The sequence below is a fragment of the Odocoileus virginianus genome, chromosome 5, assembly GCF_023699985.2.
Source record: "Odocoileus virginianus isolate 20LAN1187 ecotype Illinois chromosome 5, Ovbor_1.2, whole genome shotgun sequence".
Lineage (NCBI taxonomy): Eukaryota > Metazoa > Chordata > Mammalia > Artiodactyla > Cervidae > Odocoileus > Odocoileus virginianus.
The window spans coordinates 7,491,505-8,015,743 of NC_069678.1; the positions used below are offsets into that span (position 1 = coordinate 7,491,505).

The following is a 524,239-nucleotide window of genomic DNA, read 5'->3' on the forward strand; positions in this document are numbered from 1 at the left end:
GAATGCCATTTAAAAATTCTCCCAACCTTCTCCCAAACTCACACACATACAAGTAATCTTCCTCTTGCACACTCTTGTCTATTTCTTTGTCTATTTCAGGGTGTCTAACATACCAGAAGATGGAGCCAAGATCCGGAGTGGTGCCTGTGACTCAGATCAACTGCTGCCTCCCCAGACAGAACCTCTGGAAACGTAGATTAAACACCTTTCTATGACAGCTCTTCCTCCACAATGCTTGATAACATCACCATTGGAAACTTGAGAACCAACACCAACCATCCCCACCCTCAGGTGAGGGGACTAATGGGAATTACTAAGAACCTCACATCTGTCCCTAAATCCATTCCCCCTCATACTTTACAAATCTGGTTGTGTTTCAATTTTTACTGTAGAAAACAAATCAAATGCACCTAGTCCTGTGTTCTGGATATAACGGGGAGCGCTAAGGAAAGCTAGGATGGAAATTAGAGGCAGTCTTGGTCAGAAGCCGAGAGCTAAGGTTCTAGGGTCAGGCACTTCTTTCTGAGCTGTTGGGGGAATTGCATTGGCAGTAAACTCTTATTACCAGAGAAAGTCTGTTGTGGTAGAAGAATACAAAGCTTGGATTCAGAATCCAGCATCAGTTGGCATTAAACCACTTACCTTCTCTGACCTTAAATTCCTCATCTGTAAGATTAAGGGGTCTCTAAAGGGCCCTCTTTAAGCACCATGAGTATGAAGGGACGCCAAAGAATGCCCTCTGCAGATTCTTTGCTCTAGCCCCAAAGTGGTTATATTCATTTTTTCTCATAGCTTGTCACTAGTGTTGCCCATTACTATGTACTATGCAATATATTAGCCAATTAATATAAAATTACCTTAACAATTCAAAATGAGAACTATTATTCCCATTTTAGAGATATGAAAATTGAAGTTCAGAAGTTACTTTCTTTGGGAGTGTCTGCTTTTGTCGCATTGCCTGGCTTGTGGGCTCCTAGTTCCCTGTGGCTTCTGCCGGGGAAGAGCAGAGTCTTAACCACTGGGCCGCTAGGGAATTCTAGAAGTTAATTTACCGAAAATGACACAATTCCCAGGATTTAACACTAGATCTGTCTTATCTCAAAGTATATGCTTTTACCTGTTTCCTACCTGCCAGTGAAGACTGTGTAAAAGAAAACGTATGGTTAAAAGGAAATGACTACCCTTTCCGATCTGTTTCTCTTCCGCTCGCATTCTGGGAAATTGTTCTGCCCCTGTCCTCAAAGCCGCAGGATATCTTACTGCTCTTTTGATCCGAAACTGCAAGTCTCTGGAATTGCCCAAGTGTGTAACAGTTTAGGTCTTCCGGTCAGGCGGAACCACCCACACCGCTGCTAGTGCTGCGTGGGGTGTTCCTCCTCGGAGTTCCTGGGGGTGGTCCCAGATTGGAGCGGCAGCTGTAGTAACCAATAGGCATGGATATTGTTGGGCCAGACGTCAATGAGGAATCTGGCGAAGGAGAAGCGGCGATCAGTTATTTGAGTATGTAGGACTGAACTGAGGGAAAATGAGGCTATATCAGAGTTGTCGGCGGCTTCGGTTCCCAGGGTTATACGCCTGCGGGCTGCACACGGTGCGTGAGATACCCAAAAGTTCCGAGCCACATTGGACCCAGCCCAGCGGAACCCCAGAGTGCAGGCTGTTAACCCTGCTTGACACCCTCTGCTCCCGCCAGCGGCCCCCAACCCGACTACCCTAGCCCTTAGACGCGCCATTTTTTCCCTCGGGTTAGCAGCCTGGGGAGCCTAGAGCTCCTAGCCTAGGGCCCTGTATCACCCAGTGTTTTTAAAGGCCCAGGATTCTGACCATGGCCACTTAAACGTTCTAATTTCACGCGGTCCCAATCCCAGGAAGGAATTTTGGAACCTGTGTTACTTCTTAACATCTTTCCCTCCAGGCAGCTGTGCCGACCCCTCCACACTGGTTGGTAGAGCGGCTTGGCCATTTTGAGGAGCTATGGACTGCTCAGGTAAAGAGGTTAGCAAGCATGGCACAGAAGGAACAGCGGACTATTAAGATATCACTTCCTGGAGGTCAGAAAGTCGATGCTGTGGCATGGAAGACAACCCCTTACCAACTAGCTCAGCAGATTAGGTACTAGGCTCATTCTGTACCTACCAGGGTAATGCTTATATCTCTGCTTTGTCTTTCTCAATTTGAGTAGGGAAAAGACTTTGTTTGTTTATCCCATCCTCCTCAAGATAGCATTTCCTGCCAATTCCTTTTCAATCTGAATTAGTTTCATAGTCTCTGACCTTCATTCATTAGGCTTGGCGGGTGGAGAGGAATGATAAATTGTATTGCTCTGGTTAACACGTTTCCCCTTTGCAGATTTGGAGTTACTAAGAGATTAGTTCCTGTCTCGCCTTTGGATTGTAACCTTGTCTTTTGCTTTACCTGTATTCCTCACTGCTGAAGTTCAAACCTGGCAGATACTGCAGTGGCTGCTCAAGTGAATGGAGAACCTTATGATCTGGAGCGGCCCTTGGAGACAGATTCTGACCTCAGGTTTCTGACATTCGATTCTGCACAGGGGAAAGCGGTAAGCTTCTTCCTTATTCGGGATACAGTGGTTACTCAACTAAGAGATGTTTAAGTGGGCATTTCTAGCGTTTATTTCTCTTGCCTCAGTTTCTCCAAGTGCAGTTGGGAGGCCTACGGCATATTGCTTGTCTTGACTGGTCCTGGTTAAGCTGGAAACTCCCAGATGAAAGTTTTCAATTAGCCTGGGTCTATTAAGCAGTAACCAGTTATGCTAGTGAAAGGGAAAGAATTAAGTTGAAAATAGAAAGATAATATGCCCGGTTAGCCCCCCAACTCTTGAGACCTATATTATAAGTCATCAGTAGAATGTTTTTAATTCTCATGTGGCTTACACAACTGGGCACATGACCTGGCTTCCCCTCCACTTTTTCATGTCAGCTTGGACGGTATGAAAACTGACTAACCTACTATGCTCTGGAACTGGAAAGCAGTGAGGAGTGGGGCTTACTCTTTTCTGTGTGTTGCTTCTAGGGGCCTTCTTTCTTTTATATTCAGTTTTGTTGTTGTTTGTTTGTCTTTTACTATTCAGCAGTCACCCCCAAGCTCAGAGGCCACATTTTGTGATAGTTATTCATAACTGGTTCACATCAGCTTTTCTGAGGTCAGAGAGGTAGGGGCTAAAGGAGAAGGCTGTGAGCTCATGAACTCCTTTCTTGTGAACCCAGGTATTCTGGCACTCCAGTACCCATGTCCTGGGGGCAGCAGCTGAGCAGCTTCTAGGTGCTGTCCTCTGCCAAGGCCCAAGCACAGAATGTGGCTTTTACCATGATTTCTTCTTAGGAAAGGAACGGTGAGTAATGCAAGGAAGGAGGAGAATAATTCTGGGGTGCTTTCTTTTTCAGAGATTTCACCATATTTTCTCTTTTTTCTTCTTTTTTTGAGGTCTAATTGACAAATAGAGTTGCAATTAATTTTTAAGTATACTTATGGTGATTTAATATGTGTATACACTGTGGAAGGAGTCTCATAATCAAATTATCACATGCTTTTTTGTATGTATGGGAATGCTTAAGAACTACTCTTACAGAATTTCAGTTATACAATACAGAATTTATCAACCATAGTCACCATGCTATCTGTTAGTTCGCAGGCCTTATTCATCTTATAACTGAAAGTTTGTACCTCTTTACTGGGATGATTTCTGAGGCCTTTTCTGGGGCCTCAGGCATGTTCAATTTGGAGGAGAAAGAAAGCTTGAGGCAGGGTCCCTCCGTGCCTCAGCTGTGACATTGGTATCACCATCTCTATTAGTCCATGTCCTTCCTTTTCTAAATCAGCTTGAGAGACAAGTGCTCGGGCCTGGTGCACTGGGAAGACCCAGAGGGACCGGGTAGAGAGGGAGGTGGGAGGGGGGACCGGGATGGGGAATACATGTAAATCCATGGCTAATTCATTTCAATGTATGACAAAAACTACTGTAATGATGTAAAGTAATTAGCCTCCAACTAATAAAAATAAATGGGGGAAATAAATAAATAAATAAAATTTAAAAAAAAATAAAATAAATCAGCTTGAAACTTACCTTCTCTAGCCTTTATGTATTCAACTTTTACTTCATCCCCCATTACTATTGCTGTAGTTTTGTTTATCCAGATTGCCTGCATGCAACATTGAATTTCGTACCTAGAGCTGTTTTCCTCCAGCTGTAAGCTTTTTACCTGATTTCCTATTTGTCCTCCCATAGTGTGTTTGTCTTTGCCAGTAACTTTAGATGTTTCAGAGGGCAGGATTTCACCCCCTAACCGGTACCCAGCTGTGTCACCCGGGTGCTGCTCCCTAACAGACAGGTCAGCCAGCCATCCTTCATCTCTCCAGGACAGTCAAGGGCTCAGAGCTGCCGGTTCTGGAACGGATCTGCCAGGAACTTGCAGCTGCTGCTCTGCCCTTCCGGAGACTGGAGGCTTCCCGGGCTCAGCTTCGCCAGCTCTTCAAGGTGGGGTGGAGACGCACAGGTTTAGGAGAATGGTCGAGAGGTGTGAGGGGAGGAGTGGTTCCCTCCAGGATGACTTTGTGAGAAAGAAGGCTTGTCCTCACTCTCCCCTTCTTCCAGGATAACCCGTTTAAGCTTCGCTTGATTGAGGAGAAAGTGACAGGTCCAACGGCAACAGTGTATGGGTGAGAGCTGTTGACACTGAGGGGAACAGGGAGAGGTGGGGATGCACTCAGGAAGGCCAGGGATGGGGTGAGGGAAAGAAGATAGGTATTCTGGTGCTCCCAAAAAGAAATGGGCATTGATTTTTATCTCTCACTGCTCTCTCTGTGGAATAGTTCTTTACTTCTCTTTCTGTCAGCTAAATACCCTGAGAGGGAGAAACTTAGAAGCTCAGGAATTTGCAGACGCCTCACTGGCCCCTTCTTTCTCCCAGGTGTGGCATGCTGGTTGATCTGTGCAGAGGTCCCCACCTTCGGCATACTGGACAGATTGGAGGCTTGAAGCTGCTATCGGTCAGTCATGAGGACTGGGTTAGGTTGAGATTCCTGTGTTTTCACTAGAGTGAGTTGAGGAAGGGGAACGTGATTCTCAGCCCCTTCTCTGTTCTGATAGCTAAGGGAGGAATCCGGAAGGAGAAAGAAACTTTCTAGAAACTCCCCATCTGGTGACAGATACTCGACAGCCTGCGAGGGCCTAGAAGCCAATTCAAATTCCGTAGTCGGACATTAGCACCAAGGGAGATGGCAAAGGAGGGCATAAACAGACTGGACGGGGTCATTAGGGAAGACCCCTGAGGACAGAGCAGGGGTGGAACACCATTTGACAGGCACAGAGAGAATATCCTTTTAAGTCAGAGGCCTGCCCTTTATAAAAAGACTGCTCCTTGGTAAGGTGAACTGTCAGTCAGAGTAGGAGCAGGAAGCAGGGAGTGAGGGGAGAGGCAGATAGGTAGAGCCAAAGGCCTGGACTGAAAACCTAGGCATCTGCTCTGAGTTCTGTCTCTGCCACTGATAAGTATATGGCCTTGGGTAAATCTCCTTACCCATGATCCCCAGCTGTAAGATGAGGCTCTTAATTCCTGTCCTGCCATATTATAGACACAAAACCAACTAACACAAGAGAAAGTGTTTGAGGGAAAGTTAAAAGTACGATGAAATGCAGGCCGTTTCTTACTAGTACTGTTGTTCAAGGGACGAGAAGCAGAGGCATTTGAATTGCATGGATCCAGGAACAGTGTGGGTGATTGGGTTTTCTCATGACTATATGGGAGCTTGATAAGGGGATGGATAGACTTAATATTTGACCAGTGCTTAGGTTTACTTCCCTGTGCCACTGTTGATTAGACGGGGAAGGAAGGAAATACAGGGGTGCTGGTGAGGTCGTACTGGTGAGAATGCAGAGGTAACAAGATACAGTTAAGAGTTGAGCAGTACATGTGTAGAAACCAAGGCCCAGGTACCTCCAGGGTGGTAGATATGGCAGGGGTTGTCTGGAGGATGGGATGGGCATCCTGCTGCTGGTGATGCTGGTAAAAGTGGTGAGAGAGATGAGATGGGATTGTTGTCAAGTGGGTACCTGCGATGCTTATGCCCAGAGTACCACCTGAGGATTGGAGGAGGTTGGGTGGGTGCCTTCAGTCCTCATCTTCCCTTTGACCCCCTCTGTCCTCCCACAGAACTCATCATCAGTGTGGAGATTTCCAGGCGCCCCAGAAACACTGCAGAGAGTGTCCGGCATTTCCTTCCCCACTGCAGAGGAGCTGAGGGCCTGGGAAGAATGGAAGGAGGAAGCAGAGTCACGGGACCACCGGCGCATTGGGAAGGTATAGAGACTGGGGAAATGGAGGCGGAGGAGGTGGTGATGATAAGGGTTGCAGAGCGAGGAGGGAACCTGATCTGTGAAGTTGGGAGCAAATTCAGCAATCTGAGCAACTCTGTCAAGTAATCTCTTCCGGGTTTTCAAGCCCTGCTTCCACCTTGAAGTGACATTGCTGATTCCAACTCCAGGAACAGGAGCTCTTCTTCTTCCATGAACTGAGCCCCGGGAGCTGCTTCTTCCTGCCTCGAGGGACAAGGGTGTATAATGCACTGGTGGCTTTTATCAGGGTAAGGAGGACCCATGTTCAGGGGGAGGGGGACTGGAGGGGGACTGAGGGCCTAGAAGAATCCGACTGTTAAAAGAGAGGGATTAGAAGTTTGAGTGCATGTGTGCTACCTCACCTCAGTTGTGTCTGACTCTGCAGCCCTGGGTACTGTAGCCCACCAGGCTCCTTTGTCCATGGAATTTCCCAGACAAGAATACTGGAGTGGGTTGCTGTTTCCTTCTCCCAGCCCAGGGATTGAACCCGCATCTCTTATGTCTCCTGCATCAGCAGCAGGTTCCTTACCATTAGCGCCATCTGGAATGATAGAGGGCAAGTGACGTTTGTCAAGAACAGTGTAGCCTACGATGGGGAGTGTAGAGAGGGGGTGTGGTAATTACTAGGTATAGCTGTGATCAGCATGACTTGAGGGCCCAGGAGAACCACACGGCTGCCATCCTGCTTCCTCTCCTTCCCCAGTCACTCTGGTCTTCCATGTCTACATCTCTGCAGGCTGAGTACACCCGCCGTGGTTTCTCAGAAGTGAAAACACCCACATTGTTTTCTACAAAGCTCTGGGAACTGTCAGGGCACTGGGAGCATTATCGGGAAGACATGTTTGCCCTGCAGCCGCCAGGCCCGGACAGGCCCTGCAGCTCTCAGAGTGAGCACTCTGCCAGACACCCCGCAGACACACTCGCCCTCAAGCCCATGAACTGCCCTGCGCACTGGTGAGCTGGGAGCCAGGAGACCTGGCTTCTTCTGGGGCTAGAGCTAGGCAGCCGGTTTGCTAAATATTAAGTAATAGAAGGCACCTTGGAATAGTGTTGGAACACTGGATTTGAGTCTTGAATCTGCCCTCTATCTCCCCATGTGAATTTGGAGAAATCATTGTACCTCCCTGAGCCTCAGTCTCATCATGGGTAATAGCAAGGGTTTGGAGCTGCTGTCTCAGGTTCCTCTTTCAGTTCAATGCCTGTCACAGAACAGGGGCACAGGAAGTGGTGTCTGCTGTTGTTACTGAGAAATTCACTTAAGAACCAGGCAGGGCCCGACTGTGCTGAGTGGAGTTAACAGGCCTCAGCAGGAGGCAGGGTGAGGCCCAAGAGGGCATAAGCTGATAGTGCAAAGAAGGGAAGTAGACTTGGGGGGAGCAGGCCTCAGGGCTTAGTTCTCCCTGTGGCCCTGACTCTTCCCCACCCCAACCTCAGCCTAATGTTCGCCCACCGGCCCAGATCCTGGCGAGAGCTGCCCCTGCGACTGGCCGACTTCGGGGCCCTGCACCGGGCTGAGGCCTCTGGCAGCCTGGGGGGCCTGACCCGGCTTCGGTGCTTCCAGCAGGATGACGCCCACATCTTCTGTGCACCGGATCAGGTGGCCCTTCCCCATCTCCACGGAAGCAGTCTAAACCACCTTTCATTCTCCTTGTGAACTGCCAACATTCCTGACCCTCAGCTGCCCTATAAGTCAGCTGCATTCTATCTCCAACTTTCCTTTATGTTTTTGCTTTCTTTCCCCCAAACTACGACCCTGACCCCAGAGCTCTAGCTGGCACACAGCTCACCTGCCCTTATTCCTCCAGCTGGAAGCAGAGATCCAAGGCTGCCTTGATTTCCTCCGCTCTGTCTACACCATCCTTGGGTTTTCCTTCCACATGGCACTGTCTACCCGGCCGTCTGGCTTCCTGGGAGAGCCTTGCCTTTGGGACCAGGCCGAGCAGGTGAGCGAGTGGCAGGGAAGCAGAGGCAGATAAAGCAATCTAATGGAAGGGGAGGGGAGGTGGGAATCAGGGTCCCTGGTAGAGGCAGGTGCCGAGAGGTCATTGTGGGGGCTAGTAGGATATGTTGCTTGTAAAGTCTAAGGCGACATATTTCTTCTCTTGTCTCCTTCTCTCTAAAGGTCCTGCAGCAGGCCCTAGAAGAATTTGGAGCACCGTGGGATCTCAACCCTGGAGATGGTGCGTTCTATGGGCCTAAGGTAAGCTGAGGATCCAGATTAGAGTCTTACTTATTCATTTTCTTGTTTTGTTTTATTAAATGTTTAATAGATATGAAGGAATGTGTTTAAACATGTAGAATGTAAAGAAGAGCGATATATTTCCTGCCCTCATGGAACTTGGGTCTGGTGAAGCTTCAGGGAGGTAAAGAGGGCGTTTTCAGCACCATGGGATTAGTACTGTATAGGTACTAAGGGAGCATGTTACTCTGGAGGGTCACAAAAGGTTTCCTGTAGGAATCTCTTTTTAATCTGAAAAGTAATTGTTGGCTAAGTAAAAAGAAGTCTCAGGAGAGAACGTTGTAGGCAGAGGCTGGGTCGAGGAGTGACATGGCAGTTGAAAGAGGTGAAGGATGCCAGTGAAAAAAAGGCCTGAAAAGTGCCTGCTGGATATAGTGAAAAAGCTGTTAGGTTTGTTTGTTTAGTTAATTAATTAATTTTGGCTGCACTGGGTCTTGGTTACTGCATGAGCATTTTCTCTAGTTGTGGCAATCAGAGGCTCTTCTTCATTGCAGTGTGCAGGCTTCTCACTGCAGTGGCTTCTCTTATTGCAGAGCACAAGCTCTAGGCACATGGGCTTTAGTAGTTGAGGCTTGCAGGCTCAAACTATGGTGCACAGGTTTAGTTGCTCCAAGGCATGTGGGATCTTCCAGAAGCAGGGAGTCGAACCTGTGTCCCCACCCTGGCAGGTGGACTCTCAGCCTACTAGACCACCAGGAACTCCCCAAGGCTGTTAGGTTTCAAGGGGCCATTTTCCAGTAAAATTTTCTGCTCCAGAGAAACGGAGGAGGGTTAGAATAAGTGAATAAATGAATATAACTCTTTCAAAAACATTGGCTCTAAGGAATTTCCTGATGGTCCAGTGGTTAGGACTCGGGCTTTCACTGCTGAGGGCCCAAGTTCAATCCCTGGTTGGGGAGCTAAGATCCCGCAAGCCACACATGATGTGGCCAAAGCAAATAAAGCTTAAAGAACATTGGCTTTTATAAAGGCAAGGGAGAGTAGCTGACAGATCCAAAAAGATGTTGCTTGAGGATGTTTAAATTCTGTGATGAGAGGGAGCCTGTTTGGGGTGGGAGAAGTTGTTGTAGAAGGGGTTTCAGTAGAGGGACATTTCTGGGATGTCAAAAGGGATGGGATCTAGAGCCCTCCATAGACAGGACCCCTGTGCCTTTGTTTAGGAGATAGGAAGAAAGGCTGGGCTAGGTGCAAGGAAATGTATAGGTGGTGACAGAAGTTGAGACATTTTTCCCTTCTCATGGTATCAGTTATTGGAATTCTCTACAAGGTAGGAGGCAGGAACATTTGCTGAGATGGGAGTGGGGAAGAGAGAGTTGTCATGAGGGAGCTAAAGAAGGGAATCGAGGAGAAAGCTTGAGCATCCTTGAGGAGAACAGGACACAGAGTTGGTTAAGACAGCCCGCAGATTGCTGGCAACAGCACGGCTTCTGTTGAGATTCACAGCAGCCCCTTGCATCAATCGCTGTTTTTGCATTTGTAGTGTGTGGTATGCTGGGCAGCGCAGGGCAGCTCTGTTACAGGGCCAGGCAGGTGGGCAGCGAGGATGCTGCCAACGTGGGGTTTTTTCATGTGGATGTGATAGAAGAACAGTGATAACAGGGAACCAGAAGAGTGGTTATAGCTTCATGGAGAGAGAAACGGAGGAGGGAAAAGCTGAGAGGCCTATGAGTGTGAAGAAAAGTGAGTTAAGGAGCTGAGAAGTTGAAGAGTCATTAATAGGAATAATTGTCAGAGCTGGAAGGACAGGATACAGGAATCAGAGCAGGTGTCTAATGAATTGTTTCAGAGGCGCAGCCATCCTGGGAGATGATGGGATGAAGGTCATGGCCACAGTGTGGGCTCTGGTGAAGGTCTCTGAGATGAGAAACTCATGGAATTGAGAGGCCAGGGCAAAAAAAAAAAGAAAAGAGAGAGGCCAGGGCGAGGCTGGGCCGTTCACGTGAATGTTGACATCCCCTAATGTTCCATCACTGTTAAATGGAAAGAGCCACTGCCAGAATGTCCAGTGAGTGACCTGGAGCAGGATGCCGTGAGTGATGTGTCTCTCCACACAGCCTGGGATGTGGGTAGATAGAGGGGGTGACCATATGATGGAGGGCACTGGTTCTGGTTTCTCGCATGGCCTCCCTTTTGTCTTCTCCAGATTGATGTGCACGTCCGCGATGCCCTGGGTCGACCCCATCAGTGTGGGACAATCCAGCTTGATTTCCAGCTGCCCCTGAGATTTGACCTCCAGTACAAGGGGTATGGCACCTTGTCTTCTCCCCTTTCCCCTCGGCTCATGGACTAGGTGGAGGACCACTTCCCTTTCTACCCTTAAAATTTAGCCACATCCTCCACACCCTCCCTTGCCCAGGGTTGAAGATTTCTTGGAAACTGGAAGGTAATCTTGGGTGCTCATTTTGTGATGCTTCTCCATTCCATCCACCCCCATCTCCCTCCAAGGCAGTCGGGGGCCCTAGAGCGTCCAGTCCTCATTCATCGAGCCGTGCTCGGTTCCGTGGAAAGGATGTTGGGAGTGCTGGCAGAGAGCTGTGGGGGAAAATGGTGAGACCCCGATTCCTGTCTGTTCTGGCCCTCAAACCAGGCAGTGCATGCTCCAGATCCTGGCCCCTTTCAGACTCCAGCTTCTGTTTCCTTCTAGAATCTGCTCTCTGCAGCCACACTTGTATTCCAGACCAAGATAAATAATTTGCCTTCCTCTCTCCTTTCAATCAGGCCACTGTGGCTGTCCCCGTTCCAGGTGGTGGTCATCCCTGTGGGGATAGAGCAGGAGGAATATGCCAGAGAGGTGAGGATGGGGGCTGATGCAGGCCTAATAGAGAGGCTGGGGATGAGCAGTGGGAATTGCTGCATGCTGGGAATTCCACATCTGAAAACTGAGCTAATCCCTCCTTGCCTGGAGATTTGTGAAAATTAAACAAGTCAGTAAATGTTAAATAGTCAATAGGGTGCATGGCACAAAAGGGGCCTTGGATGAATGTTGGTCTTATTTATCATTTCTAGAGAGAAGTAAGGATAATGGACAGTACTAGAGCCGAGCAGCTGGTTGGCGGTGTAGAGTGGTGTCTAGAAACAGGCAGAGTCCAGGGAGGCTTGGCTGCAGGATGAGGCAGGCAAGGAAGCTGTGGGGGCTGCAGAGGGGCCTCAGTGTAGAGAGTGAAGAGGGTTCGTCCCTGAGGCCCGGAGAGCCTGGAGGCAGAGAAAGGACCAGGTGGGAGAGCTTGAGGAAAACTGGTGTCGGGGTATTCCACCTCCTCAACCTTCCGTTAAATCACGTTCCTATCAATGACCCTCTGCCCCAGGCACAGCAGAGCCTGAGAGCTGCAGGACTGGTTGGTGACCTGGATGCTGACTCGGGACTGACCCTCAGCCGGAGAATCCGCCGGGCTCAGCTCGCACACTACAATTTTCAGTTTGGTAAGACCCAGTCAGCATAGCCCCATGGCCCTACACTCTTCACCCGGCCTCTATGTTCTTTCCTGTCATGTCAAGCCTGGTCATCTGCACATTTGGATAATTTGTGGCTCGTGACCCGAGCTAGGCAGGAGCCAGGATTTAGCACAACTGACCCCTTTGAGCGCTAGGCTCTTTCACCTCCTGTCCTGCACCTGAGATCCTCAGAACAGTTTTCTGCTGGCCTCCACCCTAACTCTTGGTGTCTGTTTGGTTAATTAGTCAAGGGAACATCAGACAGAAAGGGACAGGAAGGGTTAATAAGATGTTAATTAGTTGGTTTTGTTTATTCTAGACCTAGATGGAGTCAGCCCTAAGGGATGAGAAAAAGGGCCGTAAGGGAAAAAGTCTAAGCCAACCTTGTGCCTTTTTTTATTTTTCTAAGATTCAGAGCTCTGTCTTGAAGACAGGAAGTAGAGATTTCTCAGTCAGATTACCTGTTTCTCTAGTTTTACACACCCATTCATCCTACTAGTCTTGGCTCAAGCTATGCCATGACCCCATGGACTTACATACATGTCTCCCAGCCTGCCACCCTCCCCTTTTCTCTAATGTACACACGCATACACAGACACTTTTCTCTCTGGATCTGCTTCTTGATCTGTTTGTCTTTCTTTGGCTGACCGTACTGCCTCTCACCCCTGGACTCCTGAGTGGAAGTGATAAGGCATGTAAGAAAACGTCTGGAATCTTTCAGGATGACCAGGGAACTGGAGAGGGAGAGATAGCTAAATATATCCTTTCCCGGAAACATGTCTGAGCTCTGCTCTTCCTAAGGATTTCTGTCTCTTACATTTCTGCACAGCAAAAGGAGGATATCCTCTCCTTTTGGATACACTTTCCCCAAGGTTCCCAAACCTCCCTCTTCCTGCAGTGGTTGGCCAGAGAGAGCAGAGTAAGAGAACAGTGAACATCCGGACTCGAGATAATCGTCGGCTTGGAGAACGGGACTTGGCCGAGGCTATACAGCGGCTGCTGGAGCTACAGGATACCAGGGTCCCAAATGCTGAGGAAATTTTCTGAGCATTTGTATATAGATGTGGCAGAGACCTGCAGGAGCCACCAGCCTGCCTTAACATGGGGGAGCCCAACCTCACTGACAGGTCAGGAGTCCCTCTGACTCCTCAGAACTCGTGTGAAGGCATGAATCTACTTTCATGAAGAGATTTGGTCTGGAAGAAGCTGTAGCTGTTTGGATGTGAGGAGAGTGAAACTAAAAATAATAAACTTGGGGACTTCTCTGGTTGTCCAGTGGTTAAGACTTTGTGCTTCCTATGCAGGGGGCTTGGGTTCAGTCCCTGGTCAGGGAGCTAAGATCTCACATGCTGTATGGTACCGCCAAAATTAAAAAAAAAAAAACAAAAACCAGTAAACTTGAAGCTAGTGGTGTATGTCTTCATCTCTGATTCCTAACAGGCACATAAAAGGGAATTTGACTCTGTCTCCCTCTCTTTTGTCCTAGGGGCTTGGGGAGTTTGAGAAGGGGTATTCCAGAGCTCTCACTGGTGGGGGAGCTCCAGTTTTTAGGGTGTTCCCCTCTCAACTCTTCAGTGCCCTGTTTCCACGCCTCAGTTCAGCAGGCTGTCAGATGCATTCTCCACAGAAGGCAGCAAATGGAGAAGTTGGGGCGCAGAATGAGGCCTTGGAGCTCTCTTGCTCTGGGATTCTCAAAATCAGTTTCTCTGGAGCTGGGTGCTCCTCTGTTCTCAGTCCTCTCAGGAGCCTTCAGGGTGAGTTTGAGAGGAGTGACTGCCAGAGGAGGAGCGGCTGGGCCTGAGTCATGGCAGGAAGCTGAGGAGGGCGGGAGCTGTCTCTCGTAGCCTATAAAGAGGAGAAGGAGCCGGCCCTGAAGTTCACAATAGCAGTTGCAGCAACTGGACAGGCAGGCTCCCATCTGCCCGGCCCTGCAATCAGATCCACCTGAGAGGACCTACTGGGTGGCCGCCTACCTGTACCTGCCCCAGGATGGGGACCGTGTCCGGAGCAGCCTTGGTCTTGGCCTGTATAACTGTTGCTTCTGTGGCCTCTGATGGAGGTGAGTTGGGCTTGGAGCCAGCACTTGGAAAGGGGGCCTGGGTCCAGCCATCCTGGATGGCTCGTCACCAGCAGAAAGGTACCCCGTTTGGCTGCCTGTTCTGAGCAGGCCTGTGGTGGGCCTGGGTGCTGGGGCCATTAACCAGGGACAGGGAGCAGGGGTACAGAAGGGCAGGGGTTGGTCAGGGTTGCTGCCAAGAAACACAGTTGGAGTCAAACAGACAACTGAGAGGGCAGGTAAATTCACAGAGTGAGGGACCTGCTGTGTATGTGACCTATCACCCAGAAGAGAAGATCAGGAGCACCCTGGCTGCTCAAAACCAGTGCACTGCCCCAGGTAACCTTGAATGACTCCTTACCTGATTAGGAGGGGAGGTGAGAAGGTGTTACCTGTCCACAGGGGACCAGGCACAGCCCCTCTAGCTCACACAACAGAACATTACTGTGGGAAACTGTTGAGAGATCGTCATAGATCTAACCTATCTCTGGGAGGCTCAATCTTGTCCCTTCCAGTCCTGGCCTTTCATGACTGCAAATCAGCTACAAGTGAGTCCTTTCGCTGTGGCTGTGGGGGTGATTTGCTTCAAGAGTCCTGAACCGTCCAGTTCCCCAGGTCCTAAACAGACCTAAACTAATGAGGATCTGAGACTAGCTGCAGAGGTGGCACTTCAGCTTCTGTGTGGGCTCCTTACCAGAGGCCCAAAGATGTTTCAAGGGCCTGGAGTAGGTGGGAGGCTGGAACAGACAGGCAGGTGAGGCTCCGGCCTGTTCAACGTCTGAACTGTGGGAAGAGCCCAGAAGCTCTTGAAGGAAAGACACTGACCCGAGATTAAGGCCTCCTCCCCAGCCCTGTATGTCACAGTTCCTTTAGGCCAGGACTTGGGAGACACAAGACTCTCAGCCTGGTGGAAGTGAGGCTGTCAGATTATCACACCAAATCGGTCTTGACTAGGTGTGTTTGGGGCAGGAGCAATAGATTTCTAGTGTCTTGGTCATCTTTTCTAAGCTCCTGACCTCCAGTGTCTCCCCTTCCCATACTCAGGGCCAGGAAAGAGCCCCTTAAAACCACCTCTGCTTCACCCTTCCTCTTCCAGGTTTCAAGACTTCAGGGCAGAGAGAGCTAGGGCCAGAGCCCCTGACCCACCCCCTCCAAGAAGGTAAGCGTGTGGGGGCATGGCATGGTACTGGGGCTCCAGGAGGAAACGCAGGCTCTGACCTTCTGCCTTCTTGCCTCTAGTGGGCTATGCTGCACCCCCCTCCCCACCTCTGACCAGAGCCGTCCCCCAGGGTCACCCAGACACCGCCCAGCGTAGCCTTCACTTTGAGGGACAGAGTGAAGGTAGGTCTCAGTTGCACCTCTAGGTTTCTAGTCTGGCCTACACCCTGATCTTCAGAAGGGGAGGGGAAGAAGGGGTAGGCTACTCACACACACCCCTTTCTGTAGTGCAGCCCCCTCCCTCACAGGAGGCCATCCCCCTCCAAGAGGAGCTGCTCCCCCCCCAGCTCCCTGTGGAAAAGAAAGGTGAGTGCTTCCCCGTTCCCTTCCTCCCACCCACCACATCTTGCTGACAGCCTGACCCTTGCTTCTTGGTGTCCTCGGTGACTTTCAGGGGGTCCCCCTCTCCCTCAAGAAGCCGTCCCCCTCCAAGAGGAGCTGCCCCCTCCCCAGGTTCCTATTGAACAGAAGGAAGGTGAGTGAGTCCCCCCCTTCTGCCCCCCTGCCTCCCTTGACTGACAGCATGGGCTCTGGGGTCTCTCTTTCTACCCCAGTAGACCCACCCTTCCGATATCAAGGGGAGTTGACCTTCCAGTCTAAGCAGAGAGAGAGTGACTGACAGCTTTTATCTGTCCCTCCCCCTCTTTAGGGCTCAGACCCTGCTGGGGGTGGGGTGAGTAGCAGGGATTCTGAGCCCAGGGAAGCAACACAGTGGGCAGGCGTGATTTGGGGTTGGGAGCTATAAGGGTGACACCTTGCGTGACTCAAGTCTCTTCCTTTTAGTCAGTCAGTCTGAAGGTAAGAGCCACAAATTCATTTCTTCTCTTTTTCTTCTGTATCCTCCCAACCCTTTCTCCTCAACTGCACGTTCTCTCAGTCCTCCCAACTTAATCCAGCCTTTCACTGCCCCTCCACATGTTCCCCTTCCCACTCTGTTTTCCCCCTTCTAGAAAAGCCAGCTCCTTCGATGGACCACGGCCCCCCAGAGCCCGAGTCCTGGAATCCAGCACAGCACTGCCAACAGGGCCGACCCCGAGGTGGCTGGGGTCACCGGCTGGATGGCTTCCCCCCTGGGCGGCCTTCCCTGGACAATCTGGACCAGATCTGCCTTCCTAGTCGTCAGCATGTGGTGTACGGCCCTTGGAACCTGCCACAGACTGGCTTTTCCCACCTCAGCCGTCAGGGTGAGACCCTCAATTTGCTGGAGACAGGATATTCTCGCTGCTGCCGCTGTCACAACCCCACGAACCGCTTGGATTGTGCAGAACTCGTGGTAAGGGTTGGGCTATTGATCCTGGGGGTGTTCTTTAACCCCCGGACTGAGTGTGTGTGTTTCAAGGACTAGAGGCCTAGGCCTGGGTGTGCAGGAACGTCAGGTCCCTCTCACTGGCCGTCCCTTGGGCCGCCTCGTGTGCAGAAGCGTGAAGGACAGCCCCCACTTCTTTCTTATCTGCCTGCCCAGGGGCCTTTCCTGGAACCTGGGAGGAGGACAGGAATGTGGAGAGTGGGCTGCTGGACTGACCCACTCCTCTTACTCTAGTGGGAAGACGCAGTGACCCGGTTCTGTGAGGCCGAGTTTTCGGTCAAGACCCAACCCCACGGGTGCTGCAAAAAGCAGGGGGAGGCTCGATTATCCTGCTTCCAGGAGGAAGCTCCCCGGCCACACTACCAGCTCCGGGCCTGCCCCAGCCACCAGCCTGGTATTTCTTTGGGACCCGAGCTGCCCTTTCCCCCTGGGCTACCCACAGTGGACAATATCAAGAACATCTGCCACCTAAAACGCTTCCGCTCGGTGCCACGCAACCTCCCAGCCACGGACTCCATCCAAAGGCAGCTGCAGGCCCTGACCCGGCTGGAGGCAGAGTTCCAGCGTTGCTGCCGGCAGGGGAGCAACCACACCTGTACCTGGAAGGCCGTAAGTGGGCATCTCGGCATCCCAAGAGCCTGTCTGCCTGCCCACCCGTCTCAGACCTCTGATCCCGCCGGCCTATTCATCCACGTACCTAGCTACCCGTTGTGAGCACGTCTGCCCATCTGCCTGCTTGTGAATGTCCATCCACCCACTGTGTTCCTCGTCCAAGTCTTTTCACCGTGCGCCTCCATCCTGGCCGTGTCCACCCAGTACCCCCCATGTGCATCTGTATGCCGTCCACCCGTCTGGCCTCACCTGATCCTCTCCGTCTACTGTTCCAGCACATCTCCCATGGCCAGCTCTGAACCTCAGCTGTGCTTCTACCCCTTCCACCTTCCCATCCCCACACATCCACAGCTGCCTCTTTGCCCTCCCCTTTCAGCACCTGGGGCGGGGAGTGCCCGTCTCATCATGTGTGGCAGTGAGGGAAGCAGAGGGACAGGAGGGCCAGTGTCCAGTCGTCTGACTTGCCTTTCTCTGGTCCACAGTGGGAGGATACCCTCGATGGGTACTGTGACCGGGAGCAGGCTATAAAGACCCATCACCACTCGTGTTGCCGCTACCCCCCTAGCCCCCTCCGCGATGAATGCTTCGCCCGTCGGGCTCCCTATCCCAACTATGACCGGGATATCTTGACCCTTGACCTCAGCCGAATCACCCCCAACCTCATGAATCACCTCTGTGGAAACCAAAGAGTTCTCAGCAAGCAGTGAGTCTTATTTAGTTCTTCCCCAATGCTCTTCCCTTCCCCCAAAACTCCCTTCTGGGGCACCCTCTGGGACACTATTAGGAAGAGTAAAATCATGGTCTGCAAACACCATTTTGGTGCCTGGGGTCACTCAGAGACCCTGACCCTTCCCCTTTCCACCAACATAGCAAGCAGATTCCTGGGCTGATTCAGAAAGTAACTGCCCACTGCTGTGACCTGCCGTTGTCAGAACAGGCCTGCTGTGCTGAGGAGGAGGTGAGTGTGAGGGCAGGGGTCTCCCAAGGATGCAGAGGAGGGAGAGGCCTGGCACAGCGGGCCATTGCTTCTCTGAGTACCTCAAACCAGCCCTCAGAAATGATGAGGACCAGTGGGGAGGTCTTTCTTGGTTCCAGAAGCCTTCATCTCTGACCTGACCTGCTCCCCACCTCTAAGCACCTCTGATGCTGCCTCTGGGCCTCTGACATTTCCAAATGGTCACATCTGTCTGTCACAAGGAGTCTGTCTGGCTGTGGAAGGCAGCCTTGTACTCCCTCTGGGCCCCAGGGGTGGGGGGGATCCAAGGAGAGAGTAGTAGAAGCAGAGGGAAGGGGAACTTGGACATCCAAGTAACCAGTCCTGACTTCTGACAACTCTCCTCCCCTATCACCTCTTTATTCTGTCACCAGAAATCAGCCTTTATCAATGACCTGTGTGGTTCCCGACGTAACTTCTGGCGAGACTCTGCCTTCTGCTGTAAACTGAGTCCTGGGGATGAACAGGTCAACTGCTTCAACACGAATTATCTGAGGAATGTGGCTTTAGTGACTGGGGACACTAGGGATGCCAAGGGCCCCAGGGAGCAGGGCCCAACTCAGGGAACAAACAGCAGCCCCACCTCTGAGCCCAAGGAAGAGTGAGTCACCCCAGAGCCTTGGAGGATCAGATTGGGGGAACCCCACCCCACCCCACCCTTCTGGAATACTCATTACAGTAAACACCTCTTGTATTTGGCCTCGTTGTGTCTGTTGTCTCACACAAACACACCCTTGCAAGCCTGCCCAGATTTTCCTCAGTGACTGGCCCCTGAGGCCCACTGCCCCACCCCCACAAGCTCAGCAGAAGTCTTTCCACTGGCTGTGTTGGGACAACTAAACAGCTTAACATCAGTATTTATCATCTTGAATTTATTATTTGTCTTTATTTTGGCTGTGCTGGGTCTTTGCTGTGTGAGTGTTTCTCTAGTTGTGATGCCTGGCCTTCATCGCAGTGGTTTCTTCGTTGTGGAGCGCCAGTTCTGAGGTGTGCGCCTGGACTCGGTGGTTGCAGTCCCCGAGCAGTCTAGCACAGGCTCAGTAGTTGTGGAGCAGACTTAGCCGCTCTGAGGCACATGGGATCTTCCCGGATCAGAGATCAAACCCGTGTCCCCTGCGTTGGCAGGCAGACCACCGCTGAGCCACCCGGGAAACCATCTTGAATTTATTTACACATTTAAAAGGAATGTCACTTGTTAGCTGGCTATCAGGATTCAGAAGTGAAAAGGTTATGATTCATGTCTTTGGCGAGCCCCCAGAATGCCACAGCTCTGCCTGACATTTTTTAATCTTTTAATCCATGGAGTCCATGTGTTTATTCCTTCAGTATACATTTATTGAATTCTTATCGATGTATACTGTGCTAGGCTGCGGGATACCTATTTGGAAAACACACAGTTCCTTCCTTCAGGATGCTCACATTCCAGGAAGGGACCTAGCAGGTGTGATTGGTGGTGCGGTGCAGGACTGCTGAGTCCAGTGTGCTCGGAGCACGTGATAACCGGGCCCAAGCTGGGGGTAGGGCTGGGGGCGGTAGGAGTGCACCTGGGAAGGCCTCTACACGGGTGAGGGCAGAGCTTCTCCAGGAGGGCGGAAGGTGCCTGGGGCAGGTACAGCCCAGGAGAAGAGGTAGCTTATACAGAAGGCTGAAACGACCGGACACCGGTGGTGGTTCCTCCCACATGTGACTGGAAAGATCAGCAGGAGCTCATCACAAATTAAGGTAGGAGATAGATGCCCATCACAATCGGAGTTCATTCCCGGTGGACAGAAATTCCAAAATATCAATAGCACGACAATCGAGAGAGGAAGCTGGGCCCTGCCCAGATAAGAGATTAGAGACCACGTATTTCTCATTCTCCAAGTCAAGGAGACCATCCCAACTAGAAAACTCTTTGGAGGTTAAAAGGGAAGTGATGCTAAGCTACCCATAGACCTCTTTGCTGAAATCCATCTTGGTTGAGAGATACCTGCACACACAGGAGGATCCTGAGATATACCAAAAATGGACTCAGAACCAGGCAAATTAAAATTACTGGCCAAAGGAAAACCCAGAAGAAATGTCTCATATAAGTGATTCAAATTACCAAGACAGTGCGACTTCCTGAGTCCACCCATATGACTACTGCATTTACTGTACTCTTTTTCCTCCTAATAAACTGTTTCACTATTTTCCGTCTCCATGAGAACTCTCTTCTACAAAGCTGAAGGGCCAGAGCCTTGTCACTGACCACTCATCTAAAGCTAGGATTCCGCGCGCTCTCAGCCAAGACCCAACCTCAATCTCTAAGCCGGAACCGAAACCCTGTTTCAAGCTGCTGCAGGCCGAGGCCATCCGAGCTCAGATGACTCATCCACAAGCCTTAAAGTGGATCTTGGACCTTTTGCCCACAAGGATACCGGCGGCTTCAAGCAGAGTACGCGTTCAGATTTGCCTCTTACAGACAGGCAGGCAGGAACCTGGGCAGCCAGTTCAGACAGTGTCGCGCCAGTGCCTGAAGGGAGGTTGCCGTAGCCCCTAGACCGAAGCTGAAAGAACTACAATGAAGGCTCGGTCCCATGCGGACGAGTCAACTTGATTCTGTTGCCTGGACAACTTTCCAGAAAGCAGGACCTCCTCTGCCCAGGCTACGGAGAAAGAGGGGCGGAACAAAGACCGCTGCCTTTCCCCAGCTGGGGACTAGCTGAGCCCCAGCCACTCTAAGACTGACACTAGCCGTTCCCTCCTCCGCTCTTCCACAGCCTTTTATTTATTGTTTACAATTTGCGCGCATTGTTGTTTCTAACTCATCAGCGTCTTAGCGGCTCCTTGGCCTGTCTGTCACCACGGAGACCAATGAGCGAACGAGAAATGCCCTGTGACCCGCCCATGCGCTGGCAACCCCGCCCGCCCGAGCCCGCACAACCCTGGCAGGGCGCTAGTGTGGCGATCTAAGAGGGCGTGATCCCTGCGTGGAATTCGGGCACCTTTCCGATCGCCTCGGGGGGCAAGGGACAGGCAGGGGTTCTTTCCCATACATCGTCCGCTTGTTCCGCCCTCGAAGTGCCGGTCCAGACCAGCTCACGGGCCCGACCGGTGGAGGGACGGGCGGGCAACTGCGCCGGCAGAGGCACCTCTATCGGGCTCTGTCGCTTCGGGAGCTTCCCGGAGATGCTTTAGAACTGCATTTGCAAAGGGCAGCGCCAAATCTGGAGAGGGAGTCAGAGAAGAGTAGGACCGCAGTCCCAGCCCCCAGGAATTTACAGTCTATGGGGAGGAGAGGAAGAAAACCAGGGCTGTCCTACAGCAGTAGTAAGCAGGTATGAAGAAAGTGTCAAGTGCTAAATAAATATAAGCATCATGAGCTGAGAGTTAAAAGAAGTAATTTTTTCAAGCAATAAGGTACTATCAAATGGAGGAGATGGCTTTCGATAGAGCCCCGCCAAGCGTGGATAGGATTACTGTTAGTTACCAAAAGGTGAAAGTGTTAACATTTATGGCCACTCGTTGTATGGATAAACTTAAAATATATTAAATTCAATACTGTGCTGTGTGTCAATTATATCTCAATAAAACTGGAAGAAAAGAATAAGTAAAACTAAATGTGCTAACTTCAGATAAAGGAGTCAGAGACCTTAACTACTTGAAGGGACTGGGGAAAGTTTCCTGGAAGAATGCAAGCTTGAGGAGGATTTTGCTGGAAGGGAAAGGGAGGATAAACAAACCACTGGGTGTATGCAGAGTTCAGTAAAGTAAACAGTATTTTGTGTCAAACAGAGTGCTAAATCTTCAGGCTGTAAAGAATATTTTTAAATATTCTTTAAAAAAGAATATTTTTAAAAACCCTTGAGGATTTTTAGCTCTGGAAACTTGAATGTCTATGATAGATATTCTCAGGACGTAGGTCTTCTGCAGGAGGCAATAAAGCAGGAAGTTTGGTTGATGTACTTGAAGAGCCATTAGGTAGTGAAAAATAGTGTGGGGGAGTAGCTAGCCATGAGGTTGGAAATTTAGGCTTAGTCACACTTTCTGGAAGATCCTGAAGCACTATAGAAGTCACACCAGGGACTTTCCAGTGGTCCAGTGGCTAAGACTCCACATTCCCAATGGAGGGGGCCCGAGTTCCATCCCTGGTCAGAGAGCTAGATCCTGCATGCCACAACTAAATATGCCAAGCGCTGCGACTAAGGCCTGGTGCAGTCAACTAAGTAAATAAATAAAGCATTCTTAAGAAAAGTTATTAAAAAAAAAAGAAGAAGAATTTATGCAGCCAAATAAATAAATAAAACATTTTTAAAAAATTTTTTTAAAGTTATGCCAACCTGGGGATAAGCACTTGTAAAGGACTGTAAAAGAAAACTGATGGGAATGAATTTATTTTCAAAAAAGATAAATTAGATGGACAGACAGGTAGTTAGGAATAGATGAGCTGGAGAGAGAGTAAAGACTGGAACCATCTTCAGTATCAATAAAACTGAGAAATTCTGAGATCCAGAATTTTGTCAATTTTGGTTTAGAGGATGAAAAGGGAGGGGACATCTTTTAAAGGCATTCATGAGATAGGATGGACAGAAACTGCTGCAGGAGTTGTCTAGGATGACTTCCAAGTTCAAGGTTTGGGTAACGGTAAGGTAGTTTCTGCAGGAGGAGGAGGAGCAGGTTTTACCGGAGGATGATAGTGAGTTCAGTTTTGAAGTCCTCAGTAGTCAATGCCTCTAGTGAAAAGCACCTTCAGGAAGAGGATATCCAAAGCCAAATTCTAAGGAATTTGAGTATGAATGGAGGTGGAAAAGAGGAGGCAATATGTGCAACTTGCTCTTTCACTGTCCTTCTAGCTACTTGCAAGTCTCTTAGCACAAATTCAGCTTGTTCATCAGTGAACTCCTCTGGGTGTATGGGAGATGTGAAAAAGAAAATGTAGCAATAATCTGAGTGGTGGGCAGTTGGGGGTTCACCCTTGTGACTCACCTGGTAAAGAAACCACCTGCGATGCAGGAGACCTGGGTTGGACCCCTGGGTTGGGAAGATCCCCTGGAGAAGGAGAAGGCTACCCACTCCAGTATCTGGCCTAGAGAATTCCATGGACCGTGTAGTCCTTGGTGTCACAAAGAGTCAGACATGACTGAACAACTTTCACTTTCTTTCTTGTGCAATCTGTCCACCTTTTTCTGCATTTTTCACCTGAGGTCATCATCTCTACCCTCCAACTAGCTACTTCTGTGGGCCCCAGTTCAGGAAACAGAACCACCATCTACTCAGTTGTTTAGGCAGAGACCTGGGACTGTCATTCTTTAATTAGTTCCTCTCCTTCTCCCTTCTATTCCAGCCAGTCACCAATCTCCTAAATATCTCTTAAATCCATCAACAGTGGAGTTGTACTGTTAGGGGAAGAACACTGATTGAAACTGCCCAACCTGGCCAGGCACCATAGTAACTATTTGCATGAGTTGTTTTATGACAGGAGATCCTGATAAGGAATACGGAACTAATAAGCCACCACCAGCCAGAAGAGTTCGGGAAAGGTGGAGAAGAGACACTGCCTGTCCGTCCACTTCCCAGAATCCCTCTCGCTAGCATCCATCTTGGCTGAGCGATGCGTGCGCCACCAGGAAAGACTCTGAATTAGAATGATTGGCCACAGACCACCCGGAAACTAATCCCATCACCATAAAACCCGAGACTGTGAGCCACGTGGCAGAGCAGTGCTCCTGGGTTCCCTTACCCTCCTGCTCTCCATGCGGGTGCCCTTTCCCAACAAAATCTCTTGCTTTATCAGCACATGTGTCTCCTCGGACAATTCATTTCCAAGTGTTAGACAAGAGCCCAGTTTCGGGCCCTGGAAGGGGTCCCCCTTCCTGCAACAGTACCAAGGTTAGGTTCTAAAGTCAGTACATAAAGCAGAAGTTACATAGTCACATAACCTTTGGGAATTCCTGAAATCACTCATTAAATGGAGCACCCATGGGACTTCCCTGGTGGTCCAGTGGTTAAGACTCCGAGCTTCCACTGCAGGAAGCACAGGTTCAATCCCTGGTGGGGGAACTAAGATTCCGCAGTGTGGCCAAAAGTTTAAAAAAATAAAAAAATAAAAAATTTTTAATACAGCAGCCAAGGTTTTGTGTGCACAACTCTGTACACAAAATATGTGCGAGCATGTATGTATAAGCATGTGTAGAGTAAGGTATAGTATATAATACGGTATGCAGTATAACAAAATATTTTAAACTACATACAAAAATGAGATAGTGCTCTCTCCAGCTACAGGACACCTGGATGCTCAGAGGGTGAGGCTGACACCCCCAGGGCCTTGGGGAAGGGCAGGGTGGGTAGAGGGGAGAAAGGTTCTGCTCTCATCTTTCTATAAAGCTATTGGTCTAAAAAAATGAGATTGTTGTTCAGTAGCTCTGTCGTGTCCAACTCTTTGCAAACCCATGGACTGCAGCGCTGCAGCTAGGCTTCCCTCTCCTTCACCCTCTCCCGGAGTTTACTCAGACTCATGGCCGTTGAGTTGATGATGCCATCCAACCATCTCATCCTCTGTTGCCCACTTCTCCTCATGCAATGAGAAGCCGGAGCACGGCAACTAGAGAGTAGCCTCTGCTCAACCCAACTAGGGAAAAGCCCGCGCAGCTATGAAGTACCCAGCACAGCCAAAAATAAATAAATAAAATTTTTAAAAATAGTGTCTTTGATGAAAAGTTTTTAAATCTAATGTAATTGTTACTGTGTTTAGTGCTTTTTCCATCTGCTTTTAACAATCTCCTACCCTCAGGTCACAAAGATCCTTTCCTATTCTATCTTCTGAAAAGTATTATTGTTTTGCCTATCTCATTTAAGACTAGTATTCACCAGGAGATGATGTTTGTTTATATTGGGATTATGATTCTTATTTTATCCCATTTGGGGATCCAGTTATCCCAGCACCACTTGTGAAAAGATTGCTGTTTCCCCACTGCTCTGCAGAGCCACCCTTGTCATAAACCAAGTGTCCATATTTGCAGGGTTCATTTTTGGGTCCTCTGTTCTATTATTTGTTCATCTTCGTGCAATATTGCACAGGCTGTAGCTTTATAACAAACTTGATAGGGCAAGTCCCTCCCACTGTGTTCTTTTTCAAGAGTGTCTTGACTATTTGCTTCATGATCGGACACAAGTTTGTACAGATTCTTTTAAGTATTGAAAATACAAGAGCCATATTGTTGCAGTCATTTTCTGAATACTTATTACAGTGACTTTCCCATTTTGTAGTTGGCCATGCTGTCCAGATCACTCATGAGCATTAAGCACTTGTGTGTGGCTGGCTGGAAGTGCAATGTGCTGTAAGTGTAAAAAAAAACACCAGATATCAAAGACTTAGCATGAAAAAAAGAATAAAAGATCTCTCACTAATAATTTTTGTTTTGATTACATGTTGACATGATCTTTCAGGTATATTGGGTTATGTGAATATATTACCAAAATTAATTTCACCTATCTCATTTTACTTTTTCTTAATGTGACTACTAAAAACTGAAATTGTATATGTGGCTTGTCTTTGCAGCTCACACAGTATTTCTATTGGAAAACATGGGGGGAACTGACCAGTGACCCCCAAAGATATCCAGGTCCTTCTCTGGAACCTGTGACTGTTACCTCATATGGCAAAAGGGACTTTGCAGATGTGACTAAGGATATGGAAAATTATCTTGGATTATCTAGATTATCTTGGATTATATGCAATTACAAAGGTCCTCCAAGGAGGCAGAGTGAGATATGACAACAAAAGAGAAGGAATTCAGCTATGGAAACAGAGATCAGAGTTATTCATGGGGGCAGCTCCCAGAAGTTGGAAGAAACAAAGATTCTTTCCTGGGCCCTCCAGAAGCCTTGCTCATACCTTGATTTTAGCTCTGTAAGACTCTAGCTTCCAGACTTCTGGCCTCTGGCTCTGTAGGAGAATAGAGTTTCAGTTATTTCAAGTTGCTAAATTTGTGGTAATTTGTAACAGCAGCTGTAAGAAACTAATACAGACAGCATGCTCCTAAAATTATTTTTAATTTTAATATTACACCCACCATATATTCAATAAAAATTTTCAAGTTTTCATAGCACACATCAGTTATTAGGAAAAACTAGTATTCATGCCTGCAGAATCCCATGGACAGAGGAGCCTGGCAGGCTACAGTCCATAGGATCGCAAAGAGTCAGACACAACTGAAGGGACTTAGCATGCGCTCAGGCTACAGTACCAAAGATGTCAGGGATAGCACATCATTCTGAGAGGGAGCTCCAAGACGAGTATATAGTTAGGTGTAAGAGACAATTCTACTGAAGAACAGTATATCCAGAAGAAAATATTCAGAACTCTTACACCTCAACAGTAAGAAAACAAACAATCAGAAAATGGGCAAGAGATCTGAACAGACATTTCAGGTAGGAAGATACAAAAATTGTTAATAAGCATATGAGAAGATGCTCAACATCACTAGTGATTAGGGACATGCAAATCAAAACCACAATAAGGTACGATTTCACAGCCCCTAAAATGGCTCTAATCAAAAAGACAGAGGGACTTCGCCAGTGGTAAAATGGTAAAGACTGAGCTTCCACTGCAGGGGGGGTGGCAGGCGGGAACTGGTCAGGGAACTAAGATTCCATATGCTACGTGATGTGGCAAAAAAAAATTCTGAAGCTGTATCCTTTCCTATCTCTTTTGATTGGTCTCAACCTTTTTAGGGCAATCCTGCCCATTTGCCGTTGATTCTAACTCCCCTTCGGTGGAACTGGCTTGTGAACTGCAGGATTTGGTCTTAGATACTAGAGGGAAAGAAGGTGCCCCTAAGCCATAGTCTGGGATTTTCTGCGCACACGGGCGTCCTGGCGGCTCAGCGGTAAAGAATTCACCTGCAACACAGGAGTTGCAGAAGACATAATTTTGATCCCTGGGTGGGGAAGATCCCCTGGAGGTGGGCATGACAATGTACTCCAGTATTCTTGCCTGGAGAATTCCGTGGACAGAGTAGCCTGGTGGGCTACATCCATAGAGTTGGACAAGATTGAAGTGACTTAGCATGCGGGCACATGCACACAATCACATCCACAATGAGTATCAGTGGTTTTATTTCTTCCTTCTAATCCTTTGCCTTTTACTTCTTTTTTACTCCCCTGGATAGACATTAAAGGAATATGGATGGTAAGTGGAGGTAGGGGGCATCCTAACCTTGTGTAGTTCCTGACTGTGGCCAAAGCCTCCAAGATGGCCCCAGCTACCCTTACCTGCTGGTGTTCACACCCTTGTTTACTCCTTCTCTAAAAAAAAATATTTTTAATGATCACAGTGTCTAGTTAACATTTGTCACCATCCATAGTTACATTTTTTCCCCTGTTACATCCCTATGTCTTATTTTATAACTGGAGCCTTATTTTGTATCCTTTTCTTTTCCTTTTAGTTTTCCACAGCTCTTAGTTGTGGCATGTCAGATCTTTAGTTGCAGCATGTGAACTCCTAGTTGTGACACATGGGATCTGGTTCCCTGACCAGGGATCCAACCCAGGCCCTCGGCATTGGGAGCACAGAGTCCCAGCCCTGGATCATCAGGTAAGCCTTCTCATATTGTTAAGTGGTGGTATGTCACTTCTGGGGCTAGGACATGAAAGATAACAGTAGCATCTACCTCTCTATTACAGTTCCCTGGTGGTCTAGTGGGGCTAGGACTCAGCGCTTTCACCGCCACAGCCCGGATTCAATTCCCGGTCATGGAAGTGGCTTTTAGGGCCTTCCTGATGGCTCAGCAGGTAAAGAATCCTCCTACAATGAAGGAGACACAGAAGACCTGGGTTTGATTTATGGGTCAGGAAGATCCCCTGGAGGAGAGCACAGCAACCCACTCCCACTATTCTTGCCCGGAGAATCCCACGGACAGAGGAGCCTGGCGGGCTACAGTCCAAAGGTCACAAAGAGTTAGACACGACTGAATGTCTAAGCGTGCACCTCTCTATTATCTAGGGTACCTATTGTTCTTATTTATGCTGTTTTATACCCTTGGGTTATATCTGTGTGCTGGACATTGTTTTTGAGAAATTATTTATAGAAACTTCTTGAGGCTCAAGATAATGTTATCTCTACTAAAAAGAACTTGTTTTGCTGGCTCTTGAGGGCACTAGCAAATTTGGAACCACATAACTCTGAAATTTTTGCCCAGCCCCCTGAGGCTGCCAGTACTGCAGCTCCACTTTTTCTAAAATGAAATCCCCAAGGCATAAGCAGCCTTTAGGAAATGTTTCACTTCACTTACCATCCTCTCATCATCTCAATTCAGTAATTCTTCAAATCTTGTTATTTCTCTGATGCTTTTAAGATGAATTTTTAAAAAGCTTTTATTTTACATTGGCATATATTTGAGTAACAATGTTGTGCTAGTTGACTGTTAAAGTTTTGAGCATGAGGATTTGTTTGAATTATCTAGGCTTCTATATCCAGAATTGGTGGTCCCTTTGATCCTCATTTGAGGGATCCTATAAGTAGCAATATCTTCAGAGAAGGTAGGGTCCTCACTGCTAGAAGATGAGTCATAACTGGGCTTGGGCAATTATGGTAACCCCCTTCCTCTAGGCCTGAGGTGGCATTATGACTCACTTTTGAGGAAAAAAATAAAGACATAAGAGGAAAACGCCTAAGAACTTGTGGGTGAATTTTTGTGCCCTTCTGGAAGCGCACTGATTGGGAACCAGAGCCCTCCCTCTTCTCTGTGCTTTGGGATGAAGCCATGGAAGGAAGTCACACTTGAGTCTCTGGCACTCCTCTTATGACTGAGGGAAAAGCCAAGAAAACTGCAGAAGTATCAATTCATGATTTTTTGTATTGTTGAGCCACTTTAAAAATCCTGGAACCCTTTGCTTTCAACCTTCTTAAATATTCCTATGGTTTCACTGTTAGTCAGGTTTTCTGTTACGTGCAGTTCGATGCGTTCCCAACTGACATATTATCCTTTAAGATTCAGCTTTAGGGACTTCCTTGGTGGTCCAGTGGGAAGATCCCCTCGAGAGGAAATAGCCACCCACTCCAGTATTTTTGACTGGAAAGTCCCATGGACAGAAGAGCCTGGCAGGCTACAGTCCATGGGGTCACAAAGAGTTGGACATGACTGAGCGACTGAGGGTGGTAGTCCAGTGGTTAAGAATCTGCCTTGCAATGCAGCAGACACAGGTTCGGTTCCTGGTCACAGAACTAAAATCCCATATGCTGCTGAGCACAAGTACCCTAACTGCTGAGCCCACCCCACAACTAGAGAGTCTGTTCACCACAATGAAAGATCTCGTGTGCCTCAACTACGACCCGACACAGCCAAATAAATAAATATTAAAAAAAAAAAAAACTTCAGCTTTAAATGTCACTTCCTCAGGAGGCCTTTCTGAAACCTCCAAAACATTCAATAATACTCTCCACTTTCCCTTCAGTGCTTCTCATCATATTTCTCATTCTCTGTTGAATGACAGTCTCTCTCTGAGCTGTAAGCACTTGAGAACAGAGACCTTAATACGTATCCTAGAATCCAGCCCAGTGCCAAGCATAGTAGCCTCTTATAAATAATTAACTATCGAATAGACAAAAACAGGCGTCAAGAGCATAAGTGGAAGAAGAAACTGGATAAAAACCTTGGAGGATGTGAATTTAAATTTGTGCATCTACTAACAGATGAAAACTCTTAAAGCTCAGAGAATCATTACAGAAAGGTTGGATGATCATCGTGAGAACTGGGTGTGAGTGTTTATGTGGTACAAGTGAGAGTTGCCAAGTAGTGTTAAAGACCCAGCTGGGATTAGAGACCGTAAATGTGCATTGGCATAAGTCGGCAGAATTTTGAGATTTTCTGCAGCAGTGTTCTGCTGTCTGGGTGTGGGAAAGAAGTTGGGTAACTGGACTGATCCAAAGATGGGGCTCTTAGGACAGGCTGCTTTCTGCTCTGCTCTCTGGTAAAATAAGTAAAGGTAGATGTGAATTTTTATTTGCACTCTCTCAATAGATTAAACCTTGTAGAACTCAAAGGCTTGCCTTTTCACTCTGGGCTTGGAGACATCCCTTGACTGAAGGACGCACAACAGAGGTCTGCCCCTATCACCCACTTGCCATGGAAGGCTTGTGAAGGGAATCTGTGAATTTCCTAAAATGTGTGTGGGGGTGTGTGTGTGCATGCTGCAGGCATGTGTGGGTGCTTGTGCACTTTTCTGGAGTGAGTGTCTATCACTTCCACCAGATTCTCAAAAGTGTCTGTGATCCAAAAGGCAGGAACCACTGAATTGGGCTTATAGCTCCTAACCAAGGACCACCATGTGGATCGACTGTCAATCAGGGCTTGACTGATGGCTAATCACACCCCTGCTTATTAACCAGAGGTGGCCTGGGACAACAGTAGACTCGAAGGACAGAAGCCTGGGCTATGTTACTTAGTGTCTCAGTTTTCTATCGAATGGGAATGAGGATCACAGTTCCTTATCTCAGAAGGCTGTTGCAAAGATTAAATGAGTTAGTATATGTAAGTGCTTAGGACGATGCCTGGCACTTAATAAGAGCTCATTTTTATTATACCTAGAAGGGCTCCCCCAGTGGCACAATGTTAAAGAATCTGTCTGCCAATACAGAAGACACAAGAGATGTGGGTTCAATCCCTGGGTTGGGAAGATCCCCTGGAGTAGAAAATGGCAAGCTACTCCAGTATTCTTGCTTGGGAAATTCCAAGGACAGAGGAGCCTGTCGGGATACAGACCATGGGGTCACCAAGAGTTGGACACAACTGTGCACAGCACACAACGCAGCACAGTGGTTAGCCTGACCCACATTCAGGACAAAGTCAGGAGGCATCATTTGTGGGAGCATATCTGCTACCAATCTTGTGCTAATCTAAGCATTCTCTTCTCTCTGATACTTGCTGTGTAATCCGGGGCAACCACTCTGTGCCTCAATTGTCTTCTCTGTAGTATGGTGATAATAATAGTAACTACCGCAAAAGATTGTTGTAGGCATTCTATGTGAGCTCAAAGCGTGATTCCAACTCACTGAATGCTGATATTATTCTTATTACTGCCTGAGAATATTCTGGGGGAGCAAATGGCAACCCACTCCCGTATTCTTGCCTGGAAAATGCCATGGACAGAGGAGTTTGGAGGGCTACTGTCCATGGCGTCACAAAAGAGTCAGACAGAACTTAGTGACTAAGCAACTATAACAAAAAGGTATAGTCATGCTCCTCATTTTACTGAGAGAGGCTCTTTGCAACTGGCTCCCACAGCCTTTCTTTCCACTGAAATCTTCACAACACACAAAGCACCTCACACATACCTTGTCGGACTCACAGCGGCTCATTGAGGTGAAGACTGGAGACCCAAAGAGAAAGGACTAACCCTAAGGCCTCTCTACCCGCTCCTTTCCTCATGGCATCCCTTCCCTCCCTGGTTTCCATCTACGGCAATCCCACTTGTGAAGTCCCACACTGACCACAAAGCCTTTCTAGTTCCTCTAATCAGAATCCCTGGTTGGAACCAATTGTGTGACGTGCACACTTCTGCAAGGGCTCACCTCCCCACCAGGCCGCAGACTCCCAGGGACGGGCTGGCCCACCTACTCCTACTGTATCCGTCACCATTCTCTGGACAGAGAGTGCCTGCTCTAGAACGCTGCTGAGTGAAGGAAATGCAATACTCGATGACTCTATTATTCCTAGGTGTTCACATGTTTAAGAGAAGAGAGGAGGAGATGCTGAGAGGTCGATCTGCCCCGTAGACTAAGAGACTGTGCACATAAACAGACAGTCGCCAGATCTATGGATAAACAGAACTCACCCACAACCTTCTGCAACCTGCCCAGGAAACCACCCCCTTATCTACAGTAAACCACCCAGGAAATCTATAAATCAGATTTGCAGGAAGTCAGACTATCTCTAATATCCAGAAAGCTAAACAATAACTTCTATAACAATTGGCTCAAAAAACCCAGGACTTGATTAATCACTGTCAGTTTCTCTTATTTTGGTCCCCAGTGCCCACGTGGGATCAATCATGGAAAGTCAAATATGTACCCCTAACCAATCATATGTGTGTGTGCTAAGTCGCTTTAGCTGTGTCTGGACTCTGTGTGACCCTGTGGACTGTAGCCTGCCAAGCTTCTCTGTCCATGGGATTCTCTAATCTAAGCAAGAATACTGGAGTGGGTTGCCATGCTCTCCTCCAGGGCATCTTCCCGAGTCAGGGATTGAACCTACGTCTCTTACACCTCCTGCATTGGCAGGTAGAAGTTCTTTACCACTAGCACCACCTGGGAAGCCCAACCAATCATATAGGATGCCCCATATCTAGTAAGCCTGGCTACAAGCTTCGTGCCAATAGCCTCAGTCAGGCACACCTGAAACTTTCCTTTTTTTTCCACTATTAAATTTTCCCATCCCTCTGCCTGCTTTTGAGTCTCTCCTAAGTGCAAATGAACTTGGCTGACTCTTGCTATAGCAAGGACAGAATAAATAGCCTGCCTGTGCTTTTCTCATTGGTTGGTTATTTCCACAAGACCCAAGAATGAAAGTGCAAAGAGCAGAGGCCCAGGCCTCTGTCAGTTCCCTGCTTCCCCCTGGGGTGGAGCTCTGAACCCTCAAACAGCAGAGTTGCTGGCTGATCCACTGGAAATGCTGCGCAAACCTTTGGACTCCGCTTAGTGAGAGCTGGGGAGGCCAAATTGACTCAGATTAAATCCCCCAGGCATAAAATCACAAAAGAGTTTTTGTTAGATGCTTATTGGGAGGGAGACGCTCCAAAGATCTGGTGAAAGGGTAGGACAGCTGGGAGTAAAGCAATGAGGGAAAGGCAGGCATTTTGCCTAGAACTGGAGTAGGGATTGCCTAGAGCTGCCTGGGTGGGATGGAGATTTGAGTCAAGATTCTTATCTAACCTCCACCAAAATTCTTTATCTAATACACAGATATTTACTGAGTGTGTAGTGCATGCAGGGCACTGTTGTGACCGGCAAAGCCACTGACCTCATGGAGCTCACACCCTAGTGGGGAAAGACAGACAATAAATGACTAAACTATACATATATAATCTCAGAAGTGGTAATGTTACAGGATGGGGGACCCCTTCCAGGACCCAAGAGTGGGCTCTTGTCTAACACTTGGAAGACGATTGTCTGAGGACACACACGCTGGAAGGAGCACCTTGGTAGGGGGCCTTCCCTGGTAGCTCAGTGGTAAAGAATCCGCCTGCTAATGCAGGAGATGTGGGTTTGATCCCTGGGTCGGGAAGATACTCTGGAGAAGAAATGGCAACCCACTCCAGGATCCTTGCCTGGGAAATCCCATGGACAGAGGAACCTGGTCAACTACAGTCTGTGGGGTCACAAAAGAGTTGGACACGACTTAGCGACTAAACAACAGCAACAACCAGAGTGGAGAGCAGAAGGTGAGGGAACCCAGGAGGACTGCTCTGCCGTATGGCTCGCCGTCTTGGGTTTTATGGCAAGAGGGATAGTTTCTGGGGAGTCTCTGGCGAATCACTCTGACTCAGGGTCCTTCCTGGTGGTGCGCAAACTCAGTCAAGATGGATTCCAGCCAGAAGGATTCTGGGAGGTTGGTAGGGTATATGGACTGGTGCCTCCTCTCTCCTTTTGGTTGACCTTTCCTAAATTCTTCTGGTTGGTAGTAGCTTGTTTGTCCCACATTCCTTACCAGGTCCTTCAGCTATAAGATTAACTCACGCAAGTGGTTACTATCGTGTCTGGCCAAGGCAGCAGTTTCAGTCAGTGGTTCCCCTAACAGTTCCGCTTGAGGAAAATAGGATGTTGGACAGCATCCAATAGGGTGCTGTGGGTGACAGCAGGGTATGTGGAAGTGTGATTGGGGAAGGTCTCTCTGAGGAATGACATTGGAGCTGATACCAGAAGGAACCAGAAATGCAGGGAAGTTGTTTCCCCTTGGAAACAACAGGGGAAACAACTTAAGCAAAGACCCTGAGGTAGGACTGGCTTTGACACCCTCAATAGGGAACAGAAAGAAGGTGGGCGTGCCTAGAGCAGCTTGAGGGGAAGGTAATGGAGATGAGACCAGGAATGAAGGGAGGGCTTTCGACGACATGCAGAGTTTAGGTTTTATTTTATTTTAAATAAAATATATATTTAAATTTGCTTCCCAGGTGGCTCAGGCGATAAAGAATCTGCCTGCAATGCGGGAGACCTGGATTCGATTCCTGGGTTGGGAAGATCCCCTGCAGGAAGGTATGGCAACCCACTCCAGTATTCTTGCCTGGAGAATCTCCATGAACAAAGGAGCTTGACAGGCTACAGTCAATGGGGTCACAAAGAGTTGGACATGACTGAGCGACTAAGCACAGCACAGCACATATTTAAATTTAATATATATTTAAATGTTAAATATAATAGGATGCATTAAATGATTTGCCTGCCTTGCCATTTTGTCAAAACCCTAGGAGAGCTTCCTTGTTGGGATCTTGTCAAGATTCTGGCAGTTGGGGGATGCAGATGGGGGGATGGCATTGGGAGATAGGCTGTGGCTCTGACCCAGTTGCTTTAAGTCACAGCCAGAATCCCTTGTTCAAGAGGACAAAATGGGCCCCAGAGAGTGTGTAAACCCCTGATGTTGTACGCTAATTTTGTACGTGTGTGTACTCTACTTTAGGGAAGAACTCAGGCTTTGTCAGATTCTCAGAGACGTCTCTGTAACCAAAAGAAGATAGGAGAGGAAGCTATTGACTTGTATCTTGCACTTGCAGGCTTCATCTTAGTAAGGACCCACAGACTCGGCCAAGGTTGAGGGAGGGGAATAGAGGGAGATGCTTTTTACTGTGCACCATGCGCTTTACCTTTTTTAAAATTTTTTTGATTGAAGTGTAATCAACTTAAGACATTATATCAGTTTCAGGTGGACAACATAGTGATTCAATATTTTTGTACATCACAAATGATCACCACTGCTTTACCTAGTTTTAAAAATCCACTTCAGGGTAAAGGACTGAAGCTGGAGAAGAATGGACAATGTCGGGAGGAAGGTGCAGAAGTTTTGTTTGTGGGCCAGGCAGGACAGTGAGGTACCCACTGGACCTAACTTGCCACCCCACCCCTAACCTGTGCTCACAGCCCTCAACTCTGAAGAGCTTGTCCCAGACAGGTGGGTCTGGGCAGAAAGCCTTGGCTGCCCAGCGAGCACCCACTGCATTGCTCTGTGAGAGTGGCCATAACAGATCCCCTGCAACTCAGGACCTGCTTGGGACCTGAAGCCTCTCAGGAACTGCCACCGTCCTACGCCTGAGCCCCAGGCTCCTCAAGTCCTGCAACTTCACTTCTGAAAGTTCCAGAAGCTGGGGCCTCTGGAGCCGGGTACACCGCAGACCCCAACTGGAGCTCTGAACTCAGATCTGAATGCATCTCTCAACAGCTTTTATGAGGGGTCCATCCCCAACATCTTGGTTGATCATTTTGCTTTGAGTAAAAGTTCTCTTGCTCTGCCTGGCATCCAGGCCCAGCCCTAGCCAGGCAGATGGAGGCTGAGATGGGAATGTTTTCTCTAATTATCTCCAGAATCTTGTGATTTGTCTCCCCACAAATAGGTCTGGTCCCACCTGTTGTCAGAGATCAGTGAGTAGGCTGGGACCTGCCTCCCTAGAGTGTTCAGATCCCCAGTAATCCTGGCCCATGAGTCAGGGAGCGGAATCAGCTACGAATGACAGGTCCCTGGAAGGGTGCAGAGCAGGCCACAGCTTCCTCATCCCCACTCAGGGAAGGTATCAGGGTGGCTTTGTGCAGGCCAGTTAAACCACCAAGCTGCTCTCCTGCTAGGGGAAAATTCAGACCTTTCAATAGCTTCCTCCTGTGGCCACCTCTGTGGTGTCTTCCCAGGCACTTATACTTGTGTAGCCAAAGAGAATTTTACCACTCAGTCCTCTGAGTGGTAAATCTTCAGGATTTTTAATTTAGAGTCCCAAAATAAATTAAATAAAAATACCATACAATATTTACTAACTTACTATGTTCAGTTAAAGTTTGCATTCTATGTGCATCATCCCATCTAGACCTGCACAGAGCAGAGCCCTGAGGTAGTGACATAGTCATGTGCCCCTGTTACACTGCCAGTTGGTCAAGGGGCCGAGATGTGAACCTAGGCAGTCTGAGGACACTGTGCCTATATAATTGCATCAATAAGAATAAAGTGAGTCGCAGAAGGGCCCCACAGTCTTGCATCAAATGGGCTGCAATCCGGACCTAGAGAACAAACACCCACATCCTGACTGTTGCACAGAGTCCAGAGCACGCAGTGGTGCCTGCCGCCGGCCTGGAGTCAGGGGTCCTGAGCTGCCGTTTCTTCTGTGAAATAAGGGGCCAGCCTGCACTTCTCTGGAGCTCCCTGCTCGGAAAGGCTGCACGTTTCTTCCCAGAAAAGTGTGAGCTCCTCCTGCAGGGATGCTGGCTCTAAAAACCACAACCTGGCCGCCAACCCTTCTCCTTGTGCCAGTGTCTCGGAAAGGTGCCAGGAAGATGTTGGGCCAGGAATGGGGAGACCTGGGTTCTGGCTCCAGTTCTATCTCCCAAGTCAAGCGCTTGGCATCACCTCCTGCCTCAGTGTTTTCATCTGATAAATGGAAGGAATGTTCATCAGTCCACCTCCACTTTATAATGTTTGGGGAGAAGATCAAATGAGATGATGAATCCAAAAAGCTCTTGGGGGGGATTCCCTGATGGTCCAGTGGTTAGGACTCTGTGCTTCCACTGCAGGGGCCATGGGTTCGATCCCTGGTGGGGGAAATAAGATCCTGCAAGCCGCATGATGCTGCCAAAAAAGAATGAATAAATAAAAAATTTTAAATGAATTTTCTTATTATCCCCCTAGGAGACCAGAGGCTCTATGCATAGTGAAGAATTGGGGCCAAGGTAGTTCTCTTACCCAGTACATCCTGGTGTTCCTAGATGAGGACAGGGCCTGAAGTGAGAGAATGGCAGGTGGTGGGTATAACCGCCTCTCCTCACGCTTCACTACAGTTGCCCTCTCTGCCAGGCTGCCGCTCCTGTGGCACCTGCCCGCCCTGTGGTGGGAGGGTCGGGGGACAGCTAGACAGAGGACTGAACCATCTTCCGAGGACTAAGGTGAGGAGAAGACACAAGGACTCAGAAACACGGATTTTCTTTCTGATACTGACCCTGGACTGACTGTCAGGGCTTCAGAGGGAAAGCTCAGGGAGCCAAACCCTAAAATGATCACTCACACGTTAAACATTGTAACTGAACACCTACACTGGGAAACAATGAGGTCCCAACCGCCCAAGCTGGATGTTCTGCAGGTGAGTCTCAGAGTTCCCTGGGCACTAAGGGGGCCAGCGGAGCCGGGGAACAGGGACTGAATGGGGATCAAGTGGGAGCAGTGGCAGAAGCCAGACTGGGGAAGCTGGGGAGCCAGACTGCGTGCTGGACTGAACGTGAGGCCACAGAACAGGAACCAACATGCTTCTCAGCCCAGGAAGCCCTTAGAACCCTGGACGTCCCCCTGGGGCAGTGGGACAGCCAGAGTCCCGGCTCGTCTGTGTATCTGGAGGAGGGTGACCCTGGCCCTGGTGCACGCAGCGAGCTGCTTACTTCCTCCTTCAACCTGTGCCTCCCTGTAGCAAGCCTCTGCCCTCCCACTTCTGATGTCAGGTCCTTGGTTTGTACACTCTTTCCTCTTGCCCTGGGAGAAGATGCCCGCTGCACTGATTTCTTTCCAGCACCCTCAGTCACTCTTGAGTTTGTTTACTCCAGATTTTTTTTTTTTTTGGCTGTGCTATGCGACTTGTGGATCTTAGTTTCCCGACCAGGGATCAAACCTGGGCCCTTGGCAGTGAAAGTGTGGACTCCTAACCTAAGTGTAGCTCCTAACTGAGCCACCAAGGAATCAGCCCAGAAATGTTTCCTCTCAGTTGGTGTTTCCAGTTCACTTGGGCCAGTGGCTCAGTGAACTCTTCCAAGTATTTTGCTAAGTTTCTCCTGTTAACATACACCACACAGCAGCAACTGAAATTTTATCAAGTGGTCCTCAACACCAGGCCCTGAAGGGGAAACCAAGAAGAGTAAGGCAAGCTCCTACTCTTGGGAATTTAACAAATTACATTTATAATAGATTTATAAATACATATAAATTATCATTATAAAATTATAAATCTAATGATACATCGATTAGATTATAAATTCCCTACATGATATAAAGTAATAGTGTAAGGTGCAGCCTGCCTACTGCCTCACCTGCCATGAGTGGTTGGGGTGTGGTGCTAAATGTGGCTGTAGGAGGAAAGGACATGTCAGACCAGCACCTGCTTTTGGAAGAGGTGGCCTTTGAGTGACCTTGGAGGATGAGTTGGGTATGAGGGATGGGAATAAGCAGAGAAGGCATTCCGTGGATGCCAGAAGCAAAGTATCACACATTTGTAAGGGTCACCGTCACTGTGATCCTTGCAGGAGGTGAGGAGAGCTGAGACAGGTGATGGCCCCAGAATGGATGAGGACACATAACTGTGTGAAGGACAGGAATTCTTTGGGCTAGGAGGACAGACCTCATGGTCATGACACGATCTGGGAATCTAATTCTGGACTTGCCAAAAATTGCCACAATCTCTTCACCTGGGAAATGAAGGGACTGGGCAAAATGACCTCTAAAGTCCCATACTATTCTGGAATACAGGAAAGGAGTAAAGATGTCTCTAGGATTTTGAAGATTAATCCTAATCAGTTTTTTTTTTTTCCCATGTAGGATCTTAGTTCCCCAAACAAGGATCAAACCCACCCTGCCCCCTGCAATGGAAGCCCTGAACCTTAAGTTCCAAAGATGTCAGTTTTAAGTAAACAGAGTGGACCCACTCCTGACTCTCCCTTCCCACTGGATTCTAGTCATGACTGCCATAGGCTCACCTGTTCTTAGTCTTGCCAGGCATCCACCGCTTCCCTCCATTGGGAGAGCGTGACCCTGCTACATCAAAGCAAGAGCAAGGAAGAGGAACTGGCCTTTGCTCCTGGAGATTTGTCAGCTTCACCTCAGTGAAAAAATATTTTGTCCATCATCAGCACAATCCTGCTAGGAAGCCCGTGACTGCCCAGTTCCTGCAGGTGAGGTGTGAAGTCCCTAAATTGACAGATTAAGTTTCCATCACACCAGGGGAAGGGGGGCCTTAAAACAGAAATGAGGTTGTTGCTAAGAAATGAAGGATGGTTCTTGCATACCTGGGTTGGAGGACTCAAGAGAGTACCTGGTTCACAGGCAAACTTCCCAAAGAGTGGTTCAGACTGACTGGCCTCGCCTGTGGGTGTTCGTAAAACCCCTGTGGAGCTTAGGAACGAGATCACCCAGATTGGGGACCAGACACCTGGACTTTAATATCGCCGCAGGCAATTGTCAGACACACCTAAGTGTGAGACCCCCCGGGCCTCGAGAGCTGCCAGGGCCAGGGCTTTGGACCAAGGAGAGAGAGAGACAGAGGTGATCCTGGGAGGTGAGAGGCTCACTCATAGGCTGAGCTGTGGCATGGAAGGTTTCAAGCTCAGAGGAGATGGATGGGAGTGGGCATGTCAGACAAGGAGGCACAGAAGCCCTGGTTGGAGGCTTGGCCTGTTCGGAGGTGGTGAAGCTGGAGGGGCTTTGAATGCCATGCCAGGAGCTGGACTAGATCCTGAAGCTGCAGAATCAGGGAAGCTTTGAGCAGAGAAGGGAGACCTTTTTCAGCAGCAGGAGCCGATGTGGCCCCTGCTTGTCCACACAAGGCCCTCAAGGTCTCTGGGGTGGGCCTGGGCCTGTGGTCAGAGAGGCAAGCCTACCCTCCCTCCTACCTCGACTGTGTTTCCTTCACGGCAAGCCCTGACCCTTCCATTTCTGACTTCAAGTCCTTGGTATGTACGAAATTCTTGCCTCTCCTTTGGCTGCCCTACCCGTCTCTCTGGCCGCAGTTTTGAGTTTTGTACCCTGATTCCTACCCTTTTATGTCTGCCTTTCTTAGGCCTTCAGCACACTCTGTCAAAATTAATTTGACACCAATCTGGCTTTCTCTAGAAAGTCTGGGAAACTTCTAAGCACGAGAGCAAGATTCATGTGGGAAGAATTACCACGGCCCTTTCCTTAGGGCAGACCTGAGATTGGAATCCTCTGTCTCCAGTGACAAGGCAGTAAAGAAAGAAGCCATTTATCAAGGCTCAGGTGGTAGAAATAACTTGCTCAAATTCTGGACGGCAGAGTCCAGCATGTCCCCTGATTTCCTGGCTCTGTTCTGTTACTTTGAAGGGACGCCCTCTTCAAATCACAAACAGACTCTCATCACCTCCAGAGCCTGCCTCTCTGTACACCTCTGCTCTGCTTGGAGAAGTTCTTCATTTACATCTGGAATCAGGTGAGGGGTTGGACATTGGGTCCAATTATTACATGGACCTTTATTCTCTCTGTAGGAGCCTTTTTGGGGCGGGAAAATGGGTTTCTGCCACCTTTCTTACTTGGGACAAAATACACTGTTTCCTGCTCTTAATTCACATCTGCAGTTGATCTTGGAATTGGTCATAGTTCTATGTGTGGCCAGTACATTAAGTGCAATTCCAGACTCCAGAACAAAACAATCAGTTTCTCTGTTTTCTCAAAATGCTTAGAGGCCTCAACCCTCACCCCGCCTCCCCCAAGCACTGCCCTTCTTTCTGTGATACTGGGACGATGTCTTCCCAGTGCATTTGCCTTCAGCAGCTGCTGGATCCGTGCCAGCCCACCTCACCTTCTGGTCCAGGAACTGCAAGGCACAAGGAGCCTGCCAAGCTGGGAGGACATCACAGAGCTCAGTCCTGGTCGCCCATCTGCTGCCAGATTTCTTAGTAAGGAAGATAGTTTGTGCCCAGACAGCAACATGATCTTTCCCCCAATCCCTGGCACAGAGGCTGGGCCACCGTTGTCAACCTGCTGTGAGAACACATTTAACATATGCTGTGTCACTGGTGAATCCTTGCTGAATCCTGCTGGGCTCTGAGAGAGCACAGAATGCCAGCATCACAAAGGGGCAGGTCTAAGTCTTCACACAGAGCAATTTTGATTCACATCAACTAAAATAAAATTTAAAACATATCATTAATCATAATGCTGGCTGACTTTTCTATATGACTCTGCAGGTTCATGCTCTTACTATTTATTGATTTATGGCTGCACTGGGTCTTTGCTGCACGCGGGCTTTCTCTAGTTGCAGTGAGCAGGGGTTTACTCTTCGTTGCCAGGCTTGGGCTTCTCATTGTGGTGGCCTCTCTAGTTGTGGAGCACAGGCTCTGGGGCGAGTGGGCTTCAGTAGTTGCTGCACAGGCTTAGTTGTTCTGAGGCATGTGGAATCTTCCAGGGCCAGGGATCACACCCGTGTCCCCTGCACTGGCAGGCAGATTATTTGGGGCGGGGAGGGAGATTCTTAACCACTGGACCACCAGGGAAGTCCCCACATGCTGTTATTTTTATTTTGGCTTTTATAATAATCTATGAAGAACATAAACTGAGTATTGCTGTTACTCCAATTGAGAAGCCAGAAACAGCATGCCCAAGGTCACCCGGTTACTAAGTGGCAAAACTTTGATGGAATCTGCATCAGAGCTGGTTCTTCCGCACTTAATCTCTTTACAACCCAGGGCTGAATCTTGCTGCAGCAGCAGCCTCCGTGGCCTCACAAACAGGGACTTCAAGACTGCCCACTGCCCTGGGCCCCCACAGGCCCTAGTAGTTGAGGGGAGTGTGGCTCTTGGGAATGTTCTCTGAGATCCTAAGGACAGGAGTAAGTGGAGGCTTGTGTCAGAGGAAGTGTCCTGGCTAATTGTTCCCCATCCCTGGTGATGGGTATCATTTTATTAAATCTATAAATTGGTTAGGTTAAGACTATAACAGAGGAAGAATAACATCTGAAGATCTTCCCAATTAGCAAAGAATGAAAATTCTCAAACCTGCTGGAGGCCTAACCCAGAAACTCTAGCTTATGGCCATGTTTCCCAAGCACATGTGTAAGAAGATGTACATATGAGTTCAAACCGCTTAACATAGTTGTCAAAGTACTGATGATTTTGTAAACTTAATGGCTGCCAAGGTTATGTTTGATCAATTCATTCAATTCCATAAACATTTACTGAACACTTCCTGTGTTTGGAATGCCGATGGACAGACACATGGCTCAGGGCGGTACCAAGGCAACCTCTGTCAACAAGGACCCCAGAACCTGCCTAACAGGCCCTGAAAGACTGAACTATGGAAATCAAATTCAAAAGAATCCTAGCTTTGGAAATTTCTGACCAAACTGAATACTTCCGGAGCAGTGACTGGTGACCAGAATGTCCTATCCTCGTCTTGGACCTCATTTTACCAAGCGGGTCATATCCTGTTTCTTCATGATTCCATCAGCCTAGCGCCAGCTCAGCCAAAATGAGTTGACATAGCATCCAGGAAGTGCTGGAATCTGGCCAGAGCTAAGGCAGAGATCACAATTTCTCGTTCACGGCTCATCCCACAAGCATTTATTAAATGCCTACTACGTGCAAGGCAAGGTGGTGGATACAGAGGTAAACATGACCAGGCGGTCCCCACCTCCAGGTTCCTTGTAGTGAACAGGTCACAACAGTCCGTTCTCATAACTGTTGTGGGGAGTGAGCTAACTAGGCCGATGTCAGAAAAAGGGCATTAGTGAAAGAAAACAGTGCAGAACAATGTGACAGGACACGGGGAGCCAACGGCTGGAGACCAGCCTGGTGTGTAGCGACTGGGAATAGAGAGGCTCTTCCGGAACAAAGGAGTTGAGCAAACCATGATTCCCAGAGGCAGAAAGGCCAACACACTAGGCTTTCTGAAAATGGGTGCTATGACCACAAACCAAGAGTTTCACACTAATTTCCGGACACCACCTACACATATTGGTATTGGCATCAGCATTGTCTTGGAGTCGGGACAACATCTCACAGGAAATATGAGTTTAAAATGTTATTTGGTTCAACAAAAATAAAACTTCTTTAATCTACTACCAGAAAAAATTATTAAACAAATTCAGCTATAGTTCTCAAAAATTTCACTTGTACACAACATAAACAGGTAATAGGTTCTCACTGAGAAATTACCAAATTTCTCTTTGTGTCTTTGTTTCTTTATCTTTTTGGCTGTGCCCCAGTGCTTGTAGGATCTAGGCTTATGGGATCTCAGTTCTTCGACCAGGGCCAGGGCTGGAAACTGAGTCCCTGGAATTCTCTGTATGTTTGTTTCTAAATGCGTTACAATGAGGCTGGCACATGTAGTAAGTGCTATATGTTTTGTTGTTTAATCACAGTTGTGTCTGACTCTTTGTGACCCCATGGACTGTAGCCCACCAGGCCGCTCTGTCAATGGGATTTCCCAGGGAAGATATTGGAGTGAATTATCATTTCCTTCTCCAGGGGATCTTCCCAACCCAGGGATCAAACCCACATCTCCTGCATTGGCAGGTGGGATCTTTACCACTGAGTCACAAGAGGAGCCCTCAGATACATGTTAACTATATTATTATTATTAAGTCACTCTGTTTTACTCAAAGTGAAACAAATACTTAGCCTATCCCCTCTTTTGTCCATAGTCCTAGAGGTACTTTGGGGTGAACATCTACTTATTGCATAATCTTTTAAGAAATTTCTTTTTATCCTTGAGACAGTGTCCACAAATTTTATCTGGCACTCTGCACACTGCTGAGGCATAGGAAATTCCTTCCCTAATACAATATTTTCAGACCACCAAGTCCTGGGAGGTGACAGCTGTAATAAATCTCGTGAGCTCTTTGGTCAGCAGCCACTTCTTAATGGAAAGGTCTATTTCTGACCCTCAGTTACAAATGTCAAAGGCAGACCTTTCCCTCCTCCCAGGCTCCCTTCCCATTCTGTCTTTGGTCACACCTTCTGGTCCTGCAGCTTGCCCCCGGTAGATAAGTGAGTGCTGCTGGGATGTGACCTGGGGGCACAAAAAGTCCTTCGACCTAAAATGTCTTCTGCCCTGTGGGCTGGGCATCTCATCATCAGTATTGTTCTCTAAAGTCTGAGCAAAGGGGCTTCCCCTCCAAATCCAGGACTATAAAGGTGCCTCTGAATTAGGACTTGTTAACAGCAGTCCCAAAATAAACCACCCAGATGGGGAGGGGGCATTAACCCATTACCTCCCGAAGCTCTGGGAGCAGGAGACCAATACTGAAGATGTCTTCAGGAAAGGTACAAACCTGACGCCTGCAGACCAATCTGAGCAATGATCCACGTGTTTTAGGTTATACTTGTGTTGTCCTAAAGTTGTTTTTTAGTGACTTGCCAATATTTTAAAACCAGGATACTTTATAATGGTTCTTGAGAAATAAAAACTTAAAAATTGATGCTCTAGCAATATTGTCCTGTACCCCACAAAAGAACAGGAGTCTCAGGGGTTCCCTGCCAGTTTAATCACCACACAGTGGGCCTGAGTTTAAAGTCAGAAAGCAAAAAAAACCATCAGAAAGTAGGCCTGGGCACCTGGGACTCATCTGTTTGTTCTGTTTCATTCCAAATATTTCTATTACTCTACAAATACAAAAACCAAAACAGAAATATAAAAGATGAAAAAACAGAGATAACACAAAGAGGCCTAAATGGTCCTTGTCTTGAGAGAACTTAGGGATTTATTGAAAAAACAAAAAATCATAATAAAATTATAATTTTATAATATAAATTATATAATTTATAAATTAAAATATAGATGTTAAACTTCAAATAAAGATATAATTCTTATACATAAAAGCATTTTATATTTTCACTTCCCTCATCTCTTGAGATAACATTTGCTTCTGTTGAGTCCAGTACTTACCTCCCAAGTCTGTCTCCAACTAGACCCAACTCCTTGAGGCCAGAGACTGTTCTAACTGTTCCCTCTGCACCAACTGTAGAAAGTGCTCAGTATGAATTAGGTGGGAACACCCGAGACCCTGCTACTTTGTGGAGATGCAGGACAATGTTGCTAGAGCTTCTATTTTTAGGGTTTTGTTTTTCAAGAGACGTTATGAAATATCCTTTTAAAATATTGACAAGTCACCTAAAAAAAAAAAAAAAAAAACCCTTTCAAATACTTGAGAGTAGACCCAACAATACATGACTGTAGTTCATGAACAAATGGCAAATAAAACTTTAAAAACAGTGGTGACAAGAAAAATAATGACTATTTATCTACTCTGTCATTTTACGTGTATTATTTCTTTAACATAACTAAAAACAGATAATGGCTGTGGTTAAACATACAAAACCATATAAGCATATAGAGTAAAAAAGTGAAAGCTTATATTTTTATCTTCCTCTCTGAACCCCTCTCCAGCTGCTGCCCCCAATTCCGAGTTTGGGATGTATTCTTCCAGATACAAGTAACTAGGCAGACATATCTCCAAGCCTATTCGTAAATGTCAGATTAACCCCATTTTACAGATGAGGAAACTGCAGCACAGAAAAGTTGAAGCATTCATCCAAGATCACAGAGCGGAGACTCAAATCCAGATCCTCTGATTCCCAAATCATTGCATTCCTTCCGCTACGCCCCGTATTTATGGATGAAGAAACTGAGGCTTAGAAGGTGCCTGAGCAGTCAGAACCACATGGTTCACAGTCCAGCTTAGGAAAGGCAGGGATAACTGGGCTCGCACGAGAGGCTGCGTGGTGGAGAGGGCCATGACCAACGCGGAACCGAGGTCGGGCTTGACCGTCTCGGCCCAGCAACGCCCCGATGTAGGGCGCGGGGCTCGCCCACGCCGCTCGGGTACCGGCACCACCCAACCTCTTGGCGCCCCTCGCGGCCGCCCCGCCTGGGCAGGCGCAGCGCTCGCACCGCCCAATCGGAGCCGGTCGGGAGACCCGGGTCCCGAAGACTCGAGCCCCAGCCGGGTCTGGGGACAGCCCTGGGGCGATGGCTCCCTCGGAACCCGGCTGGGACCCCCTCTGCCTCGCCCCCCTGGAGCGGTCGGCAGGTGCCGGACGGGAGCGGCCAAGGCCCGCAGCCCAGGGTGGCTGGCCCTGGCGGGCTGGGGGTTCGGGGGCCGCCGGGGGGCTGCCGCTGGGCGCGTGGCGGGCGGGCTGGCGGGCGGGCGGGCCGGGGGCGGGGCGGGGGCGGAGCCGCGGCCGGAGGCGGCCGTGTCCCGAGCCCGGCTCAGGGGCCGCAGTGGCCGCCGCGGAGCGAGGCTGCCTGGAGAGAGCGCCCGGGCGCAGAGGGGTTAGCTGGCCGCCGGGGCCGCGCAGAGCAGGTACAGATCTTCCCTGGGACCCCTGGCCCCGGTCGCCCTCTCTCCCCCGTCCGGTTAGACCACCCGCCCCGCGCCCCCGCGCCGTCCCTGTTCCCTGAGCCCCGCGGTTGCGCCCCAGCCACGACCCCGGCCCCAGTTCTTATAGCCTCGGAAGATCTTCCAGTCCCTGGGATCCAATTCCTGGGGAGGGGGTTCTGATCCCTTGGAACGCGGGCCCCATCACTCGGACGAAGAATCAGCCAAAATTCCTACACAGAATAAACTTGGAAAACATACCCAGGAGCTCCCGGCACGCGCCGGGCACCTCCTGCCCTTCCCCTCTGGAAAGGTATTTCTGGATGATGCCTCTCTCCCCCCATCCCCCCAACCCTGTCATCCGCTTCCGTCCTGGGTTGGGGGACGGGGCCGCTGGGAGGGATACAAGTGGGTGCCCTGAATCCAGCTCAGCCTGACGACTAGAAAGGCAGGACACCTGTTGGGATGGGCCTCCAGGACCCAGGATGGCACAAGGAGGACCACGGAGTGCTCGCCAAGATAGGCGCTCTGCGGCCAGCCCCAGGGCCTGCTGACCCAGACCCTGCCCCTCAGTGCCACTGTCCCCAGAGGGGGGTCTCCTGGGGGTGAAGGGGTTAGTTCTGCCCAGGTCACTCCTCCTCCGTCTCCACTGGCCAGTGTGGAGTTGTGGCAGGGAGGAGCCCAGGTTTGTCTAGACCGGTGTCAGCCTGGCCCAAGAATGACCAGTTCTGTCTGACCTCTCTTTTCTTCACTCTGGACAGCGAGACTCACCAGATGAGAAACATGAAAAACATGAAAAGACTGGAAACCACAAATGTGTATCTGTTTCTGCAATGGGTGTGTGTGTGTGTGTGTGTGTGTGTGTGTGCGCGCGCGCGCCGGCCCCCTGCCCAGCTATGCAGGGGGTGGGGTAGGACTTTTCCAGAGAGGGAGCCAGGCCTGGCCCTGGCCCCAGGAGCTCACGTCACCCCGCCCCCCACCCCTCACTTCTCCAGGGAGCTGCCAAAGCCAAACCCAGCTCAGGACTGGATTATGTGTACTGGGTAGCCCATAGAGAGAGACAGCTAGACACAGGCCTGGGGGAGCAGAGGGAAGAGAGGCAGAGGGAGTGGAGAGGGGACCCAGCAGCAAGAAGTGGCAGTGACCATCCTCCCATCTCCTGTCCTTCAACCACCAGGAAGGGAGTCAGGCAGAAAGCTGAAGGTTTGGGTGGAATGTTGGCCCTTCTCTGGAGCCCCTACCCGCCTCCTCATCAGGGCGGAGTTGCTGACCTCAGTGGTCAGCCCAGCCAAGGGAAGGAGCAGCCATCAGTAACCCCCTTCCCAACCCTGAGGAGCTGAGGAGACCTTTCGAGCACAGGCTCCACCACTGTGATCCTTCCCTTAACTTCCCAAGCCCTGGGGTCTCAGGGAGGTGAGGGGGAATGGATTTGCTACCTCCAAGCACATTCCTGCCCTTCCCTCTGTCATTTTCCTGCCCCTGAGCTGGCCCACCTCAGCATTAGCTCCTTGGATTCCTCTCCCGGGTGCCTTTCAGATCCAACAGAAACATTTTTTTTTTCCTGGAAAGCAGAGCTGAGAGCAGCAAGAAGAGTGGGGGTGGGAAGGGCTCATTGTGAAGGGACTGGAGGGCCAGGGGGAGACATGGGAGAGCCAGGCTTAGACCAGGGGAGGGTTTCAAGCTCCACTTCTCCAGAGATCAAGCTGAGACTTCAGGATGGACTTTCTGGCTCTTCAGAAGATAGACCCATGAGTGACTGGGGAGCAACAGCATCTCTAGCTGCATCTCCCCTTCCCAGCTTCCCCCAGCCATCAGAGTCTTGCCTGAAGGAAGGTCTCATTGATCCACTGCGGGAGGCTGGCCCCTGGAGGGAAGTTAAATATCACTGGGAAAAATCACCTGCTTCTCTAGAGATTAAACCATCAGCCCATTTAATTTATCCCTTGGCTGAAAAGTTTTGAGACAAGCACAGTTGTGTCTGAGTGTACCAGAAGGAGCTCAGAAAAGGCTGAGAGGCAGGTGGGAATGGAAGGCCCAGGGGGCTTCCAGTCAGCAGCTCAGAGAGGATGTCTGGAAAGTCCTCACTGAGCCTCCTTCCTCAACCCTCTTAAGAAAGATGTGTGAGTCTGGGCTGGCCTAGAGACAGTCACTGGTTAGGATACAGGAGCTGAGAGGTTCCTGCAGCTGAGGGAGGGGGCTGCGTCTGAGTTGGCAGGCTGAGGGCAGACCTCCACCCCTTCAGCCTGGGTGAATGGACAAAGACAGTGTTCCTTTTCCCTCTCACCCTTAGGATCATTAAGGGATGGGCCAATCGTCACCCCTCCATTCTCACTCTGAGATGTCCTTCTGAGAAGTCATCCCTCCCAATCCCCAGCTTTCCGGAGACTGGACCAGGCTTGGGTCCTTACAGAGCGCAACCCCCACCGAAGCCCAGATGCCACAGTAGAGTGTTTACTTCCGGCCCCCTCCTCCCCGGGCCCAGGGCCTTCAAGGGAGGAGCGATGGAGAAGCGGGCGGGCAGGTAAGCGGTAGGGGGCCATGGCGGAGGGCACGACTGACTCTCAGTCTGTGGAAGTCTGGGAAAGGACCTCTCTGGGAGGGGTCGGGGGAAGTGGTGAGTAACTTCTGCTTTCTGAGAAGCTGGTATCAGGATGAGGGGAGCCTGCTGGGGGCGGGGCCTGGTGTAACACCTCCTCAGGCTCCAGTCTGATCCCTCACTCCTGCTTTTGGTTTGCAGGCTCGGGTTGTGTCTGATGCTGCTTCTGTCCCTCCCTCAGCTCTGCCTGGATCAGGAGGTGAGCCAGGGACTAGAGGCTATAATCCTTTCATCTCTGTCTCCCTACTACCCGCTACCTCCAGACCACATTTGCATTTTCTGCAGCCTCTGATAAGCCCTGGCTCCTTTCTCTCACACTTGGCCCTCCAGCCTCTCCAACTCCCTAACTCCTTGCCATATCACTTTAAGTCCCACCTCTGCTACTGAATATGACCTTGGGTCAGTAACAACTGCCCCAAGCCTCAGCGTGGACTAGATATTCAGTACAGTTCCCTCGAAAATCATTCTAATTTTGATTGAACTTTTTGTCTACCTAGGTGTTGTTTGGACACTCTCTTCAGACACCCCTCGAGGAGGGCCATGGCCCTGAAGGGGTCTGGGGTCCTTGGGACCAGTGGGCCTCTTGCTCCCAGCCCTGCGGGGTTGGGGTACAGCGCAGGAGCCGGACTTGTCAGCTCCCGACAACTCAACTCCACCAGGGCCTGCCTCTTCCACCCAGGCCCCCAAGACATCCAGAAGCCCTGCTTCCCCGGGGTCAGGGCACCAGACCGCAGACTTCCCGAGAAACCCTTCCCCTATACAGGCCAACACCTCGAGGAAGAGGTGGCCCCTTTCGAGGTCCTGCTTCTCAATTAGGGAGAGAGGAGGCTCCGGAGACTCAAGGAGCCAGGAGGTGAGGGGTGGGACTTTGAGGTAGGGGCGGGGCTTGGGATGAAGGAAAGGGTAGCAAAGGATCCAGGGCTTAGAAAGGCTTCTCTGGTGCTCGGAGGTAGGACGGGGAGGCCGGGTCAGAGATGGCCGGTGATGTGACTCCATGTCTGCAACACCTTCTCAGGTCCCGGATTCGAGACCCCATCAAGCCAGGAATGTTTGGCTATGGGAGGGTGCCCTTTGCTTTGCCGCTCCATCGGAACCGCAGGCATCCCCGAAGACCACCCAGATCTGAACTCTCTCAAACCTCAGATCTTCCATCCCTGACTCCGAGAACAGAGCCATCTTCCGCAAACCACACCCAGAAAACAGAACTGTCTCCTACAGAACCTTCTGCCCACACCCTCCCCCCGCAAGCAGAACCCCCAAGCCCCGAAGCTGCTCAGACAGCAGTGCCCTCTAGAGCCAGGCCTGCCCCCACAGGGCCACACCCCAGAGCCCAGGCCTCTGGCACAGAGCCCTCTTTTCATCCCCCATCCCTGGGAGAAGGTAGCTCCTTTCACCTGTCCCTTCAGCCAAGAAGGCCAAGTTCCCAGGGTTGGGCCAGTCCCCGGCTGGCAGACAGACACCCTAATCCTTCCCTTTCTGTGCCTCGGGGCCGAGGCCAGCAGAGCCGGGAGCAGTGGCGACCTGGGGGGAATCCCCACGGGTCCCTCGTGGAGTCTGCCCCTCCCCATGCAGATGGCTGGCTGCCTCTGCTGAGCTCTGGCCCCCACTCCAGCCCTCTCTGGAGCCTCTTTGCTCCCAGTAGCCCTGTCCCAAGATGTTCTGGGGAGAGTGAACAGCTGAGAGCCTGCAGCCAAGCGGTGAGTTCCTTCTTTGACCCCTCCCAGACTTCCAATTCTGCTTCCCTGACCCCGAGTCTGGGTCCTTAGCCCGTCAGATCTGGACCTGAGGGAGAAGGGCCTTGGCGTCTGACCTCTTCAGGGCAGGGGGCTTGGAGCTCTTCCCTAGACCTGACCTTCCTCTCTACCGCCCAAATCCAGCCCTGACCCACACCCCCATTTTCCTCCCCAGCTTTGACTCCTCTGTATCCCCCACCTCAGCCCTGCCCCCCTGAGCAGCCAGACCCCCGGGCCCTGCAGTGTGCAGCCTTTGACTCCCAGGAGTTCATGGGCCAACTGTACCAGTGGGAGCCCTTCACGGAAGGTGAGGTTTCTAGCCATCCCTGGGACAGGGGGGCTGAAGATTGGGGGGTGATGGGGAAGGAGTCTCAGCACTCTCTGTCTCCTCTGTAGGCTCTTGTGTTTCTCCTGCATCATGTCTTCCTTATTTCCCAGGACTGGGGTGAAGAGACAGAACAGGCCCAGAAAGGGGTGGGGGTTTCAGACAGGGCCCTGGGGGTCAGATGTGGTGGGTGGTCAGCAGAGGAGTCGGTCTGGGAGAGGCTGCATTCAGAGTTGCTCTTCAGCGGACCTCCTCTGGGAAGAAACCCATCCAGGAGGTGGAGTGGACATGACAGAAGCCAGGCATGGGCAGAGAGATCCTGTCTGGTGGTGACAGCTGGCTGGGGGTGTGCCACTGACCTGGACCCTGTTATATGACTTTCTCCCAAGTTACCATCCTTTGGATTTTAGGCCGGTGTCACCTTGATATCAAGACAAGCCCTCCTGAGCTCTGAACTCATATGATCATAGTTTCAAGTATCTCTCTCAGAGTTGTCAGCCCTTTTGCTGGTCTCAGTGATCCCAGCTGATCTGATCTGAGTTTTGTGTGACCCTCCAACTGACCTTTCAGAATTGTTGCGTTGCCTTCAACCACAGGGCCCCTGGCAACCTCAGGATGCCGTATTGCCAACATCAGGGCTGTTCTCAGGGCCCTGGAGTCTTTCCCAACTGACCTCCCACCAGGGAACCTAGCTAAGCACCCTTCTCCCCCGTCTCTTAGTTCAGGGCTCTCAGCGCTGTGAGCTGAACTGCCGTCCCCGTGGCTTCCGCTTTTATGTCCGTCACACCCAAAAGGTCCAGGACGGGACCCTGTGTCAGCCTGGAGCCCTGGACATCTGTGTGGCTGGACGCTGTCTGGTGAGGGAAGAGGGGGAACACGCATGGGGAGGGGGCAGTGTTAATAACTACTACTCACTCTCCAAGAGCACCTCCTTGTTCATTATCACAATGACGGAACACCAGGCTGAGATGGCAGAGAGGAGGGTTCTTACCTGCCAAGTGAGGCTGAGCAAAAGATGTGAACAGCGGGAAAGACCTCCCCCCACCCCAGGCCCGTCCAAGCTTCCTAGAGGCTAGCTGGGGATGGGGGTGCTGACAAAGAAACAGTTTCACTTGTATAGCAAAGGTCAAGACCCGTGGTGAACTGAAGGCTCCAAGAAGCCCAGGCCAGGGTGTGAAGTGATGTCTGACTTCCAGCAGCCTTTATCTCACTCTGCTTTCCCCCAGAGCCCTGGCTGTGATGGCATCCTCGGCTCTGGCCGGCACCCAGATGGCTGTGGCGTCTGTGGGGGTGATGATTCTACCTGTCGCCTCGTCTCGGGGAACCTCACTGAGCGGGGTGGCCCTCTGGGTTATCAGAAGATCTTGTCCATTCCTGCTGGGGCCTCCCGACTCCAGATCGCCCAGCTCCGGCCCAGCTCCAACTACCTTGGTGAGTCTTAGGTCCCCACTCCATCCCTGGTCAGTGGGTTCTGCCCGGCACACCCCCAATTCAGCACAGGAAACAAGCCACCAGTGAAGTCAGGACTCCCCTCCCCTTCCTTCCCAGGTGGGGGCAATGAGGAAGCCACAGAAGCATGGGGGGGTGTGTAGGTTGGCGGGGGAGGGTATGCGGGTTCCCCGCCAGTAGGGAAGTGAGGGAGAGGAGGACCGGATGACCTCATGTGTCCTGATCTGCCACCTCCAGCACTTCGAGGTCCTGGGGGCCGGTCCATCATCAATGGAAACTGGGCTGTGGATCCCCCTGGGTCCTATACCGCCGGCGGGACTGTCTTCCGGTACAACCGTCCTCCCCGGGAGGAGGGCGCTGGGGAGAGTCTGTCCGCAGAAGGCCCCACCACCCAGCCTGTGGATGTCTATGTGAGCAAGGGGCCTGGGCCTGGGGAGGCTGCACCGCTGGGGGAGGCCTTTCCTCTGAGGGGAAGCTGTGGGTCTCAGGATGGGCAGAAGGATGGAGGATGCCCCCTGGCCATCCCCAAACATTCATTACTTTCTGTCTCTATTCCCAGATGATCTTTCAGGAGGAAAACCCAGGTGTTTTCTATCAGTATGTCATCTCTTCACCTCCCCCAAACCTTGAGAACCCCACCCCAGAGCCCCGTGTTCCTCAACTCCAGCCTGGTAAGACTTTGACCCCCAGACTTAGAAGGAGGTGGGGTGAAGCTGAGGGTGAGGAGGCCCATCTGATTTGTCTACTCAACTCTCTCCGCACAGAGATTTTGAGGGTAGAGCCCCCTCCTGCTTCAGCGCCCCGCCCTGCCCGTACCCCAGGCACCCTCCAGCGGCAGGTGAGGATCCCCCAGATGCCCGCCCCACCCCCTCCCAGGACACCCTTGGGGTCTCCAGCCGGATACTGGAAACGAGTGGGACACTCGGAGTGCTCGGCATCCTGTGGGAAAGGTGAGACCTCACACACCAGCCCCCTTGGCCCGTATTCCCGGCTTGGCACTCCTGATCCCCTGCCCTGGGCGTGCATCACACCTTGACTCTGTGCCAACTCAGACTTCAGTGCCTGGGGCCCACTGACACTGGATGCCGAGTCATCCCACCTCCCCGGGCTTCCCTTTATCCCCCTTCAGGTGTTTGGCGCCCCATCTTCCTCTGCATTTCTCGAGAGTCAGGAGAAGAGCTGGATGAACGCAGCTGTGCCATGGGTGCCAGGCCCCCAGCCTCCCAGGAGCCCTGCCACGGCCCCCCATGCCCACCATAGTGAGTGTGCCCCATGGGAGGGCTGGGGTCCTAGGGACACAACGGTTGCCCTTGGGAGACCCATCCTTGCACCTGTAGGATCTCACTTGGACTCTGCACTCAATACAGGGTCTCCTGGCTACATTCTCTTAGTTTCTTGTACAATTGAGGATGTGTGGTGTGTGTGTGCATCCTGTCCAACTCTTTTTGACCCCATGGGCTGTAGCCAGTCAGTCCATGGGATTTCCCAGGCAAGAATACTGGAGTGGGTTGCCATTCCCTTCTCCCAGAGGATCTTCCTGACCTGGGGATCTTCCCAACCCTGGGATCGAACCTTTGTCTCCTGCATTGCAGGCAGGTTCTTTACCATCTGAGCCACCACGAGACAACCCTGAGTCCCACAAGGGATCCCAGACTCCGAATGCTAAATAAGCCCACTCACCTCTGATAGGCCCCCACTCCCAGTCTGTTGTCCCCTTTCCCGAGCACAGCAGCTGCACATGTCTCTGTTTTTGCCATCTGTGTCTCTGTCCCTTCCCCGCCTCTGCCCACAGCTGGGAGGCCGGCGAGTGGACATCCTGCAGCCGTTCATGTGGTCCTGGCACCCAGCACCGTCAGCTACGCTGCCGGCAGGAGTTTGGGGGCGGCGGCTCCTCAGTGCCCCCAGAGCGCTGCGGGCACCTGCCCCGGCCCAACATCACCCAACCCTGCCAGCTGCGCCTCTGTGGCCACTGGGAGGTTCGCTCGCCCTGGAGCCAGGTGGGTGGCCCCGGGCAAGGAGGCTCTCGGACAGGGAGGATCCTGGAGGTGTGGGCACCAGTGATCTAGAGCTGCAGTTTTCCCAACTCTGTATTAATTGGCAGAAACTTTTACAAATGAGATCTCATATGAGCCTCCAACTGTAAGGCAGCTAAGACATGCCCTGTACTCAGCCTGCTCCTCAGCCCATGAAGCCCTGTAACCTCTGAGCCAGGTGTCAGAGGCCCATCCTGGTTCAGAAGCCCGAGAGAGGGAAGACGGTGAGGAAGCCAGGGAAGCCCAGGCCTGAGTGCCCCTCGTCCCCTCAGTGCTCTGTGCGATGCGGGCGCGGCCAGAGGAGCCGGCAGGTCCGCTGTGTCGGCAACAACGGGGATGAAGTGAGTGAGCAGGAATGCGCCTCTGGGCCCCCACGGCCCCCCAGCAGAGAGGCCTGTGACATGGGGCCCTGCACCACGGCCTGGTTCCACAGTGACTGGAGCTCCAAGGTGGGTTCCCCCCTGCTGAGTCCCAACATCCCTAGTGCCCCCCACCACCCACGACACCCTCTCAGGTGTCTTCCCAACACAGCTGCATAAACGCTGACTGGGCAAGCACCTGCTGTGTGCTAGACACTGCCAATGTTGGGAACTTGGAGAAAAACTTACACTAACGTCCTGAACCCTGCCTGGCAAAAGTCCCCCAGGGCATTCCCTAACTCCTGGATCCAGGATGTGTCTGTCCTTGACCCCCTCCCCTCCCCATGTCACCCCGGTCTCCCTTCACACTCTGCTTCCCAACAGTGTTCAGCGGAGTGTGGGACGGGAATCCAGAGACGTTCTGTGGTCTGCCTTGGGAGCGGGGAGGCCCACGGGATAAGCCAGGAGGAAGCAGGGGCAGGAGCCGGTGAGCAGACTTGTGCACCTGGAAGCCGGCCCCCTGACATGCGTGCCTGCAGCTTGGGGCCCTGTGAGGTGACGTGGTGCTGGTACACCGGGCCCTGGGCGGAGGTGAGCTGAGCGCCTGGGAGGGGCCCGTGGGTGGGATTCCCGGGGGTGAGGAGGTAAGAGTAATTCTGCTCTCCATGTCTCCTCCATCAGTGCTCCTCAGAGTGTGGCTCTGGCACGCAGCGTAGAGACGTCATCTGTGTGTCCAAACTGGGGACTGAGTTCAACGTGACTTCTCCCAGCAACTGCTCCCACCTGCCCAGGCCCCCTGCCCTGCAGCCCTGTCAAGGGCAGGACTGCCAGGACCGGTGGTTTTCTACACCCTGGAGTCCGGTGAGTGCCTGGCTCCCCTGCCCTACCCAGAGTGGACTGCCAGGACAGGAGAGGCTTCTCTCTTTGTACATCCCTCTGTGCCTCCTAGCTCAGGCCGGGGGCAGTTTAATTAATGGGAGGAGAGGTGGGCCTCTCTGCGTGGGGGTTCATAATGCTCCAGGAGAGGCCCCCCAGCTCCTCCTCTGAGGAGGAGGCCTGGGGTGCAGGAGGAGCCTGGAGCACAGCAGAGGTCTGATTTGATAGCTGGGGTCTCCCCAGTGTTCTCGCTCCTGCCAGGGCGGCGTGCAGACAAGGGAGGTCCAGTGCCTGACCGCCAATCAGACCCTCAGCATCCGATGCCCTCTTCACCTGCGGCCCGCCAGGAAACGATCCTGTAACAGCCAGCCCTGCAGCCAGCGCCCTGGTAAAGAGCTCCCTCTCCCCCATTCCCAGTAGAGCGGAGTTAGCTGAGGTGTGGGTGGAGATTAGGAAGGACAAGAGGGAGTGGGCAGCACGCCTCCAGCGGGATGGATGTTGGTGACTTCTTGTGCCCAATGGCCTCCTCTGTCCCCAGATGATCAATGCAAGGACAACTCTCCACACTGCCCCCTGGTGGTGCAGGCCCGGCTCTGCGTCTATCCCTACTACACAGCCACCTGTTGCCGCTCTTGTGCCCATGTCCTGGAGCGGTCTCCCCCAGAGCCCGCCTGAAATGGGTCCAGGAGACCCTCTCCTTGTGGTTTTCTCATGCCACCATCAGTCACCCCTCAATCATCCCACTCTGTATCCTCTGGCTCTCCAGCCTGTCCTGGTCTCACTAGAGACGTCCCCCAGGGTGATGGAAGTTGGCAAGATGACAGTGACCATCAAGATGTGTGGCTGGGTCTGTGCCTGTGTGGTGGTGTGATGGTGTGTGTGCACACATGCAGCCAAATGTGTATGGGCCCGTGAAGATGTGTGCGCGCCCATACATCTGTATCACTTCTCAAAAAGAAGTTACACAGTCCCCCAGGAGGGGATGATGCCAGTTTCCCAGAGAGTTTTCTGGGCTGAGAGGAAAGCAAATTTGCAGCTGAAAATCCGAGCTACTTAAGAGTCTGGCCTCCACATTAATCCCAATTTTGTGTCCTAACCCGCATTTCTCCTGTTCAGGCCACATATCATCTAAACCATCCTTTTGTCCTCTGACCCTTTCTCCCCTTACCTAGTCTCTATCCCTCCCTCTCATAGCTAATGAGGGGTGGGGGTGAGCGATTGCCCTCCAGGAAGAGAGACTGTCCCCCAGAGCAGGGACCAGCTGGGCAGAGGATGGAAAAGAGCAAGTTTAGAATAAGACATCCTAGCCCCTGCTTTTGCTCCCCACCTCCTAAAATGGTTCCTACTCCAGAAGTAATTTATTTTTATTAAAGATGATTATGACAAATGAGAAACAGGCTCTTCATTGTCCTCGTGGGAACCCAGCTGTACAGGCCACCTAAGCAAGCTGTGTGAGATAAGAATGAAGGGTGGGAAGGGGAACCGCGCTTGGAGCCCAGATGGAGAAAGTCTGGGCACAGAAAGCCTAATGAGGGCGCCCTAGTCACCTGAGATCTGAATGAAGCCTTGGTCAAAGGCAGAGGCTGATCGCAGGCCCTGCAGGTTGGTCATCAACCACTAGAGGTCACCACTTCCCCCAGTTTAGGTACAGAGTTGGGCCCTTGGGTCCAAAATAGAAACTGCTCTGTCTACGGTGGGTTTCTTGGTAGGCTGGGTCCCTCTGTCAAGTCTCTTGGAATCGAGTAGCACATTTTTTTCCATCTGGGGCTGAGCTGAATGACAGCTGCCTTTTCAGGGGTCCTTTTTCCTGTTCCCTTTCTTGGTCCTGCCTTCCTGTCCCTCTCATCTTTTCTGCTATTACCCATTTCCCTATTAAGCTTTTGGTTTGTTGCTTTTTATAGAGTGGGAAGAAAGGAAATGATTCTCCCCCTCCCCCCCTTCCCTCAGCAGAAAGGGCTGGAGGAGGAGCCTGGCCTGGCTCTAGGGGGTGGAGTCGAGGGTGGAGCCAAGGCAGTACTGGATGTCCAGCCAAAGACACATTCTTCAGAGATGTCTCACCCTGGTCTCCTCCCAACCCCCCAACGCCCATGTCCGCTCTCAAGGTAAATAGTTTGTTGGTGGTGGTGTGAGCGCGGACAGCCTTTTCCATAACACAAATCCTCTCCCCGACCCGACCCCTACACTTCTGGGGGAGGGGTCCCCATGCCTAGGAAAGGGGGAAGTGCAATAGAATTGAGCTTCTCTCTCCATTAGGAGGATCCCACCCCCATCCCTTCACCTCCACAAGTCTGGCCAAGTAAGATCATAAATAAAGGCCTGCAGAAACAGCTGGACGCAGTGACTAGTGTCCTGAGCATGTACGCCTAGACACACCCAGACCCTGGGAAGGACCCAGAGCTACCCGAGGGGACAGGACTTCTCCTTTCTGGCAGCTCCCTCACGTGGTTCTGTTGCCTTGGGAAGCAGGCTTTCCTTGGGCTGGAAGTGGCTGAGAAGGAAGACTACAGGTACCATCTCGGGAGGACAGTGTATCAGGAAGGAGGCAGAAGAAAATGGGGAGAAAGGAAAATGAAACTGACTCCTCCCGGGTGGGAAATGAAGAACGGGGTACCAAGGAGGCCCAGTCTCGGTGTTTCTGCAGGCATCAGACGGGCTCCTCTCTTTGGTGAACCTCTAAGGGGATCAAAGATGTGGGGGCACCAGGGGAGTGGGACCTGAGCCAGCCCTGCAGACACTGCAGGCTGAAGGCGGAGTCCTGAGACCGAGGGAGGGGTGTGGTGAAGAGCTGGGGCCCTCCCAGTGATTCCTGGAAGCTGAAGGCTGGGCGGTGGCCCCAGTTCAGCTGACTTCCCCGAAGTTCCTCCTCCCTCTTAGGGCCTCTCAGGACTGTTGCCGGGCAGGTTTGGAGTTTGGCCTTAGCCTGAGAACCAATCACAGGTGGGGAATGCAGCCACAGCCCCTCTTAGGGCTCCCCCAGCTTCAACACCTCCCTTCCCTGAGAGCCCCCAGCTCCCTCATAGCCTTCAGCCTCTGGCTTCTCAGGACGTGGGCTTTCATGGGGGGGGGGGTGTGCCCCCTTTCTCCTCGCATTTTAAAGCTAGGAGTCGGTGCAGCCCCTCAAGATTCCTTCCTCTGGTCACTGAGGGCAGAATGGGAAGGGGAGTCCCTGTGAACGTTTTCAGGAAGCGGAAGCTGACCTCAAGCACCCCTTTTCCTGGCCTCTTTCAGGGGATTACTGTGGCCAGACACCTCTTTGCTGACCTCTGAGACCCTGTGGGGGGACTTGGGAGAGAGGAAGCTGTAACCCAAGTTCTGGGAGATGTGGTGCAGAGGCTCTTAGCCTTGCTGCTCTGGGGGGAATTTAGGGAAGGACTCAGAGGAACTGGCCCCCTGAGAGTTGAGGTGGGGGTGGGGTGACGATAGGAACAATCTTGATGAGCGCAAGAGAGATCAAGCGTGCAGAAGGCCAGCAGATTGCAGGGGCTTCTCATTTCTGAGTGTTTGCTGGGGGAAGGTGACTGGTTCTAATCCGTGGACTTCTGAGGTGTCTGTTCAGCTGGGTCAGAATTCCCCCCTCCCCCTCCCAGCTTCCCCAGGGTAATCACCCACCCAATTATGCTTCAGCCTTCAGACTAAATTTAGCTGCTAGACTTCCCCAACTGGGGGCCTCCCTGCAAACAGGTGCTCACAGCTGCAGGGGTGGGTCTGAGGAGACCCGTACTTTTCACTGGTCCAGATTCAACCTCTGTGGTAACTAGGAGTGAAGTCGAGCGCAAGGGCCCAGGTGCTGACCCACGTGACGGCATGAGTGTCTCAGTGTCTTAAGAAACCCTCTCTCAAGAGCCCTTGAGGGAGGATCTAGATAGACCTGGAGAGCAGAGGGATGAGAGTCAGAACAAAATGCAAGGAACGCTTCATTCCTTTCCAGATTCTCTCCAACCAGATCCTCCTTCATTTTCTGCCCTCCCCTTCCCCCCAGTTTTACAAACAGAGGCTTCATTTGAACTTCACACCCTCCCCCACCAGAGTAAACTCAATCAGGAAAACCTCTCCTTAAAGCATGGAGCATCAGGCTAGAGATTATAATCTGGAGGTGGAGTGGGGGTGGGGGTCCCCACATTCCCACCCTCTCTCCTACCAGCATCCCTGAAATCCATCACCTCTGGTTCTGGGAGTCAGCTGGGTGGGGAAGTTAGAGCAGAGGGGGGCTTATTTGTCACAGGCAGGTGATGAAGAGATGTCAGCTATAAAGGGTGGGAGGCACCTTCTACAGGAAGTAGAAAGTCTCAGGAAAGTACCTAAGACTAAGTCTGTCAACAAGAGAGATAAAGAGTTTGGGTTAACCAAACTAGACAGCACAGATCTTCAATCTGACTTCGGGCTCCTTGACCCTGGAGACTGGGGAAAACTCTATAGAGGAGGGTGTTTCAAGGCTGAGGTCAGACCCTAGAAAGGATTGGAGGGAGTAATGCACCAAGTTAGTCCAAAACAAGGTATGCATGAGCCATGGCAGTCAGAACCTAGAGAATCAATCAGCTACATCAGCTGAAGGGGAGGTGCAGAGATGGCTAGGGACTGGAGAGACCAGAGAGCTGTGTTTGAATGTCCTGGCAAAGAATCTTAGTATTGGAGAAATGGGTTCAATTTCAGGAAGGTTCCAGGTTGGAGTTAGGATGTGTGTCTATGTGTTGTACTCCTCTGAGCCTTGCCTGAATCTTAAAGAGACAGCTCTACAGAACTTTGAGTGAGGAGGAAAAGAAACGGGGTGATAGGCTGAGGTTACTCCTAAATGTGTGTGTCCCTGGTATCCCTAGAATAAAAGGCAACGTGGCAAAGACCTTGCCCTTGATGGGAGGGCTCTGGGACCAGACCCCTTCTTTCATCTCTTCCTCCCTTCCCCTTGCCTTGATTCTTGGTTATCTCTTTCATGACATCGTAAAGCTCCTTTTTAGTTCAAGTAGAGGAGAGGGCAACCTCTTTCTAAAGTACCAAAGATGTGAATTCCCTGGTGGTCCAGTGGTTAAGACTCCACACTTCCAGTGTAGGGGGTCTGGGTTTGATCCCTGGCTGAGGAACAAATATTCCACATGTTGCGAGGTGTATTAAAAAAAATAAAAGTAAAACCAGAGAGTAGAAATATTTTCAATTTTGCAGGCCATAAACTTCTGCTGCAACCCTTGACTCTGCTGTTGTAGCATAAAAGCAGCCCTACACAATTTGTAAACAAATGGTCATGACTTTGTTCCCTTCAAACTTTGTTATCGCTCAGGTGTGACTCTGTGACCCCACAGACTGTAGCCCATCAGGCTCCTCTGTCCATGGTATTATCCAGGCAAGAATACTGAAGTAGATAGCCATTCCCTTCTCCAGGGGATCTTCCCAACCCAGAGATTGAATCAGCATCTCCTGTGTCTCCTGCATTGCAGGCAGTCTTTACCATCGGGAGCCACCAGGGAAGCCCTTCAAATGTGATTTTACTCAATACTAAGGTCATATGTAGTGTGTTTAGTCGGTCAGTCATGTTCGATTTTCTGTGACCCTTTGGACTGTAGCCTACCAGACTCCTCTTCCATGGGATTTTTCAGGCAAGAATACTAGAGTGGGTTGCTATTTCCTCCTCCAGGGGATCGTCTAGACCCAGGGATCAAACTTGCATCTCTGGCATTGCAGGCAGATTCTTTACTCGCTGAACCACTGCTAAGTCACTTCAGTTGTGCCCGACCCTTTTCAGCCCCATGCACTGTGGCCCACCAGGCTCCTCTGTCCTTGGGGTTCCCCAGGCAAGAATACTGGAATGGGTTGCCATTTCTTCCTCCAGAGGATCTTCCCAATCCAGGGATTGAACGGATGTCTCTTATGTCTCTACATTTGCAGGCGGGATCTTTACCAAGAGGGCTGTTCCAAACTTTGAAATTTTAATTGCATGTAATTTTAAAGTCACGAAGTTTTTCCAACCAGTTAGAAAGGCAAAAACTGTTCTTAGCTCTTTTGAAAAATTATTTATTTTTGGCTGTGCTGGGTTTTTGTTGCTGCTCTTGGGCTTTCTCTAGTTGCAACGAGTGGGGGCTCCTCTCCAGCTGCGGCGCAGAGACTTGTCATTGCAAGGGCTTCTCGTGATGGAGAGCACAGGCTCTAGGAATGCAGGCTCAGCAGTTGCAGCTCGAGGGCTCCAGGGTCTGGGTTCAGTAGTTGCAGCGCACAGGCTTACTTGCCCTGAGGCATGTGGGATCTTTCCAGACCAGGGATAGAACTGGTACTTCCTGCACTGCAAGCTGGATTCTTAACCACTGGACCACCAGGAACAACAACAAACAACAAACGAGCGAAGTCCTCCATTCTTAGCTTTTGAGCTATACAGAACTAGGCAATAGGGAAGATTTGGTAGGGCGCTAACTTACCCTTGGGATTTCTGCCATCTGGTTGAACTCCCACAATGCCCAGGCACAGAAAATCCTGTTTGTGTCCCCTCTGCTTCAAAATACAGCTGCAGACCCTTTTAATTTGATCTCTTATTTATTGATACCAGCTTCTTAGTGGTTTCTCCTTGGGAATTCAATGACTTGGATATGGTCAAGAGTCAGTCCTTATGGGACATTTCCCAAAAATCCCTTACGTTTGTTTAGTGCTTTAAAGTAAAGCACTTGTATGTATTCTTTTTAAAAATTATTTGTTTATGGCTATGCTGTCTTCACTGCTGCACAGGCTTCTCATGGCAGTGGCTGCTCTTGCTGCAGCTCCCAGCTCTAGAACAGAGGCTCAGTGGCCGTGGCGCACGGGCTCAGCTGCTCCGCAGCACGCAGGATCTTCCCAGATCGGGGATCAAACTCTGTCTCCTGCATGGCAGGCGGATTCTCAACCTTGGGACCACCAGGGAAGCCTTCTAATGTCTCTTTAAATCTTTGCAATAATAAGATAGGAAAGACAGAGTTTACAGGGGAGAAAATTAAGCCCTGAGACCTAGTATTTTCACTTTAAATTTTAATTCCTTTGATCTGTTATTCAATTTCATTCCCACAGAGCACACTTTATCAAAATAGTTACTGGGCTGCAGTGATCTGAACTTGGATGGGATAAACTGTTTCTGTTGTTTTCAAATGTCTTTCATGATTTTGCTGCATTTCAGGCAAATCCTGTCTAAATTTCATTTTTCAACTTAAAAGTTTTGAGGAATTGATTCTTTCAAATATATTCAATGTTTAGGCCCCCGGAAATAATTAAATATACATCATCTTTGTGTAAGATACACTGTCATGCAAACATAGGGTTATGTATTACTAATTGAGTCACATTTCGCACCCATCCCCCCAGGACAAACTTTATCAAAGTTGTGTGTTGATGTGTTCTGTACTTAAAAGCAACTCAGCTGCATTGCTTTTTAAAAATAACCTACTTCTGGGATTGCTGACCAAATCCTTACTTTGTATAAGTTTTTTTCACTCAACAGCATTGAGTGAAATGGATTGATCATTATGGTTCATGAAGGGGAAAACAGGGTACAGAACCTCTGCCGTTTCAGATCTGACCCCAACGACCAAGCTTTGAGAGAAGGGGATAAAGAAGCAGGTAGCCAGCCACTCCTCTGCCATTACCAAGCTCCTCTGCAGAGCTGCTCTTCCTTAGAGCTGAAAACAAGCCACCTCATTTCAAAACACGCACAGACAAAACCTCATGTCACTTCAACATGTTGTTTCCCTCTTTCTGTTTCTCTACTCTGCCTCATGGTGGATTTCTGAGAAATGAAAAAAATGTCACCTCCCCCAGTGTCAGTCTGCAGTTTTGTTTTCGGCCTTTTAAAAAAAAAAAAGAAACACACCTATGAAGAGAGGAAAGGAGTATACTGCTTGGGCATACAGTATTAACCCCAAACTTTACAAAGAGAAATGCCTTTCCCATTACCCTCACCTTGCCTTAGATATGGGCTTTCAGGGTCTAAGGAAATAAACAAGCTATCTTTTCAAGAAATTTTAACAACAAAGCAGTGAAACAGCTGCTTCTGGCAGTAGCCCAGCTGTCCCCCTGCCCTCTGCCCCATTCCCACCAAGGACAAGAGATGTGTGGGAATCACTCCAGGTAACCTCAGGAATAGAAGTGTGAGCTGAGGATGAAAGGCTTTAAAGATCTGGGCATAGAGATCCAGTAGTTTCTGAAAGCAGTGTTTCTAAGGGAAAATCCCTACCTATCCCCCCCCCCCCCCCCGCCCCCCACGCATTCCCAAATCTGAACACCTGAGTCATACCAGCCTGTAGGCATGTCTATGAAATGTACAGCACAATTTTTGAAACCAGCTTCTCCTACTAAAATGGAAAACAGATTGTTTTTAGGGGCACAGAATTGAAGGCACTTCTTAAAATGGAAACTCATCTAATTCAGGTAGAAATCCAGCAAACAGTTTTCCTTGTCTGTTTCCTTGGCTCTTTCCCAGCACACCTTGTTCCAGGATAACCTGAATAAACACAGGCATGTGACCACAGTGGGGGTGGTGAAATTCTGAATGGAATGCAGCTTCAGCTAGCTAGGGAGCCCGGACTTAGACTTCTGGTAGTCTGGATTTATACAGGAAGAGAAGCCAAAACAATGAGCTCATGGGCAAGAATGCAGCCTGTGGGGAAGTCTGGGCAGTCAGAGCAAACTGGTTTTTTGAACCAGGATGGGAATCGCTGTAATCGAGTCTCCCACGGGAACAGGATTAGGGAGAGTGGCGCCGTCATTCAGTTTCTTGGGGTCCAGTTAAATTACTTTTGGGGGCTGTTCTTTATTTTCCTTTCCCTATGTGAACCTGAGTGGGTGAAGATAACTGGTGAGATGTGTGTGTGAACTTGGGTGGTGCTCTTAAGACAACTTTATTCAAAGCAGGTCTGCCAATGCCAACTCCTACACCAGGATCCAGTGATGGCTACGATCCTTAGGTTTTGCGTTCAAGACTGCCACTTTTTTTTTTTTTTTTTTAGTTCTACCACTTTATTGCTACCAACCCATCTCCCTCCACCCTCGTGCACACGTGCTCAGTCATGTGACCCCATGGACTGCAGCCCGCCAGGCTCCTCTGTCCATGAACTTTTCCAGGCAAGAATATTGGAGTGGGTTGCCATTTCCTTCTCCAAGACTGCCACTTTTAACAAGATAGAGCAAACAACCAAGTCTGTCTTCTTTACTTCCCAGATAAACACAGTCCACTCAGTTGTATGCCATTTACACCAAATTCATACTTCTAAAACCAAAGAGACCTCTTTTGTCTTTTTCTACCAGTGTTCTCCAATACTTCTATATAAGGCCCTAAATGGAAGAAACCGAAGAGATACTGCATTCAGTGGCCATGCAGGGTGAAGGGGAAGGAAGACAGGGAGGGAAGGTGAAATAAGAAAAAAAAATTATCTACACATCTCCTTTTCATAGCCTCCACTAGAGGTTCTTTCCCTGTTCTACACTTTTGTGCACATTTGCTATTCACTTTAAGGTCCAATTTCAAATGTTCCCTGCCTTGTCCCAACCCTTGTTTTACTATATATTTTACAATACCTTTAAGCACCATGTGCACTGTACTCTTAATTACTTTTGGCTGTTATCACTTTGACTAGATTGTGAACTTTACCACTGTGCTACAGTTACTTTCTTTCCATGGATTTGTTATGCATAAATTCTTCAGATGTATGTCCTAAGAACAAGGACATTCTTATATAACCACAATAAAACACTCAAGAAATTTAACACTGGTCAGTACTACCAAACATATTGCGTATATTAAAATTTCCCTAATTGTTCAAGTCCTTGCTAGCTTTTTTTTCCTTCCAGCCAGGACCCAAAGTTCACTGTGCATTTAGCTGTGAAGTTTCCAGTGTTCCCTAGGTGTTTTATTTTTAATCCACTCTATATACAAAAGCTTACATCTACTTACTCCCAACCTCCCACTCCTTCTTTGTCAATTTTGATGGAGTTGAGGGGAAGAATTAGTCTTTTCCTAACTCCAGCATCCTTAAGTACATAGTGCACAGTAAGCAGTCCCCTGCCAGGTGATGGACAAATCTCAAACATCTGGCTGCCTTGAGCTCATTAAATGTCTCAGTTAAAAAAAAAAAAGCCCCAGTTCATTGCAGTATTGAAACATTCTTAGCAAACTAAAGTAATCCCTAACCAGGGGATGAGGAGAGAAGGTAAACTGGTAAAAATACAGTTTCTCCAATGGGAGAAACAAGCCATGGAAATAGATACTTGGAAGGGGTAAAATCCATAGTAGTACTCTTGGCCCAAACACATTTTACAACAGTCAAGAATTATTGTTCTATACAGGTACAGAAATGAACTGCCAAAGATCTACCAGGTATCAGTTCAGTCGCTCAGTCATGTCTGACTCTCTGCGACCCCATGAATCGCAGCACGCCAGGCCTCTCTGTCCATCACCACCTCCCGGAGTTTACTCAAACTCATACCCATGAGTCGATGATGCCATCCAGACATCTCATCCTCTGTTGTCCCCTTCTCCTCCTGCCCCCAATCCCTCCCAGCATCAGGGTCTTTTCCAATGAGTCAACTCTTCGCATGAGGTGCTGGGAACAAAAGCCTGCCATATGTATTTTCCTTTCCCACTTCACAAGAATCACCAGTTAAAGAACATGAAATTCCAAGAGGTCTGTTACATATGCCTGGAGGCAGATTTCCAACCCCCATCTTTCCACATGCTTCACATAACTAAGATAACACTGTAACAACTTTGAAACTAAAGAAGAAGAGAGTCAAGCTTTCAAATCTTGAAACTGAGAAGCCTTTGAACAGTGTGGGAGGGTTCCAGAAGATAAAGTTGTGTAATCATTGAACAAGCAGGGCCAGAAAGAACTAGGATAAATTAAGACTGACTCAGCTGATCATCTTGAACTCCAGGAATTAATGGTCTGTGCTCTGGGCAGTTGGCTGGAGCCATTCTACACACCAGTTGGCAAGTTATTACACTTTAACTTTTATAAAACCCTCCAGCTGTCACAACGGCTTTAAGAACAGTGTTCTCAAACAGTATGAACCAAGAGCTGGTACTCAAGTCACAAAACAGGAACTGAAAGAACAAGCCTAGTGGTGTTTAAATGAGGAAAGTGTTGACTGACTCCCTCAGTGACTCATATTACTGGTTACCATTTGACCCAAGTTTATAAGGTGTTAAACTAAGGAATATTGCCACAGAAATAGCTTCAGATAGCAACATAGCAATGGGAGAAACAATATTGTTCAGCAGAACTTGACACTGATCATGATTCGGGCTCTCATGTCCTTTGCTAACTCTCCCTGAACACCTCTGTATGAGAGTTCAGTTGTAAAAAAGTTTTCTTCGTAAACTACCATCTTTTGGCAGTTAGGCTTCAGAAAGAGGAGCTGCCAGATGTACGTAACACAAAGTGGGGGAAGCAAAAGAATCCGGTTTGCACGATTAGTATTTTGTGGTCAGGGCTTAAAACCAAAATGCAAACTCCATATTTGCACATTTCCATGGTGACTCCACTCTCTTTCAAGGTAACTGAAATAAAGACAGGACAGTGCTTCTGAAATTGACTTGCTAATTCACACCTCCTTTTGGGGAGGAAATGGGAAGAGTAACTGAAACATTAGTACCAACCACCTTATCAAAATTCTTTGGGTGTTAATTCTTCTAGCTCCTTCAATCACCTCAAAAGGTTGAGTGAGATAGAGTGACACAATAACTGCTATTATGACCCTCCTTACTTTCAAGTTATACCAACATTTGGTGACTAAAAGAAACCAGGACAGGGTATTGATTTTTGTATTAAAATGTACAGAAACGGCTCCAAAGTACAACAGTAATACATGTAATTAAAAGCCCAACACCTCTAATTTGAATGAAAGGAGTTATTCTAAAGGGAACTGACCTTCACCCTAAGGCAAATCAGTTTTATGGAGCTTTTGCTGGTTAATTCACCTAGACTGTACTTATTTGCTCAGCTGACTTCCCTCAGATGCTTGCCTAAGAGGGGGAAGGAAAACAAGCATTGATTAGAAAACACCCATATCACACCTTGCATTTGAATAAAATATTTATTTTCTTCTTCTCAGGCAAAACAGGAAGTTAGGGAAACACACTACATTTTATAGCCTACATTAGTTTGTTGGTCCTAACCCTTCTTGGCACAGCTGTCAACAGCATTAGCTGTTTTAACCAGAACCAAGGTGTTCACCCCCAACAGAATGTACATAGACAACACTAAAGGACTGCAGGATTTTCCCTGAGAGAAGCATCAGACAGAAGTTGTTGAGAGCCATCTTTCCAAGCATCCCCTCCCTTTCCGTTGTGGAGGATTTGCCTGCACTACGGCAGCTGGTCAACACAACATATGCCTCTTCTCCCTACGGAAGCACTCACCTTGCCCCAAAGCACTTGGGCTCCCTAAACCCTTATCACCAGCTGCTGACCAAAATATCAATTTTAGATACTCCTTTACATTTCAGCACTCATACCTAGTAAAGTGGAAATGGGACCCCTAAACTCCATCAATTTACATCTCTGTGCTTATTTTCACAACTGGCTATGGGGAGACAGGCCTTTCAGTCACCTTAACTAGATCTTAAGATTAATTAACTATATAAAGTGCTTTTAGGTCCTTAGAGATAGACGTGATATAAATAAGTGATTTCTGATCAACAATGATAAATACACAGATTAAAAAAATAGCTCTAGCTAGATGACCTTAAGGCTTAGAGATGGGCAGGCAGGGCAATTGTTCCCTTATTACATTCTTAGTCATTTTATTCATGTCTATTTTTGTCTGGAGTCCACAAACTAAAGGTCACATTCAGAGGTTGAAGTTTTCAAATGATCCTGGTTCCACTATAGTTTTCTTCGGTTTACTAGTAACTTTTATATAACTTTGAGGTTTAACAGAGCCCATCAATTTTAAGTGAGCATATTCAAATGCAAAGGTACCTAAAGAAAAATCACCTAAGAAGTTGTCCCCTTCTCTGAAATCCCCTAAGGGGACTTTTGAAAATTTCTCCCCAGAGTTAAGCAACAACCAATAAGATACTAGTACAAGAAGGGACTCTTCTCACCTCATGACTGTTACTGTCAGCATCCACTGTACTGCCATCTCCTAAGATAAAATTAAAAAATGAGGAAGGTCGGTGGACTCCGTGGGCGGTCACTTAGGTTCCTAATGCCAAAAACTAAAAGGGCTAGTAAAGAGTTCAGGAATGGCAAGATAAATTTGTAGGGACTAATATAAATATGTGTAGAGGGAGCAGAATAAGCAGCAAATATTTTAAGGAAGGATAGGAAATAAACAGTAAGTTAGATAAAACATCAAGTCTGAAACCTATAGAGATGCCAATGTAAAAATCTGAAACAAAGTTCAAGAATCATTAATAAAAATGAAGTTAAGTATTTGTTTTATTCAGACGCTAGGCTTAGACCTGTGTTTAACAAGCAAGCCTAAATAATAGCACCATGGATAGACTATAGCTTGCTTTGCCAAGCCATTATTGTACAATTTATTAAGCAAATAGGGGTCAACTGTCTCTCATCCATCTGATGTGATCTTTTTATACATATTCCTAAGAAGTCCCATTTGGAACAGCTGAAAATCTTTTAGCAAAAGCTTTGAAGATGAGCTCATGAACTCAGTTTAAACTGCACCAGTTAAATTAGGTCAAATGAAAGGAACCCAAATAAGTAGTTGCCCAATCAGAGCCCATCATCTGAGAGTCATCAGCCTGTGTGTTCCGCCCCCCAAAAGAAACCTTAAAACCTTGACTCGATTATTGAAAACCCAGGTGTAACAAAGTGAAAGGATTAATTTCCATTAATTTCTCAGTCCCAGGTTAAAAAAACAAAAAAACCCCAAACAGCAGTTTAACAAATACCCAAATCAAGATAGGAAAATTAAAGCCTGCATAGTTATCAAAATTGTTGTACTACACCAGGTTGCATACAATTACATCAGCTGGTTCTGTATACAATCTAGTATTGACTAGAACAAACATTAGAATAGAAAAGCTGTAAGAAACAAGTTAACACTGGTCTGCAAAAATATAAATTTTTACAGACCAATGTAAGTTTTTCAAAACTCAACATTCCAAATTTGTAATTCTATTCCAACTTTCAGTATTCTTGGCCATGACATTAGGCAAAGAATCCCTCAAACCCAGCCAAAGCAGAACAGGTATAAACATCCTGAGCATTTGGTCTATTGAAGAATCACACCTGGGAAAGCTAACTACAGAGGAAAAACTTCCCTTCACACTCTGCGGTACAATACTGAGGCTTCTTGTCATAGTTCTATTACTTGTGGCTTAAAATCAATTTTACATATGCCACTGGCGTTGTTAGTGCTTCTATTTTAACACTATAGAAGTTTATGAATTCAGTGGGCATATCTATGACTAGTCAGTCCACTGGCCAATTTCCTGTTCTAGGTAAAGTCTCTCCACTCTAGCATCTTCACTAAAACTAAAACGTCCATCTCCATAGCTTCCCAAAGTTTGCCTGTTGCTGAAACGGAACTCAGCTTCTTTCAGAGACTGACTCTTCAAGGGAGATAACTTTGCTCTTGTATTTATTCCTGTTAGCCACAATCTTCCTGTCACTTGGTTTTATCCATTGTTAGATGACGGACAACTTCATAAATACTTGTGAGTTCACAGCGGTGATTTTGGTGGCTGTTTTGGTGGCTGAAGAGTCAATTATTGCACTTAAAAGGCCATCTTATTAGATATGCCAAACCAGCTCCTACTCCGGCAACACCTGCAAAAGCCAGCAGCACATTTCTGATGCCGCCTTCTAGGTCCTCTACATGGAAGAACTCCACAAACCCATCCTAGAAAATGAAAAAGAAAAGCACATTTTCAAGCACAGGCTTCCACTGACTTAAGAATACTATTTACAGGGAAAACATGAATTAAAATATCTAAGATTTCCCCTCAAACCTAATGACGAACCAATTATTTACCCCCAACTCTGCAAAGGAGACATTATGCAATTAAAAGGGAGGTGGGGCACGCTCAAGAATGTATTAACTATCATCCGCAGGGGATTCTTCTTTCATTTCTTCATAATCTGAATTAACTGGGGTGAGGAGTAACCATTTGAATAATAAAATACCCAAAGCAAAAGACTCAAACAGTAAAACAGTCTAAGAAAATCAGGAGTTTTGATGCAACAGTTCAAGACACTCACACCACCATCCTTACGGACCAACTACTTAAATCAACACCATGCAACCAGAGGTCCCCAATTAGAGCCTTGAAAACTAAGCTGTGCATCTTAAAAACCTTTAGATATCCTCTTATAAAATCCTCCATCCATTTTCACTCCAAGTCCGCTATTCGACCTTAAAACAAACTTACCCAGCCTCTTTGTTTGACTATCCAGTCTCGTTTTGACCTTACGAGAACATCTGTGATGCTTTCTGCTAGTGGTTCGATGCAGCTTTCTTGATTTATACTCTTCAAGTGTTTGGCCACAAAGGCATCAAAAGAAACAAGAGTCACAATCCTGCCCCAATTTGTTACTCCGTCACTGAAAACATGAACCATCACTCGAGACAAAGATTTGACATCGTCTTCGTTTTTGATGTCCAGTTTCCGAAGCATGCCTGAGAGGAAGAAAAGCATGCAGGTTCCCACGGTCGCTTTTGTCTACACCAGGGCACGATTCGCCTGCCCACCCACAGCGGGGGGAAATCGCTATTCGGGCTCTACCACGCTCTGGGCGATCCCACTTGAAAACTGACATCCCACCCTTTCCGGGCTTTGAACAGAGCTGCCATTTCCGAAAGAATTAAGTGGGCGGAAACAATGACTCACGGCCAGAATATTCGGGTTTCAGAAATAGGAGAGTCCTTTGAATACAGACTCGTTTCTGTTTCCACCCACCGCAGATGGGTGAGTCCAGAGAGCTGGGAAAAAAAGGCAGCACGACTTCCAGGACTAACCCCCTTACCTTGGAAAGCCGTCTCGTGGTTGCGCTGCACCCCATCCCCGACTCGGCGCAGGGTCTCCAACGCCTTCCGGCTGGTGGCCCCAGACCCGCCCAGGGGCTTCGCGTCCTTGGCGCCGGTTGCCTGCTCCCGGAGGTACTGAGAGATAATCTCCAGGGACTGCCGATATAACTCGTCCTCCTCCTCCTCTGCTGGGGGCGGCGTCGAGGGCAGCGAGCCGTCCGAGCCTGGACTGTTGTTACTGGCTTCTCCGACCAACAAAGGTAAAGACCGGACGGCAGGCCGCTTCCCGAGAGGGTCTGGCTCGCACCCGTCCAGCTCCTCTTCGGGCGACATGATGGCGTCGGAGATCGGGGATTCCATCTCTTCAGGCGGCGACGCGTGGCGTGTGGGCGCGAAGAACAGCAGTCTGGCGGGGGTCGCAGTGACGTCGGGGCCCTCGGCGCCAATGGGCGAGGGCCGCGCGACCCTCCGGGCGTCGGGCGCAAGAGTGGCCGGGGGGCTCGGGCCGGCGCTTCCGCCAATCACCGTGCCGGCTTCCCCTCCCCCTACCTCTCGTCGCGCCGTGGCCTCCTTCCCCGCAGCCAAAAGCCGCCCCCCGGGAGAGGAGGCGCCGCTGCCCTGTCCTAATCCGGCTCCCCCACAGTAGAGGTTCAGTCCGATTACTGCGTTTCTCTTCAGGCCGAACATCGCGAACCGATGCCGCTGCCGCCTGAAAAAAGCGGAGCCTGGGCCCAATTCCTAACTTGAAGAGAGCGGAAGTAACCTCTGAGAGAGGAGCTCCGAGATCACGGTTTTAGGGCCAGTCCTACGCAATGGCGTCAGCAACTCTTAAAAAAAAAAACACTGTATCCCTTAAATGGGGAAGGCTGCGAAAGCTTCCGGCGGTTGCGCACGGCACCTAACCGGCGGGGTCAGGGCAGGGGCGGGGCCTGCGGCAGGGCGGGGTTTCCGGCTCCCGGAGCCTCTCGCGGCGGGTTACGTAAAAAACGGCAGCTCCGGCGCCTGAGCCGGTGGGCTTGCGCTCTGGCTTCGTGCCCACCTGGGCCTCCTATTAATGGCTGTCTCTGTGCTTCCCTAAGCCGTGGTATGCGAGCACCTGCTGTTGTTTTTGTGCAAGAGGTGTTTTTTTTCCCCCATTGCCAAAGCCTTAACTATCGAGTCACTCAGACTTTGAGGAAAAGGGAGTAAATTCTGTTACAGATGGGGAACAACAGTCTTAGATAATATGGATTAAATAAGAGGGCACTGTTGGGGATCTATAGTAATTTTGCACATCCTCAGTTCCTTGAAAATGGGGAGGCTCAATGGACTGCCCTATTGTTCCGTCGCTCAGTCGTGTCCTACTCTTTGCGACCCCATGGACTGCAGCAAGCCAGGCCTCCCTGTCCTTCACCATCTCCCTGAGCTTGCCCAATCTCATGTCCATTGAGTCGGTGATGCCATCCAACCATCTCTGTCGTTCCCTTCTCCGCCTGCCTTCAGTCTTTCCCAGCATCAGGGTCTTTTTTAATGAGTCGGCTGTTCATCTCAGGTGGCCAAAGTATTGGAGCATCAGCATCAGTCCTCCCAATGAATATTCAGGGTTGATTGCCTTTAGGATTGACTGATTTGATCTCCTTGCAGTTCAGGGGACACCAGATTTGAACACCACAGTTCAAAAGCATCCATTCTTCTGTGCTCAGCCTTCATTATGGCTCAACTCTCACATTCATACATGACTACTGGAAAAACTATAGCCTTGACTAGACAGACCTTTGTTGGCAAAGTAATGTCTCTGCTTTTGAATACACTGTCTAGGTTTGTCATAGCTTTTCCTCCAAGGAACAACCATCTTTTAAATTCATGGCTGCAGTCACCATCTGCAGTTATTTTGGAGCCCAAGAAAATGAAGTCTGTTACTGTTTCCATTGTTTCCCCATCTATTTGCCATGAAGTGATGGGACTGGATGCCATGATCTTAGTTTTTTGTATTTTAAGTTTTAAGCCAGCTTTTTCACTCTCCTCTTTCACCTTCATCAAAAGCCTCTTTAGTTCCTCTTCGCTTTCTGCAATAAGGTTGGTGTCATCTGCATATCTGAGGTTATTGATATTTCTTCCAGCAATCTTGATTCCAGCTGGTGCTTCATCCAGCCTGGCATTTCTCTTGTGTATGATGTATTCTCATATAAGTTAAATAAGCTGGGGACTGCCCTATAGAATCACTTTATGTAAACTGACAAAACAAAATTGTTCTGCTCCAGCTAAATTTTATTTCTGTCTCCCTATTTGCTTTCTCCCATTCCCAATCTCTATAGGTGCTATTTACCTACAAGCCTTGCTCTGTCAGCACTTCCTCTAAGACCTTTGACTCTAGGGGTACACTCCTTGAGGAAAAAGATCCTGATACATACCATATGTATGAATTAACATTTATTGAAGCAACTTCTTTTTGTTAAAAGATCTGTAAAAATAATAGCTAAAATTCAAGAGCAAAATATTTGAGGGACATAAGCAGGAAAGGTGAGCAAGTTTCCTATTTCTGAAACTATTTGTTTAGTAAGGAAATAGGGCATTCATAACACACAATTATGTATTTGGGCAAGACCTAAAACCAGGGCAATTTATAATATGTGGTAGAGAGGATGGAGAGAAACATCTTGTGGTTGTAGTGAATAAGAAATAGTTTCTCTATTTAAGGAGCTTCCAATCTTGCACAGCAACTAACCATAATGTGAGATGGAATTTATGCTTTATAGGAGGCATCGACAGCTTAATATTGGAGTTGAAGACATTATGGAAGTCTTTTCAGCTCTGCTTTCTAGAATGCAGTTTTAGATCAAGGGGAGAGAGGTTGAGCAAATTTGTGTGCTCAATGATGTGGTGGGAGGTGGGAGGGAGGTTCAGGAGGGAGGGGACACACATATATCTGTGGGCGATTCATGTTGATACACTGCAGAAACCAACACAATATTGTAAAGCAATTATCCTCCAATTAAAAATAAATTTTAAAAAAATGTGAAAGCTTTTTCTTCAGAGGCTAAAAAAGGAAATGCATTGCAGGTGTTACCTTAATTATAGCTAGAAATCTCAAGTGCTCAGTAATCTGATTGCATTTGCTTAATCAATTCAGTCTCCTGTGATCCAAGATGACTACTGCACATCCTCTCTTATGTCCTTAAGCCTCCCATATTCTCTCCTCCCTTCCTCACTCTCAGCTGTTAACTGACTTCACTGAGAAAATGGAAGCAATCACAAGAGAAAAACTATTTCTCACCACCAAGTCTACTTATTTACTCCTGTTTCCATTCTGTTTGCCATCACTACGGTTAAAATGATTGAAATCTCTCGGCTATCTCAGATCACCTGCTTGTGCACTGGATCCCATCTTCTTTGCCTCCCCAAGTACTTGCAGTTATCCCCTGCATCAATTCTCTCTATATATTGAATAATTCCATAACCAAACAAACAAACTTGATGGTCTCTCTCACATCGTTAGAAAGACTTCCCAGAACCTAAATTCTTTTTTTTTTTTTTCGGTTGCACTGCATAGAATGCAATATCTTAGTTCCCTGACCAGGGATTGAACCTGTGCCCCCTGCAGTGGAAGCTTGAATTCTTAACCACTGGACCACCAAGAAAGTCCCTAGAACCTAAATTCTTAATGTTCCCCTGTGTAGCAAAAACCTTCAACTTCCTTAATTTTCTCTCTTGAACCCACCCCAACCAAGCTTTCATTCCAACTACTCCACTGAAACTATTCTTGTCAATGTCAGCAATGACCTTCACATGGCCAAGCTCCAATTGTTGATGTAGAGTCCTCATTTTACTTGGCTTAGCAGTATTTAATACGTATTTAATCATTCCATTCTTGAAACATTTTCTTCATGTGATTTTTTGGGCACCGTAGTCTCCTGGTTTTTCTTCTTCCATACTAGTTACTCTTCAGTTTCTTTCATCTTTTCCACCAGCAATCCGCTTGGATACCTTGTTTTGTAATTCTAGCTATGTCTGACCCATGGCAAACACCCCATTGTTGAATGGATAAATATGAATGTTTATTAATATGGGTTATACAAAGGCTAGAAAAGCAGGATGGGGTCATATTATTGAGGACTTTGAAAACCAGTTGAAAAGCTTAGAACTTTTCTAGGCAGTTGGGGACCTCTAAGAACTAGAGTGGGCTCCCCTGGTGGTTCAGTGGTAAAGAACCTGCCTGCCAACACAGAAGTGGATTCGATCCCTGGGTCAGGAAGATCCCCTGGAGAAGGAAATGGTAACTCACTTCAGTATTCTTGCCTGGGAAATCCATGGGCAGAGGCGCCTAGTGGGCTACAGTCCATGTGGTCACAAAGAGTTGGATATGACTTTGCAACTAAATAACAGCAACAAGAACTACAGTACCATGATATATGCTCTAATTTAGGTTCATTACTCAAATTGTTGGTTTTAGAATGGATGGAGAAAGGATTGGAAGTAACTAAATTAGGCTACTGCAATGTGATAGGCATCATATTATAGAATTATTGGTGACCTGAACTCAGGTGGTGGGAGTGGAAATGGAAAAAATAACATGACATTGTGGAGGAAGGGTCTATAGGGCTTGATGACTAAGAGGATGAAACAACACAGTGTGACATTATCATAAAACAGGCATCCATATTATACAAGATTAACAGGCAAACCACCTCCCAGACTGCTGTGGATGGCCCTAGAGAAGCACTACTCTAACCAGTGTGGGGAAGGGTCTATATAGCTCAGAGGCAAGGAGTCAGCATGTTTCCAGCATGTCCAGGAGGGCTTGTCCTCAGGGAATTTTAGTTCATTTAGAAGATCTCTGCTTCCCCAGTGACTCAGCTGGTAAAGAACCTGCCTAGCAATGCAGAAAATGCAAGAGACACGAGTTGATCCCTGGGTAGGGAAGATCCCCTGGAGAAGGAAATGGCAACCTGCTCCAGTATTATTGCCTGGAAAATTCCATGGACAGAGGAGGCTGGTGGGCTACAGACCACGGGGTTGCAAAGAATCAGACATGACTGAGTGTGCACATGCACACACACATCAAGAATGGTTCTTGTTCTTAGGATAGCTATATTGGCCACAGTCCTTAACAGGAAAAGCATTGTTGACATCCTGACTATGCCATTCTTTCTTGTAGGCACGTATTGAATCCTTTGAAACGTCCCCAAACTGTGAGCACATTTCCTCCTTAAAATGAGGCTTTGTTTCAGAGAATTCATTTACATCATTTCTTTCAAAATAGGAAAGAAAAAAAAAAGTCTTAGTGTAATATCGAAGATGTACTCTATTAGCTTTGTTCTCCAGTCCCTGGGGTCCGAAATTGGGCATACTTAGCATCTCATGTTGCCTTATGCTTGTGCTCAGACTGTTGTGTCTGACTCTTTGCAACCCCATGGACTATAGCCCGCCAGGCTCCTCTGTCCATGGAATTCTCCCAGCAAGAATACTGGAGTGGGGTGCCACTTCCTCCTCCAGGGGATCTTCCTGGCTCAGGGATGGAACCCATGTCTCTTATGTTTCCTGCACTGGCAGGCAGATTCTTTACCACTAGTACCCCATGCTGCCTTCTCCCTTTCTAATTAGAAAACCCTTGCTCTTATTCTTACTGTCTCAATTACTCAACTCTTTTATTCCTCAGCCTAGTAAAGCAACATTTTGTCTTTGTTTTGAGGCCCTATATATAACTCAAGTTTGGGAAGACTCTCTACTAGGCTGTTAGAAATTTCTAGAACTCCTAGAGCATCTTGTTCTCTTTCTCTAAATCGAGTCTAATCTTTTGCTTTTAAGCTAGTTCTAAGGCCTCTTCATATCATACTTTATCACATGACCCTCTAATTTTTGAAGGTTGAAAAACTGGGTGCTAATCAAACAGAATTACATCCCCCAAGACAGCTCATGACTCTGGTGGACTTATCTGAAAATGCTCTAACATGATATTAAAAGATCATATAGTCATTTTTAACCTTATTTCTAAAATGTACATAATTTTCCCTAAACCTTCCCCCATAAATAATCTCTAAAGATCATTGTTGATCACACACTTAAAAGGTTGATATCATGTTTTTAATGTCAAAATCATTAATTGAACTTGACATTTTCTACACTTCTTACTAAGTATCGTATTCTTTCATACTGTGCCTTCAGTATCAGTATCTTCCTACCTTGCCATCGTAACACTTAATCCAACATCTTTGCCTGTAAAATCATCATTTCAGGCCCTAGTCTCCACAGGTAACACTAGCATAGAATTAGGGTTCAGTAGAAGGAAATGGCAACCCACCCCAGCGTTCTTGCTTGGAGAATCCCAGGGATGCAGTCGCACAGAGTCGGACACGACTGAAGTGACTTAGCAGCAGCCCTTCAGAATGGAGAAGGAAATGGCAACCCACTCCAGTATTCTTGCCTGGAGAATCCCATGGACGGAGGAGCCTGCTGGGCTGTGACAGACATTGCTATTTGCCTTATCCAATATTCATTCTTACTCCTTTCGAACAAACCCAGAGTTGGCATGGTGGTTCCATAATGATCAGGAACTTATATTCCTTCTATTATGTTGTTCTACTATCTTCAAACATACTTTTCTACCTCATGGTCCAAGATGGCTAGCTTTACCCATGTTATTTGCATTCTAACCACCAGGAAGTAGAAAAGGGTAGGCAAAGGGTATCTAGCTTTCTTTAATGACACTTCCCTGAAGTTGTATATCTTTTTTGTTAACATCCTGTTAGCTCATAATTATTGCTTCCCTGATGCTCAGTGGTAAAGAATCCGTCTGCAATGCAAGAGATGCAGGAGACATGGGTTTGATTCCTGGGTCGGGAAGATACCCTGCAGAAGGAAAAGGCAACCCACTGTGGTATTCTTGTCTGAAAAATTCCATGGACAGAGGAGCCTGGAGGGCTGCACTCCAAAGGGTCTCAAAGAGTCAAATATGACTTAGCGACAGCACAAGCACACATCACTAGAGATTAATTACATAGTCTCCTACCTGCAAGAGAGTCTTTATTCTAAGAATACAGTCTTTATTCTGAGTGTCTGTGTACCCAGCTAAAAACTGTGAATTCTGTTGTTATAGAAGAAAGGAAGCATAACTAGCAGTCTCTTTCACTCTGTGTAAGACTATAGGGAGAAAATTATAAAATTCTATTGAAATACATTAAACAAAACCCAATAGAGACACAAATCATGTTCACATATAGGAAGACTCAAAATTGTAAAAATGTCAGTTCTCCTTCAAACTGATGCATAGGTTAAATGTAGTTCCAAATAAGGAAATGGATAAACTGATGCCAAAACTTACTTGGAAGACCAAAGGGCCAAGCCTAGCTGAGATGCTCTGGAGAAAAACAAACAAAAACAACAATGAGGAGTAGTAAACTTGAAAGGGGTTTAAACTTGAAAGGGGCAGTAAACTTGGTTTACATTTCAATTTTAATGTTTCTCATTCTGGCCTGAGATATGGAACTCAGACTCCTCCTCTGTGAAGTCTAACAATGGAGCCTACTATTGTTCAGTTTTCTGTGAAAAAACAATCTATGTCCCAACAACACAATGGTTAAACTGTTACACATATTATGGGATCCTTACTATAGCAGCTACAAAGAGTGAGATAGCTTTATATGTGCATATATGAAAAAGTGTCTGAATTACAGTGAAAAAAGATGTAGAATAACACAAACCATCCGGTACTGTGTATGTTTGAAAAATCCTATACAACTACGTATTTCTAAATGTATATAAATAGGCAGAAAAAAATCTGGAAAGATGTATAACTGAAGGACCAGGTTTTGAGAAATAATCAAGGTTTTAAATGAAGATTTTAATCTCTATTATTTACAAGCTTTATAAAGCAAATGTATTCATATATTATTCATAAAATAATAATACAACAACTCTATTTCATCCCCTACACCTCCAGGTTTTAATTAGTTTTAATCAGTCAGTGGTGTGATAGGGTTCACACTGAAGAAAACCTGAGAGGACCGAAGGCTCTCCCACAGCCCAAGTCTACAACCAGGAGGTGATGATTTATTTCTTCTTGCCTCAGTCAGGTCATATCTGAACTAAACTTAGAGACGCATATTGACACCATTGGAACTCATCCAGAAAGTAGTCAGGGAGATGCCAGAAGTCCACACCAGGTCAAGGAGCAATAACTGAAGGAAGGGAGAATGTTTAGACTAGTGAAATGAGATATATAGAGAGGTTGTCCTCACATACTTGAAGAGTTTTAAGAGGGCGAAGACAGTATTAAATTCTAAGACACTGGAGTTATTCAAGAAAAAAACTAAATGATCTCTTGGCAGGGTGCTGTGGAAAAGGTTAATTCAGGAGTAATTAGAACTAGTTGATCCTCAAGGTGCCAAATGACTTTGAGTCTTATTTTAAATTCTCTTGGTCTCAGCCGGATTTATCGTCTCAGCCGGATTTATCAAACCCCAAGTCCCTAAAACTCCCTTCTTTAGAGTAGCTTTATTGTGGAGAGGATCTTAGTCTTTCAAAAGTACTTCAGACTACAAACTGGAAGGAATAATCTCATTCCATGAGTGCCAATTAAATGCCTCATAGAATAACTACAAATATGATAGTTGGAATGTTTAACAAGTACCAATTGAAGGGATGTAATAAAAATTAAAGTTCAATTCTGTAGTAGCAGAACATACTCATGATTCAGAAATATTTGAACAAACACATCAGTCTTCATTTCAGGTGAGAGCGTTTCCACCCCCGGCCCCCTCACCCCCTGCCACAGTTAGGACCGATACAGCCGGCAAGCTGACTTTGTGGAAGGGCAGTCGTTGGCTTCTCTACTTCCTAGATGCTGACACTGACACCTCCTGGGAAGGAGCAGACGGAAGTGGGAGGAAAGTTCTTGGTGGCTTCACCTCTCATGCTGATGTTGAAAGCTGACTGTCTCCTGGGCATTTGTGGGGATCCATCAGAGGATTCCCTTGCTGGGCCCTCCAAAGGCAACATCAGCTTCCCTGAAGTTAAGCGACATGACACAATGTATTTCTATGGCTGCCACTCCCTCTCTTATCCTTTTGTTTCCCAGAGGTCCATTCTACACAGAACCTTTTGTTAAGAGTCCCACTATGTTTCCAGGAGTTCTGTTGAGCAGGATTGAAACTGGCTCCATACTCAGTTCCCAGGATTCATGTACATTTGACCCTTTGTCAGAAGGGGGTGCAGTTACTTCCAAGATGTAGCTCTGTTACCTCAGACTCCCTTGTTAGCCAACTTTTGCCTTGAAATTCCTCTCCTGTGAGTCATACACAGTCTAATGACTACCTCTTACCTAGGAACAAACATCAGATGCTTCAGTGAAAAGAGGGGAGTACTGCCTACACCTTCTCCCCCAGATTGGATGTGACTCACAACAGGGTCCTAGCTCTCTCCAAAGAAATCTCCCTTGTAAACCCTGTCTCCACTTTTTATACTCTTAAAATGGATAAGAGGGTTCAAGAACTGTGGAGCGGGTCCTTGGTAATTTCCTTTAAACCTCTGCACTTCTGTCTGGTGTCACCCTTTGGAATTCCATATTTATTATATCTTGGTACCCCAGCTGAAACATCCAATTAAAATCTTAAGTGCAAAACATAATCTCCTTTATCAATCCTGCTTTACATCCTTCCCTATTCCCTTTGACTCTATGTGATTTAGTCATACTTCACAGACCAAGTCACAGGGTTGTCATCAGCTTGGTCTGACATGGTGTGATTACACTTCCCTTTAGTGATATAAAAAATAAAAAAGCAAGCTAAGGTCTAGGGTCCACTACAATGACCCCACTGCCCATTAGAGGGAAAGCTCAGGACTCCTCCTTGGCTCCAAACCTAGTTCTCTATGAGGGTATGCATAGGACATGTGTTCTGGGTTGGGATGGGGGTGGTAGGCAGCCATGGACTCTGGAGTCTGTAATTATCAAATGACCTTAGATAAATTACCTTTTCTGAGCTTCATTAAAAGTTTGTCAAATAGTCTTACTATTTAAAATAGTCTTACTATTCAAAATTTAATTTTAATCACATAGTTAATACATAAATACTCTTTGTAAACAAAAGCAAAACATCATAGATGAGACAAAATTTCCTTTATCACCTACAATTCCATTCCTCTAATTCCCTTCCAGATGTAACCACAATTCTCAGTTTAGAATTTATCTTTCTTTTTTCAATCAAAAAAAAAAAATTGTTTTTTAACCTGTAAAAATAGGACAGCAAATGTCTATTCTGTGACATAGGACAGAGGTGAAAATGCAAGGTACATAATGTTTTCTTCTATTTTCCTCAGTGTGTTGGGAAGAACTCAGACTTACTGTAGAAACATAGTTCCATATTAAATTCAAGCTGAAGAAAAGAAATCTTACCTATTTTCAGGGGTGGAAGTACCTGCTCTCTATCTGATATTAGAAAATTCCAGTTAAAAAAAAATTATTTATTTATTTGGCTGTGCTGAGTCTTAGCTGGGGCAAGTGGGATCTACTTCCCTGACCAGGGGTTGGAACCTGGGCCTCCTGCATTGGCAGCATAGAGTCTTAGCCACTGGACCACCAGGGAAGTTCCAGAAAATTCCAGGTTTTTCTTTTTTTTTCCTCCCCCCAAAATCAACAGACACCATGCACAGAATCTACAGTAGGAATAAGCCCCAGCCTGCTACTCCGACATAGGCAGGCTCCTCTTGGAGAGGGGTCTGCTGGAGAAGAGTAGACAGAGCCCAAGACCCAGAGAACACTCTGCCTCCTTGACGTGCTTCCATTTCAGCCAGGCAGTGGTTTCACGTCTTGTGTCTTTTCTTTCCCATGGCCTTCATTTCAGAATGCAGAGAGGAAGAGATCATGCATGCAGACTTTCCTTCCCCAAAGAGCTTTCCAACTGAGTATGACAAAGGCAAAAAACAAGGCAATCTCCGCCCCCCCAATTCTGCTCTTCTATAATTCTACAGGACAAAGGACACTCCCTCAATAGCTTCCTTCTTCCATCAAAGAGAAAGCATGAGCCAAGATTTCCAAAGGCACCTGTGGCTGGTTCCCAGGTGCCCCAGAGCAGGCTTTATTTTAGCATAGGAACAAATTCCATTCATTGAGAATGTACTTTGTCAGTCACAAGTTTCTTTATATATATCTAATTTAATTCTAGCAAAAGCCATCTAAGGTGTGTATTATAACTTTCCTCATATTACAGATTAAGGGGTGGAGGTTAAGTAATTCTGTTCTTAAACTCTGATTTCTTGAGGCAAAGGAGATGTTGAAGAACACTACTGGTGAGTAGGAAGTGTTATCTGGGAGCAGGAAGCAGCAGCATGAAAGCGCGGGGAGAACAGAAGAGGTGATGGGGTAACAGCAAATTAAGAGAAAGAAAAACACATCCCAGGAAGAACTGCCACTCATCGCCATCACTGTCTGGGCCATGCCCTAGGGTGTGTGAGTGTGAGTGTGTGTGTGTGTGTGTGTGTGTGTGTGTGTGTGTGTGTGTAAACAAATCTTCATAGCAACCATCTGGTTTCTGTCTATGACAACACAGGCTTGCAGTGCTAAATATGGGCGTTGGTGAGGATGAGTGTGAGCTGGGGAGGGGAAGTAGGACAGCTGAGTCAAGGGGAAATTGTGCAGAAAGGGCAAGATTCCTTTGGTATGCCCTTATCTCCCCTTCCCGGCCCACTGTCAAGATAGGAAAGGGGCTTAAAGTTGTGCTCTCTCTGTGATTCACAGCAGTTACAGTTGAGAGTTAAGCCTTGCATAGGTTTTGTCTTATTTTAACCAATTATGTAAATTCCTATCCAACCAGGGGGATCCCCTTGGTGCAAGAGGGGAAGGGCAGAAACTTTTGCTTCCCATTTTCACCACAGGTGCCACTTTCAGGGCACCCATCTGAGGATCCCATCTGATGAAGGCCTAGTGGCCCCAGGGGGAAAGGTGAGAGAGACTCTAGGCACAAGGGTGCAGGAATAACAGGCACTGCTGAGAGGATTCAACAGCCCCAGGCATGAGTTACAAGAACCTCTTCCTTTAGTCAGCACAGTGGCTCCCAACCAGCGGATCCCAGGGGACACATGGCAATGTCTGGGGACTTTTTTGATTGTCCTCACTGAGCATCTAGTACGTAGAGGATGAGGAGGCTGTTAATATCCTAAAATACACACCACAGTTCCCATAACAAAGTATCTGGTCCAAAATGTTAATAGTCCCAAGGTGGAAAGCTATAACATGCTGGTCCTACGTAAGTCCTCTCCTTGGTCCACTGTGGGAGCACCAGTGACAGGTCAGATTACTTGAAGGGAACACCATGCGACACCAGCCTATCTCCCTGGGCCCTGAATTCCTCTCAAACTTCCAACTTGAGTATTTTGTTTGTTTACTTCTAAAAACAACAAAAAATTTCAGCTGGAGTCCCAAATCTGCTGTGAGATCAGCTTCTAGAGAAGAGGGCCTCGAGCTGTCTGACACAGCCTGTGCAACTGGGCAAAAGGCACGATCTCTTGGCCACAGTTTCACTGAACTCAATGATCTCAAGTGTCCTTGTGGTTCCAAAACTCTGTACTTTTGGATAGTTCCTGCATGTACCCAGTTTGGGTCAGTAGAAAAGGAAATGACTCAGAAATGTAATAGAAGGAAGTCTGAGGGTGATTCAGACTTTCCTTATCATAATAGATGCTTCAGACACGGGCTTTAATGTCAAACCAGGACTCATGATCATTGAGCGATGCCAGGACTCCCCTTTCTATATCGGCGTGCATACGTGTTAAGGCGATTCAGCCTGACTCCTTGTGACCCTATGCTGTGGATTGTAGCCCACCAGGCTCCTCTGTCCTGGGATTTTCCAGGCGAGAGTACTGGAGTGGGTTGCCATTTCCTCCTCCAGAGGATCTTCCTGACCCAAGTCTCTTATGTCTCCTGCGTTGGCAGCCAGGTTCTTTACCACTAGCACCACCTGGGAAGCCCTTGTATATTTTGAGTAGGTGGTGTCTATGTGGGGTGATTAAAGTGAAAAGTGAAAGACAGTTCAAGGAATCCACCTGATTCAGACTGTATGAAGGTAGATTAAGTTATCTCTATCCCCCACCCCCAAATTTCCCTCATAGGTCTACTTATGTTTGAATTTCTACCATGAGAGTTTTATATGCAGTTAAAAATATAAATATTGTAGCGCAAGTATCAGTTTGATGTTACCAATTGGGTTTGGGACTGTAAGGTAGGTAGCTGGTACTGGATCAAGAACAATACTTGTTGCTCTAGCAGTTAACATGAATAATTTGAGAAAAGTTTTTGTACTGTGTAAATTCTACTCAGTTCAGTCTTAGTCATGAACTAAGAGTTCATGTTTTGTATTACTCTCTAGTATCTACCCATGATAAATATATCAGAAGAAGGTTCAAAAAAAGTCCATCTATTATAAAAACACTAAGTGCTTCTGTCACTAAAACTTCCGTTTATACCAAAACTCTTCTGTTACCTGAAGGGGCCACTTTACCACAATGTGGCTGTCAGTGTTGAGCGCTCTCTTCCTGTCAGAAGTTAATGTTTCACAGAAAAAGCAATCCTTGGTTGAAATTCTGAGCACTTGACCTTTACCTGTTCTTAGTCATGTGGCTCATCTAAAAGTTTTCCAAGAGGGAGACCCAGCTTTGTGTGCAGAGTAACCTTCCAACGTGGTTCTCTCAGACGTTTCATTTCCTGAGTTAGCCACTACTGCTGCCATTCAGAGACTGTTGAAAGACGTCAAACTCTTTACTTTTTTCCAAATACTCACAGGCTAATCTGAACATAAGTTAGTCAACAATTTATTCCTCCAACAAATATTTATTGAACACATATGTGCCAAACACTTGATACTGGGGATGCAGCACTGAACATGACCAAGTCCTGGTAGGAGGTCAATAAACACTTGATAAAGGTGTGAATGAAGGCCTCTACCCTAGTTGTTCCTTTAATCTAGCTTACTTGTTCTTCTTTGTGATCACTGTTCAAACTACTATTCCATTCCCTTTTTCCCAGAATGTCTTTTCAGAGGTGGAATGCTTAATCTTCTCCTCAGAACCTTGAGGGGCAGGCCTGAGGACACTGAACTCCACAGCCCTGTGAGGCCTTCAGTCAAGACTGGTACCAAACAACTTTTGAACCAAGTTGGGAGCCTTAAGGCTAATTCATTGCACAAGTGGTTGCCATCTCTATAATCTTTGGACTTTGCCCCAAATGCAGAACTCTCCTACTTTCAACCTTGGTCCTGTCATTTCTCCGATACCTCACACAGAAACTCCTCTTTAGAGAATTTCCCTCAACCCACTCATTTAAATTACACTGAAGCTACCCTCAAACATGGCTGTATTTGCAGACCTACAGGGTTTTCCCCTCCTTTATCAGAAAGTGGGGGAACTGAGACACTCCTAGCTCCCTAGTGCCATCCTGAGGCCCTTATTTTTCCAAGACATTTGCATGCAATCCCTCCTACTTTGGAGTTCATTCTGTCAAGCTAAATTCTCCTTCATATTCTCTGCTATTCTTGGTCACTCCTACACCAGGACTGGAAGTTGGCTTCATCTTCTCCTCCCCAGTCTTGCATAATTCTAGATTCATTTCAACACCTTGATTTACTGACCCAAAACTCTAAGCCCATAATTCTTTTATTGTTGCTTTGTTGCTTTCTAAGTTAAGACACTTCAATTTTCCTTTTATAAAAAGAATGCGGTTAGGCTTAATAAGATAGAACAAAAGCTGAAACACACGAGCCACCTACCCTGGCAGCTTGATATGAAAATTCCCTTAGTTCTTTAATACCCCAATGAGCTTTACCTTTACTCCACTTGAAACACCTGTTCCTATTGCCCTTGTCATGACACGGAAGAGTTCCAACTCTGAAATCTTAAACTCCAACATCATTCTGACACTGTGTCCTGAGCTTCCAGCTTTATCACTTCTAAATCATCTGCTCTTTGACCTTATTAAGACTTCTCTTGACCTGAGTTTATCATACTTTCCTTAGCCTACCTTCTTACCCAGTCTGAATCAAGTATTTCTTCTTTTACCAACACCTTCTATCCCCTCATTCCTCTGTCAATCCTCTTCATCTGTCTACAAATCATGATCCAGGATCTACACAATAATTGTCTCTGATCTTGTACCCAGGCAGCAAGGTGTTGCTAAAGAAAACAGCAGAAATAAACGAACTGATACCATTCCAATGGTGTCATTGAGAGTTGGACCATAAAAAAGGCTGAGGGCCGAAGTACTGATGCCTTCGGACTGTGGTCCTGGAGAAGGCTCTCAAGAGTCCCTTGGACTGCAGGGAGATCAAACCAGTCCATCCTAAAGGAGATCAACTCTGAATATACATTGGAAGGACTGATGCTAAAGGTGAAGCTCCAATACTCTGGCCACCTGATGTGAAGAAGCAACTCATTGGAAAAGACCCTGATGCTGGGAAAGATTGAAGGCAAAAGGAGAAGAGGGTGGCAGAGGATGAGATGGTAAGATAGCATCACCGACTCAATGCACGTGAACTTGAGCAAACTCTGGGAGATGGTGGAGGACGGGGAAACCTGGTGTGCTGTAGTCCATGGGGTTGCAAAGAGTCTGACACGACTTTGTGACTGAACAACCACCACCATTCCAATGGGTTACGCATCCCAAGGATTATACATTCACGGTTTCTGTTAGATCCTCAACACTGTTTCCTAATTCTCTTACTTAATAACAGTATTTTTTGTCATCTCTTTCATCCTCCTCCCTTTCATCCTCTCCTCAACACTATGGCCACTCTTCTTAAGTCCCCTAACTCCCACCTTCCTAACTCTCAAGTAGTAACTTCACATCCTATTTCACAAAGAACAAGCAAGCCATCAGACAAGGACTCCTAGAGATTACGGACCCCTATTCACAAACAGCTGTGAGTTTACCCATGTTACATACCTATGTGAGTTTACCAAGTTATATCTTCATCTTTTTTTTTTAATTATTTTTTACTGCGTTCCAATGTTGTGTTAGTTTCTGCCATACAGCAGAGTGAATCAGCTATGTGTGCTCAGAATCACCGATACATACATACATAAATACATAGATGTATCTCTCCCCTCTTTTCTGGATTTCCTTCCCGTTTAGGGCACCACAGAGCATTGAGTGGCGGTCCCTGTGCTACACAGTAGGTCCTCATTAGTTATTTTATACATAGTGGTGTATACGTGTCAATTCCGGTCTCCCAATTCTTCTCACTACCCCTTCCCGCTGTGGGATCCATAAATTTGTTCTCTACGTCTGTGTCTCTATTTCTACTTTGCAAACAAAGTTCTGTATCTTCACCTTGAGTCTCAAGCAGGATGAGGCATCTGTCCTTCTGCTTTAGACCAACTTCTTACTCAGCTGGCTTGCTAACTAGATTAACCTCAGTACCTCACCTTGTACAGAGGTTGGCACATATGTCCTCAATAAATGTTTGCTGAACTATTGTTTAATTAACCACATCCACCCCAGTTGTTTCCACACCCCACCCTTTTTGGAGCCCTGCTTTTTGGTTATCATTCTCTATGATGCCTCTACTTTTACTTGTTCCTTTTACTTGGTAAATATACATGCCTATCATTCCCATTCTAAAACAACAACAGACAACAAAACCTTCACACACCACTCAGGTTTACAAGCAAGATTATACCTCTACCAATACAGTGCAACTGGTCCCAAAAGATTACTAAATGGTAAACCAAATTGACACCCTTTTGTCCATCAAAAAGAAAAAAAAAATTCTGTGATTTTATTCTTTTTAGAATTAAAAGTACCTCTAATCATCAAATAGATGCTCACTGTCAAAATCTTGAAAAGTACAGAAAGTAGAAACATACACTCCTTAAACCATAATCCTGACAGTTATTCACAATTTTGGCATGCTGCTTTCCTGAAATTTGGGGGTGCCCTGGTGGCTCAGATAGTAAAGAATCTACCTGAAATGCAGGAGACGCGGGTTCAATCCCTGGGTTGGGAAGATCCCCTGGAGAAGGGAATGGCAACCCACCCCAGTATTCTTGCCAAGAAAATCCCACAGAGAGGAGGCTGGTAGGCTACAGACTACTAGGCTGCAAAGAGTTGGATGCAACTGAGTGACTAACACTTAATCACACAGTGAGATTTAAACGACTGATTCAGTTTCTCCATTAACTCTGTCCTTGGGCACCACATCATCCTGACTCTATTCTGTGAACCTGTTTGTGTTTCCTTCAGGTGTCAGCCTTCATCGGGTCAGTTTGTCAGTCTTTCTGATCTCTGTACTTACATGTCCATGGCTTTACTAGTGTATCCTGAGGTCTACAGAATTTGTATCTCCTATTCTGAAATTTTCTCCAACCTCTAGATGCGTAAATCCAGTAACTTAACATAAATCTAGTAACCTACTCTTGGATGTCCTACAGGCACCTCACATCAACTCTACTGCAAAATGAACTCATTGTCTTCCATGCCAAACTTGCTCTTCCAGCTGTATTCTCTTTCTGGATTACGGCATCATAGTTTACCTCAGGATTTTTTAATAGAGTCCTGTCTCTTCCCAAGTCCCACTCCTCACATCAGATTCTGTTGATTGTACTTCTCATCTATCTCTTGAGTCTGTTCAGTCTTCATCCCCACTATCATTACCTTATTTCCTCATCATATCTAACCTATAGTACTGTAGCTACATACAGGCTGTTATTGTACCACAACTAACCCACGGTTAACAGTTTACAAGTACAGAATTCTCCACTTAGATGTTAAACTTATGTCTCAAATTGAATTCATCATCTTCCTTTTCACAGTAGCCTTTCCTTTCCCAATTTTTCCATCCCATTAGTAGTATCTTTAATACACCCATTTTACCATCTCTAGTCTCCTCCTGACACAACAATCAGAAAGATTATTCTAAGGGGCCAATCTGATCATGTCACTGCCTTGCTCAAAATCTTTATTCAGCAGCTTCACACTGACTCTAGGATGAAGCCTAATGGGCCCTTTGTGACCTAACCCTTGGTTACCTCCACCCAGCTCCAGCCTCATTCCTTGCATACTATGTTACAGTTACTCAATTATTTTAAGTTTTCAGAATGTAATACCTCTGCATCTTTTCAGACTGTTCCTTCCACCTGGAAGGCCCCCTTTCCCAGTCTAACCCCTTTCCCTAAGTCCTACTACTCCATCATATTTCAGCTCAGAAGCTACTCTCTGTGTAAGGATTTTCCTGGCTGTTCTCCCATTTACTCAAATTAGGTGCCCAGCCTCTGTACTTTCAGAGAATTTTATGCTCTTCCCCATCTTAGCTCTGAATCCTTGTACTCTAATTATTGTCAGTCTACCTATCTTCAGTATATCCCTCAATGGTCTATAAGCTCCCCGGGCAGGAACCATATCTTAGGCACTGCTGCAATCCCTGAAGTAAGGGCTTTACATGTTCTATCTTGTTTAATCATCACAGCAATCCTGTTCAGTGGGTACTGCATCATTCCTATTTTATAAAACAAGTAAACTGAAGCAAAGAGAGTTTAAGAAACTTGTCTCAAGTCATTCAAATGTATAAAAATCAGGATTCAAAACCAGGAAACTTGATGCTAGAACCCGCCCATCACTAAATCTATCACTTCTAAATCTCATTGGAAAAGATCCTGATGGTGGGAAAGATTAAGGGCAGGAGAAGGGGATGACAGAGGATGAGATGGTTGGATGGCATCATTGACTCAATGGACGTGAGTTTGAGCAAACTCTGGGAGATAGTGAAGGACAGGGAAGCCTGGCATGCTACAGTCCATAGGGTCACAAAGAGTTGGACACGACTGAGTGACTAAACAACTAAATTTCATCTCCACACGATTTGGCAGTGACCTATTTAAAACACAGAACCAATTAGAGTTCTTCTTTGCAGTCACCTCCGTGGTTCCTATGCCTGCCTGCAAATCATATCCTTCTGTCTGCCTTTGTGGCCTGGTCTCCAGTCCCTCCCCAGGACTCACTTGATACTGTACTGCAAAATCAGCAGATTCCACATTGCCTCATCCTTCTCTTAGTGTTGGTCCTTCTACCAAAATGCCCTTTCGCATCTTTCTAGAAAAATATTGTTTCTCCTTCAGAATTTGCTCCATGAAACTTTTCCTGATTACTTTCTTTTGGGGTGTCCCGTGTGGCTTGTGAGATCTTAATTTCCTAACCAGGGATTGAACCAGGCCAGGTAGTAGAAACGTTTCCAGATAACTCTTTTCGCCATCCCATTGCAGGCACTGGGATTCTGCCTCCACTCTCAGAAGCTGTGTGACTTGGCCAAGTTACTGATTTAGTTTTCTCACCTGTATAATGGCAATACTTATCTACTTTGTAGAATTGTTGTGAGGATTAAATGAAATGATGTAAATTAAGGATTTAGCAATGGGCTAGATGTAACTACTACTAAATACTTGTCCCTAATTCCTCTATGTAGCTAAGCTTCTACGGCTGCAAGTTGAACACGGTAGCATGATTTCCTCATGTGTAGTTTCCCCACCAGAGTGGAATCTCCTTGAAAGTTGTTTGTTTAGTCACTAAGTGGTGTCTCACTCTTTTGCGAGCCCATGGACTGTGGCCTACCAGGGTCTTCTGTCCATAGAATTTCACAAGCAAGAATACTGGAGTGGGTTTCCATTCCCTACTCCAGGGGCATATTATAGGCACTTATCAATAATTGAACTAGATTATTTAATACTACCCATCTTTTAAGGCCCAGTTCAATTTCCATTTCTTCCACTAATATTTACCTCATGATTCCAGCCCTTTGAATTTTCCCTTCTCAGAATTCCTTTACCACTATCTTGCATTGTATGTAAAAGTGCTGTCTCAGTGAGGCTTGAAGTTCTTCCAGGGCAGACACCACCTCTTACGCTGCTCATCTGCCCAATAACTCCTCGTATTTCCCCAAAGCCAGAGTTCAACAGCTCCTCGTGAACTAAAATGCCGCTGCCCAAGCACGGGGGCCTTTTAAGGAGTCCTCCATCTCTAAGGGGGTTCCGCCAGCAGCCCGTCTCCTGCCTTCCTCTTAGTTCACAGGAATTCTGCTTACAACTACAGTGATCTGGGCACCTTCCTGGTGGCCCAGTGGTTAAGACTGCGTGCTTCCACCACAGGAGGCATGGGCTTGATCCTTGGTCAGGGAATTAAGATCCCATATGCTTTGTGGGATCTTATCACATTAATTTGTTTATTTGCATGTCACTGTCATACCTTAGCTTCCGAGGGAAGAGATCTTTCCTTTCCTTGTTGACCTCCCTCCAGGTCCAGCAAAGGGCACTGTACACGGGGGCTGCGTGTGGGTGTGGCCGGCAGACCGACAGGCACGATCGTCAATGGCAATTCTCCCAGCTTTTTCTTTCGCTTGTGCTTTCCACGCTCAGGCCACATCAGCTTAAAATAAATGTGGCTGGACAACAATAGTGGTGACTTCATGCCTGCCACCCTGCATATCAGACAGCTCAACTGAGAGACATGTCAACACAATTATCACCCCACCATGCTGGAGGAGTGGCAGAACCCTTGAATCCACTCTTTGGATTAAAGATAAAACACTAAGCTAAAACAATGGGCAAGAACAGCTTTTGGAAGCACTGAAGAATCGGGCTTCCTGACTGCCTAGCCCTGTCGTATGGGAGTAAAGAAAAAGGAAAGGCAGGTTTTAAGCTGGAACAGAAACAGCAATGACCATTTCTGGGCACCCCAGGATTCCTAAGGCTACAGCTTAAACTTAAGGACTAGGAAAGCCAAGAGTAATGGAAAAAGCATGTAAAAGCCTAAACGTTAAGAGATGTTAACTCAAGGTCTTCAGTAAACTAGCACTGCCACCTTATAAATAACTTATTTCTATGTCAACGTCCCTTCTCTTTATACTAAATGGAACTTAACTAGATGCCTCCACATTTGGAGCCTTGTTGACCTTACTGCCCATGTTGCCACTTGGCAAACACAAAAGCAGGGACCATGTGCTCATAACGAGGCCATGGGGCTGGCTTAAGGGGAGTAAGACTCAGAAACCCCATCGTAATGAACACTCGTACATCTCCGAGCTCTAAGATGTAAGTTTATGCTACTGCAGTGTATGAACTTTTTCATGTGTTTTCTTCCAGTAAGATAAGAAACCCCATTAAAGGTGGGGCATGCCTTTCTCTAATGTATCTCCAAACCACCTAGTTCAGTGTCTAGCATGCTGTTCAGAAAGGCTGATGGTTAGGAGGCATCGCAGTCCCCTGACTAAATTAGGAGAGAGCAAGTCAGCTTCCTGGGAAGCTGAAAACTTATTTGGAAAGTTTCTGATTAAGAAGAGAGCATGAATCACACACTGAGAACAACATTCCTTCTCTAGTTTAAAAGTACTCCACCCTCTTAATGTGATAGAAATTTCTCTAGAATATCTATTGTCTCCAGGATTCTGTCTTCCTTGATGCATGCTCATTTGAGAAGATAACCATGGTAAAATCTCCTAATCATAAAATCTCCTTTATGCCTAAAATCTCCTTGGGCAAATGGGCAAGTTTCCATCTTCAAACACAGTAGATTGGTGTGAATGTGACAGAAGAAAAGTGTGAGTCTGTTTCTCCTTTGGCAACACTTCTTTTGTATATTACACTCACAGATAGTTTTAAACCCCTTGCAGTGGCAGGATTCCAGCAATGGTTAACACATCATGAGGAAAGAAGTGACTCTGCCTCCTGCTGGCTGCTAGCAGAAAGGCTGATCATTAGTGGTTACAATTCTCCAGAGACACAGGAACTTGAGAAGGAAAGCAAGACTGAAAGGGAAAACAGACTGGCTTCCTTTCATGCTTAGCCTGGAGTAATCTTCAGGTGTCAATAAACCCTTCAGATCAAACACCGCAAACCCCTCATTTTGTGAGTCAGAACCTGAGGAAGAGTCATCTTTGCATTAGCTATATAAGTCCTGGTCTATATGCCAACGTCCCTGCACCCTCTCCCTAAATGATGGAAACGGGGAACCCAGACACACCCCATCTGAAGGGCCCCTGTTCCTCAGGGGCTCAGAACCCCACACCAGCTTCTCCTGAATGCTGTCTTCAGTCTTATTTTCTTCCCTTTCGCCAAACCCCAATAAAACACACCAACGGCTGCAGAGAATTTCTGGGTTGGTTTGTTTTTTTTTTTCTGTGGATCTTCTTGTTTGTTTTTTATTTCAAATACTGAAAAAGGCCCCTGGGCTCTGCGGTGCTCCCCACGCTCATCCTTTCTCCCACACTCACTGCCCTTCTTCCCACAGCAAATCTACTTCAAGGACAGCACTTTTTCCCCACCCCAACAATAAACATTCAGTTCTTAGCCTGTTCTGCAGAACCAGAGGAGTCATCTGCATCTTTCATATTTAGACGGTTTCTTTTATCTGACATCAGGTCCCCAGTCATAAACAAGCTAGCAAGGCACTCTTCTACACAGCTCAATTAGAACCCCTCACCTTTAGTCCGCTTCACTCCCCCACCCCACCCCCACTCCACCCCAGCCACAAGGCCAAGGAGGAAGATAGTTAGGAATGTTTTTGTTATCAGCTCTAAGTCCTAATTCATAACCCCTCACATCTCCCACTCCACCCTCTCAACCCCCCACCCCACCCCACCCCACCCCCAGGATTTCACTGAGATGTCTCCCAACAATTACTTGGAAAAAAAAAGGAAAAACAAAAAAGAGTCAAGGTCTTGGTGCTCGGCCCAAGGGGCTCCATGCGCTGGGACACCGACGGGCAGGGGCCTCTGCCTCTCCAGCCCGCACCCGAGCCACCTCCTGACCCTGGCTGCAAAAGCAGGGAGGGGCAGGAGCCAGCACAGGACCCAGGGGGCAGCGGCTCAGGATCTGGTGGAGCCCCGGGCAGCATCATTCGACTTGGCCACTGCGGACGAACACAGAAGAAGAGAAAGAAAACACTGTCAAGTAGTAAGGGAAAAAAGCCTAAGTTCCACCCCGGTCTCTACCCCATCATTCTTCCACACTTATCAATCACTGGGGATACATGGCACATGTCTTAGTCCTATCCAGAGAGTCTTTTTTTTTTTTTTTTTAAAGAAAAGGAAAATTTCGGTCTTCACCTAGTTACAAAATTGTTCTCTTGTCTTTTTGGAGATACCCAAGAAAACAAAGAAAGAAATTCTTTAGACAAGATCAAAATAACGAGGTTTTCAGAGCAGGCTAGTTTCAGGGGCATGGCCAGAGCCACTTGCCACAGTGGAGACTGACAGATTGGCGTTGGGGGGCGGAGAGTGATGAGGTGGCAGCTGCATGGAGGCCAGGGCCAGACAATACATGTGTTGTTTTGAATGGACTTAATACTCTAGGTTTAATCAAAGCAAACTGAATTTCAAAATGACCCTTTTTTGCCATGGAAGCTATGCACTTCATGCTGTGGAAGCAGGTGGCATCTACAAAAAGGAGCTTGTTTCTTTGTTTCCTTAGCTTTGAAGATGACCGGGTGGAAAGAGAGACCAATAGTCTTTCTGATTCCCCTATTTCTACTCCCTATTCTATTCTTCCTAAAACTGAGACTCACTGTGATTCCAATCTTGAGGATTCACACTGACTGATAGAGAGAGCAGCTCAGACAAAAAAGAGTACAAAATTCGAGAAGATCGGAGATGAAGAAAACGTACAAAATTATATATATATTTATATATATAATAACATGACATATCTATGTACAACATGTCTGGGACAGTTGAGGAAACTATACAAAGATATTCAGCATTTTCCCCTTCCCACATGGACTTTAGACTAAGGAAGACAGCATGAGGAAATGAAGCAAGAAACACAAAAATTATATACAATTACAAGTGACAGTCAAGGAGTTGCCCTAGGGGCCAGGGAATCACGGCATCCTGCTCTCTCCATTCCTTCCTCACCAACTTTTTCCTACCCAATCTGAATGATGACCTGAAAAGTGAATGGCTGGTCAGGAAAGAAGTGTAGACACACCCTAACGCCCCACGTGCGCATCAGCAAGTTCATCAGTTGTCCTCACTGGGCCAGATGTGTGGTATATCAGAACTTGTGGGCTGAGAGGTCGAGAGAGGGCCAAAGACAGACTCTTCCTCTCTTGAATTGCTAGCTCTCACTTGGCCCTCTCTGTCCTAACTAGCAGATTGCATTCAGTATGGTTCAGGCCGAGCTAGTGATAATCAGATAGATGATGCTGGCCACCCGCAGCCCCTCTTTCCTCTACCTGGTTCATGATCAGCGTTGCTACCTCTCAGAGCACAGGAGCTGAGCTCCAGGAAGGCAGAGATTTCTCAGTGCTCCTTCTATTTCTCCCTAACCGCCTTCCCCAGCTTTCTCCAAGGTGAATCATCTCCTGAGAACCTGCTGCCCCAGCCCCACAGCAGCACTAAGCCCCGGAGTGACTGTTCTTCCCTTTCCTTCCTGTCTCCCTAATGATACACCTGGCAGCTGAGAACATCTGAAATGTGGGACTCCACACGAGCATGACTGAGCATGCTTCTTCAGGCCCACAGCCTGGCTCCCAGAGCAGTCTTTTAGCAGCCAAGGCCCAGATTGTAGGAAAGAAGGGAGAGCAGAGGCAAGCGCTTTCATGGCTAGCTTCTTAGAATTTTTTTTTCTTGACCCTCAAGACCACGACACTTATGAGGTCCTCCTGCTTGAATTTATAATCCCTAAATCTCAACTTCTCTCCTCATGTGGTCTTCAATGAGTTCTCCGTACTCTCACCTATGGTCCTTCCTCACTTTTGGTTTTACAATGAACAGCACAGAGTTCTTCGGGATGTTAGAATCAATCTGATCTACATTTGGATCTATATTACAGATGGGGAAGCAGAAATCCAGAGAGGTGAAGTGACTCGACCAAGGCTACAGGTCAGTTCTGTCTAGAACTGAATGGAAACAGAACCCAGATATCCTGACTGCTAACCCAGTGTTCTTTCCACTTTCCCATGATACTTTCAAAAAGCAACATGCTGGAAGAGAGAGAGAAGGTGCCCATTTTACATGAATAATATCCTCCAGGGCAAATTGTAAAAGACACTGAGTAAAGAAGGTTAGGTGGGCATTATAGTTTTAGGCAAGCACATCAGTTTTTCTTTTTGAGGATTTGCTAAACCTGCCATAATGAAAACATGAAAGCAATAGCAGCCCAAAGGACAAAACACTTAAAGCACAGAAAACAGATCTCATTCAATCTATCTTTCCCAATCATATCAGGTTAGCCTTGGGGTGTTAAACCTGTCATATTATTCCCAAGGCTTAGCCTCACCTATTTTGGGACACATTCTCTTCCAAAAGGAGAAATGACATCTCCCCAGTTTCTCATACAAATGAAAAAGAAAGTCTGCAGCATTATCCAATCCTAGGCTCCTATTTCTGAGCCCCTACTTGGGCCACATGAGGGTGTGGAAATCTCAGTTTAACCAAAGCAGTGAACTCAGAGCCTCTCTTTAGCCCATCTTACATTCTCAGCAGCCCCCAGAAGCAGCATAGTCATTTCTGGCGAGCAAGCTGAGAAGAGACAACTAGGTGCCCACTCTATCCCTGCCTATGACATAGAAAAGTCCAATGGGTGAGAAGGGGAGCAGAGGGGGCCAGGTTACCCCGCAAGCTTGCTGGTGACGAGCGAGGACTTTCTCTGGGGCAGATCCTGTGGGGTGGGGATGTGGTCACCGGTCACCAGGTTCTTGTCTGGTCCTGCACTGGGCAGCTGCTTATTCTTCATCTTGGCTTTGGCCATGTTGTAGTCTCCTGAGTCAAAGTACTTTTGCTAAGAGACAAAAGGGAGGTTTTGGTGAGTGAGGAGCTTTGGTCTTCCTCAAAAGCAAGGAGACTCAGGTCCACCATAAACCCTATAAACCTGCATCCAAACTCAGATCTTTCAAGTCTTTTTTGATTAGCCTCATGTATACACAGCTTAGTATTAACTATATTTAATTATGCTTTCTTCCCAGTGTCTTCTGACTTTTTGACATTTGTAAGCAGTTTCCCAGTTAGGGTGTATATTTTTGGAGTTAAGAAATATAGCTCCTATAGCCTTTAGTAGCCCCATGAGTCCCCAGTGCTTCAACCATATTACTGACTTTAATCCCAAAGGTTTATAAAGGACCTATAAGCCTCCAATGGGCTTGGTGCTGGGGAAACAGAAATGAATAAGATATAAAGGGTCAACCTGGGGCTATCAGTAGGAGATCAACCTCAAGCTAACAACCTCAAAATGAGAAATTATTCTCTCAGACTATGAATAGAAACTGGGCTTGTTCCTGAGGATAATGTACTTTCCTCTGACTCCAACCACGCCCACACATGTTCCATCGCTGTGACAGCCTGCCCACGCCTGTCTTGCTTACAGCAAGGTAAACTGCAAATCAGCATCACATCATCTGTGACTAAGACTCTAACTGGGATTCTCCACAGGGATCTGTTTCCCTCTCCATTTCATCCGCATAGAGAAATACACTCCAGGTTAATGAATGACAACTGTTCAGTCAGTTTTAGGTACCTCTGAGGACTGAGGAACCCAAAGAGGAGCTAGAAGGCTATGAAGGTAAGACTCTCCATTGGGAGAAGGACCACTCTGGACTGGAAAAGTAAGTCTCTTCAGGGAGCATAGTTAATGGCTGGTGCTAACTTCAAGGGTCTGAAAAAATCATTTCAAGTTGAGGAAATCTGTAGGACAGATGGCCTTTCTTTTGAAATGATGCACCTCAAAATTTAGCTCTAATCCTGTATCTGCAGTCCTAAAACTCCCACCATCCAAACAGGCAAACGTATGGAGGCTGTCAGCTTTCCAGACTCTGACATCCTTCCCTCACTCTCCCAAGGCTATTCCTAAATACCTCTCCATTAAGCCTTAGTATCCTGAGGGAAATCAGAAAATAAATGATACCCTTTCAGGAACTTACAGTATTTGTCTTGGGTTTTTTTTTTTTTAACAAGTTTCTAATTTTTCTTTACTACTGCCCAACAACAAAACTTTCATATCAGTGTTCAGCAGAACTTCCACAGATCTCATCCCTAAGGCCCCTTTGGTTCCAAGTAAAAGGGTAAGAGATTGTGCTCCATACCCCTTTCTGGAGTCTCTTCATGAGGAAGTCGGAGCCTCCAGGCTTTTGTCCTAGGCTTGGATATTTGGCTTTTAGCTTTGCCTCCTCAGCTCTCTCAGGGAGAATACCTTCTTTCTCTTGGGTGTCCTGGAGGAAACAAATGGGGCCAGTAAAATTAAACACTGAGAAGCAGCTGCTTCTAATATCTGCTAACTTTTACACTATTACCTTTTCCTGGAGATCTACCCATTTGTAAACATGCTATTCACACTCTTAAATAAAGCCAGACCTTTGTTCAAATCCCTAAAGCTCAAGATGACTGTATTGTGAGAAAAAAAGATAAGTTGTTTGTCACACTACACCCAGGGAACCACCCCGGTGACCTGTGAGTATTGGGTTAAAGGTAATACCAAAGAACAATACTTAATCAAAGAGCAAGCAGTAGCTCACTAAGAACAGAAGCTAAGAAAGACAGAAAAGAGCTAGCAGGGATTCTGGTGTTGCAAGATTAGTAGGGAAATCCCTAGCTGTCTGTAAAACACAGCACAGGTCAAATGGGAAATCAAAAGGGATAAATGCTGAGATGTTCCCTCCTAAGCTAGGCTTTTGATAAATCTATGGACGCTAGCTCTGTGGCCTTCTCCAGAAAGCTCCACCTTAGCAATGGTCAGCACTGGACAGCAATAATGGACAGCACTGTTTCCATACACATTGTAGTAGGAAGGTGACAAGTAAATAGATTAATCTCAGGAAAATTAAGATACAGTGGGTTCACTAGTATTTACCCACCAGCTCTGCCAAAAAAATCAACACCTTCCCTAGTGATGGAGGTTTGGGAAACATGCCAAGAGTCCAATTAACTTGCAGGGTCTCTTACTGTTGTTGTTACTCTCTGCTTCCTTTTTGTGGGCCCTGCCGCCCTTTTCTTTAATGACTTTTTTAAAAAGGTAATGAAGCCAATTTGTGGTTCTTTTTAGTGGAATTACATTCCCTTGCCTTGAAAACCTGGCCCGAATATAACCCAGGGGTATTTTATGAACCCGAGTCCAGTACTAAATGTTATAAATCAAACACAAAACACCTAAATAAGTTGGCGTATTTTCATCACAGAATTGCCGGTGAAATAAGTCCCCACTACCTTAGAAGTCGGGGGGAAATATGGTTGCGTCTTTCTTTTCACGACTCTCTAGGGGTCTTTCTTAGGTTTAACCTCCATTATTCTGTTTGAAACTCTAGCCCTCTTCAATTTTGTAAGGTCCTCTTTGAAAGTGGGCAACAGACCATCTCCAGCGATCAAAATAGGTCTCTTTAAGAAAGTTGCCGCCTTAAATTAGCCATGATAATAATTACTCTTCTCCCTTCCCCCACTGCTGATCCCTTTTTAAACTTCTGTATCTTGATCTGTATCTTTCTGAGGATATAGAATGAAGGACCCAGCCTAGCTGTTGTTTCATTTTACCCCTACTAACCAATAACATACATCTCATCCCGAGACCACCAACCCCCTTTCATTCACCCACTCTTTCCAAACACCCGCCCCACGCTCAGGTTCGGCCAATTACAGCACAGCGTCAATACATCTAGCTGTAGGCCTAGTGACCAATCAGGAAGGGTACTACACTGATTGACAATCCAGCCAACTAACCAGAACCAAAGCAGCAGGCCATGTTGAAACTCACCCTGCATGACGCAAGACGTGGCCAACCCCTGCAGAGCCCGAGACCATGGCGACCAATCCGCACAGGTGGGAGACCGCCTCCCGCCCCATCACAATCGCCCCCAACTCGCCCACCGCACCCCCTCCATTTCACCTGCTTCTCCTCGCCGGTCTCTTCCGTAGGGTTCTCCTCTTCTTGTTTCTGGGACATGGTGGGACCGGGACTGTGGAGTGTGGGGGGCCCGGGAGGTCAGCCGGAGAAGGGAAGGGGGAGGGGAAACGGGACAACCAGCGCTGCTTCTTCAGCTCCTGTCACTAGGATTGCTCAGTCAAAATGGCGGCCCTTGCCTATGACGTTGCGACCGCCCCTTCCTATGGGAGCCAATGGGAGCGGGGTGGATAGGGCAATGACGTAACTATCTACCAATAGTTGCTGGCTAAATGTGGGTTCTATGGAGGCGACGGGCAAGCTGGAACGCCAATCTGGGAAGAGAGTGACTCACAAGGACCAATTGGAAGCACGTGGGGGAGGTTAAGGGGTGGTGCTGGTAGCTTTGGCATTTTTGCTCCTTTTGCGGGGGTCAGACTTTCTGCCGCCCTGACTCGTCGACCCCAGGGGACTTTTCTGATCTTCGAATTGGAGAGCAAAAGGATGGAAACCTTTTATTTCCAGGTGAAGAGGATTATGCTTCGGGCAGTGTTAGCAGAAAATTATCAATCTCCAGAAAATAATCTGGAGGTCAGAGTGGACTTTAAAGTGGTCCTCCTCACTTCCACTGTGTCATTTAGGGTATAGAATGGAGAGACTGAAGGGTCTAGCAGAACATGGATGGCTTACGTTTCAGCGTTTAACTCTTAATGTACAGTTTTTTTGTTTGTTTAGGGCCATCCCATGGAGACTGAGCTCCTTGAAACAAAACAGGTCTAGGTACATGGTAAACACTGCGTAAATACTCGCGAATATATTGAGTGTTTGAAGGTGGTACTGTTTTAGTTTTACAAGGAATATATATGTAGTAAGGCAGTCTTTGCCATAGAGGGTTTTCACAGTATGCCAGGAGTACCCTAAATCCTCAAGATTAAAACAGACTCATCTTCCTAGTGAAGTTGCTCAGTCGTGTCCGACTCTTGCGACCCCGTGGACTGTAGCCCACCAGGCTCCTTCTTCCATGGGATTCTCCAGGCAAGAATAGTGGAATGGTTTGCCATTTCCTTCTCCAGGGCATCTTCCTGACCTAGGGATCGAACCGAGGTCTCCTGCACTGCAGGCAGCTGCTTTAACCTCTGAGCCACCGGGGAAGCCCCATCTTCCTAGAGTGTTAGTCAAAAAACGTCATTTTTATATTAAAGCAGTCTAATGCTAATAACACTGAAAAATTGATATTAAATTTTAATTTTCCAGGGAACCATTGTGACAGATAGCCCTAGGGCTATCTATTCATTTTTCTGTATAATTAGGTACATTTCTAGTGGAAAAATTTGAGTATCTTAGAATACACAGATAAGCAAGGCAAATCTGGTCAGCTTGAAATTAAAGTGTTAATAAAGTGGTAAAGGGGTTCAAAGGAAGGTTCATATTCAGCAAATGGCAACCCACTCCAGTATTCTTGCCTGGAGAATCCCATGGACAGAGGATCCTGGCAGGTTACATACAAGCTATGGGCTTGCAAGAGTTGGACATGACTGAGTGACTAAGCACACCGCCCCCCCCCCCCCCCAAAGAGAAGACTTAATAATGGAGGTGTGTATTTGAAATCAGCTATTATTTTGCCAGGTAAAGGTGACGGAAGGGTATTCTAGGTGATGGGGTCATCATGAAAGCTAAAAAAATAGAACTGAGTCCAGAACATGGAGGACTTTGAGTGTCAGGGTAAGAAACTAGTGGATAATTTAGTTATCTAGGAGAGACGTTTAAGGGTTTTAGGCCAGAGAGTGGCAGATCAGAATTATTCTTAAGGATTAATCTAGTGGTAATGAATAAAAAATCATTTAGAATTCCAAACAGATACTAGAGGGGGATAATCTAGCTAGGAGTCCTCTGCAATACTCTGGTTGGGAAGTAATTAGGATTTAATCTACAAACGAGGTAGTTTAGAATAGACAACAGTGATTCTAATTGAGAAAGTCTGTGGCAATGGAAGCTACTAGATTAGCAGCTAACTGAATATAGGGAATGAGGAGGCGATGTGCCTCAAGGTGACTATTTGTAGAAACAAATTCAAGGAAAGGAATCAATTTGGAAATGAAATTGGAAGTAGATAGAAAATGAGGTGTTCAATTTTGAAAACACTGACTTTTTCAAAGCCAGTGAGCCGTTTGGTGGAGATATCCAGGCAATGAAGTCTTAGGATAAGTGAACTCTGAGATCTCCATACCTGAAATTTTAGCATTATAGGACATATAGATCTGGAGTTTGGGATATATTTAGAAGCCAAATATGAATAAAATTTGGACTTCTTCACATAAATATGGATTTCCCAGGTGGTCCTAGTGCTAAAGAACCGACCTGCCAGTGCAGGAGATGTAAGAGACGCAGGTTTGAGCCCCGGGTTGGGAAGATACCCTGGAGGACGGCATGGCAACTCACTTTAGTATTCTAGCCTGGAGAATCCCATGGACAAGGAAGCCTGGTGGGCTACAGTCCATGGGGTCACAAAGAATTGGACACGACTGAAGCGACTTAGCATACACAAAAATATAAGTGAAGTTGTGGGATTAGATGGAATCATTGAAAAAAAGTAGAAAAGAGGCCCCAGAACAGAAACTGAGGAAAAGCTGGCAAGGGCCACAGATACAAATGATCAGAGTGGTAAGGAGGAGAACCAAGAGAGAATCCCATGAACAGTGTGAAAAGAGAGAAGGCACAGAAAGTTAAAGTTGGAGGGGACGAAAGCCAGTTGTGCTGTGCTCAGCCGCATCCGACTCTTTTCAACTCTTTGTAGCCCACCAGGCTTCTCTGTCCCTGGGATTCTCCAGGCAAGAACACTGGAGTGGGTTACCATGCCCTCCTCCAGGGGATCTCCCCCACCCAGGGAGCAAACTCATGTCTCATTGGCAGGCAGGTTTTTTACCACTATTTTTATAAAAATACCGGGCTGATTTCCTCAGCCCTCTTTCATTCCAATTCAATCAACATCTTTGCACTTGGGTCTGGAAGTCCATATTAAAAAAAAAAAGCAAACAACAACAACAAAAAAACTACCTAAGGAGAGACTGCAAATAAGGCTGATTTGGAACCCTCGTGGAATAGCAAGACATGAGGCTGTTCTGGTTGCTGGGGTCCCCGAAAGACTTGCAAGTCATGCTGAAGTGTTGAGGTTTCATGAAGGCAAAGAGGGAATGTTTGATTTAAGCAGGGAAATGCTATTGTTAGATTTGGGATTTGGAAAGAAGTAACTGTGGAGATTGAACTGAAGTGGAGAGGAAGACTGTAGGGCTGCAGTAATCCGGGCAACCAGGTAATCCAGCAGACTTGAGAGGCCTGATCAAAGGCAGGGCCGTGTGAATGGAGAGGAGCTGAAGAGACAAATGATACTGAATGTGGGAAGTGAAGGTGAGGAGAGAACTAAGGATGAATTCCAAATTCCTGAGTAAAGGATGGTGCCATTTACAGAGAAGCAAATACAGAGAGAAGAGCACATTGGAGGGGGGAAGTGAGGAGAGAAGAGAACCTGAATTACTTGTTTATTCCTAGTCTTTCGGTCTTTTTTATGTCTGAATTTTTCAAGGGAAGATCTAAATCTTTTCAGAGTATGAGAGATGAGATATACTGGAATAACACTGTAAAATTTGTCAGTGCTTAAGCAAGATTGTATGGAGAATGGCCATTATAAAAAGTGAAACGACAGATCTATCTGGGTTTAATACATATGCCATTAGCACCCTCCAATGGACCAGATTGAGAATACTAGGGAATTAACTAAGCTCAATCCTTTCTTGGGTTGGCTGCCCAAGAAACCTAACAGTGATACTCTTCCCAGGCCTGCCTGCTCCTTTGCCCTGAAATGTTTGAGCAGAGATCTGAATAAGGTGGGGAATAAGCTAAGCAGCTACCCCGGGGAGAACTGGTCCAGGCACAGAGGGAACAGCAGATGCAAAGCTTCCGAAGCACGAATATATTTATAGTGTATCTGAGAAAAAGCAAGACAGTCAGGGTAGCTAGAGCTAGAGTAAAAGAGGAGATGTAGGCAAGGAGCAGATTGCTTTTGGTGCTTTGGATTTTGGTGCTTTGGATGGGCAGCCGTTAGATGGTGTTGAGCAGGGGTGGAACACAAGTTGATACAAGTATTAAATGGATCACTCTGGCTGCTCTGTGGGGAACAGGAGCGGAAGCAGCAGCAGGATACCAATTAGGTTTTTATAACAGTTGCAGAGGAAAGATGGCAGTGGTTTAGACTAGGAGGTAGTAACTACAGAGAAGGTTGAAAATAGCTGGACATGGAATTTTGAAGGTACAACCAACAGAATTTGCTGTTATGAGAATACAGGATAACTTCAAAGCTTTTGGCCTGAGCAACTAGGTGCATGATCGCATCATTTACTAATGTGGGGACGTCCGAAAGTAGGAGGTTTAGGAGAAGAAATAAAGATTTTGTTTTGGACACATTATACTCTCTAAAGATATCAACTAAGATGTGATATTTCTTGTTTTCTAAAAGAAGTTGGTTCTTAAAAAAAAATCCACTTTTATTATTTATTGACACAGTGGTGAGGGGAACACAAGTTTATTTTTTGGCCACACTGTGCAGCATGCAGAACTTACCCAACCAGGGGTAGAACCCATGTCCCCTGCAGTGCAAGCAGAGTCTCAACCACTGGAGCACCAGGAAAGTCCTAAAATGTGGTATTTCTATACAGTGGAATATTATTTGGCAATGAAAATAAATGAAGAACTAATACATACTACAACGTGGATGAACCTTAAAAACATTATGCAAAGTGAAAGCAGCAGTCACAGAAGACACATATTATGTGTTTCCACTTATATGAAATGTCTAGAATTGGCAAATCTGTAGAGACTGAAAGTACATTAGTGTTTACCTAGGACTGGCAGGAATAGGGAATAATTGCTAATGGGTATGGGTGATGATGTGTTTTAAAATTGTTGTGATAGCACAATGCTGTGAATATACTAAAAACCCATCAAAATACTCACTTTAAATGTGCATATTGTATGTTATGTACATTTTATAAATAAAACTGGTGTGTAGTTATCAAAATATGTGGTTATCAAAACATTATGAAATTATTTTAGTAAAAATTTAACCTGCTAAAAATAAAAGGAAAATTAAGTGGTCAAGGGTGCTAATCCTTCTCTGTTAACCATAGGAAACCTGGCTATTCAGACTGTCTATGTCAACACACCATAAAGTAGGACAGTTTGCTAATTGCAGGCAAATAGCTTCTTTTTTTTCCCCCCACAAATAGCTTCTTGATCGCTGGGTTCCTATAAATCATTCTTAGTGTGTGTGTGAAGGATTGGATTATGTTTAACTTTCATGTACAGTGCCACCAGTTTTCCAAAGTATAGAAAATCTGATCTTTAAGAATCTGATACAATCTGTGTTTCTCTCTCTCCAAAGTGCATGTATGCACAAGTGCATGCATGCAAAAATGTTGTACATATTTTCAGGGTATAGAGATCCTCTGAAGCCTACAAAGAAGTCCAGGTTCTATTAATTAAAACATTGTCACAGGAATTAACAGTGGCCTTCATTTATTCAATGCAGGAGACCTGGGTTCAATCCCTGGGTGGGGAAGATACCCTGCAGAAGGAAATGGCAACCCACTCCAGTACGTTTGCCTGGAAAATCCCATGAACAGAGGAGCCTGGTAGGCTACAGCCTATGCGGGGGTCGCAAAGAGTTGGCCACGACTGAGCGACCTCACTTTTCATTTATTCAAATTTATGTTCAACCCAATCATGTGCCCCAAATTTATGACTTGACAATTTAAGAGCTCTGTAGTATGGCTGGTGGGAGCATAAATTAGTACAACCATACTTTAGCACTATGTACTAAAGCTAAATGTAATTAAAGCCCTATGGCCCAGCAATTCCACTCCTAGGTGATATATCCAGCCGAAATGAATCCTCATATTCACCAAAACATGTGTTCATAGCAGCTCTATTTATAATCACTCCAGATCCCCTGGAGGAGGGCATGGCAACCCATTCCAGTATTTTTGCCTGGAGAATCCCCATGGACAGGGGAGCCTGGTGGGCTACAGTCCATGGGGTCACAAAGGTCAGACATGACTGAGTGACTAAGCACAGCACAGCACAGAACAACCCAAAATGTTCAAAGTAAAATGGATAACAGTCACAAAAAATACATACTGTATGATTTCATTTATATAATGTTCAAAAGCAAAAGCAGTCTATTGTATTACAAGGATTTTGGTTACCTTTAGAGAGGGATATAGTGACTGGGAGAGGGTACGAAGGGGGCTTTTTGGGAGATGATATTGTTTCTTGACTGGGGTGCTGGTTACATGGGAATGCTCACTATTGATTATTGAGTTGTATATTTTTTTTATCTTGATTTATGTACTTTTCTCTTGTTAATTTCATAAAACATTTAAAAAGGTATCTAATGTGAAGAGTAAGATGGAGTCTATAAGCAAAAGGCTGAACTGTCATCTGTTTTTTAACACAGGATGATGTTAAAATGAAAAGTATTTGTTCAGGCTTTTAAATATTCATAATGTTTAGAATATGATCAATTATTGTTACCTTCTCTAGTCTTCCCCTCTTTGATCATAAACATCTCTTCCTCCCTGCTCTCAAAGGGAAAGAAATTCAATCAAATTTAAGAAATACCAATCAATTTAAGTTATCTAAGAGTTTAGATAACTAAAGTTTCTAGCCTCACCTAGGAGTTAAAAAAACCTGGAGTGACACAGCTGGGAGGGGAACTTTTTAAAAAAGGATGCATGAGATAAGTGCTCAGGGCTGGTGCACTGGGAAGACCCAGAGGGATGGGATGGGGAGGGAGGTGGGAGGGGGGATTGGGATGGGGAACACATGTAAATCCATGGCTGATTCATGTCAATGTGTGGCAAAAACCAATACGATATTATAAAGTAATTAGCCCCCAATTAATAAAAATAAATGGAAAAAAATATTATTAAGGCTAACCCATAAGTATTTTGAGGTATTAATATCATGGCTTTAAATGTCCAGAGAAGTACTCATCTTTCGATTGGAAGTGGGATCTCAACATCTCTGAAATGTGAGAAAAACTTTGGCTTTGAATTTCCCCCCATCAAATCAGGAGAATGATATATACATCTACTAGGCTTGCTTATGTGGCAGATGTATGGGGATTTGGTCAAGAAGCCCTTCTGAAGGGGGGAGAAGCCTCTTGATTCCTAGCTGAGTTTCTAAATTCAGTTTAGATAAAATATTCTTTTATACTTGGGGAGGCTCACAATAGGTTGAGAAAAACAAAGTGGTGGGCAGATTATTGAAATTCAAGGGAAAAAATCTACACAAAAGCATGTCTATTTGAAGAGTTCTTATGGAGTACTTGCTTCCCACCTTCCACCCTAGTGGAATCTACTTTTTTACAATCTGAAACGTAAAGAAAAACTAATGGCAATGAATTGGGCTGCTAGAAAAAGATTTCTACCAGGAAGTGACCCTTGGTTTTCTGAGTTGGATTCTGTGAGAATTTTATTGCTTTCTGGGAGGGATGGCTCCGTTTCTCACATCAGTAAGAAGTCATGTCTCTTTCCAAATTATATACACACCTGGAACTCACTGAGGAGAAAAGGAAGACAGACCAAGGCCTTGAGAAGAACTGGGAATACAAAACAAAGATTCATGTGTGCATGTAATAGGTAATAGAAAAATATAAAAAAATCCATTCTACCTATTTCATCATTAAAGCAATGATTATTTAAAAATTAATATTTTTATTCTTTAGGGAGTAAAACATTTTTAGAAATTATATGAATATATATGATATGTATTTTAGCTGTATGGAAAATGGGAGGAACAAATTTTTTAAAATCTTTCAGTTAAAATTCTTCATAGTTTTGTTAAAATTTGATATCAGAAAACACTCATGCAAGAAGAGTAGAGTGAAATATTTGAAGTGTTGTAAAACAAAAAATAAAACCATCCATCAATCTAGAATTCTATAACCAGTAAAATTATCCTTCCAAAGTGAAGGATAAAGACTTTCTCAGACAAAAACTGGGGAATTTATGTCCAGCACACTTGACCTGTAAGAAATGTTCAGTTATTAAGGGAGAAGAATGATGTGTCATAAGTTTTTACATAAGAAATCATCAGAGAAGGAATAAATGAAGGTAAACAAAAATATTTTGCTAGTTTCAAAAACCCTTCTTTAGTCTACAATTTGAATATAATCTTTTAGAATGATCTCTTTTGGAAATATATGTGAAAAGCACACAATTCATGAAATTCTAGCATGTAACAAATTTTGTACATTTTTTAAGAAGTTCCTTTATTTTTGGCTGTGCAGGGTCTTTGCAGCAGGTTTTTCTCTAGTTGCAATGCATGGGCTTCTCGCTGCAGTGGCTTCTCTTGTTGCAGAGCATGGGTTCTAGGGTGTGTGGGCTTCCATAGTTGCAGTTCCCAGGTTCTAGAGCACAGGCTCATAGTTGTGGCCCATGGGCTTAGTTTCTCCTTGGCATGTGGGATCTTCTGGACCAGGATTGAACCCATGTCTCCTACATTGGCAGGTGGATCTTTACCACTGAGCCACCAGGGAAGCCCTATTTTGTACATTTTGTGTTTTTTATATTTTGTTTTCCTAGCCCAGAATAGCCTCAGCTCTTCCTTCTCAACCTGAGAAGATTCTTCAAGACTGAGTTTAAATGGAGGAAGGAGAGAGCAGTGGTTAAAAGCATGTGTTTGAACTCCACCTCTGCATGGTGTCCTTAGGCAAACTTCACTACCTCTGAATTTTCTTTAAAGATAACCTTCTATTTTTAGAGTTCTGAGGAATAAATGAGAAAATATATGAAGTGGTTAACATAGTAAAAGTACTCAATACATGAAAGCCACTAGAGTAAATAAGTATAACTCCTGTAAGTTTTTCCTAATGTTCCCAGGAAGAATGCTACTCCATTGTGCTTCCAGAAATTAAGTTTATACTTGTATTTGAGCATTTTTCACAGAGTACCTCATTTGCCCACTTAAATGTGAGCTGTTGGGAGCTGAGATTGTGTCCTATGTAACACCTGTGCACTACAGCTAGTGAAGTCTATGTGCCACAATGAAGACCCAGCACAACCAAATAAATTAAAGTGTTCTCAAACTTTAACATCTAAGTTTTTAGAGACTATGTTTAAAATGCAGCTTCCTAAGCCTTCAACCCGAGTGACTGATTTACTAGGAACCGGTATTTTGGCAAAGTACTTACACCCACAAAAGTTACTTTGATGCACCATATTTTGATAAACATTGTTATACTTTGTTTATATCCTTTCTCTGAAATAAAAATAGCAAGGAAGTAAACAATCCTAGTAAATACATTTCATGTTGTCCCTTATGCTGTGTGCCCCCGTGTGCCAAGTTGCTTCAGTCATGTCGATTCTTTGTGATCCTATGGACCGCAGCCCGCCAGAGTCCTCTGTCCATAGGACTCTCCAGGCAAGAATACTGGATTAGATTGCCATGCCCTCCTCCAGGAGATCTTCCCGACTTAGGGATCAAACCCAAGTCTCTTATGTCTCCTGCATTGGCAGGTGGGTTCTTTACCACTGGGGCCACCTGGGAAGCCCCCTTATGCTGTAGACATTACAAAAGACAGAAGAACAATAAGCCAATTACAAGGTCAATTATCCTTCTTTTCACATGTTATTAACTCTGTTATAGTTAGGTTTGTTACCTACACTTGGAACTTAAGACCTTCAGCTCTTCAGTAAGTTCAGGTGTCACTTGCAAGTAGTTATTATAATCTAGAATATACTCATTTTCTTCCTGGTAATAATGATGTAATTGGGTAACTTATTTTGCTTGAAATGGAGACACTATTCTTCAGACTTTACATTAGCTGGTGTTTGGGTTAGATTTAATGTGCCCTGCCCTCCAGTATGTGTGTATATGTATATTTTATATATAACTAATATTTGTGTATTCCTAATTTTCCACAAGTGAGTCCAGGTGGCTCAGTGGTAAAGAATCTGCCTGCCAAAGCAGGAGACACAGTTTCAATCCCTGGATCAGGAAGATACCCTGGAGGAAGAAATGGGAACCCACTTTAGTATTCTTGCCTGGGAAATTCCATGAACAGAGGAGCCTGTGGGCTACAGTCCATGGGCTCACAAAGAGTCAGACATGACCTAGCAACTGAGCATGCATACACAGTTTTCCACACAGAATGAAACAGGCTGGTATCCTAGTGTAAGCAGGGAATGTTACTGGCCTTGTATGAAAGTTATTTCCAGTTAAAATAACTTTAGTTGTAAAACTGCACAGAGACACCAGGGAGCCAATAATTGATCTTTATTATACAAGAATGCAAAGGCCATATGCATGAAATGGTGTTTTGCAGTGAACATTATGCAGATTCAAACTGAAGACATCCTCATCTTAATGAGATACAATATAAAAATAAACACTGACCAAGAGTTGCCAGAAAGAACTCAATTTCCACTCTCTCAATAAGCTGAAACTCTCCACAGGAAAACCTGGTTTAAATTCATGCCAAACTGTTCAAATGGAAAGAAAAACTAAGTCAGGTAGAGACACCATGGACTGGGTTTTATAGTTTTAGGGAGCCAGACTGAAGCTCTACTCAGCTTCACATTTTTTAGGAATTTGTTTCATTTAAACTTTTTATCTTTAGTCACCTAAGTGATAACCTAAAGTGAAAAAAAGTTAAGTGAGTTGGGGAATTTTGTGGGGCTAGAGAGGTTTAGAGGAGGGAAAGTTACAATCATTCATTTAATTACTTCTGATCAGGAAAATTTGATATCAGGTCTGGGTCATCTTTATTAGCCCTTTGATAGACTGTTTCTCTGTAGTGGTCAAGAGGCAAGATCCTTGAAGTATCAGCATTAACAAATGCTTGACATTAGCACAGTTGGGTGCCTGTCCTCTTTATATTCCCAAATGTTGGACTTTATATAGGATGCTTTTAACATCAAATTGCCCTTCTGAATATGATTTTTCTCAATAAGCTTCTCTTTGCATTTACTACTGACTTAAAAAATGTTTTAGAGAATGAGTTAGACAAAGGATTGTGTTGAGACAAGACTAATGACTAGGAGGTCATCTGTGGATTAAATATAGATAAAACTACACCCAAGACCTTTAAATATACACAAAGTAGGTAAAGAACCCGCCTGCCAATGCAGGAGACTAAGAGACGTGGGTTCCATTCCTGGGTCGGGAAGATCCCCCGGAGGAGGGCATGGCAACCCACTCCAGTATTCTTGCCTGGAGAATCCCATGGACAGAGGAACCTGGCAGGCTACAGTCTATAGGGTCACAAACAATTGGACACGTCTGAAGTGACTGAGCATGCACACACGTCAATTCATGTAGGACGCCAAAACAGGGAACAAGGTCTAGAGTTTAGATATATTGTCTGAACTCAAGATGGCGCTATTCAGCAATTGAAATCTACAACTCCCTAAATTCAATCAGAGTAGAGACATTTAAAGTAGCCTGGAGGAATCCAGATAGTCATGTGCTAAAGAGTGGAAATTCTGGTGCCACTTTCCTTCTTTGCAAATTGTATTGGTGACTGAATAAAAGAGGTGGTTGAGAGATACATTTTTTTTAAAATTTAGATTTCTGCTGTAATGAATGATGGAGTAGGACAATGCTGAGAGAGAGAGTAGAGAATATATTTATGGTTCTAGGACTGTGAGAACCAGGTAATCACATTTGGAATATTCTCATTAATTTAGAAAAGGAAAGATGAGAAAATCACTAGTGGAACATACATTTATATCTCAGAGACCATCTGCTCCAAAAATCAGTTTTATTTCCCCTTATTCAAAGAGATGGTTACTTCAATAAGCTACATTACTTAGTAGAGCCTGGGAGATAGGCTGAAAACATATATTTAAGACAGAAAACAAACTTTAAAAAATGAGATACATGGTTTGCTCTACATCTCATTCACATTCTATGGCTAGAGAAATCCAAATCTCACTGAAATATTCCTGATAATCCAAAAGCACACTGGATGGAAGTGAACCAAGAAATAAGAGAAAATGTTTACTGAGTGAGTGCTGGTTCACCCAATTTATTCACCTCTGGAGTGGAAGTATAAGGAGATATAAAGCCTGCTTATAAGAGACAAGGTCTACAGAGAAGCCCTGAATTGCTCTCCCCAAATAACAAATTTGATTCAAGAGGAAAAAAAAATGATGGAAAACATCTCATCACACAAAACTTGGTGATGGTGTCTCTGACAGTCACTGGCCAGCAATGGAAAAGGAGAAACCCAACAGCTGGCTTTACGATTTATTGAAGGCTGCCAGCACAGCCCAGATCATCTCTGTGGCACTGTGCTTTGTCCCCTCTACCTCAGGGTCCAGTTCTACTAGGTCCTTGGCTCGATTCATTGCCATATCGTACTTGTCATCTGTCAGAGAGGAGAAGACATTCTCTAGCACATCGGAGGAGTGGGCCAGCACCAGCAGTGCCAGTGTTCGCTTGTCCATACGCTGAGGGTCATTGACCCACCGCTCTAGGACACTATCTTGAAGTTTTTTCACTAGTCGTTGCTTCTCTGTTGTATTGGTCACTGGGTGAGTAGTCATGTCAAATAGGAGGAAATTCTGCTTCTCAGTGGTTAGAATACCCTTCTCTACTAGGTTCTTTGCAATTCTCTCTCTCACATTTCTCAGCTGGTACTGTAATTTGAAAGGGTTCCAGGTCTCACCTATGGGAAAAATAAACAGAATGCTTGAACAAGACTATAAACCAACTAGACTTCAGAAGACATCTACAGATTATTCTACCCTGTAACAGCAGAATGCCCATACTTCTCATTTCCGTAATACACCATATGTTAGGCCATAAAACAAGCCTTAATAAATTTAAAAGAATTGAAAACATACAAAGTATGCTATTCAGTCACAATGGAATTATAAACTGATAACAGAAGGACATTTGGGAAATTAAAAAAGATATGTGGAAATTTAAAGACACATTCTGAAATAACCAATGCGTCAAAAAAGAAATCACAAGAAAAAATTCAGACGAGATCGGGCGCGTTCAGGGTGGTATGGCCGTAGACAAGAAAAAATTCAAAAATAATTTTGAGTTGAATGAACATACCAAAACTTATGGGATGCAGCATAAAGCAGTGCAAAGAGGGAAATTTGTGATCCAAATGCTATATTAGAAAAGTGAAAGTCACTCTGTCCTGTCTAACTCTTTGCAACCCCATGGACTGTAGCCCGCCAGGCTCCTCTATCCATGGAATTCTCCAGGCAAGAGTATTGGAGTGGGAAGCCGTTCCCTTCTCCAGGAGATCTTCCCAACCCAGGTCTTCCGCATTGCAGGCGGATACTTTACCATCTGAACCACCAGGGAAGTCCTGTATTAGAAAAGGAGATGTCAAATCAATAACCTAACCTTCTAACTTTAAAAAACTAGAAATAGAAGATAATACTAAACCCAAAGCAAGCAGGATAAAGGAAACAATAGAGTAGAGAGGAAATAGAAAAAATGAAAACAATAGAGAAAAATCAATAAAATAAAACTCTGGTTCGATGAAAAGATGAAAAAAACTGACAAACCCAGAGTGACCAAGGAAAAGAGAAGACTCAGAATTACTAAAATTAGGAATGAAAGAGGAGACATTACTACTAAACTTACAAAAATTAACAGGGTTTTAAGGAATACTATGGAAAACAGTATCACAACAATTTAGACAACCTAGAAGAATGGACAAATTCCTTGAACTACAATTACCTAAACTGACTCAACAAGAAAGAGGGAATTTCAATAGCACTATAACAAATAATGCCCTGGTGGCTCAGACAGTAAAGAATCTGCCTTCAACGCAGGAGACCTGGGTTCTATCTCTGGGTTGGGAAGATCCCCTGGGGAGAAGGAAATGGCAACCCCTCCCCAAATGCCCCAGTATTCTTGCCTAGAGAATTCCATGGACAGAGGAGCTTGGTGGGCTACTGTCCAAGGGGTCGCAAAGAGTCAAACATGACTGAGCAAGTAATACCACACACATGTAACAAGTAAAAGGCTTTCTAGGTGATGCTAGTGGTAAAGAACCAACCTGCCAATGCAGATATAAGAGACACAAATTTGATCCCTGGGCTGGGAAGATCCCCTGGAGGAGGGCATGGCAACCCATTCTAGTATTCTCTCCTGGAGAATCCTATGGACAGAGGAGCCTGGTGGGGTACAGTCCACCGGATTGCACAGAATTGGACATGACTGGAGCAACTTAGCACACATAACAAGTAATTAGATTGAATAGTAACTTTAAAACTTCCCACAAAGAAAAGTGTGGTCAAGACGGCTTTTCTGGTAATTCTACCAAACATTAATGGAGAATTAATGCCAATCTTTCACAAACAGTTAAAGAAAAAAAGAAAAGGCAGAGGAGGGAACACTTCCTCAGTCTAAACAGTAAGTATTCCTCTGATACTAAAATGAGACAAAACTTCACAAGATAACTATAGACCAGCATCTCTTATGTATATAGGTACAAAAATACTGAATAAAATATGCACAAACAAATCTAGCAATATAATAAAGACATAGGGAACTCTTTGATGGTCCGGTGTGCTAGGACTCTGCATTTTCACTGCCAAGGGCATAGGTTCAATCCCTGGTCAGGGAACGAACATCCTACAAGCAGTATGGCTCAGCTGAAGGAAAAAAACAAACAACCCCATCCCTAAACTACGTAATATGATAAAGGGGGACTTAAAACAGAAATGTAAGTTTGATTAAAAGTACAAAATCAATAAAATGAAAAGCAAAAACCAAATGATCACCTTCATAGACAAAACAAAAGCATTTGATAAAAATCCAACACTCTTACATCATAAAAACACTCCATAAGCTAGGAATAGACAGAAACTTTCTGAACTTGATAGAAGAATTTATGAAAACCTCACAGCTAGCATAATGCTTAATAGGAAAAGACTGAATGTTGTCATCAAGGATAAGACAAGGAAGTCCATTCTCATCATTCCTATTCAGCACCATACTGAAAGTTCTAGGCAGGGTAATTAGGTAAGAAAAATATATAAAAGGATCTGGATTGGACAAGTTAAACTATTTTTATTTTCAACTGAAATTTTTATTTCAATTTTAATTACAGCAAAATTACAAGTAACAAGAAAAAAGACTAGGTGAAATGGATCAAAATACAAAACCTATACTTCAAAGGATACCATTAAGAAACTGAAAAGACAACCCATAGAATTGGAGAAAAATTTTGCAAATCATGTATCTGAAAAGATTTGTATTTAGGACATATTTTAAAAGTACAACTCAATAGTAGAAAGCAAACCCAATTTAAAAATGGGCAAAGGATTTGAATAGACAGTTCTCCAAAGAAGTATACAAATGGCCAATAAGCACATATAAATATGCTCAACATTATTAGTCATTCAGTTCAGTTCAGTTCAGTCGCTCAGTCGTGTCCGATTCTTTGCGACCCCATGAATCGCACGCAGCACACCAAGCCTCCCTGTCCATCACCAACTCCCGGAGTTTACTCAAATTCATGTCCACTGAGTCGGTGATGCCATCCAGCCATCTCATCCTCTATCATCCCCTTTCCACCCCCAATCCCTCCCAGCATCAGGGTCTTTTCCAATGAGTCAACTCTTCGCATGAGGTGGCCAAGTACTGGAGTTTCAGCTTCAGCATCAGTCCTTCCAATGAACCCCCAGGACTGATCTCCTTTAGGATGGACTGGTTGGATCTCCTTGCAGTCCAAGGGACTCTCAAGAGTATTCTCCAACACCACAGTTCAAAAGCATCAATTCTCTGGTGCTCAGCTTTCTTTATAGTCCAACTCTCACATCCATACATGACTACTGGAAAAACCATAGCTTTGATGAGACAGATATTTGTTGGCAAAGTCTCTGCTTTTTAATATGCTGTCTAGGGTGGTCATAGCTTTTCTTCCAAGGAGCAAGCATCTTTTAATTTCATGGCTGCAATCACCATCTGCAGTGATTTTGGAGCCCCCCAAAATAAAGTCTGACACTGTTTCCATTGTTTCCCCATCTATTTGCCATGAAGTGATGGGACCAGATGCCATGATCTTAGTTTTCTGAATGTTGAGTTTTAAGCCAACTTTTTCACTCTCCTCTTTCACTTTCATCAAGAGGCTCTTTAGTTCTTCTTCGCTTTCTGCCATAAGGGTGGTGTCATCTGCATATCTGAGGTTACTGATATTTCTCCTGGCAATCTTGATTCCAGCTTGTGCTTCATCCAGCTCAGGGTTTCTCATGCTGTACTCTGCATATAAGTTATTAAGTAGGGTGACGATATATAGCCTTGATATACTCCTTTCTTGATTTGGAACCAGTCTGTTGTTCTATGTCCAATTCTAACTGTTGCTTCTTGATCTGCATACAGATTTCTCAGGAAGCAGATGGGTCTGGTATTCCCATCTCTTAAAGAATTTTTCACAGTTTGTTGTGATCCACACAGTCAAAGGCTTTGGCATAGTCGATAAAGCAGAAATAGATGTTTTTCTGGAATTCTCTTGCTTTTTTGATGATCCAGTGGATGTTAGCAATTTTATCTTTGGTTCCTCTGTCTTTTCTAAATCCAGCTTGAACATCTGAAGTTCACAGTTCATGTACTATTGAAGCCTGGCTTGGAGAATTTTGAGCATTACTCTGCTAGCTTGTGAGATGAGTGCAATTGTGCAAGTTTGAACATTCTTTGGCATTGCCTTTCTTTGGAATTGGAATGAAAACTGATCTTTTCCAGTCCTGTGGCCACTGCTGAGTTTTCCAAAATTGAGTGCAGCACTTTTAACAGCATCGTCTTTTAGCATTTGAAATAGCTCAACCGGAATTCCGTCACCTCCACTAGCTTTGTTTGTAGTGATGCTTCCTAAGGCCCACTTGACTTAGCATTCCAGGATGTCTCGCTCTAGGTGAGTGATCACACCATCGTCGTTATTTGGGTCATGAAGATCTTTTTTGTATAGTTCTTCTGTGTATTCTTGCCACCTCTTCTTAATATCTTCTGCTTCTGTTAGGTACATACCATTTCTGTCCTTTATTGTGCTCATCTTTGCATGAAATGTTCCCTTGATATCTCTTAAGTTTCTTGAAGAGATCTCTAGTCTTTCCCATTCTATTGTTTTCCTCTATTTCTTTGCACTGATCACTGAGGAAGGCTTTCTTATCTCTCCTTGCTATTCTTTGGAACTCTGCATTCAAATAGTTATATCTTTCCTTTTCTCCTTTGCCTTTCACTTTTTTTCAGCTATTTGTATGGCATTCTTGGACAACTATTGTGCCTTTTTGCATTTCATTTTCTTGGGGATGGTCTTGATCACTACCTCCTATACAATGTCACAAACCGTCCATAGTTCTTCAGGCACTCTAACAGATCTAATCCCTTGAATCTATTTGTCACTTCCACAGTATAATCCTAACAGATTTAGGTCATACCTGAATGGTCTAGTGGTTTTTCCTACTTTCTTCAATTTAAGTTTGAATTTGGCAATGAGGAGTTCATGATCTGAGCTACAGTCAGCTCCCAGTCTTATTTTTGCTGACTATATAGAGTTTCTCCATCTTTGGCTGCAAAGAATATAATCAATCTGATTTTGGTATTGACCATCTGGTGATGTCCATGTGTAGTCTTCTCTTGTTTTGTTGGAAGAAGGTGTTTGCTATGACCAGTGTGTTCTCTTGGCAAAACTCTGTTAGCCTCTGATCTGCTTTGTTTTGTACTTCAAGGCCAAATCTGCCTGTTACTCCAGGTATCTCTTGACTTCCTACTTTTGCATTTCAGTTCCCTATAGTGAAAAGGACATCTTTTTTGGGTATTAGTTCTAGAAGGTCTTGTAGGTCTTCATAGAACCGTTCAACTTCAGCTTCTTCAGTATTACTGCTCGGGGCATAGACTTGGATTACTGTGATATTGAATGGTTTGCCTTGGAAACAATCAGAGATCATTCTGTCATTTTTGAGATTGCGTCCAAGTACTGCATTTCAGACTCTTTTGTTGATTATGATGGCTACTCCATTTCTTCTAAGGGATTCTTGCCTACAGTAGTAGCTATAATGGTCATCTGAGTTAAATTCACCCATTCCAGTCCATTTTAGTTTGCTGATTCCTAAAATGTCAATGTTCACTCTTGCCATTTCCTGTTTGACCACTTCCAATTTGCCTTGATTCATGGACCTAACATTCCAGGTTCCTATGCAATATTGCTCTTTACAGCATAGGACTTTACTTCCATCACCAGTCACATCCACAACTGGGTGTTGATTTTGCTTTGGCTCTATCTCTTCATTCTTTCTGGAGTCTCCACTGATGTCTGGTAGCATACTGGGCACCTACCGACCTGGGGAGTTCATTTTTCAGTGTTCTATCTTTTTGCCTTTTCATATTGTTCATGGGGTTCTCAAGGCAAGAGTACTGAAGTGGTTTGCCATTCCCTTTTCCAGTGGACCACATTCTGTCAGACCTCTCCACCATGACCCATCCGTCTTTGGTGGCCCTACATGGCATGGCTCATAGTTTCATTGAGTTAGACAAGGCTGGGGTCCATGTGATTATAGCTGATAAGGTTCTTTAAAATGTTAATCATTGAGAGATTACATCTGGGATAATGGCAGCAACCATTAGAAATTCATCTCTCCACCAAGACAATAATTATACTAGCAGCATCTACCTGAAACAATTATTTTTGGAACTCTTGAGTTTCCACCAACACTTGTAGGTTCCAGGGGAAGCTAGGCTGGCAAACTGTGGTCAATATCAATTTCAGTCAATTTCAGCCTTCAGTGCAGCAGTGACTACTTAGCCCCCAGTCCCATGATAGGTAGCTGTGGGAACAGAAATCTGCAGTTTTGGTATAGCCTGCTGGAGTCAGGGTGGGCAATAAGGACTCCGTCTTTGAAATCTCAGGACCAGTGTTCTGGTTATGGATTGTAGCTTCTGATGGCTGACATACAGCTAAAGGCTGCCACTGTTCCAATCCCCACCAGTTGAAGCAGCTTCCAGGGGATTTCAAAGAGAAGCTTTGTTTTACATTCAGAAACAACTGCATGTACACAGTATTTAAGAAAGCAACTATGCTTGCTTAAGAAAACATGTAATCTCTGAAGTACAACCTTGGAAAAGACCTGAGATCTGAAGCTTTCACCTCAGTTGGATCTACAACACAGAGAAACCATAATACAATCAACAAAATAACAACAAACAACTCAGCAAAACCTGGGAAATGGGGAAAGTCTTGATTTCCAGAGTTACTGTATTATAAGATTTCAATATTCAGCTTTCAACAACAAAAAAATTACAAGGCACATAGTGAAAGAAAAAGGTATGTCCCACTAAAAGGGACAAAAGAAAAAGACAAAATTTGTACTTGAGGAAGCCCAGATGTCAAGTTTACTAGATAAATACTTGAAAACAGCTGTTTTAAAGATGTTTCTTTATGATACTTTCTTTAGCAAATAGCTAAAGGAAGACATGGGCAAAGACAGGAAAATGATGAACAAAATTAGAATACCAGTAAAGAGATAGAAATTACAAAAAGGAACCAAAAAGAAAATCTGACTTGAAGGGAAATGCTTTCAATTTTTCACCATTGAGGATAATGTTTGCTGTAGGTTTGTCATATATAGCTTTTATTCTTTTGAGGTATGTTCCTTTTATGCCTGCTTTCTGGAGAGTTTTTATCATAAATGGATATTGAATTTTGTCAAATGATTTTTCTGCATCTATTGATATAATCATATGGTTTTTATCTTTCAATTTGTTAATGTGGTGTATTACATTGATTGGTTTGTGGATATTAAAGAATCCTTGCATTCCTGGGATAAAGCCCACTTGGTCATGATGTATAATCTTTTTAACATGTTGTTGGATTCTGTTTGCTAGAATTTTGTTAAGGATTTTTGCATCTATGTTCATCAGTGATATTGGCCTGTAGCTTTCTTTTTTTGTGGCATCCTTATCTGGTTTTGGTATTAGGGTGATGGTGGCCTCATAGAATGAGTTTGGAAGTTTGCCTTCTGCAATTTTCTGGAAGAGTTTGAGTAAGATAGGTGTTAGCTCTTCTCTAAATTTTTGGTAGGATTCAGCTGTGAAGCCATCTGGTCCTGGGCTTTTGTTTTCTGGAAGATTTCTGATTACAGTTTCGATTTCCGTACTTGTGATGGGTCTGTTAAGATCTTCTGTTTCTTCCTGGTTCAGTTTTGGAAAGTTATACTTTTCTAAGAATTTGTCCATTTCTTCCAAGTTGTCCATTTTATTGGAATAGAGCTGCTGGTAGTAGTCTCTTCTGATCCTTTGTATTTCAGAGTTGTCTGTTGTGATCTCTCCATTTTCATTTCTAATTTTGTTGACTTGGTTCTTCTTTCTTTGTTTCTTGATGAGTCTGGCTAACGGCTTGTCAATTTTATTTACCTTTTCAAAAAACCAACTTTTAGCTTTGTTGATTTTTGCTATGGTCTCTTTTGTTTCTTCTGCATTTATTTCTGCCCTAATTTTTAAGATTTCTTTCCTTCTACTAACCCTGGGGTTCTTCATTTCTTCCAAATGACCCAATCAAAAAAAGGGCCAAAGAACTAAACAGACATTTCTCTAAAAAAGACATATAGATGGCTAACAAACACATGAAAAGATGCTCAACATCACTCATTATCAGAGAAATGCAAATCAAAACCACAATGAGGTACCATTACACGCCAGTCAGAATGGCTGCTATCCAAAAGTCTACAAGCAATAAATGCTGGAGAGGGTGTGGAGAAAAGGGAACACTCTTACACTGTTGGTGGGAATGCAAACTAGGATAGCCACTATGGAGAACAGTGTGACGATTCCTTAAAAAGCTGGAAATAGAACTGCCATATGACCCAGCAATCCCACTCCTGGACATACACACTGAGGAAACTAGATCTGAAAGAGACATGTGTACCTCAATGTTCATTGCAGCACTGTTTATAATTGCCAGGACATGGAATCAACCTAGATGCCCATCAGCAGACGAATGGATAAGGAAGCTATAGTACATATACACAATGGAATATTATTCAGCCATTAAAAAGAATTCATTTGAATCAGTTCTAATGAGATGGATGAAACTGGAGCCCATTATACAGAGTGAAGTAAGCCAGAAAGATAAAGACCAATACAGTATACTAACACATATATATGGAATTTAAAAAGATGGTAATGATAACCCTATATGCAAAACAGAAAAAGAGACAGAGATGTACAGAACAGACTTTGGGACTCTGTGGGAGAAGGCAAGGGTGGGAATAGCATTGAAACAAGTATACTATCAAGGGTGAAACAGACCACCAGCCCAGGTTGGATGCATGAGCCAAGTGCTCAGGGCTGGTGCACTGGGAAGACCCAGAGGGATGGGATGGGGAACACATGTAAATCCATGGCTGATTCATGTCAATGTATGGCAAAAACCACTACAATATTGTAAAGTAATTAGCCTCCAACTAATAAAAATAAATGGGGGGAAAAAAAAGAAAAGAAAAAGACAATCTGGAGCTTAAATACAACAGCTAAAATGAAGAATACACTATATGGGTTCAAAAACAGATTTAAGCAGGCAGAAGAATTAGCAAATTTGAAGATAGTACAACTGAAGTAATAAAGTTTAGGGAAAAACAACAAAAAAAGTGAATGGAGCCTAAGGAACCTCTGAGACACCATCAAGTGGACTAATATTTTCATTGTAGGAATCCCAGAGGAGAAGAGAGAGAAAGGGCAGAAAAATATTTGAAAAAATAATACCTGAAAATGGTCCAAATTTCACAAAAGACATGAATCTACAAATCTAAGATACTTAATGAGCTCAATGTTGACTAAAACATCCAAGATACATTATAATCTAACTACTGAAAGCCAAAGATAAACAATTTTTTAAAACCAATTTTAAACTGAAGTATAGTTAATTTACAATGTTATGTTAGTTTTAGATGTACAGTACAGTGATTGAGTTACACACACATATATTTGGGCTTCCCCAGTGGCTCAGATGGTAAAGAATACACCTGCAGTGCAGGAGACGTGGGTTCGATCCCTGGGTTGGGAAGATCCCCTGGAGAAGGGATGACTACCCACTCCAGTATTCTTGCCTGGAGAATTCCACAGACAGAGGAGCCTGGCAGGCTACAGTCCATGGGGTAGAAAAGAGTCAGACACGACTGAGTGATTTTCATACACACACACACACACACACACACACATTTTAGATTCTTTTCCATTCTAGGTTATTATAATTTGCTGATTATAGTTGCCTGTGCTATATAGTAGGTCCCTATTGTCTACCTATTTTATATATCTGAGTTTAGTCACTCAGTCGTGTCCAACTCTTTGTGACCCCACCGACTGTAGCCTGCCAGGCTCCTCCTCTCCATGGGCATTCTCCAGGCAAGAATACTGGAGTGGGTAGCCTATCCCTCTCCTCCAGGAGATCTTCCTGACCCAGGAATGGAATCAGGGTCTCCTGCATTGCAGGTGGATTCTTTACCAGCTGAGCTGTTAGTCCCAAACTCCTAATTTATCTACCTACCCCACTTCTGCTATCCACTTTGGTAACCATAAGTTTGTTTTTTACTTATATGAGTCTATTTCTGTTTTAGAAATAGTTTATTTGTATCATTTTTAAAGATTCCACATATAAGTGATATCATATAGTATTTTTCTTTTTCTGTCTGAGTTACTTCACTTAATATGATAATCTCTAGGTCCATCCATATTGATGCAAATGGCATTATTTCATTCTTTTTCATAACTAATATTCATATATATATATGGGTATATACACACACACACACACACACATATATATTATATCTTCTTTATCCATTCAGCTGTTGACAGACATTTAGGTTGCTTCCATGTCTTGGCTATTGTAAATAGTGCTGCTATTAACACTAGGTTGCATGTGTCTTTTTGAATTAGAATTTTCTCAGATATATATGCCTAGGAGTGTGATTGACACATTGTACATAACTCTATTTTTAGTTTTTTAAGGAAACTCCATACTTTTCTCCATAGTGGCTGCACCAGTTTACATTCCTACCAAGTGTAGGAAGATTTTTTTGCTCCACACCCTCTCCAGCATTAATTTAGTTTACAAAGATAAAGAATCTTAAAAGCAGGAAGAGAGAAGTGAGTTGTCATATACAAAGTATCTTCAATAAGATTATCACCAGACTTCTCATCAGAAACTTTGGAGGCTAGAAGACAGTGAGTTGACATACTCAAAGGACTCAAAGAAAAAAATCTGTCACCTAAGAATGCTATATCCAGAAAAAGTGTCCTTGAACAATGAAATTAAGACTTTCCCAGGTAAATAAAAATTGAGGAAGGTTGTTACCACTAGACTTGCCCTGCAAGAAATGCTAAAAAGTACTGCAGGTTGAAATGAAGGGAAGCTAGAAGTGACTTGAAGCAGTAATGAAGAAATAAAGACACACAATAAAAGTTAAATACATGGACAACTATAAAAGTTAATTTTGGTTTGTAACTCTGCTTTTTATTTTCTATATACTTTAAAAGACAGATGCATTAAAGAACAATTATTAACCTATGTTATTGGTCACACAATTTATAAAGGTATAATCTGTGACATCAAAACAGTGGAATGGAGCTGTATAGGAACAGAATTTTTGTGTTACTGAAGTTAAGTTGGTATAAATTCAAATTAGGTTGTCACAACTTTAAGATATAAAATGTAATCCCCATGGTGCAACAAAGAAAACATCTACAGAATATACACTAAAGAAAATGAGAAGGGAATCAAAACGTTTCACTATAAAAAAATCTACCAAACATAACAGGAGATAGTAATGTAGGAAATGAGGGACCAAAGTCTACAGGCCATATAGAAAACAAATAGCAAAATGGTGGAAGTGTCTCCTTATCAGTAATTATTTTAAATGTAAACACATTAAACCGTTTAATCGTAAGAAAAAAATGGCAGAACGGGTTAAAATACATGATCCAACTAAATGCTGTTTATAAGAGACTCAATTTTTTTGTTTTGAGAGACTCACTTTAGATTAAAGAACACAGACAGGTTGAAAGTGAATGGATGGGGAGGGGGGATTGGGATGGGGAATACATGTAAATCCATGACTGATTCATGTCAATGTATGACAAAAACCACTACAATACTGTAAAGTAATTAGCCTCTAACTAATAAAAATAAATGAAAAAAAGAAAAAAAAAAGAATCACACACACAAAAAAGAAAGTGAATGGATGGAAAAAGATATTCCATTCAAATAGTAACCAAAAAAGAGAAGGGATGGCTATACTAATTTTGGACAAAATAGACTTTAAATCATACAAGACAGAAGAGACAAAGAGACATTATATATTAATAAAAGGTTCAGTACAACAAGAAGATAAAACAGTTATAAATATTTACACTCCTAATAACAGACTCAAAATATATGAAGCAAAATGGATAGATCAGACAGACAGTTTTATATCACCCTACTTGCAGAATACATGTTCGTCTCAGATTTACAAGGCACATTCTCCAGGAGACACCATGTGTTAGGCCATAAAATACATCTCAATATATTTCAAAAGACAGATACCATACAAAGTATCTTCTTCTCTGACCACAGTGGGATGAAATTAGACATCAATAAAAGAAGGAAAATGAAAATCTGCCTATGTGTGTAAATTAAACAAGCTTAAACACCAATGTGTCAAAGAAGAAATCACAAAGGAAATTAGAAAATAGTTAGAAATTGATGAAAACACAACATATGAAAGTATATGGGACGCAGTGAAAGCAGAGGGAAATTTGCTGTAAATGCCTAAATTAAAAAAGTCTAAAATCAATCTCCTAACTTTATACTTTAATGGACTAAAAAAGAAGAGCAAAATAAACCCAAAGTTAATAGAAGGAAGGAAATAGATTAGAGATATACAAAAAGAGAGATCTGAAAAACAACAAACAAAATTAAAGAAACTAAAAGTTGTTTCTTTGAAACGACCAACAAAATTCACAAACATTTAGCTAGACTGCCAAAGGAAAAAAGAAACAACTAAAAATCAGAAATGAGAGTGGAGGCATTACCACTGACCTTGCAGGGATTAAAAAAAGAATTATAATATTATGAATAACGTTAAACCAACAAATTAGACAACCTAGAAAAAATGGACAAACTCCTTGAAACATTCAAATTATCCAAACTGACAAAGAAACAGAAACTTTCAACAGATTTATAGCAAATAAAAAGATGAAATTAGTAATCAAAAATCAAAACCTCCCTACAAAGAAAAGTTCAGGGCCAGATGACTTCATCAGTGAATTCTACCTTACATTTAAACAAGAATTAACACCAATCCTTCTCAAAGTCTTCCAAAAATCTAAAGAAGGAACATGTTAACTCATTCTGTGAGGCAAGATTATCCTGATACTAAAGCCAAATAAAGACATCACAAGAAAAGAAAGTTACAGACCAATAAGTCTTATGAATGTAGATTCAAAATCCTTAGTAAAATATTAGCAAACTTAATCCAAAAGCATGATAAAAGGATTATTCACCATGATCAAGTAAAATTTATCCCAGGAATGTACCAGAAACTCAAATAGACTAAGGATCTAAATAGATGTTTTTCAAAAGAAGACATACAAATGGCCAAAAGACACATGAAAATGTGCTCAACATCAGTAATTATCAAGGAACTGCAAATCATCAAAACTATAGTGAGATATCACTTCACAATTGTTACGATGGTTATAAAATAACAAGTGTTCAGGGAACTCTGCTCAATGTTATGCGGCAGCCTGGATGGAAGGGGAGATTGAGAGAAAAGAGATACATGTATATGTTTGGCTGAGTCCTGCTGGCCATCTGAAACTATCACAACATTATTAATCGGCTATACTCCAATATATAATAAAAAGTATTTCAAAAAGATAGGGACTTCCCAGGTGGTCCAGCAGCTAAGACTCCACTCTCCCAATGCAGGGGACCCAAATTCGATCCCTGGTTGGGGAATTAGATGCCACATGCTGCAATTAAGATCCTGCATGCTTCAACTAAAACCCAGTGCAGCCAAATTAGAAAATAAATAAAAATAAATATCTAAATATTTTTAAAAATTAAAAAAAACCCACAAATGTTGGCAAGGACATAGAGAAAAGGGAACCCTCATGCACTATTGGTGAGAATGTAAATTGGTGCAGTAACTATAGAAAACAGTATAGAAATTTCTCAAAAAATTAAAATGATAACTACCATATAATTTAGTAATTCTACTTCTGAGAATTTTTCCAAAGGAAATGAAAACACTAACTTGAAAAGATACATGTACCCCATGTTCACGGCAACATTATTTACAGTAGCTAAGACACGGAAGCAATTGAAATATCAATTATGGATGAACAGATAAAGAAAATGGATACACACACACAAACATACACATATATACACACACATATACATACATTGGAATACTAATCAGCCATAAAAGGGAAATCTTGCCATTCATAACAACATGGATGGGCCTTGAGGGCATTATGCTAAGTAAAATAAGTCAGACAGAGAAAGACAAATACTGTTATGATCTCACTTATATCTGGAATCTAAAACAAAACCAAAAAATTCCAAAATTTTAGATACAGAGAACAGATTAGTAGTTGCTAGGGATGGGAAGGGGAAGAATGCCACAATGTGTGAAGATCAAAAGACACAAAATTTCAGTTATAAAATAAATAAATCCTGGGGGTGTAATATATAGCATGGTAACTATAGTTGCTAACACTGTATTATATATTTTAAAGTTGCTAAGAAAACAGACTTTCAAATGGGCTTCCCAGGTGGCATGAGTGGTAAAGAACCTGCCGGCCAATGCAGGAGACATAAGCAATGTGAGTTTGATCCTTGGAGCAGGGCATGGCAATCCACTCCAGTATTCTTGCCTGGAAAATCCCACTGACAGAGGAGCCTGGTGGGCTACATACAGTCCATAGCGTCGCACAGAGTTGGGCACAACTGAAGCCACAAAGCACTCAAAGCACTCAAGAAAACAGATCTTAAAAGTTCTCATCACAAGGAAAAAAACTATGTGTGATGATGGATGCTAACTAGACTTATTGTGGTGATTATTTCTCAATATACATAAATACTGAATCAACACGATGTACACCTGAAACTAATATAACATTTCAATAAAAATCAAAGTATCAATAATACATAATTTAATATAATTAAGAAAAACCCCACATGACCATGTTACTTGATTCAGAAATGCAACTTAGAAACCAACAAAATTCTGTAAAGCAGTTATCCTTCAATTAAAAAAAAAAAAAGTAACTTGACAAAAACGAACACCCTTTCATTATACAAAGTTCCAGGAAACTAGGAATAAGAGAAAAATCCCTCAATATGATAAAGAGTATTCATGAAAGCCTTACAGTTAATATCATAATCAATGGTAAAAGACTGAAAGATCCCACAAAAGTCAAGGAACAAGAAAGACAAGGATGCCTGCTTTCACCACTGCTATTCAACAATTTAAGGAAGTTCTATCCAGAGCTAGTAGATAAGAAAGAAAAATGAAAGGCATGGCAACCCACTCCAGTATTCTTGTCTGGAGAATCCCATGGACAGAGGAGCCTGGTGGGCTATAGTCCACGGGGTTGCAAAGAGTCAGACATGACTGAGCGACTTCACTTCACTTCAAGTTAGGAAGAAAAACTATAACTATCTCTGTCTGCAGATGACATGATCCTATACATAGAAAATCCCCCCAAATACACAAAAAGCAACTAGAGCTAATAGACTCGACTAAGTTGCTGGGTACAAGATGAAAACACAAAAATCAGTTGTTTCTGTATATCAGAAGTGAATAACCTGAAAGTGAAATTAAGAAAGCAGTCCCATTTGTAACAGTGTGTAAGAAAATTAAATATTTAGGAATAAGTCTAACCAGGGAGGTGAAAGATTTGTACACTGAAAACTATAAAACTGATGAAAGAAAATTAAAGAAGACCTAGATAATGGAAAGACAGCCTAAGTCTCTTTTAATGGACAGGAAAATTTAACACTGTTAAAATGGCAATAACCAACCAAAAAGATCTACAGGTTCAACCCAATCCCTATAAAATTCTAACAGCCTTTTCCATAGAAGTGTAAAAGCTGATCTTCAAATTCATATAGAACTGCACAAGATCCAGAACAGCCAAAACAACTTTGAAAAAGAAGGATAAAATTAGTGGATTCATACTTTTCCAACTTCAGAAATTACTACAAAGCTACAGTCAGTAAAACAATATGGACAAACAAACAGGTTAATACAACAGAATAGAGTCCAGAAATAAACCTTTGCAGGTATGGTCAACTGATTTTCAACAAGACTTCCAAGGCCATTCAAGGGGGAAAGAATAGTATTTTTAACAAATGGTTCTGGGAAACTGCATATCCATATGCAAAAGAACAAAGTTGAACCTTTATATCATATTAAAAAATTAAGTAAAAATGGATCAAAGAACCAATTTAAGAACTAAAACTATAAAACTCTTAGAAGAAAGCATTGGGAAAATCTTTATGACATTAGATTTGGCAAAGATTTCAGTGATATGACACCAAAAGTCAGGCAACAAATAAGTTGGACTTCATCAAAATTAAGAACTTTTGTGCATTGAGTTACTCTCAATAAAGTGAACAGATGACTTGTAGAATGAGAGAAAATATTTACAAATCATGTATCTGATAAGGGATTACTGTTGAGACTATAGAAAGTGCTTCTAAAACTCAACAAGAACAACAGAAGCCAATTCAAAAATGGGCAAAGGACCTGAATAGACATTTCTCCAAAGAAGATACATAAATCATCCATGAAAAGATGCTCAACATCATTAATCATTAGGGAAATGCAAATCAAAACCACAATGATATACCACTTCGTATCTACTAGGATGGCTATAATTAAAAACAAAATAAAATAAGTGCTAATGAGGATGTACAGAAACTGGAACCTTATCATGGCTGGTAAGACTGTCAAAGACTGCAGCCTCTGTAGAAAAGTTTGGTGCTTCCTCAAACTACTGAACTATCACATGACCCAATAATTCTACTCCAAGATATACATCCAAAGAATGGAAAGCAATGACTTTATCAGATATATGCACAAGGTTCACAGCAGCATTACCCTACAATAGCCAACAGATGGAAACACCCAAGTGTCCATTAACAGATGAAATTAACAAAATGCAGTATATCACATACAACAGAATATTACTCAACCATAAAAATGAATGAGATTTTGATGTAAACTATAAGATGAACGGACCTTGAAAACATGCTTAGCTTTCAAGTAAGTCAGGCATAGAAGGACAAATACTGTATGATTCCACTTATATGAGTTATTTAGATCAGGTAAATTCATAGAGACAGAAGGTAGATAAGAAGTTGCCAGGGAATGAGAGGAAGGAAGAGGGATACTGGGATGATAAGAAAGCTTTGAGTGTAGAAAGAAGTAATAGTTATACAACACTGTGGTTTTTTTTTTTTTTTAACACTGTGTTTTTAATGTCACTGAATTGTACACTTATGATTGAGATAATAAATATGTATATTTTACCACATAGAGTTAACTATATACCCCCCAAATGAAAACATGTCCACACAAAAACTTGTCTATGAATGTTCACACTAGTCAAAAAGAGGTAATTCAAATGTCCATCAAATGATAAATAAATAACTGAAGTACTATAACCATTCAATGAAATATTATTTGGAAATAAAAAATCAAGTTAAAACTGGGGAAATTTGTGACTTCGCTGGCTGTTCAATGGTTAAGACTCTGTGCTTCCACTGCAGGCAGCAGGGTTTGATCCCTGGTTGGGGAACTAAGATTCCACATGCCATGTGGTGCGGCCGAAAAGAACAAAAAAACAAAACAAAAAACCTAGGCAAATTCTAACAAGATTGGTGAATTATATAAATTTCAGTATTCTGATTATCAAATACTAAAACTTTGAGAAATTTTACCAGTGGGGGATTCTAGACAAGGCATATAAAGGTCTCTCTCTATATTAATTCTTACAACTGCATGTCAATATACTGGGTTGGCCAAAAAGTTCCTTCATGTTTTTCTGTAAGATGTTATGGAAGAAACAGAATGAACTTTTTGACCAACTCAATACAAATGTCTCAATAAAAACTTCAATTTAAAAAAACTGTTCCAGAAGGTGACACTGGCTGTGACCTCAAAGTGCCCTGTGCAAGATTCTCCTATAATTTTATGCCATAGGCTTAGTTATTCATATTAAAGTTTTTGAACTTGCCTTTGAGGAAAAAAGGAATGAAGTGCTGATACATGCCACAACATGGATGAACCTTGAAAATATTATCCTTGGAAGTCAGTCACAAAAAACCATAAGTTGTATGGTTTCGTTTATATGAAATATCCAGAATAGGCAAATCTACAGAGATAGAACGTAGATTAGTGGTTGTCGGAGCTGGGCAGGAGGGCTGGGAAACATGGGGAAAACTGCTAGTGAGCATAGGGTTTGTTTTGGGGATGATGAAAATGTTCTAAACTTAGGTTGTGATGATGGTTGCACAACTGTGTGAACATACTAAAATCCATTTAATTGTATACTTTTAATGGGTCAACTGTATGATGACCCTGTATGTGAATTACACAACAACTGTATGTGAACGATACATCAATGCAGATGTTAAAAAAATTTCTTGTGAGCTTATGAGGTGCACAGAGGTAAGGTGAAGCTTTGGAAAACTTTACGTATTGATTAATCATGCCTTTTTGGTCCCTCATTAGTACAGTTTAACAGTGAAATATATATATATCTTACTCAGCACCCTGAATTCCTATACTTCTTCTCCTAACCTTAAGAGTAGGGTAAAGATTATAAAATGTGGGATTTTTTAAATCATTCTGCATCATCTTACCGGTGAGTAGCTCTATCCATGTTTGGACAGTTTCTGTGGGTTCAGTTGCTTTGATGTGCTTCAGAGTTTCATCCAGTAAAACATCACCCGTTGGGCTGTCTGACTTTAGCAGTACCTTTCAGAAAAGAAGAAACAAGAGACTTTGCTTCATCTACTTCATTCAAATTAAAATCAGTGAATATGCTATACATATATTACTGGTTAAATGTCATAGGAAGAGCAAAGCAGCATAACATATTTTCTCTGTTTCCTCAAGAAATTTAAAATCTAGTATGGATAGATAAAATAACATTTGAACTGGGCCCCAGTGGCAAACTGGATATAAATGATAATGGAGAAAAAAGATTCAATAATAACTCTTTGAGCCTGGAAAACCAACTTGTGAAACAATTAGTAAAGATAGGAAACTCAGGTAAAGTTGATGAAGCTTGGTTTTAACTGATATGGGATAGCCAAGTTGAAATGTCTGGACAATAGTTAACTATGTTCCTGGAGGTGGAAAAAGAAGACAGGTCTAGAAATTTGAAAATTAATATCATAAGGGTGATAGATGAAGCTGTAAAGGTAAATGATATCTCTAAAAGGATACAAAGTGATATAAATTGAGATTTAGATATTAAGGAATGGAGAAGTAAAGGAAATAGGGTACTGCTAGAGAAGCAAGAAGATGTAATATATAACAAAGCTCGAGAAGAGAGGAAGTTTCAAATAGGAGGTAGTCAAAAGTGTCAAACACCACATACAGGTTAAAAGAGAAAAATAAATTGAAGACTGAAAATTAGCTGGTGACACCTAAGAATGTAGTTTCACTAGAGTGCTAAGTATGACAGTGAAGTTGTGAGTGGAAAAAATGAGTAATAAGAAAATGGAGGGAGTGTATAACTCATGCTAGAGAGGACTTGCAAAATAATTGGAAGGAGGGAAACTGAATGGTTATCTGAGGTTGACCAGGGTTAAGACTGCATCTGACCCACGTTTACCTCCTCATCATATAATACTGTTTCATAATATTACAGCTATAGATAAATACAGAAAAATAATCAACACCATCCTAGATGTGACTTTTCTGCATAAAAAGGGAAGACAAAACCGTGAACTTCTTATAACTCTTTAGACCTTGGATACTTAGATTTCTCTCTCTGCTACAGGATAATTAAACCTGTTAGACAATGGGACAACTGAATAAGTGGTATTTTTATTGTCTCACGTCTCAAATCTTCCTATTCTTCCAAAATGGGCTGTTGGTATCTGCCCTTTCTTAAGAGGATATTCATGGAGGATGCTCTACCTTTCTGTCTAGTAGTCGCTTCTTACGCATGGTGGGGGGTTCTAGATAGATTCGACCTCTCATGGCCAGCTCTATCAGGATGCCACCTCGCAGGCCAGATGATATGCAGTCATTCCAGAAAGATGTGTAACCCTAGGAAAGGGGAAAAGAGAAAAGAAAGAACGTTCTGAAAGGGATATGGACTTGCAGTAAGCACCCAAAGAACGTTCCATTTTGTTCTGTGATTCATTTCATATCACATTACATGAACTCAAGGCAAAATATAGAATAAATGAAAAAAATGTCTTTAAGTTCCTTAATCCACCCCTCCCCCCAAAGTATGACTTTCTAACTTCAAGTTCTTTGTGAATTCCTATGGTTGGAACGTTAATAATTGGCATGCCAAATTTTAATTTTTGAGAAGAATTTTGGCTTCTTTGCTTTCATGACATTCTAAATTTCACAGTGGGATACAAATAAGTCAAGTAGAAAGATGTATACCATGTGAGCTTTTATACCTCCAAGGTATGTATTAGTTGAAAGCTATTTTGATGAATGGTATAGTAGAAACCCAGCTCTGCCACTGACTAGTTAAGTGCCTTGGATGTGTTACTTAACCTTTCTCAAGTGCAATGTCCTCATCTGTAAAATGAGGGAACTAATATCTATATAAGTTTGTCAAGAATAAGTAAGATATATATTATCAATATAAGAAACCATTTAATATAATACCTGGCATATTATAGGCACTTACATGTTAGTTTCCCTTCCCGAGGAACTACAGGGAATACAAAGATATACAATTAATAGCCACTATCTTAAGGATCTGAAAATGTAGCTGTAAAGACCTACAAACTTGAGGGAAGCTTTCTGTGACAATATAAGATTTAAATAAAGGCTCAATTGAAAAATGGAGAAGAGAAGACAGGTATAAATTGCAATAGAAAGCCTGGTTTAGATGATACTTTTTCAAATTATAAATTACTTTTGGGCTAGAGTTGTCAGGAACTCTTATGGGACTTGAGCTGGGATTTGAAGAATAGGTTGGACTTAGCAGAGAGTGAGGGTTTTCCAGATGAAGGAAGTCATTCAAATTCTACCTATTCTTCAAAAGGGCATTTTAAGCAAAAGCATTAAGGAAGGAGACCTCAAAAATGTTTAGAGATTTAACTCAAGGATTTAAAGAGAACTTATGAGATAAAGTTGGTCAGGCTAGGCTGTAGAAAGGCTGTAGCCTTGAAGCTCTGAACTTTTTACTGAAAGGCAATATTGAATTCTAAAGGTTCTAAGCAAGGAGTTGTGATTAACACAAGGAAGATCTATCAGTTATGAACTGTGTAACACTTTTTAGCTATCTTTGGGTGCAGCTTTCCCTCTCACTGGAGAGAGAGGCTGGGTGTGATGTTGGCAGATTCTAGCATGGCTTTATTTATTTATTTCCTAGCACGGCTTTAAAGCATGACCAAGACTGTCACTATTCATAAAAGTAATGTCTAATATATATTGAACACTAACTATGTTGTAGATTTGTGCTAAGCTTCTTTGCATGCATTATATGATTATATCTTCACAACAATCCTGTAAGGGAGGTTCTACTATTATCCACATTTTAAAGATGAGGAAACTAAGGTTTATGGAGGTTATGTAACATGACAGAGGTCACAAAGCTAAGTGGCAAAGCCTTGAAAAACAGCTTTTAAAAATTCCAGGGACTTTCCTGGTGGTCCACTGGTTAAGACTGCATGCTTCTAAGGCAGGAGGTGTGGATTTGATCCTTGGTAGGAAACTAAGATCCTGCATGCCAAACAGTGTGGCCAAAAAAATCCAGTTTTCCTATTTATTGATTTAGAAGTTATATATTCACTTTTCTTTAGGAAGTTATCTTTGAAATTTTAACATGCATGATAATTAATTTAAAATTAATATACTAATTTATTTTTAAAACAAATCAATATATTAATCTATCCTAACTGGCCAATATTGTATCTTTTACTTCACAAATTAGACATCACTATTTTATACAGGTAGCACTTGTTTAGATTTACTCAGATGCTTACCAAATTCTTTGCTCACTATTCCTTCTTGCATCTCAGATCTCCTTTCTGGTACCATTTCCCTTCTTTCCAAAGTAGAATTTCCTTAAGTAAAAGTCTGTTGAAGGCAAATTCTATTTTGTTGATCTTAAATGTCTTCATTTTACCATTGTTTTAAAAATATTGTTTTTCTGGACATAAAATTCTAGATAGTTTTCTCTTTATCATATTGAAGATATTATGCCCTCCTAGCTTCCATTGTTGCAGTGAGAAATCTATCATTCTTACTGATTGTGGTAGGTGGCTTGTCTTTTTTCTTTGGTCCTTTAAGATTTTCTCTTTTGGTGTTTTTCCATTTGACTACAACATAAGTGTGTGTGAATCTATGTATCCTGTTTGGTATACACTTCCCATATCTATAAGCTCATTTATTACTTCTCAAAAAATGTCAATTCTTATTTCTAAGAATTTTGGTTTTCCTCTATTCCCTTAATTCCTTCAATTTTTCTTATTCTAACCTCCAGGCCTTTTAACCTCTCCTATATATTTTCCATTCCATTGCCTCTGTGTTGCTTTTTCAAGAGTTAGTTCACATCTGACTTCCAATTTACTCTCTACCTATATTTAATATGTTAAACTAACCCCGAGAAAGTGTTAGACGCTCAGTCGTGTCCAACTCTTTGCAACCCCATGGACTGTAGCCCACCAGGCTCCTCTGTCCATGGAATTCTTCAGGCAAGAATATTGGAATGGGTAGCTATTCCCCTCTCCAGGGATTGAACTTGGGTCTCCTGCACTGCAGGCAGATTCTTTACCATCAGAGCCACAGCTTTACACTCTTAAAGTTTCATTTATTTTTCATATTTACCTGGTCATTTGTGATCATTTCATCTTTTGTGATTCATTTTGTGTTCATTTTGTGATTCTTTTCTTTAAAAACATCATAGACATCTCATATTGTTTGATCATTTTAATATCTAAGGTCCTTGAATGAACCATTGTTACTTCTGCTGATTTTTTCTCATGGGTGTATTTTTCTTTGTATGTTTGATGACATTTGATTAAGAGACCCATATTTAATTTTTTGTAAATCTATGAGATTTTGGAGGCCTAAATTGAGGATGTATTCCTTTACTTTTTTCTTTTTTACCACAACATGTGGCACATGGGATCTTCCCTGATAAGGGATCAGACCTGTGCCCCCTGCATTGCAAGCTTGGAGTCTCAACTACTGGATCACCAGGGAAGTCCCTGAGGATGTCTTCCTTTAGAGAAGATCTGCATTTGCTTCTGCTGTGAGTAAGGCATGGTGGGACTGGGAGACTGCCAAGAATATAGTTTTGGTGGCGGTGGGGAGCACACTATATGACTTGTGAGATCTTAGTTCCCTGACCAGAGATCAACCCTGGGTCCCTGGAAAAGGAAATACCAAGTCCTAACCACTGGACAACCAGGGAATTCCCCCAACAATACATTAAAAATTAAGTCTTATCACTATACTGCAGAACTAGAGGTCTTCTAATTCTATTTTTCCTATAATCTTCAAGCTAAAATAAATTATATAACTCCCTTCCCCTCTGGTCCTCCCAGTCAAATCCAAATTTCTTAGTTAAAGTAGTAGTGAAAGTGTTAGTCACTTAGTTGTGTCCAACTCTTTTTGACCCCATGGACAGTAGCCCACCAAGCTCCACTGTCCATGAAATTCTCCAGGCAAGAATACTGGAGTGGGTTGCCACTCCCTTCTCCAGGGAATCTTCTCTACCCAGGGACTGAACCTGGGTCTCCCTTATTGCACTTAAATCAGGAGGCTGCTTACTTGTTCCTCTCTGGCTTATTTTCCCTAGAAGACTATTCTCCAGCTTTCTGGAACAATTTTAAGTACTCTCAATGCATCTTTTTTGCCTACTGGCCTTTGCACACACAGTTCTGTCTAGAAGAAACAGAATTCTTCTTTACTCAGCTCTTCCTTGTTCTTAAGGATTGAGTACAAGGGTCACATCTTCCACATAGCCTTCTCTAACATGATCTTTCCCTCCACTCCACCCTTTGGGTTAGGTTCCTCACCTGGGTGTGTGTGTGTGGGTCTACTTCTCCCCTATCATTTATTATTTCATATTGCAATCAACTGCTTGTCCTCAGTAAAATATAAATTTATTATATATTCTATATAAGGAAAGAATATGAGACTGATAGTATTTCTCAATAAATGTTTCTGGAAAGCACAAATTTATGATTTAAAGTAAACATGTTAACTTGGTAAAAGCTCATTCTGAACTATAAGCATTCCTAGATTTATCCAAATTTTCTGAGAGTCTGATCTTAGACTCAAAGGTGGGATTAGTTCTTTTCGCTGCCTGACTCATGGCTACAAGAGTAACCCTTGTAACTCCTCTTTAAGGAGGGAGTAAGCCTACCCACCACCCCCCACTCCTGAGTAATACTTGGTTTTATAGAAGTTAGCTGCCTAGTTAAGGTTAAACTATAACTTTACTTTAGAATATATAATTTACTTAGGTATAACTTTTAATCCTGTTGACTATGAATCTCAACAGGTGTACAAACATTTCAATCAGTAATATAGCAATTAGAGGAAAGTTTTCCTTGTTTTTTCATTTCTACCTGACCATATAACTTCTGTTTCAGTAACAATGATGTCAGATTGTCAACAGAACTATAAATGAGAAGTACCACAAATAAATAACGGCCGGGATGTACAAACTGTGTGTTTTTCAATATTACCCTTTCCCAACATAGTATCTCACACTATATAAAACTCTTCAATTCAGCTTTTTAACTTTCTTTTTATTGAATCATGTCATAATAGTAAAAAGTATAAGGATATACATGAAGACTTTTAAATACAGTTATAACTCAAGTCCATTTTCCTCTAAATTTATCTAGCTGTCTTGGTAAATTCTCAAGCCATATATAATGAAGATTCTGTGTTAAAGGGTCAGTGCTTTAGTATGCAGGATGATCTTGCATGTGTATACTGAAGTTCACCATTCAATCATTACATTTAATTACCAAAGGCTGTGTACGTGAGGGAAAAGAGAAAAATTTTAGAATCTACTAAGAAACCAAAATTGCACACTGCTTCATGGTCAACAGAAAATACTGGAGGACTGGCAGAATGAGATCTTTGAATAGTAGACTTTGTCTTGATTATAAATGTAATATATAATTGTCAAAAAAAGAGAAGAGATTTTAGAAATGTATAATTTAGAAAGTAGAAGTCTCATACTCTTATCACTTCCACATAACAGTTTAGTGGATATTTTCTAGATTTCATACGCATAGTGTATTGTAGTATATGTTTGCTAATATTACATACAGAAATAAGATTATACTGAGTGGCAACTTTCCACTTAGGCATTATTTTGGATATCTTTCCACATTACTAAACACACAGCTACCTCAATCATTGTTATGGGCAGAGTACTGCATTTTAGATACACTACAGTTTATCTATTCAAGTCCTTATTGATATATGTTTGGGTTGCCTACAGTTATTTGCCATTATAAAAAAATGCTGTAAAGAAATATTCATTTGTATGTGTACTTCTTACACGTAAATAAATTCTTAGAAAAAGAATAAATTCTTGAAAGAAATGTATATGTTCTTAGAATAAATATAAATTTATTCTTATAAATAAATTTCTTAGAAGAAATTTTTGAGTCAAAGATTATACATATTGAAACTTTTGATAATACTGTTTTAGTCTTGTAAAAGTTTGGGCAATAAGATTTCAATAAATTCTGATAGTCAACACCTTTACACTGAATCTCCACTTAGTCAAGTGTTCGTTATTCAAACCTCTTTAAAGACACACCTTAAAACAACTCTGAAGGTTAAAGATTTTAAAGTTGCCTTCTTGGGGTAAAAAGAGGAAAGAAACCAAAGAAGTGTAAAGCATCATTAAAAGAAGCTTCTAAAAATGTTAGAAAATCCTTACATTAAAGTTGAATGAAAAACAGGCAAATATATAATTGCATATTCAAGATTATCAGTTATGTAAAATACTGTCTACTTTAAAAAGTGGTTTTCTAATTTTTCCAAATTAAAAAAATATTTTATTAGGAAAAAATATCTCAGAAAAAAATCTTTCTCTCCCCACTAATCTGAAGATTCAACATTAAAATTGCCTCACTTTCCATTTCAGAAGGAATTTTGGTGTGTCTTCCTGAAGCCTTTTCTATATGGCCAATTCTAAAGCCCAACATCTGAGAGATGATTTCCAGGATTATCAAAAATTATACAAGAAAAAAAGTTTTATAAGCAAAATGAATTTTATTTCATTTTTTCCCTCTAAAAATTACTTTAAAGAAGAGTTAATCTACTATTTTCCTTTAAAGTACTCTATTAGGGACTTTCCTGGTGGTCCAGTGGTTAAGATTTCGCCTTCCAATACAGGCGGTGTAGGTTCAATCCCCAGTCAGGGAGCTAAGATCCCACATGCCTCATGGCCAAAATCCAAAAACAGAAAGTAGAAGCAATATTGTAACAAATTCAGTAAAGACTTAAAAAAAAAAGTACTCTATTAAATGAATGGCTCCAAGATTTGATCTACTTTCCTCTTTTATAAATTAATGTGATTCATTCTAACTCCAATTAATATTTCTATGTCCACAGAGCTAAAAGAGACATTTTAGACAAGAGATTAAGCATTACTAAAAGCTCACTTTGCTTAATCACAATGGGGAATAAGGAACTGTGACCTGAATGTTATTCTAATTTTTTTTTATTCTAATTTTTTAACAGATGATTTCAGCATGATTGGGAAGAATGGAATATAAACCTAGACAAATGGATATAATTTCTCAATAAACTACATGAAGACTATATCCTTTTAGAATTATTCAGAACACTGGGTGGGAAGATGTAAAGCTGTTCATAATAATCAGTTTATTAGTTTTCTCAGGGCTGCCAATTGAGGTTTTTTGTGTGTATATGTGAAAGCCAGGAATCCTAACCACTAGGCAACCCAGGAAACTCCTTTTTTAAAAAAAAATAAAAGCCACTATCAAAAGTTCAGAAAATAAAAACAAATAACACAGTGGTTGCACTAGTGGTAAAGAATCCAACTGCCAATGCAGGAGAAGCAAGAGGCATGGGTTTGATCCCTGAGTTGGGAAGATTCCCTAGAGTAGGAAAAGGCAGCACACGTCAATATTCTTGCCTGGGAAATCCCATGAACAGAGGAGCCTGGTGGGCTTCAGTCCATGAGGCCACAAAGAGTTAGACATGACTGAGCGTCTAAGCAAAGTGCCTTGTCAGTGCAAAAGAAATCCAAAATAAAAGAAAACTGGTCACCCACTCGCCCGTCACACACTGCACATTCGTGGGGAACCTGGTGCTAAACCATTCATAGACCTGCTTCTGGGTCAGGGTTTCGTACGTAGCAGAGCAGCTCCCTCACTGCAATCTATTGAAAGTCAGCCCTCGACACAAGGGTTTGTTAAATTAAAAAAAGATATTAAAAAAAAAAACTGGTTAACTTTGGATATTCCTACCTTAGCTTTACACCTCATTCTGACCAGTAAAAAAGTCCTTAATTTTTATTCTAAACAATTTAAAAATGATTGTAGCATCAGAAACAGTAACTAACTTATATGCCTTTCTTTTCCCACAATCTGTTACTCAGCAGTATACATATATTTTAGAAAATACAGGAAGAAAACAGAATCATATAAAATAAAATAAAAACTGCTTATAAATTCTGTCATCTTATTATTTGCATATATATGTGTATGTATATATAACTAGATTTTCTTCACACATACACTACCTATATCTTTTCTAACACCCACCAATTTTCGCATCTGCTTCTTCTCTCACCACAGCTTTGGGGCTTTCCTCCATAGAACGTTTGTATAAATTATGGAACAGAATGCACAAAAGAAAGTGAAGTCGCTCAGTTATGTCCAACTCTTTGTGACCCTATGGACTGTTGCCTGCCAGGCTCCTTTGTCCATGGGGATTCTCCAGGCAAGAATCACACACTATAAATTTTCATAAAATACTGAGGCACAGAGATAGAAGAAACAGTGAGAGAATTTTGTAACTTTTCATAACAAGGAATCAATAGAATACAGCCTAAAAGGGAACCATGATTTAAGAAAACATGATCGAAACACCCTTTTTTAAAAACATTTTTGGGAAATTCCCTGTTGGTCCAGTGGTTACGACTTGGCGTTCACTGCCAAGGGCCTGGATTTGATCCCTGGTTGGGGAACCTTTACAATCCCACAAGCTGTGTGGCCAAAAACAAACAAAAAATTGCAATACTATCACACCTGACAAATTAACAATTCCTTAATACTATCAACTATTCTGTAAGCCTCCAAATTTCATTAATTGTTTAACACATTTTTTAGGATAATTGATTTGTTTGAATTAGGAGCCAAACAAAGTCTACACATAGTCTTACGTTTCCCACAAGCTCTTTTTTAACCTTACTTGGGTCATTTAGTAAATGACATTTATGAAAAGTAAGTGATGAAGAAAAGTTGAGGAGGAGAGTGAAAAAGTTGGCTTAAAGCTCAACATTCAGAAAACTAAGATCATGGCATCTGGTCCCATCACTTCATTGGAAATAGATGGGGAAACAGTGGAAACAGTGTCAGACTTTATTTTTTGGGATTCCAAAATCACTGCAGATGGTGATTGCAGTCATGAAATTAAAAGACACTTACTCCTTGGAAGGAAAGTTATGACCAACCTAGATAGCATATTTAAAAGTAGAGACATTACTTTGCCAACAAAGGTCCATCTAGTCAAGGCTATGGTTTTTCCAGTGGTTATGTATGGATGTGAGAGTGGGACCATAAAGAAAGCTGAGCACCAAAGAATTGATGTTTTTGAACTGTGGTGTTGGAGAAGACTCTTGAGAGTCCCTTGGACTGCAAGGAGATTCAACCAGTCCATCCTGAAGGAGATCAGTCCTGGGTGTTCATTGGAAGGACTGATGCTGAAGCTGAAACTCCAATACTTGGGCCACCTTATGCGAAGAGTTGACTCATTGGAAAAGACCCTAATGCTGGGAAGGATTGGGGGCAGGAGGAGAAGGGGACGACAGAGGATGAGATGGCTGGATGGCATCACCGACTCGATGGACATGAGTTTGGCTAAACTCCGGGAGTGGGTGATGGACAGGGAGGCCTGGCGTGCTGCAATTCATGGGGTCGCAAAGAGTCGGACACGACTGAGCGACTGAACTGAACTGAAATGAGGGCATAAAATAGATAAAGATGTAATTTTGTAACATCAATAACTAAAAGGGGTGGGGTGGAGCTGTACAGAAACAGTTTTTGTGTGTTATTTAAGTTGGTATAAATTCAACTTAAAATGTTATAACATTAGGATGTTAAATGTAATCCCCATGGTAACAACAAAGAAAACAGTTACAGAATATACAGAAAAGGAAATGAGAATTGAAACATGTCAGTATATATATGCTCAATTTGAAAATAAATTTCACAATTTATTGTTCCAGTTTAACTTTGACTCCCATAAAGGGAGGATAATATTTGCTGTGCAGGATCAAGCAAGAGAAAGTGCAAACTGTTTTAAAAACTCTATTGCTATACTAATAAAACATGAGGAGGGAGGCAAGAGAGATGAAATAGCTCACATCAAGTTTATATAAGCAGTGGTCAGAGCCAAAAGTCCAAATTTAAGTGGATGGCTTTTGTCTTAACATCAATACCAGAAATGTAAAAACAGCGTGCTTTGGGGTATTGGGGAGCACATACAGAGGCAGGCTCTCAATGAAGCAGCTTAAATTATATTTTCCTACTGTTAAAATAGGACTTTGGTCACCCAGTTTATTACCTTTTGAACCAACAGTAAATAATCCTTTGGGATCATGTGACTATTTATTTAAAAAAAAAAAAAAGGCAAAAAAGTTTCTTTTTTTTTTTGGTAACAGCCTATGTTACCATAAAAGCTGACAAACAAGTCTTTCTGATACACTTGCCCTATTCACAATGGCAATACTAGACACAAGAGATTTATTGTTCATTTTATGCAATCAGGAAACTAAAAGACCAGGTTGTGACCTAAATTATAAATTACACTTTTAATCTTTTGATTGTAATAAAATGTTTTTGGACTGAGCAACTTTCAAAGAGCAATTTTCTCCACCTTGTGGATCCATTCATCCACAAGTTGTGTACTAACTTATTGCAACTGATTTTGCTTTCAACTTACAGATTGTTCACTGAGATTTTTTAACCAGCTTAAAAAAAATCTGCACCAATCTCCCATTGCTAATAAATTATAATGAGTAAATTACAATTGATGAAGGATCATTAGTAACTTTGAAAAGATAAGCATTAACATATTTTAGATTTATAATTTAAAATGAAAGTTTTATTCAGTTTATCATTTTTCTATAGGTATGAATGGTGACATTGCTTGAAAGAACATTATTGGTAAAAGTACAAGAATATTGTTAGCAGCACTCTTCATAATGGACTCCTGAGTGTTCATTTACCAGTAGAATGGTCATATATTCATATAATGAAATACTACACTGTAATGAACTGAATTAAATTATATTCAACAATATGGATGGATTTCAAACACACTGAACAAAAGAATACATGACAGTATTAACCCAAAAACATAAAGTTTAAAAAACAAGCAAGACTGAAATATATTGCTTAGGGATTTATACACGTTAAAACTATAGGGAGGTAGGGCAGCATATGGTAAGGGAAGGGCACAAGATGATGTCTCTAGGATGCTGACAATGTTCTGTTGCTGGCAGTTACATGAGTGTTTGCTTTGGGGGACTTCCCTGGTGGTTCAGTGGCTAAGACACCATGCTCCCAATACAGGGAATGCAGGTTCAATCCCTGGTCAGGGAACTAGATCCCATGTCTCAACCAAGAGTTCACATGCCGCAATTAAAGACTGTATATGCTGCAACTAAGACAGCCACATGAGTGTTTAAAACTACTTGTTAAATTTTACATATGTGTTTTAAACAGTTTTTTGGATATGTTGTATTTTATAATTTTTAAAAGTTAAACAATAAAACACACAACTGGATGTCCAGCTCTGGTACTTCCTTAAAACATCTGAGTTCATTTAAAGGAAATGGGATGCATTTAAATATCTGTGGTTATTCCAGTGAAATTATTACAAACATCCAACTGATGTTCTTTTTCCCTAGAAACTCTCTCTTCACTGGCTCACTCTTGCTCATCTTCAGAATTCAGATTAAGACTTATCACCTCCCAGAAGTCTTCCCCAGTATCTGTTCTCTTTCCCTCTCCCACCTATTATTTTCCACACCCATCCAAGTTAGTGATCTTCCTTCCCTGTTCCCTCAGTGCTCAGAACATGGTATGCATATTTCTCATTGTACTGCAACAGTCTGCTGACTTTTCTGATCCCTCTCCTACCTTCTCCAGCCACTCTCAGGTCATAGACTATAAATAATCTCAAAAGCTGGGACTATTGTTTTTGTTCTCTTCTAATATTCAGCACTTGACGTATACGAGATACTCAATAGATTTTTGGTGACTAAACGAATGAATGAAAATATATTTCCAGGGGACTTCCTTCATGGTTCAGTGCAAGGCAAGGGATACCAGTTAGATCCCGGGCCAGGAAGGTTCCACATGCCCCAGGGCAACTAAGCCTGTGCATCACAACTACTGAAGCTTGCATGCCTAGAGGCCTTGTTCAGCAAGAAGAGAAGCCACCACAATAAGACTGCACACTGCAACTAGACAGTAACCCCTTCCTCCCACCTTCAGCTCTCTATAACCAGAGAAAGCCCATGCTCAGCAACAAAGACATAGCACAACCAAAAAGAAATAAAAATTTAAAAAAGAAAATACATTTTCATAATACCAGTGAACAACACTTCTTGTCAAATTTTACTCCAGTGACATGAGAAATACAGTGAAAAGCTTTTATGTCACACTGCATAGTTGTTGTTGTTGTTCAGTCACTGAGTCACGTCTGACTCTGCGACACCATGGGCTGCAGCACGCTAGGCCTCCCTGTCCCTCACAATCTTCCGGAGTTTGCCCAAGTTCATGTCCACTGAATCAGTGATGCCATCCAACCATCTCATCCTCTGTCGCCCTCTTCTCCCTCTGCCTCCAGTACTTCCCAGCATCAGGATCTTTTCCAGGGTCCACTCTTCGCATCAGGTGGTCAAATTATTGGAGCTTCAGCTTCAGCATCAGTTCTTCCAATGAGTATTCAGGGTTGATTTCCTTTAGGACCAACTGGTTTGACTCCCTTGCAGTCCAAGGAACTCTCAAGAGTCTTCTCTGGCACCACAGTGTGAAAACATCAATTCTTCAGTGCTCTGCCTTCTTTATGGTTCAACTCTCACACCTATACATGACTACCGGAAGGACTGTATAGCCTTGACTATGTGGATCTTTGTTGGCAAGGTGATGTCTTTGCTTTTTCATACACTGTCTAGATTTGTCATAGCTTTCCTTCCAAGAAGCAACTGTCTTGAATTTCATGGCTGCTATCACCATCGCAGTTGATTTTAGAGTGCATATAAGTACTCAATAAATGGCATTATTAAGGTAAGAGTTTTGCAAGGAAGGGAAGAAGGTTAAAAAACACTATCCAAATTTAAGATTATGACCAAAAGTCAAAAGCATTAGTAGGTTCATGCTTCTTATAGGTGACTTAGTTATAAAGATTTTCATAAAGGAGAAATTTTAAATATACTAACAATTTAATTAAAGCATTAGCTGTCCATGAGTCAATATTAGTATCTATAAAAAAACTTTTAACAAAGGTGATAATGACAAACAAGATCTTGATTTCAACAGGAAATAAACCTATTTTATTGTGGTCATGCTGGCACTCAAGTTTAATTCTCAGTTAACCTTAGTGTTATTGAACTGAGGAAATATCTAATTTTAATGTATTTGAAGGTTAGACTCTTCAACACGTATTTAAATTTCCTAATTATTTCACAAGACAATGGAGCTTAATATTTTAAACCAGGCTATGGCAGTTACTCCTCAGAAGAATCTTGAGAAAGTATGACAGTAATATTTCACAAGCAATTTGACTATAAGACCTACTATAATTTCTTTCTAGGCCCATAATTCTTGAAATATTAGTCTCATTATGTTATTTTCTTACAGCTTTTTATAAATATAATTTATAAATTATAAATATAATTTTTAAAAATTATAGCATTAGGTTCTACACAGAAAATTTAGTGGAAGTCTTCAGCAAAAGTTAACTTTGGGATGCAAAGGTTAACATTTCAGAATTTTTTTTTGACATGTCACAAATGATGTAAAAACATGAAATTACACATATACCGAAGAAAATAGAGCAAAAATATTCTCCAAGTAGACACAAAAATGAAATGGATGTTGCTGTTTTCATTAGGCTGATTCCCTTTTACTTAAAGGAAAGAGTCTACAAGTCTTGCCTGGCACTCAAAATCATTTCTGCTCTGATCTGAGTCTAATTTGTCGATTTTGAGAAAACAATGAGATCACTGTTTTCTAAGAATACCACCTGCTTCAGTCATGCTGTTTCGGGTTGTTGTTTTAGCAGCTAAGTTGTACCTGACTGTTTCGCGACCCCATGTACTGTAGCCTGCCAGGTTCCTCTGTCCATAGAACTTTCCTGGCAAGAATACTGGAGTAGGATGCTATTTCCTTCCCCAGGGGATCTTCCCAACCCAGGGATTGAATCCATGTCTCCTGCATTGCAGGCAAATTCTTTACCACTGAGTCACCAGGGAAGTCCATATTTTAGTCATACTGGTACTCAATTATCTCCCAAATTCATCAAGCTCAAGATACCATTGCTAACTCATCCAGAAGTCGATGAGTTCCATTCTCTCCATTTATGTAAATCTATGGGCTTCCCGATAGCTTCAGTAGATAAAGAATCTGCCTGCAATGCAGGAGACTTAGGAGTCTGGGTTTGATCCTTGGGTTGGGAAGATCCCCTAGAGAAGGAAATGGCACTATTCTTGCCTAAAGAAGCCTATGGACAGAGGAACCTGGCAGGTTACAGGCCAGTGGGTCTTAAAGAGTCAGACAACTAAGCGTACAAGCATAACACCCATTCTTAAAGGTCCAGCTACTTTCACTGCCTTTTGTTCTTCCCCAAATTATTCCAACCTATGATGATCCTTCCTCCCTCCAACTTCCTCTGCACTTACTGTTCTAACATGGAAAAACTTGGTGTTTTTAAATTGTTGTTTACTTTAAAAATCTTTTGGATTGTGAAATATAACGCACAGAGAACACAGTACACAAAAGTGAAATGCTCAATGATTTATCCCTAGGTGAATATCTATGAAATTTTCTCCAAGTAGAGAAACAGAAAACTGTTAGAAAAGCCCCTTTATGCTCTTTTCTAATCACTAACACCTCCTCCTCCTCTACTTCTCACAAAAAGGTAACCACTACCCTAACAAACATGGTAATCCCCCTTTCTGTATAATTTTACCACCTAAATATGCAACCCCAAACACCATAGCTTAGTTTTTTGAAATTTACATACACATAATCATACGATATGTATTCTTTTGTGTCTGGCTTCCTTTACTGAACATTATAGGAAAATCATACATGTTTTGTAAGAATGTTCATTTTCATTCTTTATATAAAATATATTTATACTCATTTAAGTAAATGAATGATTCATTTTTATCCATTTTGGTGTTGTTGGAGCTTTGGGTAACTTAATTTTTAAAAAGATAAAGATTTTGTTTCCCCAGCTAGAATGCAAGTTTCTTGAGGACAGGGATAATATATTATTTTATATTTACCTTACTATCTGTATAATGCTATGCTATGCTTAATTGCTCAGTCATGTCTGACTCTCTGTGACCCCATGGACTGTAGCCTGCCAGGTTCCTCTGTCCATGGGATTTTCCAGGCAAAAATACTGGAGTGGGTTGCCATTTCCTGTTCCCAAGGATCTTCCCAACCCAGAGATAAAACAGCGTCTCCTGCAGTGACAGGCAGATTCTTTACCACTAGTGCCACCTGGGAAGCCCTGTATAATGCTAAGCACATTAAATGTTGATTAAATAAATCAACAAGTGGTTTGAGAGATAAGAAAACAAGTTGAGTTGGAAATCAATGTAATATTTTTAGAGCTAGTTATGTGACTGGCATTTTGGAACAACTATTACAACTTTAATAAATCAGAAAGTTTGACTTCTCCTATTTTTGTATGCCTGAGGATTTATCATTTCTCATTCTTTCTGAACCAACCGAAAGCTAAAAATGTATCAACTATCTCCCAAAATAAAATTAGAACAATTCAAAAGGTGGGTATTATCTACCCATCTTTGTACAGTGTTTTACCAGTATATCAAACACCAACTATTATCATATCTCTAAACAAGCTTCTTTATTTTTTTATCCTATTTTCTTAAGTTTATATTAACTATTATAAACTCAGAAACACAAGTTTCTGTGTCCAAAAGACAAGTCCAAAGTAAGTTTCGCTACAGAACCGAAGCAAAAATTCTAGTATCAAGGTTCAGCAGGAAATTAATCATTCCTATTCAAAACTAAACCAAACAAAACAGCTTTTCAGATCTAATATGTTCTTCTTTTATAGTCAGTGAATGTTTCTGAGGCACTATGTAAACATCTCAAAATCTTTATACCACCTAATCTTCAGACCTACTCTGACTTTGTCTTAGAGAGTCGGTTTTGCTTTTTCATTTATTTAACTTTTATAAAACTAGAGCCTCACAAACTTTCTCAGCAAATAGGAAAATATACTTCCAGGCAAGATTTTCTGGTATATTTGTGTCTTGACCAAGCACACACAGGCATGTCTCTAGTATTAGTTTTAACAATACACAGGTTATAATGTCTATAATGTCTTGTAATCTTGTTCAAGTTGGTAATTTGACATGACAAAAAAACAGAAGAGGGAAAAGTGATAGAGAAAAAAATAAAATAGCATAATACAAAGTAAAACAAGTGTATTCTCAAGTTGAGGAGTCAGTGTAGTACAGAAGAGATATTACTAGATGTATGTAGCCAATTCATTTCTATCTAAGGACAATTATCAAAGCCACATTTAGTATTTTTTAAATATAAAGTAACATTTAAATTTGATGTTTTCAAAACTGAGGGCAATAATAAATATGCCTTTTTGTATTTACAAAAGTCTTCTTGAAAAGGAAGTAGACTGTTTAAAATATTACTTACATATCTTTATAATCTCTTCATAAGGGAAGAAAGTGAAGGGAAAACACAATAAATAGTTACATTACAAATGAAGGATAATGTATACTACTAGTAGAAAAGCCAAAAAAATATTTGATTATGTCACAAGACTTGCTATCTTAAAACTAATCTCATTATAAAACAAATGTTCTATTAATAAGGGAAAAATTAGAAAAAAAGAAAAAGATGAAATTAGTTTTAAAATATCTTCTAAAATAATCCTCATCAATTGTTGATCATTAACTTCTGAAGATCCACAGAATAGAAGTTATTCTTACTGTATTATAAGAAACCTAAAAAAAAAAAGAAAAGAAAAGAAACCTACCCACTATTTATTTTTGTAAGCAGTTAGCCACACATGTTCCTTGTCTTTTCATTTAAAACTTTTCTCCCTAAAGCTCCAGAAGACTTCAATGTGTGTGGGTACTCTTTCTTAGTTTAGTAAGAGGTCATTTCACCATCAATCTCATTTGGAAAACTACAAACACTTTACACTGTGTTGTATCTTCTAAAATTTTAGAGTAATTCTGTAATTACACTTCAAGTGATTATACTTCTGGATTTTACCCTCCAAGTATCAGCCATCCTTCCAGACTTCCCCATGCCCCAGATGGCTGAAGCACAATTCTAAGGCCAGTTTAGCATTAATGAAAATATTTTATCAGATACTTCTTAAAAACATTCCAATATTTAAGTCTTTGAGACGGCCAAGCAAACCAAACTGCATTACCTCTTTATCTTTTAGTCCCAGGAGCAATACTTCTTCCATAAGGGTGAGGCGGATATCCTTAGAATCTCCAGTGTCCTCATTGTCTTGATTTCGGTCTTGATTCATGTCTTTCTCACTTTCTACCTTCTTTTCAGAATTCTTCCCTACTTCAGTACGACGGGCCCGGTGAGTTAAAGTGGTCATTCTCACCTGTTTCTGGAAGGGGTGATGAAAAAATATCTATATGTATGCTTATGTAAATAAACATCTAGATATTAACGCATGCATACTAAAAATGTATACAGATAAGAAATATTTACAAACGTAAATGAGAAAGGAAGGAAGGAGTAAAGTAACGACAAGAAAAAATTAGGTGGACAACACAGTATCTTTTCCAAAGTATAACAAGTTGAACTGCACTGGAGGCACTGACAAGAAATCAAATCGTAAATCTAAAGTCCAGGAGAAATGATATTGTTTTTTAAGCCTGCTGATTTCCTGTGCATAACCTATAACCTAGGAGGGAATGTCCATCATTGTGATTCCTTTCACAAAATGGATTCTCCACAAGTTAAATAATATGGAACAGCAAAAAAAATGTGAGCATCCGACTCCAAAGAGCATACAGTAATTTATATATAATTTCTAAAAATATTCAATGATGCACTATAAAACACAAAAATTAGTTTAAAAAAAATTAAGAAAAACTAAATAGAAATACATGTTCTAATACTTCCTTTCCAAACCCAAATGACTCATTTCATGCAACCACTTTGGAGATCCTCAGTCTAGAGAGCAACACTCAGAATATCATGTATAGCATTTCCATATGGCTAAAAACTTTCATCTCTATTCCTAGGCTAATCATCTTGCAAATACATAAACAGGTGACAACAAAAAATACTGGCAAGAGAATGTTAAAAGATTAGCAAATTCTCAATTACAAAAAAAATCAGCCTTTTTATATCATGCTTTTTATATCAGGTTTTTGGGGGTTTTTTTAGCCTTTTCATACTGTTCATGGAGTTCATTTGGCCACCTGATGTGAAGAGCTGACTCACTGGAAAAGACTCTGATGGTGGGAAAGATTGAGGGCAAGAGAAGGGGCCACAGAAGATGAGATGGTTGGATGGCATCACTGACTCAACAGACATGAGTTTGAGCAAACTCCAGGAGATGGTGAAGGGCAGGGAAGTGTGGTGTGGTGCAGTTCATGGGATCTCAAAGAATTGGACACGACTGAAGGACTGAACAACAGCTGTTTTAAAAATCTACAGTCAAGAAAAACTGCACTATCATGTGTGATAAAGTTTAAAGTTAGCATACTTTACATAAACCTAAATGCCAGTTCTTAAGATGAAGTACAATAAGTATTTTAAATCAGCAATTACTGAAAATAATAGCTTTTTCAAGGTCAAAAGAGCACATTCAAGAGCCTCTGTGACTGATTTCATTCTATCTTCTAGCAATATTTCCCATTACTCCAAATTATGTACTGTTAAGCCATTTCACAACCATGTCATGCCTTCCTTTGTACAGGATGGAGTTCTCTCCCCATTCCCTTCCTCTCTAAATTCTACTCATTCTTTGAAGTCTTACTAAAGACCCTCTGTAAAGCCTTCACGGAATCTGCTTTTCCATTACCCTGTGTCCCATGGCTAGATCTCTCCCTCATCTGTACTTTCAAACAACTTTATTTATACTTACTTCCTTTAAAGTATTTATTATAGTCTTTTTTTGATATGGCTGTCTCTCAATTGTAAACATCTTGAGGGCAGGGATATTGTCTTCTTGGGTTTTTATATTCTCCATAGCAACTAGCACAAATGTCTTTAACGTTGTAACTGCTCAACAAATATATACTGATTAAAACGAATACTCAGAAACGCATGAGAACATTTAAAACATAAATATAAATAAAGTGACTTACAAAAGATTCTTTGTTCAAGGCTGTATTTCAAATAATTCTTGGTGGGAGGCAGGAGTAAGAGTGAAAAAAGAAGAGAACCATGAAATAAACGCTTATGGGTGCTAACCCTATCTGGCACTGTGAATAGGGCTTAGTTTCTAATCCAATTCAAGAAACTTAGTATCCTCAGGGCAAAAAAAAAAAAAAAAAGTGGGGATTTTCTTCGAAGAATTAATCATCCCTGGACATTTACTAGTTAAATAATCCTATTAAAAAACAAACAAACAAAAAACGATGGCCCAAAAATTAAGTATAAACCTCCTTCTCTCCATAAAGTAAAATATTTGGAGGGATTTTTTTTGGACGTTAGATGTATTTCCCCCGTTGCTTACCTGAGGTTACTCCTGGGTTACAGCCAAACGCAGGTTGCAGCTTGTGCTCTATTTTATGGGGACATTTGTCCCCACCCCCACCCCCACCCCCTACCCCCGTCCTGCTAGGTGAAAAACTTCTCAGCCACGCAGAGAGAACAAACTTCCTGATCCTTCGATGCAGAGAAGGAATAACACATCAGCTTCCTCAGGATCACTAGGCAACCTACCTTGGTGTTTCTTCATTGGACCAATCAGGAACCTCCAAGGTTGAGTTCAGCCAATTAGAGCTTACGAGGGGAGGCTCTCCCCCCGAGCTATTGTGTTGCGCTCCAGACAAACACCACCAAAAGGAGGCAGGTTTGGGTTTAACCTGACAGCTGGTCAATCCAATGAAAGAACCTTGGTAGCAAGAGGAAAGAGGGCTGCGATCCCCACCCCCATTAAACCGGCCAATCAAAGCGTTTAGTGAGCTATCACCAGCTACCGATCTACAAAGGTTTTTGTTGGGCAATCTCAGCGTAGCAGGTGTGTTCTGTAGCAGTGTATACTGGGACAATTAGGTGAGATGAGTTGGGATCCAATAAAGCTAAGAATACATAAACATTTAAAAATTGGTTGTTTTCGGCAATTAGCTTATCCCTAGCTTTCCTCTTCCAGAAAAACCTGATCTGTGTCAATTTGTGGACGTTTATTTGGTTTACATTAAACAGGATAGGCACATTTCTACCCCAGCATTCATACTAACATTTTCCATTACTGTTTCTTACCGGCAAGTTCATGGATAATGTGTATTTTTTAGGATATGGCTGCTGAAAATGCAAGAGGCAAACAGATTAAGTTTTAAGCCTTCCTTTTCCAGAGCACAAGAAATAGTCAAGTCTAGAACCAGGTCCCAGGTTTCTCACTAAAGGCACAATATCTTTCACACTACCACCCAAAAGTTCTAGGAAGTGTGCTCAACTCTTGAAAGAAACATCTACCAAAATGATTTCAAAATTAGTGCCTAAACATTTTCTACTATTTAAATAAAAATTAGAAGCCATGAAAGAGTCTAGACACTGAACAATATTTTATTTATGCTGCCAAAAATGCTAGATTTTAAAATCAGTCATTTTGTCTTGTAAAAATTATTTTAAAAGGTGAAGTACCAATTTTAAATTGTACATTATATATTATCATGTTAATACACTGTATCAAAGTACTGAAGACATTGTTTTAATAACACACACAATAACACACACAAATACAGCCAGTTAAACTGTAGTTTTAACATGGGTAAAAAGTGAATTTCTAGAAAAATTTAATACAAAAATAAACATTGTTTACTTCAAAAAATGGCTTTTAGAGGGCCTTAAAAAATAATGTGTTTAAAGGAAGTGTCTGCCAAAATGGAAGATACATCAATATCGAGAGGATAATTAATAGAATTATGACACTGGTACTTCTGTTTTTATACAAAAGTTCTCTTGAATTTGTCTCAGATAAGATTAAGGATCATAATATGATAGTTAAGGATTCATTTTAGTGTACTGACTGCTTAAGACTATATTTTTACTGACTGCTTAAGACTATATTTAAGTTTTCAGAGGTAGGACAAACACACCTTAAAATAGTAAAATAGCAACCTTTAGTTTAAATGTTGTGAAGAACTCTGCAAACATGCAGAAAAAAATTTTTTATATATGCTCCTTCGGTTCACTAAACTTTCTTCTTTTTGGCACTGACTCCTGACTAGAAGAATCAAAGTGATGAAGGACCTGTCAAAAGAAAACAACTACTAAGAATACTTTCCAGTTTAAATATCTTTAGAGTTATTTTTTGTGTCTCTGAGTTTACTTCTTCCCTTCCTTCCTTCCTCCATGCCTTCCTTTCTTATTTAAAAATTTTGTTTTTTATATCTCCTGATGGCTGCTGAAAACAGTCTTGCAAAGTATAAGGTTTTCATTAGGGATATTGGAGTAGTTAGAAGATTTGATATTATGTCTTCAAAATAGTAGAACTTCCCTAGTAGCTCAGTTGGGAAAAAATCTGCTCCAAATGCAGGCAATTGCCTGCAATGTAAGAGATCTGGGTTTGATCCCTGGGTTGGGAAGATCTCCTGGACAGGAAATGGCAACCCATTCCAGTATTCTTGCCTGAGAAATCCCATGGACAGAGGAGTCTGGCATGCTACAATTCATGGGGTTGCAAAGAGGTGGAGATGAGTTAGAAACTGAACCACCGTCTCAAAACAGTAAAGTATTTTGAGGGGAGTGAGAAGGAGGGAAGATTAAAAAATGAGATGCAAATAGAGAAACATTTCACTTTGGCATCACGTAAGATTTACATCATGTTTTGCTTTTGGTTTCATTGGTATTTAGCAGTGCCTGATAGATTTTAGACATTCAATGTACCCTTGAATGAATGGGAGGATGAATTAGGAAAATTGCTAACAAGATTCGGAATTACAGAGTTTTTATTTCTCTGGTAAAACTCACTAATGATACAAACTGGATTATGATTTTGCAGAAAAAAAAAATCAAGGCTTAAAATATTGGGAAAAACTAAAGAAACTAACTATTAGTGAAATGTCAGGTTATTCCATTTCCTTTTTAAGATACATAAATTGAAAACAGTATTAACCAACTATATCTTTGAGACTATTCCTTTAACATTTGATTTTCAAAAGTTGTCAAGTTTTCAGTTTTAACATTTGATTTTCAAAAGTTGTCAAGTTTTCAGTTATCTAATTTTTATTTTATTTTTTTCAGTTATCTAATTTTTAAAAAGATTTTTACTTTTTGGCCATGCCACATGGTATGTATGTTCTTATTCCCAGACCAAGGATCAAACCCACACCTCATGCACTGGAAACGTGGAATCTTAACCACTGGTCTGCCAAGCAAGTCCCTAAGTTGTCTAATTTTAACCTACTAATAATACTCAAAATTCTGGTTGAAAATATATAAATATTCATCTCAGAAATGACAAATACATTATCTGATTTGCTAAAATAAGGTTCCAAATATAATACAACTTGTTACAGAATTTAGGTCAGGAAAATTTTCTAAGGTACTAAGAGGAGATGCTATATTTTTAGAGAACATGTGAATTTAGTAACTTATCTTGTTTCTACTTTAGTTTTAATCTGTAGAAAGCTCAGATCAAATCTGTGGCCCAATTTTAATTCTACATAAATAAAATGGCCTGAGTATTCTTGTACTCTCATTTTTTTCTTATTCTATTCATATTTTTCCTGATGTTGATTTTTACTTTATACATTCCTCCAACTATTTCAAATCATTCACGGAATAAGACAGTAAATGTTAACATGGGAAAATTAATAAAACAATGTACCACATTTTATTTTAAAATCACCCAATTTTTTAGAATCAAATATATTTAAACAAGATCTGAAAACTAGAGCTCTGAGGTGTATCTAGGGATATCATATTTATCATTAACTTAATCTACAGCAATAATATTCTGATACTTGCCATTTCATTCAACCTATATATTATTATAAGACTTACTGTTTTCCTAGATTCAAGCTGAGTTCTCTTCCGATTTTCCTTAGAAGATTTTACTTGTTGATTTCCATTAGCCTCCACAAAGAAGAATAATTACCAATTGGTTATTTCTCAAAGAACAATCAGCATGATTGTTCAACCACAGGCAACTATATGCAGTTTTTAAAAAAAACAACTTTACTGAGATATAATTAGGATACATAAAATTCATCTATTTAAAATATACAAACTTCAGTGATTTTAAGTATAGTCACAGAGTTGTGCAACCATCACCGCAGTCAATTTTAGAGCACTTTCACCCTCTAAAAGGCTTCCCCAGTGACACTAGTGGTAAAAAAATCTGCCTGACGATGCAGGAGAAACATGAGACCTGAATTTGATCCCTTGGTTGGGAAGATCCACTGAAGTAGAAAATGACAACCCACTTCAGTATTCTTGCCTGGAAAACTTCATGAACAGAGGACCCCGGCGGGCTACAGTCCATGAAGCTCCAAAGAGCTGGACATGACTGAACACACAATATATCCTCTAAAAAGAAATCCTGCACTCTTCCCTGGTGGCTTAGACAGTAAAGTGTCTGCCTACAATGAGGGTTCAATCCCTGGGTCGGGAAGAGCTCCTGGAGAAGGAAATGGCAACCCACCCCAGTATTCTCACCTGGAAAATCCCATGGACAGAGGAGCCTGTTAGGCTACAGTCCATGGGGTGGAGCTATCACTCCACTATTCCCCCATTCTTCCACCAGCATTAAGACTGTCTCTACAGAAATCCTTATTTTAGACTTTCATATAAATGGAACCATGCAATACTTTTGCATGTGTGTGTGTATGACTGGTTTCTTTCACTGAGCATAATGTTTTCAGGGTTCATCCAAGTTGTAGCATGGACTGATACTTCATTCCTTTTTATGGCTGAATAATAATAGTCAACTGTATGGATATACCACATTTTGTTTATCCATTCATCTGTTAGGAACATTTAGGGTTTTTCCCCCATCTTTTGGCTATTGTGAATAATGCTACATATACAGCTTTTAAAATGAATATTAGATGGTGACAAGTTATTAGCTGTCATAGTATTATCCTCTAAAAGTACATATTTATTTTCTGACGCTCAAAATGTACTTTTCAATAACTGCCTTACTATATATATTAAATATTTTCACTTCCTGCCTGTTTCTAGTCATAATTCAGTCACTATTGACAAAATTAGGAGTGCTTCGGTGGAGTAAAGGATAGTAAAGGATATTCATTTAAATAGAAGCTGCCTAGAAAGAACATTTTGCTGCAAGAGGTAGTAATTTTTGGAATTCTTTTATTTCTTGCTTCCCAGTTCTAACTTTCCATCAAGAATGTGGTGGGGGGGGGAAGGTCACCTAAAAATAGTACTACCATCAGTGGTGTTCTGGTTAATATTTAACAACCAGTTCTCTGGGAGAAATAAATCCTAAGGTTAAGGCATGGCCAACGGACTGGAAAAGGTCAGCTTTCATTCCAATTCCAAAGAAGGGCAATGCCAAAGAATGTTCAAACTGCTGTACAATGCGCTCATTTCACATGGTAGCAAGGTAATGTTCAAAATCCTTCAAATTAGGCTTCAACAGTACACGAACCAAGAACTTTCAGATGCACAAGCTGGATTTAGAAAAGGCAGAAGAACCAGAGAGCAAATTGCCAACATCCCCTGGATCATAGAAAAAGCAAGGGAATTCCAGAAAAACATATACTTCTGCTTCATTGACTACACCAAAGCTTTTGACTGTGTGGATCACAACAAACTATGCAGAACTCTTCAAGAGAAGGGAGAGCCAGACCACCTCATGAGAAACCTGTATGCAGGTCAAGAAGCAACAGTTAAACTGGACATGAAACAATGGACTACTTCAAAATTGGGAAAGGAGTACGTTAAGGCTATATATTGTTACCCAGCTTATTTAACTTATATGTAGAGTACATCATGTGAAATGCTGGGCTGCATGAAGCACAAGTTGGAATCAAGATTGCTGAGAGAAATATCAACAACCTCAGATATGCACATGATACCACCCTAATGGCAGAAAGCAAAAAGGAACTAGAGGGCCTCCTGATGAAGATGAAAGAGGAGAGTGAAAAGGCTGACTTAAAACTCAACATTCAAAAAACTAACATCATGGCATCCAGTCCCATCACTTCACAGCAAATAGATGGGAAAAAATGAAACAGTGACAGATTTTATTTTCTTGGACTCCAAAATCACTGCAGATGGTGACAGCAGCCATGAAATCAAAAGACACTTGCTCCTAGGAAGAAAAGCTATGCCCAACCTAGACAGCATGTTGAAAAGTAGAGACATCACTTTACCGACAAAGGTCTGTCTAGTTAGAGCTATGGTTTTTCCAGTAGTCATGTATGGATGTGAGAGTTGGACCATAAAGAAGGCTGAGCACTGAAGACTTACATGATGCTTTCGAACTGTGGTGCTGGGGAAGATTCTTCAGAGTCCCTTGGACAGCAAGGAGATCAAACTAGTCAATCCTAAAGGAAATCAACCCTGAATATTCATTGGAAGGACTAAAGCTGAAGCTAAAGCTCCAATACTTTAGCCACCTGAAATGAAGAGCCGACTCGTTGGAAAAGATCCCAATGCTGGGAAAGACTGAAGGCGTGATGAGAAGGCGATGACAGAGGATGAGATGGTTGGATGGCATCAATGACTCAATGGACATGAGTTTAGCAAACTCTGGGAGATGGTGAAGGACAGGGGAGCCTGGCATGCCGCAATCCATGGGGTTGCAAAGAGTCAGACGTGACTGTGCTACTGGACAACAACAATGCTGTGAATACTTTCATTACGTCCAGTTTCAAGCTAGGTAGGAAAAACATGATGTCACTGAATGAAGAGGGGGAAAGAAATCCTCCAGCATACCACTGTTAGAGTGTGCCATTTGTTTCCTAACTTTGGATATCTTTTTTTTTTTGTTGAGCTGTGCAGCATGTGGGATCTTAGCTACCCGACCAGGGGTTGAACCTGTGCCCCTGCAGCAAAAGCATGGAGTCATAACCACTGGACTGCCAGGGAATTCCCTGATATAATAGTTCATATATTTTATAAAACGCTTTTTATTTACCTTTGAACCTTGGAGAATAACTTAAAAGACCTAAAATAAAATATAAACCTCTATTTGCATACACGCTAAGTTGCCTCAATTGTGTTCTACTCTTTGTGACCCTATGGACCACAGTCCACCAGGCTCCCCTGTTCATGGGATCCTCCAGGCAAGGATACTGGAGTGGGTTGCCACTTCCCACTCCAGGGGACCTTCCTGACCCAAGGATGGAACTCATGTTCTCTTGCGTCTCCTGCATTAGCAAAAGGGTTCTTTACCACTAGTGTCACCTGGGAAGCCCAAATCTCTATTTAGTACAACTCATATAAAAAACTAAAATTAAGCAGCGCTGTTTTTTCCTTAAAATATGAGATTCACTTTATGTAAGATATGTATGTATATATATATTAATGTATAATCATTTTTAATGTATTATTAATAAGATAACCAACTCACAAGATAGAACATGGGAACACTTTAGCATTCTTAGAAATTTCCTTGGGAGTCTGGAGGATAGTGTCACTTCTCGAAGCTTCTTCTGGATTTCCCTCTCCACTGCACCTTCAGTAAAATTAACCATTCTTTCCTTTGTATCTCTATGTAGCCTATTCTGACTGCTATCATAGTGCTATATCACTGCTTGTTTACCTGAAATTACTAAACTTTAAGCTAAGAGCATATTATATTTCCAGTACCTAGTAAAGTGACACATATTAATAGTATTTGCTTACTAAATGTTGGTCCAATAAATGAAGTATTAAAAGCAAAATAAACTCAACTACAGGGAAAATTACAAGGTTAGAATGAAATCAAATCTAAAGAGATGCTTTTACCATTTTATTCTGAAAAATTTTTCCACTTCTTGTTTTGCTTTCAGACACATCAAGTTCAGATGTTTTACTGACTAACTGCTCAACCTAGAAAAGAAAATAATTACATGAAACCACTAAAATGAGAAGCTTTTCATAATAATGGGGGTCAAAAATTCAATCACATAAACTTTAGGGTCTTGCTATGTTGAGTTAATGAAAGTCAGTAATTTTGTGTTGATTCTTACTGTCATAAAAAGTACAAAGGTAAAGGTACTGGAACTGACACTGTATACTGTACATTGACCATTCACTGAATTGAGAAACACCACTCTTTCAAAACATAAGAACTTCATTTCACACCCACTGGAGAAGGGCTGTGCAGAAGAAGGTAGGCAATCATTAGCCCCATTATTTTCATGTTGATTTTTTCTAAATGTTATTTCAAGATTTTACGATATATAGAAAACAAAATTAAACATGTTCTGCTCCAAGGCAACAAAAATGTACTATATATTCCATTTGAAAATACAAAGCGTTGTTGAGTTAAATTTATAATTACTTAAGATTCTATTTACCTCTGAAATTTTGAGACTCTTTGAACAGTATTTAGGCGTATTACTAAACAAATCAAACAATAATACACTCAAAACTTTTTAACATATAATTCCCAAATTTTGTTAGTAAACATTCTTAATAGCTAATTTTATTCTAAAATACATAGAATATAAGAAAATCTGAGAAATAACCAGATAAGCATATAAGAACCTGTCTTTTGAAAAAATTCAAGTTAAAAGTGAGATAGAACTGTAAAGTTTATACCTGAGAATGAGAAGTTGAAAAATCTGGACTTCCTTTAGATTTCACTTCATCTTCTTCACAAACGAAACTTGGTTCTGTTAAAAAAATAAATAATTAAGAGTTAAAATGGTATAAAGCTGAATTGAAAGTGAATTAATTTACATTTTCATTAACTTCTCACCTCTATGTACAGAATAGCCAGGGTTTTTTTCCTGCTCTTCCATTTTAGTGTCAGTGTCAAACTCATCCTACATAATTACATGAAGGAAAAAAATGGACACATTCCAAAAAGAAATTAAAGCAACTGGGTAGTATTTATTAACAAGCTTGTTTTACATGAAGGTTAAATATAACACTATAATAACCTCACGCTTTCTACAAATAAAGCGGTCCTATACTTAAAATAAGGATACTTATTTATCCAAAGTATAAAATCCTATTTTTCTTTACTTTGCAAGATTGCTTGAAAGTAGCTAGTAAAAATATACAACTTTTTGAAAAACGTATGATGATTCTAAGAACCCCAGATCTTACTATTGTTTGAGAGCATTGAATTAGACATGGTGACACAATAAGCTACAACTTCCGGAGCTCTGAAATTTCTGTATAGATACTAGTATAAACTCTGAACTCTCTTCAGCGAGTTGGGAAAGGATAAGTACAGTTATGGTATGACAGAAATAGCAAAGGTTTGATGTATACTTTATAATTATTATTCCCCTTGTGACATATGTCAAAGAGCTTTAAATATTTTAAAGAATGCTTCATAAATCCCAGCCATATTTGTTCATAAAGCAAGACTAGCATTTAGGTTTTAGGAAGACGATTCTTTCTTGACTGAACTGGTTGAAAATTGAGTTTTCTGTTTGTAAAGATTTGGCTACAGAGCCTAAAACAGAATAGTTAGTCCCTATCACAAGAACTGTGATCATAATTTAGAATAAAATGAGGCAAGAGAAAACCACAAAGGTGAGATTGAAGAACACACACAATAATGATGGAAGATTTTCTGGGAATGAGGCTATAATTTTAAAAAAAGCTTTTTAAATACTTCAATTCATCCATCCATTCAACCAATATTGAGAATACATTCTGTAAATCTAAATGCTAGGTACAGAAGAAATACAAAGCTGAATAAGACACTTATCCTGCATTTCAGGAACTTCCAAGCTCCTTCAGGACACTGAGTTTTCAGGCCCTTAAGAAATTCAACCACAGGCTTACATGAACACTTAATAGAGGTGATGAAGAAAAGATTCTAGCATTAGTCTGGGTGACTGGAGTCATTCAGTGGTTTTCTTTTTTTGAACCTAGACCCAGAGAGTGAAAGTGCCAAGTCCTAACCACAGGACCACCCAGGGATTCCATGGTTTTCAAATTATGCTCCAGACAAAGTGGTTTTCTTAAGAGTCCACCATGAGTGTAAGTGAGATGGTAAATGGCTGGGCCTCCAGGACCATTCCCTACTTCATCACAATAGTTGTGCTTTTAAATTTCTGAGAATAATATTCTTTGCACCCACATGAAAAGTTTTGACCACAAACCTAAACCTTCTTTACAGTACCTTTCAAACTTGAGTTTATGGTGATATTAAGTATTTACAGCTATTAAAGTACTCAGAATTTAATAAAACATTCATTACTACTGTACTTTCTAACTCTTTAAATATACTTACACTTGCATAATGCTCCTGGTCATCTTCTACATCATCTTTGTCCGTAAGAATTTTTTGAAGTGGTGTTTTTAATTGTTTTGGTGACAATATACCTGAACCAATATTTTCCATTCGTTCTCTCTCAGTGGTCACTTTTACTTTGAAAGTGTGAAAAGGTGTTGGAACTTCTCCCACATTTAAGTACATAGGCTCTCCTTCAAATATCACTCCTTCACAATCACCATCCTTAAAACCAGGAGGCTGGTAATCTGGGGGTGTAACTGCAGAAAAGTAAGTATAAACTATGCTGTTCATGAAATTGAAGAAAATATATTGATTTTTATTATTATAGAATATACAGCATATTAAAGAAGTTTTAAATAGTATAGGACATATAGTAATAAGTAAAATGCAATCTCCTACTATCTCCAAGTTCCTATTTTATTCCTTAAAGGTAAACTTTTTTCCTTACACTTGACTAGCTATGTGACTTGAGGAAACTATTTGTCATTCTTGATTCGGTTTCCTCATCTGTCAAGCGGGGAAAATACTACTAGTACTGACCTCATAGGGTCACTGTGCTACTGAAGTCTATAAATGATCAGAACAGAACTGACACAGAAGAAGTAGTCAGTAAATGTTAGTTATTGTTGATGCTTTGTGTTCTTCTAGAAGATACTATGCATGAAATATATATAAATATATTCTTAAAAAGCACAAATGAAGTCATAGTCTTCTGTACCTAGCTGCTTTCAACATCACTTTTTAATCTGCTTTTAATATTTTTTGGATAACAATTTATCAGCACATTCTTTTAAATAGCTTGCACAGCATTCTATTATATAGATGCACTATAATTTACTCAATCCTCCAATAAAGAACATTCAAGGTTAAATTTCCAGTTTGCTTCCAGTTTAACAAATGCAATAATGCATAAACATATAACCTTGCATTTTTGTCTATGTATATTCCCAAGATACTTTTCTAGCTACAGAATTTCTGGATTAAAGAGAATGTGGGGGAAAAAAAAGTAAAGAGAATATGGGACAGCGGAGCCTGGTGGGCTGCTGACTATGGAGTTGCATAGAGTCGGACACGACTGAAGCGACTTAGCAGCAGCAGCAGCAGCAGCAGCACTTAAAATTTTTATATTGCCAAATAGTCCTCTTAAAATGTTACATGCCACATTAATGGTTACATTCTCTCAAGAGTATACAAAAGTGCTTGCTCCCCCCCCACACCCCTGCCAATAATGATTTTATAAGTTGTATGATCTGGTAAGTGAAAACTGGTATCTCATTGCTTCATTTCTTTAGTTATGAATGAGGCTGAGCTTCCAATGGACGTGTTCTTATCACTGGAGAAGTGTATGTTTTTTCAAATACCAACATGAAATTGAAATTTTGTAATTAAAATATTTATATATATATAAAAATTTAGGTGCCTAAAAATATTTGGGATGGAAACCAACTGTTTCATTAATAAGAAAATATACAGGTACCAACTAAAACAGGATGATCTGGAAATAGTACCTTCATCGTAGTAAAAAAGTTTCATGGTCAAACAAACATCATTAGGTAAAGGTCCCAGATTTTGCATTAGAATATAAATCTTGCGAATGAGAAGAATACTTGCTTTCTTGGTGTCAGCAAATGACATATTAGGTTCACTGCTTTGGTTTTTACTAGAAGAGAATCACAGTTTCTTTTATGACATCCACAGCTTCTAATAACGTAACTTCATGTTTTACTACTTAAGATTCTTATTCCTATTAACGTATCAAGTTGTTAAGTTAAAAGTTACAATTTCATGTGTTTAATACCACTATCATAAAACATTTACTATCATTGCTAATATTATAATTCTAAACTAATTTACATATATTAATACACATTTTATGTAAGCTGTTTTTTAAAGGAAACCAATGATGAATTTTATTGTATTTCTAATCACATAAGCACACAATAGATTTCCTACTCTTTGGCTCTGTTTCGCAATTAAAATATATACAATTATCCGCAGAATTCTGGCTTGCAGCCACTCCAAAGATATTTTGTATCCTTGATAGTACATTAGGGATGTTTGAGAAGTTTCAGAATTATTTCTAAAGTTTGGCTATACAGTATTATTATGAATAAGTGGTAATCTGCAATATGAAGAGAAAACCATAGAATAATAATTACCTTGTAAAGTCCATGACTGGTCCATTACTGGTGTACTTGAATTTAAATTGGTAACATTCTGAAATTGTCTAAAATAGAAAATATCATAGTTACAAATCTGATATATAATACTGGTGGCTAAGTAGCTATATATGGATTTTTTTATGTCTCACCATTTAATAATTCTTTCTGTATGATAACCCATATTCATCCATTGAAACTTTCCAATCCTAAATAGTCAATTCCCAGGGTTTGGGATTTGGGACTTCATTGCCGGTAGGATACTTATTCCCCACTCACTGCAATTTATGTTTTACATACCAGAGGGCAGGAACTCCTTCATAGGCAGGTAAAGGAGGTAGCACATCTCTTCCACTAACAGAATGGTTAAGCACAGGACTTAAATTCTTATTATACGGTAAGCACAAGCATTACTACAAACAAAGTTAGTGGAGGTGATGAAATTCCAGCTGAGCTATTTCAAATCCTAAAAGATGCTGCCGTTAAAGTACTGCACTCAATATGCCAGCAAATTTGGAAAACTCAGCAGTGGCTACAGGCCTGGAAAAGATCAGTTTTCATTCCAATTCCAAAGAACGGCAATGCCAAAGAATGTTCAAACTTCTATACAGTTGCACTTATTTTACATGCTAGCAAGGTAATGTTCAAAATCCCTCAAGCTAGGCTTCAGCGGTACCAGTACTGAGAACTTCCAGATGTACAAGGTGGATTTAGAAAAGGCAGAAAAGAATTTAGAAAAGGCTGCAGGTGCGTGGGCTCAGTAGCTGTGCAGCACTGGCTTAGCAGTTTCAGGGCATATAGGATCCTCCTAACCCAGGGATCAAACCTGTGTCCCTTGCATTGGCATGTGGATTCCTAATCCCTGGATCATCAGGGAAGTACACCCTTTTGTTTCTTGTCTTCTGGTTTTCCCTTTCATTTCTTATAACCCTTTCTTTAATTGTCAGATGAACAGGTAGACGTGACTGGATTAGGGTTTACAGTCAAAGATTAAGGATTAATATCTTATTTTTCTAAAACTCAACTCCTTTTATAATTCTATAAAAGAATACCATTAAAAATAAGAACACTGTAAAAGATCAGAAGTCAGGAGATTTAGGTTATTTCTAATGGTTTGTATCTTTGTGGCCTTGAATCAGTCACACAATCTCCCTTATAGTTAAGGGTGTTAATCTGTTTAAGGCTAACAATACAAGCCCTGTCTTAATTCAGAAGTCTTTATGAAGTTCAAATGTGAAAATATATGTGAAAGTGCATTGACAAAAGCACAATTAAAGCATTAGAAACTATTATAATTTTATGTTACTTATAGATATTAGAGGCATTATGTTTCTTTACTAACTTAAACATACCTGAGGGTCTTCTGGATTGGTGTACACCTATTTAAAAATAATTTAAAACTGAGTTACGTAAGTTACATATAAGGAGAACTAAACTGGATATTTAGACCAAAATATTAAATGAATTCAGTAAAACAAAATACAGAACCCACCCTCCCCCACAACAAATATTACTTTTTCTAATGAACAGATCAGTGATTTGTGTCAAATGATATAATAAATAGATTGTTTCAACATTATCTAATTAAGCAAGGCTGAATTTAACAGTCTTTTATAAGGGACATACAATTTAAAAATACTTACAGCTAGAACAACCATCCTCAGCTGAAATATAACAAAGAACAAAAATCTTATTTTTATTATATATTTTTGCATGATGGATCATAAGAATTATTTGTCCTATTTCAACATTTATTCCTAATAAAAATAATCTCACAGAAAACAAACTTCATCTGTTGCAGGTAAAACAGTATCTCAGATATCCTTCCCTATTCCCCCAAATATCTATTTCTAGTTATCTTATTGAAGGTTGAAATTCCTATCACTGACTTAAGCAAATGAGGCATTACTGCCAGTTACAAGGAAAATACATATTGTGAAATAACTCATTAAATCTTACCCAATATGAGAACTGGTTTTGAGACAAGAAAAACAGTTCAGGGCCCTGCTCATTGAGTAAAGGGAAGAGGCTTTGGGGCCTATCGGAATAGAGAATCACAGGAAATCATTCACTCTAGTAATCTGCCAAAATCCGAGTCACCCTTAACTTGGATCTTTTCTTATACTCCAGAACCAATCTATCAATAAATCCAATCAGGTCCGTTAGATATATCCTGAATCTTTTCATTTTTTCCCTTTGTCATCCTGGTCTACATGTGTGTGTGCTCAGCTGCTTCAGCCGTGTCTGACTCTGGGCAACAGTATGGACTGTAGCCTGCCTGGCTCCTCTGTCCATGAGATTCTCCAGACAAGAATACTGGAGTGGGTTGCCACGCCCTCCTCCAGGGGATCTTCCTGACCCAAGGATCGAACCTGGGTCTCCTGCATTGCGGGAGGATTCTTTACCACTGAGCCACCAGGGAAGCCCCATCCTGGTCTAAGACACCATTATTTTTCATCAGTACTTCAGTAATGGATTAAGTGCTATTGACCTTAATTACAATCTTATTCTTCTTTGATGGCATATTCTCTAAATAGCAAAATGATTTTTCTTTTAATTTAAAATATAAATCTAATGATGATACATTTCTACTCAAATCTTGCAAATGGCTTCTACTATACCTAAAATAAAGTCCAAGTCCAAAATACGAGTCAGCCTACTCAGCCCTGAATGCTCTGGCCCTGTCTATCTCCACAGGTTCATCTTCTGCCACTCTCTTGCTCTGCTCATCACACGCCAATCATTCTAGACTTCTTTTTATTCCTTGAACTGGCCAAATTCCCCTCCAACTCTTTGCATTTGCTGCTCTGTCAGGAATATTTTCCTAATATCAATGCCTAGCTGGTTTCTTCTTTTTTTTTTTTTCATTTATTTTTATTAGTTGGAGGCTAATTACTTTACAATATTGTAGTGGTTTTTGCCATACATTGACATGCACTTCCTCAGAGAAGTTCTTCAGACTACCCAATCTAAAGTTACACCACCTCTCCATTTGCCACATCCTTTTTCTTAAAATGTTAATGGCATTTAACACAATTGGATGTTATCTAATCTCCTGGTTTTATTGGTTGCTTTCCCATTACAGAAGAGGCCCTCTTTGTCTTGTTGACCATTTTAACTTACCAGCTCCTACCTAGAATATATGTGCCTAGCACAGAACAGGCACTCATTTTATGAATATTAAAAACATAATGTCTTAATGAAGAAGGCTGGTAACCATGGACAAAATTCTATCTTTTTCATAATTTTTAAGTTAGATTTGCTCTGTTGATATAAATGTAAGCTCAGTAAGTATACACAAAGCCTTATCACTGTTTAACCCAGACTACATGTAAGTTTATTTTTAAACTCTCATGAAGAATAATTTATTAAATTATTAGTATAAGTATGATTTTAGAAGGCATGTGAAACTAATGAAAAAACTATTTCAAAGGATGTTTTAATTCATTAAGTTTTTATAAGTTAATGTATATTATTAATGCAAATGGGGCTTCCCAGGTGGTGCTAGTGGTAAAGAACTCACTTGCCAATACCAGGTGACATGAGAGATACAGGTTCAGTCCATGGATGGGGAAGATCTCCTGGAGAAGGGCATGGCAAATGAGTGCTAATAATCAAAACTGGCTTGTCAAAATTTGTTAGGTAATAATTCTGTTAGCTTTAATAAGTTGAATATTAATCTTTAAAATATTCAAATTTTTAGCTTTGGGCTGGTCTATACCCAAGTTAGTTTAAATTAATCTTTTACTATATGGTAACTACTGTTACATTTGTAGAATATAAACTATGAAAAAAAGAATAAAGAGGTACTGACTTACATATTTTTTGTGTAAAGCATCATAGCATCCTAACATCCTAAAAAATAATCAAGGATTCATTTTTAGACTGAATGCACTTCCAGAAAATAGTTCTTTTAATGTCTCATTATCTCATTACTAATACACAATTATTATTAATAATGAAGCTCCCTTATTTAGTAGCTTAAACAATAAAATAAAACAATGTGGTAGAAATATAAAATGTCAACAGGGGATGAAAAAAAGGAAGACAGAGGAACAAAATAGGAAAATTAAGCCTGCTTACATGGAGTCTGAAATAAAGAAAATTTTAATGCAAAAATCCAAAGATCTGCAGGAGTAGTATCCAGTGTTAAAGGGGGAAATCACTAAAACGGGGTTAAACACTTAAATGTATACAAGGCACCAAAAAATATGATTTAAGAAAAAAAATTTCCTTTTATTATTTATTTTACTTACCACTTCACTAACTGTGTAGATCCTGGACAATTTTTATCTTCTCTCAGAATTTTGACACAAAGATCTAAATACAAAAATAAGGATACAGAGGTACTTAAGATTAGTAAGCATCTAAAATCTTTGCGTAAACTCCGGGAGTTTGTGATGGACAGGGAGGCCTGGCGTGCTGCGATTCATGGGGTCGCAAAGAGTCGGGACATGACTGAGCGACTGAACTGAACTGAAAAACTAAAATGAAGATTATTTTCTTCAGTTGTGTATTACAGGTTTATTATTACTAGCAATGAACTTCCAGATGATTGATGTTAATAAAATTAAAGAAAGAAAGGTTGCATGAAAACAAATCATCTTTTTATCCTTATTATAAAATAAAATCATAATTGCTTAGGATGCATGTTGGTGGATAGAAAAAATTTTCCATTTTAAAAGCTATAGAACACTTAGATATAATACTTCATGCCATTGTTATCTAAGAAACTTAGAAAATTTTCTCTGGTCCCTTATCCCAATTAAATACTTGCAAAACACCAAGAAGTTAAAAGGCTATCAGACAGAGTCCAGCAAGGAAGCAATTAGTAGTACAGTGGAAAGGACTAAGATCAATCAGTATCAGGTTTCATATGTGAAAAACAGGAATAACATCTAACTCATAGGCCTGTAATATGAACTAACAAGATATCACACATAACATGTTGCTTAACATATTGCCAACAAAGTTGGTGAACAATATAAGGTACACATTATGTGATAGTAAGTCATTATTACAGTATAAAATAGCTGTATTACTTTCACTTCTTTAAAATAACACAAGAACATATACTACCACTGTAGGAGACTATAAGTAATAGGATGTCTTTACCTATTTATTTCATCATTATAAGCGTAATGTCAGGTGATATTATACTTGAGAGATTGAGGGAAAATTTTATGATTAAGTGCTTTCCAAGGTATTGAATATACTTTAAAAAATCACTTAGATGTCCACACAAAAATTTGTATATAATTGTGGCATTATTTGAAAAGCCCAAAGTGGAAACAACCCAAATATTCACCAACTGGTAGCAGATAAACAAAACATGGGATATTCATAAAATGGAATTCAGTTCAGTTCAGTTGCTCAGTCATGTCCGACTCTTTGCGACCCCATGAATCGCCAGGCCTCCCTGTCCATCACCAACTCCTGGAGTCTACTCAAACCCACGTCCATCGAATCGGGGATGCCATCCAGCTATCTCATCCTCTGTCGTCCCCTTCTCCTCCTGCCCCCAATCCTTCCCAGCATTAGGGTCTTTTCCAATGAGTCAACTCTTCGCATGAGGTGGCCAAACCACTGGAGTTTCAGCTTCAACATCAGTCCTACCTTTTTTTTTTTTTCATGGAATATTCCATGTAATATTATTCACAAAAAAAAGGTAGTAATCTAAGCTACAAAATGAATGAAACTTAAAAACATTATGCCAGGTGAAAGAAGCCAATTACAAAGGACCACATATTATATGATTTCATTTATTTAAAATGTCTAGAATAGGCAAATCGATAAAAGACAGAAAGCAGATCAGTGGTTGCCTAGGACTGGAAATGGGGGAAGAAGAGAGTGACTTAATGGGTATGGGGTTTCCTTTTTGGTGACGAAATGCTTTAAAACTGATTGTGGTGAATACACCCAGAATCAATGAATTCTGCACTTTAAATCAGTGAATTGTTAGATAGGCAAATCATCTCAATACACCTGCTATTATAAAAACAAAACCTCTAAGTAAAAAACTACCATTTTAGAGCAAGCCAAACTAAAAAAATAACATGTTTAAAGAAAGTTTTTAAATAAACATTACGTTACCATCTAGATATCTTGTTCCATAAGCACATTCCGGAAATATTCCTCTCAAATATGTGATGCAGGATACTGAAACTGCTAGGAGCCTCTTCACTAACACTAAAGACTGCTGCTCAGTTGATATCTTATTAGGAAATATCAGTGCACTCTAAAATTCAAGGGAAATTAAAAATGTTTTATTTAGCTTTACTAAAAATACAGTCTTCTTGAACTTAAAGTAGATCCAATTTTTTTGCATAAACATGGTACCTCTCCCAAATTCTTAACCATGGTGGTTAGAATCCCCAGAAAATCAGGATGGCTTCTATACTTTGCAGGTGTTTCCAGGGTGGCAGTTTAAAGCTAACAGGCAAAAACTGCTTAAATATCATTAGAAATCCCCCTGTAGTTTAACTGCATAACACATGGATAGATAGCACTGATTTTTCTATCTAATTTTTTCCTTCTTTTCTCTTTAGTCACTGACTGGGTTTAACACAGATAGGTAACTGTAAAGCAAGATATGTGAAGAGAAGACAATTTTATATTTGTGGGGCATAAAAATTCATGTTCTAGGAGAGGACTGCTATTAGTGATAATTTCATCAAAGCAACATAATAGCATTCATTGATACCTAATGCAAGCTGAATTTGAGGCGGCAATTTAATGCAATGCATCAAGCATCCAATAAAATTCTCCATTAATTCAAGTTAGTTTAGCAAGTATCTTCATTTCTTAAAACATGGAGTTTACTGGCATCATTAAACTCTCAAAGGTTCAACTCTTTCAAACATAAAAATAGTTGATAATTCAAGAAACAATAAAATTAGCTAAATTAAAATATATTAAAATACAAGAAACCATACCATGGAAGTTCTCTGTAATTGTGCAGTGGCCATCTTCTGATATTTTCTTTAATTCAAATTTGTGACAGAAATACAAACTTAAAAAAAAAAAAAGAAATACAAGCTTTAACTTCACATCTTATTTTTATCTCTAATCTGGTTCACTACATGTAAAGTCAAAAGAGTTTTATGGGGATAAATGGGACTCTTTTTTTTTTTTTTTTTTTACTTAGAATCTTTGAAAACAGAGGTTCATTTTGCTATAAAATTAAGTAAACTGTTAATTTTAGGCCGCTTGACTAGCAAGCCTGACACAAAAAAGGGTTATTAAGAAAGCTCTTTAAGTCTTTTTTTTAAAGGGATTACTAAGAAAGCGCTTTACAAGAGCGTTTTTTTTTTTTTTTAAAGCACAGACTACTATTTTCTTCACCTCACAGTATTCAAACATTGATAACACTGCACAGGTAGGCAATGAAAAACTGCCCCTGCCAAATTCTTTAATCTTTTAATTTTTGTTTTAAAGTTGTAGTTTCAAAATGACCAAATTAGGTAACTTTCCTTCCCTGAACTTGACCATGGCTCTGGATGTAACATATTATTCTACCCTGTGGAACAACCATAAAACAGCAGTAAAACATATTTTAGATTTTTTGGACTGATTCAGATTTCTCATTTCTTTGATATAAGTTTTGAGGGTTTTTTTGGTCCCAATTTCATTTTTCTTAACCAGACAATTCATCTAGAAGAATTCACAGAAGAGTCTGTTTATCATAACCATTTACATTTAAGGCCTGGACTGGATGCCAGAGTTCACCTAATCTCAAGAACCTCTGTGAAAAATAAGCAGGTATACATTCCCCCCCCCCCCCCCCATCCCGTCGCCTGAATGTTTTCACCACTAAGAGCTTAATAAATTTAAAAACAGATAGGAGGTAACAGAGAAAGGCATTATAAAGCAAAAGACAAAAAGAATGAAAACAAAAACGAAACAAACATGTATTACGGATCGTCCGAGAGTGGGGCCGACAGCAACCAGGAGACCGGAAAAAAACGGCACGCGCTCCGTCGGTCGCGCATGCGCCTTCCTTCAACGGTTGCCTGCGCAGGCGAGACAGTCGATTTTGACCCCAGATACAGGTCACCTTTCCCGCCAAGAGCAGCGCAAGGCGCGCTGGGAAACCCGAGGGTATGAAGGTTTCCTTCTCAGTTGCAAAAGCCACGTGCCCGCGGGGAAGGTTCATTGTGTGTGCCAAACCCTCCCAGTGTACATAATCGTCTTACAGTGAACAAAGTGTTCTCAACAGCCATTTAATTAATCGTATTAATTTCTGATTGTTTTCACACTTTTGATTTTGTTAACGGCATCTACCACATATTGCGTGCCTTCCCATCTTACAGTCTCCTGTGTCTTCAGGAAACAGTCGCTCTAGCAGTCTCCTACCTAGCTATTTCTACTTTGCTGTGTCTGTGGGGACAGTGATAGCTTGAGTGTAATTAATGTCTCATTTTTTTTTTTAAGGAAGTCACTACATTTTATTTCTTGATGTTATAGATTTAAGAACATATTGGTAGCAACATGTAACTTCTCACATGGATTAGACATCAAGAGACCAGTTTATGTATATAAACTTAAACACTGAAAATGAATACATTTGCTATTATGGAACTTAAAACAAATACAAACTTGTTAACAACTTTCCAGAAGGCACAAAAGACAGTATTAATAAAGAGTAGTCTTTTGCATCATTTTCAAAAATTCTTCCTTGTTTATTTCTCCATCCCCATCATAATCAGCCTCATCAAGCATTTCCTGAAGTTCATCATCTGTTAAATTTTCCCCTAGCTCCTTAGCAACCCTCTTGATACTGTTCAGTGATATACTTTCTGTATCATCATCATCAAATAATTTGAAAGCCTTCAGTATTTCTTCTTTTTCATCCTTTTCACTCATTTTTACACTCATGGCAAAAAATTCTTCAAAACTAATGGTGCCAATTCCTTCTTTGTCAGTTTCGGCTATCATCTTTTTAATTTCTTCTTTCTTTGGCTCAAATCCTAAGGCCCGCATTGCAATCGTGTCTCCAACCGGTGCCCCCGGCCGGGACCTCCCAGCTTTACCCGCCAGCTGAGATACCCAACAGTAGCTCACCGCCCGTCTAATGTCTCATTTAGAAGCAAAATAATACTCAGAGCTGGTAGGTAGTTAAAAGATTGTCTAGTAATACAAACTTAGTTTGCAGATTGTTATATATCCAAGTAGTGTCAGTAGTGTAGACATATATTAGTAATTCATAGTCTTTGGTAGGTCTACCTGCCTTACCAGTTAGAAAACAGCCACCCTAGATATGAAAAGATTTTCTCACAGTAAATTCAGAGGAGAATGAAGATTAGAACTCTGTTTTCACTGTCAGAAATAGTGAGAATCCCCTGGTCTAATTATTTTGCTTTTTGTTTCCCTTACACTTAATGTTTTGTAAAAAATTAAACAGAAGCCCCACTTAAATGAAGTTGGGAGATCAGAATGGAAAGTTCTCATGCCCTGAGAGCCAGGAAGAAGGACTTCACTTCTTTCCTTAATTCAGCCAGTGAAAAGTCATAGACTCTTGGTTTACTGTGGCCTTCCCAACTTCCTTTTTCTCTCTGTAAAAGCACTCTCCTCCCTATGCTACGTAAGGACTTGCACATGGCTGGCCCTGGTTGCAAACCATTGGAATTGCAATTTTCTGCTGATCGTAAATAAACCCATCTTTGCTGGAAAAATATCTGGCAGTCTGTTTCAGGTCAACAGCTTATAAAGAACTTTCACATTCATTACCTCATCCTTCTGTTACTTTACGTTGCTTCTTCCAAGAATTTTGTGAAGATAACACAAGTTATTACTCTATTTTAGGGTAAAATCGGTTTCCTGAGATGAGCTCACAAGTAATGTCAGTGCTGGCAAATGGGCAGTCACTAGACCATCTAATGATGACATATTAACTTTATGACAGTGCACGCGTGCTAAGTCGCTTCAGTCGTGTCTGACTTTGTGCAACCCTATGGACTGTAGCCTGACAGGCTCCTCTGTCCATGGGATTCTCTAGGCAAGAATACTGGAGTGGGTTGCTGTGCCTTCCTCCAGGGGATCTTCTCCACCCAGGGACTGAACCTGAGTCTCACATCTCCTGCATTGACAGGCAGGTTCTTTACCACTAGCACCACGTGGAAAGCCCTATGATACAGTACTTCATATTAAATTTATTTTTGAGTTATTAACAACTATACAAAAAAACATGTGAAAAAGTAAATAGCTCATCTGTGAATGATAGAATCATAATAATGTTGTAGGGGAGGAATAATTTCTCCTCTACCTTGTTAGAGTCTCTGGCTGAGCCTATGAATTAAACTGACAGAAGGCAGATTAACAGCAGAAAACATACAAGTTTTAATTATATATTTTTTACAGGTACATGGGAGTCTTCACAAGAAAAGTGAGGACCCAAAGAAGCAGAGTTGAATGCTTATATATTGAATTGGCAAGTAGTAAAATTGTGAAAATGTGACTAGGCAAAGCAGGGGGGGGGGGGGGTGCATTGGGATAGTTAAATGAGTGGAGAAGTGACTAGGAAGGTGAGGGTTAGTTAAATAAAGTTTGTACAGATTTATTTCAGCATGTCCTTGATAAAAAATGTTTCTTTCCTTCTGGTAGAGAAAGGACATCTTTCACATGGGAATTTGATCTCCTGCTTTTAAGAAAAAGAAGGAAGATCAGAATGTCCTTTGTGCAGCTACTGTTTTTCAAGTGCCTTTAACTCAAAATAGTCAATACACCAGAGTGGCACATTTAGGGTTGGCACATTGAACTCCTTCAATGCAATATCTAACTACTGGTTAAACCAACTGTATCACTGACTCTATTTTGAGGATGAGAGTGGAGAAATGGGTGGTGTTGGTGCAAGAGATATAAAATATCAACTACCATAATAATAAGCATATAGATACCATTTAAAATTGATAAGTAAAAAATAGCAATACAAATCTATCAGAAGGTAAATACTAGAAGAAACAACTAAAATAATTATCATTGACGTAAAACTATTCAGTCAGTTCAATTCAATCACTCAGTTGTGTCTGACTCTTTGTGACCCCATGGACTGCAGCACCCCAGGCTTCCCTGTCCTTCACCAACTCCTGGAGCTTACTCAAACTAATGTCCATTGAGTTGGTGATGCCATCCAACCATTTCATCCTCTGTCGTCCCCCTCTCCTCCTGCCTTCAACCTTTCCCAGCATCAGGGTCTTTTCCAATGAGTCAGTTCTTCACATCAGGTGGCCAAAGTATTGGAGTTTCAGCTTCAGCATCAACCCTTCCAATGAATATTCAGGACTGATTTCCTTTAGGATTGACTGGTTTGATCTTATAGTCCAAGGGACTCTCAAGAGTCTTCTCCAACACCACAGTTCAAAAGCATCAATTCTTCAGTGCTCAGCTTTCTTTATGGTCTGACTCTCACATCTGTACATGACTACTGGAAGAACCATAGCCTTGACTAGACGGACCTTTGTTGGCAAAGTAATGTCTCTGCTTTTTAATATACTGTCTAGGTTGGTCATAGCTTTTCTTCCAAGGAGTAAGTGTCTTTTAATTTCATGACTGCAGTCACCATCTGCATTGATTTTGAAGCCCAAGAAAATAAAGTCTGTCACTGTTTCCATTGTTTCCCCATCTATTTGCTATGAAGTGATGGGACCAGATGCCACGATCTTAGTTTTTTGAATACTGAGTGTTAAGCCAGTTTTTTCACTCTCCTCTTTCACTTTCATCAAAAGGCTCTTGATGAAACTATTGATAAAACTGAGCCTAAAATAAGACTCTTGATAAAACTATTACTGCTTTTTAAAATGTTGATTGAGACTAAGAAGTTCAGCTTTTACAGATACACACCATAAAACAAACAATCTTCAACTATGCATAGTGTAAATCATAGTACCATTTTGCATATGCCTCTGAATTGTTTAATAATAGCTGCTAAGTACTCCACGGAACATAGCATTTTTGCTGTCTAGAAATTGATAAATTCTTAATTATATTACACAAGCACTGCCAACATACACATATCTATATTCTACTGATCAATTTTTATACAATTTATTTGCTATTCAAAATTGTTAGGGAAGGAAAACCTTTCCTCTACCCTCTTAGTCTAATACTTGGGACCTGAAAATTAAACTGACAACAATCTGATTGGCAATAGAAAAAAAAAAAACAACTCACATATTTAATTATATATATTTGTATGGGAATTCATAAAGAAATGTGACTCAAGGATGTGGTTAGAATGTGAAGTTCATATGCCATCTTAATAAGGGATAGAGAAGGATAGAGGGGAACTTATGGGAGAACAAATGACTTACAGGAAAATATAAACGAACCCTTAGGAGAATGGATATGATACATGTTAGTTTTATGACAATTTCTGCTTAGGTGATTTCTTATCCAGGTGCTGACTTATATTGACTTTTTCTCTTTGGACAAGTTTGTGTTCTGTCTTCTTGTTTAAGCTCTCCCATTGTACATGAGTATTTTTTTTTGAAGTCTTTTTAGTACCTTTTACTCTATTTTTTTTTTTTTTTTTTGCATTTTTGTGTCTTTTCTAGAAGGGAGGTGATTTTGCTGTTTAAAATAGATAGCGCTAGTTGTGTTCAATGTTCCTAAACATGAGGAAGTTGTTATATGCCTTAAAGAGGAAATACAAGTGTTAGATAAGATTTTTCTAGGCATGAGTTATATAGCGCTACTGGCTGTAAATTCAATATTAATGAACCAACAAAGTATATTAAATAAGGTGTCTTTAAGCAGAACCATACACAGAAGAAGGTCAGTTGATTAAAATGATGTGACCAGGGTCTTATAGGAAACTAACCTTGCATTTCCCTTAAAAACAATAGTTCAGTATTTGATAATTCATTGTTCGTGATATTTTTTGCTGGTCACTACTAAAAAATAATGAGAATTGACTGTTATACACTTATAGGGTTCAGAACACACTACCCAAAATATGGCATTTTGATATATTGAATATTTTAAGCTGAAGGAATTCAAAGAATGGCAAGTGCAGAATTCCTGTCCCTTTCCCCCTGAAGCAGTTCATGGAAACAGCAGGTGCTGGAAGGATTCTCTGTCACCCCCTCCCCTTTCTGAAGCAGGTCATAAGACCCTCATGTGAGTGGTGCTCTCCCTATACCTGGAAGAAAGGAGCATCCTTATGTTCAAGACAAGGGATGCTCCTGAACGTTTCTGAATTCAGCAGAACTTGCTGAGTTTCCCCCAGTTTACCACCCCTTAGCTCATACTTTTCTGTCCTACCACATTTTTCCAGGACTTCCCACTCTTCATCAAACCTAATATAAAAACACCCAAGTTTAACTGTTTCTTCCAGTCTTTAAATCCTTTTGACGGCTCCCATGTCAAGTAAACTTAAATTTGTATGCTTTTCCTTGTTTATCTGCTTTTTGCCAATCCAATTTACAGGGCTCTGGCTGGAGAAACTAGGAAGATAGTAGGGAAAATATCCCCCCATCCCACAATACTTGCTGATTTTTGAGCCATGTGAATATATAGTATGTGTTAGTCACTCAGTCATGTCCGACTCTTTGTGACCCTGTGGACTATAACCCACCAGGCTACACCCTCTGTCCATGGGATTCTCCAGGCAAGAATACTAGAGTGAGTAGCCATGCCCTTCTTCAAGGAATCTTCCCGACCCGGGGATAGAACCTGGGTCTCCTGCATTACTGGCAGATTCTTTACCATCTGAGCCACCAGGGAAGCCCCATGTGAATGTATTAGCTCTACTAAACATTAAATTAAGTTTTGAATAATGGAGTCTTTAAATTTTTAACAGGAGTTCTAAAATAGTTTCTCAAAGTGTTGGAGTTCATTATTGTGAAAATACTAGGTCTTATTTTTACTTCTAACACATACGATGTGCCAGTCATTCTTTTGTTTTCATTCATCAGTCATTCATTCTTTCAACAAATAGTGACTGACTACTTTGGCCACCTGATGCGAAGAGCTGACTCATTTGAAAAGACCCTGATGCTGGGAAAGATTGAGGGCAGGAGGAGAAGGGGACAAACAGAGGATGAGATTGTTGGATGGCATCACCAACTCAATGGACATGGGTTTGGGTGGACTCCGGGAGTTGGTGAAGGACAGGGAGGCCTGGCGTGCTGCAGTTCATGGGGTGGCAAAGAGTTGGACACGACTGAGTGACTGAACTGAACTGAACTGACTTTAAGGCAGGTAGTATGCTAGGGTCTGGGTACAAAGTGTCATGATTTCAACCCTCCGTGACCATACAATCTAATGAAGGAGAGAGATGTTATATGAATAAACATACATCAATATATACATAATTACAATTTGATTTAAGTGTTACGGCAGAAAAACACTGAATTTAATGAGAAAGTCAAGAGCAGAGAAGTTTAATTTAGATAGGAAGGAGGGTCATGGAAGATCTCTCTGAGGAAATGTCTTTTGAGTTACAACCATAAAAGGGGTATGAAGTATTTTGGGCAGAGAAAATACTACTTGCAAAGGCCCTAAAGTAGAAAGTGCTTCAGAAACTGAAGGGAGGCCACTATGATAAAAGCATAGCAAATACATAAAACTGTCCCCAGATGAAAAAAGAAAGCCAGGATATGCAGAACTGAATAGTCCGCATTAAGAAATTTGTGCCTCTCAGGTGTAATGGGAGATATTGAATGATTACAATTGGAAATTATATTATCTAATTTGTATGTTCACAGGCTCCCTCTGGCTGGCAGGAGGATGAATTGAAGATTGGTAGTGGTGTTGGAGGCTTGAGCAAAGATACATTGATTCATCTTGAATAGTTGTATAGCTTAAGGGCTGCTTTTATTTTTGTTTATAAAAATAGACATGTAATTAAGAGTATAACTGTGTATATGGAGCATCAACAAGATTCTCATCTAGAGAAGAGTAAGAAAAGGATAATTCTTTTCAAAGAAATAATGTCTGTCTTCATATTTTTCTTATATTTTTAAAAATAATTTTTATTTATTTTTGGCTGTACGGAATCTTCATTGCCGTACGGGCTTTTCTCTAGTTGCATGAGTGGGAGCTGCTCTTCCTTGTGGTGTGCCAGCTTCTTATTGCGTGGCTTCTCTTGCTGCAGAGCGTGGCTCTCTGCAGGGGATTCAGTGGTTGCAGCACATGGGCTCAGTAGTTCTGGTTTCCAGGCTCTATAGCGCAGCTCAGTAGTTGTGGCACACGGGGTTTCTTCCTCTGTGGCATGTGGGATCATCCTGGACCAGGGATCAAACCCATGTCTCCTGTATTGGCAGGTGGATTCTTTACCACTCAGCCACTGGGGAGCCCATTTCTTAACAGCATTTAACAGCATGCTGATTTTAATAGCATTGTTCAGTGGATTCCTAGTTCTGGAATGTTTAAATCCTCTTGTTTCTTTACCTTTATTATCCATTTAAATCCTAGGTGTGCTCGTTGTTCTCGATTTGTTCCTAGTTTTTTCCTTTTTTTCACAGTTACTAAACTTGTCCAGGGTTTTATCACCACAGGCTTCTTTCATAGCTCAGTTGGTAAAGAATCCACCTGCAATGCGGGAGACCCCAGTTTGATGCCTGGGTTGGGAAGATCCCCTGGAGAAGGGAGAGGCTACCCAAAAGGCTGCAGTATTCTGGCCTAGAGAATTCCAAGAACAGTCCATGGAGTCAGAGAGAGTCGGACACAGTTGAGCGACTTTCACTTTCACTTTTATCACCACACATGTATACTTACTATAGTATTTTCTAGCTACTATTCTTTTTATTTTCTTCAAATCACCCTATATACAGCTCCCAGAATATTTCTCTTTAATTTATTTTTTTATTTAAACTTTCTTTTGTGTAAACTTTTTATTTCTTAAAAAAGACTATTTCTGTAGTTTAAAATTACTTATGGCTGAAAATTCCCCTTTGTGTTAGACATACAATGATGATTTTTGTTATATATTTCATTATTCTACTTACTAGTTCAGAGGTTCTTCACCTGGGATCCACAGATTCCTAAAGGATCTATGGATAGAATTCAGAAAATTTGTGGATTTTTATGGGGAAAAAAAATGATACCTTTATTTTCAGTAATCTCTAACTGAAAGCATTTCCTTCAATTCTGAACATAGTCCATAAACCACAGTAATAATAATACTTGTAATTCTGTCACCGAAAGAAAACTCAGGTATTTCTATACCACATTACAGTTTTTTTCAGATACCTTCAAATATCATTTATATTTGTCACTATTTCAAAATTAAGATAGTCATGGGCTCTTGTTATTTAATGCATTTTAAAAGAAGCATGCTTATTTCTATAGCACAAATTTATATTCAAAAATTTTAATATTTTAATATAATCAGTATCCTTTGTAATTCTATGAATTTTATTTTAAGGAGTTAAAAACATTTTTCTGAGAAGGTACCCATTCGTTTAATCAACTGACAAAGATTAAGAACCTATGTTTTTGTTCCATTTACGGTGCTTGAAAAATTGTGGGCAAAATAAAAATTTAAAAATATTTACAGAAAATGGTTATTTATTTATTTGTCTGGGCAGGGTCTTACTTGTGGCATGTGGGACCTAGTTTCCTGACCAGAGATCGAACCCAGGCCCCCTACATTGGGAGCTCAGAGTCTTAGCCACTGGATTACCAGGGAAGTGCTGTCAACTAAATACTTTTTAACTACAATGTTTTTCTACAGTTTTGATGATAGTCATATGTTACTACCATGTTTTTATAGTGAGCAATTCTTATTCTTTAAAGTGTACTTCCTGACAAGGGAGCCAAAGATAGTGAAATAAGTTTAAGTTCAGTTTAAGATATACTGATGACATCATCCCATCCATTTTTCATGCCATAGACATGAACTTAGACAATTTAAAGTTCCTGCTACCTCTTCAGGAACTGTCTCTTAATCTAGAGCAGGTGTGAGGAATATCAATCTGAATTAGATAAAATATGAGCAATGCATTATTTTAAAGAAATGCAGTTTATTTATTCAGGTTGACTTTTTGCCCCCAAAAGGTACTGGCCAAATTGCTAATGACTAGGTAAAATTAATTTGAATTAGTATATTTATTGATCAATAGAATAATTCTTACAAAGTGCTTGAAAATAGATTGTCTCCTTAGCATTTGTCTTCTTTGACATCACCGATTTTAAAGTATTTACTGATCCTTTTATGTGCAAAGATACAATCTGAGGACATTAATAATCTAATAGTTTCTTCCATAAAGTTGCCATAGCACATCACCAGCATATTACAATTTATATTCTCATAACAGATTATAATAGTTACTTAAGAATAAAAGAGAATGGTATGTGGTAATGATACAGAGTTGAAAAGATATATATTTATTAAGCATCTATATGCCATCAAGTTTCAACAGCATATTAGGGAACTTAAAAGGACAAATAAGAGTGATAAACATGACAGATTGTCTTAGTTGACTTTCATACAATTATATCTACTGTACATTATTAATTTACTTAGTAAACTTTTCCCCAAGATCTGCAAAGCTAAAAAAAGTAGATGAATCAAACTATACTTTCTGTTAGTACAGTAAATATAAATTGATCATATCATACTTATTTCTACAGTTACAGCAGGTAAAATTAAATTGTGAGAAAGTGTTTCTTTTTTCTTGAATTGTTATAAAACAAAGAGGTCCTCTAGATTTCTGGGTAAGAAGGATAACTAGCAATCCCACAGTGATTTCCACTATTTCTTGCCATCCGTATATATCCTTGGTCACCAAAGTTGAGGCCCCAGCTTTAGAAAAAGAAGTAACACAAAATTACAAATGAATATAATCAAATCACATTATCAATTTTCAGTCTTAGATTGCTTTTCTCCTAAAGTGATTATACAAGAGAACCTATAAAGCAAAATTAGAACAACATAATATATAATAATTTCCCCAGTGCTTTCAGGCAATTTTCAAAGGATGGTTTGATAGGTTTTAATGCTATATTGATGAATAGATTAATACCTAATTTAATACCTAGGAAAATAATATGTTTCATCACAAACATATATAAATCTTCCTGTTTCCGCAGAGAATGAGTTTTATTATCTTTTCCAAGGCCCCATCTTGAAGTATTTTTGTATAATAGGATTATAGGTGATGATTTCCTATCAAACTTCAATTTCTTCAGAGTGTCATGTAGAAACATTTTGAGAGACCACTATGGAAAAGGCATAGGACAGGGGTTCTCTAAAAGAGTAGCTCTCAAACACCTTTTTGAAGTGGAGCTAAGACTTGTTCACAGTTAAAGCTGTAAAAAAAAATGGAATATGCTACCTTGGGAGGAGATGAGCTCCGTGGCACTGGAAGTGTTCAATAAGAGGTTTACATAACTTGTTAGAGATGTTGCTAGAGGGGGAATTTCTGGGTCAGATAAAGGTTAGAGGAGATCAATAGCTCATGACTTCAACATTTCATGGACTTTAAGAATTTCAAAAACTTTTGCAGATTGACATAAAGTTACCAGTTTTTAAATTAGCAAGTACTAAACATTAAAAAGAAAAACTTTATTATCACCATCATATTGTAAAAGAAAGGAAATTTTAACACCAAAAACAAAACTTAAGGGGACATAATCTCTAATCTAAGGATAGTCCTTTGAATCAAATAAATTTAGATTTATGAAAGAGTCACCAAAATATTTTTTTCTCCCTTTATCACATACTAGTGAAAAAACTGACAAAATCCTTGCATGGGAAATGACTTGTGAGGTTCTTTATTATTCTGAGATTTTATAATAATATAATTATACAGATAATTATAATAATATGAGGCAGGATTCATACTCTGTATGAACTGTGCTATAACTAGCATACAAATAAGAGCATAAAATACTGTGATTTTATTTGAAGAGCAGCAAGAAATTCAGTTGAAAGGAAAATTAAACGTCCTTAGGAAACCAGTGGGAAAAGAAGATAGAAGGTTGGTTTGGGGCCATGTTGTACAGAGCATAGAACAGCAGACTGAGGAATCTGTTTAAGTCCCTAGGCAAAGGGAAGTTGTTGCAAATTTTTGCTCAGGACTCAAAGGAAGGTTGTGTTTTTGCCTGTAGTGGAGAAATTAAGACATGCTGGCTTATTGGAAAAAGACAAGTGGCATAAAAAGTATGCCACTTTAAAGTGGCTGTTCTTCAATAGGCCTTAAATGTTCTATGTATCAGCCATTCACTGGACAATCTTCAGGTATTATTTCTTTCTCTCTCGTACCATTTAACACAGTTGTCTACTCTTACCTTAGGGTTCCCTTGTGGCTCAGCTGGTAAAGAATCTGCCTGCAATGCGGGAGACCTGGGTTCGATTGCTGGGTTGGGAAGAACCCTTGGAGAAAGGAAAGGCTACCCACTCCATTATTCTGGCCTAGAGAATTCCATGGACTGTATAGTCCATGGGGTCACAAGAAGTAGGACACAACTGTGATTTTCACTTTCACTACTCTCACCTCACTTCTCTCTTGGCTTTAAAATACTACTGTATCCTGATTTTCTCTTCTCTCTCTGATCACTCTTTCTTAAACTCTCTTATGGGTTTTTTTTTTTTTTTTTTTTGCCTCACCACAGGCTTCTCTGGTGGCTCAGTGGTAAAGAGTCTGCCTGCCAAAGCAGGAGATGCAGGAGACACAGGTTTGATCCCTGGGTCAGGAAGATCCTCTGGAGTAGGAAATGGCAACCCACTCCAGTATTCTTGCCTGTGAAATCCCATGGACACAGAAGCCTGGAGGGCTACAGTCCAAAGGGTCCCAAAGAGTCGGAGACGTCTAAGCAACTGAGCACCCACGTCATACACATGGCTTGGAGGATCTTAGTTCTCTGATCAAGGATTCAACCAGGTCCCTGAAGTGAAAACACCAAGTCCTAACCACTGGACTTCCAGAGAACTCACTGGGCTCCTTTTTTGATTCCTTTCATTTATTGCCATTCCCCTTTACAATTCTTGAATGCCTCCCTAACACCTTGAGAATAAAATCCAAACTCCACTGTCACCTCTCATCAATGGAGGCAGGTTTTTCAGTATCAATTTCGTTAAGCAAAAGCAATAATAAACTCTGGCTAAGCTATTATTAGTATCAATAGCCACCACTTATTGAGCACTTACTCTGTGCTAAGTAGCTTAACATATATTATCTCATTTAATCATCATCCTATGAGGTAGGTATTATCTTCTTTTTACGAAAGAAAAAAACAGGCAGAGGTAAAGTGGCTTGCCCAAAGTCATGCAGGTGGTTAACTGCAAAGCAAGGGTTCAAATCTAGGCTTTTATGCCAAAGCCTACACTAACTTTTAAACTACCCTTTTTTCTACATTCTTCCTGTGAGTGAGGTAGTATAGGGAATGAAATTCAAACCAGAACATCCAGGATCTTTTTACTGCCTAAAAAATAGGTAAAAATTTTAGATAAACTGAGTTTAGACCTAAGTTCTGGTAATGAAAATTGAGTGGAGGCTCTTATGACTAGTAATATGAACTTAGTCAGTGAGATCAAGCTGTCCCTGATCCCATTCAATATCCAATTCAATTCAGTCCCAGTCCCAGAGAAGGTCAACTGGCCCAACTTTGTAGAACATCCCAGACCTCTTTTTGGCTGAGTACTGCTAACTCTGCTTTTAAAAATACAACTGATTAAAAACCTCAAGCTAGATAAATATTTGAGGACAAATTCTCGTCTTCAGAACTGTGCAAGATCAGTTCCAAATGTTCATTCCAGTTCTTACCAAGTTGTTCACTTTTATTAACTCTATAGACCTTTCACTCAAACTGTTCAACTTTGGGCAAGTTTCTTAATTCTCTCAGAATTGGGAGCTTCCTATTCTGTGCTTCGGGGATAAAGTGCCTATCTCATAGATTACCTTAAAAATTAAATAAGAAAATGTATTTAAAGTGCTTGCACAGTGTCTGTAGTAAATGCTCAACAAGTAGAGATGGCTATTTTTGTTTTTATCCAAGTATAAGCCCATCTGATTGGACTCAAAGGGGATTCCATCCCCTTTAAAAATATGTAGTGCTTTTCCTAGGGTGACTAACAGTTCCATTTTGCCTAGGATTGTCCTGGTTTTAAAAATAAAGTCCTGTGGACTTCCCTGGTGGTGCAGTGGATAAGAATCCACTGACCAACGCAGAGGACATGGGTTTGATCCCTGGTCTTGGAATATTCCACATGCTACAGAGCAGCTAAGCCTGTGTGCTGCAACTACTGAAGCTCAGGTGCCCTAGAGCCTGTGCTCCACAAAAGAAGGCACTGCAGTGAGAACCCTGCACACCGCAAGGAAGAGCGGCCCCCGCTCACGGCAAGCAGAGAGAGCCCGCGTAAAGCAGCGAAGACCCAGCACAGCCAAACATGAAATAAAGAAGTAATAATGAAGACATAGCATTTAAAAAATAATAAAGTCTTGTGGCCTGGGTCTTGTGGTCTTAGTTGGTAACAAAACAGGGTGTTTGGTCCCTCTACTTTCTCCCTGCATATTACAGACACTAACTTATCAGAAATTCCTTCTAAAATATATGCCAATTTCCTTTCTAACAAATTACAGCCTTGAACTTTCTAGGCTGTGCCAGACACTATTCTAGGCATTAGGATTATGGAGGTAAACAAGGTAGACAGTCTTTTTAAAGCCTATATACATTCTACAGGGGAAACATACAATAACCAAAGAAATATGTAATATGGTGTAAGTACTATAAAGAACCTGGAGAAGGGAATGGCTACCAACTCCAGCATTCTTGCCTAAAGAATTCCATCAACAGACGAGACTGGTGGGCTATAGTCCATAGGGTTCCAAAGAGTTGGACATGACTGAGTGACTAAAACTGTCACCTTCTTTCAGTATAAAGAAAAATAAATGGTAAGGGGATGCAGAGTGTTGGGAGTCAGGGCTATATTTTATTTATTTTTTTATTTTATTCTTTGGCTGTGCCACATAGCTTGCAGGACCTTAGTTCCCTGGCCAGGTATCAAACGTGGGCCAGAAGTGAAAGCACTGAGTCCTAACCCCTGGGATGCCATGGAATTCCCCAGGGCTACATTTTAGATAGCATAGCCAGAGAATGCTTATCTGAGGAAATATTTGAGCAAAGACCTAAGTAAAGTGAAGGTACAAGTGATGCAAAGACCTGGGAAAAGAGCTGGGAATACTCTTGGTATGTCTGAGAAACAGCAACAAGTCTAATGTATCCAAAGCTGAGTGAGAGAGGAGAAATGAGTTGGAGAGGTGGTTGGAGAGGCAGGTTGAGACCAGATAATGTCATGCTTTACTTATCATGGGTTTTATTTCGAGTGTGAAGGAAGCCATGAGAGGGGTTAGAGTAGAAGAGTAATAAAATCTGTTTTTTTATTTAAAAAAGATCATTTGGGCTACTATGTAGAGGATTGACTATAGGCAAAAGAGAGGGAAAGTGACTATCCGTTGGGAGATTACTGCAGTAGACCCAAAGAGATGTGCAGTGGCTTGAACTAGAGTGGTAACAGTAGCGCTATTGAGAAGTAATAAGATTTGGGGTAATTTAGTGATGGTAGAAAGGACAGGATTTGCTGATAGATTAGATGTAGGGTATCATATGAAGAAAGAAAAGATGGCTCTAAGGTTTGGCCTGGACTAAATGCTGTTGGCATTTACCAAGATGGAGGAAATTGGGGCAGTAGCAGGGGGTCAAGTGTTCTATTTTGAACATGTTAAATTAAAGAGGTCTAGAGACACACAGGTGGAGAGGTCAAATGGCAGACAGTTGGACATGGAGTCTAACACTCAAGTTATAAAGGTAAGAGTCCCCAGCACATACATGATGTTTAAAACCATAAGACTAAATGAGATCACCTAAGGAGTGAGCTGAGAGAGATGGGGAACTAAGGTCTAATGTTTAGAAGTAAGAAGTGAAAAAAGGAACTAAGGAACTCAAGAGACTGTGAAGTAGAGTAGGAGGAAAGCCAGAAGAATGCAGTCCTCTGCAAGTTAAAGTGTTTCAGAATGGAGAGAGAAATTATACATCAAATGTTAAGAGGGCAGGTAAGATGAGACTTGAAAACTGTTTAATGAGGCAAGATGGAGGTAAGTGGCAATCTGGGCAAGAGTGATTTCAGTGAAGTGGTGTAATAAATATCTGTCTTGAGTTATAAATCAATAAGCACATTCTTAATCTCAATATATAGAAATTTCTAAGAAAAATCACTAGGTTAAAACTTTTTTCTTTTTAAATCTTATTTCAGCCTTTGATTCCATTGAGAAGAGGCAGTATGTATGAATTTAATATAGATTCTTATAGTGTTTCATGTAAAACATGTACCCTAACTCTACATTAAAAGTTAGGATCTCTTGAAAGATCAGATAAGTTTTCAGTGAGGGAAAATGGAGTATTCTTTTTTTTTCTAGCTTCTATTTTAATAACTTAAGGATAAACAGGAGTCATTTCTGTACCCACTCCCAACCCACTCCATCAACTTACTGTATTACCTGGAGGCCCACCTATTTCACAACTGTTTATCTTAGAGAGGTCACCAGGTATCCTGGGTACTTAGTTTTTGGTGTATATGTCTACATGAGTGTGTGTATGTGAATACGTGTGTGTTTCACACATGTATGTGTGTGTGAATAAAGATCTATTGGGCACATAGTTAATACCTTTAATTTTTTCCTCAGGTCAAAGTTGTCTTATGCCCAATAACTGTGGAGCCTTCATTTCTCATTGATCTGCATATTAAATAAAACTCCTCCCTTTTTTTGCAAAGACAATCTTGGTCCATCTTGAGGGCAGTCTGACCAAATGTGTCCTTGTCAGGCTCCTAAATTTTTCTAAGTCCTTGGCAGTTGTATCTCTAGTTCAGCTAGCTTTCTAAATTTATAGATCTGCCCATCATTGGCAACATAGACTATCCAAATAACTAAGGATCTTCTTAGGTAGTTTAACTTCAAAAGTCTCTAGTGCCTAATATTTAGGGAGATGTCCCTGAAGAAATATGTAGTTCATCATTCTTCACTTACACACTCTAGTTTTATTCCTAGATTCAGTCAAACCATCAGAGGGTTTATAATCAGGTATTTTGCATTATTTTGGCTCCCATAAAATAATTTTTACTCAAGTATGTTTTGGTATTAAGTCATTTACCTATATTGCTAGACATTATGAAAGCATTCTGTAAAACTTACAACTGCATTTACATTGGGATATTGCTGAAGGCATAGTTTTCTGTATCAGGTCATATTCTCTTAATAAAGATTTAAAGGAGGAATAATAAAAATAATAATAACTATGATTTATTATACACATTCTGTGTCAGATACTATGTGATAAATGTTTTACATACATTATCTTGCTTAATCCTTAAAGTAATCTTGAGACTATTATTCCCATTTTACAAATGGGAAAACAGAAATTTATTCAAGATATTAAATAAGATGTTAAATAACCTGCCTAAGGTCACACAGACAGTAAAGGAGCTAGGATTCTAAGTAAGGTCTCCCTGACTTCAAAGTTAAAGCTTTTATTTATTATGCTATACTGTATTATAAAAAGGAGCTAAATACTCATGTCCAGAAAGGGCGAAAAATTCAGGGACATAGAACAGTGTTATATACATACCAAAAAGAGTAAGTAGAAACAAAAGGAAGATTTAAAAAAAAGAAGAGGCCAATTAGAGGAAGACTCCACATTCTTTTACTGAAGGTTAACTTGGTATCATTGGAAATCACTTAGAATCTAACCTTTCAGGAGAGCATTAAGAACAAGTTTGATGATATTAAGACAGCTTTGTTTGAGTCAACCTCTGTGGAGCCTGGCATTCATGATCATGTCCAATCAGTCTTTGTTGGGCCAGCAATTGTTGTGGTTGGTCATAACTTCTTCCATTCCTATCTCACATCTCTTTCCAACAGGCTGCAGTTCTCTCAACTCATTTACTTTCTCTCAGTTCTGGACTTTGGCACATTAACCTTCCTCTGTTCTGATTACCCTTCTTCATCTGGCTATTTCTTTCTCCTCCTTCAAGATTCAGTCAAATAATCTGGCTAAAAGGCCATCCTAGACTCCCCAGGCTAGGCCAGGTACTCTTCTGTGCTTCCACTGAAATGGATGCATACCCCCATCTTAGCATTTATTACATACTATTGGGATGGTCACCTGTATCTGCCTGTTTCCTTGACTCTACATTTTACAGCATGAGTATCTTGAAGGATTTTTTCTTTTTTTTAAATTTTTTAAAGTCACCCAGTCGTGTCTGACTCTTTGCAACCCCATTGACTCTAGAGTCCATGGAATTTTCCAGGCCAGAATACTGGAGTGGGTAGCCTTTCTCTTCTCCAGGGGACTCTTCCCAACCTAGGAATTGATCTGGTGTCTCCTGCATTGCAGGGGGATTCTTTACCAATTGAACTATCAGGGAAGCCTCCCCCCCGCCCCCCCCCAAAAAACTTGAAAGGCTGTATTTTTCATTGTTTAACACTATACTTGGTTCATGGTCAGTTCTCAATATATGTTTGTTGAATCAATGTATGAAATGAAGATGTAAACAGGAGCAAGAGACTATTCTACCACTGAGGAGTTTATATTTTAGTGAATGGAGAATGATTTTTAGAAATAGCTATAACAGAAGCTACAATTTGCTAAATGCTATAATAGAATTCACAAAGCATTGCTAGAGCTTAGAAGTTAGAGAAACAATTCTGAGTTAATGAATGGGGTATGGAAGAGATAAAATTCAGGGTAGGTTTTGAAGAATAAATAGAATTTTAATAAGTTTTTTAATTTTAAAAATAATAAGTGGTTTGTTAAAGATGATTTCAAAAGTACATAAAGGGAGACAAAGACAACCTTTTTAGTTTTTGCTGTGCCACAAGGCATTTGGGATCCCAGTGTTTTCCTTGGCCGTGCGTGGCATGTGGGATCTTAGTTCCCTGACCAGGGTTGGAACCCACATCCCTTGTAGGGGAAGCATGGAGTCTTAACTCACTGGACTGCCAGGGAAGTCCCCAAGACAACCATCATTAACATTTGGTATAATTCTTTCTGGTCCTTTAATATAATGTATATCAGAGAAATGAGCTATAAACTTATTACTTATACTGAACATAAATATTGTATTTATATGCATTTTCCCATTTAAACATATATTCCAAGTATTTTATTCAGTTATTGATAATTATCTCAATAAATATAATTTCTAATACATGGGCTGATCATATCATAAATTATTTAATACTACCTATATTTAGGTATTCCTGGTTGCTTACTAGTTTTCACTATTAAAGGAAAAAAAATGCTACATTCACATAAATCAGGTATGAAGTTTTCCCAAAATTCAGGATTATTTTCTTCATATACATTCCAAGAAATGGAAATAATTGGATGAAGAATATGAACAGTTAGAAAGTTCTTGATTCATATTGTCAAACTGCTTTCAAGAAGGATTGTAAAAATTTTACAATCCTTCCACCAGAATGTATGAGGGTGCCCATTTGATCACAGACAGTGGCGTTTCTATAGGCAGCAATGGGTTTTAAGGGCATTTTAGAAAGATGAAATGGCCTAAGTAACAAATGAGAAATAGCTAAGTGTCTCTACATTTAGGGAATGATGAGAAAGTGGTTCACTGTGGCCAGAGTGTGAGTATGGGTACATGAAAATATAGTGGAAGAAATGTCTAGAAGGCTATGTTTAAAGTCACTTGGTGGAGACCCTTGAATGACTGGCCAGAAGTTTAGACTTTATTTTGATGAAAATGGTAGACTATTTAGAATTTTGACCATAGGTTTGGATGATATATATTTTAAGAAGATATTTACATAGCTGAGTGAGAACTGAATCTGAATTAGATAATGTCATTAGCAAAGGAAAAGAGAAAACCCATATAAAGTATGATCAGAAACCTGAAGCACAGGGCCGTGGGTTTAGGGAGAGAAGGAAGAGCACAAGATGATACCGTGGCTTTGATAATCTGAAGATGATAATGTATTACTAAAAATAGAGAATAATTTTCCCTTGAGCTTATTCTAAAATCTAGACATATCATGATGTATTGTATTTTGCTGTTCTAATTCTCGAGGGGGCTGTGAGCTCTTACAGAATAGGATAACTTCTTACTAATTTTTCTATTTCCAAGGCCTAGAATCTGTCTATCTCATTGTAAGCTGCCCAGTAAATGCTTATTAAATTAGCAAGTTTTTGAGAAGAGGTTTTGAATTAAAACTCTAAAAGATGTATGATCTTCGAGAAGAAACTTCAGTAGAGAAGAGAATTTAGCATACCTACTGTAGGGAGTAAATAAGATATATAGAAGTGAAAGTATTGCTCCATTTTAAAAAGCCATCACTGCTTGGACCCAAGCTGATTAGTGCTGTGAATAGCTTTTAAATGAACCAAGATGTTAATCACTTCAACTATTTCCCAAAGGGCCAAGCAAAGACTACCATCTTCTTTGTGAGCCACAAGGTAGAAAAGGTAGAAAAGTACCTTTTTGTTTATTTATGATTTGTAGACTATGTATTTTCCATATAGATCTGAGGGCTGCCAGGGGCTGAATTATCTAACTTAAATGCAGAGTACATCATGCAAAATGCTAGGCTGGATGAAGCACAAGTTGGAGTCATGATTGCCAGCAGAAATATCAATAACCTCAGATATGCAGATGACACCACCCTTATGGCAGAAAGTGAATAGGAAATAAAGAGCCTCTTGAGGAAAGTGAAAGAGGAGAGTGAAAAATCTGACTTAAAACTCAACATTCAAAAAACTAAGATAATGGCATCTGGTCCCATCACTTCATGGCAAATAGATGGAAAAACAAGGGAAACAGTGACAGATTTTATTTTCCTGGGTTCCAAAATCAGTGCAGATGGTGACTGCAGCCATGAAATTAAAAGACACTTGCTCCTTGAAAGAAAAACTATGACAAACTTAGACAGCATATTAAAAAGCAGAGACTTTGCCAACAAAGGTCTGTCTAGTCAAAGCCATGGTTTTTCCAGTAGTCATGTATGGATATGAGAGTTGGACCATAAAGAAAGCTGAGTGCTAAAGAATTGATGCTTTTGAACTATGGTGTTGGAGAAGACTGCTAATGCATGTATTAATGGGCTGTTGGGTGCCACATACTGTGCTAAGGATTCAAAGATACAACATAAGCTCTGCCCCAGAGGCATATACAGAATACTGGGGTGAGAGTTAGGTGAATGAACAACTTAAATATATTGTGTACAATACTCTAGAATGCAAAGGACATTTTATTTGAAAAGGAAAAAAAAAAAAAAAGACATTTTGCCCAGCCAAGGATTTAGGGAAAACTTTCTGATATAGATAATGACTAAGCTGGTTTTGAAGGAAAAGGAGGAATAAACCAAGTGAGAAAAAGGGATATTGCAGGCAGAGGGACCAAAACAAACAAGATATGAAGACACTGAAGATAAAATGATATGGATAGGAACTGTAACTGTGTATGTTTCAACAAACTAGAATGAAAAGTGTGAGACAAAGTGCCAGAAACTGAGGCTGACAGACAGGTAGGGACCAAACACAGGTGACTTGTCTCTTCTACTAGGGAACAGTCATCTCACATGGACTGGTTCTAAGAGACAAAATTCCAAACTTATAATCTAGACAAACCAGATTGAAAGTAGTATAAAGGACACATTTAAGAGTAAAGGAGACCTGGGTATAAATTCTGAAAAAGCAAAAACACTAATTCAAAAAGATACATGCACCCTAATATTCATAGCAGCATATTTTCAGTTGCCAAGACATGGAAACCACTGAAATGCCCATCAACAGATGATTCCTGTGTGGTGTTGGTAGTAAATAACCTGTCTTGCCAATGCAGGAGACCAGAGAGATGTGGGTTTGATCCATAGGTTGGGAAGACCCCTTGGAGGAGGAAGTGGTAACCCACTCTAGTTTTCTTGCCTGGAGAATCCCATGGACAGAGAAGCTGGGCGGGCTACAGTCCATAGTGCCTCAAGGAGTGGGACACGACTGAAGCAACTTAGCAATCAAGAATATATGTATAATGGAATACTGCTGCTAAATCACTTCAGTCGTGTCCGACTCTGTGTGACCTCATAGACGGCTGCCCACTAGGCTCCTCTGTCCCTGGGATTTTCCAGGCAGGAGTACTGGAGTGGGTTGCCATTTCCTTCTCCGATGCATGAAAGTGAAAAGTGAAAGTGAAGTCGCACAGCCGTGCCCGACTCTTAGCGACCCTACGGACTGCAGCCTACCAAGCTCCTCCGTCCATGGGGTTTTCCAGGCAAGAGTACTGGAATGGGTTGCCATTGCCTTCTCTATAATGGAATACTACTTAACCATAAAAAAGAATGAAATTTTATCATTTGCCACAACATGGGTAGACTTGGAGGACATTATGCTGAATGAAATAAGTTAGAGAAAAATAAATACTATATGATATCACTTATATGTGTAATCTAAAAAATACAGTAAACAAATGAGTATAACATAAAAGAAGCAGACTCACAGATTTGAAAACAAAGCAGTGGTTCCCAGTGGGGATGTGGGGGGAGTGGGTGGTACTAACTATTGGGTGTAAGATCGACTCAAGGATGTATTACCCAAACTGGGGAATATAGCTGATAGTTTGTAAAAACTATAAATGGAAAGTAACTTCTAAAAATTGCACAAAATAATTTTTAATTAAAAAAATTTTTTTTTTTTTAATAAAGGAGACCAGCTAGAAAGCTACAGGGATAGACCAGGCAAGAGATGTCTGAACTAGAGCAATAAATAGAAGAAGTGGAGAGGGAGCAGGATCAAGAACAGACATGACATAAAATTAATTTGACTTATTGCTTGATTAGATCTGGAGGATCTAAGACAAATTCGTAGTATCTAATGGGGTAACTATGTTGTGTTGTGTTGCCTTTGAGTGAGATGGGAAGCTCTGAGAAGGAACAAAATGGTGGGGAGGGTACTGGGTTCCCTGGACATATTAAGTTTGGAGAAATTAAGATACAGAGAAGTGTATGTGTCCAGATATCAATTTTAATTAAATATACATTAAAGGATGAGTACCTTACCTGTTTTTCACAAGCCAGTAGTCTTTCCCATTAAGGTTACCATAGCCAACCACTAGTACACCATGATTCACAGTCTGAGTACAGGACGGGTCATAGTAGACACCTGAGAATAACATATGGGTAAAGAAAAAGAGTAAGTGGTGTGTGACACTATCTTATTAGCCTGTTTTGGATATATGTGAGGAACATATACTCTTCTGTTTAAACTATTTAGAGTTCATGATTCTTTGCCATCAATGCTATAGTTGTCACAACTGGGTTTTTCTGTTGTTTGCATTTTGGTTTCACAAAGTTTGGCATCAAGTTAATCGCAGTTCCCTCAGAAAGCTCCTTTGATGAACTGCCACCTTTTTCCAGTTAAGAAAAAATGACTTATTTGGCTGCGTTGTATACCAGTTGTGGCCCATGGGATCTTTTGTTGGGTCATACACCCTCTAGTTGTGGTTCATGGGCTTAGTTGCTCCACAGCATGTGTGATCTTAATTCCCCCACCAGGGATCAAACCCATGTCTTCTGCATGGCAAGGAAGATTCTTAACCACTGAACCACCGGGGAAGATCCCTAATGTTTTTTTAACTTATATTGTTGTATTTCTTTGTATATATTCCTAAATTGTTATGCATTTTCATCCTTTACTGAATTAAATGATCATTAAGGTGAGGCTTTAAAACAAGATGATAACCTTCTAGTTTGTTTAATATGATGTTCTGTGTTTAGTGGGCGGCCCCCTTGTACTCTGCTGGGCTGCACCTACACGCCACAGTGGACCGGAAGGCTAGGTGCTCAGGCTCTGGACTCAGGCAGCATGGTTTCTCATCCCAGCTGACCACCTGCAGACTGTATGACTTTAGGTAGGTTAACCTGTCTAAGACTTGTTTTTTTCATCTGTAAATAGGGTTTTTATAAAGATTAAGGGGCTTCCCAAGTGATACTAGTGGTAAAGAATCCGCCTGCCAATGCAGGACACGCAAGAGATACAAGTTCAATCCCTGGGTCAGGAAGATCCCCTGTTGGAGGAAATGGCACCTTACTCTAGCATTCTGGCCTGGAAAATCCCAAGGACAGAGGAGCCTGGCAGGCTATAGTTCATGGGATTGCAAAGAGTCGGACAAGACTGAGCAACCAAGCACACATGGGGATTAAATGAGATAATGTGCAGAAAGAACTTAGCATAGGACTTGGCATGCAGTCTTAGTAAATTTTTTCCAGTCTTACTTTACTAATTAGAACCGGGTGTAAAAATATGTATATGAAGTGAAATGAGATGGAGGATTCTGTTTAACCTAATCTAGGCATTCAGAAGCAGAGAGATGGGAAAGGAGAACATTCTTTCCTCCGGTGCGAGGGCAGTATAAAGCACGAGGGTAATCTCTCTGGGTTTTTACCAGTTTTGTAGAAGAAGAAAGAAGAGTGCTTCGCATCTATAGCAACAGACACAGGTCCTTTATTGGCCACAGCTTCTTTTAAGGCCTCTTCGCTGCCGAAGGGAAGCTCAATATACCTTGAACACGTGGCAGCTCGATTTTTTACATCATACCGGCACCTTCCATCCTGTGGGGAAAGGATAAGTCAGATAAAGAAGTGGACTTCAACTTCCATTATAAATTGACGGTATCCTAAGTCTGCATTGCAAATAGGTTTTCTTTTCTCATTCGTCCTTTCAAGTATCTAAGACACTTTCTTATTTAAAAAAAAAAGAAATATAAAATCTTCCAAATCATAATAGCTCTACGTTTCACCAGTAACAGAGGAAATATAGAACTATTCTATTGCTTTAAATTGTGAACATCTTCATGTGTACAAAAGTTGCCAGGGTAAAGTCTCTCAGACTCTAGGTGGATTGTTAGGGAAATACTACATTAAGACTCTAGACTAGAGCTTTAAAATCTTTTTGATGGTATAATGCCTGGAAGGTGATCTGCAGATTAAATACTGGTTTGCCTGTTTAGTTGCTAAGCTGTGGCTGACTCTTTTGTGACCCCATGGACTATAGGTGACAGCTCCTCTGTCCACGGGGTTTTCCAGGCAAGAATACTGGAGTGGGTTGCCTTTCCCTCCTCCAGGGGATCTTCCTGACCCCATGTCTCCTGCACTGACAGGCAGATTCTTTACCACTAAGCTACCAGGGAAGCCCAAATATTGGTTTAAAAATACCTTATCTCGAGTGAGAAAGGGGAAGTTGCAAATTCATGTTTGTTGTGTATACAACTAGGTTTTATTTTTTTTTATTTTTTATTTTGTTTTTACAACTAGGTTTTAAAAATGCCTTATAGGAAAAAGAACTTGAAAGAAATAAACCAAAATAATAGTGGTTAAGGTAGGAGGGTTTGAATGATATTTTTATCTTTTCTAAATTTTCTGTCATATCATTTAACAAAATGTGTGTGAGACTTGGGAGGCAGAGGAGGGCATTATTTAGCTTTTTAGTAAGGTAGAAGAATTGCGTGGTTGATGATCTGAGAATAAGGTTAAGCACAGGAATCTGCAGGACAAAAAAGTTTAAATACCAGGCAGATATACAAAGAATTTTAAGGAAGGTTTGCTGAAAATCCATTTTTAAGCATGAACTCCACCTGCTTGTTTTAAATTATTGTGCCACTGATAAATTAAAAAGTCTGCTGCATAAGAAAGAGAACTCTTGAGAATTTAAGAATTCTTGATTGAGGTTCATTCTCCTCTCTCTCTCACATTCTCATACTCTCTCTCTCTCTCTCTCACACACACACACACACACACACACACACCACGCAGCACTGCTTCTCAAGCACTTGGCTTGGTGATAAGTTTGGTATAGTGAGTTGGAGGGATAACATAAGGTCAAGGGGCAGCACAAAAAGTTAACTTGCGGGCACACCATGGCTTTGTAGGGATAGGAAGCGTCTGAATCGATGCCATTGTTGTCAATGATATATTGGAAAGCCTCTGTCATGAAGCCGCCATTGCAGCCTTTATTCCCATATTTTACAGTTGAGCAATCCACCAGGTTCTGTGCACTCAGAGACACCAACTTTCCTGTTTTCAGCTTCACTTGTGCTTCCAGGGCTCCCACAGCACTGAAAGCCCAACAAGCACCACAAGCACCCTACAACAGAGACAAAGTCACAAGGGCAATCATAGTTAGTAAGGATGGCTTCCATAATGCAAACTGGGAAACTCCCAACATGTCAGCACTTCTATCAGTTCAGGAAGAGCTCCCCCTCTATGGTTTCCCCTCCCCTTAGACCATGGCAATGAAGATCGAACACTTGATTATTCTCTGGAACAAGGTCTAACTTTAATAAATATTTATGAATGGCTGATCTCACAGCATAATTGCCATATTCAAATATGTTAAGAAAGAGTATTTACTGAACATGTACCAAATACCAGCTATTTTCACCCCATAAAAGGGGAGATAGATGCCAACAGTAAAGGGATTTTTGAGAGGAACTAGGATGATTCCCTTGACCTAAAACACCCTTTCTTCTGCCAAATGTTGCCTGAAAGATAAGACTAGCATTTTTTTGGACATTTTTAGCTTTAGAATTTTTTTGATCATAAGTTATTTTACTGGGAAGCATAAATAGAAAAACAGAAAGCTGCTTTAGTTTAAAAAGGTGCAGAGGGGCCAGAGCCACATCATAACTGCATTCCCTCTCCTCCTCTCATTCCACTTGGCTGTCTATTGGAAGGAAGCAAATTCAGTCTGCTTTTGGTTAAAGTAAAATCACCCACTGAAATGCAAGCACTCAGAGAAAGGAGCTCATTAAATTATTAATATTTATAGTGAACACTTAGATGGGCAGTTATTGGATCTTCTCAAACTTTTAGAGAATTCCACTAAGAAACTCAAAACTAGTTGAAAGAAAAATATCTAGATGGAAAAGACTTATGAGATTAGCAGTATCATTCGTTTCCTAATTTTTATATTTTTCTTTGGTCACAGGCTTGGGACAGCTTCACAGGACATTGATTCTTCTCCCTTATCCTGACCTCCAAGGTGATATATGTGTTTTATCCTTGCGTGCTAAGTTGCTTCAGTCGTGTCTGACTCTTTGCAACCCTCTGGACTGTAGCCTGCAAGGCTCCTCTGTCCATGGGATTCTCCAGGCAAGAATACTGAAGTGGATTACCATGCTCATCTCCAGGGGATCTTTCCAACCTAGGGATTGAACCCGCATCTTTTGTGTCTCCTGCAATGGCAGGCAGGTTCGTTACCACTAGCACCGCCACCTAGGAAGCCTTTTATCCTTCGGGTCAGTTCAGTTGGGTTCAGTCGCTTAGTCGTGTCCAACTCTTTGCGACTCCATGAATCGCAGCACACCAGGCCTCCCTGTCCATCACCAACTCCCGGAGTTTACCCAAGCTCATGTCCATCGAGTCAGTGATGCCATCCAGCCATCTCATCTCCTGTCGTCCCCTTCTCCTCCTGCCCCCAACCCCTCCCAGCATCAGGGTCTTTTCCAATGAGTCAACTATTCGCATGAGGTGGCCAAAATATTGGAGTTTCAGCTTCAGCATCAGTCCTTCCAATGAACACTCAGGACTGATCTCCTTTAGGATGGAATGGTTGGATCTCCTTGCAGTCCAAGTGACTCTCAGGAGTCTTCTCCAACACCACAGTTCAAAAGCATCAATTCTTCAGTGCTCAGCTTTCTTTATAGTCCAACTCTCACACCCATACATGACCACTGGAAAAACCATAGCTTTGACTAGACGGACCTTTGTTGGCAAAGTAATGTCTCTGCTTTTTAATATGCCATCTAGATTGGTCATAACTTTCCTTCCAAGGAGTAACCATCTTTTAATTTCATGGCTGCAATCACCATCTGCAGTGATTTTGGAGCCCAGAAAAATAAAGTCTGTTTCCACTGTTTCCCCATCTATTTCCCATGAAGTGATGGGACCAGATGTCATGATCTTAGCTTTCTAAATGTTGAGCTTTAAGCCAACTTTTTCACTTTCCTCTTTCACTTTCATCAAGAGGCTTTTTAGTTCCTCTTCACTTTCTGCCATAAGGGTGGTGTCATCTGCATATCTGAGGTTATTGATATTTTTCCCGGCAATCTTGATTCCAGCTTGTGCTTCTTCCAGCCCAGCGTTTCTCATGATGTACTCTGCATATAAGATAAATAAGCAGGGTGACAATATACAGCCTTGAGGTATTCCTTTTCCTATTTGGAACCAGTCTGTTGTTCCACATCCAGTTCTAACTGTTGCTTCCTAACCTGCATATAGGTTTCTCAAGAGGCAGGTCAGGTGGTCTGGTATTCCCATCTCTTTCAGAATTTTCCACAGTTTATTGTGATCCACACAGTCAAAGGCTTTGACATAGTCAATAAAGCAGAAATAGATGTTTTTCTGGAACTCTCTTGCTTTTTCGATGATCCAGCAGATGTTGGCAATTTGATCTCTGGTTCCTCTGCCTTTCCTAAAATCACCTTGAATATCTGGAAGTTCATGGTTCACATATTGCTGAAGCCTGACTTGGAGAATTTTGAGCATTACTTTACTAGTGTGTGAGATGAGTGCAATTGTGTGGTAGTTCGAGCATTCTTTGGCATTGCCTTTCTTTGGGATTGGGATGAAAACTGACCTTCTCCAGTTCTGTGGCCACTGCTGAGTTTTCCAAATTTGCTGGCAGCACTTTCACAGCATCATCTTTTAGGATTTGAAATAGTTAAACTGGAATTCCATCACAGCCACTAGCTTTGTTCATAGTGATGCTTTCTAAGGCTCACTTGACTTCACATTCCAGGGTGTCTGACTCTAGGTGAGTGATCACACCGTCGTGATTATCTGGGTCGTGGAGATCTTTTTTGTACAGTTCTGTGTATTCTTGCCACCTCTTCTTAATATCTTCTGCTTCTGTTAGGTACATACGATTTCTGTCCTTTATTAAGCCCATCTTTGCATGCAATGTTCCCTTGGTACCCCTAATTTTCTTGAAGAGATCTCTAGTCTTTCCCATTCTGTTGTTTTCCTCTTATTTCTTTGCACTGATCACTGAGGAAGGCTTTCTTATCTCTCCTAGCTATTCTTTGGAACTCTGCATTCAAATGGGAATATCTTTCCTTTTCTCCTTTGCTTTTCACTTCCCTTCTTTCACACCTATTTGTAAGGACTCCTCAGACAGCCATTTTGCTTTTTTGCATTTCTTTTCCATGGGGATGGTCTTGATTCCTGTCTCCTGTACAATGTCATGAACCTCCGTCCATAGTTCATCAGGCACTCTGTCTATCAGATCTAGTCCCTTAAATCTATTTCTCACTTCCACTGTATAATCATAAGGGATTTGATTTAGGTCATACCTGAATGGTCTAGTTATCCCTAATTAGTTTAGGATTTTTGTAGCTTTTTTTTTAATAAGCAAATTAAAGGAAATTAAAAAAATATAGGGACACATTTATAAAGCCCATATTTCTTATCTTAGCAATGTAAGCCTAGTCAAAACTAACTTGACTGGTACAATTTACTGGTCACATTTAGCTTTAGTTATTTCCTCTCTATCAATCCTGAAATTCCTAAGTGAGATGGAGGAATAAACTTTTTGATTGAAATTTTCTCACACATATGATACTATTTCTCAAGTAAATGAATGGTGAAGGGTCCAGTGCAGTTGATGGATAGTAAGAACACTAAAAGTCTTTCTTAAAGACCCATTTGCTAAGTTCACAGTTTTTTGCTTAGTCAAATATGACTCTAACTGTTGGTATTCTCAGCACTATGGGAAATAAAAAAAGTATGATGTGTGGTCCAGGCTCCTCAGAAGGTCATAGTGTAGTTGGGAAGATAAGAATAGCAAACATATTTAGAAAATAACCTAAGGGACTATGAGAGTCACTGATAAATGATATAGCTAGACTAAATATTTAAGGAAGAGAGACCTCTACCTGACGTACAGAGACCTAAGATGATAATACTCACCTGGTATTTCACTTCAGTAACACACCCCTTCTCTCTCCAGTCCATAGAATCAGGCAATTTCTGATTAGGATTTGACTTGTAAGTGACATTTCTTGGCCATTGGCTGGGAACTCTCAAGGAACTCATCAAAGATATCACTTCTTCACTGGTCTACAAAGGTATACACATATGTCCTTTCACTTATATCCTTCTGGTCAATATCCTGAAAATTATAACTGTGAATATATCTAACAACTGAGAAAAACTAGTGGTAGTTGTGATTAACATAGGTAACTATCTGGTAGGTGAATTATCCAGGTCTCTTTAGTCCTACACTTTGCCGTTAGCATCCCAGTCAGACATTGGGAAGGAGAAGAAGAAAAGATAAAAAACTAAAAGCTATAGAGAGGCCTATTTTTCTTTCAAAGCAGGGCAGAATTTTATAAGAAGGGTTCTCTAAAAAGTGGACTAAACTGGTTTTGCTTATGAGAAAGAACTGTATAAGATTCCTGCATTTAATCCAGTTAGGGTGTTCCCTTCCAAGGGGTACCATGATTCTTAATTTGGCCACAGTGAAAATTTTTTCTAAGATAGAGCAGAGTCTAATAACTAATGAAAGGTTACTTTATATTAATGCCCACACTCCCCCATTAAGAAAACAGGTGGACCATATTAAATTATCAGTTTAGATTTACATAAGTATGGTGACGTATTCTAAAATGTTGTGAGTAGTCTTTAGGCAATATTTTCTAGAATTCATAAAAGTAAAATTACTGGTGGTCTGTGAGTTTAAAATATTCCCCTAAAAAAACACCTAAAACAAACAAAAATAAAAATAAAATATTCCCCTAAAGAAGGGATATATTAAGGAAAGTGGTCACAGTGTAGATCAATAAGCAATCTGTAAATTCTTATGTCCTTAAATTCTATTTTCTAATTTTATGTTCATATACATATAAAACATTCCTTTGTTGTTTACCTTCAAATTGCCTTTGGGGAGACAGAAATCCAGTTTACCCAAAGATGAATATAGGATTATAATTTACCTACCATGTCTCCCAGGTGGTTCATGCCTAGATCATACGAATGCATTCCCATTGAATGTTCCAGATTGTGAAGCATAATAGTTTTTAGATTCTTTTCCCAGATGAGACGCCGTGCTACTTCCTCATTCTAAAATAAAAAAGATCAGCCATTAAAAAGAATTCATTTGAATCACTTCTAATGAGATGGATGAAACTGGAGCCCATTATACAGAGCGAAGTAAGCCAGAAAGATAAAGACCATTACAGTATACTAACACATATATATGGACTTTAGAAAGATGGTAACGATAACCCTATATGCAAAACAGAAAAAGAGACTCAGATGTATGGAACAGACTTGTGGACTCTGGGAGAAGGCGAGGGTGGGATGTTTCAGGAGAACAGCATTGAAACATGTGTATTATCTAGGGTGAAACGGATAACCAGCTCAGGTTGGGTACATGAGACAAGTGCTCTGGCCTGGTGCACTGGGAAGACCCAGAGGGATCGGGTGGAGAGGGAGATGGGAGGGGGGACTGGGATGGGGAATACATGTAAATCCATGGCTAATTCATATCAATGTATAACAAAAACTACTGTAATGGTGTAAAGTAATTAGCCTCCAACTAATAAAAAAAAAAAAAAAAAAAAAAAATAAAAAATAAAAAAAAATAAAAAAAAAAAAAAAAAAAAAAATAAAATAAAAAAGAAACGTCATTATACTGAATCCTGCACAAATGTGTTCAATAATGAAAATATACATATTATGAAGCATTCCATTAAATGTGGATCTGTCTGGGAGCATGCAAATAAATGAATATGAATAAATAAATGTAACTGGGAAAAATTGCACACCAATCTTAACTCTTCCTCATAATTGCTGTCTTGGTGATTAATATCATTTTAGATATGTACAATGAACTTCCTCAATATGCTAGAAAGTTTTTTTTTTTTTTTTTAGAAATTGCACTACAATATTGTAAAGTAATTAGCCTCCAACTAATAAAAATAAATGGGGAAAAATAAAAGAAATTGCAATTTGTTGAAGTACATTCTTTGTAAGTGGTAAACTCACTTAATCATTATAAGCCTTCTAAAACATCTTTTAAAATATATATATATATATAATTGATTATTTATTTATTTAGCTGCACTCTGTCTTAGGTCTTAGAAGATCCTGTAGGATCTTTGTTAGAGCATGTGGGATCTTTAGTTATGGCATGTGGGATCCAGTTCCCTGACCAGGGATCGAACTGGAGCCCACTGCATTGGGAGCAGGGAGTCTTAGCCACTGGACCACCAGGGAAGTCCCTACCCTCACTCTTGAAAAATAGTTTAGTCTGATTATAAATTTATAGCTGTTTCTCTTCAGTTATTTGAAGGTATTTCTGAATTGCCTTCTGGTATCTATTATTGTAGATTAGAGGTCTATTGTCAGTCTAATTGTTGTAATGTTTCTAACTTTGGTAACTTACACGATTTTCTTTTTCTCTTTGATATTTTGCAGCTTCACTACATGTTTGTGGATATGGGTTTCTTTATTTTCCTCTGTGTAGTATTTTTTATTGAAAAGCTCTTTTGACTAGAGGATTCAGGAACATTCTTTTTTCCGTATCTGGAAAATTCTCAACCAGTATCTCTTCAAATATTGCTTCTGCATCATCATTCCATCAGATGGATTTGGAGCCTCAAACTTTCTTTAATCTCTCTCTTTTTTTTTTCCATTTATTTTTATTAGTCGGAGGCTAATTACTTTACAACATTGCAGTGGTTTTTGTCATACATTGAAATGAATTAGCCATGGATTTATTTACATGTATTCCCCATCCCGGTCCCCGCTCCCACCTCCCTCTCCACCCGATCCCTCTGGGTCTTCCCAGTGCACCAGGCCCGAGCACTTGTCTCATGCATCCAGCCTGGGCTGGTGATCTGTTTCACCCTAGATAATATATCTTTAATCTCTTTTACCCGCATTTTCATAGCTTTCCCATTTTATTTTTGTGTGCGGTCTTCTTGGTGGATGCCAGATCTGATTCTATCCAGCTCTTTCCAGTTTGGAGTTTACCCCTTTTATTGAGTTCTTATTTCAATGACTTTTTTTTTTCATTTCTGAGGTTTCTAATTGGATTTCTAATACATTTCACAATTTCTTTTTCATTCATGTAAATATCATTCCATTATTCATACTTTTAAAAACAAGTTTGGTCCTATTATCTTAATTTTATCCAGCATAAATTCATATTCAGGCTATTGATTTCCTTGCCCTCCAGGAGCTTAATTTACATAGAATGCAATATACATGGTGCCTCTTAGAATTGCTGACCCTCACCTCCACCCACAAAGCCATAGTTTACAACAAGCCATAGCCCAGTGAACAGTCAGCAACAACTCTTTTCTCCCTAATTTCATTGAGTGTTAGAACCCAGGCCTAAGCACTGGTTCTAGGCAGTAAGTCTAGGTAGTAAGTCTAAGCAGTCCCTCTGCCTTCAAGCAAGATTTTACTGTTATCCTAGTAAAAGACATATACAGATATACTTCCAAACCACTAGAGTGAACAATAAAATAAAGATAAATCTAATGAAGTACAGGAAAGGGAAAAAAAAGAGGAGAACTGTGAGATAGATCTTAATAGTGGAGTGCTAATCAAAAGTCACTTTCACTCCTCCTGATGGACTAGAGTCATTAAAAAGTAAGATAACATTCATTTAACTAGATAGTGGTGCTAATTGCACATCTAACTGTGGTTAACATGGAAATTAGAGGCCTGAAATTCCCTCATAAAGGGGAAAGGGTGAGGGTGAAATTCATCACTACTAAGAAAACAACTCAGGGCATTTTTATACAAAAATCATACATCAAATAAATAAATTTATACATAATCTTTGCTTACAAACTCATATATTATAGTTTTAGGAGGAGAAGGAAATGGCAACCCACTCCAATATTCTTGCCTGTAGAATCCCATGGACAGAGGAGCCTGGCAGGCTACAGTCCATTGGGTAGCAAGAGTCGGATACAACTTGGCGACTAAATCATCATAGTTTTAGGACTTAGTTATTTGAAGCACCAGGGCTAAGTATTAAACTCAATCAAGAAGTATGTCTAGAAATAAAAACAAAAGCACAAAGTGGGAAGTGAGAGTCAAGACATAACATCTGCCATTGCTTCTCTGTGCCAGGGACTGACAGCAGGTCTTTTAGTTCCTCAAACGTGCACTCTTTCCCTCTTGGCCTGGGACCTTCCTATCTGAGGTCTTCCCTGACCATACTGTCACATGTGTAAGATAATCACTCCCAACCCCTCACAGCCATCACCCAAGACCCTCCTCCAACCCCCTAAGTCTTTTTTTATTTTTTCCACTGTTTGCATCACATTGTTGTTCAATGGCTAAGTCATGTCCAGATCTGTGCGATCCCATGTACTGCAGCACGCCAGGCTTCCCTGTTCTTCACTATCTCCCTGAGTTTGCTGAAACTCATCGCCATTATATATCTGCTTATTTATTTGTTTCCTATTTCTCCTTTTAGAATATAAGTGCCCTAAAAATAGGAAATTTTTGTTTCCTGATGAAATTCTAGTGCCAAGAACAGAATCTGGCAAGAAAATGAGTGTGTAACATTTATTGAAGACACTGCTTGTCAAAGTATATAGGGGAGGGACTTCCCTGGTGGTCCAGTGGTGAAGATTCCATGCTCCCAGTGCAGGGGGTGGGGGTGGGGCAGAGTTCGATCCCTAGTCAGAGACCTAGATCACATATGCTGCAACTAAGAGTTCACATCCTGCAAGTAAGGCCTGGTGATAGTCATTCGGTTGTGTCCGACTCTTTGTGACCCCATTAACTGTAGCCTGCCAGGCTCCTATACTATCCATGGAATTTTCCAGGCAAGAATACTGGAATGAGTTGCCATTCCCTTCTCCAAGAGATCTTCCTAACTCAGGGGTTGAACCCGGGTCTCCTGCTTTATAGGTGCATTCTTTACCATGTGAGCCACCTGGGAAGCCCCCAAATCTGGTGCAGTCAAATAAATAAAAATTTTTTTAAAAGAACATGTAGGGTATTTGAGTAAAAGCAAACTGCTCAAATGGCAGCCCATCTACCTTTTCTTTGTATTGTTTCCCATAGGTTTTCTTCCAGAGATCCCAGTGATGATCCAGAGTGGGGTCTCTGTGCACTTGTGCCATTGCAGACGAGCCCAGCAGGAGTGCCCACACCAGCCATTTCATTCTGTTAAAGGAAAGATGACATAGGAAGACTCAACATTAGCTGCATCTAATGTGACCGTACTTTTTTCTCCACAACAAGAAGCAATGCAGAGTCTGTCAAATAGACAGAATGTTACAAATCAGAATCATGCAGGAAACTTTCTGGATTATATAGTGACAATGAGTAACTGCAGGTTTTTGTCTGCAATGCCACTTCCAATTCTAAATAGCATTTGATTTTCAAAAAATTTCCTGATATCTGGTAAACCAAATTTACATCCAAATTTGGGAGGATGTGGAGATGAGGGAAGCAGGGACTTTACAGGATTTGACAACAAATCTGATCAAGGGAAATCCTCTTTTCTCTGTTCCAAAATACTAATAATATTTAAGAAGAACGCAAAACTTTGAAAAAATCAGTTTATCTTGGCAATTTTTGAATACACAAGCTCTTCTTAACTGGTTCATTCAAATATCCACAACTGTCAGAGGTAGTTAAAAGACAACTCCTATGTACTACTTTCACATCCTTGGATCATTTTACCTTTTTGTCCCTAAAAATCAAAATATCTGCTTGAAAAGAAGTGTTAACTACTTTTGAAAATGTAAATTCTCTACTTAATACAAAGAGACTGTAACAGAAATTCAGTGACTAACTCCCTCAAACTGGATTCTACTTTCTTTTCCACTTCTTTTAAATACAAAACAGCTGTATTTTTAACCATATAAATCTTCAAATTATAGTCCAAAGAAAGCTATGTGTTAGCCTCAGGATTTAGATATTCAAGCCGACACTGAACTTTTCAAAAATGGGATTCTTTTTAGTCAAAAAAATAAGAGGCAAACTGAGCGACAATGATTGTTTAGTTTACTTCCTGAAAGAAACGATGCAAAACCTGGCAGGCAGAGCAAGCTAAAAACACCAATGAAAGGTTTAAGGACCAAGCAGGAGAAAAAGAACAGACAGTACATACGTGATAGACCAAGCAGGTGCTCCCAAACTAAGAATGTTGATGGTGGGCTCTCTCCAAAGCTTTCAAAGGCAGCAGTGAGACTTAGCTAAAGTGACTTTAAAAAGAAATTGGAACTTGTCACATGAGGCATCCACAATGAGGAAGTGAACTTTCATTTCAGTTTCATTTAAAATCTAAGTAAGTGTGCCACCTCTAGCTCTCTCACTATGGTTTTGGAGACAAAGTGGGTACAGTAAACCAACAAAAAAGAGCCCCCAGTAAAAGAGATCAATAGAACAAACTCAGCAAAATAACATGAGTACAAGTTTACCCTTCAAACTCTCATCATTTTTATTATTCAATTTACCTAAAAACAGCAACTTTCAGATGGAAATTTTTAGTTATGAAGAGATTAGGATTAAGCTCCTGAACTCCTAGTTTCCTCCATGATTTCTTAGGAAAAACTGCTTTATTCTTTTTAACGCAACTCATCCATGATCTACTGTTGTCTAAATCTCACCCAGATGAGAATTCCCATTTATACATGGGTCAGTTTCTGAGCTCACTAATACATTCTCTTTCCTATTGCCCCTTCAATAACACAGGGTTTTAATTCAAATAGCTTTGAATATGTTTTGATGTCTAACAGGGTAGGTCACTCTTATGTTTATTCTTCTTTATCGAAGTTGTCTTAATGTTTTGTGCCTGTTAACTTTTCCACATGAGTTTTAAAAATCAGTTTATCAAGCTTTCTGAAAATTTGTCAGAGTGTTTATTTAAATTGATATTTATATTGAATTACTATATATATCATGAGTGAGTGAGTGTGTTAGTTGCTCAGTCTTGTCTGACTCTTTGTGACCCCAAGAATGGGGGCCCACCAGGCTCCTCTGTCCATGGGATTTCCCAGGCAAGAAAACTGGAGTGGGTTGCCATTCCCTTCTCCAGGGGATCTTCCCCACCCAGGGATCAAACCTGGGTCTCCAGCATTGCAAGTAGACTTTACCATCTGAGCCACTAGAGAAGACATATGTATCATAAATACGTTCAATACACATATTATAAATTTGTGGAGACTCAAGATCATTACAATGTTGAATATTCTTATCTGCAGTAGACATTTTCATGCCTATGGTTATTTTTTATTTAAAAATTTTACTGGAGTATAATTGCTTCACAATGTTGTGTTAGCTGCTGCTGTACAGCAAAATCAGCTATACGCATCTAGCTTTAAAAAAAAAAACAAACACTTTTATTGTGGACAATTAGACATAAATAAACATAGCGACATGGTAAAGTGAGCCCCATGAGACCATTATCCTGCTTTAACAATTATCAATATGTGGCCAATCTTGCTTTATTTACCTTCCCACTTACCCAGATTATTTTGAACCAAATACTAGACATCAGATTATTTCACATGTAAATATACCACTGTATATCTCTAAAAGATAAAGACTCTGAAATAAATAAAATTCCAATACCATTATCACATCTAATATTCTCAAACATGTCAGTATTTATATTTCCCTATCTTGAAAAAAAATAGTTCGTTCTGAGTTCCAAATACAGTCTGAACATTGCAAACCTTTGAGTTATTTTTGTGTCATTGTGAATTCATGGGTTTAGCCATATTTTATGTGCTTCAATTCAATGCAGCTTTATAGTTAATAGTTAATGTTTCTCATATTTTCCCATCTGCGGTGAGTGAAAACATTCAAAATGGCTTCTGGGGGAAAAAAAAATGGCTTCTGAGTCCTGAGTCCCTATATTTGGCATGACATTAGTGCTCTTTAATGGACTCTTCTCTAATATGACAAACCATGGCAGGTTTATGTTGAACATTCCCAGACCAGAGAGCTTCCTTACCCCTTTCGTCTTGGAGGACACAGCTCACCATGTGTTCACAGACAGCCATATATGACAGGAAAGGAGCCTCACCAGACAATGAATCTGCCAGCATCTTGATCGTGGACTTCCCAGCCTCCAGAACTGTGAGGAGATAAATTTCTGTTGCTTATAAGCTTCCCAGGCAGATCAGCAGTAAAGAATCTGCCTGTCAATGTTGGAGATGCAGGAGACATGGGTTCATTTCCTGGGTCAGGAAGATCCCCTGGAGGAGGGCACGGCAACCCACTTCAGTATTCTTGCCTGGAAAATCCCATGGATAGAGAAGCCTGGTGGGCTACAATCCCATGGGGTTGCAAAGAGTTGGACATGACAAAGCACACACACACACATATTTATAGTTCACCCAGTTTATGGTATTTTATTATAGCAGTCAGACTAAGACAGCTCTTCTCATACATAATCTTACACTCAAAGCAGCTAGCTTTCTTCATGTTTCAAGGACATTTATCCTTATTATCCTCTGCACTTTTTCCACACTTTATTATTATAACAGTCCTAGCTAATGTTTGTTGGATGCACCAATTATATGCCAGTGAATGTGCTATGTGCATGCGTGCATGCTAAGTCACTTCAGTCGTGTCCGACTCTTTGCGACCCCATGGATCTTAGCCCACCAGGCTCCTCTGTCCATGGGATTCTCCAGGCAAGAATACTGGAGTGGGTTGCCACTTCCTTCTCCAATGTGCTATACTCTTTTATATTATTATTTAATCTTTTCACTGCTGTGAGGTAGGACGATTATTATCCTCATTTATAGCTCAGTTGGTAAAGAATCTGCCTGCAATGCAAGAGACCTGGTTAGATTCCTGGGTCGGAAAAGTCCCCTAGAGAAGGGATAGGCTACCCACTCCAGTATTCTTGGGCTTCTCTTGTGGCTCAGCTGGTAAAGAATCCATCTGCAATGCGGGAGACCTGGGTAGGGAAGATCCCCTGGAGAAGGTAAGGGCAACCCATTCCAGTATTCTGGCCTGGAGAACTCCATAAACTGTGTAGTCCATGGGGTCGCAAAGAGTCGGACATGACTGAGCGACTTTCACTTCACTCACTTTCACTCAACAGAGGGGAAATTCAAGTTCTGAGAGGCTGTATATTTTGCCTTTCAGAACCTGGGATTGCTGACCTGGTTGCTGACCTGGGATTGAACCCAGTTTTAAAGTAGTACTTCTCCAACGAATCATTTTGCTTCTCACTGTCTGGAATTTCCTTTCCCCATCACTGCCTCTCGAAATCCCGTTTCTCCTTCATGGCCCATCTCAAAAGATATCTCGTTCCAAAACACCTTTATTTATCCCCAGTTTAATGTCTCTTTTCGAGCCTCTACAGTACCTGGAGGCTCTGTTGTGGCAAATTCATAGATTCTGAGACCAGAAAAATCATTCTCATAATTCTCTGTCTAATCTCATAATTATTTGTGTATTGGCCATACAAAAATATCAGTTGGGCCATACAAATGTACCAGTTGGTCTCTTAAGTACAGAAATTAGGTGTACCTTACTCATTTTTGTATCCTCCACAGTATAGAATGCAATGATACAGTAGGAACTCAATAAATATGTACTGACATGATTTAAATTATTTCAACAGCCTTCAATCCAATCTACCTTGCAATTTCATCCTGTACATCACTACCAAGTTGTTCTCTTAAGACACATTTTTTTAAAGTTGATTTACTATTTATTTTTTGGCTGTGTTGGGTCTTTGTTGCTGCATGCAGTCTTTCTCTAGTTGTGGCAAGAGGGGGCTGTTCTCTAGATGCGATGCTGGGGCTCCTTATGGCAGCGGCTTCTCTTGTTGCAGGGCATGGGCTCTAGGGCAAGCAGTCTTCAGAAGCCGTGGCGCACAGGTCTAATTGCCCTGCAGCATGTGGGGTCTTCATGGATCAGGGACTGGAATCTGTGTCTCCTGTATTGGCAGACAGATTCTTCACCACTGGACCACCAGGGAAGTCCTAAAATGCATTTTCATCACACCATTTTTACCAATGCTTTCTGTAGCCTGCTGCATTGTCTCGCAATCTGATCCATCCTTAAGAATTTTACTCAGTTAAGAGTAGATTTTTAGAAATGTTCACCCTCTGCTGTAGTCAAGCTGGTCTTGTGAGCCCCGACATCACACAGCCATTTGTGTCTTTCTGAAATGGCTCTCTCCACTCCTTGGCCTCTCTACCTTGCAAGTTCTATTTCCCAAGTGTTGCCTTTCCCAGTCTTCCCTGGCTATTTCACCATCTTCCATTTCTATATACTTTTTAAATGTAATTTTTATTGTATATTAGAGACAAGTTGATTTACAATATTGTTTTAGTTTCAGATGTACAGCAAAATGATTCAGTTATACATACACATATATTCTATATACTTTTAAGAAACAAATTGTACCATGCAATTCTGAACTTATTCTCTATTTGCATCACATAAGATTGTTTCATATTATGCTGACCTGGGAATACAGAATCCTGTCTTACTTATCTTTGTATTGTTTTGTTTAATACATGTTTAAGCAAAAACTAATAAATATTTTTTGGATTAATTTTCTAATTATCATCTCCTACATGTTTTCTCTTCACTCCTGATGCATCACCCATTTGGCCGTGTCTTCTGAGGCTTTTTAGCCAGCCTTAGGTTTGTCTGCTTCTTTTGCTCCCCTCCTGGTATATAGGTCTATAAACAAACATACTATTTAAAAACACTAGGGGAATACGTTATTACATAAGTCTACCCTTGTGTACACTTAATGCATGTTATAAAATGAAACTCATCCTGCAACCTTCTAAACCTCTAAGTTGGATTTTTGCACAGTAGTTTCCTTTGAAATGGGGCATACTTATTGTTGCACATTTAACTAGAGTTTTTTTTTTTTTTTTTAAGAGAGGAAATCCGCAATAGTACATTACTAAATCTCTAGCCTGCTGCCTCCCTTCCATCACAGATGAGGAAACATCTCCTGAATGATGTCAAAAAGGGAAATGAAAGCAGAATAAGGAAGCCTAGTGCTTTCTCCAGGTTTTAAGTAACCACACCGTAGGCTTATGCACTCTGAAAGTCAGCTGCTTCAAGTTTCTCTGAGGAACTATCTTACGTGGTTTTACAGAAAAAGACTGATTTTTAGGATGATACCAATGCTACTTTTACTCTCTGTTAATTTACCCAAGTGATTAATTTTGTGCTGGGAATTTAATAACAGACATTATTCCCATAGTTAAAATAGTTCAGTTGTTACTGACCCTTCTGTCCCAGAAGTACACAAAGGTAAGAAGAATACACTTAATAGGGACTTCCCTGGAGATCCAGTGGTTAAAATTCCAGGCTTTCACTGCAGGGGGCATGGGTTTGATCCTCGCCTGGGGAATTAAGATCCCACATGCCATGGAAACATGGCCCAATATACTCTCATACTTAGTACAGTATGGGAGACTAGAAAATTAATTAATTCTATGTTAAAATTATCCAGTTTACATTTTCTGAAGAAAGAAAACAGGATTCTTGAATCACTGGGAAAAATAGACATTTTTAATTGAAAATCTACAGTATTTCTAATATTTCCTGTATAATTATCTGCTTGGTGCATTATTATGAAAATATTTGATCCAGTAGACATCCCCCGTTGTCTTGGGTGCCCGCCTTGGTCACTTGGCAATGTGTGCTCAAAGAAAGAAGGTTAATTTTACCAAGATATCAAGACAAGACATTACTCAGGAGTACTGGGGTACCAAAAATGAGACCCTTCCTCCAACAAATGTATAACAATTGTGACACACTTGGGTTATAATCAATTCCAACTTAAGTCTCAGAAATTTGTCGGTAACAATAAAGTACCAAAATTTACAAGTGATACATTTAAAATTAATAAGATTCAGGTTATCTCTGTAATAGTATCACTTTGATAGAATATATGTACATTCCAGTATGCTTTCCAGGGGAGGAAAGGGAAGTTTATGGATAGCTACCAGAGATTGACATTATTTTGTGAGTGTACCCATAGAAATGTGTCACAAGCAATAGATGTGAGCAACATCTGTCTTTTCTACAGGGGTGGAGAATACTAGAGCTAAAGCATGTCTTACAGTGTACATTATTTGTCTATTTCACCTAGCCATCATTTCCCCTTCTTGTGGTAATATCATCTTTATTTAAAATGGAGCAGAGCAGGACAAGGGGGAGGGAGCAATATGTTCGAGGAAGTCTCTGAGGCAGCCTCCACAGAGGAGCAGAAGGAATTGGAAGATAAAGTGACCAGTCCAGAGAAAGCTGAAAAAGTAGAATTAATAGCAAGGGATCACCATCTGGGACAAAAGCCTAGAGGTTCAGATTTTTAAAGCAAATGATTGCAGAAAGGGCAAAAATACTTCAATTCTGGGGATTACAACATGGCTAAAGTGAAAATGAAGAACAAGCAATTTCCTACTGCAGCCCCAGATGAGACAGAGGTCACTGGCAACCACAAGCCTACTCCACAGGATCTTTCTCAACAGAAGCCTTGCCTTGTTCCAGCAAGTTGGCTGGCTGATTAAAACAGCTGAACTGCATGAATCTTCTATATCCCTTTATTTCTGTGCTGTTCAATCTACTCAGAAACATAGGTCTCCCATTATTTCTCCTTAATATGTTACTTCTCCACTTTTAGTTTAACAATGCACTGATGAAAAGAACATATTGTTGTTCAGTTGCTGAAGCATGTCCAACTCTTTGGAACCCCATGGACTGCAGCATGCCTGGCTTCCCTGTCCTTTACTATCTCCCAGAGTTTGCTCAAATTCATGTCCACTGAGTCAGTGATGCCATCCAACCATCTCATCTACTGTCGCCCTCTTCTCCTTTTGCCTGCAATCTTTCACAGCATTAGGGTCTTTTCCAATGACTCGGCTTTTTGCATCATGTGGCCAAAGTACTGGAGCTTCAGCTTCAACAACAGTATTCCAATGAATATTCAGGGTTGATTTCCTTTAGGATTGACTGGTCTGATCTCCATGCAGTCCAAGGGACTCTCAAGAGTCTTGCTGTTGTCTAAGTCATATCTGGCTCTCTGCAACCCCACAGACTGGAATACAGCCCCACACATCAATAGATAGACTGCCTAGTCATACTAGCTCACATGCTTAGTCGCTCAGTCGTGTCCCACTCTTTGTGACCCCATGGATTAAAAAATATTTTTTTGTAAAAAAACAAAATAATAAGATAAAATGGGGACCCCACCCCACCCCCCACACATTGGGTTAAGAGAAAAGCAAGTCTTCCACCAGCTCCAGGGGTGGGTGTAGGACCCAAGGTTAGCCTATCAGAACTTTGCAACCTCTGGCTATAGTGACTAGGAAAAAAATTTTTGGCTGCAGGAACTAGCAGGAGGAATTGAACCAAGGGCTACTGAACTGCTATAGAAACTTGACAAAGAATCCCCAGGCCTATCAGTCTATTGCCTTTCTAGGCTCCCACCTTGTACCACAGCTAAAGCTGAGTAGTCAGTCTCAAGAAAGGGCATTTACCCCATATCTTCAGGGGGCTCAGCGGTAAAGAATCTGCCTGCACTGCACGAGACACAGGTTCAATCCCTGGGTCAGGAAGATCCCCTGGAGAAAGAAATACCCACTTCAGTAATCTTGTCAGGAGATTCCCATGGACAGAGGAGCCTGATGGGCCACAGTCCACGAGGCCACAAAAGAGTCAGACATGACTTAGCAACTAAACGACAACCACTGCTACCTCTGGTATAGCCATGAAGAATAAGAACAAGCAAGATTATCTAGCAGGAAGAACCAGGGGCCATGGCGGCAATAAAGAAGATCCCTAGAGAGAACAAATTTGGTGGGTGCCAATTGGCTGGCCAAGAAACTCACTTCACCACCAGGGAAGGGGGAGTCTTCCTTACTCCAGCCCCGCTGGGTAGAATGTATGCTATGGATCAATGATAACTGTTCTATTTTTCATCCATTATCTCCTTTCCAGAATTAGACTTTCATTGTAGTTATTCTATTTTTTGCCACCATTTTTTAGATATGCTAGATATAGACAAGTTTTAGGTTGCCAGACCGCAAGGGGCCATATCCAAACTTGATGAGGAAGACAACATACATCAGTCAAAACTCCTGATCTTGTACCTGAACACAGGATCCAGATAACATCATAGGTTGTCTCACTGGGGAGGGAAATTTGGTAAGCACTTTTTCAATATAAGCATGAATATTTTTTAACCACAACTACTCAACCCTTACCTCCTTTCTAACAGAATTCTAATCTTGTTTACAGAACTGTTTTCCACAAGGCCATGGGCTAAAATGAAGTCAGAGAGGTAACCTGGGACCATATCATGCTTGTAGTTCACTTAAGAATTAGCATTGTATTCTAAATTCACTAAAATATAAGCTCCATGAAGTCAGAGATTTTTGTCACTGTCCCAGAACAGTGTCCTGCATGTTAAATACACGATAGCTTTGTGGAGGGGAATGATATGACCTGCTGCCCAGAACACACACTGCAGTGTAGCTACAGTACAGAGCATGGAGGTAGGGAGGTTAGTAAGTCCACCACAGAACCGAGGCGAGAAGTGACAGGGATTCAAACTGTGGGTAGGGGTTGTGGTTGAGGTAGAGAAGTGGCCAGACATATCACACTTTGAAGACAGAGACACAGAATTTTCTAATATGAATTGTAAGAGAAACAGAGAAGACAAGCATAACAACAAGACAGTTATTACTAAAGATGAAGCAATGTTTAATTCAAAATCACATGGCTAGATAATAAAATTTTATAAATAGTTGCTAGAACTTCTCTCCTTGGTTCTTTTTTTAAATTCTAGTAAACGACTCATAACATAAAATTTACCACATTAGCTATTTTTAAGTATACAATTAAGTGACCTTAAGTAAATTAACATTGTTATGTAATTATCACCACAATCTATTTCCAGAAAAAAATTTTAAATATAGACTTAATTTTTTTAGAGCAGTTTTAGGGTCACAGCAAAATTGAGCTGAAAGTACAAGGAGTTCCAGTATTTTCCTTTTCCCAACATACTCATAACCTCCCCTACTTAGAAACTCTTCATCTTCCAAACAGAACTCTTGAAACAATAACTTAGGATTTTGCTTCCTACTCCCTGATGGCGCAGTAGTAAAGAATCCACCTGCCAATGCAGGAGATGTAAGAGACACTGATTCAATCCCTGGGTCAGGAAGAATCTCTGGAGGAGGAAATGGCAACCCACTCCAGTATTCTTGTTTGAAAAATTCCATGGATAGAGAAGCATGGCAGGCAAAGTCACAAAGAGTCAGACATGACTGAGGGACTGAACACAGCCAGCCCCTGCCTATACGTCTAGTCTATTCTATTTTCTGTTTCTATGAATGTCTATTTTAAATGCATCATATAAGGCATTTAAGGAATCATTTGTCCTTTTGTTTTTGGCTTATTTCACTTATCATGTTTGCACTGTTCCTCCATGTTGCAGTATGTATCAACAGTTCATTTCTTTTTAAGGCTGAATAATATTCCATTGTGTATATATATACCACATTTTGTTTGTCTATTCATCTGTTGACACATACTTTATTTCTACCTTTTGCTATTGTGAATAATGCTGCTAAGAACATTAGTGCACAAGTATCTGAGTCCATGTTTTCAATTTTTTTGATGTATTAGCTCACAGTGAAATTCCTAGAGTAGAGCAATATGGTAATTCTATGTTTTACTTTTTACAAAAGTTGCACTTTATGTTTCCACCAACAATGTATGAATTTTTCTACATTGTTCCCACACTTGCTTTTTGCTTCTTCGTAATAGCCACCATAATAAGTGTGAAGTGGTATCTCATTATCTGATGTGTATTTCTCTAAAGGCTAAAAGTGAAAGTCGCTCAGTTGTGTTTGACTCTTCATATCCCTATGGACTATACAAGTCCATGGAATTCTCCAGGCCAGAATACTGGAATGGGTAGCCTTTCCCTTCTCCAGAGGATCTTCCCAACCCAGGGATCAAACCCAGGTGTACCACATTGCAGGCGGATTATTTACCAGCTGAGCTACAAGGGAGGCCCAAGAGTATTGGAGTGGGTAGCCTATCCCTTCTCCAGGGGATGTTCCCAACCCAGGAATTGAACCAGGGTCTCCTGCATTGCAGGCAGACTCTACCAACTGAGTTATGAGGGAAGCCCTCTCTAAAGTCTGGTGATGAGCATATTTTCATGTGTTTATTGACCATTTTTACATCTTTGGAGAAAAGCTCATTCAAATCCTTGGCCCATTTTTGCATTGGGTTGTTTTCTATTGTTGAGTTGAAGCTCTTTATATATTCTGGATATTATTTTTTAGTCAGATATATGATTTGCAGACATTTTCTCCTACTTTGTGGGTTGTCTTTTGGCTCTCTTGAGTGATACTTTGATGTACAAAAGTTCTAAATTTTGATGAAGTCAAATTTATTTCATTGTTGTTGCTTATATTTGTAGTGTCATGTCTAAGACAAGGTCAGGAAGATTGATTGATTTTTTCCATATACAGAAAAGCACTAAAATTATTGAGATACCTGTTCTTTGTAGTTAGCAGTAAACTTTTGCCAAGATGTATGCTTGGCTATGTGTATTTCCCAGCTAAGAAAATTCATATACATATTTGCTCCTCCCCCTAACTCTTCAGAGTAGCCCCCTTAGAGCAACTGAGAGGCTGTTTCCCAGGCTATAGTACTCAGTAAGGTCCCTGAATAAAATGTAACTCACAACTTTCACCTTGTATGTATTTCCTTAAGTTGTCACAGGAAAGCAAACTTTAGGCTCTAAATGCCCAGAAATGAAGAATCAGATTCCTGAAGTCCATGGACAAACTAAGCTGTATTTTTAAGGTTTTTCAAGAGTATTAGAGCCTGAAAATTCAGCAAGAAGAATGTGTACTATAAAAGAATAAAACTGCCCAGTAGTATTATAATATCTGTGCCACTAAAAGTTAATGGGCTGTCATTTGTAAATTTTCATATCCTCCTCCCAACATCTATGAAAGATAATGAGAAATAGAGTATATTGTAGTAGCTAAGAGCACTAGGACCTTGGATTCCGAAACAGCAAGCAGTCAGCCAAATGCAGAGTATGAGACATTCTATTGGACAAATGATCTGGCTTCTCCATGGAATCAATTACAAGAAAAAAAAAGGAGGTGTGTGTGGGGAGAAGGCAGGGTGAGGAGGTGACTGTCAATACAGTAGACTTAGAAAATAAATGCAATGCATAAAACTGTTTGGATACTAATTTGAGAAAACTAACAGTAAATAAACACATTTAAGTGATTGAAGAGGTTTTTAAATGGGCTAAATACAAAATGATACTAAGAAATAACTATTAATTTTGTTGGATATACTAATGGCATGGTGGTTATATTAAAAAATTTCTCACTCAGAGATGTATAATGAAGTATTTATGGAGTGATATCTGGGATTTGCTTTAAAACAGGGAAAAAAATGAGAAGGGATAGATGAAACAAGATTGGAAAATGTTAGTGATTGTTGACACTGGTGATGTATACAGGGATTCACTGTACCACTCTCTCTTTCTCCTTTCATATACATGTTTAAAATGTTCTATAACAAAGTTAAAAATTATAAATAAATAATAAAATATGTAAAAGGAGAAAGAAAAACAAAACAGACGTGGTCTGCATCCTGGTTCAACGACTTACTTGCTAGGTTACCTTGCAGAAGCTATTTGATATCTGTAAAACGGCAATAATAAGGGTAGGTAAAGCATTTAACACATTATGGTCTGCATAGTAAAGCTCAATAAATGTTAGCTAATATCGTTATTATGAAAGAAATGAAAAATATAATTACAGACTTGATTTACAGTAATTTAAAAACGTCTTTGTGTCAAAGCATCAATCATTAATTACTGTATGATTTGTAATAGAACTCTGGAAACAATATAGATGTTCATTTACTGAAGTTTACTTACATGAATTATATACATTTTTATAAGGGAATTTCATGCATCTATAAAAATAATCATGTGCTAAGTTGAGACCTATCAATTCTATTGCTCAGCATCATTTTGGAGATATTACCTAATGTAAACAGAAAAGAAAGAAATTAGAGGTAAAAATTGGAAAGAAAACGGTAATACTGACTTTTGTGGATGATATGCTTACATACTCAAAAACCTCTCCCCAAAAATCAAAAGAATCAACCGCAAAAAAGTACAAACCAAAAGAGAATTCAAGGTAAGGTGGTTGTTGTGTTAGTCGCTCAGTCGTGTCTTACTCTTTGAAACCCCATGGGATTGTAGCCCACCAGGCTCCTCTGTTCATGGGATTCTCCAGGCAAGAATATTGGAGTAGGCTGCCATTCCCTTTTCCAAAGTATAATGTTACCTGTAAGTATTTTGTGGATGTTCTTTATCAAATTGAAGCTGTTTCCCCCATTCCTAGTTTGCTGAAGGTTACATGACACCAAAAGCATAGTCTATACACAGGAAAACTGCTAAACTGCATTTTATCAGCAATAAAAACCTTTGCACTTCAAAAGACTCTCTTAAGAAATTGAAAAGAAGCGACTTCCCTGGTGGTCCAGTGGTTAAGACTCCCAATGCAGGGGGCACGGGCTTGACCCCTGGTTGAGGAACTAAGATCCCAAATCCTATATGCCATACAGCATGGCCTAAAAAATTTACAAATGGAAAGAAAATTTGCAGACTGGGAAAAAATATCTGAAAATCATACACCTGATAAAGGAGTTGTATCCAAAATATTTAAAGAATTCTTAGGACTAAATAAAGACAACCCAATTAAAAATGGGCAAAAGTTTTAAAGTTCACCAAGAAAGACATCTGAATGGCTCTTTAGCCCATGCAAAGATGCTCAACAGCATTGGTCACCAAGGCAACACAGACCAAACCCACACTGAGACCCACCTCACGCCCACCAGGACAGCTGGTATCAGACAATACAGAGAGGGTGAAGAAGTAAAGAACTGAACACTCAGCACTAGGGTGGGGACATGAAATGGTGGCTCCACAAGTCTTTTCAAGGTAAGGTAGCTAAGTACAAAAACTAATATAAGAGAAATCAACAGCTTTCAAATACACATTCAGTCAGAAATTATACTGGAAAAGACCACATTTAAAGTGCAAAATAATAATAAAAGGTAAACTCACTAGAAAAGAAGTTAGCAAGAAATGGGTAATATCTATAATAAGGGCACAAAAGAACATTTGACAAAATATAAAGGCACCTCTTACTCTTAGATAGGAAGATTCAATACTATAAAGTCAGTTTTTCCTAATTAAAGATATAAATTTAATGTCATCCAAATAAAAATACCAGCAGAATTTTAGACAACTTGGCAAGCTAATTCTAAAGAACATGGAAAAAATAGAAAACAAGACTTTTCAGGGAAAAAATCTAGAAAAGGAGAGTAATAAGGGGAAGACTAATGTGACTAGATATTAAAATATTATAAAATGTATGAAACCAGTTAAGTACAGATATACATATTAATCTATCAGAGTAGAAAATCTAGAAATAAACCCAAATACATACAGGAATAAAATAAATTTTTGCTCACATAGCCATACAAAAGGAAATTTTAAGGGATGTTCTTCAGGCAGAAAGAAAAAAAAAATCAAAACAATAGAAGTGTGCAGATTTGCCTAGTGAGTAGTCAGACCTCTCTCAAGCTTGTCTCTACAAAGCATCGCAGAAACTACCTGCAGGTTACTGAATGCGCTCACTCATGCCTACACATTTAAATATACTAGTCTTTGGGTCTGAATGTCATTTTACATTACCGATCTGCCAAATTAATACCTGAGATTCAGAAAAGTTCAGGAGTTATTCTTCCATTAAATATTCTTTTCTTGAGAAGAAATAGTGTGTGTGTGCTCAGCCACCTCCGACTCTTTGCTACCCCCAGGACTGTAGCCACCAGGTCCCTCTGACCATGGAATTGTCCAGGCAAGAATACTGGAAAGTGAATCAAAGTGAAGTCGCTCAGTTGTGCCCGACTCTTTGCGGCCCCATGTACTGTAGCTTACCAGGCTCCTCTGTCCATGGGATTTTCCAGGCAAGAATACTGGAGTGGTTGCCATTTCCTACTCCAGGGAATCTTCCCTACCCAGGGATCAAACCAACGTCTCTTATGTCTCCTGCATTGGCAGGTGGATTCTTTACCACTGTTCCACCTGGAAAGCCCTAGAGTATGTGCAATGTCTCCTAAATGTTGACTTTCCATTTTCTTGCATCTCCATTTTGTTCCTCATCTGTTATTTGTTCTTTACAGCACTGCCAGAGGAGCACTGCTAACATAAAAAAATTCTGATTGTGTCTTTCCCCTACTCAAAAATATTTGATGCCAATTAAATGCCTGAATGTTTCTAAAATAAAGTATGAACTTCTTGGGACACCAAATGCTTTCAAGGTCTTCTTGGACTCACCTCCAAACTACTTTCTCTCCTCAGTTCTACCCGGTATATGTGTTTGCACCCTATACTTGCAGCCACTGCAGCCCGTATCATTCACAAGCACATATCTCTCTTGGTGCTTTGTTCACCCAGAACCTTCAGCCTCACCTAATCCAACTCTTCACATCACCCTCAATCTCTCCATTTCCTCATCCCCCTCAATCCCCAGTCTTCTCTGCACATTCAGATATTTCAAAGCTGTGTTTTCAATGAAACCGCATCTAAAATATTTTAAGAATGAATGACTCAATCCTGAGCTTCCATAGTTCATATTTATTTAATTATGGTTGATATTATTAGTTGTTTTTATGTCTGTCACTAGTCTGTAACTTTCATAGAAATCAGGGCCGCATCTTACTAATTTGTTTCATCCTGGTAGCTTTGAATACACTGCAAATGACACGGTAATAAATATTGACACACAAAAATAAATGGTTTTTGCACAGCATGATATAAAGTAGAGCCTGACACATGGTCAGTGTTTAATAAATGTGAACTCTTTCTAGGAGGAATAACAGATGCTCAAAAAACATTTTGTGAAAAGTGGCAAAAGCTCATTGTGCTGATTTACTATTAGCCAGCTAATTTCTTTTAAAATTGATACTGCTTACGAATTATTATAAAGAATTTCAATTTCCTCTATTGGTGACAGCAAAAGTTTAGGTTCTAGAACCACAGAAAAGGCCTTAAGATATTTTTCAAGACCTAGGTTCATGTATCACTGGTCTCCATACAGATAGAATTAAATATTGAAATCTTTTTATATCCATTTAATCCCTGAAACTTAGTACAACTCTTAATACCAAGTAAACACTAAAAAATGTTAGTGGAAGGAATAAACAAATACATGAATTAGGATGAATTGTTTACGCAACAGAATCTCCAAACTGTAAGCACATCATATATAAGGAACATGTTTTGTTCATTTTTTTGTCTCCAGCACCTAGCCCAGTATCTGACACAAAATGAATGTTTACTAAACAGCTATTTATTAAATTATAGATAAGCGATAAATACAGTTTACTTTAAAAATGCAAAGAAGGAAAAAGAAAACACATTTGTTGTATCATGTAAACTTGTACCAAAGATTTGTGAATAGATTTATTAATGGGGTGGAATTTCTACCTGGAAGATAGAGAAGTAAACGTGGAGACTGAGAAGTCAGGTCACCTTAGTCCTCTCAAGTGGTTAAAGCTAACTAGTCCCTTTGAATGAGAATCTAGCCTATCTGAGGGCCTCTAGCTTCTACACAGCATCAGCCTCAGAACAACACAGTCAGGGCAGAGTGCATACCTACTAGGGAAATTCTACTGTGGCAACAATGAGAAAATAAAGACCTTGGGTGAAGAGAAGAAAGTAGTAGGAGTGTCACTTGAAGCACAAACAGGGAGACTGAACGGACAATCTCTGTGTTACCACATCTGTGTCAAGAAAGGCACGCCAGTTTCCTTCAAGGTACATAAGTATGTTGCATCACTGTGGAAGGAATGGAAGAGCAGGACGGGGTTGGCTGGTGGAAGTCACATCTTGGGGAAGCTGGCCAGGTTGGCAATGCCACAAGCGTTGTTCTTATTCCGGGCCATGAGAATATAGCCTTTGTTTCCCCAGTTTTCTCCCCAGCTGTAGGACCAAGCAAGGAAAATACTTAGTACCCTTAGTTTATTCAATAAAACATTTGCTGAGTATTGTGTTAGGTTTTGATGGTTTACCAAAATAAATCAGTTTTTACCTTTAAAGACTTTAAAGTCAAGAAATGGAGAGAAGGCATAGTGTTACAAGAGAGGTTGCTTCTGCTCAAGGGGATCAAAAAGGGCTTAACAAAAGAGGGGGCACTTGAGCTGAGCCCAAAGGCTGATAGAATTTGGACCTGTGGAAATGGGAAGCCAGCGGGTGAGAGTGAAATGAGTAATAGAGGCAGGAAAGCATGGGATGTGTGTTAAGTTCATGTAGCTAACTGTCATACACCCAGAGCTATCACAGAATCGTGGATCAAGTATACTTCAATTAAAAAAAAAATCATATAGCTGAAAAACAGGGTGCCTGATAAGGTATAGTGGGAGATTAGGTTAAGGGGATCTTTCTGGCCAGGCGAAAGATTTTGACCCTCTGGCCCATGATAGTGGAGGAGACATTGAAGTTTTCTGATTAGGACAGTGAAGTCATTCAACTTGAGTTTAATGATAAATTATCTTGAAAACATGAGTCTAGAGCATAAGAAAGAGGCAAGAGAGGCTGAAGCTTGTGATCTTGGTTTGGGAGTGGAACCCATAGGAGAGGTGGCGACAGAGGATGAGATGGTTGGATGGCATCATCGACTCAATGGACATGAGTTTGTGCAACCTCTGGGAGATAGTGAAGGACAGGGAAGTCTGGTGTGCTGCAGTCCATGGGGTCACAAAGAGTCAGACAAATTAAGCACCTGAACAACAATCATAGGAGAGATGAATGAAGCCATAAGAATAGATGAGACTGCTAAGGAGACAAGTGAAAAGGTTGGAAGATTAGACACAGATAAAAACAGAGACAGACAGAAAGACAGGGGAATGGGGAGAGATTGGTCTATATATCTTCCTAAATTATTTTCATAAGTTTACTGTCCTTTTTTCCCAACCCGAAAATTTACCAGACCTGGTACATTTACTTAAGCAATTTACCCTACCCCTGTTCCCTTATCCAGTGGTTCCCAATGACCCTGATCCTGCCTGTGCATGTCCTTTATTCTTCCTAGCTCTCTTGGATGCAGAACTTATCACTTGATCGAAAAGAAAGGACAGGGTAAGTGCCTGGGCTGAGAAAGGAGAAAGGAAGAACACAAGACAGAAGCTGTGGGAGAAGGAATACCCTCTTAGGAAGGTGCACAGGCTCACCCTTAGTTCGGACTGTGATTTAAAAAGTTACTCCCAGCCTCACATTGCATCCTGCCAGCCCTCCAGGCAGCATGCCAAACTTGGTTACACTGCTACATTGCCCTGTGAACTCCCCAGATTCTAGGGGGCCTGCTCCTTTGGAGGGCATCAAGGACAGAAAGTTTAACCAGTGCTGCTGCCAGGCTGGTGTTGATGAATGAGGAAAGGAAAATAATAATTCCTATAAATCTGCACTCTATCCATAAAGTCATAAGGAGCTAAAGAGAAACAGAGAGCCAAGGGGCCCTGTAGTTTTTATTTGTTCCCAATAATAGAGAAGGAAATACTAATTTTGTTTTTGGTGCTCATATCTACTTTCTGAAATGCATTTATCTTCACAGACTTCAAAATCTCTGGCCAATTCTGATATATGTCTATCCTAAGAGCAAAAAGCTACACAAGGGGATATTAAACTTTTACATTATTTATATTGTTCCCTAATGCTTACCATCAGACTAATGATGGAAACCCCCCTAAAAAACCAATCACATTAGAGAAAAAAGAAAAAATACATAAAATTCCAAAGCTCCTGCTGGCTCCTGGTGCTTCTTTATGTTCTCACATTAGCTAGGTCTGTCTTTTTTAGGGGCTATGAGATCACTGAAGACAGACACCTGCTCACATGTTTGTGTACGTGACTAAGCACCTTGAACACGGGTCAGCTGTCCAACACATACCTTTAGTGCTCTTGTCTGGCCATTATGTTAGAATGGATAGCCTCAGATTGGGAAGGTAGAATTCAAACGTGTGAGAAAATTTTCTTTTGAGAGAAAAAAAGGAATATTGGGAAGCTGAAGTTGAGTGTTAAGAGAGTGAGGGGGTGACAAATACGGGGTTCCCATAATTACCTGTTTTTAATTATCCAGTGCTTATTCCCCTTCTGGATCCCATATCCCACTGCCAAAACCGCGTGGTTCAGATTGTCACTATTGCAGTTTTCATCATAATACACACCTAGGAAACAAATTATCAAGGTGAAGCTTTCTGCAATCCAAGGGTTGCCCTGTGGGGTCTCCCACTCTAGGAGATCCTCTGTAGAATCCTGTCCCAGTCTTGTAAGAGGACTTGTAAGAGGACTTACAAAAGAGATGGTCTGTGCTGTGGCAGCTGTTTCTCTCTGGTGGATTCAGTCTGATTATGGAAACAAGTACTGAAAATGCCTGGTACCCTTGGGGAAGCTGCCCAGCCCTACATCATGAGAGAAGGTTGATTGTGCACCTTACCTTTTCTGTAAAACTGGAAGGAGGTCAGGCTTGCATCAATGGCCACAGAGATGGGTCCCACTCGGGCTACAGCCCTCTTCAGGGCTTTTTCATTTCCTTCAGGGATCTCTCTGTACCCTCTGCACTTAGCTGCCTTGCCTGTTGGATTGTACATACAATTTTCATCCTGGAAAAACAAGGTTAAAATAAGACTAGGACTAAACAAAGGCAATTAACTGGTGAGAAAGTCTGTTAAAGTTTTGGGTGACATCAGTGCCCGGAAGCAGACTTTAGTCTCCACAAAGGGTCTGTTCTCTCCTCAACATTTTAGAAACTGTAAGAAAAGAATATGGGGTGGGAGGTGGGAGGGAGGTTCAAGAGGGAGGGGACATACACACACCTGCGGCTGATTCATGCTGATATATGGCAGAAAACACAATATTGTAAAGCAATTATTCTCCAATTAAAATTAAATTAAAAATTCTAGAAAGAACATGAAAATTGTGTACCTTGTACCATGCACAAAAATCAGCTCCAGGTGGTTTTAAAACATAAATGTGAAAGAAAACACTATAAAACTTTAAAAAAGGAATATTTTTATTACCTCAGAGTAGATAAAGATTACTGAATTTAGATTTAAAAAAAAAAACCTACAAATCAACTCTGGCAATGTAGTATGTGTGATCATCAGTAGGCAAGGAGGCAGCAGCTCCTGTGTTGGGAGGAGGACCAGCCCCAGCTAGACAGAAGACCTTGGCCCCATGCACCTGTATTAGGTCAGCGTTCTGGCTGACCCTGTGCTCTCATGAGAGAGAGAGAGGTAAAATCACATAACATGACACTAAAACAAATTAATAAAGAACTTAGTAATTTATCCTGTGAATTTCCAACATTATGTTTTTCAGGTCTACTTCACAATGATGTGTTTCACTGTCAAACCAGAATCATGGAATCTAACGGCAACCCATGTCAAAGTGGTGTATTCTTTTTGGCTGTTCATTTTCCTAGAGGTTACCCCTCAAAAACCCTAGCATTCCATCTACAAGAATACATTATCTAGGGCTTCCCTGGTGGTCCAGTGGTTAAGAATTCATCTGCCAATACAGGGGACATGGCTCGATCCCTGGTCTGGGAAGATCCCTTATGCCATGGAACAATTATGCCTGTGTGTCAAAACTACTGAAGCCTGCATGCCTAGAGACTGTGCTCTGCAACAAGAGAAGTCACTGGAATGAGAAGCCTGCACACTGCAACAAAGATCAGCTCCTGCTTGCCACAACTAGAGAAAGCCTCTGCATAACAACCAAGACCTGATGCAGTCAAAAATAAATAAATAAATACTTTAAAAAAATTATCTAAACACTAACAACAATGGTAGCATTTGACGTGATAGTCTAAGATTATAGTAATGTCCTGTATTAATAATTTCTCTAGATTCCTTTGCCATATAATCCAAACCCTTGGTGCCTCCTAGTACCAAAAATTGCATAGATATACAAGTACAATAAAATATCTAGGGGATGGATTTGGAAGGATACCATGTAATGATATTTTAAAGTAAAAATAACTAGAATTGTGGCTGGAATGAACTTAAATTACTGTATTATCTGCCTGCTGCATTATCAGATCTCTTCGTTTTTAAACTTTGTTTTTTCGTGACCTTCTTCCATTCATTTACATGTTCATATAAGAAGTTCTTTCAGTTTTGAACAATAAAACTAATGAGAACAGTTGTCCAAGATTCAGAACATTAAAAATGGAACACATGTCTTTTGATGGCTAACTCTTCATTCTGATTGATTATAAAACCAAAATCATTGCATATTCCTCTAAAATGCTGAAGAGATCATTTGAGAGGGTAGGGGAACAAATATTGTAAGTCAATTGCTCCTTCTATTTCAAAACAGGGGTTCAAATGTTATATAATTTTTATTTTTATTCAGAGTTTCTGAGTTATTAAACTATCCCTCAACAGACTGGTTAATACAGTACTGAATAAATGATGTAAGCGGTCAATGGATAAGTGATCAACAACTAGTTCTAATAATATTTATTTTTTTCATACAGTTAGACAAACCTTTAAATTGGCTGCCTGGATAAAGCAACATGGAAAAAAAAGTTATAACCATGAATCTGTTTTTTTGTATATACTATTAGGATTTGTTTAATTTTTTTGATATCAAGTGACAAAAAAAGTTGTCAAAAAAAATTTTACAATTTAAAAAAATATTTTGTCACATTTGGGTTATGTCACTAATTGCCTGATGTATTCAGAATTAAAAAGTTAATCTGTTAGGGCAGCTTTAATATGCTGCAGCTTACACTAGCAGCCCTACGAAAACTGTATATAGATTAAAGAAAAATCTTTCCACATACAACCTCCAACTTTCCTGATTTGTATACCTGACAACTAAAAAAAAAAAACAATAATGGAATAATAATGGCATGAAACTTCATGAGGATGTGCTGAAGTGACTTCACTATGTAGATTGTTGAGTATCCAGTGAAATGGATCTGTTCAGTCATTTACATTAATGAGCATATTATTGCATCAGATATCATTTCAGATGACTAAATATAAATAAATAAAACTCACTGTTTATTGGGTTTTTAAAGGCTCAAATTGCAAAGGAAAAAAATCATTTTTCTAAAATTAAGAACTTCTCTGGATTGAAAGACATCATAAACAGAAAGAAAAGAAAACACATAGAGTTGTTGTTTAGTCACAAAGTCATGTCTGACTCTTTTGCAATCCCATAGACTATAGTCTGCCAGGTTCCTCTGTCCATGGGATTTCCCAGGCAAGAATACTGAAGTGGGTTGCCATTTTCTTCTCTAGGGGATCTTCCTGACTCAGGGATTGAACCCACATCTCCAGCATTGGCAGGCAGCTTCTTTACCACTGGGCCACCAGGGAAGCCCAATACACATAGTATTAGTATCCAAATATCTTTTTACATTTTTTAAACATTAGTAAGAAAGAGAATAAAATCTAATTAAAAAATGGGCAAACAATATAGATGCTTCCATGGTAGCACAGTGGTAAAGAATCAGGAGACCCAAGAGACACGGGTTCAATCTCTGGGTTGGGAAGATCCCCTGGAGTAGGAAATGGCAACCTGCTCCAGTATTCTTGCCTATAAAATTCCACGGATAGAGGAGCCTGGTGAGCTACAGTCTACAGGATTGCTAAGAGTCACACATGACTGAGCACACACACAATCACACACAAAAGATATAAGCAGTCAATTTATGAAGAAATGCAGATGGCCAGATAAGCATACTGATGAAGTTGTGAATCAACAGGATTTCTTATACTATGCAGATGGGAATATAAATTTTCCAAATACTTTGGTAAGCAATTTGACATCATCTAGTATAGTTGAAGATGCACAGACCCTAAGACTCAGACAATTCTGTTCCTAGATATTATATTCTAGTAAAGAAATCCTTGAACGTGTGAATAGAAGACAAGACTGGGGATATTTGCAGCAGATAAACAGATCTGATGGGTAGATCTTGGCTCTGCTACATAACTAGAGGTGTGAATTTGAATATACCATTTTATCTCCTTAAGTGTCTATGTCCTTCTATGTTCTCACCTGTAAAGTGAGGATAAGGGTGCCTTACAGGGCTTTAATAAGGATTAAATGAGAACACGCACTAATTACACAGCTCAGCACACAGTAGCCATCATTTGTATGGCTCAGACTTGCAATCCCTACTTTAAAGGCTCCTGCTGCAAAGGCCCCCATGTTACCTATCAACTCCATGATCTTCTTCCTTTTAGATAAGAAAGATCTTCCTATTACTAAAGGACCTTATGGGAGGAAGTGAGTTCATCTCTAAAATTGCAATAAATATGAAGCAACTTGCTTTTTTCTCTCATTTTCAACATGTTAACATGTTAACTTACCTAATTTGATTAAACGTTCCCCAAATCCACATTGAGATCATACAAAATAAAGCCACATGATTCATGAAATTAGCATAGTGGGCTTAGAAATTTCTGATGGGAGTGGAAGAGTTGAATAGAGAGTTATAGAGACCTACTCAGAGATCTATGGGATAGCCTGTCCTCTGTTATTTCTCCAGGGCAGAGAGACAGTTAGGAGCCATGGTAACCTAAGCTCCCCAAATTTTCCCAGACTGGCCTTCCCTGGTGGTCCACTGGGTAAGAATCCACTTACCAATGCAGGAGACACATGTTCGATTCCTGATTTGGGAAGATCCCACATGCTGTGGGGCAACTAACACCTGTGCTCCACAACTACTGAGCCCACATGTCTTACAGCCTAAGTTTTGCAATGAGAAGCCAACAACTTGAGAGTAGGCCTCGCTCACCACAACTAGAGAAAGACTGTGACAAGCAACAAATTAATTAATTTTAAAACACACACACAAATTCTCCCAGACTATGGGAATCTTCTTGGCTTTTTTGTGGGAAATCATTCCATCAAGAAAGCTGGATAGGGTAACAGAAAACAAGATTTCTGGAACTGTTTCCAGAACAAAACATCATGCCAGAGAAGGAGAAGCCATTACAGAACTCTATGACTGTGTGGGACAGTCTCACCTGTCCAACATACGGGTAGGCATCTTCAGAGTCAATGCCCCGGTTCTTCTGCACATACTGGAAGGCATTGGTCATATAGCCCCCTCCGCAGCCATCATTCTCAGACACACAATCCACCAGGTTCTGTGGACTCAGATTTAAGAGTTTGCCGGTTTTCTTCTTGAGTTGGCCCTCCAGGGCACCCACAGAGCTAAAAGCCCAACAGGAACCACACTGACCCTGAGAGGCATAGCAGAGAAGCCATCAATAATTGCTGTTCACACTTTCTGTTTCTCTCTTCTAGCTGCCCGATGAAATTTCATACATTCTATAAATTCCAGCACACATCCCCTTTGCTATGAAGTATTCCTATTTCCCTTCACTTAATCTTTGTTGCAGTGATCTATTGCTATTGTTGCTATTAATAACTGTTGTTACTACTGTTACCATCAGTTGCAGTAAAGCAGAGTACAGCACACCAATGAATCAATGAATCCACCATGAACCGAAAAACAGTAAGGTGAAAATGCAATACCCCTAACCTACTGAACGTCACAACTTAGCCCAGCCTGACTCAGAACACTTACATGAGCCTACAGGCAGGCAAAAGAATCTCACACAAAGCCTATTAGTGTTGAATATCTCCTGTAATTTACTGAATTATAATCATATTGAATATCTTATGCAATTTATTGTATTATAATTGTACTGAAAGTGAAAAACAGAATGTCTGTAGTTGTGTTTACCCTCAGGACCATGTGCCTGGCTGGGAGCCATGGCCTGCTACCACAACCTAACATCAAGAGAAGGTATACTACATATTGCTCACCTGGGAAAAGATCAAAATTTAAAATTTGAAGTACAGTTTCTAAGGAATGCTTTTCACTTTTATACCATTATGAAGTCAAAAATATCATAAGGTGAACCATTAAAAAGTCAGAGAACTACTCTAGGACAGGAAAAGTTTTCCATGTTCTTTAATACTTTTACAAATGAAGAAATACTGCAGATAAAAGAAATACTCTTTAAAGGTAGTTCTTGGGTGCATAGGGAATAGAAATGTGGAACACTTATAAAAATATAACTATTGTGTTAGAAACAATGATACTAATTGTGTATATCTGCACAAGATATTTGCTGTAAAAACAATGTAGACAAATAATTAAGGATTTATTATCTTGCTAAAAAACAAGTCAGGGACCATCTGTACTGGCTTTGTAACACACTAGATCACTGACCTTGGGTAAATTACTAAACCTGTCTGTACCACACTGCTTTTATGTGTAAATTGTGAATAATAATAATAAAATGGGATTATGAGAATCTAAAAAGTTAATTCATATAAAGGATGAATTATTATGTGCAATAATAATAATCTCCCAAAAGTGCTAACCATTATTATCGATGTGTGTTCAGCTAGAACACACATTTTTTTCTTTCCTGCTAGTTCTATTTTTTAAGACTGGGGCTTTCTTGAGAACACAAGTTATGTCTTAGTCCTCTCTACTGTCTAGAACTATACCTGGTAGGTTCTGCAAAAACTGTGGTTGTTGAGTGAATGTTAGATCAAGAGTTCATCTGGCAGATAACAATCAGCAGTTAAGGTTGTGGGAAGACTTACATTCTCAGGCTGGTAAGAATGTAAGATTGTAAAAACTTTTGTGGAAAGGATTCTGTGACCTACGGATTCCAATTTTAAGATTTATTTTGCATAAATATTTGTATATATGCACACAGATGCTTACAGCAATACTATTTGTAGAAAAGAAAAAAGAAAAAAACAACCTAAATTCACAAAAACAGATGATGATTTAAACAACAGAATAGGCTATATTCTCTTGGCAGTGGGACGTGTAACTTAATTCTTTCCCCTCTCTTTCTGGTGCCCTCATACCTTAGAAACAAACAAGCAGAAAAAGGGAGAGATCATGCTAGTTTACATACCCACACCCAACGGAAAGGAGGATACCTGATTTTTGACAGGAGTAACGTATCCCTTCTTCCGATAATCAATAGAGTCTGGGGCTCTGCCTTCCCAGTCTGGGGTATAGAGGGTGTCATTACTGCGGGAACGAGAAGCGGGTACTTTGAGTCCAGTCATCTTCTGAACCACTTCTTCACTGGTCTGGGACAAAGAAAGAGGCCAGGCATAAGCAGGGAACCAAGACAAAACAGGCAGATAAACCAGAAACTGAGGTTCAACTCACCATGTCCCCCAAGTGATTCATGGCCAGTTCATATGTATGGACACCAAGCGAGGCCTCAAGATTATGGATGGAAATACGCTTCAGGTTTTTTTCCCAAATTAAACGCCGAGAGATTTCATCCACCTAAACAGAGCATAACTAGTATTGGCATAGACTGTGTCCTGTGTAAAAAGTTACATAGTACTGTGGAGGTTTTCAGAAGAGATTAAGTTTATAATCATAGAGGATTTACCATCGAGTTGGGGAACTGACCATGGGATTGTTAAGAGCATGCAAAAATCAATATATAAACAACTGCAAATAATAAAACTCAAATCTCTGATTTATAGAGGAAAATTGCTTATGGATTAATAGCATTATTTGAGAAGGCTTCCCAAAAGAGACCTATAAGACAGTTATAAAGAAAAGAAAGATAGGACTTGATTGAGGATGACTTGAGGAGTAGGAATAGAGAGTATATGTTAACAGGGAACAGGGACAGGTTGGCTTGGTTGTATTATAATACTGAAATTGAAGAAGGGAGTTTGGAAGCTAGGAGTGGACATCTCGGGTTCCAGCCTTCCCACATTTCTCCTCCAGGTTCCCAGGCACCTTGCTGTTATACTGCTTTCTGTAGTTCTTCTTCCATAGCTCCCACTGGGTGTCCAGTATCTCCTCGGGGTATAGAGCAAAGCTCACCACAGGCAGCAGTAGAAGAACCGTGAACCCCCACATCCTGGAGAATAGGATAATTAGGGGCATGCATGGTAGTTCCAGTCATGTCCAACTCTTGCTGACCCTATGGACTAGAGCCCACCAGACTCTGTTCATGGATTCTCTAGGCAAGAACACTGGAGTGGGTTGCCATTTCCTCCTCCAGGGGACCTTCCTAACTCAGGGATGGGACCCAAGTCTCTTATACCTCTTGCATTGGCAATTAGGTTCTTTACCACTAACACCACCTGGGAAGCCATAATTGGGGGAGACTCTTCTGGTTGTCCAGAGGTTCCTAACATGACTTGGGATGAGGAAACAGCTGGAACCATATGCTCAGACAGGTGGTTCTTAATCCTTGGGAATCACAGACTCACATGACAAGCTAAAAAATTGCAACCCACTATTAATTCCTCTTGCCAGAAAAATGAATACACATACAATAATCCTGGGGAGTTCCTGAACCCAAAGTTAGGAGCCCCTTCCTCTGGACCATGAGGCAGAGGAAAACTAGGCTTTATGAGGAAGGCAGACAAAGATTGAGAGTGATTTCCATATGATAAAACAATGATAGGTGGGGGAGGGGGTCTGGGTTTGGTTGTGATGCTGATACATCTGGTCCCAAGTATTCTGGGAGATTACACACACACACACCTTGAACAGATAACCAGAAATGGGGAAGAAAATGGACAATCAGGATGCGAGCAACACCTGTCTGCTCCAGTGTCTCCAGCAGACTCAGAGGAGATGGATAGGTGTAGGGTAAGATGAATGGGATTGGAGAATACACAAAGGAGAGCTAAGTCTTTGCTTCCTGATCATTTCTTCAAGGTATTCTTCTGTTCCTTGCCTAAATTTTGATTCTGCTCCTAATCTTGCCAGCAGGGGACAAGGGAAAAGTTGACAGCATTGCCTATTCTCTATGAGATATCCCCTCAGCGTTCTTATGCACTTCCTCCTTTCTCTTCATGTTCCTTCCTTAGGCAGGAAACTAATTTCAACCAGCTGCTGTGGGAGAAAAGCTTTTTTTTTTTTTTTCCTCACCAAAAAACCCACATAACCTCTGGGACTGCCTCACAGGACAAAAAAGCCTCAGAAACAAGTTTGTTAGAAGAAGACAGAAAAGCAATGTTGTTTGATTATTAGTTGCACAGCTTTTCGTAAGTTTACTCTAGCTACGTTCACTTCTTGTAGTGTCTTGCTAATCACGTCCTCCATTTTAAGAGCAAGTTTAGTCTGCGGCAAGTCATACAGCTTGCATGATTTTTAAACTTGTCTATTTTTTGTGTAATCTTTGCACATTGGCAAAATGTCCAGCAGGACATTTAATATGTGGAGTGTCCAGGGCTTTTGAGATTCTCAAGAGTAGGAAGACCTTACTGAGCTACCACCCTTCTGCACTCCTCCTCCCTGCTAGTAACTTAACCCTTTTAGTACCTTTGCCTCCCCACCAACCAAAAAAAAAAAAAAAACCAAACAAACCCTGAGGCCACACTTTGAGGGATGGGTAAAGAAGGCCTTATATTCTTTGTTTTCACTAACAACCACGTATACATACATATAAACTTTAAAAGGAGTCCTAAAGGTTTCCAGGCAGATTTTACTCAGCCAGGAAATGGCCAAAGGAGGGCATCACTGTTTTCATCCAGACAGCCTATAAAGTTCATTTTGATCTACAAGTCACGATGTTCCTAATATTCCTAAAAATGGAGAACTGACAGGAATGAGAGGTTAAAAGATCCAGGAAGCTGAAAATGTTACCTGTTGATGGGGATCTGTTCTCGGGGCTCGTCTCAGCAGAGAAGTGTGGATAATGTGGCCGGATGACTAGGGGTGCTGGATTTATTCCACCAGGATTGCGGAAGTCAGCTCTGGCTGCTGGCTGGAAAATTTGGATGGGGAGGGCAGTGGAGATAGAAATGCTGAGAGAGGGGGGTTAGGGAGGAGGGAAGTAGGCAGCAGATTTGCCTCCTTTCTCTGTGCGCATGTGGAGCATGTGTGGCAGGGCGGAGAGTTAGGTATTTAGTTTCACATGGCTGCCTGCCTTTGAGACAGACAAAAAAGACCTCAATACATTATTACCCAAGTTGGGGCTTACCTTCTCTTTGGTGGATGGACAAGTATATATTATTTGTTACACTAGGGGATTATCTCTTTTCTGGCCCCTTTCCTGTTATTATTCATTTCTCCAACTTTGAAACCTGTTTTAAAATTTGTGTCTGACCCTCACATCACAGATGAGGAAATGAAGACAAAAAGCTAGAAAAAAGTATCAGGGAAGTCACAGGCTCCAAAATCATTTGTATTTTATAGACCTGTTGCCTGGAAGTTGTCTTTGCTTTCAGGCAGGGTAATAGCTTTTCCAGACTAACATGATTTTGCTGGGGAAGGATATGCCCAGAAAGTCCGTATGAAACCAGTTCCTAAAGTAACCAGAAACAGTACTCCTGGTTATGACAGCGTTTGAATCAATGCCATAAGCACTGACAAATTCACTTGTGACTTCTTCACTGCCAAAGCCTGATGAACATTATCTGTCTCAATTATTAAAATCCCCAATCTAGGGCCAGTCATATGAGCTTCTCCAAATGCTTCCCTCAATATCCAGGCATGTGACAGATCATGAGAATCTAGTTCAGTCCCTAAACCACATCCCCAAACATTTTCTTCCATAAACAGATGTGTGTGGGGGGGGGGGGGGGAGAGGAAAAGAGGGTCCTTGGAACAAAAATAATAATACATGGGATCCAGCTTCAGTTTCTAGCTGGGTTACATACATAGACCCTCAAGAAAACAGGTTTATGCTTATGGGTTTACTTTCTTAATGAAACACATTATCCTAGAGGGAAATGACGTCTAGACCTAAATAGTTTAAATTTCCCTATCCCTGATTCCTTTAGATCCAGAAGTGCCCTATTGCTCTCAAGTCCCAATTTATCCCCCTTTCCCAAGGACTTGGGCAATCCCCTATCCCCGATCCCATGGTCAGACATCCCTTATGATTTTACTCCAAGTGAGTCAGGATCAGGAGGACAACTAAGAAATGCTGACTGATCAGAGCCCTATGATTTCTGACTCCTGACATTATAGACACACTGTGCTTCATGTTTGTGTCTTTGAAGCACAAGTTATGGATTCAACTGGTTGTGGGTGTTTGTTGTTTTTGAGCTGGGATGAAATAATAAGGCCGCAATTAAGATCACACAACACAAGGAAGTTTACAAAAGGAAAAAATATTTTGTTTTAAAATCTTTGCTACATGTCATTATTTTTGCCACTGTAAGGCTCAGCACAGATGCCAGCAGTACAGAAATGGCCAACAAGAAAAAAAAAGTCAAAAATAAAACCCTGAAGGAAAAGCAGAAACAAAACCCCCCAGAGCATCTTCTCCACCCCTCCCCTTCTCCCAAAGCCCAATAATAACTGTACAATATTATAGTCCTGATCACATTTAAAAACAGTTGATTATTAAAAAAAACAAGGATTTCATTGGAAACTCAACTTTTTGGTTTCTTAAAGTGTGCTATAAATATATATATGTATATTGCATGTGTGCACATAGAATAAAAAAATAAACTGTCTCCTTTTCCACTTCACTACCTGGCACCAGACCGGAGACAAAAGGGAGGGAAATCTCACGACATCCTCTCAGCCCGCGCCAAGGCCACCCAAGCGCCTCAGTCCCCTGTGGCTGCAGTTAGCATGTCTTCTCCTTGTCAATTCAGTCCTGCACTTAGATACTGGCCTGAGCCAAACAAGAGAACAATAGCAAAAAAGGCTGATACACATGACGGTTACCTGAGGAAGGTAAAGAGTGAGAGTACTAACCTGTATCTGCATTTATATGGCTATAGTTAATTATTAAGTGACCCTGTCGGGATGGGAGTCCAGGTCCCATCTATCACATGAATTTATTACACTTGTACTATAAAGCAAAATCCAGTCTCAAGATTGGAGAGGGAGAAAAGAGGAAAGAACTATAGGTCCAGAAGAGACCTAAATTTTAGTTCTTGCAGACTGGATACTTTTGAGTATGGGATGAAAGAGGTTACTTTGCAAGAAAGGCTTGATATTTGGTTTAAATTCCAGCAGTGAGGATTTTCACTGGGACTGCTAATCCAAGAAGTTGAGTTTCCATGCAGACATAACCTCTAGAGAACACACATCATATGTGATTCTGACAGAAAAATGCAGCATCATCCTTATGGACAAGTAGGGGGTTCTGAACATGTTTACCTTGCCAGCCTACTTCTGTAATGCAGATGTTCCATCCAAGGTGAGAGCACCAAAAGCAGGAATGACCCAGCTTTATCACTATATACGTTCAATGAGAGACCAACCATATCAATAGAAGACTTCATATACTTGCTTACAGTTGCATAGTGGCTGGGCACAGATATAATAAGCGCAGCAAAGACATTTACTTAAATACTCTTTGGCTGCAATACTAAGTGGAAACTAATTGGAACATTCAACTCTTTAGGACTCTTTGAAAAACACAGAGAAAGACAAAGATAAAATCTGGGACAAATTTTGCATAACTCCCTAATAGGGAGAAAGAAACAAACACAGAAACAAATGTGCACACTCACACACACACACACGTGCACATGCATGTGCACGCACACACATTCTCTTTCTCATTTCCTTACTCATATTTCATTCCAGAGGAACTGCTCACAGGCAGCAGAAAGCGCCCATACTCACTTCTGAAAACCCCATGTACACCTGCCATGTTTCATGGTCGTCAAACATTGAGGACGTTTCTCCTCTCTCACCTTACTCAGAATTTCTTTCCAAAAATAAGCCATAGTATCCAAAGGAGATAGTGAGTGTTTTCTAACCTGCCCCTTGACCCAGCACAAATCATTTCTGCATAAATTTCTGGTCAGGAGACATAAGGAAAGACATTCTTAACCTAACCCAGCCTCAATTTTTCAAAGGGTCCCAAAAGCGTTGAGGAGTCACTCCATTTCTTCTATAAATGTTATCTCAGAGATGCAGGAAGACAAGGGAAAGGTCAGAAGGGAAAGGGGTTATACATCAGGGGTGAGGGAAGGGAAGGGAGAGGAACTTTTATTCTGTTTACAGAAAGATTTGCTTTTTTAAAAACAAATGGTGATTTTTTTTTTCTCCCCCACCCTTTATCCTCACCCCAATAGTTCTATTCTGAAAAGGAGGGAAACATAGTTAGGTCAGGAAATTCTTCATTGTTGTAACTGTTGCTCTGATCTCCCAGCATGGACAGCATCTCCTAATAAGAGAAAAAGAATAAGCTTGGGTCACACACCTTGATCCTTCCCACGTATTGAGCTCCTTCCCAACATCCCCCTGAACTATCATCTCTGGCCCCAGAGTTTTTGCTGTGCTGAGTTCTCTTAGCCTTCTTTACTCCCAGCAACTCTAACTTCTTTAGATGACAATATATTTTCCTACTTCTTTCTCTGCCTTCCCCATACAGTTCCACATTCTCCCTCTTTTCTAGTCCTCAATATTCTCAATGGGAGAAAAATCTCCTTGTCATATTTCATAAAATCCCCTCTGGACATTTATGGAGTATCTCTTATCCTATTTGTTTTCCATCGAAACCTTGTTTTGCCTTCTTCCAATCTGTGTTTTAAACTAAGCTCCTCCTTTATCCCGCCTGAGATTACTAACTACTGCAGTCCCCTCAGGATTTATGTAAATAGACCCTTAGAGCTGTATTCAGTATTTTATACCTAAACTACTATCATCAAATGGGCACATGGTTCTCCATGAATGGACCAAAATTACTTTCTTTCATGTCTTCGCACGGTGCTTCACATCACTAACGACGGTCTAGTGCAGCACACTAAGTTCACAATCTTTTCAATTAATGACATCTATTTTCACGTGTCCGACTCTTCTCTTCTCCCACTTACTAACCTCAATCCATGCATGCTTTCTTCTCTGTCTCTCCCCCCTGACTCTTTCTCTCCCAGTTTCTGATTTTCTGAAGTCTTTAGACCCTCTCACCTGGAAGACCTCAGGCTGGCCAGGTTGCTGTGCTGATGGTTGTTGAACATGTTGCTCATTAGAACTTGAACGATGATGCGACTGCTGGCCCTGCCACTGTGGCCAGACACCCACACCCTCTGCTGTCCGTGTCTGGAATTGCCCTGCAGTTTGTCCAGTCTCAGGAGCTAGAAATATAGCAAGGAAATAGAAAAATTTCAATCTGCTAACTCTACTAGAGAGGAGAAACTAGCACATAACCACATGCAAGACATTAATTTTACTGAGATACCTTCTGTCCTTTCTATTTCAAACCCTAGTCCAAAATTTATTTTTCTTCTCTAGGTAGAGTCCTTTCTAAAGAATCCTTTGCTCATTCATAGTAAGTGTGCATATTATTAAATTTATAATACTTTACATGCTTTTTGTTACACATGCTAATAAAGTCCTTTTCATGCGGGTAGGTTTTCAATTCCAAAAGGACTGTCACCATGCATTTCCCTATAATTCGGTCAGTACAGCCAGGACAAAAGCAAACTATTTTAACCACTAAATCCTGTCTCCTTTGTGTTGTGATTTTCCTGTGACCCTGACTCTGGTGTGAACTCACCAAAGTTGGATCCACGATTGGTGAGACTAGGATAGGCAGCTGCACCAGGTGATGCAGTGGAAGCACCAGGAAGGGACATGGGGCTGAAAGAAGATGGAGTCTGAAAGCTGCCTACACCAAATTGGGAAGAACGAGTCTTAGCTGTAGCCTGGGTAGCCACTTGCTAAAAGAAAGGGGTAGAGAGCAAACAGAACATTAACATTATTGCACAGACCATTGCTATGAGAGTTAACCCTCTGTCAATCATTGGATTCTTTGGAGCCAACCTCATTACTTATTTCCCATTGCACATTTCCAATTAACTACCAGTTTCCTTTGACACTATTTTTAGGCACTTGTGATAAAGTTAAAAAGCAAAGAACTATGCGATTAGTAAAAGTATACACTTTCAGAGTTGAGAAGTAAATGAAAATGGCATGAATGAAAGCATTTTATAAACTGTAAAACTATACAAAAACTAGAGGCATTAATAATAGCATAGCACTTACATAAAGAGAAAAACACACTTTGCATAATTTTATTATTCAATCTGTACCACATTTGTTTGTTTCTAATGATATCTTTTTTTTTTTTGGTAACTAAACATTTTCCTTACTATAATAGTAATGCATATGCACCATGGGATATCTTCAAAATGAAGGAAAATAAAAAGGAAATAATCATCCATAATCCTACCACCAAAGACACATGGTTAACATTTTTGGATAATTTCTTCCAGTTTTCATTTTCCTATGTATTTTTTTACACAATAAGGTTATACCACATATAATAATTCTAGAGTTTATTTCTGATTTTGGCTTTATTTAAAATATTACTTATGCAAATATAAGTACATAGCAACATATAAAAGGATATTAGCTTTAGCCTTAATATATATATACATATATATATATTATATGAGGATTTTTCAACACAATTCCTGCTCCCAATAAGATAAAAATTGGAAGACAGAGGATGGCAGGGCAGTCAAGAGAAGATGTTTAAGATAGACAATAATAATTTTACATATGGAAAAAGTCTAACCAACCAACCAAACAACAAATACAAGGGACAGACAGATGAGAAGGTTTACCTGGGCAGAGAAGCCTGGGCGGGTGCTAGGGGTCCAAGCTGGGGCTGCTCCCTGGGTAGGATTGGAGTGGCGGGAAATCTGGGCCAACATCTGCCCTGCGGAAGTTGATGGCTGGACAATGGTTACAGGAGGGGCCAGACCACTATTTCTAGGAGTGAACAAATAGTGAGGTAAGGATGAAAAAGGTGCATTTATCACAGAATCTAGGAATCACAGGACAATCTAGTGCTATCTCTAGATTCCCTCAACTCCCTGGGGGTTAAGGAAAACCTGATAACAGAATCTGGAAAAGACAAAAAAGACTGACAGTCACACACTGATCAGGACACACAGAGATGGGACCTAGAACATGGCAGCAGGACAGGTGCAAAGAAAAAGGAGGAAGAAAAGCAAGCTTGTCTCATCTTAGGCCAACAAGTTCCACTGCTTTGTCTGAAATAACCAGAGAAAGCTAGGGAAGAATAAAACCTGGATTCAGTAACTGAATCCCTCAGTTGCCCTGTAAAGCAGCACACACATATGGGGCTCACCTGAAATTCTCTGCCGGCCGGGGGGTAGGAGGGAATGTGTTGCCCTGGGAGAATAGCTGTTGGGTGGCAGGGACAGTGCTGGAGGAGATGCCTTTACTCTGATCTGTGGACCAAAAGGAGTTGGGGGAGGGCCAGTCAAGGGGCTGCAGTATATTAGTTCAGCAAGTTCCTATTTATTCACGAGGTATTAGGGTTAAGTGGAAATATACTGGGAGGCTACTGACTGGGCAGCTGCAGGCCCATCAATAAGTGATCAAAGTGAGAATAAGGAAAAAACATACCCGTACTGATGTTGGAGTAGATTTCTGAAAATCTTGGATCTCTATCTTGGGCAAACAGACTCTCTGACTTCTCAAGGGGCTTGCTGTGTTCTGGCCCTGTGGCTGTCACAGGCTGAACAGAAACCTGTGGAATGTAATGATAAAAATAACCATGAAGAAAAAAAAAAATAACCATGAAGGTTTAACATGACAATTCAATAATCCAAAAATTCATATAAAGATACACATACACTTTAACTGGCTCTAGGGGGACACTTCTTAAAGAAATGTTCCACCATCCTTTAAAGACGACATACTAACCTGGGAATGATTGTAGCTGGTTAGTCCATCTCTTCCTGGTACCACATCCAATTCTGTTTGCTGCTGCTGCTGCCTACATGTTAAAGGCAAGTAAAAAGAAAAATAGGAAAAAAAAAAAAAGTTATTTTAAAAAGTATCTGGGGAAAGGGCTTAAAACAAACAAAAAAGTGTGACTGTAGACTGCCACTCGCCAGGCTAGTCACGGCTCAATAAATAATTGTTCCACCATTTCTCACCTTGGTGCCAGCTGCCCTGAACCCATCTCCAGGGATAAATTAGCTGTGGGACCTAGCTGTGGCCTCTGGATCGTGTTGGACAGTGAAGGCCGTGGTTCCTGGCTAGAGTTCCTGGGAAAATGAAGAGTAGAGACAACAAAGACAAAAAAAAGTATCTGACTGTGTTTGTATAAAAGATACTACAGATTCACCGGGACATGGGGTAATCATTGATAAATTCCACTTTAAAGCCCAATCCCTATGATACCTGTAATCTCAGATTCAGCAAATAATTCGTACTATAAACAACATGATACAAATAGAAACTTATGTCCTATAGCCAAGAGTTCATCCTGTTTGGGCTCTAACTCCTTCCAGGTATTCAATACGTAGCAGTTGTGGATGTGTGTATGTATATATTGCATATCCATATATTGTGTTTAAAAAAAGCATAACTGAAAAAACTGAGAAAGTACACACTGAAACATTAACAAAGACTATTTCTTGATGGTGAGAATTTTTTTCCTTCTCTTTACTATTTTCAATACTTTCCAAATTTTCTACAAGGAATATTAATTACAAAATAAAATATTAAGAATTAAAACTAACTACAATAGGAAAAACTGTAGTATGCAAAAATGGGAAAAGCCATTATTTTCAGAAACTTCTTAAAGACTTAAACATTTCAAAATTTAAGCAAAAGAGAAACACAAAACAGCTGTTGTTCAGAAATATAAAGATGCAAAAAAACAAAACAACTATAATGACTTGGGTCCTAAGTTAATATAAATTTCTAACTGAATCCACTGTTATACTAAATTAATTAACAAAAAATTAAACTTTATGAGCCCTAAAAGTTGAATTAGAGAATACAGAGACTCAATGTTGTCACCAGATATTATTCACACTTGATAATTATCTCTAATCAGATCCTCAGAAGTGGGTTCAAGGCCAATTCTACATAGAAAGATTAAATGGAAAAGAAGTACCTTGACAACTGACAACCACTAGGATGGGTACAATAAAAAAAGACAGCAAGAATGTGGGGAGGCTGAACTCCTCATACACTGCTGATGAGAAAAGTACAGCACTGCTGCTGAGAATGCAAACTGGTACAGCAGCTTTGGAAAACGGTTTGGGAGTTTCTCAAAAGATTAAGCATAGAGTTACCATGTGACCCAGCAATTCTGGGCTGTGTTTAGTCGCTCAATCATCTTCGACTCTTTGCGATCCCATGGATTATAGTCCACCAGGCTCCTCTGTGCATGGGGATTCTCCAGGCAAGAATACTGGAGTGAGTTGCCATGCCCTCCCCCCAGGGGATCTTCCCAGCCCAAGGATTAAACCCAGGTCTCCTGCACTGCAGGTGGATTCTTTACCATCTGAACCACCAAGGAAGCCCAAGAATACTGGAGTGGGTAGAATATTCCTTCTCCAGAGGATCTTCCCAACCCAGGAACCAAACTGGGGTTTCCTGCATTGCAGGCAGATTCTTTAACAGCTGAGCTACCTAGGTATATACCCAAGAGAATAACATACCCATACAAAAAGTTGTACATAAATGTTAACAGCAGGATTCTTAGTATCCAAAAAAATGTAAACAACTCAATATCCAGTGAACAGATAAACAAAAATGTGCTTCCATTTAAAAGAAATGTCTAGACCAGGCAAATTTAGAGACACACAGAACAGATTAAGTTACAAAGGGCTTGGGGAAGATACTGTTAATTAGTACAGGATTTCTTTGAGGGTAATAGCTATTTTCTGTGTGGAAATACCTGCACAGCCCTGTCAAATACTAAAAAAATTATACCCTTTAAATAAGTAAACTGTATGGTATATGAAATCTATTTTAATAAAACTCTTACAAAGCTGAGAAAAAGTTCAAACAGAAAACAAAGAATAGAGAAACAGAAACTAATAAATGAGTCAATATAGCTATGCTCTAAAGCAAACTATGGTCCACAAGCCAAATCCAGTCCACTGCCTGCTTCTGTAAATAACAGTTTACTGGAACACAGCCATCATCATTCATTTCATTTGTCTAGGACTGTTTTTGTACCACAAGAGCAGAATTGAGAAGCTGCAATAGAGACTGTATGTTCCACAATGCTGAAATATTTACTAACTGGTCTCTTATGAAAGTTTGCAGACACTTGTTCTAGAAAAAAAAAAAAAATTCTGCCAGACTAGAGCAATAAACTGATGTATAAAACAAAATTATTTCTAGACAAGACTGAAACAAAACTGAAATACAGTTGACATTTGAATAATTCAGGGGTTATGGACACTAACTCTCCAAGTAGTCAAAAATCTGAGTATAACTTATATAGTCAGCCCTCCATATGGGGTTCATGTAGTACTATATTATTCATTATTGAAAAAATTCTGTGTATAAGTGGACCATTGCAGTTCAAACTCATGTTCAAAGGTCAACTGACCAAACTCTTCACATGTCAGAATCTAGTCTCTAAGTTACTGTTTGCTAAACTTTTACTCTACTAGTGTAAATCAACTATATTCCAACAAAAAATTTTTTTATTCTATCTGGATGAACTACCTCAAATTCTAAGAAGTTGGCAGATGCAGAACTAATGATATTTACTACTAGAAAAGTAGAAGAGGTAGTAGCCAAGCAGACTTGGCCCATGAGAAATTCCAACACTGGAAAAGTTCTTTAAGGTACATACTTCACATTGGTGTTGGTACAGATGATGTACTCAATTTCATCTGAGTAAGGGTTCTGGAAAGTAAAAGAGCTGGTTCTCATCCAGAGCCATTCTCGGTTCTTAGACCGAAACCGGAACATGACAGACAGCACCTGGCCTTTTAACTTCACCACCTGAAAAAGTTTTCATGCTATCAGTTCAAACTCGCAAAAAATTTTCTTTAGACATGTACAATCTTAGGATTCTTGTGTCACTGTCCTTGAAATAACAATATCTTGCAATGTTACTAACAAAACAACGTGGGGAGTGAAACATTATTAAGCAACTAAATAATAAGGAAGTATATTTATTATGTTTCTTCTTAGAGTCCTAAGCTATCTGACCACTTTCACCAATGTCAAACAGGAATAACAATTATTTCCAGGAGAGAAAAGACTATATTTCCCCACTTCCTTTGGAAAGTCCCTTAAAGACACACTGATCTAGCAAATTTACTAAAAATTTAAGTTTAATGACATTCAACATAGACTACATGCTACCCCTCAATCCTAGTTTTTACCACTATGCCTGAGAATTTCTATTTTCACAGCACCCATGAAGGTTTCTATAAATAAAACTAAAATGGCTTTAGTTTTATTTTGCTTTTTAAAAGAAAGTAATTTTTTATTATTTTCATTTCTGATCTCATAGAATAGAAAATAATCTTTTGAATCCCCTTCCTTTATAATAAAAATATTAGAAGCTAACATTTGTTTTGTATTTACTGTATGCCAAGCATTAGGCTATGTGTTTTTTTTTTTTAAAGAACAAGTTTACTTAACATCTAAAAAATGTAATATGAACAACTGTTAAGTAATCTTTAACACTTACATGTGCTCACTGAATAATATATACACAATAAATACTACATTTGTATACAAACCAAGTACTGGATTTGAAACCTGATTATTGCTGTATGTATCTACACCAACAGAGTATAAGTTCAGTACTCCAAAATACCTACACTATAAATTGCTTTTTAACCAAAAGTTAAGTGATAACATTTGTGTTTAAGTTGACAGAAGAGTGGCAGTAACTGCTGATATTACAGTTTGACTGAGAAACAATTATAACAGAAAATGGGATATATTTCACTTAACAATAATAAAATGGTATATTTTAAATATATAAATAAAACTTTAAAAAATCAAATGTGAAACAAAGTACAGCAAGAACCAAAATGGGAAGAAAACAAGGAAAACAAGCTTCATTAGAAATAGTAACTAAATTTACGTACTGAGAAGCAAAAAGGAATATAAATCCATCTAGACTTAAGAAATATCAAAATCTAGAAATCAGCAATTAGTAAGCAGCAACTAGCCTGCACAGTAAAAAGTACCTTTGCTTAGTACTCTAGTATCACAGCAGCAACTGATGTCAGAATAAAAACCTTGAGATCCAAGTGTGTCTGAATCACCTATTGCTCTGGAATAAACATTTTTCTAACAAGTGATAAAATGGTAGGTACTCTGTGGCCAAAAGTGTCAGAATTACGAATTTCATGGATTTAAAACATACTGTACAATATCTTCTCACACTGCCAGAAGTCCATGTCCTTAGCTTTGAACAGTTTCAACAGAAGTCAGAATAGCTTTTCTAAGACTGCACATATAATGCAATGTGATCCTTCTGCATGGATAAAACAAGTGATGCTGAAAAATCAGGAGACAGATTTTTTACTGCCATTGTCTGATTTCCTCTAGAAGCTGGGCTATGTATTTTAAACGCTTTATCTTATATGCCTACTGTATCAGTAAAAATACTATGCTGTGCTGTGCTTAGTCATGTTCGACTCTTTGAGACCTCATGGATTGCAGCCCACCAGGCACCTCTATGGGAATTCTCCAGGCAAGAATACTAGAGTGGATTGCCATGCCCTCTTCCAGGGATCAAACCCAGGTCTCCCGCACTGCAGGTGCATTCTTTAATGACTGAACCACCAAAGGAAGACCAAGAATACTGGAGTGGGTAGTTTATCCCTACTCCAGGGGATCTTCCTGACCCAGGAATCGAACTGGGGTCTCCTGCATTGCAGGTGGATTCTTCACCTGCTGAGCTACCAGGGAAAACCAGTAAAAGCACTAGTGAGGCTTAAAGAGGGAAATTAACCTATCTAATATAAAGTAAGAGTACCATCTAAAGCCAAGTCTGTCCTGAAATTAGAATTCACCAGATGTTTTCAGAATCTAGGGCCTAAAAAGTACAATTAAGAGTTAGCTTACAATTAAGAATTAACTCTTACTTATCTATAGAAGAACTGTGAAATGAATTTTTCAACTACTGCCCACTGTTCGGTTAAGTGAAGAATAAATACTTCAAAGATGGCCGCTTTGATATAGGACACTGAGTAGCCAAAGCCAAACAAAAACACCTTGAACATTACATTATCCATAATTTCCAAGTACCGGTCCTTTCTGTTTCTTAAAAATACAAGTTAAGTAATCAAGAGTGTAAAACTGCAAGGCCTGCCATAGTGCTCGATTAATCAGTACTCAATAAGTATTTGTTGGATGAATGTAATAATAGACAAAAATATTACTCTAATTCAAACCAGGAAAAAAAGCTACCTGTTGGAAGCTGTCTCTTAGAAGCTGCTGATCTTCAGGATGACAGAATTCTACAATATTCTTTCCTAAGAGTTCCTAAAAGAGGAAAAGAAAAGTAAGATCAACACTTTTATGATCACCTAACTTCCCTGGCCCATTAGGAGAGGAACTGGACTTAATTTCTCTTGCTTTTATCCTACGATTATAGATTAGAGAGGAAAAAAACACAAAAATAAATGGAATCTGCTAAATAACTGACCTCACTCATTCCAAGTGAATTTTATAATTTTAATTCAATGATCTATAATAAATTTATATAGTTATACAACCATTATCCCCAATTCAGTTTTATAACATGTCCACTGCCCCTCAAATTTCCTTTGTGCCAGTGGGAGGTCAATCCCTGTGCCATCCACTGATCGGCTTTCTGCTTCTTTAGTTTTGCTTCTCTGCACAAATGGAATCACAGAACAGGCAGTCTTTTGGGTCTGGCTTCTTTCATTTAACCTAGTATTTTAATGAAGTTCATCTGTGTTGTTCCAAATATCAATAGTACATCCTTTTTATTGCTTATAAGTATTCTAACATGGATAAATCACAGTGTGTATCCATTCATTAGTTAAAGGACATTTAGGCTGCTTTCACTTTTTGGCTATTATGAATAATAGTCATGAACATCTGTTATAAGTCTTTCTGTGAACATATGCTTTCTTTCTCTTGGGTAAATACTTAGGAGTGGACCTGCTAATTTGGAGGGTGTGTGTTTAACTTTTTAAGAAACTGCCAAAATGTTTTTCCAAAGCAGTTTACCATTTTACTTACCTACCAACAATGTATGAAGGTTCTGTTTCTCCATGGTCTTGCCAATATTTTTTTATTATACCCATTCTAATGGGACACAATGGTACCTCATTGTGGTTTTAATGTGTATTTTCCTAATGACGAGCAACTTTTTATGTGCTATTCATATCTCCTCTTTGATGAAATGCCTATTCAAACCTTGTGCTCTTTTTTTTACCGGCTGGTTATCTTAATGAGTTGTAAGAGTTCTTCATATATTTTGGATACAAATCTTTTTTCAGATATATGATTTATAAATATTTTCTCCCAATTTGTGGCTAGTCTTTTCATTTTCTTAATGATGTCCTTTTAGGAGGGCAAATTTTAACTTTTATGAAACCCAACTTATCAAATTTATTTTGTGAACCACGTTTTCAGTGTCATAAAAAAAATCTTTGTCTAGGGAATTCCCTGGCAGTCTGGTGGGTAGGACTTGGTGTTTTCACTGCCGTGGCCCAGGTTCAATCCTTGGTGGGGAGCACTAAGATCCAGCAGGCTGCACAGTGCAGCAAAAAAAAAAAAAAAACTTTGCCTAACCCAACATCACAAAGATTTTCTCCTATTTTCTTCCAGAAGTTTTAAACTTTGGTTCTTACACCTTTACAACTTGGAGTTGATTTCTGTGTATGCTATGAGGTAAGAGTCTAAGTTCGTTTTGTTTTATTCTGTTTTGCACATGAATATCCAATTGTCCCATCCCCATCTATTGGAAAAGCTTCTTTTCCCCTTGAATTATCTTGATATCTTTGTTGAAAATTAGCTGATCAGTTGATCATAAATGTGAGAATAGATTCCATTCTGATCTACTGATCTAATAACTATCCCTACACCAACACCACACTGTCTTGGTAACAACAGTTCTACAACAGGTGCTGCATTAGGAAGTGTAAATGACTTTGTTCTTCTTTTTCAAGATCTCTTTTTCACCAGCTTCTTTACACAACCACAGCCAGAAGTCCCTTCTGGTGGCTAGAATTTTGAAATTTATATAACGACCTATTTCTCAATTCAGATATAGTTATATATGGTCTGCAGAATGAGATATCTAAATAAATCATAATAACTAGTGCTAAAGTTGCATATTTAATGGGTTACTATGCACCTAGATTGATTATATGAATTATCTAAAGGTGGCCATATCATTATGGCTAGTTAAAGCACATCATTATCTGTACTAATATCACTACTAACAAAGAAATACATATTCATACCTGCTGCTCCCACCTAGCTTCACAAGTCGTACTTTTCTAGCTCAGATGCTAACCTTGGTAGGAAGCTGAGATTATACTTAGCCATCAATAGAATAGGATCATCTCTTTTTCTGACTGGGGCTGCTACGTTTTGACTAACTCTGGAATTACATGAATGAATCATCTCAGCACATCCAAGGGAAAACAGAGGCCTAAATATCAGTGGTGTAACAGCTCCAGCTCCTCACCTGTGGCTGGTAGCCAACAGTAGCCACACAGCGATGATCCACAAAAGTGAAGATTCCCTCAATATTGTGTCGAGAGATGAACTCTGTTGGTTGACAAACATTACTCATGTCTGTACAATTGGGAGAACTAGTTACCTGAAAGTAAAGAGATAAAAATAAGATAAAATGACACCATTCTTTACAGATGTACTTCCCATCAGGTTCCCAATTTTAGGAATTTCATGAGGCCTAGCTCTACTCCCACACATGTACTCTTCACTAACTTTATGAAGAAAGATAAAAATTCATTCAACCCCAAACCCACCTACTTTCATTTAGCTAAGTTGTATTCATTATTCAAACTGGAAAATTATTCTCCCAAGTAATCTGTTTTTGTAAGGAGAATCAAAATAATTCCACTTCCCTACTGTCAGTCATGAAATGAAAAATGAGAACTCTCTTATATTGTATAGGAGGAAAAGAAATTAGCTGGAAATAGAAAATTTAGCACTGCAAAGCTAAAAGTATGAAAGAGAAAAAGACTTCTCTCTCCAAAAGATCTTTCACTGTCTTCAGTTTCTGCTAATTCAAACAGAAGCAATATTAAGTGTGAATGCCATATTCCTCCAAATATTTAAGAGATTTTCAGAATGCTTCATTTGTATTCAAAGAGTGAAAGAAAAAAATAACAAACACATCCTGAAGATTCTCTCCCATTGAAAAGGGGTGATATATTAACTGATGCAGAAAATTCATACTTGCCTGCAGTCTGCCAATGGCCACTAGGCAAAACTTGCTCCCCTGGCCAGCTTCTGGGTCATCATCTGGAAGTGAGACACCTTCAAAAAGGTGAAGTTAGAAGGTTTAACATGTGTCTCAAACACAACTGCCTTAAAAAATTAGATGCGTAAAGATTTAAAACACACACAGATATGATAAGACTAGGTATAAAACAACAAAGAGTGCTAAAAGAATAAAGGTTAAATAACCGAAAGAACTTATCTTTTTTTAAAAAAAATATTTATTTATTTTATTTATTTATTTGGCTGTTCCCAGCCTTAGCTGCAGCATGTGGGATCAAGTTACCTGACCGGGGATTGAACCCTGGCCCCCTGCATTGGGAGCACAGAGTCTTAGCTCCTGGACCACCAGGGAAGTCCCAAGAACTTATCATTTATATGAGGTACTGTTTTAAGTATTTTTATATATGTTAATTCATATAGTATACTCACATTAACTATAAAAAATTACAGAGCACAGGGCCTTTACAAAGTATTCTACAAGATTAACATGGCCAAACCAAATACATATGAAGACATTTTATTTGGCACTCTGTGACCATATCATAGTTAAGAGAATAGATGCCTTGCCTATTAAGATGCCTTTCAAATTAAGCAAACAACCAAAAATGAAATTAAACCAAACACCAACAGTTATCTTCTTTGGAAAAGAGAGAAGCCAGGGCTTCAGTGTTTTATGTGGAAAGGGAAGATGGGTGCATTTTCCCGCTACTCTTTGCACATTTATCTTCCTTTTACCAAGAAAAATAGTATTTCTTTGAAAGCTACACAGACATATAAAAGACCATATATACTGCAAATGTATCATCTATACAGTACATAATCTAAAAGGTTCAAACATCATTACAACTTAATTTATCTTAATTACATTTAACTACCATTTTGGGGGTGCCTACCATATGCCTAAATGGCAACCCACTCCAGTACTCTTGCCTGGAAAATCCCATGGACAGAGGAGCATGGTAGGCTACAGTCCATGGGGTTGCAAAAAGTTGGACACGACTGAGCGACTTCACTTACTTACTTACTTACCATATGCCAGGCACTAGGCTAAGTTCTTTTCTTACATTAAACCTAATCCTCATATTAACTCTCTATGGGTTATATTATCTCTAGATTATAGATGAGAAAATTGAGGGTTTTTTAAGTCAAGTAACTTACTAAGATATACCACTAGTAAATAACATCAGAAACAAACCTAGGTTTTTCCAAATTCAAAGTTTAACCTCTTACCAAAATACACTACCTTGCCTCTCTTAGCTGCTATCCCTCTAGAACCCCCAATTCCTAGTCATACCTATCCAGCAGGGAGATAATAAAGTTGCTAAGATTTGGAAATTCTGACAAGCCAGGTTAAAAAGCCAGCTGATCCTTGCACCCCAACCACTTTTCTCACATTCCTTTTTGACCTTTAGTTCCAGTAAAAGACACAGCCAATACTGAGTCATTTTCAAGTCTGAGACTTCCATCTCCCTAACTGGAATAGAAAATCCATAGTGGAAGGGAAGGAGTACACTTTTTCTTTCCTATTTTCTTATAGTTTATACCAAAGCACATTTCATATGCAACAGGTATATGATAAATGTATATGATAAATGTTAGCTAACTTTCTTGGACTCTGAGGAACTAGCTGCACCCAGAAAGAAATCACTATTCAACTTTCCTACCTGCTGGGGGCCAGGCTTTGATATAGCCTGTGCAGTGGACCACCACGAAATGAGGTTCCCCATCCTTTGCAGAGCCAAGTCCATTCCTAGAAAAATTACAGATGTGAGGAAAAAACTTTACTCAGTATCATTTAAAAAGCAATGCTAGCTTAGTACCTTTAATTTTAGGCTATTGGGTATTTAAATAATAGGATGATTATACTTGGACCTTTCCCACCCAAAAGTGACCACCGTATTTTTTACCTTTGCCAAAGTAAAGCAACTGAAAGGTACTGCAGCAGGAAGAAAGCAGGTTAAAGTGGGAGTGTAACTTCCTTAAACAGGAAGAGCAAAAGATGCTTTCGAAGTTCAGGAAAAATAAAAATGTAACTGAGAAGTGAGGGATGAGGGTAAGGGCTGCTGAAGGAAGTACTATAGTAAGATAGTTGAAAATGTGATGATCTCTACAGGTACCTGACCATCCCTTTGTGTTTGTTTTTTTTTTAAACTGCTTAAGATCTCACCTGCATCTGTTTCTCACAAAGCTCAGCCTATTCATGGAGACTGAATCCACAGAGCTATTGCCACACCTGTTTCAATGAACAGAGAGATTAAAAGCAATTAAGATGCACTATCATTCATACAACTTGAAAAAAAAACCCAATCGAAAAATGAGCAGAAGATCTAAAGAGACATCTCTCCAAAGAAGAAATACAGATGGCCAACAAGTATGTGAAAAGTTGCTCAATACTGCTAATTAATAGAGAAATGCAAATCAAAACTATAATGAGGTACCACCTCAAACTGGTCAGAATGGCCATAATTTAAAAGTCTCCAAATAAATGCTAGAGAGGATGTGGAGAAAGGGGAACCCTCCTGCACTGATGTGAGGAATTCAAGTTGATGCAGCCACTGTGGAGGTTCCTCAGAATACTAAAAACAGAATTACCATATGATCCAGCAAAATTGTAATTAAAAAAGATAAATGTATTCCTATGTTCGTAGCAGCACTATTCACAATAGCCAAGACATGGAAGCAACCTAAATGTCCATCTACAGATGAATGGGTAAACAAGATGTGGTACATACATAAAATGGAACACTATTCAGCCAAAAAAAAGAACGCCATTTGCAGCAACATGGATGAATCTAGATATTATTATACCAAGTGAAGTAAGAAAGAGAAAGGCAAATAACATATGATATCACTTCTATGTGGAATCTAAAATAGGACACAAATGAACCTATCTATGAAACATAATCAGGGACACAGAGAACAGACAGGGGGTTGCAAAGGGGGACAAAGGTGGAACAGGTTTAGATTGGGAGTCTGGGGTTAGCTGATGCAAACTGGAATATACAGAAAGGATAAACAAAAGGTCCTACTGAATGATACACGGAACTATATTCAATATTCTGTGAAAAACCATAATGGAAAAAGAATGTATACATAGCTATATGTACAGCTGAGTCCTTTTGCTGTTCAGCAGTAATTACTACAATACTGTAATTCAACCACATTTCAATAAAAAAAAATTAAGGAAAAAAAGCTGCACTATCAAAGAAGTTTTCATCATTTAACAGCCAGATATCAGGCTCTGGATACAACTTGACACACAAAATTGGCAACAATGCTCCTAACAATGAAAGATAAAGAAGTCAGGTTTGGTATTTCTAAAACTTGTTAACTGTCTCAGAGTTTTTAAGTCAAAATGTTCTAAATGCTCTACAAATGGAGATATTCTCTACATCAGGAGTTAGTACACTTTTTCTGTAAATAACCAGACAGTAAATATTTTCAGCTCTGTGGGCCAAACAGTTTGTTACAGCTAGTCGACTCTGCTATTAAGAGTATAAAAGCAGCCAGACAGTATGTCAATAAATGGGCATGGCTATGTTCCAATAAAGCTTTATTTACAAAGAGAGTTGCGGTTTGTAGACCCCAGCGCTATGCTGCAACAAAATCTATTTGCTGTATTTTGTTATTATCTAGGACTTCCCAGGTGGCACCAGTGGTAAAGAACTTGCCTACCAAGGCAGGAGACTTAAAGAGATGCTGGTCCGATCCCTGGGTTGGGAAGACCCCTGGAGGAGAGGAGCCTGGAGGGCTACGGTCCATAGAATCGCAAAGAGTCAGACACGACTAAAGCAACTCAGCACACACACAATCACGTTATTATTTACCTTCCTCCTCCGTATGTCATTGCATTAGCCATGTCCACATATTGGTACACTCTCTCTCATTCTCACTACTTTCTTTCTCTCATTTCTTTAATTATAAATAAAACATACATAGAATTTTATGTGTTATGCACTATTCTAAGCATCTTTAAAATATTTATTTATTTTGGTGTGCTGGGTCTTCATTGCTACATGTGGGCTTTTTCTCTAGTTGCAGCAAGTGGGCTTTTCATTACAGTGGCTTCTTTTTTTTTTTTCAGGGTCTACAAATAATTTTATTGAACAAATAACACAACAGCCTTCCTAGATTGAGGACTACCCTCCCCAAGCCATTTCTCACACGCTTAAAAGCACAGAGTTTGCACAGTAAGGAATTAAAAAAAATAATCATTTCTATGCAGAAATCAGACTCTGCCCCAACATCATGGACTAAACTATTTACAAGCTTTCACATTTTATGTATTCCTATTATGGTTGTTCTCTCCTTTCTGCCCCTATCCAGGGGCTCCAGTACTTTTCTTTTGACTGATCCTGAAGGGAGGGGTATACTGTAGGAAAAGGGGTGGTGGGCTCCTCAGAGCTACTGGCACCAGCCCTAGGGTGCTGTGCCTCACCACAGGGTGGCAGATGTGTAAGGGCAAGGGGGATTAAATACAGGGGGTGGGATGGGCACAGGCATCCAGAGCCCTTCCTGATCCCCATCCTATGCCCTCTCAACTTGGGGTGGGGGGGGGGGGAACAACTAGTTGCAGTGGGGAGGGATTGGGCCAGCCCTGGGTAGAGGGTGAAACCTCCCACACAAGTCCCTACTCCTATTAAAAAGCCAGCAAATTGTCCATCCATCTGGGGTTGGGAACAAATGGGCAGGTGGGCAGGAAAAATCAGGCTTGTTCTGCCCCCAGCCTCTGTCCAACACAGGTAGCAAACGGCTGAAATGCTCCAACGAGAGGGTAAAGGAAGTGAGGGAAAGAAGTTCCCACTTTTGTAGAGCTCCCAGTGCCCTGGGGCTGGAAAAAGGCAGACCTTGCTTGTAAAGTGCTGTAGCCTCTAGCAGGGCTGGGCCCTAGTTAAGCTTGGAAGAACGCAGGCCAGGCACGGGCACAGGAACCAAGCATTCCTGACCAGCATGTGCCCTTCCATGCTCCTTGTAGGGATTGCTGGGAAAGGTGGACTGGTAACTCCGCCATCAGCCCTCACCAGCTTCCAGCCACCTCTGGTCCACATACAAACCAACACCCAACCAGCACTGTAGGACTGCCCTGCTCACAGCTGAAGGTTCCAGGCCAGTGGAGTTTATTCACTGTTGGCCCCAGCCTAGGTTCCTCAATGGAAGCCACACCTTGAGCCTGGGGGTGTCTTGTTGGGGCAGGGGGTATTTATGCCTGCCACCCCCCAGGCTCACATCTCATAGAGGATCACAGGGAAATCCACGTGGATGCGGGGGGGATCCAGCTTCATGGTGCCCTGAGGAATCAGGTTCTCATGCACCCGCCTCAGCTTGGCCCGCTTCTGCCCGTTCTTGGTGACGATGCCCGTTCTTGGTGACGATTACCTCCTCATAGAATTCATGAGCCAGATCCCCATCCTCGTCATAGAACATGGAGCCGCGGCGCGTGAATACGAAGGGGGACAGACTCGGCCTCGCGGTAGCACCAAAGCTTGCTTAGCGACCGCCGCCTCTGGGCCACCCCCCCACCGCCGCCAAGGCGAAGGGCCACAGGCCCCGAGCTTTGGAGCCGCTGGCGCCCATTTCTGACAAGGCCGTCAGCGCCACCATGTCCTGCCTGGGCCTTGGCTCGCAGATGCTGCCACCGCCGCTGCCGCCACCTTCCGCAGGCCTACAGCGGCTTCTTTTGTTGAAGAGCACAGGTTCTAGGCAGTAGTTGTGGCACCACAGCTTAGTTACTCTGAGGCCTGTGGGATCTTCCCAGACCGGGGATCAAACCTGTGTCCCCTGCACTGGCAGGTGTATTCCTAACCACTGCACCACCAGAGAAGTCCTAAGCATCTTTATATATATTTATTCATCTAATCTTCATAACAAGTTTATGAGGCTGATAGAACTCCCAATATTAGGTGAAGAAGTAAAAACATAAAGCAGTCATTTAATCCATTCAAGGTCAGAAGATAAGTGATAAATCCAGTAGTCTGGGTCTAGAAGCTACTCCAAACCACTAAGCCACATAATATTAAATTTTGTAACACCCCCAGGAACTCTTTCTTAATATCCTATTCATCACTTCTAATAAGCATCCTCTCAACAGTCAATTTCCATTACACAACCTGAATTTATTTTGTGACATGAAGAGATGTTCTCTCTACCTGTGATGAAAACTACTACTATCCTTTCTTCAGAATCCTAAAATGTATAGTATGCAACTTATAAATGTTAAATATTAAGTGAAAGGAATCAGAAAGTCTTAAATTTCTACTAAAGGGAAGAGAGGGGGGCAGAAGTAGCCTGAGTACATGGACGTTGTCTAGGAATACGTCAGGAAAAAAACAGAGATACTGGCATCCAACTAGTATGGATTAAAATAAAATCTGAATCAAATATGGGAAGCCAATTTCTCTGTGTCATTTTTTTTAAATCAGCAAAATAGTAACCTTGAATTCTACTCTACAGGGCAGCTGTGGAAAATGAGATGACACATAAAGCAACTATCATAAGAAGAGTTCAGTAAATACTAGTTTGCTTATCACTTTGTGTTATGACTAAATCACGTCTTGAGAGTTGAATTTAATCTACCTGGAGCTTAGATTTAAAAGTTTAACTCCTCTGACCAGAAATCAAACCCTCAGCTCTGAATTCTTCCTATGACAAGTCACAATCCTCATCCTGACACTCACCTCATACGGCAAATAAATGATCTCCTTGAGCCCATACACATCCTCATGGAAGACTGCTGACCTTCCTTTTTCACTGTTCCAGTCTTCAGATCCAGGATACGCCCTGAAGAAGGATGTGAAGAAGAATCTGGAGTACATTCTTGTGTGCAGGGAAGAGGGGGAGAGATACTGGAGGCAAAGCTAAGTAAATAGCCTATTTACGCTCCTCAATCTCCTTGCTTATAACAGAATAAGCCAAGTATGAGGTGGATTTTTTTCAAGTCTAAAATACCTCGATTCCCATCAATGAATCTTACGCTTCAGTTCAAAGGCGGCACTGGAAATAACTTTGTGCAAGGGAAGACAGGAGCAGAAGTAGGTAGAGCTGGCAAGCAAGAGCAAGGTTATATTCTTGGGACTGATTATTTTTATACACATGCATGCAGGTACGCACACACAAACAAACACACAGTGAATGTCATTGGTTTAAAAACAAATAATTTTATATGCTATAGATAAATGCATCTCTCATGCTAATATTGTCCCTCCTATATTATATAGAAACCAAATGGGAACTTTTGAGAAGAACTAGAAAAATGAAATCCATAAAAACATAAAAGAAGGGAAAGTTAAATACCAACATTAATATGACCATAATGGATTTGATTTCAATTACCAGCTTTAATCTGCTTCCACATTAAAATTTTTTCCAGATTGCTTAGCAGCAGATGTGACTTATTTCCTTCAGCCAAACTCTGGCAAAAGGACTGAATAACATTAAACAGAGGCAGCTGGGAGGGGGGGGACAAAAACAAGACAGAAAAATAGTGCAGATACAAACAAAAACACCTGATATACTGAATGATAACCATTCCCCTCTAAAATAAAAATCTATCATCACAGAACCAAGTACAAAGTCAAAGCCAAGCACAACTTGGTAGAAAAAAATACCAAGTAATTACCCATACAAATGAGACATAAACATGGATAATTTAATTCTTTTAAAATGACAAGCAAGGTGGTGATATTATAGGTTTGGCCTTTATGGTGTAGTTACACTAATATTAAGATTAAAGTAAACTTTTATATAAACACTGTCACTAATGAAACATTTTCTAAGGATGAGCTACAAAATATATTACTTGCATGTGGATAAAAAGAATAGATTATATTCATGAAAGAAGAAAATTCTAAAAGTTTTGCCAGATACAATGGGAAAATTTAAGCATTAAAATACCTCTTCTATCTCAGAAAAAAAGAAAGGACTTGCCACTCATTTCCCATCTACGTAACTCATACCTGTCAGCGCATTTTCCGAAGTGGAAAGCTGCTCACGAAGTTTGTCCACATCATCTGGGTGCACCTGATCATACAGCGTGCTACCAAACCACTCAGACTGAGGCTGGTTTAAAACTGGGGTCACTGAGTCAGAGACGTATACCACCCGGCCTGTCTCACATGAGACAATAAACAGAAAGCCGTCTGCTGCCTCCAAGATCAAATGTTTCAGTTCCTGCCCAAGGAAGAGAAGTACAAGTTAATACTGAACTCTTTTGAAAAAAACAAATGTTACTATGGAAAGAAGGAAGACCCTTCAGACCATACATATCTTTCCATAAACAACTGTGGCCTTCTGTTCGACCCACAGGCACGGCTTTGTACCTTAAATATACTCACCTTCACTGACAAGGTAGCTTTTTCCAATAGATAGTTCATCAGTGTGTCTATGTCGCTATCCACCTCCCTCCTCTTTACCTCAGAACTCAAGACAGATAATAAAAATGCTTACCATTAACAAAAATTTGAGTTCTTGATCTCACCCTCTCTGGTCTCTTAGGATGATGCTCTACAAATATTCATATTGTTCTCTTTCCCCTCAAATCTTAAACATAATCAAATTTTCCTAATTCTATACAAAACTTCCCTCAACTCTGCCCAACTCATCTTCCAGGGCCAAGCTTAAATTAAGAGTGATGTCATACTCACTGGCTCTACTCCCTTTTCATGTATTTCTCAGTCCATCTGCAATCTCACTCTCAACCACTGCATCTTCCTTCAGCAGGTTACTACTAATAATGTATTCCCCACTACCAACTCAAGTGCTCTTTCCCGAGTATGTACACAATGCCACTACAGATCTGACAGTGTTGTTTATTCTATCCTTTAAAGTTTATTTCTGCCTAGCTTCTATGACACCATTCCCAAACTTTTACTTCCTTTCCAAATGTCTCTTCTCTGCTTCAAGCTCCTTTTCCTCTGTTCAAGTTTCAAGTGCGGGCAATTCCAACATTCTATCTTAACTTCTCTCCTCTATTTATTTCATACTCTCTCTCTCAGAAATCATATCCACTTCTCCACTACGAAATGATACCCAAGTCTACATTTCCAGACTTGCCTAAATCTACTAAGCATCTCCAAATAAGACACTCTATCAGCAATTCAATTTCAACATCCAAAACCCAGCCTTATCTCCCTCTTTAAAAACAATCCTCTGGGCTCTTCCAGCACTCTCTTTCTTGACTAACAGTATCCCCTTCCTCTCAGGGTATAGGTCTAAAAAATCTAACTAGTCTCTCACACTCCAGTGATAACTCAGCTTATCAATTCTATTTTTGGATATAATGTCATCTCATGCCAAGACTAATGGTCTCCCTGCTTTCACTCTTTCCAATCCATCCTCAAAATACTACCCCATTTTTTATAGCTACCCATTGCCTAAAAATTAATATCTAAGTTATTTAACATAACACTTAATTATTCCTTCATCAGGTCCCAGCCTATCTTCCCATTATCATCTCCCAGGGCATGCTAAACTGATTTTCCTTGAATAACGTGATTATTCTCACAGTGCTTTTAATCAAGCTATTCCCAGTATTTACAACACTACTCCCCTATTCTTCGCTTTCCATATTTACACTTCTACAGGACTTATTATTGTACCTCTGATACAGATTGGATTCTGTGTTTACATCATGATTTATTTATTTACACATGTTTTTACCTGTGACTACCTCTTACCATCTTTACATTTCTAACAGCACAAAGTACTTGGTTAGATCACAAAAAGTGCCTAATTGGAAACTATTGAATCAATATCTATATGTGTTCTGTCAGTACAAATTGATTAGCTTTTTCAATGTACATATATATATAATCTGTGCTATATGTGCTTTCATATAGACCATCCTATTTGGGAAAAGTTTTAGTGCTTTCTTCCAAACCACATTCCTTCCTTCCTTCTGATCCTCTGAATAAAAGGATGGCATTACAGGTCAATTTTTTCTTCCTCATACTTCCTGTATTTTCTGAAATTTTCTGCAATAAATAAGTGATACTTTCAACAATCAAAACAGAACATGGCTACCTTATACTCTCTGAAGTCTTTGCTGACTGTTCTGACTCAGGCCCAGCCACTCTGTTTGCTTCAGCCATCCCGCTAGTATATATGTATCTGTGTGTGTCCGTGTGCTCAGTCTGTCAGCTGTGTCAGACTCTCTGAAACCCTATGAACTGTAACCCGCCAGCCCCTCTGTCCACGGGACTTCCCGGGCGAAATACTAGAGTAGGTTACCATTTCTCCTCCCAGGGATGTTCCCGACCCAGGGAGGGAACCCGCATCTTCTGCATTGCAGGCAGATTCTTTACCGCTGAGCCATGGGGGAAGCCAACACATGTATTTAATCCTACATAAACTGTTAATAAGTTCTTTAAAGGCATTTCTTCCCATATGCATTTTTCTCATTTTTCACTTATGTGTGTATCCTGCTACTCACATATTCATATTCAAACTGAGTTTCTGAAAAGCTGGAAATGTTTTTACCTTCTATTTCTCTCATAGTGCATCGAATGTAACAGAGCATATCTCTAAGCAACAACAACTCCCTGTTAGATTCCTTTCATCACTAAAACTGGAAGCTGCTTCAAGAAAAAGAAATATATTACTTTCATCTTCTATAACCCTAAAGCCAAGGAAAAGGACTGGTTCCACGAACACAGTCATCCCTGAGATCCCACTGTTCTTCTACCCTGCAGACTGGATTCATAAGTAAAGTTTTAAAATACCTGTCAGCGTGCTAAATAGTTTTCACAATTCCTCTCTACTTCTGTTTCAAGGCTAATAAATGGCATAGTCAGGGATCAAAACTGACTTTCCTATAACCTGAATATTTCCTTCAGAACTGAATTCCTGTCCTTTAAAGAATCTACAGATTCAGCTCTGCTCCGATTCCCAATATAACACACACTTCAGGATTATGGGCATCCACCCCCAAAAGATCAAAACTTTCAAAAAATTCTAGACCCCCTCACGTGTGCTTCCCAGAGACCTGATCAGTGAGGAAAGACGGCTTGTAGGTGCCGTCGGTGGCTGTGTTGCCAGTTCCTCTCAAGGACTTCATGTGAGAAACGGCCATGCGCAAGATGGTGAGCTTGTCCGGTTTCCGAGCCAGGGCGCTACAGGTGGGTACCATGTCTGACAGTTCTGTGATGTAGGCTGTCATCTTGTTCCGTCGTCGCCGTTCAATCTCACTGTGGTTTTCCCTGCGTGGAGAGAGAGAGAGGAGAAACCCCATCCAGGTGGTCATATCTGGCCACTTGGGAGCAGAGAGAGTGACATGGATACCAAGTGAGCTGCTGAAGAAATGCGGTACTTAGATTTAGTGGTGCTTAAGTCTCAGATGTTAGAGTAAGGTCTGCCAAGCTTCTCATGCAGAGCAAGCATGGAATTAGAAACTAACAAGGTAGACAAGAGTACAAGCGGATACCAGCCAATCTCTCTAACTCCTGGAAACTTCACTTTCTATGTAAATTACCACTCCCTCAGAACAAAAAGTGTTTTAAGAAATGACAGTCTTAAAAAACGTTGATTTTATTCACTTAAGTTCCTCAGCTTGGCTGATTTCTTATTTACCAATGGAACTTTTTAAAGGCTAAAAACATAAAATGACAAATTTTTTTCCAACAGAAGTATGTTGCTCAACAGTTGATACGAGAATTGATTAATATAGACTCCCTTGGTCTATAAAATATTGTTTGTTCTAAGTGTCTCTCTTATTCTCAACACTAGAAGGCAGAATTGGAAGTTCTACTTGTCCCCCTAATGGACAAGGCCCTAGCTTCTCTATCTGGGTGTGGTGCCAGTACACTGAGCTCAAGAGATTTATAAGATGCCATTTACTAGAAGTCCCTTAGGATGCCCAATTTGGGACAAAGTGAACTGGAGAATAGGAAGGAAGATGCTTAAAGGCCTGAAAACAGACAATCTGGATCTCACCACGGTAAGCAGAAAACATCTCCAATACTGACTTCCTCAAAATCAGGGTAAAATTACTGCTAAAAGTATAATTCAATATTTTTCAAATTGGATTTCTGAAAAGCCTAACAGTTCCTCAGTATCTTCCATAGGAATGCTTCAAGGAGAGACTCAAACAACATACTGCATTTCTGTTTCTGTTTTGAGCAGCTTTGTTTTCTCTTTTTTATGGACTTCTATTACCACTAAAGATTCTATCTGAACAAAAGTTCTCTGCCAAAACAAACAAACAAAAAGAAAACAATGAATCCAACTTAAATCTCTTTTTCATGATTAGAGCAAACTAATGTCCAGCAGTTAACCAAGGGCTTTTCCAAGGGCCCCCATTCCCAATGAATGCAATGTTCTTCCCACCATACCACACCAGTTTTCTGAAACGTGAAAGCATTAGCAGACATAAGTTAAAATGGCAGCAAAATGAGACTAAGACCCTGCTGAAAGAGGTAACAACAGGTCTCAGAGCGTCAGTCCATATTTAGTTACTCTGCCCGAGAAACATAAAATTCTACTCTTAAACATAAAGCACCCATTTCCTTGTATCTGACAGGTTTCTGACAGTGAAATCCAGAAGACTGATCTTTTAAATAGCCACATCAAGGCTACTAAGCTTTTCTAAGAAACCACAAGATTCATTCACCAAAGCCACACCAGTACCGCTGTGACAAGGTAATCTAGGCTGTGAGTGTATCCAGGAAAATAAGGGTGAGCTTTCTAGAAGGGTGTGGAGTAAATACTGAGGTCTAAAGACTAGGAACTAATTGCAAACACAGATATATTTATTGGCTTTCTGATAAAACAGTATTTTCCTGCTAAAGTATTGACTGGCACAGCGGCACTGTTTCTAAAAGCTTTTTATTCTGCAAAACTTAGTGTGCTAAGATAAAGAGAAATCTATAAAACTAATAGCAATTTCTTAAATTCCTAAGTTCCCTCAACTCACCCACTTTCTGCTGGGGGAAGCCAAAGTTCCTGTTATATACAAACTTCTAAAAATCTTGTCCTCTCTTGCCACAGACAAAGAAAAACATGAAGAGAAAGGGGAAGAAAAGAGCAGAAATAAAAAAAGGATAGAAAAACAGCAGCATCCACTTCATCGTGCTAAAAGACACCATTTTCCTACCTGGCGAGTCTCTCCTTATCCGCAGAGCTCTGCTCATCATCCGACCTAAAAACAGAATTAATGAACTAAGCTAAACGTAAAATAAAAAGAAAGGAAGGAAGGGAAGGGGAAGAAGGAAGGAAGGAAGAAAAGGGGGGAAGGAAAGAAGGAAGGGGAGAAAGGGAAAGAGGAAAGAGGGAGGAGAAAAGGGGGAAGGGAAGGGAAGGGAAGAAGATAACAGAAAAAAAAACAGATACAGAGAAGAGAGGGGGAAATGAAAATATAGACAAGAACCTTGCCTGTAACTCGACAAAACTATTTGTCAGAATAAAGGAAAAGTAACTCACAGGACAAAGGTCAACATAAAAGCAAGTCCAATATTCATTATAAATGAACATAATCTGAGCACAGAAAGCCAATTATCTCTTCAGAAACCAAGCAGACATACTATTTGAATAAGAACTAAACAAGAGGATACCATTTTCACATACTGCTTCCAATCTGCAAAGAAACTAATATCCACATATGCTATTTCTACATTGAAAAAAAAAAATCAAGCAGTAAATCATGTTAAGAACGTCAAACAAGTGATCACAAATACAATCTCTCTATAATACACATACAGCACACATGTGCTCACAGAGAAAATAACCAACCAGGTTTCCCGGGAGAATTATATAAATAAAACCAAGAGCTAGGTATCGAGTATATCCCCATCAATGACTTGATCTTGAAGTGGTACATTTCTCTTCTGTCACTTTTCCATTTCTCTGCAATAAAGCCATAACATTGCTGGATCCTAGATTAACTCCCTCTTCCCTGGAGGGGGCTACAAAGGATTACCACTAACTTTCTCTGAATAACTGAAATACTATAAGGGTTTGTGGCAAATGAAGAAAAACGCTGGTAGTTGGCACTGGTAGTTCAGTTTATCAGTAATCAATTCCATCTTAAATATATACATAAGTACATGTATATAAAGAGATTAAGAACAGATTAAGAAAAAATATCTAAGTATGATATATTAACAGGTTGAAAAAACAGCTATTAAAAAATGACAACTACAATGACTTTATCAATACATAGGGAAATTTCTAGAAAATGGTCAGCAGGGGAGAAAAAAAGAGACAAAAAAATAACACAGTAATGACAAGAACCATGTGAAAACGTATGCATATTGACAAGAGAAAGAAAAAGGTGGTATTAAGTAAAGTTTCATATTCACTGGGTTATTGTAATTCCTTAACAAGCTACAAATATTTTTTCAAAAAGTTGGGAAAATTCATTTCATCTTTTGAAGACCCTCTACTGAATCCCAAACAAGAATATTTGAGGTAAACTAGTTTAACAAATCTTAAAGAAATGAGTTCTGGGAATTCCCTGGCAGTCCAGCAGTTAGCACTCCACACATTCACTGCTGAGGGTACCAGTTCAATCCCTGGTCATGGAACTACGATCCCACAAAGAAATGAGCTCTGTTGTTTGCAAGTTAAATATCTAAAATTACGATTACCACTCTTACCAATACAGATCCATAATCCCTTATCTACTTCAATATTTCCAAATAAAATGCAGGATGTATAAATATTTACATTAAGCAAGACAAATGAAGACTAAAACAATTCAGGTCATGTTTTCATAGCTTTTTGGAATTTCAGTCAAGAGACTGAAACCCATACCACCACTATTATTTGATGGCTTCACTTTCTAATGCAGTTTTTAAAAAACTACTGCCCAAGTATCTACTATAAACTTCTCATTTGAGAGATGATTCACATCCTAAAGCATTTGTAAATACCTACTTCAGATTTAAAGTAACAACAAATTCTTCAGAAACCTTTAAGTCTGCTCCTTTTCCACTGCTACTGCCACCATTCTAGCCCAGGCAGGCCCTCACCATTTTATCATTTTACCAGTGGCATCCCATTTACCTTCTTGACTACAGTGCTGCTCTTCAATGAGTCCTACATAAAGCTACTAGAGAAAAATTCCACATGCATTTTATATTAATACATTATCACTTCATTCAAAGCTTATGATGGCATCTCACTGCTTCAGAGTAGTTTAAAACTACTCTGATTGATATTGCTTAACCCTTGACATCAACAGTTCTCAACGTATGGGCTCCAGACCAGCAGCATCAGCAATGAATAAGTAGTAATTGCTTAGCTAAGCATTGGATTTTAGATTATTCCCTTTTCTGATATGGCTGCAAATTCAATTTTTAAAAAACAAATAATTTACTGCTTAACAATATACAGAATAAACTTTCTAAGAATAAACCAGTATGAGTTGAGAGGATTTGTTTAATATAAACCAAAGTATTTTTCATCCTCTAGACAGGTAACTTAAACAAATGTATTTCAATAAAAATAGCACTCTGTATAAATTGTTTATTTGCTGTCATCTTTAAAAGAATAAAATCGTTATCTGTACAGGTTTTGTAGATCCACTTAATAATAAATGCAACTAAGAAATTCACATTGTTTGTGTTTCTGTGGACACCCAGTAAGCACAATGTATAGCTATTTATCACATACATAAAAACATTGTTTAGGTATACCCTTAGTTTGGCACCGTAAGTCTGAAGCCGTGTTACCTGACCATAAACAACAATCATAATACTAATTTTCACCAGTTGAGACTGGGCAGAGAAATTAACTCTCATTGAGAAAAAATTAAAACTAAGAATTTTTAAATTGCCTGGTCCCACATCAAGGACCAAGATGCTCTACTACATTACCTGGCAAATCGCTCCTTATCATTAGACATCTGATCATCATCACACCTGAAGGAGAAAAAAAAAGATTAATCCAAGGCATTATACTTGTTATCTCTATGAAAGGAGAACCAGAAAGGGGTAAAAATATTCAGCAAAAAAACCCAATTGAAAAGGCAGCACAAAGCAATAGAGATAATATCATCTCACAGAACTTAAAAATCCATGATTATTATTTGTCTGTTTTCTAATGTCTCCTTTACTCTTACTTACCAAACATTCCAAAAAAAGATGTTGAGCTCATGAGGGTACAATTGACTTCCCTGTCAATGCCTCCCCGAGGTTAGGGATAGTTTTGTTTTTCTTTGATTACGTCAAAAACCATGTAACATCAAATTTGCCATCTTAACCACGTTTAAGTGTATATGGCTCAGTAGCACTAATTAAATTCACACTGGTGTACAAAGTATCTCTAGAACTTTTTCACACTGAAAAACAAACTCTATAGCTACTGAACACCATCTTCTCATTCTCTCTGTCTCCATGCCACCCCTGGCTCTTGACAACCACCACTCCACTTTGTCTCTCTGATTTTGACTACTTTACATCCTCACATGAGTGAAATCATACAGTATTTATCTTTTTTTGACAGGCTTATTTCATTTAGTATAATGTCCTCAAGGTTCATCCATGTGGTAGTATGTGACAGAAATTCCTTTTTTAGGGCTGAGTAGTATTACATTTGTGAGTAGATATCTGGGGTGCTTCCACCTCTCAGTTACTATGAAAAATGGAGCAGTGAACATGAGTGTACAAATTTCTCTAAGATCTTGCTTTCAATTCTTTTGGATATATAACCAGAAGTGGCACTGCTGGATCATATAATATTTGTTTTTAATGTTTCAAGGAACCTCTGTACTGTTTTCCAAAGTGGCCGTACCATTTTACATTCCTACCAACAGTACACAAGAGTTCCAATTCCTCCATATCCTTAACAGTGCTTGCTATTTTCTGGATTTTTTGATGGTAGCATTCTAAGCCTACTCATTGTAGTTTTGATTTGCATTTCTCTAAATGATTAGTAATGTTGAGTGTCTCTCCATATGATTTTTAGCCATTTGTGTATGTTCTTTGGAGAAATGCCCATTCAAATCCTTTGCTCATTTTTTAAGCAGGTTGTTTTCTGTTACAGGAGTTCTGCAAGTATCACATCAGATATACGATTGGCAAATATTTTCTTCCATTCCATAGGTTACCTTTCCACTGTGCTTCCTTTGATGTGCAAAAGTTTCTAAAGTCTTAAATTATGATTTAAACAATGAACAACATCTCTTTGATTAAGAAAACACAATCCATTCATCTCAACAACTTCTATTTAATAAGCTGATGAATCCTGTTTGCTACTACAGAAACCACAAAGGAGGATGTGTTGAACGAGGTAAACCTAACTATGAAAACACCACTCTCTTCTCCGGATGATCTAAATTTTCCTCTTCTCACTGCCACAGGACATAACAAAAATCCATCCCCTTTGGGCAGAAAGAGCCTTTGTGAGACAGGTAAGACTCACAAAATTTTCAGTTAAGCCAGTTATTCCAATTACAGCCAAAATTTACACTTCACAGGCTATATAAATCCTCAACTGATTTGATCCCAAAATTTTTCTTTGAAAATAACTGGAGAGCAGACATAGAGGTGTAGTGGAATTTCAGCTCAAGGACAAATTATTTGTTTCTAAGACACAAAATATACTATAAATGACACGCTACAAACTCTTGATGAAAAAAGAGACCTATAATTTACATATTAACTTTGAATCTCAAGAATGTATCTTCCAGGTCCTTGCTACTCAAAGTGTGGTCAGTGGACCAGAAGCAGCAGCATCACTTAGGAATCTGTAAGAATGCAGAATCTTGGGCACTATCCGAGACCTAACAAATTATAATCTTCATCTTGTCAAGAACCCCCTGGTGGATTTATACCTGCATTTCTTTGAGCTTGAGAGCATTATTTTAGTACTAGCAACTCTGATATTGCATGTAGAATTTCAAATCCTTCATATTCTTACAAATTATTTCATGGTGTTGTTTGGAGAATATAACAAAATGACACTTGAACAAAGTGATGAAAAGAGGTAATAAATTACAACTTGCATCACCAAGGAGACTGATTTAATCCACCAAGTATCCACCAAGTATTAAGCTGATTTACAAATTTACAGACACAATGCAAGTAAGACTTTCACTCTCAGACCAAAGCGGAAAATTCCAACTAAAAAAATGTACCGGGAATTCCTGTTTAGGACTCTGTATTTCCACTGCCCGGGGCATGGGTTCAATTCCTGATTGAGGAACTAAGATCCTGCAAGCCATGAAGCCGGAAAAATAAAAGTTCTAATGATTAAGTAAAAAAAATTTGGTGATGACTCTCCTGGGCATGCATAATGACCTATTTGGTAAGATCAATTATGAAAACTTCTTTTTAAGGTTGGGGAAAGGACAAATAAACGTTTTAAAATTTGTGTGTAGTTTGTGACTACCAGATTTTGTGGAATGGAAGCAATGGCTCAGGGCTAGAGCTAAATGACAGGAATAAATAAGACTAGTGATTACCTCTATCACATTCATATGCACATCTACTACTACTATTATATTTATTATAATTAGGGATTCCTAATTGGAGGAATGTGCACTGGAACTGTGTGGGAAAAAGTCTATTCTTGCATAGAAACTGAAATCTTTTCCCCTCTTTACATTTGCTGACAGTCATTAATGCTCAAGACGTCTCTTGGAAAATGGCTTTCTCCAATATTTTGCGACTATTTCTTTATGGTAGCCAAGTCACACTTGTTGTTTTCGAGAATATCTGGCAGTGTTCCACAGCTGGACAGAAGCTAAACACATGAACTTTAACTTTAAATACTGCAAAAACAATAATAATAGATAGACAGATGTCACTGACTCAACTAAGCACTATAAAACTAAACAATGGCAAGCAATTTACAATATGGGCATCTTCTGTATAAAAACAAAAAATGAGGAGACAATGACTGTATATGCACACATGTGAGTGCATTTAAATACACTTACATATGCACTGAATATCTGTGGAAGGATATTTAATAAACTGGAAACTACAGTCTCAGGAGAAGGATTCTGAAGGTATGAAGTGAAGATGTACTTTCATTACATATAACCTTGTACTGTTTAACAATTTTGTGATAAAGTATGTTTATATTTCTTTTAAGAACTTAGTTCAAATAATAAAATCCAGAAACTCACATAGTAAAATAAATTTTTTTAAGAACAGGGCTCCTTTATTTATTTTTCAAATATGTGTTACTCTGCAATGTAGACATTACCTAGGTAGCATTTTCAACTTTGAAAAGAAAAAAAAGGCGGGGTGTAGTCAAGGTTACCTTCCATTCTTTGACTCTTACTGCTTTCCTGACCTCAAAGCAAAGCAAAGTAAGGACTTCCCTGGTGGTCCCACGGGTAAGACTCCATGCTCCCAATGCAAGGGGTCTGAGTTCGATCCCTGGTTAGGCAACTACGTCCCACATGATGAACTAAAGATCCAACATGTAGCAACGAAGATCCTGCATGCTGCAGCTAAAACCCAACACAGCACCAACCCCACCCTCCCAAAAAAACCCCCACAAAGCCAAGTAACTGGTCTTATGCAAGAATAGAAATTTCCTTTCTCTGAAAGTACTCCTTCATCAATATACTGAAAAGTTCATTTTCAGTTCGCTAGAAGGTTCAGTACTACAAGGATACAAATTTCAATTCCCGCTCTGTAGGAGAAATCAGTGAATATCACAGGGCAACTTTAGTACATTAATGACCTCCCAACTAATTACTCCTTGCAGAATTCACTACCTGGTGCAGCCCACTCCCATATTGAGTCAGAACTTGGACATATGACTTGCTTTGGCCAATAGGACAACAGCAAATGTCAATACAAAGCAGATGCTTGATAATAAGCACTTGGACTGAAACTTGCCCTTTGTATTACAGCCATCACCATGTAAAGAAACTCAAGTCTGCCCTCTTTAAGGAGAAATGACCACAAAAAAAAAAAAAAAAAAAAACAAAGAGAGAGAGAGAGAGATACCCAGCATTATCATCTGAGTCCAGTTCCCAGATGACAAGGCAGCTGAATGCAGTCTTAAGAATCAGCAAGATCAGCAGAATAACCAATCGACAGAATTGTAAGAAATAATAAATCATTGTTATTTTTAAGCCACACAACTACAGGTAACTGATACAGAGGGTCTTGTAAATTCTGTACTCTCTTCTCATTGAGCACTTTCCTCTGGAGTTATTACCAGAATGCTTGGAAATTGTATGGGGTATAACAGGAAATTTTAGTTTTAGGATGAAGGACTCTCCTCAGGTCTAAAGACAAAAATATGAGTCATAAAGATAATTAATTTTTAATATCAGAGACCTAGATAAAATTTTATGATCTTACCTCAAAAATTTACTGTTCCCTTCTCCATCATCATCAAAATCCAATCTGAGGAAAGTCAACAAAAAATATTATAAGACTACTGATAACACAGAATATTAAAAAAAATTAAAATTCTAAACCCACAATCTATCAGAACACTCACTCAAAAGGAAGAAGGAAAAGAGGAAGTGGACATAAGCAAAGATATACTTACTACCTCTTCCTTGTTGAACCAAACTGGGCAAAGAAATTGGTCAATCAAAAATGAGTACCAGACTTCCCTAGTGGTCCAGCGGTTAAGAATCTGCCTGCCAATGCAGGGGACACAGGTTCGATCCTTGGTCTGGGAAAATCCCACATGCCGCAGGGCAACTAAGCTCATGTGCCACAACTACTGAGCCTGTGCACAGGAAGCCCGAGCTCCGCAACAAGAGAAGCCACCACAATGAGAAGCCCAGAAATCGCAACTAGAGAGTAGCCTCTGCTCTCCACAGCTAAAGAAAGCCTGTACACAGCAACAAAAACCCAGCACAGCCAAAAATAAATGATAAATAAGTAAATAAAGAGACATGGGTTCAGTCCTTGGGTTGGGAAGATCCCCTGGAGGGCATGGCAACCTACTCCAAAACTCTTGTCTAGAGAATCCCATGGACAGAGGCACCTGGCGGGCTATCATTGATGGGGTCGCAAAGAGTCAGACATGACTGAAGCAGTTTAGCAAGTAAATAAGTAATTTTTTTCTTTAAAAAGAGTGACTACTGCTACCTTTATTTTCCGAGGGTAGCAATCCACCTTTGTCAAAGTTTTACATCAGAATACAACCTCACAAAAGGAGAAGGAATCTTCTCAAAAAGGACAAGGAAAACATCAGTATGGGTAATTCAGGTCTTTATTTTTCATTTCTATAGTCTATTCTAGGCTATGTTACCAGCTCTCTGAAATATCTCTCAAAACAGTGATGTTCCATAAGGAAGTGATTTAAGGCCTCCGAAGGTTGGGTTTTTGTTTGGCCACACTGCACAGCTTGTGGAATCTTAGTTCCCAAGTAGAACCAAATATGAGCCCTCAGCTGTGAAATGGAGAAGGCAATGGCAACCCACTCCAGTACTCTTGCCTGGAAAATCCCTCGGACAGAGGAGCCTAGTGGGCTGTAGTCCATGGGGTTGCTAAGAGTCGGACTCTTAGCAACTGAAGACTGAGTGTCTTCACTTTCACTTTTCACTTTCATGCATTGGAGAAGGAAATGGCAACCCACTCCAGTGTTCTTGCCTGGAGAATCCCAGGGATGGGGGAGCCTGGTGGGCTGCCATCTATGGGGTCACACAGAGTCGGACATGAATGAAGCGACTCAGCAGGAGTAGCAGCAGCAGTAGCAGTAGCAGCTCTGAAAGCGCAGAATTTTAATCAATGAACCACAAGAGAATTCCCCGAAGATTGTTAAATAATGTTTCTTTCCTTCATTCATGCAAGGAACATGTAATACATGCTACATTCCAGATAGTGTACTAGATGAGTTGAAAACAAAAGATTTGCCCTCAAAGGCTTCTTCTCCTAGACAAACATAAATATATAAGTGAAAATGAGAAAGCATCATATGAGGAGCACAATCAATAAGCTATAGATGCTTAGTGAAAAAAGAGGCGACCTTCATTTCAAGGGATTAGGCAAGATTATAGGTAGAGAGGCAATCTCCTATTAATCTCTATACTGAATTAAAATGTAACTCATGTTACCACCTTAATCCAGTGATCTTGGCATCTCCATTAGAGTGATAACCTGATATTAGAGGCCTCTAAATGGATTATATATGAAGTACATAGCATTAATCCTGAAAGTGCCCATTTTTCTTCCTCCCTGTAGCCCCAGATCACATGTCAAAATCAACCTACTGACCCAATAACTTCATGTCTAAGACTCTATCCTAAATAAACAACTCAGAAAAAATTTATGTACAAAGATACTCATTAAGCATTACAATGTAATAGTATATCTTCAAAACTGTTTTAACTTCCCAAAACAGAAATTAAGTACATCCTTCTATGTAACTATTTTAAATTATGTTTCTATATAATACGTAACAGTATGGGAAAAAGAGTTATTTTACACAATTAGATCAAAAGACTAGGCTACAAAAACAAATATATGATTATAACTAGATATAAAGAATGAAGTAATTATGCAAAAAAACTAATGGGAGATAAATTTGGGTAGTAAGATGATTGCTTTACTACTAGTCTTCTAACTTTCTACATTTTCTAATATTTCTTTTTAAAAATGTATTATTTCTTTTAATATATTTTCCTCCTTACCAGTAATACAAACACTTCAGAAAATGTAGAAATAATTAAAAACAAAAGAAAAAATAAATCACCCATAATCCCATCATCCAGACTAACTGATAAGTATCCTTTCAGTTTTTTGGCTATGCATGTGTTATATACATATGTTTTTCTGATAGGAGTTGATATATTACATATACTGTAACCTCATTTCTCAATATATTATGAACATTTTTCTGTACTAATATATATTTGCCACTTCTAATAGCTGTACACTTTCAATATAACTTTCTCAGCCAATCTCTTAATTTTGATATTAATACCGATTCTGATTCTAATTGTTAAGATTATACATAATCTTAACACTGTGTTTAAGAGAGCAGACTCTAAAGCTAATCTCTCAAGGTTTACATTATAGATCCTCCACTTACTAGCTTTAAAACTTTGGGTAAATTACTTATTCACCCTATGCCTCAGTAAACTAATTACTTCTTGGAGACACAAAAAGCCTTAATATGTTATTCTGTTACCATCTTAAGGTAGAGAACACTCCTGCATTACTATAGGTAGGAGGAAACTTAAAGACTAGGTGTATCATTAGCTACAGAATTTTTTAAAACAAAAGAAAGAAAAAAATAGAAAATTTAAAGTAGCTAAAATACTACCCATTCTCCCAGGCCTTTCTAAAGCAATCTCTTTTCTGAAGCCTTTCCCAACCTCTACCAACCAATGGTGATATTTCCATACAGTGAAATACACAGCACTGTATTTGTTCCTTTCTTACCAAACCTGGCGTATTCTATATTGAATTACATTTATGTGTGTGATGATTATCCCTTTAAGAACATAAGCAACTTAGAGACAAGGACTGTGCCTTATTTACCTTCGTATTCTAGAAGCAATCACACAATGCCTTACACTAATTAGGCATTTAATAAATAATTCTGGAACCAAATGGACTCTGGATTCCCAATGAGGCAACATATCAATAACTTAAAGGGAAAATATTCTAGATTTCAGCATTGTCTAAATTCAGGAAAGTAAAAAGCCTACCAAAAAGATTCTGAGAATGGAGATACAAAGCTTAATGAAAGCAGCGAAATTTTCTCAGCAACAGTGAAATCTTTGGGCTTAGCTACAGTCCTTTACCTTGCATAGATTTTTGGTTTAAAAAAAAAATAAAACTGCCTCTAAGCAACTTAGATAAAAACATCAATTCCACACAAAGAAAAATCCAGGGACTAAATAAAGTTATCTGAAAGAAGTGTAATAAGCAGCCAGAAGAAGCAAGAGGGTTAGGAAAAGGGGTTTAGTAACTAACAAAATGAGGTGGTTTAAAGGAGAAGCGTTCATGACACACTACACTCAAACTTACCCTGGTCGCCGCTTAATAGCCCTCTGGACGATGGCTCCTCCACCTTGAATCCCAGGCCCAGCATTTCCAGAGGCAATGGCCGGACCCAGAGGTGGTACATCTGATGTCATTTCTGTCAGAGAAAAACAGAAATGCAGACTTTAGAAAGACTGTCCTTGTTTATCATCATCATCACTATCAAACTAGCTAGAAGAAAGGCTGAAGCTATGGATGATATCTCAGTAATTTGCTAGAAAACTCGAATGCTCATTCTAGATTGCTTTTCTTGAATTCTTACTCTGGAAAAAGATTTCCCTACTTCAGTTTCCCCAACTTCATACAGTTTGGAAGAGCGGGCACTATATTCTGCAGCCTCCACTTCTAAAAGCTTGTAATAGAGACATTCATCTAAAAGATACAAATTGGTTTACATACTTCATTCACGCAACAAATATATATAACTTAGCTCCTCTGAATTTATTTTATTTAGAAAATGCAGGACAACCTGAAAATTAAAAATCACCTGAAGTCCAATATTCAAAAATACTTTACATAGAGTAAAACTCTAAGTCCTTTGTTATGGCTCCTCTTTTTAATCCTTCCTCTCTCCTATCAATTCAATCTTATACCCCAGAAGCAACCATTTTTAACAGCTGAGTTCAGTTTATTTCTTATTTTTTCCCTCAGATTATATACATCTATCTCTCTGATCAGAAATGGGCACATTTGATTACAGAGGGTTTGTTGAAGATGACCACTGGCCTTTTGGAACTAACCGTATGTGCGAGTCCACAAGACAGGCCAAAAATACTGTATACAAAGATTCTTGATGTTTTCAGACAAATCAAATCCCTGAAAATGTAGCATACAGGAAGTATACAGAACAGATTACAAATGAGAAGCTGGGTATGGGTAAAGTGAAACCAGATATTAAAAGAAAAAAATTAAGAGCAACTTCACGGTGGCCAAGCAGAAGAGATATTTCTCCAGGCTGAAAATGAACCAAATCTGGAGAGAAAAATGATGCAATGGAAAGGAAACATGGGAGCCTTTAGTGCAAGAGTCTCCTGCCAACCAGCGGAGATGGCCATCATCAGATGACACGTGTGATGATGGGGGAGGAGGCACTTTTCGTAATGAAAATAGAATTCTGGTCTGCAAGTTGCTTTTATCATTTAAATACATATCAAAGATATCCATACACACACACACACACACACACACACACACACTCTCAAGACAGATGCCTCATCCCTTTTTTCATAACCTCACATTGTATGAATATATCATAACTTATTCAACTATTCCCCAAGTTGACTGACATTTATGTTGTTTCTATTTACTATTACTAATTATCTACTATTACAAATAAGCAAATGTATTTATACTTACTAATATAAGCATATAAAACATTTACACATACAACTTTAAATTCTCTTCTGCTTTTTAGGACAGATTCCTACAGATGAAATTCACTGTATCCAGGAATATAATAAGCACTTAAAATTAAGATGGATACTGTTAAATTACATTCCAAAAAGGTTGCTAAAATTTCTGCTCCCACTAACAGGATATGAGAGTACCTATCTCCCTCACCAGGACTTGATATTATACTTTGTAATTTCACTAAAACTGACAAACAAAAATGGTACAGTATTTAATTCTTATTATGTGTTTTTACATTAGTCTTCTGAAATCAATGAGTTGACATATCTTTGGTATTTTTATACTTAATAATATATCTTTTTCTAAAGAATTTACAGGATCTATCAGTATATAAAAGATATTATCTATTGGTATATAAAATATATTAAAGGACATCAATTTATAGAGGATAATGCATGCCTATTATGTATTACAAATATTTTCCATCACCTACATCAGCCTTTAAATATATAACATTTTACAATTTTATGTTTTTTAATTTCTCAATGTTTTCCTAAATAATTCCTGGATTTCTGTCTTGCTTAGAAAAGCTCCCCACCTTTGAATTTACATCCTTATAATACTTTTATGTTTCTCATTTAGATTTTCAATCCATCTGAAATTTATTACTTTTGCCTACCTGGCATAAGGCAGGACACTGATTATCTTCTTGTAAATGGTTAGCTAATTATTCTAATATCATTTGCTGGTTAATCCCTCCTTTCCTCACTTATCTGAAATGACTCTCTTTACTAAATTTTTGGGTGTCTACAAGCAATTGATCTTTCTATACTTTTATTGTGTATTAATATATTTTCCAGCTCAAGTGTTTTTTAATAGCACATTCTAATTATCAAATAGGAAAGTCCTCCATTCTCCATTAATTTATTTTACAAAATGTTCTTATTAAATGGCATATACTACTTCTGCTTCCAGGACAATGGAATAGATGTACTTTCCCATATTCCTCCTGCTAAGCACAACTAAAAGTTCTAGACATCATACATAAAACAAACATAAGAATATTCTGAAAGGTAGAGAGAAAAAGGCAGACCAGATGAAGACTTCAGGATCTGAAGAGTTTATGGGGATGAGTTCTCCTGGGTTTCCTTTTCCAAAAGGGTTAGTCTCTCTAGACAAAGGACCAGGAAGGAGAACAGGTTACCAGGACAGGAGAATTCTTAAACAACTACTACTCTACCTCAGCCAAACACCAGAGGAAAACTGTGACCCAACCTTTACTCTGTCAGCAAAGGCTGAGTGGGGAACCTAAATATCTGGCTTTGCAAGGCTGTGACAAAGTAGCTCAATACCCCTCCTGGGATGGTGTCAGAGAAGGCCAAGTAGGGTCTTGGAATTTTCATTTCCAGCGGTCAGAAATGCGGACCTGTCCCTCCCAAGTGTCAATGGAAACCATGTGTGGAAAAGTAATTCCCATCCAATATCCAGCAGTAAGAAGTCCTACCTCAAATGTCAAAATAGGCTTAGTGGGGAACCTGGAATTCTATCTCTACTGAGTAATAACAAGGTAGTGCCCTTATTGATACCACTCTTCTAAAGTGGTATCATGAAAGCTATATAAAACAGGTTTAAATAAGGGCCAATATCACAGAATACAAAAATGTCCAGGCTTCAAATTTTTTTAAAAAATCACTCATCATACTAAGAATCAGGGAGATTTTAAATTTGAGAAAAATAACAATCAATAGATGCTAACAATGAAATGACACAAATGTTAGAATTATCTGATAAAGATTTTTAAAATGAGTATGGTAAAAATAATAATAAACAGTCATGTCTGAGTCTTTGTTACCCCATGGACTATAGCCCACCAGGTTCCTCAGTCCATGGATTCTCCAGGCAAGAATACTGGAGTGGATTGCCATTCCCTTCTCCAGAGGATCTTCCTGACCCAGGGATGGTAAAAATGCTTCAACAAGCAATTACTATCACAGTTGAAACAAATGAAAAAATAGCCTCAGCAAAAATAGTGTCAGCAAATATGTAGGAAATATAAAGAAGAATTGAATAGAAATCTTAGAACTGAAAATACAAATTCAAATTAAAAGTTAAGTGGATAGGCTCAACAGCAGAAAGGAAGGAACAAAGGAAAGAATCCGTGAAATGAAAGAACACTACAAATTACCTAATCCTAAGAGAAAACATCTGTGATCCAGTCCCATCACTTCATGGCAAATAAGATGGGGAAAAAATGGAAACAGTGACAGGCTTTATTTTCTCAGGCTCCAAAATCACTGCAGATGGTGACTGCAGCCATGAAATCAAAAGATGATTGCTCCATGGAAGAAAAGCTATGACAAACCTAGACAGTATATTGAAAGATAGAGAGACATTACTTTGCTGACAAAGGTTCATCTAGTCAAAGCTATGGTTTTAACAATAGTCATGTATGGATGTGAGAGTTGGACCATAAAGAAGGCTGAGTGCCGAAGAATTGATGCTTTTGAACTGTGCTGTTGGAGAAGACTCTTGAGAGTCCCGTGGACTGCAAGGAGATCCAACCAGTCCATCATAAAGGAGATCAGTCCTGGGTGTTCATTGGAAGGACTGATGCTAAAGCTGAAGCTCCAGTATTTTGGCCACCTGAAGAGCTGACTCACTGGGAAAGACTGAAGGCAGGAGGAGAAGGGGACGACAGAGGATGAGATGGCTGGATGGCATCACTGACTTAATGGGCATGAGTTTGAGCAGGCTCCGGGAGTTGGTAATGGACAGGGAAGCCTGGAGTGCTGCAGTCCATGGGGGTCGCAAAGAGTCATACACGACTGAGCAAGTGAACTGACTGACTGAAGAGAAAACAGACAGGGGAAGAGAATGAATAGGGGAAAAAAAAAATCAAGAGATGCTCAGGGACTTGTATAACTAACAAAAGAGCTAGTATTTGTGTCATTAGAGTCCTGGGGGCGGGGAGAAGGCAAAGCTGAAAAATAACATCTAACTTTCCAAATTTGGTGACAGATGTAACCTATGGATTCAAGAAGCTGAGCAACCCTTAAAGGACAAACCTAAAGAAACTCATTTCAACACACATCACAATTAAACATAAAAAAATTAAAGACAAAGTTTTGAAAGTATCTGGAGAAAAATGACACTTGAGAGGAAAAATAATTCAGATAGCAAATTTTTCGTCAGAAACCATGGAGGCCAAAAGAAAGTGGTATAATAATTTTTAAGTTCTGAAAGAAAGAAACTACCAATCCAGAATCCTTTACCCAGTGAAAACATCATTCAAAAATGAGCAGAAAATAAACATATTTTCTGATGATGGAGAACTAAGGAGGATCTGTCATCAGCAGCCCTATGCTAAAGAACAGCTAAACAAAGTTCTCTGAAAAGAAAGGATGTAAAGAGAAGAAATTTTAGAACACCAAGAAAGAAGGAAAAAAACACTGTATTAATAAAAATCAATAGGCTGTCCTTCTTTTGAAGTTTCTAAATTATATATAATGATTGAAGCAAAAATGACAACACTGATGTTTCTAAATGTAAATACAGAAATTTAAGGCAAATTATAAATGGGGAGGATAAAAGAAGGTAAAGGTAGGTAAGATTTCAACACTTTACTCAAACTGGTAAAATGACATCAACAGACTGTGCTGTATTATGTATATGTATATATAACATAAGGCCCACTATAGCAATTGCTAGAAAAGCTATTCAAGAAGATACATTAATAAACATTATTTGTTGTTATTGTTTAGTTGCTCAGTCATGTCCAACTCTTTAGTAGAAGTTTTAAAAATGCTCAAATAACCTATAGGAAGGCAGGAAAAAGAAAACAGAGAAACAAAAATCAAAATAAACAGAAAACAAAAAATAACATGGCAGACTTAAGCACTAACATATCAATAAGTTTATTAAATGCAAATGGTATAAATATATCAATTAACAGACAGATTGGCAGAGCAACTTTATTTTATTTTTTTTATTTATTTTTTTTTATTAGTTGGAGGCTAATTACTTTACATCATTACAGTAGTTTTTGTTATACATTGAAATGAATTAGCCATGGATTTACATGTATTCCCCATCCCGGTCCCCCCTCCCACCTCCCTCTCTACCCGATCCCTCTGGGTCTTCCCAGTGCACCAGGCCCAAGCACTTGTCTCATGTACCCAACCTGGGCTGGTGATCTGTTTCACCCTAGATAATATACATGTTTCAGTGCTGTTCTCTTGAAACATCCCACCCTCGCCTTCTCCCAGAGTCCACAAGTCTGTTCTATACATCTGAGTCTCTTTTTCTGTTTGGCATATAGGGTTATCGTTACCATCTTTCTAAAGTCCATATATATGTGTTAGTATACTGTAATGGTCTTTATCTTTCTGGCTTACTTCGCTCTGTATAATGGGCTCCAGTTTCATCCATCTCATTAGAACTGATTCAAATGAATTCTTTTTAATGGCTGAGTAATATTCCATGGTGTATATGGACCACAGCTTCCTCATCCATTCGTCTGCTGATGGGCATCTGGGTTGCTTCCATGTCCTGGCTATTATAAACAGTGCTGCGATGAACATTGGAGTGCACGTGTCTCTTTCAGATCTGGTTTCCTTGGTGTGTATGCCCAGAAGTGGGATTGCTGGGTCATGTGGCAGATCTATTTCCAGCTTTTTAAGAAATCTCCACACTGTTTTCCATAGTGGCTGTACTAATTTGCATTCCCACCAACAGTGTAAGAGGGTTCCCTTTTCTCCACACCCTCTCCAGCATTTATTGCTTGTAGACTTTTGGATTGCAGCCATCCTGACTGGCGTATAATGGTACCTCATTGTGGTTTTGATTTGCATTTCTCTGATAATGAGTGATGTTGAGCATCTTTTCATGTGTTTGTTAGCCATCTGTATGTCTTCCTTGGAGAAATGTCTGTTGAGTTCTTTGGCCCATTTTTTGATTGGGTCATTTATTTTTCTGGAGTTGAGCTGGAGGAGTTGCTTGTATATTTTTGAGATTAATCCTTTGTCTGTTGCTTCGTTTGCTATTATTTTCTCCCAATCTGAGGGCTGTCTTTTCACCTTGCTTATAGTTTCCTTTGTTGTGCAAAAGCTTTTAAGTTTCATTAGGTCCCATTTGTTTATTTTTGTTTTTATTTCTGAAATTCTGGGATGCGAGAGCAACTTTAAAAACATGACAACTATATGCTGTCTACAAGAAACTCACTTCAAATGTAACAGTGGAGGTGGGACGAAAGTAAAATAATGGAAAAGATACATCTTGTAAAATATTAATCAAAGGAAAGCAAAAGTGGCTATGTTAATAATAATCAGATAAGGTAAAGTCTGGAAGATGGTGAGGGACAGAGAGGCCTGGCATGCTGCAGTCCATGGGTTCGCAGAGTCAGACACAACGTGGTGACTGAACAACACAAAAACGTAAACTCCAAAGCAAATAAAATTACCGGAGACAAAGCAGAACATTATATAATAAAGATTCAATCCAGCAAGGAAACATTTGGTATACATGCACGACAAAGCTGCAAAATATGTTAAACAAAAACTGACAGAACAGAAAGGAGAAAACCGTTATAGCTAAGAGACTTCAACATCCCTCTCAACAATGCACAGAACAATTAGAAAGAAAATCAGCGAAGGTACAGAAAACCTCAGTGACACCTCAATCAACAGGGTCTAATTAACATTTCCCCTTCATGGATCACAGCTTGTCATGGTGAAGGGGCTTGTGTATGAAGCTGCATAAGCTTCAATGAAGCCATACAAGCCATGCCATCAGGGCCACCCAAGATGAACGGGTCACAGTGGAGAGTTCTGACAAAATGTGGTCCACGGGAGGAGGGAATGGCAAACCACTCCAGTATTATTGCCTTGAGAACCCCATGAACAGCATGAGAAGGCAAAAAGATACGACACCGGAAGATGAAGACTTGAAATCCTTCAAGCTAGGCTTTAGCAGTACAAAAACCAAGAATTTCCAGATGGGAGAAGCTAGGTTTAGAAAAGGCAGAGGAACCAGAGATCAAATTGCCAACATCCACTGTATCTTAGAGAAAGCAAGGGAATTACAGAGAAACATCTACTTCTGCTTCATTGACTATGTTAAAGCCTTTGACAGTGTGGATCACAACAATCTGTGGAAAATTCTTAAAGAGACGGGAATACCAGACCACCTTACCTGTCTCCTGAGAAACCCATATGCAGGTCAAGAAGCAACAGTAAGAACCAGACATGGAACCACAGACTGGTTCAAAATTGGGAAATGAGTACATCAAGGCTGTATATTGTCATCCTGCTTATTTAACTTATACGCAGAGTACATCATGCAAAACGCCAGGCTGGATGAATCAAAAGCTGGAATAAAGATTGCAGGGAGAAATATCAACAACCTCAGATAAGCAGATGATATCAGTCTAACAGCAGAAAGCAAAGAGGAACTAAAGAGCCTCTTGATGAGGGTGAAAGAGGAGAGTGAAGAAGCAGGTTAAAACTCAACATTCAGAAAACAAAGACTGTGGCATCCAGTCCCATCACTTCATGGCAAATAGAAGGAGAAAAAATGGAAACACTGACATTTTATTTTCTTGGGCTCCAAAACTGCTGAAGACAGTGACTGCAACCATGAAATTAAAAGATGCTTGTTCCTTGGAAGTAAAGCCATGATAAACCTACACAGCACATTAAAAAGCAGAGACAATACTTTGCCTACAAAGGTCCAAACAGCCAAAGCTATGTTTTTTTCTAGCAGTCATATATGGATGTGAGACATGGACCATAATGAAGGCTGAGCACTAAAGAATTGATGCTTTCAAATTGTAGTAATGGAGAAGATTCTTGAGGGTCCTTCGGACTGTAAGGAGATCAAACCAATCAATCCTAAAGGATATCAACTCTAATATTCACTGGAAGCACTGATGCTGGAGCTGAAGCCCCAATACTTTGGCCATCTGATGCGAAAAGCCGACTCACTGGAAAAGGCCCTGATGCTGGGAAAAACTGAGGGCAGGAGGAGAAGGGGATAACAGAGGATGAGATAGTTGGATAGCATCATTGACTCAAAGGACATGAGTTTGAGCCAACTCCAGGAGATGGTGAAGGACAGGGAGGCCTGGCGCGCTGCAGTACATGGGGTCACAAAAGAATCAGACACAACTTAGCAACTGAACAACAGCAAGTCAACATTTATAAAAATACCACACCCAACAGCAGCAGATATACATTCTTTTCAAGTGTCCCCAGAACAGATACCAAGATAGACCATATGCTGTGCCATTAAGCAAACCTCAACAAATTTAAAAGAACTGAAATCATAGATTGGATTCTCCACCCACAATGGAATCAAACTAGAAATCAGTTAACAGAAAGATAATAGGAAAATCTCCATTTGCCTGGACACTAAACAACACATTTCTCAGTAACTTAAGAAGAGGTCTCAAAGTGGGTAAAAAATACAGCGAACTAAAAATGAAATTACAAGATGGTAAAATTTGTGGAACACACCAAAAGCTATATAGTCAGAGGAAATTTTACAGTCCTAAAATGCTATATAAGAAAAGAGGAAAAAGTCAAATAAATCACCTAAACTAGAAGGGAAAAAACAGGTCACTTCCATCCAGGCCAGACCCCAAGATGGTTGAATTCTTGTTGAGACATGTTGGCCATCATTGCCTCCACGCCCACCTTAGTCCTCAGTTCAGTATCAGTAATGTTGTTCCTTTGGGAACCACAGCCAAGGAAGAGATGGAGAGGTTCTGGAAAAGAACACTATTTCAAATTGTCCTTTGTCTCCCCATATCAGTATCTACAACTGGTCTCTTTCCATGGTGATGTCCATTTGCCACGGTGGCACTGGTATTGCCTCGAGTACAGGGATTTCTCTTGGTCCCTGTGAGCTTTGATTCTCATTTGGAACTTGTGAAGTCCCTGTGTTTGGGACCAGCACTGATCACACAGCTAAATTTGCACTCGTCTTCCCTCTCCTGTATCACACCTGGAATGGGATCCGATACTTGATGTGGGACCTAGGAAAAGGTTTGTGCTTGCAGATCCTCTTGGAGCTCAGCAGTAGCATACCTTATAGAACCACAATAATGGAAAAGGCCCAGTTTTCCCCTTATTTCTAAAGATGGAATGACTGCAAAAGTTCCCTCTTCTTGCCCCCAGTTTGCAGCCTACTCTGGACCTGGGCGCCTTCATTCTCTCTTCATGTTAGGCCTTGGTTTATGCTGAGGGTCAGCTTTTCGCTTCTTCCTGAGACAGTGGAGGGCTTCCCTTGTGACTCAGTTGGTAAAGAATCCACCTGCAACGTGGAAGACCTGGGTTCAATCCCTGGGTTGGGATGATCCCCTGGAGAAGGGAAAGGCTACCTACTCTAGTATTTCTGGCTTGGAGAATTCCATGGACTGTACAGTCCGTGGGGTGGCAAAGAGTCGGACACAACTGAGCGACTTTCACTGAGACAGCAGAAACAATGTCAGCTTTGAGGCCTCTGCCATGGGGACTGGGAGTGGGGCTTTGGCCTGTGGCTTGCTGGCTTAAAGGACAGTTCTTTGACTGGTCAGAGATCAAGGTCTTTAGCATTCACACACTCTGACTGAAAGAGAGGCGTGGAGGCGGAAGAGAAGTAGCCTGTCCCAGCTAGACAGAGATAAAAAGAGTAAACTACTCTTGGAGCAGGTGCTTTGGGGAGATGTATAGCTTTTGATGCAAAAGGAAGATCCAGAAAATTATCATTGAACCTATTAAGGGTTATTTCTCTTCCTTGTGTTTCCAGAAAAACCAAACCTCTTAACTGTCATGTTTTCTAATCCAAATTCATGTGACAGCTTTTTCTGAAGCTGAGTTAAAATTACTGTCTTCGGGGAAAAAGAATGAACAAAATAAACCCAAAACCACCAAAAAGAAAGCAATAATGAAAGACATAAAATAATAAACTGTAAAACAGAAGAATAATTTAAAAATAAAGAGTTCTTTAAATCGATCAATAACACTGACAAACCAGACCAAAAATACACAAACTACCAAAATCAGGGGAGAAAACAGGGATTATCACGACAGACCCCAAAGAAATCAAAGAGATAACTGAGAACACTAACTTACATAAATCTGACGACTTAGATCAAAAGGAACAATTCCTTAAAAAACACAAACTGAACTTCCCTGGTGGTCCAATAGTAAAGAATCCACCTGCTAATGCAGGGGATACGCGTTCCACCGGGAAGACGCCACACCACGGGGCAACCAAGGCCGCGTGCACAGCCTCTGCGCCTGCGCTCTGGAGCCCGCGTCCAGCCCACATGCAGCAACAAAGGCTTGGCAAGAGGCTCAACAGCCGAACAAAACAATAAACATCTAAAAGAAACAAACAGAAACACGAACAACTAAACAGACACAAAACAGCTGATATGAATGGTCCCATAATTCCGAGGAAACTGAATTCATATTTCAAGAACTCTTAAAAAAAATTTCTAAGGCTAGATGATTTCACTGGAGAATTTTACTGAACGTTTAAAGAATAAACAGCAATTTTACACAATCTCCTCCAGAAACTAGTTGAGGAACACTTACCAGTTGATCTTATGAAGCTAGTATAAATCTGATACAAAAACCAAAGACAGTAGAAAAACAAAACAAAAACCCAAGATCAGTATTCCTTAGGAAAACAGATGCAAAAATTCTTAACAAAATATTAGCAAACACAATTTATCAAACAAGAATTTGGCAATATGCAAGAATTCTACAGTGTAACCAAATGTGATTTACTCAAGAAAAGCAAACTGGTTAAACACTTAAAATCAATCAACACATTACTAGGTTAAGAAGAAAAATAATGATCATATCAGCCTATGTATAAGAAGTATTTGCTGCAGGGTGAAAGGGAAGTGCAACAGGCAGGGGTAAAAAAGAATTTAAAAAGTGAAAAAAAATAAAATCCATGGGGTATTAAAAAAAAAAGTATTTCCTAAAATTAAACACCCATTCCGACAAAAACAGAAAAATTAAAGTGAAATGTCTTTACCTTGACAAAAGTATCTACAAAAAGGGAAAAAAGAAAAACTACCACTCTGTGTGTGTGTTTGTGCGGGTGTGGGTGTGTGAATTCGCTCACTAGCTCAGTCATGTCCAACTCTTTACAACCCCATGGACTGTAGCCCGCCAGGCTCCTCTGTCCATGGAATTTTCCAGGCAAGAATATTGGAGCAGGTTACCATATACTTAACAGTGAAAGACGATGCTTTCTCCCTAAGATCTGGGAATGAGGGGAAAAAAAAGTTCACTCTTATCACTTATTTAAACACAGTATAGGAAGTTCTAGCCAGTGCAAAAAATGCAAGAATAGGAAATAAAAGGCATATAGATGAAAAAGGAAAAAAAAAAAAAAACCCACATTTGCAGATTACATGATTGTCTCTGTAGAAAATTTTAAGGAACCTACCAAAACAAAAAAAACCTCTTAGAACAAACAAGTGAATTCAGCAAAGCTGCAGTATACAAGATAAGAACACAAAACTCAACTGTTTCTATATACCAGCAATTAATACATGGACATAAAAATTTTAAAGCACAAAACCATTCATAACCCTTCCAAAAAATAATTAAATGGGAATTTAACAAATGCACAGGATTTGTATGCTGAAAGAATGCTGATGAAAGAAATGAAAGATCTAAACAAATGGAGAGAGACTTATCACATTCACGGACTGGAAGACTCAACAAAAGATGCAAATTCTCTTCAAACTGATACACAAATTTAATGCAATTCCTATCAAAATACTACCAAGATATTTTTGAAGATATAACCATGACCATTCTAAAATTTATATGGGAATGTAAAGAAACTATAATAGCTAAAACAAAGCGGGAGGAAAGAGTCTACCTGAGTTCAAGACTTCTAATATAGCTACAGTAATTAAGACTGTGCAACCCTAGCAGAGTCACAGACACTTGGATCAATGGAACCCAGAAACACTCACACAAATATGCCCAAATGATTTTGACAAAAGTGCAAAAGCAATTCAATGGAGGAAAGACAGTCTCTTCAACAAATAGTGCTAGACCAACTAGACATCCATAGGAAAAAAAACCACCCTTGACTCCTTATTACAAAATTTAATCAAAATGAATCACGGACTTACATGTAAAATGTAAAACTATGTAACTTTCAGAGAAAATCTTCAGGATCCAGGGACTAGGCAAACAGTTCTTAGACTAAGTACCAAAAACATGATCCAGGAAATGAAAAACTGATTAACTGGACATCACTGAAATTAAGAACTTCTGCTCTGTGAAAGACTGTCAGAGGATCAAAAGACAAGTTACACAGTGGGAGAAAACATTGCAATAAAGGACTTGTAACTAGGATATAAAAAGAACTCTCAAAACTCAACAGTAATAAAGCAAAAGTCTGAAACACATTTTACCAAAGATTGTTGTTCAGTCGCCCAGTCATGTCCAAATTTGCAACCCCATGGACTGTAGCACACCAGGCCTCCCTGTCCCTCACCATCTCCCAAAGTTTGCCCAAGTTCATGTCCATTGCATCATTGATGCACAAATGGTAAATAAGTGTATGGAAAGATGTTCAATGTCATTAGACATGAGGGAAATGCAAACTAAAGCCACAATGAGATCTAAAACATACCTATTAAAATGACTAAAAATAATACTAATAAAAAAAATAGGAAAGATACCAAAAAAGATCACTATATACTGCTGGTAAGACTATAATATAGTACAGCCACTCTGGGAAATAGTTTGGTAGTTTCTTTAAAAACTAAACATGCAATCAACATACAATCCACCACTGCACTTGAAATGAAAGATCTAAACAAATCTAAACAATCCACCACTGCAGGTATTTATCCCAGAAAAGTGAAGGCTTGTATTTATAGAAAAACCTGTATCCAAATATTTATACACGTTTATTTGTAATACTCAGACTGGAGAAATTGTACATATTGTACAAATCCATTTATAGAACATTCTTGAAATAGCAAAATTACAGAAATAGAAAACAGGTTAGTAGCTGCTGGGGATTAAGGAGAGGGTAGAAGTACAAGGAAAGCAGATGCTGCTTTAAAAGGGTATCACAAGGGACCCTTATGATGACAGAAATATTCTGTATCTTGACTGTACCAATGTAAATATCCTGTTCATGATATTATACTATAGTTTTGCAAGATACAACCACTGGGGGAAACTGGTTTAAGGGTAGGGGATCTCTGTATTATTTCTCATAACTGAATATGAATCTAAAATCATCTCAAAAAAAGTTTAAAAGTTTTTAAAACATTTTAATGTCACATACTTCATCTTCCTTTTGAAATTTAAAATTTAAGTTCTAATAACTAAAAACTCTTAAGGTTAACTAAATTACATTAATTTATACAAGAACTTTGAAGGAACAGTAGCGTGGTACTTCATTTCATCATCCAGGGATATGGTACATCTTATATTTATTCAGACATTTCCTAATGCCCTTTGATAAAATTTTACAGTTTGCCTCACATATGTCAAAAATTATTTTTAAATATTTTATAGCTCTTAATGCTATTATATCTTGGAATAAAATCTTTTCCATTACAACTTCTAATTGGTTATTGCTAGAATAAAAGTAAGATACTGACTTCAGTGTGTTTATGTACTCAAATAATTCTCTAAAAGCATTTAGTTTACTGGATTTTCTTAATACATAATCACATCTGCAAGGAATGATTATTTTACCTTTCCTTATTCAATATTTAGTTTTATACACTTATACACTATTTAGTTTTCTTCATTTACTGCATTATTGCAAGGGCTCTTGATCTTTGGGTCAGTGGATAAAACCTACTCATAAAGTTAGATGGAGAAAAGTTTTATTCTCATTAATCATTAACTGAAATTAAGCATTTCCTTCAAGCATGAAAGTAAGGTAAAACACAGTAGTTTCGGCAGTTATCTGTGACTTTGTCATCAACAGAAATCAGATATTTTCATACCACATGATAGTTAAAACAAACATCCAGAATTGTTACATTCAATACTATTTTGAGAGTATAGTAATTATTAGGCTTATCACTACATATTATTGTGTTAATAAACAAACATTAATTACTGCATTACAAACTTGTAATTTCTATTTTGATAACTATATTTTTAATAAAATTGATTTTTTCATAATACTATATAGTGTTATTTTATGCACTAACATTCTAAGGGCTCAACAGGGAGAGCAAGCCACACCTCGGGATGAGCCTGGGGCCTGGGGCCCTGCACCACCAGCTCACCAACATTTCCTCCCACATGCCTGTGTCTTTCCACTCCTCACTAGGGGCTCCGACTTGGCTCAGACCAGGGGAGGTTTTTACTAATATTCTGGATTGGGTGCAACACAAAAGTGTGACAAGAACTTTGAAGCCTCAAAGTAAAAGTATTACTCCTGGTTTTCCAGTGAATGCATGGATAATTACTGATTTTTTTCTAAGACCTCACTGTGTGTCAGGCACTGTGCTGAGCAACTTGTGTGCCTCTCATTTATTTCTACAATGATCCAATGAGGTTGAAGGGCTTCAACAGATTTCACCAGTCGTAGAGGTCCATGTTAAAAAAAAAAAGTTAAGAATCTTTTTAATTCATTTTTTTCCTAAAGTTGGTTTGTTTCATTGGAATTGCACTGACTAAACATTAACTTAGAACTGACATCTTAACATTATAACATTAACATCTTAACATTATTGGAAGCTCTTATAATGATCTTCTTTCCAAAATAGTTTTTTTCTTTCTTCATTTATTTATTCTGGCCGTGCTGGGTCTTTGTTGCTGTGTGGGCTTTTCTCTAGTTGCAGACAGTGGAAGCTACTCTCTAATTGCAATGCGTGGGTTGCTTATTGCAGTGGAATGGATTTTTTTAAAACCAGAAACAAATGTTTTTGTAAAGTATTTATTAATACAATCATTTTTCTTTTCCTTTAGTTTGATAATGACACGGACAGGTTTTCTCAGGTTGACCGATGCTTGAATTCCTGGAATAAATCTTGCTCAATAAATTGTGGGCGGAAGAATGTAAAAAATGCATGTCCACAGAGACTCAGAATGTGATCTTATTTGGAAATAGGGTCTGTGAAGACATAATTAGTGAAAATTGAGGTCATGTTGGATTAGGATGGTTTCTAAATCCAGTGACTGATACCTTTCCAAAACCAAGGGGAGGGACACTCAGATACAGAGACAGAGACTGGGTGACACGTCCAGAAGCCAGAAGAGAGAAAACCACATCTACCAACACCTTCATTACATACTCAGAGCCTCCAGAGATGCGAGAGAATACATTTCTGTTGTTTTAAGCCCTCCAGCTTGTGATAATTCGTCACTACAGGCCTGAGGAACTAATACAATAATGATGCGTGATTCTTTCAAATTACTCTGGATTTAATTTTCTAAGATTAGCTCCTTTTAAATGGAAGAGGAACTTAGTGTGATGTCAAGTGTAGCACAGTTAAGCAGTATTCTTAGTGTACTAAACTCAAGCATCTTTTATTAAAATCACCATTTGATACAACTTACAAAAAAAAACAACTAGCAAATATTTCAATCAGTCAACACAATCTCACAGATTTATAGAAAAGTCATTTCTGACTGTGACTTCCTCTCCTGAAATAGAAGAATATAAAACTAAGTCATTGAAAACATGAGTGAGGAAAACAGAAATGATAAAAGCAGTATTGTTAAGTTGAATAGATAATAAAATGCTCAAAAAAAATACTGGTAACAATAATTCATCATATTCCTACACTGTATAAATATAAACCACTTTGGATACGTTTTTTAAAATTTTACTTATTATTCCTAAAATCCACCTCCAAATTGTATTGATAATAAACTGCACCTAAACTCAAAACACAAAACCTCTTTTATTCATGTTTTTATTACAAGCCCAAGGAGTATAACTGCCTTCAAAACTGGATAAAGAGTACTCAAATACCATTAAAATGATGATACGGCACAAAGGTCATAATCAAAACAGTGTAACACTGATATAATCAAAGACATGCAGATCAATGGAATAGAATACAGAGCTCCAAAATAAATCCTCACATATACGATCAAATGATTTTCAACAAGGGTCCCATGACCATTCAATGGGGAAAGGCTATCTTTTCAACAAATGGTTCTTGGAAAACTGGACATCCACATGTTAAAAAAATGAAGTTGTATCCTTCCTTACTCATATACAAAAATTAACTCAAAGTGGATCAAAGATCTAAATGTAAGAGCTAAAACTATGAAATTCATACAAGAAAACATAGGATAAAGCTTCATGACACTGGGTTTGGTAATTTCTTGGATATATAAAAAGCACAAGCAACAAAAGTAAAAAGTGATAAACTGGACTTCATCAAAATAAGGAACTTCTGTGCATCAAAGAACACTATCAACAAAGTAAAAAGGCAACCCACAAAATGAGAGGAAACATTTGTGAATCATTTATGTGACATGGGATTAATATCCAGAATACATAAAGAACTCCTTCTACTCAACAACAAAAAAGTACCACCTAATTTAAAAATGGACAAAGAATTTGAATAAAAAATAAATAAATAAAAGAACTTGAATAGACATTTCTCCAAAGGAAATACACAAATGGTCAAAAAAATAGTAAGTGTTAACAAGGATGTGCAGGATTGAAACTCTTGTACACTGTAGGAATGTAAAACCTGCAACCACTATTGAGAATAGAATAGACATGCCTCAAAAAATTAAAAATAGAATTACTATACAATCCAGCAATTTCACTTCTGGGTGTATACAAAAAGAATTGAAAGCAGAAGCTTGAAGAGACAGTTGTACAACACCAATGCTCAAAGCAGCATTAGTCACAATAGCCAAAAAGAAGAAGCAACCCAGTGTTGATCAAGATGAATGGATTTTTTAAAATGCAGCATATACATCCAATGGAATACTATTCAGCCTTTGAAAAGAAGAAAATTCTACAATATGCTACAATATGGTTGAATCTTGAAAATATTATGCTAAGTGAAATAAATCACTCACAAAAAGACAAGCACTACAGGATTCTGCTTTATATAAGGTACCTGTGTAGAATAATCAGATTCATAGCGTGTAGAACTGTGGCATGGACTGGAGGAATTGTGGAACAGGGAGTTATTGTTTAATAGCTAGAGTTTTTAATTTTATAAGATGAAAAAGTTCTTGAGGTGGAGAATGATAATGACTATACAACAACATGACTATACTAATACCACTAAACTATACACTTAAAAATAGTTTAAAAAAATATATAAAAAAGAGGGACTTCCCTGATGGTTCAGTAGCTAAGACTCCATGCTTTCAATGCAAGGGGTCAAGGTTTGATCCCTGGCCAGGTAACTAGATCCCATATGCTGCAACTGAGAGTTCACATGCTGCAACTAAAGATCAAAGATCCATGTTCTGCAACTAAGGCCAAACATGGCCAAAATAAATAAATAAAAATTTTTAAAACAAAGAATATATATATATGTATAACTGGGTCACTTTCCTATATAGCAGTAATCAACACAGCATTGTAATTTAACTATATTTCAACTATATAAATTTTTTTAAAAAGTTAAAAAGGCAAATTTTATGTTATATGTATTTTCCCATAATAAAAATTTTAATATATAAAAAATGTTTGAGGTGGATCTATATCACTGAAAAGGAAAGCTATTCACCACATATGACTATGGAAAAATGGAAATATAAGCTACAGAAAATTATATACAATAAGCTTATATGTGTATCAAAATCCTGGAAGAATTCATTTAAAATTTATTGCATGCTTACTATATGTCAGGCACTGTTGCCAGCGCTAGAGATAAAACAAGAAATAGAAGAGACAAATATCCTAACTCTTATGAATTCTGCATGCTAATAGAAGAGCAGGATAAACCAAGAAACAAAATATAAACTGGGCTGACATTTTATAGATAAGAAATGGATAAATAGCAATTTCACTTGGTTTGATCTAACAATATGTTATATAGTGATAAATATAGAAAAAAATAAACTAGAGGAGTCAAGTCAGATGTATATAAAGTTCAAGCAATTTTAGATAGGGAAGACCTCACTGAAAAAGCAGCATTTACGGAAAGGTCAGAAGAAGGTGGGAATAAACCATGCAGGTATCTGGGGGAAATGCATTCTAGGCAGAGTGCAGATGCCTGGAGGTGAGAGTATGCCTGTTAAATTCTAGAAATAGTGTGGATGACCTCATGGCTAGAATGGAGCGAGCAAATGTTACACAATAACCTATTAACAGTGGTTACCTCTGGAATGGCATTTAGAGACTTCTGTATTTGATTTTCTACATATCCATTTTGTTTTATCTTTTACATTAGACATATATTACTTTTATAATCAGAAAATGCATCATCTCAATTTTTTTAAAAAGAAAATTTATGTGCATGTACCTATGTGTGTGGCATGCACTGAAAATCTCAAAGAACAGAGCTCAAACTCTAAAGTGATAGAAATCTAGATTCCAATCCTAGGCTTACCACTTACTACACGTATGACCTTGGGCAAATTATTTAATCTCTCAGGGTTTATCTGTAAAATGCAGCTGTAACAGTACCTACCTTCAGGGAAGATTAGATACTAAATGTGGCCAGTGCCTAACACACTGTAAGTACTCCTTAAATAGTAGCTTTGTAAAAATACATCAAACACTAAAAAGGCTGATTTGGCCATTACTAATTTTTACATTACAAAAGTAATGTATTAAAATAGGGGTATAGAGAAAATAAGATGTAGAAGTCTCTAAAAATATTCAAACAATACAAAAACAAACTTTCAAAAGTATAAGTCTTTTGTACATACACCCCAATTTCTGCCACGGGAAATTGCTGTTAACATTTTGTTATGAATCCTTCCAGATCTTTTCTTTACACTATATGTTACAGAGTTTTAGCAATTTTTACATAACAAAGGGAAAGGAACCATATCATATTTATTCTGAAACTTTTATTTTCCAATTAACAATGTATTCTAGAAGGTATGTCACATCAATAAATACTGTTAGCTCATTCTGTTTTAACAGTTACACAGTATTTCACAGAACATATATTTATGACTGGAGAAGGAAACAGCAACCCACTCCAGTACTCTTGCCTGGAGAAGAACCTGGTGGGCTACAGTCCTTGGGGTTGCAAAGAGTTGGACACGACTGAGCGACTAACACACATACACACACACATATTTATGACATTCAAGCTATCACTATCACAAATAATGTTTCATCAAATATCCTTGTATATTTTTAAGCACATATGCCAAGATTACCTACAACAACAAATTTCTGAAAATGACTTTCTGAATATAAAGAAGCACATTTAAAACTCTGCCCATTACTCTTCAAGACCACTGAACCAGTAAAATTGCTCAGTCGTGTCCGACTCTTTGCGACCCCATGGGCTGTAGCCTACCAGGCTCCTCCATTCATGGAATTTTCCAGGCAAGAGTACTGGAGTGGGTTGTCATTTCGGTCATTTCAATTAAGAACTTCACCAACGGTATAAATTATCCATAGCTCCAAAAGCACTGGATTTTGGCAATCCTTCAAAGTTTTACTAATTTTCTAGGTATAAAGCAATTATCATTGCTGGTTTGATGTGGATTTCTCTATTATTAATAAGGCTGAGTTTATTTTATATATTACCGCTATTAACTTTTTCTATTTCACCCTATAAATTTTAAAGTCAGTATATGTAACTTTCTTAAGAAAAAACAAAATTTTCCCTTAAAAAATAAATTCCATACTTTCAATAATAGGTTTAAATGGGATCTAAGAGTTGGAGAAATTTAGAGAAAGAAAAGATAATTGAGGTGGTTTAAATTAATGTCTGACAGTCCCTAGCACAGAGAAGGTACTCAACAGGAAGGAAAAACTAAAAGAAACAAAGCTGCCAACCAGCCAGCCAGGAAGTTTCAGAAAGGCAGGTCAAGCTGGACCTCAGAAAAAGTGAAGAAGAGGAAAAAGGCATCCCATACACACAAAAGAAGATGAGCAAATCATAATGCGGGTGGGGGGGTATGAAAACAGCTGTGAGGAGCTGTAGGGAAACAGGTCCGTGAAGAAGCACAGAATCTCTATCCGGCAGAAAATATAACATGTCAACTGCTACCCAACTGTGAGAAGGCCTTGAAGGTCAAGATGAAATCTTAAATCTGATTCAATAAGCAAATGAAAGACAAAATATACCTTTAAGTTAAGAGTGACAATATAAACTAAAAGATCAATCTGACAGATTTAAAATTTGAATAGAAGCAGAGAAACAAATTAGACTAACCAAATATGAGGTAATAAAATCCTGCTTCTTCCCTGTATTTCGTGTGTCCTCTTTCTTCCCTGTAGCTCAAAAGGTTAAAAGAATCTGCCTACAATACACGAGACCCAGGTTTGATCCCTGGGTTGGTAAGATCCCCTGGAGAAGGGAATGGCAATCCACTCCAGGATTCTTGCCTGGAGAGTCCCATGGACAGAGGAGCCTGGCAGACTACAGTCCATGGGGTCACAATATCAGACACGACTGAAGCAACTAACACTACTACTACCTTCTTGGTATACTCTCATCTGCCAGAGAGGCTCATCCTCCAGGAAGTTCCTGGCAAAGAGTATAAAGGAGGCCTTGAGTATGTGAAAATATCTTTCTTCCACTTCACTGATAGTTTGCCTAGCTATGGAACTCGGAAATTATTTTCCTTCAGAATTTGGAAGGCACCACTCCACTGTCATCTATCTTCCAGTGTGATTACTATACAGAGAAGCAAAACCATCTGATTGCTTATTATTTTTCACTGATCAATTATCTCCTCTCTGGAGCTTATAAAATATTTTTTGTATCTGATTCTGAAATGTCGTAATAATGTGTCTTGAGTAGTTGACTTTTCATTCATTGTTCTGGCTTCTTCAGTTTAAAAACTCGTATCTTCTATTTCCAAGACAGTTAACAAAAAATTAAAAGTTTGGTTAAAAGAAAGAAAAAAAAAAAACATGTCACCAGAGAAGGGGGTAGAGTACTGCTGTTTTTTTAACAAATCATGTAAAACCAAGTCTTTAAATATATGCATGGAAAATTTTTACTAAAATAACTTTTAATATACATGCTTAAATAAATTTATTTTAAGAGTCACAGATGTAAAAAAAAACAAATGTATGCTTACCAAAGGGGAAAGTGGGGGAGGGATAAATTGGGAGACTGGGGTTGACACATACACAGTACTATATATAAAACGGGGCTCCCTGGCGGCTCAGTGGTAAAGAATCCGCCTGCCAATACAAGAGATGCAGCTTCAATCCCTGGTCAGGAAGACTCCCCCGGAGAAGGAAATTGCAATCCACTCCAGCCTGGAGAACCCCATGGACAGAGAAGCCTGGTGGGCTACAGTCCATCAGGTTGCAAAAGAGTTGAAAACAACTAGCAACTAAAATAAACAACAACATATATAAAATAGATAACTATTAAGTACCTACTGTATAGCACAGGAAACTATACTCAATACTCTGTAATGATCTATATAAAAATCTAAACTAGAGTGAACACATGTATAACAAATACACTTTTACTGTAAACAGCAGAAACTAACATAACATTGTAAATCAACTATACCCCAATAAAAATTAATTAAAAAATAAATAACTATTTTAAGTATATATTTTATATAGTTAAAATGCTTTATATGCTTTAATATTCTTATATGTTTAAAATGCTTTTTGTAAATGGAAAAAAAACAAGATGTGATAACAAATCTGATAAAAACATAAAAGAATCCAAACACTTCTAGTTACTTAGCCTGGGGAACTGGAAAAACTGTGATAGTCATGAAAGATTTCTCAGAAAAGTTAGGAAGGGCAGCAAATCTGAAAGAAATACTGGTGACTACATATCTATATATACATACACATATATATATACACACACACACATATATAAAACTTGGCAAAGTGTTAGTCACTCATTCAACTCCAACTCTTTGCAACCCCATGGACTGCAGCCTTGCAGGCTCCTCTGTCCATGGAACTCTCCAGGCAAGAATACTGGAATTCTGCAGGCAAGAATACTGGAGTAGGTATATACTTGTATAGTGCTCAGTCACTTCAGTCATGTCCAACTCTTTGTGACCCCATGGACTGTAGACCTCCAGGCTCTTCTGTCCACTGGATTCTCTAGGCAAGAACACTGGAGTAGGTTGCCAAGCCTTCCTCCAGTGGATCTTCCTGACCCAGAGACTGAACTCATGTCTCCAGCATCCCCTGCATTGCAGGCAGATTCTTTACTGCTGAGCCACTACGGAAGCCCACACACCTGTGTATATATAATAAATAACATGTTAAGGATTATTCAAACAGATTTTTTTTTTTAGACAGATGAAAATACAAGAAATAAGCTTATGTGAAAAGACAGAAATAAACATTTTTGCAGTCTTCAATACATAAAAGATAAATGAAGGGAAGGAGATACAGTAGTTACCAAATAAATGTTTAATTGAGGCAGGTGATGGGCAAACAGAAACGAAGGAAGTTGACTGGCTTACTAACTAATCAATTAAGAGTTCCAGTCCTAAGAGTGAGACTTGGAGAAGCATAATGAACAAGAGAAAGAAAATGAGCAGGCCTAAGGAACAAAGAAGGAAGTCAGTGAGAAAAAAGCAAGCAATGCACTGTTTCTGAGGCCAAATTCAAAAAGTTCATCAAAAAGGCACAATTATGGATTATTAAAAACCAGGAGAAAGATTCCAGTAAGAACCTTAAAGTCATTTAAAGAGCTGGAAAACACTTATGAATAAAGGATGTTACAGAAAAGATTTCAAGAACTGCAAAACTTCTCCAGCAAATTTTTCAGCACTGTGCACTCATCTCTCCATCCAAGCAACTGTGCTATGCTGGCCGCCAAATGTGGTATTTCACCTTCATCTACAAGAAAAGACAATAACCCACCTTCCTCCTTAAGAAGAATCAATTGTGCTACACTTCTGTAGGAAGTGACTTTAAGTCCAATGGAGAAAGTCTTATAACTTAGTAGTTAATACTACTGACCATGTAAAGACCACAAACAATAAATGTTGGTGAGGCTGTAAAGAAATGAGAACCTTCATACTATTTTCCACAGTGGCTAAAATGGTGTAGCCACAGTGGAAAATAGTTTGGAGGTTTCTCAAAAAAACCCTAAAAATAAAACTACCATATGACCTAGCAATTCCACTCCTGGGTACTTATCCAAAAGAAAAAGAAAACATTAACTCAAAAAAGATACATACACCCCAATGTTCACAGCAGCATTATTAGAAATATAGAAGTAACCTAAGAAGCACAGAAGCATCCATCAACAGATAAATGGATAAAGAAGATGCGGTATGCATATGCAAAGGAATACTACTCAGCCATAAAAAAGAAATTTTCCCATTTGCAACAACATGGATGGACTTGGACAGTATTATGCTAAGTAATGTAAGTCAAACAGAGAAAGACAAACACTGTACGTATCACTTAATTGTAGAATCTAAAAAATAAAACTAGTGAATATAACAAAAAACAGACTCCCAGATACAGAAAACAAACTGGTAGAAGTAGAGAGAAGGAAGAAGGGAGGGATAAGATAATGGTAGGGTATTAAAGAGGTACAAACTACTATATATAAAACAAACTACAAGGATCTACAGTACAACAAAGGGCATACAACCAATACTTAATAACTATAAATTGAATATAACCCATGAATCACTATGTTCTACACCTGAAACATATATTGTACAACTATGCCTTAATTAAAAAAAGATTTTAAAATGCCTATAAAAAAAATTTGTGTAGATGGACTGCCAGCAATTACAATGTCTCTACCTGCTCCCCAAGAAAATTGTCTCTACCCCGAAAAGCTATGCGACTTCAGACAAACTAATCATTTGCTCTGTGCCTTAGTTTCCACATCTAAAAACAAGAATATTAATACCTACCTCATAGGATTCTTACAAAGATTAAACGAGATAAAATATATGATTAAGAGAGATGATATATTTGGAATAAGTGACCTATAATTATTGTTAGCAATTATAAATGAATTCGTGATGCTATGGTTTAATTAGTGTTACCCTTTCAAAGGTATTTTAATGTTAACAGTGCATAAAGATATAAATCTCCAATGCCAGGTTTTATAACATTCATTTATTCAATATTTACTCAGCATACTAGGCACCCCTGAGAGCAGTCAGGTACTGTGGTGAACAAGGAAGATAAAAGTCCTACTCTCATGAAACTTAAATTGTAATTAAGTTGTTGAAATCAGGGACTTCCCTGGCCATCCAGTGGTTAAGACTTTACCTTCCAAAGCGGGCGGTGTAGGTTCAATCCCCAGTTAGGGAGGTAAGATCCCAAATGCCTCATGGCCAAAATATCAGAACATAATCAGAAGCAACATTGTCACAAATTCAATGAAGACTTTAAAAATGGCCCACAACAAAAAAAAAAAATTTTTTTTAAGTTGTTAAAGCAATAAATTTAGTTTGTCTACTCAACTACAGAAAAATGTGAAGGGGCAAATACAAAACAAAGAAATGATGAAAAGAGATGCAAACTGAGATAATTTATTTGTAAACTGAGAGATGGTTTCTAACATACATAATAGCCAACAAAACAGGAAAAGTACAGCCTGGTATACAGTAAGAACTTAATACATGTTTAATAAATGTGCCCATTCCTTTCTCTAGGTTTGTTTCCTTAAGCGTAAAATGATAGGGGTTATCTTTTTTTTTTTTTTTTTGCCTCACCACACAGCCAGTGAGATCACAGTTCCCTGACAAGGGATCCAACCCGTGCCCCCTACACTGGAAGCTTGGAGTCTTAACCACTGAACCACCAGGGAAGTTCCATGATAGAGGTTATCTTGAATCCAAATTCAACATTCGTTAATGTCTACTTATTCAAATCATCATGGCATGTTAAGCAGCATTCTTAAGAACAAATAGCTCTACAAACAGGACCTATCATTGTCTGTGAATGATGGGCCCAAAGAAACTCCACTGAGTTCAGGCCCTGCATTTCACATGAGCTTTAAATATATCCCTTCAGTTATATTTAAAGGGAATCAGCTATACAACCATAGAAACATTGGATAACACTGACGGAAATGTCACCCTTTCACTTCTTTAACAGGGCCATACCACCAGGGGAATTAACATTTAAAATAACCATTGTAAACAACCTGAAGGGAAAAAAGTGAGTGAGTGAAAGTCACTCAGTCTTGTCTGGCTCTTTGCGACCCCATGGACTATACAGTCCATGGAATTCTCCAGTCCAGAATACTGGTGTGAGTAGTCATTCCCTTCTCCAGGGGATCTTCCCAACCCAGGGACTGAACCCAGATCTCCCACACTGCAGACGGATTCTTTATGAGCTGAGCCACCATGGTTTTAGAGACAGTTTCCCCAATCAAGAATTCAAATTTTACCAGTTTTGAAATTAAATATGCCCCAAATGTCACAGCCTAAGTAAAATCAAGGAAAAGGGGGGGTTTAGTTTCCTTGAGTGTTGCAATTTAGTTTTTTGAAAATCAACCATCACTTGGCACTGTGGAAATCCCCATTGTTAATACCTTAAAAGAAAGTCATCACAAAAGACTTTCACAAAGCATCCATAAAACAACATATTATTCTCATCTGTTAGTGATGAGTAGAGAAGTAGGACTGGAATGCAAATAACTAAAGCAAGAGACCACTATTTCAAAAACAAGAAAACTAGAGTGCCAAGAATACAGCAGTATCTACTTCTTAATTTCTGAGAAAACAGAAAAGATTCAGTTTTGTGTCACAATTCGAATAGCATAAAAAGTATGTGAGGAGGCTTCCCTAGTGGTCCAGTGGTTAAGAGTCTGCCTAGCAATGCAGGGGAGACTGGTTCAATCCCTGGTCTGGGAAGATCCCACAGTGCAACTAAGCCCATGTGCCACAACTACTGAGCCCAAGTGCCTAAAGCCCATGCTCTACAACGAGAGAAGCCACTGCAGGGGGAAGCGAGGCCACCACAACAAAGATGAGCCTCTGCTTGCTGCAACTAGAGAAAGTGCGCATGCAGTAACAGACACCTGGCACAACCAGAAATAACTAGCTGAGTAAAACCTATTTAACAAAAAGGAAAAATATTTCTAAAAATTAAAAACAGAAAGTACATGAGTTAAGGTTCTTTTTCAAAAATGTTAACTGTTTTTCAATTGCTGAATCAGTAAAATATATTTAAACACTTTTGAAAAAGTTTTTTGCAATAGAATATAATTTTTTTTAAAGTATCTTGGCATCTTAATTTTATACTGCATAAACTCCTATTTTGCCGGTATCTGAAAAAAGTAAGTAAAGGTAGTAGATAAAAATTAAGCTAATTTACTTTAAAACTATAATCTAAGGAGGTTAAAAACTATGTGAAAAGGAAACGTTTTCCTAAACGTCAGCCTTAAAAACCCAAACATGTGTTCCTTCCTTTGCCTTCTACCCAATCTGCACCCACAATAAATGGTACCTAATAGCACAAAAGAGGTCTCTGTTAAAGAGAATATCAGAATCAAGGGAGGAAAAACCTGCACTGCTAAAAACTCATTCACATCTCTGGTTTGAATACTGAAGTATAAATCAAATAACTAATCTGTTCCCAACCAGTGCCTTAGCCAATGCATTACGAGTCACATGATTTAAAAAATGTTTCTCAAAATTGTTAGTATTCCACAGACAAGAAAGATATAGCCTAAGACTTCATGAACCACCTACCCACTTACTTCTGCTTCCCAATGGTAAACAGAAATATTAAAAAATAATGAGTATGAAAAATTATCAATTACAGAGAAAAAAGGCACCACCACATTAGAACTATTACTTCAACATAACTCAGAGAGTAGAGTATAAACCATATCTCACTCTTCTTTTGATCCAGCACCATTTTAAGACATACATAGTAAAAAATGCAAAGGAACCAGGTCCCCTGAAAGTCTCTGTAGGGCCACCAACAGTCTCTAAGTCAAACTCTATAAACACAATTAAAATGATCAAGTATTGTTATTAATGCTAAGGATTACCTTAAAGGAAGCTTAGAAGAGTTAAATAATTATTACCAAAAATCTGTGCAGACATATGTGAAGAAAGACCAAACAAGAACCATAGGGAAACTTAACTAGCAAAAAGACAAAGTAAAAAAAACTCAAAGAAACATGTATGATGTCTCTAGTCCCTAAAATAACCCTAAGAAAAAAAGTTTGACCATGCAACAAGGAATTCAGACATGAAAGCCATTTACTATCTTTTCACTGAGCACAGAACATTTCCACCCAATGGCCCTCATATGCAACAGGCTACCAAAAGTCCACAATTGATCTCTTCCTTTTGATACAAAAGGGCAAAAGGAGAAGTGAAGAAAGAAAATGCACTTTCTAATCTAAACATCATGGTTGAACTTGGGATCAATAACTTAGAAGCTATAGGAGAGTTCTCCAACATCAAAAAGAAATCTAAAAATTGCAGAAGCAGGCTGCCAAAGGGCAATAAACAAAATAATTGTTCCATCATAAGCAACCATTCTGTATAAATAAATACTATTTTCTGCTTACAGATTTAAGCTGATATTGATCAGCTAATGAAAATGTGGTTAAGAGATTGTCCTTCTGGTTACTGTTGTTTAAAAAACAAAACAAAATAAAGCAACCCCACCCACACTGCTGGAGAAAAAAGCTTCTGACATATGCACTAAATTTGTTTACTTCGCCACCTCTTAATAAGAGAAATGCTTTGCAACTTGACTATGGTTATAAAAGTATTTTGCAATGTGTTAGTTTAAAATCTTGTTTATTTACTCCCTAGTTAACAAATAAGTCATTTTACTTCAAGGTCAGGTTTGCCATAATAGCATCTTTCCAATTTTATTCCATCACTCAGCACTTCCTGCAATGGAATTTTAGCCATTAACTTTATCTCCTTTTCCTTTAAAGGAAAAAACTAAAAAGATTTTAACATATGATATTGACATGTGGCAAATTAACTTCTTTAAATAGTTCTGTTCCCAGAAACATGGCAGGAAAGACAGTAAATTTCACAGTGATTCAATTGTAAGAGCAAAACCGGGGTATTGCAAAATACTGCTGCCTTTCAGAGGCACGAAAAAAATCCATTTAAATTTTAACAAGGGAACAGCAGTGAAGCCCTCCCACTACTATATTTTCAAGTTATTCATCCCCACCTCTTCTTTTCTGAAGCTATCAAAGATAAGGATTTCTAAGAAATGGCCAAGGTCAGCAAAGTAAACTAGGATCCCTAAAATGAAATACTTTCCAGGGAGAAATAACTGTAATGTACTGGAAAGAGGACTGGGACTAGGAATTTCAAAACCCGATCTGTCCAGACCTGTTGCACTACACCCTATTCTATGTCTGAGACATGACTGGTTAATTTTTTTTTTTTTTAATGTTCAAGCTCTCACTATAGAAGAGATGTTCACTGAGACACAGCATGAACTGAACTTAAAGAATGGGGACTGCCTCGACCCACCTAACAAGATTTCAACCCGGGGTCCCAGATGCTTTTGCTGTTGGCAAGATCTATCCTGAAATTCAAACATTACATAAACCTCAGCCTTCAGCAGCTTATGACATTAGAGGCACCTCTTAATACTAAACGCAAGTTTCAAAGGTTAGCCCCCTCGGGGGGGAGTACAGGTTTGTTGGTTTGTTTTTAAGAAACTGAATATAATTCAAAGATTTTGAAACTTTAAAATCTAAACGTTTGGAAGTAACATCTCAGCTAAACGGCAACGCGGTCCAGCGTTTATAAGCCCAAACTACTTTTCAAGTAAAACAAGCCACTCTGCCCACAGTTACTCGGCATCAAGCAGGTCCACGGCGGGCAGTGTGGACAGAGCACAACGCACAGCAGAACGCCGCCACAAGAGTGGAGGCGGGCCAGCCCCGCGCGGACTGGCGCTCCGACAGAACTCCGGGCAAGGAATCCCCCAACTACCACCCACCTGCTCCCTCCCTCGACCTCGGGTCTCCCCCGTTTCCCCCGAGTCCGGCCCCTCCCCCAGGTTCCTCCCCTCCCCCACCGCCCCGGAGCCGCCCCCGCGCGTCCCAGCGCCCTCCGCCCCAACTACGGCCCCTCAGCCCCGGGTCTCCCCAGCTGCCAACCCCTTCAGCCCCTCCTCCTTTACAGGCAACCCAGTCCTCCGTCTCCTTACCGGGGTTAGCAGTAGTCGCCGCCATGGCCGTAGTTGCCACTGCCGCCGCACCACCCCCCCCAGTGGGAGGAGCCGCCGCCAAGGAACCGGGGGGGAGGGGGAGGGAAGAGCCACTCCCCAGACGCGGCGCCGTACTGCCGCCACCGCTACCGCGGAATCCAAGATGGCGGCCGCGGCAACCCCCACCGTCCCCAGCCGCTCAGCGGAGAGACCCCACCTCTAGGGCGGGGTCAGCCTCAAAGCCAGCCTCCTCGGGAAAACTGACCAATGAAATCCAAAATCTATCAGAGGGCGGGCCGGCCACTGAGCCGCCAGCCCGTCCTGTGGAGGAGGGTGGGCGAGAAAGAAGTCCAGCTGTCTCCCTAATCCCGCCTCTTCTGAGTTAGAGGTCAATGATCGTGTGACGTCAATGAAAAACAATTTTACTAAAAAGCTTCCCCGGGTGGCGGATTCTCCGGGTTGGCCGTTCTGCATAAGATTTGTTTTGTAAATATTTTTTAGGTGCTCTAATGCGTAAAGTTCACTTAGTGATTTGTAGTCTTTTCTCGTTTTGTCCCCTTTTAAGGACCTTTGTCCCTGTCAATAAAAGTTCTGTAAGTTTTGAATCTCTGCAGGAGACCTAGGTTCAGTCCTTGGCTGGGGAAGATCCCCTGGAGAAGGGACTGGCAACCCACTCCAGTATTCTTGTCTGGGCAATCCCACGGAGAGAGAGATGTGGGCTACTGTCAATGGGGTCGCCAAGGAGTCGGACACGACTTAGCGACTAAACCACCGCCATAGAACTGGTAGTGTGAGACGATCTGGGCGATCTTGGTGTGGTACCGACAGCCAAAACAGGAAGCAGCATGAAGCAGATTAGATATAACTTTCTTTGATCAACAACAGGGACAGTGAAAGGTTTTTAGTAGAGAATTAATGACTGCGCAGATTTATTTTCTAATGATAAGAAGCATTGAGCACTTTGAGCTAGACACGGTCCAAACTGCTTTATAAGTATCTACTCGTTTAATTTCACATATCTTTCACAAATTGTCTAATGTAAATTTAATTCTAGTTTTAACAGAAATCCCATTATGCTATTGAGCGTCTTTGAATTCTTATAGGTTGTGTATATACTGCAAAGATTACGTAGATCCATTTCTCTCATTTAGTTATCAGTATAGTTTATCTCGACCAAGATAGCTTAACGTAATTTGTATATTATTGTTTATATTTGTTAAAATTAAAATTTTCTTTGTTACCACTTTATTGTGTTTTATTTCCAACTCACCAAAAACAGAAAAATCATTCACCCAAAAGAAATACACTGACACATAAGAAGTAGTGGTGAAAAAAGGTAACAAGTACGTCAAAATTACATAGTAATGGTAACTAGCTATTAAAAAAGACTGCAGTGCAATTATAGACTATAAATTATTGTGTGGCTTTAAATGTGGTAAGTTTCATCCAAGCAGCAATAATTAAAAAAAAAAAATAGTGACTAGGAAGTACAATTACAAATATCTAAATATTGGATTTTATTGGGTTAGCACACATTTGTCCCTTCCCCACTACTCCCGGACTATTAGGAAATTTCATCAGTGACTTGGAAAGCCAACAAAGCTTTCAAGTCAATTTTGACCCAAATACATAAGCCCATTGCCAAGAAATGTATTTTTCTGGAATAAATACAAAGTAATGTTTTCCAGAATGACACAGATGTTTTCACCAATAAAAAAAGATGAAGTTACATCCCTTATTTTTAAAAAATGGTAAATGCCACTTTGTTTCAGACAAACTTGTGCAACTAACTACAAAGTTAATAAATGTTCTTCAGGGAGAATGTATAAGGGACTTTTTGCAAACTCGCTAAGCAAGTACACAAAATCATAGTATATACCACATGAAAGGGCACTATCTGCCCTGGACTTGCTAAACGGATGTTTATCTTACAAGTGGACGTAAATGATATACACAATATGAATCATTTCACAGCATATATGCAGTACACAAGGGAAAATGCCCAGAAACTTCTTATTTAGTATGTCATTAAAAATTCAAGTTACAGAAAAAGTGAAATATAAAAAATTTTGTGAGGCATGAGAAAATCTGTAAAACATAGGTTGTGATCAAAACTGATGGAGTTGTAGCTTTGGGTACACAAAAATATTATCTCTACAATAAGCAAAATGTCAGTCCAATTTGTGTTTTATTCAGAGAACAGTTGGTAGTCAAATGGCATTTCTCCTGATTCTGATTCAACATAAAACAAACCAGTGAAAACTATAAATTTATTACTATACATATAGTAATAGCAAGCCAGTAAGGATAATCTCTGAGAAGAAACTAGCAAATGTTAGAAGACTGCTTTTAAAGTGTGGAGGCCAGGAATGGGGAAGGTGCTCTCATAGTTTCTAAATAAGGACTGGAGGACTTCTGGTAGTGGTCCATTAATTAAGAATCCACCTGCCAATGCAGGAGACACAGGTTCAATCCCTGGTCCAGGAAGACTCTAAATTGACTAAGCCCATGTGCAACTAAGCCCATGTGCCCCAACTACTGTGCCTGCACTCTAGAGCCTAGGAGAAGCCACTGCAATGAGAAACTCAAGTACCACAACTAAAGAGTACCCCCTACTTGCTGAAACTAGAAAAAGCCTGCACTGCAACAAAGACCCAGCACAGCCATAAATGTATAAGTAAGTAAATAAAACAAAATAAATAAGGGCTGGAGTAAAAACTCCTTCTTTACAGATAATACTAACAAAAACTGTTTTAATTTTTCTAAGTAGGCTTATCTAAGCAACATTTTCATTATTTTTATTAATCTTCAATTATTACTTCAAATTCTAAATGCCATGATTTTTAATGTAAAGAACAAGTATCAGGATTTTTGGAAGAAAATAAAACTTTTAAGCAAATGCCTTTACTACCAAGAGTTTATTATTTCCCAACAATACATGATAATTTTCTTTTTTTAAAAAATTTTCTTTCTTTATCAGAGAAAAAAATGGATGACACATTATTCAACATATTTTAAACCACATCCAACTGTTGCAACTGAACAGAAAAATGCTTTTCAGAGCTGAATGCAACCCATGTGAATTGAATACAACTCCTATTCTCTCCCAAGTTGAAATCTTCAACTTTTGAGGTTGTCATTTAGGATCTAACACTTAGGATCTAACACTTAGGATCTAACACTACTGAAAGCTGTCTTTAATTAGAAGCTCCTCATGATGCTAGATGGCTTCCCTGGTGGCTCAGTGATAGAGAATCTGCCTGCAACACAGGAGATGTGGTTTCAGTCTCCAGGTTGGAAACATCCCCTGGAGAAGGAAATGGCAAACACACCCCTGCCCCAGTATTCTTGCGTGGGAAATCCCATAGACAGAGGAACCTGGTGGGCTATCGCCCCTGGAATCACAAAAGAGTCAGAAACAGCTTAGTGACAAAACCAAACAAATATGGTGCTAGATCTCTCTTAGATTCAAGTGTTCAGCATTATCTGGTAGTCACCAAGCACTCATTGCCATATCTGATAAACTCATTGTGCCTTTAGATTTTCTAATTTTAGTAGAAATAAAAATTAAGAAGTTGATTGTGAAACGTGACCTATTACATGCATTTTCAGCTTTCCAATATGAAAGAATTACCACTACCACTATTAATTTTTTAACTATCACAAGTTCTGGGCTAAGTTTGTGTTAAGCCAGTTTTTTTAATTACTTAAAATGGTGGTCTGCAGATGCATCAGTTTCACTGTCTCTCCAAACAGAGTTGCCAGATTTAGCTAATGAAAATACAAGATGACAAGTCAATTTGAATTTCAGATCAACAACAAATAATTTTTTAGTATCAATATGTTCCAAATATTTCATATAACATTTATACTTTAAAATATTCTTCTTTATCTGGAAACCCTACTTCTGAATATTAAAATTTGTAGGATCTCTCATCCAGATTAGTTGAGGGAGAGGAGGGACTATTAATAAGAAACAAGAAAGCCACTTAGGTGGATTATATTTTTGCAGAAATCCAGGAGAGAAATTATAAGGACTTGAAAATTTTCTCCAGAGGAGTTGTTACTGTGTCATATACTCAATACTTTGTTGGGTCTGTTTGACTCCTAGCACTTATAACTGTGTCTAGAACATGTCGGGAACCCAGTAAACATTTGTCAAAGAATGAAAAGTCTCAACTAACTCATTACATTTTTCATCTTTTCAAGCATTCAACGTATATTAGTTCAAAACATGTGGGGTTCTCTGGCCTAGATAACCCTAACCCACTCACATATATACATCTTATCCTCTTAGTACACCTGTAGTACAGGTATCAATTTAGGTATCATTTCTGAAAGCCAGAACCCCAGTTTTCTTCTATTGGTGTTGCTCTTCCATTACCTACCATTCTCTGCTCATCTGTTATCACACAAGTATTACAAAATCACTCACCTAGCACCAGACATCCTGGAGTCCGAAGTCAAATGGGCCTTAGGAAACATTACTATGAAAAAAGCTAGTGGAGGTGATGGAATTCCAGCTGAGCTATTTCAAGCATTAAAAGATGTTGCTGTTAAAGTGGTGCACTCAGGATGCCTACATATTTGGAAAACTCAGCAGTGGCCACAGGTCTGGAAAAGGGCAGTTTTCATTCCAATCCCAAAGAAAGGCAATGCCAAAGAATGTTCAAACTACTGCACAATTGCACTCATCTCACATGCTAGCAAAGCAATGCTCAAAATTCTCCAAGTGAGGCTTCAAAAGTACACGAATTGAGAACTTCCAGATGTTCAAGCTGGATTTAGAAAAGGCAGAGGAACCAGAGATCAAATTGCCAACAACCATTGGATCATCAAAAAAGCAAGAGAGTTCCAGAAAAACATCCACTTCTGCTTTATTGACTATGCCACAGACTGTGGAAAATTCTTCAAGTGATGGGAATACCAGACCACCTTACCTGTCTCCTCAGAAATCTGTATCCAGGTCACGAAGCAACAGTTACAACTGGACGTGAAAAAATGGACTGCTTCCAAATTGGAAAAGGAGGCTGTCACCCTGCCTATTTAACCTAATCGCAGAGTACATCATGCAAAATGCCAGGCTGGGTGAAGCACAAACTGGAATCAAGATTGCTGGGAGAAATATCAATAACATCAGAACACAGAGGACACAACCCATGTGGCAAAAAGCAAAGAGGAACTGTCTCTTGATGAAAGTGAAAGAGGGGAGTGTAAAAGCTGGTTTAAAACTCAACATTCAAAAAAAAAAAAAAAAAAACCTCAACATTCAAAAAACTAGGATCATGGCGTCTAGTCCCATCACTTCATGGCAAACAGATGGGGAAACAATGGAAACAGTAAGAGACTTTATTTTCTTGGGATCCAAAATCACTGCAGATGGTGACTGCAGTCATGAAATTAAAAGACACTTGCTCCTTGGAAGAAAAGCTATGAACAACCTAGACAGCATATTAAAAATCAGAGACATTCCTTTGCTGACAAAGGTCTGTCTAGTCAAAGCTATGGTTTTTCCAGTAGTCATGTATGGATGTGAGAGTTGGACTATAAAGAAAGCTGAGTGCCAAAGAATTGATTCTTTTGAACTGTGGTGTTGGAGAAGACTCTTGAGACTCCCTTGGATTTCCAGGAGATCAAACCAGTCCATCCTAAAGGAAATCAGTCCAAATATTCATTGGCAGGACTGATGCTAAAGCTGAAACTCCAATACTTTGGCCACCTGATGTGAAGCACTGACTCTTCCCCTGATGCTGGGGAAGATTGAAGGCAGGAGGAGAAGGGAATGACAGAGGATGATACAGTTGGATGGCATCACTGACTGGGTGGACATGAGTTTGAGCAAGTTCTGGCAGTTGGTGATGGACAGGAAAGCCTAGCATGATGCAATCCATGGGATCACAAATAGTCGGATACAACTGAGCGACTGAACTGACATAAGTCAATGAAACAAAAGAAAATGATTGCCATGATCACTGTTATGAGAGAATAACCAACAATGCCTACCATGTAATTGTTATGGAATGAAAGAAGGCTGTGATGTCAAAGAAGGCTCTTGAATGATATTGATGACAGAGACAGGTGCCAACTGCAATTTCAGTTTTGTCCAGTTGAAGTTCGGTTGAATTGGTTGGTGTGAAAACCAAATTATAACGCTTATTAAACAAGTAGAAGCATAGGTGGTGGTGGTGGTTTAGTTGCTAAGTTGTGTCCAACTCCTGTGATCCCATAGACTATAGCCCATCAGGCTCCTCTGTCCACAGGATTTCCCAGGCAAGAATACTGGAGTGGATTGCCATTTCCTTCTCCAGGAGATCTTCTCAACCCAGGAGTCAAACCTGGGTCTCCTGCATCTCCTGCATTTGCGGGTGGGTTCTTTACCCGTGAGCCACCAGGGAAGCCCTGGAATCATAGAACATCAGTCCAAAAGAGAAGATGGGACCTAGACCTAAATTTGTGCAAGAGACTTGTGGTTGTAGGAATGATAGCACAAAAACTAAAAAAGATAAGAAAAAGAAAACCTCAAGATATGCCTGTTTCAGACCCATCACAAGCACGGAAATTGAAACCATAATCAGAAATCTTCCAGCAAACAAAAGCCCAGGACCAGATGGCTTCACAGCTGAATTCTACCAAAAATTTGGAGAAGAGCTAACACCTGTCCTACTCAAACTCTTCCATAGCATTGCAGAGGAATTCCAAACTCATTCTATGAGGCCACCATCACCCTTATACCAAAACCAGACAAAGATGCCTCAAAAAAAGAAAACTACAGATCAATATCACTGATGAACATAGAGGCAAAAATCCTTAACAAAATTCTAGCAAACAGAATCAAACAACATATTAAAAAAAGCATACATCATGACCAAGTGGGCTCTATCCCAGGGATGCAAGGATTCCTCAACATTTGCAAATCAATCAATGTGATATGCCATATTAACATAATGAAAGATAAAAACCATATGATTATCTCAATAGATGCAGAAAAAGCATTTGACAAAATTTAATATCATTTATGATAAAAAAAAAAAACCTCTCCAGAAAGCAGGAATAGAAGGAACATATCTCAACATAATAAAAGCCATATATGATAAACCCACAGCAAGCATTATCCTCAATGGTGAAAAATTGAAAGCATTTCCCCTAAAGTCAGGAACAAGACAATGGTGACCACTCTCACCACTACTATTCAACATAGTTTTGGAAGTTTTAGCTACAGCAATCACAGAAGAAAATGAAATAAAAGGAATCCAGATTGGAAAAGAAAAAGTAAAACTCTCACTGTTTGCAGATGACATGATCCTCTACATAGAAAACCCTAAAGACTCCACCAGAAAATTACTAGAGCTAATCAATGAATATAGTAAAGTTGCAGGATATAAAATTAACACACAGAAATCCCTTGCATTCCTATACACTAACAATGAGAAAATAAAAAGAGAAATTAAGGAAACAATTCCATTCACCATTGCAATGAAAAGAATAAAATACTTTGGAATAAATCTACCTAAAGAAACAAAAGACCTATACATAGAAAACTATAAAACACTAATGAAAGCAATCAAAAAGGACACAAATAGATGGATAAATATACCGTGTTCATGGATCGAAAGAATCAATATAGTGAAAATGAGTATACTAACCAAAGCAATCTATAGATTCAATGCAATCCCTATCAAACTACCAATGGTATTTTTCTGAGAACTAGAACAAATAATTTCACAATTTGTATGGAAATACAAAAAATCTCAAATAGCCAAAGCAATCTTGAGAAAGAAGAATGGAACTGGAGGAATCAACCTGCCTGTCTTCAGATGATAGTACAAAGCTACAGTCATCAAAACAGTGTGGTACTGGCACAAAGACAGAAATACAGATCAACGGAACAAAATAGAAAGCCCAGAGATAAATCCCCGAACCTATGGACACCTTATCTTTGACAAAGGAGGCAAGAATATACAATGGAGAAAAGACAATCTCTTCAGCAAATGGTGCTTGGAAAACTGGTCAACCACTTGTAAAAGAATGAAACTAGAACACCTTCTAACAACATACATAAAAATAAACTCAAAATGGATTAAAGATCTAAATGTAAGACCAGAAACTATAAAACTTCTAGAGGAAAACATAGGCAAAACACTCTCCAACATAAATCACAGTAGGATCCTCTATGACTTACATCCCAGAGTAATGGAAATAAAAGCAAAAATAAACAAATGGGACCTAATTAAACTTAAAAGCTTTAGCACAACGAAGGAAACTATAAGCAAAGTGAAAAGACAGCCTTCAGAATGGGAGAAAATAATAGCAAATGAAGCAATGGACAAAGAATTAATCTCAAAAATATACAAGCAACTCTGGCAGCTCAATTCCAGAAAAATAAATGACCCAGTCAAAAAATGGGCCAGAGAACTAAACAGACAGTTCTCCAAAGAGATATATAGATCACTAACAAACACAGGAAAAGATGCTCAACATCACTCATTATCAGAGAAATGCAAATCAAAATCACAATGAGGTACCATCTCACGCCAGTCAGAATGGCTGCTATCCAAAAATTTACAAACAATAAATGCTGGAGAGGGTGTGGGGAAAAGGGAACCCTCTTACACTCTTGGTGGGAATGCAAACTAGTACAGCCACTATGGAGAACTGTGTGGACATTCTTTAAAAAACTGGAAATAGAACTGCCATATGACCCAACAATCCCACTGCTGGGCATACACACTGAGGAAACCAGAATTGAAAGAGACATGTGTACCCCAATGTTCATCACAGCACTGTTTATAATAGCCAGGACATGGAAGCAACCTAGATGTCCATCAGCAGATGAATGGATAAGAAAGCTGTAGTACATATACACAATGGAATATTACTCAGCCATTAAAAAGAATGTGTTTGAATCATTTCTAATGAGATGGATGAAACTGGAATGAAGTTATTATTATACAGAGTGAAGTAAGTCAGAAAGTAAAATACCAATACAGTATACTAACACATATATATGGAATTTAGAAAGATGGTAATGATGACCCTATATGCAAGAGAGCAAAAGAGACACAGATGTAAAGAACAGTCTTTTGGACTCTGTGGGAGAAGGTGAGGGTGGGATGATTTGAGAGAATAGCATTGAAACATATATATTATCATATGTGAAACAGATTGCCAGTCCAGGTTTGATGCATGAGACAGGATGCTCAGGGATGGTGCACTGGGGTGACCCTGAGGGATGGGATGGGAAGGGAGGTGGGAGGGGGGTTCAGGATGGGGAATACATGTACACCCATGGCTGATTTATGTCAATGTATGGCAAAAACCACTACAACATTGTAAAGTAATTAGCCTCCATTAAAATAAATAAATTTAAAACAACAACAACAACAAAGATATGCCTGTTTCAATCACATGTAAATCAATGAAGTTGGAACACTCCTTCACAGACTACACAAAAATAAACCTAAGATGACTTAAAGACAAATGTAAGACATGACAACATAAAACTTCTAGAAGAGAACATAGGCAAAACATTCTGCCATGTAAACCGTAGCAATGTTTTCTTAGGTCAGTCTTCCAAGGCAATAGAAACAAAAATAAATAAATAGGACCTAATCAAACTTATAGGCTTTTGTACAGCAAAGGAAATCATAAGCAAAATGAAACGACAACCCACAGAATGGAAGAAAAATTTGTAAACAGTACAACCAATGAGGGCTTAATTTCTAAAATACACAAACAGTTTATACAACTCAATAATAATAAAAAAAGATCCAAAATGGGAAGAAGACCTAAATACACATTTCTCCGAAGAAGATGGAGATGGCCAATAGTCACACAAAGAGATGCTCAACTTCACTGATTATTAAAGAAATGCAAATCAAAACTACAATGAGGTACCGCCTCAAACTGGTCAGAATGGCCATCTAATTAAAAAGTCTACAGACAATAAATGCTAGAGAGGGTATGGAGAAAAGGAAACCCTCCTACACTGTTGGTGGGAATGTAAATTGGTACAATCATTATGGAAAATGGTATAAAAGTGAAGTCACTCAATTGTATCCGACTCTTTGTGACCCCATGGACTGTAGCCCACCAGGCTTCTCCGTCCATGGGATTTTCCAGGCAAGAGTACTAGAGTAGGTTGCCATTTCCTTCTCCAGGGGATCTTCCCAACTCAGAGATTGAACCCAGACCTCCCACATTGTTGGCAGACTCTTTACCCTCTGAACACCAGGGAAGCCCCAGAAAATGGTAGAGAGGTTCTTTAAAAAACTAGGAATAGAGTTGCCATATGACCTAGCAATCCTACTCCTGGGTATATATCCAGACAAAATTATCATTTGAAAAGATCCATGCATCCCAATGTTCATAGCAGCACTATTTACAATACCCAAAACAGAAGCAAGTAAAGTCCATCAATAGATGAATGGATAGAGAACATGTGGTATACATCTACTACTTGAATACTAACCAGTCATAAAAAAGGATAAAACAATACCTTTTGGACCTAGAGATTATCATACTAAGTGAAGTAATTCAGAAGGATAAAGACAAATATCATATGATAACACATAGATGTGGAATCTAAAATATGATACAAATGAACTTATTTACAAAACAGAGGCATAGAAAACAAACTTATGGTTACCAAAGGAAAAGGGGGGAGGGATAAATTATGAGTTTGAGAATAACAGATATAAAGTACTATACGTAAAATAAGCAACAAGGTCCCACTATAGTCCCTGTATAGCACAGGGATCTATTGATGTATTCAATATCTTGTAATAAACCATATTGGAAAAGAATGCATATGTGTGTGTGTGTAACAGAATCACTTTGCTGAGCACCAGAAACTAACACAATATCATAAATCAATTTTTTTTAATGCCTGTTTCAGATTATGCAAGAAGGAAGATGCAACATGGAAAGAGCAAGGCAATGGAAGCCAAAAGAGTTTCAAGATAAAAGTTTGGGCAAAACATTGTACGTTCAGAGATAAGAATGAACACATCTAAGGAAAGTAGAAGGAAGGAAAATCATAGTTCAAGTGAATGAGAAGTGAATGCTGCTGCTGCTGCTGCTAATTCACTTCAGTCGTGTCCGACTCTGTGCGACCCCATAGACGGCAGCCCACCAGGCTCCCCCGTCCCTGGGATTCTCCAAGCAAGAACACTGGAGTGGGTTGCCATTTCCTTCTCCAATGCATGAAAGTGAAAAGTGAAAGTGAAGTTGCTCAGTCCTACTCTTAGTGACCCCATGGACTGCAGCCTACCAGTCTCCTCCGTCCATGGGATTCTCCAGGCAAGAACACTGGAGTGGGTTACCATTTCCTTCTCCAATGCATGAAAATGAAAAGTGAAAGTGAAGTCGCTCAGTCGTGTCTGATTCTTAGCGATCCCATGGACTGCAACCTACCAGGCTCCTCTGTCCATGGGATTTTCCAGGCAAGAGTACTGGAGTGGGTCGCCAGTGCCTTCCCAGAAAATGAGGAAATACTGGCAGGTAGTTAGCATATACCATTTTCTCAAGAAATATGACAATTAAGAGAAAATAATCAAACATTAGTTGGGGTGAGACATAAAGATTAGAAATAGAAAAATATGTTTATAGACTGAGCTTATAGAAGGGGGCAAATTAAAAATGCAATAAAATATATGCTCAGAAAAATTAAGACTGGTCCTAGAACAAAGAGATAGGTTAGGGCTTTTTGTGCGAGTATTTATTCCCAGAAAAATCAAGGCACTTTTTTACTGAAAATGATTAGACATTTTGAACTGAAGAAAGAGAAATTGACAAGTCATATGCCATGACTTTGATTCTCAACGAGAAATAACAATGGAAACTTCCACTGAGAATAAGAAGTAGAAATGGCGTTGGTTGGGGCTGTACAGCTATAGGTAATTGGTTCGGAAGTGTATGAATAAAGAAAGTATGATAAAAGGATTGTGAAATGCCCTGAGGTCCCAAAGTGGGAAGTCATAAATTCTCATGAAACTATGGAGAACTGTTATTACTTTCTCTGCCAATACTCAGAAGCCTGAGGAAAGAAAATGAACAGAGTAGTTTACCCAGAATTGGAGAAATGACTGACAGATCAGTATCTTCGGTGGTGGTTCAGTGATTAAGAACCTATCTTGCAATGTAGGGAACACGGGTTCAATCCCCGGTCCAGGAAAATTACTCATGCCTCAAAGCAACTAAGCCCATGTGCCATAGCTACTAAGCCTGCGCTCTGAAGCCCCCGAGTCATAACTACTGAAGCCTGGTCACCCTAGGCCCCGTGCTCCAGAACAAGAGAATCCACCACAATGAGAAGCCTGTGCATTGCAACCAGAGAGTAGCCCCCACTTGCTGCAACCAGAGAAAAACCCACACAGCAATGAAGACCCAGCCAAAAATAAATAAATATTTTTTAAATAAATAAATAAAAGTGTGTGGGAGGGGTGAGACTGCTCAGGGAAATAAGAGAAGCCCAAAAGAAAAGAGGTTGAATTCTCAAAGCTAATGTTGATAAAGAGCAGATTCAAAAGTGAGGGAGTGAGAGAGGCAGAGGATAGGAACCGGGAACAGCACAAATCACACAAAAGGATTTTATTTTATTTATTTTATTTTTATTTACAAAAAAGGATTTTAATACACCTATATTTAATACACCTGTATTTGTGTATATATATTCTATAAATATTCTTCATGTATTCTACAAATATTCTTTCAATAAGTAAAAGATGAATAGCTCAGTCAAAAGAAGAGAAAGGATAGATTACAGAAAATCTACAAAAGATGTACAAATAACAGAAATTCAAATATAGTATTTACAGAAATGCAAGTTTTTAAGAAACTATTATTTTTAACTATTAACTCGACAAGCATTTCAGAGATTGAAAGTAACCTATATTTGTGGTATGGTTAAAAAAACAGAAATGAAGCATAAATTGCTATAGCCTTTTTAGTGTGTAATTTGGCAATACCTAATAATGTTCTCAATGTCAATATCCTGTAATGCAGCATTTATATTTCCAATATTTTAAGGAATTTATCCCACAAAACATTTCTACAAGTACCCGGAGAAATATGTACAAGGGTATCCAATGCAATGTTAGTATAATAATAAGAAATTAGAAACAATCCAAATGCCCACTTCAGGTATTTATATAATGTAGCACTTGGGTGCTCAGTAGCCATTTAAAAAAATGAAGTGGATTTATATGTACTAAAATGTAAAGAGGTTCAAGATTCATTGCTAAATGAAAAAACATAAAATCATTATTTTGTAAATAATAATATTATGGTAAATAAAGAAACTGAACATACACATCCTATACAAGATTTTTTTATAGAACCAAATGAAATGATAGAGGAACTATCACTAAATTTTGCATGAAGTATATGTTCATGTGTAATAACTTCCCTGGTAGCTCAGGGTTAAAGAATCCACCTGCAATGCAGGAGATGGAAGATCCCCTGGAGAGGGAAATGGCAACCTACTCCAGCATTCTTGCCTGGAAAACCCCATGGACAGAGGAGTCTGGCAGGTTACAGTCCATGGGGTCACAAAAGAGTCAGACACAACTTAGCAACAAAACAGCAATGTAATAATTAATGCTAAATGAAATAGTTTTTCACTTTTCTGATCCAAAATCCTAAGAAAACTCTTTTTGAGGAAAAGGGGAGGTTTAGAGATTCACTGATCTTGTTGTCAGTGAGTGAGTGAGTTAAAGTCGCTCAGTTGTGTCCAACTCTTGGCAATACCATGTATTGTAGCCCACCAGGCTCCTCTGTCCATGGAATTTTCCAGGCAAGAATGCTGGACTGGTTTGCCATTCCCTTCTCCAGGGAATCTTCCCAACCCCAGGGATCCGACCCAGGTCTCCTGCATTGCAGACAGATTCTTTACCATCTGAGCCACCAGGGAAGCCCAGTCTTGTTGGCAAGTAAGTCTCAAACTTGAGCATATATCACAGTCAGCTAGAAAAGCTGGTTAAGACATAGGTGCCAGGACTTCCCCAGTGGTCCAGTGGTTAAGAATCTGCCTTGCAATGCAAGGGATATGAGTTCAGACCCTGGTCAGGGAACTAAGATCTCACATACCTTGGGGGCAACTAAGCCTGCATGCTGCAACTAAGAACCAAAGCAACCAAATAAATAAATATTTAAAAAAAAAAAAAATGTGCCAACACCTCCAACGTTCCTGATTTATTAAGGCTGGAATGGGGATTCAAGAATTGGCATTTCTAACAATTTATTGGGTGATACTACTAATGCAGAGAATCATTGCACAGACCAAAAAAGCTGGCTACTGACTCAGCCTCTACCACCCACATGATCTAACTTAGCCGATACTACTTGAGCTATTAACCTTGGCTGCCCCAGCCCTAGCAGAGTTGTGGAAATATACTTCTACTGAACTAGGCTCCAATTTAATCTAGTGGGATCATTTTCTCACTCACTATGGGAGTGTCTGAAACTTGATCCTGTTTTAGTTGAACTATTCATGAAGCTTCTGAGTTCAGTGTGGGAGTGGGGAAGGGGAGAGAGCCACAACCACTCGCCTTTTTTAAGAAGGGGTTGATGAAAAGAGGAGAGGCTGCCAAGAGATGTGCTTGAGTAGGAGGAGACTGCCCTGCCAACATCCAGCCTTGGATATCACTCTCTCAAAAGGTAAATAAATACTCATATGGCCCTCCCTGGTAAAGTTTTTATGGGAATAATTCCAACAATTCTTCTGAGTATAATAACACTTTTCTGCAAGCTTGGGGAACACTGGGGAAATAAAGAGCTTTTTTTTAAAAATTAGTGTTTCTTTTGAAAAGTGAAACATATCTTAAAGAGGATATCTTGGGAATAGTCTTATTTTGGGGTGGGGATCCTCTGTTAGTCCTATTAACTAGAGGATGTCTTTGATTTTAGAGATTATAGTAAGAAAGATTCATTATTGTATTTCTTCACAATCACCTTTCCTTTCAGACTAAACTTACGGCCAGGAAAAAATCTGAGTCTTTTTACATTTAGTTTTTTGTTTTTTTTTTAAGATACATGCGGCACTACAGATGGGAAAAATTAAGTGACTTAAGAACACAAGGAAAGGAAATGGTGATTGATCTTTCTGGAAAGTGTTAAGTGAAAGAGGAACTGACATTGCTACAGATTGTGAATAAGTACTGTTGTTCTGTTGCCTACTTCAGCAGGACCTAATTTTACACAAGCCAGTAGATTCATGCCCTCTTTTTCCCTACTCTAGGGAGCAGTGCTACTAGTCAACTCAAACAAAACAGGAACATTAAGAGCCACTATAAAAGATTCTAGGGCAGGTCTTCTCTCTGGAAAACAGATTTTGAATTTTATCTGCCATTTATATTTGTCAAGAAAAGCCATCTTATCCAGGAGATTTCAGAAGAATGTATGCGGTGCTAAGTTGCTTCAGTAGTGTCCAACTCTGTGCCACCCTATGGACTGTACCCCATCAGACTCTTCTGTCCATGGAGATTCTCCAGGCCAGAATACTGGAGTGGGTTGACATAACCTCCTCCCGGGGATCTTCCTGACCCAGGAATGGAGCCCTCATCTGTTATGTCTCCTGCATTGGCAGGCGGGTTCTTTACCACCAGTGCCACCTGGGAAGCCCTATGGAAACTAAGTCTCCAATATATAAGTCTCCAATAATTTCTTGTCATTTTTTTTTCCATTCTAAAAACTTTAAACCTAATTTTGTATTAAAAATCTTGTAGTGACTAAACAGGGCTTCCCAGGTGGCGCTAGTGGTAAAGAACCCACCTGCCAGTGCAGGAGACATAAGAGATGTGGGTTTCATGGGTGGGGAAGATCCCCTGGAGGAGAGAATGGCTACCCATTGCAGTATTCTTGCCTGGAGAATCCCATAGACAGAGGAGCCTGGTAGGCTACAGTCCAGGGTCGCAAAGAATTGAACACGACTGAAGCGACTTAACACAGGCGGCACCAGTGGCTAAACAACCACATTCTTTTCTTAACGACAGATTTCCAATTTGTGTAAACTTCAGGCCCTATAAAACCTGGATCAGATCCTTACATCTGAAAATAAGAGCCAAGAACCAAAACATTATCACCCTATTTCTTTTCTCTTTTCAGCAAGAATGTGTTTTACTTTTTTTTTGTCTTCATTGGGTCTTCGCCGCTGCTCGTGGGCTTTCTCTAGCTGCAGTATGCCAGCTTCTCACTGGGATGGCTTCTCTTGTTGCCAAGCTCAGGCTCTAGGGTGCAGGAGCTTCAATAGTTGTGGTGCCGAGCTTAGTTGCCCGTCGACGTGTGATCTTTCCAGACTGGGTATTGAACCTGTGTCCCCCGTGTTGGCAGACAGATTCTCAGCCACTGGACCACCAGGGAAGTACCTATTTTACTTTGTAAGGGAGAGAGAGGAAAGATATAAGCCTAACAGAAGCAAAATTCATTTATTGGAATATGGCAGCTATGAGTGAGAAGTTTGAAGAGACCTTCGATTCAAAGTTCAGGAATTCAGATTTAATTAGAGGAGAAGGAGAATCCAAGATAATGTTTTCCAATTTCCAAATATTGAAGATTTTCCATCTCTCTGAATCATACAAGGTTGTTTGCAAACTGTCCTCTGCCTGAAATTCTCTCATCTCTTGTAACTATTACAAGTTCTAATTGTAACCATTCCATCTGTGGTTCCTTGACCTCTTTCCTCCACCATAAATGCTAACATTCCCTTGTTTCTAATTCTCCTTTGACCATCTCATCTAATCCTATGATTTCAACTGTCCTATCCGTGGGTGACTCTTAACTCCAAAGATCTTGCTCTTCTTTACCCTTGAACTTCAGTCCCATGTTTCTGCTTCCTGAGCATGCCATACCAGTACCTTTAAATTCACCCTACCCCCAGGGACTTTGCAAGAATGACTAGAAGGCTAATGCAACAAGGTTACTTTTAAAGGTTCCTTCCAACTGTGAGATTCTACAACTTTATACCTTTCATTTTTATGTATTGTGATCTCCACCATACTGAAATAAACAGTAGTTCCACAAAAGTTCCCATGTTCCCTGTCTCTATCACTGTTCCTTCATTGGGAGTGTACCTTCCTTACTACAAATTGAGCCTGGTCATCACTTGTAGAAAGATTTCTATGACTGATCTTACCCTAGCTGAGTTTGTTAACCAGACAAGTGTCATCCTATCCATTCTCTTCACCCAAGAGAAGCAGTGTTCCTTCTGACACTGGGGTCTCCACGTTAACAAATATTTCCTAGTAGGTGTGGTGTGTGCATGCCAAGTTCTTCAGTCATGTCCGATTCTTTGCAACCCCATGGACTGTAGCCTGCCAGGCTTCTCTGTCCATTCTTGCCTGGACTGGAATTTTCCAGGCAGGAATACTGGAGTGAGTTGCCATTCCCTTCTTCAGGGGTCTTCCCAACCCAGGGACCAAACCCATGTTTCTTACGTCTCCTCCATTGGCAGACGGATTCTTTACCATTAGCGCCACCTGGGTGTGGGCACTATGTTAATCAATGCTGTGAGAAATCACAAAAAAACACAAAACTTTCAGATTTTTGCCCTTTAAAAGTTCATATTAATGAAAGACTTCAGGTTAATTGCTCTCACGCACCCTCCATCTTCCTGCCAGTCTCATATTTCTACAACAACCATCTAATGGTATAATTTCCATGCTTAAAAGCTTTTTGATGACTCCCCACTGATTGCAAAGCTGAATCCAGAGTCTTTAATGTGCCATACAAGGGCCCAGGTGAACTTGCCTAGGCTGCTTATTCAATAGGAGAATATATCTCAAGCACTTACTGAACATTTACTGTTTCTCAAACATACTATGCTGTCCTCTCTTCTCCTTTCCTGCTTCTCCCCTTCCCCACCTTTATCAGCTTGAAAAGTGAGTTGCTCAGCTGTGTCCAACTCTCTGTGACCTGCATGACCCCATGGACTATAGTCCATCAGGTTCCTCTGTCCATGGGATTTCCCAGGCAAGAATACTGGTGCATGTTGCCATTACCCATTCCAGGAGATCTTCCTAACCCAGGAATCAAACCTGTGTTTCCTTCATTGCAGTCAGATTCTTTACTGTCTGAGCTATCAGGAGCTACTCATTCTCAGGCCTCAATTCAATTAAGGTATTTGTCTCTTCACTGAAATTTTCCTGACTCTTCCCCTTGGGTTCCTTTCACATCTTTACCAGCAGATTACTTTGGAATGATTTCTTTACATTCAGTAAATATATATTTTTGTTTATTTTTCTCTTAACTTTATAAAATGGAGATGGTTTATACAGTATATAAAATCATATCTAGGAATCTGTGACAAGGAGAACAAATGATAGGAAAGACACAAGTCTCTTGAAATGAAATTGAGAGAAGTTGGAAAATTAATAAACTACCCAGACTGTAAGGGGTCTAGTGAGTGCCAGAGTAAAATAATATGGATTTTTTTGAGAGAATATGGACTTTTTGATGAATAAAGAGAAGGTATATGCCTCCACATGTAACGAGACATTAAAGAAATATATCTAGAAAATGACATCTGAGGTATATACAAGTGGATAAAGACACTGGCAAGGTACTAAAAATACAATGAAATTGGTTTTCTCACTACAACTCAATTATCAGCAAGTACGTATTAAATAGCTGGTAAATGCCAGGATGCATTTCCCATTCCAGTTACAAAAATTCAAGAGAAGAGCTTTGGCCCATCTGGGATGCTTACCCCAGACCACTCAACTGAGACAGTCAGCAAGGTGGGGCTGTGTCAGAACACAGTAGCTCCCCTAATAGCCATCTGGTGGACAGGAGGGGAAGTGTCAGGCAGACAATTTCAGAGAGGCCTGCTACTTTTTGTTTTGGTATTTATCATTTCACCTGTGTCATAGTTGTAAGGGTATGTCTTATCTCCCATATCAGATTGTAAGTTTTCTAAAGACAGAAATCAGGCCTTATCATATATCTTTTTATGACCACAGGTCCTAGTTTTTGTGCTTTATTTGTTAAATAGTAAATGATGCATTGAAGTTAAGTTGAAAGTTAATAGAGTTTGCATAGTAATAGAGAGGGACCTGTTTGTAATCTCTAGTTCCCAAAGCACACAAGTCTGCAGATAAAAAAGTAACAAGAGCAATGATAAAGAAGTTCTTGACTCTCCCATATCCTTGGACTGACATTTGAGTGAACTCAGTGTCAAAAAACAGTGCGTCTCAGAGATTGTACTGTCAGAATCTTACCTCTTCTCTGACTCTAGCTAAACTCAGAACCTAGACTAGCTCTTCCCTAAGAATGAATTTTTCACCAGGAAAGTCTCAAGTTAATAATAAACCAGGGGGCTGGAAGACACATTTCCAATCATCATAAAGACTTGTTTTGACACTTAATTTCTGTGAAACACACAGCCTAAGCTTAAATTGTAATCCTTTCTTCAAGTCGTATAATGCATTGAATATCTATTACATTCTTCTCACCAAATGAACTGTATATAACCCTGAGTAGTTGTCAGTGCTTTGAAGTGTGGACCTTCTTATCTTCCCCTTTCTGTTGATGTTACACACTATCAATACTGTACAACCGTAATATGGGGAAAACTTGCTCTATAACGCCACTTAACTGAAAACTTAAAACAGCAATGACTTCCAGATACTCCATAGCAGGAGATAGGGTGCAAGAAATGAGGAACATAGCCAAACCCAGGGAGGATAATAACAGTCAACACTTACATAGCAGTTGTTATGTGCCAGGCACTGTGCTATCTTCTACATATTTATTTAATCTTAGCATCTACATCATAGGGTTATTGTATTATTATCCCCATTTTACAGATGAAGAAACCAAGGTTCTGAAAATTTAAGTAACTTGCTTAGGATCAGCAAGCTTTGTTAGAGCCAGGATCCAAATCCAGATGGACTGACTGCAGAATTCCACTACCATGTTATATTTCATGATTGCCATTGAATTGTTCTCACTGGGGGTTGACTTATCTAGAAGGAACACGCTTTGCCCTTCCAAAACCAAGAACATTATGGACCATCAACAGTTTCTAAAGAGCTCTCTCTAAACTGTTCCCTTTTTGGCTCTTCAGAGGATACCCCACAAACTCACAGTGATCTCTGGAGCCAGTGAGTACTGTATCCCAAAGAACTTTTTGTTTCTTTTTTTAATTTATTTTTGTCTGTGCTGGGTCTTTGTTGCTGCACATGACGTGTTTCTAGTTGCGGTGAACAGGGGCTATTCTTCATTGCGGTGCAGACTTCTCATTGCGGTGGCTTCTCTTGTGGACTTACTCCTTAGCTTTTTCCTTTTCATTTTTTGGCCACATGCCCTGTCTGAGACAGTGAAAGCACCTAGTCCTAACCACTGGACTGCCAGGGAATTCCCTCCTTTGCTTTTTCAGAAGTAAATTTATCACATATGTGTGCATCCCTAAATTATGTATTGTTATTTTAAAAGTGCTTTGTTTGTTTTGAGATTTATAAAAATAATATAATAATGCTGCTGCTAAGTCACTTCAGTTGTGTCCGACTCTGTGCGACCCCATAGACAGAAGCCCACCAGGCTCCCCCGTCCCTGGGATTCTCCAGGCATGAACACTGGAATGGGTTGCCATTTCCTTCTCCAATGCATGAAAGTGACAAGTGAAAGTGAAGTCACTCAGTCGTGTCCTACTCTTAGCGACCCCATGGACTGCCGCCTACCAGGCTCCTCCGTCCATGGGATTTTCCAGGCAAGAGTACTGGAGTGGGGTGTCATTGCCGTCTCCATAACGTATGCAGTTTTCTGTGATTTGCTTCTATCACTCACTAATATGTTTCTAAGAATCACCCATGTTATTGAATGCAACTCTAGTTTGTTCACTCATTCTTTTCACTACTTTATAGTATTTACTGTGACTATGCCACAATTTATGTGATAATTCTCCAGGCTGTGGTCATTTGAGTTGTTCAATTTTTGCTTTTGTGTACAATACTGCAGGAGCAATCTTCTTTTCATTTTCCTGGTGTATATACAGGAGTGGACTTGGGGGGGAGCTGGGGTGTAGTGAATATGTACATTCAACTTTACTAAATAATGCTAAATGGTTTTCTACAGGGGATTTTTATCAGTCTGTACTCTGATATTACTGATGGGGAGTGTATAAGAACTTTGAATGAGTTACATCCTTGCCAACACTTTGTATTATCAGACTTCTTAATGTCTACCAATCTAGTGAATAAAAAAATAATGTCAATGATTACTAGTGAAATTGAACACCTTTTCATGAATTTTTTACCTTTCATGTTTATTTTTTTTAATGCCAGTTCATGCCTTTTGCCAATTTTCCCCTTGAGTTATTTGTCCTTTACTTATTCAGTTGGAGGGGTTGGTCTGCTAACTTGGATATTAACCCTATTTTAGAAATATGTTTCTCCAAGTTTGTGGTGTCTGAACGGATCAGGAGTTCTTAATTCTAAAGTTAAACTCATGCATCTTTAAAAATATATGGTGTACCATTTGTGCTTGTTGAAGAGATCTTTTCCTATCCTGAGGTCATAAAAACATTCTATATTTTCCTGTAAAGTTTTTTTCTTTGTTGTTTTTTTTTTTAAGAATTTGCCTTTCTTTTACTTTTAGCTGCACTGCAGCTAAATCTCTGCTGCTGAGCTGGGACTTCCTCTAATTGCAGCAGGCAGGGATAACTCTCTGGCTGCAGTACGTGGGCTTCTCACCGCAGTGGTTTCTCTTGTCGCAGAGCACAGGCTCTAGGCCCACAGGCTTCAGTAGTTGTGGCCCGTGAGCGTAGCTGCTCCACCCCATGCAGAACCTTCCCAAACCAGGGACTGAGCTCATGCCCCCTGCACTGGCTGACAGATTCTTATCCACTGTACCACCAAGGAAGTCCTAAGGGTTTTAAAGTTTGCTCTTGACATGTAACTATCGTTGTGTGTTTTTTTTTTTAATGGACATCTTATTTTCCAGTATCCCTTATTAAACAGGCCATTCTTCTTCTGTCAACAGTGCTTATTCCGCTATAAGTCAAGTATCCCTAAATGTGCAGTTTGTTTCTGGGCTTTCTAGTCTCTTCAAATGGTCTATTATCTATACCTGCACATATATCCCACTGTCAAAAATATTATAGCTCTGTAATAAACCTTAATAACTGATACGGGAAATCTCTCCACCATATTCTTTCTCTTCAGAATGTCTTTTTAATTCTTGTACCTGTGAGCTCCCATGTACACTTAAGAAAAACAGTCTGAGTTTTCTCAAAAACCTTGATGGAATTTTGTTGGAGTTATATTACCTCTATAAGTAAATTTGAGGAGAATTAACAACTTAATCATGTGGAATTCATAAATATCATGTATCTATTTACTTTGTTCAGTCACTATGTTGTATCCGACTCTTTGCAGCCCCATGAACTGCAGCATGCCAGACTTTCCCGTCCCTCACTATCTCCCTGAGTTTGCTCAAACTCAAGTGTCCATTGAGTCAATGATGCCATCCAACCATCTTATCCTCTGTCACCGCCTTCTCTTGCCTTCAATCTTTCCCATTAGGGTCTTTTCCAGTGAAATGGCTCTTCGCATCAGGTGGCCAAAGAATTGGAGCCTCAACTTCAGCATCAGTCCTTCCAGTGAATATTCAGGGTTGATATCCTTTAAGATTGACTGCTTTGATTTCCTTGCCATCCAAGGGACTCAAAAGTCTCCTCCAACACCACAGTTCAAAATCATCAATTCTTTGGTGCTCAGCCTCCTTTATGCTCCAGTTCTTACATCCATACATGACTAGAGGAAAAACCATAGCTTTGTCAGTAAAGTGTTGTCTCAGATTTTTAATACGCTGTCTAGGTTTGTTATATATTTTTATGCTACTGTAAATAATGTCCTGTTTTTTTGTTTTTTTTTTTTTGGTGTGCCACACGGCTTGCAGGATCTTACTTCCCTGACCAGTGATTGAACCAGGACCACAGCAGGGAAAGCTCTGAGTCTTAACTACTGGGCCACCAAGGAGTTCCCAATAACCCTTTTAAAATTAAATGGTCTTTTAAAAATTACATTTGCTTATTGTTTGTTACTGGCATTTACATATGTAACTGACTTGTGTATCTCATCCAAACACCTTGCTAAACTACTTATTTCTCATATTTTCTGTAAACTATTCTGTAGGAAATAATATCAGTGAATAATGAACATTTTTGTTTCTTCATTTTAAATCCTTGTTTTTTTCTTTATCTTATTTTACTGCACTGATTAGAACCTCCAGAATGACGCTGAATAAATTAAAGGTAATGAACCTCTTTGTCTTGTTCCTGATTTTAAGAGGAAAGTCTTTCAACTTTTCACCATTATCTGGATGTTTGCTCTACATTTTTTTGTTAATACCCTTAATTGGGTTAAAACTATTCTTTTCTACCCCTATTTTGCTAAGAATATTAATGTAGGTGTTTTTTTAGTATTGAAATTTATCAAATGCTTTTTCTGCAACAACTGTGGTATTCATATTGCTTATATACATAGCATGCTTCTACTTCTGGGATAAACTCAGCTTGGTATCTATATACATCAAGGCTTATTTTCAGAGACCAGAAACCATTCTAGCTATTCTCAGCAGAAAGGGCTTTAATAAATGGAATTAGGATGTTTTTAGTTTCACATGACCAAAAATAAAACCTCAAACCCAACTCAAATGAGATTAAACAATATATGGAAAAGTACAAATTTGCTAAGTGTTGGACGCATGTTCTATGAATCAAGCTTATTCACCATATGAAGCAAATATTCTGTATTTCACCAATTTTTTTCTAGCTGACCTATCAATGATTGAGAAGAATATTTTGATTATCCACTATAATGGCAATTTTTATTAATTTCTCCCTGTAGTCCTATTGTTTATTTATCCTGAGACTATTTTATTAGGTATATGCAATTTAGAACTGTTACATCTTCCTACTGAATTTCACACTTCATTATAATCTGTTAATCCTCTGTTCCCTAATAATGCTTCTGGTCTTAAGGTCTATTTTGTCTGATATTAATACAGCACCTCAATTTTGTTTTGGTGAGTATTTACCTAGTACACCTTTTACTTCCAATCTTTCCATGCCTTTAAATTTTAGGTGAATCTCTTAGAACAGCACATAGCTTGGATTGGGACCAAGACCAAAAATTAGATGTTTGGCATTTTTTGTCTGCTCGACATCCAAACCTCCTTATTTGAGAGAAATGCTCCTTTATGTGAGTCTATGAGAGACAGAACTTCATTTTCACTACAGTACCTAGAGATAATGAATATTCCCTCTCCTAACCCCGTGGTGGCTAAGGTGCTGGTGCATGACTCAGCCTTGACCAGTCGGATGCTCCAGCCAGGGTCTGGAATATCAAGTGACACAAGGATGACACAATTTATAATTCAGGCATGGCAGGGACAGCAGTATCCAATGACAGTCGCAGCAGTCCTCAGCAACAGCCGTGTCCGGTGGTGGTGGCCAGTGTCCAGCGCCAACGGTGCCTTAACCAGACTTTTCCTGTGCTGACCTTGGTTATGATTCCCAGTGCCTGGCCTCCCTTGGTTTCTGCCAGTTTTATGGGACCAATTATCCTTCTCCTTGATTCTGGAAGTCACCTGGTCTCTTAAGCACATTTTGTGCTTAAGTAAGTGAAAGTCGGTCAATCCTGTTTGATACTTTGCGACCCCATGGACTACAGCCCACAAGGCTCCTCTGTCCATGGAATTCTCCAGGCAAGAATACTAGAGTGGGTTGCCATTTCCTTCTCCAGGGGACCTTCTCGACCCAGGGATTGAACCCAGGTATCCTGCATTCCAGGCAGATTCTTTACCATCTCAGCCACCAGGGAAGCTCTTGCTTAAGTAAAGGAGGCCCTGTTTTCATTACTTGCAAAGAAGAATCCTGACTGATATAAACTTGTTCTTTCTCCCTCTGGAATTGAGGAGGAGATAATATGAAGAGGGAATATGTGAAGTCTGGATTTTCTGTAGCCATTCTTGCTACCATAGGGAAGCTGGTCCGGATATAAAATCAACGTAGAAGAAAGGATGAAAGTGAAAGTGAAAGTCGCTCAGTTGTGCCCAACTCTTTGCAACCCCATAGACTATACAGTCCATGGAATTCTCCAGGCCAGAATACTGGAGTGGGTAGCTGTTCCCTTCTCCAGGGGATCTTCCCAACCCAGGGATCAAACCCAGGTCTCCTGCATTGCAGGCGGATTCTTTACCAGCTGAGCCACCAGGGAATCCCAGTGTAGAAGAAAGGTAGATACATAAAGGCAGAACCGTGAAAACACCGTGACTCTCTGGATCAAGCCCTTAAAGTTATCTTTACTCTGGACTTTAGTCTCGTAAGTCAATAAGCTTCATGTATCGTTTAATCTCACTTAAGTGGACTTTTCTGTCACTTGCAACCAAACACATCCTACCTGATACCTTCCTATTCTGCCTTTGAAAAGGAATCCCTTGTTTGATTCTGCAATAGGCTTTTAGCTGCTACTTCTTTGTTTCCTAGTGGAACTCCTCATAAATGATTTAAAATCTTGGTGTCTTAATTTCCTCACTGCATTTTGTTGTTTAATCCACGAAAGTCTGGACTCCTTCTTTATCATTCTGCTACCACCATTCTTTAGATCAGCAACAGTCTTCTCCTTTCAATGCCACATTCTCAAACTCATTCATTCATTCAACCAACATTTTTAACATGCTCACTTTTGCAAAGTATAGTACTATATCATTCACTGAACAGATACCTGTTGAACATCTAATATATCCCAGACTTTTAGGATAAAAACAAATTATATAGGGTCTTTAGTCTCATGTAGAATTACTATTTTATCAGAGAAGACAGAAATTAAAGTAATCTAAATAAACAATAGTGAATGTTATTAGAATATCTCCCTAGGAAATTGTCATTTAAGCTAAGGCCTGAAAGTTGAATATATAGCCTAAAAGTTGAATATAGAAGGATGGGAGCTGCAAAGATAATGGTAATGGAAAAGTCCTGGAGGCAAAGGAGGATCGTGCAAAACTCATACAGCAGTGACAAGTCCAGCATTGCTGGGTAAAAAATGTACAAGGAAAAGAGTGGCAAGAAACAAGGTAAGACAAAATCGTGGCCAGGCTTGTTAACCCACTGAAGACAGTAGGAAGACGCTGTAATTTTTTTTTTTTGACGCTGTAATATTTTAATCAGAAGACTGATTAATTTACATTTATTAAAGACTGCTTTGTGGTTTGGAGGGGAATAAGAATGATTTCAGAAAATCAGCAAGTATTTGCAGGTGTTTGGCATTTGATGGCCTATAGCACAATGGTGGCCATAGGGGTAAAGAAAAGGGAATGGATTTGAGACATATTTTGGAAGTAGGCCCAGAAGGATATTAACAGAGGTAGAGTGATGTGCCCTAAGTCGCTTCAGTCATGTCCAACTCTTTGCAACCCATGGACTGTAGCCTGCTAGGCTCCTCTGTCCAGGCAAGAATGCTGGAGTGGGTTGCCATGCCCTCCTCCAGGGGATCTTCCTGATCCAGGGATCAAACCCAAGACTCATGTCGCTTGTATTAGCAGGCAGGTTCTTTACCACTAGCACCACCTAGTGATAAGCCACTGAAATGTGGAACACAAAAATACACATGTCCTTGCTCTGAAAGCACTGTAGAAAGGATGACACACAAAGAATGTAATACATATATAAGTGAGATATATATCTTAAAATGGTACAAATATTTACCAATTTTCCCACATTTTCCAGGTACCAGACTAGTTTTTCTCTCGTCATCAGGGGATGACAGAGGACGAGATAGTTGGATGGCATCACTGACTCAATGGACATGAGTTTGAGCAAGCTCCAGGAGATGGTGGAGGACAGGGAAGACTGGCGTGATGCAGCCCATGGGATGGCAAAGAGTCAGACATGACTGAGCGATTGAACAACAGCCTTGCAATTCTCTGCCAACGTACAACTCTACCCATTATGAACACAATTCTTGATACTATTTCATGGAGCAATTTAGCTTCTCACCATGTCAACTAATTTTTGTTTTAATTTTTAAAATTTATTTATTTTTGGCTGTGCTGGGTCTTCATTACTTTTCATGGGCTCTCTAGTTGTGGGGAGAAGGAGCTATGCTCTTCATTGTAATGCGCAGGCTTCTCATTACAGTGGCTTCTCTTGTTGCAGAGCACAGGCTATAAGACACTCGTGCCTCAGTAGTTGCGGTTCAATAGTTGCAGCTCATAGGCTCTAGAACCAGGGTTCAGTAGTTGTGGCATATGAATGCAGTTGCTCCAGGGCATATGGAATCTTCCTTGACCAGGGATTAAACCCACATTTCCTGAATTGTCAGGCAGACTCTTATCTATGGCACCACCAGGGAAGTTCTAAAATATTGTTTTGTAAAAGATTAGCTGGGGACTTCCCTGGTGGTCCAGTAGTTAAGACTCCACACTTCCACTGCAGGGAACACAGGTTTGATCCCTCGTTGGGGAACTAAAAACCCACATGCTGTCTGGTGCAATCAAAACAAAACAAAAACAGTATTTCAGCTTTCTCTACATCTCTCCAAGGACTTCCCAGGTGGTGTTAGTGGCAAAGGACCCACCTGCCAACGCAGGAGACATAGGAGATGATGGTTTGATCCCTGGTTCAGGAAGATCCCCTAGAAGAGAGCATGGCAACACAATCCAGTATTCTTGCCTGAAAAATCCCATGGACAGAAGAGCTTGACGGACTACAGTCCAAAGGGTCACAAGGAATCGGACAGAACTGAAGCGACTTAGCACTCAGGCTTGCTCCTTGGAAGAAATGCTATGAAAAACCTAGACAGCTATTAAAAAGCAGAGACATTACTTTGCCAACAAAGGTCCATACGGTCAAAGTTATGGCTTTTCAGTAGTCATGTATGGATGTGAGAGTTGGACCATAAAGAAGGCTAAACACCAAAGAATTGATGCTTTTGAGCTGTGGTGTTGGAGAAGACTCTTAAGAGTCCCTTAAACTGCAAGGAGATCAAACCAGTCGATCCTAAAGGAAATCAAACCTGAATATTCATTGGAAGAAGGATTGATGCTGAAGCTGAAACTCCAATAGTTTGGCCACCTGATACAAAGAGCCGACTCAGAAAAGACCTTGATACTGGAAAAGACTGAAGGCAGGAGCAGAAGGGGAAGACAGAGGGCAAGATGTTTGGATGGCATCACTGAGTCAATGGACATGAATTTGAGCAAGCTCCAGGAGATGGTGATGGACAGGGAAGCCTGGTGTGGTGCAGTCCACGGGGTCACAAAGAGTTGGACACAACTAAGCAACTGAATAACAACAAGCACACACGCATATCTCTCCAAAAGATCCAAACTATTTTTCAAAACAAATCTATTAGTATTTTTTTCTCTCTAGGCTCGGACGTTGTTCAGGGCTGTTTCTATCCTTTTTCATGAGCTCCTCAGAAATTCTCTACTAGGTTACCTAACTGCAGATCCCTTCAGGTCAATATTTCTACTCTGGCTGGTCATTATAATGCTGAGTCCAAGTTCACCTCCAGCCATTTTCTATTAAGGTAACTTCATCCTAGCAGGAAGCCCTATTGGCTTAGATCCTCTTTTATGTGACTCCCTAAACCTGGTCCCTATCTGTAGTCCATACCTGGTCCTCAAGAAAAAGAAAAAGAATTCCCCTTGGGACTTCCCTGGTGGTCCAGTGGCTAAGAACTTCAAACTCCCAATGCAGGGGGCCTAGGTTTGAACCCCAGGCAGAGGACTAGATCCCACATGCCACAGCTAAGACCCAGTCAAATAAATAAATGATAAAAAATGAATATATTTTAAAAATCCCCCTCGATCAATACAATCTCAACTCTGCCTTTTTTTCTACTGCCACAGGCTGCTTTTGCCAATTTCTTTTCTATCTTTTTTCAAATTTTATTTTATTACAGTTAGAACACTTAATGTGAGATCTACCTTCTTAACAAATTATTAAGTGTACAATCAGTTCAGATCAGTTGCTCAGTTGTGTCCAACTTGTTGAAACCCATAGACTGCAGCATGCCAGGCTTCCCTGTCTATCACCAACTCCTGGAGTTTACTCAAATTCACGTCTATTGAGTCAGTGATGCCATCCAACCATCTCATCCTCTGTCATCCCCATCTCCTCCTGCCTTCAATCTTTCCAAGCATCAGGGTCTTTTCAAATGAGTCAGCTCTTCAAATCAGGTGGCCAAAGTAGTGGAGCTTCAGCTTCAGCATCAGTCCTTCCGATGAATATTCAGGACTGACTTCCTTTAGGATCGACTGGTTTGATCTCCTTGCAGTTCAAGGGACTCTCAAGAGTCTTCTCCAGCACTACAGTTCAAAAGCATCAATTCTTCGGCGCTCACCTTTCTTTATAGCCCAACTCTCACATCCATACATGACTACCAGAAAAACAGTAGCTCTGACTACATGGACTTTGTTGCTAAAGTAATGTCTCTGCTTTTTAATATGCTATCTAGGTTGGTCATAACTTTCCTTCCAAGGAGTAAGCTTCTTTTAATTTCATGGCTGCTGCAGTCACCATTCATGGATTTTGGAGCCCCAAAAATAAAGTCTGTCACTGTTTTCATTATTTCCCCCTCTATTTTCCATGAAGTGATGGAACCAGATGCCATGATCTTAGTTTCCTGAGTGTTGAGTTTAAGCCAACTTTTTCACTCTGCTTTCACTTTCATCAAGAGGCTCTTTAATTCTTCTTCACTTTCTGCCATAAGGGTAGTGTCATCTGTATATCTAAGTTATTGATATTTCTCCCAGCAATCTTGATTCCAGATTGTGCCTCATCCAGTCCAGCATTTCTCATGATGTACTCTGCATATAAGTTAAATAAGCAGGGTGACAATATACAGCCTTGACATACTCCTTTCCCGATTTGGAACCAGTCTGTTGTTCTATGTCCAGTTCTAATTCTTGCTTCTTAACCTGCCTACAGATTTCTCAGGAGGCAGGTCAAGTGGTCTGGTATTTCCATCTCTTTAAGAATTCTCCAGTTTGTTGTGATCCACACAATCAAAGGCTTTGGCATAATCAATAAAGCAGAAGTAGATGTCTTTCTAGAACTCTCTTGCTTTTTCAATGATCCAGTGGATGTTGGCAATTTGATCTCTGGTTCCTCTGCATTTTCTAAGTCCAGCTTGAACATCTGGAAGTTCACGGCTCATGTACTGTTGAATCCTGGCTTGGAGAATTTTGAGCATTACTTTGCTAGCATGTGACATGAGTACAGTTTTGTGGTAGTTTAGTGTACAATAGATTATCATTAACTATACACACAATGTCTTACAGCAGATATCTAGAGCTTATTCCTCTTACTTCACTGAAACCTTATGTCTTATCTTTAGTAACTTTTCATGACTAATGATGTTGAGCATCTTTTCGTGTGCTTTTTGGCCATTTGTAAATCTTCCTTAGAGAAATATCTATTCAGATCCTTTGCCTAATTTTTAATTGAGTTATTTGTCTTCTTATTATTTAGCTGCAAAAATACTTTAGATATTCTAAATACAAGTCCCTTATCAGATATAAGATTTTCAAACAATTTTTCCTATTGTGTGGGTTTTTTTCACTTTCTTGATTGTGTCCTTTGAAGCTCAAGTGTTTTAAATTTTTAAGAAGTCCAACTTATCTTTTTTTCTCTTATCGCCTGTTATATCTAAAAATCCTTTGCCAAATCCAATGTTATGAAAATTTATTCCTTTTTTTCTGAATTTTATAGTTTTAGCTCTTACATTTGGGTCTTTGATCTATTTTGAGTTAATATTTATATATGGTGTGAAGTAAGGGTCTAACTTCAATCTTTTGCATATGACTATCTAGTTTTCCAGGCTTCCCAGGTGGCTCAGTGGGTAAAGAATTTCCTTGCAGTGCAGGAGACACAGGAGAGGTGGATTCAATCCCTGAGTCAGGAAGATCCCCTGGAGGAGGGCATGGCAACCCACTCCAGTATTTTGCCTGGAGAATCCCATGGACAGAGGCGTCCTGGCAGGTTACAATCCATAGGGTCACAAAAAGTCAGAGATGACTGAAGTGACTGAGCACGCATGCATATCCAGTTTTCCAAGTACCATTTGTTTTCTTTCCTTATTGAATGGTGTTGACACTCTTCTCAAAAATCAGTTGACAATGCATATATATTTATTTCTGTACTCTCAATTCTATTCCAATGATGTGTAGGTCTATTCTTATGCCAATACTACACTATCTTAATGATTGTAGCTTTATGGTGAGTTTTGAAATTGAGAAGAGAGAGTCCTCTGAGTTTCTTTTCAGTATTGTTTTGATGGTGGACTTAATAACTGAAATTGATTGCTTCTGGGACATACCCGATTTTTTGTTAAGAGATAGGAATGACAGCACAAACATAGTGATTAGAAAAAATAAAGCAATTTTATGCTCATACCTAGTAAGTTAAGACACCACAATAAATTAATTACAGTTAGTACTCAGAATTTGAAAAAATATTAGAGAATGGTTTGCACTTAACGCAGAATTGGGGTGTTCAAGACAATTGTACTGGGATTTAACAGAGCAAGGATGCCCCATTTGTTTTCTGAGTTACACATATTTTTCATGTCTTGCCTTGGAGTATTTCACCTACTTTTACATATGTTTATATCTTGAAGGTCATCTATACTGTTATCAGTTTCATGTGTCTGTGAGTGTGTCTGTGTTTGTCGCTCAGTCATGTCCGACTCTTTGTGACACTATAGACTGTAGCTCTCCAGGCTCCTCTGTCCTTGGAGTTCTCCAGGCAAGAATACTTGAGTGGGTAGATTCCCTGCTCCAGGGGATCTTCCCCACCCAGGGATGAAACCCGGGTCTCCCATAATGCAGGCAGATTCTTTACTGTCTGAGCAAAGGGAAGGAAGCCCTATCAGTTTCATGAACACCTCTTAAATAAATCTTGCTAATTTTTTTTGGAAACCCTCTTTGGTTTCACCATAACAGTGTTAAGAAAATACATACATAAAGGGGTGCGTTGGGTTAGGAGATTTGTGTTCGACACATATACACTATCATGTGCAAAATAGATAGCTAGTGGAAACCTGCAGTGTAACACAGGGAACTCAGCTTGGTGCTCTGTAATGACCTAGAGGGGTGGGATGAGGGGTGGGGGGCAACGGAAGGGAGGTCCAAGAGGGAGAGGATATGCAGTGCAATGCAGAGCTCAGTCCTGCCTTACTCTTCAAAACCCCATGGACTGTAGCCCACTAGGCTCCTCTGTCCATGGAATTTTTCAGAAATACTGGAGTGGGTTGACTGATTCACTTCATTGTATAGCAGAAATCAACACAACATTATAAAGCAAATATACCCCAAGCTACTAGGGCTCCCCTAGTAGCTCAAATGGTAAAGCATCCGACTGCAATGCAGGAGACCCAGGTTAAATCCCTGGGTCAGGAAGATCCCCTGGAGAAGGAAATGGCAACCCACTCCAGTATCCTTGCCTGGAAAATCCCATGGACAGAAGAGCCTGGCAGGCTACAGTCCATGGGGTCACAAAGAGTCGGACACGACTGAGCAACTAACACATACCCACCCCAAAAAATACATACATACAAATCTAAGCCAATAAACTTGTTTTATCCTCTTTTCGTCTAGGAATATGACAAATCTGAAGATATTCTTGAGGAAGTAGCTACAGTCGGACAAGGATAAAGAGGTGTGTGTTCCCATGGATGATTCAAGCCTGTCCAGTAGTGTTGATGTAGACAAAGGCTTTGCCATTGCCTTTGTTGTTCTTCTGTTTCTCTTCCTAATAGTGATGATTTTTCGGTGTGCCAAGTTGGTGAAGAATCCCTACGAGGCCAGCTCTACAGCTACAGAACCATCTCTGAGCTGAAGTATGAAAAAACCTGACAGACTTCCCTTCACAGATTTGAAATCTCTTACACAGACATTTATGAAACAGACTGTGTATTACTCCACCTCCCTACTCCTCAGCCTCCTTCCCCTTGCATTCCACGATAGGCACAGGAGGGTGAGTTGAGAATAATAATAGGGATGAAACACAAGTTAGTCTGTATTGTTCTATTCAGGGAAATAGTTACCAAAGCGAGGCTGAGACAGGTTGAACTTATCTTTTAAAATAAAGCCATGAGGGGCTTCCCCAGTGGCTTGGTGGTGAAGAATCAGCCGGCTAATGCAGAAGAGGTGGGTTTGACCCCTGGTCTGTGAAGATCCCACATGCCGCGGAGCACCTAAACCCAAGCACCACAACTACTGAGCCTGTGCTCTAGAACCCAGGAACCACAACCACTGAAGCCTGGCCACCCTAAGCCTGTCCTCCACAGCAAGAGAAGCCACCACAGTAAGAAACCCGCACGCAGTAACCGGAGAGTAGCCCCCTCTAACTGCAACTAAAGAAAAACCCACACAGCAATAAAGACCCAGCACAGCCAAAAATGAAAGAATAAATAAATTAATTAAAAATAAGGCCATGGATTTCAATCCTCCAATGTCTAATATTCTTAAGATAATTAGACAGTTGGCCATAATTTTATGAGGTAATGTAATATAATATCATGATACTTGGTAAGGTGCATCTAAAACCTGATGCCTGGTAAGGTGCATCTAAGCCCTCCTAGAGGTGGTCTTAGGATGTCCCTTTAGTTATGCAAATACAAGGCCAGCAGGAACCAGTTATCCTATGATAAGAATCTAACAGGACCTTTTTAGTGTGTGAAGCTCAGTAAAAGCTGATGCCCTTCTCAAGTGGGCAGAGTTCTGTGGCAGAGGGGAGCTAATTTGTCTTGGGCAACCCTTTAACCTCCCTCAGCCTACATTTCCTCACTTACGAAATAACATCTCGTGGGTTGAAAAGGGGCCCTCAAAATGATATGTCCATGTCCTTATCCCTGAAATCCATGAACATGACCGTATTTGGAAAGATGGTCTTTGCAGATGTAAAGTTAAGGATTTCAAGATGAATTCAACCTGGATTAGTGGGGTAAGCCCTAAATCCCATGACAAATGTCTTTATGAAAGACAGAAGAGAAGACACACACACAGAGGGGAAAAGATCATGTGAAAATGAAAGCAGAGATTGGAGTTATGCAACCACAGCTAAAGAATCCTTGCCTGGAACCATCAGAAGCTGGAAGAGGCAAAAAAGTTTTCCCTCCAGAGCCTTTGGAGGGAGTGCAGCCCTACCAACACCTTGATTTTGGACTTCTAGCCTTCGGGACTCTGAGAGAATAAATTTCTGTTGTTTTAAGCCACCTAGTTTGTGATAATTTGTTATGGCAGTCACAGGAAGCTAATATATAATACATGATGATAAGTGTCACAATCACCATCCTAGGGACTTTTAAGAGAAAAGAGAAGGAAATCATAACTCCATCTCTCCAAAGTCTGAAGTTATGGAAATTTGGTAGAGCAAACTACGGCTAACTGGCAGGAAAGTCCGTAAGAGAGTTCACTAGTGGGACTTCCCTGGTGGTCCAGTGGTTAGGAATCCGCCTTGCAATGCAGGAGACATGGGTTCTGTCCCTGGTCCAGGAACTAAGATCCCCCATGCTGAGGGCACTAAGCCTGTGTGCCACAACTAGAGAGTCCATCTACCTCAGAGAAAGATCACTCATGATGCAACTAAAATCTGTTGCAATAAATAAATTAACTAAAATTTTTTTCTTATCATTGTTTGTCACCCTTTTCCATACTGCCCTCTTTAGAAGTCACTATGTGCGGGTCACACTTAAGAAGTATAAAGTTACTTTCTCTTTCCTTTTTAAAAAAATTAATTTTCTAATTGGAGGAAAATTCCTTTACAAGGTGTTGGTTGCTGCTGTACAATAACGTGAATCAGCCATAATTATACAAACATTTCCTCCCTCTGAAGCCTCCCTCCCCTCCCCCATCCCACCCCTTTAAGTCATCAGAGCCCCAGGCTGGGCTCCCTATGTTATATAGCAACTTTTAACTAGCTATCTATTTCGCACATGGTAGTGTATATATGTCAGTGCTACTTTCTCCATTTCATCCCACTCTCTCTTTGCACTCTGCCCACCCCCACCGCCGTGCCCACAAGTCCATTCTCTGTATCTGCATCTTCCCTGCAAGGGATTGATTCCTTCCCTGCAAATAGGTTTATCAGTACCATTTTTCTAGGTTCCATATATATGCGTTAATATATGATATTTGTCTTTCTCTTTCTGACTTAACTTCACTGTGTAACAGACTCTGGGCTCATCTACCTCACTACCACTGACTCAAATTTGTTTCTAAAATATTTTTATTGAGAGAGAGGGACTTCCCTGGTGGTCCAGTGGCTAAGACTCTGCACTCCCAATGCAGGGAGCCTGGGTTCAATCTCTAGTCAGGGGACTGGATCCTGCATACTGTAACTAAGACCTGGCACAGCCAAGTAAATAAATAAATAAAAAGAGAGAGAGAGAGAGAGAATTCACTAGAAGGAAAGGAGGCACCTAGGCCACTGACGAAGGCTCAAGACAGGTCTGGCCGAAGAGAATTGGTTCTAGCATGGTAAATAATAGAGACTAAAGCTCTCAGGTCCAGCCAGGCTGGGACAAATGTTCTAGGCAACAGCAACCTCATATGGGAATGTGAACTAAGAGAGTCACAATCTTGGAATCTAAGTGTGGGGCATCACTTGGGCTTGTGCAGGTACTTGGACCAGCACGCAGTCACTTCAGAGAAGACTTGTATCCTTGGCGACCAGGTTGGGCCACGCTTTAGCAGCAATATCAGATGGTATGGAAATAGAACTCTAGCCATGCACTGTTAGCAGAGACTTCATGATTATCTCTGCTCCTGATTCCTGGAAACAGGGCTTCTTTGCCCATGCCTGGCTTGAGGAAATCCTCAGGATTATTTGAAAATGGATGAAAGGAAACCAAAGGCTTCCACTGGAGATACTAGACTTTACCTTCACCAGAACAGAGGGTGTTATATTGGTTAAACAGAAAGAGATGATTTGTACCCTTATTGAGTGAAAAGAAATTCATGGTAAGGTGCAGGTCGGGATAAAATAAAAGCAGATTTAGATTGAAGCAGTACTTGAGGGTGACGTGTGTTCCCCTCCAGAAGCTCAGAAATTAACCTTTTCCCCACCTTCTAAAGTTAAATGAATAACTTCCTAGGTGACTCAGTGGTAAAGAATCAGTCTGCAACGCAGGAGATGTAGGTTCAGTCCCTGGGTCAGGAAGATGCCCTGGAGGAGGAAATGGCAACCCACGCCAGTATTCTTGCCTGAAAAATCACATGGACAAAGGAGCCTGGCTGGTTACAGTCCATAGGGTTGCAACGAGTTGGATACAACTGAGTGACTGAGCGTGCATGCACGCATGTGCACACACACACACACACACACACACACACAGGCCATCTAAAATAAAAGGCAAGACAAACACATGGTTAATCAGAGCATCAATATAGTCACAAGAGAGGCACAGATTTGACTGCTATCTTACTTTCCCCCTTAACTTATCCAAGGGGGGGGGCGGAAATACATCAATCAGAAGTATATCAAATGTGGAAGCAGAGAAAGAGGAGCAACCCAAGGCAAATTCACACAGGGCCGATGTGGTTAAGGCTGTTCAGGAAAGAAGGCAACTTAGCCATTGGACAGCAGAATATTTCCAGTCCTGGTAGTCAGATAGTCCTTGGTGTGGAGATTCAGGGAGCTGCAGCCCACAGACCTTGAATCCATCTGGTTTTAGTGCCCACATTAGCTCTGTTAATCTGGTGTCCTTAAATATTCCTTTCACTTACCTTAAACTGGTGGCTTAGAAATCCAATGGGTTTGCAAAGAAGTTTTATTGGGCAGACTCCTTCCAGTCTTGTATGGGTGTGTGTTGGATTCTACATTTGCTTTTTGAGTTAACATTTAAAAATTATTGTGAAAGTAATAAATGCACAGTGGTAAAAAAAAATTTTTTCAAACGTTACTTAAGATTAAAACTGCAGAAATTTCCTAGACACTACTTTGTTTCACAAATCTTTCCAGAGTAACTGCTATTAAGGTAATTTGTTTTTGCATATATGTGTATTTTTCCATACATTCTTCTCTTATTTTTCTTTTTAAAGTAATATTTTTGAATAAACTATCCATTTTTATGCTTCAGAATTCAAAAACTATTAAATAGTGTACTGTAAAACCTCTTGGAATCAAGACTGTGGGGAAAAATATCAATAACCTTTGATAAGCAGATGACACCACACTTATGGCAGAAAGCCAAGAGGAATTAAAGAGCCTCTTGATGAAGGTGAAAGAGGAGAGTGAAAAAGCTGGCTTAAAACTCAACATTTAAAAAAAGGAGATCATGGCATCCAGTGCCATCACTTCATGGCAAATAGATGGGGAAACAATGGAAACAGTGACAGACTTTATTTTCCTGGGCTCCAAAATCACTGTGGACAGTGACTGCAGCCATAAAATTAAAAGACACTTGTTCCTTGGAAGAAAAGCAATGAAAAATCTAGACAGTATATTGAAAAGCAGAGACCTTTTTTTGCCTACAAAAGTCTATATAGCCAAAGCTGTGATTTTTCCAGTAGTCATGTATGGATGTGAGAGCTGGACAATAAAAAAGGCTGAGCACCAAAGAAGTGATGCCTTCAAACTGTGGTGTTGGAGAAGACTCTTGAGAGTCCCTTGGACAGCAAGAAAATCAAACCAGTCTGTAGTAAAGGAAATCAGTCCTGAATATTCATTGGAAGAACTGATGCTGAAGCTCCAATACTTTGCCCACCTGATGCAAAGAGCTAACTCATTCGAAAAGACCCTGATGCTTGGAAAGATTGAGGGCAGGAGGAGAAGGGGATAACAGAGGATGAGATGGTTGGCATCACCAACTCAGTGGACATGAGTTTGAGCAAACTCCAGGAGATGGTGAAGGACAGGAAAGCCTGGTGTGCTGCAGTCCATTGGATCACAAAGAGTTGGACACAACTGAGTGCCTAAACAATAACAAAACTCTTACTCCCACCCTTGTCCCCACCTTCAATTTGCCCTCTTCGAGACAACCAGTATTAATTTCTTAGGTATCCATCCAGTGATATTTTACATATATGTATAAAAATGTGTATTTTTGCTATTATTTAACAACTAAGGGACTTCCCTTGTGGTCCAGTGGCTAAGTCACCACACTCCCAACGCAGAGGACCCAGGTTCCATCCTTGGTCATGGAACTAGTTCCCACATGCTGAAACTAAGAGTTTCACATGCCACAACTAAAGATCCTACATGCCACAAAACAGACTGAAGATCCCACATGCCTTGGTATCTAACTAATACCCAGCACAGCCAAATAAAGAAATAAATATTTAACAACTAATAGCATGGTATATGGGGCTTCCCTGGTAGGTCAACTGGTAAAGAATCTGCCTGCAGTGCAGGAGACCGGGGTTTTATCCCTGGGTAGGGAAGATCCCCTGGAGGACAGCACGGCAACCCTCTCCAGTATCCTCGTCTGGAGAATCCCCGTGCACAGAGGAGCCTGGTGGGCCACAGTCCATGGGGTCCCAAAGATTCAGACAAGACTCAGGGACTAAGTACAGCACAGCAAAACATAGTATATACCATGTTCTGCACTTGTTTTTCTCATTTAATCATGTATCTTGAAGACCACTTCATATTAATGCACAAAGAGCTTCCTTAGCCTTTTTTTTATAACACTGCTGAAAAGTATGCCCCTGTTTCGGTGTGCTATAGTTTGTTTAACCAACACTTGCTGATGACAATTTATCTTGTTTCTAAACATTTTATTTCAGATAATGTTGCAGAAGATAATTTAGCACTTTACGTCATTTCAAAGGTATGTAGTTTAATTCCTAGAAGTTGAATTGCTGACAGAGTATTGCAGAATTTACAAAAAGAGTTTTTTATTTTTTATTTTTTTGGCAAGCTGAGTCTTTGTTGCTGCCTGGGCTTTTCTCTAGCTGTGACAAGCGGGTGATACTCTCTAGTTGTGGTGTGCAGACTTCTTATTGCAGTGGCTTCTTTTGTTGCTGAGAGTGTGGTCTAGGGTGTACAGGCTTCAGGAGTTGTGGCACATGGGTTCAGTAGTCGTGGCTCCCAGGCTCTGGAGCACTGTCTTAACAGTTGTGGCACATGGACTTAGATGCTCCGTAGGATGTGGAATCTTCCCGGATCAGAGATCAAACTTACCTTCCCTGCATTGGCAGGCTGATTCTTTACCACTGAGCCACCAGGGAAGTCAAAATTTACAAAATTTTTTAAACTACTTGTGAATAATAAAAACTCAGAAGCTTTCACACACACAAAAAAAATAGGTTTTTAAGTTCCCTTGAAAAATTGGAGATTTGGCAGCACCATACGTGCCACACAGGACAAAAATTAGCTAGAGCTAAATTCCGTCTAGTCAAGGCTATGGTTTTTCCATTGGGCATGTATGGATGTGAGAGTTGGACTATAAAGAAAGCTGAGCACTGAAGAATTGATGCTTTTGAACTCTGGTGTTGGAGAAGACTCTTGAGAGTCCCTTGGACTGCAAGGAGATCCAACCAGTCCATCCTAAAGGAGATCAGTTCTGGGTGTTCACTGGAAGGACTGATGTTGAAACTCCAATACTTTGGCCACCTCATGTGAAGAGTTGACTCATTGGAAAAGACCCTGATGCTGGGAGGGATTGGGGGCAGGTGGAGAAGGGGACGACAGAGGATGAGATGGCTGGATGGCATAACTGACTCGATGGACATGAGTTTGAGTAAGCTCCGGGAGTTAGTGATGGACAGGGAGGCCTGGTGTGCTGTGATTCATGGGGTAGCAAAGAGTCGGACACGACTGAGCGACTGAACTGAACAGAACTGGTCAACTGCTCCCTGTAGGTGAGACATGTATTTCCCGGGTGACCACAGTTGTGTCTCAGCCATTACATTACTTTCTTGATGTCTGAAATCCTCTGAGTTTTTAATCCCTGTGTTCCTCTGCTTTGATTCTGAAATTATGCAGTAACCTTCAGATTATGATTCTATTTCCCCTACATCTGTCTGCAAGGAAAGGATCATTTGGCATTCCAAGGTTCTGGCCCCCACACAACGATTTCTCATGATCAAGTAATAAGCAGCATATGATTGTGATTTTTCAACGTATCACAATAGATTATAGGTGTGAATATGTTGAGCACACCAATATGAACATTGACATGAGTACAGGTGTATCAGTTATTTATTTCACATTATTAAGCTGGCAATTCAATTCAGTTCACTTGCTTAGTCATGTCCGACTCTTTGCAACCCCATGGACTGCAGCACACCAGGCCTCCCTGTCCATCACCAACTCCCAGAGTTTACTCAAACTCATGTGCACTGAGTCAGTGATGCCATCCAACCGTCTCATCCTCTGTCGTCCACTTCTCCTCCCACCTTCAATCTTTCCCAGCAACAGGGTCTTTTCAAATGAGTCAATTCTTCACATCAGGTGGCCAAAGTATTGGAGTTTCAGCTTCAATAAGCTGTCTTATTATTATTATTTTCAATATTTTGTAAATCTTAAGAAGGTTGGACTTACCTGGTGATCCAGTGGTTAAGTCTCCACATTTCCATTACAGGAGGCACAGGTTCAACCTCTGGTCGGGGAACTAAGATTCCACATTCCATGTGGTAAGGCCAAAAAAACCCAAAACTGATTTATACCAATAGGTCATTCCATTGGATTACATCTAAAATAATAAACAATATTAAAACTAATGTAATTTATACCAGGGTCTGATTGTCTCTGACAGGAGTTACTCTTAACAAACAAACAAAGCCAGAGTCTGGCTCCCTAACTATTGTCTTAGAAAGGATTATATAGTTCAAACCTGCCTTTCCTACAGTGTTTCTCAAATTTTAGTTAGCAGGGACTTCCCTGGTGGTACAGTGGCTAGGAATCCACCCTGCAATGCAGGGGATTATGGTTCAATCCCTGGCCCGGGAAAAGTCCATATGCTGCGGAGCAGCTAAGCCCCATCGCCACAATTACCGAGGCCTCACCTAGAGCCTGTGCTCCACACCAAGAGAAGCCACTGCAATGAGAAGCCTGAGTATCACAATGAGAATAGCCCCTTGCTCGCTGCAACTTGAGAAAGCCCGGGCACAGCAACAAAGACTCAGTGTGGCCAAAAATAAAATTAATAATTTTTTTTTAAAAGCTTTAAAAGAGAAAATTTCGTGAACAAATTACCTGGCAGTCTTATTAAAATTCGGACTCTGATTCAGCACTCCCTGAGTGGGGCCAGAGATTTAGGGTCTCTAGCAGGCTCCCTGACTGCATGTTTAGCAGCAAGTCCTCATAAGACACTTCCCTGAGTCCCACTACTGATCTATTGGACTAATTACTTCAGCTTCTCAGGGCAATGAAGAAATCAGATTGGAATATGATGCTCCAAATTGCTTCTGTTTCTCTTCAACATCCCCATTCCTTATTTCCACCCTCAGCCCACCCACACACATATCAGAAAATTGAACAAATCTTAACAGGAACATAATGAGCGCAGAGCAAAGATTTCCCTTTAATCATCACTGACTCCAGAGAACTGCATGTATGGGGCAATAGGTCAAGTGCTCGAGGAAACAAAGATAATTAAGATAGGAGCTCAGCCTTGAGTTGATCACAAACCAGCAGAGGAAACACACAGACCCAGATAACTCATGACAGGAAAAGAATTAAGGTAATGGAAGCACAGAGGCAAGAGTTGATTCCACAGGGGGTAAGTGATGGTCCCAGGTACATTGCATTGGGTTGGGTTTGGATCCAAGTTATGTTGTTTAGGATCTTTTGTTGTAGGGCACAGTCTCTCTGTGGCATACAGGCTCTCTAGTTGTGGCACATGGGCTCCAGAGCACATAGGCTTAACAGTTGCTCCGAGGTATGTGGGATGTTAGTTCCTTGACCAGGGATCAAACCCAAATCCCCTACATTGGAAGGCAGATTTTTAACCAAGGAAGTCCCTAGAAAAGAGATTCTTAAACTCTGGTCCCTGTTCCAACGGCATGGGCATCACCTGGGAAAATCTTAGACATGCAAATTCTCAAACTCCACCCAGACCTACTCCAAGGGTGGTGTGGGGATAGCAGCCTGTGGTTTAACAAACTCTCCAGGTGATTCTGATACACATTAAAGTTTGACTATGAAAACTTCACATAGAAGACATTTAGTTTGATCTTGCTGCTGCTGCTGCTGCTAAATCGCTTCAGTCGTGTCCGACTCTGTACGACCCCATAGACAGCAGCCCACCAGGCTCCCCCGTCCCTGGGATTGATTCTCCAGGCAAGAACACTTAGAGAACTAATATCTCACCAACAGAAAGGTGGGCTTCCCAGGTGGCACTAGTAGTAAAGAACCCGCCTGCCAGTGTAGGAGACACAAGAGACACAGGTTTGGTCCCTGAGTTAGGAAGATCCCCTGGAGCAGGAAATGGCAACCCACTCCAGTACTCTTGGGAAGAATCCCATGGACAGAGGAGCCTGGTGGTCGACAGTGCATTGGGTTGCCAAGAGTTGGACATGACTGAAGCGACTTAGCACACAACAGAAAGGGAATGGTTACTCCAGGAGATAGATCACAGTAAGTAAAAGTATGAAGATATAAAAGTGAAACACATAAACGTATTGGGGAAAAAGCATATAATCAGGAATGCAAAAGGAGAAATGGGAAATACGCCGGAGAGGTAAATGGGGGACAAATTACAAAGAGCTTTAAATTTTATAATTGAAGTTTGAACATAAAGAAAACTGTTTCAAAGTAGGGGAGTGACATGATTAAAGCTACTAATAGAACTGATCTACAATAAGGGCTACCAATCAGGAGGTTACTTTGTCCTGGAAATAAGAAATAAGAACTAGGGGACTTCCCTGTTGGTCCAGTGGTTAAGACTGTATGTGTGCTCAGTCATTCAGTCGTGTTAAACAGTTTGCAACCCCATGGACTGTAGCCTGCCAGGCTCCTCCATTCACGGGATTTCCCAGCAATAATATTGGACTCGGTTGCCATTTCCTCCTTCAGGGGATCGTCCTAACCTAGGGATCGAACTTGCATCTCTTGAAGTCTCCTGCATTGGCAAGCAGACTCATTACATTGAGCCACCTAGGAAGACTCAGTGATTAAGACTACAGGCTTCCAAAGCAGAGTGGGCAGGTTCAATCCCTGGTCAGGGAACTAAGATCCTACATGCTGCATGGTGTAGCAGAAAAAAAGAAAGAGGGAAAGAGAGGGAGTGAAAAGAAGGAAGCAAGAGAGAGGGAGAGAGAGAAAGGAAGGAAGGGAGGAGTAAATAAATGCAGCAGAATAGGAAACAAAAAGGGGAAAAATATATAAAAAGCATTTACAAGCTAGGATAAACAAGCTGTATTGTATAATGGTTTAAGACCACAAGATGTAGGGCCAAACGGCCATGCTCTAACATTTTTTAACATTGTGGTCCTGGGAGATTTATTTAATTCTGTGCCTCAGTTTTCTATCCATAAAAAAAAAAAAAAAAATATATATATATATATATACATATACACACACAATGGAATATTATTCACTCATAAAAAGGATGAAATCTTACCATTTGTGGTAATATGGATGAACCTGAGGGAATAGTGCTAAGTGAAACAATTCAGACAGAGAAAGACAAATACTGTATAATCTCATTTATATGTGGAATCTTAACAGCAAACAAACAAAAAGACCCACCAAAACCCAATTCATACTGACAACAAAGTGGTGGTTTCCAGAGATGTGGGAAGAGGGGGGTAGGTAAAATGAGTGAAGGGAGTTGAAAGGTACAAACTTCTAGTTATAAGTAAAGAAGTCATGGGGATGTAATATACACCATGCTAGCTATAATTAATAATATTGTATTGCATATTTGAAAGTTTTTTAACAAAGAAAGTCTTAAAATTTCTCATCACAAGAAAAAATTTATGTATGGTAGCATGTTAACTAGAGTTATTGTGGTAATCATTTTGCAATATACACAAATCAGTTCAGTTCAGTTCATTCGCTCAGTCATGTCCAACTCTTTGTGACCCCATGAACCGCAGCATGCCAGGCCCTCCTGTCCATCACCAACTCCTGGAGTTCACCCAAACCCATGTTCATTGAGTTGGTGATGTCATCCAACCATCTCATCCTCTGTCGTCCCCTTCTCCTCCTGCCTTCAATCTTTCCCAGCATCAGGGTCTTTTCAAATGAGTCAGCTCTTCGCATCATGTGGCCAAAGTATTGGAGTTTCAGCTTCAAAATCAGTCTTGTCAATGAACACCCAGGACTGATCTCCTTTAGGATGGACTGGTTGGATCTCCTTGCAGTCCAAGGAACTCTCAAGAGTCTTCTCCAAGACCACAGTTCAAAAGCATCAGTTCTTTGGTGCTCAGCTTTCTTTATAGTCCACCTCTCACATCCATACATGACCACTGGAAAAACCATAGCTTTGACTAGACGGACCTTTGTTGACAAAGTAATGTCTCTGCTTTTCAATATGCTATCTAGATTGGCCATAACTTTCCTTCCAAGGAGTAAGCGTCTTTTAACTTCATGGCTGCAATCACCATCTGCGGTGATTTTAGAGCCCAGAAAAATAAAGTCAGCCATTGTTTACACTGTTTCCCCATCTATTTGCCATGTACACAAATATCAAATCATTATTTTGTATATGATGTCATGAGTCAATTATATCTCAATTTTAAAATTTTACTTTAAAAAAGGGAGACAATATTATTATTGCTCCTACCTCATCAGATTGTTGTGAGAATTAAATTAAATTAATGACTATAAAGTGCTTAAAACACTGCCTGTTATGAAGTAACCAATAAATACTATGTGTGTTTTATAAGGAGTAATGTGTCTAAAAGAGTCCTAGAGTCTACAGGCTCTATGGTGACTGCAGCCATGAAATTAAAAGATGCTTGCTGCTTGGAAGAAAAGTTATGACAAACCTAAACAGCATACTGACAAGCAGAGACATCATTTTGCTAACAAAGGTCTGTATAGTCAAGCTATGATTTTTCCAGTAGTCATGTGTGGATGTGAGAGTTGGGCCATAAAGAAGGCAGAACACTGAAGACTGATGCTTTTGAACTGTGGTGCTGGAGAAGATTCTTTTTTTGTTTGTTTGTTTATTTTTTTTTTTCATTTAGTTTTATTAGTTGGAGGCTAATTACTTTACATCATTACAGTGGTTTTTGTTATACATTGAAATGAATTAGCCATGGATTTACATGTATTCCCCATCCCAGTCCCCCCTCCCACCTCCCTCTCCACCCGATCCCTCTGGGTCTTCCCAGTGCACCAGGCCCGAGCACTTGTCTCATGTATCCAACCTGGGCTGGTTATCTGTTTCACCCTAGATAATATACATGTTTCAATGCTGTTCTCTTGAAACATCCCACCCTCGCCTTCTCCCAGAGTCCACAAGTCTGTTCTATACATCTGAGTCTCTTTTTCTGTTTTGCATATAGGGTTATCGTTACCATCTTTCTAAAGTCCATATATATGTGTTAGTATACTGTAATGGTCTTTATCTTTCTGGCTTACTTCGCTCTGTATAATGGGCTCCAGTTTCATCCATCTCATTAGAACTGATTCAAATGAATTCTTTTTAATGGCTGAGTAGTATTCCATGGTGTATATGTACCACAGCTTCCTCATCCATTCGTCTGCTGATGGGCATCTGGGTTGCTTCCATGTCCTGGCTATTATAAACAGTGCTGCGATGAACATTGGGGTGCACGTGTCTCTTTCAGATCTGGTTTCCTTGGTGTGTATGCCCAGAAGTGGGATTGCTGGGTCATATGGCAGTTCTATTTCCAGCTTTTTAAGAAATCTCCACACTGTTTTCCATAGTGGCTGTACTAATTTGCATTCCCACCAACAGTGTAAGAGGGTTCCCTTTTCTCCACACCCTCTCCAGCATTTATTGCTTGTAGACTTTTGGATAGCAGCCATCTTGACTGGCGTATAATGGTACCTCATTGTGGTTTTGATTTGCATTTCTCTGATAATGAGTGATGTTGAGCATCTTTTCATGTGTTTGTTAGCCATCTGTATGTCTTCCTTGGAGAAATGTCTGTTGAGTTCTTTGGCCCATTTTTTGATTGGGTCATTTATTTTTCTGGAGTTGAGCTGAAGGAGTTGCTTGTATATTTTTGAGATTAATCCTTTGTCTGTTGCTTCGTTTGCTATTATTTTCTCCCAATCTGAAAATGGAGAGATCACAACAGACAACACTGAAATACAAAGGATCATAAGAGACTACTACCAGCAGCTCTATGCCAATAAAATGGACAACTTGGAAGAAATGGACAAGTTCTTAGAGAAGTATAACTTTCCAAAACTGAACCAGGAAGAAATAGAAGATCTTAACAAAATGATCACAAGCAAGGAAATCGAAACTGTAATCAGAAATCTTCCAGCAAACAAAAGCCCAGGACCAGATGGCTTCACAGCTGAATTCTACCAAAAATTTAGAGAAGAGCTAACACCTATCTTACTCAAACTCTTCCAGAAAATTGCAGAAGAAGGTAAACTTCCAAACTCATTCTATGAGGCCACTATCACCCAGACAAAGATGCCACAAAAAAAGAAAACTACAGGCCAATATCACTGATGAACATAGATGCAAAAATCCTTAACAAAATTCTAGCAAACAGAATCCAACAACATATTTAAAAAAATCATTCATCATGACCAAGTGGGCTTTATCCCAGGAATGCAAGGATTCTTTAATATCCGCAAGTCAATCAATGTAATACACCACATTAACAAATTGAAAGATAAAAACCATATGATTATCTCAATAGATGCAGAAAAAGCCTTTGACAAAATTCAACACCCATTTATGATTAAAACTCTCCAGAAAGCAGGAATAGAAGGAACATACCTCAACATAATAAAAGCTATATATGACAAACCCACAGCAAGCATCACCCTCAATGGTGAAAAATTGAAAGCATTTCCCCTGAAATCAGGAACAAGACAAGGGTGCCCACTCTCACCACTACTATTCAACATAGTTTTGGAAGTTTTGGCCACAGCAATCAGGGCAGAAAAAGAACTAAAAGGAATCCAGATAGGAAAAGAAGAAGTGAAACTCTCTCTGTTTGCAGATGACATGATCCTCTACATAGAAAACCCTAAAGACTCTACCAGAAAATTACTAGAGCTAATCAATGAATACAGTCAAGTTGCAGGATATAAAATTAACACACAGAAGTCTCTTGCATTCCTATACACTAACAATGAGAAAACAGAAAGAGAAATTAAGGAAACAATACCATTCACCATCGCAACAAAAAGAATAAAATACTTAGGAGTATATCTACCTAAAGAAACAAAAGACCTATACATAGAAAACTATAAAACACTGATGAAAGAAATCAAAGAGGACACAAACAGATGGAGAAATATACCGTGTTCATGGATTGGAAGAATCAATATTGTCAAAATGGCTATACTACCCAAAGTAATCTACAGATTCAATGCAATCCCTATCAAACTACCAACGGTATTTTTCACAGAACTAGAACAAATAATTTCACAATTTGTATGGAAATACAAAAAACCTCAAATAGCCAAAGTAATCCTGAGAAAGAAGAATGGAACTGGAGGAATCAATCTGCCTGACTTCAGACTCTACTACAAAGCCACAGTCATCAAGACAGTATGGTACTGGCACAAAGACAGAAATATAGATCAATGGAACAGAATAGAAAGCCCAGAGATAAATCCACGAACCTATGGTCACCTTATCTTTGACAAAGGAGGCAAGGATATACAATGGAAAAAAGATAACCTCTTTAACAAGTGGTGCTGGGAAAACTGGTCAACCACCTGTAAAAGAATGAAACTAGAACACTTTCTAACACCATACACAAAAATAAACTCAAAATGGATTAAAGATCTAAATGTAAGACCAGAAACTGGAGAAGACTCTTGAGAGTCCCTTGGACAGCAAGGAGATCGAATTAGTCAATACTAAAGGATATCAACCCTGAATATTCATTGGAAGGACTGATGCTGAAGCTGAAGCTCCAATACTTTGGAAACCTGATGCAAAGAGCCAATTCATTGGAAAAGACCCTGATGCTGGGAAAGCCTGAGGGCAAGAGAAGCAGCAGAATGACAGAGGATGAGATGGATGGCATCACCGATTCAATGTACACAGGTTTAAGCAAACTTCAGGAGATAGTAAAGGACAGGGAACCCTGGTGTGCTGCAGTCCATAGGATCTCAAAGAGCTGGACATGACTTAACTGAACAACAGCAACAATACATCTAAAATTTCTACCTCAGGGACTTCCCTGGCAGTCCAGTGGCTAAGACTTCACACTTCCAATGCAGGGATGCAAGGGGCCTGTGTTTGATTCTTGGTCAGGAAACTAAGCTCCCACATGCTGCATGGTGCATCCAAAATAATTAATTAATTAAAATAAAATTTCTAGCTCAGGTGAGAAAATAATACAATCACAAGGTGACTTTGGAACATTCTGAATTTCAAATATTTTGAGAAGACATTTACTTCTCTGTACCTCAATTCCTGGTGTCGTAACAATAAGAAATAAGTACTTAGCATGGTCCAGGAAACTGGTGGGCAGGTGAAATGAGCATAGGTGAAAGTGTGGTCACTAGGAGAGGAATTCAAAAACTTTGATGATCCTGGCTGCTTGGGCCCTATTTTCAGTCTCATAGAATGTTCCATGAACTTCCCTGGCAGTCCAGTGGTTAAAAGTGTGTTTCCATACCCTCTGACATAAATCACAGCAGGATCCTCTATGATCCACCTCCCAGAGTAATGGAAATAAAAGCAAAAATAAACAAATGGGACCTAATTCAACTTAAAAGTTTTTGCGCAATGAAGGAAACTATAAGCAAGGTGAAAAGATAGCCTTCAGAATGGGAGAAAATAATAGCAAATGAAGCAACTGACAATGAATTAATCTCAAAAATATACAAGCAGCTCATGCAGCTCAATACCAGAAAAAATAAATGACCCAATCAAAAAATGGGCTGGAAGAACTGAACAGACATTTCTCCAAAGAAGACATACAGATGGCTAACAAACACATGAAAAGATGCTCAACATCATTCATTATCAGAGAAATGCAAATCAAAATCACAATGAGGTAGGTACCATCTCACACTGGTCAGAATGGCTGCTATCAAAAAGTCTACAAACAATAAATGCTGGAGATGGTGTGGAGAAAAGGGAATCCTCTTACACTGGTGGTGGGAATGCAAACTAGTACAGCCACTATGAACAGTGAGGAGATTCCTTAAAAAACTGGAAATAGTACTGCCATACGACCTAGCAATCCCACTGCTGGGCACACATACTGAGGAAACCAGAATTGAAAGAGACATGTGTACCCCAATGTTCATCACAGCACTGTTTACAATAGCCAGGACATGGAAGCAACCTAGATGTCCATCAGCAGACGAATGGATAAGAAAGCTGTGGTACATATACACAATGGAATATTACTCAGTTATTAAAAAGAAATGCATTTGAATCATTTCTAATAAGGTGGATGAAACTGTAGCCTATTACACAGAGTGAAGTAAGTCAGAAAGAAAAACACCAATACAGTATATTAATGCATATATATGGAATTTAGAAAGATGGTAATGATGACCCTATATGCAAGACAGCAAAAGAGATATAAAGATCAGATTTTTGGACTCTGTAGAAGGCGAGGGTGGGATGGTTTGAGAGAATAGCACTGAAGCATGTATATTACCATATGTGAAATAGATCACCAGTCCAAGTTCGACGCATGAAACAGGGCACTCAAAACCAGGCACTCAAACCCTGAGGGATGGGATGGGGAGGGAGTTGGGAGGGGGGGTTCAGGATGAGGTACACATGTATACCCATGGCTGATTTCTGTCAATGTATGCCAGAAACCACTACAATAAAGTAATTAGCCTCCAATTAAAATAAATAAAAAAATTTTAAAGTGTGTTTCCAATGCAGAGGCATGGGTTTGATCCTTGGTTGGGGAACTAAGATCCCACATGGGTGCAGTATGACCAAAAAAAAAAAAGAGAGAGAGAGAGAGAGAGAAGGTTGGCTTATACTTTTTAAAAGAAGTTAGGAGCACTTGCTGTAAAGATTGCTGAACAAATTAAACTATTTAATGAGCTCATTAAACTAAAGCAATAATGAGATTCCATGGCAGTCAATAGTGCTGATTCATCAAACACATCTGGTTCTTCATCCTTCTGGAGATAAGACATGATTGTTCTTCCTGGCTCTCTTGTGTTTGGGTAGGGCCTCATTCAAGCCAGTAGGTTGAGTCATTCTAGTTGCCAGTGTGAGACCCCCTAGTGATATCTCCTTATGGCAGGATGGCACATCAGTCTGGGTTTCTGAGTAGCTATCCTGAGCAGAACGCCACTGTCACGGTTTTAGAGCTGATTACGTGGTGTGAACGAGTAATACATGCTTCTTGTTTTAAACTTTTGGTGTTGTTTTCACAACATAGCCTAGTCTATCCTGACACAGATATCATTTAAATACATATCAAATTCTTAAAAATTAAACAGTTAACAAAGAGTCCTAATAAGGATCTTGGAAAAGAGACACGTTCACAGATTTGACAGTGAATGTAAAAATTGTTTCAACCTTGTTGAAAAGTAGTTTGACAGCAGATTCTGATAAAAATAGGGGAAAGTACATATTTTTCAACTCAGATTCCATTTGGGGGGATTTCTTTCACAGAAATAAAAGTACTATTGCAAAAGGATGTTTAATATTTGTTGAATTTTTGTTGTGGCTAAAAACTGAGCACTATCCAAATGTCTAAATATGATTTAACCATATTATGAAGTATTACACAACTATCAAAAAGAAAACTTTTAATTGACTTCATGGAATGTCCACATGTTAAGGGAAAACAGAAACAAAAACTCCATGTTTGATCTTGTACACACAAGCCTAGAACACTAAGTTGATTTACCTCAAAGGAGCAGGGGTGGTTAAGTGATGGTGGTGGAGAAGATATTTTCCTGTTTTTCATATTACACCTTCCACCTGATGCGAAGAACTGACACTGGAAAAGACCCTGATACTGGGAAAGACTGAAGGCAGGAGGAGAAGGGTACGACAGAGGCTGAGATGTGGCATCACCCACACAATGGACATGAGTTTGAGCAAGCTCCAGGAGTTGGTGATGGACAGGGAAGCCTATAGTGCTGCAGTCCATAGGGTCGCAAAGTCGGACACGACTGAGCGACTGAACAGAACTCGACTTATTACAATTTGTACGATTTATGTAACACAACAAACTCAAGTACAAGGGAGAATTCGAAACCTTAGGGTTTGCCGACTGAGCCTCTGCACAACAAACTTAGTACTACTACCACCAGTTGTGGGGTGGTAGAAGAGGCGGAGCCTTTCTGTAATGTGTCTAAGCCACGCCCACTTTACCCGCCAGTCGTTTCTCACGTGTGCCCTGGAAGGATCTTCCTTGACGCATGCGTACGCCCCTGAGTTTTGCAGCCTTTGTAGGGCGCCCTGCGGCTTTGGGTTTGACCCCATCAGGCTACCGTCGCGGCGACCGGAACGGCACCTCAGGCTTGCTTCCGGCGTGTTTTTTTTTTTTTCCCTCGCTTCCCCTTCCCTCCCTCACGCTTCTTCCCCTCCCCCTGCTCCCTTTTCCCTTTGATTTCGTTCTTTCCTACCGAGGCCGACCCCTGCGTCGTGAGTCTGGGGTCTGGTTGGTGAGAAAGAGCCATCTTTAGCTGAAAGCGGGGAGGTGTGGGAAATACTGTTAATTGAGGTATTTGGAGACCAAGGGCTTGTATGGAATGTTTTGTTTGTTGTAAGAGGTCGAGCGAGGGTGGCAAGGAAGTCTTCCCCGGAGACTAGCGGGGGCGGTGTTGAACTGGATTTGCGGGTGGGTGGGACGCCCCCCTAAAATGGGTAGCGCGGGGGTGGGGCGGCGTGTGGGCAAAAGAAAAATGGAGGCAGTGAGAACTGGCACTGGGGTCGCACGGCATTCTGGCTTCAGTTTTGATTTAACCGTTTGATCAAAAAAGCAGTTAACACCAGTGTGTGTTTTTTGTGCGAGTATTTGAATGGTCTGTTTGGGTAGCCACCTTTTATTCCCAAATTATTTTATTTCATTTTACTTTGGGAAAACCTTTTTTGCTGCAAGCTTTTGTGTACTTAAGTGTCTTTCAACGTGAAAGCAAAGTGGTGTAAGGAGAAAAGTAAAGAGAAAACAACGAATTAGGGAGTTGTAAACCAAACCTTCCCCTCCAGGTGGGGATATTTGCTCAAATTAGCATAGCGTGCAAAGGTTTATCTCATTAGTCACGGAACACAGGTCACAGAAATATCTACCTCAATAAATTGCTTCTTTTCAGTTTCCTAAAACATTATTTTTGGTAGCTCCCTGTTGCATGATATATGTCCTCCATGCCCTGTCAAACTTTTTCGTTTTATTCAGGCCTATAGTCTACAGCCTATAGGAGTTGAGAACTCTACAAAATCTCAGCTTCAGACACTGGAAACTGGGGGATTGGTGGGGGTGGGGAGGGTGGGTTGACATGGAATCAAACCTAACTACATATATCTGAATATCAAGTAGCCGAGTAGGAATGAGTTTTATTAGGGGACTGAAATTCTCTCTTGTGGTTATGATCACTCCAAAAGTAATTTTAGTTTCCTGCTCCATGTAGAGGACAGCAGTATGTCCTCCCTCCCTGGGTGCATTGGTTTGGCAGCAGCAACAGCAGCAGTGGAGTCTGAAGAAATTGCAGAGCTGCAACAGTCCGTGGTTGAGGAGCTGGGTATCTCAATGGAGGAGCTTAGACAGTTCATTGATGAAGAACTGGAAAAGATGGACTGTGTACAGCAGCGCAAGAAGCAACTAGCAGAGTTGGAGACTTGGGTAATACAGAAGGAATCTGAGGTGGCCCATGTTGACCAACTCTTTGATGATGCATCCAGGTAAGAACCACATAGGAAATAGGAGTAAATCTGCCCATTGGCAGACATTTTAAAAATTGTTCATGACATTGTACTTTAGAAGGTACAGACATGTAGAACCTTGCTCTTCCTCAAAGGTTAAGGACCAGAATCTGACTGCATGGTCATCATATAGTGTTCATCTATCAGTGGTTAATATATGATCAGCAGTAGGGGAGTCCCAAGTCTTGGGTCCCTTCTGCTTCTTTATCCTACACTCTTACTTCAGAACAGTTGTTTTGTTTTCTTACTAGAATCATCTAGGGAGTGCATATTGTGAAGATTTGCTGTTTTATGTAACTGTGAAGCTTTAACAAGTTCATTGAACCGTATTTCTACTCTAAACCCCCAGAAGAGTTGTTTCTTGTGCCCTACTTGTCACTTAGAATGTATTTTCAAATAACAAAAGGTAAATAATGAAGTTGAAAGGACCATGCTTTGAACTTATTTTGGATTTTTCAAGAAACCACAATTTAAATATTTTTCTATAGGATAAGCCTCCTAAATTCAAAACAGAGGCACTTTGGAATATGGTCTGTTTAAATAGGGGTCAGTATATAGTTAAATATATATAAATAATAGTGGCTTTTCCCCCTGCTTCTGCTGGCTTTGACCTTTTCTACATGTGTTCCAATATTAGGGCAGTGACTAACTGTGAGTCTTTGGTGAAGGACTTTTATTCCAAACTGGGACTACAATACCGGGACAGCAGCTCTGAAGATGAAGCTTCCCGGCCTACAGAAATAATTGAGATTCCTGATGAAGACGATGATGTCCTCAGTATTGATTCAGGTAAGAGATGAGTCTGTGGACTGGAAAGCCTCAGGATTGAAACTGAAACATGGGAAGATGAGCAGATAGAAGATAAGAGAGGAGAAACCAGTCTCACTAACTTCATATTCCTAACTTTTGGACTTGTCTTTTACAGAAAAAAAAAAACAGAAGATTATTAGTGTCATGGATCTTCCCTACCTGCTACTTCCTGATTTAATTATTCTCCTTTCCCCATTCTGTATAATCTGTATTCTAAATTTCCTTGCTTTTTTTAATAGATGGCATTCAACATATGTATATATGTATCTCAAAGCAGATTGTTTGGTTTTGTGTATTCTTTAACAATTTTTAAGGTATAATTTACATACTGTAAAATTCACCCACTTTAAGTGTACAAGTTGAGTTTTAGTGAATAATTTTATAGTACAGCAGTCTTCACCCCAATCCAGTTTTAGAACTCTTGCATCACCCCAGAAATTTCCCTCATGCATGTTTGTCATTAGTCTGCATTGTCACCCCCTGGCAACCACTGATCTGCTTGCTTTCTCTGTGAAGTTTTTGCCTGTTATAGAAATTTCCTAATAAGTAGGGTCACAGTATGTCATCTATTATGTCTACCTTCTGTCGTTTAACATAATGTGTTTGAGGTTCATCCCTGTTACATTTATCAGTAGTTTGTTCCTTTTTTGTTGAATAACATTCCACTGTATGGATATCCACATGTTTTTTATCCATTCCTCAGTTGATAAACGTTTAGGTTGTTTCCAGTTTGGAGCCATTATGAATAATGTTGCTATGAACATTTGTGTGGAAGTTTTAATGTCCATGTTTTGTTTCATGTCTTTTGGATATTACGCCCAAGAGTAGAATTGCTAGGTCTTAAGGTAAATGTATGAGTTTTGAAGAAACTGAAACTGTTGTGTTTTCCAAAGTGACTGTATCATTTTACATTCCTGCTAGCACAGTATGGGAGACATCCTTGTCAATGACTGGTATTGTCAGTCATTTAGCCATTCTAGTGGGTGTGTGGCAGTATCATTCTGTGCAGGATCTTGGGCCACAGCAGTGATAGCCCGGAATCCTAACCATTAGACCACTGGGGGACTCCCTCACATTGTGATTGTAGTTTGTATGTTTCTAAAGACATTGAGCATCTTTTCACACTTATTTTCCATTTATTTATGTACTTTAGGCAACTATCTGTTCAGATCATTTTGCCTTTTTGAAAAAATTAGTTGTCTTTTTACTGTTGACTTTTCTAAGTCAATATATATGTCTTCTGACCTATTGTACTTTAAGTACTATTCATTTATTAGGTCTATTTTATAAACATTTTCTCCCAGATGTGGCCTTTTCATTTTCTTAATGACGTCTTTTGAAGAATAAAAATTCTTAAAGTAAGGATTGAGGGTAGTTGGTTGATTTGTTTCACTTAACGGCTATCTAGTTGTTTCACCACCACTTGTTGAAAAGACTATCCTTTCAGGATGCTTGTTGAAAGTCAGCTGACCATATATTTGAGGGTCACATTTCCCTGGTGGCTCAGATGGTAAAGTGTCTGCCTACAATGTGGGAGACCCGGGTTTAGTCCCTGGGTTGGGAAGATCTCCTGGAGAAGGAAATGGCGACCCACTCCAGTATTCTTGCCTGGGAAATCCCATGGACGGAGGAGCCTGTTAGGCTACAGTCCATGGGGTTGCAAAGAGTCGAACACGACTGAGTGACTTCACTTCACTTGATCTAAATGTTTATTTAAAAAAAAAAAAAGTTTATTTTTTACCAGCACCACACTGTCTTAATTACTGTAGGTTGACAGTAAATATTAAAATCACTTTGTGAAAATCCTCCAAATTCATTTATATTTCATATATAGTCCAAATAAATTTTCTCATCAGCTTATCAATTTTCTGGAAGTTTTTTGTGGCTCCCTTAGAACTTTCTATATATTAGATCATGCTTTCTGCAAATAGTCATTTTACTTCTTCCTTTCTAATCTAGATGTCCTTTTTCCCCCCTTGTTTTATTATGCTTGCTAGAACCTCCATTGTGATGCTGAAAAAAAGTTTTGAGAGCAGACATCCTTTTCTTATTCCTGATTTTGACAGGAAAACATTTTATCTTATTAGATAGTAATTATGGTGTACGATGTAGGTATCCTTTATCAGATTGATGGAAGTTGCTTCTATTCCGATTTTCCTGAAAGCTTTTATCATAACTGGATTCAGTTTTAGATTTTGTTAGCTCCTTTTTCTGTATTGTCCTCAGATGATCGTATGGCTTTTATCATTTATCCTATTAACAGAGTGTATTACAATAATTATTTTTTGGATATTAACCAATCTTTTGTTCCTGGAGTAAACCTCTCATCCCTGCCCCCACACTTTGTCTTAGTGTATAATCCTTTTAACATGTTGTTGTATTGGATTTGTAAATGTTTTAACAGTTTTTGCACATACATTTGAGGGCTGTTTGTAGTTTTGTAGTGATGTCTTTGGCTATAGCATCAAGGTAATATGGGCCTTACAAGATGAGTTGGGAAGTGTTCCTTCCTCTGAGTTGTGTGGGATGGTATTATTTCTTCCTTAAATGCTGATAAATTCAGCAATGAGACCATCTTGGCTTGGACTTTTCATGGAAAGCTTTTTTATAAATACGTTTTTAATTTGAAATCATTTTAGGTTTGTGGAAAAGTTGCAAAGGTAATAGACAGTTCCTGCATACCTGTCACCAGTTTCTTCTCATGTTAATGTTACCATGCTATATATTGGTCAAAACTGAGAAACAAACATTGGTACTTTCTTTTTATCTAAACTCCAGACTTCATTCCATTTCTGGTTTTTCTGTTCCAAGATCCAGTTCAACATATCACATTGTTATTTATTGTGGGAAGGCTTTTAATTACTAAATCCATTTTCTTTTTTTTAAATATACTTATTTTTATTTATTTATTTGCCTGCTCCGGGTCTTAGTTGTAGCACATGGGATTTTTAGTTGCTGCTTGTGGGATCTAGTTCCCTGGCCAGGGATCGAACCCAGGCCCCTACATCAAGAGCATGGAGTCTTTACCACTGGACCACCAGGGGAGCCCTCCATTTTCTTTACCTGATATATTTTAAGTTTTCTATTCCTTCTCAAGTTGGTTTTGTTCATTTGTGTCTTTCCAGGAATTTGTTCACTTTATCAAAGTTGTCTAAAGTATTGTCATAAAGTTGTTCATAGTATTCCCTTATGATCCTTTTAATTTCTGTAGGTTCTGTAGTGATGTCCCTTTCATTCCTGATAGGGTTTTTTGGATCTTGTTTTTTTGTTTCTTGGTTAATCTAGCTACTGGTTTAATCAATTTTTGTTCTTTTGTAAGGAACCAGGGTTGGGAGTTCATTGATTTATTTTTGCTACTCTTTTTCTGTTACCTGTTTCATTGATTTCTACTCTGATCTTTATTATTTTCTTCCTTCCACTTTTTTTGGGTTTGGTTTGCTTTTCTTTTTCTTTTTTTAGTTTCTGTCCTTTTTTAAAATATATGTTTGTTTATTTTGGCTGCACCAGGTTTTAGTTGCGGCACACAGGATCTTTGATCTTTGTTGTGGCATAGTACTCTTGATTGTGGCATGTGGGATCTAGTTCCCTCACCAGGGAGCGAACCCAGGCCCCCTGCATTGTGAGTTCTTAGTCTTAGCCATTGGACCACCAGGGGAGTCCCTCCTTAAAGTAGAAGCTGAGACTATTGACTCTAGACCTTTCTTCCTTCCTGGTATAAACATTTAAAGCTATAAATTTCCCTCTAAGCATTGCTTTACTGCGTCTCATAAGTTTTTTATGTTGAGTTTTAATGTTCGTGTACCTCATAAATTTTAATTTCCTTTGTGATTTTCTTTCTTTGACCTTGGGTTAATCAGGCACACTTGTGTCCTCTTTGCATGTGCATATTTTAATAGTCACCCAAGAATATATAGAGAATTTACCTGAAGCCTGAGTGTGGCGCTCTCATTTTAAGAATCTCCTTGTTAAATCCCTGACTGGTTTGCTGCTCACTCTAAGCAAGAGCTACAACCTCAGACTAGCAAAGCTCCTTGTTCGTGCTCGTACCTTGATGTTGAAGATACAGTTTTTGCCCACCATGCTGGCGGTGGAGCAGGGATGGCAGCTGCCCCAGGAAAGGGATCCATGGACTCCCACTTTTGTCACCATCAGGTTTAGTAGTTTTTCAGAAATAAATACTTAGCAATCTATTGTTTGCCTTTGGACAGTTTCCAGCATCCTGAAATTATTTTTTTTTGGCCATTTTGTCCAGTTTTATACTTGTTTTCTGCATAGGGGGATTGTCCATTATTGTCTCATCAGTATCACCGGAAGTGCTGTAGTTTTGCATATATTCAAACTAGGTAAATGGAATCTTAGTCATTGCATGCGTTCTTCGATGACTTCATTAGTATCATGCTGGTGTATGGTGCTTGGTACAGTTGCTGCAATATGGTGCTCCATTATGTGAATGTGCCAGTTTATCTGTCTCCTAACAATTGACATTTCATTTGTTTTTAAGTTCTTCTGCAATTATAAATAATGCTCTAAATATTCTTGTACATGATCCTTGATGCACATGTGCAAGAATCTTTTTAGGATCTCGTAGGATACTGTAAGACTGGAGTTGCTGGTTCTTTGGATGTGGAATTTTCAACCTTACTGGATAATTAATGACCAAACAGCTTTCCAAAGTGGTTGTCCGAATTTATATTTATACCACCAGTGACTGCGAGTGGCCCATGTTCCACATCCTTGACAGCACGTGGTATTGTCATTTTAAAGTTCGATTTCTCTGTTTACTCATGGACTTGAGAATCTTTTCATGTGTGAGTTATCTGTAGTTTTTCTTTGAAATGTCTGTTCATGTCTCTTGCTCATTCACTCAACTGTATGTTTGGTGTTTTTTTTTTTTTACTTCAGGGAGTCTTCTTGTTATTCCTGTAATTATAATTCCTAATCCTTTGCAGTTATAAAATAGACATATTACTCCAAGCTTATGTTTTGTCTTTACTTTTTATGTTATTTGCTAATAAACAGAAGTTGTAACTTTTAACACTTTCTTTTATGGTCATTGCTTTTTATATCTTTACTGCCCTGAATCGACAAAGTTGTTTTTTTTTTTTTTTTTTTTTTTGACAAAGATCTTTTACATTACCTTTGAAAGTTTCATTGTTTTGTGTTTCACATTTAAGTTTTTAATCTAACTGGAATATATTTTTTGTGCAATATTTGAGGTATTTTCTTTTTTTCATATTGTTCTTAAATAATTCTCCAGCACCATTATTGAAATGAGCTACCTCTCACTGATTCACATTGCTTCAGTCAGTTCTATTCAGGCTCTCAGTTGTGTCTGACTCTTTGTGACCCCCGTGGACTGCAGCACTCCAGGCTTCCCTGTCCATCACCAACTCCTGGATTTACTCAAACTCATGTCCATTGAGTCAGTGATGCCATCCAGTCATCTCATCCTCTGTCGTCCCCTTCTCCTCCCACCTTCAATCTTTCCCAGCCTCAGGGTCTTTTCACATGAATCAGTTCTTTGCGTCAGGTGGGCATGAGTATTGGAATCTCAACTTTAGCATCAGTCCTTCCAATGAATATTCAGGACTGATTTCCTTTAGGATGGACTGGTTGGATCTCCTTGTTTTCCAAGAGACTGTCAAGAGTCTTCTCCAACAGCACAGTTCAAAAGCATCAGTTCTTCAGCGCTCAGCTTTCTTTATAGCCCAACTCTCACATCCATACATGTGAAAATGAAGTGAAGTTGCTCAGTTATGTCCATCTCTTTGTGACTCCATGGGCTGTAGCCTACCAGGCTTCTCCATCCATGAGATTTTCCAGGCAAGGGTACTGGAGTGGGTTGCCATTTACTGGAAAAACCACAGCTTTGACTAGATGGACTTTTGTTGGTGAAGTAATGTCTCTACTACTCTATCATAAATTATTTCCATATATATCTATGGGTTTGTTCCTGGATTTTCTGTTTCATTGGTGTACCATTTCTTACTAAGTCAACTCTCTACTGTCCATCCCTTACTTTATAAGTTTTTCTATTTGTTAACTCTAATAAGTTCACTTTCTCATTCTTCACAGATGTCTTGGTTCTTTTTCACCTGTTTTGCTTATATTTATATTTGAGAGTTAGCTTTTCATGTTCCCCTATTTCCCCCCCACACACCACTAAAAACCCGAGAACTATAGACATTATCAAAATGTCAGTGTCAGTTGACATTATCAGATTATCAATATAGGAATAGTTGATAACTTTCATAGTATTTAAATCTCCCACACAAAGATCATGTATTTAGTCCTTAACATTTTTCATTAAGGTTGATTGATTTTCTCCACAGAAAGCTTGCACTAACTTTAAAAAAAAAACTATATTTCTAAATAGCTTTGGTAGTATATAGACATGTAGTTGACTTTTGCATATAGACTTTTTATCTTGACAATCGCACTAAGTTTTTATTTTATTTTTGGTCATTTACATTGCTTTCCATTTATTTATTTTTGCTACTTTTCCCTCCCAGTTTTATTGAGATATAGTTGATAATATAGTATTTAAGGTGTAAGACATAATAATTTGATATATATGTTTATTGCAAAATGATTATCACCATTGCCCTCCATTTTTAAATGTTATAAATCTCTAAAACTTAACTGTACAATACAGTAGCCACCATCCACTTGGCTATTTAAATTATGTGAAATGTGAAAATTCCTAGTGGTCCGGTGTTTAGGATGCTGAATTTCCACTGTGGACAACTTGGGTTCAGTCCCTAGTCAGGGAACTAAGATCCTGCAAACTACATGGCAGGGCCAAAAATTAAAAAATTATGTGAAATGTGAAGTCTAGTATTTTCGAGAATGGATGAGTAACTCTTAAAACTTAATAATAAAAAGACAGTTTTCTATGTATAGGTCTTTTGTTTCTTTAGGTAGATATACTCCAAAGTATTTTATTCTTTTTGTTGCAATGGTGAATGGTATTGTTTCCTTAATTTCTCTTTCTGTTTTCTCATTGTTAGTGTATAGGAATGCAAGGGATTTCTGTGTGTTAATTTTATATCCTGCAACTTTACTATATTCATTGATTAGCTCTAGTAATTTTCTGGTAGAGTCTTTAGGGTTTTCTGTGTAGAGGATCATATCATCTGCAAACAGAGTTTCACTTCTTTTCCTATCTGGATTCCTTTTACTTCTTTTTCTGCTCTGATTGCTGTGGCCAACACTTCCAAAACTATGTTGAATAGTAGTGGTGAGAGTGGGCACCCTTGTCTTGCTCCTGATTTTAGGGGAAATGCTTTCAGTTTTTCACCGTTGAGGGTAATGCTAGCTGTGGGTTTGTCATATATAGCTTTTATTATGTTGAGATATGTTCCTTCTATTCCTGCTTTCTGGAGAGTTTTAATCATAAATGGGTGTTGAATTTTGTCAAAGGCTTTTTCTGCATCTATTGAGATAATCATATGGTTTTTATCTTTCAATTTGTTAATGTGGTGTATTACATTGATTGATTTGTGGATATTAAAGAATCCTTGCATTCCTGGGATAAAGCCCACTTGGTCATGGTGTATGATTTTTTTAATATGTTGTTGGATTGTTTGCTAGAATTTTGTTAAGGATTTTTGCATCTATGTTCTTCAGTGATATTGGCCTGTAGTTTTCTTTTTTTGTGGCATCTTTGTCTGGTTTTGGAATTAGGGTGATGGTGGCTTCATAGAATGAGTTTGGAAGTTTACCTTCTTCTGCAATTTTCTGGAAGAGTTTGAGTAAGATAGGTGTTAGCTCTTCTCTAAATTTTTGGTAGAATTTGACCAGATCTGAAAGAGACACGTGCACCCCAATGTTCATTGCAGCACTGTTTATAATAGCCAGGACATGGAAGCAACCCAGATGCCCATCAGCAGATGAATGGATGAGGAAGCTGTGGTACATATACACCATGGACTATTACTCAGCCATTAAAAAGAATTCATTTGAATCAGTTCTAATGAGATGGATGAAACTGGAGCCCATTATACAGAGTGAAGTAAGCCAGAAAGATAAAGAACCTTACAGCATACTAACACATATATATGGAATTTAGAAAGATGGTAATGATAACCCTATATGCAAAACAGAAAAAGAGACACAGATGTACAGAACAGACTTTTAGACTCTGTGGGAGAAGGCGAGGGTGGGATGTTTCAAGAGAATAGCATCGAAACATGTATATTATCTGGGGTGAAACAGATCACCAGCCCAGGCTGGATGCATGAGACAAGTGCTCGGACCTGGTGCACTGGAAGACCCAGAGGGATTGGGTGGAGAGGGAGGTGGGAGGGGGGGGATCGGGATGGGGAATACATGTAAATCCATGGCTGATTCATGTCAATGTATGACAAAAACCACTACAATATTGTAAAGTAATTAGCCTCCAATGAATAAAAATAAATGGAATAAAATAATAATAATAATAAAAAGACAAATAACACATTTAAAAACAGGCAAAATATTTGAATAGATGCTTCTTCAAAGAAGATATGTAAATGACTAATAAATCTATGAAATGATGTTTAACATCATTAGCTATTAAGAAAAAAGATAGTAATATAAGTATTGGTAAGGGTGTGGAGAAATTGGAACCCTCTAAAATTGCTGATGGGAATGCAAAATAGTACAGCCACTTTGGACAAGTCTTTCAATTCACTAAAAGGTTAAACACTGAGTTACTTTATGGCCTGGCAGTTCTACTCCTAACCATAATCCAAGAGAAATGACAACATATACCCACATAAAAACTCATATATAGGGACTTCCTGGTGGTCCAGCAGTTAAGAATCCTCCTGCTAATGCAAGGGACATGGGTTTGATCCCTGGTCTAGGAACTAAGATCCCACATGCCTTGGGGCAACCAGGCCTGTGTGCTGCACCCTGCTGAGCCTGCAGCTACTGAAGCCTAAGCACCCTAGAGCCAGTGTTCTTCAACAAAAGAAGCTACCACTTGGAGAAGCCCATACACCACAATTAGGGAGTAGTGCCCGCCTACTGCAACTAGAGAAAGAGAAAGCTTGTGCATCACAATGAAAACCCAGCACAGCCAGAAATAATTTTTTAAATTATTTTTGAAAACTCATATACAAATGTGCCTATCAACGTTATTCATAACAGCCAAAAAGTGTAAATAACACAAATGTCCATCAACTGATGAATGGATAAATAAAATACAGTATAGCCATACAATGGAATATTAATCATAAAAATGAAGTGCTAATAATGCTGCAACATAGATGAATCTCATGTGATGTACCACATATAATTCCATTTTTGTGAAGTATGCAGAAAAGGCAAATCCGTAGAGACAGATAGTAGATTAATAGTTGCTGGGGGTTGCAGGTATGGTGGAATGGAGAATGACTGTTAATAAAAACCCCATACTTAGTGGGATTTATTTTCAGGGTGATGAAAATGTTCTAGAATTAGATAATGGTGATGGTTGTACAACCTTGTGAATACACTAAAAACCACTGAATTAAAAATTTTAAAGGAGTAAATTTGTTATGTAAATTACATCTGATTTTTTTAATTCTTTAGTGAAATTTAAAGGATTCCATGATAGCTCAGTTGGTAAATAATCTGCCTGCAATGCAGGAGACCATGGTTCGATTCCTAGATCAGGAAAATCCGCTGGAAAAGGGATAGGCTACCCATTCCAGTATTCTTGGACTTCCCTTGTGACTTAGCTGGTAGAGAATCCGCCTGCAATGCGGGAGACCTGGGTTCAGGCTCTGGGTTGGGAAGATCCTTTGGAGAAGGGAACGGCTACCGCTTCAGTATTCTGGCCTAGAGAATTCCATGGACTGTACAGTCTGTGGGGTCACAAAGAGTTGGGCACAACTGAGCAACTTTTACCTTACTTCAGTAAAATTTAAAACTCATTTCATGTGCTTAGTAGCCAAATTTTAACAGATTGGACAGTGCAGAAACAGAATATGTCTATCATAGCAGGAATCAAACCATGGTCTCCTGCATTACAGGCAGATTCTTTACCAACTGAGCTATCACAGAAGCCTTTAAATTTGACTAAAAATTTTAAAAATCAGATTTAATTTACATAACAAACCCCTTTAAAATGTTTAATTCAGTGATTTTTAGTGTATTCACAAGGTTGTACAACCATCCCCATTATCTATTGGACAGCACTACTCAAGAAGAAACATTTTAGCTTAATTCACTGGGCACATTTCATTTTTCAAATCATTCAAATAACTCATAAAAAATTATTGTTATAAAAATTCAAGTATTTGAAAACCCCAGCTCCCATAGACTATCACCTGTACCAGTACTTTATCCCCAGGTAAGAACTGTCACCTGTTTGCTGTATATCTTTCTGAATGCTTTTTGTACTTTTTATGTGTATCTATATCTGGTTTATAGTTATCATTAGTGTTCCCATGATAGCTTGGTTCTTGATTTCTTGGAAATTCTTATGTATAAACCCCTTACACTCAATTTTTCTCGTCTAGGTGATGCTGGGAGCAGAACTCCAAAAGACCAGAAGGTAACTTGAAATGAGTAAAAGAAGGATGAGAGAGAAGAATATGAAGATAGAAGAAATTTTTGGCCTAACTGTTCAGTCAGTTCAGTCATCAAGATATAACCAGTCACCCTGAAGTCAGCCCCATGGGTCGCAGTTCTCTAATAGATGTTAGAAGAATGCAAAAGCTCCTTATAGATACATACACTGAATGCTGTATGAATATAGAATTTGGCAGTGATAAGCTAGATTAATTAATCAAGGAAAGCTTCCTAAAGCTGATTTCTGAACCAGATTTATAAGAAAGGGCAAGTTTTGCCTGATAGAGTAACTATAAGCTTCTAGAAGTAACTGTAAGCTTCTAAACGTTAACTCAGTCTTTTTTGTTTTTTAAAAGACAAGTTGTTATTCTCAAGAAGCGGTGCTACTATTTTAAAACTTGTCTCCCTCATCCCCCTTCTTTACAGCTCCGTGAAGCTATGGCTGCCTTAAGAAAATCGGCTCAAGATGTCCAGAAGTTCATGGATGCTGTCAACAAGAAGAGTAGTTCCCAGGATCTACATAAAGGTTAGTCAGGAGGCATCTTGGTATAGGTGCAGAGGTGAAGTCCTGCAGAGATTGCATGGATACTGACTGTGTTTTAATATTTCAACATCCTTCTCTACCTCTGTAGGATTCTGTTAATACCACAAATTCTCCTTGCTGTTTGCTTCAGTCTTTTTTGTGTGTGTTTTTGGCTGCATCAGTCAGCTTGCGGGATCTTAGTACCCTGACCAGGGATCGAACCCAGGCCCACAGCACTGAAAGTGCAGAGTCCTAACCTCTGAACCATTGGGGAAGTCTCTTGGCTTAAGTCGTTTGTATACTGGCTTTCTACCATGTGATGGCTTTGTCCAAATAACCTTTTAGCTCCATCCTCATGATTTCTTCTTTCAGATGAAGGTTAAAGAAAACAGTAACTCAAACTCTAAAAAAGAGGTCTGAAGGAAACTTTGTTTGTAGAATGCAGCTATTCAGAGATCCCTCCCAGGAAAATGATTTATAAATGCTGTGCTGTGCTTAGTTGCTCAGTCATGTCAGACTCTTTGTGATCCCATGGCCTGTAGCCTGCCGTGTTCCTCTGTCCATGGGGATTCTTCAGCCAAGAATACTGGAGTGGGTTGCCATGCCCTCCTCCAGGGATCTTCCTAACCCAGGTATTAAACCCAGGTCTCCCACATTGCAGGTGGATTCTTTACGGTCTTGAGCCACCCTGCTGCTTGGCATTTAATGAGTAATAGTTAATGTTGTTAATAAGGAGTCAGAAATATTTGGTTACAGTGAGGTGGTCTTGAGTTACATGTGAATTTCAATTCATATTTTCTCTGTTAGCATAAAGAATTGAGTCAACTGTGTCTTACATTTCTGCCCTTGGCCAAGGGAGCAGAAAAGGTGGTTAAGGATCAGAGATTACCCTATCTGTCCCAATAACCCAGTACCCTTTTTATTTTCCATTCTTTCCCCAATCTGTGCCATATCTCTTTAGAGCAACTTTGCTTTCTTCCTAGGGACCTTGAGTCAAATGTCTGGAGAATTGAGCAAAGATGGTGACTTGGTCGTCAGCATGCGCATCCTCGGCAAAAAGAGAACTAAGACATGGCACAAAGGCACCCTTATTGCCATCCAGACGGTTGGTATGTTCAAGCTAGAGGAAGGACTAATGAAAGACAACCTGCAGGTCACCATCACTGATTGTTTGTTTTCCTCACAGCCTTTGGCTTTTGTCTCTCACGTAGCAACCAGGATTCACACAGAAACTGATGGTTTTTAAAAATTTTTGTTTCTCTTTTCCCTTTTACTCAGGGCCAGGAAAGAAGTACAAGGTGAAATTTGACAACAAAGGCAAGAGTCTTCTGTCAGGAAACCACATTGCCTATGATTACCACCCTCCTGCTGACAAGTTGTATGTGGGCAGTCGAGTAGTGGCCAAATACAAAGATGGGAATCAGGTCTGGCTCTATGCTGGCATTGTAGCTGAGACACCAAACGTCAAAAACAAGCTCAGGTACCTAGACAGAAGATTGTAAACAGAGTGGAAGCCAGGAGCACATCATCTGCCCTGTTCAAGCCATAGTCCAGATCTCACAGTTAGCTCTGGTGTTCCTAGTCCTCAGTGGCTGGACACTCTCTCTTTTCTTTGCCACAGAGTCATGTGGGTGGGTCTTTCTTGCTCCCTTCCCCCCTTTTTTTCCCTTTTCTCAAGGAGAAAACTTGGTCGGGGCAGAATAATCCAGATTGATTAATGGTTAGAGGAATAGAGAATTCATACAGAAGGAAGAAATGGAGACTAAATGTTTTTCAGCAATGTGAGAATCCAATAGTATAACAAGAATAAATCACTTTTGGGAAAGTGGGGATATGTTGGTTAGATTAAGGGAGAATTCTAATATTCATTTCCATTATTATTTATTACAGGATATTGAATATAGTTCCCTGTGCTATACAGTGGGACCTTATTGTTTATCCATTCTATATATAATAGTTTGCATCTGCTAACCTAAGGGAGAATTCTTAATTCTTGGGGTGGGAAGAAAGAATAGTAAAAAGAAAGTAGTACACTGGAACATGTTCCCTGGATTGTGTCTTGTGTGTGATCCAGAGGAATGCAAGCTATAATAATTTCTGGTCATGTTAAATATCATAACCCCCAGTCTTTCTACCATTACTCTTTCCTTACAGGTTTCTCATTTTCTTTGATGATGGCTATGCTTCCTATGTTACACAGTCTGAACTATATCCCATTTGCCGGCCACGTGAGTGTCCCTCCTTTTTTCCTTAGCTCTTTTTGTTTTCTCTTCTATCTTGTATTTCTTCTTAAGACAACCAGTGGAAGAGCTCTAATGTTCTTGGTGTTTTAGTCTCAAAGAACATAAGTTTGATTAATGTTCTTTGAGAGATACAGTTTTATTTGTCATGTCTAGTGTTAGGTCTTGGCAGCCATAGAATCAGACATTAGATCATGACTGACTTTGAGTGGATGCACGTATTGTAGATGTGTTTTAATTTCATTTCTGAGTGATTTAAGTTTGAGAAGATGTTACTTCTTTCCTAGTCTCATGTTTAACATTTGTGTAAATCTGCAGTCTGTGTAGTGCCTTCATAGCACTTTCTCAGAGTGCTTTCTACAGAACCTGTATTAGATGGGGTCTTCATAGGGTCCTCTATACTTATGACTCTGGCTTAGGAGAGACTCTTATAGATGCAACTGTTTTTAGTTGCAGGAAAGTCAAATAAAATGGCTGTTTCCACATAACATGGCAGTAAATACACTCAGGGTCCCTTAAAAGCCTGATGGAGCCTGAGAAGGAAGGACAGGTTTTTTAAAATCAGTTTATGGTGCCACCTGATTCTTTTTGATTTACCTTTAGACTTATCAAGTAAGCAAAAATTTCCACTTGACTTTTCCTAAGAGGATACATCCATTTCTAGGAAATGAGTGACTCACCTATGTTTGCATACTGCTTATTCATTTAGTATTTGCAGAATTTGTGTGCACGTTTGCACATTAGGTTCAGTACTTTTAAGTGGTCATGGTTTTGCTTCCCTTGAGGTTATGATTTCTTCATTTATTTTTTCTCTCCCTCCCAACTTGAAAAATGCCAAACGTCTCCTTGTCAACCCTTTTTCCCTATCAAGACATGCCCTACCTGCCCTCTCTCAGCCCTCCTTCTTCCTTGGGACAGTGAAAAAGACTTGGGAGGACATAGAAGACATCTCCTGCCGAGACTTCATAGAAGAGTATATCACCGCTTACCCCAACCGCCCCATGGTGTTGCTCAAGAGTGGCCAGCTGATCAAGACTGAGTGGGAAGGCACGTGGTGGAAGTCCCGGGTCGAGGAGGTGGACGGCAGCCTAGTCAGGATCCTCTTTCTGGTACTCTTCTTTTGAGTCTTAGAGGCGGGGATTCAGGTGGGATGGGGGAGCATGGCATAATTATGGCATATGTAGCTATGCCATAGCCTTTCTTCTTTGTTACTCTCTTACCTATTCTCACTGTTTTGGGTCATATTTTACTTTTTTTTCATTACTCTATGCGTGGTTATTAAAAATAAAGTCCCTGAATTTAAGACTCCAATCTGCATGATAGTGTTTTTGTTTTTGCTTTTCTCCAGGAGTATCCACAATGCATGTAGGTACAGAGAAGGCTGCTAGTTCTGTTTTCCCAGGGTTAGGGTTTTGATAACTTAATGGGACAAAAAAGAGGGATCAGTGAATTCTGAGGTCTTGGTGATCTTTCAAAGCCCAGCTTAACTCTTAAATCTTCTGTAAAAAAAAAAATCTTCTGTAATTGTCCTTTTCTCCCCTCTCACACCTTGGAATTATATTTCTTCTCTGAGCTATCTCAGCCCTTTGATCCTAATGATCCTTGTTACATGTCTTATACTCAGTATAAACATCTATTTCTCATCATTTTTTTAAACAAGGAATATACGTGTTTTTCTTTTGGGGGGTTTTATTGTTGTTGTTTAATTCCGGATGTCTGTTGTGGAGCCTAGCACATAAATTTATTGAATAGATAGGGAATTGGGCATTCATCAGGGAGATTTTCCCCAAGGGAGGCACGTGGTATTCTTCAAAAGTGGCAGGTTAGATTCTAGCCTTTAACCTAATCCTCTGCCACCTTTCCTTACTTGCAATCCCCTAGGATGACAAAAGATGTGAATGGATCTACCGAGGCTCTACACGTCTGGAGCCCATGTTCAGCATGAAGACGTCATCCGCCTCTGCACTGGAGAAGAAGCAAGGGGGACAGCTCAGAACACGTCCCAATGTGGGTAAGTCGTGAAAGCCATCTGGGAGAGGGAAGAAATGGACAGATCAGCAAAGTGATGTGTGTGTGATGGCTGTATCCTTTGCTTACCAGAATGACACTACTGCCACATTGAAAACAGGACATGTTCCTAAGTTTCCGGTAGTGGTGATGAATTTGTGTTGCTGCCTCAACATGCTATGGCTCTGATTTGTTCTCAAAAACACATAAAGATCTGAAACAACTGGCTTAGGTTAGGGGTATTGTTGGTAGTAACTACCTCCATTATTCACGTGAGGATTATCTGCTTTGTGTGTGTTATCTGTGGTCTTTTTTTTTTTCTTTGCTGTGGTGGGTCTTCACTGCTCAAGGACTTTCTCTAGTTGCAGCTAGCAGGGGCTACTACTCATTGCCATGTCCAGGCTTCTCATTACAGTGGCTTATCTTATTGCAAAGCCTAGGCCCTAGAACATGCAGGCTTAGTAATTCTGGCTCCCAGGTTTTAGAGCACAGGCTCAGTAGTTGTGGCACACAGGTTTAGTTGCTCTCTGGAATGTGAAATCTTCTCAGTTCAGGGATCAAACCCATATCCCCTGCCTTCCAGTCTAATTTTTATGCACTGCATGTGGTTAACTTGTTTTAAAATTTTGGCTTTGTTTTTATATGTTCCTGGCTTACTTTTTGGTTAATTTTTCTTGACAATATTAGTTGATCAGAGAATGTATTTTTGAAAAATTTTACCAAAGTATAACATAATTGGCTTCCCTGGTGGCTCAGTGGTAAATAATCTACCTGCCAGTGCAGGAGAAACAGGTTCAATCCTTGGGTTGGAAAGATCTCCTGGAGGAGGAAATGGCTACCCACTCCAGTATTCTTGCCTGGGAAATCTCATGGACAGAGGAGCCTGGTGGGCTACAGTCATAAGGTCACAAAGAGTCAGACATGACTTAGCAGTTAAATAACAACAAGAGCAGTAGAATAATTATTAATGTAAAGTGTCTGAGGCAGGAAGATAAAATCTTACTATTTAAATGAAAGTCAGCCTGTGCCAATATTCCCACTCATTGGCATAAATAATGAGAGCTAACAGTCATAGCACTTAGAATGTTTCTGTTGTTGCTTTATTATATAAATTGAGAATCAGATCTGTGGATGAATATAAATGGCACAGCTCTTATGTTCTCAATGGTCAATTTCCTTTTCTTATAGGTGCTGTGAGAAGCAAAGGCCCCGTGGTCCAGTACACTCAGGATCTAACAAGTACTGGAACCCAGTTCAAGCCTATGGAATCCCCACAGCCTACAGCCCCAGCTGCCCCACCTGCCCCACCTGGTCCAGCTCTGTCCCCCCAGGCAGGTGACAGTGAGTGAGTGCTATTCCTTCTTTTTCACCAGTTTCTTTTATATTACATTTTCTGTATCCCTTACTGTATGATCTCTAATCTCCTAGAAGCTTGGAAAGCCAGCTTGCCCAATCTCGGAAGCAGGTAGCCAAAAAAAGCACATCTTTCCGGCCAGGATCTGTGGGCTCTGGTCATTCCTCCCCTACATCCCCTGCACTCAGTGAAAATGCCCCTGGTGGGAAACCTGGGATCAATCAGACATATAGGTGAGAAAATCTCAGGCTCTCTGTTGGGAATGTTGGCAGTGTGGACTGAGTGGGGGAGGTTCCTTGGCCACAAGGGGCCTCGTTAAGACTATGACGGTGAGAAGTTTGGACTTGAAAGGAAAGCTTTAACCTTGGAATTTTCCAGGAAACAAAAAGTTAATTGAATTAGAAACTAGGTGCCTAGAAATACAATCACTAGAAAGTCATTTGTTAAGACTGCGTGTTGAATATGGTGTTGTCATTGGTACAATAGAAAGGGAACTTGGTAGCCTCTTTCCTTGAACCCTGGGGGTCAATAAAGGCATTTATAGGAAACATAGCAGGGAAAACAACTAGCATGGATAGAAGACTGGATGCTAGTCCCATAATTCACAGGCAAAAATAAAATTTAGGAAAATACACACTGTTGAAACAGTTATTATCAGTTAATGAAGAGTAACCAGGGTGTTTCATTGTCCAGTAAGGCAAGGGGAAGTTTAACTTACTTGTGTCATCTTTAGCTTCAAGAGCATAATAACTATTAGACAGGTTAGAGAAGTGGCTTAGCCAGCTAATGGGCTACTTCTACAACAGAGAGGTCCTGTTTCCTTCTGATCTGATCTCTTGCATCTCATTTGCAGGTCACCTTTAGGCTCCACAACCTCGGCCCCAGCACCCCCAGCTCCCCCAGCTCCCCCAGCCTTCCATGGCATGCTGGAACGGGCCCCTGCAGAGCCCTCCTACCGCGCTCCCATGGAGAAGCTTTTCTACTTACCTCATGTCTGCAGCTATACTTGTCTGTCTCGGGTCAGACCTATGAGAAGTGAGCAGTATCGGGGCAAGAATCCTCTGTTAGTCCCACTACTCTATGACTTCCGGCGAATGACAGCCCGGCGCCGAGTTAACCGCAAGATGGGCTTTCATGTTATCTATAAGACACCCTGTGGCCTCTGCCTTCGGTCAATGCAGGAGATTGAGCGTTACCTTTTTGAGACTGGCTGTGACTTCCTGTTCCTGGAGATGTTCTGTTTGGATCCGTATGTTCTTGTGGACCGAAAGTTTCAGCCCTATAAGCCTTTTTACTATGTTTTGGACATCACCTATGGAAAGGAAGACGTTCCTCTATCCTGCGTTAACGAGATTGACACAACTCCCCCACCCCAGGTGGCCTACAGCAAGGAACGGATCCCGGGCAAGGGTGTTTTCATTAACACAGGCCCTGAATTTCTTGTTGGCTGTGACTGCAAAGATGGGTGCCGGGACAAGTGAGTTGGTTCGGGAATTGTGGCCCTGCCTCCAACTTTGTTGTGATTTCCTTTATTTCCACCACTTTCTTTGCCTTACACTGTACTATCCTTTCCTCACCTTCCTTGATTTGCTTTCTTAGCTGTAGCTCCTTCTGTAAGGCCTCCAGAGAGGCTGGAACCCCACAGCATAATCCTGGGTACATGCTTAGATAGCATCACGACTCATTGGACATAAACTTGAGCAAACTCCAAGAAATAGTGGAGGACAGGGAAGCCTGGTGTGCTGCAGTCCATGGGATCACAAAAAGTCAGACAATGTAGCAACTGAACAGCAGTGCATGTGTCTTATGTTTGTTTTCTTCTCTGATTCTCAGTTTCCTTTGCTTCCCTCCATCATGCTTTCAGTTGCTACTTGTTGTTCTGTGTCTCTTTATTTTACTCTTACTCTGTCATAGTCCTACTGTCTTTTCCTTCCTCATTTACACATATGGGAGAAGAAAAAGAAATTTTACTACCTTATCACCGTCCTTTTATTAGTAGTACTTCTTGCCTCTGAAGAAAGTCTCCCAGCTCTAGTAGTTGTACCCTTCTGTTTTATACAGGTCCAAGTGTGCCTGCCATCAGCTCACTATCCAGGCTACAGCCTGCACCCCAGGAGGCCAAATCAACCCCTACTCTGGCTACCAATACAAGAGACTAGAAGAATGTCTGCCCACAGGGTAAGTAGTCAGGGGAAAGTTTAGCACCTCAGAGACTAAATTATTGTTTGTACGAAACAGCAGCATTGTAAAATTGAAGCCAAAAGAAAAAAAACTGAAACAGACATTTTATCAATTAAACCTTACCAAATACCTAGCACATATTTCTTCCTTGAGCTTTTAAATGAATACATATAATGATTGAATAGTATCTAGCAGTTTTCTGTTGCAGTAAAATATGACCTTGATTCATAGCTGTATGATTATTCTAATAGATTGTGGTTTACTCTGGCAAGTGAGACGTATTCAGAGAGGAGGAGTCGTCAGGGGCCTGATTTATAGGACTTTGTAAATCAGAATAAAAATTAGAACCAAATTCATGATGTGATAGGAAGCTGTTAAGAGTATTTTAAATGGAAAGAAAAAAAAAAAAGTATTTTAAGCAGACTACTGCTGTCTACCTTTTAAGGACTATTCTGACTTCTCTGTGAAAATAAGCTTTAGGGCAGCAGCAATAGAATTTGGAAGCTCAATAGATAATTTCAGGAACACAGGTGTAAGAAGTGGTGGTTACTGGGACTTGTCCTAGAATGAAAGTGGCAGTAGAAATGAGAAAAGATCCATGGCTAATTCATTTCAATGTATGACAAAAACCACTGCAATGTTGTAAAGTAATTAGCCTCCAACTAATAAAAATAAATGGAAAAAAAAAAAGAAAGAAATGAGAAAGGATAGATACCACAAAAGAGAAATGAATTCACAGTGACTTCAGCCTTCTCAAAATAATGTTAGACACTAGATGGCAATTGAGGGATCTATTCAAAATTCTAAGGAAAATGACTTTTTAAAAAATAATTTTATATATTTATTTTTGGCTGTAGTGAGTCACCTTGCTGCACAGACTTTTCTCTCGTTGCTGCGGGGGAAGCACTACTGCAGTTGCGGTGCATGGGCTTCTCTCTCCGTGACTTCTGTTTGCAGACATACGCTCTGGGGCTTACGAGCTTCCGTAGTTGGCAGCACATGTGCTCAGGGATGCACTTGGAGATAGAGCTACAGAATGTGATGGATTGACTATGGAATGGAAAGGAGAAGAGAATCAAGGACAGTCCTAAATTTTACACTTGAACGACTAGGTGTATGTTGGTTTTTGTACCAAAATGGAAGACTAGAGCTAGAGTTCAGGTCTGAGTGAAATTCAGCCGCTCTGGCCACACTAAGTTTGAGGTGTCTGTTAGGCAGCCCAGGTGGAAATGTCAGGAAGGCATTGAGATTTCTAGAGAGAACTGTAAGGACTGGCATAAAAAATTAGGAATCATCAGCTCAGGAGCGGTAGTTACAGCTTGGATGCGTTCATCTGGAGAGAACATTGATGATAGAAAAGAGAATGTGCCCAGAAGTAAGTCCTGGGATCTGCAACTGGAAATTGGACAGAGGAGGTAAGACTGTGTGGACAGTCTCACAGGTGTGAGACTGAGAAGAGACATGAGATCAGCATGTGCGATGGAGAAGGACAGGTAAGGCAAAGAGGACAGTGAACAGAGTGGGATAGAAAGTGGTAAGCTGGGTGTATATGCACATGTGACTTAATTACTCTAGTACGTAAGAAATACATAATTAACAGAAAGGACAAAGAGGGAAGAATGATCAGTGAAATAATTCAGATGTTTCCCCATAATGAAAAGGTCCGTTTCCAAAGTGAAATCAGGTTCTAGCATAACAGATGAAAATAGAGGCCCACGAAAGCACGTGATAAAACGTGATCATTATATCCACAGAACACTGAGGACAAAAAGAAAATAATAAAACTTTCTACATAAGAGAAAGATATCTCAAAAGAAATAAGAATTCAGAGTGACTTCAGCCTTCTTAAAATAATGTCTATAGCTGGATGGTAATTAAAGAATCTATTCTAAATTCTAAGGAAAATTCTTTCTTTTATATATATATAATTTTATTTGTTTATTTTTGGCTGTGCTGGGTCTTCGTTGCTGCACAGGCTTTTTTCTAGTTGTGACAAGGAGGGTGCTACTCTAGTTGCAGTGCACAGGCCTCTTAACCACAGTGGCCTCTCCTGTTGGCATAGCACAATGTCTGGTGCACATGGGCTAGTAGCCGTTCCTGGGCTTTAGAGCACAGGTGCAGTAGTTGTCATGCACAGGCTTAGTTGCTCTGTGGCATGTGGGATCTTCCCAGATCAGGGATCAAACCTGTGTCTCTTGCATTGCCCGGCAGATTCTTTACCACTCAGCCACCAGGGAAGCGCAGGAAAATTATTCCTAACTTAGAGTTCTAAACCCAGGAAAACTATCAGTTGTGGGTTAAAGTAGGCTAACATTTTTTAGACATGAAATACCTCAAATTTTTCCATTATTTCCCCTCTCAGAAAATTACTGGAAATGTTTACTAAAGTGAGGGGGAAAGACAAGAGAGGAAGGCGTATACTGATCCGGGAAATAGTGGATCCAATTCCAAAGAAGAGTGAGGGGAATCCCACATGATAGTGAAGTCAAGGGGGCTTCCAGGCTGACAGCTGTGCACCAGATATAGAAAACAGCCACTGTTTTCTACAGGTCAGACTTGCCTGCAGGAGAAGCTTTTGGGAAAGGGGGTTTGATAGAAAGCCTGATGTGTCTGACTGTCATCAGAAGAAATCAGGACATAAATTTAAGCTGAGTGCATTAAGCATTTCCTAAGCAAAGGAAAAGACTGCTATTAGCTTTAGCTACATTGTGTCATTTATGTTTTACTTGTAATAAAATTGAATCCTGTAACAATGTTTAGATTTGATAATGCTGGTGAGTGTTCTTATAGCTTTTTTATATGTTTGAAATGTTTCATAAAAGTATTTTCACATAACCACAAATATGTTCCTCCCCTGCTCAAACTCTTTAAGAGCTTTTCACTGCACTTTGGATTTTATTCTGACTCCTAATTTTGGGTCACAGGATAGTGTACTATCTGACCCCTTCCTATCTCTATCCTTCCAAAACTGTTCCAGCCACACTGATACTCTTCAGTGCCTGGATCCAGTTCACCCAGTGTTTGCCAGCCTACCTCGAGAGCCTTTGTACATACTGTGCCCTCTTCTGGGCATCCTTCCACTGTTGTTTGCATGATTATCTTCTTTAACCTGAGCTCTCAGATTTGCTCTCACCTCCTCAGAGAGACCTCTCCTGGTCACTCTAAAACTCGGTCATTTTCACTCCTTTAATTCTCTCATTCAGAGTTTGTCCTTTCATTGTATCTGTGACAACTTTCATTTTGTTAACTTGTTTTTGGTCTCTTTCCATTACATTAAGAGGTAATCTCCATGAGAGCAGGAACTTGTTTCTCTTGCTTACCATTGTATCATCAGCAAATTTTTACCCAGTGCACAGCACATGGTAACCACTTAAATTCTGTTGAAGGGATGAATGATGCTCTGTTTGGCTAGTCTGAAAGTTTCATGTGGTAGTGATTAGTAGTTGTTCAGCCACTCAGTCCTGTCTGACTCTTTCAACCCTATGGACTGTATCCCACAAGGCTCCTCCATCTATGGGGTTTCCTAGGCAAGATTACTGGGGTGGGTTGCCATTTCTTTCTCCAGGGATCTTACCAACCTAGGGATTGAACCCGCATCTCCTACATTGGCAGGTAAGTTCTTTACCACTGAGCCACCAGGGAAGCCCTTGTTGGTGATTACACCTGAGTTCATATTCTGGCCTTGTCCTTTCCAAATTGATCTTCTTTTAGTTAACAGAGGATATGAACATTAATACCTTCCCAACCCCAGTAGAGTTTTAAGAGACCTAACAAAGTTGTTTCTTGGTGTGGTATTGGTTACATGGTGTGTTCAGTTTGCGAAAAATCATTGAGCTATAGACTTTTACATATTCTTCTCTCTGTGTGTATTATGCTTTAATGTTTTCATAAGTTAAAAAAATATCTTCATAGGGCTGCTGTAAGGATAGAATAAGAGAATTGTATATAAAGCATTGACATAATGCCAAACACAAAATATATATGCTTGGTAAGTAGAAGCTGCTGTTGCCTTTGCCTAGAGAGACTTTACTGATGTCATCAACTAACTGACTGTACTGTTGTCATCTTTATAAAAGCAGTTGTCTTCCTTAAATTTACGTACCAGGAAAATAAGAAGTTAAATCGTAACACGAAGTAGAGCATAAAGATACTCCCTAAAAATATGACAGTTTTCTCAGAGTGTTCTCTTCCTTTAATGTTGACATTTACTAACTCTCTGATTAACTTCAATAGTTTATTTTTTAAATAGTTCAGTTGTAATACCTTAAACTAGATAGAAATGAGCTCCCTGAGAGGAGAGATCATGACTTTTCCATTGCTGTGTTCCCACTGTCTAGTACAGCTCTTGGTGTTTAATAAATGTTCACTGAAAATCAACTTTACCAAAAGCAAGAGTCCCATGAACTTCCAGTTCCTCATCTTTTGCTCCCTTTCAGTATGTATTATATGGGCTTCTGATTTCCTTAAATATATTTTATTGTATCTGTTTCTACAGGCTGATTTATTTTACTGCCTCTTAATCCATATTCACATCCTGGTTCACTTAGCTTTTCTCCAGGTGTTAGGCATTCTTTTATTCACTGTTACTGTCTTTAGTGCTATAAATATCTGTATTAATCACTTTTCCCCCTTCTGAGTTATTTCTTTGAGCTATATTTCCAAACAAATCAAAGAGCATAGACAATTCAGTAAGTCTGCTTATTTAGATCATTACCTGATAAATGATGACACCTTAAAAATTGTAACAGTTCTGTGGATGTAACAGATGCTATAGTGATCATGTTATGATTGATTTTATTGTGATCTCCTCCCAGAGTTTATGAGTGTAACAAACGCTGCAAGTGTGACCCTAACATGTGCACAAACCGGTTGGTACAGCATGGCCTGCAAGTTCGTCTGCAGCTTTTCAAGACCCAGAACAAGGGGTGGGGTATCCGTTGCTTGGATGACATTGCCAAAGGCTCCTTTGTCTGTATTTATGCAGGTTGGTGATGAAAGGGTTGCTTTCTGGGGTGAGAACATAGTGGAACATTGAATCAGAGACAAGTTAAATTTAAGAATAAAATGCTTAACCTGTGAACTAGGAGAAGGCAGCAGCCAGGATTTTCTTCTAAAAAGAACATGAGTGATGTGCCTGTCTGGGTGGATCAGGAAGGGTCAAAAGTGCTTCAGGAGAACAAGAACGAAAAGGGATGAAATTGTGGACATGTTTCAGCAGAGAGAGACATGGTAGTAGAAAAAATGACATGTGTCATTTTTTCCCACATCACTCCACCCAGAGATTTACCATAACTTAGGAAGAATCAGGTGGCAGAAAGGGCAAGATTTAAAGCTCCCCTTAACTCTCAACAGTTAAGACACTAAGGAGGAGGTATCATCAAAGAGAAACAGGAGACCATATTGAATGTGATTTGACTCTGTACTGTGGGGCTGGGTATTGATGAAATGAACTTTATTCTTTCTAAAAGCTGGAAGGCTTTCTCTTCATTCCCAGGGAAGATCCTGACAGATGACTTTGCTGACAAGGAGGGCCTAGAAATGGGTGATGAGTACTTTGCCAATCTGGACCATATTGAAAGCGTGGAGAACTTCAAGGAGGGGTATGAGAGTGATATCCCCTGTTCCTCTGACAGCAGTGGTGTAGACTTGAAGGACCGGGGAGATGGCAACAGCGGCACAGAGGACCCCGAGGAGTCCAACGACGACAGCTCGGATGACAACTTCTATAAGGACGAGGACTTCAGCACCAGCGCGGTGTGGCGCAGCTATGCCACCCGGCGGCAGACCCGGGGCCAGAGGGAAAACGGACTGTCTGAGATGTCTTCCAAGGACTCTCGTCCCCCAGACCTGGGGCCCCCACATACTCCTGTCCCTCCGTCAATCCCTGTAGGTGGCTGCAATCCACCTTCCTCTGAAGAGACACCCAAGAACAAAGTGGCCTCTTGGTTGAGCTGCAACAGTGTCAGTGAAGGTGGCTTTGCTGACTCTGACAGCCATTCATCCTTCAAGACTAGTGAAGGTGGGGAAGGCCGCACTGGGGGAGGCAGAGGGGAAGCGGAGAAGGCTTCCACCTCAGGGCTGGGCTTCAAGGATGAGGGAGACATCAAGCAGGCCAAGAAGGAGGTAAGCAGTGGCAGGAACTCTGAGAATTGTGGCTGTTATATAAGTTTGATGTGGTGACAGACTTAATGCAATCTCACTACGAGACCATGAGTGTTATTGTTTTTGACCATGCCGCATGGCTTGGGGAACTTAGTTCCTTGACCAGGGATCAAACTTGTGTCCTCTGCAGTGGAAGCACAGAGTTCTAACCACAGGATAGACTGCCAAGGAATTCCCTTTCCATGAGTCTTCACATGCAAGTGATTTATTTGATGGATTTCTATGGCAAACCTGATCAATCTTCCCCCTAATACATTCCTATGGTGGTGTAGTTGCTAAGTCATGTCTGATTCTTGTGACCCCATGTTTGTTTAAAGAACCAAATTATTTTAAAATCAGCCTGCTGTGGGGAAAGTACCTGATTAATTCCAAAGTGGAGGATTTAAGTAATTTTTTAAAACTGCCACCTCAATTTATCTACATCATTGCTTTCATTATAGTAGAAAAACAAGAATTGATCTTAACATATTTTTAATGATGTTGAAACTTACCACATTACAGGTGGTAAACAGTCCCTTGTCCTTGGAATATTCTGCCCAGGGTGTTTGCCATGCACATTTTGGAATGCCCTATTATTGGGAAGGGTTAAAGACCCCTCCCAGTGGGGCTTCCTGATGAAAATGATCGTTATTCTCAAGTTGGAGAGTTAATTTCTCCACACACATCCCACTTTAGATAGTGTACCTCTCGCTGGCTGATATCTTTAGAGGTCATCTGAGGTGAAGTCTACAGTTGTTGGGTATATTATCTAGAACCATGGAAACATTCAGCCATTCACTCGCTCTGTCTTCCAGGACCCTGATGACCGAAACAGGATATCGATGTAAGTGCCTTGCTTTTTTATCTGTTTCCAAATCTTCCTCCTCTCGAGCCTACAAAAGCAGCCTAAGAAACAGCCAGTAAACCTGACCCTCTCGTGTCTCCCTCTCCCATCAGAGTTACTGAAAGCTCTCGAAATTATGGTTATAATCCTTCTCCTGTGAAGCCTGAAGGACTTCGCCGCCCACCAAGTAAGACTAGTATGCATCAGAGCCGACGACTCATGGCCTCTGCTCAGTCAAACCCTGATGTAAGTGACCTTTCTCGAGCTGTACCTTACCCAGCCTCCTGTTTTACTCTAGAGTGTGAGTAAAGGAACATTCTGCTCGTGTCATCAAGTCTATCACCATAATTGCTGTTGGATATTTTCTTATTTCTCTGGTCTTGACTTCCTGCCTCGTTTTACTTCATCCAGCATCTAATCTCACTATAGTCTCAACCCCTTCCCGCCTAACTGTACCTAAAAGCAGGGATCCCAAGGGGCCCTTTCCATTTCTCAGTTTTTTTATACATATATATTTTTTGGCTTCACTGGGTCCCAGTTGCTGCATGCGGGATCTTCCATCTTCCTTGCAGCATGGAGAATCTTTTTTAGTTGCACTTTGTGGGATCCAGTTCCCTGACCAGGGATCCATGCCAGGCCCCCTCTGCTGGGAGTGTGGAATCCCAGCCACTGTACCACCAGGGAAGTCCCTCTCCATTTACTCTTATTCCGTCTTTTCACCCTTCTGCTTCCTCAGGATATCCTGACCCTGTCCAGCAGCACAGAAAGTGAGGGGGAAAGTGGGACGAGCCGGAAGCCCACTACTGGCCAGACTTCAGCCACAGCCGTGGACAGTGATGATATCCAGACCATCTCCTCTGGCTCTGAAGGGGATGACTTTGAGGACAAGAAGAACATGTCTGGTAGTCTGGGAGAATTTGTGGGGTAGTAGGAAGGAACCAGTAGGGGGAAAATTCAGATCCTAAGAATTGAAGCATCCCTGGGAAGACTCCCTGACTCCCAGCTAAACTGTTAATGTGTGACATGTCCCCTCCCTCTCTTCTTTCCAGTTCCCTATTTTTTTCCCTCTGCTCCTGTATCCAGCAGTTCTAATCCTGCTTGAGAAAAACTGCCACCTTGGGCCTTTGCCTCAGAGTCCCAGCTTATTGGTATTCCTGAGGTGCACTGGGTGGGATAAAAATGGAAGCAGGAAAAAAAGGAAGTAGAAGTTCCACTCATGAGGTAGGGTGGCTCTAGCCCCATTCTTCTCCTTGTCCAGGTCCAATGAAGCGCCAAGTGGCAGTAAAATCAACCCGGGGTTTTGCTTTGAAATCAACCCATGGGATTGCCATTAAATCAACCAACATGGCATCCGTGGAAAAGGGGGAGAGTGCACCCGTTCGTAAGAACACACGCCAGTTCTACGATGGGGAGGAGTCTTGCTACATCATCGATGCCAAGCTTGAAGGCAACCTGGGCCGCTATCTCAATGTGAGACCCCTTTTCCTCACCTGTATGTGCTGGTTATCCCCTAGTCCTCACATTTCTAGTTTTTTTAAATGCAACTACATAAACCCACCTTTTCTCATTATAAATTCTTGATCACAAAGGATCTTAAAAGAGGTGCCTTTCAAAATTTCTGTTGCCGTGGGAGGATCAAATGGCATTGTTTTCATCCAGCTCTCACTCACCCCACAGAACCAGATTCTGTTTCCTTGGTTTGTAAGTGAATCTGTACTTAAACCTACAGCACAGTTGCAGCCCCAACCTGTTTGTCCAGAATGTCTTCGTGGATACTCACGATCTCCGCTTCCCGTGGGTGGCCTTCTTTGCCAGCAAGTAAGAGGGAATCAGGAAAGGGGATGGGTGGGTGGGGAAAGCCCAGGTTGGGGAGGGGCCAGGACATTCAAAGGGCCTCTCTTCCATCTGTGATCCAGCTCCCCCTGCACAGTCAGTCATCACAGGCCTGGGTTTCTGCTGTTTGACCACACCCTTCCTCCTCCTCCTCTTTAGGAGAATCCGAGCGGGCACAGAGCTTACCTGGGACTACAACTATGAGGTGGGCAGCGTGGAAGGCAAGGAGCTGCTGTGCTGCTGCGGGGCCATCGAATGCAGAGGGCGTCTTCTTTAGAGGACAGCCTTCCTCCTAACCTCCTGAACCTTCCTGAACTGCCCTTTCCTCAGGAACTGGGTCTTCCTGACTGTTGAATTCTGACCCCCAAGTTTCTAGTCTAGCTACTCCCCAGCTTCTAGTAGATAGAAATGGGGGTTCTGGATCAGGAGACCCCTTCCATTGTGGTGCTAGCAGGCAGGGCCCCTCCCCGGCCTCCGGAGGCACTGGGAGTGGGAGAGGTTACCACTCTAACCTGGGCCTGACATCCCTTCAGTCCTCCTGTGGCTCACCCCTCCCATCCTACATTTGTTCAGGTGTTCATTCTTCTGACAGACTTTATTCCTAGAATGAGGGCTGTGTATTTTACTATCCCTGGTTTGTATTGTTTCTTGAAAGTCTTTTAACAAGATGTTAAAACTAAGACTGTGATTTGATTTCTTTCCCTCAGCTCCCAGTTTTAGGTCTTGATGAGAGATGAGTTTCCCATCCTTCCCAACAGGCAGCTGTCATTAGTCTTGACCCTTCTCTACTTTTGCTTTCTCTTATTTGCCATGTAATATTTTTTAATGTTATATAACCAGGAGGAAGGCATGAGGAAGACTACCTTAGTTTATTTAGTTGATCACTCTCAGTTCTTAAGAGTCTAAACACTTGTTGCCATGTTTTACTTAATCTTTAATATATTTTAATTAAAAAAAACCATTAACAGTACATTTTGGTCTGAAGTGGTCCCTCTGCTGAAATGCCAGGTGCTAGCTGTAATTCAGGCTTTAAAACCCAAACCCCAAATGTTTAATAAATAAAAATTAGAACTAGTTGCCATTCTACTCCAAACCAGCTAGCCTAAGGAAAGAGGCCAGAGAAAGGAGGCAGTAAGATCTTGGACCTGTGACTACAGGGACAGCTGGCAGAGAAGTAACAGAAGACTGTCTGAGCAGTCCACATTGTGGCCCCCACTTTTTGGCAGAGGTAGGATAAGGGTCACGTGCACCCGCCTACACTCAGTTCATTTGGATCTTAGAAGGGAAAAAGTTAGAAGTCAGCTCAGCTTTGGTTTCTGGTCCAAGTTAGGGAGATTAGAAAGGTGAGCCTTGGTCCAACTTTGGCAGAATGAGGCCCACAGGTGGGACAGTAAGGCACGACCCTGGCTCTGGAGGTCAGGGAGTCAAAGGCAGGCAGACAGGGCCAGATTCTGAAGAGTAAGGAATGTGAATTATAACTCCCACCCCCAGAACTGAGGAAAGGTCTCAAAATCAATAGAAAGGACAACTTGGAAAATAAGACCAACCCCCCTCCCCCAACAAAGGATATAACCAACCTCCCCATTCCTGGAGATAGGCTGATTAGAATTTGGTTTAAAGGCAACTGGGTGACAGAAGCAGGGGGTGGGGGCACAGAGAACACACTCTTCTTGCTTTCTCTTTCTCCCCAGAGCTTAAAGTGACCCTGTGGGGAGGGTGGGGTATTTCCTTGGCTTTATACTTTAATCTGACGGGCAGCAGGGACAATGGTTCAGTCATTCTTACGATGGTTGTTGTTGAGGATGGGGTGGCCATTGGCCAGGGGCCGGTTCTTTGCTCCTCCCCCAGCTGCAGCCTCCTCCCCCTCTGAGCTCTCCGTTTCTTCCCGATCACTGCGTTCATCTTCTACTACCTGTGAAAAGGATGAGCAGGGTTACAAACCCCCAAGGACTGCCTCTCTCGGTGGGCTCTTTCCAGCAATACCCAGGGCCCCACAGTATAGGTTTTAGAGGGTTGCTGATATGGGAGGGAATTTGGGCTGTTCCTAGAGTTGAGGGTAGTAGGGCCTACAGAATGGGGACAGACCATCACCTTTCCAGTTATGAACTTGTGGGCCATGCGCAAAATGAGGTAGGCCCAGAAGACATGCAGCAGCTGTAGCACTCCCATCATGAAGTTGAAGAAGTAATAGCCAAAAAAGGCGGGATAGAGCTCCAGTGGGTACACCAGCGTGCAGTACAGGATCCTTCAGATGGGGAAAGACAAGAACTGTTAACACAGAAAGGAGGGGGTCAAGACTTGAGGACAGACAAACGGGGCTGGGGAGAAGATTCCTGATTTCTTCAAACAGGAGTCTAATCTGGTAACCTACTCACCAGAAGGGCAGGATGACCAGTCGGGTGATGATGAAGACAATGGCGAAGACGATGAAGATGTTGTTGCAGGTGTTTTTCCATCCCGCATAGTTAAACATCTTGGCTGACTGTGTAGATAGCCCCCACCTATCATCACGGGCTCCTGACTCCCATATACATTCATATATACGTCCCACTTACCACACTGGCTTTGTGCCCCCACCTCCTTGGTCCCAGGAACAGCCACCCCCATCCACCACTACCCCAAAAAGAGGATAGAGGGACAGAAGAACCTGCACCAGGGTCTCTAGGCTTGAAGAAATGCCCAGGAAGCCTGACCTCTAGCAGGTAGTCAGAAGAGTCATGCAGAGCCATGATAAGAGTCCCTGCTCGGACGTAATTAGCACACCAGGAGAAACTAATGAGGATGATGGTGGCCACGTGATGGATGATCTGCTCCTTGAAATCCTGTAGAAAAGATGCAGCCTCCAGAGGACTGTTTCCCATTCCCTAGCTTCCATTCTTCCCCCTCATCTTTAATTCCACTTATCCCACAACTCCATCCAAAGCACCCGGAAGTCAAAGGGGAGGTGGTTCACACCAGGCTTCATTTTGGCTCCTACTCAATGGCACAGCCCCATGACCCACCTTTCGCTTGACATCAGAAGCAATGCTGAAGAGCAAGGACCAGTAGAAAGACAGTTCAATCATGTAGTACCAGTACTGGGAAGGGATGATGCTCTGAGAGAGAAAAGAAGATTAACGGACCCCAGAGCCACTGGACCCAATGGTCTCACCTCTCCAAACCCAGCCCTCCTTGCACCTATTAAGACTTATGACTGCAGTCCCTTCTGCCACGTGTCTGAGATCAACTCTTCACAAGGATGTATATGTCCCAATCCTATCCTACCACTGATTCTCACCCCACATAAGGATTAATTACCCCATACAAGGAATCAGGACCCATCACGTACCTGTATGGGATATCCCTCCCAAACTTTCCTCAGGTCATAGAACCAGGGTTTCTGCAGAGAGATGGTGAGAAGTTAAAGGAGGAGGCACCTAAATTCTGGGCCTCACCCCACCTTGCCAGAGAACCTACTCCCCCACCCCCACCCCTGCCCAGTAATCCCCACTCACGTCTACAATGACAGCCGTGCCGGCAATGAAAGCAATCAGGTAAAATGTGAATCTCCAGCTGGAAGAGAAAGCAGAAATGGCTAGGAGAGTGGAATGGAAGAATGGTACAGCCCTCCAACCAACCCCTAAGTCCCTCCCACTGGATACCCTCTCAAGGATGTATTCAACCACTGTCCCTCCTCACCTGGGAATACTCTCTCCATGTACAGCTGTGGCCCACCCCTCCCAGCAAAACACGTCAGACCTTCCTCTGCCACCCAGTTTCTCTTGCGTCAGCTTCCCCTACCTTGCCTCTCGGAACTTCTTGAGGAGACTGGGCCGGTCCTGGTTGCGACGGCGGCGGAACCAGCGCTCTACCTGGCGGCCAGAGAGCCTGCTCTGCCGTGACAGAAGCTCTACATCTGCCTAGGTGGAGTGAGAAGCCCATTATGTTCAGCCTCACTCGCCCTTCCCATCCCTCTGCCAGTAATGACCCAAGTCGACCCTGTCTGAAGGGAAGGGAAGGGGAGCTGCCTTCCCATCTCTTCACCCCATAACTCCTTATTCCCTACCAGGACTCCGTAACTCCCAGAACAGGGTCTGCAGCTCATACCTGTTTGGGCTGCTTGCCACAGGTCATGTAGAAATGCTCCAAAGTGGGGTTGGGAGGTGCCCGCAGCCGGGTTTTCTCTTTGACATTCAGGAGGGCAGCCAGTGGTGTAGCCACATAACTGGGGAAGGGATAGGAGTGAGGGGTGTCTGACTCTCTTGAAGTAGGCAAGCCTGGTAGCCCCTAAACGAGGGGACCTGGAGGGGGATACTGCAAGCTCAGGCAACTTTATCCTGGGCCTCAGTTTCCCAGCAAACTCCCTCTCTGGCTTCCTTGGGCTGTCCATAGCTGACAAAGCTGCCTGTGTTCACTAGCCACCAGGCGGGTGGAAGGCAAGAACAAACAACCATTGAAGGAATGGGCCTGGGGGTGCTGAGCCCTCAGAAAGACAATGCTGCCTTTAGTGGGGGGCACACAGTAGGCAGGGACCTGGGTGGTGAGAACACCAGTGTGCAGGACCAATTAAACAGCAAGAGACAAACTTGAAGTACAAGAAACCGGCTGGGAGCCAGGGAAGACATGGGGGTAGGCTGGTATGCTCACAGCTCAAAGAAGTATCGAATGATGAGGAAGAGCAAGGCCAGGGGTAGTGTGATATAGAGGTCGGAGGCTTTGGCGTAGACACGTCCATCTCGGTCTTCTAGATCGGCCCAGGTTAAGTTCACAGGGAGCCACAGCCGTTCCCACCAGAAGTAGTCATGTAAGATCTGGAGCATCCTGAGTGAGGAAGGGAGAAGCAGAGGGAATCAAAGCAGGCAGCAGTGCGAAAAGAGACAGATGACAGTTTTCACAGTGTAACAAAAAGAGCGGGGGCAAAGACTTAAGCCCTGGGCTCTGGTCTTGGCCATGTGGACAAATCACTGTGCCCATCTGTAACATAGTGGCTTTCCAGTTCTAACAGTTACTCTTAATATCAACCAAAGGTGATGCTAATATCCCCTAGAAGTTCTGATTCCCTAGACTCAAGAACCTTGGGGTCTCCCTATCATTTTGCTATTCTCACATGGAAACTAGACAGGATCTAGCCCTAGAAGCCCGCGGCCAAAAATCTTAAGTCAGAGTCATCCTCCCTTCCTCCCACCCTCTAACCTCTTCCTAGAGCTCCCAAGTGTTAGTCACTCAGTCATATTCGACTCTTTGTAACTTTATGGACTGTAGCCCGCCAGGTTTCTCTGTCCATGGAACTCCCCAGGTAAGAATACAGGAGTGGGTAGCCATCCCTTCTCCAGGGGATCTTCCTGATGCAGGGATCAAACCCAGGTCTCCTGCACTGCAGGCAGATTCTTTACCATCTGAACCACCAGAGCTCCCCAATCAACCCATTACTGGAAGCTTCCTTGCCAGGGAACCCAAGAAAGGGTTGCAGGGCTGGGGCAAGACGTTCCTCCCCCTTCCCTATAACCCACTGGGGCAGCAGGTCCTAGGGAAAATTAAGAGGCCAGAATAAACCAAAATTATGCCCCCAAATAGTGCTGAGCTCAAGGACAATCAATGGACATCAAAATATTGCACACAAGCTTAACAGCCCATGCCCAAGCCATCCATTCCCAAACATAAGGCAGAAGAATTGTATGTGAAGCCTATTCTCAGAAACAAAATGAAGACAAGGCTGCAGGGAGTCAGGGGTTGGAGGATAGAGAGTCGATACAGCAGATTAAGACATCTGGTAGAATTAGGAGCTATTTTGTATTAAGGCTCCTCTAGAAAATAAAATACTAGTCTTCTCAGAGAACACCCATCACAAATACCCTCAGTGCTCAGCAAAGAGCTGCTGTTTTGTACCACCTCCCTCCCCTGTTTTGTCCACGGAAAGAGAAAGGATCTACAGGGTGGTGGTGACCACTTGGATACCCGAATGAAGGAGGGTACGATCTGAGGCTCACGCGGGGACAGCAGCTGCTTGGAGCTGAGAGAAGCAGCAAGATGATCCTGTAGAATCAGCGATACTGGTCCACACAACAATCGGCAGTCCTAGGACTCAGCAGTGAACCCAGTAGGATGACAGGCAAAGTTTCCAGGCTACCAAGCCCTCATCCTCCCAGGAGGGAGGCCAGGTGGGCGGTCTCCAGGCTGGCCTTGAGACTAAAAGCTGACACAGAAGGAAGGTGGTCCCCTCCCAGCTGCGGAGGAACGAGAGCTGGGAGATTGTTCTCTGCTGTGAACTGGAGACCAACTGGTGCCGTGCTGAAGGCTGATCATATCACAGCTGAGCTGGGCTGCTCCTCCAACAGCTCCGCCCCCACCCACCACAGAAGCACTTGCGAAATCCCTCTCAGCCTGTCACGGGTCAGTATTTCAGCTCAAGGACTTTACCCTCTTGTCCCCACTCCTGGTCACTGCTCTTTCAGATGAAAGCAGAGGGCAGCGCTGACAGTAAAGGAGTTTCAGCTCCACCCGCCCCCAACAGCACACGAACGTACACACATATGTACATACACACACACACACACACATTCCGGGCCTCAGCTCCTGAGGACACTGCCCCTTCCCTCTCCACCTTGGCCAGAATAAATATTTAATTAGTTAAAGAGATGGAAGCCTTTGGAACTGAACAAAACTAAACAGTTATCACAGTAGAACTCTCCCCAGACGACAGTGCACACAGACACACTTTTTTCTTTGAGAGAAGGTGTAGAAAATTTAGTAGAGAAGAGACAAGGCAGAGAGCCTACATGTGGTGGCACACCTCCGGCTCCTCTTGCCACCTTCTTCGCTTAGTCTGATTGGAGGTGAAGAAACAGACCTGACTCAGTCACCTGACTGCCAGTCCCTTGGAGCCCAATTTGTCCTCCATTGAGGACTAAAGCCAAGGGTACTGTCGGGCCTAGACATTGGGCCCCATTCCTACCCTGGTCAGTGGAAACCAGCAGGTAAGTTTCTTTTGTCACAGATATTTTGAGGATTAAAGATTCAGAGGGCTGGCTGGGATCCTGGAGGCTAAGAGTAGAATCCCTCTCTGTGACTCCCGGGAGCCCAGGAATGCCTCATGCTTACAAAGGTGAGGAGCTGCAGAAGCAGGCAAAAAGTCAGAGATGGATCAAAGGCAAGCGCCTGGACAGTGCAACTATCTCAACCCCAGGACAAGATAGCACCTGGCCCCTGCCTGCTCCAAGCAGGGAGAACAGAAGACAGAGTGAGTAGAGAGTGTGATGTGTCGGGAGTTCTGAATGGGGCCTCTCTCACACCCGGGTTTCAGGCTTTCTGTGACCACAGCCCTCCCCTACTGCCCAGCACTTCCATTAGCAGAGGAATGGTGGCCTCAACCCTGCCCTCACCCCCTGGGACCTAGCCCGCAGGAAGAGGCACCGGATTCAGCAGGGTCAGGACTTCGGACTCCATGTGACGGGGAAGGGAAGACAACCGGGGCTCCCGGGCCAGGCCCGCCGGCTGCAGATACCCATCCCCACAGAACAAACCAGTCCACTCCTAGTGGCGTCCCTGGCACACCAAGCCAAGCAATGGATCCCACAAACAAAAAGGTGGGTCAACAAAAGGGGATGTGCCTTCATGACAGGGAGACACCCTTGCTTTTCTGGGTCACATTACTTAATTTCCTGGTGAGGAAAATCACACCTATTGGTATTTTTTCACTCAAACGATTTACTCCCACACACACATGAAGAGACAATAGGGTGTGTGCATGTGTCTGTCTCTCTCACGCACAAATACACCTGCCTCAGAGACACAGACACCACTTTATGAGGCACAGGCTGGAGAACGGCCAGTGAAGCAGGGATTTCGTGGGCATCAGGTTACCAGGAACTTGAACAGAGCTCCACCCAGGTGCTACCTTTTGCTCCAACTCTGACTGACCTGTCCCAGACCCTCAGACAGATGAAAAGGGGCAGAGAGTCCCCAGGGGGACTTGTAGACCGAGGCTGCTAAGAGGGCTGAAGTTTGAGGCTATGAGGAAGAGATCTCACAGACTCAAGGCTCTCAGAGTTTGGAGAAATAATTGAAGAAGATACAATATGATCAGTAAGGGAAGAGAGAGTGAAAAAGACAGGATCCCAGAGGCTCCCAGCTTTCACTGGAGCCTGATGGACTACAAAAAAGAAGTGGAAAGAAGTGAAAGAGGACCTGAATAGTCCACCTTGTTGAAAACGTTTTCAGGCAGCTACACCAGGTCACAAACTAGGAAGCCGCGAGTAATGGATGAAGCCGAGAAGAGGTATGTCATCTCTCCGCACCTCAAAATTTCAGTTTTTCTACGGCCCCAGCACAGCCAAAGATTGCATGAGACTACAGCCCATAGGGGGAGGGAATGACTGGCAAGTTCAATAAGTAGATGGGGATGGGAGTGGGGGGCATGCTAAAAGCACAGTGAAGGATTGGCCAGCCTGTGGCCGGTGCCGGGGGGGAAAGTGGAGGCCCTCCCTCCCAGGGGGAAAGCTGGCCAGAGGCCCGATTGAAGGGAGTGGATTGTGGGGTACCAAGGAAGACAAGGAACTCTCTCTCTTCAAAACAGGGTTTGTGCAGGTCACTGTATGATTAGGGTCAGGCCCTGAGGCAGGAGGCTGCAGACAAGTCCTTACCCTTAGGGGCCCCATCACAAGCCCAGTCAGCCACCCACATTAGGCCCAGCCACCTGGGCTCTGCTGTGGGGCTGCAACCTCTGCTGACACAGATGCGGGAGCGACTGCCTGCTGGAGGCCTCTCCTGATTCACTTCTCCGGAAAGGGGGGCTCACTCCATTCCTCAGGATCCTCAGAACCCCCTATCTCCTGTATCTGGCAACTCAGGTGAAGGATCAGATTTTGACACCAAGAGTCTACCTTAGGAAGTGAACTTCTAAACTCAGGCCAAAGATTAACACCACACACGTGCAATTAACCTACTTGCCAGAGAGCCTCCGGGCCAGAAATTAGCAAGGTGAGGCCCAGAAAACCAGTTTCACCAGCAGCTCCCCCTACCCCTGCCCCACACACCCCATAACGGTATAAGAGCCTTAGCCACGGGGCGGGGGCCAGGGGCAAACACTCTGAGCCACTCCTTCCTGTTTCCCGTTAAGCACATGGACGCTCTGACCTCCCTCAGGGAGTGGGCACAGTGAACCGATTAGAAAAAGCAAGACCCTTCACCCTCCTCTCACTCTAGACACGGGATCCCCAGCCAGGGGCCGCGCCGCGGGCTCTCGGCCAGCCAGGGGGCTCCCGTGCAACTGCTCACCGGACTTTCTCCTCCCCAACAAAAGGGCGCCGGGGGGTCCGTCCGTGGGCAGCCCCGCGTCCCCAGCGCCGAGGGGACTCCCAGCTCCTACCTGTTGCCCAGGAGGACTCCTCCGGGCTCCGGGCGGCGCGCTCCAGGACGCCCGGGCGCCCGGCCAGCCTGCCCTCCGGCGGCGCTGGGGGCCCGGCCGCTCCCGCGAGGCGCTCCGGCCCGCCCTCCGCCAGGCCCGCCGCCATGAGCGCGCCGGGCAGAGGCCCCTGAGCCAGCGGCGGCGCCGAGCGCCCGGCCGCCCGAGCGTGTGCGCCCGCGCCCCGCTCCCCTCCACGGCCCGCTCCGGGCCCCGCCAGGCCCTGTCCGCCGAGCCGCGTCCTCGCGGACCCCGCAGTTCTCCCAACTTTTCCGTGCCCCGTGCCGCCCCACCCCAGCGCGCGGCGCCGCGGACTCCCGGGCGCGGGTTCCGACTCACTCGGCGGCGGCGGCGGCGGCGGCGTCGCGGAGCTGGCCCGGCCGGGAGCCACTGCTCCGTCTCTCCCCTCGTCCGAGCTCCGGGCCCCCTCCGGACTGGCTCCGCTCGCTCCTCTCCTCCCCCTTCCGCCCGCCCGCCCGCCTGCCCGCTCCCTCCCTCCTTCCTCCTCCTCCCGCCGCCTGCCGAGCCCAGCCGAGCCGAGAGCGAGCCCAGCCAGCCCGGGAAAGAAAGGCCGCGAGCAACACAGGAGCCGGGAGACTGGGCGTGGGCCTACGGCCCGGCGACGGAAGGGGAGAGGAGGGCGGGCGGGCGGCGGGGCCCGGGCCTCCGCGCGGGGTAGCCGCGCCCAGCCCCCGCCGCCTGCCACCGCCCCCACCCCGGCCGGGGGCGGGTGGCGGAACCTGGGGAGCCGAGCCCTCGCTGCACCCGGCGAGCGGCGGAGCCCCACTGCAGGCGCTGCACCGGGGGGAAGAAGCCCCCGATGAGGGAGGCAGTGTGGGGTCTCCCAGCCTCTGGTCTCGGTTAGGGGCGCGCTCCGAGGACCCCGGGACAAACCCGCGAGGGGCGAGGGGCGCGGAACGGTCGTACCCCTGCACCACCCCGGCAGCCCCCAACTGCGGCCCTCGCCCTCCGGCCGGCTGCGGCCCCCAGTTCTCTCAGCGGCCCGACCGATGGACACACTTTCCACCTCCAGCCCCACCGGGCAGAGGAGGGAAGAGGGCGCCCCTGCCCCCGGCCCGCGCAGCCCCTGCGGGTCCTTCCCAAGGGCCGCGTGCCGAGGCCCAGCACCTCTCCAGGACCGACCCGGGCAACGGGCCCTCGAGATTCGGCTGGGACCCCTAGGGCGTCCCCCACCCCAGCCCGGCCTTAAAATCCCCACCGTTTCCACACCAGTGCTGTAAAATCTAGCCCCCAGTGGCACACATACCCTACTGCCGGCAGACTGAAGGAGCCAGTCCCCAACTTTTGCTGTGTAAAACGTATTTGAGTTTTCAATGTAGACCACTGCTTACCCGTGTTCAAATTCATATTTTAAAATGTCCCCCCCCCAAAAAAAATAAAATGTTTTTCCCCTAGACTGGTAAAATTGATGTTTCAGGAAGATGTAACATGTTTATCCTAGAAAACTGGCCTTGATTCCTAAGGAGGACAGAGTGTGACTAAGATGTGTTTGAGGGTTTGTTTAGAGAGAGGGCCCGCCTAGCAGAGCTAACCATTTTTTACCTTAATGAAATGTTGGTGTTTTTATACCGTCACAGTTAGAACCTCTGAGGGCAGCTTGTTTCAGAGTTTATCTAGTCAAGTTCAGGTGTTTTGACAGTTTTCTTAGGAAAGAATGTGATTTCTCGCTCATCCAGTTTGAGATCTTGGTTCAGCTGGTGAAGAATCTGCCTGCAATGTGGGAGACCTGGGTTCCATCTCTGGGTTGGGAAGATCCTCTGGAGAAGGGAAAGGCTACCCACTCCAGTATTTTGACCTAGAGAATTCCATGGACTCTATAGTCCATGGGGGTCACAAAGAATCAGACACAACTGGACGACTTTCACTTTAACCAAACCTCTTAGCACCCTCTCCCTTTCTGGCTTCCCTGGTGGCTCAGAGGTTAAAGTGCTTTCCTGCAGTGTGGGAGGCCCGGGTTCAATCCCTGGGTCAGGAAGATCCACTGGAGAAGGAAATGGCAACCCACCCCCAGAGGAGCCTGGTAGGTTACGGTCCATGGGGTCACTTTCCTTTCACTTTCCTCACTGAAGACCCTATCTGGAGAGGTAGAGAGGCAGAAGCTGTTTGATTTCCGACTTTTCCTTTACTTTTGTAGTGGGCACCCCCAGCCCAGACCAATACTGGGGAAATGAGACTTGTTGGCCCACCCCCAGGCCCCTCACCACTGAACCAGTACCCAGAGGACTCTCTAGCATTTTTCAGCCCCAGATTTGCCTGATTTTCCAGTTTCCAGCAATCCCTCCAGCCTTTAATTCTTTGCCAAAGGGTAAACTCCTTTATTTGCAAGTCATATCCTTTCTACACCTTTGCCACAACCCACCCACCCCCACCACAACCCCCTCCAATTCCAAAGTTGCCCCCACCTTTCTTGAGTGCCCTCCACAGATTCCCTTTTCCAGTAGGGTTCCAGTGTCTCCTCTTTGGGCCCCAGCTAAACTTTGGGGCCTACCAGATCTGTCTTACTTGGCTCTCCTTCTTTAGTTTCTGAGCCCTTTTCTCAGGCAATTTTCCTAAACTTTCCCCAAGGTCCTCACCAGACTTTATAAATGATTCCTCAGAGCCCTGAAGACCAGTTAACTTTAAGATAGCAGTGGGAGGAGACGTTTGGGGCTGAAGCTGAATAGACAGGCCTGAAAAGTAAAGATAAGAGGGTATACCCCTCCCCCAGGAGACAAAGGAGAAGATGGATGGAGAAAGAGAAACTGGGCCTCAGGCAGCATTAGAATGATGCTGCCTGTTTAGAAGGGGCTTCCCTGGTGGCTCAGTGGTAAAGAATCCACCTGCCAATGCAGGAGACACAGGTTCAATCCCTGGGTCAGGAAGATCTCGTGGAGTAGGAAATGGCAACCCACTTCAGTATTCTTGCTTGGAAAATTCCTTGGAAGAGAAGCCTGGCGGGCTACAGTCCATGGGGTCCCAAAAGAGTTGGACATGACTGAGCACCTGAGCACAACCAGTTTAGAAACTCTTGCTCTCTGCCTAATTTGGACCCGGAGGTCTTGATCACTCTGACCCATCCCCCACCACCCAGCCCTGGCATGGCCACGCCCACAGTGCCCCAAGCTGCCCGCCTTGCAGTGACTCACTTCCTCTGTATCGGCTGCTGAGGTGTCCGGAGGCAGAGGACACAAATAGGCCTTTGGCCTGGCATTTAGGTATCTGGAGCAGGCAAAGATGTGGACTCTAGTTGTGGAAATGGGTCTTGGTCTTCCCAGGTCAGGCTTGCTTGTGTAACACACAAGACTCTAGATATAAAGAGTAGAGTTTGGCCAAAACATGAGCAGAGGGATTAAGATGCAAGGAATTCTGGGGAAAAATGTTTTATAACAAGAGGAGAAATAGCCAGGAGGAATTTCTGTGTATTCTGAAACCCATGCAGAGGGCAGAAAAGCAATCGGGGCCTAGAGCTGAACAAGTTTTCATGAGTCAATAGCTATGGCTCTGTATGTTACTTGCTGCTTGTCCTACGAGGAGACCCCAAGTCAGTCATGTCCTTCTTAAAGAAAAAATGTTGCCTACCATATCAGTAAAGAAAGGCTATTGCAGCCATGGAGCCATCGTATTATAGCTGCCAGGACGTTGAGTCCTAAGAGAACTCAAAACAAAAAATAGGATGCCTTCCATTAAGCTATCAGCCACTGCAGTCACTCCCACAGTGGTGCACCCTGAGGAGACTTAGGATGGGAAAACAAAGGATACTGGCCCCAGATAGCTGAGATACATATCAAAGGGATAATTTCACCGAGCCCAGACTTTTGCATCTTTCCTTACATAAAGAAGCACTACATTCATTAACTTGACATGTCTTGTTTTCCTTAATAAACAGTAATCTTAAAAAAAATAAAAATAAACAGTAATCTTTTGATATTCTGACTACCTAGTTTTTGTTACAAAATTCCTATGTATCCTGGCTCCTCCCTTACCTCTTCAGAGCAGTCCCTCAGAGCTATTTGAGAGGCTGCATTCCAGGCTTAAGTACTGTCCACCAAATAAAACATAATTCTCTACTTTTACGTTGTGCTTTTTTTTTTTTTTTTTTTCAGTTGACCTTCTCATCTTAGTGATGAGGAAAACACTGAGAAGTTAGGAGACCTGGATTCTGGTTCCAACACCATGGCCCTTGGAAGTCACTCAGTCTCCTTGAGTCAGTAACAAGAGGGTGGTAGGTCAGGTCATCCCAAGATCTTCTCCAACTCTGAAATTCTAAGACTTAGAGCATGGGTACGGAGGGTGATTTGTTGCTGTTGTTCAGTCGCTTAGTCTTGTCCAATTCATTTGCGACCGCATACACTGTAGCCCACCAGGCTCCTCTGTCCATTGAATTCTCCAAGCAAGGATACTGGAGTGGGTTGCCAAATCCTTCTCCAGGGGATCTTCCTTACCTAGGGATCAAACCTGTGTCTCCTGCAGCTCCCGCATTGTAGGAGGATTCTTTACCGATGAGCCACCAGGACGCCCTGGAGGGTGCTTTAGTAAATCTGAAAAAGGCCTCAATCTGACCCTGGAGTTGAACAAAACAAAACCCAGGAACAAAAGAAGTAAAGCTTCCACCAGTTTCAGAGAGACATCTGTAAATGCATCACATACCTCCTCATAATGCTAGGCAACAAGGACTGCTCTTCTGCCTCCTCCAAGTTCAGTATTCAGCCTTGCAGGTCAGCCAGCATTACCTTGCAGAGGTTTAGGCTGGAGAAACAGGAGCCCTCTTTTGCCCTTCATTTCCCCCTAAGCCTACTTGGAACATGCCCAAAAGAGATTCTCAAGGGTACAGAAAGCCAAAGGCCCAGGGACCCTGGCTGTGGAGCTGCTTTTCTGCCATAACCCAGCCTAGAAGTCTCCTGCGTGTGTGCTGAGATTCATCTCAGCGGGGCCCCTGGAGTAAATGTCTACCTGAGGCTCTTCCCCGACTCTACCTGCCCATGGAGTCCTCTGGGGAACTTCATGTCCTTGGGCCAAGAGAGCCCCCTCGGATACCAAGGGGAGTCAGAGCCTCCTAGACCACTAGTGGCCACCAGGGGGTGGTCTCAAGGCTCCCTTGCAGTGGCTTTTGATGGCCTCTTGTGGCCAGATCCGGGATTGGAAGGAAGACGCTGCAGAAGAGAGCCAAGGTTGCAATTCTTAGGGAGATGCTATAGAATAACATTATAACATTATGATGTTACTATAAAATAACATTATAACATATGTATTGTTACAAATCAGTTAGTATTTTACATGTAGTTACCATTCAACGCCCAGCACTCTCCTAAAGTGCTTTGCATGTATTTATTTAATCCTCACAATAGCCTATAATATAAACACTGCTATTATCACCAGGTTTTTTTTTTTAATCTCTGTTTTGACAAGAAAGAAACAGCACAGAAATGTTAAAGTGGTTGCCAGAGTCACACAGCAGACCAGAATTCTAAGTCTAAGGAATCTGGCTTCAGAACCTTTGCTTTTAATCACCATGCTGAAACCATCCCATTTTTCAGGCTGCCAGATAAAATATAGGACACTCAGTTAAATAATTTATTAGCATCGTGCATGCATGCCAAGTCACTTTAGTCATGTCCAACTCTTTGCGAACCTATGGACTATAGTGCACCAGGCTCCTCTATCCATGGAATTCTCCAGGTAAGAATACTGGAGTGGGTTTCCTTGCCCTCTTCCAGGAGCTCTTCCCAACCCAGGGATCAAATCCAGTCTCTTAGGTCTCCTGAATTGGCAGGTGGGTTATTTTACCACTAGCACCACCTGGGAAACCCTATTAGCATTATATATCCTTGCTTGGGAGAATCCCCATGGAGGGCTACAGTCCATAGGGTATCAAAGAGTCAGACATAACTGAAGTAACTTAGCACGCACACACAAATCCTACGAAACATGTGGGTCATACTCAGTACTAACAAATTATTGTTATACTTACTAAATCTGGCAACCTTAATTTACAAGGCACATCTTAGAATATTGTTTATTATTTTAGATGTAATCCCATAGAATGATCTATTGGTATAAATCAGGATCTGGGGTTGTTTTTTTTTTTTTTTTTTTTTTTGGCCATCCTGCAGCATGCTGGATCTTGGTTCCCTGACCAGAGATTGAACCGTGCCCCCTGCAATGGAAGCATGGAATCTTAACCACTCGACTGCCCTACAGGACATTTTTCTGTCTCAAATGTCATCACACATATTACTTCATTTAATCCCCCCAGGAAGCCTATTCCCAGGTGCTCCAGAATTCCCCCTCCAATCACCCAACCCTCCTACTCTCCCAAACCCTGCCAACAACACTTCATCCTCTCCCATTATTCCCCCCCCCCCTTTTTTTTTCCAACAGAGACATGAAGACCTGAAATGACTAGCTGAGGTTATAGAACATAACAAGTGGCAGAACTGGGACTGAACCCACATCCTTCAGCAAAAATCGGTGCATGCTTTCCCCTTTAACAGGAGAGAAAAGTGAGGTGCAGTGATTGTCACCATGGAAATCTCCCTTTACAGCACTTCCTTAGGCCTGGTCTGCTCTGAGGATGAGCATCTGGTCCTTCCTCAGGGATGTAGGTAAACCAATGAGGACCTTCCAGGGTAGGAGCATGGCGGAGAAGTACAGATAGCTTCTGTGCCCAGCCCCTGCCTGACCTGTCTAGCATTGCAGGAAGGAGACTGCTCCTAGGCCCTAGGGAGTTGTCTGTGAGATTCAAGTAATTGCCTGCTCAGGGGCCCCTTTGGCTCCCTAAGACTGTTTACCTGCTGTTCTGTGCGCTGACAGCCTCCAAGAAAGCTGCTGGAGTTGCATCACCTACCGCTAAAATAGTCCTGGCTGCTAAAAGGCAACAGAAGAAATCTGACGCAGGGACCCAGGGAGCCTCCTTCATCTCCCTGTTGCCTTTTGGGAGCACGATGCTTCTGTCCACAGGGATTACCCTTCACGTTTTTCTCTCCTGACTCTACTGATCTTCCCCCACCCAGAAACACCTGTGCTCTTCCTTCCCCAGTGGTTTACAGTCTCCCCGCCCTACTCTTCCCATCACTCCCCCTCACTACTGCTCCAGTAAGGCAATCATCAAGGCAGTTTCTGGGTTGGGACCCCTCTGGGGTGCAGGCTGGGGTGCCCCACTGGTATGTGCCCCAACAGGTTTTTCTCTATCAGCCTCCAAATCAGCCTGGAGCCTGTCTGACCTGCCCCCCCTAGGGAGCTAGAGGCAGAGGCAGAGCCAGGTCAGAAACTGGACTCAGAGACTGGGCTTCTGTGGTCCCAACCCAGCCCCGCAGAGAAAGCAGTGCACAAAGCCTCCTGTGTCAGGACCGAGCTGCTGAGAGGCCAGCGGACTTCTCTTGTTTGGGCTGAGGCCAGGTCCTGGGAGGAGAGATGCTGTAGGGAGGTGTCTGCATGTGGGACGCGGTACAGCCTGGTCCTCTCCCACAGTTGGGAGGGGCCAGAGCCCGAGGACGGCGGGCTGGTCTGGCGCAGAGGTCATCTGACTGGCCGTTCAGCTTGGGCGGCACACACCGCTGACCTGTCCCAGGCCACACAAGGCACCACGCCAGGCTCTGACGACACCCACTTCGCCCCCAGCACCTCTGGGTAAGCACCGACCTGGGCTCTCATGCTGGGTGAGGGGGGAGACTGGTAGGAACTCGTTGATGACTTGGGGGAGGGAGAAAGGACTTTTCTAACATGAGTGCCTGCTTCCTTCTCCAGGTACCCATATACCCACAAGAACACACACTCACCTCAGCTCAGAGACTGCAGCTGCTGACCTAAAGATTCCAGCGGGAGACTCCGAGGGTGAAAGGCACACAGCACAGCGGTGGGAGCGGACGGGCAGGTGACAGTCTCACTTGTAGTCTGGGGCTGACGTGAGGGGAGGTGCTGTTATTTCCCACCCTGCATATTAATCCTCACCTCCCCCACACTGCCCCGGGAACAGCCAGCCAGGCCATGGCAGGGAGGGGGAGGTGGACCTCAGTAGGGGATCAGCCATCTCAGACCTCAGGCTGGGGAGCCTGGGGACCAGCCCCAGAGTCTGGGAGGGTCTGTTTTGGCGCTAGTTCTAGCAGCATCCCTGATCAAGCCTTGCTTCCTGAACGACGGTGAGTGGTGGGGAAGGTGGGAGCACCCTTCTTACCTTCCACCTGGGCTCCCCAACCTGCCAAGCAGGTTGTTCTTTTTTTCTGCAACAAGGGAAAGGAGTGGGCAAAGGGCTCCCAGGCCTGGGGGTCATAAAGAGGCCCTGAGGGGCTAGGGGGATGTTCCCTCAGTCAGCTCCTGTGTCCCTCCCCCCAGGGCAGCCAGTAGCACCATGTCTGTGACCCACGGGAAGATGGGACTCTCCTTGACTCAGGAGATCCTCAGTCACCTGGGCCTTGCCAACAAGGTAAGGGCTGTTGGGATTGTGGGAATTATTTTTAAAAATTATTTTTATATTAATGCAGAGGCTGAGGGGGAGGGGGTGAGGAGTAGGAGAGGAAGATCTAGCCTGAGGCTGTGCCAAGGGCCTGGTGGGGGAACTGGGGAGGATCACAGGCAGACTCTGGTACCCACATGTCTTACAGACTGCAGCTTGGGGCACCCTGGGCACCCTCAGAACCTTCTTGAGCTTCAGTGTGGACAAGGATGTACAGAGGCTGCTGAAGGCCATAGCAGGCCAAGGTGAGCCCTTTCCCTCTGCGCTTGGCTTGGGCATCTATCTTTTAGAAACCAGCCTGTAGACCAAGGAGCTAGAAGGAGGAACTGACAACACTCAGTAGATCTTTGTGGAATGCCTTCATTCCTGTGTGTCTGGTACCCAGTAGGTATTTATCTCCATTTTCACAACGCCCCTCTGAGGCAAGTCATACTATTTCCGTTTCACAGATGAGGAAACTGGGGCTCAGGGAGGTCAAAAGCCTTGCCCAAGATCACACAGCTCAAAATATTGCAGAGCTGGGATTCTAAAGCAAGCCTGTGATCCCAAAAGGCCATTTTCTGCACTGTACCAGGCCACCTTTGCTTAACTTTGGGTCAGAGTTACATGCCATTGGCAACTTCTTCAGGATCAAATGGTAGTAGGGAGGGTGTAGCTTTTCCTAGACCTTGTCATCTCCTCCTCTGGAGGCTTCAAGTCAAGGAATAAGGGGATCTCAGCTCTGTAAAGACTCTGACAGGGCTCTGCCAGGCTCACAGGCCAGCCCTCACCTTGGTTCAGGTGTGGACTGTATTGCCATTCTGGACGTGCTGACCAACCGGAGCCGAGAGCAAAGGCAGCTCATCTCTCGAGCCTTCCACGAACGCACCCAGCAGGTGAGACCACACTGATTCCCAGGGGCCGTGGGCTGGGGGGAGAAGCCCCCAGGAAACTTGGCACAAGAGCAGTTGAGACCAGCCCTTACCCCCTGCTGAACCTAGGCTGTGGGGGGAAGGGAAGCCTGGTGGTTAGGTCTGAGATGAGAACCAGCCAAATATCCCAAACCTCCTCACACACCTGGGACTCCCCCTCATGCCGTTCCTCTGCCATGGGGACTGTTTCTTGTAGGACCTACTGAAGTCCTTGCAGGCAGCACTCTCTGGCAACCTGGAGAGGATCGTGGTTGCTCTGCTGCAGCCTGCAGCCCATCTCGATGCCCGGGAATTGAGGAAAGCCCTGAAGGTACCCTGGTAGCTCAGCTGGTAAAGAATCTACCTGCAGTGCAGGAGACTCCGCTTCAATTCCTGGGTCAGGAAGATCCTTGGAGAAGGGATAGGTTACCCATTCCAGTATTCTTGGGCCTCCCTTGTGCTTCAGATAGTAAAAACTGCCTGCATTGCGGGGACGTAGGTTCAGTCCCTGGGTTGGGCAGATCCCTGGGGGAGGGCATGACAACCCACTCTAGTATTCATGCCTGGAGAATCCCCATGGACAGAGGAGCCTGGTGGGCTGCAGTCCATGGGTCGCAAAGAGTTGGACAGGACTGTGGAACTAAGCTCATTGAAGATACCAGGAGAGGAGCTTTGCCAGGAGTGATGACCCCATTGAGGGAAAGAAAGGGTTGACTGCCTTGCCTTTGCCCACTCCAGAGGAGTGGACTTGGCAGAAGCCCCCTGGAAAAGTAGTCCCTGTTACCCCTCAAAAGGACAAATGGTCAGTGTCTGCTCCCCGCCATTCTAACGACATGGCTCAGTCTCAGAGTGGCTTCCCAATTTCTTGTAGGGCTCAGGTTCTGCTGAAGATGTGGCCTTGGAAATTCTTGCCACCCGAACCCCACCCCAGCTGCGGGAGTGCCTGGCAGTCTACAAACACAGTAAGGGTGTGGAGGATGGGGCTCTAAGGGCTGGACAGGACAGTCCTGCCTCCCCTGCACTCCCTGCAGGGAGCCCTGTGGGAGCCTGTCCGCCTCTTGTTCCCTTGGGGTCTTTCCTCCTCCCCCACCCCACCCCGCCGGGCTCAGTCTCCCCAGGGAGACAGCCAGTTGTCATCATTAAAGAGAGAGAAGCAATCATTAACCGTCATAGTCTGGGGCTCCAGGGTGGATCCTGAGGTAATGACAAGGTTGAGCCCTGTGACAGTCCCAAGGGCACCCAAGTCACCTTCCCAGCCCCTTGCTGATTCTGCCATTATGCCACATCCCAGGCTGAATGGACGCTCGAGGCAGCCAGGGGAAAAGGTGGGGACCTGCTTTTGTAGGTATCAATTCTCGGCCCCTGGCTGCTGTCCCTGCAGTGACTGCCACATGCCTCACCCACTAATTGGTGGCTAGTATTTTCTCACCCTCATCTTAACACACCTCCTCTTTTTTCTTGCTTTCCCCAGTTTTCCTTTGATGTCCCACCTTGGCCTATCTTTTTTTTTTTAAAACTATTTGGCCATGCCAAAAGATCCCAGGCATATGAGATCTTGGTTCCCCAACCATGGATGGAACCAGCGTGCCTTGCAATGAAAGTGTGGAGTCTTAACTACTTGACCTCCAGGGAAGTCCTTTGGCCTATTTTCTTAACTCCTCTCCTACCCCTTTTCCTTCCTGCTTCTCTTTTCCCCTTCCTTTTCTCCCTTTCCTGCTCTTTCCTTTCTTCACATTTTACCTCCCTCATCACTTCACCCCACCTCCAAGGAGGGGGCCCAACCCTAGCCATCTTGCTTCACAATATGGGCAGCCGCATCCTCTTTTCACTGTCTGGCCACCACTCGAGTAACTGATTGCCTCCCGCCCCCAGCAGTCTGGCACTAGGAGATGAGGCCACCCCACAGCGCACAGGTTACTCGCAGCTTAGAGATGCTTTCAGGGTGGCCACGGTGGTGCTTCTGCCTTATATCCTGGGAACTAGCGGCCATCAAGCAGGGGACAGCGGGATTGACAGGGCACAGGCATCTGACCGGTCCTGGAGGTATCCTCATTGAGAAAAGTCAGGAGGATTCAGAGAGCTCCTGCTCCCATCCCAGATTTCCAAGTGGATGCTGCGGAGGACATCAAGTCTGAGACCAGAGGCATCTTGCGGGACTTGCTCCTGGCCCTGGCCAAGGTAAGGGGTCTGGTCTGGGCGGAAGGGAGTTGCCCCACTGGGGAGCACCCAGCTGTGGTGTAATGAGCAGGAGAGGGCTCTGGGGGGAGACGAAGGTTTGGTTTGTTGGTCTGGTGATAAAAAACTGCTCTCCAAAGAGTCCTCCTGAGAGTTTTTCTTTCTAGGGGGGCCGCGAGGCCTATACTGGAATCATTGACTATAACCTGGCTGCACAGGACGTCCAGGTGAGCAAGGGGCGGGGGAGTGTGCACGTGCATGGAAGACACTGTATCTTAGAGCTGGTGACCTGTGTTCCCACTTGTCCTGCAAAACGGTCCTTGCCTTGGGAAGGAATCCTCAGCGACGTAAGGGGGACGTGGGGTGTCAGGCAGTATCACACATGAAGCTTTTTCCACTCATCTGGCCTCTGACTCCTGAACTCACACATTGTCCTCCCATGGGCATTTGGGGATTATTTAATTCCTTCCACGGCAGGGGACATAGGTTCGATCCCTCGTTGTGGAACTAAGGTCCCGCATGCTATGCCACACAGATAAATAAAAGGAACTAATTTATAGGTTAAAATAAGCTTTTCCATGTTTATGGATTCTGGGAACACCATAACCGTGGCCCCCCAACCCCCCAACCAATGATTCTGATTTACTCCCTGCTCCCAGGCATTAAAGCAGGCTGAAGGACCCAGCACAGAGAGGATGTGGGTCCTTGTCTTCACCCAGCGCAATCCCGAACATCTCGTCCGAGGTACACAGGAGTCTTCTGGTCTCCCCAGCTTCCTCTGATGATGAGTTCTGGCTGAGGAAGGTGGGGAGGGCTCATCCTTCTCTGGGATAACCACCCCTCCCCCACTTATTTTTCTGACTCCCTCCCGTGTTCACCACAGTGTTGAACCAGTACCAGTGGGACACGGGGCATGAGTTGGAGAAGACTGTCCGGGCCCGTTTCCACGGAGCCGCCTGCGTGGCTCTGCTCAGCCTAGGTAAGGGGTCTGCTTGGAACCATGGGGCAGAGGCCTCCTGTGGAATTGTGGTTGGTGGTCTCTCTCCATCTTTGCCTCTTTGCTTCCAGCCTTGGTGATTCGGAACACACCCCTGTACTTTGCTGATAAACTTCATCAAGCCCTCCAGGTAAGACTGACGCTCCTTTCCCCTTGCTTGGGAGACACCTCTTGGGCAAGAGAGAGGAAGTTTCATGCTGTTGCTAGTGTAACAATCTCATATTACTTTGTAAACATCGAGTAGCTCTCTTTTCCTAAGTTTACAAATTGTCTTGTCAAGAGTAGAGGAGAGAGCTGTGGTTAGAGATAAGTCCATTGACCCATCAGGGCCCTAAAGCTAAAATTTTTGGCCTAAAGAATGTCTAGGTGGCCAAATACAGATATGAATTTGCTCTGTAAAGACACTGCCTTGTCCAGCTTCAGTTGTTGCCAGAATGAGGGTGGTGATGACACTGGAAAGAAGAATGAAAGAGCCGCCCATTTCTGAGGGGCTCCTTGTGTGCCAGGGCCTCAGCTGAGCACATTTCAGTAAGTCCTCACATTAACACTCCATCCTTGTTTATAGACAAAAAAACTGAAGCTCAGAGAACTTAAATACCTTGCCCAAGTTCACACAGCACACATAATGATATGTGCAATATAGACACATACACATAATGATCAATACACATAATGATCCTATACACATGATGATACACATACACAATACAATACACATAATGATCCTATAGGGCATTTAACTGCCACATGTCAACTCCTAGTCTATTCCATAGGTGTTGGTCTATATTATAAGCTATAGCCTACTCTTGGTACCCGAGATCACCTTTCTCCATACTGGTCAGACTTTGTTCTATATAATCCAAACTTAAATTGGCAGTCTTGGTTTGAGTGATTTCATAAACAGAATCCAGTCATTCTGCTCATTCAACTAGGTGTCCTAGTACAACTGTCCCCCAAGACCTATCAATAAAAATCCCACCCAAACTTTGAAGATAGAATGGTTTTTTGTATACTGGTTGAGAAACCATGATGCCTATTGACAACTATTCAATATGTTACATAGAAACTTTCTTAAAACATTTTCTTTTTATTTATTGATTTATGGTCATGCTGGGCTTTCATGGCTGTGAGGGCTTTCTGTAGTCGCTGTGAGTGGGGTCTCCGCTGTAGTGCGTGGGCTTCTCATTATGGCAGCTTCTCTTGCTCCAGAGCACAGACTCTAGGGCCCTCGGGCTTCAGTAGTTGCAGCTCCTGGGCTCTCCAGCTCGGGTCAGTAGTTGTGGTGTACGAGCTTTAGTTGCTCCGTGGTATGTGGGATCATCCTGGACCAGGGGTTGAACCCATGTCTCCTGCATTGGCAGGCAGATTCTTTACCACTGAGCCATCAGGGAAGCATCTAGAAGCGTTTACTTTATCTTCCAGAGATTTCCATTTTGACAGTAGATTTTTGTATTTATCCAATAAATTCTGCACTATTATAATGAGTGAACACTAGGATTCTCTTGAAAAGCTGTGGTTATCTAAATTCCTGTCATAGAAACAAACCTGTACCCCAGCAGTGATTGTAATGTATTTGGATTACAGGTCTTTAGACTCCCGGATATAAATTGTGGGTTTAATATTAGAAGGAGTCAAGAAGTGATACAGGCTTATTTAAAAAAAAAAAAAAAAACTCAGTCAAGACACTTCCATACTATTCTTTTATGGGAGATATGTAAAAACATAATTGTGATAAATATTTATTCAGAAAAATGACCTTTAAGTGATGGCTGATTCAGGACAGTTCAGTTCAGTTCAGTCTCTCAGTCGTGTCCGACTCTTTAAGACCCCATGGACTGCAGCACGCCAGGCTTCCCTGTTCATCACCAACTCCCGGAGTTTACCCAAACTCATTTCCATTGAGTCGGTGATGCCATCCAACCATCTCATCCTCTGTCGTCCCCTTCTCCTGCCCTCAATCTTTCTCAGCATCAGGGTCTTTTCAAATGAGTCAGTTCTTCATATCAGGTGATCAAAGTATTGGAGTTTCAGCTTCAACATCAGTCCTTCCAATGAATATTCAGGACTGATTTCCATTAGGATGGACTGATTGGATCTCCTTGCAGTCCAAATTCAGGCCAATTTGAACCATAAAATGAATGTTCTTTCTAAAGATCCTAGGGCAGTATCAGGTGCCAAATATACTCTCAGGTAACAAGAGAAGAATGATGTTTGATACAGGTTTAATGTAGAGAGCCACTTTACATCCTGGGAATATTCACTTAGTGAGCAACTCTTACCCCAGTTCTACAACTGTGGAGTACAAGAGTTGCAAGAAGGGAAGAAGGGATACTGGGAAGCATTCAGCAATCTTCACCACAATACAAAACCAACGGTACGTGCCATTCAAAACAGTAGCCATCGGGGAATTCCCTGGCAGCCCGGTGGTTAGGACTCCGCGCTCTGACTGCTGATCCCTGGTCGGGAAATGGAACCCCACAAGCTGTGCAGCAAAAAAACTCATCAGATTAAATTAAAAGTGTAAAAAAAAAGGAGCCATCAGGCCCACTGACAATTAGGTAATGAGTCCAAATAAAATACAGCATCCTATATTCCCTTCATCATTTGTTTCTTCCAGGAGTTTATGATCTGTAGGGTTGCCATAAATGTGGGTTTCAGGCAATTCTGGGAAGGGTCTCAGAAGTCAGGTGCTTGAGGAAACTCTGAAAAAGAGGGTATTAGAAAATGGTGACAGCAGCAGTGCCCAGCTCATGACACAAACGGGATTTTTGCAACCAAAATAGTTTATTTAGAAATCTCTCATGATAACATTATTATAATCGGTTATAGCTCCTGATTTGATGATATCTCTTCCCTGGTGGCTCAGACAGTAAAGCATCTGCCTGGAGTGCAAGAGACCTGGGTTGGATCCCTGAGTTGGGAAGATCCTCTGGAGAAGGAAATGGCAACCCATTCCAGTAATCTTGCCTGGAAAATCCCATGGACTGAGGAGCCTGGTAGGCTACAGTCCATGGGGTCGCAAGGAGTCGGACTCGACTGAGCAACATCACAGGTCACAGGTGTACCTCTATTGGGGCTTCCCTGATAGCTCAGTTGGTAAAGAATCTGCCTGTAATGCAGGAGACTCCAGTTCGATTCCTGCGTCGGGAAGATGTCCTGTAGAAGGGATAAGTTACCCACTCCAGTATTCTTGGGCTTCCCTTGTGGCTCAGCTGGTAAAGAATTTGCCTGCAATGTGGGAGATCTGGATTCGATCCCTGGGTTGGGAAGATCCCCTGGAGAAGGGAAAGGCTACCCAATCCAGTATTCTGGCCTGGAGAATTCCATGGACTGTATAGTCCCATGGGGTTGCAGAGTCAGACACGACTGAGCGACTTTCACTTCCCAGGTGGCGCTAGTGGTAAAGAACCCACCTGCCAATGCAGGAGACATAAAGGACAGTGGGTTCGACCCCTGCCCTGGAGAAAGAAATGGTGCCCCACTCCAGTATTCTTGCCTGGAGAACACCATGGACAGAAGAACCTGGCAGGCTACACTCTATAGGGTTGCACAGTCAGACTCTACTGAAGCGACTTAGCACACGTGCACACATACACCTCTATTATTTTTAAACTGAACCCTCCATTACTGTCTTTAACCAAAAGGCAAGAGGCCTGTTGCAGGTACAAGAGAAACAGAATGATGCCGAACCTCGGGTCTAACCAGGAGAAACCGATGACAGTTTAGGGATAGGGTGAGTGTCCTCATGGGACATTCCTGTTAACAGTCTCTTGACGATCATGCTGTAAGTCTTCACAGGTAGCACATCTCTATCCTTTCTTGAGGCCCTGCTCTTGGAGTGAGACTCGAAGCTAATGGCAAGGCCAGGAAAGATGTGGAAGGAATGAATGATATTCCTGTAAATATTCCCCACAGCAACTGATTTTTCCTGCCACACCGTCTCCCTTGAGGAGGGACACAGATAACGTTTGCCCCTAGATAATGCATATTTTCTTTTCCTTGACTCTTCCCTCATCAGCACTCCCTAGAATAATCCACTGTGTGGCCCAATCCCTGCCCTGTGAGAATTTCCCTACCACCACAACCCCATTCTGTTTCTTCCTCTACCAGGAGACTGAGCCCAATTACCAAGCACTGACGCGCATCCTTATTTCTCGAAGTGAGACTGATCTTCTAAGTATCCGAGCCGAGTTCAGAAAGAAATATGGGAAGTCCCTCTACTCCTCCCTCCAGGTGAGACTTGGCTGGTTCTTAACCTGAGCCCCAGAGCTTCATCCTTTACCTCCACCCTGCACACAGTGGAGCATATTCATGGCCTGGAGAACTCCTGGGTCTCTGGTTAATTTAGAGCAGAACTCTAGAAACCAAACAAGCTCTGGACCAGCACGAGGGAGAGAACAGAGTGCTGAGCCATGATGGTGGCAGGTCTCTCTAACATGACTTTCCTGTCTGCAGGATGCAGTGAAAGGGGGCTGCCGGTCAGCCCTACTAGCCCTGTGCAGGGCAGAAGACCTTTGAGACCTCATCCCCGCACGACGTTCAAGGATCTGAGATTCTCTTGTTTGGCTGAGCCTGCAGGAGACCAGCTGGGCCTCCAAATAAGATAACCCCTCACTGAGCACCACACGTTCCAGCTTCTTGTTGAGGCCAGAACTCAAAGTTTCTTTTAAATTCCTTCACTTCTCTCATCTCAAAGTGATGTCTGCACCTGGGTCCCCTAGCTCTGTCCTGGGTGTGCAAAATGAGATCGCTTGGATAGTTTCTGTCCTATTCATTCTTCTGAATTCTGGCCAGAACATCTCGCTGATGCTTGATTTCTTTTGGCAAACTTCACTGTCATTTGTGTTCCCTGATTGAAGTTTGGGTGGAGCAGGACACCGGCTGGGAGGAGGCCTTGAAGTTGGAGGTGCCTTTGATGTGCACTTGGATATTCAACAGGAGTCCTGTTTGAGGCTATAAACTGCAGTTGTCAACAGCCTGCCTCCTCGTTGCCTCCCCCCTCACCCACATTATTCTCTCTTCCCCAGGAAATTTCAGGCAAAATAAGTCAGAACCAGGAACCACGAGGCCAGAAATGGCTAGAAATAGCAAAGGACCATCTGTATGACCTGAGAAGCAAGCAAAGGATCAAGCTACCCTTTCCCTGAATGGGAACATTTGGGTGGGTTAGCAGGAGACACAATCCTCAAATTCATCTGTCCAAAGCTGGGGCTTAGCAACCCACCTCCCAAATTAGAGTACTACCTCCAAAAGAAGGGGTGTCCCTGGTGACTCAGTGGGTAAAGACCCCTGGGTCAGGAAGGTCCCCTGGAGAAGGAAATGGCAGCTCATTCCAGCATTCTTGCCTGGAGAATCCCCACAGACAGCGGAGCCTGGCAGGCTACAGTCTATAGTGTGGCAAGAGGTGAACATGACTTAGCAACTAAACAACATGTGTGCATGTTAAGTCGCTTCAGTCGTGTCTGACTCTTTGCGACCCTAGGGACTGTAGGGTGTGCAAAACCTACAGAGAGCCCGGCTCTCTGTCCATGGAATTCTCCAGGCAAGTATACTGGAGTGGGTTAACAGCAACAACCACATGAAAAAAACAAAGAAAGGAAAAAGCAGACTTTTGGCTCCCCCTGCTGACTCTACTAGAAATGACAGGCCACCCCCTCTAGCCTCTTTACCATCCCCGCACCACCCCCACCCCCACCACGCTTTGCATTCCTCAATTGGGTCAAATACTTAACCACATAGCTGCAGGGTAAGGCAAACAACAGACTTCAGGAAAGAAGTTTTATTTCCAAACCCCTAGGAAGGCATTACAAATAATACAGATAAGAAACCCAAATCAAACCCTGAAACAAATGGATGGATGGATGGATGGATGGATTCAGATGGGCCCGTAGCATGACCCAGCCAGTCAGGGGTGGATAGTAGTGGAGATGGATTCTAGACAGGGACTTCACCCTGGAGCCTGAGTCTGTACATTAATGTGACTATTCTGGGGGAAAAGAGTTAGAAATCAGAAATCCTCACCCCATCAAGCCCAATGTTGCCCTGGACGGTTGGGAGGAAGAGGCGGCAGCACATGAGGGCAAAGAGGTCACCAAGTCTGACCTCAGCATTCACTGCCTGCTCTGATCCCCAATATCCCATAAATAAGTTACCCTGCATATCTCAAGTTGAGCTGGGGGAGCAAGCAAATAGCCCCCACCTCTGAAAGGGGAGGCAAGGCAGCCGGGCCCGAGCAGGGCTACAGGAGGACACAGTCGGACTCTTGCTTCGGCCTTTGCCGACGCTCAGCAGCTGGGCGTCCAGACGCGGCTCCTCTCCCCTGTGTCAGATTTAACAGCTGGTCACCCATTGACCATGGCAGAACATAGGACAGGGACTCTAGATGGAAGCAGGGATCGGAACTGGGAGGGGCTGTGCAGAGAGAGAGACAGGAGGGGACCCAGGGGAGAGGGACAGACAGAAGGGCCCCGAGGGAAACCTTGAAGAGGTGCTGGTGGGAATAACAAAAGTCTGGGTCAGGAGAAGCCGGAGTGGAGTGACACGCTGGGGATGCGGGGACGCTGGAGGGGCGGCAGCAAGGGCAAGGAGGAGCAGGCCCACCTGCGGCGATGGGGCCCGGGCAGGGGCAGCCTGGGCCGCTGGGTGCTGCTGGTACTCCTCTTGCTGAAGCTGCTGGGCCAGTTCCAAGTCGCTCAGACCTGACGTGCCCTGGGGCGGGGGCTGCTGCTGCTGCAGGGACAAAGCGATCAGGTAGTCCTAGAGACAGGGGCAAGAACAAGGGCAGTGAGGGAGGCTGCGGCAGGGGGCAGGCCAGGCTAGGCTTAGGCTTCCAAACCAGCTCAGCCTTTCCTTATCCTTCCAATCCCCCAGCTCCTTCTCCTCCAGAGCAAAACACACAGCCGCGTATTTTATCTGTGATGCCAGAGAACACACCCCAAGCGCAGAGATGGTCCCCAGAGCCCACAGAGGGGCCCGGTGTCATAAGTTACAGTCTCCAGATGATAAGATACAGGCTGCTTGCCTTGGGCACAGAGCCCTCCGGGGCGGGCACGCTCTCTGCACCCCACGCCCACCCCCAAGGCCCCACACACCTGGTCCACCTGCCGCTGCTTTTCCGGGGAGCCACTCCCACCTTCCGATCCGGGTCCCTTGCCCGGGGAGTGACTGAGGTGAAAGTCAGAGTCACAGAAACAGCTGTCTCCGTCGACATTGTGCAGGCTCTCCCACACCACTTGCTCCTCCTGCAGAAAGCCCTGGTCAGTGACCAGAAGGTACAAGTGACCCTGTGAGGAAGAGAACACATGCGCTGGTGGGGTGGGCGAGAGCCGCAGTTCATGGCCAGAAGTGATCTGAGATTCGCAGAGCCCATGTGACTGATCGGCGTGCTAGCTGAAACGTGTCAGTGTGAGTGTGGCAGTCACCGCGGCTAAGCATGGAGTCCTGGGGCTGAAGTCCTCCTATTCTACTTCCCGAGGTTCTCTGGGCTCACGGGATGCCTATGAGGATAAATCCTTTAAGAACCAAAGATCTGTGGCAGCACGCTCTTTCTTGCTTCTGCTTGCGCTTAGTCTCCGGTACTGCCGTGTAGACTAAGTGAAGTAGACCAAGAAAGCTTTATCTCACCAACAAATTTTTGGAGGTCTTGTGAGATCAAACAAGACCAAGAAAAAAAAAAAAAAGAACCAAAGATCTTTCCCTCTTCTACTCAATTCCTAGAACGCTTAGACAGTTTCCAGCTTTGGAAAACTATGTGTGTTAGTCACGCGCTCATGTCTGACTCTTTGCGACCCCACAGACTGTAGTCCACCAGGCTCCTCTTTCCATGGAATTCTCTAGGCAGGAATACAGGAATGGGTTGTTCTGCAGAGGATCTTCCCAATCCAGGGATCAAACCCGGGTGTCTTGCACTACAGACAGATTCTTTACAGTCTAAGCCACAAGGGAAGGCTTGGAAAACTATAGTATTGTTCAAAACTTCCACTGCCCCTTCCTGGGAGAGGATGTACACTCTCTTGGCCCACTGATGGCAAGCTTACTCCTTATGTCTCACTCTGGCCAGCGAGATGGTAGCAGAACGAACACTGCGCATGTTGTGTCCCTCTCTCTCTCCTATGTTCCAGATAAAGGCTGTTTTGTCAGCCAGGGCCGCAGAGTGAAGATAATGTGGGACAGAACTGTAGCCAACCCACAGTGGACATGCAACATGAATGAGAAATAAACCTTTGTCATGGCAAACCACAGGGACATTAGGGGTCATTTGTTACCACAGCTTAATCTACCTTGTCCTGACTGAAACACTGACCCAGAAGAAACAGGCACGAGGAAATAGACAGCACTCCAACCTCCCACCTCCAAACCCTCATCACCTTATGCTTAGTCATAGTGCTGAAGTGGTTGTTCCGGAAAAAGACGCTCAGTTCGCCCTCCTTGGCAGCTGTTGTTAGTTCACAGAGACCGTGGTAGGTCAGCTGTGCGGCAGTGGTCTCCAGGAACTGCTCTGCAATCAGGCCTGGCAGCAAGGACGGGAAAAGAGGGACAGGGGACTCAAATCCAAAGTCCACAGTAGGATCATCCAGAGAGCCCCTACCAAAGCCCTAGGGATCAGTCCCACCTTGTGACATTCCCTCCTTGAAGCCTGGTTATATTCATCCATTCAACAGATGCTGAACTTGCCTGGTGGTCCAGTGGCTAAGACTCTATGCTCCCAATGCAGGGGGCCCAGGCCAGAGAACTAGATCCCACATGCCACAACTAAGACCCTCCACAGATAAATAAGTGATTATTTTTAAAAAATGAGAGAGAAAGACGCAGGTGTACACGCATGCTAAGTTGCTTCACTCATGTCCTACTCTGTGCAACCCTATGGACTGCAGCCCACCAGGCTCCTCTGTCCATGGGGATTCTCCAGGCAAGAATACTGGAGCGGATTGCCACGCCCTTCCTCCAGGGGATCTTCCCAACCCAGGGATCGAACTTGAGTCTCTTGCATGTCCTCCACTGCAGGCAGATTCTTTACCCACTGAACCACCTGGGAAGTCCATGCTGCTACTAAAGAAAAACCCCACATGTCACAACTAAGACTCAGCCAAATAAATAAACAAACAGATGCTAACGGAGCAACCAGGTGCTGCACTCGGTTAGGGGGTACATCAGTGAATGAAACAGACAACTCCGCAAACTCCCGCTCATGGTGCCTACATTCTCATGGGACGTGGTGGTGGGAAAACAGACAATAAACACTAAGCCTCAGTAGCCATCGTCCCCTCCACATGAGATTGCTGAGGAGAAGGGAGGAATGTCACCTTCTGTCACCAGGTTGGTGTCACTGGAGTGCTTGCAGGTGATGATCTTCTCTACCAGCTGGTTGTAACTCAGCTTCCCGACTGCACTCACAGCCTCAGGACTCTGCATGGGCAGCGGGTTGGGGTGATACCCCCCAAAATGGAGAGCTTTTTTTAGGAAGGAAATGAACCAAGCCCACAAGGATTGCAACCCTATGACAAAAGCTTCCTGAAACTTTTGATGTCTAAAGAACTGACCCATTCTCATATTGCTTGCTTGTGTTTGAATGTTACACCCAAAAGTTAAAAACTAAAGGAATTCCACACTGAATCCAACCTTGAGACCCCAATCCCCTCCCTAGCCAATCTACTCCCTACCTCCCTAACCCCAACCCCACAAAATTTTGCTTCTGTCTCAGCTTGAGCTGGCTGAGGCTCACTTGGGCCCTCCCACCCTCACCTGTGGATCAACAAGCCAGCCATGGTACAGAGGTATGCCGAGTAGGTCAAAGACACTGCACTCAGGTGTATACTCAAAATCAGAGACTCCTGTGAACCGCACATTGACATCCAGACCTGTGGCCAGCTTAGGCAGCACTGTCATTGCATCGTCCACATTCTGGGGTGGAAAAGAAAATGATGGATAGGTCAAATCAGCACATTGTGCATAAACTTAGTGTTATAGATAAGCAACAAGGGTATCCTGTATAGCAAATGAAATTATACCCAGTATCTTTTTTTTTTAAATTTTATTTATTTACCTGTTTATTGGCTGTGAGGCATGTGGGATCTTAGTTCCCCAATCAGGGATCGAACCCATGCCCTCTGCATTGGAAGCACAGAGTCTTAATCACTGAACCACCAGGGAAGTCCCATATACCCAGCCAATCTAATTGTAAGATAGCCAGTATCTTATAATAACTTATTACAGAATTTAATCTGCAAAAATACTGAATCACCACACTATATACCTGAAACTAACACAGTATTGTAAATCAACTATACTTCAATTAAAAAAATAAAATGAAATGAAAAAAATAAACCTTACACAGTATTATATGTCGATTATATATCAATAAAACTGGTGGAAAAAGAAAATGATGGATATTCTAGCCTTCCCTCTTGTTCCACTCCTACCTCCAGAAAAAAAAAAATTAATCTTGTTGCTTTTTCCCCCAGGTTTCTCTTACAATGGAAAGTCCTCCCTTTTCTCAATCCTTCTTTATCTTATGTAAACGAACATATTTTCTAAGACAGAGATACACTCTCTCCCTCCTGCAGAAAGAAATGATGGTTCAAAGAACCCTCTTGAGAAGTATCAGAAAAGCCTCTCTTAACAGCCTGGGTGTCCCCTTATGAACCTGCAACCCCCCAGTTCACAGATCTTTCACCTCACCTGCTGAAAATTAAGCTGAAGTCCCTCTGACTTTTCCTGAGGTTTGATGGACAGAAGGCAGTCTCCTACAAGACAGGATTCCTTATCAGCTTACCCCACCACTGTCCCAAAAGCTGCTTCCTCTTCTTCAAGAAAACAGAGGTAATATCAGAGAACCACAGATTTTCAGAGTTGCAAAGGGCCTTCCTTTCTCAGAGGAAGAAAGAAGCCACAAAAGGTGAAGGACCCACTCAAGGTCACATGTGAAAGCTAAGAAAAGAATGAGGATGACGACCCAGGACTCCTGACCCCTTGACTTTTGCTCTTCATTCCCCAGCCTCGCAGCAAAGCCCTACAGACCTTTACCCTCCCTGCCACATAGATCCCCAAATGAGGAGTCCCTCAATACTCTGGATTTCTGGCTCAGTAGATAGCACTGGAACCTTTCGGGTAATTCCTCTTGAAGGCCCAGTCACTCACCAAGATGGGCCATGAGCTCGTCTGACGTGATCACTTCCTTCTGAGGTGGCAGCTTTACCTGGAGGCAAGGAGAGATCAAACAGTTGGCCAGTCATTGGTAAAGAATCTGCTTGCCAATGCAGGGGACAAAGTTTGCTCCCTGGTCAGGGAATATTCCACATGTCATGCGCAACTAAGCCCATGCACCACAACAAGGAGTAGCCCCGACTCGGCCACAGCTAGAGAAAGCCTGTGTGCAGCAACAAAGACGCAGCACAGCCAAAAATGAATAAATTTTTAAAAAAGTTAGCCAGGTGTGTGCTTTCCTTCCTGGAGCACTGAAGGAGGAGCCCAGAGAAAGGCAGGAGGGCAGGGGTTATCCAGTAGTCAGGTGTGGTGGGGGAAATGGCTTGCAACTGGAGCAAGGGAATGAATGTGAAAAACTGCAAGGCATTCCCATTTGCTAGACAGTAGAAGATGAAGGAATAGGACAGATAATTGTCTTGTTTTCTTTTTTTTTTTAATTGCCTTGTTTTTGCAAATATCTTATCTCATTTGTTCAACCTGGAGAAAAAGGAAGAAAAACCTGGAAAGTTTGACAGGTTTGAGAAAAGCAGAATGACCAAGATTTTCTAAGACCCCATCCAAATTCCCTCTTACCTTCCACTGAAGAAAAAGGATGTTCATGATGGCGATGAGAGGGCAAGGGCCGTTGGTGCTCTGGGTAATGACAGGTGTTTGTTCTCCTTTCCAGGGGATCCACTTGACACAGTAGAAGTCTAGCTCAGGCTGTCGGGCCCTGGGGGACTGGGGAAGCTCCTGGAGCCTGGAGCAGGCCCCCACTGTCTCTATCTCAGGTTGAGTCTCCTGGGACGGCCCTGGTTGGCTTGAGCTAGCATCTGGTGGAGGGGACTCGAAGTTATCCTGGCCTTGGGCTGGCAGTGAAGCTTGCTCTACCGGCTCCTGTTCTACATCTGCCCCGTCCGCCTCTTCGGCATCCTTGGCCTGAGGGTGCTCTTTGGGTTCTGACAAGACCTTGTGGTTTTCAGGGCTGACTGCTTCTGCAGTCCTGGCCTCACCAGGGGCTGGATGCTCAGGTTGATGGTGTTCCATGGCCAGGAAGGGTCGACTGAGGGGTGCCAAAGGGCTTTACTGTCCTCAGAGACGGGCCTTACTCTAAGCTTGACATGCAAAAGGGAGATGGATCCAATAAGGAAATCATTGGGCTGAAAAGTAAATAGACCCAGAAAAATCTTGGAAAAGGAATGTAGTGCGGAAGGCTTGGTGAGCGTCTGTTCAGCCACTCCAGGCTATGGGCAGTACAGTTTTCGGTTAAATAGAAGGGCCCCAGGTCGAGCTGTCACCTCTAACTTGCTGTGACCAGATGGGACCAAAGAGGGTACAGGACTCGAAGGTTTGGAAGGGATAACTCTGGTGGGATTGAAGACATTGGGTAGCGTCAGCTTTCCTGAAACAGAAATGACAAGGAATGTCATTTCCAGAATGACAAGGAATGAAGACAAGACAGAAAGGGAGAGCAAAAGGAGAAAGAAGGAAAAGAGATGGAGAAAGAAATGTTTACACAGTACTGACAGTGATCTTAATACACTGCTCTGTGGCTAACCTTGAAATAAGCATCCTGTCAGTAAAACCCACCGTAGCTGGAATGAGGGTGAATCCTCTGCCCCATCCCCCACCCCTGCCCTTGACTCTTCAGGGAACATCCTGAGCACACATGGCTTATATCTATCTTTAGGGCCCTGTTTTCTCTGCTTCATCCCAAGGCCAAATAGCTAAACAGTGCTTGGGGTGAAGAAAAAGAGTCAGTATCATACCCCTAAAGGGGAAACACTGGTGAGAAAGAAGTCTTTCTCCTTGAAGGACTCCACCTTTAGAATTCCAGCTTTACACAATTGCAAACCACAACAGAAAGGAGGAGCTTCCTGTAGGCTGGTGAGGGGAAATGCAGGCTTGGGGACTTGAAACAGAGATCGGTTCTGATAAGGAATTTCAGATTAAAGGTACAACTTGTCCCACCCCACCCCCAGCCCCATTCTTCCAGTAAGCTTCTGCTGCCAGCTGGAGTTGGGATAGCAACTTCTCCTCAATTCCGCTATGCTCTGAAAACTGCTCAAACCCCGTACTCCCTTGCTCGCTACATGGAATATGAAAACACTGATTATTGATTTACATTAAAAAAAGTTACTCCCTCTACATTCATCTATCTGTGCAAATGTTCTTTCAATCTATTCCCATCTAGGTCATTTTAAATGTCAACTAAGGACCTGTTTAACCTGCTCTATACCAGCACTAAGCATAGACATTTAATTAACACTATGGATAGTAGATGATAAAAAGCCACAAACCCTGCCTCCTGGAAAATATCTCCCTTCAACCTCCTTGCTCCCCTCTCCACCTTGGTCAGGGTGAGAAAGGCAGAGGAATAAACTTGTTAGAAACCTTTTCTCTTGCTTCCTCCTAACCTGAGACTATGCTTCCTTTCGCAATCAGGTAAATCAGGAATTTAGAGCTAAGGTAAAGCCTCGGAAGTGAAGTTGAGTAAAAGTCATGGAAATAAGACTAGTCACCCAAATGGATCACCCTTCTGATTCAAATATAATCTATGCTAGCTGCATCTCATTTCCATGTGATTAATTTAGAATCAGAGTAGCAAAATTTGCCCACAGGCCTTACACTTTTTTTTTTTAGTCTCTCTCCTTTTTTTCCTTCCTTCCTAAATGTCATTTAGGATGAGACTCAGAAGCAGAAAGCAGAGCCTGGGACAATTTTTTAAAAGCTTGGAGAAAAACAGGGCTTACTTCTTATCTTTTCTATCCAAATGCCAGAAATGGTCTATAATTAAGTGGGGGTTGGGCAGTCCCGTGAACCAAAAGAACCCAGAACTGGACTACCAGAGGAAGCTGGGTCTCAGAGAAACTGGGTGGAAAGCTAAATGGGCTAATCCTTCAGAAGAGGGGAAGGAAGAGTAATTGGAAGAGTTCCAGGCTACAGGGTCCACACCTGGTGGAGTGGGCATGGAGTACTTGAGAGCAGAATGCATTCTGAGACTCACAGGTACTTAAACAAGGAATTCATTCCTTCCCTCTTAACTAAATCCTACACTTTCTGGAATCATCCTCTGGTGGCGGACGGGGCGGACGGGGCGGGGAGAGGGGTGGGGTGGGGTAAAACAGCCCCTGCCCTTCCCTAGCCAGTAGCAATAAATAGCCAGAAGTTGGAAGAATCTCAGGAATCAGGTCTGTAGCTTCAAGAAGACACTCCCCCCTCCCACCCCTGCTCCCCAGGAACTTTACTCTCCCTTCAAGTGCGTAGGGTTCCATCCCAATCTCCCTCTCACTCTGACCCAAATCTTCATGCAACTAATGGTTTAGATTTTCCCCTCAGAGTAAGTCCGCCACAGTGCCCTGTCTACTTGTTAGCAAGGGAGAGGGGGAAGGTGTAATTAAAAGGGGGAAAGGTAGCATCTCTTTTACTTACTCCGGCCTGAGCGCCTCTAGAGATCCAGACTTACAGAGACCCAGGGTGGGAGGATAGGCAGGGTCACCTCTCCAAAGCCAGAGAGGGAAAGGAAAAAAGCTGAAGGAAATGGTTAAGACAGTTTTTACCTTAAAGAAGTGGGGGCTGTTCCAGGACTTAGAAGAAGGGTTCCACTCCGGGACTGCGGTGAGGGAGGAGGGCTGAGAGGGGCGCCGCCAGTCCCGGCTGCCTCCCAGCTGTCAACGCCAGAGTCTACACAGGTTTACCCAGGTTTACGAGCGGCGGTCCCGGCTGGCTCGTGGCTACTTCCGGGCTCACGCCCACGACCGGGGGGCCCTGGAGAAGGGTGCAGCCAGGCAGGGGTGCAGCCCAGGTGCGCCCAGATCGCTCAGAGCGTCTTCAGGATCTGAGTCGCCGAGTCTAGGGCGCGCGCTCCAGGCCCCGTCTACAAGCGCTGGTTTTCAAAGGAAGTTTGTGGTTTTTCTTTTTTGTTCTTTCTCTCTCTCTCTTTTTTCCCCCATCGGGACAAAGAAAAATCAGTCAAGGACAAGCTTCCCGAAGGAGGAGGAGCCTGCCCGGCACTGGCGGATTTCCATTCGGGCTTTCTGACCTGGTCAGCAGCTTGGTGATCAGCAGTGAGGGAGAGAAACAAGGAGAGAAAAACAACAGACCCTTTCTCTTCTCTCCGCCTGCCGCTGGAAGGGATGGAGCACTTGTGCCTCTCTGGTGAGAATAGGGAAGAGCAAGGGCCCTGGCTGAGCTGGGAGGAGCAGGGCTGGACAGAAGCTTTGTGGATCTCCCTGGGTGCGGCAGTCCTCTGCCCTGCCTCCCCAAAACAGGGCCAAAGAGCCTGATATTTTCATATTTATTCATTTAAAGTGAAAAAAATCCTGATCCTTTTGAAGCCCTTACTGTATCATTTTTTTTCTTTTTTTTAGTTAAGAAATGAAACCGGTGGGGCTGCACCCTGGTAATGCAGAAGGTGCGGAAGAAGCAGCGAGTGCAGCAAGCAGAAAACTAGCTGAGCAAGCAGGGAATTCCATACCCCTGTGCTCTGGTCCTTGTTACCCCCACAGGCCTCAGCTTCTCATCCATCACTTCCCCTCAATTCCTAGCTTGATGAGGAGGAAAAACTGGTGTGAGGCTGGCTGCAGAAAAAAAAAAAAAAAGGGACGGAGGGAACCTTTGATGGTGAGAGTACATTTACATGCAGTACTCTGCACTCCTCTGGGGCTGGAAGATGGCAGTTAAAGGAGGTTGGAACCCAACTCTACATTCTGAAAGGCCTCCCAAGCTCTACTCACAGGGCTACGGCAGGATGAAACTTCAAGCAACTCTGCAGGCTGAAAGGGGAGTTGGAACAACTGGGGAGGCAGGGCGTATAGATCCCAGGTTACAACAGACCGGGGAAGAATGAGACATTTGCCAAATGGCTACAGAGTTGTAAAAGCAGCAGCAGAAGTTGGCAAGAGACTATAGGTATTAAGTAAAGAAGAGAGGTCAGAGATTATTAAAAATTTTTTATAACAAGGATGACCACATAATGGGTCAGTTTGGTAAGCAAGAGAATTCAAGAAAGACGAAGTTGTTTTTGCCCAGTGGAATTTTAGATGTCAACCAGGTGGTGGATATAATTTATGGAAAGACGCTATACTTAGCCTGACTCAAGAGGGAAAGTTCAGAAGCCACAAAGATACATTATATGACACATACAAACTTGTGAACGCAGATAATTCTCTTCCCGCAATTCTTGGGGGCCATAGCGGAGCAGCGGGACTACATTTCCCAGGATGCCCCGCACTACTCCCCACTTCGCGCCTCCCGTGAGTCTCTGGGCACAGAACTTGGCCTCCGCCCCTGGGGGCGGGGCAACGTCGGACTCCCGGGGCGCCCGGTTACGCACTTCCTCCCGGGGTGAATCTCCGTGTGGCGGGTTCGAGTCCCGCCTCCCGACTCGTCGCAAGCCCCTGAGTCCGGGGCGGGGCGCATTCGCCGGTTAACCTCTCCGCGGCGAGGGGCGGCGGCACACGTTGGGCTTCACCATGGAGAACTACCTGCAGGGTTGTCGAGCTGCTCTGCAGGTAAGGGATCCCTGTCTGTGATCGTAAGGAATGGATCTTGGGGTCCAGGAAGGACGAAGATGTGGGATGTGGGGAGTACCGAGGGTTTGTGTGGAGGGAACGCGGAATTGTGGGGTGGGGGCTTGGAAACCTGAGGAGGGAGGAAGGAGAACCTAGCCTTTGAGAGTGGGAATGCATGCTCACTTAGGGGCTCCAGCCTTTGGGGTCTGCTCGAGAGCGGGGAGGCGGAATCGTGGGGCCGGGTCCTGCCTCTGAGCCGCTGCTCGGTGTCGTTGGGTTAGTTCCGTCAGTGGGACCCGGGCTGTGCCGGCCGCGAGGTGTATTTGTTCCCTTTTCCCCGCCCCTCTTTCAGTTCTCCGTTCACGAGGCCTTCCTGGCGCCCTGGCTTCCAGGTGAACCCCGGGGGTACGAGGGAACCTGTGCCCACGGCTTTGTTGCCTCTGAACGGCGGTTTTTGTCTGACGGGCCTAACTCCTTCTAAATTAAAGGTGGTCATGGTGTTACACTTTAAATCTGTTTTTAAGGTAAACGCACACAGTACATCAGGCATGTTTGTTGATCCACATCTTTGCATTCCTTTGCCTCCAGTTTACTTCCTTGTCTTTAACACACACAAATTACATAAAAATCCGCGACCTGGATGGGGATAAGCACAAAGTATGTTTGGAATCAAAACTATATGCATGACTCCTGAATGCTTTGTGGCTTATTTTTGGTGCTCTCTGAGCCAGTTGGAATCTCCCAGCCATGCTGACTGGTCGTGCAACGTTAGGTCGCTATTCCCAGTTAGCAGCAAACAGCGGGCCAGAGAGGCTCCAGGAGGTCACCTGGCCCCCCTACTTCAAGTTATACTACCCTTGGAGAAACCTTGACAGATGGTTAACTCTGCCTCCTTTTAAAGTATCTTAAACTCGACAAACTTCCCTGGGAAATAAGATTCTGGTCTGTAACAAATCCTAAAAGTCACCTAATTCCTCCTGCAGAATCAGCTGCTGTCATAAAGGAATGTCCTCACCTGAGGAATGGGAGTGAAGTGCTGGACTTCCCTGGCAGTCCAGTGGTTAAGACCACCCTTCCAATGCAGGAGGTGCAGTTTTGATCCCTAGTGGGGGAAATAAGATCCCATGTGTCGTGTGGCATGGCTGAAAACAAAAGAATAGGAGTGAAGTTCAATTAGTGTAAAACCAATTATACCAAATTTTTCCTTGTGAAATACAAATTTGGGAAAGTCATTTTAATGTATAACACAATCTGGGACCAATTCATTTTGGTTACCTCTGATTTCCACCATAGGGAACTCATTAAAGACTAATATAGAGGTTTTTTGGCACCATTCCAAGGGCCAAGAAGTTGGATTTTTCCCTAATGACCCAAATAACCAGTCTTTTTCACCATTTGATAAAGAGTCTTTGAGCCTGAAACCTTGCCAGATGGCATTTCATTGCATTCATCTATTCTACAGTGTCTACTCTCCAGAAGTGTCCCAGGTTAAGAGTATGTCTTCCTCAGGAATATGAAGCTGAAAAACACTGGATTTTTTCAGTATTACTGATATCCTGACCTTTCTCTGCCTGAATTCATTCCCCCAGGGAACAGGATCTAGATCTTCCTCTTTCCAAACTTGTGAAGGAGAGATCATATCTTAGAGCTCCTATCACACGACCTGAATTAGAAAGTTAGACTAGCAATGTTAGTGGGTGACCTGGTAGTAGGACATACAGATGGACACCCAATGATTTAGATTGTTTTTAATTATGGAAGTAGAGAATGTACATAGTGAAAAAAAGTTAATACAAAAAAGATATACAATTAGAAAATGAGAAAATGGAGAAGGGAATGGCAACCCACTCCAGTATTCTTGCCTGGAGAATCCCATGGACAGAGGAGCCTGGTGGGCTACAGTCCACGGGGTTGCAAAGGGTCCGACACGACTGAGCAACTTCACTTTCACTTGAAAGCATTTATCAGAGCCTAACAGCTACATAGGCTTTTATTTTATATTGGAAAAAACCTGGATGCTCCATGCAAGTGATTTATTCAGTAACTCTGGGGAGACAGTCTTGTAACTTGAACTGCCTAGGACTTTGCCGAGTATTGTCATAACTATTTCAAAGCCAGAATAATAAAGTGTTACCTGAATATGAAAAAAAAAAAGAAAATGAGAAAGATCTTTTTCTTCTCCATATCCAATTTCCCAGAGGCCACACTGTTGTTTCTTATCTAAAGAAAGACATGATTTAGACAGAAACTATTTCTTTTAACTTTTTATTGTATTGGGGTATAGCAGATTAACAGTGTTATGATGGTTTCAGGTGAACAAACAAAGGGTTTCAACCATACATACATAGGTATCCATTCTTTCCCAAACTCCCTGCCAATCCAGGTTGCCACATATCATTGAGCAGAGTTCCACATACTATACAGTAGGTCCTTGTATACAGGACCTACTTAACCTTGTTAAATACAGCGTTGTATACATGACCATCCCAAACTTCCTAATTATCCGTTCTCCCTGGCAACCATGTTTGTTCTCTAAGTCTGTAAATCTCTTTCCATTTTGTAAGTTCATTTGTATCATTACTTTTTAGATTCCACAAATAAGGGGTGTCATACGATAGTTCTTCTCTGCTGACTGACTTCACTCAGTATGACACTCTCTAGGCCCGTCCGTATTGCTGCAAATGGCATTATTTCATTCTTTTTAATGGCTGGTTGATATCCCATTGTATATATGTACCACATCTTTTTTCTCCATTCCTCTGTCCATTCCTTTTGTTTTTCTACATTTTTATTTATTTGTTTGTTTGGCTGTGGCGGGTCTTAGTTGTGGCATGCGGGATCTTCTTTCTTCATTGTGGCATGCTAAATCTTTAGTTGCAGACTGTGGAATCTAGTTTCCTGACCAGGAATGGAACCTGGGCCCCCTGCATTGGGAGTGTGGAGTCTTAGCCTCTGAACCACCAGGGAAGTCCCCAGAGACACTATTAAGTTTGAGTGTTGCTGTTAAAATACAGTATAACTTTTAGGAAATCATGAATGCTTGGACTTTTATATAAGACAGAAACAGCTGATAACTCAACCAACTTTCCTATTGATACCATATTTTTAGCATTTGATACCAGTGAAATTTTCTACAGTCTGCTACCACAATGATAGTAGATTGTTCTATTTCAAAGAAATCTTATTTAACTAAATGTCCTAGTCATGGTAAGTCATCTGTCACTTTTAGTTCAGTGGCGGGGGTGGGGGTCTTTGCTTCAGGGTGGGGCCACATTCTAGTTAGGTGTTCATCCAGAAGCTTTGGATAATGTATGTTGTCTGCACTTCTCAGTCATGAGGCAGAAATCAGGAGTGGCTTATTCTCCTTAGAAATTTACAGTCCTTGCGTCACTCAGTCCCATCTTCCTTGCCGGAAATACTTCTCTATCTCTGATTCCTTGTCTCCTTTTTTCCTTCTTCATTAACTAGTTCATAGAGTAAGCTTCAGACCGTATTCAGCCTCAGAAGGGAAGTGGTTTTCTGTGCTAGCCCTAAAACCATCCCCTCTCACACTGTTGAGCCCACAAAGAACATCAGAATACAGTCACTTCAACTAGTGGGTTTTTTTAAAGGAAGGAAAAAAAAGTTTATATCTACTCCTGGCTCTCAGATTGTATTTCTTCCATTGGCAGCTCAGGTTTCCTCACACTCTAAGTATAGCTATATTTGTCCTGAACTCTTCCTCTGATGGTCAGAAAACTGAGGCTGTTTGGCTTGTGCTTTCAGCTAGTGGGGGATGGGGCGGGGGTTAAGAGTTACACATGTTTTTCCTAAATGAAGAGGAGAATGGTACCTTGTAAGTTAGGCATTCATATACCTGACTTGCCCAGGATAGCTTATTGAAATATAATCATTAATTGAAGCCCTTTTCGTTTCAAAAGAGTCCTGGTCTGAACAGCAAAGTATATAGTCACCTAATTTCTAAGCTATGTTAAGGATTTGTGATACACGCCCATGAAAAGATAGCGAGCTCCTTAAGTGGTAGTTAAGTTCTGTACCCCAAGTACAGGAAGCTGGAAGTAGAAGAGATTGGTGTGGCCCGGGTAGAGGGAAGATTTGCAGAGAGAGGGAGCTTGGGTAAGGACGGCAAGGGCTGGAGAAAGAATATGGAAGAAAACTCCTCTGAACTATGACAGAGTTGGCTCTTATGTGCTATCTCATTTAACCCTCATAACAACTTCATGAAATTGGTTACAGTAGTATCCCCATTTTTATATGAGGAAAAAGAAGCTTAGAGAGGCCAAAGTCCTACAACCAGAAGCAGAGCTGGGATTCAACCCCAGCCTGTGGTCTTTTCCAGTGACAGTTCGGCTGCTCTCAGAGAAGAACAAACAGTGCGAAGGGCAGAGTTGGGAATGTGCACATCATGTTTTGTGGGTGGTGAATGGACCAGTCAGGCTAGGGGAGTGGTGGGTGCTGCCGGGGGGAAGGAATGCCTCCACCTCCCCTGGTTGCTCCTGCTCCCAAGATTTGCTGACGGTCCCAGAGTATTCCTTTTGTGTGAATTCTTTTTGGTTGCTATCTGAGCTTGGCTCAGCACAAGGGCTTAGTTATTCACCTTCCTCTGGCGGTCATTTCTCCTCCCCTCAGAGCCATGACGTTGTATTTGGTCCCTACTTTCGGCTTAGCCTTCTCTTGGTGCTGGGGATCTGAATGAGCCTAGTTCAGCTGCCACTTGGAGGGAGCAGCACCAGTGTGAATTTTGGAAGGGTTCTCTGAGGGCCTCTTCAAGCGCAGCAGTAGACCTCTCCTGATCTGCCTTCCTTCTGTTCCTCTCACCTTTATTCTCCAGAGTCGGGACCCTATGGCCTCTCTTGTGTGTAGTTCCCTCTCTGGAGAACATAGTGCCCTCCCTTTCCGCTTCTGTGAGCGAGTTATCTCTGCGGCCACTTATCTCAAGTGCTTTGCTGTCACTGGTCCACAGCCATCTGGTCCATTCGTGGTATCCAGGAAACAGAGGGGCCTTCTCTGGTATCAGGAGGACGAATTGCAAGTCAGAGGAGTTATTATGGGCCCCGGGTCTTGGGTACAGAATTCTCATATTGTGTTGGCAAAGAGTTTAATATTGAAAAGAATCTTCCCTCTCCCATGCTGTTCGGTGTAAATGGGTCTTGGCTGCCACACCCTTGAAATAGGCTTAGAGAAATGGGCACAAGGGAGAACCTAAGGGCAGACTTTCCCCAGAGGTAAAAGATTTAAAAATGTGACCTTGGGGGTGTGTGTGTGTTCAGTTGCACGGTCGTGTCTTGTCTCTGGGACCCCATGGACTGTAGCCTGCCAGGCTCCTCTGTCCATGGGATTTTCCCAGGCAAGAATACTGGAGTAGGTTACCGTTCCCTCCTCCGTGGGATCTTCCCAATCCAGGAACTGGAACCCACGTCTCCTGCCTCTCCCGAATTGCAGGCAGATTCTTTGCCGCTGAGTCCACCGGGGAAGCCCTTTCCCAGAAGCTGTTTGTGCAAAACCTCGACAGATAACCTCTGCCTCTTGTCCTTCTCTGTAGGGCAGCTCACTCCAGGATTCTTGCTTGGGAAATCCCAAAGGAGCCTGGTGGGCTACAGTCCATGGAGTCACCAGAGTTGGACATGACTTAGCAACCAAACAAGAACAACAACTAGGGTGGGGAGTGGAAGATGGAGAAGAGGGTGGTTTCAAAATAAAAACTTACCTAGTTACTAGACAGGCCAGTTTTTACCACCAGAAGTCTTCTAAAATTGTCCCTTTCTGGCTCTGGGTTTCTGCGCAAGTGAGGAGAGTGGATAACAGTCAATACAGGGAAGCTGATTCTCGGTCCCCCTAGATTCTCTTTCTTCCGAAAGTTATATTACTTGATAAAGCGTTACTTGTTATGTTTTACTCTTCTAAATGCTTCCCCACTTCTCTAAACTCTTCTGTCTAGCAAATCTTCCCTGACTGAAGAAGCCAGAGTAGATTTTCACTTTTCTGTAACCCAGCAGTTCTCAACTGGGGGTGATTTTGCCCTGCGCGGAATATTTGGCAAATCTGGAGACATTTTGACTGTCATGACTGGAGGTGGGGTTTGGGGGTGCTGCCAAACATCTGACAATGCACAGGAGGACAGCCCCTGCAGCCAAGAATTGTGCAGTTCAAAAGGCCAGTAGTGCTGAAATTAAGAAGCTAGTGTATCTCTTAAGGAATTTCTCGTATTCCTTCCTCTCTCTCAGAAGTAAGCTGAGATAGAAATTCAAAAGTAAACTGGTAAGAGAGAATCCTTGTGCCTAAGCCGAGCCATGGACTGTATGGTCTCAGTCCACCTGGCCAAATGCATCTTTGCTATTTTGGGCACCTGTAGGTTTTAGTGTATTTTATTTAAAGTCTGATAGGGAGATGCAAAGTAACAAGGTTAATAATAGCAACAGATGTGTCTCCCTCTTCAGAGTTCTTATCAGCAGCTGGATTTTCAAAGCTTTAAAAATAAAAGTTCCAGCAGCAACAATTGTTTTTGTTTTAATCTGAACCCGTTGGAGAAAGTATCAGTTTCTTGGGTGTGAGAGTGTTGGTTAATCTGGCTATCATTGACACTCCCCTGAGTAGGGGGAATTTCATGGACTAGATATCTGGCTAAGGGACTTGATCTTATTTTTACTTTTATTTTCAAAGTCTGTTCACCTGTTCTCATTTAGAAGTACAAGGATTCTTTTCCCTATTTGAAAACAGGAAAAAAGTACAAACCAGAGTTGATATGGTTTGAGTACACTGGCGACCCCAGACGCTGTGCCTTTGACTACTCCTTGAGTGTCCCAAGGAGCATAAGAATCAGAGAATTATTTACTGCTCTTCTGAAAGTTAACATTCAAGGAGACTGTGGTAGAGAGGAGGGAGTACGTTTCCACTAAGTAGATACATGTGGAATGCTTAAAGCTTGGCCAAAACACATATGCCCTTTTAGCTAATATCCTTATCCATGAAATGAGGACCCATAAGAATATCTGACCTACCTCCTCTATGAAGGTCAGTGAGAGGATGTGTGTGCAGCCCTACATGTGTATTAGATAAATGGAAATGATTAGAGGATGCTTTTGTTAATCCCATTCTCCCACCTCTCTAGGAGTCCCGACCCATACATGTTGTGCTGGGAAATGAAGCTTGTGACTTGGACTCCATGGTGTCAGCCCTTGCCCTGGCTTTTTACCTGGCAAAGGTGAGTACCTAAGAACAGAGTCCCTTAGAATGAAAAGATTTGGATTCAAAACCCAGCTCTGCTGTTTGATAGCATTTTGCCTTAGGTAACTCAGATCCCTTAACTTTGCTGAGTTTCATATCAGTAACTATACAATCTGAAATGATAATACTTTGCAGTGTTGCTGTGAGGGTCAAATGAGCAGATGTATTTTGAAGAATTTGTAAACCATAAAGCAATATTCACACAGTCAGTTACTGAGTTATCATTGACTCAGTGAACATGAATTTGAGCAAACTCTGGGAGATAGTGGAGACAGGGAAGCCTGGTGTGCTATACAGTCCGTGGGGTCGCAAAGAGTCAGACCCAGCTTAGCGACTGAACAACAGTGAGTGTCAGTGGTCTGTGTATATTCCTCATGCCCTTGTCGGCTCTGGAGGACTGATAGTCTCTTCTCTGCAGCATCTGGAACTAGACCTTTTCCATGAGTTGTCTTGTTGACCTTCAGGTTATTGCTAAGAAGGAAAGAGGGCAAGGGTCATCCTTTTATTTTGATCAGACTGGAAAACTGCAGCTTTGAGGAAGGCAGTTTTCCCCAAGATCATGTCTCCCTTGGTTCCAGTGGTCTTGTGACTTTTCCTGTCCTATCACATAACACAACCAGACCTTGTTTTCACTTTCCTATCCAGACAACTGAGGCCGAGGAAGTCTTTGTACCAGTTTTAAATATAAAACGTTCAGAGCTACCTCTACGAGGTGACAATGTCTTCTTCCTTCAGAAGATTCACATTCCAGAGTCCCTCTTGATTTTCCGGGATGAGATTGACCTCCATGCACTGCACCAGGCTGGCCAGCTCACCCTCATCCTTGTTGACCATCATGTCTTACCCAGGTAAGTGGAAGAAATAAAGCTGATACTTATCATGTGCCATGGGCTGTGATGAGTAAGATTTTCAAAGAGAAGAAGAATGTTTGCTCTCAGGGATCTCATGGGCTAATCATAATTGATGGGTGATACCAGATATAGAAAGGCAGTAAAAAATATTGTCATTTCTCTAATTATACAAGTAATAAAAATAAATAGAAACATGAAGAGTTCAAACTAAAGGATAACTCAGAAATAATTTAGATCTACCTTTGGTATCATTGTTTTAAGATTTCATGGCAGATTTATTGTAATAGAAACCTTTGAATAATGGTTACAACTGTATTTTTTAAAAATTAGCAAAATCATTTCCTTCATAAAGCAGTATCTCATTAGTGCTAGTTAACAAATGTACACACCTATAATAATTCCATCCCTAATTTAGGATTGGAAAAAACTGGCCAACAAGGCAATATGAATATTGATCTTTCCAAGTGTCTGGCTCCTGCTAATGCTAATATGTACATTTTTTTCCTTGAGCACACTGGTTATATCAGGGTTACTGATAGAGGACAGCCTTCAGGCACTAGTCCATCTATCCACTCACTCATTAATAAACTTCTGTTTAGAGGATGAAGGTGAAGTGGAGTCTGTTCTCAAGGAGTTGTCAGTCAGAGGAGGGAACTAGACAAACGGGTCATTGTATGGGTGTTAGAGGTAAGTGGTAACTGTCATTTAGGGAACAACAGGTGCATGGAGGATGGAGTGGTTAAATATACAAGTGGGGAGTGGAGAATGTCAGGAGAGTTTTTCTAACAGAGTGGATCCTTGATCTCAGTCTTGAAAGACTCGGTATTTGCTTGGTGTATGAGGATGTGAGGTAATTAGGAAAAGTATCCAGGCAGAGTAATGAACATTAAGATAAGCAAAATGCAGGCAGGCATGAAATAGTACGGTGACTTGGGAGAACTGGGGTTTGTTTTGCATGACTGGAACATAAACTGTGAGGGAGAAGCAGGACATAAAAAAGATGATTAGAGAGGTAGGCAGGGGCCTGATCATGGAGACCTTGTAGGCCCTTCCAGATTAGATTTTATTTTAGAGCAGTGGGGAGCTATTGTCAATTCTCTTTATTCCAGGTCTTAGCAGAACCAAATTTGCATTTTTCAAATGATCTTGTGGGTAACTTTGTGGAGGACAGTTGAGGAGGACCCTGAAAGCAAGGGTTTGGCTAGGGAACTATTGGAATAGTTCAGATGAGAGATATTGAGGGCCGAGAATAAGGCAGTAGCAGAGGGTTGAGAGAAGGGAATGGATGGGAATTGAGCCAGAAGCCATAGGATCCTGTGAGCTGCGTGAAATTTGGACATTAAGTGAATTGAGGAAACAGGAGAGATTTAGATGTTGGGTGTCCAGGTGTCGACTGGAAAGGCACATCAAATATGTGGATGAGATACGGGTAACTGATGCTTTGTCAAATTCACTTATGCAGTATTTAAAGACGGCCTCAGTTATAGTATTTAAGAAGAGCATTGAGAGGAGTGGGGCAGAGGTGGAAGTGATCAAGGATCTAAGTGTTCGCCTGAGATGTCTGTCTTTTCTTCATGAGCAGTACAGCTGGAGTGCCCCTACCTATCTCTCTCTCTCTTTCCCCCACACCCCCCCTTTCCCACACAGAAGTGACGCAGCCCTAGAGGAGGCAGTGGCAGAGGTGCTAGACCATCGGCCCGTCGATCAGAAACACTGCCCTCCCTGCCATGTTTCAGTTGAGCTGGTGGGGTCCTGCGCTACCCTGGTGGCCGAGAGAATCCTGCAGGGGGCACCAGAGATCTTGGACAGGCAAACTGCAGCCCTTCTTCATGGTGAGGGTGGCTGGGGGTTGGGACCTGACCCTGTATCCCATCCCAGAGAAGGGAAAGTGAAGAAGTCTAGAGTCTTCCAGTCTGACCATACCCTCTCAAAGCCACTTAGTCCCTAACGGAGGAGGTTCTTTCAAGGAGCAATTAGGCATTATAAAGGCTTTCGAGTACTTTGTCCTTTGAAGGCCTGGGGAATATTTTGGAGAGAGCGGAAAGGAAGCATCAAACAGACCTAGAAGCTGCCTATTAGTAGCATTGTATAATGAAAGGAGAACTAGCCAAAGAAGCAGGAAATGAATTCTAATACCATTTCTGCTCAGGAAGTAGTTATATGACCTTGAACAAATTTCTTAACCTTTTTTGTTCTTATTTTCTCCATTTGTTAAAAAAAAAAAAAGAGAGAGAGAATTGGATTCAACTATCTCTTCCAACTGGAATTTGGCCTACAGAAGAGAGGTCATCTCTCTCTGACTAGGTTTCAAAATCTCCAGGAATTGAGATACTCACACTTCCTTTCTACCTTTTCCCCATTTCTGTGCCTACATTTCAGTTTGGATTTGGGATGTCTCACTCAGGACATTGTCCCAGTTTGTTTTGTTTCCTGTGAGTTGCCATACAGTCTCCTTAGGTATTGTGTCCATTGGGTTTGAGGGTAATGTGTGCTCTAGTTGCCAGGAATAGAGGGCCACAGGATTTGAGTTCTGCCATGCTCCTTCTCTGCAGGAACAATCATCCTGGACTGTGTGAACATGGACCTTAAAATTGGAAAGGCAACCCTCAAGGACAACCACTATGTAGAAAAACTAGAGGCCCTCTTCCCAGATCTGCCCAGCAGAAATGACATCTTTGATTCTCTGCAAAAGGCCAAGTTTGATGTATCAGGTATGAAGTGTTAAACTAGTAGACAAAAGCCTTGTTCATTATATGCTTGAAAACCAGCAAAATACTGTCAGAGCATGCCGAGTGATTTAAGCTTTACACCAGAAAGAAGCTGGCTAGTATGTGAGTCTAATCATAGACTAATCATTGATTTACTGGATTGTTCTGTCCTGGATATTGTGTGGATACGAAGGAATATATTAAGAGTCTCAGAGGTTTTCAGTCTAATTAGAAAATATAGACATTTAGGGACTTCCCTGGTGATCCAGCAGTTAAGACTGCACTCCCAATACAGGGAGACCAGGTTCAATCCCTGGTCGGGGAACTAGATCCCACATGCTGCAACTAACACCTAGCACAGCCAAAAAAAAGAATTTATTTTTTTAAAAAAGAAAGAAACTATAGACATAAGTATGCAGAGGGAATATAGTTGTCCCTCAGATCTGTAGGGAAGTGGTTCCTGGATCCCTCACAGATGCCAGAATGCTTGGATGAACTCAAGTCCCTTATATAAAATAGCAAAATATATGAATATAGCTGGCCCTCCTTATCTGTGAATGTGAAACCTGCATACAGAGGGTCAACCGTACTGAATTATGAGAGGGTGATCTAGATCACTGGTTAGGGAAGCAGAAGAAACATTTAGGGTGAATGTACAAAGGACATTGATGCTTTTGAATTGAGGTACTGGAGAAGACTCTTGAGAGCCCCTTGGACTACAAGGAGATCAAACCAGTCAATCCTAAAGGAAATCAACCCTAAATATTCATTGGAAGTACTGATGCTGAAGTGCCAGTACTTTGGACACCTGATGCAAAGAGTCAGTTCACTGGAAAAGACCCTGATGCTGGGGAAAAAATGAAGGCAGAAGGAGAAGGGGGCAGACAGAGGATGAGGTGGTTAGATAGCGTCACTGACTCAGTGGACATGAATTTGAGCAAACTCCAGGAGATAGTGAAGGACAGGGAAGCCTGGCGTGCTGCAGTCTGTGGGGTTGCAAAGAGTCAGACACGACTTAGCGACTGAACAAAAACAATAATACAAAGGACAAAATAAAGGGAGAAAAAATTCCACGACTTTTTTTACCCAGCTATCTCTTGTTTACATTTTTAGAAAGAGAAAGAAATGGACCACCAGGGCTTCCCTGGTGGCCCAGACAGTAAAGAATCCACCTGCAGTGCAGGAGAGCCGGTTCGATCCCTGGGTTGGAGAAGGGCATGGCAACCCGCTCCATTATTCTTGCCTGGAGATTTCCATAGACAGAGGAGCCTGGCAGGCTACAGTCCAAGAGTCAGGCATGACTGAGCGACTTTCTTTCACTGCTTGTGGATATTTAAAAAAGAGAACGAAAGGTCACATGTACTTTTAGAAAAGTGAAACAACCCAGAAAGGGGAAAATCAGGAGTAAAACCCTCTCTTCTTCCATTTTCCCTGCTCCCCGAAGTCCCTTGCTCTAAAGGTAACTGTTGTGACCCACTAATTGAAAATAATTTTTTATTTAAAGTAAATTTCCATTCTAGAATTACATCCTGAGTTATGAGCCCTGTTCTTTGCCTCAAAGAGTGACTGTTTTTCCTCTTGCTTGACCTGTCTTGGTGTCCTCACCTTCCTGATCCTAGGACCTTGGGTTCTCTTGGTTCTCTTTTTTGACCCTTAGTCTCACATCCAATTTCTAGGACTGACCACAGAGCAGATGCTGCGAAAGGACCAGAAGACCATCTCCAGACAAGGCACTAAGGTGGCCATTAGTGCAATATATATGGATATGGAGGTAAGAGCAAGATGTAGGTGTGGGTGGAGAGAGAAAACCTTCAGTTTTGTTTGTAACCTTGTCCCTTATTCCTGGCTTGCCTCCAAAATATATCTTGTGCCTACTTTTTTCCATCTCTACTGTAACTCCACAGTCCATCATCTCTCACTGCACTGTGAGACCCCCAGTGACCTGTAGTGACCCCCATGCTGGTTTCCCTGTCTCCACTTTCGGCCCCTGCAAACAGTTCTCCCCACAGCAGCTAGAGTGATCTCTTTAAGACAATAAATCAGATCCAGGGGCATTACCTGGTGGTCTATTGGTTAGGATTCAGTGCTTTGGCTGCTCTGGCCTGGGTTCAATCCTTGGTTGTGGAACTGAGATGCTGCAAGCCGCGAGGCATGGACAAAGATGTGTCAGATCCTATCGGCCCTCCTGCCTTGACTGCCTTTTCATCACACTTCTAATAAAATCTAAAGGCCTTACTGTGGTTTAAAGGGCCATCTTTGATCAGGCCTTCATCCTTTTCTCTGACACCTGCTCATTCCAGCCCCATTCCTGCACTCACAGTACTGCAGGCACCCCAGTTTGCTTTCTGTTTTTCAGAACCATTAAACTCACTGTCAACCCAGAGCCTTTGCACTCCTTTTGCAGAGCTGGCTCCTTCTTTTTGTTCAGGACTTAGCTCAGGTGTCTCCTCCTTTAAAAGGTTTTTGCTGATTACCCTAACTAAAGTAATGCCCTTTGTGCTCAAAAATCTCTAAGAATTACTTTTTATTTTTGGCCATGCAGCTTGCAAGATCTAGTTCCCTGACCAGGGATCAAGCCTGGGTCCCCTGCAGTGGAAAGCACAGAATCTTAACTGCCAGACTGCCAAGAAATTCCTGTTTGTTTTTTTTCATAGCACTCAGCACACTGAAATAATCATGTTTCATGGTTTCCTTGTTTTTTGTCTATATTCCTCTGCTAGTTTATCAACTCCCCCTAAGCAGGGACCCTGTTTTTTTTTGTTTCTGGTATATCTCCAGCACTTTGACAGTGCCTGACACATAGTGGATGCTCAGTGAATTTGTCAAATGGGTGAATGAATATAACTCTGATAATGGTATTTTAATACCTAGTTCCATATCATATTGGTTTAAATCAGTCAACAGCCTGATCTAAACACATACTTTCATAGAATGCACAGCTTTCTCCTAAATAACATGTAAAAAACACCAAATAACCAAAAAAAGAATAGTTTGGCCTCTTCTCTTACTACTTATAACCTAGTTTGGGAACCAAACATAAGAGCACAAAAGGCTTGGAATTCCCTGGCAGTCCAGGGGTTAGGACTCTGCGCTTCCACTGCAGGGAGCAGGGGTTCAGAGCCTGGTCTGGGAACTAAGGTCCCACATGGCACATGGCACAGCCAAAAACTTTCTTTAAAAAAAATTTTTTTATAATAAAAACTGGAGGAAAAATAAAGAATACAAAAGGCTTTCCAAGTACCATAATCACAGTATAAATTGACTCATTAGAAATACCAAGAATAAAGAAAAGCCCTAATCTGGAGCAGCTGGTGGTGCTATTCATTGGAGGAAATACCGCATGAGATTTTGGAGAAGAATATAGACAAAGAATGAAGAGCCAAGGATGCAGTTGTCATGTTATCTGTACTTATTTGTATGCACCATTTGTATTCTATTTTAATTTAGAATAAAAATACCCAAAAGGCAAAGACCTTGCTTGTTTGATTGCAAGAGCAACATAGCCTTGGACATGCCCAACATGTTAGTTACATTATCATTTTTTAGTTCTTAAAACAATCGTGTTTGGTAAATGATTTATCCTCATTTTACATGAGGAAACTTATGATCAGGGATCCAAACCAATTCTGTCTGAACCCAAAGCCTGTATTCTCATTCTATATGTTGCCTTCCAGCACATAAATAGCACAGAGTAAATACTAGATACCTTTCTATGGAGTACAAGTCCCAGGTTATCAGGTTATCATGCAAAGAAACCTTTCATAAGCATCTTTTGTTGGGGATGATAATGAGGGTCCAGCTGTAGCCCTCACCCCTGTCCATTTCTTTTGTTTTAGGCTTTTCTGCAGAGGTCTGGCCTCCTTGCAGATCTCCATGCCTTCTGCCAGGCTCACGGCTATGATGCCCTGGTTGCCATGACTATCTTTTTCAACACTTACAATGAGCCAGTGCGGCAGTTGGCTGTTTTCTGTCCCCATGCAGCGCTTCGAATGACGGTGAGTCTCTGTCCTAGGGGTCCTATGGAGTTCGGCCTGTGTGCACTGCTCTGTTCTATAAAGACCTCTCCTTGGTTCTTGTATTTATACAGAGGTCCTTGATCTATTTCCAGAATCTCCCCTTCTTCCTTTTTTCCATTTTCTCTATATATGACTATCCTTAATCATGCTATTGGTTAGAAATGGAGATTCTAAAGAAAATTAGAGACACAATTCCTACTTAGTAAGACTTGAAATTGGGCTAAAAGAACCTGTTATAAGTCTGGAGTTAAAACTTGATTTAGTCACTAATTCCTAACTCCTGGAAATCAATTTATTTTTACCATATTGCTTTGAAAACTGAAAACAGAAGAAAAACCTTTTTTACTCTTTAACTGGGCAAGGATTAGTTACTCTGTGCTAACTGTGCAGAGTAGTTGAGGAGCAGATTTGGTTTTTAACTCTGATCTTCCATTTGGCCACCTTTCTCACTTCTCCACTTTTCTTTTCCTCTGTTGGTTACTCATAAACTCAGGGAAGAATTTAAAAGTGGACTTAAGGCAGTCCAGAGTCTTTGGACTTCTTAGCAATGAGGACTGCTAGACTAGTCTGAATATAGCCAGATAATCTTTTTGTTCATAAAAGGTATGTCTGCCTTTTCCCACCTCTCTCTGTCTTTATCTTCTCCTCCAGGAAGCAAACGTAAACGTAATTTCATTCAATGGAAAGTAAGTTTGGCATTGTGGAAAGAACTACCCTTTTAAAGGTAGATAAACAGGCTTTTCTGTCCCAGATTTGCCACTTACTGGCCTTTTGACCAAAGGGAAGTCAGTTGACTTCTGAGTCCATAAATGGCATATTACTACCTAGTGTGATATGATCGTGAAGCATAATATCATATGTGAAGTTCATTGCTGGGCACAAGGTGCTCTTAGTAATCATGTCATGAAGGAAAGGGTGCTTTGATGCCACCTTCCTAAGTCTCCCCTCTTCTCCCTGCCACAGTCCCTCTGGTGAGTTGACCATCACTCTGGCTGCCTCTGTGCTGGGAAATGGTAGTCCTCTTTTCAAGGTCTGCCCTACCATTTCCTGTCTTTCTCCTTTGGTCAGAATGGTATCTAATAATTTAGAACACTGCTCTAGTGACAGACCTGAGTTCAACTATCAGCTTTGCTTCATTCAGAGTTGACCTTTGGCAAGTTACCTAATCTATCTAAGCTTCAGTTTCCCTACCTAAAAATGAGGGTAATAGAAATAACAACCAGTAAGGTAGTTGTGAGGATTAAGTGAGAAAAGTAGTATTTGAAAATGGCCAGACATGGCACAGTGCCTGGCATACCTCCCAGACCCATTTGATCTATTCATTCTTTCTGCCTCTGTCGTTCCCCTGACTTCAGTGCAGATGCTTGGCCCATCTCAGCTAAGGATAGAGTTTAAGTTTTTAAACAGAGCAGTACCCTTGGAAACAACAAAATTCTAGGAGCTGGGAGTCCCAGATTCTGGTTCAGACTCTACCATCATCTGTGTTCAAGACATCAGATCTCTCTGGACTTTGGTTTACTTATTAACAAAATGAAATATATGATCTCAAATATTTCTTCTGTTTCTAAAATACTGTGTATTAGTAATCAGTATTAGCTGATGTGCAAGCAATAAAACAACTTTGGATAATTTCATTTAAATTTTAAAAAAACCAAACAGTTTTTTTTTCCTCCTCTGCTAGAGAAGTCTCTTAGAAGTCTCAGCCTTTTGCTTCACCACCTTATATACCATCTCCCCATCTTGTCTCCTTTTTAGATCTGTGGAATCCTGGAACGTTCCCACTCTCCGTCCCTGAAGCTGACCCCTGTCCCAAGCAGCCACCCTAACCTCCAAGCCTATCTTCAAGGCAACACCCAGGTCTCTCGAAAGAAAGTTCTGCCTCTGCTCCAGGAAGCCCTGTCAGCATATTTTGACTCCACGAACATCCCTTTAGGACAGCCTGAGACAGAGGGTGTGTCAAGGGAGCAGGTGGACAAAGAATTGGACAGGGCAGGCAACTCCCTGCTTTCTGGACTGAGTCAGGATGAGGAGGAGCCTCCACTGCCCCCCACACCCATGAACAGCCTGGTGGACGAGTGCCCCCTGGATCAGGGGCTGCCGAAATTCTCAGCCGAGGTCATCTTCGAGAAATGTAGTCAGATCTCGCTGTCAGAATCTACCACTGCCTCCCTGTCCAAGAAATGACTGTTGGGAGGGAAGGGGAAAGTGAGAGAGGTTGCTTGAACCATCCTGAATGCATGTTTTGAGATGTTTCAGCAGTTCTGTCTTCTTCATTGTTCCAGAATCTGGTGCACTGTTGTCATTAACCTAGGAGGAGAAAGAAGAGAAAGAAAGCTGAGCTGGCTTTCTACCTTTTTCCCCACAATCTCAACCAATCAAACACATTTTATTATTTAATTTAACTGTTGAAATCTGCGCTGACTATCATCTGTTTCATTTGCCACGGTCATAATGTAATAACATACATTTGTATGTATTACATAATGTGGTAACATACAGGTGCCACAGAGTGGCACAGAAATAATGTGTACCTGAGAGTGCCCTCACTCAGGCTCTTTAAAAGAACCAGTATTTCTCATGGACCCAAACATGCATTGTCTCCAGTATTCATTTATTCTCTTATTAATTCAAGTATTTATTGAACACAATACCTACCTTAAGCTTATTCTAGTTTTCAGCCTTTAGCTCATTTCCACCTCCATGACTCCTCTCTCTGCCCCCCAATTAGGTGATGGTGTCTGATCCAAGATGGCTAAATTTCTATTCTCAGCTTATTATGACTGTTTCAGGATTGTTCAGGGGCAGATTGGAGGCCCTTGTCTTCTGTCCTGATCAGGTGGCCCAGCTCTCAGTTTCTCTGGATCCCTCTGAGCCAGAGCAGGGATGCAGAAGACCTCTGGTTCAGGAGACACCTGGGAAGGCCTTAAGACCTAGGCACTCTTCCCAAAAGATGGCAAAAATATTGATTTCTTATCCATCTCATTTTCCTCTTGCACAGAGGAGAGGGAAACAGGGAGTTTCATACCGAGTGCCATAAACTGTGTCTTTTGCTCAGACACTCACTCCTTCGAGTCTCATTTCCCTGTCTGCAAAACTGATATTCCCTGGTTTCTGTCCCGTTGCCACCATCCTTTCTCACCTCTGCTTCTCTGGTTTTTTGTTTTTGTTTCTGTTTCCCTGGGAATGCTCAGGGTCACTGGATTGTCTGTTTCTGTGTAATTGTACCAAGGTCCTCAGCCTCATGTAGCATGTACAGGGGTATGATTCCTAGTGACCCAGCACAGAGCCCCGCCCCTGACTTGTTCTGCATGTGTAGAGTCCCCCTTTTCTCTTCCTGTTCCCCCGTTTCCTCCCCAACAGCTCTGTCTCCTGTGGGTTGTCAACAGTTTCGCTGAACAGTGGGGTATGTGATGGTTTTGGCATGATGTCTTCATATGAGGGAAACAGTCTGACTTCACTTTGAAGGGATGATGTTTGTAGCCATTGGCAGGTAAAATAGTGGTGTGATTATTGAACCAAAGGAATTTACGTTTTGTAACTTGGTTACTTTTATTTTGCATTTTGTTAAAGTATTAAATACTTTTTTCCTGTTTGAGGTCTTATTGTCTCTTTTTACAACTATAATCAGCCCTTTCCCTTGGGTAATTGTTTTAACTTCCTCAAGATTCATTTCCCTTCTTTCTGCTGTACTTACTGTCTTCCTTCTGTTGGCTCCTTGGGAATAAGGAGCAACAGTCTTTTTATCTCCCCTCATCCTCAGCCTTTCCTTTAATGTTTCTTCTTCAGAACTCTATCACATATTTCTGTGTCCTTGATTTTGCTTATGCTTGAGAAGTAATCACATGATAGTCTTAAAACCAAAATGGTTTCTACCATTGCCTTTTTTTTTTTTTTTTTTTTTAAGCAGCTTCCAGAAGGTTTCAAGGAGTCTAGAAAATTGTCTTCCTAGACTCACCCAAGACTAGCCACTTTAGAAAATGTACTCTCCTCCCCACAACCCGCCCCCACATAGGCAGGGTTTGTCTTTTGTGCAAACCTGCTTCTTGGGAAGGGAGGTGGCAAAACCTGTTTGAAGGTGAGGTTACCTCCCTTCCAACCCTCCTTCCTCTTTAGAGGCAAGAGGAACAACAGCTGAGACAGAGAAAAAGGGGGTACAGAAGTGTTGGGGAGCTGGGGCATCCGGCTCCCCGACAACTACAAGTGTTTGAAGGTGACAGGAAGACTTGTGAAGATGGGAACTATACAAGAAGCTGGAGAAAAGACGGTGGATCTCGGGTGAGTAAGATCTTGGCTGACGTGATCGGAAACAAGGAGTGACTAGTCCTCAGGGATTTTCCCACCATCCAGCTCTTACCAAGTCCTAGCAGAGACAAGACTAAGAGAACTAATTGGCAGGGAAGGGATGGGGGTGGCCTTAGGTAGGAAGTACCAGTATCCTACGGGAATTAGGGAACAGGGGTTTCCAGGGTAATTCCCTATTGCTTAATTTCTATACTTTGTGTCTAATAAATCTACCCCTGTTCATTTTCTAACTCCTACCCTCTAGAATGGCCATAAGAAAAGCTGCCCCAGAACTATGCTAAGATCCAGGTCCTCCTTCCCAGCAAATCTCTCTTCCTCCTTACCTTCTTCCCCCACCCCTCCACCCATGCCATGGTTCCCCTGACCACTCCCCAGTGTGATGGAGGTAAAGCGAGCCTGACAAGGTGCCATCTTTCCCCGCTTTGCCCAGTGACAGCTGGGCAGGTCTGTCAGGTTGCAGCGAATTGTAATACGAAATACCTCTCACCCCTACAGTCCAGGTGGAACAACTGCCACACAGGTCAAAATAATTTAGCTTTTGACCTTAGAGCTAGAGGGATCTTAGAGGGACCTTCCATGCTCCCTCTGCTCCCACACTCAGCAGTAGGGACGATTGCCTTTCAACAAGTGAAGGTGGTAGAAACATCTAGGAGACAACAGATCTGAGTTCTATTTAAGGCCTGCCCTCTGCTGTACCTTACTTCTATTCTTCCTGCCAGTGTTCTCACCTCCTTTCCAGTTCCCTTAAGATATTGCCTAGGGACTTCCCTGGTGGTCCAGTGGAAGACTCTGCACTCCCAATGCAGGGGGCCCAGGTTCAATCCCTGGTCAGGGAACTAGACCCCAGGTGCTGCAACTAAGATCTGGCACAGGCAAATAAATAATAAATAAATTATATATATATATACATACATACATACTTATGTATATATATTTTAAAGATACATCTAGTTTGTCTCATAGTAATATTTTTTTTCTGGGGGACTATCTTAGCATCAGGGAGAATGCAGAAACAGCAATACTAGGAGCATCCTTGAGACTTGGGGAACTGGAGCTGAAGGAAGAATGGCAAGATGAAGAATTTCCTAGGTGAGGATGTATGAGTGAGGCTGGGAAAAAGAAGAGCTGGTCACAAATGGAGGGTGGGGATGGTAAATTTGGACTTGAAAGAGAGCGAGATGGAAAAGAAGAAATAAAATTATGGTAGGGAAACAGAGTTGATAAAGTGATACCTGGCTTAATGCTTTAACCTATGTTTCTGCCCCCCTTTTTGGCTTTCCCCGTCTAGACTGCTTCCTGAAGAGACTGGCCCTTCTGAAGATCCTCATGATCCTGGAAGAGACACACAGGCAGGTAGGTAAATGAGAACCTAGGCCTCAAGTCCTTGATTCTAGATTCAAGCTTTTGCCAGCCTGTCCCCTTGTGGTTCTACCTCCCTTTTCCCAAATGTCCCGCATTAGTCCTTCTTTAGAATTCACCCCATAGGGTCACTGACATAAACAGGAATTCTAATGTCCTGCACCAACACATATCCATCTTTCTCTTCTTTTTTTCCCCCTCCTCCAACCCCAGGCACCCCCAGCACTTTAGCCCTGTGTGGCCGGCGCCCCATGCGCAAGCGTCTTTCTGCCCCGGAGTTGCGACTGAATCTGACTAAGGGGCCTGGAGATGATGGAGCTTCTCCCACCCACTCTGGACCTTCCTCCTCTGATGGCAGTTCTGACCTGGAGGTAGACGAGTTGGAGACGCCTTCAGACTCGGAGCTGCTGGACAGTGGACATGAATTTGAATGGGAAGGTGGGAAAGAAAGCTGAGGACTGAGCTGGTAGTAGAGGCCAGTGTTAAAGCAGCTCGGGATGGATTTAATGGGACTGAAGTTAGAACTAGTAAGGGGATCAAGAGGTAAGATGAGCAAAATTTCCTTGGAATGGAAAGGTGGAGCCTACAGATCCAATGTGAGAGTAGTCAGTATGGGGGGAGGGGAGGGCCACTTCATTTATTGAAGGAAATTTTATTGAATAACTGTTATATGCTATCAGTGAGCTGGAAGTGAAAGTGTAGTCGCTCAGTCGTGTCCAACTCTTTGCAAGCGCATGGACTCTAGCCCTCCAGGCTCCTCTGTGTGTGGAATTCTCTAGGCAAGAATACTGGAGTGGATTGCCATGCCCTTCCCCAGGGGATCTTCCCAACCCAGGGGTTGAACCTGGGTCTCCCACATTGCAGGCAGATTCTTCACCATCTGAGCCACCAGGGAAGACATCAATGAGCTACAGCCAGGTTATGAAGATGAATAAGATAATCCATACCCTCAGGGAACTGTCTGTTTAGTATAAAATAAACATATGAACAGATAAGTGCAGTAAAGATTATGATCTACATGTATGTGGGGTTCAGAGTAAGCAGGGAGAAGGCGAAGGTCAGTTCTGCCTGAGAGGTATTAAGAAAGACTTCACAGAGGAAACAATTCTGAGCTTATCAGGTAGCTGGAGAGGCATTCGAGACGGAAAAAGCAAATTGGGCAATAGCATGGTATGACGGGGAATTCAAGGTATTGAGCGTGACTCTTTGGGTATTAAGGAAAACTTTGATTTCTTCTCTACTCACAACACTTTTGATACCAAATGTATCAGTTTTCCCCCACCAATTCTCCAGACACAAACTGGATGTCCTACAATTCAGTCACAACACTTACCTGGAGTTAGTATAGATACTACAGGTTGAGAGTTCACCCACAAGACTGCCCTCAGACTTCAGACTTCAATCACACATCCAGGTTGTCACCCGTACTTCTGACTGACGGGGGGTAAATCACAGGTGCCCACTACATCCTCCTCAGATTTGATAATTTGCTAGCACAGCTCACAGAACTTGGGAAAACAGTTTACTTACTAGATTACAGGTTTATTATAAGAGGATACAGCTCAGAAACAGCCAGAAGGAAGCAATACATAGGACAAGTGATGTGAAAGGGGAGCACCACCCTCCCAGTACCTCTGTGTATCACCAAACTGGAACCTCTCAGAATCCCTTCAGTTAGGGTTTGTTTGTTTATATTATTATTTTTGGCTTGTGCTGGGTGTTCACTGCGGTGCATGGGCTTTTTCTAGTTGGGATGAGTGGAGGCTACTCTCCAGTTGCGGAGCATAGGCTCTAGGCACACAGTCTTCAGTAGTTGCAGCGGGGCAGGCTCTAGAGTGCAGGTTCACGAGTTGTGGCTCTTGGGCTTAGTTGCTCTGCGGCATGTAGAATCTTCCCAGACCAGGGACTGAACCCATGTTCCTTGCATTGGTAGGTAGGCAGATTCTTATCCACTGTACCACCAGGGAAGTCTCAGTTAGGGTTTTTTTTATGGAGGTTTCATATGTAGGCATGACTGATTAAATCACTGACCATTAGTGATTTAGCATGACCTCCAATCTCTCTCCCCTTCTCAGAGGGGAGACGGCAAAAGTTCATCCCTCTAATCATGGTCACTTCACCTGGCAACCAGTCACCCATCCATAGGAGTTTTCCAAAGTCACCTCATTAACATAAATTTGTGTGGTTGAAAGAGGCCTGTTATGAATAGGAAAAGATATTACTTTCACCTTTAGAGTCAGGAGCCAGGAACAAAACCAAAGTATATATTATTATATTACAGATCTGAAGGACTGGGCAGTGAAGAGAGTGACAAAAGACTGTATTAAATAGGCAAGGGTCAAATTATGGAGGTCCCTGCTGCCACACTAAGGTGCTTAGATTTTATCCTGTAGGCAATGAGTTTTTTTTTTTTTTTTGGCAGTGAGTTTTAATCAAGGGAATAACATGATCAGGTTTAATGGCTTTTAAAAGATTGAAAACAACCTAAAGATCTGTGAGTAGGATGTTAATTCTCTTACTGTGTATCCATGCAATGGAATAGAATGCAACTATTTTTTAAGATGAATTAGTTCTTTCTATGGCTATGGAAAAATCATGCAAAAATTTAGTGAATATAGAATACTGCTGCTGCTGCTGCTAAGTCGCTTCTGTCGTGTCCGACTCTGTGCGGCCCCATAGACAGCAGCCCACCAGGCTCCCCCATCCCTGGGATTCTCCAGGCAAGAACCTGGAGTAGGTTGCCATTTCCTTCTCCAATGCGTGAAAGTGAAAAGTGAAAGTGAAGTCGCTCAGTGTGTCCGACTCTTCACGACCCCACGGACTGCAGCCTACCAGGCTCCTCCATCCATGGGATTTTCCAGGCAAGAGTACTGGAGTGGGGTGCCATTGCCTTCTCTGAGAATATTGCTATTTGAGTGAAAATGGGAGGGGAGGAAAAAATGTTTGCTCTAGCAGTGGTGGGTGGGATGGAAGAAAACAGATAAGAGTAGGGAGATAGAAGGCTAGTAGTAAGGCCAGATAAGAAATGCTAAGAAGTTATACCAGGACAGTAAGAGCAGAAAGAATAATTTATTATCTAATGGAAGTAGATGGAGGAGGATCTGGCTTGAGGGCTGGTAAAGAAGTAAGAGTCTTGGATGGCATAGAATTTTCTCTCCCAGGCAGTTATATGGATGGGGTCATTCATCAAGAAAGAATATGGCAAAGAGGAAGAGAATGAGTGTGAGTTGCACTTGGGGTCTGGTGACTTGGAGATGACAGAGAAACACAAAATAGAGATGTCCACTCCAGACATTCAGGAATATGGCTCTGGTGTCAGGAAAGCAGTTTGGGTTAGAGAGGAGTCATCACCATACTGGCAGTAACTGAAGACACAGCAATAAATGAGCTCACCCAAGGAAGGAAAGGCATCAGAAGAAAGAAAGAATCTGGGAAAATGGCAGGGGCCATCAAGCTACCATAGTTCAAGGTTACCTCCAGGCCATTGTCCAGTAACAAAGTGAGGATGATAAGTCACAGGAAAGAGAAATCAGCAAAAAGTTGGGTTGATTGGACAAACCAGGGCTAGAGTCATGGGGGGAACATGAGGAATTAGTTGTCGGGGTAATAAATGCTAAGAATCTAAGGAAGTTTCAAGATGCTAAAGATAGTATTCTGCCTTGTCGATCCTTCCCCCTCCCTCTTTTTAGATGAGCTGCCTCGGGCAGAGGGCCTGGGGGCCAGTGAGGCAGCTGAAAGGCTGGGCCGAGGTTGTATGTGGGATGTGGCCGGAGAAGATGGTCATCGCTGGAGGGTGTTCCGAACAGCACAGCGGGAGCAGCGAGTGGACATGACTGTCATTGAGCCCTATAAGAAAGTCCTATCTCATGGAGGTAATGGCTATAATAAGTGAAGGGGTAAGAACTGTGACTTCTTGAATAAAATGCTGAAGCTGGAAATTCAGTTATTGTGTTCAGAATCCTTCCTTCAACTTCCAGAGACCCACAGAGATGCTCAACCTAAACAGATGTACTGTCCATCAGTACTTATTTGTTGAGTGAGTTTTCCCCTTCTCCTCCCCAGGCTACCATGGTGATGGCCTCAATGCTGTTATCCTCTTTGCTTCCTGTTACCTACCCAGAAGCAGTATCCCCAACTACACCTATGTCATGGAACACTTGTTCAGGTGAAGTGGAAGGCTTAAAGGGCTCCAGAGTGGATGTTATGGAGGGAAACGTTAAAAAGCACCCCTCTCTGATCAGTAACTGACTGTCAAGTCTACAGCAATGTCCCTCTCACTCCCCATAACCCCAAACGCATACCTTCCCTGACAATTTCATCTCTCCAGGTACATAGTGGGAACTCTGGAGCTGCTGGTAGCTGAAAATTATCTGCTGGTTCACCTGAGTGGAGGCACAAGTAGGGCCCAGGTTCCACCTCTGAGCTGGATACGCCAGTGTTATCACACTCTGGATCGGCGGTGAGCCTCTCGGACAAGAGGGCTATAACTCTCTATCTTATCATTTTCTCTTCCATCTTTCCATTTTTTTCTTCTATTCGGTCTCTTCTACTTTTTTTTTTTTTTTTGGCCCTGGGATCTCATTTTCCTGACCAAGGATTGAACCCCAGGCAGTCAGTGAAAGCCTGGAATCCTAACCACTAGGGCCACCAGGGAACTCCCTCTTCCACTTTTCTTTGTCCCCCTACAGTTCTTCTGTTTTCTGTCCTCTCTTGGAGTCAAGGAAATCTAGTTTCAAATCTTACCTTTATCATTTACTACCTGTATGACTTTGGGCAAGTGATTTAACCTTTCTGGGGTTCAGTTTCCTTCTCTGTAAAATGATGATAATATCTTTGCCACTAAGCATTTGTGAAAATCAAATAAATCAACATGGTGCCTTGCCTGGCACATGGCAGGCAGCCCTTCCTTTTCTCATGGTGTTGCTGATTATTTCATTTTCCATATGTCCATTGTCTTTTCTTGTCTTCCTTCATCCTTGACCCTTATGCCTTTTTCTTTTTTAATTTAACTGTGTTGGGTCTTAGTTGTGACATGCAGGATCTTCCTGTGTCACACAGGATCTTTTGATGCCATGCACAAGCTCTTTGGTCTAGGTACACAAGTTCAGTAGTTGCAGTGCATGGGTCTAGTTAACTCCAAGGCATGTGGGATTTTAGTTCCCCTACCAGGGATCCAACCCACAACCCCTGCCTTATATGCCTTTTTTCCCCCTGGTTTTTCTTTTTTTCCTTTCTTCCCTCCATCTTCCATTTGCCCAATTTTCTCTTCTGGTTCCTTTTTTCTCTCTCCTCACTGGTCTTAACCTGGCCATGGAGGGATGAAGGACAATACAAAAAGAAGTATGGGGAGCATAGGGCATAGGGCAAGGGAAGGAAGTGGGGCTGAGAAGACCAGGCTAAGGGATTCTGAGAGAAGGGTTTCCTAGAAAAAGAGAAGGTTAAGCAAGATGGATGGAGCTGAGATGGCAATTAAAGGAATGGGGATTCAACCCAACTGTCAAGAGAAATCTAGGAATTAGAGAAGCAGCAAAGGAAATTAAAGTACAGAAGGAAAAAAAAAAAATAAATAAATTACAGAAGGTAGCTCCACCTGATCTTCAGGTATGAAGGTGGAAGGAAAGTACGATGGTCTCATGTTCTTCTTCAGGCTCCGGAAAAACCTGCGCGCTCTGGTGGTTGTCCATGCTACCTGGTACATGAAGGCATTCCTGGCATTGCTTCGGCCCTTCATCAGGTACTTGCTTGGGGGACAAAGACCCCCTGCCCCTCTCCCCACTTTTACAATCAAGATTAAGACATTCTTGCTCCACTGTGACTCCTTCTAGCTTTAACCACTCTCTACTTGTTATGTTGCACTTTGTAAGGATCTCCAGGAGCCCTCTTCTTAGTGTAAAAGACACTTGGTTGATCCTCTCTTTTCAGTTCCAAGTTCACACGAAAGATCCGTTTTCTGAACAGCCTTGGAGAGCTGGCCCAACTCATCTCCATGGATCAGGTCCACATCCCAGAAGTTGTCAGACAGTGAGTACTGGTTTAAGGATAAAAGTCTGGGATGGGATATGTAAAAGCCAGTTTGCATTTTCTTAATGCCTTGAGGGAGATACAAAGGAATTGAAAGACAGGCTCTGCTTTCAGCTGCTTCTGTGTATCTGGGAAAATTCCTTACATGCAGAGAAGAAATTAAGGACACTACTGTAAAAAGAACAAATGAAAAAATTATCCCTATAAGTGCATCAAGGAATAAAGGAGTAATCACAGCATAGAATTTAAGGAGATTCAGATCAGCTCTAGAAATTAAGAAAGGATTTTGGCAGTGAATAGGAGAGAATATCCAGTGGGGGAGGGTTGTTAGGGAACAAAGGACCCAAGCATCTTCCAATTCACCTGGCTTCTCTCCCCAAATCCCTGAATAAAAACCGGGTCTGCTCTTGTACCGATTTTTTCCCCTCTTTTCCTCCTAGGCTGGACCACGATCTCCATGGCTCAGGAAGAACCTAGCGTAGGACTGGAAAAATGGGCTTAAGAACCAATCAAAGATATGGATCTGCCTACACCCTAAACCCAGACACATCTGAGCTGTTTTGTAAATCATCTCATCTTCAACCCCAGTACCACTGGATCTTCACATCTCCGTGGGATGTCTTTCCTTCCATGCACCTGACTTCAAAGCAGGGCCCTGATGTGCTGGGTAACTTTCGTTTCAGCTGGAGGGCTGCATGTCGTGGCATTTTTTAATAGGCAAGTGGAAAGCTGTGCTGCCTTAGCTGTAGAACCTTGGGCAAATCACTTCATCTCTTCGAGTCCGCGATCCTTTTCACCTGGGGTATTCCCGCAGTCTGTAGAGGTGAGGGGTGGGCGGATGCGGAGGGCAGGCCTGTTCCAGGGCGCCAGGAACCAGTAGCCTCAACGTTGAAGAGCCTCTATTTCCCTCTTCCCGTCAGTAGTCACGTCTGCTGCCTGTGAGCCCAAGCAGGGGCACTTTCAAAACCTGTACTTTGTCCTCTTTAGTAAATTCTGATCTGTAGTAAATTTTATCTCTTAATAAATCAGAGATTTATTAAGCACTGCGCCCAGGAAGTGAACTACTTTTTCCCCAACCGCTGCATCACACACAATCCGTCGGTCGGTTCCGGCACAGAGTTCTCGCTGCAGATGTTCCGTGGGATTTTCACCCGAGTCCCGGGGCCTGCCAGGGCGCCCCTTGCGGGGGCGGGCTTGGGGGAGGGGCGCGGCGCGCGCGCGAACCCCCCGCCCCTCCCCCCGCGGGCCTCGGTTCTAACGACCCGGTGGGTCTGGGTCGAGAGCTGAAGGGAGGGAGAAAAGGTGGGAGCCCCAGCCTTCCTCACTGGCTCCCTCCCAACCCCACACCGTCCAGCCCCATGGTCCCCGCCGCCGGCGCGCTGCTCTGGGCCCTGCTGCTGAGTCTGGGGCCCCGGGCGGCGGGGGCCGAAGGCCTGACTTCGACCGCGATGCCGCGGGACAGTTTCCGCTTCGGGGGCCCTGTGACCCGCAGCTACAGAACCACCGCCCGGACCACTTCAGGCGTTGTATCCCCGAGAATGAGGGTGACAATGGAGGATGAGGACGACGTCGTGGCCGCTGCCGACCGCCTGGCAGGCCCGGCCGCTGCGGAGCTCTTAGCCTCTACGGTGGCCACAGGCAGCAGGGCACGATTGTCGCAGGAGGAGGATGGGTCTTTGGAAGAAGGGGTTGTAATTTACGCCAGAAGGAATGACACCGAGTCGGAGACTCACGGTACGACTCGCTTTACGTCTGGGAGGCCTAGCCCAGACCTTACAGCGAATGACCAGGATTCCGACATCAAGATGAGTTCAAGCCTGCCTCACTCCACCTGGAAAGCTAATGTGGACTCACAGCCCTCTGAGAGTACCGCGAACCTGTGGTCCTCGGCAGGGTCCACCCTGAACCGGTGGCCTCCTCCCTCGCCCACGGCCATGCCAGCGCCGGAGGATCTGCGGCTGGTGCTGTTGCCCTGGGGCCCGTGGCACTGCCACTGCAAGTCGGGCACTATGAGCCGGACCCGGGCCGGGAGACTGCATGGCCTTTCGGGGCGCCTGCGAGTTGGGGCGCTGAGTCAACTCCGCACCGAGCACCGGCCTTGCACCTACCACCTATGCCCCTGCAACCGCGAGCGGGAGGAGTGTCCCCTAGATGCAGGTCTCTGTGCTGACACCAGCTGCACCACTCAGGCCACCACCAGGGCCGCCACCACCAGGGCCGCCACCACCAGGGCCGCCACCACCACCACTCCCTTGCCCCCTCTAACCAGCAGACTCAGGCCCACCCCCTTTATCCCCAGTCCCATTCCCAGCCCCCACCCAGCCTATGCTTTCTGGAAACGGGTCAGGATTGGGCTGGAGGATATTTGGAACAACCTCTCTACAATGTTCACAGAGATGGAACCAGTAAGTGTTTAGTGATGAGCCAGGATTTTTGTTAATGAATCTGAAAAGTCCTGATATACAGAAACCTGTTGCTAAACCAGCCAGCATGTCCGCATGAACTGTTAACTTGTTTGGTTATTGTTTCATAATATGCATTGGTTATTCACATTATTGTTAGCCATTGATTCCATATATCATTTCTTGAGCAACTGCTGTTTGGCTATTAGGCAACATGTACTGTTGGTCACTAGATGTTTACTGACCAAATTGTTAAGATGATAGCTATATAAAGAATTTTTTTTTTTCAACATAATTCAGATTTTTTTTTCCATTTATTTTATATAAAGAATTCTTGATGTGGAGATGATTAATGCATGTGGAAGATATTCATGGTTTTCAGTTTATTAATGCAGTTTAACAGTAACAGCCCCCAATATCTGAGGTCTTCCTCTGTGCACTTTGCCTGGATCAATCCTCACAACAACCCTATCATATTATTACTCACACCTTACAGATGGAGAAACAGGGCTTTCAAAGCTAGTAAGGAGTAGAATCACAGCAGGATTTAAACTAGGTTTGTTTGACACTAGTGCCAATGCTCTTAACCACTACTAACCCAAAGAATTGTCCTTCTGGGATTATTCCCAGAAACTTAAGAACTCTCAAGGAAGGATAGTCCTTTACTTTTACCAAAAGAGCTACCAAAGTTCCTGATTGACCTGATAAAATATTCTCAAGGTCTCAGGATAATAGGTCCTTTGGGGAAAGACAATAAAATGTATACTTGGTCATTTTGTCAGTTTCTGTCCTTGTCTTTCTCCTTCTATGTCCAAAACCATTATTCAATATAATAAAGCATAGTGTGCAATAGTGTTGAGGGGATGAGGGTTTGTGGAAAGAGGGAAATGAGGCAAGGAAGGGAAAAGAATATGGATGTGGTTATAATATTTTCCCTTCTATTTTGTTTCCTCACCCAGATAAAGAGAAATCAGAGGTAACGGCCACTTCAACCACAAGAGGAGGTGTCAGCATCTCAACCTCTCCTCCCCCTTGAATCCCAGTACCCACTGGATATATTTTTAGTACAGAAAAACAAAACTAGAAAAAAACTGTTTGGTCATGTATCTTTGTAGAGAGGTACCTGAAGGAGAGACCATAAATCTCTTGAACCTTAAAACTGAACTGTGTAGCTAACAGCATGACTTGGTCTCTTCCCCTCTCCTCCAGGATAAAAATGTTAATATTGCTTATCTTCCTCATTTCTATTTTTTTAATGTCTATTCATGTCCTCTATTTTTAAAATTTTTATTTGACTGCGCCGGGTTTAGTTGAGGCCTTGGGATCTTTAGTTGCAGCATGTGAACTCTTACTTGTGGCAAGGGGCCTCTGGTTCCTGACTAGAGATGGAACCTGGGGCCTCCGCATTGGGAGCTCGGAGTCTTAGCCACTGTACCACCAGGGAAGTCCTCATCTTCCTCATTTCTAAAGTTGTTTTTAAACAAGTACTTCTTTAAAGACTTGAAAAATCTCAGATGAATGCCCCCAAAAAAGGAACAGGAAGAACGAGTTGAGCCCTTGGAAGGTGATAGTGGTCTCCTTGCCTTCGCAACACTTCGCCTTCTCTCCTCAGAAGAGGCAAGGTCAGACCAAAACTCGACAACAGCCACTTTCTCGGAGTTGCCTTCATTAACAATGTCAACCCTCTAACCCACACATACCTGTAGTGATTACTCTGCAACTATTTTGCTTCAACTGTTTTTTATTTGAAAATGTATTTAAAAGTCCAACAATTTTTAATATAAATTATGACTCTCAAACCCATTCCCATCACTCTCAATATTGTTAAAATGATGGTAGCATACACATTAGAGAAGGTAGCTAAAGGAGAGAGAGCACCAAAGAAAAGAAGATTGTGTGTAAAGAACAGGCAGTAGAATAGGGCTCAAGATCAGGGTGACCAGAGATTCCAGGAGGTCCCCATCTTCCTGCCCTATCCTGATCACCCTTTAGATCTAGTATAACCCTCAGGCTATTGAGCTACTTGCAGAGCAATTAGCAAAACTGGAACTGAGTACATTGGGAATGCATCCCTATGACCAAGCTTAGACACTGAAAAACTGCAGGAAATAAACTGAAATTTGAAGAAATTAGAACCTCAGTTACTCTAGGTGGGGGTGAACCACATGGATGGTGGAATCAGCAGAGTGGACCTTAGTTCTTACATTCCTGACTCCCACTCCCATCAAACAGGATGCTTCCTGTTACTGAGCTAACGAGACCCCTGCCTTCTCATCTCTGAGCAGGCAGGAGCTTATCTGTTCTGCCCTTCTAAATACCCTGCAAGGAAGGGGCCAGAACAAAACACCTGAGAAAACTGAAAGTGCCTTAAAGACCCTGCTCCTACATTTTCCCACCTAAGGCAGACTCCTCAGCCAGGTGGGCAGTGAGACGCTGGTCGTCAGACAAAACTCCCTGAGTCTTATTTGTGTCTGGTTCTAGGACTAGGGCACAGAAATACAGTTTAAATGTGGGGAGGATAAGCTGGGCTGACTGCAGCTCTACTGTTTCTCTTCCTCCCTTCCACAACCCCATTTCACCCTGTTCAGGCCCCCACAATGCAGGAACCCCTACCCTGGAGAGAATAAGGACAGAGCACTGCAGCACATGTCCATACAGAGACGTGAACCCATGCAAGCACAAGCAACACACTGAGGAGAGTTTGGGGATTAGGTGCAGCCCTGTCGAACCTATTTTACAAGAGACCCTCACTGATCCATGGTTCAGGCTTAGGATGAACAAGTGGAAGTCAGGTAAGAGGAAAATATCTTGACTCTCAAGCTGTGGTTCTCAGCAGGGAGGTTGCCCTCTAGGAGACATTTAGCCACATCTGGGGACATTTTTGGTTGTCACAACTAGGGCAGGCAGGGATGCTGCTAAATGTCCTACAATGCTCAAGGCAGTCCCTCCCTACCAAGAATTATCCAGTCCAAGATGTCACAGTGCCTAGTTTTGAAAAAACTTGCTCTAGAGGTCTTCTAACTCCCATGCTGTGAGGATCTTAAGCTCATTTTAGGATGACTATTTTCAACCTACTTATCTCACCACCCCTCCCATCCTCAGCGATCAATAAGTCTACCCTGAGACATAAACTCCTAGTTTTGCAGCCTTCTGGGTTCTTCTCCAAGATCCCTCTTCTTCCTCTCACTTAGGCCAGCAGGGAGGTTGGCAGAAGGCAGATCCCCAAGACTAAAAAGGAATGTCTCCAGGTTAAGACCCACCCCTTAACTCTTATCCAGTGGGAAATAATAAGGCTCATGACAAGGTTGGGGTTAAGGACAGAGGTAGTAGCAAGATGGGGAAACTAAGAGATCTCAACTTAAATTAAAATTTTAATCAAAAAAAAAAAGAGGAAAAGATCTGAGGGAGTCAGCGATGCTATAGAAATAGAGCTAGAGACCTTCTGAGAGAAAGAACCTGGTACTGGCAGAGATAGTGAGGGACTGTGAGCTTAAAGTCCACGATCTAAAAAGAAGGAGTAGACTAGCCAGTTGTCACCCCCTAAGACCCGACCTGACATCCACTTCAGTTCACTCCAGGAGGAAAGACAAATGCAGGGAGGTAGGGAGCTTCTCAGCAAAGCTGGTTTCAGCTTAGGTCATCTCACCTACCCACCACATGTAAGGAATTCCAGGTTAGGAGTTTAAAAACATACGGCACCTAGACCATCATTCAGGAGACAGGAACTCATTCCAAGTTCCCAGAAATCTCCTATCTCAGATCTGAGAGCGTCCAAGGCTTCAGCTGAGCTCCTCTGGCCAATTAGTCATCACTTGGTCAGTCCTGCTGCCTTGACCCCATCTCCAGGAGGGGCCACAACCAGAGGGAGGAAAGGGAGTCCAGCCCCCAAGCCTTCTGAGGCACTATGAGACAGACAGGGAAAAGAGGGGCCCTGGGTCACTGATTCTGGGAGGAGAACTGGTAGGGGCAGCATCTCTTCTGGGCTGGACAGAGTGGAGGCTGGACACATAGCAGATCCTGATTAAAGAGAAAAAAAGAAGATTAGCCTCGAAGATAACCTTTGGGAGAGTGCACCACCTGGTTCACACTCTTAATGGTTTCCACAGCGTGCTCTTTTTTTCTATTTCTTTCCCTCTGCCTTTCTGGATCCTAATTCTTTCTTCTTCCCTTCATTTCCCATTCCTGCAAAGGATTGTGGTTCCAAGGCAGGGGGCGAGAGGCGCTGGATCAGTTGCTCTAATCACTCACCATTCCTGTCGGGAGCTATAAGCCCCTAGAATTGCTCCATGGCCTGTCTCGGTTTCCCTTGGATCTCATCTGCTCCTGAACTGCGCCTGTCTGTGAAAAAGCACACGTGAGACCCTCCAAAACCTTAATATAGCACAGCAGGAGTTCTCCCCTGTGCTCTCCAGGGAAGAGGTTGACCCCATCTCCTTGACAAGAAAATAAATATGAAAAGGTCAAAACTAACCTCCATTCCTCCAAGGGAAGTTTCAATGCCTCCCTTCACATCGACCTTTATGAGGATGCGATAAAGTAGGCCTTTTACAAGTAAGATTCTCTCACAAAGGACTCTCTCATATTTATCTCAATTTCATAATTGGTGAAAAGATTCCTTCAATATCTCCAAGCCCACCCCCTCTTTTTTTTGGGGAGGAGGGGCACGGCATGGCATGTGGGATCTTAGTTCCCTGATAGCAAGGATTAAACCCATGCTCCCTGTATTGCAAGTGTGGAGTCTTAACCAATGGACCACCAGGGAAGTCCTCTGTTATTCTGAGAGCAGAAACGCATATTAAACAGTATTTAGGACAGAGGTGCTCAGCCCTTTCCCTGACCCAACACTCCCAACCTCAATATGACTTACTATGGCGCTGAGACAGTCGTTCTTTTTTTTTTTTTTGAGACAGTTCTTAATTAATAGAAAGAAGGAAGGGTTATGATTTTGGGAAAAAGCCCTCTAAATAACTATTATGACATATATCCTCCATCCCAATGAAGAACAATTTGCTAATTGTAAAGATGAGGGCGACTATACCAGAGACCTGAAATGCCAGATCTCAGATTTATGCAGCCTGCGAACAGGACTAGAATCCTAGCCTCGTGCTTCCCTTCGAGTATTCTGTTATGCCTCCAGGTTCAACTTTCAAAACGGGGCACAGTTCCAGGCCACAATCCCATCTCAACCTCTCCCCATTCCTTCGTTACCATGGCAAGTCCATCTCCGGCCCCCATCTCCCCAGAGCCAATGTGAGTCAGGTGGACAAAATTCATTGGTTCCCCAATCATGGTCCGGTCAATCCGTCTCCTCTTCTTCTTCTGCTTGGAGAAGATAGGGAGTTACATCACAGTGGAGGAAGGTAAGAGTCTTAAAAACCACTAAGGGAAGAGCTAAGGGCCTGGGGGCAAAGGGGATATGGCACTATAATAGGGAAACCATTAGGGTATGAAAGGCGGGGCTAGAACAACACAGATGTAGAGGACACAGGCAGGGTGGTAAGAGCAGTGGCCTGCACAGTAGACAGAGAAAGGGCATGTCAAAGTCACCTCTGGCTGATGAGGAAACAATGGGGCAAACTGACAGGTATTAAGCTCCACCTACAACCTCCTGTCCAACTCAAAATGGACAGGAAAAGGAAGTGACAGCTGGGACTGTTCACCCCTTCCATCATTCAGCCCCTTTATTCCATGCCCACACAAGCCTGGCCTTAGAAGCTATTCTGACAGAGAGGGAGGCAAGAAGTGGGCTTTTCAGACGGTAGATTCCATACAAAGTGTCTTCGTCACAGTCTATGGTAACTGATTTCTGTGTGTGTTGGGGTGGGGTTGGGGAGACTCACCGGCTGGGGTTTCTCTACCACGCAGCAGCCCAGTTTGTGCCAAAATTCACTCATGTTCCCTGATGGTTCCAGTTTCACACCTCTGCCTGAGGCCCCAGAGGGCTCTGTTCTTGTGCCTTGACTGCCCTCCCCTCACGCCCCTCAGGTGTAACAGTGCCCTGAGTTTCAGCTGGACAGGTCTAGACAAAGTGGAGTCCTTGGAGCCCTGAGATGAGCGGTGAAGGTCAACGTCTCAGATCCTGAGAGACTAGCAAGGTCAGAGAGTGGGGTGGGCAGGCAGGTGCAAGGTTATGTCTTCCACAGACTTGGAACCCTGGAAGAACAGAGTAAAGAGAGAAGAAAAGTTAAGGAGAAGTCCCCCATCCCCCACTCCATGAGAAGCCTCCTATGAACCTGTATCTTCTTGCTCCTGTTTAAGGCCACAGTCCTGTAACCAGTGTTAACCTCTGTAAACATAACCTTAAAGTATGACGCTCAGAGAAAGGCAAAGAACCAACAGGGCAGCAAGGGGTTAAGCAGCCGCAGCTGCTGGGAGAGGAAGAGGGCTAGAAGCTAAGGTGACAGGATGGGAGGGGACCAAAAGATGCTGGCAGAAATGAACAAAGTTGGGGTGCTCAAGCTCCACCTCCCTTCTCCCTGGGTTTAGGGCAGAAGGGGAGGGGCATTTAAGTGACTTTAAAGAGGAAATGGTGGTTTTTTGTTCTCACAAACAAGGCCTCCACCCCTGACCCTCCCTTTTTCTTTACCTTACCCTGAACACCTTGATTTTCTTTACCAAGAGAAGCCCTGATTACCTAGGTCCTGGGTGACTAACTGCAGCAGGCTGGAACCTAAGAAAGATTTTCTTCAGTGAGGAATTCTTCCCTCTCTGTTCCCTGCCCTGGTTCCTCCTCATTTCCCTCAAGTGAGCTCCAACCCCTCCCAAAAGCCATTTAATAGTTCCTTCATTACTTGACCTTGAGATCCCTCCTGCGGACTGCCTACACTGTTTTACTGTGTTCTGTATCAACGCACTCCTGTGTGTGCACCTGTATGTGCACATAGGCGGCAGGGCCCTTTCTCCGTGTGTCTTGTGGCGATCATCTGTGCAAAGGTCGTAGGGACACACGCCAGGTATCTTCTGTCCCATGAGGAATCTCCTTCCAGGCTCCCCACCCTCCTCACATGTTGTGTCGTGCCACTCCGCCCATGGGGCCTGGGCCGGCCTGCCTCCTCCCCTCATGCTCTGACCTGTTCTCTTTCTTCCCTCCTTAGCACTTCCACCCCCAGTCTTCATCAGCCAACCAGGTATGAGGAACTTTCCAGTAGCATTAGTGTCCAAGGACACTACTTCACTACTAGGACACACATGGGTTTCCTCTGTCTTCAGTGCATTCTCCTAGTCGGATAATACAAGCAACCTCAAAGATTCCAGACAGGGCAATTTCACGGACACCATACTTGAGCCTGGATAGGAATCTCCCCTCCCTCCAGGACTGGAACCCCGATGCTCTGGCACCCTAGACTGACCTAAGAGCTGAGAGGGATTTTTTTTCTCAGCTTTGAGATGAGCTCACACAAACACTGAGGTACAGTTTCTGGGGGATGGAAGGACCCAGGAGTCCAGGCTTCCTCTAACTTCCCTTTCCACCACTGGAGGGACAAGTAATGAGACGGGGAGGAAGTCAGAATGCAGCTGTCCAGAGGGGGGCTGTGGTCAGTGGGAAAGTCAGTCAGTCACAGGGTTTGTTGTGTTGGTGGTGGTGTTGCTTGGGAAGGATTGGGGGGTGGGAGGGGATGAAGAAAACAATGAAGAATCAGAGGAAACCCCCAACACTACCAGACACGCTGTACTAAGACTGGACTCTCCTCCAAAACCCCCCCTTGCTCAAAGCTGAGTGGACAGAAGCGGATGGTGGGAGGGAACGGGGGAGAGGAGGGGGAGGAGGAGAGAGGGAAGGGGGCAGTGGAGGGAACAAGGACGTTTCTGTTCCTTTTCCAGGGACCTGGCCAGGGCTGGGTGGAGGGAAAGTGTGTGTGTGGGACTTGGCATGAAATGACCAATGATGATGAGAAGTGACCAGGAAATTCCATTCCCTAGGACACAGGACATAAGGGTCTCTGAAGCTCGGCGGCGGGGTCAGCGTGAGGAGAAGACTGGGCAGGGTCAATGCGGTGGCGGCGAGGGGGAGGGGAGCAAGGTCAGAAAAGGAAGTAAGAGTGATTGGCTGCCACTCTCCTTTAAAATATCTAAATCTCTAAAGCAGTGAGTTGTGGACAAACGAAGCCCTGACCTGGTCAGTCCAGGAGGAAGAGGCACCAGAACCCACTACCCACTATTTCAACCCCACAAATGAAGGGGAAGGGGCTGGGTAAACAGCAGGAGAGGTCAGGATCAGATCAGATAAGGCCATATCCTGACAGTCAAGCAGTGCCTTGACCTGGCTTGAGTCCCAAATAGGAAGGGTGAAATACAGAGGTGGAGAAGACACCCAAATCACACCGGAGCTTAAGAACATTAAAACTGCCAGGGAGTGAGCAGGAGAACGGATGGGAGAGAGGTTCAGGGAGAAAGGATTTACAGAGGTAGTTCCCTAGTACTGTTCGAGCCCCAAACCGGTTTTCCCGGTCCCGCTGCCTCCAGCCCCAAGGCCTCCAACCCGCTGCCTGACAAGCCTTCACAAGAAGCAGCTGGGGAAAGAGAGAAAGAAAGAGAATGGAGAGAATGGAGCGGGCAATTCTGGCCATGAGCCCGGGGCTGCAGCTGGCCCTTCTGAAGACCTCCAGGGAGGAGGGCTGCTGAGGGGCTCTAGAGAAGTAGCGGGGACTCCACTTTTCAGTCAAGTGACAGGCATTTGCCCCAGCACCAACCGGGCCCTTCCCCCGGGAAGGTCTTGTGGAGGCTTAAGAGCAAACAGATCTAGACCCTCAACTCCCCCTCCCCAATATATTCAGTCCCATAGACTCCATTTCTGCCCCCAAACCCGCAACTCTACCCAGAAATTCTCTGCTTCTCCTAAGGCTGAACTAGGATTGGGACCTCTCTGTGAATTTTTCCGACTTTGTCACTGTCTTCCGTAACTGCCTGTCTCAGATTCAGACCTTCCTGGACCAGCTGTGCTTCACTTTGTTGGCACATCCCAGCACCGTGGTTGGTGAGTCTCCAAAGAGACCTTCTTTCCACCGCCCTTCTCCCCCCAACACTCTTCTCTTCTGCTCTTTCACTGGCCTCACCTGCGCACCGCCGGAGCGTGGACAGGGACGGTTACTCACCCAGCGCACCCGCGTTTGCCACCGACCCAGCATCTCGACAGCCGCGGACTCCCTGCTCCCCCACCCCCAGCATCCGGTGCGTCTCAGCCAGGCTGGGCTGGCGGGGCGCACCGGCGGAGTGGCCGACCCCAAGGTCTCACCTGCTCTGCTCCGGCATCGAGGCGTCCGGCGGCAGCTGATGGGGGGGCTCCCGCTCGGGGCACGCCAGTGTGGGTTCCCAGGCTAGCTCCTCGGCGCGATGGGGGAGCCGAGGGCGGACCGGCAGAGGTGGGGCTGGCCGAGGGCGGAAACGGCCGCGACGCGATTACGAAACCCGTCCGGCTGAGAGCCGGGCGCAGAGCCCTGCTCCGGACAGAGGAGGCGCTGCGCTGTGCAAGGACGTGGGAGGGGCCTCGGAAGCCCCCGAGGGCCGCCGCCCTGCCGGGCGAACCCGGGAAGGTGGGCCCTCGAGGAGGGCCTGGCACCCACCCTGGACCGTCCGGAACCGCGCGTCACCTTTGCGCGCCGGCGGTTGCGGGGCAAAAAGGAAGCGGAGCCCGGGAATCCTCCGGCCCCAACCGAGTTCAGAGATCCGCAGAAGCACACCCCCGTCCCGATCTTCCTGTACCCTTACCCAAATGGAAGGGGGCTAGCTTATTTACCCATTGTGAGAGTGGGGAGGCAATCGGGAGGGAGGGCTGGAGAATTTTTTCTGATTCTCGAGAACACTTCGAGTAACTCGAAATCCTTAAATCGGGGAATAAAGGGACACTCCTCTATCGTTATCTAGAGTCAAGATTTTTTAATCCATAAACCTAAAATTAGAGGACAATTAAGTGCTCATTCATTACTCCCTCAGTCAGCACGGGGGTGCTGGAACCGTGGTGCAGACCAATAAACCCACGGAGATGCTTTAATCCTGTCTCCCTCCCTCAAGTGTTCTGGAACCTATCATTTGAATTAGCCGAGTCAGACCGGGAGGGGGCGGGGAGTCCTTCCGCCCTTCTTAGGAGGGGCTGCATTGCAGGGGGAGACCGAGCAGGCTGGCTCTGTCACAGAGCAGGGAGGGAGTGAAGACAAAGCCGTCAAAGCCCCAGTAGCTTTCTTTTTCTCCAGCCCAGAGCACACACCGGAGCCCTGAGGTACTCCCTCCATCTTTGGAACACGCTAGTAATTCATTGATAACAGGTAAACGAGACTGAGGGAGGAGGGCAACGGGCTGAAAAGATAAGAGAGGTGCTGCTAGTTAGGTTGAAGACCCCCTAATGAGGGTGGGGTGGGGGAACAGTTCTTTAGGAGCGAAGGCGGCGCTGGGAACAATAGGTAGGTAGTTGTTCACCGTTTTACATCTTTCCTAAGATCTCCATCCATGCCTTATAATCCTTTACACAGACATTAATTTCTAACAATTTACATGTAGCTATTTTTCAGCGTTTATCTCTCTGTTTCAGTTGTTAATCTGCCTATAATTTGTCCTGAAGATAATAAAATTATTGTCTTCAGTTATCTGTATCTTTCTTTTCAAGCTGTCATTTTCTTTTTAATGACTCTCTAGTCCTCCTGTACCACTCTGGCCTCTACTTCTCTGTATTTTCATTTTTTTTCTGTCATGTTCCATTGATGTGTCTACCCTCACCCCAAACTTATTTGTCTCCATAGGAAGGAGTTTGGGGGGAGAGATGTGATAATACTGAGATTAATCCTGACTTTTCTTTTAAATCTCCTTGTCCCATTCCCAAACCTTTGCTCCGAAGAGTCAGCTTGAGGTAGGAGGGTAGGGACCTCTGTGTCGGACAACTGCCTGATTTCCTACTGCAATCAGTGCAGTCCACGGGAGCTAGGAATGGGGGCAGATTTTGGAAAGGGAATGTTTCATTGTAGCTCAGTAGAGTAGGTGGGGGAAGGACGTGGCTAGTAGGAAAATCCAAGCCCAGAATGAGACACCTACAATGATGCCAGGGAGGTTCCGTTCCCCTCCACCACCATCCCTTGTCCCCTCTATGGTGGCAGCATGACACAGCAAGGCCCTGATGGGTAGGCCCTGGATTCCCAGAGGGTCTGGACAAAGGGTATTTGGGCGTGTCCGTGTGGCTCAGAGAGAGCCACTTTATGCTGTGTATTTGCTAATCATGTATCTCTAAGAATAGACAGTGATATTTAGAAATTATTGTTGCCTAAAACAAGTGAATAATTTAAAATGAAGGATAGTGGGAAGCATTTATTGAGCATGTATTGTACAAGGCACTATCCAAGCCCTTTGAAATAAATAAATGAGAGAGATAAAGATAGATGAGGCATGGATAGAGAATATTTGGGGAAGAGAAAGCTAGCTGAAAAGGAAACTTGTGCAAAATTCGGGTACTTGGGGATTAAATCTATACTATATTAAATTTGAAATTTCATTGCTAATGCAGATTTTAGCTTCATTTTCGGTACAGCCAATATTCTTGACTTGATTTTAAGTGCCGATATGCTTGATTGAGTGCCTTTCTGAAATGCATTTGGTACCACATAACTGTCTCTGAGTCAATGAATGGCATGGCTAGGGATTTGGGGCCTTTTAAGTTAGTATTTTGTAAAAATTTCCTTTTGTTTTTTTAATTTCAAGAAAAGCTCTGCCAGACACTCAGAATTGGTTGGGCAGTTTTTATACATACAATGGTTGAAGAAAAGGAGTCAGTTTGTCAAAGAGCTTTTTCCCTTTCTCAGATCCTATCTTCCTCTCATCTACCTTTTGCATTTTCACCATTCAAATTCTAATCATGGGAATAATCAACACCAAACCCACTGAATGTCTGTTCCTCAGGAAGTAAGAATTCTTGCCAGTTCTTTCTGAGAATACTGGTATAGGATTATATCAAGCTGCAGGCAACTATCTATGTATAATACATCAAAAGAGGGTCAGACTGGAAATTATGAGACCCTATCCAAACTGGATAATTTCTAATGTGTTTTCTAGTTTTAAAATCCTAAGCTTCCCTCTCCTCCTCCATGATTCTATTCTTTAAAGAGCCTATTTAAAATAGAATTTCTAAAAAAAAGGGGAGGGGGGCAGGGAGACTTCCCTGGCGGTCCAGTGGTTGAGACACCACGCTTCCAGTGCAGGGGGTGAGAGTTTGATCCTGGTGGGGGAACTCAGATCCCATATGCTACATGTTACAGCCAATAAATAAATAAGTAAGTAAAATAGGATTTCTTAAAAAAAAAAAAAAAGCCTATGATGTGCTAAGCATTATATTAAGCTTACTCTGGAGGAAATATAAAAGAGACCAGTTAGATAGGCAAACTAGTATTATTAATTAAAATCCCTGTGGGAAGGTTTTCTTAGTCTCTACAGTCCCAGACTAAGCCAGGGTTAGTTGGTTGATAGGAACATTTTTTTTTTTTTAATAGCTTTCTGTGCACATCTCTACAAATTACTGTGGAGATGATCAGAGCTGAATATCATAGGATGATGACCTCACCTTTCCAACATGCTCCCCCACCCTTTTCAAGTCCCCAAATTACTCTCCTTCTAAGCAGCTTCTCTGCTGAGTAATGCTCAGTTCTCAGGGTTTATTTTGGAGCCTGAATCTAAGAAGACAAAGAGCAACTCAGAATTCGCTTTTAACATTGAAAATACCCTAGTCTACCCACTTAACATTCCTAAAACCCCTATATTCGCATATAACTGTACACTAGATTAAAGCCTACTTTTTCTGCCACATTTATGGGGGCATTTTGGAACTTATTTAAGGTCACTATTTAGTAGTCTCAAAGCCTGGTGAAAGCCAATGGAGTGTGCTGGAGGAGAGCCTTGTGAGATGGGGATTCTATTTTTGGAGGCAGTGGAATGTTCTTTCTGCTCCTCTGGGAACATTTCAACTAATGCTTCTTGCCCCTTCCCTTGGTTAGTAAGCAATAGGGAGGTCGCAAGGAGGTGTAATAGTCTAACTTCAGGGTGTGCATGGGGCACACAGGAAAGATAAAAGGAGTACTCATTAAAACATGGAAAAGTATCTAATCTATTAAAGGATCTTCTTCCAATCTAAACTTTCCTGAAATTTCCAATCCATTTGCTGTTATCATCAGGTGTATTCCAGCACTATCAGAGAAAAGAGATCCTGTTATAGCATAGGAAAAGTAAGAACCCAGGTTTTGTTTTGAAGGAGAGGTAGACTAGAGAGAAATAGATAGGCTGTAAGAGTTATCTGTGGGCTTATAAATGGGAGTGGGAAAGTATTCATTGTAATACATCCAGCAGCTTTGGATGTTTTTTGTGTGTGTGCAAAGCCCAGCACTTGTGAAGAAGGTGTAAAGTAGACTAGTTTTTACTTGGGGAAACTCTCAGTCCCTTGAAGGAGGTAAGATTATCCTTATATAAGACACATAACGGTGATCTGTAACCCCAAACTGATGCAGTCAGGTAAAACTCTACAGGCATTGTAGGAGATATTGCAATAGGCTAGATGGAGTTAAGTTTAAGGATGTCCTCCTAGAAGAAGTGAGTTTACAGTAGGGTTTAGAAAGCAGGGAGGAAAATAGGAAAATCATGGACACAGAAACCCTTTTCAGAGGTACCATGACCTATTAAGCAGGAAGAAATCAAGGATATGAAATATAGTAAGAAGTCAATGGAGATTCCTCTAGGGACTTGAATGGAGCCTTGAAACTTGGATAGTATTTTAAGATGGAGAGTGTAGAGTTAAGAGACAGGAATAAAAGTATAGCTGTGGCATAAAATGTACTAGGAAGAATGGGGCCAGATTCTGGAAGGCCTTGAAAACCAGACCCAAGCAGTAGGCAGTAAATAAGTTATTCTAAGATGGGGCAGTTAGGAAATGGCAGGAAAAGGTAACAGAGGCAGATTCCTGAAAACTTGTCCTGGTTGGATTATGTACAGAGGCAAATGGGGAAAGGCCATGGGCCACAAAGAGGTGGCTGTAGCATGAATACTGATAATTGGTTTCTTTCCAGGAAGTTATGAGGGACCCTGTGAGTAGCCAGTACAGCTCCTTTCTTTTCTGGAGGATGCCCATTCCAGAATTGGATCTGTCGGAGCTGGAAGGCCTGGGTCTGTCAGATACATCCACCTACAAGATCCAGGACAGCAGCGCTGGCAAAATGACGGGACAAGCAACTGGAGCAGAACAGGAGAAAAACCCAGAAGACGATGCCCTCCTTGAGTACAGCACCTTCAACTTTTGGAGAGCTCCCATTGCCAGCATCCACTCCTTCGAATTGGACTTGCTTTAAGCCCAAGACCTCTCTCTTCCACCACTTTGCCCTCATTGCCTGACCTTAAGACCCCCTTCCTTCCACCCTTTTCCCCTATCAATCTTACTGTCTCCCCCTTACTGTGTTGAGGTGGTGCTGATGAATCTGCCCGAGTTTGTTTTATGTATGTATTTATTTATTTATCTTACCAATTTTTCCTCAAAAGTCCTCAAGTCACAAAGTAAAGGGTTCAAGCAATGGAGTATTGGGTCACAGGGATTCCTCCTTTCCTTCCCCAGACATTAAATCCAGAAAAAAGACTGGTGAGGGCACCACTGAGTTGTATAGCAGTGTAAAATGGAGGACTGATTTTTAAGTTCATTTTATTCAGCTTTCAGAGAGTGCTCAAACCTTCCTAATTTCTTGTCCCAAGCCAGGAAACAAGTATTTCTTCAATACTTACAGGTTTCTTACAAAACCCTGTAAAATTTGAGATTATCTGCTATAAAACTGTAGGGTTTCTAAAAGGTTAAGGTAATCCTGCTGCTTCTTGTGATACACTTTTTTCTCAGAGAAATTAGGGGCAGTTAAAGGTATGAAACAAGAGGAAGTAACACAGTGTGGGAGATGATAATAAGAAAAAAGCCCTGAATCATTTCAGAAACAGTTACACTCTCTCAAAAGTTGTTCCTCCTTTAAGCCTACTCAATTTACAGTTTTGCTCCTGTGGGCTGAAAACATTAGCTGAGGAAAATCAGATTTCAAATCTTAAAATGCAATCCTGCTGTTATGATAATTTTAAGATTTTATTCAGTCTCTAAAAGGCATAGGCGTGGGCCTTAGTATTTTAGTTTTGCCCTCCTGCATTTAGTGTAGGATACTGATCAAATGGGCCTTGGGCACAGTTCTTCAGCTACCTTGACACTATGAAACGAACAATCAACTCTGACCCTACCCACTCCTCCCCAAATTATTGCTGCTGATTTGTGCTGCCATTTAATCACTTCTTTAATAAAGATATTCAATCCCAGGACTGGATTCTAGTTTTCTCTCTTCACAGGAAGCAGCATAGATCTAAAAAATTAGCTTTGCTTCCATGTTCAGCTTATATGTTTTATCTGATGTGCAACTTTGGGGAAGAAGGATTTAAGTAGCCTTTATACATTATAATGATGAACTTCAGGTTGTACAGATAAGTAACAAGAAAAAGGGTGAAAACAACTTAAAAAAAAAAATTATTTTGGAGAAAGCTGTAACCAACCACTCTTGGGCTTGCCCCCCGACTACCAGTGTATTAGGCAGTAATTCCAGATGCTGCAGAAGGAACCTGTGGCATTAAATCTGCACTTCATTATCTCAGCCTGGGTCCCTAGGAAAACAAATGACTTTAACCCAAATATGTTATATGCTTATACTTACAAGTCACTTCATTAAAAAAAGCTATTTGGGCTAATTTATAAGTAGATTATGAGTACCTACTGTATGAGACAACGAGTCAGACAACAGAAGAGGTTGTAAACAAGGCTGATTTTGACCCTCAAAGCTGTAAATACCAACTTGGGCAGTATGCCAAATAAGTCCTTTGAAGAACATGAACAGATCTACGGAAGTTGAGGAAAGGGATGGATTGGGAGTTTGGGATTAGCAGATGACAAATTATTACATACAGAATGGATAAACTAAGTCCTACTGTATAGCGCAGGGAACGATATTCAATACGTTGTGGTAATTCATAATAGAAAAGAATATAAGCATATATATATATATATATATATATATATATATATATAGTTACAACAGAATCGCTTTGCTGTACAGCAGATAGTAACACACTATCACCTAAACTTCAATATTTTTTTTAAAAAAGCACGTAAATCTTCCCCATAGGCTTTGGAAAGCGTTGATGGTCCCCACCATCAACGACAAAAGCCAAAATCGAATAGAGTGGAGCAGTGATGTCTCCTTTTCTATTTATTTTCGAAAGTCTTCTTTCCCGACTTCGCGCTGTCCTTTAGTTCCTGGCGAATGGTAGGTGGAGATGGGAATCAACTGGTAAGCAAGGTGCCTAAATGAATTTGCAAACTCCTGCTCCATCATCTTCCAAGCCCCCACCAAGAAATAACTGCTGACAGCTTGGCTCTAGGATCCTTACATTCAGGCTGTAGCGGAAAACATGTCCGTCCGGCACAAGAGCTCAAATCACGCGCAAACCCTGCAAAGTCCCAGACATCTTCACCCGAGGGTGGGACCGCGAAACATAGTTTTCTAAAAACAACCAAAAGACAGCGGGACAGATGGGCAGAATCCGATTTCACCAAGTTCTTGGCGCCAAAACAAACCATCGGGTCCGTCCCCTGCCGGACCTATACGACACGTAATCGACAATCCTCCGCCTCGCTAAATAGTCCTGTCTAAAACGTCGCGAATACACACTATTTTACCTCAAAACGCCTTCCGAGGATAGACAGTGAACCTCTAGGGCGCACCATAGTCCTGTTCGAATACAAATACGGATTTTCCGATCATTTTCTCTTCATAGATTCCTCCGCCAAAAATTATATTCGCCGAGCCTTCACTTCCGGGTCCGCCATTTTGCTGCCTCCATTTCTTCACGAGGGGGGGTTAAAGGCCCCCAAAATATGCATATGTGAAAAGGCCAAAAAGTAACCGTCATTGACAGGGAGTTTTAACTAGAAAAGGAAACAGGACCAAACTGGCGGGCTCGGTGAAAGCACAGCCGGCAGCGTCCCGGACGAGGAGGTGAGGGGGGAAAAAAAAGAGATGCGTGCGCTCGAGGGGGCGTCAGGGCTGGAAGGGAGACTGCCGTGAAAAGTTGCACCGCTTTCCAGCTCGGCCCCGAACTTCTCGGTGCAGTCGGAGCGGCGCCCCCTCGCCAGAGCGGGGGCGGCTGAGGGAAGGAGAGGAAGGGGATGCTGCCGGGAGGAAGGGGAGGGGACTGGGAGGTGAAGAAGGGGGTGGGTGTAAGACCTGGGGCTGGGGAGCCGGACCGAGGGAAGCCAAGGCCACAGAGGTGACCACTAGGGGGCAGCGCGGCGCGCGGGCCGGTGGCTGCCCTCGAGGCTGAGACCCTGGCTCCCTGTCCCGTTGATCCTTCTTGCAGAAAGACTGAACATCGCTGTAATAGAGGAGAAAAAGAATTCCCTAACTCTCTGATCCCAGGAATAGCCTAAAGATTATTAATGAGCTCAGTAATCTGAGCAAGAGCAGTGAGGGCTTCGCCTCCGGTTCTTGCACAGTTGTTTGTACAGCTGGCGGAGCAGTGGGGACGTGTGCAATAGAAAAAGGTCGTCAGATCATGGACTTTTCAATTCCATTTCTCCTTCCCTAACCGTTCTCCTTTTTTCAATTCCATTTCTCCTTCCCTAACCATTCTCCTTTTCTCACAGATTTTCTTGAGCCCGCAGACATCATCCCATTCTTCTCTCCCTTTCCAGAAGGACCTTTCTCTCTCATCTCTCTTTTTAAAACATCTGTGGAAAAGGACATTCTGTGATTTACCTTCAGCAACTTAACATTTTTTGCCGTCTGAGACTGTGTTTTCATTGTACCATTTGATCCACCCAGTCCACAAGAGATGTTCTTAAGCATCTATGTTCATATATGCTTTGATAACAGTGAGAGAAGTGCCCCACCTAAATTTTTGTATCAACAATTGAAATTACTCTCTTGTAATAGAGTACGTTGTTGTGAAGAGCTCAAGCACTTCATCAGTTATTAAAACACACTTATTGAAAATTCTTGTGTGTTCGTTTGGGAGGGGAAGTGGATGCTCTGTTATTTTATTCATCTCCAAAATCTTGGGAGGCAAGTTAGATCAGTAGGGAAAGTGGAGGTATATTCACTAAGGGAAAATGCTTTCCTTTTGTTTTTAGTAATCAAGGGAGCTCAGAAGTACCTAAACTGTCTCTTATCCTTAGGCTGCTTCTCTCATCTGGTGGTATATGGGAGAATGACACATAGTCCCCCCAAAATGCCATTATTTTTAAAATACATTTTACTTTTAACTTAAAAGCAAAGAGTGAGAATAAGGGGAGAAAAGAACCTTGAACACATATCTAGGAACTTTTTTTTTTCCTATCAAATGATTAATGCAACAGCCTATTCACATTCTGACCCCAAAGTTTAACTACAATTTATAATAAATAAGGTTTTTGGTGGCCTGTTTAAACAATGGGATGAAACATTTGGGTCACTTGTCATTTAGAGGTACTGATACACAGACTCATAAATATGATTATAGAAAAGTGATAAAATTTACATATATATGAAGGCAGACTGTGGTGGACAAGATTGATGGCTCAAAAATATTTTGTTAGAGTTCAGGAGCTAAGGACACCAGTTGCAGTGGGATTAAAATCAACTTAATTAAAGGATCTTATTTTCCAGAAGTATCATCTTCCCAGGAATGTGAATCAGACTATCTCCTTAAGCAGATACCTCAGCCTACAACTGAATATTTTTTTGTGGTAGAGACTAGAGCTGAAATTTCAGTATTAGGAGAATTTAATCTGCTGCTTGTCAACATTTCTCAACATTCCTGTGTAGGACGTTCTTTCCCTTTGTGATCAGTTATCGTAGAGGTGTTTTGAGTTTTGTTTTGTTTTTCATTTTTTGAGGGGGAGGTGGGAGAATGTGGTGTGTGACTTGAGGCAGGATCTTAGTTGCCTGACTAGGGATTGAACCCAGCCCCAGCAGTGATAGTGTCAAGTCCTAACCACTGGACTGCCAGGGAATTCCTATAGAAGTGTTTAGGGCTTGGTGATACACTTTTTAATATAGATATAACACATTGGCAGGCAGATTCTTAACCACTGGACCACCAGGGAAATCCAGAGGAGTGTTTTAATAGCTTGTTCAGGTAATGATGATTATTCTTCTGTGTTACACAAAAACCCAACAAGTGGCAAGTTCTTAAAAGTTAGTTGCAATGAGGTATCTGAAACCATGTCAATGAATGTTTTATACTTGATTACCTTAAAACCCATTGATCTGCTTTCACTTTGACCCTTTTTACCTGAGCGTAATTTTGTGATCTATATGGGTCATTTGAAAATATTGGTTCACCAAATAATGCCCATCATCCAAATGTTGATGTATTTTATATAATGCTTAAAAATTACAGTTATTAGTATCACCTCTCATTTTATCAGAAAAGTTTATAGGGACTTCCTTGGTGGTCCAGTGGTTGAGAATTTGCCTGTCAGTACAGGAGACATGGGTTTGATTCCTGCTCCAGGAAGATTCCATATACCACAGAGCAACTAAGACAAAAAGTACAAGATGAAAGCAAATAGATAATAAAAATTAGATTTATCAAGAACAGTCATTTCCTCACTGGTTGGAAAATTTGTAATGCATGGTGATTATATACCATTCAGATAATTCTGCGTTGCATCCAGGAACTTCTCATTATCCTGTGCAACTCTGACTTTATACCCAGGCCCGTTTCTAATTTACTTTACAACAACTATCAATTTAAATGGCCATTTTGGTTGCTTTTAAGACAGTTTCCATCATTTATTGCCTTTGATTTCATGTGTTTAACAGGAGCTTTTTTTTTTGGCTGTTCTGGGTCTTCATTGCTACACTTGGGTTTTCTTCAGGTGTGCAGACGGGAGCTACTCTTTGTTGTGGTGCATGGGCTTCTCCTTGTGATGGCTTCTCCTGGGTGGCACAGGCTCCAGGGTGCTCCAGCCCACGGGTGGACGGGCTTAGCTGCTCCCCAGCCCGTGAAATCTTCCCAGATCCAGAGATTGAACCCATGTCCCCTGCATTGGCAGGCAGTTTCTTATCCACTACATCACCAGGGAAGTCCTCTTTTTTCTTACCCTAAATGACCGAGAGTTGACTGTATGCCTTTTACAAGGAAGGAAAAAACTCTTCTACTCAGATGCTTTTATTTTACTGTGAGCTTTCACAAAAATTTAATAATGCCCACATTATTAAGTGAAAAACTGCAATGAAAAAAAAAACTGCAATGATTTTAGACATAACTGTACTTTTAAACAAAGTATATAATCTGACTAAACTGATGACTTTAAAAAAACTCTAGGTGTTGCTGAGACACTTCTGATAGGTGCAGTGACATGTCTGCTCATTTTTGAAAAAATGTCCTCCACGTACCCGAGTCTCAATATCCTTGCTTTGTCTATTCATTTTTTTTTTCATGTAACACATTATTTCTAACCATGGTTGTTTCGAAGGGATGTAATGCTGTTTTATTGAGTCCTTAAGCTAGAAAGGCAGCAGTGTGTTTCATGTATTTTCAAAGTATTTTACTCGAGATTGAAAGTGAGGAAACTACAGTTTAGGGCCTGAAACTTTGCAAATACCTGACAGTTTGTATTAAAGTAGAAAAGAAGTGCCCTGTCAGATAGTCCACTTGAGAAGTATCTTACATATATTCTAATATAAGAGGTCTTCTAAAACGTTTTTACAGGCATCTTTCCTTGTGTTTGAGTTACAGGTTCCTGAAAATTTGTGTTCCTATGTATAAAGATGTCTTTGGTGGACTTAGGGAAGAGGTTGCTAGAAGCAGCAAGAAAAGGCCAAGATGATGAAGTGAGAACATTGATGGCAAATGGTGCCCCATTCACCACAGACTGGGTAAGCTTGCTTAATTATTCCCAGCGTGTGCTGTTAGCAGCCTTTTCCTTAAAGACTAAATAGTCTGAATTGGTCTTTCTTTATTGTCTTTCTGCCTCAGTCTCCCTACAAGAGTTTCATCATCTTTGTCTCATCTGAATATATGGTTTTCTTTTTCTTTTAGTTTTCCAAATTGAACGAATCTCCTGTGGATAGATAGGTGGTAATTGTAAAGTATTATATACTTGTAATTTTCTATAATGTTTTTAAGAGTGTTTTCTAAAAGGTTTACTTCTCTCTGGAGTGTACTTGCGTTATAGGCTTCTGTAATTAGCTAGAAATTAAACAAAATCAGTATACTAAGAGTACATTTCTAAACTAATAAACTCCTGGTTTCCTTTTCTTTAAAATGTCCTCATTAATAAGGAATAGCCTAGCCATTTTGTTTCCTTTTTCACTGTTAAAAAACATTAAAGAGGAAGGTGTAATTTCATGAGTTCGAACAATCAGCTTGGAGAGCAGAGTGTCAGAAGATCCAGGTCTAGGTTATAACATGGGCTTGCTTAGTATTCATAGATTTTGTTATCATTGCCTAATTTTAACAATTCAATAAGCAGTGTCCTCTATTCTGAGGTGATTAATTCATAATTTTAGAGGCAAACACTTCACAAAAAGGAAGAAAGGAAACCCAGGAGATTAACATTTCTATAAATAGACTTGAAAATCGCATTGCAAGTTAAATCCAGTCAGGCAGAGAGACTGAATATACGAAAAACAAAGAATAAATGAAATAGGTTTTAAATTAAAGAGCATAACCCAAAGAAAAGGATAGATCTCTGACCCAAATGGATGCTGATAGATAACTCTGATAGTAGCAAGATTTACTTTGAGATGATACAGGCTTGTTTATTGCTATTGACACACTATTGCTTTTTTTTTTTTTTTGCTCTTCATCTCATCAGTCTTTCTGCTTTGCTTTACTGTGGTAACAAACTTCTATTTCAACCAATTACATTTGCACCCTAAATTTCACATATCACTTTCTAGTGTTTGCCCTTTTCTCAAGAATTGTTTTGAACCTGCCTACAGTTGTGCTCATCTCACACGCTAGTAAAGTAATGCTTAAAATTCTCCAAGCCAGGCTTCAGCAATACGTGAACCGTGAACTTCCAGATGCTCAAACTGGTTTTAGAAAAGGCAGAGGAACCAGAGATCAAATTGCCAACATCCACTGGATCATCGAAAAACTAGAGAGTTCCAGAAAAACATCTATTTCTGCTTTACTGACTATGCCAAAGCCTTTGACTGTGTGGATCACAGTAAACTGGAAAATTCTGAAAGAGATGGGAATACCAGACCACCTGACCTGCCTCTTCAGAAACCTGTATGCAGGTCAGGAAGCAACAGTTAGAACTGGACATGGAACAACAGACTGGTTCCAAATAGGAAAAGGAGTACTTCAAGCCTGTATATTGTCACCCTGCTTATTTAACTTATATGCAGAGTACATCACGAGAGACGCTGGGAGGAGGAAGCACAAGCTGGAGTCGAGATTGCCAGGAGACATATCAATAACCTCAGATATGCAGATGACACCACCCTTATGGCAGAAAGTGAAGAAGAACTAAAGAGCCTCTTGATGAAAGTGAAAGAGGAGAGTGAAAAAAATTGGCTTAAAGCTCAGCATTCAGAAAACTATGGTCATGGCATCCGGTCCCATCACTTCATGGCAAATAGATGGGGAAACAGTGGCTGACTTTATTTTTCTGGGCTCCAGAATCACTGCAGATGGTGATTGCAGCCATGAAATTAAAAGACGCTTACTCCTTGAAAGGAAAGTTATTACCAACCTAGACAGCATATTAAAAAGCAGAGACATTACTTTGTCAACAAAGTTCCGTCTAGTCAAGGCTGTGGTTTTTTTCCAGTGGTCGTGTATGGATGTGAGAGTTGGACTATAAAGAAACTGATGGAAAAAAAAAAAAAAGAAAGCTGATGGAGAAGGAAATGGCAACCCACTTCAGTATCCTTGCCTGGAAAATCTCATGGACACAGGAGCCTGGAGGGCTGCAGTCCATGGGGTCGCAAAGAGTCGGGCACGACTAAGTGACTAACACTTACCTCAGGGGAAAAAGCCGTTATTTAAGCAGTTGAATATAGGATGAAAATAAGACATTATTGCAATCATTTATGTGGATACCTCATTTGAATGAGAATTTCTCAAGTTCATTTAGAAGTCGACCTGTTTAATAAAAATCTTCCTTGAGGCTGAAATTTAAAAATAAATAAATAAAGCTGAGCACCGGGGGGCGGAAAAAAAAAAGCTGAGCGCAGAAGAATTGATGCTTTTGAACTGTGGTGTTGGAGAAGACTCTTGAGAGTCCCTTGGACTGCAAGGAGATCCAGCCAGTCCATCCTAAAGGAGATCAGTTCTGGGTGTTCATTGGTAGGACTGATGTTGAAGCTGAAACTCCAATACTTTGGCCACCTGATTCGAAGAGCTGACTCATTTGAAAAGACCCTGATCCTGGGAAGGATTGAGGGAAGGAGGAGAAGGGGACGACAGAGGATGAGATGGTTGGATGGCATCACTGACTCAATGGACATGGGTCTGGGTGGACTCCGGGAGTTGGTGATAGACAGGGAAGCCTGGTGTGCTGCAGTTCATGGGGTCGCAAAGAGTCGGACACAACTGAGCAACTGAACTGAACTGATTCCTCCCCTTTGTTCCTGACTCAACGTGCTCTCTTCTACTTTTTTAACCTTCTAAGCCCTGTTTAAAATCATACCCTTTATGGAATTCTACCTGTTAAGTCCACCTGACTTAAAGCCATTATACTTAGCACTTATTTGATAGTATGTTTATTTGTCCATTAGCATATTAATTTTAATTAAATAATTTCTTCAGTTTATCTGCCCAGCTGATTCTCTCTCCAAGGACAGGAACCTAGGCTTCTCCTGTTTTTCATTTGTATCCCTCCAGTAATGATTTAAGACTGTGCACACAGTTGATATTAAATGAGTATTATTTCCCCACAGCTTGGAACATCACCCCTCCACCTTGCAGCCCAGTATGGTCATTATTCCACAGCAGAAGTGCTCCTTCGAGCAGGAGTTAGCAGGGATGCACGGACCAAAGTGGACAGGACCCCTTTGCACATGGCTGCAGCTGATGGACATGCACACATCGTGGAACTACTTGTTAGGGTAAAGCAAGAATAGTGGCGGGTCTATATTGTAAAAAAGACAAATAATCTTCCTATTTTCTTACTTAAACAGGCATTAGGAAACTAGATTGGGAAATATTAAATTTAGGACAGTTTATAGCATTGAGTTGTAGCTCTTTCAAGAGTCATCATAGCTATGAGCATCTTATTTTCTAATCTTTTGAAGGCTAAACAGACTATTGATTTTTCTTCATTCTTCTGCTGGTGTTCTTTGTTCTTTGTTCTGAGTGCCTGTTTTTTCAGGCACTCAGCTCACCATTAATAAATGCAACAAAAATCTGTTCTTTTCCCCTTCTCTCCCATCTGTTATAATTTTCCAGTGATGTCCTTAAAAGACCCTCTCATTTAAGGCATTGTGTCTGTCAGCATGCAGAAGAATTTTAGACATGTTTTTCCCTTTGATATTTCTTAAACATTTCTAAATTTGAGTATGTGTAATCGATATCGAAATCCTCGGTATCTGGTGATGGGATATTGCACCTGTGCTACTATAACCAGTATCTCTTTGAAAAAAATTACTTTTTTATGACAGAATGGTGCAGATGTGAATGCCAAGGACATGCTAAAGATGACAGCTTTGCACTGGGCCACAGAGCACCACCATCGAGATGTTGTAGAGCTACTTATCAAATATGGAGCTGATGTCCATGCTTTCAGCAAGTTTGATAAATCTGCTTTTGACATAGCCCTGGAGAAGAACAATGCTGAGATTCTGGTCATCCTTCAGGTCCTATTCTTTTTATACCACCACAGTATACATTAGCTGAAGTTAAGGATTTTTTACAGAAGCTGAATCAAAACTGAGTTTTCTGTATCTTATCAAAGTAGTACTTTCATTATGTCTCAATCTTGTGATTGTCATTAGTATCTTAAAAAAAATTCTATAAAACCCTGAATTATTCATGATGATTGAAGAGCAGTGTTGTGACCAGTACAAAAATAAGATTTATGTGGCTTTAGAATTTTTTTTCCTCCATGAAAATTTCCCTTTTTAATTAAGCTTGACTTGGGATAATATGAAAAGCCTCTTTATGTTTTATGAACATACATCAACTGATGTGACATAGAACATAGCTCTAAAGCGTATTGAGTCGTAAGGAAACCATCTCAGAATTAAAAATCAGCTATGATGGGGACGACAGAGGATGAGATGGTTGGATGGCATCACCGACTCGATGGATATGAGTTTGAGTAAACTCCGGGAGTTGGTGACGGACAGGAAGGCCTGGTGTGCTATGATTCATGGGGTCTCAAAAAGTCGGAAACGACTGAGCGACTGAACTGAATTGAACTGATGATGATATTTTTTCGATCCATTGATTTCTTAAGCCAGTGTGTGTATATCAGGAAATAACAGGATGAGAGATACAGAGATTAATAGGGCATAGCCCTGTCCTTGAAGTGTTTACAGCATAATGAAGGTAAAGACAAAATATAAAGCAGTACAATACTATACTGATTTAACACGATGATGATAAACAGATACCTAGTAGGTGTTACGAGAGGGAGTTTTGATCATGCTTAAGGCAAAGATCAAAGTATATGTAGACTCTGAACTGAGTTTTGAAGGACCATTAGGCAGAGATGTGAGAAAATTATATTCTAAGCTAGAAAAAGCAAATCAAAGACACAGAGGTGTGAAAGGGGATGGAATGATCAGGAAAGAGTAAGTATTAATAGTTCTGTGCCTAGAGATTGGTCAAGAGAAGCAGAGTTTGGGAGTGGCAGGAGCTAAGACTTGAAAAGCTGAGTTCTGAACAGAGCAGTGTTACATGATGTGCAAGAGTGTGGACTATTTTGTGGTGTTCCAATGAAAGCTTTTAAATATAGGATTAATATGAGATTTTTTAAAAAGGTGATTGTTTGGAGTGTGGTACACAGACTTGAGAGAGAAGACAATGCTAAAGAACCATATAGTAATAGTAGTGTTAGTCGCTCAGTCATGTCTGACTGTGACCCCACAGATTGTAGCCCACCAGGCTCCTCTGTCTCCAGGATTCTCCAGGCAAGAATACTGGAGTGGATCGCCATTCCCTTCTCCAGAGGATCTTCCAGACCCAGTGATCAAATCTGTGTCTCCTGCATTGCAGGCAGATTCTTTACCGTCTAGTGACATTCATTAGGCCAGGCAAGAGTCAATGAGGGCTAGAATTAGTGATAATGGAGGGTAGAAGGGGCAAGTTCAAGAAGGAATTTTACAGTAACCAGAGAATGTATAATCTGCTTCAGTTGAAACTCGTAGCAAAGGGATAGTTGTGTGTTAAAAAAAAATAGCCATGTCTGCTGTATTTTCAGTGGTTTGTTTTTTTCTGATGTATGATTCCCTGCAGACTGGTTACCCACTTCAGCTTTCAATTCCTTGTTTAGAGTGAGCACTGTTATAATTCGACTTTTTAAAGTAGTAATCATGTTTGTAGAAAACTACTTATGAAAATAAAAAAAGAAATAAAGGGAAGCATCTTCATACTGAAATTGTGCAGATATCCCTGAAAGCAAAAATGCAGTGTATGGAACTAGCCTTTAAAATCTGGCACTCATTTATTTGTTTGTTATATATTCTCTTGGGGATTTCTTCAGTGGCAGAATGGAATAAGTAGTTGGACAAAACTCTGGAGAATATTGTTCTCTGTAGATTCTCCGCAGGGATCTCCAACTAGCACCATGTCTTGTACATAATTGATCATAGAATATTCATGCTGGAAATTCCTTTTTAGGCTACTTTTATTTTTCAGATTAAAAACCAGTGTCCATAGAGGTTAAGTGAATTGTCTAATAAAAGTTTTTGCAAATATACACCTTTTTTTTTTTTTAAGGTATAATTAATAGGGAAAGCAACCTAAGCTCTCTGTTGCCCTGGTCTGAGAAGAAAACAGTAGTGTTAACCAGAACTCTGAGGTCCCTAGGACATTGTGAGCCGGAACTAGTTCTGCTTGACAGCATTGAGCGGGGGAGGGGGCATGGCTGTTCAGTAACTGTATAACTGAGGCTAGTTTGTAAGTGTTCTTACTTTGAAATATCTTGTGTTGTTTTATAGGAAGCAATGCAGAATCAGGTGAATGCTAATCCCGAGAGAGCCAACCCTGTGACTATGGCTACCCCATTTATCTTCACGTCAGGAGAAGTTGTCAACCTCGCAAGCCTTGTTTCTTCAGCCAGCACCAAGACAACCTCAGGTGATGTTCTGATAATGTGACATTTATTTTAGACTTGAAATGAACCGAATTCAGGTTTTTTTTAATAAGATGAATAGATACTCTGTCTGATATCCCCTCCTTTATTAAAATATTCCCCAAATGGAAGATTTATAATAGATTTTAAAGCTAATGCTTTGTTCTTTCTGGAGGAAGGGAAGACCATACTTTAGGATTATACATAAATGCTTAACTGTGTAAAAAGTAAAATATTCTACAGATTAATCTGTTGAAGGGTTATGTCTGACCCCAAAATGAAAAATAAGGTGCTTTAATATGGTACTGCTAAGGAAAATAGTTAAATATTTATAGTCTAAATCAGTAACAAATAAGAAAATAAACATAAATGGTTGGATGCTGATATAAAAGAGGTAAGTATGGTTATTTGACTAAAGTTTAAGAGTCCTGATTTGTTCTTGAGAACATATAAAACAACAACACAGCAAAGAAAAGCACTTGATGTTGCTCTTTTGACACTTGTATTTGTTTGTTTTAATTTATTTATTTTTGGCTGCTCTGGGTCTTTGTTGTTGCTCAGGCTTTCTCTAGTTGTGGCAAGTAGGGGCTACTCTTAGTCGGGTGCACAGGCTTCTCATTGTTCTGGTTTCCCTTGTTGAGGATCACAGGCTCTAGGTTGTGCGGGCGTCAGTACTTGCCGCATGTGGCTCAGTAGTTGCAGCTCATGGGCGCTAGAGCGCTAGCTTAGTGGGCTTGGTTGCTCTGCAGCATGTGGGATCCTCCCGGATCCAGGATCAAACCTGCCTTGGCAGGCAGAGTCTCATCTACTGTACCACCAGTACACAGTATTTATGTCTTAATAAAAATAAAACATCGATCTAGAAAGGAGCAAATCTACTTTTGCCGTACAGCAGAAACTAGTACAACATTGTAAATCAACTATAATAAATTTTTTTTAATAAAAAGGAGCAAAAAGGAGCAAATCAAGTTTATTTTCAACATCTTCTTACAGATATTTGTTTTACAATGAGAGAAATTATGTCCTTGTTTAAATAAGTGTTCCTACTGACCTTTGGTTTCTTTTTCTGTTGCCGATTTTCATTTAAAAATTGGCAACTGTATTCATAGTTGTTTGTAAAATATCAGAGGAAGATCTTGACTGATGTATTATTATTGAGAGGCAGTATAAACTAGAAAGAATACACATTATACAAAGGTTTTTGCATTCCAGAACTGCTTTCAAATACTGATTTATTAATTGACTAAGATACTTGACCTTAGAAATACTACTTACTTCCCTAAACCTTCTGTACCTATATATTAAATTAGAATATAATAATCTACTTCATGAGGTTATTTCAGTACCCATTTTATAGCAGGGCTTCAGTAATAGCTAATGTTGAATGAAAATGTAACTTCTCAGTGGTTGACTCTCTCATGCCCACAAGGGGGCAGTAGTGCCCTTCATTTTATAAGCTATCAACTGTCATTTAAAATTTCTATGCTTTAGTTTTCAGCTGCATGGTTCAAAAAGTTTAGCTTAAATGTATGTATATATGTAATCAGAATATTCACAGCCATTTGGGTTTGTTGTGGTTCAGGACACACTGACTAGAGCAAGTGTTTTTTTAATTCAAAAGTTTTTAGAAGCCAATAAAGTAATATGTTTACAACATGGGCTAGAATTAAGTCTTTAGTCTAACTACTGAAATTCTCCAGACTCTTACTGGAATGATAAGCAAAGTTGAAGGCATTCAGCATAAAGATTCTTAGCCTTGGTTCCTGTGGACCTATATCATGCTTGTCACGTTGCTTCTGGCAAACCTACTCCTTTTTTCTCTTCTGTATGTTGACAGCAGCAAATTGAAATTGCTGAACAGTCACATAATTAGAGCTGATCTCTCCAGTGTCATCCTACTCATGAAGCTGTTCTACCTAGTTGTTTCCCTTTAGGGGATTGGCCTATCAGTGCAGATAAAAGAAAGGAGAAAAGTTCTCAGTCAAATTCAGGTTGTGTTATTGAACTGGCTTTAAGGATTTTCTTTTCCTGAATGGTGGAGAAGCCCTCTTATTTCCCATAATCCAACAATATTTTTAGGAATTAACTGAAAATGGGCTTCCCTGGTGGTCCAGTGGTTAAGAATCTGCCTTGCAATGCAAGTGACACCGGTTCAGGAAGATCCTACTTGCTATGGAGCAGCTGAGCCCGTGCACCACAACTACTGAGCCAGTGCTTCAGAGCCCAGGAGTCACGGCTACTGAGCCCAAACACTGCAACTACTGAAGCCCACACACCTAGCGCCTATACTTGGAAACAAGAAAAACCACCACAGTAAGAAGCCTGTGCGCTGCAACGAGGAGTAGCCCCGCTTTCCGCAACTGGAGAAAAGCCCAAACCCAACAACAAAGGCCCACCACAGCCAAAAAAATAAACGTATAAATGTTTTTTTTTTTATAATTAACTGTAAGTATCCTAGGATTGTCATTTTGGTGGATATTTTTGATACCAAAATCCAAACTGTAAAGATTGCTTTCAATTTTCCATTTGTGACTAAAGATATCAGTTATCAATCAGTGCCACCATCAAACTGCAGTGACTGGAGAAGGCAGACTAACTTAAATATTAATCAGGGCAAAACAGAGTTATGAAGATAAATTTCATTTTTCTGTAGAATCGTAAGATGCACTCCAAAGTCAAGTACAAATTGCCTTACACTGGTTCAAAAAGAGTTACAGGCTTTGGAATCTTGACAGTTAGGTTCTGATCTGGGCTCTTGACATTCACTAGCTGCATGACCCTGGGAAGATTACTTAATTTTTCTGAATCTTAGCAACTAAACCACCACCACCAGTTTTCACTGACTTGGTGAGACTGCCTAGCCAACCATAGCACATGCCCCTAAATCCTGATCTGAAGAGTTTATATAAGCCACATTCTGAGTTGGTAACAAATTGTCACTAACAATGCCATTTTCCTTCCAAAACAACAGCAGCCATGCACATTTCACTTTATTTGATGGGGGTCTTGTATTAAAATGAAGCAATTAGCATTATTTAACAATAAAGTATTTTCCCAGAACTCTCTGGGATAAGTCTAAAGAGATCATTTGTGTCATCTCTTTTCAGTTTCACCTTTTCAATTTAGTATTCTATCAGAATACTAAACCTAATTTTTCACAAATGTTCTTTCTTCATCTTGTTATTGAAGAGAAGTTGGGTGAATCACTATGTTTGAATCAGAGGGAGAACAAATACCCTTAGGTTGGAATCATCATGTGCTAAAAAGTATATAATGCCTTTCTCATGAAGCAGTTCTACCCAAGTAGTCTTCTTTAGCTTGGTGGCCTACCTGATTTGTCCTATTTGAACTTTAAGTATAACAGCCTTGTTTGTGTGTTTGTCTGTGTGTGTTTTAACTGTGATAAAATAATAGCAGTGTATTTTTTATTGTTAGTGACTTACTGTCACATATATTCCAACCTCCATGAGGGATGTATCTAAAACTTGCTTGTTCCTTGTTTGTTTCATTTGTGAGTTCTTATGTCAGCACTTGGTATGATAGTCTGAGTGATAAGAAAAACATGAACTAAGCAGGAAAATTAGAGTATAAGCTATAGCTAATCTTGCTCTTACAAGGTCATTAGATTGACACAAGCTCTTTCTAGAGGCCATACACTGTGTTTCACTAAGACCGTTTGGTTCCTTGAGTATGAGAGAATTAAAATAAGGATATCATTATTTTCTCCACCCTTATCTTCACTCCCACAGTCATCATCCAAAAGCTTTGAAAGTATTTTACAGATAATTGACTTTTTTTTTAAGGTATATTATTGGGAAAACAAAAAGTAAGAGTACATTTAGGGCTTCCCTGGTGGTTCGGAGGTACAGAGTCTGCCTGTCAATGCAGGAGATACAGGTTCGTACATGGCACAGACTAAGCCCATGCCCCACAACTAATTGAGTCTGTGCTCTCGAGCCCAGGATTTGCAGCTATGGAAGCCTTCATGCCCTAGAGCCCATGCTCCACAACAAGAGAAGCCAATGCCCCACAACTGGAGAGTAGCCCCTGCTCCCTGAAACCAGAAAAAAAAACCTATGTAGCAATGAACACCCAACACAGCCAAAATAAATAAAATTAACTAATTATTTTTTTAAAAAAAGAAGATAAGTGTATCAGTCCATTTCATCCAGGAGACAAAATTATGTGTGGTATAGTTTAATTATACATAGTTTTATTATACATATGTAATAAATACTTACATATATACAATAAATATATATTATAAATACATAATTTATAAACTTCAAAAGACTTGTTAGTAACAATGGATAACTATTAAGAGGTGAGGAGAACTCTAAAGAATATAGGAATAGCCAGTATGGGGAGCAGTCACTTCTTTGTGATAAAACTTAATTTCCTGCCAGATGACAGGGATAGTTATAGGATTCAGCTTCAGTATCACAAGGCACAGCAAAGAAGGGTGGATTTGGAGCCAAGTGGCAATTAATTTGCAACTGATACAATAAGTTATCTATGAAATTATAGTGAAAGACTTGGGGAAATGCAGTTCATGTTATAAAAGTTGGGTTTATGCAAAACTGTTGAGAAATACTTTCGGTTCATAAAATTAGGCATGCCTGTTGCCATATCTAATGCACTTCCCTCTTGGAACTTAGCTATAAGTATATCACATAGATAGAGGAAAAAGGTTATGAATGAAGTTTTTTTAAATAGCACATCATGACATAACTAAGTAATTATTATTTTTTAGCATCAATAAATTGTACTATCCTTTAACATTCAAAATGTGAAACTTCAGGTTTTTACCTGTCCTTGCCCTTGAGGTCAGGCCTAGTCTTCTCACCTCTCTAGCTGGTGAATAGAAGAGGCGTGACTGACTAAAGCCCAGGAGGGGCCTGTTCCCTCACCACTGCCTGGCCTGGGGTGAGGCGCTCTGTATGTACTGCCTGCTGCCAAGACGAGCTCTGAGCTCTGTACCGCCAGCCTTGGGAGTGGTTGGAACTCTTGGTGTGTTAGCTGCTGATGCTCAGCCTTGACAGGTGCCAAGAGAATGATCAGATGAAGAGAATGTAATGGCCCTATACCAAGCATATTATCTTAATCCACTTTATTTATTTTTTCTTAATCCACTTTAAAGGGAAAACTTTAAACCTTAAGAGTTTTAACACCATGATAATCGGTTTATAGAAGTTTGTATTAGGAAGCAAGATTAAGGAAAAGCTGAGATTTTGATTTAATAAGCCATTTTAGTTCATCTCTATTTATTCTCTCCACTGGACCTCATTTGCCTTTTTTACCAAAATAGGTGACCCCCATGCCTCCTCAACAGTACACTTCTCAAATTCTACCACCTCAGTGCTGGCCACCCTTGCAGCTCTTGCTGAGGCATCAGCTCCCCTCTCCAACTCACACAGAGCCACAGGTAGGTAAGGGATATCTGCTGGGTGAATCACCATTTCTTCTTTTGTTTTCAACTCCCCAGCAGATTTAATTTCCATGAAATGTTAAAGAATTATGGTTAGAGACAACTAAGATAAAGGGATGTAGAGTCACTGAGCATCAAAATGAAAAATCACTAAGTGATACAATCAGTCAGCTGAATAATGTCAGAGAATGAGTAAGTTACTCCTTTGTATTCTTGCAGCTTCAAGTTTGTTTGCACTGACTCGAGTTACATCAGATTGAAATGTTTAGTCTTATATAGCAGAGTTTTGGAAATACTCTATGTTGTGTTTTGACTGATACTATCATAGAATGATTCAAAATAGCAGCCTAGATATTTTGTATTAAAGCATCAAAATACATGGGACTGCTACCTCACTCATTGTTACATCCTGTGTACCCCAGGTTGGCGTGCTTCATTTCACTGGAGATGTTATTTTGGCATTCCTAGTGGATTTGTGGAGATAAATCCTGTATAGTGCCCTTCTGATTTTAAAACAGAAAGGTTTCAGGTCCCTTACCCAGAGCTAGTTACCTCCAGGGAAAAGGTTTAAGACTTCATATAGGTAGGAGGCAAATAGTTATAGATAGGGGTAAATAGTCATCTAGAAATCTTTCTGGAGCCCTCTGGCAATCTGCTTCATCGTAAATGAAAGCAGATTGTTGATTTCTTTCTATCATAGACATTTGGATGCTGAGGACATTCCTCCAATTCTATTTTTCCAACTGGTAGCAATCATAAAGATCTCTCCTCAGATGCGTGTGAATGAGCAGCATGGCAGAGGAAAAAGCAACATATTAAACTTGTGCTTGTTAATTCTTCTAATTTGCTCTTTGATGTTGGATAAATCATTTGACTTCTTCAGGTCTGCCTCCTCATCTCTGACATGGTAGTTGGATTAGATTATCTATCAGGGTCCTTTCAGCTCTAACATTTAACTGTTCTTTGCTTCTAAGAGGTGTGAGTGCTCTATTTCCATTGAACTGCCTGAACGCATCTCATATGGATAGTCCCTACCCCTAATGCAGACTTCTCCTTGTGACTCTTTAGATACAGAAATTTCATAGTAGTAGGAACTGTTTCCCCTAATAGTTACTGGGGATATTGACTAACCAAAGTGAAAATCTTTATTCAACATGATACATGTAAAGTTCTTATTAATAGAAAGGTACCTGGCCCATAGTAAATGGTGTTCGTTGCTATTAATGTTATTGTTGATCAGTCAGATGGGAGAAGCCACCTGTTTTTGTCTATCAAACTTCTTCAGTGTTTTGACTTCTTGACATGTTATTTTGTTAATTCTCTATTAAATGCCTTTATTTCTTATAGAAATAGGTCTACTCTAATTTATAGTTATATTTCTAGGCTCTATAGATTTATTTAGACTTTCAAGATACTTCCTGAAAAGGAGTCCTAAGGTCAAGTATGTTGGGGAAACTCAGCATATCTTATTTTCTATTAGAGAGCCACAATGCTCATTTGTCTATTAGGGTCTCTGATACTTACTACAAAATAAAAATAAAAATTTAAGCATAGTTAAACCAACATTTTGAAAACATATTTGTACATAGAACCCGTCTTTTGTGAAAGCTAACATGTCAGTGAAAACATTTTAGAAAATACTGTTCTAATGCATTTCAAGCTTTTCTATTCCTGATATTATCAATTTCAAGGAGACTGAAATTACTCTACTCCTATCTTTTTAAGCTGTAATTTTATATCTACTTTTGTCATCTCTAGCTAATTCAGAAGAAATCATAGAGGGAAATTCTGTTGATTCATCAATCCAGCAAGTGGTGGGGAGTGGAGGCCAGAGGGTCATCACCATAGTGACCGATGGAGTCCCTCTGAGTAATATCCAAACTGCAATCCCTACTGGAGGCATTGGCCAGCCGTTTATTGTGACTGTGCAAGATGGACAGCAAGGTGAGTTGTCCATGTGGACAGTTGCTTATTAAAAGATATTTTAGACGCTCAACACACCTCTAAAAATGAAGCATTAGGGCAAGTTAGGGGGAAATGGGAGAATGCCAGATCCCAGATGGGGCAAAGAAGCTCTGAAAAAGAAAAAAAAAATAAAAGGTCAAATTCTCCTAATATATACATAAAATATGTGAGTAAAACCAACAACCTGATAGAAAAAAGAGCAAGTATTGCAAACTAGTAGTTCACAGAAAATACTGATGGTTCTTAAAAATAGAAAAATTTATTTCATTTATGGCAAGAGAAATATAAATACTGCACCGATATACCATTAAAGCACCATGCTATCAAGGGTATGGGGAAACAGGCACTCTTATAAATCACTGGTAATAGTGTGAATGCATCCTCTGAAGAGCAAATTGTCAATATGTATCAGTATTGAAGCTGCACATACCTTCTGGTTAATAAGTTATTTTTCTATGAATTTATATTCACACACACAGAAATGACCTGTATACTAAGTTATTTGTTACAGCATTATTTGTAATCATCATATTAAAAAGAACCTAAGTAGAAGTCATCAAGGAACTGGATAAATTATGGAATACCCTACTCATGCAGTGGAATACTGTGCAGCTATTAAAACAGTGAGGAGGATTCTTACATACCAGTATGGTCTCATCTCCAAAATACCTTAAGTGACAAGAGCAAGATACAGGCACTGTGTAGAGTATGCTACATTGTATTTTTTAAAGGGATAAATTTATATGTATATTTGTTAATATATTTGTAGACTTAGACTGTCTCTGGAAGAACACTCAGAAATAACATTTAACATTGGTTCCCTTCTGGCAGGGCACCTTGGCAGCTGAGAAGCTTTTCAGTGTATATGCTTTTATAGCTTTTAATCTATGAACCATCTGAATGTATTAGTTATTAAAAAATACTTAAGTGAAATTTTTTTGAAAAAAGGAGAAACTAACATTACAGCTTCTTCCTCAGAAATACTAGAGGTTGAAAAAGGAGGGTTGGTATCATTGCCTTTTGTGTCATCAGCAATTTGAGTTGGCCTAAATAATTATGAGGATTTTATAATTTTTAAATTATTTGAATTGATGGATCTTTGCCGTATGGGAAGAAAGAGTAGGAATTAAACCTTTATAATCCAAGTTATATCATAAGTTCTTGGAATTTTATTTGGAAATATACTACTGATGTTTTTGTGGACATTATCATTTAAAGTTTGGGAGAGCTCACAGAGTAGGTGAGAGACTACTTATAATGGAATTAAGTAAATGAGAACGGAGTTTTTGGGTTTTTTGTTTTTTTAAGATCGGAATTGTTTTAAGGGAAAAAGGTAAAAATTTAAGATCCTCCAGCTTGTGGGATCTTAGTTCCCTGACCAGGGATTGAACCTGTGCCCATTGCATTGGGAGCATAGAATTTTAACCACTGGACCACTAGGGAAAGTCCTAGAGGGAAAAAAATTTTTCGAAGTTTTGCCTGGATAAACTGCACTACTTTTTTACAGATGCATTTAACCAGGCTCAAAGAAGGAAAGCCAAAATTTTGTGGATTAACTGTAAGAAATTTTAAATTCCAGACAAAACTTCAGTTTCCACTTAGCAGATATCTAAGCTGCTTTCTACTGCTATCAACTGATGCTATCAATTTTTGCTTTAAACAAAAATCATAATGGATCCTAAAACCTAAATATAATTTTAACTTTTTATTTTTAGATAATTATACATGTAATTGTACATTCTAATTCATGTACAGTTGTAAGAAATAATATAGAAAGATCCCATATATCTATCACTCAGTTTCCCCAAGTGATAACATTTTGTATAATAGTACAAATATTTTGTACTATTTTGTGCATATGTGCTAAGTCACTTCAGTTGTAATTCAACTCTTTGTGACTCCACAGACTGTAGCCCGCCGTGCTCCTCTGTCCATGGGATTCTCCAGGCAAGAATGCTGGTGTGGGTTGCCATTCCCTTCTCCAGGGGATCTTCCGTATCCAGGGATTGAACCTGTGTCACTTATGTCTGCTGCGTTGGCAGGCAGGTTCTTTACCACTAGTGCCACTTGGGAATCCTATTGTACTATTTTGTATAATATACAAATAGTGCAATATTACAGACAGGAAATTTATCTTGGTACAATCCACCAACCTTATTGAGATTTTTTGCAGTTTTCTCTGCCTTCATTTGTGAGTTTGTGTTCTGTGCAATTTACTGTATGAGCACCAGCACAGTTGAGATAGAAAACAATTCCATCACGGGGATTCCTTGTGCTACCCTATATCTACAGCCACTTCCCTTCCCACCCCATTCCTAACCATTGGCAACCACTAATTCATCTGTTCTCTATCATTATACTTTTGTCATTTCAAGAATGTTACAGAAACGGAATCATATAGTATATAGCTTTTTGCAATAAGGTTTTTTTTTTTTCTCAGCATAATTCCCTTAAGGTCTATCCAAGTTGATGTTTGTATCAGTAGTGCATTTCTTTTTATTGCTGAGTAGTATTCCATGGTATGGATGTTCCATAGTTTATTTAATCACTTAACTACTTAAGTTGTCTACAGCTTTTGGCTATATATGAATAAAGCTGTTATGACTCATCATGTACAGGCTTTATAGGAACATAAATTTTCAGTTTTCTGGGATAATTGTCCAAAAGTACAATTTCCAGGTCATATGGTAAATACATGTTCAGTTTTGTAAAAAAAAAAAATTTTCTACAGTGACTATACTATTTTACAGTTTCACCAGCAATTTATGAATAATCCAGTTTCTCCACATTCTTACCAGAATTGGGTGTTGGGTGTTATCACTATTTTTTAAATTTTAGCCGTTCTGATAGGTGTGCATTACATCTTGTGTGTTGTGTGCATATGTGTTGACCCTTTTCTCACTTATCTATGAGAAGAGAAATAGTTAAATTAGACATAGCTGATGGTAAACTGCTTTCATAAAAGTTTTCTTAAAATTCTTATTTAAGACATTAGACCTACTTTAGGTAAGTTATTCCTGCAGAATTGTAAGCTGAGTGGTCACAGCTTCTGATCTATAGTCAGACACTTTCATATAAAAGTTTCAGACTTGGGTCTTAACTGCATGGCTTCCAAACCTACAAATCATTGCCCTTCCTTTCTGAAGTCATCTTTATTTTTCTGTTTTTTAAAAAAATGTGTATTTTTGCTCTGGGTCTCAGTTGTGGCACCTAGGGTCTTCATTACATCATGCGAGATATTTAGTTGTGGTGCATGATCTCTCTAGTTGTAGCATGCAGGCTTAGTGATTGTGATGTGCAGGCTCCAGAGCACACAGGCTTCAGTAGCTGCCACATGTGGGCTTAGTTTCTCCAGGTCATGTGGGATCTTAGTGTCCTAAGGAGAGCTCAAACCTGCATCTCCTGCATTGCGAGAAGGATTCTTAACCACCAGGGAAGTCCATCTGAAGTCTTCTTAGTGCCTCTAATCCTTTCGGTTTCTCTCTACAAAGCCATGCCTTACCTGTTGATTCTAAAATCTGAAGAGATATGATTCTAAAATCCGAAGATATCAGAGAATATGTTTTAGTTTGCTTTCTGATTCAGAGTAAGCAAAATCTCTTTGTTTTACTATGTATTCATCACCTCCAATTGGTGTCCTTTGGCTTATAGTTCTAACTGTACCTGCTGGTCAGGTTGCAGAGGAGACTGTCATTGAGGAAGAGGCAGAAGAAGCAGAGAAGTTGCCGCTGACTAAGAAACCAAGGATAGAAGAGATGACAGACAGTGTGGAAGAAAGCAAGGTAATGTTTTTAGCAGTGGTGGAGAGAAGGCAAAGACTCAAAAGCCAGACTTCTTAAGGCCTGAACCCTTCTCTTTTTGTCTGCTCTTAGGAGTCCTTACCTGTGTGGTTTACTTTTACAGGAAGGCACTGAAAGGGAGCTCCTTCAGCAGCAACTCCAGGAGGCGAATCGAAGAGCCCAGGAATACCGACACCAGCTCCTAAAGAAAGAGCAGGAGGCAGAACAGTACCGCCTCAAATTAGAGGCCATGGCTCGACAACAGCCCAATGGAGTTGATTTTGCCATGGTTGAAGAGGTGGCTGAGGTAGATGCTGTAGTAGTCACAGAGGGGGAGATGGAAGAGAGAGACACAGAAGTGACTGGGGCAGTAGGGACCACAGAGCCTCATACTGGAGTTTCCATGGAAACTGTTTCAACTTAATGTGCAAGGGCCACAACTTGTACTGTGTCCATCTTTTTCCTCTTTAAAAAAAATACAGAGGACAAACATTGTGTAAAAATTAAGAATGTCCTAAAGAAGAAAATTACAGCAGGGTACAATGCTATAGGCTACAACTTGGGCTCAGGAATGCTCTCTATGCAACTGGAAACTTCAAAGCCAAATTTAAGGAACACATCTTCTGAGGGTCCAAAATAATAGGGACCAGATTTCTCAGCTCACATCATTGCTTGAAGCATAGTGGTAAAAGAAAGGTGGATGTTATGGAGTGATTGTTTTTTAAATAACTGACTTTCTATCAGAAGATTTTGAAATAACATTTCTAATATGGACATACCCAGAGCCTTTAATAGTTGTACCATCAAGTGACCTGAAACTTTGCCTTTGATTATTGATGTGTACCCATTAGGGAAGAAACCTAATTGGGAGGAGGGATTAGATGTAAGCTTTAGGGAAGACAAATATATTCTGCTTCCAAAGGAACAGGCAGGCATTCCCCACTATCCTGAGTTAATTTCACTGAAAAGAAATCACCTGAGTAAATTTGCATCCATTGTGTGTCCATAGCCCAGATGCCAGTTTAAGAAACTAAAATAAAATTTTTAAAAACTGGAAATGAAAGAAAACTTGTTGATGTGGGAGAAGTGTATGTAGATCCCAGATCCTCCAGCTGCACCTCTGCGGTGCTGGAAAGTGGCCACAATAGAGGCTCGTGGGGTTAGGAAACAGTTTGGTCTCGAGATACCAACTTTGCTCTGGCTAGATTTTATGAAATTGCAGTGAGGAGGGTAGTCTGTTGTCAGAACAACTTGCTTCCAAACATTTATTTATGTAATGTCAAGCTTTAATATCAACCTTTTAACTTTATAAAATTTTGTTGAGTTTGCTAAGTGTGCCTTTCTGTGGAACTTACATGGTATCCACTCATATGCAAGAAAAGACAGGAGGAGAGATGAAGGCTGAGGATGTTGTATTTTTAATCCATCTGATTTGGGCTGAGTACACTGTTGTTTTCTTAAGGTCAGGTCTTGTGTGGAGCTTTTGTGCTTTATAGGTGCTCAGTGTTGGCAGAGGGGATAAGGACAACCAGTGCCATAGGTAAGGAACCAAAGATTCTGGCCAGATCTTTGTCACCTTACTCTCTTCTCTCCCACCGTGCCTGCTCCTTTTGCTTAGACACTTTAGAAAGTGTTTCATTGCTGGGATTTCTTGGAGTTTTTTTTTTTTTTTAAAGAATGGGAATATGGGTGGAGAGAGAGAGATCGTGGAGAGGTCATCATCCTGTACTTGCTTTGTTATAAATTAGAAGCAACCAGAGGGAGATGTGAAGGACAGGGAAGCCTGGTGTGCTGCAGTCCACAGGGTCGCAAAGAGTCGGTCACAACTGAGCAGACTGAACAAGAGGGAGATGTGCCAAGTAAACAGTTGAATGACTGTTTAGAAAAGGTTTTCTTAATGAGCGATCATGGGGAAAACATGTATTTTTAATTTGGAATAAAATGTGACAGTTAACAGGGTACTATTTACTTTGATTAGTGAAGTAATTTGCTGCAGTTTTCCAGAGGTGCAGAATCATTTAGGGCTCAAAATAGACTGTAAACATAACTCCCCAAACCAAATTTAACAAAAGTGAAAGGAAAAGTGAAAGTGAAGTCACTCAGTCATGTCCGACTCTTTGCGACCCAGTGGACTGTAGCCCACCAGGCTCCTCCATCCATGGGATTCTCCAGGCAAGAATACTGGAGTGGGTTGCCATTTCCTTCTCCAGGGGATCTTCCTGACCCAGGGATCCAACTCGGGTCTTCTGCATTGCAGGCAGACACTTTACCCTCTGAGCCACCAAGGAAGCCCCAAAAGAATTGTCTATTAGAGGCTTATAGACAAAAATATCAGTTTTGAAATGAATTTTGGCTCTGAGCCACCTTAGCTAGGTTTTTTCCATGGACCAAGTACTGAGCACTTTCCAGATGATCAGAGATTAGTCTGCACCATTGGGGATGGTGGAGAAATTCAGTGGAACAGCCTAGGTATGGGTGAGTGTAAAATGTGGTATCTGCTGTCAAATCGTCCTGTTTCTATTTGCAATGTTTTTCCTTTCTCTGAGTCCCTTTGTGAATCAGGTGCTAACAGTAAGCTGCTATTGTGTTCCATTTCAGAGCTTTAGCTTAACTATAGAGGGACCAAGTGTTATTTTAGATGTGTTTTGTGTATTTTCTTGGTGTATATATTGATATTAGTTCCTTGTTTTTTGGTTTGTTTGTTTTTTCTTTCCTGTTAAGGGGGTGGAGGTTAACTCTCAGAAAGTATCTAGATCCAACCAGCTTACTCTCTAAGGTAGTTTCCTTAGTGCTGATTCCATCCAGCACTCCCTTCTGAGTATACAGAGCCCCTACTGTTTGAAGGAACTGTTTAGAGGTTCTTATTCTTTTTCTGTAAAAGCCTATCATTCCCACCCAGAAAAATATCTAATATAGCCCAAGTCATTTTTGATGATGGGGTCTCTGAGATAGGGAGTTTAAGGAGGGGTTGGTTAGGGAGAGAGAGAAGGGCAGTGTTTGGAAAGGGGTGGATACTAAAAGAGCATTTGTTTTTATTTACCTGGAATAGACCATTTCGCATTCCACAGAAGGGAAATAGGATTTGATCTCTAGTGGTATTGCCATAGAGAGAATGGTAGGTCAGGATCCCTTGAAGTAGTTAATATTATTAATGACATTATTGGCAGTACCATTATATGATTTTGCATATTTTTCTGGATCAACCTTGGAAGTTGGGAAAATGTCTAGGTCTTCTGGGCTTGGGGAATGCAACTGGTCTGTTGGCAAGGTTGGATTACAGAGACTCAAATAACAGACAGGTGGTTCAGAGGTGGTACTTGAGCAGGAAAAACCTGAAACCTAGGATGACTGCTTATTTTAAAATAAAGCTGCTTTAATAGTATCAGTATTAATATAGAAATTTTAGACCCTACATTTACATTATGGTTTTAAGCTTCCCCCTAAATAAGAGAAAGAAATAAATCTTAGTATTTCTGTTCTTGTTCCCGGCTTCAGGGAAATTGCTTACAAATATATAGATGGACATTCCCTTCCTATCACTACCTCTGTGGGATCTCTTAATTATAATGCCATAGTTGAGGTCTCTTACTTGAAATATGAGAGAACTTGGCTTTAGGTTTTCTGTATTTTGAACTCAGCACCTTAAAAGATTTTCTTTTTTCTCTGTCATATCTGTTTCATTATTTTTGGCTTTGCCTCACCCTCTTTTTCAGCCTTAGCATTGCTTTATTAAGATTTTTGTGTCTGCTCAGTAATACTAGAAATCTGTGGCATACAAAATGACTTTCCTTTCTTTCTTTATATTGCTGTAAAAGAAATGAATTTACCAGAAGGCTCTCCAGTTGAAGTTAGGTATTTTGTGACCAGTGCATTTTTTTTAACACCCCTTTGCTGCATGTATATTATTGTGTATGTTTATAAATACATATGAATTTTCCCACTTTTCTCTTTGTTTTGAGGTCCAATTCTAAAAGTACCTGGTAAAGCTGGAAATATTTTTTATTTCATCAAACACTTTAGAGAGGATTTCTTTCAATTCATTAAAGGGACTGAGGAAGCAAAAGCATTACTTTGGCCCTTTTCTGAGAGGCACACTCAACAGGCAGTAATGAGAAACCTGAGGAGTAAGGCCCTAGGGAGAGCCAGTACCTAGCTTTGCAGAGATTTCTTTAGCATATAGTGTGATGACATCATGTAAACTGAAAGCTTCAGAGCAGAGTCAGGGGTAGAACTGGAGCTGCCTTTCCACAGAGCAAACCTCCTTTCCACTCCTGTGGCAGCTGTTTTGACTGACATTTGCATAATTTCTTATACTTCTCAATAGGAAAGAAACTCTAGATAAAGGTCCGTGGCAGAAGCAGCAGACATTCTATACATCTGCTTTTCCAGTTTAGACACCTCATCCTTTTAAGAAAAGATCATTTTGAGAAATTTCTGTGGCTCTGTCCTAACAAACAACATCATGGATCCCCAGAATTAGAAATCTTGAGGAATATAGAGAACTATTCCCAGAAGTTTAATCCCGAATGGCAATTAGTCTTTGTCCAGATTTATTGGAGAATGGCCTCCTATTCTCTGCTCCATGTGTAGACATCTCTGTATGGCCAGAAAAGGAGCTTTAGAATGGAATACAAGCCAAGCATACCCATGTGCTGCTCTAAGCTCTTATCTATTTCCATTTTGTGTTTTCCCCTTCTGAGTTAGTATTCTATTTCCTGTGCCAACATATTTACCAAGAGACAGGAGCAAGAAGGATGTGAATTCAATTTAAGTAGCTTTGAACCTCTGGTACTGCCTTTTTTTTTTTTTTTTAAAGCCTCTTTAAGATTAGGAGGTGGAGTGATATCCCAAGATTGTACTACAGAGCAGTTTGGATTGTTAATGGCAGGAAATTGTGATTCCCTGTCTCTCTCTCCTCCCCTTCCCCTCTAACTACTTCTGCTTCTGTGACCCCATTGTTCTTATCTCATTGAGTGTTTCCCAGGCACTGGAATTTAATTAGTAGGTCATTTCTAATCTATGGGCCTTGTCTTTCCTCTTTCTATTCCCTGCCTTCCCCACCACATATTTTCTGTTTATTAAGTGGTTTATTCTTAATTCTGAGAATTAATCTAGGTCATGCTCTATATCCTGTGCTATCTCATTGGTTTCAGGCATCTTGTTCTGTCAGCAGTAGTAATAACAGCTCCCTTCTCTGGCTTTGCCCTGTGTACTGTCCTTCTGCCAAGGCCACTTGTGTTAGGCCAGAGAAAGGGTAGGTGGGGTGCTTAGCTTCTCAAAACAGCTTCAGTTTTACAAGTTGTCTGATAGCTTTATGTACAGTATATTTTAGGAAAACGAATCTACTTCTCTTATTTAGGATTTTAATAAAATAGGGTTTGAATCTGATGAGCAAGTTCGTGTGTGTGTGTGAGCATTTATGTGTATGTACACCTATACAAATCTATATTATATATATAATTTTTGTACTATCATTTAAAATAAAAAGATATTTCTTAATAAAATGTCAAAGTCTTACCATTTCAAGTGTCACTGAAATTTTTTCCATCTCCTGAGCAAAAATTACATCTATTCCCTGGTCCCAGATAAACCTTAAGAGCAGTTTTCCCCGTCCAACTGAACTAATGAGAGTGGAACAGTGGAGGGTGGTGGGTTTTTTTTTTTTTTTTTGAGGGGGAGGACGGTGTCTTCTTTCCCCTGTTGAGGTCTCTTCTACCCATTCACACTCTCTACCTTTTCCTTATCTAGCTACTAGTTGATGGTCTTAACAGGCAGAGCAAGTTGCGGCAAGAACAGAAGTGAGAGTGGAGAGAGATTCTGACTGGCTTATAAATTTATATCTTCTTCCCTTCTTGATGACTCCCATCCCTAAAAGCAAACAACCAAGAGAGGAGAAGAGTAGCTGAAGGAAATGATTCTGTGTGTTGTGTGGAAGTAAAGTCAATGCCAAGATATTCAGGGAGGGGGTGGGTGGACATAAGGCCCAGGGAGGCTGGGACAGTTGATTTGCTCTGCTAACTTCTAAGCTACTCTTGGTTCATAAGGTGCTTGTTGTTGTCTCAGTCCAATTCAGCACACATTTACTAAGTAAATATGAATACCAGTCTGGTTGTGGTACAATCCCCATTGATAGCCAGGCTTGAAGGGATCTGTCTGGCTGGCTGCCAAGGTGTCCCCATCAAGTGTATGTGAAAGTCGCTCAGTCGTGTCCAATTCTTTGCGACCCTATGGACTATACAGTCCATGGAATTCTCCAGGCCAGAATACTGGAGTGGGTAGCCTTTCCCTTCTCCAGGGGGTCTTCCCAACCCAGGGATTGAACCCAGGTCTCTCACATTGCAGGCAGATTCTTTACCAGCTGAGTCATCAGGGAAAGCCAAGAATACTTGAGTGGGTAACCTATCCGTTCTCCAGGGGATCTTCCCGACCCAGGAATTGAACTGGGGTCTCCTACATTGCAGGTGGATTCTTTACGAGCTGAGCTACCAGTGTGTGGTGTTCTCAAAAGCTGCTCTATTGGCAGTAAAGATGTCTTTCTCAAATAAAGGAGGGTAATACCAAAATCAAGGACATTTCAGTATCAGTATTCAACATTAGAATCTCCAGGTAAGTTCTCAAAGTCCGTATTTAGGAAACTGAACACTTACCATGTATTAAGCTGCATGTGGATAATTGCTTTTTGGTAAATAAGTACATCTGGCAGGTACCTCATAAATGGATATATGGTCTTTGCGGTGCTAAAAGAAAAACAGAAATTTAAAAAGCTTTGAAAAGCAAAGAACTGAAAGTGTTGTTGAATCACTCTGTAAAAGTGAGCCCTCAACTCCAAGATCAGTAGGTAGAAAATACAAGAGAAGGCTGAAGTGTGAGCAGCCTCGTGATAATTACACAAGATGTCTGATAGCTAACAGTAAGTTAAGACTATAGAGGGGGACTACCCTGATGACCCAGTGCTTAAGAATCTGCCTGCGAATGCAGGGGACACGGGTTTGATCTCTGGTTCAGAAAGATCCCACATGCCTCAGAGCAACTAAGCCTGTGCGCGACAACTTAGTCCACAAGCCGTAGCTACTGAGCCTGTGTGCTGCAACTACTGCGGCTTGGGTGCCTAGCGCCCGTGCTCCGTGACAAGAGGAGCCACTGCAATGAGAAGCCTGCACACCACAACAAAAAGGAGGCCCCACTCACCGCAACTAGAGGAAGCCCGGTCCCAGGAAAGAAGACCCAGTACAGCCAGAATAAATAAAAGCCAGGTATGGGGCTGTACTCTGCTCCCATAATCAGTCCTAAAGTTTAAGAAAGTTCTTTTTTTTTTTTTGTCTCAGTGGTAGTGACGAATTTGAGTTAGATCACTTAAATTCAGTTTCAAAAAGAATGCATCATTGACAACATTGAAAAAGGTTAACTTAGGCAACTAAAGCAAACAATTTCTTAAGAATAACAAATTACCAGTATTTAAAAAACAAAAAAGCTAGTCTTTGATTTTACCTGCCAATGCCTCTGCTGTATCCTGAAATTTCTCAAAATGTTTCAGCTTTACTCTAGAATTAAGGGGGAAAAAAAATGTTATGAGGGCACACTGATTTTGCAAATACCACATATTTAGGAGAAGAGGTAGTGGACTGCTTCCAAGGCATACACCAATAAAAGAAACTTTCCTAAAAAAAAAAAAACAAGAAAGAAACTTTCCTGCCATTGCATATTGCTGCAAAGGTAGACACTTCATAAAACGACCAATTTCTCTAAATGCTAGGCTAGTAACATTCAGAGGAACTATTACAGATATTACAGGCTTTGGAGGAAACTTAGAACAGCAGCAGAAGAGTATGCCACCGTATCTAAACAGGAAAGATGTTGAAGCTTCAACATAACCTCTGCTGCTTAAAGCTAGATACAGATGCCTTTTACTATATAGGATAGAAAAGGTGTAAGAGTCCCTCTTAGTTTGAGAATTTCATGACACTGATTTGTCCATCTAGTACAAATGCCATGAAAAAATAACTGTTAGATCTAAGTTTTGCTAACCTCACTTTCCCTTCTCCTCCCTATTCACTTATGTGCAAGGCAACATTGTTTTATTTCAAAACAAATACATTGTTAACCCATTGTTGTCTCAGTGGTAGTGACAAATATTTGAGTTAGATCATGCAAATTCAGGTCCAACAAGAATACATCATCGACATCTTATTGTAAAATAAAATGGTATTTGAGAGAGAAGCCAATATCATAAATAGTAACATGCTTTTAGCTTTTGCCATATGTCCATCAATGAGCTAGGTATTTTGTGTATACACAAGCATACCTATCTTGCAAGGTATGTATTATCTTCAGTATGTAGATACTAAAAAACAGGCTGTGACTTTGCCCCAAGTCTCTCAGCTTAAAAGACATTTTTTTCTTTCTAAAGCTCCTATTTCTACACAGTTATTAGTGTTTTTTTTTTTTTTTCCTCTATAGTTTGTCCGTTAGTCACAATACCATCTCACTTAACTTTGGGCAACTTAACTTATCTCAAATTGTAGTTAAGAAATGGGAGAAGTGGGTTTCCCTGGTGGTACAGTGGATAAGAGTCTGCCTGCCAATGCAGGGAACACGGATTGAATCCCTGGTCTGGGGAGATTACACATGCCTCGGAGCAATTAGGCACAAGCAGCCACTGAGCCCGTGTGCCTAGAGCCTGTGCTCCGCAGCAGAAGCCGCTGCAGGGACAGCCTGTGCGCTGAGACAGAGCAGCCTGCACTCACTGAAACTGGAGACAGCCCACCCGAAGCAACGAAGACTCAGTGCGACCAAAAATAAAATGATTAATTTTTAAAAAAAGGAAAAGATACGGGAGAAGTAACTTCTCCAAGCAGCCTTTCCTGCAAAATCCCCTAAGTAAAATTTGCTTCTAAACTAACTTAGGAGGCATCTTCATAAAGTTGCTCGTCAGCAACACTTAAGCGGGGAGAGTTAAAGATAACCCTTCTTGTGGGAGATGGATGGGTCTTCATATCTAGGTATGCTGGATATTTTTATATTTCCTTCAGATCACTCTCCTTCTTCCTGTATCTTAGGAGGCTGTGTGTGTGAAGCCGTTTCAGTCGTGTCCGACTCTTTGCGACCATGTGGACTGTAGCCCACCAGGCTCTTCTGTCCATGGGATTCTCCAGGCAAGAATACTGGAGTGGGTTGCCATGCCCTCCTTCAGGGGATCTTCCCAACCCAGGGATCGAATCCTGCATTGGCAGGCAGGTTCTTTACCACTAGCGCCACCTGGGATGCCCCCTGGGAAGCTAAGCTGCATGAATTTTATCAATGGGTTCCCTGCACTTTGGCTTCCAGTTGGATTCAGTCAATAGGAAGTTCTCGGCAGAAGACAGGATGGAGAAAAATGACTGAAATCAGTGTATTGATTTCCCAGTTTCCCTCCGTTGGGGTCGCCTGGGCCCCACTCCTTTGGTTAAAGGCCACTGCTCTCAATGCTATCTCGCAAAGCCTCAGTAACCACAACCTCCCTTTCTCTTTTCAGGTGTAAGGCTGTTACTAGCCTCAAGTTACTAACCTATCCCTTGCCAACAATTTTTAAAAGTTAACTCTTCAAAAAAACATAAAAGTAGCCCTTGATTATTTTGAGCATGTCAATTATTTTCTGTTGGGACCTCAATATACCTGGTATATTCATAAATTTCATATTTTATCCATATACTTCCATCTTACTCTCATACATGTAACCTTAAATTCTTATGAGTCAACAGTTCTAAAGGGTCAACTGCTGGTTTAAGTAACAGAGCGTGACTCATACCTGTGTGATTCCCAAGGGTAGGGTAGTGGTATCAAGGAGACATAAATCTGAGAGATAATAATAGCTCAGGCCCCTGTGACTTAGCTACAAAAGATGCTGAACAGCTTTTCAGGCTTTGTGACTGTGGAACCTTCTGTGTTTCAGGTCCCCAAAGCTTTACACAAGCTGATGGACTCTGCCTGCTGGGGCCCTGGTTTCTCCATAACCTCCCAGAATGCCTCTGAGAAATCAGCTTAGAAATCCCTCAGGATGATAACTTTATCCTCCTGTTAGCACATTTTGTTTTTTTTCTGAAGACAAAAGTTTGAGCTAATATCCTAATTAAAAAAAAAAAAAAGACTATCAGCAGATTTCTCATTTAGGATCATGTTTATCCCTATGTTGTCAGTGATAATTTCTTTCAATTCATCCCTTAATTTATTATTCACTGCTCTGTCAGGATGAGGTTTTTCACATGTGCTAATGAATTACATTCTTGGTAGTAGTCTATTTGGGATAAGTAACTATTTCAGAAAACTAAGATCATGGCATCTGGTCCCATCACTTCATGGGAAATAGATGGGGAAACAGTGGAAACAGTGGCTGACTTTATTTTTTTGGGCTCCAAAATCACTGCAGATGGTGACTGCAGCCATGAAATTAAAAGATGCTTACTCCTTGGAAGGAAAGTTATGACCAACCTAGATAGCATATTAAAAAGCAGAGACATTACTTTGCCAACAAAGTAATGCCTTGTCTAGTCAAGGCTATGGTTTTTCCAGTGGTCATGTATGGATGTGAGAGTTGGACTGTGAAGAAAGCTGAGTGCCAAAGAATTGATGCTTTTGAACTGTGGTGTTGGAGAAGACTCTTGAGAGTTCCTTGGACTGCAAGGAGATCCAACCAGTCCATCCTAAAGGAGATCAGTCCTGGGTGTTCATTGGAAGGACTGATGTTGAAGCTGAAACTTTGGCCACCTCATGCGAAGAGTTGACTCATTGGAAAAGACCCTGATGCTGGGAGGGATTAGGGGCAGGAGGAGAAGAGGATGACAAAGGATGAGATGGCTGGATGGCATCACCGACTTGATGGACATGGATTTGGGTAGACTCCAGGAGTTGGTGATGGACAGGGAGGCCTGGCGTGCTGCGATTCATGGGGTCACAAAGAGTCGGACACGACTGAGCGACTGAACTGACCTGAACTATTTCCCACAAAGCATTTAATTTAAACCTATATATTTATATATATCAATAAATATAAATTTATATATTTATATAATGCTTTATAAACCCCTGTTGGCATATTTCTTTCCATACTTTACAAAAGAAGTTGAGGTGCAGAGAGGTTAGTCCAATTGCCAAGGTCACCCACAAGACTATTAAGTGGACAGAGTCCAAGGACTGTTTGCTCTCACTGCAACATAGTTGCTTTCCCAAGCCCTGAGAAAGTTCTCAGAGTCCAGCTTGGGTACTCTTGACTAGAGAAGTTGCCATCCTTTAGAAATTCTAATAAATGAAAACCCTTCACAATTAAACTGAAACTGAAACTTTAACCTGTAAATTGCAGCTGCCCGCAGAGTCACAAGATTAAAATTCTATTATACTTTTCTTTGGGGTCTACATTGAAACCTGAGGGTATTTTACCCCCATCTTTGTGACCACCTTCAGGGCTGAACTGAAGAATTTGTGTGAATTTGCCCTCAGAGGGCTATGAAAGTTTGCAGTCTTAGAATTTTTCTTTGTCCTGGCTTGGTTTGAAAGGGATAATGAAGTCAGGTGACTGAAAAGCTTCTTTACTCCTTCCTTGCTTTCCTCTGCTATCTAGAAACTAGCAATGACTTCAATGCATCTTGGTTTAAGTAAGGCATCCAGTTGGGCGGGGGGGGGGGTCGGTGGGGGTGGAATCTGAAGGACCTCTCCAAGCTGGTGTAAACAAGCTTCAAGGAGAAAGAGGGTAGATTCTGGAGGACAGCCGAATTTGGTGAAACCAGCTAACCAAGGTGTGAGAAGTTTCAGAGAGCATTTAAAAACCTTGAGGGGAAAATCTATAAGTGAAGTTTGTAAGGGTACAAAGGGAAACAGATTGCTGAGTAGAAGCAGGCCGCAAAGATAGAATAATAGCCTAAGTGTGGGTTTGGAGGGCTCAGACGGTAAAGCATCTGCCTACAATGCGGGAGACCGGGGTTCAATCCCCAGGTCAGGAAGATCCCCTGGAGAAGGAAATGGCAACCCACTCCAGTGTTCTTGCCTGGAGAATCCCATGGATGGAAGAGCCTGGTAGGCTTACAGTTCATGGGATCGCAAAGAATTGGACACGACTAAGCAACTTCACTTTCACTTCTTCACAAATCACAAGATACCAATGTTTTCTCCTTTAGAGTTTTCTCATACTTATCGTACTTGAGCCTCTCAACCCCAGTTTTCAGGCTAAGGCTAAGGGTGGATCTTTGAATCGGCAGGATAACAAGGAGTAAAGGGCGGAGCTAGCAACCATCTCACGGTTCTTCAACAAACTGTTCCAAGCGGATTCCTGCCCAAGCCTTTTAGGCAAAGAACCGGGAGAGAGCCCGGCGAGATTTCCTTAGCTGCAAGGCGTGGACTGGCCTCTAGGCGGCGCCAGCGACAGGGAAGTCTAGGACTCCAACCCTGTGGGATACTCCAGCCACGCGCCGGTAAAAACCCAGACTTGTAAATCCGCAAAAGCGGCCACCGCCTGCTCAGGGCCTTAAGTGTCCTTAGCTCGAGGTAGTGGGCGGGGCAGATCCTGTTCATCCCTCTCATTGGTCCCCGGGAGTAATGGACAGGTATCTACAGCCAGCCCCGGCCAGAGGAACCTCACTACACACGCTAGCTGATCTTCGGCACGCGGGGTTGGAGTGCTGCAGGGGCATTCGCTAGGAGAGGCTACGCTTGCGTGCAAAGAATCACGCTTCTCGGCGCCCCTCTGGCTCTGCGAAGGGTAACTGCTCCTTAGGGAACTGTTGGGGCAAACCCCTGGCTCCTCCAGGAGTGAAGCCTTTGCTGGGTTTGTTGTTTTTTTGTATGTGTGTAGCCTTCTCTTGAGACCCACGTTCTTCCAGCGAAATTCTCTTTTGACAAGATTTCCTGATGCGAAACTTCACTTACACTGCAGCTTCATTTTATTTCTCCCCAAATACCCTCCTCCCGCCCTGTCGAGCATTCTACGAAAAAGTGCCTCTTACCTCGATCCAGAAACGGGCTTAGAGTACCCTCTCTAACCCCACCTAAATTCTACCCGGGGTCTCCTGGGCCCTGGTTCATCTCCACGCATCATTTCTTCGCTTGTCTCCTTCAGGAAACCTTTCCTGATTAACCCCGGTGGGACCGCAGTCATCCCAATTACTCGGGAGAGAGTCAAGGGCAAGTTGAAGGCAGAAATTCTGGAGCAAAGATGCTCAGAGTAGCCGACCGGTTCCCGTCCCATCCCGCCCCGCCCGCTCCGCGAGTAAAGTCAGGCAGCGGCTCGGGGACACAGCTGTATTGGGAAGTGGAGGCTCCTACATAGTAGGAGGAGGCACGTCCCAGGAGGCCCGAGGACTCTGTACACAACGCGAGTGGCTCAGCCCCGGCCATCCGCCGTGCGGCCCGCCCGGGGCCCAGTCTGTGGAGGCCCGGAGGGGCGAGTTAAGGCAGCTTGGCTGAGGGAGAGGGGGAGTGGGAGTGTGCCAGTTACCCCCGAAAAGCTGGCTCACTGAGGGGGCGAGCTTCTCACCTCCCACTCCTCTCTCGAGGACAGGGGGAAAAGACAGTCGGCAGTCAATAAATAAACCCGAGGCGGGCAGGGACCCCGGGAGACTCTCAGAGTCCAGGAAGGCTGGAGGTGTGGAACAGAGGAGGAGGTCATCTGTCCTTGGAGACGCGTCCAGGCTCACAGCCTCTGAGGGCATGGGCCTCGAGGGCCCCTTTTGAGGCCTTGGGGCAACTCCCTTCAAAAGTTAAAATGGCTGCCGTTAGGGACGGCCGCCTGCGAGGAGGGCCCGACGAAGGGAGGCTTCAGGGGCCCCTGGGGCTTCTCGACGTCCACCCTCTTCAGGGCGCGGCCCCGGTGCCCCTCAGGCCGACCCAGGTACAGGAGGTGTCTCCCGGCACCCCCTGAGTACCTGGAGGGGCCTCCCGAGGGGACTCGGGTGAGCAGCGCAGGGGGTGCACGGTGCGAGGAGAAGGGCAACTTCCGGCTGCCGCCCACCCCGAGCCGGGGAGCTGGGGCGGAGAGCGCAGGCCGGGCGGCGGGGGCCGGGCACTTGCCCTCCGGGGGCACGTCCAGCCTCCGAGGCGGGGCACAGTCCCTGGGCAGCAGGCTGGGGCCGGCAAAGAGGGTGGGGGCGGGCTCGGGCGGCAGCGGCCGCGAGGTGAAAGGAGCGGCGGCCGGGGGCTCGGCCTCCTTCCTGGGCGCCTGCGGGCCGTGCAGGTAGCGCAGTAGTTCCTCCAGGGTGGTGACTTCCACGGCCTGCCCAGGACAGCCAGGCGGCGGCGGCTTCACCAGCACGCGCGGCGCGGGACCACCCGCCGCGTTCCCGCCCCGGGCGCGGCTCCGGCCCTCCTTGGCGTTGTTCCCGTTCTGGTTCCACTCCCAGGGACCCCCGGCGTGGCGGAGGTGCTTGACCGGCAGCTCTGGCGTGGACTCCGGGGTGGGCAAGCAGGCCAGCTCCGGCGGGGGTACGCCCTCGGGAGGAGGCAGGAAGGTGGTGTAGAGCTGCGGCGTCTGTGCCCCGTCTCCGTCCTTGGACGGCGGCGGCGGCTCTGGACCCGCCCCATGCAGCCGGGCCAAGCTGCGGAGGGAGAGAGGACGTGGGATCCCGGAGGACTCGATATCCTTGCTCCGACGTCGGTGCGCTCGGCGACAGGCGCAGGAGACCAGAAGGCCAGAGACCGAGGCGCCCAGGGCGAAGGCCGCGGCCACACAGGCCAGGAGGAGTGGGATGGGGACTGAGCGGGAGGCTGAGGCTGGCGGGAGGTCCCGGCGCACGCCTGCTAACCGAGAGGGAGGAGAGGGAGGCTCAGCGAAGGTAGGCCCGCGGGAAGACATGTTCCAAGTGTCCCTCTCTTCGACTACTGCTCTGCTTTCACTCCGACACAGCCTTGACCCTCTTCAGGAGTCTCCTCCCCTGACCCCTCAACACACACAGGCCACCCAACCACCGCTCACACACAAGCTAGAGCCTGGGCCTGGGGAGCCTCATCCCAGCTCCGGCCCCTGTAGCCATGCCAAGAGCAACTGCCAAACTCTGCCCGTGCTGAAGGAGGCGGGGCTGGGAGGGCCAGCTCTGGGGAAGGGAAGGGAGGGGAGGCTCCAAACAGGCATTATTAGTGGGCACCAAACAAGGATCAGTGAGGGGCTTAGAATTCTTCAAGAATCGGCAGCTCCACACTTCATTCCTATCCCTCCCAACCAGCCCCCTTACCCTGATTGTGAGCTCCAAGAGTGGAAGACTGGGGCCGGGGGTGGGCATCACTGGGGGGGCTGGGGGTCTCAGGGGAAGGGCCAGGACTCAGAAGCACTGATGACAGAGACCAGGTCAGAGCCAGTGAGACTCCTGTTCTTCACCTCTGATACCCGCAGCGTGTCCCCCACCTCCTTTGAAACCCAGAAGTCCGGAGCTGCAGCCTTCATTTTCCTCTGGGAATGGGGACGGGCTTACCATGCAAGGCATTCTTTCATTTCTTTGTTCAAAAACTATCTATTAGGCATCCTATTATGGGCCAAGCACTGAGCTATATGCTAGATATTTAGAATGTTAACCCTTTCTGAGACTCTCTCAGAGTGTCCAGGGTGCTGGTCTGCTGCTGCCATGGGGCATGGACTTGGGTGAGTGTGGGCTAAGCATGGTGAAGTTGGGACAACAGAACTCACCATAAGTGGAATCCCCTGTACCAGACTGACTCCCAGTAGCTCCATCTATGAAACAGGGAGAGAAAGGGTGAAGGTGGGGGTAGGTTTCATGAGGAACTGATGGGCATGACCATGCCACAGAAGGAGAGAAGGACAAAAGCCCACACCTGGGATGGTGTCTATGGCCATCAGAGCCATACTCAACAATGGATACAGCTGCCTTTGCCCTTTTTACCTTGGCAGTCATCATGCTCCATGGATTCCTGGTTACCAGTTGGATCCACATCAATCCTAGGAGGAAACGGAGGTGGCTCAGTGCAGGTATACTTCTTGTCCCCTCCCCCAGCCTAGCCCTCCGCCACCTCTCTTAGTAGTGGGGAGCTTTCTCCTCAGGAGATCCAGGAGCCCCTCACTTACCCACCAGGTGCCCTGATATCCACGCAGCCTCTGGAGCTGTCCCATCCACAGTATGGGTCCTGAGAAGCCAGACAGCTCCTAGGGAAAACTGAGTCATATGAGGCTGGGACCCTCCACTCTAATCACAGTCCATTCCCCTGCCTCTTTGACTCTCACCCTGGCCTGCAGGAGGCTCCTAGCCTGATACTCCCATCCTATCCACACCAATCCCTAGTCCCGTCCCTGGTGACTGCCCACCTGCAGGCTGCTTGTGGACATCCCACCACACACAACCATCCCCTGCATTTCCCTGCCACCCCCAATGCCTTTGTGCCTGCAGGCCCAGGGAGTCTGGCCTCAAGTCCCTCTCACCTCCGACAGGCCCCATGCCGGGCACATCGACTAAGAGGGAGGTAGATGATGCAGCCAGAAAAAGCCACAAAGAGCCTGTGACCTTCAGTGTCCAGCTCCAGCCCTATGACCCGCCGTGCTGTTTGGGCTGCCCGCTTCCCACTGCACCTAAGGTGAGGCCAGAAGGAGTCAGAGATGGAGCAGGTGAGGCTCCTTTTTCCCTGGGTGAGGTAAAGAAAAGAAGGTGGGGAGGCATACAAGCAACTGAATACAACTCATGGGGCTACCCTGCAATGCCACACAATGTCATCTTCTCTCCAAGTCCCTCTCTCTTCCCCACAACTTCCAATATCAGAGTCCCCACCCCATCCCCATATCCCCGTCTCCCACCTCACATCCCATCCCTGCTCTGCAGGGGGCCTGCTGGACAAAGGGCTCACCGGGAGGGGCTGTAGGCATCGATCTCTTCCAACAGAATGGGCTCAGAGCCCCCAGACTGCCCCCCTGGGGGCAGCACCTTCAGCACTGTCCCATCATTGGAGCCAAGGAACAGGACTGTGGTGTTACTGTAGGGACCAGCCATGCCATCCACAGCCACCTGGGTCAGTAGGGCCCTGGAGGAATAGGCCTCAGGTCAGGATAGCCTGACCAGTGGAAGATTGAGTGTTTCGAGGACCTGGATACCCCTTCTCTGCCCTTCACCCAGCCCAGGGTTTCCTTCTTAGCTCTGTCCCTCCCACTTTCATAGGTTCTTCCTCCTACTAATATGATTTACCTTGTGGGGTCAGATAAAGAGAGTGGGTGAGGGGCGGATGGTAGTGGTCAGGATTTTTTAGCTCTATACCTGCTGGTGAGGGTGAGCAGAGGCTGATGGGTGGCAGGTGGCACAGCAGGGTCCAGGAGTGGGTGAGCCTTGATGAAGGTCAGGACATCATCAGGGAGGTCTCGAGAAGAGGGGAACAATGCAGCTACACCTACTCCTGCACAGGATCCGGGCCTGGAGGACACATAGGAAGAGGCAGCCTTAGGGCAGGGAGCTGGTGGTCACAGAGCCTAACTAAGCCCCAGCAGCCTGCCCTAAGGCTGGGAGGCCCCTTGTTCCCTCTGCGCACAGACATTCACACTACTGCTTCCCTTCCCTGCTGCCAACCCATGACAGCCTTCTCCCCAGACCTTGGACACCTTGCCCTCTTCTCATAACCTATTTGGGGAGCAGACACTGCTTGCTTCTGCCTCCACCAAAGCCCCCCCATTCTGGGTACCTGGGGGAGGGGACCCTGTCCTCAGACACAGGGGTCCAGGCCCCATCCAGACTCCTCTGCTCCTTGAACTTGCCCTCAAACCCACGCTCGATATCATCCAGGTAGAAGGCGCAGACCGCAGAGCCAGGAATGCTGAGGGAGCCAGAGAACAATGTGGGCTAGGTGTTAGAAGGGACAGCAGAGTGCCTCCCAGGTAAGACTTGGCCTCCCCCCTTCACATACCATCTTAGGGGAGAGCCTGAGAGAGCGGGGCAGCCCCTGGGGGCCATGCCAAGAAAGTACAGGAAAATGGAGTTTCCCCTCACCACCCTCATCCGTAGGCTCTGAGGGATGGTCTTTGTTCCTGGGAGGCATGGAGGGAAGGGGACAGACTGGGCTACATTGACTAGTCTAGTACCAACCTATTGGTCTGGGTGGTGAAGACCCCAAAGAGAGCAGAGCGACCATACAAGTTCACAGGCCCTGTCAAGGCCTGTAAGACATCAAAATAGAAGGTAGAGTCTCCAGGGACAGAGCAGTTGAGCCGCAGCTTGAGGAAGGATGTCCAATGGCGGTCCAAGGCCCTAGGTGAGCCACCCATGTCACGCTTACACACACGGGCCACACGGGAGAACTGCACCTGTCGGGAGAGTCGGGGAGGAAGGAGGTCAGTGAGAGAGCCCCCAGGCCAGCAGGATGAGAGCGGTTTGGTGGGGTTAGAGTACCAAGGGACCAATGTCAGGGGCACAGCAAAGGAAGGACGTGGTGTGGTTGGTCAGTCCAGGTCAAGGTGAGGGGCAGCAGGATGAGGGGACTGAGGCCTGAAGGCAGCTCCACAGTGGGGGTCTGAGCCCAGCCGGGAGCTCTTCCCTGAATGTCTGGCTCCTAGGATCCAGCAGAACCCTCTAGCTACCACCCCCGGTGCCCACCTCCTTACCCTCCCCAGCCGGGCATCCTCCACAGAGACTTCTCGGAAGAAGAAGTAGACATGGTCTCCATGCTCCAAAGCGTGGACAAAGTGTGGCTCTGAGTGGGGAGTAGCAGGAACGGTATGGAAGAGTATCTGTACCTGTCCAGAATCTCCTGATCCCACGCCGCCTTTCCCCTTAGCACACCTGCACACAATTCCCACCACCTGCCTGCCGCAGCCCTCCCCCTGCACCTCCTCCCCAAGAGCAGCCTCCCTCCCCTAGGCCCACCCTGACCTCGGAGCCACTTGGAGTCGTACTTGGCGGAGCGGAGCGGGGGCTGAGGCCCAAGGCTTCGGTAAACCACAGCGTCACTGGCCTGGAAGTCTGCAGCTGTGGCTGAATACAGGCTGCCCTCTGGAGGGGTGGGTAGGGTGGCATCAGGGGAGTTCAGGGATCTGTATGTTGGTTCTTCTTGGGCCTCCCACACCCCTACCTTGGCCTGAAGCTGGCCCCTACCTTACCCCGACGCTGGCCCCTACCTTACCCCTGATTCAGGAGCATGCAGGAAAGACCAAACTGGGAAAGGGGCTAACATGGCAGCCACATGCCTGCTTCTCACATGCCCAGGTGCACACCTGCAAACACGGCCACATTGGACTGGGTGGCATCAAAGGGGCATCGAGCCTGCCCACTCAGCTCCTCACCCTCCTGCTGCAGTGAAGTTATCTGGAGGCAGAAGGAACAGGTTCTTGGAACCCTTGGGGTGTTGCAAGTCTGGCTCCATAGCCCACTTCCTCATGTCCCCTTGCCTCCTTGCCCCACCTCTGCTGGACCCTCCACCCTGGGCACTCTGTCCCCCAACCCCTGCTTGTGCATCCCCACCAAACTGATCGCCCAGCTTGAGTTCTCCTGCTACTCCCATCGTGATGTCCCACCCTCGCCTTTGTACCCCATAGCTGCGGCACACGGGGCTGAATGAGTTCGTTCCACAGGCAAGGAGCGTCTGGGAGTCCCAGGGCACGAGAACGCGAATGTAGTTGTAGCACTCGTCCTAGAGAATCCAGAATTCTATGTCAGCCACAGGGCTCCCTGGGAGTGGGACAGGGGGTCATGGAAGTAGGGTTATCCTCCTTGAGCCAGTTAGAGCAATAGGGGGTAAAGTTTCAAAGAAGCTATTTACTACTAGTCCTGGGGCCTTGGGCAAGTTCTCTGGCCTCTCAGAGCCTCACTCTTCTTTTGTGTGAGATGTGTAAAGGAAGCTAAAAATCATCAATTCCCTTTCCTATATATTTTCCTCTGTGACTTGAGATAAGAGAAGTAGTGGAGATTTGGGTACAGTGGAGGGTCAGTTGGACAGAGCCTGGAGGCTGGGTCATCTCCTACCCTCAAGATTTTCATCCCACTCCTCACCGTCAGCTTGCCCCGCACAGCACAGTTCTCCATGTCTTGGCTCCTCCATGTTAGATACTGGAGGAAAAAGTAGAAGAGGGAAAATCATGGCGCAACCTAGTCCCACTGCACATCATGGTTCCCTTTTGGAGCCTTCTTCCCACCCCCTGGATCCCCGTTAGACCTTTCCGGCCTCATCTCCACGCCTCAACCTCCTCCCCCACAGCCCCTCACCTTGTTGGGCACGAGCCCCTCCCCTTCTTCTTGGGCTTGAAGATCAAAGGAGAAAACGTGATCCCTGAAGGGAGAAGCAAGGAGGGATCAGAGCCAAGCCACGGCTCCCCACTTGAACTCCTGAGTCCCTACCTAGTCCGTGTTCAGCTGCTCGGGACAGTGTAGACCTCCAGCCCTACCTTCTCCCCCGACTCCACACCTTGGCAACTGTGTTCTGGGTCCTAGCATGTCCAAACTCTGGGGCTTGTACACCCACATGTGTGCTCTGCAAAATGTTGCAGTGGCCATGCAGGTCTCATGCCTGCCTGGGAACAGGCATGGCAGCCCCACAGTGGTGCCACAGCCAGTTTACCTGGCAGCCACTAGCAAGGTCCGGTTCAGGGTCAGGAATCTCTGAAAGTCCAGCCCAAGTTCTGCAACCACAGCATCATCCTCCAGGCCCCGGAACCAGGATAATGGAGAAATACCTAGAAGGCACAGAGGGGTGGGTGCTGATGCCCTCAGGATACAACACTCCCTCAACATCCTCTCCAACCAGGGGAAACCCAGCCCTGGACATAGTGGATATGTGAGATGAGTTGGGAGGTATTAATAAAGGTATTAATAAGGCTATTAATAAACACAATATCAGCTAACTCTGAGCACTTTACCTCTGCCAAGCACTGTGTTAGCACTTGAGCTGCATTGTCTCATTTCAGACAACAACCCTATGAAGTAGGTTGGTACCATCTTACAGATGAGGAACCTGAGGCTTAAAACCAATAAGAAATTTGCAGAGCTCATTTAGCTTGGGAGTGGCAGGCACCCCAATTCAGATCCAGGTCTGTCTGAGTTCAGAACTGAGCCCAACCCAGTTCTTAGATCTGCCTTAGGGCTAGCGATTCCCTTTCATTCCACATTGTATGCTGTCCCATATAGACCATTTCCTCACACCATCTCTCCCAGCCCTCTTTTTGCACCCTCCCCTCAAGGCTCTTCACAGACCACCTCAATCCTCCAAGCTTTCTGCCTCCTCTGACCAACTCCAGCATCCACCTGGCCTGATCATGGAAACCAGTCATCAGTGTTCAGAGGGAGCCCAGAGTTCAGAGAGAGAGGTGATTTAACATTTATACCATGATTAGAACTGTGTCTGGCACATGGAGGTGTTTGCTACTCTTATCTATCCCCCAACAGTTACTCTCAATAACTTAACTGCCTTAAAATTACTTCAACCTTAAAATGACTCTAAATTCTACATATATAACAGGAAGCTGCAGATAGATAAAGGTCTGTCATGGTGGGACAGTGGCCCTTCCCTGTCCAACTGGCCCACACTGGCTGGTGTGAAGCCTGCCAGTGTGACCCCAGGTAAGGACAGGATACGCCTGCTCCCTCCCCCCAGCCTTCTCACTCAGCCTTTCCTCCTCTCTCCTGACAGGGCCTGGGACATTCGGTAGGTCCCACCGTGACGGACCCAGATGTGGTGATGATAAAGTGGTGGAAAGGGAGGTAAGAGGTGTTGGGAACCACTAAATTAGTCCCAAGCCTTCATTTTGTAGCTAATAATAGCAAACACATATACATCATTTACTTTGTGCCAGACAGTGTTCTTAGCACTTTACCTGTATTACCTCATTTAATCCCTAAATAATTCTATGAGGTAAAATACTTCTTTTTTTGACCATGCCTCATGGCCCGTGGGATCTTGGTTCCCAAACTAGGAATTGAACCTGTGGTCACTGTGATGAAAGCACCGGACCACCAGGGAATTCCTGGTAGAATACAATTATTATCTTCATTTTGCCGATGAGGAGACTGAGGCAAAGAAGTTTAAATAACTGATCATAAAGTGAGCAGCTTTAACAGGAATTTGAACCTGCTAAGGTTTGGTCTGAGCAAGAGTCCATGTTCTTTATTACTGAACAATGCTGCCTGGAAGTGAAGAAAGTCGGCCCGAGGATGAGAAGTGACTGGCCTCAGTGCCACTCCAGCTGTCTGCTCCTCTTTCCTGTCAACTCTTAGCTTCCATGAGACTGAGAGCCCTCCTTCAGCTTACTACCCACACAAAAGGTCTCAGTGTCTAATTGCCAAGACTGAGTGCTGAGCGCACATAGAGAGTCAGGGTACCACACTCACCTTGCAGGTCAGAGGTCAGCAGAGGGAGAGGGTCCTGGGGAAATGCAGCCTGGGTGTGGGGAGTTGAGAGCAGCAAGAGCGGTAGCAGCAAGGTCATGAAGTGGGGGGCACGGGGCATTCTGTGTGGGGCAGCTCAGGCCCCAGGGGGCGCCCCCTCACCCATATGCTGGCCCTGAAAGAGAAGACAGAAGTGGGGGAGGGGCCAAACCCCCTCCACCTTTGAAGCAGGAGGGCTCCTTCCCAGGTCTATCCCCAGAAGACCCTGCGGAGAAGGGTAAGGGATCCTATCTCTGGCACTGCCTCAGTGCCAGCCGGCTGTCACTGTCACTCAAGGCCCTTCCCTCTCCAACTGGCCCAAACTGGCCGGTGTGAAGCCTGCCAGTGTGACCCCAGGTAAGGACAGGATACGCCCGCTCCCTCCCCCCAGCCTTCTCACTCAGCCTTTCCTCCTCTCTCCTGACTGGGCCTGGGACATTCTGTAGGTGACACCTCCTGGCCCCCTCTTGCTAACCTCGTCTCAGCTATAATTAGACCCTGAAGCCTTAAAATTATAAATAGTGATTCCTTGGCACCGGAGGGAGGAAGAGGATACCATGTCTGCCTCCCCTCCCTCACAGACCCCCATGGCACCCTGGGAGCAGTTTAGGCACTGTGCCTTGGTAGAGGCAGCTGTGAGGCAGCCATCATTCTGTTCAGGGCTGAGGAGAACAGAGTTGGGGAGCAGCCCAGGGGTCTTTGCCCTGGTCTAAGCTCCTGCTTCTAGGGCCCTTTCCATTGCTAGGGAGAAGCTGGGTAGGGAGGGGGGCGGGGGAGGGGGGCTGTCTTAGCCAAAAATGAATCTGCATCAAAGCCAGATCAGAGGCTAAATTTAGCTCTGGCTGCAGCTGTCTGCCCGACCACTGTGCCCCCTCCCAGCCTCCCTAGCCCCCTGTTCCCTCACAGACTCCTAAGAAACCTTGCATGTGCTCAATTTGGAGAAGAGTGGACCCACTCCCTGTGAGGAGCCAGTCATAGAAGGGGCTGTGTGGTGAGGAGTTATGGCTGAATATGTCCCTCTCTCCCTTCCTTCCCTCTTTGGGCTGCCTTGGAATGAAAACATAAATAATTCAATGACAGGCAGGCGATTGTAGCCCAAAGTCCAGGAAAAGATAGATACGGTGGAAGGAACTGTAAGACAGCCCTCCTTCCCACCCATCAGCCTCCATCGGCCTTCCCCAGCCAAGCTGACCCTGGCTGGAACCCACAGTGGGGAGGTGAACACCAGCTTCCTGCCTTCCCTTGAAGTTGAAGTGAGGGGCTGAGTAATGAGTAAGCCCAGGAAATCAGGTCATCAAGGGTGAGATTCCCTCCTTTCCATGAACAGACAGTTATCCTTCACTAATCTTCAGTTGCCTGTCCTGCCATGTCCCCCAAAGAAGAGACCCTGGGCTTCCAGGCCTACCCCATTCCATCTCCCCCACAACTCCACCGTTGGAGCCAGGACCCAAGTGTACCCCACCCGCAATCCAGCGTCACTGATGGGGAGGCTGACGTCAGATGGGATCCCAAGAGAGCTGGAGGAGGGGAAGGGGTAGGAGCACCTAATGATGACCCCCTCCCCAGGGGCAGAGCAGTCAGCTAGCTAACGACCCTCTCTGGTGCTGAAAGGCCAAGCCTCCCTCTGCCACCCCCCCACCATCTTTCCGGATGTTGGTGCTCCCAGGGGAAGAGAAAGGGACACAGCTTGTCTCCTATCCTCCCCCTCCTGCCCCGCCCCCAAGTTGCCCTGGGCAACTGGTATCTTCACCCAGGAAACAACTTCGGTCTCAGGCAAGTGGGGAGAATAATGATCTGACCCCCTTCTGCTCCCAGGCCACGCCTACTTCCATCCCTGCCCTCAGGGCTATTGCCCTTTCTTTACCTGGGGTGGTGACTCCCCTGGGGGCTTGAAGGGGATCGGAGACCTCTGACCTGATGGAAGAAGGGACAGAAGGAGGGAAGAGACTGAGTTATACCTCCTTACCACATCCCTTAAAAGTAAATGTGAACATCAGGAGAAGTCTAATGAGGCTAGGGTAGGGGAGATGCTGCCCTGGAACTGGGGGACACATTGATATCGAGCTTGATTACAAAGGTGCTGGCCATTCATGCCTAGAGCTGTGAGGGCAAGGGCAGGCGCTGGGGCTGGACCCTACCCAGAAAATCCTGGAACTTCAGGACCAGTCTTGGGAAAAGGGGCAATTGGGAGAGTTTAGAGGGCATGCCGACCACTCCCATATGAAAACCTTCAGAACCCAGCAGCTGTCTTAGCAAAAGCACCCTAGCTGGGGACAATAGAGGATAATTTGCATACATTTGCATGTTCTTCATCCCTAGGCAAAATGCTCTAATACCAAGCACCCCCAGCCCCTTCTTTCCCTCAGAGCAGGCCCTGCCTCCCTCCCACCCAATCTCTCTCCACCCTACCCCCCACTTTAGACTGGATTAGTCCAGCCTCTGAAAACACTTGGTTGGCCATTGCACTGGCCCCCCAGACTTAACTATGCTGCCTTTAAGAGGGCTTCCCATAGATGATTTTAGTGAGCAGCATCTGAGTTGCCCCCAGGCAACCCCTGGCTTCGGGAAAGGCTTATCCTGCCAGGACCAATCCCAGCTGCTTCACACCCCTCATTTGGAGCAAATGGGGGAGGCCTGGCCAGCTCTTTCTCCCCCTCCTAGGTTCTCCCCTAGCTGGGAAGAGGAAACAGCCCTTCTCTCTCCTCCTGGCCCTGCAGCCACCTCTGGGGAGTGGCCAGGGTCATAGCCAGATTCTAGCAGGGGGCTGGGGAAGGGATGGAGAAGCGGAGACCCAGCTGGGGACAATAGCAGGAAGCCTTCGGGCTGGTCGCCGGCCCCAGTCCACGTTCCTCTAAGGATGGGGTGGGGGGTGGGGGGCGCACCAAGGAGCCTCAGGGAACAGGAGCCTTCCCTTCTCCAAGACAGTTCCCCTCACCCTTAGCTATCAGCCCCAGGCTTGCTACCTACCCCCCCCTCCCTCCCAGCCCCGAACGAGGATAATCCAGGTGTCTAGAGCCTCGCTTGAGGTGGGCCTGAGGCCAGGGGCTCGACGTGTCTCCCCCTCACTGGATCTGGGGCTCGGAGAGGGGCGGGTAGCAGAGTCTGGGCCGGGACCGGGTCCCAGAGCCACGTTAGCGGGAGGAGGGGCTGGAGGGGCCTGCAGGCGCAGATCGAACAGGGATGGGAGCGGGGGTTGGGAGCGGAGGCGGGTCTCCAAGGCCAGGGAAACAGGGCCAGAAGCTTGGAACCGAGGAGGGCGGGCCTGCGGCCAGCGCAGAGCGGGGTCCGCGGGCTGGAGATACAATCGTCACCCGGGCTCTCCGCCTTGGGAGACCAAGGTCTAACAAAGCTCCTGAGCGAGTGGGGTGAAGGCGGGTTATGGGCTCTAGGACTAATGTTCCTCGGGGGCCCATTCCCGACTCTCTGATCAAGTCAACCCCGCTGGGAGGTGCTCAGATTCCCGCTTGCACAATGACAGAGGTGCAGCCGGAACATCAAAGTCTGGAACGACGCGTTCTCCTTCCCATCCCTGCAGGGGAAACGCTAGGGTCCGTTTCCCCACGGGTCTCGAAGCCTTAATCTCTCTGCTGGGGAGGCAAGAGACCAGGTTTTCCAGCCTCTGTACGATGCGCGCCTCAAATAATGCCTTTCGCGCTCCTCAATGCAAGGGATGCGACTCGGAGAAGCCAGGTCACAAGAGGCGCGCAGACCTTGCGCCCCACAGTGCCGTAGCGGGGCTCCCCTCTTCCCTCGGTTCACCCCAACTCCGCTGACCCTCTCCGTCATCCAAGCACGACAGAGCGCTGGCGCCCTCCCGGGTCCCTCTGGCACTTCGAATCTTACCCTCGGCCTTCGGCGCCCCGATCCTCCCCGCCTCCCTGCAGCCCAGCCCTACTCCGGGATACTTGCTCCGAGATCCGGGTCAGCGGGAGAAAGATCGCAGCGGTCGAGCAGCGGCCGCGCACCGCGCCGAGTTCTCAATCGGCTGGGGCCCCAGTGAGATGTGGTGAATGACCGAATTGGATGGAGCTTGGATCTGGGCTCCCGGGCGCTGTCAGGTCGCTCGAGTCCTGGGTCCCAGTCGCAAACCCCACTCCCGCCGCGGTTCCGCGGAGGAAAACAATGCGACCGCCCGGAGCTCTGGGCCGGGCCCCAGCCGCCCCGCCCGCCTCCCGACCGGACCCGCCTCCGGCCCGCCTCGGGGTCTCCATTACTAATCGGGCTCTCGGAGGCTGGTTAGACACCGCCTTCTCGACACCTCTCCACCAATAGTTCTCGGAGGAGGAGGGGCGTCTGGAGCACCGCCCACCAAGAGGGCCTGGCCGGGAGGCTGAGCAGGAGACCGTAGCCAGGCGCGAGATCCACGGACAGTCGCTGCGACCCGGTCAGAGGAGGGGTCACACGCTTTAACATGGAGAGGCCCTGGGAAGAAATCTCACAAGAGGAAGGAACAGCAGCTGGGAGGAGAGACAGACAGGAAGCCCGGGGACCTCGGCTGGGCTGGGCTGTCAGAGCCGGCGCGACCCTCCCTCTCATCTCTCTCCAGTGCCTTTGACTACCCTGCTCTTGGGCGCACCTCTCCCCTACTCTGCCCCCAAACCTCTATTCCTCCTCTCCACTCTTTTTACATCAGAGCGTTTATTCTTCTCATGTCCCTCCTCTGGTTCATCCTGACTCGGGTAAGGGAGACAGACCTAGGATGCATTTGAGGGCTTGAGGCCTGGAAAAGGAAAGGAAGATGTCGCCAGGAAGTTTGCCTTATCTTCATCATCTCCCTTCCTATCCCTACTGTCAAAGCAAGATGTACTTAGGCCAGTAGACCAGAAACTAAGGAGCCAGGAAGTCAGGGTGGCCAACAGTTAGGCTGCTGGTTGATGGAAAAGGACAGGTGAGTAGGGCTGAAGCCAAAACAGAGATGTGGAGACTGGGACAAACTGATTCAGAGAGTCACACAGAAAGAGGAGCAACATGGGACCGGAAAGAAAGGAAAAGTAATCAGCTGCCCCACAGACAAGGATTAGTGATGTCCCATTTTTCCTCAGGGGGCCCTGGACATCCCTCCAAACAGCAAAACTGCCCTTTCTCGATCCCCACCCTCTATAAAGACCTTTTGATTCCAGGAATGTCAGTGGGGAGGAAGAATGAGGCTACTTCAGACAGCTCTGCTTAGCTCCCACCTTGGTATTGCCTGCTGAGATTCTTCCCTGCGTGGGGACTGGGACAAAAGACGTTCTCAAAATTCCCAGGATAGTGGGTGGCATGGGAGACATTGATATTATTGGATAGTTTATCTGAGCGGGCACACACACACACACACACACACACACACATGTCCTGGTCTCTGGACTTTAGGAAAGGAGAGGCAGGGGTTTGCTACTCCTGGACGGTCTTTAATGGACTGAGATCAGGGTGGATAGCGTCACTGACTTGTGAAGTGAAGTGAAGTGAAAGTCGCTCAGTCATGTCAGACATAAACATATACACACACAATCACAGAGACAGAGATGGAAGGTGAACCAGTGAGATAAACAGAATCAGAAACAATGGTACTCTCCTTACACAAGGTTAACTGCCAGGGGATTCTTGGGTCCAGAGTAATTCAGTGGTCAGTCAGGGCTGTTTTGGGAGAAAGACACCTCAGAATATAGAGTCACATGGAGGTCGAAAGAAATGTCCCCAGTTCCTAGTATAGGGCTTCGGTATTATGTGCTCCCTGGAATTCCCCTGGAGGTCCAGTGGTTAAGACTCTGTGCTTCCACTTCAGGGAGCATGGGGTTGATCCCAGGTTGGAGAACTAAGATCCAAAAATATTAAAATATGTTCTCATTGAATAGAGTAGTGAATGGGGATTAAGGTATAACTCATTTGAAGTTTTAGGGCCCAACTAAAATCTCAATTCAATCCAGTAAATATTAAGCACTTACTTCAAATATAATTTACTGTGGAATGTGGTTGGCGTGTTTAAGAAAACACCATCTATTTGAACTAAAACAAGATTTACATGTACTGAATGATTAAAAAGCAATACAAAATCTCATTAAAAAAAAAGTCTTCCCTGCCTCCCCCCACCACAAAGTTACATTGGACATAATTCCTAAATGAAAGAAAAGACAGTAAGTGTCCTTCAGGATAACTGCAGGGAAAGATGTTGGATACATTTTATCATGGAGGCCAGGGAAAACCTGGGCGGGAGTTGGCTTGGTGCAGAAGAAAGGAGAAAATGTTTCAAAGAACATAGCTTCAGCAAAAGCTTTTACTTGGTGAGCAAGGAGCCTGAAGCCTGGATAGCAAAAGGACCTGTGTGACTTGATACCTAAGGAATGTACTAGCAGAGGACAGGGGAAGAGGGAGACAAACTATGGAAGGCCGGAAATACCAAGGTGAGTAGGTTAAAATAATTTGATAGGAAAAGGACATCATTTCAAGTTTTTGAATAAAGGTATTACCAACAAAATACTTTATTTTAGCAAGATAGGAGACCTTCTAGCAAGAAAACAGGAAGGTTCAAGGATGAGAGGAGAGGCAGTGAGACAAGGATGGTAGCTTTGGGTATGTAAAGAAATGGGTGAATCTGAGAGCTATTTCAAAGGACAAACCCAAATGACTTTCTTCCTACTCCCCGGGGTCTTCTGGAAAAAAAATCACAGTCCCACAGACTAGAGCCTTTTATAAATCCAGCATCTCCAAGCTTGGAAAACTACCCTCTCCCAGCCCCTACAAAAAGCTGTCTCAAATGCTTGCTTCTTTCCTCAAGTTCCTTTCCTCAGAGCTTCCTTGCTTCCTTAGCAGAATCCATATCCCTCTTCAGATAAAAACAGAGATAACAAAGCGAGAGGCTCACCAACCTTTTGCCCTCTAGACACGCACTTAGCTGCCCCCTCACATTTGTCTCATCCCAGCAGGTGGGGCATCAATACTGCTTGTCTAAGGTTCACTATTCTGCTTTACTATAAGCTCCACACACACACAGGGCCCACCTATGTCTCTCTTACCTTTGTATCCTTTACATTTCCAACACAGCTTGGCACATTGCAGCTATTAACTGTTAATACATTAGTTGAATAAATTTGATTCTGTATATCCTCCTTAGGGGTTTTATGCCACATATTTTCAAATACTTTCTTTTTTATTTCTAATCTCTCCTTTTCTACTGACATCTTCCCCTCTGCATATATACATGCTCAACTATCTCCCATGATGAAAAGAAAAAAAAAAAAAAAAACTCTAAACTTTCCCTTAATCCTTGCCTGTATTTAGCCATCACTCAATTTCTCTCTTTCCTTCATAGCTAAATTTGTACAGTCATCTATTCTTGCTGTATCCATTTCCCCATTTGTCAATTATTTTCATTTTGGCCCCCATCAATCCATTGAGATTGTTCTCATCCAGGTCACTGATAACCTCCTTGTCACATTCAATGAACAGCTTTTCAGTCTTTATCCTTCTGGCCTCTTTATGGCATTTGGCCAAGTTAATCTGTCCTTCGTTGAAATGCTCTCTTTTGCCTCCTGAGTTCTTTCTTTCAAGAAAGACTAGGGACTTAATAGATATATTTTTTAAGTGAATGAATGGCTTCATTTCTATTGATATGGTCTCTTTTTCTCAGCCTTTCTGACCTCTCTTTAAATATTAGTGTTCCCTAGGGTCATATCCTTAGCTACCTTACCTTGTTCTACACACCATCATTGGTCAAGATAATACATATCAACAGTTCTGATAACTATTTATGTGTGGCTCACCATAAACTCTATTGTTATTCAATCTCAGTCTTTCTCCTGAGCTCTAAACTCACTTCTATAATTGCTTACTGGATACTTCCATTTGGATTTTTCAAAGGTACTTACCACTTAGTCTGAAGAAGGAAGCTTGTCTTTTATCTTTGTATCCCCAGCACTTAAGTCATAATGTCTGGCACATAGTATATAGTAAGTAGAGAAAGAAACAAATGCACCAAAGATGTGAGCTACCTCCAGCTATGTCAGGCCGAAGTCTTGCTTGCCTTCTTCAAATCATGTTGAACTTTCTCTTTCCAGACTGTTCTGTGAGTACTGATCCTAACCAGTATGGTAAAAGTATGGTAAAACCTCAGCTGAGCAGAAACATAGGAATGTTCCATTTTGAGTATTTTTCCAGATAGTTACCAAATTAAGTGCAAAACATTTTCATTCTGTTTCAAATAGAGATTATTCAAAAAGATATTAATTTCCTATGGGTGATATAGTGAAAAGACCACAACAAGGAGTCATTAGGTCTTCCCCCAGTGGCTCAGCATAAAGAATATTCCTACAGTGCAGGAGCCACAGGAAGCATGGTTTGATCCCTGGGTAGGGAAGACCCCTGGAGGAGAGCACGGCAACCCACTCCAGTATTCTTGCCTGGAGAAGCCCATGGACAGAGGAGCCTGGCAGGCTACGGTCCATGGCATCACAAAGAGTCAGACACAACTAGGTGACTCAGCACGCACACACACACAAGAGTCATTAAGACTAACCTTGTAAATAAACTACTTTATCTCTAAGGCAGAGTCTGTCACCTGTGAGTGGACACTACCTGCCTGCCTAGTTCACAGGATAAAGTAAGATAAAGTAAAGGTGAGATGTTTTATAAATCTCAAAATGTTTCACACCTTTAAGGTATCATTTAACCAGATTTTTGCTTACTCAGAGGAGGTTCTGTGGACTTAATTGTCTAGGTAAACAGTGAAGACCCTAAAGTCTAGAATGTATGTAGTTAATACTGTTTGCTCCTCTTCCTCGTAGCCAAAAATGCTGCAATTTTCAATGGCCAACTTTTTTGTTTTCCTTCTCTTCTCTTGCTTTCTGTGTCAGTTCTCATTGTTATCAGTGTTTTGGCTTCTAAAAGCTCCTCTTCCCCTTTTATTTATTTTTGGCTGTGCAGGATCTTTGTTGCTGAGTGGGCTTTGTCTGGTTGTGGTGAGCAGGGGCTGCTCTTTGTTGCAGTGCGTGTGCTTATTGTGGTGGCTCTGTTGTTGCGGAGCACAGGCTCTAGGGCATGTGGGCTCCAGTGTTTGTGGGTCCCATGCTCTAGAGCACATGGGCTTTGTTGCTACACAGCAAGTGGGATCTTTTTGAACCGGGGATCAAACCCATGTCTCTGGCACTGGCAAGCAAAGTCTTCACCACTGAGCTACCAGGGAATCTCTTTCTTTTAATTTGCTACTAATTATATGCTGTGGGGTGGGGATGGGGATTTTTTTCTTGGGGTTCAAGCTATATTTTAAAAAGGCAGAGGAACCAGAGATCAAATTTCCTACATTTGCTGGGTCATAGAAAAAGCAAGAGAATTCCAGAAAAAATATCTACTTCTGTTTCATTGACTCTGCTAAAAGCCTTAGAGTGTGTGGATCACAACAAACTGTGGAAAATTCTTAGAGAGATGGGAATACCAGACTACCTTACCTGCCTCCTGAGAAACTTGTATGTAAGACAAGAAGCAATAGTTAGAACCAGATGTGGAACAATAGACTGGTTCAAAATTGGGAAAGGAGTACATCAAGGCTGTATGTTGTCACCTTGGTTATTCAACTTATATGCAGAGTACCTCATGCAAAATGTCAGGCTGGATGAAGCACAAGCTGGAATCAAGATTGCCAGGAGAAATATCAATAACCTCAGATATGCAGATGACACCACCTTTATGCAGAAAGAGAAGAGGAACTAAAGAGCCTCTTGAAGAAGGTGAAAAAGGAGAGTGAAAAGGCTGGTTTAAAACTCAATATTCAAAAGATGAAGATCATGGCATCTGGTCCCATCACTTCATGGCAAATAGATGGGAAAACAGTGGAAATAGTGACAGACTTTATTTTCTTGGGCTCCAAAATCACTGCAGATGGTGACTGCAGCCATGAAATTAAAAGACGCTTGCTCCTTGGAAGAAAAGCTATGACCAACCTAGACAGCCTAGCAGAGACATTACTTTGCCAACAAAGGTCTGTATAGTCAAAGCTGTGGTTTTCCAGTAGTCATGTATGGATGTGAGAATTGGACCATAAAGAAAGCTTAGCACCAAAGAATTTATGCTTTTGAACTGTGGTGTTGGAGAAGACTCTTGAGAGTCCCTTGGACTGCAAGGAGATCAAACTAGTCAGTCCTAAAGGAAATTAATCCTGAATATTCATTGGAAGGACTGATGCTGAAGCTGAAGCTCCAATACTTTGGCCACCTGATGCAAAGAGCCAACTCATTAGAAAAGACCCTAATGCTGGGAAAGATTGAAGGCAGGAGGAGAAAGGGATGACAGAGGATGAGATGGTTGGATGGCATCACTGACTTAGTGGACATGGGTTTGAGCAAGCTCTGGGAGATGGTGAAAGACAGGGAAGCCTGGCGTGCTGCAGTCCATGGGGTCGCAAAGAGTCAGACAGGACTGAGAGACAGAACAACAACAACAATATACTGTGGGTTCAGAGAAGATTACTAGAAATGGATATAGATTAAGAGAAAACAAAAAGTGAATGAAAGTCGCTCAGCTGTGTCCCACTCTTTGTGACCCCATGGACTATACAGTCCATGGAATTCTCCAGGCCAGAATACTGGAGTCGGTAGCCTTTCCCTTCTCGAGGGATCTTCCCAACCCAGGGATCAAACCCAGGTCTCTTGCATTGCAGGCAGATTCTTTACCAGCTGAGCCACAAGGGAAGTCCAAGAGAAAACAAAAGACTTCCACAATAATGAAACAAATTAACATTATTGCATGTGACTGTTATGTTGCTACCATTTTCCCCTTATCTCCTGGTTATTGGATGTGTTTTGAATGTCTTATTTCAGCAAATATCTATTGAACACAGTAGTGCCAGACACTAAAGCATAACCCCTACACCTCATGGAGTTTACAACCTAGTT

The 524,239-nt window shown here is 42.3% G+C and overlaps 22 protein-coding genes, 1 long non-coding RNA gene, 3 other non-coding genes and 3 pseudogenes across 59 annotated transcripts; 14 read left to right on the forward strand and 15 right to left on the reverse strand.

The window, feature by feature from the left end:
* Positions 1-319: 319 nt before the first annotated feature.
* TARS2 (threonyl-tRNA synthetase 2, mitochondrial) lies at positions 320-13,293 on the forward strand. Of its 3 annotated transcripts, none has more exons than XM_020911975.2 (18): positions 324-1,591; positions 1,916-2,112; positions 2,437-2,560; positions 3,228-3,352; positions 4,378-4,495; positions 4,613-4,677; positions 4,929-5,007; positions 6,171-6,317; positions 6,502-6,600; positions 7,089-7,306; positions 7,787-7,949; positions 8,158-8,295; positions 8,475-8,552; positions 10,735-10,835; positions 11,037-11,138; positions 11,310-11,382; positions 11,897-12,011; positions 12,922-13,293. In XM_020911975.2, the coding sequence occupies exons 1-18, from the start codon at positions 1,526-1,528 to the stop codon at positions 13,068-13,070; spliced, it is 2,157 nt and encodes a 718-aa protein (XP_020767634.2). In that variant the 5' UTR covers positions 324-1,525; the 3' UTR covers positions 13,071-13,293. The 3 variants fall into 3 exon arrangements, with proteins under 3 accessions (XP_020767649.2, XP_020767634.2, XP_020767642.2); XM_020911983.2 differs by having other exon boundaries at positions 325-1,500; XM_020911990.2 differs by lacking the exons at positions 11,310-11,382; positions 11,897-12,011; positions 12,922-13,293 and having other exon boundaries at positions 320-1,591; positions 11,041-11,137.
* Positions 13,294-13,396: 103 nt separating this feature from the next.
* ECM1 (extracellular matrix protein 1) lies at positions 13,397-19,066 on the forward strand. Of its 2 annotated transcripts, XM_020911995.2 has the most exons (10): positions 13,397-14,082; positions 15,176-15,238; positions 15,319-15,420; positions 15,526-15,603; positions 15,692-15,772; positions 16,248-16,570; positions 16,838-17,212; positions 17,698-17,918; positions 18,086-18,173; positions 18,584-19,066. In XM_020911995.2, the coding sequence occupies exons 1-10, from the start codon at positions 14,013-14,015 to the stop codon at positions 18,812-18,814; spliced, it is 1,632 nt and encodes a 543-aa protein (XP_020767654.1). In that variant the 5' UTR covers positions 13,397-14,012; the 3' UTR covers positions 18,815-19,066. The 2 variants fall into 2 exon arrangements, with proteins under 2 accessions (XP_020767654.1, XP_070323398.1); XM_070467297.1 differs by lacking the exon at positions 15,692-15,772.
* A 27,262-nt stretch (positions 19,067-46,328) lies between these two features.
* Positions 46,329-57,207, forward strand: ADAMTSL4 (ADAMTS like 4). Its single transcript, XM_020912044.2, has 18 exons — positions 46,329-46,427; positions 48,733-48,963; positions 49,180-49,237; positions 49,536-49,891; positions 50,054-50,735; positions 50,976-51,078; positions 51,817-51,953; positions 52,323-52,527; positions 52,783-52,955; positions 53,105-53,216; positions 53,310-53,495; positions 53,675-53,804; positions 54,338-54,542; positions 54,851-55,027; positions 55,322-55,528; positions 55,619-55,798; positions 56,057-56,201; positions 56,352-57,207. The coding sequence occupies exons 2-18, from the start codon at positions 48,944-48,946 to the stop codon at positions 56,486-56,488; spliced, it is 3,213 nt and encodes a 1,070-aa protein (XP_020767703.1). The 5' UTR covers positions 46,329-46,427; positions 48,733-48,943; the 3' UTR covers positions 56,489-57,207.
* Positions 57,208-67,827: 10,620 nt separating this feature from the next.
* On the reverse strand, positions 67,828-72,645 carry MCL1 (MCL1 apoptosis regulator, BCL2 family member). 2 transcript variants are annotated; one of them, XM_020912059.2, is made up of 3 exons: positions 71,745-72,613; positions 71,150-71,397; positions 67,828-70,620 (listed from the first exon to the last, which is right to left on the reverse strand). In XM_020912059.2, exons 1-3 carry the CDS (start codon positions 72,430-72,432, stop codon positions 70,483-70,485), a joined length of 1,074 nt encoding a protein of 357 aa, XP_020767718.2. In that variant the 5' UTR covers positions 72,433-72,613; the 3' UTR covers positions 67,828-70,482. The 2 variants fall into 2 exon arrangements, with proteins under 2 accessions (XP_020767718.2, XP_070323400.1); XM_070467299.1 differs by lacking the exon at positions 71,150-71,397 and having other exon boundaries at positions 71,745-72,645.
* A 21,192-nt stretch (positions 72,646-93,837) lies between these two features.
* Positions 93,838-100,726, reverse strand: ENSA (endosulfine alpha). Its single transcript, XM_020912074.2, has 4 exons — positions 100,555-100,726; positions 98,765-98,890; positions 97,301-97,467; positions 93,838-94,597 (listed from the first exon to the last, which is right to left on the reverse strand). The coding sequence occupies exons 1-4, from the start codon at positions 100,609-100,611 to the stop codon at positions 94,582-94,584; spliced, it is 366 nt and encodes a 121-aa protein (XP_020767733.1). The 5' UTR covers positions 100,612-100,726; the 3' UTR covers positions 93,838-94,581.
* Positions 100,400-142,216, forward strand: LOC139035126 (uncharacterized). 2 transcript variants are annotated; one of them, XR_011487639.1, is made up of 3 exons: positions 100,400-100,487; positions 135,974-136,083; positions 139,551-142,216. It is a non-coding gene; the product is annotated as an uncharacterized lncRNA (long non-coding RNA). The 2 variants fall into 2 exon arrangements; XR_011487640.1 differs by lacking the exon at positions 100,400-100,487 and adding an exon at positions 100,825-101,073.
* GOLPH3L (golgi phosphoprotein 3 like) lies at positions 110,866-152,105 on the reverse strand. 4 transcript variants are annotated; one of them, XM_070467300.1, is made up of 7 exons: positions 152,013-152,085; positions 151,642-151,678; positions 151,419-151,555; positions 149,733-149,927; positions 132,777-132,908; positions 131,489-131,603; positions 110,866-113,275 (listed from the first exon to the last, which is right to left on the reverse strand). In XM_070467300.1, exons 3-7 carry the CDS (start codon positions 151,521-151,523, stop codon positions 112,848-112,850), a joined length of 975 nt encoding a protein of 324 aa, XP_070323401.1. In that variant the 5' UTR covers positions 151,524-151,555; positions 151,642-151,678; positions 152,013-152,085; the 3' UTR covers positions 110,866-112,847. The 4 variants fall into 4 exon arrangements, with proteins under 4 accessions (XP_070323401.1, XP_070323405.1, XP_070323404.1 ...); XM_070467304.1 differs by lacking the exon at positions 132,777-132,908 and having other exon boundaries at positions 152,013-152,089; XM_070467303.1 differs by lacking the exon at positions 151,419-151,555.
* A 941-nt stretch (positions 152,106-153,046) lies between these two features.
* Positions 153,047-180,972, reverse strand: HORMAD1 (HORMA domain containing 1). 4 transcript variants are annotated; one of them, XM_070467298.1, is made up of 15 exons: positions 179,983-180,972; positions 170,971-171,047; positions 170,129-170,273; positions 168,292-168,355; positions 167,854-167,890; positions 165,679-165,699; positions 165,388-165,414; positions 164,036-164,103; positions 163,385-163,536; positions 161,874-162,133; positions 160,380-160,446; positions 160,220-160,293; positions 159,422-159,505; positions 155,507-155,578; positions 153,047-153,751 (listed from the first exon to the last, which is right to left on the reverse strand). In XM_070467298.1, exons 2-15 carry the CDS (start codon positions 171,001-171,003, stop codon positions 153,671-153,673), a joined length of 1,185 nt encoding a protein of 394 aa, XP_070323399.1. In that variant the 5' UTR covers positions 171,004-171,047; positions 179,983-180,972; the 3' UTR covers positions 153,047-153,670. The 4 variants fall into 4 exon arrangements, with proteins under 4 accessions (XP_070323399.1, XP_020767749.1, XP_020767742.1 ...); XM_020912090.2 differs by lacking the exon at positions 179,983-180,972 and adding an exon at positions 171,944-172,109; XM_020912083.2 differs by lacking the exon at positions 179,983-180,972 and adding an exon at positions 171,953-172,108.
* Positions 172,670-173,017, reverse strand: LOC110150256 (centrin-4 pseudogene; annotated as a pseudogene).
* Positions 180,973-181,342: 370 nt separating the features above from the next.
* CTSS (cathepsin S) lies at positions 181,343-207,242 on the reverse strand. The gene is made up of 8 exons (XM_020912135.2): positions 207,125-207,242; positions 206,046-206,172; positions 201,973-202,095; positions 200,944-201,093; positions 196,892-197,119; positions 195,423-195,588; positions 194,038-194,140; positions 181,343-181,781 (listed from the first exon to the last, which is right to left on the reverse strand). The coding sequence occupies exons 2-8, from the start codon at positions 206,169-206,171 to the stop codon at positions 181,682-181,684; spliced, it is 996 nt and encodes a 331-aa protein (XP_020767794.2). The 5' UTR covers position 206,172; positions 207,125-207,242; the 3' UTR covers positions 181,343-181,681.
* Positions 207,243-213,179: 5,937 nt separating this feature from the next.
* Positions 213,180-213,521, forward strand: LOC110150286 (cAMP-regulated phosphoprotein 19 pseudogene; annotated as a pseudogene).
* Positions 213,522-221,690: 8,169 nt separating this feature from the next.
* Positions 221,691-235,396, reverse strand: CTSK (cathepsin K). The gene is made up of 8 exons (XM_020912189.2): positions 234,762-235,396; positions 232,899-233,022; positions 232,308-232,430; positions 232,070-232,225; positions 230,122-230,340; positions 225,567-225,732; positions 225,192-225,297; positions 221,691-223,057 (listed from the first exon to the last, which is right to left on the reverse strand). Exons 2-8 carry the CDS (start codon positions 233,019-233,021, stop codon positions 222,958-222,960), a joined length of 993 nt encoding a protein of 330 aa, XP_020767848.2. The 5' UTR covers position 233,022; positions 234,762-235,396; the 3' UTR covers positions 221,691-222,957.
* An 821-nt stretch (positions 235,397-236,217) lies between these two features.
* On the reverse strand, positions 236,218-303,952 carry ARNT (aryl hydrocarbon receptor nuclear translocator). The gene is made up of 22 exons (XM_020912157.2): positions 303,785-303,952; positions 274,190-274,301; positions 270,557-270,601; positions 266,105-266,149; positions 263,383-263,427; positions 261,277-261,490; positions 258,251-258,464; positions 256,973-257,075; positions 252,466-252,531; positions 251,963-252,048; positions 250,258-250,334; positions 249,517-249,651; positions 247,260-247,334; positions 244,675-244,826; positions 242,006-242,116; positions 241,770-241,842; positions 241,470-241,593; positions 241,189-241,291; positions 240,659-240,806; positions 239,587-239,749; positions 238,998-239,164; positions 236,218-238,254 (listed from the first exon to the last, which is right to left on the reverse strand). The coding sequence occupies exons 1-22, from the start codon at positions 303,807-303,809 to the stop codon at positions 238,165-238,167; spliced, it is 2,373 nt and encodes a 790-aa protein (XP_020767816.1). The 5' UTR covers positions 303,810-303,952; the 3' UTR covers positions 236,218-238,164.
* Positions 254,208-256,966, reverse strand: LOC110149644 (tumor suppressor candidate 2 pseudogene; annotated as a pseudogene).
* A 14,400-nt stretch (positions 303,953-318,352) lies between the features above and the next one.
* On the forward strand, positions 318,353-337,859 carry CTXND2 (cortexin domain containing 2). Its single transcript, XM_070467131.1, has 2 exons — positions 318,353-318,439; positions 336,380-337,859. Exon 2 carries the CDS (start codon positions 336,453-336,455, stop codon positions 336,618-336,620), a length of 168 nt encoding a protein of 55 aa, XP_070323232.1. The 5' UTR covers positions 318,353-318,439; positions 336,380-336,452; the 3' UTR covers positions 336,621-337,859.
* A 17,434-nt stretch (positions 337,860-355,293) lies between these two features.
* Positions 355,294-386,148, forward strand: SETDB1 (SET domain bifurcated histone lysine methyltransferase 1). 5 transcript variants are annotated; one of them, XM_020912213.2, is made up of 22 exons: positions 355,294-355,428; positions 356,412-356,682; positions 357,341-357,492; positions 368,004-368,038; positions 368,482-368,581; positions 369,562-369,687; positions 369,857-370,058; positions 370,733-370,806; positions 371,737-371,927; positions 372,700-372,829; positions 374,014-374,170; positions 374,254-374,412; positions 375,033-375,656; positions 376,241-376,357; positions 381,175-381,344; positions 381,855-382,483; positions 383,317-383,345; positions 383,459-383,591; positions 384,082-384,247; positions 384,604-384,815; positions 385,075-385,163; positions 385,338-386,148. In XM_020912213.2, exons 2-22 carry the CDS (start codon positions 356,423-356,425, stop codon positions 385,453-385,455), a joined length of 3,873 nt encoding a protein of 1,290 aa, XP_020767872.1. In that variant the 5' UTR covers positions 355,294-355,428; positions 356,412-356,422; the 3' UTR covers positions 385,456-386,148. The 5 variants fall into 5 exon arrangements, with proteins under 5 accessions (XP_020767872.1, XP_020767876.1, XP_020767887.1 ...); XM_020912217.2 differs by having other exon boundaries at positions 374,257-374,412; XM_020912228.2 differs by having other exon boundaries at positions 355,338-355,507.
* CERS2 (ceramide synthase 2) lies at positions 386,089-395,007 on the reverse strand. 3 transcript variants are annotated; one of them, XM_020912256.2, is made up of 11 exons: positions 394,897-395,007; positions 389,805-389,978; positions 389,265-389,382; positions 388,959-389,077; positions 388,673-388,730; positions 388,507-388,557; positions 388,181-388,273; positions 387,872-388,000; positions 387,554-387,660; positions 387,270-387,423; positions 386,089-387,090 (listed from the first exon to the last, which is right to left on the reverse strand). In XM_020912256.2, exons 2-11 carry the CDS (start codon positions 389,975-389,977, stop codon positions 386,950-386,952), a joined length of 1,143 nt encoding a protein of 380 aa, XP_020767915.1. In that variant the 5' UTR covers position 389,978; positions 394,897-395,007; the 3' UTR covers positions 386,089-386,949. The 3 variants fall into 3 exon arrangements, with proteins under 3 accessions (XP_020767915.1, XP_020767925.1, XP_020767933.1); XM_020912266.2 differs by lacking the exon at positions 394,897-395,007 and adding an exon at positions 391,145-391,459; XM_020912274.2 differs by lacking the exon at positions 394,897-395,007 and adding an exon at positions 391,113-391,459.
* ANXA9 (annexin A9) lies at positions 391,864-412,043 on the forward strand. 4 transcript variants are annotated; one of them, XM_070467309.1, is made up of 16 exons: positions 391,864-392,740; positions 393,375-393,432; positions 400,936-402,183; positions 402,301-402,427; positions 402,886-402,976; positions 403,155-403,251; positions 403,787-403,881; positions 404,114-404,227; positions 404,768-404,858; positions 405,995-406,074; positions 406,239-406,298; positions 406,731-406,815; positions 406,955-407,050; positions 407,140-407,198; positions 411,179-411,301; positions 411,524-412,043. In XM_070467309.1, exons 5-16 carry the CDS (start codon positions 402,902-402,904, stop codon positions 411,584-411,586), a joined length of 1,038 nt encoding a protein of 345 aa, XP_070323410.1. In that variant the 5' UTR covers positions 391,864-392,740; positions 393,375-393,432; positions 400,936-402,183; positions 402,301-402,427; positions 402,886-402,901; the 3' UTR covers positions 411,587-412,043. The 4 variants fall into 4 exon arrangements, with proteins under 4 accessions (XP_070323410.1, XP_070323409.1, XP_070323408.1 ...); XM_070467308.1 differs by having other exon boundaries at positions 391,864-392,394; positions 392,551-393,432; XM_070467307.1 differs by having other exon boundaries at positions 391,864-392,131; positions 392,239-393,432.
* MINDY1 (MINDY lysine 48 deubiquitinase 1) lies at positions 408,136-421,900 on the reverse strand. 3 transcript variants are annotated; one of them, XM_020912308.2, is made up of 10 exons: positions 421,810-421,900; positions 418,844-419,651; positions 418,205-418,262; positions 417,746-417,810; positions 416,810-416,968; positions 416,371-416,473; positions 415,435-415,577; positions 414,160-414,351; positions 413,669-413,824; positions 408,136-409,770 (listed from the first exon to the last, which is right to left on the reverse strand). In XM_020912308.2, the coding sequence occupies exons 2-10, from the start codon at positions 419,294-419,296 to the stop codon at positions 409,723-409,725; spliced, it is 1,377 nt and encodes a 458-aa protein (XP_020767967.2). In that variant the 5' UTR covers positions 419,297-419,651; positions 421,810-421,900; the 3' UTR covers positions 408,136-409,722. The 3 variants fall into 3 exon arrangements, with proteins under 3 accessions (XP_020767967.2, XP_070323406.1, XP_020767948.2); XM_070467305.1 differs by lacking the exon at positions 408,136-409,770 and adding an exon at positions 412,833-413,387 and having other exon boundaries at positions 413,669-413,797; XM_020912289.2 differs by lacking the exon at positions 408,136-409,770 and adding an exon at positions 412,833-413,387.
* Positions 421,901-423,600: 1,700 nt separating this feature from the next.
* Positions 423,601-442,153, forward strand: PRUNE1 (prune exopolyphosphatase 1). Of its 2 annotated transcripts, XM_020912314.2 has the most exons (8): positions 423,601-423,762; positions 430,871-430,963; positions 431,632-431,834; positions 433,485-433,669; positions 434,390-434,548; positions 436,222-436,316; positions 438,382-438,540; positions 440,317-442,153. In XM_020912314.2, exons 1-8 carry the CDS (start codon positions 423,724-423,726, stop codon positions 440,743-440,745), a joined length of 1,362 nt encoding a protein of 453 aa, XP_020767973.1. In that variant the 5' UTR covers positions 423,601-423,723; the 3' UTR covers positions 440,746-442,153. The 2 variants fall into 2 exon arrangements, with proteins under 2 accessions (XP_020767973.1, XP_020767980.1); XM_020912321.2 differs by lacking the exons at positions 423,601-423,762; positions 430,871-430,963; positions 433,485-433,669 and having other exon boundaries at positions 431,669-431,834.
* A 296-nt stretch (positions 442,154-442,449) lies between these two features.
* On the forward strand, positions 442,450-451,286 carry BNIPL (BCL2 interacting protein like). Its single transcript, XM_020912352.2, has 10 exons — positions 442,450-442,836; positions 443,857-443,952; positions 444,152-444,216; positions 444,436-444,660; positions 447,912-448,094; positions 448,285-448,387; positions 448,550-448,681; positions 449,870-449,956; positions 450,145-450,243; positions 450,684-451,286. Exons 1-10 carry the CDS (start codon positions 442,793-442,795, stop codon positions 450,718-450,720), a joined length of 1,071 nt encoding a protein of 356 aa, XP_020768011.1. The 5' UTR covers positions 442,450-442,792; the 3' UTR covers positions 450,721-451,286.
* TRNAG-CCC (transfer RNA glycine (anticodon CCC)) lies at positions 443,629-443,699 on the forward strand. The gene has a single exon. It is a non-coding gene; the product is annotated as a tRNA-Gly (tRNA).
* Positions 451,287-451,485: 199 nt separating the features above from the next.
* On the forward strand, positions 451,486-453,875 carry C5H1orf56 (chromosome 5 C1orf56 homolog). 2 transcript variants are annotated; one of them, XM_020912389.2, is made up of 2 exons: positions 451,486-452,648; positions 453,605-453,875. In XM_020912389.2, exons 1-2 carry the CDS (start codon positions 451,602-451,604, stop codon positions 453,623-453,625), a joined length of 1,068 nt encoding a protein of 355 aa, XP_020768048.2. In that variant the 5' UTR covers positions 451,486-451,601; the 3' UTR covers positions 453,626-453,875. The 2 variants fall into 2 exon arrangements, with proteins under 2 accessions (XP_020768048.2, XP_020768058.2); XM_020912399.2 differs by having other exon boundaries at positions 451,486-452,400.
* A 493-nt stretch (positions 453,876-454,368) lies between these two features.
* On the reverse strand, positions 454,369-469,443 carry CDC42SE1 (CDC42 small effector 1). 4 transcript variants are annotated; one of them, XM_020912437.2, is made up of 5 exons: positions 469,354-469,443; positions 458,486-458,798; positions 457,854-457,964; positions 456,894-456,983; positions 454,369-456,662 (listed from the first exon to the last, which is right to left on the reverse strand). In XM_020912437.2, the coding sequence occupies exons 2-4, from the start codon at positions 458,537-458,539 to the stop codon at positions 456,909-456,911; spliced, it is 240 nt and encodes a 79-aa protein (XP_020768096.1). In that variant the 5' UTR covers positions 458,540-458,798; positions 469,354-469,443; the 3' UTR covers positions 454,369-456,662; positions 456,894-456,908. The 4 variants fall into 4 exon arrangements, with proteins under 4 accessions (XP_020768096.1, XP_020768088.1, XP_020768105.1 ...); XM_020912429.2 differs by lacking the exon at positions 469,354-469,443 and adding an exon at positions 461,878-462,000; XM_020912446.2 differs by lacking the exon at positions 469,354-469,443 and adding an exon at positions 461,738-461,826.
* MLLT11 (MLLT11 transcription factor 7 cofactor) lies at positions 458,280-467,942 on the forward strand. 2 transcript variants are annotated; one of them, XM_020912414.2, is made up of 4 exons: positions 458,280-458,440; positions 461,486-461,619; positions 462,833-462,904; positions 466,673-467,942. In XM_020912414.2, the coding sequence occupies exon 4, from the start codon at positions 466,679-466,681 to the stop codon at positions 466,949-466,951; it is 273 nt and encodes a 90-aa protein (XP_020768073.1). In that variant the 5' UTR covers positions 458,280-458,440; positions 461,486-461,619; positions 462,833-462,904; positions 466,673-466,678; the 3' UTR covers positions 466,952-467,942. The 2 variants fall into 2 exon arrangements, with proteins under 2 accessions (XP_020768073.1, XP_070323411.1); XM_070467310.1 differs by lacking the exons at positions 458,280-458,440; positions 461,486-461,619 and having other exon boundaries at positions 462,690-462,904; positions 466,677-467,942.
* A 47-nt stretch (positions 469,444-469,490) lies between the features above and the next one.
* On the forward strand, positions 469,491-496,605 carry GABPB2 (GA binding protein transcription factor subunit beta 2). 2 transcript variants are annotated; one of them, XM_020912367.2, is made up of 9 exons: positions 469,493-469,672; positions 473,400-473,539; positions 476,558-476,725; positions 477,278-477,472; positions 479,780-479,918; positions 485,222-485,338; positions 487,100-487,285; positions 490,958-491,088; positions 491,210-496,605. In XM_020912367.2, exons 2-9 carry the CDS (start codon positions 473,432-473,434, stop codon positions 491,507-491,509), a joined length of 1,344 nt encoding a protein of 447 aa, XP_020768026.1. In that variant the 5' UTR covers positions 469,493-469,672; positions 473,400-473,431; the 3' UTR covers positions 491,510-496,605. The 2 variants fall into 2 exon arrangements, with proteins under 2 accessions (XP_020768035.1, XP_020768026.1); XM_020912376.2 differs by lacking the exon at positions 485,222-485,338 and having other exon boundaries at positions 469,491-469,672.
* A 1,789-nt stretch (positions 496,606-498,394) lies between these two features.
* On the reverse strand, positions 498,395-498,481 carry LOC139035374 (small nucleolar RNA SNORD70). The gene has a single exon (XR_011488037.1). It is a non-coding gene; the product is annotated as a small nucleolar RNA SNORD70 (small nucleolar RNA).
* A 707-nt stretch (positions 498,482-499,188) lies between these two features.
* On the reverse strand, positions 499,189-499,275 carry LOC139035375 (small nucleolar RNA SNORD70). The gene has a single exon (XR_011488038.1). It is a non-coding gene; the product is annotated as a small nucleolar RNA SNORD70 (small nucleolar RNA).
* Positions 499,276-504,334: 5,059 nt separating this feature from the next.
* On the reverse strand, positions 504,335-517,548 carry SEMA6C (semaphorin 6C). Of its 5 annotated transcripts, XM_020912470.2 has the most exons (20): positions 517,287-517,548; positions 515,242-515,291; positions 513,342-513,513; positions 511,576-511,690; positions 511,224-511,287; positions 511,011-511,067; positions 510,550-510,651; positions 510,236-510,326; positions 509,895-510,014; positions 509,627-509,715; positions 509,112-509,329; positions 508,711-508,842; positions 508,293-508,445; positions 507,889-508,062; positions 507,470-507,616; positions 507,119-507,196; positions 506,937-506,992; positions 506,723-506,767; positions 506,274-506,369; positions 504,335-505,839 (listed from the first exon to the last, which is right to left on the reverse strand). In XM_020912470.2, the coding sequence occupies exons 3-20, from the start codon at positions 513,457-513,459 to the stop codon at positions 504,800-504,802; spliced, it is 2,895 nt and encodes a 964-aa protein (XP_020768129.2). In that variant the 5' UTR covers positions 513,460-513,513; positions 515,242-515,291; positions 517,287-517,548; the 3' UTR covers positions 504,335-504,799. The 5 variants fall into 5 exon arrangements, with proteins under 5 accessions (XP_020768129.2, XP_070323415.1, XP_020768120.2 ...); XM_070467314.1 differs by lacking the exon at positions 510,236-510,326 and having other exon boundaries at positions 509,918-510,014; XM_020912461.2 differs by lacking the exon at positions 506,274-506,369.
* Between the last annotated feature and the right edge of the window lie 6,691 nt (positions 517,549-524,239).

Excerpts from the sequence above, each read along its gene's own strand:
- C5H1orf56 (XM_020912389.2), top strand. The coding sequence starts at position 451,602 with ATGGTCCCCGCCGCCGGCGCGCTGCTCTGGGCCCTGCTGCTGAGTCTG. Across the intron at positions 452,649-453,604 it reads TGTTCACAGAGATGGAACCA|ATAAAGAGAAATCAGAGGTA; the intron begins GTAAGTGTTTAG and ends TTCCTCACCCAG.
- PRUNE1 (XM_020912314.2), top strand. The coding sequence starts at position 423,724 with ATGGAGAACTACCTGCAGGGTTGTCGAGCTGCTCTGCAG. Across the intron at positions 430,964-431,631 it reads TGGCTTTTTACCTGGCAAAG|ACAACTGAGGCCGAGGAAGT; the intron begins GTGAGTACCTAA and ends TTTCCTATCCAG. Across the intron at positions 431,835-433,484 it reads GACCATCATGTCTTACCCAG|AAGTGACGCAGCCCTAGAGG; the intron begins GTAAGTGGAAGA and ends TTTCCCACACAG.
- TARS2 (XM_020911975.2), top strand. The coding sequence starts at position 1,526 with ATGAGGCTATATCAGAGTTGTCGGCGGCTTCGGTTCCCAGGGTTATAC. Across the intron at positions 1,592-1,915 it reads ACGCCTGCGGGCTGCACACG|GCAGCTGTGCCGACCCCTCC; the intron begins GTGCGTGAGATA and ends CTTTCCCTCCAG. Across the intron at positions 7,950-8,157 it reads TCTTCTGTGCACCGGATCAG|CTGGAAGCAGAGATCCAAGG; the intron begins GTGGCCCTTCCC and ends TTATTCCTCCAG.
- ENSA (XM_020912074.2), bottom strand. The coding sequence starts at position 100,611 with ATGTCCCAGAAACAAGAAGAGGAGAACCCTACGGAAGAGACCGGCGAG. Across the intron at positions 98,891-100,554 it reads AGACCGGCGAGGAGAAGCAG|GACACCCAAGAGAAAGAAGG; the intron begins GTGAAATGGAGG and ends TGTTTCCTCCAG. Across the intron at positions 97,468-98,764 it reads TGAAGAGACTCCAGAAAGGG|CAAAAGTACTTTGACTCAGG; the intron begins GTATGGAGCACA and ends TTTGTCTCTTAG.
- SEMA6C (XM_020912470.2), bottom strand. The coding sequence starts at position 513,459 with ATGCCCCGTGCCCCCCACTTCATGACCTTGCTGCTACCGCTCTTGCTG. Across the intron at positions 511,288-511,575 it reads ACCTTGCTAGTGGCTGCCAG|GGATCACGTTTTCTCCTTTG; the intron begins GTAAACTGGCTG and ends TTCTCCCTTCAG. Across the intron at positions 506,768-506,936 it reads GGAGCATGATGACTGCCAAG|ATGGAGCTACTGGGAGTCAG; the intron begins GTAAAAAGGGCA and ends CCTGTTTCATAG.
- CTXND2 (XM_070467131.1), top strand. The coding sequence starts at position 336,453 with ATGGATGATTCAAGCCTGTCCAGTAGTGTTGATGTAGACAAAGGCTTT.
- MLLT11 (XM_020912414.2), top strand. The coding sequence starts at position 466,679 with ATGAGGGACCCTGTGAGTAGCCAGTACAGCTCCTTTCTTTTCTGGAGG.
- MINDY1 (XM_020912289.2), bottom strand. The coding sequence starts at position 419,296 with ATGGAACACCATCAACCTGAGCATCCAGCCCCTGGTGAGGCCAGGACT. Across the intron at positions 418,263-418,843 it reads TCCTTTTTCTTCAGTGGAAG|GTAAAGCTGCCACCTCAGAA; the intron begins GTAAGAGGGAAT and ends CCTTGCCTCCAG. Across the intron at positions 416,474-416,809 it reads GCTGGCTTGTTGATCCACAG|AGTCCTGAGGCTGTGAGTGC; the intron begins GTGAGGGTGGGA and ends CTGCCCATGCAG.
- CTSS (XM_020912135.2), bottom strand. The coding sequence starts at position 206,171 with ATGAAATGGCTGGTGTGGGCACTCCTGCTGGGCTCGTCTGCAATGGCA. Across the intron at positions 197,120-200,943 it reads TTACTGAAGTGAAATACCAG|GGTGCTTGTGGTGCTTGTTG; the intron begins GTGAGTATTATC and ends TCTCTGTTGTAG. Across the intron at positions 181,782-194,037 it reads TACTGGCTTGTGAAAAACAG|CTGGGGCCTCAACTTTGGTG; the intron begins GTAAGGTACTCA and ends CTTTTTCTAAAG.
- CDC42SE1 (XM_020912437.2), bottom strand. The coding sequence starts at position 458,539 with ATGAGTGAATTTTGGCACAAACTGGGCTGCTGCGTGGTAGAGAAACCC. Across the intron at positions 457,965-458,485 it reads TGGTAGAGAAACCCCAGCCG|AAGAAGAAGAGGAGACGGAT; the intron begins GTGAGTCTCCCC and ends TTCTCCAAGCAG. Across the intron at positions 456,984-457,853 it reads CCGGAGATGGACTTGCCATG|ACAGGCGCAGTTCAGGAGCA; the intron begins GTAACGAAGGAA and ends GCTTTTTCACAG.
- ANXA9 (XM_020912334.2), top strand. Across the intron at positions 402,428-402,885 it reads CGGTGGGAGCGGACGGGCAG|GGCAGCCAGTAGCACCATGT; the intron begins GTGACAGTCTCA and ends CCCTCCCCCCAG. Across the intron at positions 407,051-407,139 it reads CGTGGCTCTGCTCAGCCTAG|CCTTGGTGATTCGGAACACA; the intron begins GTAAGGGGTCTG and ends CTTTGCTTCCAG.
- HORMAD1 (XM_070467298.1), bottom strand. The coding sequence starts at position 171,003 with ATGGCCACTGCACAATTACAGAGAACTTCCATG. Across the intron at positions 170,274-170,970 it reads AATTACAGAGAACTTCCATG|AGTGCACTGATATTTCCTAA; the intron begins GTATGGTTTCTT and ends CTTGAATTTTAG. Across the intron at positions 168,356-170,128 it reads TGGAACAAGATATCTAGATG|ATCTTTGTGTCAAAATTCTG; the intron begins GTAACGTAATGT and ends TTTTGTATTTAG.
- MCL1 (XM_020912059.2), bottom strand. The coding sequence starts at position 72,432 with ATGTTCGGCCTGAAGAGAAACGCAGTAATCGGACTGAACCTCTACTGT. Across the intron at positions 71,398-71,744 it reads CCACGAGACGGCTTTCCAAG|GCATGCTTCGGAAACTGGAC; the intron begins GTAAGGGGGTTA and ends TCTTCCTCTCAG. Across the intron at positions 70,621-71,149 it reads TAGTCAAACAAAGAGGCTGG|GATGGGTTTGTGGAGTTCTT; the intron begins GTAAGTTTGTTT and ends TTCATTTTCTAG.
- GABPB2 (XM_020912367.2), top strand. The coding sequence starts at position 473,432 with ATGTCTTTGGTGGACTTAGGGAAGAGGTTGCTAGAAGCAGCAAGAAAA. Across the intron at positions 477,473-479,779 it reads AGATTCTGGTCATCCTTCAG|GAAGCAATGCAGAATCAGGT; the intron begins GTCCTATTCTTT and ends GTTGTTTTATAG. Across the intron at positions 485,339-487,099 it reads CAACTCACACAGAGCCACAG|CTAATTCAGAAGAAATCATA; the intron begins GTAGGTAAGGGA and ends TGTCATCTCTAG.
- ARNT (XM_020912157.2), bottom strand. The coding sequence starts at position 303,809 with ATGGCGGCGACTACTGCTAACCCCG. Across the intron at positions 261,491-263,382 it reads GATAAGGAGAGACTCGCCAG|GGAAAACCACAGTGAGATTG; the intron begins GTAGGAAAATGG and ends CTCTCCACGCAG. Across the intron at positions 247,335-249,516 it reads CTGTTGGCTACCAGCCACAG|GAACTCTTAGGAAAGAATAT; the intron begins GTGAGGAGCTGG and ends TTCCTCTTTTAG.
- SETDB1 (XM_020912213.2), top strand. The coding sequence starts at position 356,423 with ATGTCCTCCCTCCCTGGGTGCATTGGTTTGGCAGCAGCAACAGCAGCA. Across the intron at positions 371,928-372,699 it reads TAGTCAGGATCCTCTTTCTG|GATGACAAAAGATGTGAATG; the intron begins GTACTCTTCTTT and ends GCAATCCCCTAG. Across the intron at positions 374,413-375,032 it reads GGGATCAATCAGACATATAG|GTCACCTTTAGGCTCCACAA; the intron begins GTGAGAAAATCT and ends TCTCATTTGCAG.
- CTSK (XM_020912189.2), bottom strand. The coding sequence starts at position 233,021 with ATGTGGGGGTTCACGGTTCTTCTACTGCTGCCTGTGGTGAGCTTTGCT. Across the intron at positions 225,733-230,121 it reads CCTACCCGTATGTTGGACAG|GATGAAAATTGTATGTACAA; the intron begins GTGAGACTGTCC and ends TTGTTTTTCCAG. Across the intron at positions 225,298-225,566 it reads CTTCCAGTTTTACAGAAAAG|GTGTGTATTATGATGAAAAC; the intron begins GTAAGGTGCACA and ends TTTGTTTCCTAG.
- CERS2 (XM_020912256.2), bottom strand. The coding sequence starts at position 389,977 with ATGCTCCAGATCTTACATGACTACTTCTGGTGGGAACGGCTGTGGCTC. Across the intron at positions 389,383-389,804 it reads ATTCGATACTTCTTTGAGCT|TTATGTGGCTACACCACTGG; the intron begins GTGAGCATACCA and ends TCCCTTCCCCAG. Across the intron at positions 387,424-387,553 it reads CTGGTCATCCTGCCCTTCTG|GATCCTGTACTGCACGCTGG; the intron begins GTGAGTAGGTTA and ends CCCCATCTGAAG.
- GOLPH3L (XM_070467300.1), bottom strand. The coding sequence starts at position 151,523 with ATGGAGAATATAAAAACCCAAGAAGACAATATCCCTGCCCTCAAGATG. Across the intron at positions 149,928-151,418 it reads TAATAAATACTTTAAAGGAA|AAACAGGTGAGAATGACCAC; the intron begins GTAAGTATAAAT and ends CACCCCTTCCAG. Across the intron at positions 131,604-132,776 it reads AGCGACTACTAGACAGAAAG|GTACTGCTAAAGTCAGACAG; the intron begins GTAGAGCATCCT and ends CTTTTCTGAAAG.
- BNIPL (XM_020912352.2), top strand. The coding sequence starts at position 442,793 with ATGGGAACTATACAAGAAGCTGGAGAAAAGACGGTGGATCTCGG. Across the intron at positions 444,217-444,435 it reads TGGAAGAGACACACAGGCAG|GCACCCCCAGCACTTTAGCC; the intron begins GTAGGTAAATGA and ends CTCCAACCCCAG. Across the intron at positions 448,095-448,284 it reads GAAAGTCCTATCTCATGGAG|GCTACCATGGTGATGGCCTC; the intron begins GTAATGGCTATA and ends TCTCCTCCCCAG.
- ECM1 (XM_020911995.2), top strand. The coding sequence starts at position 14,013 with ATGGGGACCGTGTCCGGAGCAGCCTTGGTCTTGGCCTGTATAACTGTT. Across the intron at positions 15,604-15,691 it reads GCTCCCTGTGGAAAAGAAAG|GGGGTCCCCCTCTCCCTCAA; the intron begins GTGAGTGCTTCC and ends GGTGACTTTCAG. Across the intron at positions 18,174-18,583 it reads CCTGCTGTGCTGAGGAGGAG|AAATCAGCCTTTATCAATGA; the intron begins GTGAGTGTGAGG and ends TTCTGTCACCAG.
- ADAMTSL4 (XM_020912044.2), top strand. The coding sequence starts at position 48,944 with ATGGAGAAGCGGGCGGGCAG. Across the intron at positions 52,956-53,104 it reads CCCAGCCTGTGGATGTCTAT|ATGATCTTTCAGGAGGAAAA; the intron begins GTGAGCAAGGGG and ends CTCTATTCCCAG. Across the intron at positions 55,028-55,321 it reads ACAGTGACTGGAGCTCCAAG|TGTTCAGCGGAGTGTGGGAC; the intron begins GTGGGTTCCCCC and ends GCTTCCCAACAG.